Genomic DNA, 564,541 nt, shown 5'->3' on the forward strand with positions numbered 1-564,541 from the left:
AGCAAGCAAAAAGAGGAGCTTAGAATGGAAAATGGTATGCAACCTTATAGTAGTCACTGCCAGGTCCCAGGTTTTGTTCCTTATATTTTTGCCTGTAAAGGCTGAACAACAACTAGCAAATAAGCAGTGATTCCTTCTTCTCTTAACCCCACACTTTGTTTCTGGAAGATCTTTCCCAACTATTGCTGTCATCAGACTATGATGAAGCACTCTGTAAGATATTGCTTCGGCAGCTGTGAGTAGGGAGAAAGCCTGACAGGGCAGTCACTTTCCACCTTTTTTGTATTTTTAGAGAGTAATGATGGATATAGCCTTGCAGTGTTACCTGCAGTCCGTAGGTGGCTTTACAGAAATCAGTGTATTGTCCCTATCTCTGTATGCTTCAAAAGAATGGCCCCCTGAAAAAGCCACCCCTCCACTGGGCCATACTTCATAATACAGTAATCTGCCAGTGTAGGACTGAATGTGGAACAAATGTACAAAATGTGATATTGTTTTTCCACTGTGAAGGTAATAGCTCCTCACCATCCTTTCTGTTTGGGGCTTTCCTGTCTCATTTAACTTACTGCTCCACTCTGCATCTCATTGTGCAGGGGGGAGGGGCCATAATCCATCTTTGTGTTGGGTCTATCTTATTTCTGTAAAATGGGAGATAAATCCTTGACAGGTCTGTTTCTGATTTGTGTGTGTTTAGCAGGGAAGAGGGTAAAGCCTCTTTGTAATACCGCTCATTCATTCTTTTGAAGAGCCTCGTGGGACATACTATTTCTATTATGAGGCACTCTTGTGTCTGCCCTTCTGTGGTCTGAGGACCCTTGTTCTTAGGCTGCTTTTCCTCCTTCTTTGGCTCCTGCATCTCTGGAATGTATGTGACCTCTGTAAAGGAAGAAGAGGTTGAGATACATTGATATTGGAGGGGCCGCCAACTTGATTTCCAGAACAAGCAGTTCATTTTGCTATTTTTTTCCTTTTAGTGGAAGCCTAGCTTAGTACTGTACAAGATACAAACTAGACAGTCCCACTGCATAGTTTATATAATATGGCCCATAGTAAACCTAGTGGGCTTACTCGGATTTCCAGCTTGGGCCCAGTTTATTTTTTACAGGGACAGGCACATAGTAGGTGTTCATTAAATAATAGGACTACCTGGCTGTTTGCTACAATCACACTCCATAGCAACACAATAAAGTCTTATCAATGGTTCAGTGCAAATGCAATACTTACTTACTAGACAACCTCAATTCTGGGATGCGACATCAATGGGGCTCTGTACTTCAGAGAACTGAGGACAGTGGACACCTAAGCCACAGTAGTTCACGGGAGCCATGTAATGCAACATTGGTAATGCTAGAAATAAGCAGTCTGACATTACCAGGTCCAGCCCCTAGATGGAATTAAAGTGTTGTATTTCACAGTTGCCTATGCTCAGTTCTGCACTTAATGGACATCGGTTCTGAATAGTGGCAGCGTGTTTCCTTTCTGTCTTGCCTTTCAGTAATTGTAGGGGTTGACTTAACGCCTAATGATAGCTGAGTGGTGGGGTCAAGTGCTTCTTCAGGGCTGTGGAACCAGCACTAATGTGATGGGGTCACTTGTTTTCACAGAGCAGGGATATTCAAAATGCGACACTCCCTGGGCACGTGAGGCCTGTCAAATTCTCACATGCAGCCAGTTGCTGTCTCAGAACCTGCAGGGTCAGGCCAGATCTGAGCAACAGGCACTTGTAGTCCAACGTGAACTTAAGGAGCCAGCACTTCCTAATAAACAACCAAGGGAGATCAGAGTATTTGGCCTGTGTGGGTCCAAGGTGGGGGACGGATGTTTATCTGCATAGTGGGGGATGGCATCTGGTTCCAGGCCTGATTGACACTCAGCCCTTCTGTGGCAAAGTTTGGGTGCAGCCATGAGAAGGGCTGTGGGACTGGAGCGGGGCAGGAGTCTCAGCTGGACCCCGCTGAGACACCAGGCCCAGAAACCTCCAGAGGGTTTCTGCTGCCTCCCCGCGGCCCTGCTGCTAACTCTCCTGCCCCCTGGGATGTGGGAACCTTTCTCCTCCCCGCGGAACCTTTGCTGCGGAGGCGCCTGTTGCCGCCCGGGGGATCCTCTCGCTGCGCTGGCCGGGGGGACGCTTACCGAGGCGGACCCCGAGCGGAGCCTGAGCGCGGAGCCGAGGCCGGAGCGAGGAGGCGCGGGCGGGCTGAACCGAGCCGAGCCGCTCCCGGGGCCGGCACGCTACCTGCAGCGGGAGGAGTCGCCGAGCCCCGCGGCCCGGCCCGCAGCCCTGCCGGGGAGGTGAGCGCCGGGCCGCCGCTGAAGGCACGGGGCGGGGGACGTGCCACAATGGAGGCGCTGGGGGAGCAGGGCCCTGGGGGAGAGGCCCCCGGAGAGGCCCAGGCCGCGCCCACCCCGGGGAGGTGGGGGCCAAGCCTTACGCGCGCCATCAGTAGTGGAGCAGGCTGGGGGCTGACAAATACCTGGAGACACTGGAGCCTGTTGTGTGTCGCTGTCCAAGGGGGGGGAGGCGGGGCACAAGTAGGGGCAGCTTAGCCCTTGGCAACGTGAATTATGCCCCTTGGGATTATACTGGAGGAGGGAAGAAACCGGCTTCCCGGGGAGTGAAGAGCCGTGCACCGGGCTGGAACCCCCCGCAGGAAGAGGGTCTGGTAGCCCAGCAGTGGGTTGAAGCCCTGCTGAGTTAAGCAGAAGCTGCGGACGATCCGACTGAAGTGGAAGCAGAGGAAGTAGAACTTTTAATTTGGACCAGTAGGCTGGAGACGGGGTGAGGTGCACATTGGAGGCAGGGAAGGTAACAGCTTGAAAATCAGGTTCCTGCTCCTAACTGAACAGGGACAGTCCCAAGGAGATTATCTAAGGGTGAACAGAGAGTAATGTGACAGAATACACTTTCTTGCTCTTCAGACAGAAAACCGATCTGCATGTAAGAAATTATTTGTGCTCTCTTGTTCTCCTTGTCTCATAACACAGGAACAAGGGGCATTCAATGAAATTAAAGGGTGGCAAATTCAAAATTGAAAAAAGGAAATGCTTTTACACAGAACATGTAATTTTACTGTGGAACTCATTGCCACAAGGAGCTGAGACTAAAAATGTACTAAGATTCAAAAAGTGCTAGGATGGATAACAAGGATATCCATTACTATTATTATTATTAATTATGACTCTGGGAGGGATATTAAACCTCATGGTTCAAGGTTTATGCTAATCTCTAACTATTAGTGATCAGGATGAGATCTAAGGTGTGTGTGTGTGGGGAGCAGCTAATCCCATATTTGCCTACTGTTTGGTTCTTACATCTTCCTTTGAAGCATCTGGTACTGATTGCTGTCAGAGGCCGGATACCTGCCTCGATGGATCTTGGGTCTGATTCAGTCTGGCAATTCCTATATGTAAAACATTTTTATAATTTAAATGTCATTGTTTAGTCACATTCAATAGTATTAGTAAACAGATATTTAAAACAACAATTTGGGTTTCCAGTATTTTGATGTGATATTGGTGGATGGACTGTGGGGACCTTTTGTGATATTTGTGGATGGGTTTTGGGGGCTGTTCATTATTCTGTGGTGCTGTAACTTTTTCATTTGATTTTCCTCTTCACCAATCCATAATTTCTTATTTGTTGAGTAATGTACAGCTGATTTTCACTGATGCCTCTTATTTGTGATGTAAGATAGTAGAAGCTCACATTGGTGAGACATTTGTATATTTCATTCATATGTCTTCCCATGGATTTGTACAGAATTTATTAGAATTTACGTTTTTGTTTTTAAAAAAGTTTACATCTCTCTTGGTGCTATTGTTTAAGTTATCTTGACTGCAGACTCACCAAGCCAGCAGGGGTTTACCTTGTCAAGACTCCTCAGTGAAAAGGGGCAGAATGTCACTTTCCCCCTCTTAATCTTAAGTGGTTAATCGTTAACCAAATGCAATGGTGATAACTAAGATAACTATTCAGCTGTTGGTAGTCCTATTAGAAATATCCAGAGAATGTGCTTATTCACTGGGATGCGCCTATGTCCAGTAATTTGAAAGTACCTTTCCCAGAAGTAAAGCTATAATTTTTGAAAACAGTAGTACTGACCTTATTGGCCCCAGCTTTTTGAATGGGAGGTCCATCAAGAATCGAGGTGCTCCTATAAGAAGAGGTGTTGGTGATTCAGTATGTGGTGTGAGTCAGCACTGAACCAATATCCCAGTTCTGTTGGTGGAGGTGCCACCAGTAATCACTGAGCCACTTGTCTTTAAAGATCCGATAACCTTTTCAATGAAGCATATGATTATTTAGCCATTGTGTACTGGCCAGACTCCAACCTGAGTTACTGGGTAACTTCTTTCAGAGCTGTAGCTGTGTTAGTCTGTATCAGGAAAACCAACGAGGAGTCCTTGTGGCACCTTAAAGACTAACAAATTTATTTGGGCATAAGCTTTCATGGGCTAAAACCCACTTCATCAGATGCATGCAGTGGAAAATACAGTAGAGAGGTATACATACACAACATATGAAAAAATGGGAGTTGCCTTACCAAGTGCAGAGGGGTCAGTGCTAATGAGCCAGTTCAATTAAGGTGGAAGTGGGCTATTCTCAACAGTTGACAAGAAGGAGTGGAAATCACCTTTGTAGTGCTAATGAGGCCAATGTAATCAAGGTGGCCCATTTCAAACAGTTAACAAGAAGGTGTGAGTATCAGCAGGGGAAAATTAGTTTTTGTAGTGACCCATCTACTCCCAGTCTTTATTCAGGCCTAATTTGATGGTGTCCAGTTTGCAAATTAATTCCAGTTCAACCAGTAGGAGAACACTTCAGTCTTCCTGGACACTCAATAACAGACTTAAAAGTGGCAATTTTTCAGCAAAAAAACTTCAAAAACAGACTTCAACGAGTAACTGCAGAACTGGAATTAATGTAGGTGGTGTGCTTTTAAAAAAAGGCTCTGTTCCATCCCAGATGTAGCTGCATCTTAGTGGTGAGTTTGAATGCACTGTAGGATCCTTTGGGATTCTATATACATATAAAATATTTATTATGGTGGGTGGGTGAGTGTATCATGTTTCACTAGTATTTCCTACAAATGATTGTCTGCCCCTTCCTCATTGTTATGCCATCATTTCACCTGTATTCTCATTGGTTAGGTGCCGTATCCTGCACGTCTCTCTGTCTTGCTCTATGTTGTTTTGAGTGCCTCCAAATACTCTTTGTTTTCAAATACCTACTATTCTAAATCTGACTCGGTCACTAGGGTAAGGGAGGAGTGGTGTTGAAATGAGTATTCTTACAGGATTTGAGCTGAAATTTAAAAACAAAAAGTTTATTGACCACAGATTAGCGAGGTCAAAACACTATTAATCAAATCTCCCCCCCCCCCCCCAATTGAACTACCTGGGAATATAGACTCAGCGCTGATAACATCTCCCAAAGGTTTCCCATCAGAGTTACTAGTTCACAGCCTGTGGATCACTAATATCTGAGTTCTTGGTCCCAGTAAATATTCGTTTTATTTTGTGATTTGACTTTCTATTCAAAAAATAGTTAGCTGGCACTGTATATTAACAAAATAAAATAAAAAGTATTTACCAAAACAAAAAACAAAGCCAAGGGCAGCTTTTCATATCTTGTAGTACTAACTCAGTCCTTTCACTGTGTTGGAGCATGATGTATAACCCAAAGGGTTCTAGCAAAGTAAATACCTACTTTAAAAGAATTGGGACCTAGATAACTGTTGTATCAAATGAGAAAAATCTCAATTGCTCTCATTCATAGACTACATAGAATAGTGCTGTTCTTTTTTTTCTTGAAATGTTTGGAGGATTCCTTGGCCCTTCTCTTTATCCCAGAACTGTCCCCTCCTCTCCCTTTCAGTAGCCACAGTGACCATATTTTCAAGTGTGGATGAGGACTTTCTTTGTAAGCCATCAGTTTCATTCCTTAACTATCAAAGGAAGCACTTGTAGAACAGCATGAGAAACCCCCTCTTCTCCCAAGACCTGAGCAAGGTAGCTTTGCTGGCAAAGGTAAGGAGAGACCAGAACTAGAATTCCAAACTGGGTTCCCTACATGGCAGAGCACAACACTGTAACTTGGCAACTGGCTCCTATAGAACCATTCTGGCTCACTGTTAGAATGATTTTATTACTACTAAACCATTAGCGGACTATTTGGGTAGGAAACCCTTTGTGGTAGGGGCTATGTCTTACTCTGTGTGTGGACAACATCAAGCAAAATAGAAACTCCCTCTCAGCTGGGGTTTTTAGGTTTGACTATAAATAATAGCATAAATCCTAATCCTTTGTATTTTGTGAAACTGATATCAGAGATATTCTCTGCCTTTTAGATTTCTATTTCCTGTTGATATTTTATCCCTACTTGTTGTGCTGTTTTGTTTATTACTTACTTAGATTATTTCTTCTTAAAAGCGATACAGGTGGTATCAGTTTTATTTCTGTATAGTAACCAGATTTAATAAGTCTATCAAGAATGCTTAGTTTGAAAATTATGTCCAAGAAAAGGTGGGCAGGAAACTGCTCATCTGAGTAGAATGAGATATGGCGACGTTTGTCTCTGCTACTTGTAGGAAATATTCTTATTTTTAAATCTGCTTTTATGATGTGAGAGAGAGACAGACAATATGCATTAGAAAACCTTGATTTTTTTTCCTCAGAAAACTGTGGATGAAATAGAATGTACTGTTACTTATAGAGAAGAGTGCTGTTAAGCATACATGAGCTCCCATGAAAAGAAAAGTTATGGTTATTATTAAAATCTCTGAATTCAGTCCAGGTGAACAATGACCAAAAGTTCATACAGTTAGATGAATGTTAGGTGGACTGGGTGAATAACTTGGCAATCTCAGTCCAGTTATTAATAATTCATGGCAGAGGGGGATAGGCACAGGAAATTCCGCCCTGACCTTTGTTTTAGCAGATGTCGGAGTCTGTGTGTTGGGATACTTTCTTACTATGTGTGATCGCTCTAGTTTAGGATTATGGCACATAGAGAGGTATTGTGGGAAAGTTTGTATAGCTACTGCTCATTTTATACTTTGGGGATAAAGAGAACTCTCTAGGGCTGTCAGCACCTTTCACAAACACTAAATGGACTTAAAACAAAACAAAGTTGTCCCTTGAAAGCTGTTGACTGAAGATCACTTATAATCTATTCTTCCATACTACTGCATAGTTCTTCTTCCACCTGTTCTTCCTGCACCAAGTTAGTGGCTTGGAAGAGCATAGTGCGGTGGTCTTCTAAAATGAGTTTTTCTGCTTCTGAATCTTAGGAGTTAAAATTTGGATTATGTCTGATATGAAAATAAAACTCATTATGATCTGCTGCAGTAACATATATAAAATCCCTGAAGCGGGGTGGATAAAAATCCGTGATTTAAAAATAAAATTAAAAAAATCAGGTTTTTTTTCCTCAAAAAGCATTTTATCAAAAAAATCCGATTTGAATAAAAGAAATCCATCTAAAGATGGTTTTAATTAAGATACATTATAGCTCAAAGATATCTCCTCATGGAATAGGGATTATAAATTCTAATTCTATAGTATGAGACCATATATTCATGTTATGTTCAAGAAAAGTTTTGTAAATGAGTTCCAATAGTTCATGGATTAGGGACCCAATTTTATGGGGTTCCGCAGGCTTCTGTATAGATTATTTGGGTTAATCTTTCTATCTACCCAATGGGACTCAGTGCTTAGTCTGGAAGATACCATAAGAGATGCTTAGTTTTGCAGTTCTCAAACTGTGGATTTGTGTCTCCAGAGGGAACATGCTTCTTAACAGCAAAAAATGTTTTTAAATAAATAAATAAAATATAGACGTGAGAAATAACAGATCTCAACCCTATTGTCCCTCTGCAAATTTATGTACACAGAGTCAATCCCTTACCTCTCTCTAAAAGTGCAAACTTTCAAAAAGTTCAATGAATAGAAGATTGTTGGGGGTGGAATAGATCTGGACAAGGAGAAGAAGTCTGGAGATAAATGTGAGACGCGAGGGACATATCCTTGTTTTGTTAAAATATTATGTTTGCTGTTGAAGAAAAAAATTCAGAATACTTAACGTTGTTGTTTTAGTTAAATATCTGTCTGGTGATGGTGTCCTCCTAATACAGAATGGCAAGAAAATCCTCCAAATATTAATGATTAACCGGTTGAATTGGAGATAGTTCAACCTCCCGATGACTTCATAAATATCTGCTTCAATTACCTTTGGTAAATGAAATAACCAAACAATCATTCATTTTCTGATATAGCTGTAAAACTATTCTGAAAAGTTTTCAAAATAAATCACTGTTTAAAAATGTATAGTGTGTACCTTCTAAAAATGAAATCTACATCTATCTCTGAGTTGTGAAGAATAGATATTAAGGTTATAGCAACCAACAAGAATGCCCTTTTATGTAGAAAACCATAATTAAATAGAGTCTTCCTGATTAGTGGTTTAAATCATGATTAAATCAATTTGATTTAAATAAAATCCACCCTACCCTAAAGTGTATGGAAATCAGCATATACTGATATTTTCTCTGTTAAAGATTTTAAGCAGCTATCTGCAGATGGACCTGATGCTCCTATAGATAATGGCCCCAGGTATGCTCTAGGAATTATTTGGGGGGATGTTCTATGGCCTTTATTATACAGGAGGCCAGACTAGTTGACCATAGTGATCCCTTTTGGCCATGGAATCTAAGAAAATTCTGTGGTGCCCCCTAAAATAGTTTCAATATATTAATATGTGTCAGTCTACTGATCAACTTGGATTGTACTGTTTTTAAAACTCTGCCTGAAAGTAGAACTCAAGTGTGCAGAGTCAATATTGACATTTTTAAAGGGACATTGTGAGAGGTACTATAACTTAGTTTCTGTTACGTATTTTCTCTTATTAGACCATTTCTGTGGTATGCATGTGATTCTCTAAAGAAATGTTTTAGATCTGGTATATAGTGTAGGATAAGCAGAAGTGAGCTGGATCTTTCATTTGTAAGCTTGACAAAAATGTAAGTGTGTTTCTCGAGTCAGGAAGATTCAGAGCTTGGGAAAAGGAAGCCTCACCTTGGTAGATGGCACTTTCATTTTTAAGGATAGAAAAATGTTGGAAGCTACATCAGTCTCATCATAGAATACCAGGGTTGGAAGGGACCTCAGGAGGTCATCTAGTCCAACCCCCTGCTCAAAGCAGGACCAATCCCCAATTTTTGCCCCAGATCCCAAATAGCCCCCTCAAGGATTGAACTCACAACCCTGGGTTTAGCAGGCCAATGCTCAAACCACTGAGCTATCCGTCCCCACATTGCTTTACCTGTGAGCAAAGCTTCAGTAAAGACATGGATGTTAAGAGAACAGATATGTGTTTAGTCTTTGTGTGTATGCTTGGTGGTGGAGGATCTTGGTGGTGGATTCTCTTATTTCATCTTTTAAAGGTGGGAAAAACGTCAGGGACCAGCCATCAGGCTGTAACTACATGTGTTGGGAACCAGCTGAACTAACCTTCCTGAGAGGCATGTGCTATCATGGAAAGGTCACAGGAAGCAGAATTCCTTAGGGAGTGAATGATTCTGCATGAAGTTCTTGTTTCTAAAGGTTTTTAATCCTTAAATGGCTTTTTAACTTAGAGTGGAACTTAGTCAAAATAATTTTTAATCACTGGGGAATTCTTGTGTGTCTGATCGTTGGGCACAACTGAACCAGTTTGGAGGTGCCACACAGTAAATGAAAGCTCATAATGTGAAGATGACAGAGATGGTTTTTCTTCTTTCAAAACTGGTCAGATGGTGACCAACTACCCAAGGTCATGTGCGTTTCTTACCAAGAAGTCTATTTCTTGCCTGAGCAGAAGTTTCCTTTGCCAAGCCATAGATGGTGGCAGGGGGAGTTTTTTTGTTAATTCCCTCATTTCTTTATTTCCTTTAGCCAGAAACAGAAGGAATTTTGATTTTTTTTCTTCAAAATTTTGAAACCAAGAAGAACTAGTTTTTAGTCAATGCTGAGGAGGTGGAAAGGTGCAGCATCAAAAACAGAACCCCCCCCCCCCTTAACATTCTGGATAGTGAAATGCAGAAACATGTCCCAAGGGACCGAATAACCACAACTTGGTCATGATTTATCAATGACTCTGTGCCATATGACTGGCCCTTGTTAGGCACAAAGATGAGTGAAAGGAAGTGACAGTCAATCACCAGTAATCAGGTCTGTCTAGCTGAGTGGTAAAAAGAGATGGGTGTGGGAATGATGAATGCTCTGGACGAATTAACCAGGTATTCCAGGGTTAAGAAAAGATGCATTTTCCCCATAACAAAAAGGGGAAAACATTGTCTACGGGCAGCACTTTTCTCTTTGTGAGACACTTGTGCCAAAGAGATGAGCAACAATGCCAGCAAATCCCAACTGCTGGTGCCACAGATTAATTTTGTAGTTCTTTACTGCTCAAAGGTGACTTTCTCCTGAGACTACCTCATGCCTTTAGGGCTCATGGGGAGTGTGCTCCTAGCACTGGCTCTGTTTTACATAGCTTGCAAGTAATCAATTCCAAGCCATCCTTCCATGATTACAACCTAAACTCCCAGGAGAATCTTTTTTAATTCTGTAGTCCTCCACTATTGGTTAGAATTAGTCCACCTATTGCCAGTGGTTGGGTGAGATTGGTACTCACAAAGAAAAGGGTTAACACTTTTTTCTTATGAACTGTATTTAAAAGGACAAAATTTCAAGAGCCAAAAATATACATGGCAATTCTAAAAAGTAAATAAGGCAAGGGATCAGATTTTGTTGAGTTGCAGTGGTGTCCATGCAGAAAAATGTCAGTGGAATTACTCTGGATTGATAGCGTAGCCCCATGGTTTCTGGTCCAAAGAGTTCACAGTCCGATGCACTATAAAATGGCACACTAGGCCACAGTTTAGGTTTGGGAGCATGTAGAGATGGCCCTGGTGAGAATAATAGGGTAGGAAGGACTTGCAGAAGAATTTAATACAAATAAGCTCCTACATTTTAAATTATCCTAATGTCCAATTTAACATGCCTAAAATTGAAATCATATTTAAAAAACACGCAACATTATTTAGAGCAAAAATATATCAGCACCTTTGTGTTGGTTCCATTCACAAATAAACAGCATTTCAGTACTTATAATACCTTATGAAGAAGAGGATTTTTTTAAAAAAAGTTACAAAATATCAACATTGCTTGGAGTAGTGTGGCTCTGTCCCTTATGAAATGGGGGGCCATAAGGGGGAAAGTACACACCCTGCCACCAAAAGTTTCTATGTGGCATGCAGCAGTTGATTGATGAGCAGGCTTCTGCTGCTGCCTGTGTTGTGTAATGATCTGCAGATGCTGCCGTTGACTTACGTTAGCTCTTTTTGTTCAGAATCACAGTGGGAACTGGGCCTTATGTAATGCTGATTGTCAAACTCTCCGTTCCAGCACTGTCACATTAGCACGGAAGGATTAGCTGTCCTCCTTTTCTTTTCCCCACCCCCTCTTATACATTCTTATTGTTTTCACCTCTCCAGGCAAGAGCCAGTTTTAGGCTGGTTTGGTGTCATGCTGTCTTTTTGAATGGTCCATGTACCTAAAGATAATAAGGGGCTGGGTCCTGAATTTCTTCAAAATATGGCATGTTGTTTTTTCTCTAGCCTCTGCTCCCTACAAATCATGTTGGCCAACAGCAGTGAGAACCCTTGCAACTTATAACTGATTGGGGATGAGACCAGATTCTTTTCAACAGTGTCTGGTGGGAGTTTGCCTTCCTTCCTCAGAATAGTGGGTGAATGTGAGCACAAGTTCCATTCCCAAATTCAAATGCATTCCCAAATTCAGATTGATTATAGCCTCAAATCATCCCATTCATGTGGTTTCCTTTTCTATAGGCAGAACTTTACAATAAAGCAACATAAGGTTCAACTCAAAACTTCTTCCTGGGCTTAGCTGTTCCAATGGCACCTATTTCAGGACTGCTTAACAACATCCTGGATTCTTGTAGTGAGCCATTCCCACTTTGCATGGGGTAGTGAGCCACCTGCCTGTGGGCTTGTCTACGCTTGCAAGTTTTGTCACCAAAAACTGGCTTTTGGTGACAAAACAGCGATAGGTTTCAGAGGAACAGCCGTGTTAGTCTGTATTCGCAAAAAGAAAAGGAGTACTTGTGGCACCTTAGAGACTAACCAATTTATTTGAACATGAGCTTTCGTGAGCTACAGCTCACTTCATCAGATGCATACCGTGGAAACTGCAGCAGACTTTATATATACACAGAGAATATATAAAGTCTGCTGCAGTTTCCACGGTATGCATCTGATGAAGTGAGCTGTAGCTCACGAAAGCTCATGCTCAAATAAATTGGTTAGTCTCTAAGGTGCCACAAGTACTCCTTTTCTTTTTGCGAAAACAGCGATAGCGTACCCACTGCAAGGTCACTTTTTTGGGGGGGGAAAAAAAAGCCTAGTTTTGGCGACAAAAATCTTCCACCCCTGTGAGAGACTTTTGTATTTTCCCTTCCCTTTATTGTCGACAAACAGCCAGTGTAGACATCACAGTTTTTAAATTTTTTTTTATTGGCCTCCAGAATGTATCTCACAATTTCCATGCTGCTGCTCTGGTCAGCGGTTTGAACTCCTCTGCCCTGCAGCCAACCTGCCCCTCCTCCTTGCAGCCCCGGGAATTTTAAATTTCATTTCCTGCTTGCTGGCTTCCCAGAGGAGCTTCCCAGGTGAGCATGGCTGGCTATTGCACCAAACGCGCTCCTGCTTGGACTGCTGATCTGATCACTATATGGGGAGAGGAGTCTGTTCAGTTGCAGCTGTGAGTGACCCGTAGGAATTGGGGGACACATGGGTAAATTTCTCGAGGCGTGTGCAAAAAGGGCTATGATCGGAATACGCAGCAGTGCAGAGCGAAGATAAAGGAGCTGAGGCAGGTGTACCCATAAGGTGCGGGAGGCGAACCATCGCTCCGGTGGTGCACCTAAGACCTGCCACTTCTCTAAGGAGATGAATGCTATCCTCAGTGGTGACCCCACCTCCATCGTTGATTGCCCCGTGGATACTTCGCATGCAGCTGAAAGGGGGGTAACCCGGAGGTTGAAATTGTGGATGAAGAAGTAGAGCTAGAAGAGGATGTGATGCTCCCAGCAGGGTCGCCAGGTGGGGCAGGCAGCCAGGAACTTTTCTCCACTCCAGAAGTGCTCAACAGGGAGCAGGAAGCAGATGAGACTCCGGGTAAATTGCTGTGGCTTGTGTAGGGAATCAAAAAGTGGGAGGCAGGTAGTGTTTTCAGTGAGCTGGACATAGCCCTGTGTAGCTAATCTGCATGGTCAAGCAGGGTGTCGTTGGAGGTACTTGTTAATCCTCTGCTGCAGATTCCAAGGGATTGTAGCCTTGTTAGTTCCCCCATTGTAGGAAACTGTGCCATGCCATTTAACAATCACTGGAGCTGGGACCAAAGTGGCACATAGCTGAGCTGCATATAGACTGGGGTGAAAGCCGCAAGCATTCAGCAGCTGAGCCCTGGTTTCTCTGGTCACCCTCAGCAGCGAGATCTCAGCCAGCAGGTTGGCCGCCTGTGAAAAAGTGTGGGATAATTTTAGAATGAGTTCCCTGCAAGCTGTGACCTTTTGTCCGTACCCACAACTGCCTTGCCCCCCACTCCCGAAACTCACCATGATTGGGGTGTTCGTGGAGCTGTGTGCCTGCCTAGAGTCTCAGAGAGAAAGTGATTTCTACTAGGAAAATGGAACGCAACAATCCCTCTTCTGTTCAGCACAGACATCATGCACCCCCACGGACCAGCTGCAGCAGATAAGAAAAAAACCTAGGGGCAGCAAAGAAGACCTGTTCTGTGAGGTTCTACGGTGCAATGAGAGACAGACCAGGGAACAGAAAGAGTGCTGGGAACCCAAAAGGCAGGACAGAAAAGAGTGCTGTTTTTGTTAGGCAAATGACAGAGCAGATGATAAAAATTATGGAGGATCAGACAGAGATGCTCAAGTCTTTTTGATACAGCTGCAGACTGAGCAGATCCGAGTTTGAGCACCCCTGCAGCGGATGCACAATTCTTTGCCAACCCCACCCCCCTCTATGCCCACACATTGCTTTTCACTTCACTCCTTAGTTTCCCCATCACTCCACCCCCTCTCACAGCTTGCACAATGATAGCTGGAGCTAGACACAGTTGTGAGGTTTTACCATTTTTTACAATAAATAAAGGCTAAGGTATTCAATGGTACAGCGTTTTTATTCTGTGTTCTACAAAAGCAATCAATTCACTCTCGGGAACAGGCTTCTAAAGCATTGTGTTGCCTGAGTCTTGGGGCCCAAAATCGTACATGGATGCAATAGGGAAGCAACTCCAAAGCAGACATGTTACTGCCCCTCATTGTCAAAGTGGTTCCTCGAAGCCTCTCTGATGTTAATAGCAGCCCTCTGATAGGGCTTCTCTGACAGCCCTAGCATATGGCTATTCAAACTGTGCAGCCAAGCGCTCTGCCTCAGTGCACCACACCTGAGCAAACATTTCACCCTTAGATTCACACAGATTATGCAAAGTGCAGCATGCGGCTATGACCACGGGAATATTATCCTTGGTAAGGTCTAGCCTGCCATTTAAACACCTCCAGCGAGCTTTCAAACGGCCAAAGGCACATTCGACTACCATGTGGCACCTGCTCAGCCTTTTGTTAAAACGCTCCTTGCTGCTGTCCAGGTGCCCTGTGTAAGGTTTCATGAGCCAGGGCTGTAAGGGGTAAGCCGGATCTCCCAGGATTACTATGGGCATTTCCACATCCCCCACTGTGAACTTGTGGTCTGGAAAGAAAGTCCCCGCCTGCAGCTTTTTGTACAGGCCACTGTTCCTGAAGATGCGTGCGTCATGCACCTTTCCAGACCAGCCTTCAGTGATGTCCTTGAAATGCCCCTGGTGATCCACAAACACCTGCAACCCCATGGAGAAGTATCCCTTCCTACTGATGTATTCAGAGGCAAGGTGGTCTGGCTAAAATTGGAATGTGTGTGCCATCAATCGCCCCACCGCAGTTAGGGAAACCTATCTCTGCAAAGCCATCCGCTATTTCATGCACGTTTCCCAGACTCATGGTCCTGTGCAGCAGGATGCGATTTATTGCCCTGCACACTTGGAGTAATACCGCCCCAACAGTGGACTTTCCTACTCCAAATTGATTTGCAGCTGACCCGGTACCAGTCTGGATTTGCCAGCTTCCACACAGCAATTGCAAGATGCTTCTCTGCCAGAAGGACAGCTCTCAATCTGGTGTCCTTGCGCCGCAGGTCGGAGGACAGCTCAGCACGTAGCTCTATGACAGTTGCTTTATGCATCCTAAAGTTCTGTACCCACTGGTCGTCATCCCACGCCTGCATGACAATTCAATCCCACCAATCAGTGTTTGTTTCCCTAGCCCAAAAGTGATGGTCTACTGTATGCAGCTGCTCTGTGAATCCACAAAGCACTGATAAGTTGCTGCCGTCCATATCACACTCAGGTGCTTGCGATTCATCCTCTGCTAACTTTGCGAGTAACTCTGTGAGTAACTGTGCTGCCATGTGCGATGTCCTCATGACAGCTAACAGGCGCGTAGGAGAGAAGTGTGGGATCCATCCTCTCTCACTGCAGATGCTGGCGAGCACTACAAAAGAATGACAGTTGGAAAAGTGGCGCAAAATGGGGCAGGACACAAAGCAGTGCATGATGGTACACTTTGCACATCCCAGGATGTGCCATGCTCAGTTTCCGCATTCCCACAACACCAAGCGACGGATGGTGTTGCCAGGCACTGTGGGATACATACCCACAGTCCATTGCTATCACTGTTGACAAAGGTGGACACGATCTGTTGACAGAGGGAGCAAATGTATATACACTTTGGCAACTTTGCTTTTGTTGATTCCCCACCCCCACCCCCTTGGCGACATTGGTTTCATTGAAAAAGCTTGCCAGTGTAGACAAGCCCTTTGTGAGTAACATAAACCAGTAAACCATTTCTCAGCAGAATAAACACCTGCTTCCGGAGTGGCGTGTTCCACATACACACTGTCAGCCTATTACAGTCCGTTTTCTTCAACCAACAATGTACCATTTTGGTGTATAGATGCCCTTTTAACATAGAGCTTGTTTCCGGTTGTGAATGTGGTGGCAGATGGGTCTCACCTAAGGACTGTCAATGCTAAGGATAGGGGCTGCCTATAATTGATATACTTGCTAATACAGCAAATGGGAAAAGAATGGGTCTGCATAATTACAAATGGGAGGGGAGGTTTCCACAACCGTCTCTCTGAAAATGTGGTCCACACTTCTTCATAGTGTGGACCACATTTTCAGAGAGACGGTTGTGGAAACCTCCCCTCCCATTTGTAATTATGCAGACCCATTCTTTTCCCATTTGCTGTATTAGCAAGTATATCAATTACTTCCAGAGAAAGTTAATAGTGATTAATATGATGGGTTAGGTTTTAATGTGTACTTAGCTGCTTCTGATGTAATTAAATAGGTGGAAATAAGAAGAGCCAGCATCATGTGAGCAACCATCTCTTCACAGACCTCCAGCGTGTGCTCTGTGCACCACCAGTTATCCATAAGGCACTGGTGAAGAACTGTTGCTTTAGGTTCATAGTAGTCTGATACAGCAAACTGAGTCCATCCCATTTGTGAGTACAGCAGAAGGATCTGATTTAAATCAGGATTTTTATATACAATATTACAACTTTAATTTTTCCTAAAGAAAAGTTACATCTCATTAGTTTGTGCTAGAGCCAAAGCATTTTGACTCATGTATTTGCTTTATTTAGAAATACAGACTACCTGTTAGGTGAATGCTGTTTGAAAACACGCTTGTGCCTTTTTTGAACAAATACTTGTCTTTATTTTACACAACAGCATATAATGACTGACTATATATAATTTGTGGTGATGTTAATATATTGTGTAAGGTAAACTGTGAGAATTAAATAAAACCATTAGTCCTGACATTTTGTACTTATTGCATTTTTAAATTCAACAGCAGAATGTTCATTGCATTGTCACTTTTGAAATTATACAGACGTTACCAATATATTTTTTCCCCACGAGCAACTTTAATGAATGACAACTTAGGCTTGAATAAAGACTGGTAGTGGATGGGTCATTACACAGGGTTGAACCTACATCCTCTGCAAGTATTTAGATGGTAGATGTCTGCAGTTGTGGCTCCACATCCAAATCCCCCCTGCATGATCTGCATGTGGTAGGGAGAGTCCCTGGGAAGCACAGATGCTTTAGTATTCTGGCTATCCCTTATGGAGTGAAGTCCTTCCCACCTCTGACTGGGTGGACGGGATTTGATCCTGCCCTAAAAAGAGTGAGTTTTAGAGAACACCAGGGTTCCTTCTATAGTTCAGGCTGTAACCTTTCTTCATTGGATACAATTAACTTAGGCTTGAATAGAGACTGGGAGTGGCTAAGTCATTATGCAAGGTAACCTATTTCCCCTTGTTTTCATACCCCCCCCCCCCTTCCTCAGATGTTCTTGTTAAACCCTGGATTTGTGCTGGAAATGGCCCACCTTGATTATCATACACATTGTAAGGAGAGTGATCACTTTACATAAGCTATTACCAGCAGGAGAGTGGAGTGGAGGGAGAGAGAACCTTTTGTAGTGATAAACACCCATTTTTTCATGATTTGTGTGTATAAAAACATCTCCTGTATTTTCCACAGTATGCATCCGATGAAGTGAGCTGTAGCTCATGAAAACTTATGCTCAAATAAATTGGTTAGTCTCTAAGGTGCCACAAGTACTCCTTTCTTTATCCATGTTTCATTAAATGTATCATGTTTGTTTCATTAAATAAGTTGTTTGGACATGGACCACATGTGGGTGAGTCCTGTGATGGAAATTGCAGAGAGATGATGTGCACAGCATACAGTTTCAGTGACTGTCACGGTATTTGTTGCTTCACTTAAAGGCCCAGCTCCTGAGGACAAGTGACAAGTTAAGAATCCCTGCTCTCATTTAAAAAAAGAAAAAAGTGAGTTTCTCGCTCTCAAGAGTGTGGAGAAATCTTGGAAAGGACAGTGAATTATGGATCTTAGTGTACAAAGGGTTGAGATTTTTAAAAAAAAAAATCTAATCTTTAAACACGTATTCATGCTTTGGAAGCACCTAAATCCCTAATCCAGGATTGGGCCTCTCTTGTGCTAACACACAGTAAGAGACACTCATTACCCTAAGAAGTTTACACTTTAAAATATTCTACCTTTAAAAAACAAACCAACCCCACAACGGACCACCCCCCCTAAAAAACTACTTTTATCTTCCCTGAAGGGTGGGTATAGTGCCTGATAGAGGGCGTCTTGGATATTATTTTGATATTCAGTTGGTGCAGGCTTTGACTCTCTGAACAGTGGTAAACATGAAAGCTCCTCTCTCTTTATTGTGTGAGCAAATGGAATGTTTTGGAGTTTCCTCACTTACTAGTACCTCCTGCCCCCTTTACTCAGCAGCCTCCCAATTTCTTGAAATTTGTTCAGGATCACAGGCTTTTTATATAATCCTGTGATGTAGAGGACTTGTTTACATATGTTGGTGCTGTTGGCCCTCTTCCTGTTCTCCCTGCATACAACCAGGATGCCATCTTTCCTTGTGTTTCTTTCCATTCTAGGGCTAGGAGGTTCACAGATTGATTGATTTAATGTGGGAGAGCTGGAAAGTCCAGATGAATAGTAACTTTGGTCAGTTGAAGATGATCTGTTTATCTCTTGCAAAGTGCCCTGCCAGCAGTGATTAAATGTGTGTGAGAGGTTGGAATAACCCTGCTGTAAAACAATAGAGGCAAATGCAATCTGGATATGTTATGTAATTCCCTTTCAAGAAGGCTTGGAACTGGGTCATATCTGTGTGAGAAATAAAGGCAGGCTGGTGTCTGTGTAATTCGTACCTGCCTGTTCAGTGTTCAGGTTGCGTATCCCAGTTTTTTCAGGCAAGCTGGGAGCTCTCCAGAGAAACAGAGCTTATGCAATTGAAAATTATTAGGGGAGCTGCCAAGATCTTGGGTGGAGGTGGGGCAGGAGGGATGTCTACATGATAATATGAACGGAAGAGTTTATCATATTTTTATTACACTGGAATCCTTTAGAAAGCTTCTGTTTTACCCCTGCATATCACGCAAACTGCGGAATAGTTTGTTAGATTAAGATGCACTTGCTACTGATTTCAAAGTACCTTAATAAGTTGTGATTCAAAAAAAAAACAACCAAAAACGGGATGAGAACCTGATAAACCTTTACATATGTAAACGGCCTTTATAAAGAGGATGTGATCAATTGTTCTGCATGTTTACTGAAGGTAGGACAAAGATCTAATAGGCTTAATCTGCAGGAAAGGAAATTTAGGTTAGATATTAGGAAAAACTTTCTAGCTATAAGGGTGGTTAAACTCTGGAATAGGCTTCCAAGGGAGATTGTGGATCTGCTTCACTGGAGGATTTTAAGAACAGGTTGGACAAAGGTATCAGGGATGGTCTAGGTTTGCTTGATCCTGCCTCAGCACACATGGATGGACTAGGTGACCTCTTGAAATCCCTTTCTTCACAGCGTTTCTGTGATTCTATGATGCACTGCAAATGAAGGTGTGACCATTGCATGGGTGGGCATACCCATAATAGTTATAATCTAGCCAGCATGAGTAACAATAGCAGTGTAGATGTGGTGGCATGCACTTCAACACAGGCTAGCAAAGAACAAGTCCAGTACATACTCTGATTGATAGCCTGTTCTGAAATCCATGCCATCATGTCTACACTGCTGCTGTGACCCGTGCAAGCTAGACTAAAGGTATTAGAGGTGTGCGTACACATGATACAATCACATCTTCACTTGCAATGTAGACATACACCAAGTGATCCTCTTCTCCCCCCCCCCGCCCAAAAAAAAAAAAAAAATCCAGTGAGACCACAGTTCTAATTTTTCTGTGAATTATACAGGCAACACCAGCAGCTTCACAATTACAGGTCTGAAAGCAACCTGACTATTTAAGCTAAAACAAATATATTTTTAGACCTGTGCATCAGTTGGAAGGTATGTTTTTTGTTGCTACAGGTGCAAATAAATTGCTGCTCTGAAATAAACATCAGAATTTAGCACAGCACTTATTGTCAAGAAAAACTTTTTACAGTAGACTGGTTTATGCTTCTTCCATTGCTCCCTCTGTTTTTTTCTCAGTAGCTGCTGTGGTCATTTATGGGTGATCTAGAGCAGTGTTTCTCAAGCTTTTTGATACCAGGGACTGGCTAGCTGCCTTCCTAAACTGTGCCAGGGAGATCTCGGGGACCAGCATCAGTCTATGGACCAGTTGTAGAGAAACACTGATCCTAGAGCATGGAGCAAATAGTAGTGAGTCTGGGGATCTGTGGACAGATCCTTAGCTGGAGTGAATTGCCATGGGTCCATTTAAGTCAGCTGAGATTTGTGTTGTATCTGCCTTCTGCTGGACTCCAACAACCAACCTATCCTGTTTAGTCCACTAAACAGCTGTTGAACTGTAAGAACTTTTGGTTGCTTCCACCAAAGACTAGAATTGAACCTGTAATCCAGTGATGAAAGGCTCCGTATCACAATACCAATCCCCTGAGCCATCGTCTTACCTTGATTTCATTTTCTTTTGTTCTCTTGCTTTCCCTTCGTGTCTTGCCGACGCATTCTCACTGTTACTCTTGTCTCGGTCTGATTACTTTAACTGGAATAATTTTAACAGACTTAGCTGTTAGATTTGTATTTTTTCAGGCCTTATTTTACAGGGTTGTGAGGTGTTTCTTAACTTCCAGGATATCCAGCCTATAGTGCACTGTGTTAATACAAATAATATACCAGAAAATGAAAGTTCTGCATATTTTATGAAAAGTTTATGTAGATATTGAAAGCTTGCCTACAGGCCTATTTTAACTGCTTGGAAAAGCGTTTTAGAGACTCATGTCCTTTTAAAATGTGTATTTCAATTCCCAAATACATTGCTGCTTAAATCTTCAGTGGCATCGGTGCTAGGGGAAAAAGCAGATGATTGGCAATGCATGAAGAAAAGGGAAAAGGTTTGATAAGGCACATGTAGGGTCATGCTGGTTATGTTGAATGGTGATCTTTCAAGGGTCAAGTTTGAACACATCTTGAGCTTTTTTCCAAGGATGGATTCGTTATCTACCATTATCTTAATTTTCTCTCCTTTGACACTTTGTTTTCCACCCACCCTATCCAATACTAAGATTCCCTAACCCTGTACAGCTGTCATATGATACTGTTCTCCTTGAAACACAGCTGAGACACTTCCAGACAGAAAGATCTGTCATGAAATCCATGCTGGGGCAATAGGTGGTCTAAGCTGACAAACCTGTGCTTTCATGATCACCTTGGTCTTTATTTCCAGTTTACTTTCTCATTCTATACAGAGGCTCCGACTGTGACAAACTGAGATGGGACTAGGTGAGAGTTTCTCTACAGCCCAGCATTCGTGTCCCATTCCCTACAGGAAGTAGCTGTAACCTGTCTTTTTTGGGCTGATGTATTGTTATCCCCTCCTGAGTTTTTATTCTTCTCCTTGCCTTCCTTTAAAAGGGATGGTTCAACCAATGGATCCTGGGCCCTTGTCACAGTCTTTCTTCATGTTGTATTAAGGGAAGGTTGTCTTTGCCTATAAGATACACAGACCACTGTGAAAAGTTGAAGGCACTCAGATTAATAGGCTGCAGTATAAAATCCCATGGTACATAAAGTCTGTATGTGAAACTGAATTGCTGGACCATGAAGAGGTGTCAAATGATCATCTCAATCCACTTTCTGTTTCCTGGAAGTGACTTTTTCAGCTGGCATTTTGAACCTAAGCTTCAGACACACAGCAACATCTGAAATCAAATTGAAAGGTCACCTTTGTCTTTAATAGTTGTACATTTGGATAGTAGTATCTTGGAATTTTTTTAGGTGTTTGCATAATTTTTTATATAAAATATGAATATTTTAGCAGCAGCTTGTTATGCCAGTATTCACAAGAGGATTCTCCTGGCCTGCATGTACTAAGAATAACAAGCAAGATGTTCTGGCTTGAGTGATTAGTTGTTACATGTCAGTTGAGCCTCTGATTCTGGTTCCAGAGTTCTGAGCCTCCATCATCTTGGTACATTGCTGGTGAGCATAGTGATTCTGCTATCTACAGATGACTTTGCCTGTGTTGTGAGGACTTCCTTTTAGAAGTTGAGAGCTAATTTTGTTTCATATTTATTCACTCTGGGTCACGGGAGGAAGCACATGTGAAAAGTTCATTGGGGGTAGATCAGGGGCACAGTGTGGAGGTCTTTCATGTCATACTTTGGCTAATACGTTTAATTCCCTGGGTGTCTAGTCAGGTTTTCAAACCTTATATGTAAGTGGATGGGTATGATTTGGGTATGTGGCAGGGAGAGGGTCAAATTGATTATATAAATTAGCTCACAAAAGCTTATGCTCAAATAAATTGGTTAGTCTCTAAGGTGCCACAAGTACTCCTTTTCTTTTTGTGTGGTATAGAGTGACTGAAAATATAGAGGAAGAGGTAGAGAACACACTGTAGGGAGAGAAAAAAGGACGGGGAAAAGGAAACCTACACAGAAGAGGAATCCACAGAGAAAGTAGACAGCATTACCACTGCTGTAGGAAAGAATAGGTGGAGTGAAGCCAGCAAGGGGAAGAAAGCTTACAAAAGTAAGAGAGATTAGTAATTAAAAATAATAATAATTAATAAAGAGGAATAACGGTACACAATAAGCAGTGCACACATGTTTTATTTGCATTCTGCAGGTTTTGGCCTTGGTGCATAGGTTCTGTCACGGTAGCACAGACATCTTTCACTATGGCTTCTTTGCTTAATTTTTGAGTATTGGCTAAATTTTTCAAGCCCTGGCAATAACTCATGCAAGATCTGTGAATAGATTGGGTGCGGGTTACTGCCTTCCTCATCTCCTCTTTAACGATTGTGTCCATGATTCTCTCTTCTGAGAGGATTCTGATGTCCATGATAAATATTAACTGTAGTTATGGGACCACACAAACTTGTCATGGGTTGCACTTGGAAGGCTTTTATATCTGAAATTCTGCATGACTGAGTTTTTCTTGAATGGATTTTTTCTTCCTACTCCTGCAGGGCTGCCTTGCAATAGACCATGAGCAGGTAATGCACAAGGAGCACCACTGGGAATCATGTCGGACGAGTCAATCTCAGGGAGTGATCCAGACCTGGACCCGGACTTGGAGCAGGAGGATATGGAAGAGGAGGAGGAGGAAGATGAAGAGGCAATGGAGGAGGACAATGACGGGGATGACGAGGAAGACTTACTCGATGAGAATGGTGAGTGATTGAGGTTGTGAGCACACACAAACACTTTACCATGCATAATCACTGGAACTGCTAATTCTCAACGTATGGCTTTGGGGAGCCCCATGAAAATGAAATCTAAATAGAGAGGGGAGAAAACAAACCTCCATTATGGGTTTTGCTGAGCATTTCAAGTGTAGAGACTGTTCATGCGTCAAACGTTTCCCAAAGAAAAATGTATACTGTTTGAACTATTGAATGAATCCCTCTTTGGTGTTCTGTCTTCACCCTTCCTGGATGTCTGGGATTATTTCTGATTGCAGTGGCTGGAATTCCGCTTCATTTGTTTGTGGGTGGTACTGTTCTCTTATTAATATTGACAGAGAGTCACTTGTTTTCTGCCTCTGAGAAAGGGTATGGATTAATCATATTTCAAAAATTTGGTGTTCAGGGTGAACTACTGATAAGAAATGAAACCTAGAGTACTGTAACAGATGCAGTTGTGAGTATTGGCATTCAGATGCCGTTCTCCAAGGCTTCTGGTTATATCTGTATTTAAACCTGGGTTTGGAAAATCTTCGTTTAGTACTGGTGGAATGAGATAATAGAACAGCTATGCTGTCCATCTAGTGGTTCTGGCTCTGATCTAATATAGTTCTGTATTTTTAAGTCTCTAACAGAAACTGTCATAGGACTCCTGCTTTAGTTTGACTTTGTGTTGAAGAAGTGTAACTTACAGCAGTGGGGCCTGTGATTAGAGCAGGGGACTGAAAATAAGGACTTCAAAGTATATTCATGGATGTGTCACTGTGGCTGATTCTGTGTGATCTTGAGCCTGTCTTTAATCTTTCCAGGTCTCAGTTTTCTAATCTGTAACATTATGATACTTTGCTGTACATATTTGTAGTCTTAATTCAGGTTTGTAAGGAACTTTGATATTCTTGAATCCTTATTAAAGAAATGCCTAACACTATTAAAAGGACACAGTTGGGTCAACTTTGCCCCATAACTTAAGTTTTTTAAAAATAAACCTCAGACCAATATATTTTAAAATGTATTTATTAAAATTCCAATGGAAAAGTGTGGGTTTTTTTTAAAATAAACATTCCTCTTCATCTGTTTTGCAACTCCTAAATTGCAGCATTGTGAAGATGGTGCATGAAATTGAAAGTGAAATTGACTTGAAACTGAGTAGCCTATTTTCATTGTCTAGTTTGAGGGAAATGGAAGAAGTACATAACATAAATAGAGAAAAACTAAGTAGACTTCCAAAATAATTTGTTTTGTCAACCTCATGTGTTATCTGTAAAGCAAATAAGGAGACCAAAAATGTGAACTCGTGCTCCTCTCTGCTTCTGTGAGCGTCGGGGTGCTTGTGCCAAAACCCAGAGAGCCCAGCTTTTGGAAAGTGGGGAGGGGGCAGCGTAGTATTATCTTGAGAAATTTCCCTCTTTGTTGTGAATACACTATGCATTCTTACTTGAGACAGGCTCCACCAACAGTGGGCTGCTAAGGGACAGCTCCTTCAGGGGGGATCAGTGGGTTCTGTAGGCTGAACCCCCTGTTACATATGTGGGGTTGGGAGATAGGGCAAATCCCATGATTCGGTTAAAAAAATGAAGACGAGTGAAAATTTGCTGAGTCTAGTCCTCTATGTGACAGTTACCCAGGTAGGTGGGCATGGGACCCTGACTTAATCTGATAGCATCCTATAAATTGGGCTTGTTACTGTCTGAGTAGAATCCTAAATGAGGGATAGAGGAGGAATGCAATAGCCTCTGTAATTGTTATATGAAGTGTAGGTGTAACTGTGTCAATCCCAGGATATTAGAGAAACCAGGTAGGTGAGGTGGTAATATCTTTTATTGGACAAACTTCTGCTGGTGAGAGAGACAAGCTTTCAATCTTACACAGAAGAGCTCTGTGTAAAATCAAAAGCTTGTCTCTGTCACCAACAAAAATTGGTCCAATAAAAGATATTGCCTCACCCGCCTTGTCTCTGTAATGGTTAGCCCATCAAACATCCCATTTAATCAGGGAATATTTGTGTCTAAGGCAAGAAAGGGCCTTATTGCTGAAAAAAGGTGCTGTTGGTGAGGGGAAAAATATAATTTTACTTGCACTTTTTCTGTAGTGCTGGAAGATAGATGTTAGTCTGTTGCCTTCTACTTTTGACCTATGCTGAATTCCTTTCAGTTCTGGAAGGACTGTCTTTAAACTGCCACTGTGATTCCAAGGAGGAAAGATGGATGACTTCCAATCTCTTCAACCCCTAACAGAGAACCCCTGTTCTAGTGGGGGTGGCTGTTTCAAGAGGAAAGGGGGTAAATCATTTTTGCTACTTCCCAGAAGATTTAAGAATAATGATTTAACAGCATTTCATGTGGGTGGGTGAATGTTAAGGGAAAAGAGATCCCAGGGTTGATGGATTTTTTTTTTCTTCCTCCTCCTTCTGGGCAGCATAAGACACTGCAGCTGCTCCTTGGGGAACACTGTTTTATTAGATGATTCCATCTGCTATCGTACAGGAGCATAACAAACTTTATTGCTCCTTGCATTCTGCCTCAGATCTTTGATGCAAGCAGTCTGAACAGTTCAGCCCTTTTTGGTGTGTGACTGGAAACTGGGAGGTGAGGCAGGTCAAAAGTGGAGCCTGTCATAATAAAACTGGCATGGAAAGGAGGCTCTTCTGTTTATGGAGGTGGGGATGAAACAAAAGGAAGGACTTGCCTCTAGCCCAGGAGCATTTTGAAATTGATCAGGAGGGTTTGTATTTTTAAGCCCTGCTGTGTCTCTGTGCAAATGTCATACTGATCCATGCTAGTAAGTAATAACGTATATAAATAAATATAAAAGCATTATCGGTAGCCTATAACTCACCCAGCAAAATACTATTTTCAGAGCAGGAGGATTTATTTTGGTGGGAGGCTAGGTATGTAATCTCCCCCTTTTTCCCCTGCTAAAGGACTCTACATTGCTCCTTTTTATTTTGGCTGATCATACACGGTATGAAACTCTAGTGGTTTCATAGACTCATAGACTTTAAGGTCAGAAGGGACTACTATGATCGTCTAGTCTGACCTCCTGCACAATGCAGGCCACAGAATCTCACCCACCCACTCCTGTAACAAACCCCTGACCTAAGTCTGAGCTGTTGAAGTCCTCAACTCATGGTTTAAAGACTTCAAGGTTCAGAGAATCCTCCAGCAAGTGACCCATTCCCCACGCTGCAGGGGAAGGCGAAAAACCCCCAGGGCCTCTGTCAATCTGCTCTAGAGGAAAATTCCTTCCCGACCCCAAATATGGCAATCGGCTAAAACCTGAGCATAAACTGGTTGCACCTCCCTTTGGAGCCCATCAGCATTATTTCTAAGTCAGCTGGTAGGGAACTCTGAGTGAGGCAAGGTGTATATTACAGCTTGGGCGTATAAGTAATTTCCTCTGCATGCCAGGTGATTTACTTGCTAGTTAACATCCTGTGTATTGGCATGTATTTAAACCTTGTGGGCTTCTCTGTGCTGGGAAATTAGATAATATTAATACACAACCCTGATGGGTCACAGTAACTAACACACTGTTCAACATGACATACCATTAATTGAAGACTAGGACTGTTGTGTATAATATTGTGTCAGCTGGTTGTGGTTGACCCAACGTAGACAAGCCCAGAGTCTCAACTGCATGTAGTGTATCAGAAAAAGGCATTTCTCAGGTCCATTTAGGCCTCAGATTTGTTTTATACAAACAAGTTTTTCCAATAATCTAGATTTAATAGAAGTATTTCCACAGTTGTTTAATAGGGATATTTTACTTGCATTTAAACTTACCTCATCAGTCTCTGCAGCCCAGACACTGCAGCACGATGCTAGTTTAATGAGAACAAGAAAGTAAAAATCTCTAGAAACTGTCTTTTCTGTTTCAATTATTCAACATGAGTGAAATGCTCTGTGTCTGTTCAGCACCTAGCACAGAGGGGTCATGGTCTGTGATTAGGGCTCCTGGGTGCTTCAGTACTACAAAATAATAAATTAATAAGCAGCATTAATGATGAAAATATGTGATATTGATGCTTTCATTTTAACGATCTAAAGAGTTATTAATACAGGTAAAGGTGTGTGTGGTTTTTGCTTTTTAAATATGGGGTAAGTCCTATGGTTCTTACTTAGGCAAAAGCACTGTTCATTTCAATGGGAGCTTTGCTTGAGTAAGTAGGATTGCAGGTTTTGCCCCTTATTTTGGACCTGCCAGTATCCTTTTGATACAGTGAGTCTTACATTTCTGTCAGAGAAAAGTATCGTAAATTCATGCAGGATGAGGCAATAGGCCCTTCAGACTCAGCAAAATGTCTGTGTACAGGATATGTTCTGTAGAACCTCATCAGCTCCTGTAAGACCATGTCCTGTATATAGACATTTTGCAAAAAGAAAAGGAGTACTTGTGGCACCTTAGAGACTAACAAATTTATCTGAGCGTAAGCTTTCGTGAGCTACAGCTCACTTCGTCGGATGCATCCGATGAAGTGAGCTGTAGCTCACGAAAGCTTACGCTCAGATAAATTTGTTAGTCTCTAAGGTGCCACAGTACTCCTTTTCTTTTTGGAGATACAGACTAACACGGCTGCTACTCTGAAAATAGACATTTTGCTAAGTCTGCAGTGGTGACATTGAAAATCTCTCCTCTGTGTTTTGAGGAGAACACTGTACTTCATTTTGATTTCTGTTTTTCTTTTCTAGTAAATCTGGCATGGGCCAGTTGACTGTATTGCTAGTTTTCTCTGTGAACTCATGTCTTGAGTTCTATTTGTGTCGAGCATATTCTGCCAGGGGTGTAAAGGAGGGAGGGAGGTAGCATTTTAGTGTGTACAGGATATACCTTCGTAAGTCTTGGAGGAACATGGGAAGATACTTTGGGTTTAAGTAAAGATGAGGGGGCGCCTTTCTGGCTGACTCCAGCATTTTAACTAACCCCATGAACTGGGTTACCTGGTGTTACCTAAAAGATTTCCACTGGAGTGGGCGTGGCCTGAATAGTGATGTGGGAAGGAAGGATAAGGCCCTCCCTAACACCCCCACCCCTCTTCAGGGTATTGCAGACTTCAGGCCAGTCTGTCAGTCTCTCTCTGTGTGTTTAGCCTTTCGAAAAACACAAACTCTCGTTCCTAGTCTTCAGTGGTTTTTATAAAAGAAAGTTCCAAACAAAAGTGATGTTCTTTCCTCCCCCACTCCATCTTTCCCCCTATCCTCCCCAGCTTTCTGACAACAGCTTCCTTTCTGAGAGAGTGGTACAAAGTCTGGTGTAGTCGAAATGTTATGTAACCTGGAGTAATGACTTGCTTTACTTCTTTAAAAGGAGGTGATGTCACCAGAGCGCTCCTTCCCTCGAACCCATTGATTGGGCTATTGGGTTTTGCTGGTCTAGTAAAACAAGGTGAAATTATAACTACTACTTGGCTTTTTTCCTTTGGATCTATTGTGTACGAAGAAATACAAAATGAAAATCCTTCTGTGTAATTTCAGAGCAGCCCACATCCACTGGTGTGTGTTTTCTGTGCGGATTCTTTCCAATGTTCCTTTTACCCACTAGTGTTTCCCAGGGTTTCCTAAAGCCTCCCTGAACATGGGGAGTAACACAGTTGTACAGGGAGTAGAGGTCAGATATAGAGACCATTTATTAGCTGATCAAAGGAATGCTGCCAGATGGAAGAAAAAGATCTCTTTATTTCTCTTTTCTATTTTGTTTCTATGTAGGAGACTCAGGGTTTGTCACTTATTGTCCAGAAAAACTGGTAGTGTTGTTTTTCCACAAATATGCCTAAAGGTTGTCAGTACCTTTCTGTACTAATTTGTATTATTTTTCATGTGCTCCTTCACAATCAACTCTCCATAGCTCATAATCAATTTTAATAATAATTCTTTGCACTTGTATAATATCTTTCATCTGCAACTTTAAAAACACCGCAAGAACACGAATGAAAGAAGCTTCACAACACAATGAGATTGATGCTGTCTCGATTGTACAGATGAGGAAACTGAGGTGGGAGGGGAGGGAATGACTTCATAGAATCATAAAATATCAGGGTTGGAAGGGACCTCATGAGGTCATCTCGTCCAACCCCCTGCTCAAAGCAGGACCAATCCCCAATTTTTTTTGCCCTAGATCCCTAAATGGCCCCCTCAAGGATTGAATTTACAACCCTGGGTTTAGCAGGCCAGTGCTCAAACCACTGAGCTATCCCTCCCCCTACTGAGTCAGTAATGGAGCTGGGAACAGAATCCATGAATCTTGACTCCCAGTGCTCTGCTCTATCTTTTAGACAACACCCCCAATAGTTTTACCTGAAGCGTATAATGAACATAGTTAAACGCTTCCTTGGGGTGGCGGGAAGTAAACTAAATATCAGCTCCTGGTTTAATTTTTCTTTAATTTCAGCAGGCATTTTACTAGAATATGCTGGTTTCACCAAAACATGGTAGCTCAGGTTAAATCAAAGATGTACTTATTTTACTTTATATTATATGTTGCAGGGGTGCAAGAGCACGTTTGGAAGAAGATCTTTTTAGTTAAATGCCATTATTCTAAGAATAAGTTGTTTTGCTCAATATAGTTTAAAAATTCTCCTTCAGAAGCATGAGGCTGAAATCTGAAACAGTATGTAGTTTGTAGTTGTGATAGTGCTCTCTGGCTTGCAAAAGGCATTGTAGGTATGGATAAATGTGTTCCATTACTGTGTTTTTGTTTCCCATTATGTACTCTCTGGTTTATAATTGTTGGATTGCTCATGGATACTATAAATGAGTGTCTAAGTGAATTAATGTGGGAAAGAAAACATCCCAAAATTACATGAACAAAGATATAAAGTGAAAAAAGTTGATCAAATTTGTACCTATTGCCTGATCCAAAGATCATTAAAGTTCGTAGAAAGACTCCCAGTGGGCTTTGGATGAAATTCTGTTTTAAAAAAAAACCCAACCACCCCAAAACCAAAATACATATAATTGCTGCTAAATCATATTTTGTAGGTAGAATTTGATGTAGTTCAGAGGTTCTAGATTGATTAGCAGCATCTAAACCATCCCTCCCCCCATCTTCCCCACGTGGGGGCATGGGATACTTCTATGGGATACCTAGGCAGCAGTGACCATGGGATGGTTGAGTTCAGGATCCTCACAAAAGGAAGAAAGGAGAATAGCAAAATAGCGACCCTGGACTTCAGAAAAGCAGACTTAAACTCCCTTAGGGAACTGATAGGCAGGATCCCGTGGAAGGCTAATATGCGGGGGCAAGGAGTCCAGGAGAGCTGGCTGTATTTTAAAGAAGCCTGATTGAGGGCGCAGGAACAAACCATCCCGAAGTGCAGAAAGAATAGCGGCAGACAACCAGCTTGGCTTAACAGTGAAATAGTCAGTGAGCTTAAACTCAAAAAGGAAGCTTACAAGAAGTGGAAATTTGGACAGATGGCTAGGGAGGAGTATAAAAATATTGTTAGAGCATGCAGGGGTGTAATCAGGAAGGCCAAGACACAGTTGGAGTTGCAGCTAGCAAGGGATGTGAAAGGTAACAAGAAAGATTTCTACAGGTATGTTAGCAACAAGAAGGTGGTCAGGGAAAGTGTGGGACCCTTACTGAATGGGGGGAGGCAACATGGATTCACCAAGGGCAAGTCATGCCGGACCAACCTGATTGCCTTCTATGATGAGATAACTGGCTCTGTGGATGAGGGGAAAGCAGTGGATGTGATATATCTTGACTTTAGCAAAGCTTTTGATAAGGTCTCCCACAATATTCTTGCTAGCAAGTTAAAAAAGTATGGATTGGATGAATGGACTATAAGGTGGATAGAAAGTTGGCTAGATTGTCGGGCTCAACGGGTAGTGATCAGCGGCTTGACAGTAGTTGGTATCAAGCGGAGTGCCCTAGGAGTTGGTCCTGGGGCCGGTTTTGTTCAACATCTTTATCAATGATCTGGATGATGGGATGGATTGCACCCTCAGCAAGTTCGCAGATGACATTAAACTGGGGGGAGAGGTAGATAAGCTGGAGGGTAGGGATAGAGTCCAGAATGACCTAGACAAATTGGAGGATTGGGCCAAAAGAAATCTGAGGAGGTTCAACAAGGACACGTGCAGAGTCCTGCACTTAGGAAGAGAGAATCCCATGCACCGCTACAGACTGGGGACCGACTGGCTAAACAGCAGTTCTGCAGAAAAGGACCTGGGGATTACAGTGGACGAGAAGCTGGATATGAGTCATCAGTATGCCCTCATTGCCAGGAAGGGCAACTGCATACTGGGCTGTATTAGTAAGAGCATTGCCAGCAGATCGAGGGAAGTGATTATTCCCCTCTATTTGGCACTGGTGAGGCCACACATGGAGTATTGCATCTAGTTTTGGGTCCCCCACTACGGAAAGGATGTGGACAAATTGGAGAGAGTCCAGCGGAGGGCTACAAAAATGATTAGGGGGCTGGGGCACATGACTTATGAGGAGAGGCTGAGGGAACTGGGGTTATTTAGTCTGCAGAGGAGAAGAGTGAGGGGGGATTTGATAGCAGCCTTCAACTACCTGAAGGCGGATTCCAAAGAGGATGGAGCTTGGCTGTTCTCAATGGTGGCAGATAACAGAACAAGAAGCAATGGTCTCAAGTTGCAGTGGGGGAGGTCTAGGTTGGATATTAGGAAACACTATTTCACTAGGAGGGTGGTGAAGCACTGGAATGGGTTACCTAGGGAGGTGGTGGAATCTCCATCCTTAGAGGTTTTTAAGGCCCGGCTTGACAAAGCCTTGGCTGGGATGATTTAGTCAGTGTTGGTCCTGCTTTGAGCAGGAGATTGGACTAGATGACCTCCTGAGGTCCCTTCCAACCCTAATATTCTATGATTCTATGTTCTCGTGTTTTTTTTCATGATGGTGATGAAGTTACGGAGAGGGTGTGATGTTTTGGGGACCACCCAGACCAGTAAGGGGTTTTGTCACTAACTGCCCTGTGACCTTGGGGGACTTCATGGTGGTTCAGATCCCTGACACCAGTAGCCAGCCCACAAGCACAAGGTCTCACCCTGGCTTTTATCAGGCTAGTTACTCCTTGCAAGGTGACACCAGGACCCCCTTCCCCCCCCCCCTTCCTGAATATCCCCAAATTCATCCTCCCTGAGTTTTAATTACCAGTACTTTGACTGTTCCCCACTGGTTTTTCACCCCCAAAGGTGTGAAACCAGTCCCCCAGTTACCAGCTTTCTTTGGGATACACACTTCACACAGTTTTGCACACCAGAAACCTGCTTGGGGTAAAAATAAACCAAAAGGTTCTTTAATAGAAAAAAACACAGATTCAGAGATAAAATAGAAAGAGAAAGGAAACATATACAAGTAACACTGAAAATCGACATAAAAATGCAACTTCAGGCTTTATATTTCCATATTAGATAAAATCCCTTTTTTTAATACAAGTTACTTATTGCCCATGAACAAGGGAATGGAAGGAGGACATACCAATTATCTAGTAGCACATAGGATATTGTTTGTGCTAGTACTAGATGCTAATTGATATGTCCTCCTTCCATTCTCCTCAGTGACTTACAAGCAATCCAGATTTGTAGACAGCCTCAACTTGTTGATGAGCAATGGGGTGTGCAGAGAGCAGCTGTTAGAAATTCAGCAGCATGCGAGACAGCTGTGGGAATGAGGAGGAGCAGCACAGATGGCACAGAGTTAAGATGGGAAAGAGAAGGAATGGTCTGGCTTGCAGAGAGTAGCTGTTGTTCTTCTGCAGCTCTTGTGTTCTATCAGAAGGCAGGATACTGGGCTAGATGGACCATTAGTCTTACCTAGTATGACTGCTTTTATGTTCTTATTGGAAGGTGAACAGCATGTAAGAAGTGGTAGGAAAGAAAAGGAGGCAGAGAATATGTAGCATGGCCATTGTCCAGTCGTGGAGATCTTTCTTACTGTGTGTCTGTGTAATACAGCTGAGATATAACAAAAACATTGGATCCAAAGAAATTAGTGGAGGAGCAATTTCCTAGTTACTCTGATAAGACTGGCCTCACAAAAGGATATTCCATAAATGGGCTTATCTATAATAAATTACCTCCCATGAAGAGATCATTTTATGAACTGACAGTTTCTGGCACAAGAACTCGACTTGGGTGTGCGTGATGGTACACCTGATGGTACACCTGATGGTATGTGGTGCATATTTGTTGTGGTAAATGATGATGACAACAGTGGATCTTTGCCTTGTATGGAAAAGTTCTCTTCCATTCTCCATTGTAAGACACAGAAGAGAATGTGCTGTTTATTGAACCATGGAAAAGGAAAGACCTAGGTCATCCTATTTCTTTGATGCACTAGTCTTTCATTTTCCTGATGTTGCATCCTTATAACAAACGTGTTGTGGAAATGGCCCTCTTGTCACTTAGATGCCTGCCTGCCTTTAAATCTTACTTCCTAGTTTCGTAAATGTGTTTGCTCAGACTTTCTGTTCATGCTTGGATCACTTGTACCAACCCCATTATGTACAATACCAATTCGTGTATTGTAAGGCCTGCTGCAGATGTCTCGGCCTCATGTTTGATTTTCCTAATATATTTGTCCCTTGCAAGTTTTTCCTGGAGGAAGTACGAGACTGGGCTGGATTTGAACCAGTTACATGGAGATGAAAGGCTCTGCGTCCCATTCCCTAGCCTCTGAACCATCCAATTCCTTCTTTTACCTAGTTGATAACTTCTTCTCAATAAGATATGTACAGGCAAGCCCTAATTACTATACAGTCCTAATGTGTTTCAGAGTTGTGATATGCTCCAAAGCAGTAAGAATATTTTGATGCTTCTAAGCCTTCACTGAATTCTAATGCCCTTGAAAATAAGATGCCTAATACCAATGGCTGTAGTTGCACATAGTGCCGGTAGGTACTGTCCAAGTTTCTGAAACAGACTTCTGAGTGAACTTCAGTCCTTAAATAAATACATCATATTATACTATTTCACTCCTGGAGCCCCCGCATATCTGTGCCACTATTTCTTAGTCACAGTCTGCTCTTGCTGGTCCTCTCCTAGTATTGCCTGCCAGTTGTTTCATGTTGCGGACTGTTGTTGTTCAGTAAGAGAGAGTTGACGTTTTGTCAAACTGATTTCACATGTCACCTTTCTAGAGGTTGTATTGTTTCATTATACTGCTGCAGTGTTTAGTTTTTTGTGCTCCCCACTCAGGTGACAGAGTTAAAAACTTAAAATTATGTCCCCGCAGTATTTTTCTTCACTATAGCTAGGGCCCTTTGTTTTCAGTTTTTATTTTATTTTTCCCAGGAATTTATCAGTGTTTATTACTACAACAACAAAAGCAGGTTAAAATCAGTGGGGAAAAAATATTATTTTTTCTGGGTAAATATCGGGGTTTATTTTGATTGATGGAAGGACAGGAGGAAAAAGTATTCAGTAGATTAATGCTTTGATGAACGGAATTCAATGTGATTTTCTGCAGAACTAAAACATGGGACCACACCATTTGCAGTGCTTACATTCAACTTCATCCTTTTCTTCTGTTTTTATTTTTTGAAAACTTTCAAATATTTCCTTTAGCAGCTGTGTTAGTCTGTATTCACAAAAAGAAAAGGAGTACTTGTGGCACCTTAGAGACTAACAAATTTATTTGAGCATAAGCTTTCGTGAGCTACAGCTCACTTTGCTCAAATAAATTTGTTAGTCTCTAAGGTGCCACAAGTACTCCTTTTCTTTTTGCAAATATTTCCTTGTGTTCTGAAATGTATTCTGATCCAGATTTTCCTTTTCTTCCCATTTTAGTGTGTCACATCTTTAAACCGTTATTTACTAACAACTTGAAATGTGTATGTGATGGGGTTGAGATTCAGATGCGCACATGTGCGTGCCTGTTTATTGTGTGCATCTTCTAGACTAATACAAAGCCTTACTTCAACAGTCAGCTTTGCATATACACATAGACTAATGTATTATAGTAATACATATATCTCATGCAATGTATTATATTTTTGTAATAAAACTTTTTTTTCGTATATTTGAATGATACAAAAGTAGGGTGAAAATCAGCAAAAACTGAATAATACTTTTTGTAAAACCTGGGATTTTTTTTCAGTACAAATCGGTTTAAACTGAAAGCGAAGGGGCTTAACTGTAGTTGAATAACAGGAGAAGAAATATATATACTTTCCTACTCCCACCTTTTTTCAGAAAAGGGCCTTGCTGTCTCTTGTGATAACATCACGTCTTGAGATGATCAGCTTTTCAGTGAATGAGGTTTTTGTTTGTATTATAGTAATTTAAGAGTTCCCTAGTCAGTGGATGCTTCATTCCAGTCCATCACCCACAGGCACATTGCTTTCTACAATGATTGAGTTTCTCTGTGAATGGAATCTGACATGGAGAAGGTGTCTGTAGCAAGGTTAGTCATGCATGATCATTAGCTGCATAGGGTGTCAAACATAGCCGTGAAAGCACTTGTTCCCTCCTGTTACCAGTGTTGTGGTGTGACAGCCCTGCTAGTCCAGAGGAGTGACTTTCTTGTGAGTGGGGAGAAGAGGTAAGTGGGATTTCCCCAGCATTCTCCCCCCACCCCCCCCGCACGCGCGCACACACACACACAGAGTTACATACAGTGTTGCCAGTTTAGTCGGTTGGAAATTTGAATTGAAACTGAAACATTAATACACATTTTAAAAGCATATACAGTATATGAGAAAATACTTGTATCTGAGAAAGCATAATGGGTTTGAAAAGTCTGAACAAAGACTAGCTTCCTCATACAGCTGTTGTTTATGACAATGTCGGTGCATTTGTTTCTGCTATATTGGCCTACCTTATAATTTCAAATTATGATTTGTAAGCAAGGTCTGAATGAGCTCTCCCCTGACAGCTAGTAATGAGCTAGGAGTGGATGTAAAGGCTTCAGGACCAGACTGTATTTACCTGAGCACACCTACTCTGCCTAGGTATCCAGCAGACAGAGCTGTGCCACCCAAGTTATCAATTTTGGCTAGTGTTGGGTTACAAATCACTATAGTATTAAATGTGGGGGTCATGAAATGTTGTTATCCTTATTTGTATGAGTAAAGTGCAGCAGAACTGTACTTAGCCTGACTGAATGAGGGGGGTCTCCCTCTGTGCTTAATTTGTGCAAGGGCTTGCCAGGGTTGAGCCCCAGCAACTCTAGGCTTGGCAGTTCATAGCCCTGTGACCTCTGGGCTTGCCACATCAGTTATGAAAGTAACAAACTTGCTTGAGCCCCGGCACCTCTTTCATTACAAATTAAGCACTGGTCACCCGCAACTGAACTGCACTCCCTAAGCAGGAGATTTGGATGCCAGATCCTAGTGAAGAGAGAGAGGGTGGGGCACAGGTATTTTGCTTGGTGGTGTGGGCTTTGCCTAAAAGTCACAGGCGCTATTTGACTGCGACGCTCTCCTGTTTAGGGAGAGAGCTGATTAGGCTCCATAAAGAGTCTTTTGGTTTAAGTGACCACTAGAGCTGAAAGCACTGATCATCTGGTCTAAGTGTTTAGACCTGCTGTGGGAGGGTGTTTCTGTGGAAGAAACAACCCAACCTGCACTAGCAGCAAGGTTCCTCCACTGAGAGCTGAAATCACTGAGAGCTCGCAGAGGTCACAGTGGCAGGTGGCAGCAAAAGGTTATGGTGCAGAACCGTTGGGGATGGAGTGATAGAGTGAATGGTGGCCCGACAAACAACAGCGGCCAGAGCATTTGTTTGTTGGACTGTGTTTTAGTGACTTCACTCCAGAATGCTAAATTTCTGCCTGGGAAACTTATACATTTCCTACTAGGTAAAGATTTTAACAATGCATTATTTGCCAAGGTCGTTATCTCACATCATCGCTATCTCAAGAGGTTATCTTGGGAAGTTTCTGTACTAAACTTTTTTGTTATAATTAATCTTTATGTAAGAACGGCCATATTGGGTCAGACCAATAGTCTATCTATCCCAGTATCCCGTCTTTCGACAGTGACTATTCCACGTGCATCAGAGGGAATGAACAGAACAGGGAATCATTGAGCGATCCATCCCCTGTCATCCACTCCCAGCTTCTGGTGAACAGAGGCTAGGGACACTCAGAGCATGGTGTTGCATCCCTGTCCATCCTGACTAATAGCAATTGATTGACTTAACTTCCATGAACTTACCTAGTTCTTTTTTGAACCCTGTTATAATTTTGGCCTTCACAACATCCCTGACAAAAAGTTCCATGGGTGACTGTGTGTTGTGTGAAGAAATACTTAGTTTTGTTTGTTTTAAACTTGCTGCCTATTAATTTCATTGGGTTGACTGACCCCTGGTTCTTTTGTTAAGTGAAAGGGTAAATAATACTTCCTTATTCATTTTCTCCACACCAGTCAAGATTTTATAAGCCTCTGTCACATGTCCCTTAGTTGTCTCTTTTCCAAGATGAACAGTCCCAGTCTTTTTAATCTCTCCTCATGTGGAAGCTGTTCCATACCCCTACTCATTTTTGTTTCCCTTCTCTGCACCTTTTCCAATTCCAATATATCTCTTTTTTTTTTTTTTTTTGAGAGGAGTGACCAGAACTGCACGTAGTATTTAAGATGTGGGCATATCATGGATTTATATAGTAAAATTGGAGTAGATTGGTTTGCCAGACGGGTCGGTTAAGCCAGTACTGACAACCTATATGAAAAGGCTGGAAAACACTATGCCTCTGGACTGCATCAACATGCAGAAAGCCTTATAAGCCAGTCACTGTCAAAGCCAATTTTAGAAGAACTTAATGAGGCTGTTAAGAATACTGGAGACACAACACAGTTTATGTGAACCAACATGGCTATTGCATCATACTTTCTTTTTAAGCAAGAGATATCACGCACTGCAAACTGGAGGTCAATGTTAAGTGCCTTGTCACTTGTTAATCCTGAAGTTGGACACTAGTTTTGAACAAGGCTGGCAAATGCTCGCTATCTTTCTGGGGAAAAAAAGCTCAGCTGACTCTTTAGAAACATGTGGTACAACAGTGAAAGACTCAGCAGTTGAAAAAGTGAAGAACTCTCTCACCATATTTAAAAAAATGTGCATATAAGGCTAATGACTGCACCAATGCAAATAGGCATCAAGTATTAAGTCATTGGGTATGTTATCTTGATGTCCGTGATAGGCCAGTAGATGCATTTTAGATGTTCAGGTTATAGAAGACACCATCAGCTGCGTCTGTCACATCTTAGAAGAGTTAAATGCTTGTAAATTGAACCCCAAACAGATGGCTGCTTGTGCATTTGATGGAGCTGCAAACTTCTTTGGAAGACATGGTGGAGCACAAGCTTTGCTCAGAGAAAAGTGTAACCCTGATCTCTCCTATACACACTGCAGAGGCCATCTACTCTAGCTAGCGCTAGGATGAATTGCAGAATCTTCAAAAGACATTAAAAGCTATAAATGTAATGGCTTTGTTATACTCACTCTTCTTTTCAGCAAGAGTCCAATAGGACTGAACGTCTTGGAAACAAAGAAGATACACTGGGACTGAAGTTCAAATTAGACCAACCTGGGAAAACCTTCTGGCTTTCTCATGAGCAATTCTTGGCTGTGGTCTTAAAATTACTGCAACGATTATTACTGGCTTTGGAAAGTATCCAACAAGATAGGACAGATCTAAGTAGTGAGGCTGGTGGGCTACTTTTGTTACTAAGTTCAGAGAAGACTATTGCCATTCTCTCTCTTGTAAGTCTGCTGTTGAAACCCCTTGGGTCATTAAACAATGTCATCCAGGCATCTGCTACAACAGTAATAGATCTCTGCCCATCAATAGAAGCTATCCTTGCATCAATCAGAAATATCCATTGAAAACGTACTGGAAGAAACAAAGGCTTCAGTCCAGAAGTTGACTAATGAAGTACTTATATTGACTCCCTACTTGAAGATGAGAGATGTCTGTTTTATAAAACACCTACAGTTGAGTGGAGTGAAGCACTACCAGAAATGGGGCTGCTATGTGATCACGACAGAATAGAAAATTTTGTACACAGAGTGGAATATCATACAATGAACTAATGAAGATTTAACTTCAACTTCTTCATCATCACTAGTGGTTTGATCCAATCTTTGTGCTATGTTTCCTGGGATGAAAGAAGTAGAAATTCATCTCTTGCTACTCCCAGTCACAACAGCTACAGTTGAGCGTTCTTTTTCCTCATTGAATAGAATTTTGTATTCTGAAAGAAGTCGCCTTCTGCCTGATTATGAGCATATCATGAAGAACTGGAAGTAACGGACACACAAGAAGACACCAAAGAGTTGTGCAAATATTACAACAAGAAACCAAGAAGGATGTATGTGTCGTGCTTCATAGTAGGCTTGAGTAGCCAACTTTAATTTCTGGGATTATTTTAAAACATGAGTTAAATCTAATAAATGGTTGTGAAACATTTTTCAGTTTTTATTATGGTGCCATACAGCTCACCTTCACCCTTGCCGTCTCAACCCTTGTCGGTCCTCGCCTCCCCTGTATATTCAAACACCTCCTGCTAATTTCAATTCCTGGGAAAAACACTAAAGGTCTGTCTCTTACAACCCCCCAAATCTCATTAGTGGCATTTTCATTGTGTTCAGATCCTTCTGGGGGTATGCTATAAAACATGTTAATGTAAGGAAAAAATAAACAGGTTACTCTGTTGTCTGTTGTTGTGTAACAAGTTTACAGGTTCCTGAGTGATTTTTTTCCAGTTTCACTTGCATGATCTGTTTTAGGTTAGCAAACACCATGTGGGCAGTTAGCAAAATCACATATAACAAAACTCTTCCCAAAGCCAAAAACTACTTATTTTCTAATTTCCCCCTTTCTCTTTGCCCTGATAATCTCTGGTGTATAGTTGAGAGTCTGTGCATCTCTGGCTGTAGATTTCCTGTTGCCTGTTGGAATTCCCCTTCTGTGGGGCCCCAGTTGAGTTTGAATGGTTATGTAAGGAGTTTTGTTTTATTCCGGTCTGCCGCTGTTAGTTGAAATGGATTGCAGGCAAAGTGAATGGGATCAGAACTGAGCAGTGTGCAACTTTGCTGCTCAAGCCACCAGAGAAAGAAGAGACACCTGCCCCCATACACGCCCGACCCCCCCCCCCTCACTTACATGCTCTTCTTCTGCCTTTTAAAACCTTCCCCTTTCTCAGGAGTGGCTGCGGTTACTGCCTCTGATTTAGCACATATGCTGATCCCAAACTAACAGGACAGAACAGCTCTGGTGATTGGTTCCCAGCTATCTAGCACCTACCTCACGCTGGGCTGTGCAGTTTGAGTGTCTGAGCAAGGGAGGGAGATAGTGACACTTCTACTGAGGCTAGAAACCAGGCAAATATAATCAGTTATAGAACAGTGACCCCGCTCCGCCACAGCTGAGTTCTGGAGGATATATGCTCACAAATTCCCACATACTGGGCTTGTGGAACAGAGCACTAAATGCTATTTACCAAAGTTATTTTCAGGAATACACAGCACCAGGGTTTTACTTAGCCTGCGTTCCACCCTGGGCTACTTTGTCACAGGGCATTTTCCCAGTTACGCATTCACAAAACTAGCAGAGCATCTTTAGTGCTTACTTTGCTCCTGGCAGAGATACAAACTGTTGGGAGTGACTAGAAACTTTTGGCCTGAGGACCCTGAGACTAGAATAGCTGAGGAGGCTGATAACTTGTTGCCATATTGACCCTCCGCTAAAACGCTGAACCAGCCACTTGGTCACTGACGGAGATCTTGCCTCAATCAGCAGAGTACATTGAGCAGCATGTTGCTCTTGGATGAGTCTCAGCAGTTTCCAGGTAAGATGCAGGGTTTTTTTCTCTTTTGTTTCCTGCTTTATGGTGACACTATTCATTTTAATACTTCCATGTTGGGATATGGCAGCTGATATTTGGAGAGTGCCTCCTAGAATCGCTCACTTGGGATCCAAGAAAGTTTTGCGAGGCACTGTTTTTGGTTTGGCATTTGTCTGACAGTGATGAATTTGGCTCAGATTTCAGGCCTTTCAATGCCTGTATAATTCTGACTGAGCAAATTTAAAAAAGAAGTTCCTTGTATTGTATGTATTTATTTATTTGCATTACTGGTTTTGTTGGTAAAATTGACGTTTTTAGTAAAGGAAGTGATAAAATCTTTTGTATCTGTCTGACGGGATCACAGCTCTAGTTTCTGCTGCTCTTTGAGTTGTAGGAGTAGTTATTTAGTGAACAAGGATGTTGTATTTTCAGTATTCTCTGTCCTTTTCCCTGTTTTGATGCATTTCTTGCTTTTCCTCTGTTCCTGATGGAGTTCTAAGAACACATGCTTGTAAAATACTTGCTGAGAGAGGATGGTGCTAACATATTGAAGCCACTAGCTCCTTGTTGAACCCTTGCTGACAACTGCAATACTTAAGGGCTCTGGTCAAGCAATACATGATCTCTCTACCACCATTCCCTATTTCCTAGCAGTCTCTAATTTGTGTCTGGCTGCCAAGAACTGCTCAGCTCTTTTTTCCTTTGTTTTCCCACTCCCATTAAGGGGGATGTACTAGGGAATATCAACATATAGTTTGCCTCATTGAGATGGAGCCTCTAATATTGGTCTCTGATGTGAAGAAGTAATGTTTGAGAGAAACTTCTCCTTTAGCCATTCACACTTACTGTACTATATTTTGGTTTTAGTATCAGGTGGGCCCTATATCAAAGATGGTGTTCTTTTCTTCTTACCTTACTGGAAGGATATAGGTTATGGGGTCTATTGCTCTATCTCATGAAGCTCATGTAAAGAAGACAATGGACTGTTCAGGGTCTGCCTTTAAGTTCCCTATCATGCATAGGGCCCAACGTGTGTGGTCCTTATTTGGAGTGTAAGGAAACAGTTCAGTGTGTGTCTGACCAGTAAACAGCCTCATGAAGTCTTATTAGAATCCATTTTGTTCACCTTATATGCCTTTGATGTGGAAGAGTGACTGTGCAGGCAGGATGAGTAAACCAAATCTGGAAGGGAGGGCATGGATGGGAAGAGGATTACATTCAGAATGACTTGGATAAACTAGGAATATGGAACATATACATGATTTATGTAACCCAGTGTAGGGTAATAGAGCTGAAGATAGGGAAGAAATAAGAAGGGAAGGTGGTTTCAATGGTGATACACTTGAGGTTACAGATTAGAGATGAGAGCAGTTCCTGGTTAGAGTAAGCCCAAGAATTATAAATGGAAAGATCTAGTTGGTGAAAGTTATGAAAGATTAGTCCTGCACAGCATTGTATTACACAGGGACTGGAGTTTGAGGCTTGAGCTCTGTCCTAGATTCCAGGCTGTCAGAGCACAGACAACTCTGAGGGTTGAAGGAGCATTTTGCTTGTGTTATCCAGCAGTCCCTATCTGGCTGGTGTGTTCTGGAGCAGTCCCTCTCTAATGGCAAGGATGTTTGCAATGGTACAAGTATTTGGGAAGGATTCATTTAGAGGATCCTCAGGACTTGGGTGTCCTGCATCGTGTGTGTGTGTGGCGGGGGAAAGGGGGAAATAAAATTCTAGGATGCTTCACGAAGTTAAGTTAGAACATTCTTATTTATTTGTATTGGCGTAAAGCCCTGATCAGAGATAGAACACTGTGTACTTACTAAATTTTAATAATCCTCATCAGTGATACTTTATGTTCTGTAGCCACTCATCCATCTCAGGATCTCAAAGTGCCTTGAAAACAATTCAGCCTTACAGCACCCCTGTGAGGTAGGGAATCACCCTTACCCCCATTTAATACTGGGGAAAAGCTCAGGCACAGAGAGATTAGGTAACTTGTACAAGATCACACGAATAGTCAGTGGCAGAGCTAGGAATACAACCCAGATATTTTGACTCTCTCGTTCTGCACAAGTTGGTGCTTCTCTCTCTCTCAAATGGCTCTTGATTGGTCTAATTCAGTATACTGCTCTTTAGGGGTAGATCAACCAGTATGTGCTGAACACACAGCATTTGTGTTCCCAGTTGTCAGCGCTCCATTTTGTCACATGTTTTTGGATCTGGAATTTTTCCAAATTTTTATGGTACCACCATGTGGTGAAATTTTGTGGTGTTACTGTACGCTGTCTGCACCCTGTTTCAGCTGAGTATATCATCATGTAAGGTAAATGACTGACAATGAAAAAACCAAACCACAAAACCCCTTCTCTCTGATGGCAGTGCTGATTGTAATATCTCCCTTCAGTGAGCCCAGTGCAGGGCCAGTGCTGCTTGTGGGAACACCATTTTTCTTTCTGGAACCTATTGAGCCAGTTGTTCCTTTCTTAAATGTTATGGGTCTGGGGTAGATAGTGGTGCCTCCTCTTGACATCATGGCTGCTTCTTCAGGCTTTGACTGATGTGATTCTTCTGATCACTGAACACTTGTGCAGCCCTTTTGTGTTCTGGGTCAGATTGGTTCAATGCTGCTGTCTCAGAGTATGTTGAACAGCACCAAGTGAAGTATTTCTAATTAAACAAAGTCCTTAAGAATTCCCCGACATTATTTTATGGACTGAAGCAGAAAGTGGCATTTGAGTTGAGGTCTGTGGGCTTTTTTAAATTCTAAATACCATATCAATTTTTTCAGTAAAAATTATGTTTAAGGAAGGAAGCCTAGTCTAGTGATCTGAGTGTAGGACCAGGGCTAGGAACTCAGGAGTTCTCATCTCAGCTCTGATACTGACTCTGGCTTCAGGGAAGCTACCCAATTTCATTGCCTCATTTTCCCTATCTGTAAAATAGACATGATATTTACTACTTCACATAGCTATTGCGAGGATCAATTAGTGCTTGTTAAAGCCCTTTGACATAAAATGCTTTGTAAGTGCCAGGTATTATTGTTTCTCTACTCTTCCATTGCACCATTGCCACGATAAACAATATCAGTGGTGGCAAAGGGACACTCACACACTGAAAGATACTTTGTGAAGGGATTATCTTTCATGCAGCTCTTTAAACACTGATCAAGATTAAATATCCTTTTTTCTAAACAAGCCCTGAATGAGGCTGTGGTGAGGGCTGGGAGCAAAGATTAGCATAAAAGTCTAATTTGCTGTCGTTGCTTTTTTTACCGTTTTTTGGTGGCCTTGGAACCGTGTGGCAGCAATAATCCCCTCTTTATTATCTCTCATTACCCTGAGGCTATCCTAGTATAAAACTAATACCATGACTTCCAACCTCCTGCAGTAAACTAATCCTTATGTAATCATTGAATAAGGCAAAATGCCTGCTCCCCTACCTTTTGTACTCATCCTATTTTCCAAGCCCCTGAAAATTACATGGATCTACAAAAATAATGATAGTCTCAAGACTGACCCATCTTGCAGGACACATGAGAAGCTGAGGAATATTTCTGTTTACTGGGGCTGAAATTTTCAACTTGGGTGCCTAAATCCATACTTAACCACCTAAATGAAAATGGTCTTATTTTTAGAGGTTCTGAACTTCCATTGAAATCAGTAGGTGTTCTGTGGAAAATCAGGTCACTTATTTTGGTACCTAATTTTTGGCAACCTGGTTTAAAAAATATATCGTGGGTTATTAGAATATTGGTTAACTGGGCTAAGCAGAAGCGAGGTTTCAGTGCCTTCCTACATACAAAAACAACGAGGAGTCCTTGTGGCACCTTAGAGACTAACAAATTTATTTGGGCACAAATTTTCCTACATACAATTACTGAAGTAGCAGCTTGCTGAAAACTTCTTGGCTCTGGAGACTGAAATATTTCCTGGCTTTATAGTATTGGAGTCATGCAGACATTAATTTGTCTAACAAAATTGGATGTGGAGGAGAATGATCGGAAGGACAAATGTGAGTGAATCACAGATGGGTTAATACTAGATGATGGAGGACAGTTCTGGGATTTTGGGGTGTGCCTGAATTCAGGAGTGCCTGAATTGTGTGTGTATGAGAGGGCTGTTCCATTTAATATTTTGAGGGTAGTGGTTATAAAGGTGGATACATTCTAGATATTATAATAGGGATGCTGGATGATAATACCCTGCATTTCTTTGGATCCTTCCATCTGAGGATCTCAAAACACTATGTGAATATTTAATTGAGCTTTACAACATCCCTGTTAGAGTGATAGTACATCTGTGTCAAAGCTAGACATAGAAAGCAGGTTCCCTAGCAGCTCTCAGTCCTGGGCTCTAGCCATTAGACCATGGTTCTTGGCATAGATTAGGAAGAGGATGTTATTTGAACAGCGGCATGCATTTCAAATTTTGTGTGTTGGGAGTAGTGTTGTCTAGCACCTAGACTAAGAAGGGGGCTGTTGTGGGATCGATGTAGTTATACATAGCTTGGACTTGGCTGGAACAGCTACTTGCTTTCCTCCTTCAGCTCGGGGTGTTGATGCTTGTAAGTGTGTTTCATACAAAAGCTTATATAAGTGCTCTTTAGTGTTTATGTAACTCGGATCTCTTTAATGTGTGCAGCAGTGAGGCCTGGCCAGAATAAGAGCTTTTGGATATCTGGGGCCTGGTTCTGCTTGTATAATCCCAGGGTTAGAAGATCTATTGTTTGTCACCAAAGTTAGCCTTTTGATGTTCCAGTGTGCCTCTGAGCACTCTTGGCCCTTTTCATTCCTTCTCCATTTTTGTGTTGCTTCTTTCTGACTCCTTTTTTTTTTCCTGTTTGAGTGGTTCTTTTTACTTGTGAATGATTTTTTCGGGCCAGAAATGAGTTTTCTTGTGTAGCATACATCATCTGCAACTGATGCACTATGAAAACCTCGGAAAAAGAAAGGGAATTTTTTTTTTTTTTAAACTTCCAATGTTCTGGGTTCCTTCACACCCAGAAGGAATTTGGAGGTCACTCTCCTTCTCTCCCTTCAAGATTTCCCTTTTCTTTCTTTCACCCCTATAACTGAAGAGTCTTCAGTGGTACCTTCTTCAGAGCCTGTTAACGTATTATCCCTCCATTCCAGAGCCAGATGGGGGTCCTATTATAAAAAGCACCGCTGCCTTGTTCCCTCTCTCTGCAGGTCCTAAGGATGTTGCCTTTATACTACAGTGAGTGATCACTTTATAAATATCTAGATAAATGAAAAATGTGTTACCAGAAATGCAAGTGAAACTGTTTGTTATATTCATACGACATACTCTGCCTCTAGTTTTTGAGACCAGTACAAAAGAGAGACCTGGCGTTGTTAACTCCTAGATAAGTCAGCAGCGCTAATGAGGACAGCGGAGTTGATATGTGTGCTGTGTGACAGGCCAGAGGAAGCATCAGTCATCAGAAGGAAAGCTCTGGGGCTGGAGCATGTACAGACTGGAAGATTCACTTTTGTGCCTCAGAGTATAGCCGTGATCGTGCTTCATAGCAAGGTACAAGCTTAGCAGCCTACACTGTGTGCAAATCTGAGGAGTGAGAGTGAGTGGGAATTAGGTTATGTTCCCTCTAACAATTGCTTTTCATTGTCTTCATTTCTTCAGTGAGGGTAAGGTGTAGGCTATGCTAAGAGAGGCTGCTGTGCTGCCTGCTTTGTAAGGGATCAGAGTTTAGCATCCCTAGGCAATGGTTACCGAGGACTTTGCCCAGCTGAGGTCAAGATGAAGCATTGCTTGCTGGGAGTAGTAGTCTCTGCAAGTTGCGTCTCTGCAACAGAGACTTTACTATGCACTGCAGACTTCTGAGCTGCATTTGGCTACTCCTACAGGGCGAGAGGATTCCTCACTTGGCTCTTTAGCAAACTTCTCCAGTGGAGTGATATTGAAAGTTGTTTTCTCCAGTCCTCTGTTCAGTCCCCACAAGGCAGGGCTGCTGGAACAGGGGGGAGGGAGGGAAACGGGACAGGGGGCCATGGCCCTCCGGCTTTCTGAAAGTGGAGGGGCCTGTTCTGTCCACTTTTTGCCACCCGCCTCACCCCTCCTCTTCCCTCCAGACCCTGACCAGCTGGGGAGCTTGAGCACCTGTGGAGAGCTGCAGACCCTCCATTTGCCTGGGAGAGTAGCGGGAGCAGCCCCTGGCCCATGTCCCTGCCCCCTGGACCTCCCACACAGGGCAGCTGAAGGGTCTGTGGCTCCCCACAGCTGCCTGGGTGGCTCTTACCATGGCCAGGTTGCGGCTTCGAGGCCTGGACCCCCAGCCAGAGCTGGGTTGGGGTAAGAGCTGCGCAGGCAGCTGTGGGGAGCGTGGGTCCCTCCACCTGCCCTGGGTGGGGAATCCGGGGGGGGGATGGGGACATGGGTTGGGGAGGGCAGGCTCTCTGGCTTGGCTGGGGTGGGGCCTCGGGGGGAAGAGGAGGGGCAGGGCCACAGAGGGGGTAGTGGTCCCTCCTCCCACCCCCCTTTTTGGGAAGGCTCTGCTGCCCCTGCCACAAGGTAGACTTGAGTGGGGAAAATAGGAAAGGGGAAGTATAGTGACTGCAAAAGAGCTGAGTACCTGGAGAAGCAAAAAATGCAGGACAGAGAAGAGAATGTGAGTGAGAGAAAAGAGGAAGATAGCAAAAGCTGAGAATGAAATGTAGCAGATCACAGACGTAGGCGAAAGGGCTAACTGTGATGGATACTGGTTGTAGAGCTGGCTGTCTATACAGTATGATGATCTATTCAAGAGGGTGGGGGGAGATTTCTTATATATTCCTCTTGGCCCTGCTAGCTTTCAGCTTTCAAGAGTGGTTGTATGTGTGTGCTGGGGTGGGTGGGTGTGTCAGCTTATGTAATGGTTACATAATTAGCTCTTTGTTAGGCTGCTCTGGGTGGGAGGGACCTAAAGCTGCTGAGTTGCTTGAAGGGGCTGAGGCTGATTATTTTAAAATGAGAACAAAGTCTTTTTGCTCTCTAATTAGCTGGCCTGATAGAAACTGCAGAGGTTTTCAAAGACTCTGGACCCTGTGAGCTGGTGGGGACTGTTTTCTTTCCTTCCCTAAGAGACGTGGATTAATTTGTTTGGGCACGTAGAGCCAGGGATTATCATAGAATAATGGAAATGCAGGGCTAGAAGGGACCTCTGGAAGTCATCAAGTCCAGCCCCTTGTGCTCAGTGAGGCAAGACCAAGTAAACCTAGACCATTGATCTCAGGTGTTCAATCTGTTCTCAAAAACCTCCAGTGATGGGGATTCCGCAGCCTCCCTTGGAAGCCCGTTCCAGTGCTTTATATCTTCATAGTTATTAAGTTTTCCCTCGAATCTAACCAAAATCTCCCGTCCTGCAGATTAACCCCATTACTACCTGTCCTTCCTTCAGTGGACATGAAGAACAATTGATCACCGTCCCCTTTATAATACCCCTTAATATATTTGAAAACTGTTATCAGGTCCCCCTCAGTCGTCTTTTGTCAAGACTAAACGTGCCCAGGAAAAGAATAAAATGGAGTTCCTGAGCACATTGAGCACCATCACCTGAAGTGTCCTCGAGGCCTACCTGCAGTCTGGCAATGGTTGCAGCATGGGCCGTGGGTGAACCACGGCTTGGGGAGGCTAGGCCCCGGCCTGGCCCACCCCTTCTGCCTCAGGCCCCCCCCTTCTGCCATCCCCAAGCCCAGCACCTCCCAGTACCCCCCAGCCTTGGGTTGCCCGAGTGCCTCCAGCCCCAGAGCACTGGGAAGGTGGCACGCATGCCCGCAACCCCAAAGCGCCGGGCAGGCGGCACATGATCCCCCCGCCCCGCAAGCCAGAGCACTGGGCTGGGCAGCAGCATGTGGCCTCTTTCCCCCCCCCCCCCCCCAAGCCCTGGAATGCCAAGCGGGCGCATGGTGCGCAGCCCCTCCCCAGCCCTGGAGCACTGAGCTGCGCACTGCCCCTCCCCAGCGCTAGAGCACCGGGCGGGTGGCGTGCAGACCCTCCTTCCTTCCTCAGCCCCGGAGCGCTGGATGATGCAGCCCCGTCATAGCACTTAGGATCCCCAGTCACAGACTGGGACCTCATTGTACCAGATGCTGTACAAACATGAAACAAAAAGATGGTCCTTGTCCCAAAGGGTTTACAGTCTAGTTGGTTCTAAATACGGTTTGCGTTGACATGCAGCACATTGAATACGTGGTTAGTAACCACAGAAGCTAAACCAGATTCATCCTTGCCAGCTGCCTGGGCTGGCACATGACATTTGTCCTGTATCCAGGTTGTAACATTGTTGTTTAGCTAGGACCCCCAAACTATGCCAGTGCAGCCAGTTTGGCCGGCGGGCCTTCCTCCAGAACCCTGAGTGGGTAGGATTATCCAGTGTGCAGTGCTGCACATGTTGCTGGTGGCACTCCCTTGGCTGAGGCAGTATGGAATAACTGCCCAGACTTTCCCAGAGGACACTGGTGGTGTAAACATGGTTAGGCAGCTGTGGATGCGCAAACATGGTTGACAAATTGTTACATTGTGAAAAAAGCTGCTTATTGAAGCTGTGTCAGATTAGCAGTTCAATCGAATGTGTACTCGGAGCAGTGCTGCTATAACGTTCCTTCACTCCCTCTGTCACAAAGAGCAAAAGTGTTACTAGTGCAAGACTGATGGGAGATCAGTGTTTAGCACAAGATTTAAACTGTCTCTACAGTAGGGAATTTAACGGAAATAAATCCCACTGATTCCAATGTCAGCTCAGCTGCACAGGTGTTAGAGCCACTGGGAGTTGTAGCCTAGACAAGATTCCAGTATCTTCTGGTGGTTTACCTGTGTGTTAAGCCTACTGAAAAGGAGCTTTATTTGACATAGTGGTAAAAATGTACCCAGCCATGGGAACCTTGCTACACGACGGCTCCCACTGGTTCTAATACCACTTCAGCTGAACCGATGAGATTTTTTGATAAAGTCCCTAATGTGGAGAAGACGTTATTGTCCAGATGGGTATATACCATATGTGTTGTCATACTGCAGTCCTTTTCTTAGAAATAGCATACACAGGGCAAACAACTGGGTTTAACTATTAAATGAAATATGGTAGTGGTTGAACAAGGTTCTAGTTTGACGAGTTATGTTTTGTTTGAACAGGGACAAACCATTTTATCAGAGTTCAGAGGAACAGCCGTGTTAGTCTGTATTCGCAAAAAGAAAAGGAGTACTTGTGGCACCTTAGAGACTAACCAATTTATTTGAGCATGAGCTTTCGTGAGCTACAGCTCACTTCATCAGATGTATACCGTGGAAACTGCAGCAGACTTTATATACACACACAGAATATGAAACAATACCTCCTCCCACCCCACTGTCCTGCTGGTAATAGCTTATCTAAAGTGATCAACAGGTGGGCCATTTCCAGCACAAATCCAGGTTTTCTCACCCTCTACCCCCCCCACACAAATTCACTCTCCTGCTGGTGCTAGCCCATCCAAAGTGACAACTCTTTACATAATCAAGTCGGGCTATTTCCTGCATAGATCCAGGTTTTCTCACATCCCCCCCACCCCCATACACACACAAACTCACTCTCCTGCTGGTAATAGCCCATCTAAACTGACCACTCTCCAAGTTTAAATCCAAGTTAAACCAGAACATCGGGGGGGGGGGGGGTAGGAAAAAACAAGAGGAAACAGGCTACCTTGCATAATGACTTAGCCACTCCCAGTCTCTATTTAAGCCTAAATTAATAGTATCCAATTTGCAAATGAATTCCAATTCAGCAGTTTCTCGCTGGAGTCTGGATTTGAAGTTTTTTTGTTTTAAGATAGCGACCTTCATGTCTGTGATTGCGTGACCAGAGAGATTGAAGTGTTCTCCGACTGGTTTATGAATGTTATAATTCTTGACATCTGATTTGTGTCCATTTATTCTTTTACGTAGAGACTGTCCAGTTTGACCAATGTACATGGCAGAGGGGCATTGCTGGCACATGATGGCATATATCACATTGGTGGATGTGCAGGTGAACGAGCCTCTGATAGTGTGGCTGATGTTATTAGGCCCTGTGATGGTGTCCCCTGAATAGATATGTGGGCACAATTGGCAACGGGCTTTGTTGCAAGGATAAGTTCCTGGGTTAGTGGTTCTGTTGTGTGGTATGTGGTTGTTGGTGAGTATTTGCTTCAGGTTGCGGGGCTGTCTGTAGGCAAGGACTGGCCTGTCTCCCAAGACTTGTGAGAGTGTTGGGTCATCCTTTAGGATAGGTTGTAGATCCTTAATAATGCGTTGGAGGGGTTTTAGTTGGGGGCTGAAGGTGACCGCTAGTGGCGTTCTGTTATTTTCTTTGTTAGGCCTGTCCTGTAGTAGGTAACTTCTGGGAACTCTTCTGGCTCTATCAATCTGTTTCTTTACTTCTGCAGGTGGGTATTGTAGTTGTAAGAAAGCTTGACAGAGATCTTGTAGGTGTTTGTCTCTGTCTGAGGGGTTGGAGCAAATGCGGTTGTATCGCAGAGCTTGGCTGTAGACGATGGATCGTGTGGTGTGGTCAGGGTGAAAGCTGGAGGCATGCAGGTAGGAATAGCGGTCAGTAGGTTTCCGGTATAGGGTGGTGTTTATGTGGCCATCGTTTATTAGCACTGTAGTGTCCAGGAAGTGGATCTCTTGTGTGGACTGGACCAGGCTGAGGTTGGTGATGGGATGGAAATTGTTGAAATCATGGTGGAATTCCTCAAGGGCTTCTTTTCCATGGGTCCAGATGATGAAGATGTCATCAATATAGCGCAAGTAGAGTAGGGGCTTTAGGGGACGAGAGCTGAGGAAGCGTTGTTCTAAATCAGCCATAAAAATGTTGGCATACTGTGGGGCCATGCGGGTACCCATAGCAGTGCCGCTGATCTGAAGGTATACATTGTCCCCAAATGTGAAATAGTTATGGGTAAGGACAAAGTCACAAAGTTCAGCCACCAGGTTAGCCGTGACATTATCGGGGATAGTGTTCTTGACGGCTTGTAGTCCATCTTTGTGAGGAATGTTGGTGTAGAGGGCTTCTACATCCATAGTAGCCAGGATGGTGTTATCAGGAAGATCACCGATGGATTGAAGTTTCCTCAGGAAGTCAGTGGTGTCTCGAAGGTAGCTGGGAGTGCTGGTAGCGTAGGGCCTGAGGAGGGAGTCTACATAGCCAGACAATCCTGCTGTCAGGGTGCCAATGCCTGAGATGATGGGGCGCCCAGGATTTCCAGGTTTATGGATCTTGGGTAGTAGATAGAATATCCCAGGTCGGGGTTCCAGGGGTGTATCTGTGCGGATTTGATCTTGTGCCTTTTCAGGAAGTTTCTTGAGCAAATGCTGTAGTTGCTTTTGGTAACTCTCAGTGGGATCATAGGGTAATGGCTTGTAGAAACTCGTGTTGGAGAGCTACAGTGGGGTGGGAGGAGGTATTGTTTCATATTCTCTGTGTGTATATAAAGTCTGCTGCAGTTTCCACGGTATACATCTGATGAAGTGAGCTGTAGCTCACGAAAGCTCATGCTCAAATAAATTGGTTAGTCTCTAAGGTGCCACAAGTACTCCTTTTCTTTTATCAGAGTTGAATTTCATATTCTTGCTCAGGTAAGAGTGGTTGTTTTTTTTTAAATTCTGGCCACAGCTGTTTGTCACCTAGTGTGTTAAATATAGTTTGGAGCAAATTCAGAAGAGAGGAAGGAAAATGCATGCAGAAAAGTAAATATACAAAGAGACTGAAAGACAGATAGGGAAACGTACTGGAGACAGCTCCACCCTCCTGCTGTGTAGACTCTGAATTGTGTTTGCACTGCACTACCCTCTGCTGGTACTCTGCTGGAGAAGAGTCAGTGCAAAGGGAAGAACCAGTGCTGCATCAGTAATTGCCAGGGGGCAGAAAGAGAGGTGGTTCCCTCTCCAAAATGAACATGACTTTGTTCCTTTCTAATTGTGTCCAGGGCTCAGGGGCTCAGGGTAGGATGGTAGCAGGGATACCAATGGCTTTGTTTGCTCTGGGAAAGTTACTGGGTTAATGACTCAGCCTGTAGAATGTGGTCACGTTGCTGCTGTTGCTGTTTCCCTTTGCCCTATTTTATCCAATCCTTTGATCTAGTTATATAATTCTGAATCAAGACAAAGCAATGTTAAAGACCTGTGGGTAATGTGACCAAACTGCATCTTGAGCTCAAATGGTAGAGCTCTTATCTGAGAAGCCCAGGAAACAGGATTCTTTTCTGAGCACTGATTTCTCCCTGTAAATGAATATAATGCATGGTCTGTGAGCCTGTTTTGTTTAGGGAGGCATGTTGTAGTAATAGACTCTAAAGACCCACAAGGTTCATAACACTGAGATCAGTTTTTCTGTGTCTACATTTGCAGCAAAACAGTGTTCCCTATTCAGCACAAGGTCAGCTGTACCTATTGCTGGCACCTGTTGCTGATCACCATTCTTCTGGCATAGACAGGGCTTAATGGTATGGATGTGCATAGAAAACGGCGCATTCTGTGGCCCAGGATGTGTTGTGTTCAGATGTCCTGCATTAATTCTGATTTAGATTGGGGGCAAATGGAAATAGTTCTGGGAGATGTCTTAACAGAATCTCTGCTGGGCTGAGCTTGCAGTGCTGTTCACTTTGCTCAGCTAGCAAAATACTGTTCTCGGGACCCCAGCTTTGAGGGGGAGAAATTGGTGGTAAGACTAATGTAATTGGTGTGTCAATGTGTCAGCCTCTAGTGGCACCTGTGTGCATGACATGTTACACTGTGGTACTTGTCGTTACCGCAGCCATCTCTCCTTTCAGAGGGGACTCCACGAGTTTCCAGAGATGCTGGTATCACTGACATATTGCCTGTTTTCCTCTTTCTTGTCACAGCCTTTTCCCCCCCCCTTATCTATTTCAAAGGCAGACCCTTTCCCAGTCATTGTAGTTCTCTGATTTAACTCTTTGTATAGGAGGAGCAGAGTTGATCCTGAGATGGGGTTGCAGGTTATCCCTCTGCTGTTAAAACTGGACAGCAGTTTTTGTGGAATGCTAGACCATTTTCCTTTTACAAAGCTTGTTGGAACTTCCCTCCCAAGTGGAACTCATTGCCAGAGGATGCTGTGAGTGAAGGCTAAATGTATAATGGGGTACAAAAAAGAATTAGATAAGTTAATGGAGGATAGGTCCATCAATGGCTATAAGCCAAGGTGGTCAGGGATGCAACCTCCATGCTCTGGGTGTCCCTAAATCTCTGCCTGATGCTGGCACAGGACAACAGGATGTATCACTCGATAATTGTCCTGTTCTGTTCATTCCATCTGAAGTGTCTGGCACTGGCTACTATCAGAAGACCGGATACTGGGTTAGATGGACCACGGGTCTAACCTAGTATGGCCATTCTTATGTTCTTGTAGCCCTTAGTAGCACGCATCTAATGCACGTTGACTTTTAGCTGCATCTAGACTTGTAGGTTCCCAAATGCAGTATAAATGGTTATGGGCTACTTTTAGCTCCCTCTCCTAATCAATACTAATGCTGGCCACTAGAAGGAAGTAAAGTTTCAGGCCAGAAAATATTGTGCCTGAGTTAGAATCTGTTCACTTTGTTTTCATGTTAGGGCCCTAGAGGTTTTTTTTTTTTTTTCTCTCTCTGGCTCTGTCTTTAGTGATGCAGCCTCCTCTTTCACAGGAGACAGACACTGGCCTGAGAACTTTAACACTGTATTTAGTAGCATCTTCAGTGCAGAAAGGTCAGTTCATAATTTTGGCCTTCAAAGAAACATACAACCAAATGAACAAGAAGAGGGATGAATGATTCCAGTTGGTCTTTGAGCTCGGTCTGCGGTTAGCAGGTGTATAAAAATGACTGACAGCATGGGATGGTTGTTTACAATTTGTTCTTGCCTTTTCTTTTCAGACCAGCCCCAGGAAGATGTGTTCAGTAGTGACCATGTTCAGCATGGGGAGGATGGGGAATGGCAACGCTCTACTTCAACTACCTCATCTCAGAGCGAGCGGGCAGAGCGACTCTTGCAGAATCAGCACAAGAGCCTGGCCTCTGAGGACACCAAAAAGAAGAGGGCTCAGAAACCTTCTCACATGAGGAGGAACATAAGGTGGGCAGCAATAGAATTGGGAAGGGCAGAGGATCCCACAGTCTTAATGGGGGAAAGTGGAGTCTATTCAGTTGAATTTATATTGCTTCTAGGCTTTTGCCACCAGCTTCGGTAGAAAACCAAACAATCTGTTAAAACCAAATCATATTACTGGGGGGGGGCAAGTAAACTGTTTGAGATCTCAGAAGATTAACATGTTCAGCTCCAGAGCAGCAAATATATGAAATCAGCAGAATAATTCACATCTAGGTTTTAAAACCAAATACATGAAAATCAGTTCCACCATTACATTCTAATCAATACCTGAGTTCAGAGTGTGTCTCTTCTCTATTAGAGCTGATGATATTGTAAGTTCCCTAAAATAAATCCTTTCCCTGCACTACTTTAGGTGTTTATTTGCAAGAAAGCTCAGGGCGCAGCCAATGACTAAAAAGTCCGTTTCTCCTTCATTTTACATTGTAGTAATTTGAGATTTTTTTAGGTCCCCTCCTATATTCTGTGACAGGATGGAGGGCTATAAGAAGTTTGCAATAACATTTATTTACGGGGAACTAGATGGCTCAGAGGAGTCATAATGGAATGTGGCATCTTACACCAGCTGATGGCGGTTTGATGCCCCTGTGTGAAAAGAATTAGTGGTCTTGGTCTGGTTCACATGGCAGTTAGTACTAATTAGCCCTCTTGTTGGCAGCCTCAACCCAAGGAACAATAGTTTAGTGGGCCATGGATACCAAGATATCTCCTTACTCATGGAGGAGGAGGTTCCTACATTTGAGGGCGAGAGTGAATTGGCAGGGCAGGGTGAGGAAGCCTTGGACTGCCACTGATCAGACTGTACCTATATTCTGGATAGAGGAATTCAGTCTTCAGAGCTGCAAATCTCTCACCTTTCACATTAATCTGAAAGGGGAAAAACGGAACCTTCCAAAACTCATGGGATTACCTGTAAAGTGGTGTATTTAAGTTAACCCCTAAGCATATTTGGAATGCAGGTGGTGTCATGGTTCCTGGAAAGAACCAGAAGAACAGGAAAGTGATTTGAAAGTACTTATTTCCTCTTTTGCTGTTGTAGGCTTTTAGATAGGTGCTTTGTCTCCTAACAGATTTCCCTGATGTTGTGCCATTGCTGCTGTACGTGGACTCTAATACCATAGAAATAAATAACATACGTATCCTCTGTTGTTCACAGAAAGATCCTTTCAAGTTTACTGCTACTAGGCATCTCAGCATAGACACACACTTGTCCACTCACCTTTTCCATCCATCCAGCATTTTGCTCCTGTCAAACACCAGCCCTTTCCTCATACAACAGTAGCAGTTACAGGCAGTTAAAAAAGCGAGCAGCCTTCCCTAAAATTGTAGTTGTCATGCTATGGCTTTTGGCTATGATGTTCTTAGTCTGTGTAGCTTACGTTCTTTCTGGAGGTTGTCATTCCTCTTGTGGGTCAGCTATGAAACCACCCAAGTTATTTGGGATAGACTGTTTCTTGGTGTAATGAAATAATATTTTCTGTGTTTGCCCATGTGCTCAGAAAGCTGCTGCGGGAGGATCAGCTTGAGGCTGTGACAAAAGCAGCCCAGCTGGAAGAGTTGGAGAGAAGGAAACGGCTGGAGCAGCAGCGAAAGGACTATCCAGCAGCCATCCCCACTGTACCGCTAGAGTTCCTTCCAGGTAAGCAGAGAGCGGCATTCACTAAAGCAAGTTTTAAGGATAGCAGCTGAAGAGGAATAGAAAGTGGTATTCTCCCCAGCCCAGGGGTGGGCAAACTATAGCCCAAGGTCTACATGCGGCCCATCAGACCTTTCAATCTGGCCCTCGAGCTCCTGCTGGGGAGCAGGGTTGGGGGCTTGCCCCACTCCTGCACTTCAGCCAGGGAGTGGGGTCGGTGGGCTTGCCCTGCTCCAGGTGTGCCATGGCGTGTCCCCTCTCCGGCTCCTGCACATAGGGGCAGACAGGAGGCTCCACACACTGCTCCCGCCCCAACTGCTGGCTCTGCAACTCCCATTGGTCGGGAACCGCGGCCTATGGGAGCTGCAGGGGTGGCGCATGCAACCGGGGCAGATCGCAGAGCTGCCTGGCCGCACCGCCGCATAGGAGCCGGAAGGGGGACATGCCGCTTCTTCCGGGAGTTGCGTGAGGTGAGCGCCGCCCGGAGCCTATACCCTTGACCTCCTCCCACGCCCCAACCCCCTGTCCCAGTCCTGATCCCCTTCCCGCCCTCAGTCCCAGCCCAGAGCACCCTCCTGCACCCCAAACCCCTCATCCCCAGCCACATCCCAGAGCCTGCACGCCTAGCCGGAACCCTCAACCCCCTGACCCCCAGCCCAGAGCCCCCTCTTGCATGCACCCTGAGCCCCTCATTTCCGGCCCCACAGGTTTTCTGGAACCCGCACCCCCAGTCCAGAGCCCGTACCCCTTCCCACACCCCAATCCCTTGCCTCAGCCTGAAGTCCCTTCCCATACTCGGAACCCCTCTGCTCCACCCACAGCCCGCTCCTGCACCCCAAGCCCTTCATTCCTGCCCGCACCTCCAGCCAGAGCCCTCACCCCCTCCCACATCCCAACCCCATGTCCCAGCCCGGAGCCCCCTCCCGCACCTGAACTCCTCATTTCTGGCCACACCCCCAGCTGGAGCCCGCACCCCCTCCCGCACCCCAACCCGCAATTTTATGAACATTCATGGCCCGCCATACAATTTCCATACCCAGATGTGGCCCTTAGGCCAAAAAGTTTTCCCACCCCTGCCCTAGTCCCACACTCAAACCAAAGTCTGTGTTTTGGCATGTCAAAACCAAACATCACTCTGAGTATTTGGTGCAAATGTTCACACTTCTTTCTTCCATGTTTTGACCAGCAGTGAAATAATTGACAATGCAGACATTTAAATTAGAACAGCTAGGCTTCAGAGTCAACACCGATTGAAACGAATGAGGCAGTTCACACCTCTCAGAGCTATTTTTCCAGGCTGTCTGCAGACCCATGGAGACAACATTGTATTAGTTACACTCTCTTCACATTTTAAAAATATTTTTCACAAACATAAAGACGTAAGAGTAACCACAAGATTGCAGTGCTGGGAAACGGTGACCACAAGTTGGCCCCATTTAGCCCCTAAGCACTTGTGCTTTCTCTCAGGAAGTAGTGCAAAGTAAGGAAAAGGGAACTTTTCCCCCCTTGTTGTAAGGCACTGGATGGTTAAAAGATTATCCTGTTTTTCTCAGCTTTTGGAACAAAATGGGCTTTGGAGTCTCAGTGAGGAATATACTCCACACGTAGCTTGTAATGGGGAGCTTCCCAACCCTGAGTACCTTGTTTAGAGAGAATCATTGAGCACATTGAGGTGGGGGAAAAGGAGATGAAATGACCCGCTAAGCTGAGACATAGTGGTAGGTTAAAGAGCAAGAGTTGATTATAGAAAATCCCAGGACTAATTGACTGGAGCAAGTGTAGAAGGGAATGTTGACTTAACTTCGAACAGTTTTGTATCTTTCCTGATTATTATTAGTATTGCTAACTATTGCTTACTATTTTTGTGTAGAAGAAATAGTTTTAAGAACAGCAGAGGCCACTCAGCTTCCTCCTCAGGTCCTAGCTGAGGAAGTGATCTGCTTGGATAGCACCAGCAGTGGCAGTGAAGATGACACGAAAGGCATACTACATAGCATTAAAGATGGTAAGACTCACAACCAACCTATCACACATCTGTGTATTGCCCAAACGGTCCCATTTACGCAGTGTCATCCAGCCAGATCTCCCACAAAGCTGTCTATCTTCAGATGTTACGTATCTAAAGTGTTTTTTAAATAAACGTAGTGCTGATTCTGGTAGTCCCACTACCAAATTGTCCTTAATTAACCTTTCCAAAATGAGGCGAAGCACCTTGGGCCAAGCATTGGCTACAAATTGTATTTGAATATTCAGATCTGCATTCGAAATTGGTACTTTTGAGTCCTTTGCTGAAAATTAACAGAATTTGACTCCTGTCTACAAGTCCAGTGAAAAGTTAATGCCCCTTCCCCCCTCTGGCTCTTTCACAGAAGTGATCGAATTGAGTTCAGGAGAGGATGAGGCCCTCCAGATCGTAGACAGCAGCGACTCTGCCAACGAGGGGGAAGATGGGGATGGTACTGAAGAGAGCAGTGGCTCTCATGTGAATGATGCCTTAAATCAGTCGGATTCTCTGGGGCAGGTCATTGTCAACATCAACCATCCACCCAATGAAGAGGACATTTTCCTGGCTCCACAGCTTGCACGGGCAGTAAAGCCTCACCAGGTACAGGAAGTTGAGGCTCAGAACACACAAGGACTTCAGCAAAACCTCCTTCTTATCCCAGGAGCTGAAATCCATGCTGTTGATGTCATGTGGGTTGATGGTTTGCTATAGTGATGTTATTGGCAGAGCTGCCACCCTGAAGATTGTGGCCAGAATTTGTGGCAGTGCCCAGTGCAGACAGTTAAATGATGGAGAGAAATTAAAGGAGATCCTGAGCCCCATATTTCTTTGACTGTTATCTGATAAGCAGGCTCTTGGCGTCTTAGTCCTATGTTGTCAAAGTATGTATGTTAGTCCTTATGTTGTCAAAGTATGTAGAAATACGAATATTTTCATAAAAAGAAAAGGAGGACTTGTGGCACCTTAGAGACTAACCAATTTATTTGAGCATATGCTTTCATGACCTATAGCTCACTTCTTCGGATGCATACCGTGGAAAATACAGTGGGGAGATTTATATACACAGAGAACATGAAACAATGGGTGTTACCATACACACTGTAAGGAGAGTGATCACTTAAGATGAGCTAATACCAGCAGGAGAATGGGGGTGGGGGGGGAGAAAACCTTTTGTGGTGATAATCAAGGTGGGCCATTTCCAGCAGTTGACAAGAACGTCTGAGGAACAGTGGGGGGGGGATAACCATGGGGAAATAGTTTTACTTTGTGTAATGACCCATCCACTCCCAGTCTCTATTCAAGCCTAAGTTAGTTATTTCCCCCCTCCCCCCAAAAAAAGAAAAAAAAAAGAAAAAAAAAAAGAAAAGAAAAAGAAAAACTGTTCCTCAGACGTTCTTGTCAACTGCTGGAAATGGCCCACCTTGATTATCACTACAAAAGGTTCTCCCCCCCCCGCTGGTATTAGCTCGTCTTAAGTGATCACTCTCCTTACAGTGTTTATGATAACACCCATTGTTTCATGTTCTCTGTGTATATAAATCTCCCCACTATATTTTCCACTGAATGCATCCGATGAAGTGAGCTGTAGCTCACGAAAGCTTATGCTCAAATAAATTTGTTAGTCTCTAAGGTACCACAAGTACTCCTTTTCTTTTTGCGAATACAGACTAACACGGCTGCTACTCTGAAACCTAGAGTAAAGTGATGCCTGGAAAAGTTTCAAAACCAGATGATATGACATTGTATTGATAGAGATTTTTCCCCTCTACTTCATGCTTGGATGAGCATTATTTCATCAAATTATTTAAGAACAAAAAACCAACCCAAAGACTGTAGGCTCTGCACAAGCATAAGAATGATCAGGACCATCTTTTCAGAAAGTTTTTTATAAGGAATTCTATTGAGTCCTTGTAGCTGAAAATACTGCAATGAATCTCTAATTTCCCCTTGTGTATTTATCTGCCATATAAACTCATACAATGTATACGTCAATCTGTAGCTACATCTCCATTTTGTTGTTTTCCACTACTTCTTTTGCAACTCTTCCATATTTTCTCTAGATTGGTGGGATCCGGTTCCTGTATGATAACCTGGTGGAATCCCTGGAGAGATTTAAAAGCAGCAGTGGGTTTGGGTGTATCTTGGCCCACAGCATGGGGCTGGGCAAGACCATCCAGGTCATCTCTTTCTTGGATGTACTTTTCCGGCACACAGAGGCAAAGACTGTCCTTGCCATTGTACCTGTAAGTAGCCCGTGTGAAACAGTGTCAGGTCCACCATTTAGGACTTGCTTTTTTTATTGTTGTGGGGAGGAGGATGGATTGGTCCTTCATACCTTAGAGAGAGCCCTCAGGTACCCTCACTCCCATTTTCACTGCTTTCATTCCCACCATCCGTGAGAATTCTGTATGATGGCCCTTTCTTTCTAGCTGAGGACAGCTGGATGTGATTCGCAGGTCCCATTTAGCTTTGAGTTCTGAATGCTGGGTGACTGAATTTTGTGGTCTGAGGACTACTTTCTCAGTCCTTTGGGTGCATTTTTTTCCTCCCCAGGTAAACACTCTCCAGAACTGGCTGGCAGAATTCAACATGTGGCTTCCCGCACCTGAAAACCTCCCTGCTGACTATAACCCAAAAGAAATTCAGCCACGCTTCTTCAAAGTCCATATCCTGAATGATGAACACAAGTAGGTGCCATGAATGCCCCTCCTGAGCAATTAATCTGCTTCTCATGGAGTTGTATTATCAGTGTCTCTGTACCACTGCTGCAGTCTGTTCATTTGATCTGATTCCATGCCCTGTCCTTTTAGTTTCTCTCCCTCTGTATGTCTGCAGTATATGTTCTTGTGTGAGGATTTCGGTACATCGAAAAGGTGCATCTTTTAACGAGGGGTTAGATTTCTCTCATTTCTTATTTATACTCTCTTCCATCATGGTTGTCAACTCACCTCCACTTTTCCCCTCATGCATTGAGATGGGAAAATTCAAATGCCAGACTTTGTGCTATGTATGGATTGGCCAGTGGGAAGTGCATTGTTTTGTCTGTGGTGGGTACTTTCCTCTACCCGTCAGAGACCAGCCATGTGATTTCTCAGCCCGTATGCATGATTGCTATTGAATCTTATATTTGGCTTTTCTGGGAGTTTTCACTTTCCTCTCTGATTCTTTCTTGCAGACATTTTAACTTTTACTCAGTTTTGCTGTGCCTGAGGGCTTCTAAATGAGTTAGCATTCCTACACCGAAGGGAGAGATTATGTAAGGCAGAGTATTGTCCTTTTCATCTTATACAGTGTGTATTCTTGGCTGCTGCAGCTCTGCTTGACTCTTTGTCATGTTGTCTCATGCAATCTGGTGAGATTTATATTCATCTCAGGGCAGTCGTAGTTCATCTGGCATTTACACACACTTGGCCGCTGAGGTCCTCACCTCACGAGAGGAATATACTTCCTAGTCAGCTGATATTATTTAGAGCCTCTTATGTGCATCTCATATTGGATTGGGGATTACCGTGCTCTGGTGTATGGGAAAGGTGGAGTGGACCGCTTCATATCTGAGCCTGTCCTTAATATTGGTGGGAGGGAAAGGAAATAATTCGGCTAACTCTCAGATTGATGGATAGGTGTGTGCTGTAAGTAGTAGAGTAAGACAGCCACATACATCAGAACCTTATGCAAATGTGTGCTTTGGAGAGGTCTCTTTCCTAACACTTCCCATAAGAGGATTCCATTGCTCTGTAAAATCTGATTTAGGTTCATATACAGCAAACTTCTTCATGCATCCACTAACATCCTATAATGGTTCACCTTTCTCTGCCATGTTACCCTCAGTATGCTGGAAGCTTCTCCCAGATCTTCATGTAAAAGGGCTTCATTGCTCTTGTCTGCTGGTTTGGTCTGATGCCAGCATATGTTTTAAGTCATTTGAAAAGGTCCTTTCCTTTAGCAGGCATCCGTTTCAGCAAGTTCAGGTGTATTTAAGGAAGAGGTCTCATTTTTTGTGCATTTGGGTTTTTTTAGGACAACGGCTGCCCGTGCAAAGGTGGTGACTGACTGGGTGACGGATGGCGGGGTGCTGCTGATGGGCTATGAGATGTACCGTCTCCTCTCACTGAAGAAGTCCTTTGCTACTGGCAGGAAGAAGAAAACAAAGAAACAAACTGGCCCTGTCATTATCGACTTAGATGAGGAGGACCGGCAGCAAGAGCTTCTGAAAGGTGGGAGGCGAGTCTTGCTAGGAAATACCATCCTGTCTACAGAATTGCAGCTGGGAGATTCTACTAATGCCGGCTGGCTCCATGGGCAGGTGGTCACTTGGCAGCAGAGAATAGTTAGTTTATTGTACATAGGCACCAACGTCAGAGGTGGTTATCTTTAACACAGTCACTATATTTGCTAACAGCTTATTTGTGTGTAGCTTCTGTTGGTGAGAGAGAGAAGCTTTTGAGCTCACACAGAGCTCTTCCTCAGTCTCTATCCCACTTTCTAATATCCTTCAGGTCTGAAGAAGAGCTCTGTGTAAGCTTTCAAGGTTGTCTCTCTCACCAACAGAAACTGGGCTAGCAAAAGATATTACCTCACCCACCTTGTCTCTCTCATATCCTGGGCCCAACACAGCTGCAATAACACTACAAACAACTAGTGTTTTTTTTTCAACTTTCATAATTACTCACTTTTCCTTCTGTAGAGCTACGTGAAGCAGGAACATCAGCTGACCAAGTAACTCAATGTTCCTTTCCCTCAGGGATTGAGAAGGCTTTATCCCGCCCTGGCCCGGATGTAGTTATCTGTGATGAGGGACACCGGATAAAGAACTGCCATGCCAGCACATCTCAGGCCCTGAAGAACATCCGCTCCAGGCGACGGGTGGTACTGACAGGCTACCCGCTCCAGAACAACCTGATTGAGTACTGGTGCATGGTAGACTTCGTCCGTCCTGACTTCTTGGGTACCCGGCAGGAGTTCAGCAACATGTTTGAACGCCCCATCCTGAACGGGCAGTGTATTGACAGTACACCGCAGGACGTCCGTCTCATGAGGTACCGCAGTCATGTCCTGCATAGTCTGCTGGAGGGGTTTGTGCAAAGGTGAGTCCACATCAAGTGTTCAGTAACGTAGTCTGTGCAGTCAGCTCCTTGATCATAGTTTAGCCACATCGATTGAGGAGTGTATTCATTACAGCGATTCCTGTTGTCTTCCTGAGCTTGATTTTTACCCTGGATTCCCTCTTGTCCTTTAGGGAGATTGTAGACATATAGGAGAAATCTTGGAGGGGACCCCAGAGTTAGCACCTGCATGTTTCTCTCAAAAGCACTTTGTCTAATTTAGCCTGTCAGTTAAGAAGTGATCTTTGGGGGCTTCTCCCTGACTTAGTGGCAGGTGTAACGTTGCAGTACCCTGCCAGTACCGTCCTGTGGGACTGCTAGAGGGGAGCACATGCAGATGGAGGGCAGTACAGTGCTCCCTAACTTCCTTTAGAAGTATTAGTAGGTGATTGGTAGATGCATTTCTGTATCATCTTCCATCCAAGGATCTGAAAGCATTTTATAAACCCCAAACAATGTAAGCATCACAGTACTCTTACGGAGGAGAGGAGGGACTAGAAATCCTCCCCATTTTACAGATGAGGACCCAGAGGCACAGAAGGAGTAAGTGACATGGCCTGAGCAAGTCATTGGCAAAGACAGAAATAAACACCAGGTCTCTTAATTTCCAGTGCAGTGTTTTGGCCACAAGTGTATCCTTCCTGATTTAGCACCACGGTTAGCAAGACCTTCATCCCCTTTCTAAACGCTATCCTGGGGTATTATAATGTTTGCTGTTTTGGTAATAGAGCATACTGTACTTTTTATTTGGCTTCAGTTGTAATGTCTTCTGAGTGTCCTGCAATAGAAACACTCACAACTAGAGTTCCTTCTCTTTGCTGTCATCAGATATCTTACCCTGAAGGCAGCCCCTGAGATGCTAGCCCTGAATGTTCTTTCTCTCTTCTGATCTTCCTTTCTTGATTGCTTCTGTAGGAGAGGCCATAACGTACTAAAGGCTCAGCTTCCCTATAAAGAAGAACATGTCATCCTGGTACGTCTGTCAAAAATCCAACGGGCTCTCTACACAGAGTTCATGAACCGGTTCCGGGATGCAGGCAACAGTGGCTGGCTGGGATTGAACCCGCTCAAGGCTTTCTGCGTCTGTTGTAAGGTGGGTATTGGCAAGAGAGTAGCTTCTCCTGCAGTATACAGGGAAAGGGTAGGAGTCTATGTCCAAATATTGGCAAGAAGAATGATGTAGATATAGTACAAGTGCAGTATCTTGGTGCATCTTAAGCATTAGTGTGCATGTTCCTGTGCATGATGTAATGTGGTGTCCTGATAGTATCATTATTCCCACATTAAAGATGGGGAACTGAGTCACAGAGTGTTTAATTGACCTGCCCAAATTCATGCAAAAAGTCTGTGGCAGAGCCAGGAACTGAACCCAGCTGATCCAAGTCCCAGCCTTTAACCGCAAGAAAATCCTTCATTTCCCAGAGTGTGTGCCTTGTGTGTGTTCATTCATCAGTCACCAAACAGAGGAGCTTTAAGATAATTAAAATTGGTAACATGTCTTGGTTGAAACAGTGTATACCTTGTGCTGTGACAGAATCGCACTTTCCTTTTTACTTGTTGACTGGAATCTGCCTAGCTTCTATAGCAGGCAAAGTTTCAGCGTGTCCACGCAAGTCAACTACAGAGGACTTCGGACTAAACAGGCAGAGTCCCTGGCATTAAATATTCTAATGCGGTGAGATCTGCTTAATTTGTGGCACTTTACAAACTCCCTTTCAGCTGAATTTGGAGGGGAATAATTAGATTAACAAATCGCTGGTGCGTTTCTGCAGGGGCATTAGCATTTGACTGCGTGTGAGGTGCTGTAAATCCACAAGTGCCTTGGTTGGGTTTGTGCTAGTGCAATGTTACCTTTTGCCTTTTCGTCATCTCTCAGATCTGGAATCACCCAGATGTGCTGTATGAAGCGCTGCAAAAAGAGAATCTGGCAAATGAGCAGGACCTGGATGTGGATGACCTTGGCACAGCTGGAACTAATTCTCGCTGTCAGCCACAGGGAATAAAAGTCAAAACAGAGACTAATGCTTTGGCATCACCAGTTGGAGAAGCTACCAACAGCAAGTTCCTTCAAGGCATTGGCTTCAACCCCTTTCAGGAGAGAGCAAATCAAGTCGTTACTTATGAGTGGGTGAGTACCAACCTCAGAGCTAGGAGTCTCATGGCTTTTTTTTTTTTTTTTTTTTCCCAACAAACATGGGCTGAATGCTTAATTGGTCAAAGGCCCATGACCCTTTTGTCGGGGGAGTGCGCTGGTTATAAATTGGGGAACAGCAGTGGAAAAAACCCTTGTGTAGCAGGGATCCTGCTTTTAGTTCTGAGACTTTCTCAGCTGCCACAACGTGCTTTGGAAGATAGGATTATAATTCAAAATGATCTGTACAAACTGGAGAAGTGGTCTGAAGTAAGTAGGATGATATTCAATAAGGACAAATGCAAAGTACTCCATTTAGGAAGGAACAATCAATTGCACACATACAAAGTGGGAAATGACTGCTGAGGAAGGAGTAGTGCAGAAAGGGATCTGGGGGTCATAGTGGACCACAAGCTAAATATGAGTCAACAGTGTAACACTGTTGCAAAAAAAGTGAACGTCATTCGAGGACGTATTAGCAGGAGTGTTGTAAGCAAGACATGAGAAGTAATTCTTCGGCTCTACTCTGCACTGATTAGGCCTCAACTGGAGTATTGTGTCCAGTTCCGGGCACCACATTTCAGGAAAGATATGGACAAATTGGAGAAAATCCAGAGAAGAGCAACAAAAATGATTAAAAGGCTAGAAAATGTGACCTCTGAGGGAAGATTGAAAAAATTGGGTTTGTTTAGTCTGGAAAAAAGAAGACTGAGAGGGGACATAACAGTTTTCAGGTACATAAAAGGTTGTTACAAGGAGGAGGGAGAAAAATCGTTATCCTTAACCTCTGAGGCTAGGACAAGAAGCAATGGGCTTAAATTGCAGCAAGGGAGGTTAAGGTTGGACATTTAGGAAAAACTTCCTAACTGTCAGGGTGGTTAAACAGTGGAATAAATTGCCTAGAGAAGCTGTGGAATCTCCATCATTGGAGATTTTTAAGAGCAGGTTAGACAAACACCTGTCAGGGATGGTCTAGATAATACTTAGTCCTGCCTGGAGTGCAGGGGACTGGACTAGATGACCTCTCGAGGTCCCTTCCAGTCCTATGAGTCTATGATCTCTGCTATGAAGCTTTGTCTTGCTCTCTGTCTTGATCAGTGCATATAAAAGGCTACTAATGGGAATTATGAGACCACTGTACAGCTGGCACTCTGCTTTACACCTTGTTTTCATCAGACCCGGATGGTGCAGTGTCTGTGTTTTTTCACCAGCATAGCTGAGATCAGAACTTGAATGAGAGTGAGATGGCTGAAACTTAAGCAGAATAAAAAAAAAGGAGTACTTGTGGCACCTTAGAGACTAACCAATTTATTTGAGCATAAGCTTTTGTGAGCTACAGCTCACTTCATCGGATGCATACTGTGGAAATTGTAGAATCTCTTTTTATATACACACAAAGCATGAAAAAATACCTCCTCCCACCTCACTCTCCTGCTGGTAATAGCTTATCTAAAGTGATCACTCTCCTTACAATGTGTATGATAATCAAGTTGGGCCATTTCCAGCACAAATCCAGGTTTTCTCACACCCCCCCCCCCCACCACACACACAAACCCACTCTCCTGCTGGTAATAGCTTATCTTCATGCTTTGTGTGTATATAAAAAGATCTTCTACACTTTCCACAGTATGCATCCGATGAAGTGAGCTGTAGCTCACGAAAGCTTATGCTCAAATAAATTGGTTAGTCTCTAAGGTGCCACAAGTACTCCTTTTCTTTTTGCAAATACAGACTAACACGGCTGTTACTCTGAAGCCTGTCATTAAACAGAATAAGGCAATGGTGATGCTAATTGAGCATCTTGAGGATATAGCAGAAGTTCCTGTACTCAAGACTTTTTGTCCACTTATTGTCCAAGAAATCTGCAGTTTGAAACTCCTGGATCCTCTGTGGCTTTGGGACTCAGAGGTGGCCAAAACCACCCCTTTCATCTGGACCTGGCTGGATGCTTGAGGCCTCTCTTCTTGGATCCAGACTGTGCCACAGTAATTTATTCCTCTATCACCTTGAGACTGAATTGTTGAAACGTGCTCCACAAGGGGGCTACCTTTAAAGATCACTTGGAAGCTACAGCTGGCAGAATGCATCAGCTGGATTCCACTGGCTGTCTTCACCTTTTATACTAGTTCTCCAGCAGTTGCACTGGTTTCCTGTTCACTTCCAGATGCAATTCAGAGCATTGACTTTGTAGACTGAAGTCCTATAAGGGCACATGGAGACTGCTGTTTCCTGTGAATTGCCACAGCAGTTTTCACGCTCAAGCTAACAGTCCCCAGACTTAAATGACAGGGTGATGGCCTGTTATTCTCAGTATGGGGATGTGTGTGTCTGGAACTTGGGAGGGCTATGTGGAGATTTGGCTCTTTGTATAGGGTCACATTGGGTTTATTACATTTTGTTCATGAGCCTGAAGCCTCTTATGGAAAGTACGTTTTATGGAACTAATTGAGTACCTCCCCATGTAACCGAGGCTCTTGTTTCTGGGTAGGCCAAGGACATCCTGTGTGATTACCAGACGGGAGTTTTGGAGAACTCGCCCAAGATGGTGTTACTGTTCCACCTGATTGAGGAAAGTGTGAAGCACGGAGACAAGATCTTGGTCTTCAGGTAAGAGGAAGTATCAATGGCTGCTCCTCTGAGCCCTGAGCAGTGGTGTGTTTGGAGATTAGACAGTAGTGGAATGAGACTGTGTGTTTCCCCTATGACAGCTGCCCACTGCTATGCTGTGTTATTTGGTCTTTCCCCATTGTTTGGTTTAATGTTTTTTGTTGTCCATTGGTTTTGTAATCTCTTCATCCGTATAGCTGTCAGTGGTAAGGGGGTGTCCCGTGGCACCCTCAGACTGCTAGCAGGGGAAGATGGAGTTTGTTGTTCTAGTTACACTGTTAGGGGCTTTCCTGAGCAGAGACCTTGTTTTTGCAGCCAGAGTCTGTCCACATTGTCTGTCATTGAGGAGTTCTTGGCCAAGAGACCAATGCCCAATCCTCCAGGCTCAGATGCGCAAGGCATTCATAACTGGGTCCGAAATCTCAACTATTACAGTGAGTACAGACCGTCCTCCTTCCTTCATCTGGGACCCTATTTGATCCTCTGCGGCTGGGCTAACCTCTTGATGTTGCAACGATTTCCTCTGGTTTCTCGCCACACTTACCTGTGCTTTTCCGTGGGCGTGCAGATCTGTTCCTTAGCCATTTTCAGATTGATTTGTTTGAGTTGTCTTGGGTGCATGTTTTTAGTTTTGATCAGGACTGACTGATAATTTCCCAGTTCCCCCTTTTCTTTTTAATGGCTCTCTGAATAGCTTAACTATCACTTCTTAAAACTTTTAAAAAAATCTTCATTCTTCCTTTGCACCACTTGGACACTTTCTAATTCTAGAATCTTTACTGCTTGTTTTGGTGATCGTGAGTTTTCCCTCCTGTTCTAGTCTTTGTCCCCTTCAGTAGCTGACTTTTGTGGCAGGGCAACAGGAGTGTTTAGAGTAGCTGGATGGACATGGTGTCCCTGGGAGCTCCTGGCAAGCATGCTAGGTGTCTATAAACTGCTCTAATTCCTCTTTTGACTCAAGGTGTGGGTGGCAGCATCTCTTCATCCTGAGTGAGTTCTACCCATGATCACAAGCATGCTCTGTCCATCTGCACTCTTTTTCTCCGATTCTCTGCATATGGTCATGTTGGGTCCAGTGGGGTTTTGCCAGCGGCTTGCGTTGTTTTTGTGCTATCCCAGCTCAGTGGTCGTATTGGATCTATTTTATACTGGTGCCTGTTACCAATACTGGTATTTCAGGCTTTTGTGACTGGTACTGCAGACTTCCTACCTGAATGATGAGCCTCTGTGTAGGATCCCAGTGCACTAGAACTGCTCATCTTTGGTTTAGCTGTATGCATTGTAGCCCACTGTGGAACTTGGCCTATGCCAGACTCCTGTTTTACACTCATGTGATATTGGAGCTAGACACAACCCGAGCTCCCTGGCTGACTACACTGTGTATGTTTGACTGGGGGGATGTGGGCATTGGCTGGGACAGCTGAGGGCTTATTGTAGTAAGCTGGTTCAATTGCCTGAAATGGCACGGAAGCTTTTCCCTAGCTGGATCTGTACGGAGTCTGCAGGGTAATGGCATTCTTCACAGTGCAGGTATTCTAAGAACCAGACGGGAACTGTTTCGTTTTGATGGATCCCACAATACAAAGGGTTTTTAAACACCTCTCTGATTTTCTTACCAGGACTGGATGGCAGCACTTCTGCCTCAGAAAGGGAACGATTGATTAACCAGTTCAATGACCCCAGCAACAGCTCTGTTTGGCTCTTCCTTTTGTCCACACGGTGAGTTGGTCACCTGCCTGGAACGGAGGGGTGAGGTGGGGTGAAAGAGTGGGTTTCATTAATGTGATGGAGGCTGTTCAGACCACAGAATCTATTGCACTTGCTCTGTTTGCAAGATTTGGCTTAAGACCATACAGGATGGTAACTCCTTAAAGTATAAAGGTATTGAAGACTGGAAAGAAAAATGATTTTGAAACTTAATTTTTGTTTTGTTTAAGAGCTGGGTGTTTGGGTGTCAACCTGATTGGAGCAAACAGAGTGGTGGTGTTTGATGCTTCTTGGAACCCGTGCCATGACGCACAAGCAGTGTGCCGGGTGTACCGCTATGGACAAAGGAAGCCGTGCCACATTTACCGACTGGTTTCAGATTACACCCTGGAGAAGAAAATCTATGACCGCCAGGTCTCCAAGCAGGGGATGTCAGGTAGGCTTGAACACTTTTGCCAATATGTCATCCTACTTACTTTTCTTATACTCTGTAGTCCATGGACGGAGTCTGTATGATTTTGGTGATGCTTCCGTCTGTCTAATGTTAGACACAAACTGCTGCTAGAAGAAATGACACTAAAAAGGCATTTATGACTGGGGAGTTGTTCTGATATTTTTATAATTTAAGAGTGAGTACAGATCTAGTAAAAATGAAGGATTCAGCAGTACCGGTTTGAGCCAGCATAGTGCAACACACACTCCCTGTGGTTCACCCCTTCTGCTCCTTAGCTGCCAGCACACCTCAGTTCTGACCTGTAGCACCTCCTGCAAGAACAGAAGCAGCAGACCGGCTGGATAGTCTGTTGCTTATAGCAGGAGGCTGGGAGTTAGGAGATTTAAGTTCTGTCTCCAGCTCTGCTGGTGCCTCCTGTTAGATTGGACAGGTTACTGCAGTGCTCCATGGCTCCGCTTTTTCAACAATACAGTGGGGAATACCTACTTTTGAAAAAACAGGTTGACATCCTTATTGCTACCTAATTACTAAGGTTCACTAATCGTTCCAGTTCTGACCTGTCTGGAACCAAGACTGCCAGTGGGGCTGAATTGTGCCAGATTTTGTGGTGGTTTTGAGAGATGCACAAGTGGGAGACTACCATGAGCCCAAAAGGGTTGTGTCAGAATTTAAGTCCCGGTGCAGAGGGGATACTTCAGTGCTCTGACTCTGTGTGCTGTCTAGCACCCATGTCCTAGAGTCCTCTCCTCCTCCTCCTCTCTTTCCTCCTCCCCACACACACACTTGTTCCCATCTTGACACATACACAAAAATCAAGTCCAGGGAAATAGTACAGCTTCTTTTGAGTTATGGAGGTGAGAATGGGGATCTCAGATGTTATCCAGAACTTTCAAATAGTTTAACAGAATCTGGTGGTTGTAGTCCCCGGAAACCTGAGTCACTGGTTAGTCACTATAAACTTTTGAGCCTTTCTCAGTGGTTCTGGCTCGTTAGTTACTGATGTTCGCCTTTGCAGCTGCCTTTTTATCACAATGTCCACATAATATTTTCAGGCTTCTGATGTGCAAGGGTGAGATGGGGAACTTCTTCAACCATATTGTATGTACAGTATCTTCAGCTTCCAGGTTTGTGTATGCCAGGATGTTAATGGCCCATATCACCTTGTTGTAATATATGGAGAGCAAAGCATTCCCTAGCCTGGTTTGTGTCAATATTCAAATACCTGCATGGTCATGTCTCAAAGTTCAGTGGAATGATCCTTGTCCCTCTGCAGATATTCACAGCAGAGTGCTGTGGAAAGCACAGATTAAGAGCTGGGAAATCTATAAGCAGGAATGTAACGAGTACAGCAGAGAGCAGTAAACTGTTTCCTCCTTTCTCTAAATGATGCATTCCCTCCATTCTCCAGATCGTGTTGTGGATGATCTGAATCCAGTGCTGAACTTCACCCGGAGGGAGGTGGAGAACCTGCTGCACTTCGTAGAAGAGGAGTCAGATCCTGCCCAGCTGGCATTGGACCCAAACAAGATCAAGGAGTCTGTCTTACAGCTAGCCTGTCTCAAATACCCTCACATTATCACCAAGGTATATACCTTTGTTCTTAATGCTGCTTCCAGATGGCATTGCCAGTTAGGGATGACACTGAGCTCAGTGAATAACGGTCTACCCCAGGAGAAAATGGAGCAGCCTGTGTTGTGATACCTTGGTTAAGATAAGAGTGTTCCAAAACAATATTAGTTATAAGGGACTGTGCATGTCTCTGAGACAAGTCCATGATCAGTGTCAGGTATCAAGAAAACTGTTGTTCCATTGTCAAACCCAAGACCTGAAGTTCATGTGCAGATTTCCTTAGACCTTTGGTAGATACTCCTGGGGGAATTATGCACTGAATTATGCGCAGATTTCTTTGCTTCCCTGAAGAAAAAATGACTTTCTGATGTGAAAGCAAAGGGAAGCCACAAGAGCGGTCATGCGACCCTCCCAAGCAGTATTTTTCGGGTGCCCACGGCAGCCAGCAGAGGTAAATCACCTGTAGGGCAGGGGACGGGACTGGGGAAGACCCGGCTGGTGGCTCCTACCCTGCGCCAGGCTCAGCTGCTAGTCCCGGATGGGCTGGGGAGGACGGGACTTTCTCTTCCCCTGCACAGTATCCGGTGCTGGATCAGACCCACCCCCAGATTTCTCCCCCAGCTGCAGAAATCTCTGCAAACTCTCTGATCCCCTCCCCACACCGCTTCAAGCACCCATCGCTCCTCAGCTGCAGGGGGAGGGATCAGTGTAAAGGGAACTGCTCCCCCATCTGCCCAACTGTTGAGTATCCATACCCAGACCCTCCAGCTGAGCCGCACCCCCCTGCACTCAGAACCCCCCTGAGGAGCCCCCTGCACGCAGATCCCCACCCCACCGAGCCCCAACCAGCTGCACCTAGATCGCCACCCCACTGTGCCCCAGTCCCCCATCATCTGCCTCCCACATTGAGACCCCCCACAGCCGCTGCCGAGCTCTATCTCTTCCGCACCCAGACCTCCCCAGCCCTTCTTCCCTCCTCGCTGAGCCCCAACCACTTTCACCTGGACCCCACTGTAGCATCCCATTACCGTTGCATCCAGAACCTCCCAACAAGCCTCTGTGCATCCAGATCCCCTGTGCACTTGGATCCCCCACTGAGCCTCCCACACAGAACCCTCTCAATCCACGCCTGGGTCCCCCCACACTAAGTCCCCCCACACTTGGATCCTGCTGGGCTGAGCCAGCCTGCCTGCCCACACCGATGTGCACCTGGCACAGAGGGGCAGGACACTGGGGTGTTTCTGGGGCAGGCCTCCTTTTTGCACTGTGTCAGGGTTGAGTGCAGCCTCACTGCTGAGTCTCCCCCAGGGGGAGTGATCTACCACTTCTGTGCAGCCAGTGGCCTGTGCTCTCCAATGCCATGCTGGCGCCTCCACATTTATTTGACAAATAAAATTTGCAGAATTTTGCTGAATTTTAAAATTTTTATACACAGAATTTTTAACTTTTTGGTGCAGAATGCTCTCAGAAGTAGGTAGAGCATCTAGGAAGAACATAGGTTGGGGTAGTTTGGTTAAGGCTGTTGGAGGAGAGGAGAAATGAAGGACTGTGTCTGCCTGGCTATCTCTATACAGAGATTCATGGTTAAAAGGAAAGCCTGCTATGGGGCATTTAGTGCAGTAACAGAATTGCTCCATTTATGTGCTGTCGTATTGCATGCATTGTGAGTATTGTGAATAAGCATGTTCCTGTGAGTGTTATGCAGTGAGATCATTGTGGAGTTGGTGCACAGATTATTTATAAGAAGTAATCATATTGTCTATTGTCTATAATAGTGCCCATTGCACTAGTTTTGAACTCTTCCCCCAGAGTCCACCCAGGGTATGTCTTCACTACCCGCCAGCTCAGCAGGCAGCGATCTAGCCAGCGGGGATCGATTTATCGTGTCTAGTCTAGACGTGATAAATCAACCCCCGAACGCTCTCCTGTCCACTCCTGTACTCCAGCGCCAGAAGAGGCGCAGGCGGAGTTGTCAGGGTAGCGTTCGGGGGCTGATTTATCTTCAGCTATTCACGTAGCTGAAGTTGCATAACTTAGATTGACCTCCCCCCCAGTGTAGACCAGGGCCCAGAATACTGCCCAGAGTCTGCCAGTTGCCATGTTATTCTGCCTGGGACACAGGGAGGGAATTCTATCATTTGGGTTTGTCTACTGCCCTCCTGTGGTATGTTGGTGTCTCAATATGTTTATGTGCTGTGACCACAGGAGCCTTTCCAGCATGAGTCGCTGCTGATTGACCGGAAGGAGCACAAGTTGACCAAGGCAGAGAAGAAGGCAGCAAAGAAGAGTTATGAGGAAGAGAAGCGAGCATCCGTCCCCTATACCCGTCCATCCTATGCACAGTATTACCCAGCCAGTGACCAGAGCCTGACAAGCATCCCTGCTTTCAGTCAAAGGAATTGGTGGGTGCTTATTTCTTTCCCTGTTCTGCTGAGGACTTCAGTTGAGGGGAGAGGCGGGGCAGGAAAAACAGCTGGGGTAGATGAAGACTAACCTGTTACCCTGGGCGTTCTCACTTGGCTCCTAGGAAATGAGAATATTAAGGCTGGGTGTTGCCCCCTCTCCTTCCCCTGCCAACTATAAATACGGATTCATGAAGAAGGGGAATGAAGCAAGGAAGGTGGGGAAAACAGCTGATTAGGGAGGAAGGCTCCCTTTGCAGCCTTGGGGGCACATGCAGCGTTTCTCAGTGGGGGGTGTCACTGATTGCAATGGCTGTGGCTAAGAGAATGGGCATAGTATCAAACTGAGAGATGCAGAATCCAGACAGGTAGTGAAAGTGTCAAGACCTGTCCCCACACACCACTTTTCTGGCTAATAGCCAGAGTCACTGTGTCTATCATCTGCCTTCACTTCACCTGGAACATGTGTAATTCCCCGTAACACTTTGCATTGCCCAATCTGAGGCTCTGGGAGTGCTGTGCAAATGCTGGCTGGCTGCTTGCATGTCTCTGCCATCGGTGAGAAGGCACCCCCAGTTTACAGATGGGGACACTGAGGTGAAGTGACTTGCCCAAGGTCAGTGACAGTCAGGAATAGAGGCTGGAGTCCTGACGGCCAGTCCTATGCTTTAACTCAGAGATCAAACTTCAGCGACTTCACTCTCTCTTTGTGATCCTGGAGCAGTGAGATTCCCACTGCCTCTCTCCAGAACTGGGAGCAGAGCAAAGAGTTTCAGGGCTTTGCATTTGGGGTTTTTCTGCCTCCATGAGCAATTTCCTCAGTGCAGAGCCTCACGATTACCCATGTGAATGACTGAGAATGGTGGAACCAAATACAGTTGGGACTCTCCTTCCAAAAGAACATAACTCCGTTTGACACTCTCTCCTTTTCCCTCTTCCCACTAGGCGACCAGTCTTCAAGGGCGAGGACAAGCCAGTGGCAAGCGTCCGCCCTGTTCAGTCCACCCCCATTCCTATGATGCCTCGGCATGTCCCGTTGGGTGGCGTGGGATCGGCATCTGGTTCCAACCCCACTGTCAACTTCCCCATCAACTATCTACAGCGAGCTGGTGTCCTTGTTCAGAAGATTGTCACCACGACAGGTCAGTCGTTCCTTTGGAACCAAGTCCCCCTGAGAACACAGCTGGTTGAGACAGAGTCCTGGGATCCAGAGATGGAAGGCAGGCAGTCCGTCCATCCCTCGGGGATAGAATAGTGTCCCAGACAACTATGGTGTCTCATCTGTGGCCTAAGAAGCTGGATGAGCCCCTTGAGGGGGATTGTGTCAAGAAGGAAAGTGTCTGATTATGAATTGAAATGTGTCCCTTGAAGCATGTGCTGTGGTGTTTAAACTGAAGTGCTGGAATCAGATCCATTAGTGCAGATTGGAGGTAAGAGGGGTGCTGCTTCCCCTGCAGCAGCTTGGCTGGGAGCGGTCTGTTCTCTACTGCAGCTGCTCAACAGCTCCCCTGCCGCGTGGAGGAGAGAGAGTAACTCTGGCTGTTCTCGTGCCTGACTGATTCTCTGTCCTGGCCCCAGCATAGGTTAGAGCAGCGCTATCTTGCACCAGCTGGCAACAGTGGCTAGGGACCATACACCGGCTGGGGACAGCCAGAGTACAGTGGGCTCCAGCCACTCACTTTCCCTACCCCTCTAACCTTTGCCTACCAGGGAGGGAGGCGTAGGAGCCAGTTATGCCACCTCTATGCCTGTTATGGATTCCATACCTGGAGAATCCCCAGCAGTGGGTTTTGCACCACAGGTGTGCTAAGGGACTAAAACAGGGCAGTGAATCTGCCCCCAAATACTGATTGTAGCTCCCTGATCTCTTTGCAGCTTTCAGGCCAAACATATTTCAAAAGCCAGGTATGCTGGCTGCACTGTATGGTATGCTGGCTTCCAGTGCTCTGCCCAGTCCCATGTTCTGTGTTCTAATTGATGGGGCTTGTGTACTGGGGTACCTTGCCTTTCATTTCCCCTGACCCCCACTCCTTTCTGAGCTCACAGTCCCAGGGGATTCCACTTCTGCTTCTTATGTCTTCTTTGTTACTCATAATTAAACCCTGATCTCATTTGTAGCAGAAGCTAGCTGGATGCTGAGGGAATTTAGCCCTGGATTTCTCCCACTCTTTTTTGAGCCCATAATGTAACTTCTCAAATGCTGGCTTTCTCCATCAGATATTGTGATTCCAGGCACAAACACATCCACTGATGTGCAGGCGAGAATCAGTGCTGGTGAGAGCATCCACATAATCCGAGGGACTAAAGGTAAATCCCTGACTTGGGAAATAAGTAACTGCTAATCTCCTGGCCCTGATATACTAAAATCCCCCCAAATTCCTGTTTTCAGTGCTCTGCATTTGCAAGATGCATTTAATAAACAGGCTTCGTCAAAGCTTGAAAAGTCAGAAAAAACAGAGGCTTTAGTTGTGGGTTTAACCATGATGGGGAGATGAAGGGGATCAGGCCACTGATACTGTAATTTCCTGCCAGTGCCCCAAAGGGAATGGTCTTCCATCCTTCCCTTCTGAAGCAGATGGAAGCGATTTCAAGCTCCAGAGTTGCCCATCTCATTATGTTAACACACAATCTCCTATCATGTTTCGGGGATGAATAGTTCTTGACCTACGAGACCGTTGAAGCCAATGGAGAAGTTGCAACTGACAGAGCCCCAGGTCAGACTGTAAGGAGATGTGGTGGCACATTCTCCCTTCCAGTGGAGTCTGTCTTGTCACCTTTCAAGAGTATTGCAAGCTCGAGCTCTTTACACAAGCCTTCTCCCAACAATGGTGGAGCAGCTGGCCAGGCATCGTTTCTCAGAGATGGGCCAGGGGTCGGCCTGTTTGCAGTGCTGTAACACTAGAGGAGTGATCAGTTGGGGCCCTCGGGGCAGGGATTCTGTGTTTCAGTTATTTGAACAGAGCCTAGTTGAGTGCCGTTGAAATTCGCCAACAGCGCTGCATAAGGAAAAGTGGAACCACAGCCATTGCCACTGGCAGAGATGGTGACCTGAAAATGTGTTTGACTCCCCTGGGGGAGAAAAGGGAGCATGGGAAGGGAATTCGGGTCCTGCAGCGATTCAGCAGAGAGCCACATGTGTGTGTAACCCTGGGACAGAGAGAAGCAGAGGGAGGGATTTTTCAGGGACAGACTGGAGACAGGCTCTAAAGGAGAGAACCAGCATGCACCTGACTGCAGGGGCACTCCAGCACTGAGAGTGTTCAAGAACACAGTCCGTGGCTGCCCTTGTTGCTGCTGCATGCTGGTTTTACAGTCTGCTCTGTTTTAGGTAAATGGCTTGTGGGCTGCAGGCTCCTGGCATGTTGCCAGCCCAGCACTCAAGTGGGCACAGTTTGTGTGCTTCTGGCCTGTCTGTAATGGACCTGTAGGCCACTGACACAGCACTGTGACCCTGGCATTGCCCGACGGCAATGCTCACAGACGTGGAGAGAGAGATCAAAGTGTTTGGGGATTAGGGGCTGGTGTGTCCTCTCTGCTGCCCTTTTCTCTCCCTGCCTGCCAGTTCTGCAGCCTTTCCCTGGGGCAGGCAGCCAGCAGCTGGGCATGGAGCTGTTCCTGTGTCTGACCAGTTGCTTCCTCCCTCTCTGTTTCAGGGACGTACATCCGCACCAGCGATGGGCGGATTTTTGCTATCCGGACCACTGGGAAGCCGAAGGGCAGTGAAGACCGTCGAACGGCTGCCTCAGGTAGGGACTGAAGATCCTTGCACTGGATACACGCCCCAAGTGCTCTCCTCTGTTGGGTTTCTGTGGTGGGTGTTTCACTGCACTGTCTTCCCCAGGGCTGTATTTAGGGGACTTGCTTTACATCCCTGCCCAAGAGCTTCCTCTCTTCTCACATCTTTAAATTCCACATTTTCTCTCCTCCCTGGCTGATTCCATGGCAGCCCCCTCCCTCCCACCCTCAATCCCAACCCATGCCGAGTCTATTCAGTCCCCCCTCTTCTCCCTTTTCCCAGCGCCGGGATGTTTCTCCAGGCTTCTCTGTCTCACCCACTCCATCTCCTTGTCACCTCCAGGCTCTCAGGGTCCATCTCTGGAATCCACAAGCAATGGCAGACACAGTGCCTCGTCACCCAAGCTCCCTAACACAGAAGAGCTCACTCGGCCCATTTCCCCCGACAGCCCGGAGATCATCAGTGAGCTGCAGCAGTATGCTGAGGCAGCTGCTGCCCGGGAGTCTCGCCACAACTCCCCCAGCACTAACACTGTGCATGGACACCCTGCCCGGACAGAAAACGCAGCCACCTTAGCAGCCCGGGGAGCTGAGCAGCGATTGGGCCTCCATTGCTTGGCTCCGTCGGTTTCTTCAGCCCTGCCAGCCACCAGCCAGAATGTCGATGGTCACTCAGTGCTGGACTTACGGGGCAACAAGCGCAAGTCGACCTCACCCTCTGTCCCCGAGGAACCAGCCCGTCGGCAGCAGAAAAAGCGCCACCTGCCAACGTCTGTTCAGTCGTACGAACACGGGTACCCAGTCTCTGGTGGGTTCACCATGCCCCCTATCTCTTTAAACCACAACCTAACCCATCCATTTCCCCCCCAAGCAGGAAACTCCTTGTACATGGGCACTGGCTCATCCTACTACCAGCTGCCCAATTTACTACCAGACCCTCAGCTGGTGTTCCCTGTGACTACTGACCCTCTGCTGACAGCCGGCACCGCCAGCTCCTCTGCTGCTACCTCAGCCACCGCCAGCGTCCCCTCGTTCATGCTAAACCCCTCTATGACGGGGATGCTGCCCAGCTATTCGCTTCCCTTCACGCAGTCGCTCCTGCCTGAGCCCAGGATGTTTGCTCCTTTCCCAGCCCCAGTTTTGCCTAGCAGCCTTCCCAGGAGCATGGCGTCTGCCTACCCTGGCTACATGTCCCCTCATTCGGGCTACCCGGCTGGGGGCCTCCTGCGGTCCCAGGTGCCTCAGTTTGAATCCCAGGAGGCCTCAGAGGTGGGATGCAGCTCCAATGATGACGAAGACAAAGACGACGATGTAATAGAGATCACAGGGAAATAATGGGCCCAGTTCCTGTTAGATCTCAGCTTAGCCAGGAGGCAAAAGTTTCAGGACCTTTCTGGAGTCAGGATTTCACCTCTGGGTTATGGCAGCAGGGCTGGAGGAGGAGACGTTTTTAGATGTCAAGGATCTGCGTTGTATTGGGGAGGGAGGGTGGGGAGAACAAAACCTGAACGGACTTGCAAGGGTGGGGGGCAGCAATGCAAACCATAGGAGTGCCTCCCTTGCTTTCTCTCCTGCATTTTCCGTTTGTCTGTCTGTGTTGTCCGAAAGGGAGCCTTGACGTTGCTATTCAGTGCCCCTTCTCAGGCGTGGAGACACTGGGTTGATCTCTGTTGTGTGTGGAAGAGCTCCCTCTCCCACAAACTGCCTTATCTGTGAACTTTTCTCGCTCAAGGAGGCACGGGGTGGGAGTATGCCCCAGGAGAGGGTCTTGATGAGCATTTTCAATTGGGGCAGGGGAGGAGCAGGCTATATGTCGTGTGTGTACCGGGGGAGGGCAAGGGATGTGTGTGTGTGGGGGGGTCCATGTGAAAACCAATTTGTTTTTCATCCTCTTAAAAATTCAAAACACAATAATCTGACAGCTCGTACCAGGCCCCTGCTGGAGGATGAGATGGGGAGTGGAGGGAATGCTGAGCTGTGGCATGACTCTCCAGTCTGCTCCCCCAGGGGGCCTTCTCTATGAAGCCCTCTGAAGGCAGTGACCCTAGTAGGTTGATCCTGTGGTTCTGGTGCTGGCTTCTCGAGCCTGGGTTGGGTTAAGAATCCTTTAAATCTTATAGCGGCTCGAGGGCAATCCTGGGGACTTTCCCAGTTCCTCCCTCTCTTCCAGTGATGGCCTCCACACCAGGCTATTGAGGGGTGTGCCCTCAGGCTCCAGGAGGAGGCCTGGGTGGGAGCAGGTGGATCAGTTTGACTCCTATCAACCCCAGCCAGCAGGACAGGTTGAAAAGGGATACCATTGCGGACTCAGCGCCCGTCTCCATTGACTCTGTGATCGGAGCAACTGCCCCCTTCACAGAATCTCTACATTAATTTATTTCATGAAGGCAAATATTTATTTGTTTGGGGAGTTTCTTTCCACGTTTTACTAATTTTGTTGTTTAAAAGAAAAACTAACCTGCTGGCCTCCATAATGCAGTGGTTGCTTGGTGGATTGTCTGTATGGGGGAGACGAGACATAATGACCATTTGACCAAAGCATAATCTGAAAGCAGGACCAACTGCGAACGTTCCCCAGTAGCCAGCTCCCTTGTTTGGTTCTGTTACAGTGATGTGGCATTGCCTGTGCCATATACACCCCTTTGGGGGAGCGTGTGACAGTGGCGCGTCCGTGCAGTACAAGGGATAATGAGAAACCTCTGGTCTTGGGGTTGGGATCACTCTGGCACAGTGTTTGCTGGGCGGCTGAGAAATTAGCGTGCTAACCAATCTCTCAGGGAGAGGAGGAGTCTCGGCTCATGACAAGTGGGCTTGGGGATCTCATGGCAGCAGGCTTGAGCTCCTATTGGCTTAACGGACCCCCTGGCTGACATGTGGAGTGCTGTTGCTGGGCTCCAGCCCTTCCCAACTAGAGAGGTGTCACATGAGAGTGAAAAGCGAGAGCACAGAGAGTAAATTGCACTGACTGTTCAGCTCTTGGTGTCTGCAGGCAAATCATGCTCTTGGCATTGAAATGCCACATTTGCATGAGTTTGGGCACCTGAGCTAGGTGGCCTGACATCCTGTCCACTGTGTGCGTGCTCATGCACTGGTAACTGCTGAGTAATCTTGGAAACTCAATGCCTGCTCAAAGGCCCAGGTCCTCGAAGGGATGTAGGCTCCTAAATCCCGTTGACTTCAATGGAAGTTAGAATCTTAAATACCTTTGAGGATCTGGACCTATGTGTCACCACCTCAGGGAACGAGAGAGACTCTGAATGTCCTTGGAAAGTGGTCCATGCCATTGGACCAATGACAGCTGTTGGCACAAACCTGTGATGGGAAAACCTCCAGGGCTGATGCTTCAGTACGGTTATTGAGGTCTACTCAGACCAGCTCAGGAGGGAGGGACAAGGCATTCTGGCATATTGTGTAAGGTAGCTGTGAAGAAAGGGGAACTGCTTTATCGAGGGAAGGTGGTGCGGTGCGTGTGTGTGTGTGTTTGTGTGTACCATGACAAAAGTAGGACGTTATGGGGCTTTCTCTCTGTCTTTCTCTGTTTTAATGGAACTTGTCTGTCAGACGTAACCACACCATTCATAGAAGCCTTAGATCTACAGTTTAGCTATGCAAGTTATTTTAAAAACAAACATTGAAATAGTGCTTTCTTCTTTAACATATCCTAGGAGTTGAAAACCGAGGGGTTCTGAGCAAACTTCTGAACAGCTTGTCTTTGGATGTACCATGGAAATAAACAAACTCCCCCTTCCCCCCACTCCACCCCTCACCCAATAACAAAGCAAACTAACTGATGGTGTCCACTCCAAACACTGGACAGTGCTGCATCTGTAAGTCATGCCCTTTGCAGTTTGTGTGTCCATCTTATGCAAAATACTGTGACGCTGATTGTATCACAGCTGTCTGTTGTATCTCTGTAAGGCTCTCAAAAGCTCTAGTGGATTTGGGAAGCGGACCTAGGCAAGGGGGTTTCTTGTCAAGAGTAGCGAGGATTCAGACCTGGGGGAAATCTAAACAATACTTGTGGAAGGCAACTGTTGATTTAGGTTAGAGCAGACCTTTTAACCAGAGTCCCTTGGCATGGAGTATGGTTCCTTCGTTGTTTGTGCCAGGGTGGCACTTTTAATCTGAATGATCCTGCTAGTTCTTTGTAATGGGGGCATTTTGTGTGTCTTTTCTCTGCTCAGATGAGGCATACAGATTTGACTCTAAACAGTAGGTTAACGTATGGTTCTGGATGCTGTACCTGAAATAGCAGCAGCTTTCACAGAGACTTTGCTCATTGTCTCACGAGGAAAGTACCAGAGGCCTCTGGAGGGCACTTTGGATGGTACTGAATTGGGCAGGCCTCTGGCACACCCTCACTTTGGTGGGTGGAATATGGGAATTTTTCTGCTCACAGGATTAGGTGCACCTAGGATTAGTTTAACCAAGCTCTGTAGCCATAGGAACTGGAGACTGATGGATCCTCTGATAGCCATAGGAAATGGACCCCTGTAATTTACTTCCCCAGCCACTGGATGACAGTGTTGTTTCACATGGAATATTTACTTTCTGCAAGCAAGTAGGTTTAAAATTGTGCTTGTTTTGAACACTGGTTTTTGTATTCAGTCAAGAAAGCAAGCAAAACTAATGCTCTTTTTGCATTGTGCAGATTCCTGCATTAAATTGACTCTTGTAAACAGGGACCTTTCTCTGTCCCTGGCAAACTTCTGTCTCCGCCTGTCTATTCGTAGTACATTCAGTGCTTAGAGTGCACATCCTCCATAAACTGCTGGAGACTAATTAGCCCCACAAGTGCCTGGGTTGAACCCCCATCCTGTACCCCAGCCAGCACTCGGTGGGTGGGTCCCTCTCTCCTTCCTGCTCCATCCGGACAAATGCTCAATCCAGACTACCTCCTTCCCCACCGACTCTCCCAGTTTCCATGTGTCATCTCCCAAACGCTAGCTAGTGGTTTAAAGATGAAACCCCATTGATTTGGGGCATCACAACCTTTGGGAGAGATGATCTCATCACCTGGAGTGAAGGAAGGTTTGTGAAGGTGATTTCCTCTGCCCTTAGTTTTCTGTTAGTGCTGAAGAAACCCCCATCACCCAGATGCTGACCACTGAGTTCCACTGGGTGTGCAACATCTTCCAGGAAGGTGCAGCTTCTCATGCTTCTGAGTACATGAAGTGCAGAGAATGCAGACTGAGACCATGGATCAGAACTGTTTAATGACGGAGACCAGGAATCAGAATTATTTAATGACTTTGGCATAGAAGATCAGAAAGTCCTTTATCTGATGATGTTATAATCTTCAAGAATGTCTTGGAAATTCAGAGGTGGTATTGACAATGGAGACCTCTTTGAATCCTGTTCCACAACACTTTCTTACCTAGGGTATGTCTACGTTACAGCCACTACAGTGGCACAGCTGTGCTGCTGTAGCGCCATAGTATAGGCTCTTCCTGCACGGATGGAAGGGTTTTTCCATTGCTGTAGGTATTCTGCCTCTCCAAGAGGGGGAAGCTAGATGGATGAAAGAATCCTTCCATTGACCTACCTGTGTCTTGACTGGGGATTAGGTCGACCTGACTACGGTGTGAAATTTTTCACAGTCCTGAGCGACGTAGCTAGGTGGACCTAAGTTTTAGGTGTAGACCGGGCCCTAGTCTCCTCGTTCCTCTTCCACAACCCTCCGTCTTCCCTCTTTCCCTGATCTCTCCTTTCCAGACTCCTATCTTTTCTCTAGCTGACACATAGATCCTCTTTTCTTTCCTGATCCCCTGTGATGGGGCTGTCTCGGTTAAATTTTCTGACTCCAAATGGACTGACCAAAGTAACTTATAGTTCATATTTGTGCTGCAGATAACACTGAGAGTAGAACAGGGGCTCTCCGATAAGCACTTGGACACTAAGGAAGATTCCTGGGCAGAGCACAGAAGCCCTGGCGACTTGTGCAATCCTTGGGTTGTACTTTGGCTGCCCCTTTCAGTCAGTATCTAACTATAATAAGTAGATTTTACTTACTTAGGCTGAACTGTTTAGATGGCAGTTTATGGAGCAGCAGGGATATCAGGGCAAATTCCACTCTGTACTAGTACAAGACACTAAGACAGAATTAGGGGAAGAGGTGACCTCATAACTGTGATGTTTCTGTGAGTTTTCTAGGATGTACCTAATCTCAGTCCAGTCTTGGGCAATGTATTTTCACGCAGTTCTGCAGGATGGAGCATCTCACATTCAGTTCCATTCCCATCTGGGGACGAAGCTGGGTGAAAACTGCCAAACGAGCTTCTCTCAAGCTTTGCTGGGAATGAAAGAATTCACTTTGCTTTCCGGGAACAATCATGTGATTGAATTTCACTAGTGTGAATACTGATGGGAGAGCTCCCTTCACCTTGCACATTTGAATACTTCTGGCGAGCAAATTCAGGTTGGTTTTCCATGGGCATTTGCACCAGTAAGCAGATAAATGTTTGCTAATAACTTCAAATAATTGCTAAATTAGAGAAAATCATGGTCTGTGGACATTCTGCGAAGAGAAAGTGGTAAAATACAGCAACTCCATTCACAATGAATGTGCTTCTCTGCTCTCTCAAGTGAGATCAGGTAGTCCAAATTTGAGGGGAAAGGAGGGTGGGGGGAATTTAGTCCAACTAGGATACACTGGGAATGGCTCCTTGCAAGCTGAAAAGGAAAAGAAACCCATCTGCAAAGGGAGAGGATGTTGTAAGTGGGGGGTGATCAACCAACTGTGTAGGGTGGAGGGAATAGAGGGAAGAAATCCCCATATGCTCCACCCTATTCCCCCTGTACTGAAACAATACCACTAACAGCTGCCCAAAGCTGCACTGTGTCTTGGATCTTGTATTGTTAGCCATCCAGCTTGCATTCAGAAACTCTCTGGTAGATTTGCTTGTATAGGGGAGCGTGAGCTAATCCTTTGATGTTTGTTTTTTATTTTGTTTTTTCTGTTTTTAATACCGCCTTAGTTTGTGGCCTGTCTTTTGTGATCAGAAAGAGGAGTTACTGTAGCAGGGTGGGTCGGTTGGCCGGCTGCACACATGTGCTTCCCTCTTCTCTCTGTCTAATGGAGCGTGCTCACTGATCTCCCAGAACAGAGACTTTGAACAATTTGTTGTTTATATGATGTATTTATTTTTACTTGTGTTTCATGTCATTTTTAAAAAAATCAATAAATTGTAAGTTGGTATAACTGCCGATTGGCTCTCTCTCTCTCCTTTTTTTTTTTTTGGTAAAATAAACTTCAAAATTAAAAAAAACAACAGCGACTGTTGTCTAAAATGACTTTGGTTTGGATTTGCATGTTCACAAATTCTTGCATGTATGTGCTGATGGAGCCAGGGAGCTGGGAAGAGGTTTAGTGAGTTTGATTGTTCTGGAGTTAGAGAGACAAAGCCTGGTGCATTTAGGATGTCAGGCCTCTGATTCAGTAACGCACATAGGCATGTGCTTAACTCCCATTGAATTCAATGGGACTTAATTTCAAGCATGTGCTTTGCTGAATTGGGGCTGTGGTAAATTTCACTTTGATCGGTGATACGTGAAAATGGATAGTTCTCAAAGTATGCACAATCCCAACAGAATCACGCCTCTTTTCAGCAAATGTTTAATATCCTTGGGCTGCTGTGAGGACTTTTGGTATTAACACTCCATTATTTTGTACAAGTAAGAGGGCAGAATACTTACTGCAAGGGATTTATTCCCTTTGTTACTGTGAATCAGTCATGCTCTTATGTACTTGCTCCCAGCGTGAGGGCAATGAGAGCAAAGCTGCAGGGACGGGACTCCAGCATAGACCTGTTCTGCACCCCTGTCCCAACTACCTTGATTTTCCTCTGAATTAATTAGTTCTGGCGTGCGCCCTCAGAGCCCTTTCATCCTAAGGCAGACATGCCACATAGTCCTGCACCTTCATATCAACAAGTTCCTGACGAACCCCGCACCGTGAACAATTGAACCTAACACTCATTCTCAAGGCCCCTATAGCCTCATTCAAATGGATGGCTAGACATCATATTTCCTTCCAAAACCCAGTATGTCCTTCCCCTGCCCGTTAGCAAACTCCAGGCCCTTTCCCTTAAGGAACCTTTCTCCACTTTTCCTTGAGAGATTAGACTCAAATCTTATTCTGATAGTCAACTCAGCTCTGCCTTTCACACGAACCAGTGTAATTCCCCGTGTGCCTTTCGTCCCAAGCCTCAGCTATGCCAACTCCATGTGGTGTTCACAAGGTCCTAAAATTCTGCCTCAGAAGAAAGGAGTGGAAGGGGTAACTATTGTCTGCCCTGCCCTTGAGGGGCTCAGAAAGGTCTTAAGGCACAGATTAGTTCAGATAGGCTCCAAGCCTGGCCAACAAAGCTGTGTATATTAATGTCCCAGCACACGATACCAGAAAATTGTTGTGCTCCTGGGATGGGGCCAGTTATAGCTTGTTCCCACTTTTATACCATGCTGCAGGTTTAATATCCTTTTGTCAGCAAGAGACAGCCTGGAGCCTGCCTGCAGGGTATAATGGCCTTGTCATGGCTTCACATCATCTGTCGCTGCCGCCATCATGGTAAATGGCCTGTTGGATGGGTGTCCCCACATGTATGTTGTTTGGTTTTCTCCCGGGTTGGAGGATCCCAGCGCGGAAACTCTCCCTGATTAATGCTATGCCGCTCTGGTACCCAAGACTAACATCTGCCTTTCGAGTTCCCAGCATTGGTACCATTCTGCAAGGAGAGTCATTCCAGCTGCCTCGGTCTCACAAGAGCAGTGCAGCACTGCAGAAGGTTTCTCCAACAAGACCAGATGGCTTGGAAGGGAGAAAATATAACTAGTTAAACATTGCAGTGAGAGAGGTAATTATGGTTGTTCCCATTTTGCCCCACGCCAAATACTGAGTCAGTAGCAGTGCTGGGACCAAAACTCCAAACTCCTCCCTCCTCAAGCTTGTGCCCTATCCCCTAGCCCATGTGTCATCCTCCCTAACTGACTTGCAGTGCTTGCCTGAAGGGGCGGGGGGCTCTGTGCTCCACCAGGGCGGAGGGAGAAGTGTATTACTGAGGCCGGATATCAATTCCCCATAACAAGGGAGACTGGTAAGAAACATGGGTTTCCCTTCTGTTTAATTTCCAGTATTTATCAATAATAAGAGGCATAATAAGAAAATGACAGAAGGAAAATGCAGAGAATAAATATTTCATGGTATGTAAATAGTTTAAAGTCCTCGCGTCACATCAGTCTGTGTCAGCCGGCCTAGTAACCAGACTGTTTGCTCCAGGCCGTGGCTGCAAAGTCCCTGGTTTAGCACCTCCTGGACTTAGCAGCCCCATTCGTCTGGGGGTGTCTGAGAGCATCTGCACTGGCCGCTGGCCTGCTCCAGGAGATGGCAAGGGGCAGTGTCACGGCTGAGGTAGTACATGACGAGTCTGTGGGCCTCTCAGCAGGCAGAGCTTGGCAGCAGCTGAGCTGAGCTGGCACCTGTGTGCAGGGCTGTGCATGCAGAATGGCTCTGGAGACGTGGCCGGCTAATGGAGACTGCTTCAGTGACCTGCTCCCCCTGCAGAGGGCACTGTGCGGAGCTCAGACTAGTCTCAGCCCAGCTCTGGCTGGCTTCAGGGGGTTGGGATGCCTCCGCGCTCGGCCTTTCTTGCTCTCCAAGGAATGCTGCTGCCACTTGGGGTTCCAGGCCTTTTGCCGCTGCCTCTCCTGGTGCCAGAGCGCATTGCAGTACTCGTCCAAGCTGGGGCTGGGTGCCCCCAGGGTCCGCGGGTAGCCCTTGTACTGGAGCTGCATGGGCACGGCGCTCAGGTGGCTGCCTCCCTCCTCAGCCCCCTTGTTCCGTTTGGCCCCCATGGCCTCGTGGCCAATGACACGAAGGCTGTAGTGCGTGAGGGGGCGGGAGAAGGCACGCTCCATTGCCTGGCACTGATAGATCCCGGCATCCTCTCTCGCCAGTTGGCGGATCAGGAGCCCTTGCTCCAGGGTGGAGAAGCGGTCACCGGTCCTCACCTGCGGCAGACACAGGGAGGGGCCAAAGCAGAGCTCCCTGAGATGCTACCCAGGGGTTGTTGGGAGGGAGCCAGGGCTGCAGCTTGCGACGTGCTCTGCTCGTCAGTCGGGGGCGGTGGCATTGCCTGTGTGGGGACTGTGCCAGCTGAGCTGCTTGTGCACTGGGCCACGCTTAGGCCTGGGCAGCACCCCCTCCCCCCCGCTGCCCTACCCCCTCTGAGGGACTGGGGAGGGGCAGAGACTTGAGCTGCGTCCCCCCCTCTGAGGGACCAGGGTGGAGCAGGGAGGCCTGGGCAGTGTCTCTTCATCGCCATGCCCCCTCCGGGGCAGAGCATGGGAGCCTGGCCATACCACTCCCCACGATTTAGCTTTTCCCTTCCCCAAGTACCTCGTCCAGGGCTGCCTCCTTGCTGCGCTGCACGAGCCATCGAATGGCAGTCTGGGGAGAGCGTGCCAGGCACTCGAGGAAGGTAGAGTTGTTCTCCACACCAAATACCAGCTTCTCCTCAGCTGCAGTGACCCCTGCAAGAACATGTGCATGTGGGGGGAGCAGAGCCCTGGGGCCTGGTGCATCGAGTCTCTCCATGCCCTGAACCAGCACCCCCTCTTCCCCAGCTCTCTAAACCAGCCCCACAACCCTTGCTGCTCTAATCCCCTGGAGCAGCCCTGCCCTGGCCCCACCTGCTCCAATAGCCCCACACACCTGCTGAGAGAGTCCCACGTTCCGGCTGGGCCATCTCTGGCTAGAGCACTTGGGGGCAGGAGGGCAGAAATGTAATTGGCAACAATACAACCACCTTTTGCTGCACGAAAAGGGGCCTGGGGGGTGTGTGTGAGGTGACTTGCTCTACCTCATCTTTGCACACACGCAGCTGGCAGTGCCCAGAACACAGGCGGAGGACATGCTGTTTGCAGAGCCATGTAAATCCCGGCTTTCCCGGCCTGGCATACTGGGGAGTGACTGGAAGGGGGACAGCGTTTATGGAAATGGAGCTGGCCATCCCAAGATACTTTCCTCTGCACACTGTTTGCTGGTTAATTACTCGGCCGCACCCAGCCCCATGTCAACGGCCGCCTGTCACTAGATTTGCTCACACGCTGTGCCCTGGACCTGAGCTGGGTTCAGTTTTGCAGGCAACACTTCCTGGGGAAGTGCGTTGTCCAATGTGACTGTACAAGCCTGGGGGTAGCTATCCCCAGCAGCCACGCAGGAGCGCCGTCTCTGTACGTTGCTGCCAGCATGGGGGGGGCCCTTCCCGGGGCTGTCAGCACCCCAATGCTCAGCTCACCGCGCGGTGCCGTGGTACAGCGTGCAGATGCACCATGATGTGGCATTGGTGCAATGTCTCCATCATGGGGCGGGATTGCCCCACCCATGGCCAGTCCTGTTGGAGGCACCCGAGGCTGGCTGGGGCTTCTGCCTCACCCCCACCTGCTCCCTCCTCTATGGCAGAGAGCAGCCCATGCTAGGCAGCATGCAGCCTGTGGGAGAGGGGTGCCGCAGTGGCTAATTCTCACCCGCTGTGGTGTCCTGGCACTGACTGACCGGGTCGGCCTTCAGCGCATCCTGGCAGCGTGCTCGCCTGTGTGGAGTGCAATGAGATAACACACTCAGTGAGCTAGGTGCCTACTGCAGGGCGTGCGTCAAATGGAGATTTATTGGTGGGGCTGTGTGGGGCCCAGGACTGGAATAGCAGGAGGCTGCAGGTCTGGAAGGAGAGGCATCGGCAGGTGTGTGTCTGGAAGGCCCCGGACAAGAACAGGCAGGGGCTGCTGCGGTTCTGGATTGTTGACTGTGAGAAGCCAGGGCAATGTCTGGTACGGTGGGTGGTGTCCATGGCTGCTGGGGAGCGGCTCCAGTCTGCAGGGTGTGTAACTAGCCCTGAATTCCCCCTTCCCATCTCCAAGCAAACAGCCAGCGACGGTGGACACTGTGTGAAGGGAACAGGGCAGGGCTCACCTCTTCTCAGTCAGCCGGTAGGGGCTGCAGCCCTTGCCGTCCCAGGTGCAGTAGGGGTCTCTGGCCAGGCAGCAGTCAGCGCAGTCTTTGCCGTAGAGCTCGCAGCGGTACAGGGAGAGCTGGACAAGCCCATGGGTGCTGCTCACAAACAGCTCCTGCTGCTCATGGAACCAGAATGGCTGTCAGCACCCCTGGCTCCCCTTCCATAGAGGAGTGGCACGCAGCAGCCTGGGAGCAGGGCTGGACCCACACCTCAGTTCCTAGCTAGTGAAGGAACCAGCTATTCTAGCTCTTCATGGATTAGTGCAGGGAGTAGGCACCTGACTCATATTGGGGCACTTTGACACACATGGACTCGGGCAATGCCACTCCTGGCACCATGCAATGGGGCACCTGACCCAGCTGGAACTGGGCAGCACTGCACCTGGTGCCATGCAATGGGGGGCCTGACCCTGACAGCTGGAAACGGCCAGCGCCATGCCTGGCACCTGGTGCCCTGGAGTGGGGGATCCTGTCCCACACAGCTGCAGCATGTGAATGTCTGCATTAGTGTGTGGTTCCTGGCTGGAGAGCCTGGGAGTCGCATCCTTGTCTTGCATGGTGTGACTGGGCCCTGCATAGGGCTTTGTGAATGGTCATTAATGAGGCCTTACCCGCTTTGGTGAGAACTGCATGTCCAGGATGGGAGATGGCACCTAGAGGAGAAAGGACCGCACTGGAGCTTGGGTAGATCTTTGCCCAGCTTCCTAGCTGAGTTCAGCCACCGCAGCCCCAGATGGTCCAGTGCTGGATCCCTCACGTCCGCCCTGCTTTGCCAGTGCACCTCCAGCCTGATGTACCCTAGCCCCTGCTATTCTAGGATCAGCCCTGTGCTTGAATGGGTTAAATTCTAGCAGGAAATAGACAAGAGGTCAGGATCCAGCGCCAGGTTCTGACCCAGGCTCTGTGTGATCTTGGGAAACTCACTGACGCTATCCTGTGCCTCAGTTTCCTGTCTGTGCAATGGGGGTAACAGCACTGCCTCTGACTGAGGGTGAGGCCCTCTGAGACTACAGCGCTGAGGCTCTGAGCCTCCGGGTGGAGGGGCCGGGGTGCAGCCTCTAGGATGTGGTCACCCCATACCCTTGGCTATTTGTGGCACGGCTCTGCATGAGCTCTGCCCATGGCTGCTGCAACTGAGGGCTGGGACAGGAAAGAGCAAGGGCCTGGCTGGCCCTGAGGGAGGAGCAGCTCTCAGCCACAGCAGCCAGGCTGGGAGAGGCTGCTGGCCCCGCCAGACACTCCCCCAGTGCAGACCCCAGCTGCAGAGGAAGCTGCACTGTTGCAGCCACTTTCAATGGCCATGCACAAGCATCCCAGATCCTGCAGCTGAGGCCTCTAGAGGAATCAGTTCCCCCAGGAGCCAGTCTAGCCCCTCAGGGCAATCGGAGAACCCAAAGGGGGTGGGATGGGTACCTTAGAGACACTGATTTCCTCCAGGCTGATCTCCTCGCTGTCCTGGCCTCTCCCGCCGGTGAGCCCCACCTTCAGCACTTTGCCTTCGTCTGGGGAAGCAACCGGGGAGCCATCACAATCCCACTAGACCCAGTGAGAGCCCCCTCAGGAAGTGCTCGAGGGGGAGGTGCCGCAGCTATCAGCTGCTACGGAGCTTCTTTCCTTCCCTGAGCCAGTAATGATCTCTCCAGCCAGGGAGGAGATCATTACTAGCTCAGGGCCAGGGAGGAGATCATTACTAGCTCAGGGAAGGATAATTATTAAGAGTCCTCCCCAGGCAGGGGGGACTTTTTCCAAGCCAGCACATGTACTTTGTCTTCTCCTTTCGGATTCAGCAGGAGAAGAGATCAGACTTGACTTCTGAGCAAGCCAAAGCTGACCTGCCAGGACCAGCCCTGTGAGAAGTGGGTTTTGCTAGCCGCCTGCCCTTTCATCCCTCCTCCTCATTGTCCCGTCTCCTCAGAGCCATCAGTGCCAGGAGACCGAGTCAGAGACCTGCTAAGTGTAGCAAGGGAGACAGAAGCCAGACTGCACCAAGGCCTGGCCTTTACCCAGTTCTCTTCTTGGTAAGAGGCTGCATCGTGACTATCTGCAGCTTGCTGGCAGATCCCACTCCTGGGGGCTGCCGACGGGGCATGGAGCAAGCGCCTGCAGTATTTGCTAGCCCTGAACATCTGCAAACTCCCCCATAGCCACCTACAGAGCTCAAGGTCAGGCCCCAGTGAGGATGGAGTGGGAAGTGAGTGATGCCCTCTAGTGGCTACTCTAGATACGATAATTGACCTGCTCTGGGGTGGGCCTTGTGCTTTTGAAGCTGAAGGGTCCAGCTTCTGGTTACCTGTGTATGTACCAGTGATATATACACAGCTAGCTCTCTGGGGGCAGGGACGCTCATGTTCATCTGTACACATCATTAGCACCACAGGACAGGGAGTCACTGTCCCCAGGGCAGGGCTGAGGTATGCTGGCTGCTCAGTCTGAGAGTCCCACGGACTGGTGCAGAGAGAGGACAGGACCCTGCTAGGGTGGGGCTGAGGAGCTAATACAGCTCAGTGGGGCAGGCTGGTGTGTGGGCAGAGTGGGGGGTTTTCACTGGTGCCGGCAGGGGCGGGACACGCTCTCACCAGTGGCAGTCCAGCAGGAGAGGGGAAAAGGTACATTCAGAGCTGGCGGTAAAGATCCCGGAGCCTCTACCTGTTCCAAGGAAGAGAATGTCATAGTGCCCAGACTCTGTCTCCACCCTGTCCACCAGCAGCTGCCGGAGCCGATAGGGCACGTTGGCCCTCACCAGGATGGGCTTCCGGCCAAGGGGGTACACGGGGCTCCACATCAGCTGGTGGTTGCGCATGAAGCTTATCAGGTCATCAGGGAAGTCCTTGGTGGAGTGGAAAAGAGGGTCGTACGTTTCGCTGGGGCACTGTGGGAGAGATGGAAACAGAGGAGGGAATTTAAAGCACAGAGTGACCCAACCCCTTCCCCTGCCGTCACCAACCTCTCAGCCCCGCCCCCCACCCCGCCCTGTGTCCCACACTCACTGTCCCTGGACGGGGGTAGGGGATCCGGCCCTTGTACTCCACCCAGCGGTAGTCAGCTCCTTCCTTGTGTGCAAAGGGCCCGCTGAAAGCAGCTCGTACAGCAGCCATGGAGTAGACACACACGGCAGAGCCGCTGAAGATCCCGCTGCCAGAGAGGAGACAGACCAGCCTGAGCATCGGACTCTAATGCGGCCGCCATGGGAGCCAGCGCGAGAGGCCTGGTCTGTGTGCAACACTGCTGTGGTTTAACCAACTCAGGGCTCAGACCGGGCAGCCCCTTTCTGCAGCTTCAGTGGGGTCCATTGCCTGAGCTTCCCTCCGTTCCTGCCAGCTTCTGCCAGCAGTGCTCTGAAGCCGTAGAGAGAACACTAAGCTGCAGGGAGAGGTAGATATGATGGAGGGTAGGGATAGGGTCCAGAGTGACCTAGACAAATTGGAGGATTGGGCCAAAAGAAATCTGATGAGGTTCAACAAGGACAAGTGTACAGTCCTGCACTTAGGAAGGAAGAATCCCATGCACCGCTACAAGCTGGGGACTGACTGGCTAGGCAGCAGTTCTGCAGAAAAGGACCTGGGGATTACAGTGGACGAGAAGCTGGATATGAGTCAGCAGTGTGCCCTTGTTGCCAAGAAGGCCAACGGCATTTTGGGCTGTATTAGTAGGAGCATTGTCAGCAGGTTGAGGGAAGTGATTATTTTCCTCTATTCGGCACTGGTGAGGAGTATTGCGTAATACCTGGAGTATTGCGTCCAATTTTGGGCCCCCCACTACAGAAAGAATGTGGACAAATTGGAGGGAGTCCAGCGGAGGGCAACGAAAATGATTAGGGGGCTGAGGGAACTGGGGTTATTTAGTCTGCAGAAGAGAAGAGCGTGGGGGGAGGGGGGAGGGGGGAGGTTGATAGCAGCTTTCAACTACCTGAAGGGGGTTCCAAAGAGGATGGAGCTTGGCTGTTCTCAGTGGTAGCAGATGACAGAACAAGGAGTAATGGTCTCAAGTTGCAGTGGGGGAGGTTTAGGTTGGATATTAGGAAACACTATTTCACTAGGAGTGTGGTGAAGCACTGGAATGGGTTACCTAGGGAGGTGGTGGAATCTCCATCCTTAGAGATTTTTAAGGTCAGGCTTGACACAGCCCTGGCTGGGATGATTTAGTTGGTGTTGGTCCTGCTTTGAGCAGGGGGTTGGACTAGATGACCTCCTGAGGTCCCTTCCAACCCTGATATTCTATGATCCACCAGCACTAATTGGTACAGCTGGTGCTGAGCCACCCAGCCTAGGGCTAGAGAGCTGCTGCTTGCACGGGAGAGGCTGACGTCCATTTACCACTGACCCACCAGTCACTGCCCTGCGATCCTCGGGAGACCAGCGCTAGCTAATGGGGGCAGGCAGGGAGGGGCTGGCACGGTCCCAGGGGAGCGGGATTGGCTAGGAGGCTCTGCAGTGGGGTCTGTTTTTGCCGTGGGCTTCGTGCATCCTCCCACAGAGACCTTGTGTCCCTCTTCTCCCCTGCCCCGCCCCGGCGCTTGGCTAGTAACAGCCTCCACGCTGTCCGGCCACCGGTCTCACTGCGTTTGTGCGAGAGCCTCGTCCCCTGCTGCTCCCTTTGCTCTGCTCTTCCCTCCTCTCCCCTCGGCCTACCCGCTCACACTGACCTGGAGACCGTGAAGAGGCCAAAGATGAGAGGGCTCTGTGGGTCCCGGGTGCGGAGGAGGAAGACATCCTCTGCAATGACAGCAGGTGAGGAGTCCTGAGCACACGCTCTCAGGGACCCAGCTCTGGGCCCAGGGAGCAGGGTGAGGGGCTTTCATCAGGTGACCTTTGCCCCCTCCCCTCTCCCACGCCAGTGACTGTGCCCCACTCGCTCTGGCGAAGGAGCAAGCAGCAGCCGGCACCCTTCAGTCGGCAGCCAGGGCTGCTGTGGTGATGCAAGGTGCTCGGAGTCCCTGCTACGGCTCAGTGGGTCGCCTCTGGGACGATCCCAGCCCAAATGACCATGCCGTGGGCCCTGAGGAATGGCGGCCCTAGGCGGGCCCGCGCGCCCCACTCACCGAGCTGGTCGAAGTGTGTCTCGCTGGCCTGGGGGCCTGGGATGGAGCAGACCAGCCGGGCCTTGAGGAACGTGCTCCAGCGATTGATCAGGCTGCGCTTCCCGCCGACGTCGTTCTGCCAGCCACAAACCCACCGCTCAGAGGACGCTTGCTATGCCCCCCCCCTCGCTCCCTCTAGTGTTAACCCTCCATGCCCGCTCCCTGCCCCAGGTCACCTCCCCCTTCACCATTGTTAACCTTGACATGCCCACAGCTCAGGGAGGGTGGGATGGGCGATTACCCCACTCTCCCCAGCCCAGCGTCTCAGCTTCACAAAGCAAGGCAGGGGACATGACTTGCCCAATCAGTGGCAGAGCGGGCAACAAAGCAAAACAAAACCCAGGTCTCTTTACTCCCAATCCCTTCTCTAACCACTTCCATCCCTCTCCCCAAAGGCCAGTGCTGAGCCCAAGGAGCCCTGCCAAAAGGAGAGAGAAACAAGCCCTCGTTTCCCAGTAGGACAGTGCCATGCCCCTCCCCTGCCACTTGGTAGCGCTCCGCAGCCGTGCCCTGATCCTGGGGTGGCTGACCTTGCAGACGCGCGCCACCCGGGCATGGATGCGCCGCTTCTCCCACTGGCCGGCTTCCAGGGCCGTCTCCCGGAGGAAGACGTACACCTTGTCATCGTGGGCGTTGTGGGTGTCGGGAATCACGTAGGCACCGATGAACACGGGCTCTGGGAGAAGGGAAAGTTCGGCAGCCAATGGCACCATGCCAGCAGGTTGACCCATACCCATACCCATACCCTCTGGCCATGTCCCCTTTTCCTCTGACAGACTTGGCTCTGCTCTGGCTTTAAATGATGCAATGGTCTCAATGGCACCTGGCTCTGAAATTCCCTGCTGGGCTTTGGAGCTGGGGCTCTGATCCAGACCCGTCTAAGCTTTACTAAAGTGAAGGGAGATGCTGGAACCAAAGAGCACCCCAGCAAACAAAGAGGGGAGTGGGAATACCGTTAGCTTCCCATCGCATTCATTTTTGCTGCCATGTGATAAGATCCTTACACACGTGGAGCCATTGCTTGTTCTGGATTTCAGCAAGACGTCACGCAGGGCGAGGGTGTTGCTCAAACCAAGCTATGCTGGCAGTATCTCACCTTTGCACTTGTCCTCCCCAGTGGGACTGGCATTCGGCACTACCCTCTCAGACCATCTCAGTTTTCTTCCTGACAAGATCATTGTGGCCTGAGGTTTGATCCAAAATGCTCTGTGGGTTTTTGATAGTCTCACAAAACTTCCCTTGAACAATGCAGGGGTGATGGCTGAGAAATTGGGCCTCTAGGGCCAACAGTCTGAGCTGCTTCCACTTGAGCTAATGTTCCCTAGCTGGGCCTGCAGCTGACTTGCCCCCTCTGTGGATGGGGCACAGAGGAGCCCTGTCACACACCCACAGAGCAGTGGGTTACACAAGCCGATCTCACTCGGGGCTGGGTTTCAGCAGCACCTTCCATCTTTGTGGGCCGGAGATCTGAAGAACGTCAGAGTGAATCTAGGCTGAGTTACTCACCAAAGGGAGCTTGTGCCCTGTAGTGAGTCTGGGGCTTTGGCCCAAAGGCAGCTGGAGCTGCTTGGCATGTAGTTGTCCTGTTCTACCCGGGTCTTTCCTCTGTCATGTGGGGGCACCTCCCCGCCCTTCTCCCTGCAGCTCCTGAGGGCTGAGACTGGCGGGGGATGGGAGGGGACAGCAGCAGAAGGGGTAGTTTGAAGTGCTCGAACAGAGGCCTGTGCCCAAGTGACAGTAGGGGGTCTGGGCCTCTTAAAGCAGCAGAGAGAGAAAACCAAGCCCCTGCTCCCCTGCAGCAGCACCGGAAATGTGGCACCTGCATCTCTTCCCCAGCAGTGCTAAGTCCATTATGTTGCCGGGTAGGACGGCCCCCCCAGCCAGGCTATATCCCAGCCCCACATTGTACCGTTTAGCCAGTGATCTTGGTTCTGTTCTGTCCGGATGTAGTTCTGGGCAGCCTTGTGAACTCGGGTCCGGAAGAAGGCGGCACTGCTGCCCATGAAGTCGCTGGAGGTGCCCGAATACAGCTCCCCGTCTGAGCTCAGAGAGGCAAGCACGGGTTAGCAGAGCCGGCGGGTGCTTTGACTTAGCCAGCTCCTCCCTCAGTCCCACCCCGGGGAAGGAGGCACAGACCAGGTTACGGGGCACTGTGCCATGGGTCAGCCTCGCCCGAGGAGCTATGAGCTGACCGCGACAAGGTAACGGCAGATTTCCTTGCAGGGGCTTGAATAAAAACTAGAATCACAGCCCCCGAACGAGGGTCGGTTTTTCTCCAGGCGGCCTGTGCATTCCCGGCTCAGGAGCGGGTCTCAGAGGGGGCCAAGGTTGCTGCGGATCTGCCGCCTTCCCCTGTGAATGCTTTGCGAATTGAAGGCAGGCTGTGCAAGGTAGTCGCTGGGGAGGGAGATTGAGGCGCTCTGAGGGTATGACTACGCTGCGGCTGAAGGCGTAATTCCCAGCGTGGGGAGAGGTACATGTGCCGGCTCTGACGAGCTACTGTGGGTGGCCATGGAGCCAGGGGCAGCATCTTGGACTGGCTGGCTGAGTACGGTAACCCCAGGTAAATACTCCACTCCACGCAATGAGGGCTGGAAATTCTCCGGCATTAAAACAAGAACGAACACCTAACGAACCAACAGCTTAGCAATAACTAAATACAGGGCAGATGAAACCAATTCCCTTCATCGCTCGGCAGGGAATGCCAATTTCCTTACCTACCACCCTGGGCCAGGAGAGGGTCTTATTACAGCCTCCTCCTGCACAATCTAGTGCCTCTATCACGCTCCAGAACCAAGATTGGCAGCCTTCAGCTGCTGTCGGACAGATGGGCCTTCCACTCTTAGATCTAGCTAGTCACAAGCTTGGGCAGCTTGTAGTTCCAGCCCCAGATCAGCCGTGCCAGGTAAGTAGCTCGGCTGTAATGACGCTGTGCAGCCAGTCACTCCTTGCCTAGTCCCTGTCAGCGCTAACATCCTGCCTTGGCCTTTCACACCTGCCTGGGCATCTGGCTGAGCTCCCCCGTGAAAGGGAGCTTGCAGGTTCCACTCTGGCAGAAACCACAGCTGAATTCGGGATGTGGGTTAGGAATCATTGGCAGGGGATGGAGCTGATTGTCTAACCCTTCTTCATTTCTAATGCGCCTATCACCACAGTATCTAGGCCCCTCTTCCTGCCCCCCCCCCCCAATTCCTCTTACCTATGAGTAGCCCAGTGAAAGGTTCGTGGGGGCTGAATGGACACTTGCCTCTCCCAGATTCCACAGAGTTGGCCACCAGCTGTATCGGGGAGCCCCCCAGCTCCTGCAGGGGTTAAAGGGGAGATTTTGGCCCAGGCAGAGGCTGGGAGTGAACTGATCTGAGCGGCTTTGGGGCAGTCCTGCCAGATTTCAAAGTCCACGTTGTGTCAGATGCACATGCTTGTATGCTGGGGTCTGAGCCACGTTGGGCCTGCTTGGCCGGCCACTGCCAAGTTAGCAGCACTTAGTATGGATCGGATGGGTGTGTTCACGGGGCCGGGGGCAGAAGCAGACATGGTCCCTGTTCCCTAAGAGCTCATAATACAGGGAAGGTCTTGGGGGTATGATCAGGCAGGGATGCTGCTGGGCACCAACCCAAGCAGGCCGAGTTAAGCTCATCTGGTCAGAGACTAAGGGCCTGGCCTGGGTCGCTCAGCTGCTGTTGGCCTGGGAGCAGCTGATGTCTGGAGAGGATTGACCCTTGCGAGGGGTGTGTGTGCCCCAGGGTCCCGCTGCAGGAATGCCTCCCTCCTGCTGCTGGGGGAGAAAGGGGAGTGAGCACCCTCTCCTAGGCCCCTTCATGCTGCCCCCCTCCTGAGGTCCTTCATGCCACCTGCACAAAACGTGCTACCAGGTTCCTTGAGCTAGGTGCGCCCCTCCCCTGCAATTCCTCATGCCCCACCAGAGAGGAGAGAGTGGGTACCCTGGGATTCATCATGGAGCCCAGTGGGGATGAAGGCACACCCTGGGATCTTCTCACTGCCCTTGGCCCAGGCAAATTCACCCTCCAGGGTCTCTCTCACCTGTGCCCTGGATCCGAGCTGGACAAAGGCGCAGATGGGCTGGTAGGAGCCAGTCCCACAGGCAAACACGTGGCTCCTGTTGAACGGCTGGAGAAGCCGGATGAAATTGGCACATTCTGTCTGCTCGGGAAGAAAAGGTTCCTTCAAACGCCAGCACCATTGCCCTGGGCCTTTGTGCTCCAGATCCTGCCCCTGGAGCCCCCTCACCTCTTCTAACACTGGTCTCCAGCATGTCCCCTCCCCAGGGCACGGGAACGCCCTGGTGCCATTTGCTGTACACTTCCCCATAGATCTGCTGATGCCCAGAAGAGTGGGCGATGTCTGGCTAACACTAGCCATGGGGACAAGGCCAGTGGCCTGGTGGCCCCGACCAAAGCTGTATGCTTACTGTCCCCATTGTTAAAGGTTACATTGGGTTTAAGGGAGCTGTGCCGGCAGCCTGAGCTCCCACTGGCTGCAGATCCATGAGCCTCCTGCTCTCGGCAGGGTGGACTCACGTGGGTCAGGCAGATTCCTGCCTGGGCCTTGGCTCACTGAGCTTTGAACAAGGATGTTGGGGTCCTGCTTTACCTCTGCGTTCTTCCCAGCAAGCCGGCAGCGCTCCACCTGCTCCTTGCGGGCTGGCCAAAAAACCTGCAAGAGAAAGCACAGGCCTGGGAGTGTTGCTCCAGCCGCCTCTCTCCTCCTCCGTGGTCCCGCACCAGTCGGGCTGCGCAAAGGGGGCTGGAGCTGCTCCCCAAGAGTGCTTCATGCTCCATCCTGCTTCCCTGACGTGTGCTAAGCAAGGGCAGGTGCGTGTCAGTACACACAATCGCAGCCCAGCCAGCCAGCGGTGCCGCTCCGTGGGGCAATGTGAATGAGCAAATGCCACCCTGAGGGCTGCAGCGTACCCCAGGGCTTGCATGCGCTTGGGTGTAATGCCCCCCCAATGGCAGTGTATAACAGGCCTTTGGTCGCTGACTTTGCAGTACCGGTGCCCCCTCCGACACGCAGAGCTGTGCTCCCGGCTCCCCAGGCTGCTGGGAAGGGTTAAGCCGGGCTGCCTCAGGACCGCGTTTCCATGCCCACCCGGCACTGACCTTCTGAGGCTCCTCATTTGGCCTGTCCAGATGCAGCAGGAAGATGTGGTTTTTGGCTCCCACCATCAGCCACGCCCTGGTCTCATCTACCAGGAAGGACTGGAAGGCCAGCCCATCCCCTGAGCCCAGCAACAGGCGGGAGCTGTTGGATCTCAGCAGGTCTGCAGAGCAGAGGGGGAGGGATCTGTCACCCCCATACACAGGAGGGAGCCCTGACCACATCCCTCCCCCAGGAGATAGTGAGCACTATCCCACCCGGTCCCACACTCTCCCCGGGAAAGTCCTCTTTACCCCGACCCCGGAGGAGTCCTTGCTACCATGAACACCATACCTGTGCGCCCTGGGGAAGGACTGCACTATCCCAGGGGATAGCAAGCATTACCCCTGCCCCCACCCATGGGAGACAGCAAGCACTGCTAGTAGCTGCCCTTTCCCCGACACCAGGGCAAGATGGCCCAGCCCACGTCTGGCCAGTAACCAGTGTGGCCTCTGGCAGTCCTGGCCTGCTGTTCCCTCCCAGAGAGCGGAGTGTCCCACAGGTCAGGACAGCTGGCTGGCCCCACAGGAGACAAGCAGCTGCTATAGTTGGGCCCACCCAGGGTCATGGCAGCTCAGCTTCGAGTGTCACTGACCTTGCAGTTCAATGGCGCCATGGGGCCTGGAAGAATTTTAACCATTGCAGCAAATCCCCAATTCTCCCCAGTCCTGTTCCCCGGGCACTGCGGGCTGAGAATGCAGCACGGGTCCATTTTGCATTTCTAGTAGAGGGATCCCTGAGCACAGGCTCAGTGGAGTTTCTATATAAAAGCCCTCAGTCATTCCCCTGGTGAAAGTAGCCTTGAAATTAAAGGCTGTATTAAACCGGTGGCTGCTGCTTGATTTGCGGGGTGATTGTTTGTGGTGTTGCAGGACTCGTTTCCCTAGGTGAGCTGGGCCCCACCTCCTGGGTCAAGTGGAATCTCGACAGCTTCTAAGTCCATCTCCCTCTCTGTCCTGGGGAACCGCAGCGTTCCCCAGCCCTGGCCCAGGCCGGCTCGGGGGAGATGCCAGAGGGCCCTTGGCACAGGCGGGTGAGAGCAGCACAGAAACGGGAGGTGGCAAGGCCCCAGGAGGTGATTTCCTGGCGCCATTGCACCGTGGAATCTGTTTGCAGGGGCATGTTCCAATACTTTGTCTGTTCTGCTCTACTGCTAACGTCCCAATGGATGGGGCTGTCACCGCTTCTCTAGGGAGAGTATTCCCCAGTCCCCAGCCTCTCTGCACACTGGCAGGACTTTGCCCCTGCTTGTCTTCTCCTTTATTTGCTAAGCACTGACCACATGCTTTGCTCTGCATAGAGCCAGCCAGTCCCTGCCCCGGGGAGCTTACACTCTTAACCTCCCCCTACTGAGCCTTGGTCCATCCTGCACCATTCCTCAGCCTCAGTGTCCCTCAGCAGACGTGCCTTCAGACTGCTGAGCCAGCGGGGATCTGGCAGCTCTTCCCCTCCCCCTTGAAACTGTAGGGGAGGTTAAGCTCTGGATTAGTCCAGCGCAGAAAGTAGCTTTTAGAGCAGCCATTTGCTGACAGGCCAAGCCCCGGATGGCAAGATTCCCGGGAGCAACATTGGCTGAACGAAGCAGAGGAGACAGCGCAAAGCCCACTGCTCTACCTCCCACTCCTCCTGCCACCCCACCAGCGGACACAGGAGCACGGACTCGGTGCTGCTTTGGAGAAAGTGCTAGCAGGGTGAGTGCCCTCAGGCGAGGGGGCAGGACTGGACAGCCACTGCCAGGCTCCCGATCCTCCTCTTCCCCCCGGTTCTGTTTGCACGCAACAGCCAAGGCGATGGACCGAGTGGTGACTGAGTGCCCTAGGCATGAGCTGGACTGGAACCCAGCTCGCTCTCCCATTGCTATAACGTCCCCCTTGGCTAGCAGCAGGAATCGCTCGTCTGGCTGCAAAGCAATCAAGAGACATGGACGCACATGGGGAGCAGCGACATAAGGACATCTGGCCGTACTCTCTCTCTTGCCCACAACCACCTCATCTTCACCTGTGGGGACACTTCTGAGCCTGTCTGGCTCACCCTTCCTGGCTGAGTTCCAGGGGTGCTTGGGGTGGGGTGGGGGAAATCTTCCACCTTGGCTAATCGTCCCTGAAACATTGCCCAATCTAGCCTGAGCCTGGATAGGGGGCTGCATGGGCATTAACGAGACATGTATCAGTCTGGGGGACACAGCCAAATCCACCCCCCTGTTGTTCCAGGGATGTGCATGGAGTTTTGCTCTGATTAAGTGCTGACCACACGCTGTACAAAACCCAAACGTCAAAGCAGCCGCTGCCCTGGAGAGGTTACTCAGTAGAAGACTGATGCAGACAGACAAGAAGTGATGGGAGGCCCAGAGGGAAGAGTCACCTTAGGGCATTTAAAACCCTTAACCAATCACTTTCCTATGTCTCTTGGAGGAATCTGACTGAGGCAAGAGTGCTGGCCCACTGCACTGCGAGGTCATGCGAGGCTGAGGGGGCTTGGGGGAAGGTCGGAAGACAGGAGTGGAAGAAGGAAACAAGAGAGGAGACGAGGCAGGCGTTACTGGCTGAGTGACAGGGCTGAGGATGCATAGGAGATGAGATGCGAGTCCTAGGTCTGGGAGAATCTGTGCAGGACCTTGAAATCTACAAAGATGGGATGAACTTGGTTGTCTGGGAAGCAAGCACGCCAGCATGTGTCTGTGCAGGTGTGGATCTGTGTATGTGGGGGCACGGGTGCCTGAGATGGGATGCATGGAGAGACATGCTAAAACAGGCCATGGGATTGTAGACTATTTCTCTTTCCCTGTCGCCCCATTCCCAGGGGACAGGGGAAGCCAGGACCTCTTTTTCTTCAGGACAACTGCAGCGAGCTGGAAATTCCACTGACATCTGCTCAGCCCAGCAGGGCAAGGAGCAGCCGCAGCATTTGCAGCAGGCAGGTGCTGGTTCTCAGTCTCTGTACGAAGAGAAAGCTTCAGTCAAGGCAGTTCAATGGCAAATCAGTTCCCCGGCTCCGCCCAGCTCAGCCTGGCTAATGACTGGGCCTGTCATTTCATACACAGCGAGCCAGGGAAGTTCCTTGGCACTAACCATTCTTGCTGGGAGTGTCCTATAACTAGCCAGGGGAGGCATTCTTCACCGTGCACTTTCTTACGGCTGGCATCATCACTTGCTAGCTGTATCTCCAGTGCCGTTTACCTGGCTGCAGCCTGGCGACCTCTGTGTGCTTTCCCCACCCCCATGCCGAGGACAAAACTTTTCAAATCTGCCTAGGGAATCTGGAGTCCAGTGTTTGTTGGAACGGGGCAGGTGAGCACAGTCTGAATGAGCCAGAGTGGGGAACTCACCCTCCCCCAAGCTGATGATCGCTGCCCTGTGAGTGACCCCAGGCGGGAGCTGGGCAGGACCCAGAGCCACAAGGCATTCACCGGCCTCTGAAAAGGCTGGATGTTTCCCTGGAGGCAGGGCTGCTCCCCTGACCCTGCTCACCCGGAGTGAAATGTAGGCCAGGTCCATTGAGGATACAGAACAGAGTGAGGGGCAGGGGCAGGTCAAAGGTTTATCCAATACACTCCCCCACCCTGCTTAATTAACCAGAGTAATGCAATGAGGTCCCTAGGGCGATAGAGCCCAGGATGCTCCCATTAGCAGTGCTTCACCTTCTGACCTTCCTCGTGAGCAGGGGAGAGGTCAGCCAGGATTCATGATGGGCTTCGCTCAGGCCCGCTGTGTTCTTTGGGGCTAAGATTCAATCTGGCTTCCAGGCAGGATGAATTGTCCCGCACTTGCAGCATTAACTTCATCGCCATGATCTCTAGTTTCACATCCTCCTCCCTGTAGCTTGGCTTGTCCCATTCCCTTCATGAAGAGGTGGGTGGGAATCTGACCCAGTTTGTCCTACTCATGAAACAAACCTGGGCAGGGAACTGTTTAGTTAAACAGGAAGTCTGAGGGGGCTGGGAAAGGGGTGGAGCAGGGAGATCCCCACTGTGTGTGGCTGGGAGAGCCCAGGTACCCGCTCCTTATCTGCAGATGAGGCATCGTTATCCCCTCAAGCATATTTACATTCCTGGCCAGGTCCCCCATAATCACTGCAGCCTGCTGAGCATCTCTACCCAGCCTTCCCCTGAACTGTGCTCACCACGAGGGCATCCGAGTGCCTCCCATGCCTGAAGTGTTGCTCTTCTCGGAGAGCGTTCTCTCTCTCCCCATTGCAGACGGGCCAGCACTGAAACCCTGAGCCGAACACCCCAAAAGCCTGGGGACAGTCTGGATTTGAATCAAGCCTTTTGCTGCCAGTGTGAAAGGAGTCCATTGGGGCCACTTAGTGGTGTGTGATACGGATAACTGCCTGCTGGGAACAGGAATGAGGCCCATGAATACACTGTGTGCCTACACCACCAACCAACCAGCCAATGGTAACAACGTCCAGCCCCTAACAATCTGTGAACCAGTGACCTGCAGGCAAAGGGTTCTGCAGCCCGCGTCCAGTCGCCTGGAACGTTCAGCCCTCTACGTTAAGAGCAGACCACGCAGCGTTAAGGTGTAACCTCATTGCTGATATATAAGCCCAGAGTAACGACACCATCCCAGATAGAAAGACACAGCCCAGTCCAGGATTTCAGCTGGCTTCAACGCTGGCCTGTCTGAAGCAGATTGAAGTAGCATTCACTTTCTGAATGCCGATCAGCGCAGGCCAAACACCAAGAAGCTGGTAGTGCTTCCCGTCCAGTAATGTAACTTACTGATGTGCATGTGGTACAGGTCCCCCTCTGTGACTATCAATGGGATACGAGGTGTTGCATGCAGCCCCAGAGTTCAGGCAGCTTATGTTTTCAGCTCTGGAGGTCCCTAGTTCAGGCCCTCCCACGTTTGTCACAGGAGCAGTTGCGTGGATTTTCTCAGAAAGGCCGACATTCTATTATAAGCCTTCTGATGGCGTTATCATGGTGTGAGGGGTCATATTGCTGCTTAGCCTTATTGTTCTGCGCCGTGTTCCCCTGTGCACCATCCTTCCTTTGCTCTCCCTGCCTTAGGTCTGTCATTTCCTTTCTGAAAGACTGTCTGTGTTTCTCCCCACCCCCATTCAGCCCACGCCCCTCCCCCTTGCGGGGCTCTGACGATAGCTCAGCTCCCAAGAGGCTCTGGGGCGGAGGGAGTCTGGGAGGTTTCTTTCCTCTGCGGTTTTTGAAACCTAGACTTGTCAGGCCGTTGTGGCCTTGACCCTGCTACGTGTAGTCTGTGAGTCACACCTCCTGCCATTGTCTGCGTTGTCCCCAAGCCGGCCTGAGGCTGGGAGCTTCCTCTCCCAGCTCTGCCCACAGCACAAGGGCCGTTCTGGCTTTGAAGAAGGAAGCCCTCCTCGGTCCTCTCCTCCAAACAATCTCTGCTCCCGCCTGGCCAAGGAAAGGAAGATCTAGCCATTGTGTTTCTGAGACGTGTTATCGATGCTGGCAATCGCCCAGCGGTGACCTGCTCTGGAGCATTGTGCTTCCTCACCGGATGCTGCGTGGCAGACAGTGTGTGCAGGCAGCCCTGACCAAGGCCAACTTCTCCCCCCACTCCCTTGTGGTCCTTGGTTTCAAGCCTGAGTTCTGGTGGCTCCCCACAAACCCCCAAGGCATCTCCCGGCTTGAGTGCCAGTCTCTGCCCAATCAGTTCTGTACTGAGAGCGTATCACCCCTAGACCACAGCCAGTGGGCCATTACCTCAGGCTTGGCGTCCAGGAGCTCTGTGTTTGATGAGCATCCAGTCTAAGTCCCCCTTGCACCTCAATTAGACAGCCAAGCAATTGGCTCTCTTCTCTGGGAGTGAGAGGAGACCTATGGTCACAGGTGTCATCCCTGCCCTGCCCTGACGTGCCACCCGTGGTCCTCACCTCTGCCCTGAGGCCACCACCGTCATCCGAGTTCTTCCTGCAGCAGAACCACTGTCCTCAGCTAGTGTGAACTAAGCAGGCTTGTGCCTGGCTGGAGTTTGGATGGGAGGCCTCCAAGGAAGCCTGGCTATGGTAGCATTGCTGGTGGGGCAGTTCAGTAAGTGGTGCTCATCTGTGTCTGCACTGATCCAATGGCCCAGCATGGAGCTAGGGTGTGCTATGATGCTGCTGGGTGAAAATCAGAGAGCGTCCCGACCACTTTGTCATTAAAGAGCCCTGTCTCAGGCTGAGCTGAAGGCGGTCACGTAGGAGAAGATTGTGACTCAGAGCCAGGCCTGCGGGAGTATAAAGGGCGGCCTGAGGGTGTAAAGCCATCTCCAGCAGAAGGGAGTAGAGCAGCTTGCCTTAATTCCCAGGCAAAAGGCCTGGGGCGTGGGAGAGCAGCCAACAGGAGACCCTGGGTCAGGGGAAGGTCCTGATTTACATGTGGAGCTAAGGTTAAACTGTTTTACTTGGAAAAAGCAGAAGCCAAGTCCTGAAGAAAAGGGACTGAAAGGCAGTGAAGGCTGCGAGGTCTCGGAGGCACTGGCTGGTGAGCTGGGCCTCTGCCTTACAAGCCCATGCTGGTTTTCCTGAGCAGGAATGCTGAATTCCAGCAGCCTGGCTGGATCCCAACTCATGAGTAAGCTATGCAGATTAGTCTTCACTCCCCCATCCTCTAAGCTGTTGTGTAGTTTTGCTGTGTGCTGTTCACGAGCGAGTGCATTCTATACCAGAGGTGGCTGCATATCATTGTTGGGCCTTGGAGCCCTCCACAGAGTCTGTAAAATGCTTCAGAATCCTTTTGGCTGAAAGGGGCTATGTGGTACATGAACTTAAGAGTGTTGTCAGTAGCTGTGGCATCGAAATATCGCACCATTAGGATGAGTACTTGCATACCCCAGTGATGAGTGCAGTGTAAATAACTAGACAAATCATCTTTATGTCACTAGCTGAAAGAAGGTCAAGGGCAGATGTGGTCCAGTTGCAGAATTAGCAGGGGTTCAGGGAGGGGCCTGGAACGGCTCTCCTCAGAAGAGACTGAAAAGATTGGGATTGTCTCCTTAGAAAGGAGATGAATAGGAGGGGATGTGATAAAGGTTTGCTTGGTCCTGCCACAGTGCAGGACTTCTCAAGGTCCCTTCCAGCTCTACGTGTCTATGAAAGGCTATAAAACCATGAATGGGATTGTCATAAATATAAAGGGAAGGGTAACCACCTTTCTGTATGCAGTGCTATAAAATCCCTTGTGGCCAGAGGCAACATCCTGTTACCTGTAAAGGGTTAAGAAGCTAAGGTAACCTCGCTGGCACCTGACCAAAATGACCAATGAGGAGACAAGATACTTTCAAATCCGGAGGTGGGGGGAAACAAAGGGTCTGTCTGTCTGCGTGATGCTTTTGTTGGGAACAGATCAGGAATGCAGTCTCAGAACTTCTGTTAGTAAGTAAGCTAGCTAGAAATGAGTTAGATTTCCTTTTGTTTAATGGCTGGTAAAATAGCTGTGCTGAATGGAACGTATATTCCTGTTTTTGTGTCTTGTTGTAACTTAAGGTTTTTTGCCTAGAGGGATTCTCTATGTTTTGAATCTGACTACCCTGTAAGGTATTTACCATCCTGATTTTACAGAGGTGATTCTCTTACCTTTTCCTTAATTAAAATTCTTCTTTTAAGAACCTGATTGATTTTTCATTGTTCTTAAGATCCAAGGGTTTGTGTCTGTGTTCACCTGTACAAATTGGTGAGGATTTTTATCAAGCCTTCCCCAGGAAAGGGGGTGTAGGGCTTGGGGGGATATTTTGGGGGAAGACGTCTCCAAGTGGGCTCTTTCCCTGTTCTTTGTTTAAAACGCTTGGTGGTGGCAGCATAGGGTTCAAGGACAAGGCAAAGTTTGTACCTTGGGGAAGTATTTAACCTAAGCTGGTAAGAATAAGCTTAGGGGGTCTTTCATGCAGGTCCCCACATCTGTACCCTAGAGTTCAGAGTGGGGAAGGAACCTTGACAGGGATAGAGAAGGGAGACTGGAAACTTCTGTTCTGCCTCATGACACGTGAACAAGGGGACCGTCAATGAAACGGAAAGGTGGGAAATCCAAAACTGACCCAAGCTTTCCCCCAATGTACAATCAGCTTGTCTTGCCCTAGGAAGTTAAGAACTGTCTATATGGATAACGAGGCTAGCTAGTTAACATAACTGAGAGCAAAGCTTCTGGAAGTGATATTAGCCCCCATGGTTTGAGCCAAGCTCTCACTACCAAGCACCAGATTCTTGCACCTTTTTCTGCAGCATCTGGTGCTGGCCTCCAGTTCGCTGGGCTAGATGGACCTCGGGAGTGAGCCAGTCTGGCAATCCCTGTGTCCCTAAAAGGAACTCAGCATGATGCCAGTCTGGTGGCCCCTTTGTGAGACCAGCTGAGGGTTTCAGTCCAGTTCCTTGTGGATGTGTGCCCATTTCACAAACCCGCCGCTGTGCTGGGAGCCTTAGCAGAGAGGCCGAGGGCTGACGCTGTGGTGTGTGAACTCACCCCTACAGAGAAGAATTTGGGGCTGTGACGAGAGCTAAAACTCCGGCAGCACGAAGGGTGAATCCTCACTCCCCCCCACACAGCTGGAGTAAACAGGCTGGGCACTGAGTAGGAACCCTTGCCCCAGGCCGTAGTGCAGCAATGACTCTGCTCCATAGCTGCTGCTACCTCTATGGGCCGCCATCGCCCCTTCCTTGCAGGGTGCTGGGCAGTGGAGCTGTGTAGCCTGCAGATCCCCCAGTTCCTCCCTGGCCCACCATAAGAGTCCTGGGGTGGGGGTTGCAGGGAGCCCCCACAGAGCTCTGTACCACAGAGGGCAGGGAATACAGCCTCCCTGCATCCATGTATTGGGTCTTGGTTGACTGAGCCTCACAAAGCTGAGTTAAGTGACTCGCTTGAGGCGATGCACTGAGTCAGTGGCAGAAGCTGGCTCTCTAGATTCCCAATGACCTGCTCTAACCACTAGACATGCTTCCTCCCAGGTGAACTCAGGCTGACTCTGTTCCCGCCCTCACACTGAAGTCCGTACGCTTTCCCCCATGCAATTGAACAACGTGTTTTGTTGTGTGGCCTGTGTAGCTAGAGGTTGCCCAAGGCCTCCTGCAGTGTGTGACGTTTCCCCATGGTGAGGGCTGGCCCTGCCCCTGTGCGTTACACAGTACATGGAACATTATAAAGCACTGTACGCTGAGTCTCAGGGTGAAATGGGGTATTTTTAGATCCCCTCCTGTGCCCCAAGGGCAGCCCGAGACTTCCCCTCTGGGCCATTCCCTTTCCAACCCCCATCCCTGACAGCAGCAGATAGATGGGCATTGCCTGAGCCCCCTGGGGTAGTGGCATTTTCTGAGCTCTCTGGCCATGCTGGTGTCCACCCAGGTCATACTGCAGTCAGCTGAGCTCAGCCTCTGTCGGGTTCTGGTGCCTCACTGGCCACAACTACTGCAGAGCAAGAAGCCCCATTGTAGGGCTGATATTGGCCCTACCCAAACCCTATAGTCCAGATCCTCCTCCCCCCACCCATTCCCACCAGCCCTGGCCTCACTAGCTGCCAGTCAGCTTGGCTACCTGATGCTACTTCTAGATCATTCTGAACTGGGCATGAACCCCAAGGAAATCCTGGCTCTGACTGCAGGGCTGATCAGCCGCAGGCTCCCCCCTACCTTTGTACGAGAGGCGAAGGCGAGGGACACCTTGCTTCCAGGCACCACCATTCCCAATGCTCAGCAGGAGAATCCAAGTCAGCAGGGCAGGGGCAGTGGAGAGGTGCCGCCTGCTAAAGACCAGGGCTGGCATGCTGGTGGATTCTCTGGCCGGGGGCTCCTCTCTCAGCAGGGAAAGCTGCTCCTCCCTCCAGGGAGCATGTTCTGCTGGGAGAGATTCTGGTGCCGCTTCCAGCTGAAAACAGAAAGGAAGGAATTTTGCATCTCTCTTGGCCATGCATTTAGCAGGGCTGAACAATCTGGGCTCTTGGCCTGCATGTGCTGAGCCCCTGCAGTTCTCACTGCTGCCTGGGAGATTGTTTTAAGTCAAGGTGATTGAAGTCAGTGATTGAAATCATGATGTAAATCATCAGGTGGGAAGCCTTGATTTAACTCATTGGTTATAATGAACTTTTCCATTTGCATTTCAGTTACTTCCTAAAGAAATGTGCATTCTCACTGGTTGATGTAATAATTTAAAACGTTGATTTAAAACTAGAGTCTTTGCACTAGACACGTTACAACTTTTTGCTACGTCGGAGGGTACACAATAACTATAAACATTTATTTAAGCAATTCTGTAGCTTATTATTTTCAGATTCTTGTTACTTGTACACTTTTAGTATGTTTGGAAATGGTGAATGATATATTGCTTATTTACAGCAGAATTAGCTTTTGGCTCATTATTTGGGCCGAGCTGCATTAGGATGGTAACTGGAATTGAATTAAACACACAATGGCAAATACAATTTATTTTTATTAAACAAAACAACTTTAAACTTTTTGGCCACATAAACATCTCTTATCAAAGCATGTTTCACATTTACAACTAAACGCCAATAAGTTTCGGCCTTAACATATTTTGGGTTAAAATCAGATTTCCTTTTAAACAGGTTTATTTTTAAAAAGAAAAATGCTATAATGTAAGTAACAAAATAAAAAATGTCTGATTTTAAATAAAAAAATCTAATTTAAAATTTAAAAAAAAAAAAATCTTTAAAAAAAAAAATCCACTCGGCTTTGCTGGCTTGGGCCAGCAAAGAATTAATTGCATCTGAGAATTAATTGCATCAGTGGCAATAGAAACTCTGGCACCAGCAGAGGAGTCGTGGGACAAACCCCAGCGCAGGCATGCTGCACCTTTGTAAAAACCACTTGCACGTGTGGTGTTGCATCGGTGTGGGAAGAGCAGCACAAATCCCCCCCTGTGGACAAGCTGTCAGGCAATATCTAAAGGGAATCAATTCTCCAGCTCCATCAATTCTCCAACAGCTGATCCCTGTAGGAGTGGGGCTGAAATCCCACCCTCCCATTCCTATTCACAGCCCCACCCAACCAGGAGTATTCTGAACTACGGAACTCCTTGTAAAGAGGGCTTTAAACCTGAGGGTCAGGCTCATTGGACTGATGAGGGAGTACAATCAGTATGGAAAGGCACAAAGAATCCCAAGCCCACACAGCAAGTCAGTGGCAGAATCATTGCTTAATAAGCATAGAATATCAGAGTTGGAAGGGACCTCAGGAGGTCATCTAGTCCAACCCCCTGCTCAAAGCAGGACCAATCCCAACTAAATCATCCCAGCCAGGGGATTTGTCAAGCCTGACCTTGAAAACTTCTAAGGAAGGAGATTCCACCACCTCCCTAGGTAACCCATTCCAGTGCTTCACCACCCTCCTAGTGAAAAAGTTTCTCCTAATATCCAACCTAAACCTCCCCCACTGCAACTTGAGACCATTACTCCTTGTTCTGTCATCAGCTACCACTGAGAACAGTCTAGCTCCATCCTCTTTGGAACCCCCTTTCAGGTAGTTGAAAGCAGCTATCAAATCCCCGCTCATTCTTCTCTTCCGCCGACTAAACAATCCCAGTTCCCTCAGCCTCTCCTCATAAGTCATGTGTTCCAGTCCCCCAATCATTTTTTAATGCCTTCCGCTGGACTCTTTCCAATTTGTCCACATCCTTCTTGTAGTGTGGGGCCCAAAACTGGACACAGTACTCCAGATGAGGCCTCACCAATGTTGAATAGAGGGGAACAATCACATCCCTCGACCTGCTGGCAATGCCCCTACTTATACAGCCCAAAATGCCGTTAGCCTTCTTGGCAACAAGGGCACACTGACTCATATCCAGCTTCTCGTCCACTGTAACCCTTAGGTCCTTTTCTGCAGAACTGCTGCCTAGCCATTCGGTCCCTAGTCTGTAGCAGTGCATGGGATTCTTCTGTCCTAATTGCAGGATTCTGCACTTGTCCTTGTTGAACCTCATCAGATTTCTTTTGGCCCAGTCCTCTAACTTGTCTAGGTCCCTCTATATCCTATCCCTACCCTCCAGCATATCTACCACTCCTCCCAGTTTAGTGTCATCTGAAAACTTGCTGAGGGTGCAATCCACGCCATCCTCTAGATCATTAATGAAGATATTGAACAAAACCGGCCCCAGGACTGACCCTTGGGGCACTCCGCTTGATACCAGCTGCCAACTAGACATGGAGCCATTGATCACTACCTGTTGAGCTCGACGATCTAGCCAGCTTTCTATCCACCTTATAGTCCATTCATCCAGCCCATACTTCTTTAACTTGCTGGCAAGAATACTGTGGGAGACTGTATCAAAAGCTTTGCTAAAGTTAAGGAATAACACATCCACTGCTTTCCCCTCATCCACAGAGCCAGTCATCTCTTCATAGAAGGCAATTAGGTTACTCAGGCATGACTTGCCTTGGTGAATCCATGCTGTCTGTTCCTGATCACTTTCCTTTCTTCTAAGTGCTTCAGAATTCATCCCTTGAGGACCTGCTCCATGATTTTTCCAGGGATTGAGGTGAGGCTGAGTGGCCTGTAGTTCCCTGGACCCTCCTTCTTCCTTTTTTCATCATTATTCATTTGCTATTAAAATAGCACCTTGAGGACCTCAGCCAAGATCAGGGCCCTGTTGTGCTATGCACTATGCAGAGACAATCCCTGTTCTGTAGAGCTCAAGCTGGCTAAGTAAACCCAGGTGCAAGGGAAAGGGACTTGCCCACAGTGCTGCACTGTGGCATCATTAATGATGTTTTTAGGATGCCCGAATGTTTAGGTGCCCATCCCTATAGGATTTCAGTTATTTTACAGCAGAGCCAAACAGTTTCCAAGGGATGGGGAGCAGGTGTCCCCCTTCCCTCAGCATAGTCACCTCTGTCCTTGAGGAATCCCAAGATCACAGAGTGCACTAGCCGGGGAATCTAATGCCTGCAGGCTGCAGCTATTGAAAAGCCTGCTCAAAAAGGTACCTCTTGCATCTTGCCCAGATGGCAAGGCAGCCAGACCCTGTGCATGGGAGCGTCCTGCAGAGATAGGCTTGTATTGCAGCAGCACTGGCATGCGTGCAAGCAATGTGACAATGTTTGCAGTACTGGGTCCTGGTCTACAGTAGGAGGGTGAAAAATCCACACCCCTGAGAGACTGATCTCTGCTGACCTAATCCCTGGTGTAGACCATGCTTCCCCTGCCCTAGCTGCCACCTCTTGGGGAGGTGGGTTACCTGTGCCAATGGGAGAATCCCTTCCCATTGGTGTAGGCAGTGGCTACAGCGGGGCAGACGGGCCTGTCACACACCCACCCTTAACTCCAGTGCTTTTTACTTGGTTTGGCTCGCCTGGGGGGGGGGTGGATGGGTACAGCCTGAGAGAACACAATTCCCCCCCCAGCCCCCGCACAGCTGCTAACATGCTCACAGTGTCATGTCGAGGAGGGGGAGGGATAGCTCAGTGATTTGAGCATTGGCCTGCTATACCCAGGGTTGTGAGTTCAATCCTTGAGGGGGCCATTTAGGGATTTGGGGCAAAAATTGGGGATTGGTCCTGCTTTGAGCAGGCAGTTGGACTAGATGACCTCCTTAGGTCCCTTCCAACCCTGATATTCTATGCAGGTTAATACTTCTTGAGTGACACTAGTCCTCCAATTCCTTCCCACAATTTCCCCACCACGCACCCAGAAAGGTCAGAGGACATCTCCCACAATTCATGGGTGGATGATGTAGATGTTCAGGCTCTAGGACCACACCATAGTTAAACAGCCCCTTAGCTGGAGCCTCTGGAGTCTGCATCAGCTGGCTTGTACCAGCTGTGGGGTTTTAATTGCAGTGTAGCCAGACCATTACTGTTCTCTCTCCTTTGATTCACCACTTCAGTGCCGGGGCTTTGAAAGGCTGGCATCAAAGAGCCATTTTCCACCCTCATGACCACATTTCTTCCTGCCATCCCCCCAGAGCGGCTGCTGCTTGGGCCACCTGTCCCCTCTGCAAGGGGGAAGAAGAGAGGCTCGGGGGCAACAAATAAAATGAGCAACAGTAGTGAAGAAAGGAAGTGTGTGTGTGTGTGTGGGGGGGGTGCTGTTCCAGCACCATGCAGGAGCAGCGACAGGTGTATCTCCACCATAGTGGCTCTTCTGGGCCTGGGCAATGCCTGGAGCACCGCTAGGCAGGGAGGTTGCCCTGGGTAACAGCATAGAGGGTGGCAGCTAGATGCACATACTGCATTCTGTCCTGATGAGTTCCCCCTCCTCCCCCGCCCCCAGAGTAAATTGTACGGATGTTCTATCTCATGTGATATATTATATCCTCCTCTACATACAGCAATGCTTGCATTTCCCCCTCCTCGGCCTGGAGCTGCCTCTCCTGTGAGCTGGGTGTATGTGCATCGTGCCCTTTCCTGATGGACTAAAACCTGCACATGTTCCAGCATCCTGGCCAGGAAGCTGAGACAGCGGAGCTCAGCCTGCATGCTCCCCACATCCCCCCCAGGGGTTTGGGCAGAGCAAACCCAGTGCTCATCACAAGGCCAGGGCTGGGGCTGGCCTGAGACTCCTGTCAGTGTTCACTGGTTGCTGGAAGCCTTGGGAAAACGCTAGCTGGTAATTGCAGGCTGCTATAAATGGAATGTGCCTGTCTGGGGACAGCGCTGAGCAGTGGGAGGGAGCCCTGAGTGACCTGATGCCCCAAGATGGTCCTAGGTGGCTGCAGGATGGCGGGGGGGCAGATGGAGCAGAGCCCTGACCCTCCACAGCCTAGGATTGCGCCTGAACGACAGCCCTGTGGGTTGGGTGGGGGAGCTGGTGTGTTTCACACGCCACCTCCAGGGGATGAAATAAAGGGGCTGGTGGATACCCTGTGCCAAGGTTCAATCCTGCGTCTCCAGAAGTCAAGGGGAAACTCCCGCTGGGATCAGGATCAGGCCTCAAAATGAAATCCAAATAATAGAGGACAACTGCCCTCCCCTGCAAGAGGGCCAGTTCACTATTGCTATAAAGGATACGAGTCCAGGAGACTTTCACCTACTTGTGCTAGCCGTGAACATGGCTCAAAGTCTGCAAAAAGGCAAAGGAAACAGCCAGTGATATTTAACCCAAAGCAGGTGGGCAGTCATTGCTAAAAGGTACAGGGCAAAGGAAGCACAGTTACAAAAATGGATTCCCTGTTCCCTCTATATCAGTGGCTGTCAACCTTTCCAGACTACTGTGGCCCTTTCAGGAGTCTGATTTGTCTTGTGTACCCCAAAGTTTCACCTCACTTGAAAACTACTTGCTTACAAAATCAGACATAAAAAGTGTCACAGCACAGTATTACTGAAATATTGCTGACTCTCTCATTTTCATATAATTATAAAATAAATCAATTGGAATATAAATATTGTGCTTACATTTCAGTGTATATATAGAGCAGTATAAACAAACCATTGTCTGTATGAAATTTTAGTTTGTACTGATTTCGCTCATGCTTTTTAAGTAGCCCGTTGTAAAACCAGACAAATATCTAGATGAGTTGATGTACCCCCTCAAAGACCTCTGAGTACCCCCAGGGGGTGCACGTACTCCTGGTTGAGAAGTAGTGCTCTATACTATCCCAGGACTTAATTCAAGGCAGCTTCAAGCCAATGCTTCTTTGCCTTGATATTGTTGGATATAAATCCTTCTTACAGTGCAAAAGGCTTAGGAAAGCCATTTTTCTCTCTACTGCCCTTGTTCTGTCTTTTTTGCTCCCAGTGTCTACTGTAGCAGTCTTTTAATGCAACTTGTGGAACTCCCTGCTGCAGGATGTTATTGAGGCAAACAGTATACCCAGGATCAAAAAGGTCTAGGCACTTAAAGGAATAAAAGGAGCACCCATCATTACACTAGCTAGGTGGGGAAATTACAAGGCTCCAGGTCTGTGCACCTTCCTCAGAAGCATCAGAGGCCAGGCTTCACTGTTTCTTCAGGAGCAGCAATGCCTATGTTTGTGGCACTATTAGTGCAGCAGGTCAGGACTGAGGGGCATGGGCAGGGCGTTGTGGCAGCTCAGGGTTGTGTGATTAAGGGGTGCAGTGAAGTTAGCTTCCATGGTGTCTGTGTGGGGTAGTCCTCCCCCAGCTTGGCATTTGCTTTGTTAGGGGCTCCTTCAGTTCTGGAAACAGAATGTCAAAGATCATTTTCAACTAAAGTTGGCTCACCGATTTCTCCCCTCCCCTGGCAGTCCTTATGCTGGAAGCACAGCTCCCTGGTGGGCTTCCCCACACAGCAGTGTCCATCCACTCCATGCCAAAGAGGCACTTTGAGCTTCTCCACACAGCCAACTGGGCATGCAGCTGTGGGCGCTTCTGCGCCCCGCCCTCCCCAGCACATGTTGACTAGGGGCCCCGCAGCAGGCGCTGCTTCCCACAGCAGTGCCCTGCCCATATCAGTGAGGACTCCAGCAGGGGCATCTTTCTCCCAGCAGTATCCTGGCAATGCAGGCCTAGCAGGTTCTCCACCACTCCACCCTAGGATAGAAACCAAGCAAGGGCTCCCCTGTACAAGGGATAACGGCCCCAAGCTATAAACCTCTTCCCAAATATACTCTCGGCGGGAGCTTGTCCTAGGCAGAGTTTATATGTACTCTGGGGGGGAAGCGGGTGTCCAGTGGATGGAAACAAGCTGCAGATGATGAATCCAAGCTTAAATTAAACAGTCCCGACAGCTTTATGTAATCAACTGTCCAGAACGACAAGTGTGTTCTCACTCCGTTTGGAGCAGGGCGTGCTGGTGGGTGCAGGCGGCCGGGCAAGGGCACTTCTGCGTGTCTGGCTTCAGAGCCAGGACTGTGGCAGGGAAGACGCACCTGGATACTGTCAGTGGGAGCCGGGCCAGTCTTTGTGGGTTCTGGAGTCGGGGGTGGGGGGCAAGGTTTTGGTGAATTTTCTCTCTCATGAAAAAGGACCAGTGTCCCTGGGCAGAGCCGGTCATGATCCCAGGATGAGCCGTATACGCCCCTTGCTTGACCTGCAGCTCCTTCACCTCTGTGCCAATGATCCGCCACCTGGCCAGCAGCACTTCTGCCCCCTCCGCCCCACAGCTCTCCAGATGCACCTCAGTGTCGACCTACAGCACTCCCCCTGTGTTTACGGCCTGGCCACCCACCCCACAACTATGGCACGGCCCTTCAAACCTGAAAACTAGAGTCCTCTGTAGAACAGCGCCAGCTTCCCAGCTATGCTGCTGCGGGCTGCAGCTACTAGCTGTTGTCTAGATACCAGTCCACCACGAGCTGCACTGAAACTGGACAGGCTTTTCACATAGGCAACCAAGCAACCTTCAGATGGTTACAACTTAATCACTGTTGACCTGGGTTGGCTTTGAGCCATTGACCGGAGTCGTGCATTCCCGATCCCACTGGCCACCCAGGCTACCGGGGCAGTGCCACTCTCCTTGTGCCAAGCTCAGACAGCACTCTGGGAGCAACGGATCGCAGGCTGAGACTCGGTGACTTTGTCTGTGCGTCCTGTAGCATTGTTCAATGCGCCTCCATTAGAGCCGATCCCTGATTGAGGGATTTGTACCCATCTACAGGTGGAAGATGACCGCTATAGTGGAGGGTGTAAACACTATGGTTACCCCATAGAATTCCTCCCAAGGGCTGTAATTAGGAGTTATGGGAGGAAACTGAGCTAAGGAGCTGTCGACTGAATTTCAAGGAACCCGTATCCTGGCGGTGAGATCTAGGCTGTGGATCACCTCCCAAAATGGAAGCGTATGTTGTGCTTGAGCCTTCTGAGTTGTAGGATGGCACCAACAGCAATGACAACATGCTCCCTGCTCCATCCCCCCAGCCCAATGGGGCCTGCCATGTGCGCTGCACTGCTCAGCAGTTCTTGATTGTTTCCGAAATGATCCAGAAACAACATTTGCAGGAGATTGCTGGCTCACGTTCCTGTTTGGAGCTAGATGGGCCATGCCCAGGATGATGGGGTCAACAGCTGGGTGCAGCTCAGGGGAGCAGCCAGTGGCGACAGCCAGAAGGGGGTTGCACGCAGTCTGTGAGCGTTACAGGGTGGTAAAGATCCCTGTGCTGGAAGAGGAGCCTCCTGCTAGATCAGATTGTGGGTGACTCACTCTTAGGTTGCCTGAGATAGGAGAGCTCAGTGCCTTTTACTCCCCCTCCCCCAGATACCCGCTGCATTGGGCTGGCATTGCGCTGCAATGTGGGAGAGCTAGGCATGAGTGGATTAGCCGCAGATCCTGTGCTTAAATCCAGACTTCATGCTCCTGGGGGGCCTGATGTTGCAGTCCTGCTTTCACCTGCAGATGCTCTCCTGAGTCAGCAGGAGCTGGAGCCGGGGGCGCTAAAGAAGCCACAGGTTCAGCCCTTGCTGGAAGGGATGGAGAGCATTAGGATGCGCTGCCACGCCCCCGTGGCCATTTTGGACGTGCTGAGGATGGACTGCAGCGTCTGGATGGGGCAAGAATGGAGGAGCTCATCAGGGCTGCAAGAGGGACTTGGATGGTATGTCTATGCTGCTAATAGACACCTGCGGCTGGCCTGTGCCGGCTGAGTGAGGCTAAGGCTCGTGGGGCGTTTAACTGAGGTGGCTCGGGCTGCAGCCTGAACTCTGGGACCCTGCAAGGTGGGAAGGTCGCAAAGCCCAGGCTCCAGCCTGAACCCAAATGTTTACACTGCAATTAAACAGCCCCTGGGCCTAAGTCAGCTGGCATGGGCCAGCCGTGGGTGTCTAATTGCAGTGTAGGCACACCCAGAGAGCCCCCCCAGTTCCATGAGCAAAAGTGAATCATGCACTGAGTCAGGCCTTGCCTGCTGGAGAAAGGGTGACTGACAGGGCCATGAATGACCACCGTCCCGCAAAAAGAACGAGGAGGACTAGTGGCACCTTTAGAGAATAACAAATGTATTTGAGCATAAGCTTTCGTGGCCTAAAGCTTATGTCTGTCTCACACTTGCTCAGGGCATAAGCAGGAGGCATTCCCAGGCCATCCTGCCCCCCTACTGTATAGCGCGTCGCTCTGGGGCTGTGCTTACTGGATCTAAATCGGGATAGGGGCCTCTCTCTGTGTATTCGTTCGAGTGTTTGAGTGGTGTATTAGTGTGCTGCTACTTGCATCTCCACGTACATGTTATGTGTAAGGGGTGGTACCAGTATGCATGGGCACATACTCATCTGCATACATCTGTGTGCAGAGACACATACCTCTGTCTGTTGGCCCATGCCTGTGCCTCTGTAAAAACAGATGTGTGCACTTGTCTGCATGTACACGTGTGCCGAAATCTCTCTATGCTCCATGAATTCCACGGAGGTTTCAGTTCCTATGGTGAAGCATGATGGATTCCCCAGCAGCTGTGGCTGCTCCCTGCTTAATGCAGGGGCTCAGGGCAAGGCAGCTGTCCTCTTTCTCTAAATGAGATGACAAAGACAAAAATAAATGAGTTCCTTTCCCTCCCTGCCCCACTTCCCTCCCCTGCTGCGTTTCCCCTGGTGCCTCCAGGCGAGGGGAACAGCCCTCCGTGCTGTGAGTGTGCATGGGTCGCTGGATGGCACGTACTGTTCGTGTGAGCCTTACGCGTACTTAACATCTCATCCCTTGTGGAAGTGACCTTAAGAGGCAGGAGTGTGAAGGCTGGGCCCAGAGCCCATGTGACAGCAGGACAGCCAATGCATGTACTGTACAAAACGTGGCCCGTAACCTCCAGTTGTTTGGGGTGATAGAGATGAGTCAGGAACCTGTCTGTGCAGAGTCCTGAAGGCGAACAGAGGGAGGGAGCAGGAGGAAGGGAGGAATTCTGCAGCAGCGCTCAAACTGGAGAAATGCTAACAGGGTATAACAGGCACATTCTGTGCAAGCTTCCCTCACACCTACTCTCTGCCAGGGCTCCTCCGTCCTGACTTGTAATCCCCTGGCTACTCCAGCACTGCGACCCTCACACAGTCTTGCCTATGCCCCTCAGTCCTGATTGGCAAGATTCAATGCGGTTATTGCAATTATCACTCTGTGCAGATTTCTCCCAAAAGTGGCAACACGGAAGCGTGCTAAGTTCCAGGAACGTGAAGCAACAGGCTCTGTCTGCTCTCAGCACACACACCCCTGCCATGCTCCTCCTTTGGTTGAGCTGCTTTAGCTTTTCACCATCTGCCTTTCATACCTGCCAGGTAGGAGAACCCTCCGCTCCCAGGTATGTGGTAATAACGACTGTAGCAGAAACAGCTCCGTCCACCCGATAACTCAATGGCAGAGAGCCTGGCAGCAGGTCTTGTCCAGATCAGGGGAACTTTATGGCTGTTTTGACACATGAGTCTGTGAGCTCTTACTTCAGTTTTTATTCTATCTATGTCATGATGTAAAGAGTTCACAGCCCTTCCAGGGTTCAGCTGTTTTGTCAATTTCACTCCATATGCTGGGCGGTTGCCTTGGCTTTCTTCTCTTCCCCTATTCCGTGGATGGAACTGTGTCTATCAAAACTATGCCGAGTTCTCTGAGAACCCTGCAAATCCCAACTGCCAAAACTCTCTCTTGCACTGAAAAGAACTTTCCATCTGTTCCATGGACAGGATCAGTGGAATCAGGACTTGGCAGGCTGCTCTCCAGGGAGCAGATCTTTGTCTGTCTGGAGAGGTCTCTGGGAGTTCTGCTCCCTGAGGTTCAAATCTGTGGCACCATGCCCCTGACAGCTTGCAACACAAATGGGGAATGACTGAGCCCATTGATGGCCAAGGTGGTTAATACCACCCTAGGAGAGGTTAGGGAACTGGCTTCCCTCTAACAAGTGGCTGTTAATCCCATAATTTGGAAACTATTGTCTGTGGCTGGCGCACTTACCAGCTCTCTCTCTCTGTCTCTAACCTTCCATTCTTGAGCAAGGCTGTTGTAGTGTTGATCCCTCCCCACTTTGGTTTCAGGCCTGAGTAATGCACAGAGCCTGCACTTGTCTCACTGGCTGGCAGTGGGCCAAGGGGAGGTGTTAATGCTGATGCTTTCAGATCACTTGTCTGCCTTTGATAGTGTTGACCATGGGGTTTTGTTGACTTGCCCGCATGGAGCGAATCCCCACCTTCTAGGACCTGTCCACTCTTTCTCCGGCAGATGAATCCTGCTAGGAGGCAGTGGGCCAAGCTGGCATAGGGAGGTACCATCTGACCTCCCCTCTACCCGCAAGCGTGGGTCTGGTCTGGCCCAAGAGCTGCAGGGAGACCCCAGGTGCTGAGTACCTGTGGTCATTGCAGTCATTACAGTGGGAAAAGGTGTCCCAACTGACTGGAGAGGACCTCCCAGGCTACACCTACAACATAGGATTGACTTACTGCCTCCCTGAGGCCAAATTGAGTGACTGATTCTTGACCAGTGAATATGATGCCTCAGAGTAAAATCTAAGCCAGACAAAATATTGTATCACATGAGCCCCAGTAGGGTGGAGAGCCTCTGGGACTGTGGCTCGGGATTCACCCATCCCTAGCTATCAATGCCACCTGTTCAGATCCTATCTGGTGGTTCGCACCTTTGCCATCTCCACACTGTCAACCCTTGATCTCTCGCCATCGAGAGCCCACTGTTTGGAAGAGCGGTGCATGAAGTTGCCTGGCTCCCGCTTCCTTGACCAGCCTGGCAGGTCTTCTCTGTGGGGGGGTAAGCCACAAGGCAAACTAAGCCAGATGGCAGCTGGGCCGCGTTTGGACAGTTTGAGAGGAAGAGGGCTGGGCTTCTCTCCAGACAAAGCCCAGGGTCAGAAACGCGAGACAAGTGTGTGGCAGCCACACCTCAAGCTGAACCAGCAATGTGGCCTGCTTTCCTGCCTGTTTGCCAGAATCCCCACTCTGATGAACCACTGACTCTGAAAAGCAAGAAAATGTGTGCAGCTGGTACCCTGCTCCTCACACTAGGCTCAGGCCTCTGCCCAGAGTACGCCTTCTTGGCTTCCGTGTTAATTATAGCAACAGCAAGCACTGCCGTGCTTTCCACCCCAATCCCCTCTTTCAGCATCCTGGAACCTCCTATACTTTCTGCCTTTGGGACTGAAGTTCTCTCCTTGCAGATGAATGGAGCGCTTGCTGGTTACAGTTTGAGGAGAGCCAATTCAGTCATTCTGAAGGACCAGGAGAAGGAATAAATCATGTTTCATCCCATGATTTAAAAAAAAAAAATCATCCTGCAACCTTTTGAGAGAACACCACAGCTGAAACGACTGGTGGGAAGAAGTTGGCATTTGGCCTGGAAATAGCCCTGACAGAGGAGATGTATCTTTGAGTCTTCAGGTGAGAAATGGGTTTAGAATGACCAAGTTGGGAGCCAGTGCATAGCGAACTCTGCATGCCTGAGACATTTGACACAGAACTTTTCACCCAGCTCTTAGAATGTGCAGCCAGGGAAGCATTCACTGCACAAAGCATGCACGGCCAGCTCAGAGGAAAAGGTAAGTGAGGGGCTGAGGTAAGGACATCAGAGGAACCCTTGGCTTAGTCCTTCTGGAGGACATAAGGTGCAAAAGAGTGAGGCAGGGCTGCTGTCTACTCTTTAAGGCTCACAAGAGGCAGTTCTGCTGTGATGGACCATAGGAGCCCCACACCACACAGAGGGCAGAGGAGTGGGATTCCTTCCCACGACTCTCCTACCACATTCAGGATGGCATTCTGGTGGTGTTCAGATTAGGGCACTTGTGCGTTATTGCCAATTTTCTGCAAACCAACAGAGCTTTCAAAGTGTGGATAGCCTTAACTCTGCCCCCTCTTGTGTGTGCATCACATGGCCATGTAGGAACTTCATCAGTGTCTCTATGTTGCACACTGTGATCAATCAGAACTTCTTGCAACCTCTGGCTCCAAGAACCCAGGCCCCTCCCACTGCAGAGAAAGGAGAGTCACTGATGGCAGTATAGAGTTTTCCCATGCAGTTGAGCCATCCATCAGAAGGCAGTGGTGCACCTAGTTACTTCATTACACTACTGACTTAATTCATAATGGTGTCAAGAGGTTTAAATGTCCTAATGTCTGAAGTGTGCTGATACCCTCTGATGGAGGGTGCTGGAGGCAAAGTGCCCACGTAGTGTATCAAAGAGCCTCTATCCCACCCACATCACGGAGTGTGACTGATCCCTAATGCGCTGCAGATTCCAGGACACACACACACACACACACACACATATTCCTGAGAGCTCTTTACACTGAAATCCTCTCCGCTGGGAAGAAACTGACACTTGTCACCTGTCTAACACATGGTCTCACACAGTACAAGAAGTCAGAGTCCCATGGAGTTTGTCCCTCTTTACCACTCACTTCATTAGACTTTCTGAGTTGAATCTGTAGGTTAATGCAGCAAATTCAGATGGGGGCTCCTGACCTCGGTGTGCTGGGTTTGAGAGATGGCCATTGCCAGGCATGATGCGCTGTTGCTAGTGCTTTTTACATCAGCCCTGCTCAAGATCATTTGATGCCCTAGTGGATAGAAATTTAAATGTATTCCATATTTAGAGGAGTGGGGGTTGCTGCAGTGTCCCAGCCTCTCAGACCTGGAAACATAGGTTCAAATCCTTGTTCAAGTCAAAACAGAAAATAAATGTGATGGTCTCAATGTCACACTTTTACTATTGGGCAGGAAAAGGGTGGGTTTGTGAAGGGGAGGTCAGGGCTGGCATAGCAGGGGGTGCCAGGTCAGGACTGAGGGGCAGAGGCAGAGCTGTGAGGCGGAGCTCAAGGCTGCCATAGCAGGGGGCAGCCGCTCAGGACTGGGGGCAGCAGCAAAGCTGTGCGTGGTAACTTGTAAAGTACTTGCCTGACTCTAGCAAGTGTTACCCACCCATTTTTTTTCATGATCCTTCATTTCATGCAGAATGACGGTGTTAAGAGAAGACGTCTGGTCCACAGGATTTGGATACAGGAAGTTTCGCCTCTAGGCCACCAGAGCAAATCTGGACACGATCAGTGGAGACCAGAAGTAACTGGCACTGCTGGCTGTTCAGTGGCCTCTGTGAAACGTGTGTGGTCTGTCAGGTTCCTAGTGGTCATGGCCTGACCTCACAAAGGGCCCTTTGCTCGCAGTTTCAGCAGTTTCAGCTGCTCACAAGTGGGGCAGTGGAGGGGGCTGCTTGCCTTGCGGCACGGATACGGCACTATCCAGGGCTATTAAGAAGCCAGTTTCTAGAGCTAGCATTCAACTCACTGAAAACTCTCCTACAAATATATTTCAAAGGGATTTCTCCTGCCTAAAGTTAATCTGCACTAAGCTAAGCGAGTTGGTGTGGGTGTGCTGCAGCTCTCAGATCAAGGCCCTTAGTTTGCAGGGCTCCTCAGTTCGGCCTAACCCTAAAGCTGGGGCCATCCTGCCACAGGAGTCACCTGCTGCTTTGCTCAGTGACCCAGTTAGATGGATTCACTGATGCCAGCCAGTGCCCTGGGCCGAGGTTACTGGGCCTTACGTTCCTGAAGCTGCTCCCTGCCTCAGCCAAGAGTGCCTGCCTCCCCAACCTGACACATCAAAGCTTTGCAGTATTTTCTTTTAATCCAAAGGAAGCCTACTCCCTGCCCTCCCCTGGTCTCCTGCTCTAATTGGAATAAAATAGAACAAACAGGCATGGGGGACTCTGGCAGAGAAAACGTTTTAATGAGCAGTAGGGGGTTCCTGCACTACTCTCTGCTTCTTCTCAGAGGCTGTCAGCTGGAATGGCTCTGTAACTGCAGCCTGGATTTGAAGGGAGGCTCTCCGGATGAGTCCCCAGGACCCCTGTACAGTGCCGTGCTCCCACAGCCTTTTGGAAGAGCTGCTCTTTCCTCTGGCACATCCAGGCCTGCCTCTCTCACTCCGTAAGTGGCCTCACTCCAGGGGATAAAATGTACCGTTCAGCTGGCCACCTCTGAAAGACACCTGTTGAACAAACCTCAGTAGTGTCCTCTGGGGTTTGAGCCAGGGAAGGAGAGGCTCTGTAGTTTAATAGAAAGTTAAGGAAGAGATCTTTCCTGGTTTTTGCCTTAGGTGGTTCCTTTCGGCCTGATCCTGCAGTCCTTACGCAGGCAGCCCTGCCATAGAAGGCCATGGGAATTTTCGTGAGCTAGGAGCACTGGATTTGGCCTGTATAATCTCCAGGGGATTAGTGAATGGCTGAGAGGCAGACACACATAGGGTGACCAGACAGCAAGTGTGAAAAATCGGGACAGGGGGTGGGAGGTTATAGGTGCCTATATAAGATAAAGCCCCAAATATTGGGACTGTCACTATAAAATCACATCTGGTCACCCTAGATGCACACCATGCCTTTAGCCCCAGCTGGCCATTTGTTCAGCCCCATGTAGGGTCCCTGCACCCGGGTCATTCTGGTGATGAGCTGAAACCCAAGGAAGATTTGTCAGGGGGAGGGTTAATTGAGCTGATGAGAGGAAAATAAACCTGGAGCCCTCAGTGTCCTTTGCAGGGTCACTTTTCTGACTACGGACACATTTTGAGGAAAAGAAGGATCCCATGGCCCCAGCCATTTAACACCATATCAGTCAAACCTGAATGAATCTAGCAGAGATGGGGTTAATCAAAGAGTGCTGAGGGTGCAGGAGGCATGTCCGCAAAAAGGCTCCCAACACGAATGATGCATCAGCTGACTTGCACTGGAGTGAGCAATAGCATAGCCAGGGCTAGGTGTGTGGGGCCAACCTGAGGTGTGTGTATGTGGTATCTACCTAAGGGGCTTCTGTCTCCCTGTCATTGTAGTATCAGGAAGCCTCAGTATCTAATTATCCCCACTACACTCCTGTGCAGTAGGGAAGTGTTAGTAAAGATGGGAACTGAGATCAAGACCAGGGGTATGTCTACACTGGAGCTAAAGGTGTAATTTCCAGCTAGGGTCGCCACACCAGTGCTAACTCTGGGCGAGTTAGCCACGTGTATGGCCCTGGGATTTCAGATGAGATTGGCCTCGGGGCAGCTAGCCCGTGCTTCTGCTCGCTTCACTGTGACTACGCTGCTGTTTTCAGTGCACTAACTCCATCCGAATGTCTGCACAAGCTGGGAACGACCCCTCCGGTACCAATGTAGACATACCCTAGGTGATATGCTCAAGAACACATGGGCATCTGTGGCGGAGCAGGGATTCAAGATCAGGTCTCCCACAGCCCATGCTGGCTCTCTAGCTGCTGAACCATCCTTGCTTTCCACAGCACATGCTAGGCCAGCCTTTTTGAAAGAGCTCAGCATGCCAGGGGAGGCTCTGGCCCTTTCCGTCCGAGTGAGTGGGCATGTGTGAATGAGAGCAGATAGGCACAGGCTGGGGTGTGGGTGTGGTTACAGCATGCAGGTAGCGGTACACTACGCAGGTGCATCGTATGTGGTACAGTTCTGTTCTCATCATGACTCAGGAGAGACTGAAACCAAAAGCCATTGTCTACGCTGTTCACCCATTAAAAGCTCTGGGAAAGAGACTTCCTCATGTTATCTGACATCAGAAATCTCCCCTTGGAAAGCGAGGAAATAAACTTGAGCCTGATGCCGGGAGACGTGAAGGAGGTGGCGAAGCAGCCACACAATAAGTGGCAGCCTGCCAGTGAGTTAGACATGAAGAATCACAGCTGATGGCCAGGTGTTTTTGAAGCACATTGTTTCTGTGAAGCCATATCCTGGGCAGGCACACGATTAGACTTTATTCGACATGAGCAACGATTGTGTCCCATGTCATGCAAATAAAATTGTGTTGGCCCAGTGCACATGTGTGAGGGAGTGGCACAGTGGCTGTGAGTGGACACAGGATGTCTGCTGGGTCTGGGTATACAGGGAAGACTGAGGATGGATACAGCACAGTCACCTGAGCACGTGTCCATGCAACCCACTGGTCAGTGCGTTCATCTCTGCCTCCTCTACAGAGGATACAGATCAGTCACAACCCCTAGCTCCGGAGCCAGGCTCTTTAACTCAACCTGTAGAGACTCCTGCTTTTAGTTCTCAAGGTCCTCAGTTGAGTTCCCAGTGTGGCAGCCATCACATCTATGCTACTGATACACCACCCTAACACCTTGCTATCCAGGTACCAGTGGGTCCAGGGTCTGTTTGTTTGCGCTCACGATTGTTATGATCTGTGGGGATGTTTAGAGAGGCATCGTGACCCAGTGGAAAGGGCTCTGGAGTGAGAACCAGGCCACCCCTCCTCCCCCCGCCCCGTGTTCTGTTCCCAGCTCTGCAACCTCAGGCGAGCCACTTTGCCTCAGTTTCCTGAGCTGTGGAAGAGGGGTAATGATATTGTCAAGTCCTGTGAGCTCTGCTGATGAAAGGCACTTGGAACAAAGGCATTTGGGAGAGCAAATGTGGGTCATTTAGGAAACTGAAGAGGAGAAAGGGCTCAAGGCTAGGCCTGGATTCCTGGACCAGAACAAACTGTCTTTTTCCCCCTTCTGGTCTGGGGTTCTGTCCTGCTCCACTCAGGAGGTATGTCACAGCAGGTCATTACCCCAGTTAAGAGCGTTCCCTAAATATGTGCATGTGGGGAAGGACTGGCTGCATCTTTCCCAAAGCTTCTCTTCTCCCTCCCCCACCCTAGTTTAAAAGCCTTTCCAGCTCCAGCCTGGGATGCATGGGGCCACTCAGTTGATTCCTCAGCTGTCTGTCTTTGCCTTGCTCATTTTTTCAGCACCAGGTCTATGCCTGGGATCCCAGGTTTACTAAAAGTGCCGATCTCGCTCTGCACTCCCCAGAGAGGCCCTTGCTGTAATCCCAGCAGGAGTGTGGGATGGGCTGTTTCTAGAGGAAGAGGCAGCTCCCATGGCGCAGTAGCCAAGATTGGCAATAAATCTTCCTTCCCGCTGTAAACAATCTCGGAGAGGGTGTCACAGGAGCACGGATGGAAGCAAGGAGGCCAGGAGCACTCGCCTGCTTTAGTGTCTGGCAGTAAGTGTGTCCCATTGGCTCTTGTCCCCGCTTTCTGTGCAAAGAAGACCATTCCTAGGGAGCTCCATTGTGGCTCCTGCTCTAATGAGCTCAGCTGTTATTCTTTCTGTGTGAGCTTGGTGCTGGCGAAAGGAGTACAATGGACAACCCTGTGGCCTGAAGTCCTCTCATGTACAGAACAGGGGTGGTTCAGCCACCTCCATGGACAGGACAGGCTGTGGCATTTTGGAGAGGGCTTGAGGGACAGCTTTATATCTTTACAGGCTCCCTGCTCAACTCCCTTCTTAAGAAAGCAAATCAAATTCAACTCTCTCTCGTCTCCACTGGCTGCAACGAAATTAGAGCGGGGTATTTGGCCCAGTGTTTCTAATGGAACTGATAACTGCTGGTCCACCACATTCCCCCATCTCGAGTTTATGAATAGTGACTGTGTTTGTATCTCTGTGATGCTTGCACTGAAGTTAGCTTAGCAAGGAATAGCTACAGACAATAAGCAAGGCTCTACAACCTGTATACACACTCTGTCTCGCACACACACACACTGTCTTTCTCTCTTTGCCTGGAGAATCTATCAGGGCACCGACTCATGAGGACTACCAAGCCCTCCATGTTTGTGAAGTCTGGGATGGGATTATTGAACAGTGCCTAGTGAGATTGGACAGAATCAGCTTGGTCTGGGGAAAGCTCCTGAAAGATTGTGTCCCGTTCATGGGGCAGGCAGGTGTGTGAGATACCCAGCAAGAGGCAGCAGATCAGACCAATCTGGGAGAGTAGGGGAAGGAGCCCAAGTATATCTCAAACACTGAACGTTGCTGATGGTGAGTGAGGCAGTGCAGTGCATGAGCGAGAGAGGAAACCATTTCTTTCTTTAATGGATTGAATAAGCCTGGCCTGTAGGAAAACCTGACAAAGTCTGATCTCTGCTCTAAAATCCTGTGGGTGGAACTGCAAGGGGCCTAAGGGAGTTAGTTAATGGGATTTGGGCCCCTTTGAATGTCCCAGCCTATATTTCTGTGTCTCAACTGTGTGTGTAACTCCTGCTGTCCTTTCTGGGCTATGATAACATGACGTCTCTGGACACTAAGCTGGCAACAAGGCTATGCTGGCTTCTAGTTCAACAAAGATTGCATCTGCTCACCAGCAGCTAGCTAGATCCCAGCCACACACCCATGCAGTGATACATCACCGAGAGATAGCAAACTAAGCTGAGCCATGGCAACAACCTGAGATTTCTGGCCAGCTATATTCTGGCCAGCTATATTCTGCTGACAATCCCCCTACAGATTCCATTGGACATGGTATCCTTTAAGCAATGTCCCAGGCTGCTATGTAGCATTTCTGTGTACAGTACCATTAGACCACTGCTGTGCTCCGCCCGAACAGGGGGTCTCATATCAGGGGTGGGTAAATAATCTCTATGTCCATAGTTTTAGTCTAAATTTGCAAAGTCCTTTTCTATCTATCTATAAACATATAAGTGCAAGTTATTATTATTAATTATTATCATATCGGTCCATTCATCAAATTAAATCTTACAAAAACACAATGTTGAAACATCCGTCCCTTACGAAAGGCAGTATTGGTTTTGTCTGCCCCCAGGCTCCCCAGTCATCAATAACCCAAGTACTGAAATATTTAGAAACCGAAAGAGCACGAGTTAAATGATTCTTTCAGAGAGCACTTTACATTTCTCAGGGTCTGTTTCTTTTCTGCCCGCTGCACTGCATGTCCTGAGTTTCTGGGAGTAGAGGCGTTGCAGAGAGGGGGGCGCGACAGCTGGTTTAAAGGAGCAGAACTTTGCCCTGGAGAGGGTTTAACTCATTCAGGGGACTTAGTGGTAATTTTTTTCTTTAAACATTAGTGCTGTCAGACAAAGTCAAATGGAAAACAAAGATTTATTTACAGGTTTCAGAGTAGCAGCCGTGTTAGTCTGTATTCACAAAAAGAAAAGGAGGACTTGTGGCACCTTAGAGACTAACAAATTTATTTGAGCATAAGCTTTCGTGAGCTACAACTCACTTCATCGGATGCATTCAGTGTAATTACAGCTTATGCTCAAATAAATTTGTTAGTCTCTAAGGTGCCACAGGTACTCCTTTTCTTTTTAAAGATTTATTTAGTCATTTTTACTTTCTTTTTTGGGGGAGAGGGGGATCCAACAGAGTAGCCTGTGGTCAGTGGAACAGTCCTCTGAATGGAACAGTCCTTCAGTGGAAATGTGATCTGTAAACTAATTTCAGATTGTTAAAATTTATTGGTGGGAAATTAAATGGTCAGAGTAAAGAAGCCATAGAAAGTACCAGCATGGAATATACAAAGCCTTAACTTGGTAATAAAATCTGCTGAATCCAAAGTAAGGCATTTATAATGATGACAAATAAGCTTACCAAAGACTTCCCCATCATGTAATATGGAACACGAGTGCCAGAGTAATCTCTGTTTGCTCTTCGATTTAGGAAAGGATAAGTCACAGTCAGAAGCTGTTTTGCAGATGTAGAGGCCACCTATATGCTCAGTTACAGTGGGTTAACCCTGACATAACTCCACTGACTTTGATGGAGTTACACTGGATCTGGCCCAATGTAAATGGAAACACAATTTTGGTCCCACAGGGAGAAAAAAATACAAAGATTTTCCAGCCACTAACAGTAGCACTTTAATAACTCTTTGCTACTCACCACCTCCAGGCTCTGCTGACTTTTACAGATGATGAGCTGCTGTCTGCTTTAGCAGTGTGCTGTCTGCTTATGCTGCTTTCCTGTTTCAAGCTCCACAGCCTCCAGTGCATTAGCCCCTGGCAAAGCAGAAGCACCTGAAATGTACAAGGAAGCTGTAGAGTAGGGGTGGAGTCAAGAGCCAGTGATGTCATCCAAAGACAGCCTCCATTCATAAAAATAGTAGAAGCTGTTACCAGACCATCTGTTCCACTTATTTATGTTTCATTCTCAACCCTTAATCCAGTTCCTTAGCCCAGACAAAATTTGCTGGGAAGAGCTGACATCTAGTGGTAAATGTCTGTATTTATCGAGCTGGATGTTTGGATCCAAATAATTTCCAAGCACCTATTGTAACATTGCAAACTGGCCACTGATCATAGTTGTGAAGTGGGTGCAGATTTTTGTATTAAATTATGTGCTCTCTGCTTTTCTAGAGCACATTTCACTTGATGAGCTCAGTGCACCTGATGGAGATTGGTTAATTAACACTCAAAATATCCCAATAGGTAAACACTTTGTGATTATGCCTCCTTTATAGATGGGGAACTGAGATACAAAGAGGCCAAGGCCCAGATTTTCAGTGGTATTTAGGCATTGCTCAGCTCGGCACTGAGGCCTAAGTGATTTAGGTGGCTACATACCATTTTTAAAAGTGTGATCCACAAAGGCACTTAGGCATTGCCACGTTGAGGGTCATGTTGCCTAGAAAAGCCAGGAACAACACAGTGATCCACAAAGCCAAGTTATGCAGCTAGGCTCCCTGTACAATGAATGGGGAGAGAGAGGCACATACGAATGGAGTCCACAAAAGCCAGCACGTTTAGCAGGGAACTGCCGAAGCCAGCCAATAGGAGTTGGCAATCAGAGATGTATGCTAAACCCTGCCCCTATCTTGCAGATGGGTGCCTAATCCAGGCAGCAGGGTGGCACCTAGATTTGCTTGGTGATCTGTGAACGGGCATCCACCACCTGGAGTCAGATGGCTTAGGAGCCTAAGGTGTTTCCTGTAGAAATGAGTTAGGTGTCTGCCTCACTCCATCCAAACCGGCGGTTGGTGGTGCTCAGTGGTTAGAGCACTCATCTGGGATGTGTGAGACCCAGCTTCAGTTCCCAGAGCGGGAGAGAAGGAGTGGGGTGTTCAAGAGTCACTGGATTGTCCTCTTGAAGGGAGACAAGTGAGCAGCTGTCCTGGTGGTGTGGGAATCTCTATGGAGAATGCAGTTGGAAAGGATGTGCTTCGGCTAGGTCTACTCACTGACGTGCAGCTTGTTTTTCATTGAACAAAGGTGGGAGACCTAATGAGCGTTTTGGGAAAATGAAAACATCAGACGGACTTCAGCTAAGAGGCCCCTCACACTAACAAAGCCAGGAATACCTGGAGGGAGCTCATCTTCAGAATGCCCAGGAAATCAGCTGCTCTATGGGCAAAATGCCTAATCCAGCTCCCTTTGACTTCAGTGGGAACTTTTATTGATTTCAGTAAGCATTAACTTAGACCCTGAATTCTTTCATTAGAGCCACACAGGTTATAGCTCAGATAAACAGCTGAAATCAGAAGGGATTTAGGTGACTTTGTATCATTTCTGTGCTTGGGACAAACTTCCCCAAAAGGGGGCACATTTTAGTGGTAAAGGGGTGGTGGATAAAGCATCTTACTTATACTGCAGCAAACTATTGTTCAATTTATGTGAGTGTATGCACTCTTTATTAGAAATCCTTCTCACCTTTTATTCCCTTGGGTTTGATGAATGCATGTTCAGCAGAAAATTTTCTTTTTCATCCAAAAATTAGCAGCATTTAATACGTGTTAAACCTCTCTAGTCTGGCACCCTCGGGACCTGACCAGTGCTGAACCAGAGAATCTGCGAAACCATGGGAGGTCAATGCAGAGTGCCAGCAGGTCTCCACAGGCGCGGGAAGTAAGGGTGCGGGGGGTGCTGCAGCCTCCCCAGGCTTTGCACCCAGCATGGCCCCCCCACCCAGGGGCCTGGCTGCCACCTGGGAGCTCTGATACTGGCCCAAGGTCCACCCCCTCCGGCCCAGAGCTTGAACGCCATGAATCAGCTGTTCGCGGCATTCCAGAAGGGCTGGGAGGGAGGAGGAGGAGGAGTTGGTAAGTGCAGCGCCACGTGGGGGAGCTTGGAACCCACTAATTTTTCCCCATGGGTGCTCCAGCCCTGGGAGTGCCAGATTAGAGAGGTTCAACCTCTAATATTTAACCAGCTATTGGATCAAGGCATTTACAGTATTAAATTAAGTGATTTACAGTATTAAGTTAAATTATTAGAAAATGTTGCATGCATTTAGATCTTGCTATGAAGCAGGAAAGAGACTTATTCCCTTTTGTGGTGTAATTTGTTAGCTCTCCTAGACTAAGGAGGGTTAGGCATAGTTAGTATCTAAATGGGAGATCGTTCAAGTACATGTTACTTTAGGTAACAGCATTCCGCTTTCCAAAACTGCCCCTATAGTTTCAAATAACTAGATCATGCATCTTCATTTCCTATCCTAAATGTGTGTGTAGAATGAATGTGTGCTATTAAATAGCTACCAACATTTGCTCCCGAGGTGGCTGCATGTTGCTGGTGGGTCAAGATGCTCTTGTATGTTTATAATGCACTCCGGGATTCTTTGGGATGAAAGGAACTATTTATATTTGTGATATTATCATGACTAGTTTGTAAATATTGCTGTGTAAAGTTTGTGCTCATATTTTTTTACTCTTTTGGTGACTCCCTTGGGCTAATGGAATTGAGCAGCTGTGGTCTAGTGCACTGAGCAGCTTACAGTGGAGTTAGGAGAGGTGGGATCTAGTCCTGGCTTTGACACTAACTTGGTGTGACCTTGGGCAAGTCATTTACCAGCTCACTGCCTCAGTTTTCCTTCCTGTACAATAGGAATAATAATGTTTAGCTGTTTTTGTAAAGCACTTTGATATCCATGAAATAAATATGCATAAGAGAAAATTATTATTATATCTAGAACACCAGTCAATCACTGGGAAAAATCAGTTCCAAACCAAAAAAAATGGTGGTAACTGAGTATTCTAGTGAGTGAAGTTATAACAGATAAACCTATCTTCACTTTTCCTTATACTGTAATCCTCCTCTTCTCCATGGTTTCTGATGCAGATCCAGGTATTATCTATCTTTCGTACCCGTCCAGCCATATAACATCCATGCTTGACTTCAGTCCAGTCTTTGCTGAGGCTCAGTTTGTCAATACAGTTTCAGCCACAAGGGGTCAGAACTTCCCCAAGTACAAATGGCTCTCAAACCTTTTCCTTCTGTGGGCCATCTGCCCTCCTATCCATCCCTGTGCTAACTACAGCACTTGGTTACAGTAACTTGCCTGTGTAACAACTGCATAAAAGCTGAGGAAGGATTTCAGGATTTGCTTCCGGTACTGTAGTAGTGATGGAATATATGGAATTTCTCTCCAGCTATGAGTGAAGGAGGTCTTGTGGCACCTTAGAGACTAACAAATTTATTTGAGCATAAGCTTTCATGAGCTACAGCTCACTTCATCGGATGCATTACTGTCTTCCTCTGCTAAATGGTATTTCCAACCTTGAGGTTTGTCAAGGCAGGATGTATTTTGCAATGTTCCAACTAAAATGTTCAAAATGTAGTGAATGTCCTCCCCACAGACACTTGCTTGTGTTGGCCCTTTGAGTCTAAAGTGATTTTTTACAAAGCACATTGTCTTCTCCCTCCCAGTTCAAATGCATACCGTGTAACTGAATTTGGGGAAAGGGAGATAGTGACAGGAGATGGCATGTGTGACATCTTGCTCAGGTCACTCACAACTATGAGCCCTCTCCGATACACCCACTCAACTGCTCTGCCAGCAAACTCTCTTGAGTACTCTGCCAGTCCAAACCTTGCCTTGCAGATACCCATCAGTGCACCCTAACTCCCAAGTTCCCCAGAGACGTCTCCCTGCCATGTCCCTCTCACTGGACACTCATAAGTTTGTTGCATCTAGAGAGACAGAGCACACACCAGAGACCCACCCTGTAGTTTATTACACAACCCTGAGATTGTTTTGTAATGAAACAAGAATGTTTATTAATAGAGAATATTTGTTAAGTGCCTTCAAGTAAGAGTGAAAGAGCTAGGAAAGATCAGTGACTAAAACTTAATTTCAGCAAGTTACAATATCTTTGCCTGAGCAGGTTTCTCACCAATAGTCAGTTCCCAGGAACTTCAACACCCTTGGCTGAAGGATCCACCTTTCTTCAATTTCAAGAGCTCTGGCCCCTTTTGTCTTCCCAGTGAGAGATACCAAAATGGCTTTCTGTGTCTGCTTAAATCTCCCAAAGCTCATTGACCCTGTTATAAGAGGCAGGAATGCTTCTTGGGGTGGAGCTTCCATTCCCTGATATGATTGCTAAGTAGCCATCTCCCCCACTTGCTCGCCTGATGGCCCTTATTTACCTTCCATGTAAATGTGCTTTCATTGTCTTTGATGTCACTTTGCTTAATCTACATTTGGAAACACAGTCAAGCAGGCAAAACAACATTCCTTTGTCTAAGGCATAGTCATTGCCTGCCAAAGACATTTTAGGAACATATTTCCAGCACACATCTATAATATTTTGTACATCACCTGTAAATGCATTGCTCAATAATATTAATGACTAGTGTGTTACCAGTTTGCATATGGTACCTTACATGACACCTTTTAAATACAGATTCTGACAACAGCGAGTTGGGTCAATGAGTGTGTCAGACCTGAAGTGAGTTATGGTAGGGCATGCCCTCTGCCAGTTGGCATTGGGGTCTCCCTGGGTCACAGCATGTCCAGCAGATGGGGATAGGGTGAAGAGCCAGGGTGCTGTGCTGGGGAGGGGGACTGGAGTCTGATGCTGAGTCGAGGGCTATTAGGGGCATGGAGCTCACCGATGCCTGTGTGATGATTGCATAACTGTGAGGCTGACTAACCGGTCCAACTAGCAGCACACAGGCACCTGCACTGGACCTCGTACCACTGTCCAGATAAAGCTGGAGTCTATAGACATAGATGGATGAAGCAGACACACAAATATTGCAGAGAACAGGCCAGGAGCCAGTGTGACAGATGAATCAATACTTTTCCAACAATCAACATCCACTGTTTGCCTCCTAATGTGAAAGAATTTAAATAACAATGGGCTGAAAGGCCAGGTGAGTCATAATCGTAAACCTCTCCAAGATGATCAATATACCAGTTGAGAGAGACACAGCACTCCTCTGAGAGCCTCTCCTAGGGCTGAGCGTGCCGCAAACAGTCCAAGGCCAAATATATTCAAAACCTCAGTTGCTGCTTCTCAATCCTATCAGCCAACAACCCAGGCTTGGGGATAGCTGCCCCTACTGGGGGCACTGACCTGTTCTGAAAACAATTCTTTGTATTTTTGTAGCAAATGCAACCATCAGCTCTGCTTGGCACGCCCCTAATGAAGGGAGTCAAAACTAACCAAACCCCTCTGGATTTTCTAGATTAGTTAGATAAATTGTGTGTGTGTTCTGGTTTTTAGGCTAAAGCATATCCAGGGCTAAATAAACTTCAGGGCTGGAGGGCAGGGGTGCTCTCACTCACTGGGTATGTTCAGGCAAAGCACTTAATTTCCCTGTAACGTTCCCCTCCGCCCCAGTAAAGAAGGTATGATACCTAATTCCAAGAGGGCCTTTGAGATGTAATTCAAGTTTGTAAAATGGAGCTCCTTGGAAGAAAGGGGCTAAACCATGGTAAAGTATTATTCTAAGTTATACTGAAATAGGCTTTCCTGCCTCTTGCCCTCCTCACACTCTCCCATCCATGCTCCTAGGACCAACACCTTGAACTGCCCCTGGAAGCAGATGCAATGCTAACACAGGTGCACTGCTAAAGCTCCTGAATGATCTTTGAGCATAGTAAAGTTGTAGTCCAGCCTTTGGGAATAAGGGCCATGCTGGCTGGGTGAAGTCTGTGGCAGCAAGGAACACTGCAGCCTCTTAGTAATCTTCAGCAAAATGAGAGATCAGTGCTACCTGGCAATTCAAGGCCACTTGGAAGCTCAAAATTACCCACAAAGCATGAACTGGGACACAGTCCTGCAGCAGAAAGAGCAGACCCAATCCTGCAGCAGATAGAGCATGCCAGTCACTGTGCATGTTACTTCCCCTTGCTAACAAGCATAAGGTCTGTCTTTTCCACCCTAATTAGCCATTTTCACTTTTAGCCAGGCAGTGGCAAAGCACTGCCCAGATCTGGTGAAAAGGAGGCATTGAACTGAGTATTACTGGGATGTGATTGCAGCCCCAAACTGGTCTCATATGCCTCTCACATACACATTGGAATAGAGGTGGGATGGAGTGCAGCTCTGTGGCATGGCATATAAACAGGCACCACCCTCCGAAAACTCTCAGACAGAAGGAGTGTAGCCATTAAAGAACAACCCTGTCCACCGTGCCAGACCCCATGAGTCAACTATATCTTGTGTTCCACCATATCAAAGGCCAACAAGCCTTGATAGGGCTAACAACACCAGCATGACTGCTGACGTTTGTCCAATGATTGGAGGAGGAAGAACATCAACTAAGGATACCTCCCTACCCTAGCCAGGTCCGAAACCATAGTGGTAGGGATCTGGCTGAGCCAAGGAACAGAGGAATCCAGATGAACCCTGAGCTGCCATAGAATCATAGAAACGTAGGGCTGGAAGGAACCCCAACAGGTCATCGCTCATCTTCCCTTGCTAACGCAGGACTAGACCATCGCTGACAGGAGTTTGTCCAACTTGTTCTTAAAAACCTCCAAGGATGGAGATTCCACAAGCTCCCTTGGAAGAAGCCTATTCATACATATCCTTTAATTTAGCAAGTTTTTCCTAATATCTAATCGAAATCCCCCTTGCTGCAGATTAAGCTGATTACTTCTTGTCCTACCTTTGGTAGACACGGAGAACAATTGATCACCATCCTCTTTATGACTGCCCGTTATATATTTGAAGATGATAGAATCATAGACTATTAGGGTTGGAAGAGACCTCACGAGGTCATCTAGTCCAATCCCCTGCTCAAAGCAGGACCAACACCAACTAAATCATCCCAGCCAAGGCTTTGTCAAGCCGGGCCTTAAAAACCTCTAAGGATGGAGATTCCACCACCTCCCTAGGTAACCCATTCCAGTCCTTCATCACCCTCCTGGTGAAATAGTGTTTCCTAATATCCGACCTAAACCTCCCCCACTGCAACTTGAGACCATTACTCCTTGTTCTGTCATTTGCCACCACTGAGAACAGACGAGCTCCATCCCCTTTGGAACCCCCCTTCAGGTAACTGAAGGCTGCTATCAAATCCCCCCTTACTCTTTTCTTCTGTAGACTAAATAACTCCAGTTCCTTTAGCCTCTCCTTGTAAGTCGTGTGCTCCAGCCCCCTGATCATTTTCATTGCCCTCCGCTGGACTCTCTCCAATTTGTCCACAACCCTTCTATAGTGGGGGGACCAAAACTGGATGCAATACTCCAGGTGTGGTCTCACCAGTGACAAATAGAGGGGAATAATCACTTCCGTCGATCTGCTGGCAATGCTCCTACTAATACAGCCCAGTATGCCATTGGCCTTCTAGGCAACAAGGGCACACTGCTGACTCACATCCAGCTTCTTGTCCACTGTAATCCCCAGGTCCTTTTCAGCAGAACTGCTGCTTAGCCAATCGATCCCCAGCCTGTAGCGGTGCATGGGATTCTTCCTTCCTAAGTGCAGGACTCTACACTTGTCCTTGTTGAACCTCATCAGATTTATTTTGGCCCAATCCTCCAATTTGTCTAGGTCACTCTGGACCCTATACCTACCCTCCAGCATATCTACCTTGACTGTCATCAAGCCATTCTTTGACCTGTCCAATCAAGGGAGAGTTTGGGGCAGAGGTAATGGCTGAGGTAATTACAAATAAATGTCTTGAGCAAAGTCCTGATCATCCCTTCAGGGTATTTAGCATCTTGCTCTCCAGAAGGGAGACATTAACATTCCCCATCAATAATGCACCCACAAACCTCCTTTCTGGGTTTCACCAGCCATGCACACATTTCACAGGACATAGTCTACAGCCCTCCTAGCACTTTCTGGATCTCTGTACCTGAATTCTGGTGAGACTCCGTTGGTCCAGGCCCATGGTGTCCTCAAGAGGGTAGCCAAACCAGTCTCAATACAACACCTGTGAAGTGGGTGAAAAACATCTCCTGACAGGAAATGACCAAATCTATTATTGGGTGGAGTCCATTTGGATTCACCAGACTGATCACCACATAGCTCAGTCTTGCTGGTCTGGACATCATGAAACAGGGCATGAGAAGAATTTAACAGCCCCTACCATAGTCATGGCACAGAAACATAACATTTCCTTACACTGAAGTCCTCAGGTGGGGGGAAACTAGATCACGTGTGAGCCTTTATATTCTGATATTATTTTGTTAGGTCCCCTGCTGTTTCAGTGATGAACACTGTCTGGTAGACAATCAGTTGGTTTTGGATTACATTTTCAGAATATTTATTTATAGGCATTTCTATGATGCTTATCGCTGACTGACATCCACGCGTGAGTTAGTCCTGCTGCCACTTCCTGTTTTATTGTGATGGAGCTATAGGGACTTTCACATCCTTTTCTAGTCAACTTTTAAATAATATTCCAATATAAAAATGACTGTTGGTGCAGGTTAGGTTGTTGGGGGATAACAGTGGGGTGCCTTCTTCTGATGTCACCTTGCCAGAGGGACACTTCTCCCATTCTTCTGTGTTAGTTTGGGGTTACTCTTCTGAGAACACCACCCTCGCCTGGTGGGGGAGGGGGGACTCCACAGATGCTTCTGCACCCATTTCTTGATAGGACCAGGCCCGGCTGGAGCCCTCTTCTGGCAACACTGTACACACTGAGCACTCAGCCAATACTACAGGACTAGGGTACTCTCCTCGGATGCCAACGTGTCAGCCTGGCGTGCACCTGTGACAGCCCAACACAAGGCTGGAGATCTTCTCCCACAGCACGACAGTAAAAGGCTGCTCGGTAAATTGCAAGGCCCCAGCCTTGGATGCTCCTCCAACAGCACCGTTTTGCCCGGTGGCCCTGCTCCGGGCTGCCAGCGTGTGGGGTGTCACTCCTGTCCCAGCATTTCCTTCTGCCCCCCAGCATCGGGCTCTCATTTGGGCTGGCTGGGGAGCAGAGCTGGGAGGTAGCCCAGGGGCCGAAGAGCCCCCTAAGATTGGCACGTTGCCTTGAGAAGAGACTGGCGGTGCCACCTCAGGCTCACTCATGGACGGACCTGGTTCCAAGGAGGGGCCAGCCCAGTGACCCCCCCAGACCAAGGCAGTGGCACCTCAGAGACCCCCTCCCCTGCTGGTTAGGGTAGGGCCAACCCGGATACGCCCTCCCCCCCCCAGCGGCTGAGATGACACCACTCCAGAGACCCCCCTGTGGCTGGGATGGTACAACCCCAGAGACCTCCGCCCCCTGCTGGCTGGGGTGGGACCACCCCAGAGACGCTTCCCCCCCCGGGGCTGTGGCGGGGCCACCGAGGAGCCCCTCTACGCCGCCCTACCCAGGCCCCCCCCGGGGACGGGCAGCGCCACGCCCAGCGCGGCGCCCGCCCGCAGCCAGGCCGTGCGCGCGCACGCTCCGTCCCGCCGGGGCCCGCGCGCCTGTGTGGGGGTGGTGGTGAAGCGGGGGAGCGTCTTGCCGCCTGCCCGCCCGCCCGGGCGCGCCCCCGAGCGCCGCCTCAGCAGCGCCCGAGACTGAGCCAGGAGCGCACGGCCCCCGCCCTGCTGCCACCGCCGCGGGGTGAGTTGGGCGCGGGACTGACCCCAAGGGGAGACGGGCCTGGCAAATCCCGGGGGGAGAAACGGGCACTCAGGGGATCCCCGAGCGGGGGTGCAGGGGGAGACTGGCACTCGGGGGATCCCTGCTGGCTTCGGGAGGAGACTGATACATTTGTTCGTCTCTAAGGTGGCCCAGGTCCTCCTTTTCTTTTTACTCAGAGCTTGTAAACCCTTGTAGACCAGCCTGCCGTGGATCCCCGTGTGGGGTGGAAAAAGAAAAGGAGGACTTGGGGCACCTTAGAGACGAACACATTTATTTGAGCATAAGCTTTCGTGAGGCTGACATGCGCTGGGCAATCCCGGAGTTTCAGCAGTGTTTCCCAAGGAGGAGGGTTCGAGTCCATGGGTCAGCAGGGTCTCTGGCGGAGTGGCATGCGGTCTGCCAGGAAGGGGACTCGCTGTGGGGCAAGTCTTGCTGGGCCAGGTGTTTGACTAGCCTCAAAGATTTCTGCATCTCTTTTGTTTGAGGAGGAGAAAATCTTTGAGGAACAGCCAAACACTTAGTATGCCAAAGTTCTTCTGAGGGTGACCAGTGTCCCCTCCCGCATTGATCATCCCCCCCAAATCTCCCCCTCCCCATGCCCTGGGCTCTCCTCTGTGTTTTTTCTCTAGCACCCATCACCATGGTATCTGGGTGTGGGAGATTCCTTACAGTGCAACTTTCAGGAGAACCCAAACAGTATTTAAAATAAAAAAAAACCACATTTTCTCTAGCTGTGAACACAGGTGTTTCTTTATCAATCTTTGAATGGAAGCAAAAATTGACAATAACCAACATTTACCAATTTAAGCAAAGGCCCAAGAGTCTGTAATGAGCTTGGACCTCATTTGAATTAAAAATTCCAGTCCACGCTAGTCAGGAAAAGCAGGCTGGCAACAAACGTGATTTGCCCTGATTTGAAATCAGTATTGGATCCCAGTGGCATCAGGGCCCAAGGGCTCATTTCACTCCAGTTGCTTAGTCCTTACCTGAAGCCATAATCCTCTGTTTGTGTCATTACAATTAGCTGAACAGTTGTCACAGGAGATTACTACTCAGGTACGGAATAAGAATCTGGAGTGGGCAAACTCTGAAAGGAGCAGAGAAGCTGTATGATCCCTGGAATCCTAGAAACAGTCCCCAACTGCCTTCCCCTTTCCTGCTGGATAAAACATTGACACTCAGGCAGAATTGCTGCCAAAGTGTATGTGTTCCAAAGTTTTCCATAGAGCATCAGTGGCTCTTTAAGGAATGGAAGGAAAAATGCTTGTTGGCTTCCCAGACTGTGCACGAGCACTGTGACCTCATCAGGCTGGTACACGTGAACCAGGAAGCAGAACACAACTGAAGTAAACAAGACAGGTTGGGAACTTGGGAGAAACTGAACAGCTGTATGAGTAGAGAAGGGGGTGAATGGGATTTGATAACAGATTCCAGTTTCTGGGCTCGTCAGTAACCTCTGTGTAGTGGATGAGCTGGTTAACTGCCTGGGGGATTGGTTCACTTTCCTCTTCCTAATTTTTGACACGCACAGATTGTAGCCCTGTCTCAATTGTTCTGTGTGGCAAGCTTCCTTTCTTCTTTTTCTTTTGTGTGAGGCTTATGTGTGTGGGTGTGGTATAATCGGTGTGATTTGATTACTAACATTTGTATTGAGTAAGCTTTAGAAACAAACAAAAACATAGGACCAAATTCTGCATCCTGTTACCTGAGGGTAAATCCAGAATAACGCCTGAACATAACCATTATATGAACAACATACCCTCATATCTCAATGTCTGTACTTTGACCCGTTAACCTTCTACCCTCAATTGGGGATATTGCAGATTATGTATTCTTTATGCCATCAGATCCTAAACTGAACTTTGCATCCCTTGATAATCTGTACATTATTCCCTGATAACCAGAAACTTCTATGGTTGAAGTGAGCTGTAGCTCACGAAGGCTTATGCTCAAATAAATTTGTTAGTCTCTAAGGTGCCACAAGTACTCCTTTTCTTTTTGCTTAAACTCTGTATGGTTTTCTTTTTATTTTAACATCGTCTTAATAAAATATTGATTTCAATGGAGTTCCTGCAGATTTGCCCCAGATTTAATTGATAGCAGAATTTGGCTGAAGTTTTGCCCCTTTGCTCGCTGCCCAAGTATGTACCCAGGAGGTCTGAGCAGGCTTGTTGTCAGGTGGCTAGCTTGAGCCGCTGCCTATGCTACCTAGCCATGTTGCTATTTTTATCTGGAGCAGAGTTAGCATGAATCTGTCCCCTGCACTGGGAGGCACGCTCCCAGCTGCAGAGTGGACATATCTTGAGATGCATTGGTGGAGCTGGGAAGGTTTGCAGAGCACCCCTTGTCATGGACTCACAGGTCGTGCCCACTCTTAGCCCCATGCAGTCCCTGGGGGGAACCCCTTTCAGTGAGACAGCCGTTCTCGGGGGTTAAGCCCCTCCACCTCCTGGAACTGCACATGACTGTTTCTCGCTGTGGGCCCCCTCAGGGAGTCCACTCGCTCTGGACCCCCATGGCCTCCACTCCCAGAGGGAATAATACAACCCTGTTCTCTAGACTGGAGTGACTCTCAGCCAGCATAAAACAGGAGGGTTTATTGAGTGTCTGAACACAGCATACGAAACTCTCAGGGCCCTCAGGCCTGGCCTCCCTCAGCACAGTACATCTGAGTCTCCCCTGCATCCAGGTGGGCTCTGCCTGCTCTGTCTCTCCAGCCCAGAGCCCCCCTGCTTCCCAGCTGGGCATCTGATATCACAGGGCCCCTGCCTGTGTCCATTGTCTTCTATCCAGGTAAACAGGGCCTCCTCTCCTCTCTTCTGTCCTCTGGCCCCCTCTGGCTGGAACCGCCTGGTCAGGTCACCGGGGTCCTCTCTTTACAGCCCATTGTTCTCCCACTGTCCGGAACTGGCTGTGGATCCTGAACTAGGCCTTCAGGTCACCAGTTGCTGGGGTATCCATTCTCCAGGACATTGGCTGGGGTCCCAATTTCCATCGCTGGTCCTCTGTAACAACAAACTCCCTCTCCCATCACCTCTTTAAACCAGTAACAACCAGGTAAACTGAGTCCCATCCCCTCTGCATGCAAACCATTGGAAAAAACAAGAAAATCCCCCCCTTCATCACACCCCTCTGTGCTATTGCTAGCTCAAGCCATGCCATCTGGCCTTTCTTGTCATGAAATGTTTGATCTTAGATTTTGGAAAGAAATCTCTGAATCTTTCTTTTTAAATTCCTCTCCAATCCTGAAGGGAGATCTGCAGCTTTCCAAGGTGATCTTTTTCTGAATGGAGTTCCTCAGACAGCTCTGATGTGGCTAAACAATCCCAAACTAAGGGGACATGCCATTCATCTCAAGCGGGCGGGGGGTTGAGAGTCATTGTTTGGAATCAGCGATCCTGATTCCTCTCCAAAAGGGAGCACAACAACCCACGTGTAAAGTGGTTGGGGTGGCTGTTTATTTCTAAAGTGTGTATGTGTGTGGGGGGGGGTGGTTTTCATGCTGCAGTTATTAATAAAGGAAATAACGATACTATCTCCCTCCTGTTTTAGGAACGTGGATCCTTGATCAGGACTCTAGCAGAGACCATGAGCTGTTGCTAGGCTCTAGCCTTCTGACTTTCAGGTGAGTAGGAACATAAGACACAGTGCGTCAAATTCACCCCAGTCTAATCCCCCTGCAGTGAGTGGAGTTAGACCAGGGATGGATCTGGCTGACTTTGAAGTGTTTGGTCTTGGCTGTGCTTGCATTGATGAGGATAGCAGCAGGATTTGTGGTCAATGTGAGGCTGAATAAAGAAATGGCCAAGATGGAATTGTTTTTTCAGAGAAAGTAAATTTGTCCAATGTAGTTAAAGGGGTGCTGCTGAATTTTAACTTGGGTCCCAAATTTAGTTTCTGTTCAAAACCCCATGAGCATAGATATGGGGTTTTGGGGAAAATAAAATCAAACTTTTCTTTAGTGTATTTGATTGAAACTTTCCCCCTAGATTATTGGAAAGCTAAACATAACAGTAGCCTGCTTGTGTATGAAAACCAGCCAGCAAAATTCACCACACTAGTTTCATTGCTCTGAAGTGAAGAGAAGACAGAAAGCGAACAGCACAAATGGTGGAAAGTCCATCACCATTTTAAAAGCTCTTTCAGATTTAAAAATCAGGTGAAGAAATAAAGCAGTTCTACCTTGACAGTGCCTCTTTAACATATGAGGATGTTTACATTGTGCCTTTCACTTCTGGCTGTGGTATGGTTAGAGTGATCTGGTTTTGGGAGGGGTGTGAAGCACAGTTTAAAGTCACGTTGATCATACTCCAGCCCTCTTTAAGAAGTGGGCCTCTGCTGGCAGAGACAAGAACTGGAACCCCAGAATTCTACCTGAGTTATTTGGATTGGGTCACCTCCATCTGAGTAGCTTAAGATGTATCATGATTACTCAGAATTCCCTCTTATCCCTCCTGCACATAAAGGCTATTCCCTTCCAGATGCTAGTATAGATACCTGTCATCAACACATACCAATCTCAGACTGGTTGGGTCTTCACATTTATGGCATCAAGGAAGATGGTGTGAATTGAGAATCAAGCCTAGGTCAGAAACAGGGTAGCATTGTCCATTGTGTGTAGTTCACAATAGCCATCATCAGGATGGAGTTAAACATTAAAGATAACTGATTATTTGTGAAAAGAAAAGGAGTACTTGTAGCACCTTAGAGACTAACCAATTTATTTGAGCATAAGCTTTCGTGAGCTACAGCTCACTTCATCGGATGCATACACGAAAGCTTATGCTCAAATAAATTGGTAAGTCTCTAAGGTGCCACAAGTACTCCTTTTCTTTTTGCGAATACAGACTAACATGTATGTAACTCTGAAACCTGTGATTATTTGTGGGTTACAAAGAAAAAAAAGTGGGCCTCTTCCCACAAAGCTCTTCGCCAATAGGCGAGATGAGAAACAAATGATCTCTTACATTTTAGTCCTTAACCTTCTGCCTTGTCCATTGTACCATAAATAAATCCTCCAGTGTCCTGGATTCCCAGCCTTGTTAGATGTTGATCTCGCCTGGTTACATCTCAGGAAAGGGGGTGGAGCACCAGTGCTCTTCTGGTAACTGGGTGATAACAAACAATGTCTTCCAATGCCCTGGCCGTTTAACCTCTTAATTCCCAAGAGGCATTCAGGTGGCACAGTTTGCATGTGGTTACAAAAACTGAATGGTCAGCAGGGTGTGGGGTTAAGTTTTTGAGTGCTTCTGAGCTGGCCTTAGTTGCATTCATCAGCTGTGTGGAAAGCAGAGGAATTGGAAGAGGAGGGTGGCTGATGTTGCTGGAAAGTAGCTTTGAAGCAGACCACTGTCTCCTAAGGTTGGCTTAACTCTCCACTTTCTCCTCTTTAGTTTGTGAGGGGAGTTTGAGGCACCGGGGCCATGGCGGACTGGGTGCTCCTTGGACTGATTGGGGCATTGCTTGTACTCCTGCTGCTGACTCTCTTTGGCTTTGCCATATATTCGGGGCTCTTCTCGGAGGTGGTCGTGAGTACTGGCTCGCCCCCCATCTGCAACATCACCCTGGCATACAAGTCGAAAGTGGGGCCCTACAGCGAGTGTGGCAAGCTCTTCATGGAGAGCTGCAGCATCTCTCCAAAGCTCTGCTGCATCGGCGTCTACTACGACCACCCTCACACGGTAAGAACCAGATGGGAGCTCTCTGGAGCTGGCCAGGCCTGGAAGCCATGCTGCTCATACTCCTCCAGGATGGGCATACAGCTGTGGGAACTGGGCGGAGTTCTGAAATATGGGCCTCAAGTCTGTATATGGCAGAGAGACCCCAAGCTGCTGGAGATCTCAGGCTAGTTTTAGGCATCCCAATAGATGAGTTCTATAATCCTCTGGGCTAGGTCTCATGGAGTTTCAAAGGAAGGCACTGTAGGGACAGGAGTCTGAGGAGGACCAATTGCAAGTGTTGAGGAGTTCGGTTTCAGTGGGGGAGCAGAAATTAGATCTCCATATGACCCCTGCTGGGTAGAATACCCCTATAATTCTCTATGGAGTGGAGCTGGTGTACTAAACCATGGGAGTAAAGCATTGGATGCCAGATCTCCCTGTAGATGGAAGCGCAGCCTTCTCTTCTGGGCCGCTGTTTGATATTCTCTGAAGAGATTTATATCCCCAGAAGTGCTTGAGACTTTCAGTCTGCACTTTTCTGCTGGTGCTTGCTAATTGCAAGATCAGATGGTGAGTCCTGATGAGATCCTAAGCCTAATACGGGCTTCCCTGTAGAATAAAATGGTTCCCTCTGGCTCAAACTCTTCAGGTGGTGGGGAGAAGATCACTGTCTAATGGATGCTAGGCAGCAGGTTAGTACCTTAGATTCTGAGATCGACCTAGTCCAGATGGCCAGTAAACCAACCTGAGTCTTAATTCCCAGGGGGATAAGTAGGATGAGTGACTGACTTGTTAAATGGCATCTGCCCATGATAGACACGCAGTCTCACAAGTGATTCAGCAACACCCAATGTGACCTGTCAAGAATCCTGGGCGAGACCTGCCAGCAGCTCTGTGTGTGTGTGCTGGGGAGTTTGGGCTGTTGGACTTAGAGCTTAGACTGATAGCTCCTGCTTGGCTTTTCTGATCCCTGCTGAGCTTGGGCGACTGGTCTTGTGGTGCAGGAAGCTGCCTTGAATGTACGAGGCCTACCCCTGTTTTATTGTTGGCTGGTGGTGCCTTTAGACAAGCGTAATGTGTTGCTCAGCCTGACTGTCAACATTCCTCTCCTGTTAAGGGGACGTCATCCACTTGCACCTCACACTTCTGTTTGCAAACATTCTACTATCCAGCATTACCAGGGTCCCCTGCAGCCACTGCTGCTGGAGGAAATGGGAGGAAAAGAGCCTCTGGGTGCACCCGTTTGTTCAGTTTGTGCGTTTAACAGCACTTGTCGTGGAGTCAACTTGGTGGCCCTAAGCCGCTCTAGCAGTCCCCATATCTGCCCCTTGCCTGGCCCCTTTACTCTCATTGTCCTGTAGCTCCATGCAGGCTGTGGGAAGCAGAGAATAGCCACAATGCAGTAGACTCCTGCCCCAGACTTGCCACTTCCCTCTCCATGCCTCCAGGATGGGAGCAGAAATGGGTGCTGATGAAGACCCCGTATGCCAGCTTTATGCCAACATGGCAGGGGGTGTGCATTGGTGGTTGTTTCTGCCACCTGTAAAGTGTGGCACAGTTGGGCTGAGAGAGAGAGGGACTCCAAGTGGGTACAAGATTGGGCTGGGATAGAGTGGTGGCACATTTGGTGCTGGCAGAGGATCTGAGTGGCTGACTCCCCTGCGCTGTGACAGAAGGACTCTTCCCAGATTGTAAATGCTGCTGGAAAGCTTTGTCGTCGTTTTGGCCCATCGCTGACTACTGGACATTAATAGGCTGTTTGTGGATAATCTCCCCTCCCTGAGTTCCGAGGTGCCGAGCGTCTGCTCTTGAGTCAGGCCCACATTCACAAGTTGCACCTCTTGAGTTGTGGGGAATGAATATTCCACAAGTGGTAGCAGGAAAATCAGGACTTTCAGTACAGGGCCACTCTTCCCAGTTGATCAGCCTTCAGGTTTGCAGCCCTTCCTCTCCCCCTTCTCGCTGCAGCTGTCAGCCCTGTGCTTCCCCGACTTAACTCTGCAGTTGGGGATTGTTGACGTTGTCCTTGTTCCCATGTCAACGCCCCATGACATCAGGAACTAGAGGGTTGTAATATCACAGCAGGAGCTGTTGGGAGGATGAACCCCTTATTCCAACATGAATCTCTTTAGTAACAGCCATGAGAGCAGGCACAAGTACTAGCCACGGAGCTTGCTCTTGGGAGAAATTTCCTATGGAAGGCGCCTCCAGCATGGCCGTTCCTCTTTAAACAGCGAAGTGTATATCTGGCAGCTTTCAGTCTGGGCAGGGAAGGGAAACAGGCTCTGGATCAGTCTCTGGGGTCAGCAGCATGGATGTGCTAGGAGCTGTTGAGAAACCCCTGCTCTCTTGGAATACTGGGGGTCCTCTTGTTTCCCCCCATTATCTGCCTGCTGGCTCCCTGGCTGCCTCCTGGGGAGACATCTTTGGAATCAGTTTAATTTCTTTTAGTGGGGTTATTTAATGTCTCGGACCCTGCTTCAGCCACTTCTGTGGTGGAACGTGGCAGCTTTTTAACAGTGCCCAGCAACGCTACACAGCAGTTTAGTACAGGAGACGAAGAACGACACTGTATGGAATTGGGCCAGGACTTGGGGCAAACAACCCCTCCTTTTTCAAACAGTGCCACAAGGGCCTTAGTGACTATAAATGGTCAGGACCTAAGGGAAATATATGGCTCCCCCCCAGCCTCATGCTGGGCCATGGGGCCAGCGTTAACACCAGGGGCAGAGAGCTCCACCTACTAAATGGCCAAAAGAATGAGGAGTACTTGTGGCACCTTAGAGACTAATAAATTTGTTAGTCTCTAAGGTGCCACAAGTCCTCCTCATTCTTTTTGCTGATACAGACTAACACGGCTGCTACTCTGCAGCCTGTCACCATGAATAGCCAAAGCAGACTTTACAGGCAGTCTGGGCAGCGTAGTGGTAACCCTGAATCTCTCCTGCCGACGTTGTTTGTTACACTGGGGCAGGTGATAATACCACATTGGTAAGAGATGTTCTGAGCCATGGTACCTGCACCACTGCTGGGACAATTCCATCCGCCATGCCACAGATACCCAGGGAGAGCAGCGCCGGGAAAGGTGCTTTGCTCAGACTGCTCCTCTTTTACTGCAATCACATGGAATCTCAATGTGTATTAAGGATAAGAAGCAGCAAAATGTTGTTGGACTTTACATTGAGCCATTGTTTAGCTGGAGTTTGCCAGGAAAGAGCTTCTGAGCATCTGTGAAACATTCATTCAACAGGGCTGCTCTGGTCATGTCTGCACAAGTCTCACCTCCCCAGCCCCCCATGGTCTGCACACATCCTTCCTCCTCCTCCCCCCTTGTGGTCTGCACATAGCACTCAACACGTCTTGTTAGGAAAGTTTTGTAAAGGTGCCTTTGAAAGCTGCTTTCTGCAAACACAGTTCCACTGGCTAGTCCCTCGTTCACCCAGTTCTGCCCCATCCCTGCCAGCTGGCATCATCGCATTTGCAGACCTCTGTTTTACACCCCAGGTTCAAACAGGATTTATTGCCCTTGGGTAAGCTGACATTCTGCCTCCATAAATTCCCCCTCCAGCTTCGATGAGTTGCAGTATCATCTTGGTTGGTGCCCTGTTCCATCCCAGAGGTGGCTGCATTGCAGGGTCCCTAGGTCCAGTCTCCGTTACTGCTTTGGGATCTGTTTGGCTCTGGCCATGTCAGATCATTCTCCACTTGTCCAGCAGTGCCCTAGCTGGGGAAAAGGGAAGGCACCCCTCATGCTTCACAAAGGTGAGCTGGCTCTCCAGGGGGAAGAGGAATGCAGGGGCTCTGGGGTGCACTCACAGCAGAGCTCTTGGATAACTAATCCCAGCGAGGAGCGATTCTCCAGGCTCCTTGTTGATCTGGAAGGACTGAGCTCAGCCCCCCACTGAGCCCAGAGCTCCACCCAACACGTTGGCTTCTTAGTGCTGCTTCCGCTGGGGGGATGTGGGGCATGTACATTGGGTGGCCTTTAGGAGAATCTTCCCCCATTTCTGTGAGCTGGTTGAGCTCCCACCTCTCCACATCAGTTTTCCTTCTTGGTCTGAGGTGTCCCCATGGGGCATCGCCAGCAGCAATGCCAAGTGTTTTGGGTGCTGAGTAATAACAGGGAGACCTTGGTCTCCAGCGCTGTCCATCTGGCACCATTCATTGACGCTCAGGATGTGATTCTGGGCAGGGCTGAGCACCACAACCCCCCTTTGATTTCAGTGCTGCTTGTTGTGCTTGTGGGAATTATGATTTATATTGGTGTAGTGCCCAGAGGCCCCAGGCAGAATCAGGGCCCTGTTGTGCCTGGTGTTGTATGATATGATCATTAATAATACTTTGCACTTCTACAGCATCGTCCATCCAAACACCTTCAAACACTCAAGTTGTACACAAACAGTGCATCAAAGCACCCATGTGAAACGGGGGGGTGGGATCCTTGTTTTACTGAAGGGAAAACTGAGACAGAGAGGGGCAACGTGATTTGTCCAAAATCACACAGTGAGTCAATGGCAGAGCTAGGAATAGAACCGGGCACTCCCGACTCGCAGTCCTCTGTTCCAGCTACTGGATAACAGCCTGCTGGGGAGACCTGGTCCATTGCCAGGTACAGTGCAGTGCTTGATGGGAGCACAGCACCCGAGATGCCTGCCAGCAGACTTTCAAAGACAAGTCAGGCCAAGCTATTGCAGCATGATCAAAAAACTCCCCATGGCATCAGCCTGCGTGAACGAACTCCTTCACCAGTGCCCGGGCTGTAGATGAAAGGCAGCTGCTTGCCCTCTCCCACGGGATAAGGAAACTGGTTTTGAACAGGGTGTTGCAGTTGGGACGTGAAGCTGCCCCAGTAGAAAGAGGGGGATCTAGGTGGAAAATAGACTGATTTGCGGTATGATTGTCCCGAAAATAACGGTGCTTGAGTGAGATGAGGAATGGCTCAGGGAGACAGAAATGGTCTCCACTGTCTGTGTGTGTGCCCATGGTTGCTAGGAAGAGGTGACAGGGTGTGTGTGTGGTTGCTAGGAAAGGTGATGGGGTGCATGTGTGTGGTTGCTAGGAAGAGGTGTGGGTGGCATGGGGACGCTTGGCATGGAGGGGTGTGGGTGGCACGGGGCACTTGGAATGGAGGGATGCAGGTGGTACAGGTATGCTTGGAATGGAGGGGCACGGGGCGCTCGGAATGGAGGGGTGCGGGTGGCTGGCAGGGGGCGCTTGCAATGGAGGGGCATGGGAGCGCGCGGAATGGAGGGGTGTGGGCGGCACGGGGGGGGCGCACAGAATGGAGGGGTGTGGGCGGCATGGGGGGGCGCACGGAATGGAGGGGGGTGGGCGGCATGGGGGGGCGCATGGAATGGAGGGATGCAGGTGGCTGGCAGGGGGCGCTCAGAATGCAGGGGTGTGGGCGGCATGGGGGGGCGCATGGAATGGAGGGGTGTGGGCGGCATGGGGAGCCACACGGAATGGAGGGGTGTGGGTGGCATGGGGGGGCGCACGGAATGGAGGGATGTGGGTGGCTGGCAGGGGGCGCTCGGAATGGAGGGGTGCGGGTGGCTGGCAGGGGGCGCTCGGAATGGAGGGGTGTGGGTGGCTGACAGGGGGCGCTTGGAATGGAGGGGTGCGGGTGGCTGGCAGGGGGCAGTACAGACGAATAGTGAGGAAATCCATCACTCTGTGGATCTGCAGTGCTAAACCCTCACTGAGGGCACAAAGAGCGCCCAGGTACTGGCAAAGCACATGGCTGTAGCTGTGGCAGTGGAATGGCTACAGTCTAGACTGTCACTCGGTCAAACAGCTGGCATTGGCTGGGTAAAGACTGTTTTCCTCACAGCCACCCTTCAATCCTATCTGTAAAATTACCTGGATTTTGTGCAGGTACTTCAATATCTGATCCTTCCGCTGGCCTGAGCTGCCCCCATCCATCTGAGGGGGAGTTGACTCTGAAGTCTATTGATGGCAAGTGAAAGGGACCTATTCCACTGCTAATTATTTTAGCAGAAACACCAACCTAGTCTGCGGCTGTGGGTGAAGATTGAGGAGAATACTGCCATTTACTGCCCTTCTCCACCCCACTCTAACACCTGCAGTGAGGCTCCATCAGCCTTCCCCGTTGTTTCCAAAGCAGCCAGGCTTGGGCGCAGAGGCAGCAGGAAGGAAGGGAGGTCTGCGGCCTGTGGGACACTGGAGCAGGAGGGAAGCTGAGCAGAGCCCAGGTAGGGGATGGGAGATCTGTCTGAGTTTTACTCTGAAGAGGCTGGACTCAGGTGGCGTAGGTCTCTCCTGCCTGTGGGCCTAGCTGATTGTAATGGGTTAGTTGGAGAGGCCAAGCTCTGAGGCTTCTCTCCATCCAGCCCGGGCATGGGCCTCTTGTGTGCTTCACTGAGAGACTTCTGCCACTGCCATCCAGCTGGGAAAATGTCAGGCCCAATCCCCTCTGGCTTTTCCCAGATTACAGATCAGCAGAGACTTGGCTGGTAGCCCGGCAGGTGCCACCCCCAAGCCATTTCTTTTTTCCAGAATTCTAAACAGCAGCTGGAAGGGCTGCTGGAAGCAGACCCATCACCTCCCCCGGGTCCCTGTTTGCCAGCAGGACTCTGGCTGTTGGGGAAACCTGAAAATCTCCAGAACAATGAGTGCTTGTATGGACTTTTAATCCCCACTTATTCCTTATGAACAAAGGAGAGTGCGGTCATGGTCTTAGAACAGCGGGACTAGAATGCAGCATGGGCCACCAAGCCTTGTTTTAAGAAGACATGCTGATCTTCCTGTTGGAGCACATCAAAGCAGCTCCAACCATAGGGGGTGCTGTGGGATAAAGACAGCTTTGTACATTTCACTTGGTGGCTGTTTTCATTCAAGTAGCCCCGCTTCTGAGCAAAGACCGAATTGCCAAGCGCTGGTTCTAAGACACTCTCTGTCTGTTGCTCCTCACCGTGGTATCGTTCCTCTGGGATGGGTTCCCCTGGCCCAGGCAGGAATAAGCGAGGTTGCTCCTACGTGAGTCTAAGCTGATTTTTCGGGCTTGTCGAGGAAGGACAGGCTGTGAGACCTTTGGAGGTTCTTGGAGGGAAGGTGCTGTAGAAACAAAGGAGAGGGCCAGAATTGGCCTTAGTGCTGAACTTCAATTGGAGGGAGCTGGGGGCAGTTACAGAGCTCCTGTCCCTTATTCCACTGGGTGCTGAAACCCTCCTCTCTGGACTGTTATCGTTATTGTTATTTGTATTACGCTAGCCGCTAGGATCCCTAGGCATGGACCAGGACCCCATTGTGTCAGGCACTGGACAAACACAGCACAGCAAGATGGTCCCTGCCACAAGGGGTTGAGAATCTGAGTAGAAGGCAAGAGACAACCGATGGGTACAGACAAGGGGGGAGGACATGGAAACAGTGAACCAACATTGGTCTGTGTGATAGGCTGTGGTCTCAGCACACCAGCAGCCCAGCCAGGGTCCAGTTTTACATGGGCAAAGGAGAGCGTTCAGGAGGGTTTTGAAGTGGAACAAAGAAGGGGCTTTACAAATGTTTATGGTGAGTGCCCCCTGAGCATGTGGGGCAGCATGAGGGAAAGCAGGTGCGTGGGTGATGGAGACTGGCGCGTTGAGCCCATTGGAGGTGAGCGTCAGCAGCTTGCTAAGGAACGAGCGTGCCCCTGGCTGTAGTCCGGTCTCTCTCCGTGTTAGTGCACAGGGTGGGTATGCAGGCAGTGTTCTTGGAAGACAGCCCTGATCAGAAAGGGGAGGCCCTGAGACAGTTCTGCTTGCCTTTGGCTGTTTCTTAGCCTGCCACGCTCCAAATGCCATTCCATTGTGCATCCTCAGCACCATTGTCAGCTGTGTCCTGAAGCTGCCACCATAGAGAAAACTCTGCAATATGTTCTGCATGCTCCTGCCAGCGTTGCTTGGGTTTGATCCTCTCTTGTCCCTCTTTTTGTAGCAATACTTGTGTAAAAGAAGGTTTATTATTTACTGAGGGGTTGGGCTCAATCCTGGAAACCCCCATGTTGAAGTCAAAGGGGAGCTGGGTCCTGTCACAGAGTGACTGGCCCTTTAAGGAGAGATGTGTCCTGCTCCACAGGGGATACCCTTTAATCATCTCCCCAGGTGGAGGGAATGAGCAGAGGCAGGTCATGTAGCTAAAATCCACCTTCAGATTGGAGATGAGAGAAGGCTGTAGTGGAAGGGAGATTCCAGATAGGAAACCCTGGGAGGTGCTGCATGATGCAGAGCAGGGAGGACTCGGAGGAACTGGAGGGCTTTATGAGCTGCTCTACAGCAAGAGATGTGCCTTAGCTCCCAGGTGCGGCTGGGGGACAGCCTGCATGGAGCTGGATCCAGTGAGGAAGGCTGGAGCGGGGAGAACAAGCCTGCCAGAAGAACGCCTCAGCAGGCCCAGGGCTCGGCAGCTGCTGAGGGTTGGGAGCCAGCTAGGAAGGTTGGGGGAATTCTTGTTTCCTTGTGTCCTTTGCTAATAAACCCTGGCCCCAAAAAGGGATGTGACTCAACATATGAAAGAAAGCCTGTGCCAAAGGTATTGGGAAGCCCAAGGGGGAGGGAACTGAGGCAGCTGCTAGCCCAAAGCCAGCTCAGGTATGCCGCAGCACTACCTGCCTGATCAGCTGTAGGAGTTTCTGCCTAAATGCTTGGTTCTCATGCAGTAGCAGGGTGCTGGGTTTGGGTTCCCAGCTCTGCAAGGAGCTGGGCGTGCCCCTGCCACACCGTGCTCCTGGCTCACACTAAAATAAAAGGCCAGCTGAGATCGGATTCCACTGGAAAACCTCTTTGGGAAACAGCAATGGAAGGTTTAATCCTAAAGAGTAAGGAGACCTGGTGGTTAGAGAGCCAGTCTGGGAGACCTGCTCCTTTCCTGTCCCTGGATGACCTTGGGCAAGTCATAGCTGCTCTATGCCTCAGTTTCCCATTTGTATGTTGGGGGTTGTGAGGACAAAGACATTGGGATCAGGAGGCGCTGCGATGGCTGCTGTGGAGCTGGGGGCCATATGTGTACCTGACACAGAACCAGCTCTGCATCTCTCAGTCACGCTCCATCGAGCTGCGCTAGAACTGGGAAGCAGCAAGGTTCCTGCTGCCAACAGCCGAAGGGCAAGCAGGAGCCAGCACGGCAGAGCAAACAGCCCAGATATGCTTCTCAGTGCCACCCCTGCACCAGGTACGTCTGGAACGTCATCACTTCACGGAGAGCGTGCCTGGTAGGGGGGGAAGCAGCGGAGGTTTGTCCGGCCCCACGTACCTGGTACGTTGGGCAGTGCTTAGTGATCAAACAATCCGGTGGGGCTAAGGCTGCTGATATCAGCTGATAAAACGGAGTGCGTTTCACTGGATCCCTTCCTGGAGGTTGAGAGCGCATGACTGGGGCCATGCTCTCAGCTGGCACCTGTGTTCGTGCCTTACAGGGCACATCTGCCCCACCCCCTTCCTGGGGCCAAGGCTCCCCAGGGCCCGTGGAACCAATGTGGTGCTGATGGGCGGGGATGAGCCAGTGCAAGGGGATGAACACCTCTTGCGGATCATGTGGCATGGCTCTGGGGGGCAGGCTTCTGAAAGTGGGGAAGTGGATCAGGGCCAGTGGATCCAGCTATTCTGCCTTGCAGGGAGGGCTGAGGAACAGCCTTGGACCCCCATGACACCTTCCTAACCAGTCCCCATCTCAAGTGCCCATTTCAGCCCAGCGAAAGGTTGCCCTGTTGTGTGCAGATCAGGTCCTTGTCCCCTGGACGTGCCCAGTTGCTGTGCACGTGCTTTGCAGTGCAGGATGAGAGAGGCCTTGCCTAAAAATGTGCTCCAGGGACACCATCCATCTCTGATGTGTCTGTAGTTCCGGACCAACCGGCCCCCAGTACATCAGCTGTCCCCCTCGAGGCTGCTGCCTCTCGCCAGGGGCCCAGGGAGCCTCCAGAAATATTCTTTTCCAAATTGGGACTGCAGAAAAGAAGGGATCTTTCCCCACCCTGCTGCCCCCTTCCTATGTTCCCACTCATCCCTCCTCCCTGCCTCTGGGGTAATTCAGAGCCTCCTCCCCAGAAGGAACCCACTGCTTGGTAATAGAGGCTGCTCCTGTTCAGGGCTGGCTCAGTGTTCCTGATGGTGGCCAGTGGCCAGAAATAGACGCCTTTGTCATGAGACAGTGGAAATAGCTGGCTGCCTGCCTGGGGCTCTGTGGGCAAAGGATGCGCTCTCTCTGAGCAGCTGGGGGCAGGGAGGACAGTGGCACCTGCCATGCTGTGGGGGAAAAGGGCCCTGGAGTCCAGCTCTCCAAAGTAGTACTCTGTTCTAAGCTGTTTAGATTCCCCAACCCCCAAGGAGGCAATCCTGTTGGGTGTTGGTGGGTTAAGCACCAGGTGTTGGGCCCAACCTTTGGCAGCAACAAAGGGTCAGTTACCTCGTGCACACAGGGCTTAGGAGATGTCAGGACAGTCCATAAATGAGGGGGTGTCTACACCCAGAAAGTGGGCGGGGTGTTGCTTGGGGTGTCCCAAAAGGTGTAACTAGGAGGAAGGGGAGAATGTTAACTAAAGAGTGAACAGAAGGAAAAACGTCCTGCTAGGGTTGGGGATCTCTTAGGCTGTGGAATTGTCTCCCCAAGGAAGAGGGGAGAGGCCCCGTTGCTTGATGTGTTTCAGAGTGGTCTGGATAAAGCTCCAGTGAATGTCTAGCAGAGACTGATCCTTCCCAGGCTCCTGATGGGTGGATGAGATGATTCTCTGAGCACTGCCCAAATGTATAGGACAAACGCAGACACTGCAGTCATGGCACCAATCCCCAAAGCCTGATTTTCATGCACTCACACATCCACCCATCTGAACAACTTGCGACTTGTTTTCTTGGTTCAGTGACTTGACGTTTGTGCAGACATGCAGGATTTTAGAAGGGGAGGGAATGGCCGTTCTGGATCTCTGTTAATATTGGTTTGCTATTTAGGCTTAGAAGGAACATGGAGACATAGGCATTCCAGGCTGGATCAGACCCAGGGTCCTTCTAGCCTGCTGTCCTGTTTCTGATAGGGGCCAGCACCAGGTGTCGCAGAGGAAGGTGTAAAAACCCTGCAGTAGCAGATGGGGTAATCTGTCCTCACATTAGTCTCATCCTGGTGTCTAAGGCCTGCTCTACACTACAGAGTTAGGTTGATGTAAGGCAGCTTACGTCACCCTGGTTGTCAGTGTGCGCACTACAGCCTTGCTTCCACTGATTTAAGTGCCATACTACACCAACATAATACCTCCACTTCCATAGGGCCTATGTCAGTGTAGTTAGGGCGATGCAGTGTCTGTGTAGGCACTGCATTGCTTAGGTGGGCTGCTAACTGTCATTCTTGTCAATTTCACGGGTCCATGCTGGAGCTGTGAAATTGACAAGAAGCTGGGCTGTCACTGTGGAGGGGGAGGGGCTCCAGCTAAAGCCTGGCTGCCCCTGGGCTTCCCGCTTCCAGTTGACCTGCAGCCGCCCTGCTCAGAGCCTGACTGCCCTCTGGGTCCCACTCTCAACCCAGCTCTCTGCCCAGACTCCCCATTCTGAGCCGGGCTCTCTCCGCTCTGTACTTAGCTCCCTGCCAGGAGCCCAGCTGCCCCTGGGCTCTCAGCCCCCTCCCGCCACTGCCCCTCTTAAGTCAGTGTAAGTGCTCCTGGTGAGGACGTGCACCATCTACAGAAGCAGGGTAGTGTGGACATCAACCACCACAGTAATTACCTAACATAAGTCGACTTGCGTTTCTAGTGTAGACGTGCGGCTTAGCCCCTGACGCCTGCGGTTTAATATCCCTTCCCAAATTTTCATGTATAATAAGAACAACTATGGTTCTTCTTGTTACCCATAATCATGTCCAATCCCTTTTTTAATCTTGGTAATTTCTTGGCCTCACTGACTTCCTATGCCAATTACTTACTGCATGGCTGAATTAGTTTGTTACCTGTTTGTTTGACTGGCTGCCCGAGTTGAAGCAGTAACTGTATAGGAGCAAAAAGAAAAAGAGTAATTGTGGCACCTTAGAGACTAACAAATTTATCTGAGCATAAGCTTTAGGTCTCCTAAAAGTGTCAATTCTTCAACAAAAAAACTTCAAAAACAGACTCCAACGAGAGACTGCTGAATTGGAATTAATTTGCAAACTGGACACCATTAATTTAGGCTTGAATAAAGACTGGGAGTGGATGTGTCATTACACAAAGTAAAACTATTTCCCCATGTTTGTTTCCCCCCCCGCGCTGTTCCTCAGACGTTCTTGTCAACTCCTGGAAATGGCCCACCTTGATTATCACTACAAAAGGTTTTTTTTTCTCTCCTGCTGGTAATAACTCACCTTACCTGACCACTGTCCTTATAGTGTGTATGGTAATGCCCATTGTTTCATGTTCTCTGTGTATATAAAATCTCCCCACTGTATTTTCCATTGCATGCATCTGATGAAGTGAGCTGTAGCTCACGAAAGCTTATGCTCAAATAAATTTGTTAGTCTCTAAGGTGCCACAAGTACTGCTTTTCTTTTTGCGGATACAGACTAACACGGCTGCTGCTCTGAAACCTGTATAGGAGCACTTCATGTTGCTGGGCAGTGATTTCTGTCATTGTACAATTGTTTAAATGTGAGGCACCTGTAAATTTGTGTGTGTGTGTGTGCTTTTGTTTTTGACACCTGAAGTAAAAAATAAATATTCGATCATACCACTGCTTCACGATATGATAGTTGCACTGTTATGCCTGTCATGACCCTCAGGTATCAAGCCTGGGGTAACAGGGAGTGGCCCCATTCAACCCTCCACCTGTTAGCCTGGGACCCATGAAGCTCAGCCCCAGTTTGAGGCTCTACCCCGAGGTCCTGTTGGCAGAGTCCCTGAGCAGCTGATTGGCCAGCTGGCCCTATGTAAGCCAGCAGCAGGAATGGAACAGGAAGCTGTTTGAACTGGGCTCCATCCTGCTCTGGACTGTTGTGCCTTGTGTTTCCGGCTCCAGCTCTGGCTTGATTTCCTGGCATCCTGAGCCGGCGTGACTCCTGGCATCTGGCTCGTGATTCTGATCTCCAGTTTGTCTCCTACCTGTGATCCCTGGTATCCTGACCTGGCCTGACTCTGGTCCCAGTGTGTGGTTCTGACTTCCTGGTATCCTGACCCAGCTGACTCTGTCTCATGACTGTGGACTGCAGCTCTGACCATTAGGTCTGGACGCCTGTGACCTGGCTGTGACAGCCTCATGAAAGGTTGAATTATTTGCTACTGACGTTAACTAACCATCAAACAATCTTTGACATGCACACACTTAGTAGCTCCTACATAATATTTTCAGAATAATGGAGAAGGGGTTTAACAGAAAAAAATTAAAATGGAATACTTTCAGTCCCAGTTGTAGAGGCAAGGTGGAAGAGGGAATATCTTTTATTGGGCCAACTTCTGTTGGTGAGAGATTCAGACCTGCGTGCTCTCACTGATTTCTTCAAGTCACCCACTAGTCTCCTGGGACGCACAATGCTAATCCCAAATATAGATCCCTATTGCCACCTGCTGGAGAAGGGATTGAACTGCAGTGCCAAAGCCACAGGGCAATTTTGATGCATGTATTATTCAAAGTAAACAGAAGATTGCCTGCTAAATTCACTTAAAAATTAAAAAAAAAAAACTAATGAGCTGCCAAGGCTGTGCTGCTAGCAATTTGCTTTTTGTTTAATAAAATCCTATCTACTTACAGCTTAATTTACTTCACTCAGTATTTATCTTTGTTTTATCTGCCTCAAAACAGGAATTGTGTGTTCTTAAATAAAGAGATTGAAAGGATGTTTCATTTTCCTGGAGCTTGGCCTCTGCTGAAATGCTCTTTAGTCACTTCTTAAAGCAACAGTTTCAGAATTGTGACAGAGATTCCTGCAGCACTTTAATAATAATTGAGCCCATGTCCCCAGGAATCAGTCCAGGATTGGATGCTGCAGACTAGTCTCCACAGCTTTGTCTAGTTTTAAGTGATTCAAGCAGTGGGGCTTCTCTGATGTCCCTTGGGAGACTGTTCCACAGTTGTATATATCTCACTGTTAGCAAGCTTTCGCTGCTATTTTGGCCTAAATTGTCCTTTGCTCAATTTCAGCTGTGATTCCTAGTTTTACTTTAAGGGATTGAATAATTCCTCTCCTTCCAGGGCTTTACATCCTTCTAGAAACAATAGTCACATCTGCCTGGATGGAGTGTTCTCTGTATGTTTTCCTAGCCTCATCAAGACTGTGTGGGCTGGTGTAGTGTAGATCCCTGGCATTCTGCAGCTGGAGATCAATCTTTGAAAAAGCAGCTTTGGCTGTGAAGTGGGGAGTCAAGTTCCATCCCCCTAATGCTGGAATGTGTAACTCTGCAGGGAATCCAGAATGCTCAGCTGTGTGTCATAGATCCTGCACTGCTGATGGAGTCTCATCTGGGTCAAGTGGCAGGTAATTTGGAGAAAATAAGGTCTGATGAGTTCTGTATCCTCTGTTGCCATAAAGTTCCAAATGGTTTGCAGTGTAGTGACAGCTCTGAAATCCTAGGTTGCCAGGAGATTGCTGCAGTCCACATGTGAATCTGTTTAGTAGTGAAAAGAAAAGGAGTACTTGTGGCACCTTAGAGACTAACCAATTTATTTGAGCATGAGCTTTCGTGAGCTACAGCTCACTTCATCAGATGTTTACCGTGGAAACTGCAGCAGACTTTATATACACACAGAGAATATGAAACAATACCTCCTCCCACCCCACTGTCCTGCTGGTAATAGCTTATCTAAAGTGATCAACAGGTGGGCCATTTCCAGCACAAATCCAGGTTTTCTCACCCTCCACCCCCCCACACAAATTCACTCTCCTGCTGGTGCTAGCCCATCCAAAGTGACAACTCTTTACATAGTCAAGTCGGGCTATTTCCTGCATAGATCCAGGTTTTCTCACATCCCCCCCACCCCCATACACACACAAACTCGCTCTCCTGCTGCTAATAGCTCATCTAAACTGACCACTCTCCAAGTTTAAATCCAAGTTAAACCAGAACATCTGGGGGGGGGGGTAGGAAAAAACAAGAGGAAACAGGCTACCTTGCATAATGACTTAGCCACTCCCAGTCTCTATTTAAGCCTAAATTAATAGTATCCAATTTGCAAATGAATTCCAATTCAGCAGTTTCTCGCTGGAGTCTGGATTTGAAGTTTTTTTGTTTTAAGATAGCGACCTTCATGTCTGTGATTGCGTGACCAGAGAGATTGAAGTGTTCTCCGACTGGTTTATGAATGTTATAATTCTTGACATCTGATTTGTGTCCATTTATTCTTTTACGTAGAGACTGTCCAGTTTGACCAATGTACATGGCAGAGGGGCATTGCTGGCACATGATGGCATATATCACATTGGTGGATGTGCAGGTGAACGAGCCTCTGATAGTGTGGCTGATGTTATTAGGCCCTGTGATGGTGTCCCCTGAATAGATATGTGGGCACAATTGGCAACGGGCTTTGTTGCAAGGATAAGTTCCTGGGTTAGTGGTTCTGTTGTGTGGTATGTGGTTGTTGGTGAGTATTTGCTTCAGATTGCGGGGCTGTCTGTAGGCAAGGACTGGCCTGTCTCCCAAGACTTGTGAGAGTGTTGGGTCATCCTTTAGGATAGGTTGTAGATCCTTAATAATGCGTTGGAGGGGTTTTAGTTGGGGGCTGAAGGTGACCGCTAGTGGCGTTCTGTTATTTTCTTTGTTAGGCCTGTCCTGTAGTAGGTAACTTCTGGGAACTCTTCTGGCTCTATCAATCTGTTTCTTTACTTCTGCAGGTGGGTATTGTAGTTGTAAGAAAGCTTGACAGAGATCTTGTAGGTGTTTGTCTCTGTCTGAGGGGTTGGAGCAAATGCGGTTGTATCGCAGAGCTTGGCTGTAGACGATGGATCGTGTGGTGTGGTCAGGGTGAAAGCTGGAGGCATGCAGGTAGGAATAGCGGTCAGTAGGTTTCCGGTATAGGGTGGTGTTTATGTGGCCATCGCTGCAGTTTCCACGGTAAACATCTGATGAAGTGAGCTGTAGCTCACGAAAGCTCATGCTCAAATAAATTGGTTAGTCTCTAAGGTGCCACAAGTACTCCTTTTCTTTTTGCGAATACAGACTAACACGGCTGTTCCTCTGAAACCTGTTTAGTAGTGAATCTCTTTATTACAGGAATCAGATAACAATACCGACTGGTTTTTCACTGATCCTTCTTTGCCACAATTGGGCTCCATTCTCTGCTTAGCTCCAAAAATATGATCTGAAGAAAATGTGGTGGTCTTTCCATAGCAGAGCTCTGCACGCAGGTCCCTCGTGTGGCACAGGGTGGCAGCAGTGTGCTGTTTGAACCAGATCTTTGCTCCGTGGCTTGTTAGCTAGCATTGCTTGTGAGAGTCCCTTTGTACATTTGCAGCTGCCTTTAAAAAAAAGAATATTCTTATGCTGTGGCATCAAAGCGCATCTCTAGGAGTGTGTGGGAGTGAGGGGAAGGAAGGGCAAGGAATCCTGCGAGGTACAGATCCGCTACAGGAGAACAGCGCAGGCAGTTGAGAGAGAGCGCACATAATTGGAGGCATGATTTTGAGCTGAATCAGGCTCAGATCACTTTGGAAAGTCCGGGGGCTGGCTAAAGGAGGGACCCTCCCACCGCTGGACCAGACTTGGGCTGCTTTGTGGTGGAGCCACTTAGCTGGTTTCTCCTTGGAGCAGAACAGCTGGGGGATGTTTCCAATAGAGCCTGGGACTGGAGGAGGCCACGGGCTGCACTCCGGAGGCCCTGTTGGCCACATGAATGGGGAAGCAGGCCCAGTGCTGCTGAGCCCTCAGCCTCTGCATCCCAGCTGTCCTCCCCTTTGATAGCATCACTCAGGAAGTGAGCACCTCAGGCCTGCCCTGCTGCTCCTTCTCTTTTGACCCATGCTTCTTGGAAGGAGGCCCGTGTCCCACAGAGTCCCCAAGGCAGGTGAAGCTGCCATAATTACCACCCGACCAGCTGGTCTCTGAGTTTCTGTATTGTAGAAAGAGGGATTGGAGATGGGCACTGTAACCCACTGGTGTAATTTGCACCTTCCCTATGACTCATGCCACCCCCACCATGGAATCACATGCTGATTTGAGCAGATGCAGGCAAGATTTGTCACCTGAGGTGGCATGAGTTTGCAGGGCTCAGCTCTCTGTCCCTCACCAACTGTAGTTAAAGGAGAAACCCAGGACCAAGAAGGCACAGATGCCATCTCTGCTTCCCAAGCATAGTGAATTCGGTGCTGCCGAAAGGGGTTACCAGCCCTGGAGCCTGAAGTCCTCTCGCTAGAGGGCAGGGAGAGCAAAGGTGGACCTGTGCAAAGCGTTGCTACGCAGCTCTGCCAACATGCCCCCGTGGGGCACATTGGGATACCTTTCTCCAGGGCCCAGTCCGTCCTTAACGCCTCTACTAAGCTTGGCAACGGGGTCACTGAGTGATTGTGTGATGCAGATACCAGTGCACTGGGAACTAGCCTGAGATCCACCAACTCATTTCATGTAGGAGCCACAGACCAACATGCCTCAGTTTTGGTCCCTATTGGGCTGGATTTCATGGGGTGATCTAGAAGTGAAGGGCTCTCTCTCCCATTACCGTGAGCCAGCCTGTCTCCCCCTGAGTTCTCTGCTCTGTTGTCTCCCCAGAGACTCATGAGGATCTGTGCTCCCAAGGGCTCCTGCGGTGTCAGGGATTGTGCAGTTTTGATGGCTGTGTACAGTGGAATGTCCCGTGCCTGAGCTGCCCTGTCTGTCTGTATTGGAGGCTAGAATGCTGAGTGGGGGAGCAGGCAGAGATCTGAGGGTTTGGAAACAGCTGGTCGTAGGTCTGCAGGTTGTCTGTCATATCTGATTTCTGATGGCTGAATGTCAGGTAGTTGACCAATGGTTGCCTAAGGTGCTTTTATGATAACCCCAGCGGTATGCCTCTGTAGTGCAATTGACAAGCCCCTGTCTTGGACACGGACAGAGAGAGCTGTCTGGGGTGTGTAAGAACTCTGGGCTCTTATCTCCCTGATTCATTGTCCCCCTCCCCATCCATGCGCACTGTCTGCCTCCCATCTTTCTGCTGTGTCGGTCTTGTCTTTCCCCCCACCTTGTCTCTCTCTGAGGACCCTGTTTCTCCCCTGCATGCTAGAGCCATTTGTCAACACAGTGATTCAAACTGATGAGCTTCTAGGAACCACTTCCCCAAAATGATTAAGTAGATTGTTCTTCAGGGGCCTCCTGGCTCAGTTCTCCAGGTGTAGGCAAGGGGACTTGGGGGAATTCACCAATCCGTGAGAATTGCGGCTTCTTAAGTAGACAAATATAGTGCAGTCTTCTCCTGAAGACGATATTGTTGGAGTTGAGAACAGTGCATGTCCCTCACCCACCATTGTGCCTCAACCCGGGTGCTCTCTACCCAGGAAGGAGAGGGGCCAGGGTCACGGATGGTGGCCCTGATTGTGGTCAATGCCTCCCTTATCTGAAATGGGCTGCATTCTTGGAAGGAGGGTGCTGGGCTTAGAACTTGCTGTTTTTCTGGCCTCTGAGAACGTCCCGGCTATGGCGATCTTCTCTTTAAGTTGACAGCCCCTTGTTCTGAGAGGTGTCATGTTCTGGGATTGCTTGGAGGCAGTCAGGGTTTGTGGAAACGGGCTGGAAACCCTCTAATGCAGTGGTTTTCAACCTTTTCTCATTTGCGGAGCCTGAAAAAATTTAGAATGGAGGTGCGCACCCCTTTGAAAATCTTAGACGTAGTCTGCAGACGCCCAGGGGTCCACAGACCACAGTTTGAGAACCACTGTTTTATGGTAACGACAACCTTTCACGGACCTCTTAGCCATAGTCTGTGGACTCCAGGGACCCACAGACCACAGGTGGAAAACCACTGCTCTAGTGGCATGACTTTGCTCTCTCTCTGACAACAGGAAAACAGTCTCTCTGCTTTCTTCATGGTTTGAGAAAATCCCTTGCCACTGAGTCTCTCTCTAGCAGACCATGTTTTCCACCACCGCTGCTCACGTTTTCTTCCTTCCCGTTTCTCCCATTGCACGTCATCTGAGAATCATGATGAGAAGCATGGACAGCAGGACAGGAGGGGGAACTTGGGTACCAGAGTGCCAATAGCTGTAGATAGGGAGCGGTTCTGTGCTTCGCTGATTCTTGTATTCCTTGGCCTTCTGGGTAGCTTCAGTTCTATCAACGTGAATTTTGGAATTCAAGCATAGTCAGGAGTTGTCCATGGTGGTGGCAGCCATCTGGCCTTCGTGTTGGCAGCTCCAGCAGAAAGGCCAAGGATTGAGAGGACCTCAGAGACAGTGCTCACCTCCAACCTCTGGGATTCTCTTGTCAGGTTAGAGGCATATTCTGTTCTAGTCAGTTACTTATACGGTCCTGTAGTGGGGCGTCTGCCCTGTACTTGCCCTGATAGGGTTAAACCCCAGCCTGGAGGGCTGCAAGGAAACAGCCAATTAGGACAGTGGCTACAGCAAATTAGGGCGGCAGCTGGACCAGCCAATCAGGACCTTGCCGGCCCACATAAAAGGAAGCTGCAGGCCAGAGCAAACGGTCTGCCGCAGGAAGCCCAAGGGAGGGGACCGGCTTCCTAGAGGGCTGCAGAGACTAGCACCGTGAGCAGGGCTGCTAGGGCTTGCAGGCCCGAAGCCCTGGGAAGAGGGGGAAGGAGCCAGAAACGGGAGCCGAAGGTGCTGAGGCTGTGGGGAAGTGGCCCAGGGAATTGAGACAAACTGGTGGAAAAAGAAAGAGGCAGCAGGAAGCTGTTGTTTACAGAATCCCTGGGCTGGGACCCAGTGTAGTGGGCAGGCCTGGGACACCCCCCCCCCACCCGCCACTTGCCGCTGATGAAGCGGCCAGGCTATGGACTACCAAGCTGCTGCAAGGAACGGCTAGACTGTTGCGGAAGGAGTCCCCCAGAAGGGGGGAACCCGGATTGTGACACAGCCGGAGGGCTGTGCCAGGAAGCAGAGGCAGACTGGAACTGCAGTGGGTCTGCAGGCCGAGATGAGCATGGGAGAGCCTCCACGACCGGAGGGCACACCCTCTGACCAGAGTTAATTCCTGAAATGGCTAGCAGGAGGTGCCAGTGTGGTGAGAGACCCCGTGACAGGCCCTCATCAGTGCTGTATCTTAGTGCGTGCCAGAAGTGCATTGAGAGACATGGTTACCATCGGTTGTGCATGGTTTTGTCTTTCTGTCTTCTCCTCTCCAAGGATAAACTGTGTGTATAAGGGGTTAGTTTGTTTTTTAAAAATAATGTAATGTATGACGGGGACGCCACTGGAAGTTTTTGGAGGAGAAGTGTGCCATGCCATGAAGTGGAGCGTAGTGGAGGGTCTTCATTCCTGGAGGAATGAGTTTGTTCTACAGTGTTGGACCAACCCCCAAGAAAGCGCTGTCTCCTGAGCAAATTACCATACCCCTTGCAGTGGACAGTTCCACTGCCACTAAATGCAGGTAACGCCCAGTTCTGCATTTCCTTGGTGTCCAACACAAACAGTGCCATCCCGCAGTGTTCTCAGGCCCTACCAGAAATCAGCCCCTGGCTGAAGAGGAAGCTGGCTATAGATGTACCTAGGAGAGACTGAAGAGAAGCTGGTATGAAGAGGGAAGTGCTTTGAGCATTACCCTGCCAAAGAACGTCTCAAGGGCATCTGCTCTCAGCTTGTTAGGTAGGTCACAGCCTTGGGGTCCTTTTGGACCCCTCAGTGCTATTGGATGATCAAATAATCATGGCAGCAAAGAATGCCCTCTTTCATCTGTGAAGAGCCAGGAAACTCAGCCCTTCCTATTGGATTCAGGCCTGACCATGTGAACTGTGCATTTGTGACTTCCAAGCCTAATGAGTGCAACTCTTTGGGGCTAGGAATGAAGCCACACCCCTGAAAAAGCTCCAGGGGGTGCAAATCACAGCAGCCTGGCTACGTAGCCCTACATGTCGCTGCAAACACCTGACCCCCGTGCCCGTCCCTAATTGATTTCAGGTCCAGTTCAAACCATCTATGGGGAGTGACCCAGGCTACCTCAGGGATCATCCCTACCTCCATGACAGCGACTTCCCAGGACAGCTGCGTTCTGCCAGAACAATGGTCCTGCTGACCAACTGGTGAGGCTCATGGCATGGGAGGTGGAACTCTGCTGGGGACTGGCCCTCTGTTATGGGACTAGCCTGTGCACGAGATAGGAATGGGCCTGGGCATCATCACGCTCAATGCACAGCCTGTTGCTGAGGCCGAGCTTCCCCTCAGTGAGTTCTGCGCGCGCACATGCACATGCACACGCTCTCTCACACACTCACGTACAGGTCACTCAAGTGATATCTTCTACAGGTTGGAAAGGAAGCAAGAGAGGCAGATTGTTATTGTTTCTATTTTTAAATACATGCTGGGGTGGAGCTGCTATGGTGATGGCACCCCACTGCTACCCAGCTCCGCTAGCTAGCTAGCCTGTTGCTTTTGTGCGATGTGGGCGCCTCCGCATGAGAGATTGGACTGAGACCTACAGCTCACTTCACGTAGGTTGAAAGATCACAGTCCCAACTGGCCTGGTGGTCCCTGTTGACCCTCTCATCCAGTAGCCAGCACCCTGGTTTCCTCTTCTGGAGTCTGCTCCAAGCAGGACTCTGCTCAGCTGAACCCTCCCGCCAGCTGGGAATCATTCAGATGGGGGAGTGGGACAGCCAAGCTTTTGAGTCTCTCAGATGGGGCCCAAGGAGTTTGATGGCTGTCCTCTGGGTGCCCATGGGCGTGCGTGGGTCTAGAGTGATCTCCCCTGGGTCCAGAGAGGGACTAATAACCCTGTTGGCTGTTCCTGTTTTGAAGATGCTGCTGTGTGGCTCAGGCTGCAGCCTTTTACAGGGATCCTGCTTTATCTAGTGGAGAACTAGAGCTTTGGCTGGCTAGGTTATGATTGTATTAGGAGTCCCCTGCAGCTCTGATAACTCCTCTCCGCCCCCCGCCCCGCCGCTCTCCAGTGTGCCATGCATTAAACCCTCTGTTGGTGGCCACAGTTCTCATGGCTGAGGAAGATTAGGCTGGCCTGGCTTCCCCAGCAGGCGTGTTGTGAGCTAGGTTTGCTGAGCAGCTCTATGGGGGTGGTAGAAAGATCCCAGAAGAGAGGAAAGCTGGTCCAGTGGTTACAAGACGAGACTCGGGAGTCAATGCTCCACCAGCCTTCCTGCGTGCAAGTCACAGATCCTCTCTGCACCTCAGTGTCCTCCTCCCAGTAGGGTGGGGAGGGTAAATACGATCCAGGTTGGAAGGTGCTTAGATATGGTGATGAGGGGCCAGAGAAGTACCGAAGGCAGAAGTAAACGGTTTGTTTTGTCTGGTTCCCTCGAGTGCGACTCGATTGCAAATACCTTAACCGCTTGTTGTTTTTCCACACGTTGGGAAGCCTTCCTTGAGAAGAGGCAGCCTGGGTTTGTGGCAGAAGGCTGCTGTTGTGTTCGCAGCTCGACCACTGACTCACCCTGTGGCCCTGGACAAACCACAGCTGCTCCGTGCCTCAGTTTCCTCATCTGTTAACTCTGGGTGAGAGGGTGGGGTGTATGTGTAATAATACTTATGGGTAGCCCTAATTCCAGAGTTTGTTTCTTTCTGAGGGCTTGACTTGGGAACCAAATGGACATTCTTTTCATGGCCGTTTTCCCTCTCTCGTCTGTAAATCGATTGAGTGGTTCTGCTATTTGGTTAGTCACATTGGAGGACTGTTTCTTAGAGCCCCGCAGAATGCTATGGGGTTGTTGTGTGTAGTCTGTGTTAGCGTCTGGGGGCAAATTCAGCTAGCCGCAGCCTAGAGTAAGTGGGAGCAGGAAGGCTATGGGCTAGGTTCATTTATCCATCAGACATCTGTTGATTGTAAAATTAATGCACATGACATTATGTATCAGGCTGAAAGTGTGTGTCTGAAATGTGCCAACCTGTTAGCAGCTGTTGATCCTATTGGGAAAGGATGAAGTGGCTTCTGCTGGTGCCTATAGACCACTGGAATAGTAGGGAAGTGGGACTGGCTAGAGAGAAAGAGAGGGAGGATCCAGAGTGTGGGCTGAGCAGTGCTGAATGAGGAACGCTATAAGCAGCTGAGTTGGGAGTGGGAGAGAGGGTTTGAGCTGATCATTTCTGTGGTGTGGTTAATTTCTTTGTCAATAAAGCTGAGCCTCAAGAAAAGGGTGAGTTTGGACTCTGCATAGTGAGTGGTCTGTGTCTGAGACGAGAGGTGGTCAGGAAAGGTGCACACTCCTACGTGACTTTCCCATGTAGGCCCATCTGGCAGTCAGGGGGGCAGGCAAAGCAATGAACAGGATTTAGAGTAACAGCCGTGTTAGTCTGTATTCGCAAAAAGAAATGGAGTACTTGTGGCACCTTAGAGACTAACCAATTTATTTGAGCATGAGCTTTCGTGAGCTACAGCTCACTTCATCGGATGCATACCGTATTCCACGGTATGCATCCGATGAAGTGAGCTGTAGCTCACGAAAGCTCATGCTCAAATAAATTGGTTAGTCTCTAAGATGCCACAAGTACTCCTTTTCTTTTTTCAATGAACAGGAGTCCTTCCTACCCCTTCCATCCATCTGTCTCTGTCATAAGAAGGCGAACACCCAATAGACTGCATTGGGAGTAGTGTCCACTTTATGGTGAGTTGAATTAGTTCCATGTAGAGACCAAATCACTATAAGCTCTGCTCACTGGGCCCCCCTACCAAATGCCCAATTTGTGCAAGCGACATTATTTGGCCACTTAAACCCATTATCTGACCAACATCACTGAGCGGGTAACATGTCCTGCCCTTTGTGTCTGGATTTGCCTGTTTAGGAAGTACTGAAAATACCTTTTCCCACATCCCCCAGGCCGATTTAATATGCCAACCAGTGGGTAAAATAAAGTAGGCCAGCTAAGGCACTGCATGTAGCAGAGATGGCTGCGCTGGTTCTGGGCTGCAGCCCTGGGAACTTCAGGGGTTTGTTTAATATTCTGCCAGCAGATTTTTAAAAAGCCTGTGTGCACCGTATGGTCCTCGGCTAGCAGAGAAGGAGAGGGCAGCCTCCTGCTGCCGCTCACTTGTTGACATCAGCATGAATAGCCAGCATCACTAGATAAGGAGCATTCCCTCATTTGGCCCTGTTTAATACTGTCCTAGCTGAGTCTGTCTGGCTCTTGCCCACAACTGCAGAGGGTTGAGAAGAGACTTTGACATTCATATTCTGCTCATCTCTGTTGCTTTCCCTCCGAAGATCTCAAAGCACTCTGCAGGCGTTAAAGTTCACAAGAAGGGCAGGCGGTAAAAGGGGGAAACTGAGGCACAGAACAGCTAAGTGACTTGCTGAGGAGTCATTGGTAGCACTGGGAATAGAATCCAGGCCTCTTAATTCTGAGTCCTCTGCTTTTGACAAGAGGTAGAGCTGCAATCCTATTCCATATTTGGAGAGAGTAACGTGGTCTGACATAGGACTAGTAGCTGGGCTCTCCTGAGTTCTTATTCTAACTCTGACACTCGCTCTCTAGGTTGCTGGGGGGTCAGTCACTCCCACTCTTGGCCTTGTTTTCCCCATCTGTGAAATGGGGATCCTGCTCCCCTGGCACAAGGTGGCAGACGTTCATTTGTCTGTGTGTGTGAAGTGTGGGGCGCGGGGAAGCTGACTCACAGGTTATCCACTTCCCGGAGCAGATACAAAAACAAATAAACTGTATCTTCTAATTGGCCCAGCTCCACAGGGACACGTTCTCAGCATGTCCCACCTTTACCCAACTGAGGGCTGCATTTCCAACACATTTGCATCTATTTTACATAACATTTACATAAAACACATGCACGTTCCCTACTATTTGTCAGTGTTTTTCTCTTCCCTGTTTGATTAATAGATTATTGTTTGTGGGTCAAATTCATCGGCAGTTACATCAGCTGACCAGCTTTGTCCTCACCCTGCTCTTAAGGGTGCAGCTTGCCAACGTGCAGGGTTTTGGAGTGTCCCAGGCAGCTGCCCCCCAAATTCCTCTAGGTGTGTTATTCCTGTCCTGTGGGGGTGACTCCAGTACCAGGCTGTGGGGTTTCCAGGGCACCTACCTGTCCCTGGCAGGTGGATGTGGAACCTTATAAAAATCTTAGCCTGGACCCTTCTCAGCCTTCTTTCTCCCCTGATGCCACCTGTTGTTCGTTCATTTCTTTAGGTGCCACCTGAGAAATGCCGCTACATTGTGGGCTGCATCCTGAGCGAGGGGGAGGAGAAGCCGTCAGAGGAGCTGATCCGACTCTTCAAGAAATTTGGCTTCAAGATCTTCTCCTTCCCGGCTCCCAGCCACGTGGTCATGACAACCTTCCCATTCACCACACCCTTCTCCATCCAGCTGGCGGTGATCCGTGTCCACCCAGCCCTCGACACTTACATCAAGGTGAGCGACCATTGCGTGCAGAATGTGTCAGATTCATAGCACACCAATAAATGCCCTCCTGCCATTGGCTGTTGTGGATGCAGTGAGTTACCTTCTGGTAACTTCCTCCTATTTGGTCATGTGGCCTAAGAGCCTCACCTGCCATTGGCTGTTGTGGATGTAGCTGGTAATTTACCCATAATAAGTTCCTGCCATTCACTCACCTGGCCTTATGTCCTCTCTTCCTGTTAACCTATTGTATCTACAACAGCCATCTTGTAATAATTTACTGGTCTTCTCCCCATTCAGACATATTGATTAGTTGGTTTCCTGCTAAAAGCACTGCCCTATGGTTAGGAGTCTAGCAGGTAAGTGGTGGTTCCATGTTTCATAACTAGACCTATGCATGTGCCTCTCCATTTCAATTCCCTCCTTCCCCTGCAGTGGAGGGAGCTGCAGTTCAAATCTCGTTACTCCAGTGGGGCTAGGTAGCAATCTCTAGCTGGTTTAGGGTTTAATGAGTAGTTTGGATTAGAGTGTACTAGAAATATTTCTCCAATCTGGGTGCTCCCTGCTCCATAAGCCAATAATGCCCCCCATGTCGTTTTTGGAATTATTTTAGTTTTAGCTCATTCTTTCTCTGGAAGGTGGTTGTCACTATGGAGAACCGCTCCATCAATGACTGTTTAGCCAGGATGGGCAGGGATGCAATCCCATGCTCTGGGTGTCCCTAGCCTCTGATTGCCAGAAGCTGGGAGCGGATGACGGGATGGATCACTCAATAATTGTCCTGTTCTGTTCATTCCCTCTGAAGGACCTGTCATTGGCCACTGTCAATAGACAGGATACTGGGTTAGATGGACCATTGGTCTGACCCATTATGGCCGTTCTTAAGTTCTTCTTACTACAGCCTCCTGGGTGAGGGTGGTGTGCTGGATATGGGTGTGTGTGTATCCCTTTATCCCAGGTCTTCTGGGCATTTCCCACTCCATTACATTTTCTTTCATACCTCCCTGCCAAGCTGTATTGTCAAATCTCCCCACCTGAAGCTCCCAGCTTCATTCTCCTTTTCTATCCAAGTTCTACACTTCCTCCACTAAAGCCTCCTTTTAGCTGTCAGCTGAAGACTCTTCCCCTCTCTGCACTTTGTCAAGGCTGTTCCTTTCAGTGGGCAGGTTCCACTGCAGGCTGCTCCCTTGCAGTTTTAGACTCCTGTGGGTTCCAGCATTCCCCCATCCAGGGAGCACCCATCTCAGACATGGGAGCAGAGCTGCGTGGATCTGCGCCCTGGGAGACGGACCTTGTACCTGGCAAGGAAAATGTTTTCAGGAAGTAGAGCTCTGCAGGGTAGGCTGAGACTGGAGTACAGGCCCTTGGGACGCTGAGTCTGCAGAGTGGAAACGTTTAGAAATTTTCATATTTAAATTTAGTTTTGAATGGGCTGTGTTCACTAATAGGACGGGCTAGAAACAGAGTGATTCCATGCAAGAGTGCACACTCATAGCTCTGGGGCTGCGTCTTGGTCCTGATTTGCAGCACCCCCTCTTTTCCGTTCCTGCGGCATCTCAGCTTTGACCTGCACCTTCCTAGCTATTTCAGACCTGGGTCTTGGGATATGCAGTGGGGTGGTAGGATCCTGCAGGTAGATGCAGGGCTATTCTGCTGACTCTCTCTGGCTGCTAGAACTGTTGGGCCACCTTAAGTCCAATCAAGGTGTATAAAAGGATGTGTGTGTTGGAGAGAGAAGTGGGGTCTGGGCTGATTGGAGAGAGAACTGGGGTCTGGGCTGGTAGGGGCCCTGCCCAGAAGCCCCCAGGAACACCCAAGCTGGGAGAGAAACTTAGGCTGAGTTTTGTTTTGTTATTTAACGCAACAATGGAGGCAAACCCCAGGAGGGGTGAGTTGAGATTATCCCTAGTGTGTATATACTGGATAAGCACGGGGTGGGGACTCTGCCAGGGTACAGGCCTCTCTTGAACAGAGATGGTCTGTTGTGGCTAATTACGTTGGTGGCTTAGTGATGTGGACAATGGAGATGCCAAGGGAAGCACCAGCCTCCTTTGAACATGAAGGGCCTGCACCGGGGTTTGAAGCTGGGTCTGGAGGGGGGAGAGGCCAGCACTCTTGCCTTGCTGTAGCACCTACCCATCGAATGCCGACATTTTCATCCGTCATATGGAAGCAACTATTTATAAACCTCCTGTTCCTGGCGCGAATCCCAGCCCTGTGGGAAACAAAAATATCTTCCTCCTACTTTGTGCTGCAGGATGCTGCCCCAGAAAGTGTGTACCCAGTGGGTCATGAGAACCAGCCTTTTCTCTTCTGTCCTTGGGCAGATTCCGGTGCGGGCGAGCAGGGGGTGCACTATTCAGGCCCCGAAGGATGGGCTCTCGAGGGTGGCAGGGAATCAGGAGAAGAGAACACCTGTGCCATTCCCAGTTCTCTGCCCTTTTCCTGTTCTTATAGCTCTGCCTTCTTGGTAGCTGCTGTTGCAAATGACCACCTGGGCTGCACATAACGGGGTAGGAGGCGGGTTACTTGGGGCCGGGGGTAGCAGTGCCATGGGACCGTACCAGGAGACAGTTCCCCTGAGTGACTCTGCCAGCCCTGGGGCAGGTTGTCGAGATGACAAGGGTGGGTGGGGTGGCTCGGAGAGCATCAGGTTTGTTAAAACAGTGCTTTGTGGTGCAGAGATGACGTTTTCTTGCTCCAGGAAAGGTCCTGGAGAGCGCATCTGTCACACAAGAGATAAAATCATTAGAGCTAAAAAGAGAGCCACAGATTGTGCTGGGAACACCTGGCAGCTTTTTAATGAGAGCTGCCTTTCTATTTAAAAAAAATCCAACATCTAGGGATCTTGGGCGTTCAAAGCGAATGGAGAATAGGAGCTCATCCTAGACTAAAACTGTCGCCTTTGAATCGGCAAGGCAGGACTGGTTGTGTTCAGGCAAATTTCTCCCAGCTCACATGTGCTCATAGTGCCACCGGAGTGTGTCCCTGTCAGGATCTGAAGCAGGGAGCGGTAGTTGAGATGGGTTTTTGGGTCTCAGCCCCCTACTCTGGGACTGTCAGGGATGGGATTGGTCATTGTCTCTTGGAGAACTGGAAAGGCAGGTCACATCGGGGGTTGTCCTGGCACCTGATCATGAGCCATTGTCCAGGATCAAACCCTGCTTCATTTGTAGGAGAATCTAAGATCAGCCTGAGCCTGTTCCACCCTCCAGTTTGGAGCAGCAAGTATTTAGGTCATATGTGGCACTTTTCACCTGTAGATCTCTAAGCACTGTCTAGAAGCCCAACTTTCTAAAAGCATGTACCCACCATTATCCTTGGTATGCTGATGGGGGTGGGGGGATCTGAGGCCAAGTTTACAGTGGCAGAGGTAGGAATAGAACCCAGGAGTCCTGACTCCCACTCTCCTGTTCAAGCCCCCAGGCAGAAGATGGAGGGCTGGGGTGGGAAACATAAAGGGATTCGTTGGCCCTCAAGGGTACATCTCAGGATAAAGCAGATGTGTGGTGCTTTGCTGTGAATCCTCTCCCAGTAACCCCCACACCTATTCATTGCTTTCTGCGGGTGAGCCCAGATTTTTTGCACTCAGTGAACCTCCGCAAGATCCCCTCCTCTCCGCCTAACTCCCCAGCATTTACTTCTGAGCTGTGACTCACGATGGGCCTCCGCTGCCTGGATGCCCACATGCCAGTGGGACTGAGAAGTGGTTACAGTGGCGGGGTCTTATGCTGGTGGTGCCCTAGGAGGATGTGGTGCTAGGAGTTCTGAAATCTCCTCCAGCCTTGTTAACTGTTTCCGCGCTCATGGGCGAGGGCTCTGTGACTGTAACACTGGCTAGACCCAGGCATGGTATAAGCAAAAACTCTGACGGCTTCTTTAGGCAGTTGTGCCAATGCCCGTGACTTCCAACCTGGAGAACTCCCCAGCCCCTACTAGTTCAGTTCTGACTGTGCCTGTGTCTCTTCATCCTGACCTGTGGCCCCTGCTATTCCAGTTCTGGGCTTCCCACAACCCTGGGACCCTCACGCATCCCTGCCAATGCACCTTGATCCTGACCTGCAGCCCCTTGCTGTTCCAGCCCTAGGTTCCCCCAGCTCTGCCAGTTCCCCTCAGTCTTGGCTTGCAGCCCCCGCCCTGTTATTTCAGCGCTGATCCCCCCTGCCAGTGCCCCTCAGTCCTGAACTGCAGCCCCGGGGCTTGTGTTGAGCAGAAACTGCTGTCCTTGTAAACTGTGTGGTGGTTTGATGGGAACAGGGACTAGGAAGCTGGCTTGTCACCAGTCAGCTCCTTTTCACTTGTCACCTCACTCAGGTTTGCTCCTGAGCCTTCAGAGATGTCAGGCTCTTGCCTTCGCCCTCCCCAGTGTGGCGAGCCCCCTCGCTTTGTTCCCTTTCCCAAGCTGTAGGAGGTGTCTGCGGGCTTCGGAGGCTGGGGGAAGTCAGAGTTCCCCCAGGTGCTTCCCCTGAAATCGGAGGCATGCCAACACTGGCACTTCAGCGGCATCTGCTCCCCCGACACCTGCTGGCGAGGCAGGGGGGAAAAAATCAAGAGAGAAACTTTCATGCAAACAGGTGACCTGTGCACCATTTCTGAGGGGAATTTGTGTTGCCATGGAGACAGCTTCTCCAAAGACCTCCCAACCCCCCCTCCCCCCTTCCCTTGAAGAGCCTGAGGCGCGGGCGAGAGGGTTTGGCAATGTCAGGTTTGAAAAGATTCTTTTAATGAGAGTCGGAGGGAAGGCGTGCTGAGCGCAGGAGACCCTCTCTCTGCTGCGCCATCCCTGTGGAAGCTGTAGAGCCGGAGAATGGGATTAGCAGAGAGAAGAGGAATCAAAGGGCTGAAATACAGCCTCCGCTGGCTTTCGGGAGAGAAGGCATTAGTGCAAACGGATCGGAGCCCTTCAGAGGGGAGGCCAACTTAGCAGCCCAATAATGAGAAGAAGGAGTCAGGAGAGGAGGGGTGGGAGATGGGAGAGAGACGAGGTGGAGCCAAAGAGACTGAGGGAAGCGGGAGGTGAGGGGAGTGGGACTGATGAAGAGAGTGGGAGGCAGGAGAAGTGAGGAACGCAGGTGCCAGCCGTAGTGAGTGTGAGGCTTCCTGGGAGTTCCCAGGGCTGGGAGGCCCCTCGCCATCACTTGCCCTTAGCTTGAGGAAGGTTTGTTTGAGCTTGCCGTGGGTCAGCTCCCCAACCCCCTGGACAATGCAAGCCCTCTCGGCTGTGCAGCACTCTGCAGGTGGGCAGTTGGCACACCCCAACCCTCGAGCCTCCTGAGCATCTCCCTGGAGCAGTGGTCCCCAAACTTTTGAGGGTCATGCCCCCCTTACTGCTGTCTGTGCCCCCCGCCCATGGGGCTGGGAGCAGGGCCACTACTGTGGACGGGGTAAGGGGGCCACAGATGAGGTGGGTCTGAGACTGGGAGAGGGGCTGGAGCTGCGGTGGGGGAGGGAGCGGAGCTGTAGCAGGCTCTGGTGGGGGCCAGCAGCCAGGCCCACAGCCAGGTGCGGCTCTGCTCCCAGCCACGCCCCCAGCCTTGGCCTGGGAATGGAGCCGAGTCTTGGGGCGAGACTGGGAGCTAGGGGCGCGACTTTGGACAGGACCAGAGCAAAGCTGGGGACGGGAAGGGGCTGGTTGGCACTCCCTCTTGAGGTCCTGTGGTGGCTGGCCAAGGCCCTGCTGCACCCCCTCCCCCGAAGGTTCCTCTGTGCCCCACTAGTGGGGCACACCCCACAGTTTGGGGACCTCTGCCCTGGAGTGTCAAGCCCCTGCTCAACTGGACGTTTGCAGTGTTCATGGGTTCACTGTTTCCAAAGAAACGGTATAGCCCAGCATTCCAGTTCCCTCTCAGATCGCCTCTCTGTGGAACGCCCCCTCAGATCACCCCTCTGCTGAGATGTGCTTATAGTGAAATCAAGCGTCAGTTCATTTATCAAAGCAGAGAGGTTCAAGTCGGAGCAAGTAGAAGTGGTGGAGACAGTTACATGTAAAATAAAATCACAACATGCATTCTACAGCCTAGCTATTCCCATGTCTTGTAGAGTGGTGTTCAACCCAGATCCTTGCAACACTTTACAGCCAGGCTGGCTGTGACCCTCCTTTCATAAGTCAAGGATTCGGTGTATTCCTTTGCACTCCAAGACAGACGCGAACACTCCCTGGTCCTAAACAGGACACACACCCCTGCTGTTTGTTTCATCCTGTCGATTTCCTCTCCCGTATATTTTGCAGTGTCTTAATTTGCACCTGGCTCAGTATACAGCTAGATCTGCAATAAATAAATGGCCCAACAGGGATATAGGTGTCTGTTACCTGCTGTCTGAATGGAACATCTCCGAGGTGTGTCACCTTCTGGTGACCTGTCTCAACTCCTAGGGCTTAAGAACAAAATTATCAGAATAGATACAGAACGTCTTCAGTGTGACCCGTAAGTTCATTTCCCAGTGATTATGACAGCCAGTGGGCTACTGGCTCTCAATAGAGACCTCCCCTGCCACCTTCGACCCGAGGGATCCCTGTAAAGCCCTGTGCACCCCTTGTGCCGGGGGTCCCTGGGTCATGGTGAGGCAGCGTGCAGGAGCGGAGGTGGTGATGGTGTGTGAGAGGACTCGAGGGGGCGAGGAGCGTGAGAGGATAGGAATGGGTGGGGATGAGTCCAGGCTCCCACGGTGAAGCCATATCCAGGGATGAAAGAAGAACTAAGGCAGAGATTGCGAAGTGGAACTGGTGAAAGCAGGGAGGGGAGCCCAGGCAGCAAGGGGAAGAGAGATGGAGAGAAGCACTTGTAGCTTCCCCTTCCCTGGCAAGGCCACGTCTAGTTCAGCTGGGAGGCCATGTTGAGTCAGTCAGTGCTCGGATTTGCCTGGGAATTAGCAGAAAGCTTGCAAATACCCAGTAATGTGGCATGCTGGGACTGCAGCCCTCTTGCAGATACGATGGCTTTGAGCTGTCAGTGCAGTCCTGGGTGTGATCACAGCAGCCCCATTCCCATCACTCCAGTGGAAGATGCCTCCAAGGTGTGATAATGCCTGGCTCGGTCCCTGGGCACCCACTGAAGCACGGCCGCCTCTAGGGTGGGTGTGGCTGCTGTGTGGCTACACTGCACCTCACAATAGCTTCTATTAGTCTAGCCTCATTAATATAATTGCTGTGTCTGGAGGGTGGGTGTGTAGAAAACTCGCAGAAGGTCGGCAGAGACTTAGAGGGACCCATAACCTGTAGGCAGGAATCCATCTGTAAAGAGATGGACAGAGACCAAGCAGAACTTGCTTCAGATCAAGCTGTCAGGAATCAAACCCAGGTTGCTTGGTGAGGGCAAGCATTTGATCCCCAGCACCATCACGCCCCCTGGCAGTTTTCTCTTGGCACCCTGTACACATGCATTTGGCACTTTGACTGTAACAGTGCGTGAGAGTCATGGAGGTTGGGAGGAAAGGGACAAAGACCACTTGGGGCCAGTCTCCAGAGAAGCAGGGATGTGGGAAAATCCTTTCCGCTGGACTGCAGCGTCCAGTTGGCGTGCCATGTCCCTGGCCTGAATTGTCTTTAAGGTAGCCCATGAGCCACATTTCCCTGAGACCAGCTGCAGCCACTTGTTGGGAGTATTTTGTCACCTGCATCTTCAATAGCACCATCACTTAGCATCTCTTAGTGCTGTCCATCCAAAGAGCATCTTACAGAAGTGGATGGGTTACACCTCACAACAGCTCTCCCTCCTGCATGGTGGGTATTACCCTCATTTTTCGGATGAGAAAACTGAGGGGCAGGGATGTGAAATGCCATGCCCATGGCCGCGCAGTGATGCAGTGGCAGAGCTATGAACAGACCCCAGCTGACTCCCATCCCTCTGCTCTAACTATTAGCAGCACTGCCTCATCTATAGTTCTCTTGGTCTTCAGAAACGGACTCCTCAGTACACACAGGCTCATCAAATGGGACTCTCCCTGTATGCTGCCACTACTGCACTGTACTCTATGTAGCCATTGAAGCAGAGTGCAGGGCTGGGTCCAGCAGAACGAGGGTTAATGCAGCGCGAGATGCACAGATGTTGTGACGACGTCTAGGTGGCCCGGGGGATGAGAGAGTCAGAGAGTGGGATGCGCTGATCCTGGCGGCTCTGGTGCGCTTGTGCTCTCTTCTATTCCCAGCTGCCAAGTCCCCAGAGTAGCAGGTCACGGAATGCAAATGAGAGCTCCTCTGAAGACACTCTCCCAGGGCGAGTATTTCAAATGGCACTGCGAGCGGGTTATTAAACTGTAACCTCCTGCCATTTCAAGGAGCGTTGATTCCTGGCGTGGGTTTAATTAGCCCTCCATGGCAGTTTGCACAGGCCTGTGGGCTGGGCACACAAGTGTCTCCCCAAATTCAAACTTGCCATTTAAAGGCCTGGAGGCCCTGCAGCTTCTGTTCCTGTGGCTTCTCGGGCAGCCTGCAAGGTGTTTAATTGCATCCTTGCAGGGAAGTCCATCTGGCTTGGACAGCTCTGAGCTGGGAATGCCCTAGTTTCCAGCCACTTTTGCATGGACAGGTGTCCCTGTTACAGCAGTTGGCTTGAGCTGGCCCCGTTTGTTGCAAGTCTCACCAGATCTGGGCCGGTATGGGCCGTAGAACTTGCGCTCCTTCCAGGTCAGGAGTGAATCATAGAGTTTAAGGCCAGAAGAGACCACCAGATCATCTAGTATTGCAGTCACCAACCCCATCCAGCCCCGGCACTCCAAGCCCAACAAACACAATTAGACCCAACTACTACAGTCCTCAATAGGCTGAACTGTTGTGTGCTACAGGTAGAGACCAGGAGAGACTGAGGTGCACCGGTGCTCCAGGTCTGTGCGATAGCACGGAATTGATTAAGTGAGGCACGTTGGTGAATTGGGGTAGGAGATGCTCATGCTGTGGGTATAGAAGGCTTTAGTCTCCCAGGGCTGATGTTCTTGCACCTTTCCCCATAGCCCTGCTCTGGGGCTCAGAGCACCGCCTCCTGAGCCTCTCTCTCTGCCACTGGTATAACGCTTCAGGATAAAAGTCTCAAAAGCACAGATCCTATTTTAATCAGTGACTCACAACCCTTAGTCCCATTGACTGTCCATGAGACTGAGGTTTCTAAGTGGGACTTTTGAAACTGGCTTTTGGGCTCTTAAATTATTTAGGCCTTTTTGAAAACGTTACCCTTGAATTCCAATGAAATGCCCTGCAGATTCCCCTTCACTTCTATTGTAACACATTCACTGCCCAGGTAAATGGGGTGAGAATGCGCTATACCCAACAGGCACCCCGGGTACAGTGAATCCATGCTAGAATATCACATTTGGGTCCATGCATCTCTTAGTAGCAAGGTGGATTGATTTAAATCAAGGCAATTTAAATCATGATTTAAATCACTGAGCGGAAAGCCTTGATTTAAATCATTGATTTGAATCCACTTTTCCGTTTGTGCTTCAGTTAGTTTGTAAAGAAAGGTGCATTCTCATTGGTTAATATAACCATTGAACCATGTTGATTTTACAACTAAATAGAACCTTTGCACTAGATTTGGTACATCTTTTTCCTACCTAGAAGGGTACACTATAATTATATACAGTTATTTAAGAAATTGTATAGCTTAATATTTTCAGAGTCTTATTAATTACTTGTATGTTTTTAGTATGTTAAAATGGTGACTGATATATCGCTTCTTTACTAGATAATTAACATTTTGCTGATGATTTGTGTAAAGCTGCATTAGGATGGTAAACTGGAATTTAATTAAACATAAAACAGCATATAAAATGTATTTTTATTAAACAAAACAAACCTTTAATATAGTACCTGGCCTCTTGTGCCATATTTATAAAGCTTGACATCAAAAGCTAGATTTCCCCTCCCCACCCCCCAATTCTTTCTTTATATAGAAAAGCAGCCTTTAACTCAAAGTTTTTGCTAGAGGCTCATGGATTCTGCATATTTTAAATAAAAATGTTTTAGGAGATTCTGATAAATTTAATCCTGAACATATTTTGTGTTCACTTCAGATTTCATTTTAACCAGATTTATTTTTAAAAAGAAAAATCATTAATTTAAATAACAAAATCAAAACAATCTAATTTAAATAAAAAATCATTGATTTTTGTTCACCCTGCTTGATAGCAAGGTGAATGTGGCTGACATAATAAATCCACCTCCATCTGAATCCAACGGGTTGGTATTATTTGAGGAGCTATTCTGAGACTCTTTTAAAGGGTGGTTGTTTGAGGGTCTCCTGGGGTTCACAGTGAATAGCGGAACATGCTGATTGTGGTGGTGACCGTCATATGGCACAACATGAGAAATGCAGAGAGAAAATTTCTTTCGTCCAGGAAGCTGATTCAGGAATTTGGTGGCATGGAGTCAAATTTTGCCCTGGTGTAAGTGGGTGGAGTGCCTGTTGAATTCATTGGAGATATAGTGCTAGATCCTAGCAGGGCTGAACCTGATCTGTATTGAGCAGCACCATAACTAGTTATAGGGGAACTTTCAAAGGGCTGGGGAGGCACCGAGGTGATCCCATGCTTTAACCAAATTGGACCACCCCTCTTGGATTTGTAAAATTGAGCTGTGATTCTGGTGCAAGCAGAGTGAGTCAGTCCTTCTGCTGCAGGCATTGGATGCGGCCAGAAAGCACACAGGTCACATGAAAATGGCCGATAACTAAACTGGTCTGGCCTGAATCCCTATGATAGTTAAGGAATAGGCTTGTTCCAGATGCTAGAGCAGGGGTGGGCAAAGTTTTTGGCCCGGGGGCCACATCTGGGTATGTAAATTGTATGCTGGGCCATGAATGCTCATAAAATTGGGGGTTGGGAGGGGGTGAGGGCTCCAGCTGGGGGTGTGGGCTCTGGGGTGGGGCCAGAAATTAGAAGTGTAGCGTGCAGGAGGGGGCTCCGGGCTGGGGCAGCAGGTTGGGGTGTGTGCGGAGGGTGGGGGCTTCAGCTACGGGTGCTGGCTCTGGGGTGGGACTGGGGATGAGGGGTTGGAGGTGCAGGAGGGTACTTTGGGCTGGGACCGAGGGGTTCAGAGGGTGGGAGGGGGATCAGGGCTGGGGGTTGGGGCACGGGTGGGGGTCAAGGGTGCAGGCTCCGGGTGGCGCTTACCTCAAGCAGCTCCCGGAAGCAGTGACATGTCCTCCCTCTGGCTCCTACGGAGAGGCGCGGCCAGGCGCCTCTGCGTCCTGCCCCATTCACAGGCGCTGCCCATGCAGCTCCCATTGGCTTTGGTTCCTGGCCAATGGGAGCTGTGGGGGTGGCATTTGTGGCAGGAGCAATGTGCAGAGCCCCTGGCTGCCCCTACGCATAGGAGCCAGAGTGGGGACATGCCTCAGCTTCCGGGAGCCGTGTGGAACCATGGTACACGTGGAGTGGGGCAAGCCCCAGACCCTGCTCCCCAGTGGGAGCTCGAGGGCCAGATTAAAATGTCTGAAGGGCCGGATGTGGCCCCCGGGCTGTAGTTTGTCCACCGCTGTGTTAGAGCATCAGTCTCTAGTTTTTACACTCGCCTCACCGATGGGCTCTAGGGTCTCTCCCCTAAACTGAGCCAGCTGCACTATCTTGGGGCTGTGCAGAAATCCGTGTCTCTTTAGCAGAGGAAAATGATGGGCTCGTGGCTACAGTGCCTTATCCAGAGATCCGGATCTGCCAGAGACCTAGGGTAGATCACTTAACTTCTCGGGGGTCTAGTTGCCCTATCTGCAGAATGGGGCTCATATTTCCCTGCCTCAGAGGAGAGGTGGTTGGGGATTTTCTGCTGAAAAATTTTTATTTTGGAAAATGCTGACTCATCGAAACCATTGAGGGCAGAAAACAAATGTTGAAACCTCAGCATTGTTCATGAAGCGGATTGCTAGCTTTACAACCAGCCCTAGTTGTTCGGCTCCATTCCTGACTGGTTTGAAAGCACTTGGAGGTCCTTGGCTGCAGAGTGCTGGAAAAGCACAAACCATTGCGAACATGTAAAGTTCCTTGCTAACCAAGGGGCCCTTGTTTTAGTCCCAAATGTACTTCTCTGTAGTTCTTCCAACGCCAGTTCTGTCACCAAAGTGTAGTCTAGGATGTCTAGAAAGACCTGGGGTACTTGTCCCCGCAGTGCCTGTGATAAACCCCTTATAGTCAGTAAAGAATCTTCACGCGTCAATACAGGCTGGGAAAAAAGCCCTAGAGAGTAGAAGAGGATTTGACTTGTCTGACGAGGCATTGATAGCAGAGACGAGACCAGTACTGACAGCGTCACAAGCTGTCAGACCCAGGGGTTGGGAATTAGCATAACGATGTGGACCGCAGGGACCAGGCTCTCAGAAGTCTGTGCATGCATTTGCACGTGCCATTACCATGATTGCACATGCTGTCGTGGTAATGCACGTGCAAATCACCAGTTACATGTCTAGCTAGCCCTTTTGTACATGCACACTGTAAGTGCATCCCCAAGTTTTGCAAGAGAAAGCTGCAATGACATGCACAGGCTTTTGCAAATGCAGCTCTGATAGTCTAGAAGTGCAGACAATTGGATCATCTCCCACCTTCCAGGGAAAACATCCTGCATGGAAACAGTCATATGTTGGTAATAACTGCAGGTATATTGTTCTTTTAATAGAAGGAGATCAAAGCACTTTGTAAAGACAGGAAAATATAATTACACTCATTTTATAGAAAGGGAAACTGAGGCATGGGGGTGTAGTGACTTTCCCTGGGTCTACATTATAAGCAGCAGAAGCAGAAATAGAATCCAGGTCCAGTTCAGGGCCCACCTCACTGCCTGTGGGCTTTAGTCATTTTGGCCCCTGGTAAGTATTTCAGCAGGCTGTCTCATTTGCACCGTCTATTTTAGTGCTGACATCGCCAGTCTCACACCATTAATTGAAATAGATCAGATGTTTCCCCCTTCCCCCAGATTTGGGGTTTTTGGCACCTTCACAATTTGTCATTTGTTTTCTGCAAATAGACTCATAGTTTGGAATGAAGAAACAGTCATTTAGATAGTTTTGTCTCAAACCTGTTAATTTTTGCACCAGAAATTAAAATCACGTACAGTGATGGGGTTTGGAGATTAATACGGTGGAGGGACAGATGGGAGGGGCCCTTGTTTTTCCTTACAAAATGGCTCTGATATTGTTATCAGGAAACAGTTCAGCTAGCCCTGTTGGTGAGGGGCCACGGGAACAGATTGGTGGGAATGGTATGTGTCTCAAAGACCTAGCACACAGATCACTGAAGGGGAAACCACTTCAACATGGCATTTTCTGTGACACGTATTAGACATCAGTTCGGTGTTCCTTGCCTCCATTGGCATCGCATTGCACTGCGCTGGTTGTAATGTTGCTGACTGCTGGTGTGCCGGGTGCACTGGAGCGTTGACAGAGCTTCTATCTTGCGGGCTAGAGATCAGAGGGGTCCCTGGATTGGAGCTGAGAAGAAATTGTCCTCCTCTGAACTCCAGACTTCAAAGATGGCCCTTGTTTTTTAAAAAAAAATAAAGAAGTCAAAACCATTTCACCCCTCTGATACCCCAAGGCTGTAAGCTGCAGTATGGACCGAGGTTGTGTTTTTTTTTAAAGCACTTTCATAGCACTTTCCATCTGAAACACCTTATAAACCATCACAAAGACTCCCTATACCCTGGTGAAGCATTATGATGGCTGCTCTGTGCCTCAGTTTACCCTGGTGTTGAGAGCTAAGATCACATGCTGATTAGCAGCAGAACAGAGAATAGAGACCAGGAGTCCTGGCTCCCGGTGCTGTGCTTTAGTCACTGGGACACACTGGTGCCTTGCATGTCACAGAGGCCAATTCTCCTATCCCCCACAATGTTCAGATTATTATTACTGATCATTTTAAACATGGCAACTTCTGATGAGGTGAAAAAGAACTGGAAGAGCATGGAAACTTCCAGGAGCAATTGATGCAGTGTTTGTTCCTTTTCATCCATGTATATTTTCACAGGCTCCACCATGACTATGGTAAGTCCAGCCCAGGTTGCATGTTAAGAGGCTGTTTCTTCTCTCTCACCCTGGTGTGACTCTGTTGAGGGCAGTAGAGTTACACCTGATTTATACCAGTGCATGTGGAGGCGAGTCAGGCTAGAATGCGACTATAGGCTTTGGGCGGTGGCAGCTTGACAGCTTGAGTGACGGTCCTTCTCCCAGTGTACAATAGTGATGGCTGGCATCAACTAGGATGCTGTTGCTCACAGTTGTCAGATATGAGTGTATGGAGTCTGACAGGCGGGTGTTCTTCAGGGAGGGACCTTCACCCTGGAACTCACTTCCCACATTGTTCTGTTGAACTTCTGACCCTGGCGTAGGGCTGGTCTAGCGTGGCCGGAAGCGGGAATTGGCTGAGTGGTGGAACTCTGAGTTGCAAGTCTGTTAAGGCTCACTTGAGCCCATTGCTGTAGATTTCGGTGTATCTGCTCAGGGATTGTGTAATGCCCCCACTGTATCAATCTCCCAGTAAAGCTAAGACATACGCAGGCTGGGAAGCATTTCCTCTGTGCGATTTCACTGATGTTTACGTTTTTCACTGACTTCTACAGACAGCTGGTTTTCTGGGATTTTTGGCCAGCCAGGCTGTATGTTCGTTGACGGTTGGCAGCCCCCGGCTGCGTGTCAGTTGGTAGCAGTCCATGCATTCACAGCTACTTTTAGTTATTTTTTAAGACAAAAACTCCTAAGAATTTTGTAGCATGTGGTCTGAGCAGTATATCAGAGTACATCAGCAGGACAGCTCATTTGGTAACTGACTAGATTGGGCCTCCAAAGAGGAGATGGTCCTGAACTGAAACACACATTGGGTAAAATCAAGGGGAATGCAGCTGAAATCGATAGTGTTACACTAGTATCAAACTGGTGTGAGACCAGTGCATCTTGGGGCCTCTAAGCCTCTGGGCCGGTCAGGCCTGTTGGAGCAGTCAGTTTCCTAGGCATTCTGTGTTTAGCCTGTTTTTGAAGAGAAATCTGCTCCTTTCATCTCTCTAATGGACCAGATTGGGATCTGGGGCTCTTTGCGCTGTTGGTCTTCTGCCATTCATAGTTTCCTAACTTTGCCTTTGCTTCCCATCTTCTCCTGGAGATGTTTGGCAGCCCTGAGCTATTCGTCTTCAGCTGTCAATTCATCCGTGATTCTCGCAGACAGGCAGGTGACCTGTGCCTTGCCACCGAGTGCCCCTCGCACCGGAGGCTGGAAGCTCTGCTGAGGGGGTTGGGGATGAATGACTCATGCCGGGTGGCGTGTGACTGGCAGAGCAGTGTACCAGCTGCCAGTGTCTCAGGCGCAGTGAGCCCAAATGAGCTTTTACCTGCTGCCATGCCATCTTGCGCTGTGATTGCCTCAGATCTCACCGGTTAAACTGGGCTGAGTATTGGATGGGAGACCTCAGATCCTACCTTGGGGTTAGAGGAGGCTGTGCTGCAGGCTTGGATGAGACACAAAACTAGGTCCCTGATTACAGCACATCTCCTGGGCTGATTATAGCTCAGGGCATTATATGTGCCTTCCTGAATGCCCCCTGCACTTTCAGTGTATCCTAGTGCAACATCAGTGTACAGTGTTCCCTGTGAAATCACAGTGGTGGCACTTTACTCTCCCATGCCACTGGTGTACATAGTTGTCCAAGGCAATTTTACTTGTTTTACTTGACGGTTGGAATAATGGCTGCCCCTTCTGCAGGGGCTGTGCGGGGCTGTATCCATCTCCGGCCCTAGTGGCTCCACTCCATGTCAGCCTATTTTGCTCCAGCGTGGATACCTGCAGTGTGTTGTCTAGGGGATGTTGATGCCCTCTCCCTGGACAATCCATCTACTCTGCACTCCTCCTCATATCTGCTTGTGGGGCCTAATAGGCGCTGAGAGCCTTGACTGGGTCTTCTCCAGCGGGGTGAATTTCCCTCCAGCGCAGCAGTTGCTCTGAGCAAGACTCTTAGCAGGAGGGGTGGGGATGAGAGAGTGAGCTGCCTGCTATCATTTTTATGGAAATTGAGGCTAAGCTAATGAATGTCGGATCCCTTTATAGCAGCACATAGATCAGGAAGAATGGGGCCAGTTTGCAACCCCACCGTGTTTCTTTCCTCTGGATCCTTTGGCAAGCCTTGCAGGGACATGCGGTCAAAGGAGTAGGGGATTGGAGGGGGCTCATTTGTACATGTGTAGGTGCAAGTGAAACCCACCCATGATTTCATTCACAGACTTAGAAGCCAGCAGGGCCTTGGACACAGAGAGATGCAGCTTCCTCACTCAGCGGGGCCTCTCCAGTGCAGAACACTTTGGAATAGCTGGGGGGGTGACTCTGTCCAGGATGTCAGGGCTGAGCCCCTGCTGTTGTATTCATACGCAGTTAGGAATATCAGCATGCATGGGGAGTTGGTGTTGGTCCCAGATGGATGGGCCCATAGACTGTTGCCTTCTCTTTATCCTGCCAGCAGCAGTGCACGTTTCCCTCACGCCCCACCAATGAGCCCCAGCCTTTGATCTTGGAGGGGCTCACACTCTGCATGGAGAGGGGAGGCCAAGATCCATTGGCCGTTCAATGCTTGGCCTCTCTGCTGAAGCCTCCAGAAAGGGGAGAGGGCTAAGTCTGATGACTAGCACTGAACTCACTCTTTTCCAGCTGTGCCCCAGGCTGTGGCTAGCAGTCAGGTACCTGTCTGCATGAGGCAGAGCAGCATTTCAGGACATGCGCTTCCTTGCGGGAGTGTTTCTGGAGGCAACTTGGGACAGAATTGCTGGTCAGTCCCCTTCAGCGGCCCAGAGGCAGGATTCCCAACAGGAGCTGACAATTAGCCGTGACCTTGCAGCCAAAGCCTGTCATCACCGTGACTATACTGCAGCTCCCATTTCTGTGCATTCAAATCAGTAATACCCTTCCCAGAAAGCAAGCTGGCTCTTAAAGAGCTGCTTTTTAAACTTAGCCACTATTCAGCCTGGCAAAGTTGTCATGAAAATGTATCTGCTCAGGCACGAAATCCACTCCCCCATCCTTTCCAGTGAAGATTAAGGAGCTTGGAGAAAAGCAGTGGTATTTTACTTGGACATCAAGAAACAATAATAAAATGGCTTGCCCTGAGCCAAGAGGGAAAGAAAATGCTGCAACACTTGCCTGTCTAAGCTCTTTATCTACTCAAGCGTACACTTGCGGGGACGTATTTATTGAGAGGACTTGATGATGTGGGCTGGTCAAAAGGTTTCACTGGCATGAGTTTGGGAAGGGTTCATCACTCACAAATGAAGGCACTAGCCCAAACATAGGCTGATAAATGCTTTAGGCCTCACCGCTCTGTCATATGATTTATATGTTCACACACGTTACAAGATTTCCCCTCTGCTGTGTTTTAGGTGTGTTGTAAAGAGTTTTATTGAGATGGTTCTTTTATCCCTTCTCTGGTAAAGCCGGGCCCCCACTGTGCAGTGCTCAGAGGGAGAGCAAAATTAAAATGAACATGAGATACAACATCTAAAATCACCTTTCTGTACCTTGAAGTGCTGGCTGCTCTGCTTCCCAGTCTTCTAAAGTTCCCATTTTGAGTCCTGCCGGGCTCTGAGATAACCAACTTGAAAGCAGTGACTTTTTTAGATATAGAAAAGCCATCACTGAACTACAGCAAACTTGTACCTTCTGGGTTGTAGACAGGTGTCATATTTTGGGAAATTCCCTGTTTTTTGCGAGGTGGGGAGAAGAATAAGGAGATGTTTCTCTGGCAGGTTGAGTATGGCATTAAAATAAATAAAATTCCAGCTGCTTGGAATGTTAGACTAACTCCTGGAACGTGGGCTAGTGGGAGGGTGATCGAATCACATGTATCTGATAAATGTCAGCTCTTATTTAGCACTTGGCTATCACCTGCATATGGGGTGAGCTTATAATAGAGGCAATAAGTTGCATTTTTAAGCTTGGGGTCTCTCAGTCCCATGCTTGGATGATTGTATTGATGCTCAAGTACATAAATGCCCAGTTTGTGTGATTTGGTGCCAATCTAAGCATCCAGATTTGAGATTTGGACTTGGCTGTCCCACATTTGACAAGTAGGTGCAGTGTGCATTGTGTAATCTCTGATTATTAATGATAGGCATTTGTGAGGCATGCATCACCATAGCAACTGGGCAGCCTTTATGATAAGCAGGGTTGGTAGTACTGCCTATTGTTAAGACTGCCCAACACTTCCTAGTTGCCTTTTACTTTGCCCAACTTTAACCATTTGGGCTGTGTGTGATCTAAGGACCTCCTGATGTCAACTGGCAGGGGATACAGGGATCCCTTGGGTTCACCAAAACGGATCTTATAGGGTCTCTACTGAAAGCCTGTGTCACACTGCTCCTCATAAGCATTGTGGAATGTATGTACAGTAAATATGAGGAGTTGCGTGTATATATACTAAAAATTATGTTCCCTGGGTCTGTAGTTAAAAGCATGTCACTCAAAGGTGAAGTATCTTGAGACAGACTTTTCCAGACAGGGGGTGGGAGACACTTGTTTCCCTGTTGGAACATTGTGTATTGTGTGTTGTACAATAAAAGCTTGTTAGCATGCTAAGTGAAATGTTAAAGAAGACCTGGCGGAAACTCAAGAATGAAATTAACTAGCAGAGGTAAACAGTGGGGTTGGGAGAACCCTGTTTTCAGGTGAACATCAAAGGTCTGTTCCGGTATATTTGGGGGTGCAGAGCGACATCTTGGCTTCCTTCTGTCTGTGAAGACAACCTGCCACAGGGCTTGATCTTATGCAAAGGGGATCGGCCAACCTGGTTGAAAATGCTGGGAAAAGGACTTGGGGTAAGCTATCTTGTAGGAGACAGGAGAATGTCTTCTGAATTAAGCTCAGCCTCTAGAAAGTGTTTTATGATTTTGTTTTATATGTAACCATTTCTTTCCAATATTCTTTTTTCTATCACTTGACTCTCTGTTCTTTGATGATAAATGTATTCTTGTTTTCACTATCTATTTATCTGTAAGTGCTGTGGGTTAAATGGAGGGTGATCCTGGGTTGAGTCTTGGAAGCTGGTGTTTACTATTCCTGTTGGAGCAGCAAGTCTGAGAGTTCTGGGACAGGGACTGAACACTCCCCGGGATGCTGGGAGGACTCGCGGGTTGGCATGTGCCTATCACTAATGTGTACAGTGAGCGCGAAGCCTGTGGAGGCCTAGAAGGCAGGGATCTGATCCACAGCAGGCACAGACAAGACTTCTTCACGCTAAGGACAGGTGGTAGCGAGGTGCCTGGGTACTGCTGGGAAGTGACAGACCACGTATCTTGCTCAGTCTGAATTTTTTATTTTATTTTATTTTTTATTTTTTAGTGGAAATATTCAGCCAAAATAGTTCAGCCATTGGTGGACTTTTCTTTGAGAAGCGGTAGCACCCCATGATTTTCACTAGGAACTTGAAGCTTTGGCAGGGACGTGGCCTGTGAGCCAGGGATGTGTCTTTTGACATCCTTGTGTAAACCTGCCAAAATTTGGCCAAGTAAGAAGCCTATGAAAAACTGCAGTTTGCTCATGCTCAGTAGAGAATTTTTAGAGCATCACAACTAATTTCCCTGAAGATCCTGTCCCCACTGGGCATGCTCCAGCGCTGCAGAAAAAACAGTATGTGAGCATGGAATTAAAGTCATAATGTATATGCATGAGGGGACCGAATTAAGATTGCACAAGCAACTTTCATTGTGGCAACTCCTAACTTTCGACTGCTTGACTCTCCAGCCTTAATAATGGTCTTTCAGCACAGTTTTGTTGTGTGTAATATCATTTAGACTAACAGAAACAGATTCCTCCAAGAATAAGGCGCATGAACTCCATGTTCCCCATAAGTATTGGGCCAGTTCCTGAATTGAGGAAATATGGGCTTTAAAGTCACCTGCCCAGGGGAGGTGGAAGGATTGAATGAAGAGAAGCATTTCAGAACGCTTTTCAAACATGGCCAAATTCAGGGTCTGACATTTTTGTGGGGGAATGGAGTCCTGAAGGTGCAGGCTCATCACCAAAAATGCCCTGCTCTCAGCTTCCTTGAGCTCTTCCTTTGGGACAGAACACCAGAGTCAACCTGCTGAGTGCACAACCGACGGGGTGCAAAGGGAGACGTGTCTTTGAGATAAGAATAACTTAGATCAGTCGGGGCTTTATAGAGCATAATTAGTACCTTGAAGTTTACCTGGAGGTAAATCGACTGACAGTGCAGAATGCAGAACACAGATGAAGTGACCTCTTGTTGATCTGCTTCCCCATTGGGGTGGTGCATTAGCTGAAGCATCTGAGTGGCCTTCAGGAGAAGGTCTAGATAATGTGTTACAGTAGTTTAGCCTTGAGATAACAAAGGTGTGGCTGTGGTGAGGTCAGCATCTGAGAAGAAAGGGTAGAGTCTCTTGGTCAAGAAAGCATTTCTGCCAACTGCTGCCATCACTGAATCCAGAAGCACTGAAGTCTATGCAGACCCCAAGATTGCAACCGCTTTGGGTAGTGGTCAGTCAGGCAGCCTCCATAGAATTGTAGTCACTGACCCTGCCAGCACCCATCTCTTCTGTCTTGTTGGTTGGCTAGATTTTATCCAGATCCCTGTTTGTGCTAGGCACAAGGTAAGGTAAGGCCTTGTAATTCCTTATTCCCCTAAGCTCTCAAATGCCAATTTCCCCACCTGAGTGGAACCCCTGTAAAACTGGACCATCTATTAGACATGCTGAGAGCCTCTTAACTCCAGCAGTTGTGGCAGGGCTGCTTAGAATCCTGGCAGGTGAGAGCTGGCCCCTGAGGTACAAAAGGATGAGAGGCAGCCTTAGGCTATTGTATTATGCAATTGTTAGATGTTTCCGGCCTAGATCCCTTGGCAGAGTGGTGATTTCTGGGCTTCCCATGTTATGTGGTGCCACTCGGTCAAAGAGAGAGAACTGACAGGTAACGAAGGAGCAGAGAACCACATCTGGCTCCTTTCCTTTCCCCCAGACATGCGAGATGTGCTCATCTTTGACTTCACTTTCCCTCTCCTACTTGAAACGGGGAGAGTGGCGTGTTCTCCTGTTGATATCTGGGAATCAAACTGCTTTGAAATGGGGAAATAATCATGAGATAATGCTTGGGACAATGGCAGGATAGAGACCCCAGAGCATCTGCTCAGAGAGAGACTAGTGCTTAGAAGCGGCAAAGAGTCCTGTGGCATCTTATAGAAGTGGGTATTCACCCACGAAAGCTTATGCTCCAATACGTCTGTTAGTCTATAAGGTGCCACAAGACTCTTTGCCGCTTTTACAGATCCAGACTAACACGTCTACCCCTCTGATACTTGACATAGTGCTTAGAAGTGTTTCCTACCCCACACTGTCTCTGTTTCTGCCAGTGCAGCAGTGTCTCCCTCTGCCCCTACCACACCAATATGTTCATGTTCTCCCTGCCTCATGATCCTACAGCAGCTGGGGGGATCTGGAGACTTGGACCAAATTCAAAGCCGCTTTTAGTGGGTGCAATTTCATTGAGTTTGTTGGAGTCGTACTTCATTTCACCAGGCCTGTATATGTCTCTTTCCCTTGCCCTGGGATCTCCTGCCCTAAACCGGGACATAGCTGCACTTCTGGGACAAGCAACAATGGAAGGGTCAGATTTGTACAGCAGGAGAGGGAGGCACCTGCAATGTGGAGGTTTGTGAGTATCATGCCGAGAAAGAGCATTGATGTTTGCAATGTTCCCTTCCTGCTGCTGCACAGCCAGGAAGGCTGGGGTGGGAGAACAATGGATGACAGGTGGCCAGCCGCACCTGAATCACCAGAAGCCCTGTGTACACTAGTGCTTCCCCTATTGCTGTACCTCTGGTAGCAACCATAGGAAACCTTAGAGAGAAAAGGGATGTGTAGACAAAGGGTTGGTTCTACCAGAGGCTTCGTCCTCTTTGCTGTGGAGGGAGTTGAACTCAGCTGACCTTGCCCATGCCACCAGGACAGCTATTTTGAACACCAGATTATGTTGGAATCATAAGGATGCCATAGAATCATAGAAGTGTCAGATTGGAAGGGACCTCGAGAGGTCATCTAATCCAGGCCCCTGCACTCATGGGGGGATATATATGGATATAGTGTGTGTGTGTGTGTACGTGTACACACACACACACAATATAGTTCCCATCTATAAAAAGGGAAATAAAGACAACCCGGGGAATTACAGACCAGTCAGCTTAACTTCTGTACCCGGAAAGATAATGGAGCAAATAATTAAGCAATCAATTTGCAAACACCTAGAAGATAATAAGGTGATAAATAACAGTCAGCATGGGTTTGTCAAGAACAAATCATGTCAAACCAACCTGATAGCTTTCTTTGACAGGGTAACAAGCCTTGTGGATGGGGGGGAAGTGGTACATGTGGTATATCTTGACTTTAGTAAAGCTTTTGATACTGTCTCGCATGACCTTCTCATAAACAAACTAGGGAAATATAACCTAGATGGAGCTACTGTAAGATGGGTGCATAACTGGTTGGAAAATCATTCCCAGAGGGACGTTATCAGTGGTTCACAATCATGCTGGAAGGGCATAATGAGTGGGGTCCCGCAGGGATCGGTTCTGAGTCCGTTTCTGTTCAATATCTTCATCAATGATTTAGATAATGGCATAGAGAGTACACTTATAAAGTTTGTGGACGATACCAAGCTGGGAGGGGTTGCAAGTGCTTTGGAGGATAGGATTAAAATTCAAAATGATGTGGACAAACTGGAGAAATGGTCTGAAGTAAATAGGATGAAATTCAATAAGGACAAATGCAAAGTATTCCACTTAGGAAGGAACAATCAATTGCACACATACAAAATGGGAAATGACTGCCTAGGAAAGGGATCTGGAAAGGGATCTGGGGGTCAGAGTGGATCACAAGCTAAATATGAGTCAACAGTGTAACGCTGTTGCAAAAATAGCAAACATCATTCTGGGATGTATTAGCAGGAGTATTGTAAGCAAGAAGTAATTCTTCTGCTCTACTCGGCGCTGATTAGGCCTCAGCTGGAGTATTGTGTCCAGTTCTGGGCGCCACATTTCAGGAAATATGTGGAGAAGTTGGAGAAAGTCCAGAGAAGAGCAAAAAAAGTGATTAAAGTTCTAGAAAACATAACCTCTGAGGGAAGATTGAAAAAATTGGGTTTGTTTAGTCTGGGGAAGAGAAGACTGAGAGGGACATAACAGTTTTCAAGTACATAAAAGATTGTTACAAGGAGGAGGGAGAAAAATTGTTCTTCTTAACCTCTGAGGATAGGACAAGAAGCAATGGGCTTAAATTGCGACAAGATTGAGGTTGAACATTAGGAAAAACTTCCTAACTGTCAGAGTAGATAAGCGCTGGAATAAATTGCCTATGGAGGTTGTGGAATCTCCATCATTGGGGATTTTTAAGAGCGGGTTGGACAAACACCTGTCAGGGATGGTCTAGATAATACTTAGTCCTGCCTCAAGTGCAGGGGACTGGACTAGATGACCTCTCAAGGTCCCTTCCAGTTCTGTGATTCTATGATTATCTAGACCAGTGGTCACCAAGCGGTTGATCGCGATTGACTGGTCAATCCTGGAGACTCTCCCAGTTGATCATGATCTTCGGCCGCTGAAAGTCCGGTGGTGTAGTGAGGCTGCCTCTAAGGCAGGCTCCCTGCTAGCCCCAGCCCCATGATGCTCCCGGAAGCGGCCAGCACGCCCCTAGGGGAGGGGGGGCAGGGGTCTCTGCGCGCTGCTCCTGCCTGCAAGCACAGTCCCCGCAGCTCCCATTGGCCAGGAATGGGGAACTTCAGTCAATGGGAGCTGCAGGGGCGGTGCCTGCAGAGAGGGGCAGCACATGGAGCCATGTGCCCCCCCCGCCACCCGCTGAGGCACGTTGGCCCCTTCCGGGAGCGGCATGGGGCCAGGGCAGGCAGGGGACCTGCCTTAGCAGTGCTGCCTGGTGGGAGTAAGTGCTGCCTGGCTGGAGCCTGCACCTTAATCCCCAGCCCTGAGCCCCCTCCCAGAGCCAGCACCCCGTACTCCCTCCTGCACCCCAACCCCCTGCCCCAGGCTCAGCCCAGAGCCCCCTCCCACACTCCTAACCCCTCGGCCCCACCCAGAGCCTGCACCCCCTCCTGAGCCCCAACTCAACCTGGTAAAAATGAGTGAGGGTGGGGGAGAGCGAGTGATGGAGAGGGGCGGATGGAGTGAGCGGGGTGGGGCTTCGGGGAAGGGGCATAGTAGATCCTGGGTTGCACTTAAATTCAAAAAGTGATCTTGTGCATAAAAAGGTTGGAGACCACTGATCTAGACCATCCCTGATAGGTGTTTGTTTAACCTGCTCTTAAAAATCTCAAATGATGGAGATTCCACAGCCTCCCTTGGCAATTTATTCCACCCTGACAGGAAGTTTTTCCTAATGTCCAACCTAAACCTCCCTTGCTGCAATTTAAGCCCTTTGCTTCTTGTCCTAGCCTCTGAAGTTAACTAGAACAATTTTTCACCGTCCTCCTGGTAACAACCTTTTATGTACTTGAAAAACCCCTCACACTCCCCTCCCCCGCCACAATCCTCTCTTTTCGAGACTAAACAAACCCATTGTTTTCAATCTTCCCTCAGAGGTCGTGTTTTCTAGATCTTTCATCATTTCTGTTGCTCTCAGCTGGACTCCTTTAACCATGTTGAATACCTGAGGCCCACAAAGCAGAAACCTACAGGAACTGCTTTTCCTAAAATCCAGGGAGCTGCTCTGACCCACATGGGAAGGAGCATTTCTTGGGGGTGGGGCAGAACTTGGTAAAGTTTGATGGGGCAGGCACAGCCAGCTTGATTGGCAGGTGATGGTAAATTGGGATTTGTTCTGAAACACAGCATAAAGACATAACTGTTACCTGAAACATGACATGGGCATAGCACATGGGGGTTGTATTACTACATGAGAGGTGTACTATTCAGCTCTGTAGTTTCTTCTTGTGGATTTAGGTTCACTCAATGGCAGTGTGGCCTAGTGGGTAGAACACTGGACTGAGACTCAGGAGATCTGGTTCTATTCCCAGCTGTGCCACTGGCCTGCTGGATGATTGTGGGCAAGTCACTTCCCTGCTCTGTGCCTCAGTTTCCCCACCTGTAAATGATGCATAAAGCACTTTGAGATCTATGGATGAAAAATTCTGTAGAAGAGGTAAGGATGATTATGATGATGATTGTCCTGGAAGGATCTAGCTAGGTAGGATCTTAAGCCTTGATAGTTATCTGAGAACTGCCGTTTGGCTCCTGAGCAGGTTTTCATCTGCCATACTGCATGCTGACATGAGGCACTCCCTGAGCTGTTGGTTCAGTTCTGCTCCCTAAATCTTCACTATAAAATGTCCAACTTCCATGAACCCCAAAAGTCTGGGGTGAAAGCTCAAGTGCATTCCTGTCCCTAAGTCCCCAGCACAGCATAGCGGGTCTGTGCCGCTGTCATACTGCCCTGGATTTCCTTCCACTCAGCGAGTTTCCTTTTGGCTTTCTCACCACTTTGGATTGCTGTGGCTTGGCCTTTTTTTTCTCTCTTTAAAGGGAAGGGTCACAGGGGCGAGGAAGAGGAAGGTCAGAGTTCAGCTTCTCAGCTTGTATTGCTGATTGGCTCCTTGACGCTGTGTGTAGGATGCACCCCACAAAACTTGCCCTGACAGCAGCAGGAAGCATCCTGCTCTGAACAAACAATGGGTTGGGGTGGGGAAGGCAGGATCTTGAAACACCTGAAATCCTGTCCAGCCTGGAAACATCCATATTCAGAACCAGACTTCTCACCATATACGCTGTCTTCCTTTTATGGGTGATTCCCCTAATGGCTTGATAGGTGGCTTTGGACTGTTATAAATAAGGGGAAAGTGCTGGAAAATGATGAAAAATCTTATTGCTATTTTGCCCAGTAGGTGGCGCTTTGAGCATGGTCTCAGCTCCATGAAGGGCATAAGCCTGGCCCACTGCTCTGGGGCTCAGATCTCATTGATGGGCCATGATGTTGGTCGAGTGTCTCAGCCCCACGGTGATTCTGTGTGTCAGGCTGCCTCACAGGAGTGAACATCTGACACAAAGGAGGCTGACTGCTTATTCTGGGTGGCAGAGCAAAAACCGGAACTGGATTTCCATGCCAACCTGGAGTAGAGTCTAGGTACAGCTCCGGGAGGCAGAGAAGAATTTGAACTGGATTCTCGTGGCCACAAGGATCAGACAGGGCATTCAGCTCCTGTGAGGAGGAGAAACTGAGCGGGATTGATGTGCCCATCTGAAATGGACTCTGGGGGACAGGTCTTGAGAGAGAGGGAAGAATGTGAAGCTGGGTCCATTTGGAACAGCCTTGGCACTCTGTGGGAGGAGAGGAACCTGATCTGGATTTTTGAGACCACCTGCAAGAGACTCTGGGTGCAGCCTTGGGAGTGAGCGAGAGCCTTAACTACATTGCTAGGTTTAGAGAAGAACCTGAAAGGGGTGATGTCCTACCTACCCCACTCTGAAGGGCAGTCCTCTGTCCCCTGCAGGGGAAACCAAGTAGTCCCTGGCAGGCAGTGGAATGCAGACAGATAAGGACAAAATCGCAACCAGCCCTCCCTGACTTTGTAAAGGAGAAACAGAAACACTAATGAGGCTCGGGGTGCGTTTGAATCTTCCAAACCACTGAAGTTTGACTGTCTGTTAGCTCTCTGTGTTTTTGTGTGTTTTCCCTCCCCCCACCCAAAGCTTGGTGAGGCCTTTGCTGATCTAAGGCAGAGGCTGCTGATGAGCTTCAAATTAAATTACACAGACGGCACAGCTTTACATTTCAAGGTGTTTGAGGGAGAGTTTGGAATGGCTTGGACTTTCTGGAGGTTTTTTTTTTTTTTTTGGAGTAGCTGAGGTGATATTTTGACAGATTGTACAATTCCTGTCAGATGCTAATCCAGAGCTGGTTTTGTGCTGCTTGTTTATCTCCAATTAATATGAGGAATTCATAATGACCAGTTATCGGAGGATGGCATTTTTTAGCACAATGTCATGAAAAAAGGTGGCAACCCCCCTATGTCTGACTCCCCTATAACATTAGCCACCGTAGTCAGTAGATATGGTCTCTTGTCACGTGGCAGGAGGCATAACCTTTTGTGACTCTGACTCCCAGTCCCCTGCGTATCACTTATTTGTTACTCCCTCTCTGAATTTTAGTGAAACCAGCCAGTGCCCCTGTGCTTGTTAACTTAATGGCGAATGCTGCTCTCCTTCTCCCCATCCCTGCCCCAAATCCTTCCATCAAGAAAAACATTCTCCAGTGTCTTTGAGGGCAGTTCCAGTTTCCATTCTGTGTCATCCTTGATGGTTCCTTTGAGTGTGTCCCAAGACAAAAGTGTTGTGTGGATCTGGTCACGACTTGGATGGATATATCCAAGGACAAGAATCAGAAGGGGCTGGTGACCTCTGGATCAGCCATGGTGTCAGGAGACTGCTGGAGGTGCTGCCTATCAGAAGAGACATAAAACAAAAGACTTGGCCCCTTGCAGCTGTATGGATGATCCCATGCCACTATATACAAAAGTAGCAGGGTAGTTGGTTCTGGCATCCTTGCCAGACTCGTCTTGGGTAATTATATTCTGCATCCCTGAATTCCCCAGTTAAATATTCTTCGCTTTCTGTTCTGTACCGTTGTGCAGCGTTGCTTGATGCTAATAAACAGCTGTCACGTTCCACCTATGGCTGTTGGCAATATCTCTGTGCATATAGATGGTCAGTTGCTTGCAACTTCACCTCCATGCACAATCAAGCCTGATGGATAAATAGGAGGGGATGTCAGTTCCTTGACATCTACGAGTAGGATATTTATCATACGTTAAAAGAAAAGGAGTACTTGTGGCACCTTAGAGACTAACCAATTTATTTGAGCATGAGCTTTCGTGAGCCACAGCTCACTTCATCAGATGTGGCTCACGAAAGCTCATGCTCAAATAAATTGGTTAGTCTCTAAGGTGCCACAAGTACTCCTTTTCTTTTTGCGAATACGGACTAACACGGCTGTTCCTCTGAAACTTATCATACGTTGTAGCCAGCTGTTGCTCTGTAAGTGGCGTGCGAATTCACAGTTTATGGTAACATCTGTCCAACATTAAAGTGAATCTGAGTTTGACCTGAGGAATGATTCTTTCTGATACTTCATTGTGGCATATTAAAACCAATTTAGGAAACTGGCCATTTAATGTGGTCTAGATCATCAAAGTATAAGTTATAAATGATGGTGCATGAGCATCCAAGCAATATGGATCTGGGTGCTTATTGGAGAATTATACTCTTCTCTCCCCCCTCTTCCCCCACCAGATGTCCCAGTCTGTCACTTCCTGTTGTGCCTCTCACCTAGCACTCATTTCTGAGTCTTGAGATTTCCCTTCAGCCATTTCCCCCTGGTTTTCTTCTGAAAAGCTCTCCATGGGGGCAGAAGCTCCTTGGGTCAGTCAGAACTGTTTGCTACAGAGTGTTGTGATTTTGCTCTCTCGGCGCTCCCCACCCTAGAGCTGAGCACCCCACCTCCAGTATGCTCCCACTCTTTGTCAGCGAAACCTTGTGCTACCGCTGGACCATCCCACGCTGCTCTCTGCTCCCTGGCCACCAATCCCAATCTCCTCTGCTTTACGCTGGCATCTTGTGATCCCACATTTGATTGCACTGGTTGCTTTTTGCTCACCTATGCAAACGCCTCGTTGGCACGTCCACCCAGGTCTGCCCTCATACCATGTTATGTTGTATGTCACTGGATCTGAATGCCTAAGGTTTGAATACTGGAAGATGGACAAAGCTATGACTCTGGCATGCTTGGGCTTACGATGCGGGGAACACTGCTGTGGGCTGGCTTTGGAGTTAGAATGATGGGGTTTGGATAAATATTTACTAGGGGCCATAATAGGAATGGTGCCAGAAGTTCAGGGTGTATCTGGGATCTTGGGGGTGCTGCTGGCCATTTGGGGTATAGTTGAGATGTGAGAGTGGCAGGTGTTGGTGGATTGTGCTGGCCATTCAGGATCTAAGTGAGATTTATTGAGTGGTAAGTGTTGTGGGAACTGTGCTGGAGGTTACCAATCTCGTTTGGGGCTCTTGCATGGTGGGTATTGTGGGGAGGGTGCTGAACATGTAGGATATCACTGACAGCTCAGGTTGTAGTTATGGCTATGGGGTTGCAGATCATTGGAAGGATGTTGGAATTGATGGTTTAGACAGGAACATGGAAGGCTGGGGTTGCTGAAAGCACAGAGTATAAGCTGCATTCTTCGGGGGCCAGGGGGAAACAGTGCTGGGGGGTCTGGATGAAGCTGGCTGCCTGAGAGGGAGGAATTCTGGGTCCTGGAGCTGAAAGGAGTATTTATATCTCAAGCTTTTCTTGTTTGTTCCACATCTGCCAAAGCATTCAGGGATGGCAGGACAGACAAAGGCTGTTGAGTGGGGAGGTGAGCCCGGCTCCTTGCATCATTCTTTTCGATTTGATTTTCTCATTGATCCACGAGGTCGAAAGTGTGATTCTGAGCTTGTTAAGGGAAAGCAGCCAGGCTGCAAAGGTCGTGGAAAGCAGCTGCGAACCTTCCCTCAGTCTCTGCCTGGGTTTAGCTTTCTAATAATAATAAAAAAAATGTTCCTATATAAGAAGCTTGTTTTGTGTGTCTGCTTCTCTCCTCCTTGTCAGCACAGGCTGGTAATTGCCTTGCCTTCCACTCTGGCGCCATCGCAGACAGCTCTCGGGGTTGAGGTAATGAGACCCCCCGGGAGAGTGCACATGAGCCCACAGCTGTGTTGATTTGGTGTCAGGGGAGGGCAATTACAAAGGGGGAGTGGGACCACCGAATGGCTTTCTTTTCCCACAGCCTCTGACACCCCACCACCTTCTCATTCCTTTTGACCTATTCCAGCTGGCCTTGAAATTCCACATTGAAATGTATGAGTTTATTTTTACAGTCTCCTAATGCTTTCCCTGGGCACTGAGATGTCCACCACAGTGAGTCAATACGAATAAGGAGTGAAGTTCCTACTAATATGGGAAGCTGAGAGATCCTTGTAGTCCCCTATAGGAGGAAGAGAATCTCTGCTGGGTTTTAGGCCCACCTGTCAGCCTCCATTAGTTTTTCTTCCATGTGTCATTACATTTTAAAGCTGCAGTGACAGTAAGAACTGGTTCTCTGATTCCTTTTGCTTCTAACCACTGTCTTTGTCTCTGATGACCAAAAAAGGTGTAGGATTTTGTCCATGCTGAGAAGGCACATCTTGTCCTTGAGTGAGTGAAGGAAAAATAAGGCTAAAGCATTTCCTTTTGTTGCATTGTTCATATGAGTCCAGGTGATTGTGGGGGAGTCTCTGACGTAGGTGCCCAGCAGCAGCCCAGTAACATTTTCCCTCTGCCTCTCTGTGAAGTAGAGTGAGGTGCATGGCTCTGTAGAAAGAACATTGGGTTGGAGGTTGTCATTTTTTTTCTTTTCCCTGGGAATGCTGATGAAATTTGCTCCATTTACACATCAAAAGGTGGCTTTCTTTTATTTGGCATTGCTGCCAACTCAGTCTGGGACCTGGCTTATAAAATATCCTCCCAGCTCTTCCTCCAGACTGAAATATTCCACCGAGGCTCTGCGGAGACCCAAACCCTTGTCCGTTTTCTGAGTTGAAAACGCAGCTTGTGTCCGTGCTCCTCATAGAAGGAATGACTCTCTCAACTTGAAGGAACCTGGACTTGTTCTCCCAGTCTTGGGAATACCTGAAAGACATTACGTTGTGTCGGAACAAATCCTGGAGCCTTGAAGTCAATGAGGTCTCCGTGAGCCCTTTCTTCATTTCCCCTCCCAACCTATCTTTCCACCTGCTTTTAGAACATTCTCTCCCATCTGCTTCTCTCCCCTTTGTTCTCACTCCCTGTGTTTGTTTTCATAGTAGCTTGTCCTGCCTTTCGATAAGTTGCATTGTAATATGATGCTGCTCTTTCAGCTCCCTTAATTTTCACTCAACTTTGATTCCAACTGTAGTTTTTTGTCACTCAGTCTCATAAGTTCTAGGCTATCTCCTAGCTGGACTCCTACCTTCATCTTGTTGCCACTCACTGCCCTGGGTTGCAGTTTGCAGCTAAGATTTCCTAATGATAATGATTAACACAGTTGGCATATAGTATCTGGGAAGTGTAGACTCCAGGGACTTCATTTGCTGTGCTCCCAATGTGTTCTCTTCATGTGGGAGCTTGCCAGGATTTCTGGCCTCTTTGCTATTATGTGCCTCTCTCTTTCCTCTCAAGATCATCAGTGTTTTACTGGAAGGGTCATCCATTCTCGAGCCCAGGACTCTAAATGTTGCTTCTCTGGAGGCCTGCAGGGAGATGCATCTTTATTGTTTGTTTTTAATGGGCTGATAAGAGTACAGGAAGGTGCTTATCCTTGGCTCAAGATGACCTTGACATTTCTTTAAAAAACACAAAAGCCTAACACAAAAGGCAAATGGAGCACCATCTCTGTCTGAAACAAATGGTGAAACGGTAAAAAAATAAATAGCCCAGTCTCCTCGGGTCTTGCTCCTCTGGCGACACTCTCCCCCTGCTGAACGGGAGAGAAAAATCCTCATTGACAGGATCTTGTATCTAAATCAGTATTGAGGGCATAAGGGATTGTCTTGGGGCTGAATCAGCGGCCTAGGAATCAGGAGATCTGGATCCTGCACCTGGCTCTGCTCTAGACTTGCTGTGTGACCTTGAGCAAGTCATTCTGGGCCCAGTGCTGTTGCTCTCCTCAGGCAAAACTCCTATTTGAGTTACTAGGAGTTTTGCCCGAGCAAGGTCAGCAGGTTTGGGTCCTTCATTTCTCTGTGTCTTCACCTGTAAAGTAGGGCTCATGATAGCTACTTCACAGGGCTGTTGTGAGGATTAATTCTAATCTGTTTGGAAAATATGATGAGAGAGTTGGATCAAGGGCCTTGTAGAATGACAGAGTTTTATTATAATTATGCAGAATTGGACCAATGGTATATATTTCCTTGCTTTCATACACCATTACATGACTTTTCCTCCAAGACGTGTCATCCAGGCACGTGTTCTGAAGCTGACCTGATACCACAGAGGTCGCAAAGAGGGGCTAGAGAAGCACACTTTCCAGAAAGTAAGGCCTATGGAGTTATTCAATGATTGATAAGTAAACTTCTATGAAAGGGCTGACATTCTGCAATCAAGGACGGAAAGAACAGTGCAGGACATGAGGCCAGTACAACAGCTTAGGTGTTTCCCAAAGTCTCTTGTCATTGGTTGAGGCAACAGGGCACATTCTAGAGCACATGCAGTAGGAGTGGGTTTATTTCTGTAATGTGCGTACTGCTCAGGTTGAGTTGCATGAAGATGGTAGCACAGGCTGTTGTCAAGAAGGCAATAAATTGGAAAGCTTGAAACAAGAAATCTAGATCAAGTATTCCTGTTTTGGAATGACAAGTATACAGGTGAGTGGAGATCTAAAGGGACAACATCAAGAATTGGGGTGAATATGTTGGTATGAACAGCCAGATTACAAGATTCACAAGCCCTCATGACTATCATCTTTGAAATGGGCTCTGACGAAAAGCTTCGTATGTGATCATTTTTACCCCCAAACTCCATGTGCTGGTTTACAGTGTGGGCATTCCGAGGCTGCTGTTTTGCTCACTGGACTGTGCTGACAGAAGTTTGTAGAAGGGAAACCAGCTGCTGCTTCACAGAGGTGGTTCTCCTTGGGCTGGCTTTCCCAGTAATGCAGGACGCTGGAGTCGTCACTATCGTGGGCCACCTGGCACCTGTAGGAAGCACCTAAGGCATCTTTGGCTAGTATTCCTTTCCACTCTCTGCTGCCTTGGATGTGAAATGGAAGGACTCTTCTTGGCAAGAGGCTGACAAATTGCCACAGCTGCAGTGCTGGCCAATCTCATCAAGGCAACAAGAACAGGTGAAGCAATTTTGCATTGCTCCATTCATCCGTGATGCCAGGGATCATTTCCCTGACCTCTTCCCCAGCTTCCTGATTAATTCTGGGTAGCAGAATGCTGCTGGAAAACTGTCCTCTGTGGTCTGAAAGGAAGGAATTGGTCTCTTGGGACCTGTACTCTGAAATAGATGCAGCCCTCCGCAGCTGAGGAACTGATCTCCTTCCACAGTCAAAAGTGTGTCTTGTCTCAAGGCTACAGTACCTTTGATGTATGGCTGTTGTACTACAAACTTCAGTTGCAGAGAAGTTGCAGAGGATAGCAACAAAAATAATTTGAGATGTAGTAGGTCTGCAATTTTTTAAAAAAGACTAAAAACAATAAATAAGAATAGAATCTGCAAGTACTTCACTAAGGATAAAAGCTAAGAGTTACTAATCCTTAGGGTAACCATATTTCCCTGTGCTGAATACTGGACACCTGGTAAAATTACTCGTATTCAAGCGAGTTCAACGACAATCAATCAGAACTATGTAGTAAAAACATTCAAATTAACATCAGGTTGACTGTTAAAAAGAAATACTGTGTACTTGGAGGGTTCACACGAGGAGAGGTGACACATACACACCTCTCACATGGGGTGGGGGTGTGTGTGACCGATCGACCCAACTTTCCCTGCCTTGTGCTCTCTGCCCTCCATACCTGGCTGGGCCCCGGGACAGACCTGCCTCTCCTGGTACCTGGCACCACTGCTTTCTGAGGCAATGCGTAGGGGACATGCAGGGTCACCGCCCCCCCAAAATAGATTTCTGCCAGGGTTCACACCAGTTTGTGACCAACAACAGCCAGGGATGGGAGCTCCTTCCAGCCGCAGGGGAGGAGGGGGAAGGGAAGCGATGACCTGGCCCGTGTCTTCGCAGTGGTCATCTCTCCACCTCCTCCCCCCCCTCCCCCCCAGGCGGGAAACAGCTTGTTCCTTCCTGCCCACACAGTGTTCAAAGTCAGCTAATACCTCAGGCTGCTACTGGCCATGGCCAGCTACCTCCTGTCCCGATTACAGTGCTGGTAGGAAGGGGTTAAGCCCTAAGGATGCATTGTGCACCAGGGCCCAGGGAACCTGACTGCAGGAACTTCGGTGAACCTGGCCAGAGAGGAGGCTCAGCAGGGAAGGGTGCCTAAGGGACAGAGCAGCCCTGCACTCCCTGGGGGCAGGATGCAGGGTGGGGGAATGGGGACAGATGAAAAGGATGCAAAGCCCCTGCCGGCGGAGGGCTGCTGTGGAGCCTGCGGGGTCTGCGTAGGCAGCAGAGGTGACATGTAACTGGCCACTGCCTAGCGCCTGCTCGCACTCGCTGGCCGCTGCAGTTCGCAGCCAGTGCCAACCGGAAATGGCCCTGCTGACCAAGAGCCAGCACGCAGCAGGGGCTGTGCTGACGGACCAGCAGAGGGAATGGCTTTGCCCTGCCACCAGCCTTGCACACCCACCCCCATTGTCGGGCCACTTGACCTCACCGCTAGTGAGCAGACAGCTGGTGAGTGGATATGCAGCCAGCAGCAGGACCTGCCAGTACTGCTGGGGTGGAAACAGAAAATACGGGACAATTTGCCCATTTTTAAGAAATAGGACAACTGCAGGAGGGCTTAAATATGGAACTGTTCCTTTAAAAATGGGACATCTAGTCACCCTACTGATCCTCATGCTTCAAGGTGCAAGTGATCAACTGGAGTCAGGAAGAAATTTCCCAAGTGGTATATAGTATAGCATATTTGGGTACATTGTGGTGGCTTTACAGCCTCCTCTGATGCATCCATAATTGACCACTGTTGGAGATAGGATAGTGGACTACTGGAGCAGGTATCGGGGGTAGCCGTGTTAGTCTGTATCCACAAAAACAACCAGGAGTCCGGTGGCACCTTAAAGACTAACAGATTTATTTGGTCATAAACTTTCATTTATGCATCTGAAGAAGTGGGTTTTTTACCCACGAAAGCTTATGACCAAATAAATCTGTTAGTCTTTAAGGTGCCACCAGACTCCTTGTTGTTAGAGGAGGGACGCTCCTATATTACTGTGTATGTTTTGATCGCCTACCTGGTTCCCAGCCTTTATAAAAAACCCATTTTTCAATAATTCACTGTTCTTAGGCTGTCATGGGCTGTCCAATGGCTAGAGGTCTACTTTGTAGGGTCACTGAGGGACACAGCCATAGCAAGTGGGGGCTTTTTGTTTGTGTGTGTGTGTGTGTGTGGGAAAGAGAGAGACTTTGGATCAGAGAGGGTTTTGGAAGTACTGTAGCTGTGTTGAGTTGTCTGCTTTCTATATCTTGTCGCTATATCACTAGCAAACAGCTAGTCTCCAGTCTTTATCCCGCAGCCTCTAAACATGACAACCTCTCTCTCGGCTGTTCCCCTTGGAACTCCAGCTGTCCCAAGGCTGCTTTTAGAAATGAACGTGTGGCATCTGTTCTGACAGCTAGCGTGGTGCCTTCCCACTGAATTATTGCCTAATCCCAGGCAGTCTTTTTAGGGATTGGGTGGAGAAGGGAAGGTTGTTAAGGTTGGGCTGGAGAAAAGGAATCCCTGGTGATAAGTACTTGTTTCCTAGGAGACAGGACAGAGGAGAAGTGATATTTTAGTGACTTTTATGGCAGCCTACGTCAGGCAATCCACGTACTTAAAAAAGAAGCCACTTCCTCTGGTTTCGTGGCGTGGTGTGGAGGATAATTGAGTGGAGGGACTAAGAGGAGAAGGGGTTTGTGAACTCGAGTAACCCCTCCCAGCGCTGTTGTCAGCCAGTGGTCTCCAAGCTGGGGTGGGGGGAAAGCTCTCATGCTGAGGAATTCACACCAGTCCGTTTTTGCGCTTACTGATTTCGCTGTGTCTGACAGCTGTTACTTTCCAGCTCCTCTGGCTCAGCTGTGCATGTGCATATGTGTGTGCCTGGGAGGGAATGGCCAAGTGTTTCAGCAATGGGAAGTGTGAGGAAGATAGATGAGGTGTAAATTGCATGGTGGCTGCCTCAGCCAAGGTGAAAATGAAAAACTCTCCCGTCTTTTGTGCCAGGGATTCTCAGATTCCAGATTCAAAATGTTCTTCCTCTCTTCCCCTCGCTCACTACTCCAGAGGGCGTTTTGTGAGCTGATTTCCCCCCTGCCTCTCCTGCAGTCTGGACTGTTATTGATTCACGAGATGGTGCGCTCCTTTCATGTGCCCTAGCAGAACGACTGATTCTTTAATTTATATTTAAGTCCCTACTTACACAGAGGGGCAATGAAATGTGTCATCCTTCTAGCACAGAGTGCCAGGCAGAGGTGTTTGGTCATGGGAGGTGTGTTAATTGCCAAGTGATGCACTTTGCTACCCTGGAGGGTTTTACCATCCTGCCTCGATTTTTAATTCTAGCCTTACCTGTATCTTCTAACCCGCATGGCATTTAATTACTTGATGCTGTTTTTATATTTTGCGCTTTGCCTGATGACTGGCATCCAGGTGAAGGAGAAATAGGCTTATGGATTCTCTCGAGTGAAATAATATCATCGTACATTTATATAGCACCTTTCACCCCAAAGGATCTGCAAGCTTGTTACAAAATATGGGAATTGCTTCACTGAAATGCGGCCATCTCTTAGGAGGAATGCAGCAGGTGTTTAACAGTGCACACCAACGCTACCCAATGAGGACAGTGCTTATGTGTTTACCTCTTAAGAACACAAATTGTTGTTTGAGCGAATCTTAGGTCTACAGTTTAGGAGCTTCCTTGGCAAGTGTGACTCTTGATGACAACAAATGGTTAGGGCTGCAGTTTTATGGTTTATCCAAAAGGCAGCACTTCCAGCACACTCGGTGCTATGCTGAGGCCTTGGTTCAGTACTGACACAGGGATGAGTGCTACTTCTTGGACCGCTGCTCTTGAACTACCTGAGATTTCTTGAAGGATTTGACCCCTGCTGACCCTGGTTGGCTGATGAGAGCTGCTGAAATCCAAGGGGTGGTTTCTGGTTCCATGGCTGCTGGGTGATTGGGCTCCACGGATTGTGTGACAATCCTTGAATTGGCAGCGTCCTCAAATGGTGCGGCGCCCCTGTGCTCAGCCAACTGAGAAAATATCCAGAGCTGCCCCTTCCAAGACAGAGCCTGTTTTATTACCACGGAGGGTACGTGTTCATCCTCTATCCACCAGCATCAGCCCATTCTCATAAGGCCAAGATGTTGCCCTGGCTCATTGTGTACTGAAGCCCAATTGTCCATCCCTTCCGGCCACAAAGCACCGCTCTCCCCTTTGCCCCTCACTATCAGGGGTGGGAACTGCCTCAGGGCTCTCTAGCCCCCATTCCCACCATGCTGTGACAACAGACTTCTCCATTGCCTGGCACTTCTCCATCGCCTGTCTTTTTAATGACATGAAAATAATGGTGTGAATATTAACTCTCGGTCTATAGACCATTCTCCTTTAACTCAACAAAGCCCATAAAAATAACCAATAATAGTAAACAAGGCTTATGGATTATTCTCTCTCTCTCTCTCTCTCTCTCTCTCTCATACACACACACACAAACTGCTACACACACAGCGAGTTACAGCACCTCTGCAGAGGTGTAGTCGAGCCAGACCACCACGTCGGTACTCAGCGAATCAGCTCCAATTAATCATTCAATAATATATTTGTACCCTGACGGCAGGCAGGCAGATCGTTAGGCATCCTTAACTCACAGATAAAACACCTCCTAAGCTAAACAAAACATCATTACAATTAATTGGGCCAGCGTAATGGCATTGTGCTTAGCAATTTAAACTACAAAAGATTCCAGTTCTTTTTCTAGGCTTGGCCTTACTCTGCCAGGGATCGGAATCATAGAATATCAGGGTTGGAAGGGACCTCAGGAGGTCATCTAGTCCAACCCCCTGCTCAAAGCAGGACCAATCCCCAACTAAATCATCCCAGCCAGGGCTTTGTCAAGCCTGACCTTAAAAACTTCTAAGGAAGGAGATTCCACCACCTCCCTAGGTAACGCATTCCAGTGTTTCACCACCCTCCTAGTGAAAAAGTTTTTCCTAATATCCAACCTAAACCTCCCCCACTGCAACTTGAGACCATTTCTCCTTGTTCTGTCATCTGCTTCCACTGAGAACAGTCTAGATCCATCCTCTTTGGAATCCCCTTTCAGGTAGTTGAAAGCAGCTATCAAATCCCCCCTCATTTTTCTCTTCCGCCGACTAAACAATCCCAGTTCCCTCAGCTTCTCCTCATAAGTCATGTGTTCCAGTCCCCTAATCATTTTTGTTGCCCTCCGCTGGACTCTTTCCAAATTGTCCACATCCTTCGTGTAACATGGGGCCCAAAACTGGACACAGTACTTCAGATGAGGCCTCACCAATGTCGAATAGAGGGGAACGATCACGTCCCTCGATCTGCTGGCAGTGCCCCTACTTATACATCCCAAAATGCCATTGGCCTTCTTGGAAACAAGGGCACACTGTTGACTCGTATCCAGCTTTTCGTTCACTGTAACCCCTAGGTACTTTTCTGCAGAACTGCTGCCGAGCTATTCGGTCCCTAGACCATAGCGGTGCATGGGATTCTTCGGTCCTCTTCCTTGTTGAACCTCATCAGATTTCTTTTGGCCCAAACCTCTAATTTGTCTAGGTCCCTCTGTATCCTATCCCTACCCTCCAGCGTATCTACCTCTCCTCCCAGTTTAGTGTCAACTGAAAACTTGCTGAGGGTGCAATCCACACCAACCCCCAGATCATTTATGAAGATATTGAACAAGACCAACCCTTCGGGCACTCTGCTTTATACCGGCTCCCAACTAGACATGGAACCATTGATCACTACCCGTTGAGCCCGACAATCTAGCCAACTTTCTGTCCACCTTATAGTCATTCATCCAGCCCATATTTCTTTAACTTGCTGGCAAGAATACGGTGGGAGACTGTGTCAAAAGCTTTGCTAAAGTCAAGGAGTAACATATCCACTGCTTTCCCCTCATCCACAGAGTCAGTTATCTCATCATAGAAGACAGGTTAGTCAGGCATGACTTGCCCTTGGTGAATCCATGCTGACTGTTCCTGATCACTTTCCTCTCCTCTAAATGCTTCAGAACTGATTCCTTGAGGACCTCCTCCATAATTTTTCCAGGGACTGAGGTGAGGCTGACTGGCCTATAGTTCCCAGATCCTCCTCTTTCCCTTTTTTAAAGATGGGCACTACATTAGCCTTTTTCCAGTCATCCAGGACTTCCCCTGATCGCCATTAGTTTTCAAAGATAATGGCCAATGGCTCTGCAATCACATCCGCCAACTCCTTTAGCACCATTAGATGCAGCGCATCCAGTCCCATGGACTTGTGCTCATCCAGCTTTTCTAAATAGTCCTGAACCACTTCTTTCTCCACAGAGGGCTGGTCACCTTCTCCCCATACTGTGCTGCCCAGTGCAGTAGTCTGGGAGCTGACCTTGTTCGTGACGACAGAGGCAAAAAAAGCATTGATGCGTGCAGCGTACCTGCCTGGGATCCAAGGGACTAGTCAACAGAAAGGAAGGAGGATTCTCAGGATTATTATTCATTATTTGCATCACCAAAGAGTTTAGGAGCCCTAGTCATGGACAGGACCCCATTGCGCTAGGCGCTGTACAAAATGATGCCACTCCTTTTAACAAGAGGAGCCAAACTTTCAGCTCCCTTGATTACATGGGGACGTGGAGGAAACAGGAGGGAAGGATGGAGGCCCACATTCCCCACCAACTGCAGGGGTTGAGCGTGTAGAGTATGTCTACCTTATTGAGTGGAGGAATGCAGAGAAGTGGGAGACAAGTGGGCAGGCCAGTGCAGGCCAGCCCCTATTCTCTAAAGAGGAGCATGCTGTGGAGACGACACAGGGAAGGGGAAATAAAGGTACTGCGAGGGCAGCTGAGTAGCCAGTCCTCACTGCGATCTGATGTTAGAATAGCATTTGTGTCTGTGCGTCTGTCTGTCTCCTTCTGTAGGTGCGTCATCCATTCAACTGCGTGTGTATTGGCATGTCCTTCCGGCCCTATCCATCCACGTGTCTATCTGCATGTCCTTTAGTCTGTGTCCAGGCGTTTGTCCATTCATTCTGTATCCTCCTGTCACTGTGTCCTCAGAGTGAATCTAGTTTAAGTGCCATATCTCTTTGTTTAAAGGTTAAATAATAAAATGAAATCTCGCCGCATGCTACCTCTCCTCCCCTCCCCGCTGTCAACTCCCCCACCCTTGCTCGCTCCCTTTAACTCCTTTTTATTACTTCCATTCTGAGAGCTGTTAGTCAGGCGCAAGGCACTTGACTGCAGGGAGGGGGTGCTGTGATCTCTCCCTGGTGTGTTTATTTCCAGATCAAAAAATCAGATGGATGAAGGCAAAGTGGTTAGTCAGAGAGAGGGGTGTGTGGGGAAGTTGTGGAGCCTTCTGGGGGCTGGTTTGTAATGAGATGGGAGACTAAATGGGAGAGGAGTGTGCCGGCTTTCTAAACAGCAACCCAAGCGTTGTACAAATGCATCGCCCCGTGATGGGCTCCAACTACTTCCTGCAGGCTGTCAGGCCCGTCGGAGCAAGCCCAATGTGAGTTTAAAAGCATAATAAATGCAAAGAGCGAGGAACATGTGGCCTGGTACATAACAAGCAGGGACTTGGGGTGTGCTGAAAGTAGAACTGCCCTGTCGTTTAGCTTTGCTGCTGAAAAACCAGGTGCCTCGTGCAGTGCTGGGTTACAGGTTTGGAGGGTTTGCAAATAACCTCACAAATATCCATGCCTCCTACCTGGGTGATCCCTGGCCAATGAGCCCTGTGGAAAATGGGGAGAAAGCTAATGTTTGCAGAGAGAGGTAATCTTGCTAGAAGTCTAAATAATAAGATGGGTGAACTAGAGTTCCTTGTGTTAAATGAGGATATTGATATAATAGGCATCACAGAAACTTGGTGGAATGAGGATAATCAATAGGACATAGTAATACCAGGGTACAAAATATATCGGATGGACAGAACGGGTCATGCTGGTGGAGGAGTGGTACTATATGTGAAAGAAAGCATAGAATCAAGTGAAGTAAAAATCTTAAATGAACCAAACTGTAACATAGAATCTCTATGGATAGCAATTCCATGCTCGAATAATAAGAATATAACTGTGACGGATTCGATCACAGAGACCCCCTTGGGACTGTCACCTGACGTGCTGAAATTACCTCTGAGTACGTTTTCCCTGCCAGCTTGGGACTCCAGAACACTGCCTTGTTGAGCCAGACATGACAGCCTGCTGCAACACAGACTCAGGGTCTGGGCCAAGCCCCCAAAGCTGCAGACTTTAACCAAAAACAGCTGAGCAGATTACCTCTCCAGCACCCAGACACCAAGTTCCCAATGGGATCCAAACCCCAAATAAATCCGTTTTACTCTGTATAAAGCTTATACAGGGTAAACTCATAAATTGTCCACCCTCTATAACACTGATAGAGAGAGATGCACAGCTGTTTGCTCCCCCAGGTATTAATCACTTACTCTGGGTCTATTAATAAACAAAAGTGATTTTATTAAGTGTAAAAAGTAGGATTTAAGTGGTTTTAAGTAGTAACAGACAGAACAAAGTAAGTCACTAAGCAAAATAAAGCAAAAACACGCAAGTCTAAGTCTAATATATTACAAAACTGTTTACAGGTAATATGTCATCCTCAGAGATGTTCTGTAGCAGGGTGCTGGTGCAAAAGCAACTAATTAGCCCCTGTCCAGTCAGCTCCAATCAGGGGAAACAGATTAGGGCTGATGGAAAAGGCCTGATGCTGGCCTGAGGATTGGCAACACCTGCTGGCCTGACAAGCCAAGGGCTATAAAGGCTGGGAGGGAACCAGAAGGCTAGAGGGGCAGCCAGGGAGAAGTCAGTCAGTCAGTCAGGGAGGGAACTGGCAGTCTCCTAGCTGAAGGCTGGCTCTGCCTGGAAAGGAGGAGAGTAATCCTGTAAAACTTGTACATAGATGGACACTGATGGTGGGACGAAGTTAAGTTAATAAAGACACGGGTGTTGCACCACCCTGAAGCCTCTCTGAGCCTTATTGGGGAGGACAAGTGGGCCCCAGGAAGATGGGTGGGTTGTGGACCCAGTTACATGTTCCAATAAGCTTCTTTCACAGACTAGCGTCCTTCCTAGTCTGGGCCCAATCCTTTCCCTTGGTATAGTCCTTGTGAGTTCCAGCAGACATCTCAGGTGGTAAGCAGGGGATTTCTCATGACTGGCACCTTTGTCCTGCTCCACCCCCTGTTATAGCTTTGGTCACTTGTCCTGTGAGACCCCAGCCTTGGTTCTTCCTGGGCTGGCCCACACATACACAGGAAGGTTTGTAAGTAAACAGTCCCGTTTACAGTTCATTGATTCTGCAGCACCCTTAATGGCTTCCACTTAATATGTTTACATTAGTAATACAAGTTTATATCTTATTCTCATGACTCCAGACATAGAAATAATGCATGCAAACAAATAGGATGAACACACTAAGTGAATTATAAGCTTTGTAATGATACCTTACAAGAGACCTTTTGCATAAAGCATGTTCCAGTTACATCATATTCACATTTATAAGCATATTTTCCTAGAGCATATGGAGTGCAACGTCACAATAGCAGTAGGGATATATTACTGACCACCTGACCAGGATGGTGATAGTGATTGTGAAATGCTCAGGGAGATTAGAGAGGCTATAAACATAAAAAATTCAATAATAATGGGGGATTTCAAATATCCCAATATTGACTGGGTACATGCAGTCTCAGGATGGGATGCAGAGATAAAGTTTCTTGACACCTTAAATGACTGCTTCTTGGAGCAGCTAGTCCTGGAACCCACAACAGGAGAGGCAATTCTTGATTTAGTCCTAAGTGGAGCAAAGGATCTGGTCCAAGAGGTAAATATAGCTGTACCTCTTGGTAATAGTGACCATAATATAATTATATTTAACATTCCTGTGGCAGGGAAAACCCCTCAAACCAGCCCAAGACAGTAGTATTTAATTTCAGAAAAGGGGACTGCACAAAAATGAGAAAAGTAGATAAACAGAAATTAAAAGGTACAGTGCCAAAAATGAAATCCCTGCGAGCTGCATGGAAATTTTTTAAAGACACCATAATAGAGGCTCAACTTAAATGTATAGCCCAAATTAAAAACATAGAGAATAAGTGCTACCGTGGCTAAACAACAGAGTAAAAGAAGCAGTGAGAGGCAAAAAGGCATCCTTTAAGGAGTGGAAGTTAAATCCTAGTGAGGAAAATAGAAAGGAGCATAAACTCTAACAAGTGAAGTGTAAAAATATAATTAGGAAGGCCAAAAAAGAATTTGAAGAACAGCTAGCCAAAGACTCAAAAAGTAATAGCAAAAAATTCTTTAAGTACATCAGAAACAGGAAGCCCTAAACCACCAGTGGGGCCACTGGACGATCGAGATGCTAAAGGACGATAAGGCCATTGCGGAGAAACTAAATGAATTCTTTGCATCGGTCTTCATGACTGAGGATGTGAGGAAGATTCCTAACCCTGAGCCATTGTTTTTAGGTGACAAGTCTGAGGAGCTGTCCCAGATTGAGGTGTCATTGTTGGAGGTTTTGGAACAAATTGATAAATTAAACAGTAATAAACCACCAGGACCAGATGGCATTCACCCAACAGTTCTGAAGGAACTCAAATGTGAAATTGCAGAACTACTAACTGTGGTTTGTAACCTATCATTTAAATCAGCTTCTGTACCAAATGACTGGAGGATAGCTGATGTGACACCAATTTTTAAAAAGGCATCTAGAGGTGGTTGAAACTATAGTAAAGAATAAAATTGTCTGACACATAGATGACCACAATTTGTTGGGGAAGAGCCAACATGTTTTTTTGTACAGGGAAATCATGCCTTACCCATCTATTACAATTCTTTGAGGGGGTCAACAAAGGGGATCCAGTGGATATAGTGTACTTGACAAGGTCTCTCACCAAAGGCTCTTAAGCAAAGTAAGCTGTCATAGGATAAGAGGGAAGATCCTCTCATGGATCAGTAACTGGTTAAAAGATAGGAAACAAAGGGTAGGAATAAATGGTCAGTTTTCAGAATGGAGAAAGGTAAATAGTGGTATCACCCAGGGATTTGTACTGGGCCCAGTCCTATGCAAGATATTCATAAATGATCCGGAAAAGGGGGTAAACAGTGAGGTGGCAAAATTTGCAATGATACAAAACTACTTAAGATAGTGAAGTCCAAAGCAGACTGCAAAGAGCTACAAAGGGATCTCACAAAACTGGGTGACTGGGCAACAAAATGGCAGATGAAATTCAGTGTTGATAAATGTGAAGTAATGCACACTGGAAAACATAATCCCCAACTATACATATAAAATGATGGGGTCTAAATTAGTTGTTACCACTCAAAGGAGATCTTAGAGTCATTGTGGATAGTTCTCTTAAAACATCCACTCAATGTACCCCAGCAGTCAAAAAAGCTAACAGACGGTTGGGAATCATTAAGAAAGGGATAGATAATAAGACAGAATATATCATATTGCCTCTATATAAATCCCTGTTATGCCCACATCTTGAATACTGCTTGCAGATGTAGTCACCCCATCTCAAAAAAGATATATTGGACTCAGAAAAGGTTCAGAAAAGGGCAACAAAAATTATTAGGGGTTTGGGACAGCTGCCATATGAGAAGAGATTAATAAGACTGGGAGTTTTCAGCTTGGAAAAGAGACGACTAAGGGGGGGATACAATAGAAGTCTCTAAAGTCATGACTGGTGTGGTGAAAGTAAATAAGGAAGTGTTATTCACTCCGTCTCATAACACATGGACTAGGGGTCACCAAATGAAATTAATAGGCAGCAGGTTTAAAACAAACAAAAGGAAGTATTTCTTCATACAATGCACTGTCAACTTGTGAAACTCTTTGTCAGAGGATGTTGTGAAGGCCAAGACTGTAACAGGGTTCAAAAAAGAACTAGATAAATTCATGGAGGATAGGTCCATCATTCGCTATTAGCCAGGATGGGCAGAGATGGTGTCCCTTGCTTCTGTTTGCCAGGGCCTGGGAGTGGGCGATGGAATGGATCGCTTGATGATTGCCTGTTCTGTTCATTCCCTCTGGGGCACCTGGCATTGGCCACTGTTGGAAGACCGGATATTGGGCTAGATGGACCATTGGTCTGACCTAGTATGGCCATTCTTATGTTGTGTTCAATCAATAATTTGAATGGTTACATTAGACTAAACTAGACAGGCATGGTGCACTGAAGTCAGCAATGCCTTCCAAGGCTGCTTTATCTAGCCTGGGTTAAGGGAGAAAGCATGTGGTGACACTAGTCAATCTGGCAGCTAGACAGTCATGTTCCACCCTAGAAGCAGCTGCATCTTGTTGGCAGATGAGGTGCTTCCTGGAGATAATTTGTCTAGTCCTTTGGGATCTCTATGGATGGAATGGGCTGTCTGAATTTATGCCTTCCATAAGGTGATGCCATTAAATGTTCTATTCCCCAGTCATAACTTTGTGTGAGAAGTAGTTGATTTCCAAATGATGATAACTGGGCAAGAACTGTGTTTATTTTAATTAATAAAATAACTGTTTGACTTTTCCAATCAAGCTGTGTATTTAAAAAGAAGAGAGAAAATCTGTGGCATTTTCTGCTCTTGGTTACAGCTTTGCTGAGCCATTCAAGTCAGTGGCATTACTCCAGATTTACACTGTGGAAACTGTGAGAAACGGGTTTGATCCCTAGAGTTTCCATTTATAGTCAGTGCTTTTTCTCCTCTGCGGCACATGCAGTGTCGTCAGATCCTCTGTCTGAGAGAAAGGGAAGGCAGATCGCACCAGGCCCTGGCAGTGACAAGATAGCATGCAAACAGCACACTTCAAACCAAACAACAGCTTCTCTGTGACTCTGGGGACCAGCCTTTCTCCAGTCAGTGTCGTGCTTTATTGGGGGAAAAGCTGCAAACACACAAATTATAGGCCCGATTCTTGGTTCTGTTGCGGCCCTTCGTGCTGCTCGGCCAGCACATAGTGGCCGTAAACTGAGTGGACCGGGTCTCCTGGAAATTCCCTCTGGGCAAGGTCCCTGGCTAGCATAGAACTGGTATAAAGGAGCCATGCCATACCCTTTCACCTTTCCTCACCCTATCCTGGTAACGGCTGTGGAAAAGGGGTGTGGCTGGAGTGCCTCTGCATTCTAGCTCTTCCTGGCTACTTGAATGGCCTCTTGGGGCTGTGGGCGGATGGGTGTAAATTAGAGTGCCTTGAGGCTGCTCCAGTGCCAGGGCTGACCCAGACTCAGATTTGGAGAACTGCAAAAGTGGCAGCTCAGCCAGGCTGGGTTCCACCTGGAGGTCTCTCTGGGCATTCACTGGGACCCTGGTGTCATTTTCTACTCTGTAAGGGCCAAGCCCTCTTCTCCAGTGCATGGTATGTGTCATCAGGCTGTGAGCAGGGGAGCTGCAAGGAATCTCCTCACCCACTCTGCAGTATACCACAAGTTGCAGGAGCCCTGTTGCACTCTCTCCCTTAACCAGGGGTGCTCTGACTCTTGGAACCCAGGGCGAGTACCAAGGGGGCAGGATTTGCCACTCTAGCAGCGAAGGAATGTGAGTGATGAAAAGGCCCTATGAGGTACTGGAATTTTTGTTTACCTACGGCCCTTCTCTGGTCTCCAGCACTGGAACATCTGAGCACCTCCCAACTTGGATGTATTTACCCTCAGACCACTCCTGTGCTATGATCCCCATTGTACAGATGGGCAGCTGAGGCACAGAGAGGCTGAGTGACATGCCCAGGGTCACCCGAGAAGTCTGTGGTAGAGGAGAGAATTTAACCTGGGTCTCCCCAGTCCTGGGCTAGCACCCAGACCACTGGACCATTCGTCTTCATGGGTGTAATGAAGCAGCCTTTGGCGGGACACTTCTGAGAGTATTAATTCAGGACAAATTGCTTAGAGCAGGGCAGTTACAGCCCAAGCTAAATCTTCTTTAGTAGGAGAATCTCATGTCCTTGGTGTATCCCAGTTTTTCCAGGTTGGGTATGCAAGCATACTGGGTCATTGGAGGAGGGCCACACTACTAAGGGGTTCCTTCACTACTAAGGCACACCAAACCAGCCAACAGAGAGGACTTTGGTTTCACCCCATTGGCTAACCAGAAATCATACAAGCAATTCCCTCAGACGCTCCAGTTTCCCAGTACCACCACCAGCGCCACTCCTTATGGGGATGAATGGTTATGAAAACCAATACCCCAGTAAAAGAAAAAAAATTCTCCTGATCCCAAAGGACAGAGCCCCAGACCCAGGTATATATACCAGTTAGCTCTTACCCACAAATCACGCTGTTGCCAATCCTTTAGAATCTCAAATCTAAAGGTTTATCCATAAAAAGAAAGAAATATTGATGAGAGTTAAAATTGGTTAAATGGAATTAATTACATACAGTAATGGCAAAGTTCTTGGTTCAGGCTTGTAGCAGGGATGGAATAAACTGCTGGCTTAAGTTAAGTCTGTGTAGTACATCCACAGCTTGGATGGGTCATTCAGTCCATTGTCCAGAGCTTCAGTTTGTAGCAGAGTTTCTCCAGAGGTAAGAAGTGGGATTAAAGACAAAATAGAGTGGTTTCTGCAGTCTTGTATATCCTCTGCCATGTGGAAGGACACCCCTTTTTTCTTACTGTGGAAAATCACAGCAGTAAGATGGAGTTTGAAGTCACATGGGAAAGCCATATGTCCCTGCATGACTCAGTTCTTTACAGGTAGAGCAGCCATTGCTCACATGCTACCTTGAACGTTCCTGAAAAGGCTCCTCCTATGTGGATTGGAGTCTCCCAAGGTCCATTGTCAGTTACGTGTTTCTTGATTGGGCACATAATCTGAAGAATTCTTTCTAAAGAAGCTGACCAAATGCTTCACTAATGCTACTTAGAATCAAACACATTGAGTTACAAGTACATAGCCAATATTCATAACTTCAAATACAAAAATGATACACACATACAGACAGCATAATCATAACTACCAAATTACAACCTTTTCATAGACACCTTACTTGACCTCCTTTGTACAAGGTTTGGTGCAACTATAGGACCTTGGTTGCAACAGTGAGCTAAACGGTCACAGTTCATGTCAATAACATCACAAAGGGTGGTTTGCTGTAACATATTCTGTGGGGGACGGGGGTCTCTGGCTAATTAGGAGTGATGGGAGAGGTGGAGGAGGGGGTTAAGATTCTAGCCAGTAGGATTATGTGGTGTTTCTTGGTTCTGACTGGCTATGTGATGTGTACTGCGAGGGTTCTGTTGAGGGCTACTCAGTGCGGTGCAGGCTGGGAGGGGTACCTAGTTTTCTGCCATGCATCTCTCTCCATTCCCACTAATAGGAAAGGAGTCTGGTGCATGGCTTCAGCGGATGGGTTGCATTGGGAAGCCATCTCTCACAATTCTGGCATGTGGTTTACCCTCCATATATGTTCTAGAAGGTAAATGTCTCAGGTTTGGTTTGAAAGTTGTATTAAACGCTGGGGAAAGAGCCAGATGAGCAATGCTGGAGGCTGAAGTCCTCTATTTGAGCAACAGGTGCATCATGGGCGCTGCGTGCAAACCTCCCCTGTGCTGTCCATTGCCAGCGTGCCACAAGGGAATTCAGTCCCAGGCTTCTCTCCTGAGCCTGCTAGCAAAGGTTGGCAGTATCTGCACTGCTGGTAATGGTTCTTGTGATGGGGGAAACGGGTGGCTTGTGAGGGGTTCAGGCCAGTGGACAGAACAGCTATCTGATGGTAACACATTTCAGCTCCTACTGACATTAGCTGGATTTGAACTGAAGACCTGGCACTGAAAGACTCCTCGTGTTACTAGCAGTGGCCTGAGGCCATCAGTCCAAAGGGAAGCATTAGGGGTCCGTGGCACATTAATGTTTCAAACCTAGGCTTGTGCTGTTCGTGCCGCTACTGTGGAAAAGCAGATACACCGTGTGCGTGCCCTTGTCCGGAAGCAGAGATGTTTGCTGTGTATCTGAGGGCCAGGTTGTAGAGGAAGCATCTGCCAGGATGATTGGTCTCACTCCCCTGCTGGTTTTCCAGTAATGTTTCAGCTTTATAGACAAGCACGCGTGTGGCCAGAAGGCACCAGAACCATCAGCTCGAGGAAAGTGACAAGCGTCCCATTGAATCTGAATCTGTAACTTTCCCCTCACTCACCTTCTCTCATCTCTACCCCTCCTCTTAGCTCATCTTTTCCCCTTTTTGTATTTCCCTCCTTCCCCTTCATTTTTTATGGTTTGAATCTGGCTGCTCCTCTTGAGGCCAACATCCCATTGAAGCCAGTGGAGTTTCCCTCAAAGTAAGGACTGCAGAGTTTAGTCCCAGGTGTGTATACATCTCAAGCTTAATGAAAGATAAGAGACAAGAGAAGCTCAGCTACTGTGGTGATGGGTTGGGATAAGAACCTGTCTTGAATGGAGAATAAATCTGCAAGTGCTTAAACCCTGCCACATTGGGATCCTGGTTCTGGTTCAGTGGGAGGTCTAACAGGTCTTGCACATGTACAATCCTGCACCATCAACCAAACGTTCTTCCAAGGAACAGATGCCTAGAAATGGCTGGATCTGGAAAGCTAAATTCCCCTCTCAGCCCAGGAGTGATGTCTCTTGGTTGGGTCCATTTGTGGAGCTGTTTGGGGGAATCTAAGCTTGAGTAAGTATAAAGCCTGAATCCTCTTTCTTCTGGGCATAGGATGGGGTCAGAGTGACAGACCATTTGAGCACGTGGGGAACGCAGGCCTGCCTGTCATTGAAGGTTGGTGCGGCAAACCAAGCCATGAGGTTTTCCCTTGCTGGTCTTCTGACAAACGGCGGGTTCTTGCAGTGCTGGGATATAAAGCAAATGCATTTGGTGGCATTTGAATTTCCAAGCAGACAAGCGTAGCTAAGCCCGTCCCCGCATGCCCTGGCTCTCTTTCTGTTTCCCGACAAACTCCAAGGGGCAGCATGCGGCATTAACAAGTCATTTCCTGCTTTTTTAATTTTGACAGGATTCAACTTGTATTTTAATGACTTCAGGTTGCACTGTAAATTAAATTTTAATTAGATCAGTCCCTTGTATGAGCAATTAAGAAGGCCTCTGAAGTGAAGACAGACCAGGTGCTGAGCTGGGGAAACCTGGGGTGATATGGAGTTGGATTGAAGAGACGAAAGGTTTCCCTCCCTGGTCCCCAAGGGGCAGAGTTTGGCAGCTGAGGCATTTTGCGCTCCAGGGTGAAGTTTTGGGTTTGGGGAATATGCCCTTCCGTGGCTCTTACAGCCAGTGTTTGAATGGCTGAACGTAATGTCCCTCTGCCTACGTGTCTCCATCCGTCCATTTGGCTCTGGACTATTCCCTTTGGGGAGGAAGAGGTTCTGATGACAGTGGGCCTGATTCTCCTTTGCCTCTTTGCACTGAAGTGGCATTTCCAGCCACTTAGGATCCTTTTGCATGTCCGGAGCAGTGTATGTGACAGTCAGGCTTGGTAGGATCAGTTTTGGTTACTGCCTTTCTCTGGGGTGGCTAGGACACAAGCACAAAGTGCTAGTGGCAATGGAGGTACCTATGAGCTGTCTCAGTTCTGCGCTCTGAGGGCTCCGTGCGTATTATGCCATCCTTTCAGTGTTTGTGCTCCCGGCAGGTTCTTTGGTTAGTGGGCTAGGTGCTCATTCTTGCTGTATGGAGCTTCGTGGCATCTGTGGGTGCTGGCGTGGGGTCTACTTCCTGGTTTTGCTCTGACTCGCCACCCTTTGGACTGAAGGGAGGCCTGTTAGCGTCGGGCAAGTGCTGGATAAGAGCCGTGCTTGCATGGGGTTTGATTTGTCAGAGGCGCTTTGTGTCTTCAAAAAAATAGCTCTTGCTGCCAAGAATGAAGATGGGAAATTGTCAGTCTCTGCCTCTCCCCCCTTTGAGTCTGCAGCGTCCATTTATTCATCTATCAGCTGTCCCTGTCAATCTATCTGCCGTGGTGTATCTGTTATCTGTCTGCCCATCTATCCATCATTTATGCCTCTTGCTATTCAGACCAAACCTGATTTGCTTTCGCTCAGTGCATTGATCCTTTTGCAGACCCAGAGAGCTGCTATTAACCCACGCAGTGGCGTGCTCTAGGTAGGCTCTTCCCTGACATGGGTACATTCCTGGTGGTACCTTCACTTACGTTGTATCAGCCTCCCCCTTCCCTGCAGCATGGCACTGTGATCATGACATTATCACCTGGTGCTAGAGCTCATAATTGCACCCTCTCAGACTTCACTATTATAGTGATGGTTTTAAATTATGAGCTCTTTCCTCAAGGCCAGGGGCACTCCTCCCTTTTCTGCTCCATTCCTACTAGGACCTGGGATGACTCTCCCACAACCAGGGACCTGTGTTCAGTTACTAGAAGAAGACGGCCCTGCCCCGAAGTGGCTACAGTCTGAGGAGTAGAACACAGCTGCAGTCTTGACTGGGAGCAAGCGGGTGGCACAAACAGGCAGATGACGTGGGCTGGCCGGTGGGACTCACTTGGCCTTTAAGAGGGAAAATGCCATTGTGCCAACCCATGGGCACCAGCTGTGGGGCAGCTAGCCAGTTTGCTTGCTTGTGTTCCTTGTTAGCTGCCCTTTAAACCAGCTGGAAAAACAGAGCTGGGCAGCAGCCACAGAACCATAAAGCTTACTCATTAACTGAGAGTGGGGGATAGGAGAGCATGGAAGTCCGCTCCTCACCAGCACAGGGCCCTCTGAGGAGAATCTACTTACCTCCTAAGTGGGGATGCCTGACTGATCCTGGAGATCTGAGTTATCTATAGACTGTCTTTTCCTTTTGCAAATCATCCACTCTCCTCCAAAGCTGACATCTATGTCTGTTCTCATCAGCCAGCCTGCAAGCAGATGTGAGCTACAACTTCTCTTCATCCCATCCGGCTCGTAAGCAGGACTGTCAAGTGTTAGGATAAAGATATTCAGGTCTGTCTGTAAAGGCCTGTACTCTAAGAATTTAGGTGTATTCTTATCACTTGGCTAATTATAGAGGTATAAAAGAAAGAATCAAAATCACTGTCTGCTGGTGTAAGGGCCTTCTCTTACTGTGACAGTCTGAGGCCCTGTTCTTAGGCTAAGGCCTTTGGCTAAGCAGCAGAGGCAGCCATAAGCTGGGAAGCGAACGGTCACATCCTCACATTCCAAACTAGTCACATTGAAATAAGGTGCTATTGGGCTGTTAGGCACTATCAGGACAGAATTGTATTCCTATCACCTCCAGAGAAAGGGAAGTGCCTAGAAAATGTAAAAGGAAACTTAGTTTGATAGCATCCTGTCTGGCAAGAACTCACTTATCAATAGCTGGGATGTGAAATCCTCACTTCTGTATTGTTTTGGCATTATAGTTCCCACTTTGCTGTTGTTTGTCTGTATAATCTCTGTCTGGTTCTGTGATTGTTCCTGTCTGCTGTATAATTAATTTTGCTGGGTGTAAACTAATTAAGGTGGTGGGATATAATTGGTTACATAATCATGTTACAATATGTTAGGATTGGTTAGTTAAATTTCAGTAGAATGATTCGTTAAGGTATAGCTAAGCAGAACTCAAGTTTTACTATATAATCTGTAGTCAATGAGGTGGGGGTGGGCATGGGCATGTGGGTGTGGGTGGGAGTGGGGGTGTGTGGGAGATGGGAACAGGGAATGGGGGTAAGAAAATTGGAATCATGTTTTGCTAAAGGGGGAAATGGGAACAGGGAATGGGAGTAAGGAAGTTGGAATCATGTTTGGCTAAGGGTAGGAATGGGAACAGGGACACAGGTGTAAGGCTCTGTGGTGTCAGAGCTGGGAAGGAGGATACTAAGGAAGGAAACTGGAATCATGCTTGCTGGAAGTTGACCCCAATAAACATCGAATTGTTTGCACCTTTGGACTTCAGGTATTGTTGCTCTCTGTTCATACGAGAAGGACCAGGGAAGTAAATGGGTGAAAGAATAAGCCCCCTAACATCAACCTTGCTTAGCAAGGATGGTCTTGTGGCTGAAACACAGGGCAGGGAGTCAGCTGCTATAGGATCTCTGTCTGGCTTTGCCATGGACACGCTGTGTGACCTTGGGCTCCACTTCTCTGTGCCTCTGTTCCTCCTGCTGCCGCTTCACAGCCTGAAGCCTGCCCCCTGCTGACATCACCGCACTTCCATCCTGCTAAGCTCTTTTCTGTGTGTTGCTTGAGTTCACACCAGAATGAGTCATTGACCCAAGTGCCTTGCTTAGCAGACTCTTCCCCTACCTTGTCACTCCATTCATTGATTAGCTGCACAATTAGCTGATGGCCTCACTAATCTGTTGCTAAATCTGTGGCTTGCTTAACTTCCCCATTGATTTACTGTGTTATTGAGCCATTGCTAATTCATTGTGCATTTACTTTTTTGCCTTCAAACCTGCTCTACAGTTTGATCTGATTAACTGCATCCCTTTCTCCTAACTGTTTCTCTCCCTAATCAACTCATGGTGTCCTTTGCCAATGATTTACTTCTCAACCAGCTCTACCACTCAGTTGCTTACTGTTCGCTTATCTGCCCATGATCATGATTGGCCACTGCTTCCAAATGTGCTCAGTAGGCTCCTTTTTTCTGCCTTGTTGTCTCCTTCTCTCCCACATCTTCTATCACCTTCATCTCCTTGAACACCGCATCAGTTCTATCTCCTCTACTCTTGTTTCCTCCTTCCCTGACACCAACTCCACAACGTGACCCCATCCTGTTCCTTGATAACCGCACTCCCATTCCCACAATTCCCTTTACGTCCTCCCCTTCTTCTTCTCCATCTGGAATGCTCATTCCATCTAGTCCATCCATGACTGCCTCATGTCTCACTCCTATCTAGCTCTGCTCGCAAGGAAATCTGGATCCCCCCATTGGGCACTGCCTCACAGCTGCTGTGTCTTGCATTGACCTCTCGTTCTCTCACACTTCTTGCCCTGAATCATCCCCAAAGAGCATTAGTGAGAGTGTTGGGTTTCTCCTGTCATTTCCAATCCCTTCTACCATCACCTTCCCACTCATTCTTCTCCCCGAGCCACACTCACACTGTGTTCTCCTCTGCCCCTCCATGGAGCAGTCATCCACTGTCCCTCTGACTCTTTCCTATCTACCTTGCTCTCTGATATTAGTATCTGGCTCTCCTCCCCCATCTCGTCTCCTTGAAATCTCTGTGGCAGGGTTTCATAGATCCTAAGGCCAGAAGGGAGCACTGTGATCATCTAGTCTAACCTCCTGTATAGCACAGGCCAGAGACCTTCCGCACAATAATTCCTAGAGCAGAGCTTTCAGAAACACATCCAGTCTTGATTTAAACACAGGTAGTGATGGAGAATCCACCATGGCCCTTGGCAAATTGTTCCAATGGTTAATTACTCTCTCCATTAAAAAGGAATGGACTGCTTCTTTGAGGGACAGTCTGGGCACAATCAAGAAGCACCCTGTGCTGTCTTGGGGCTGGGCGTCTATATAAAAACAGGAAAAGGAAACTGAGCAAGAGAGAAGGCACTAGAAGCCAAGCTGGCTGCTACAGGTTGTGGGCCACCTCAGCTCCAGGATACTAGCCTGACTTTGATTTCTGACTATAAGTTTGGTTGCTCTGACTCAAAACTGAGGTCTGGGCCTTATGAACTGGGTTAAGCTGCTCTTTCCCCGACCTGGTGGCTAAGGGAAAGGGAAAAAGCCAGGTTGTCTCCTAGAACAGTAAGAGAACTAGGAATTCTGCCGGCTGGGTTTGGTTTGGGAACCTTAAAGGGGACAGATTTTTTGTTAGCTTTTTGGCCTCCCCACTCTGAGATACTGTACAGTCTCCAACTCTGATCCTTGGTGATGTCTTACCTGTCTCTGCCTTCTCACCCTCACCTCTTAATTTGCCTTCAGAGCTGGGTCAAATCTCCCATTCACCAAAACAGCCCCTCAGGCAGCCTTGTCTTCACCATACACTAGTCCTTCTTCAGGCTCTCCATGCCTTAGTTCCATCTCCTCTCCTCTAACATTTCCCACCTGCCCCCTTCTTCCCATCTCTGCACCTCCAATCCAACAGTAGCCATAATTTCTCTACTACTCACTTCCCTACTCCGCTCTCTTTTCTAAGCTGATGAATCAGTGATGGGGTGCAAGAGGGTGCTCTGAGTTGAGACTGAGGGGTTTGGAGGGTAGGAGGGGGATCAGGGCTGGGGCAGGGGGTTGGGGCACAGGAGGGGGTCAAGGGTGCAGGCTCTGGGCAGCACTTACCTCAAGCAGCTCCCAGAAGCAGCGGCATGTCCTCTCTCTAGCTCCTATGTGGAGGCGCAGCCAGGCAGCTCTGCGCACTGCCCTGTCCGCAGGTGCTGCCCCTGCAGCTCCCATTGGCTGCGGTTACCGGCCAATGGGAGCTGCAGGGGCAGTGCTTGGGGCGGGGGCAGCATGTGGAGCCCCCTGGCTGCCCCTATGCATAGGAGCCAGAGGGGGGACATGCCACTGCTTCTGGGAGCCGCGCGGAGTGAGGCAAGCCCCTACCCCACTCCCCAGCTGGAGCACCAGAGTGGGGCAAGCTCCAGACCCCGCTCCCCAGCGGGAGCTCAAGGGCCGGATTAAAACATCTGGAGGGCCAGATGCGGCCCCCGGGCCATAGTTTTTCCAACCCTGTTTTACCCCCTTCTCTCCCATTTTAAAGTTGGTACCACTAACTCCCCACCCTCACTTTCTCCAACCCCTGATTCCTCTTCTCCTCTCCACTGAGCTTCTCCGGAGAAAGACACCACAAATGTATTCTCTCCTCTTTCGCTTCTGCTATGTTGCTTGACAAGCAATATTATTTCACCCTCAGTGGATTCCAAACCCACAATCCACATGGCTTATTTGCAGCTTTTGACTCCCTCCTGAAATCCTCTCCCTCTGCACAAGATCTCACCGGCTTCTTCGCAGAGAAGATTGGTGGGCTGGGCTCTTGATCTCTCTTTTATTCCTTGTCCCCTCTGCACTGACACTGAAGTTGTCCCCCTGCTCCCTTCATCTGACCCCTCAACCTGGCCAAGTGATCCCCTCCCCTCCCACCTCCTGCTTCCCCTTACTCCCCACTCCTACACCTCCCTCATTCTCCTCCCTGCTCCATTGAAATTCCTCTCACCGTGATTTCCAGATGCCTCTTCCTAGCCAAATCACTGGGCCTCTACTCCACCCTCATCCTCTGCAACCTTGCTGCTTTTGACATCATTTTTCACACTCTCCTGCTTGAAATCATGGCCTCCCTCAGCTTTGATACTGTCTTCTCCTGGTTCTTTTTCCATTGTGCTTTTCCGACCATTCCTGCAGCATCTCTTGGTTTGTTCTCTTCCTCTCCTTTCCAGCTTTTTCTGGGGATCCAGGACAGGGCTCTGTCCTTGGCCCCTTCTCTTTTTCTCTCTCTATGTCATCTCTCTGAGTGATCTCACCCACCCGCACAACTTCAGCTACCTTCTCTTTGCTGAGGACTCCTGTGTCTACTGCTCCATTCTTGACCTGTTTACTGCCATCCAATCTCACCTCTCAGGCTATCTCTTGGACATTTCCTCCTGGGTTTCTCACCATCAGCTAAAGCCTAACATGGCCAAAACTGAACTCCTGATCTTTCTTTCAAAACTCTTGCCACTCTTCCCTGTTGAACTTGCCACCGATCACTCAAGCCTGAAACACGAGGGTCTTCCTCAACTCCTTCCACTCCTGTCATGTCCAGGTGATGTCTGCATCTTGGTGTTTCTTCCTTCCGAATATGTTGAAGATCTCACCTCTTCTCTCTTTCTGTGCAACTAACACTCTTACCCAGGTCCTCCTCATCTCTGTCTTCAGTACTGCAGCCTCCTCCCTATGGTTGATGTAAATAGGTGCAGCTACATTGAGCTACACCAATTTACATAAGCTGAGCATTTGGCTCAGTATTTCCAAAAGTTCTTCTAGGTCTAGCAATCCTCTAATGACCCCCCATGCTGCTTGGGATGTCCTGCAGCAATGTGTTGTTACGGCCCTCTGGATATATCCAATGGGCCAGATAATCCATAGTCAGCTTTTTAGTTTGTACCCATGTTTGTTTTGCACAGTCATTAATGAGCATTAATTAGGTAGTTGGGCATATAGTGAGCTGATTTTAAATACCTGTCTCTGAGTGTGGGTGTATGTGCGCACGCACAGTCTTTTAGCTGCAAACGCTTGCATGTGAGCCTGTGCAGGGTTAAATTGGAGATGGACATGAGGCTAGCTGACTAGTGGGTCTCTGGAGGGCTTTCCGTATGGTTTTGGCTGTGTAGCCAATGCCTTGGCTATCAAATGATGTATGTTGTATATCCTGCTATGGGGGCATTCCTAGGGCCTTCTGTTATGAGATCTGTAAATCCTAGGTGGGGGATATGTGTAGGGCTAAAGGGTGTTCACTGGTGTTGGTTTACCCAGTGCCTAGAGCAGCCCCTGCAGGGTCTGAGAAAGCAGCCTAGCAGGCCTAGCCCCCAAGCTCCTTGTTTTTCCTTTCTCCCCATTTGGGTTGTCAAAAAGCAGCTCTGCTTCCTTTGAGCAAAGATCATAAGGAGGAATGGAGCTCCCTGGTGGGAAGGACTGAACAATGCGGCATATTGTTGTGACCCCATTTGGCCTAATCTTCCGAAGATGATTTGAGGCTGCTTAAAAGCAGACCCGATTGGTGTGGCAACCAGCAGGTGTCCTCTTTTACCTCTAATTTAGAAACCAGTTGCTGCGGAAGGTTTGGGAACCTTGTTCGCAGCCCTGTTCCTGAGAGGAGCTGAGTGGCATGGAATCGCCAGTGTCAAGATGGGTGTTTTTTTCTTCTTCCTAGTTTAGATGCATCCTAAAGGTTGTGGCTGTGACTCTCCACATACTTGGAATGGCTGCAAACATCAGAGGAAATACACCAGGCATATTCGAAGTAGAGAGGCAGGAGCAACAAGTGTACGAGAGTGTCAGTATTTTCCCAAAAGGAATCAGACGGTGTCAAGGTTCCTCCCCCACTCTGAACTCTAGGGTACAGATGTGGGGACCTGCATGAAAAACCTCCTAAGCTTATCTTTACCAGCTTAGGTCAAAACTTCCCCAAGGTACAAAATATTACACCCGTTATCCTTGGAATGGCCGCTACCACCACCAAACAATTACTGGTTACTGGGGAAGAGCTGTTTGGACGCGTCTGTCCCCCCAAAATACTTCCCAAAACCTTGCACCCCACTTCCTGGACAAGGTTTGGTAAAAAGCCTCACCAAGTTGCCTAGGTGACTACAGACCCAGACCCTTGGATCTTAAGAACAATGAACAATCCTCCCAACACTTGCACCCCCCCTTTCCTGGGAAATGTTGGATAAAAAGCCTCACCAATTTGCATAGGTGACCACAGACCCAAACCCTTGGATCTGAGAACAATGAAAAAGCATTCAGTTTTTACAAGAAGACTTTTAATAAAAAATAGAAGTAAATAGAAATAAAGAAATCCCCCCTGTAAAATCAGGATGGTAGATATCTTACAGGGTAATTAGATTCAAAACATAGAGAACCCCTCTAGGCAAAACCTTAAGTTACAAAAAAGACACACAGACAGAAATAGTTATTCCATTCAGCACAATGCTTTTCTCAGCCATTTAAAGAAATCATAATCTAACACATACCTAGCTAGATTACTTACTAAAAGTTCTAAGACTCCATTCCTGTTCTGTCTCTGGCAAGAGCAGCACACAGACAGACCCTTTGTTCCTCTCCCTGCTCCCAGCTTTTGAAAGTATCTTGTCTCCTCATTGGTCATTTTGGTCAGGTGCCAGCGAGGTTACCTTTAGCTTCTTAACCCTTTACAGGTGAGAGGAGCTTTCCCCTGGCCAGGAGGGATTTCAAAGGGGTTTACCCTTCCCTTTATATTTATGACACGCCCCCCAAATCTCAGCTAGGGTGAAACACTGGCTGGGATTTCTTCCTGGAGCTCTAGGAAAAACAGAGTTAATAAGACACATGCATCTCTAAATATACTACCAAGTACATAAAGACTAACAATATTTTCCACATCTCAAGGACGATTTTAACCAGTTGATTCTGGGAAACTTTCACGGGAGAGTGCATCAGCCACTTTGTTAGAAGCTCCTGAGATGTGTTGGACGTCGAAATCAAAATCTTGGAGAGCTAAACTCCACCGAAGAAGTTTTTTGTTAGTTTCCTTGACGGTGTGAAGCCACTTCAGTGCAACATGGTCGGTTTGCAGGTGGAAACGCCGTCCCCAAACATATGGGCGTAGCTTTTCCAGAGCGTAGACAATGGCGTAACATTCTTTTTCAGTGACTGACCAGTTGCTTTCCCTCTCAGACAGTTTTTTGCTGAGAAACACTACAGGGTGGAATTCTTGATCAGGTCCTTTCTGCATTAAAACTGCTCCCACACCACGCTCGGATGCATCTGTGGTTACTAGGAACGGTTTGTCAAAGTCTGGGGCCCTTAGTACAGGGTCAGACATGAGTGTCGCTTTAAGCTTGTTAAAGGCCTTCTGACACTTTCCGGTCCACTGAACAGCATTTGGCTGTTTCTTTTTGGTTAGGTCTGTCAGTGGGGCAGCGATTTGGCTGTAGTGCGGTACAAATCGTCTGTAATAACCGGCCAAGCCTAAGAAGGATTGAACCTGTTTCTTTGACTTTGGGACAGGCCACTTTTGGATAGCATCCACTTTGGCCTGTAGGGGGCTGATAGTTCCTTGACCCACCTGGTGTCCAAGGTAAGTCACTCTGTTTAGGCCTATTTGACACTTCTTAGCCTTAACAGTTAGTCCTGCCTCCCTTATGCGCTCAAGGACTTTTTGTAGATGTTCCAGGTGGTCTGCCCAGGAATCCGAAAATATGGCCACGTCGTCAAGGTAGGCGACTGCATATTCTCCTAATCCCGCTAGGAGACCATCTACAAGTCTTTGGAAAGTGGCGGGTGCATTTCGCAGCCCGAAAGGGAGTACATTAAATTCATACAGCCCGAGATGTGTGATGAAGGCTGACCTTTCCTTGGCAGATTCATCTAGCGGTACCTGCCAGTACCCCTTGGTTAAGTCCAAGGTAGAGATGAACTGGGCCCGTCCCAGTTTCTCTAATAGTTCATCTGTGCGTGGCATTGGATAGTTGTCTGGGCGAGTTACAGCATTTAGCTTACGGTAGTCCACGCAAAAACGTATTTCCCCATCTGGTTTGGGAACTAGAACCACTGGAGATGCCCATGCACTTTCAGAGGGGTGGATTACCCCCATCTGTAACATATCCTGGATCTCCCGTTCTATAGCAGTTTTAGCTTGAGGAGACACCCGGTAAGGTTGGACCCTAATTGGGTGAGCATTACCTGTGTCAATGGAGTGGTATGCCCGTTCAGTCAGTCCTGGGGTGGCTGAGAACGTTGGCGCGTAGCTAGTGCACAGCTCCTGGATCTGCTGTCGCTGCATACGCCCAAGGGTCATGGAGAGGTTCACCTCTTCCACACCACCAGCACATTTCCCTTCGTAGTAAACACCTTCAGGCCACTCAGCGTCGTCTCCTCCCTGGGCTGTAAACTGACAAACCTTTAATTCTCTGGAATAAAAGGGCTTTAGAGAATTAATATGGTACACCTTAGGCTTCCGGTTGGAGGTGGGGAATGCTATGAGATAATTAACAGCTCCCAGGCGCTCCTGGACCGTGAATGGCCCTTCCCACGATGCTTCCATTTTATGGGCCTGGAGCGCCCTTAAGACCATGACCTGGTCTCCTACTTTGAAGGAACGCTCTCTGGCATGTTTATCATACCAGGCTTTTTGCTCTTTTTGAGCATCCTGTAAGTTTTCTCTAGCAAGGGCTAAAGAGGTTCGGAGGGTGTTCTGTAGGTTGGTTACAAAGTCCAGAATGTTAGTTCCTGGAGAAGGTGTAAATCCCTCCCATTGCTGCTTCACCAACTGCAATGGCCCCTTAACCTCACGGCCATATACAAGTTCAAATGGGGAAAACCCTAAACTGGGATGTGGTACAGCTCTGTAGGCAAAGAGCAACTGCTGCAACACTAGGTCCCAATCATTGGAGTGCTCATTTACAAATTTACGTATCATGGCCCCCAAAGTTCCATTAAACTTCTCCACCATGCCATTTGTTTGATGGTGGTAAGGAGTGGCAACCAAGTGATTTACCCCATGAGCTTCCCAAAGGTTTTTCATAGTTCCTGCCAGGAAATTAGTCCCTGCATCTGTGAGGATGTCGGAGGGCCAACCTACCCTGGCAAAAATGTCTGCTAGTGCCTGGCACACACTTTTAGCCCTGGTGTTGCTTAGAGCTACTGCTTCTGGCCATCGGGTGGCAAAATCCATGAAAGTCAGTATGTACTGCTTTCCTCTGGGTGTCTTTTTCGGAAAAGGACCCAGAATATCCACAGCTACTCGCTGAAATGGAACTTCAATGATGGGGAGGGGTTGTAGAGGGGCTTTGACCTGGTCTTGGGGTTTTCCCACTCTTTGGCACACCTCACAAGACTGGACATAGGTAGAAACATCCTTGCCCATTCCCTCCCAGTGGAATGACCCCCCCAAACGGTCTTTGGTCCTGTTCACCCCAGCATGGCCACTAGGGTGATCATGGGCTAAGCTCAAGAGCTTGGCCCGGTATTTAGTTGGAACTACCAACTGTCTCTGAGGATGCCAGTCTTCCTGGTGTCCACCAGAAAGAGTTTCCTTGTATAAAAGTCCTCTTTCTATAACAAACCTGGATCGATTAGAAGAGCTGAGAGGCGGTGGGTTGCTCCGTGCCGCCGTCCAAGCTCTCTGGAGGCTTTCATCTGCTTCCTGTTCGGTCTGGAACTGTTCCCTTGATGCTGGAGACATCAGTTCCTCATGGGATTGTGGACCTAGGCTTGGTCCCTCTGGAAGCGATATAGGGGATGGAGCTGTTTCTGTTGACTGTGAACCGCTCTCCGCTGGTGCACTATGTTGGGATTCAGGCTCCGGCTGAGCCTCTTGTGTAGGGTTATCGGCTGCTGCCAGTTCAGGTTCGGTGGGGCCCTCTGTTGTTGAGGTTGCAAGTACTGGATTCAGTGCTGACACGGGGTCTGGTGTTGGTTGTTCGGCTGGTTCCGGTTCTGGGACTGGTTCCGTCTGGGTCTCTGGGACTGGATCCACTACTGCTGTTGCAGACATTGGCCTGGGGTCCAGGTCCATCACCTCTGACTGGGTCCTGATAGAAGTTTCCGGAACAGAGCTAGGCCTCACGGCTTGTTTAGCCTGGCTGCGGGTGACCATTCCCACCCTCTTGGCCTGCTTCACATGATTGGCCAAGTCTTCCCCCAACAGCATGGGGATGGGATAATCATCATAGACTGCAAAAGTCCACATTCCTGACCAGCCCTTGTACTGGACAGGCAACTTGGCTGTAGGCAAATTGAAAGAGTTGGACTTGAAGGGTTGAATCGTCACTTGGATCTCTGGGTTGATTAAATTGGGGTCCACTAAGGAAGCATGGATAGCTGACACTTGTGCTCCGGTGTCCCTCCACGCGGTGACCTTCTTCCCGCCCACACTCACAGTTTCCCTCCGCTCCAAGGGTATCTGGGAGGTATCTGGGCCTGTGGACCTCTGGTGTGATTCCGGTGCAATGAACTGTAATCTGTTGGGGTTCTTGGGGCAGTTGGCCTTTACATGCCCCAGCTCGTTACACTTAAAACATCGTCCAGCTGACGGGTCACTGGGGCGAGGAGGGTTGCTGGAGAATGGGGTGGTGGGACGATAAGGGGTCTGGAGGGTTCTTTGGGAGGTAGGTGGGGCTTTGGGCGGCCCCCGGTAATAGGGTGTGGTCTGGGGTGGTCCCTTCTGGTCTCCGCTCCAACTGCGACCAGTTTTCTTCTTCTCTGCCACCTCCACCCATCTGGCTCCAATCTCTCCTGCCTCAATTACAGTTTTGGGTTTCCCATCTAGGATGTATCTTTCGATTTCCTCAGGAACACCCTCTAAGAATTGTTCCATTTGCATTAGGAAGGGCAAATTTTCTGGAGATTCAACACTTGCTCCTGATATCCAGGCATCCCAGTGTTTCAGAATGTGGTAGGCATGTCGGGTAAATGACATGTCTGGTTTCCACCTTAGGGCTCTGAACCTCCGACGAGACTGCTCGGGTGTTATCCCCATTCTGACTCTCGCCTTGGATTTAAACAGTTCATACTTGTTCATGTGTTCTTTAGGCATTTCAGCTGCCACCTCAGCTAAGGGTCCACTGAGCTGCGGCCTCAGCTCTACCATGTATTGGTCAGTAGAGATGTTGTACCCAAGGCAGGCCCTTTCGAAGTTTTCTAAGAAGGCCTCAGTATCATCGCCTGCCTTGTAGGTGGGGAACTTTCTGGGATGGGAAGTGGTACCTGGAGAAGGATTGCTAGGGTTTGTTGGTATATTCTGCTGGGCCTTTATCTTCTCCATCTCCTCCACATACTTCCTCTCTTTTTCCTTCTCCTCCAGTTCTTTGTCCCTCGCTTCCATAGCTCTCCTGTGAGCAGCTGCTTGGTGTTGTTCTGCTTCTCTCGCTGCCTCCCTTTCTTGTTCCTTCTTCAGCTGCATGAGTTCTATCTGTCTTTCATGTTCCCTTTGTCTTTCCTCAGCCTGAAATTTGGCTAATTCCAGCTGTAGTCGAGCTGAGGATTTGGTCATTCTAACCTCTCTGTTTTTAACTAACTTTACACCCGAGGTTTAGAAATAAACAAACAAAACTTGGCTGTAAAATTTTGCTGTGCTGCAATAGAATACCTATTCTCTGATAGTGATTGTCAGCCTACAGAAAAAGACAATTCCCTTGTCTCTGCTCTGGGCCCAAATTAAAGCAAAAAACCTCCAACTGCTTGGAAACCTGCTTACCCAGCCCAAAGAAAAAGCAAATGGGTAGAACACACACCCCCTATTTACTTTTAGGAAGAAAAGAAAAAAAAAAACCTCTGGATTGGAAGATTTCCCTGCAGGAGTTAAGTACCCTGCCTCCAGGCAAAAAACCTGCAATTCACAAGATAATCCCCTTTTGTCTCTGCTTGGCCAAAGTTTCAAAGCTGCTTTCTGGACTTTCTTTCCAAAGAAAAAAAAAAATTTTCCTTTTTAAAATCTGTATTTCTAGTTCAAAAAATCTCAACTGGATCTCAAATGATTTCAGGTTAATCCCACCACTGTGCCACCATGTCAAGGTTCCTCCCCCACTCTGAACTCTAGGGTACAGATGTGGGGACCTGCATGAAAAACCTCCTAAGCTTATCTTTACCAGCTTAGGTCAAAACTTCCCCAAGGTACAAAATATTACACCCGTTATCCTTGGAATGGCCGCTACCACCACCAAACAATTACTGGTTACTGGGGAAGAGCTGTTTGGACGCGTCTGTCCCCCCAAAATACTTCCCAAAACCTTGCACCCCACTTCCTGGACAAGGTTTGGTAAAAAGCCTCACCAAGTTGCCTAGGTGACTACAGACCCAGACCCTTGGATCTTAAGAACAATGAACAATCCTCCCAACACTTGCACCCCCCCTTTCCTGGGAAATGTTGGATAAAAAGCCTCACCAATTTGCATAGGTGACCACAGACCCAAACCCTTGGATCTGAGAACAATGAAAAAGCATTCAGTTTTTACAAGAAGACTTTTAATAAAAAATAGAAGTAAATAGAAATAAAGAAATCCCCCCTGTAAAATCAGGATGGTAGATATCTTACAGGGTAATTAGATTCAAAACATAGAGAACCCCTCTAGGCAAAACCTTAAGTTACAAAAAAGACACACAGACAGAAATAGTTATTCCATTCAGCACAATGCTTTTCTCAGCCATTTAAAGAAATCATAATCTAACACATACCTAGCTAGATTACTTACTAAAAGTTCTAAGACTCCATTCCTGTTCTGTCTCTGGCAAGAGCAGCACACAGACAGACCCTTTGTTCCTCTCCCTGCTCCCAGCTTTTGAAAGTATCTTGTCTCCTCATTGGTCATTTTGGTCAGGTGCCAGCGAGGTTACCTTTAGCTTCTTAACCCTTTACAGGTGAGAGGAGCTTTCCCCTGGCCAGGAGGGATTTCAAAGGGGTTTACCCTTCCCTTTATATTTATGACAGACGGGAATCCTGGAGTCCTCTCTTTTGCTACTAGCGAGCCAATACAATTGAGGAGGTGACTTACCTCCAGCTCTTTGTGAGCCATAGGGCTGAGTGCAATTAGCCATCTGTCCTTTAATCATCTGATTGGCCAGGCTAAAAGACATCTTTGGTGTCCATGTGAAGGTTTAAATTGTCAGGAGTCCAAGGGAGGACTCTGTGTATCTGGCTGCTTCCGTTCCATCCCCTCTGCTTGGCTCATCTCAGCTTGGTTTGGCTCCTGAACTTCTGGAGTCTTCAGGGAGACCAAGTGAACAGAGACTCCCAACCCAACTATGGGATAGGAAGTATTATTATCCCCACCTTACTGAGGGGAAAACTGAAGCACAGAACAATTTTTATGATTTGCTCGAGATCAAACCAATGAGAAATTAAGTGATTTGCTCACTGCATTCCACAAACAATCCCACTCTCCCAATCTCTGATTTCTCTAGAGTTTCTTCCCATTATGTGAATGTTTCGAGGGTATGTTCTGGAACTCTGGAAGAAGACACTAAGCCAACCGCTATTCTCAAGGAGGCAGTGGCATTCCATGAATACCAGTGAATAGCGAGTACATCTGATGTCTGTACCTACTGTTCTGGGGCAGTGTGAAAATTCCCAAGGAAGTGTAGCCAACGCACTGTAACCAATATTCTCCTCCTAAAGCCATTCACCCTATGTCCATTTCATATGTCATGTCTTCCAACTTTCTTTAAAGTGAATTTCACATCACTGGCAGATGCTGGATGGACATGCTGGCACTGATGTTTTCCATTTATCTGTAGAATGGGGACAGTGTGGACAGCGGCCTGTTAGAGATAAGTGTCACATGCCTAACATCAGACATAAGCTATGTACATGAAAGTAAAGGCCTTTCTTGGGTTTGGATTCAAACTTTGCAGCATGGCCTATCGCAACACTAATTCTTCGAGTGATTGCTCGTGTGCGTTCCAATAGGTGTGTGCACTGCGTGCACGATCATCAGAAGGTTTTCCCCCTAGCTGTACTCGTCGGGTAAGCTGTGGAGACTCCTGGAGTGGCATCTTTAGGGCAGTGTATGTAGGTCCCTGCCGACCCTCTGTCTGCTCAGTTCCTTCTTACTGCCAGTAACGGTCACTGGAGCAGCTCAGTCTCTTGCATTCGCAAGTGCCTATCTAGTGGTTCCTTTTTCTAAGTTGTTAGTTCGTTATATAGTAGTTTGTAGTTAGTTGGACTTGCTTCGGGGAGCTTCTCCCACCCTAGTTTCCCCAGGCACTGGGGCATGCCTCGGTTGCAGGGGTTTAAAGCATGCGAGAGGTGTGTGAAACCTATGCCCACATGCAGTCTGCCCACTGCCTGTCTCAAGTGCTTAGGAGAGGGCCATCAGACAGATAAGTGCCCAATTTGCAGGAGCTTTAGATCTAGGACTAAGAGAGAGCGGGACTATCGTTTGAAGCTCCTCCTGATGGAGTTGGCCCTCCGCCTACAGCCAGCACCGGAAGGACTCCTCCCGGCATAGAGGATGTCCTGGCACCGAGGACTGGTGCCGCTCTCCAACTTGTAAGGTCAGTGCCACCAGGCGGCACCGCTCACAGTCCCCAGTGCCGCATAAGAAAAAGACGATGGATAGGGATTGTTCCCCCGTCAAGAAGCCATGAGGGGATTCCAGCGGGGTGCGTCCTCCGGTGGGACACCTCAAGGCCTGGCACCATTGAGTCTGGTGCTGGTGGACTCCCCGACTCGGGAGGATTTGGAAGAAGAGCTCGACTTTCCCTCCACACTGGACACCTACGGGGCAGCACGGGACCTCATTGCCATGACGGCGCAGTCCCCAGTCCTGCAGGCGCGGGCCCAGGCACCGTCAGCAGCACCGGCGACGACGCTGGCTACAGCCTCTATCCCAGCACAGCACGGGGCTGTGGATCCTGTGGCGGCACCACCTCTAGTTCATCATCACGGCAAACCTATGATGTTATGGTGCCGCTCACCATCTCCCCGGTACCATCCGGCTCCGCCCTGGCATGGTCTGGCACAGAGTACTAGTCCAAGTCAGACGCAGAGTCTTCTGTCTCTAGACGCAGCCGCTACTGCTCCTGGTCCCAGCACTACAGACTGGTGGAATCATTGGCACCGGCGGTCACCTGGCTGTCCCAGTGGCAGGGCCCAGTCCAATGGCCCTTTTGGACCCCTTGGGCCTACCATCAGGGTCAGGGCTCCAGGCCGGCATTGGTGGCATCTGCACCCTGTGCCCCCCCACCCCCAGCAACCTCGCTGGCTCGCCAAATCCCAAGGGCTCCTGAGGACCCCACTCGAGACAGGGACTCTGGGCTGTCGTGCTCAGGCGCAGAACCCGAACCAGCGCCATCAGTGACACTAGAGCCACCTCCAGTCACGAGAGGCTCCGAGATACCTGACCTCGCCTCCAGAGAGCCAGAAGGGCAGGAAGACCTTGTCCCACAGGCGTCCTCCTCCTCACCAGACCAGGCGGTGGCAGGCACCACCACCACCCTACCAGCAATGGACACCAAGGGACATCAGGACCTCCATAGGAGGGTGGCCCTAAACCTCAATCTCCAGGCAGAGGAGGTCATGGAGGAGTCTGACTCAATGGTGGACATCCTTGCTCCTGAGGGTCCTTCTAGGGTGGCCTTGCCGCTCATAAGAACAATCCAAAACACCGCTAAGGTGGTCTGGCAGACTCCAGCCTCTATACCACCCACCACTAAAGGAGTGGAAAGATGCTATTTTGTGCTGCAGAAAGGGTATGAACACCTTTTCACCCACTCCTAACCGGGGACTCTGGTGGTCAATGTGGAAAATCACAAAGAGCGGCAAGGACAGTCGGGTCCCGCACCTAAGTCACGGGATGCTAAGAAGCTGGACCTTTTTGGCCGGAAGGTCTACTCGACCAGGGGGCTCCAGCTTCGAATGGCCAACCAGCAAGCGGTACTCAGCCACTATACTTTCAACTCTTGGAGCTCGCTGGCAAAGTTCCAGGAGTTGCTCCCGGCTGACTCACGCAAGGAGTTTAGCATGCTCCTTGAGGAGGGCAGAGTGGTCTCCAGAACCTCCCTCCAGGCCACGTTAGATGCGATGGACTCGGCAGCTCAGATAATAGCCACCGCCATCACAATGAGACGCAGTGTGTGGCTCCAGGTGTTGGGGATACCACCTGAGGTGCAGAACGCAATCCAAGACCTCCCCTTTGACTGTCCGGGCCTGTTCGCCCAAAATACGGATACACGCCTGCACAGCCTTAAGGGCTCACGGGTGACTTTGAAGTCTTCGGGTATCCACACCCCTGCACCTCACAGAAAGCATTTTAAGCCTCAGCCCCCATCCCGCTTCTACTCTGGGCCTCCTAGGCGAGACTCGAAAAGGAGACAGGGCACAAATAATAGGGGGCACCCGCCACAGTCCTCCTCAGGTCAAGGCCAGGGTTTGGCCAAACAGCCCCCTGGCCTGAAGCCAAACTTTTGAAGATGCGCCCGAGGACGGAGCATCAATTTCAGTCTCGGATCCTTACCCCCCCCCTTTGTGAATTGACTCTCCCACTTCTACTGTGCTTGGTCCCAGATCACGTCTGATCATTGAGTCCTCAGCACAGCAGGGGTGGGATATTCTATCTAATTCTGTTCCCGCTCATCCTCCCATCCCCCTTCCCCGTCCCTCTTCAGGGACCCTTCTCATGAACAACTCCTCTTGCAGGAGGTGTAATCACTTCTCACTCTAGGGACAATAGAGGAGGTTCCTCAAGAGTTCAGGGGCAAGGGGTTCTACTCCTGCTATTTCCTTATCCCCAAGGTCAAGGGTGGGATCCGGCCTATCCTGGATCTGCGAGACCTCAAAACATTCATAAGGAAAGTGAAGTTTCGCATGATCTCTCTGGCCGCCATCATTCCTCCCCTGGATCCGGGGGACTGGTACGCTGCCCTCGACATTCCTCCCCTGGATCCGGGGGACTGGTACGCTGCCCTCGACTTGAAAGATGTGTACTTCCATATATCCATTATCTCGGCCCACAGACGATTCCTGAGATTCGTGATCAGTGGCCAGCACTATCAGCTCTCGGCGGCCCCCTAGGTATTCACCAAGCGTATGGCGGTCGTGGCAGCCTTCCTCCGCAAATGTCAGGTGCAAGTATTCCCATACCTAGACGACTGGCTCATCAAGTCCAAGTCCCAAGCACGGGCTGCAGAGCATGTGTCCCTGGCCAGGGCCATATTCCACAGGCTGGGCCTCATATTGAATGTGCCCAAATCCACACTGGCCCAGATGCAGAGAATAGAATTCATAGGGGCTCTCTTGGACTCCACGCAAGCCAGGGCGTTCCTGCTCGAGCTGCACTTCCAAGCATTCAAGGACATTATCAAAAACTTTTGCTGGTTTCCCACAACCACGGCCAGAAATTGCGTGAAACTATTGGGGCATATGACAGCTTGCACATAAGTGGTCCAGCACGCCAGGTTACACCTTCGGCCCCTCCAGGCATGGTTGGCGGAGGTGCACAGGCTGGGTAGGGACCCGCTGGACACAATAGTTACCCTCCCCCCCCCATCCTCGAGTCTCTCCACTTGTGGCTGCAACCACAAGTTGTCTGTGCCTTTGCCAAACCCCAGCCTACGCCATTCCTAGTCACAGATGCCTCGGCACTCGGTTGGGGAGCGCACCTGGGCAATATCAGAACCCAAGGCCTGTGGTCCTACACAGAACTATCTCGGCATATCAAAGTAAGGGAGCTGAGGGCTTTTTGTCTGGCATGCCAAGCGTTCCAGGCCCGCCTGCAGGGTGCATGTGTGTCGGTGCTGATGGACAACACTGCAGCGATGTTCTATATAAACAAACAGGATGGTGCTCGCTCCTCTCCCCTGTGCCAGGAAACCCTCGAGCTGTGGGATTTTTGTGTTGCCCACTCGATACACCTAGAGGCGTCGCACCTTCCAGGAGCGAAAAAGGAGCTAGCTGATCACCTCAGCTGCTCATTTCACGGTCACGAATGGTCCCACAGGCCGGACATCGCACACTCAATTTTCCAGAGGTGTGGCTTTCCCCACATAGACCTGTTCATGACGCAGAGCAACAGGAAGTGCCTGAGGTTCTGCTCTTTCCTGAACCACAGTCCAGGCTCCATTACAGATGCCTTTCACCTTTCATGGATGAGTCACCTGCTGTATGCGTTCCTGCCCTTCCCTCTCATACACAAAGTCCTCCTCAAGACTCGCCGGACGGTGCTTCCTTGATCCTCATAGTGCCAGTGTGGCCCCGCCAGCACTGGTTCACCATGCTGTTGAACCTCTCAGTGGACAGATTGGTGACGCTTCCTGTGTGCCCGACCCTAATCACACAGGACCATGGCTGTCTGCAACACCGCAATCTGGAGCCCCTCCACCTCATGACATGGAAACTCCATGGATGAGCCTTCTTGAGCTTCAGTGTTCGGACCCAGTGAGGGAGGTCCTGCTGGGAAGTAGGAAACCCTCCACTCGTGCCACATACCTGGCAAAGTGGAAGTGTTTTTCCATTTGGTCTTGGCAAAGGGGAACCGAACCACAGCTAACGCCAATTCCCCTTATTTTGGGCTACCTGTTATACCTTAAGCAGCAGGTTTAGCAATATCATCTCTCAGTGTAGACCTTGCTGCCATTTTGGCCTTTCACCTGGGGGCAGCGGGTGGGTCAGTCTTTGGTAATCCCATGGTGGGCAGGTTTCTCAAGGACTTAGACAGACTTTATCCCCAGGTACGACGGCCTGTTCCCCAGTGGGACCTCAGTCTGGTCCTGTCTGCACTCATGGGGCCCCCTTTCGAGCCCATGGAAACCTGCCCTCTGTCCTACCTTTCCTGGAAGTTGGCCTTTCTAGTGGCCATAACCTTGGCCAGAAGGGTCTCCAAGCTCAGAGCGCTGACTTCCAAGCCCCCCTATATGGCCTTTTATAAAGAAAAGGTGCAGCTACACCCTCACCCTGCATTTCTGCCAAAGGTAGTCTCCCAGTTTCCTGTGCACTAAGACATATTTTTACCTGTGTTCTTCCCTAAGCCCCATGCCAATAACAGAGAGCGCATGTTCCATTCCCTGGACGTTAGATGTGCCCTAGCATTCTACATTTAGTGCAAAAAGCCATTTCGTAAGACACCACAGCTCTTTATTGCAATCACAGAAAGGATGAGGGGGCTCCTGATCTCGTCCCAGTGCATTTCGTCATGGATCACATCCTGTATCAGGACTTGCTACGACCTGGCAAAAATTCCAGCCCCTCTGCTTACGGCGCACTCCACAAGAACGCAGGCATCGTCCGCAGGATTCCTGGCTCAGGTCCTTATCCAGGACATATGCAAGGCAGCAACGTGGTCTTCCATCCACACCTTCACGTCACACTATGCCATTACCCAGCAGGCAAGGGACGATGCAGCCTTTGGCTGGGCAGTCCTGCACTCAGCAACCAGGTGATCTCCGACCCCTCCCCCAGGGAAACTACTTGGAAGTCACCTATTAGAATGCACATGAGCAATCACTTGAAGAAGAAAAAATGGTTACCTACCTCTCGTAACTGTTGTTCTTCAAGAAGTGTTGCTCATGTCCATTCCAAATCCCACCTGCCTCCCCTCTGTCAGAGTATTCAGGCAAGAAGAAACTGAGCAGGCGGCGAGTTGGCAGGGACCTATATACACTGCCATAAAGGTGCCACATCAGGGGTCTCCACAGCTGACCCAACGGGTACAGCTAGGGGAAAAATCTTCCAACGATCGTGCACGCAGCACACGCGCACCTATTGGAATGGACATGAGCAACGCATCTCGAAGAACATCAGTTACGAGAGGTAGGTAACCGTTTTTTCACCTGCGCTCTTTAAATGCTAGCAATACACTGATGATGCCCATCTCTACAAATCTTTTATCTCAAGAACAAACCGTACCACTACCCTACTATCTTGGTGCCTGAATGAGGTCTGATCTTAGATGAGGAGCAGCTGGCTAAAATTAAACCCAGGGAGAAAGAAGTGATGCTATTAGGTAGAGAGAAGCACGTGAGAGTTAGCCAAAAGCCAAACCATCACTCTCAACAGAAAGCATTTGCCACACTAGTGTCAACACAATATGCAACCTAAGAGTTCTCCTGGCCTCCTCTCAGATTCTAGGTGGCCAAATAGCAACTATCCTCTTCCCCCTCAAGCTGGCTAGAGACTTCATCCCATCCTGTCAGGCACAACCTGGTCAAAGTGACCCGTGAGTTGGCTCCATAGGATGTCAAAGTTAGTTTGAATTCCTAAGTTTGGTCTTCAGAGCTCTTATTAGGTCATAATAACAACCCAGAGACTGTTTCTCCTTCATGACCACAAACTCCTGAGAGACCTGCAGTCATCAAGTGCAATGCAGTTCTTACCGGATCGCGAAAGGCTGGCAGGAGCTGGAGACAGAGCCATGTCTGTTTAGTGGCCTTCCACGAGAGACGAGGATGACCACAAACCTGCCTGCCTGCAGGACCACAGGCAAGAGTCACCTCTGTTTCGTAGTCTGCCAGTAAACATTACTGTGGTGACGTACATTACTACGTAAAAATACAGAAACTCCTCTACTCTGTCTTTCTTTACAAGTGGGGGGAGAATATGCAGCAAGAAAAGCTAAATTCTAGCCAGCCCTATCCTCTTCTGAATGTGAAGAGGAGAAAAGACTACGACCTTGTGTTGATCTTTTATATACATTAAGCATTCTGATATCATGGTGATGGGCAGAGTATAAATACTGGGATGGGTAGCGTCAAATCATGGAGGGGGGCAGAACATTGAGTTTGGATGTGTTGGGGGCAGATGATGAGCCTGAGCGTAGACTCTCCAATGCAGATGCCCTGGGAACATCTCCTTGTTGGGTGCCTCCTGTTTGAAATCCCGTTTTGTTGTTTCGATGCCCACTCTTGGTGCTGGAGTTCCAGTTGGACATGTCTCCTGCAGGCTGTAAAGCTTTGAAAGTTCATTCTCTGGGCTTTGTTGCAATAATCTAAAATAACTTATTGACCTTCAGTTTCCTGATGGAGTTGAGTTAAAGGCCCAAGGGGCACAACAGCGGGGAGGGTTCTTGTTTGGTTTGTAATTTTAAAAAACCAAGAGAGATGAGAGCTGTCTCTGGTCTGCCTTTAAAAACAACTTTAACCCTTTTTATTTAATACCGTTTTTGATCTGTGTTTGATATTGTTTCACCTGCCTTCAAGTAGGAGCTGTAGATGCTTCAAATGGATTGGAAGGTTGTCCGTGTTTCCTCTAGCCTCTTGAAGGGACCAGTATCCTTGTCAGAAATGTGATTTCTTTACAGTGGTACACTCCACTGACTCACGCCAGATATTACCTGCTCCATGGGTAGCAACGTTATGCTAGAAGGACGGGTTTTGGCTCTCCTGCAACAGACAAAGAAGAGACTGGAACAAGAAATTGATTTCCTCCATTATCTCCATTTCACTGATGGGGAAACTGAGGCACGGGAAGCTTAACACCAACATTTCCAGAAGTGGCCATTGAATTTTGGATTAATTTTCAGAGGCCCAACCTGAAATATTTTGGGTCTGGTTTTTCAGAGGTGCTGAGCACCTGGAGAATCCCCTGATTTCATCTTGAGTCTCGGGTGCGCCATGCTTCCACAAATCAGGCCTTGGGTGTGGCCCCTTCCGAAAAATGTTGTCTGTAACCTCTCTGTGGCTCAGCTTCGCTCTCTTTAGAATTGGAATAACACCCGCCTCTCATATAGCAAGCAGCCTGCTCTTGGAGCTGTTTTTAGCATGGCTTTGATGCAGCGTCTGAACCGGCAGCTTTCTTGGAGCATCCTGGAAGGGTGTTGAGCTTTCACCAGCTGTTAAGTGAGAGGTGACAGGGAGCTGGCTGCTGCCATACCACTGCATGTGTGAAAGGGGGGAAGGCAGCAGTCAGTGGCCATCAGCAGTGGCACTGTGGCTTCTGATGTTTGCTGTGTGGTATTGTCCGTGATTTCACTAGCTCAGGCACCGAGGGGAGTTCATCAGCTCTTGGTTTTATGAATCAGATAGAGGCAGATTTCCCTGCAGAACTAATATCACACCCCGTTCACTCCCATTTCCTTTTGTGCAGTACTAGAGGTGGTTGCAGGGCAGGATCAAGTGGCGTGGGGAGCTCTGCACTTGAGTAGCAGGGGCTGCTGCAGTCAAGATTGAGGACAGAACCATGTGGGTTCCCAGGACTGCAATTGCAGGGGGTGCTCCAGATCAAGACAGATGGATCAACAGAGCTGTGGGAGAAAAAGCTCCCAGAGCAGCAGCCAAGGCTGTCTAAAGCCCCTTTTGTGGGGAGAACAAACATTTCCCCCAGAGCCTGTCTCCCCTAGACACGCAAAGCTAAGATGCAGTGCATATCGCAGTTCCGCTGCATGGTGTGGGGTGAGTTGTAGAGGGGATGTGTGGGGGAATCTCCAGTCCTGGGACATGCTTCGTGCCAGCTCCATGAGCAGCCATGCGGGCGTGTCTCCTGGGGGGCCAGGTGTCTGTGGCAGTGATGTGGCCTGTGCACTCTAGCTGTGGGTGGGGAGTGGCGCTGTAAATGCTGTACAGGTCATGGGGCACGATGAGGACCCCTGCGTCTGGCACCCAGGCAAAAACCATTCACCTGGGCTTTGTGCAGCAGCTTCACACGCTGTCCCTCACTTCACTGTGGTTCCTCTAGGAATCATTGTTTGAAAAAGGTTGCCCTGCTGTTGCTATTGACCCCCTGGGTTTTGCTAGCCTGGCTCAGCCACCTGCTCCTCAGCTGGGGAGCCCTGCACAGTATCCCCCATTTCATTATTAGACCAAGCAGCCAGTTCTGGGTCAGGAATCAAGAAGGCTAAAGACTCACGCAGGTCTGGCCCCCTTGGCGTGAACCTTCTGGGCTTTAAACATTGGTGTTTGTTCATAATGATGCTGTGCCAGGGGCAAGGCCGCCCAGAGCTGCCCTCCCTGGGAGGTGTGGGATTTCGGGCCAGGCCAAGGTTTTCAAGAGCCGGCAGGGCTGTTCTCTGCTCTGTCTAGTGTGCCGCTCTGCTCCCTGCCATTCAAACACAGAAATGTTGCCTTCGTGCTTGTGATAGTCATGGGATTAACGGAGCAGTAGAAGAGGGGATGGACTTGTGGACAGAGCGCTGGCCTCGGGAGATCGGAGTTCAGTTCCTTGCTCCACCACATGCTCCCCGTGGGACCCTGGGCAAGTCACTAAACTGCCCTGTGCCTCACTTCCTCCATCAGCAAAATGGGAGTTGATACCTCCCTACCTCAGAGGGGGAGGGATAAAATCCAGCCACGAGAGGCAGTGACAGTGCTGTAGAGAGACTCTCTCAAGGAGTTTATTCTCCATGGCCCATTTGCTTAGCAGAGTGGCTTCTTGAGGCAGCTAGTGAGGGCGGAAACCTGTCTGCTAGAACCTAGACTGAGACCCCCCAAACTGGCTGTACACTGTCTGTGGTCACAGCTGTCAATCAGGACTTTACAGTGGATATGAGCTAGTGATGTAGGAGTGTCTGTATCCCATCCCCTGCACTGTTCATTCCTTTATCTCTTCTTGCTGTTTAAAGTCCCCTTTCCAGCACCGTCACCCTTTCTTGCTGTTCTGTTAATACAGCTTGTGTCCTTCGTCCCTTCTGCTTTCCAGGCCCTGCAGCTACAGAGCAGGGATCATGCTGCAGCGAGTTGGCAGAGTCTGTCTCGGCATTGGGCTATTTGGGGACATGGGTTTGAGCCTGTGCTGCGCATCCCAAAATAAAGTTACCAGTTATTTTAAAAGAAAAAACAACCTGCCTGCCGTCTCCGCCCCCAAATCGCAGCATTGCCATCAACAGTCAGCCCCCTCTGCCAGGCAAACCGTAAGAGATGTCAAACAACACAGCTGCTGGGCGGGCGAGGTGTGGGTGTTAGTCAGAGAGTCCAGCTGTTCTTTCAATGTGGAGTCCATCCCCCCAGGTCCCCTGAGCCTTGCTGGTTTGATCCTGCATGGTACCAGTGTGAGTCTTCTCCTGTTTGTGCCCTCCTCCCGCCCCCAGTCCAGCTCAGCTGGCACCTGCGGGTTCAGAAAGGCATGCTTCAGCGAGACTGCCTCTTCCAGCAGCTGGTGCAGAGCTGGACTCATTGGATCGCTGAAAGCCTTACAGTGGGCTAGTGAGGAGGGAGGGACGGGGGACTGTGGCCAAGGGTGAGGGGAGCAGCAGGGGTGGGAAAGTTGTCTGAAATCTCATGAAGTAGCCTCAAACTCCTCTTCCCTTGCATTTCTGGAAGGAGCTGCTTGATCTGTCTTTTCTGGATTATCTGAATCACTCCAAGAAGTGCTGAGCATATGCTGAGGACTCTCACAGCCACTCCCCAAAGCTGAGGCTTTCAGGCTCAGCAGGTCCCTGGTTGGAGCAGTAGCCGGGCCTCTGCGGATCCCCCCTTGCTCGTGTCAGTTACCAAGTGCTTCAGTAACAACAGCAGAGGAACATCTGCTTCTCAGGGCCCTGCGAATGAAACACAGACACTGGCCCAGGTTCATCCCTGCGGCAAATCCATTGAACGCAGTGGGGTTCACACCAGGATTTAATTTTACCCCATCTCTAGGCTGGTGGGAGAGGAGGCCAATTCTCTGCCGGGCATGGAGCTGAGTCCTTGAGGCTTCTGCACAAGTTTCAGCTTGTCCTGTTGAAGAGAGTTTGATTTGCTTTGGCTTCCCTTCCTCGGAAAGATTGCTTTAACCCTCTGGATGCTGGCTGCCGCAGAGAGAGTCTATTTCATTGGCTTCATGGCAGGACAGGCTACACAGGTTAAAGCCCGAGGGTTTACCTGCACTAGCTAACATGCCTTGTCTTCACTGGGATTGTAACACGTGCTAGCTTAACATGGGTTACAAATACAACTTTTTTCCTGGTGACGACACAGCCTCTGTGCATAGGACAGATGTAACTGTCGGAATGGGGTAGGTGGGGTGGGCTCCATTGACATTGGTAGCAGCTCATCAGGTGTTAAGCTGTGCTGATGTAGGCTGGCAGGGTGTGATGTAGCATAACCCAGTGTACTGGCAGCTCTGGGGAAAGCGGCCTAATGGAATCCTAGCTAATGTCATTTGGGGATTGACTTGAAAGATCTGCAGCGAAACCCACGGGAATCTAGCATTCTCCCCAAATGCAGCATCCTCTATTTTTGCTCAGCTGAGCACATTGAGCCAGCGAAAGTTGGCCCTGCCCCATAACTAGCCCCCCCGGAGGGTTACCCTCTGAGGAATCAGTGTGTTCTGAAACACTCATACTGAAAACTAGGATTGATTTTGTTATCTAACTGGAAATGCTCTGGGGTTAAATTTGCACAGCTGCAGGGCCACAACTCACTGTCAGTTCAGAGTAGAATGCATCACCATTCCACCCCAAGGAGAACACAGGTAGGGCACTATACGATGAACAGGCTGCTCTGAACCTTGCGGCCTCTCCATGGGTCCAGAGCAGAGATCCTCAGCCTCTTTTCATACCATGGCCTCCCTGTGCAGCCACTCACTGAAATTCTTCTCCTCAGATGACTCCCACAGTCCTTTGCATGCTCTTGTGATGTTTGAGAGAAGAATGTGGAAATGGGCACGGTGGTTTGGGTGGTAACTCCAGGAGCCCAGTCCTGTGATGAGATGAGCATCCTCTATTCCTTTGGCTATCTTCTCTCTCCTCTACCCTGTGCTGTCCATGGTATTTCTAAGGCACCTCTTGTGATATCTCAGTGCCCAGTTGATGGGCGTCAGCATCTTTCAGCATCTTACTGGTTCAGGCCCTGGTGTCTGAGGTGGACAAGGTCCAAATGACTGGATTTTGGCCTGAGACCAAGGGTAGAAGTAGAGTCACAGCTCCCTGGAGTGTTACAAGCCACTGACTGGGAACTGCTGGTCAAGAGAATCACACTGAGAGATGGCCCTGTGATGTCGTGGTGCTTGCAGAGTGATAGGATGCATGGCTAACGTGTGCCTGTGCTTTCCTTCAGGAGAGGAAGCTGTGCGCCCATCCCAGGCTGGAGATCTACAAAGGAGACCGCATCTATTTCATGTGCCCCCTGGCACGCCAAGGGGACTTCTATGTGCCGGAATTTAAAGAGATGGAGTGGAAGAGCAGAGCAGCAGAGACAGACGATGCACAGACAGATATCACAGGTACCCGAAGGGCACATGCATGTTTCTCTTGCTTTCCTGTTGAAGTCAGTGCTTTCCAGAGTTGTCTGGATGCAGGTGTCCCCAGGCCCCTCTGAGGCAGTGATGCTATATGGACAAAGCAGATACAGTGGAGGGGGAGGCTGGTGATTTTACCCCTCCATTCACTGAGCAGCTGGAATTGAAGCATCTTGTTTCTTTAAAGGAACAACATCCATTAAGTTCCAGCAGCGCCCAGAGCCTGTAACACAATTACTCCTGATTTCAAACAAGTCACCTCCTATCCCTTAGATTGAAATAAGTGTCGATCTTGTCACCCACTTGACCCCTGGGGTATAGGCCACATCTTGCATAGTACATGGTCATACTTATAGTATCAAATAAACAGTAAGCTAGTCTCAATTTGAACTATTGTGGTGCTACTGCCCTACTTATAATACCATTATTTGGATTACTGCAACTTAGTCGTAGTCACTTTTTGTCCTCACGTAGCTCTGTCTTGAGCTCTTGTGCATCTGTCGTGTTTGGAGTCCTGAGTAATTAAACAACAACTTTCTAGAGCCAGCACTTGAATGATACAATGGCACCTGCTTAACGAGATCTGCTGAAGTCTCTGTGTATCTAGAAAGGAAGTGATTGTAGGGGCGTGACAGCAGTGCTACGCTCTCCTATCATGGCGCTACTGCTCTTATAACTCAGAATGCGAGTTGCTCACCCCATGTGCTCACACTTTAGTGGAACCAAAATATATGTGACTCATAATTGCTCTCTATAAGCTGCAAATATTTTACATCTGGGACATACATTAGATGGTACACTGTCTTGTGAAATACTGTGAAAGCAGCCCCTTTTGCACATTTCAGGTCAGATATACTTATGTAATAGCATTTTAAAATGTGACATACTCTTTATGTATATGTCATATACACGTCTTTTCCACATGAACAGCCTTATGATATTTTTCTTTTGCACTTCTTTAATTTTGAATTTCTTTCATTTGTAATCACATGTACCATAAATACGAAAAGGGGAAGCTGTTTTCTGAGATCTTTGTTCATTCAGCAGTACCAATATCAGGCCGGTCAGAGTCCTGGCTCTTGCACAGTGCTCTCAGCTCTTCCCCATTTTGTGTAGCTTTACAATGGGCTCATCCGTGATCTGATCACATGACGCTGTAATGTAACATGCTGTTTGGACCAATGCAGTATTTTGTTGCACTGGACTGGCACTCTTTTCTATAACTTTAGGTGCGTGTGCACAGCATTGGACCGGTCAAATTTTTATAAACAGACACATTTTTGTGCACATTTAATTGTTTGCTGTGATTACATGTGAGCATTTTTGTCAATATAGTTTCAAAAACTGGGGTCTGTATTAACTTGGTGAGATAATGTGGAGAAAAACTCTAATGCATAGACCCAAGGGGCAGAGTTAAGGTGTTCAGAGCCTTCTCTCTGAATTACCTGACTTGAATTTAACATGGGTTTTGATCACTATTATATGTGGTGGGCCTAGCTTTGATATAGCTATAGAAAAATAGGGATCTCTTTATGTAGAGAGAGGGAAAATGAGAGAGAATGTTCCCCAGAGATGGTTAAAATTCCTCTTGCTGGCTAGTGACTGGGCGAGAAGGAAGTTATTTTGCAGATTTCATGTCATGAGACATTTGGATTTTCCATATGTGAGTTACGATGCAATGCTGTCCACCCAAGTCTGCAGAGAGCCAGCCTGAAACAACGGCCTTGAGAGGTTTAAATTGTCTTGAATGTAAATGTCACTGTTTACTTCACTGCTGATCATTTGATCATAAACAATAGTGGGACTGTGGGTGGAGCTGTGCTATGTTGTGGGGGCCCTGCGTAGCCATGCCCCTTTCACACCCATTCCGAGCCCTTTTCAGCCCTGTTCCATGTGATTCTATAATGTCAAAGAAACCCAAAGCAACTGTGACACCATTATAACCAGTAGGATTTCAGTGTGTGAATAAGAGCAGACCAACTGCATGATGGTTGGCTGAGTTACCACAGAGGTCATAACCCCACCACACATCTCTCTGATGTCACCATCTCACCAGTGTTAGCATAACTGCCTTGAAGTCAAACTCTTAAGTCAGCTACTAGAGTAATGGGGCCATGCAAGTAGCAGCTGGATAGAAAACACCTCTTTAGGGAGGAGTGCTAGTGGCGTGGAGAGACTTTTATCTCTAGCTTGCTGCTCGGCATCCAGTCCTGGTAAGCAGCGACCAAAAATGGTTTCTCGTTGATGGCTGTTCAGTGACCAGTGTGAAATGAATTGTTGATTTTAGGCCAGTTTCTAGTGGGCAGGTGACTGCATCAAACAACCCCCAGCACATGTGGCCTGCTTGTTGGCAGTCACAGTAGAGAGCCCAAGGACTGAATGGGCTATGGGGATTGAACAACTAGCTCACTCCTTGAAGGGGTCCCCCCAGGTGTGGTTTGGGGCCCATTCATGGGGGACGCCCGAACTGCCATTGACCGTGCTGTTCCTGTTGTGGAGATGGAGTGACCTGAGCTGCCAATACATCATCTGTCAGCAGCATGAATGTATAGAAAGAAAAAAACCTCAAATAGGCAATTCTCAGGTCTCCCTTTGGCGCTGCCCGCTGGCTATTAACATTGCATTTGGATCCAGGGAGCGGGACATCCCTGGCACTCTCTCTGTTCTTCTGACAGCTGAGTTAAAGTCAGGCCTTGCCTGTGAGTTGAATAGAAAGGTTTCTTTTTGCTTTTTTAAAAAATGTTCTCCCTCCCTCCCCCCCGCAAGCTGTTCAGAGCAAGTTCATCCCAAGTCATGGCTTCTTCAACCACATACCCTGGAGGGGTCAGGAATATAATGACCCACCAGCTCCCAATGTTTCTTTATTCATTTTCTCTTGATTTCTGCTCCCTATTTTCTGGTCATGTGGGTGTTGTGGGGAGGCCACAGTGGCCCAGTTCTGACCCACAACTTTGTTTTCTCACACTTGACCCTCAGATTGCTCTCTTGATTCGCCTAATTTTGTAAAGGTCTCTGTAGAGCGGTTCATGTCGAGGGGATCAGCTGGCGCGGCCTGTTCCCCGCAGGGGACCTCACTTCTCGGGCCAGATTCTCAGTGGGTATAAATCAGTGTAACTGTCGTGTGTATATCGCTTTATACCTAGTTATCCTTGGTTGTGTTGTATGTATATCAGGTGGTAGCTGACCACAGGATGAGCACGGTCAGTGCCCTTTCCTTTGGGCCCAATTCTGTGAGATTCTGAGCGTTGCCTGAGTGGTGTTGTGCCCCTCCTACTCTCACTGAGGCAAATGGAAATTGAGGGTGCTCAGCACTGAGCAGGGTTGGACCCTTTCTCATCACCCTCTACTTCCCTTCCCTCTTCTCATTCAGCTGCGATTCTAAGGCCACGTCACTTCTGGATCTTGGGATCATCTGGTCCAAAGCAATTAACAGACAGCAAGATTTTAACATACCCCCCTTCCAACCCTCCTCCTGGGTGTTTAAAAAACCATGTCGTTCAGAATTAGGCAAAAGGAAATTCGCAGAGTGTCTTTTTTTAAACCTACTTTGATTTCAGAACAGCAATAATACTTAATAATACCCTGCCCTGATACAGCACCTTTTGTCTTCAGTTCTCCTAGCTCTTTACAAACAGCTGTATTAAAAATTCCCACGTCTGTTTGAATTAATGATTTCATTTGTGAATTTCCAGCAGAAGGCTCTGCCATTTCCCCACTGACTTTTGATGCGAACGGTGTCATTCAAAACCCAGCGACCTGTAGATGTGCAGCAAGAGCTTGGGGTTTTGAAGTTGAGCGGTGATCCTGTGACCTTGAAAAAAAAATCACAGCTGTCTATCATCTTTTCTCCTTATTGAGCTGATCTCTGAGGTGCTGAGTGCCTTCCACACTGACTGACATCAATAACAGTGGCAGGTGCTTGGGAGCTCACTGGATTTGGCACAATGTGTCTATTTAATCTGTCTACACACTGGCAAAGACTGCCTTCCTCTCTGAGGCTGAAGCGCTCAGCATTTACATTGAGCATACTGGGAGGAATTGGGGTGCTCAGGCACCTATGTGGTTCAGCACCATTCCCTTCCCCGCTCTGCAGTTATCAAGGTCATTGGAAAGACGGAATGAGACTGATGACTCTCCAGGGGGCCAGTGTCAGTCACAATTAGCTTTGTTTTTGCTTAATTATTTTCAAGGGCTTTGGCACCAGCTATGGGCCCTCAGAGCCCTCACTCCAGCCTTGCCTTCAGCGGGACACTCTCTGACATGAGCCTGTTGCCACAGGAATGAACAGAAGGTCAAAGCAAACAAAAGTACCCCCTTGCTGTGGGTGAAAGGAAGGCTGTGCTTTCTGGAGTGACTGGAGACTGATTCTTGTTGGTAGGCTCTGCTGATGAGCTTAGATGCTGCCTGTGATCCAGCTGCATCTCTACAGTCATACCTGCTGCCTATCTAGCCAGAGTGACGGGCGATCCAGGGCATCCTGTGGTGTCCCCTGATGGGGAGTCACCATTTTCAGGGAACTCACTTCTAAGATGGAAGCTGTGATGGTACAGCATGGCTCTGCCAATGCCCCTCAATCCTGACCTGCCCCCTCCTGCCCTGCTGTTCCAGTCCTGGGCTCCCCCACACTGTCTGCTGCTGCTCCCCAGTCCTGACCTGCAGCACCCACTGCTATGCCAGTCCTTGGCTTCCCTTAAGCAGAGACTGGCAATAGACTCAATTGCTTGGAGGCTTTGTGGTGTGTCCAGGGAGTTAAACTGGAACCAGCCAAATCTTCTCGTGTTTCCTTGACCCGAGGCAGGGTTTGAACACCAGCCCTGGCTGTGGCACTACGTCTGCCACCCAGCCCCTCGGGATCATTCCTTCCTGTATCTTCCCTTTCTCTTTCCACAGAGCTCTCCAGCATCTCTCCACCCAGCCCCTGGTGCCAGAGGAACCCGCTCGGTACCCCGCCTGTGTCACAAGACATCGTCTTTAGAGGCGGGCTGCAGCTGCAGCTCCTGCTGGGGAGGGGCCCGGGCAAGGCCTGGACTACCATTTCCAATACCGTGTGCCACCATTTCAGCCTGACAGGCTGGGCTGCGGGCACCCCTGCTGCTCCGCCTGCCCCTGCCCATCTCCTGGTGCCTTTTGTGCGGGGTGTGAAAAGCTGTGATTAGCTGCGACTCGCCTGTTATTACATTGATCTATTATTCAGCACGAGATGCAATGAATATTTGATAGGGCTCAGAGCCTGGCTGTGGGGAGAAGGCCAGCTCGCTGAAAGGAAGAATTATGGATTAGGTTCTTGTGCCACAGCGGGAGGCCGCTGAAGCTGGGTGAATCCTCTCAGCTCCCAGGTGGGATGCACGGAGCTGTGCTTCACTTTTTAACCCTCGCTTGCCCAGAGTGGAACAGGCCTTTTGGATGTTCCGGCACTTGCATGCCCCTCTGGCTGCTCGGCCCAGTCAGTGGCGGTCCCCTCTCTCAGGGCCAGTGAGCTCTTAAAAGAGGGAGAGATTCCTGTGACGCAGGCACGAGGCGATGGCAGCTGGAGGCGGTTACAGTTAGGTGGCAACAGCAAGACTCCTGCCTCTCCCTCAGACTAGTCAATCTTAATTCCATCCCCGTAGGGACCACGGCAGAGAGAAGGACGAGATGGAACCTGTTGGACCTTTCCCTTTTCTGCCTGCTTATTCTGCACGGATAACAAATGTTGGTGTGTTTATGACTTATAACAAGCTCCCCTTTCCTCCTAACGAAACAGCCAAAGAAATGAGGAGAGTTTCCACTAGCACTAGTGGAGGTGAACCAGTGATAGCCCAGGAGTTAAAAACATTGCAGATTCCCTGTTGTACCCATGCAGGACACACACACGGGATGTGCTGCAGTTCCTAAGGGGATTCTTAGGTACCGTTATATCTATGAGGTATGACAGATTTGGTCAGTACGTGGATGGCTGAGCACCAACTGCAGCTTGGGTGCTGCAGGGTGTAGTGAGGGTGACCTGGTAGGAAGTATTCTTCCCTCGGGATCTGTACTGAGCTAGCGTCCAGTGTGGTGGTAGGGGTGCCGTGCTCCTGGAAGCATCGTTGTTTGTTTGTGTTACCGAAGTGGCTAGGATTACTAGACACAGACCAGGAGCCCATTTCCCCTTTTTTCTGTCCCCGCTCTCGATCGCTATCTCCCCAGTCCCTAGGATGATCTCTGTCTCCCGAGTCCCCTTCATGGTGGGATGGTTCTGGCCTGTAGACTGCTTTCATAGTGTCCATCAACACCAAATCTGCTGCCAAGGGGGATGTTGTTGTTGTCTGTTTAGTGTGCATGTACGGGAGGGAGAGAGTGTTTCTTGCCGGCAGAAGGTGCCAGATTGAGGGCCCCAGTGAGTGAAGCTCTCTGTTTTTCTCCTGGACACGTACAAGCTGGGCAGCAACAGTGTAAACTCCCCGCAGTGACGGGCCTCAGTCCTGATGTGAAGGGCCCACCTGTGCTGCTGACAGTGAAGTTTAGTCTCCCTGGACCATGCAGTCCTTGGCCTCTCTGCTCGCTTGGCAATTAGTGTCACTGCAGCAGGGCTTTCTGTGGGCGGCTGCTCCTCTGCTAAGAACTAAACCCAGGCCCTGTGTCTCTTGGAGGGAAGTGTTCAAGGGGTGGCTCCCTGTCAGAATCTGACAGCGTCCATGGCAAAACACTGGCCGTTCCCTTTTCCTTTCCCCTTTGTGACGGGACAAGGCCAGATGGCTATAGAAAAGTAGTGGGAGATAGATATATTAGCTCCAGGCTAAACAAATCCCTGGTACCAGGATAAGTTAAATGGCAGCTGCTCCAGGTCAAATAAGACACCTGAGGCCAATTAAGACCTTTCCAGAAGGCAGGGAGAACGCTAGGTTGATTGGGACACCTGAAGCCAATCAGGGACTGGCTGAAACTAGTTAAAAACCTCCCAGTTAGTCAGACGGGTGTGCATGTCAGGAGCTGTGGGAGGAAGTTGTGCTGTTGGAGAGAATGAGCAGTACACACCATATCAGGCACAAGGAAGGAGGCCCTGAGGTAAGGGTGAAGTGGAGCTTGAGGAAGTGGGGGCTACTGTGGGGATGTAGCCCAGGGAATTGATGAGGAGAGGCTGAGGGAACTGGGATTGTTTAGTCTGCAGAAGAGAAGAATGAGAGGGGATTTGATAGCTGCTTTCAACTACCTAAGAGGTGGTTCCAGAGAGGTTGGTTCTAGACTATTCTCAGTGGTAGAAGAGGACAGGACAAGGAGTAATGGTCTCAAGTTGCAGTGGGGGAGGTTTAGGTTGGATATTAGGAAAAACTTCTTCACTAGGAGGGTGGTGAAACACTGGAATGCATTACCTAGGGAGGTGGTAGAATCTCCTTCCTTAGAAGTTTTTAAGGTCAGGCTTGACAAAGCCCTGGCTAGGATGATTTAATTGGGGATTGGTCCTGCTTTGAGCAGGGGGTTGGACTAGATGACCTCCTGAGGTCCCTTCCAACCCTGATATTCTATGATTCTATGAATTGTATGTGTCATGTTTCTAAAAGGTCAGCTACCATAGCTGATACTATTAGGGTCCCTGGGCTGGAGCCCGGAGTAGAGGGCGGGCCCGGGCTCCTCCCATCTCCTCCCCCTGCCCCTCCATTCCCCCCCCCTTCAGCCGCGCGAAAATCACTGAGACTGGGAGACAACAGAGACTGTGCAAGGGAGGATAGCTTCTCCTCACCTCCCTCACTGGCTTATGATGAAAATGACTCAGTAGACTGTGACCCTTGTCTCTAGAGAGAGAAGGGTTACGTGGAGGGTCACAGTGAGCCTCTGAGGCTAGCCAGGAAACGCGGGACCCATGGAGACAAGGACAGAGCTTTGTCATACCCTTTAGAAGCCATACAGTGTTTTTCTTCTGCTGAGAGCTGTCTCAGCCCCACATCAGCCAGGGAGGTTCAGGAAGATGCTTCTCTGTCAAACCTGCTTCACTCAGGGCTGTGCAAATCTCCCGCACAGCACAGCTTACTTAGGGGAGATCCTCCATCCCAGGAAAGAGCCCCCCTTACAGTCAAACATCCTAGGCAGGGGAAAGGAACCTGCAGCATTGGCTGCACTGGCAGAGCACAGTAATAGGGCATCCTCTCTGCTGGCGTCTGAGCCCTCATCTCCTCCAGCACTTTCCAGTCGTTGCACCAGTGGTGGAAGCTGTAGTGACGCACTAGTGTAAACAGGGTGTGGGAATTTCATCACCATGATCCCACATTGGTAAGAACACCTGTGCTCTGTCTTGTCCATTCTACACTGGTTTATGCCCTCCGTTGCTAGCACTAGTGGAGGTGAACTAGTGATAGCCCAGGAGTTAAAAACATTGCAGATTCCCTGTTGTACCCATGCAGGACACACACACGGGATGTGCTGCAGTTCCTAAGGGGATTCTTAGGTACCGTTATATCTGTGAGATGTGACAGATTTGGTCAGTAAGTGGATGGCTGAGCACCAACTGCAGCTTGGGTGCTGCAGGGTGTAGTGAGGGTGACCTGGTAGGAGGCATTCTTCCCTCGGGATCTGTACTGAGCTAGCGTCCAGTGTGGTGGTAGGGGTGCCGTGCTCCTGGAAGCATCGTTGTTTGTTTGTGTTACCGAAGTGGCTAGGATTACTAGACACAGACCAGGAGCCCATTGTGCTAGGCACTGTGTCAACACAGAACAAAAAGATGGCCCCTGTTCCAAGGAGCTTACAGTCTGAGCGTAAGACAAGAGATGACAGATGGATACAGGCAGATGGGGGAGTGTCATCTTTTGGAGACTTGGAGACCCATTAAAATATCCATGCCACTTTTGGCAAGAGTAAGAATGTTGATTTTTTTGTCCTAGCCAAATTGCAATTAAATAATTACTCTGGCATCCCAAACACCCTCACTCACTCGATAATTTCAAAAGAGAACTTATCCTTCACTTCCTCTGCCAACAAATGCTGGAGAGTGTAGCTGGTGCAGAGTGATTGCCATATTGCACCCCAGAGCTGACTGCAGCTTAGGGCTGTGCAAAGCATTACCTCTACATTGGGTTGTAAAGAGCTTGGGCATCCAATTCTATAAATTGGAAATTAACTTTGGAGGGTTCAGATCCAGGTTCTAACATCGTGGCTGATCCTTATCTTTATCATTGGGCAGATCAAACCCAGGCATCTCTGAAATGTGGTGATCCAGATCCAAGCTTTGCGGCTCAGACCCACTTCTAATATTACTATAGTATAAACTTGTTATAATAATTACCCATGTCTCCTTGGGTCTCCAAGGTTCCCAGTGACCACAGCCTGGAGATCCCTTCATAATCAGAAGAGATCCATCACTAAGTTTATACCAAGCTGGTCTGAAACTCTCTCTCTTTTTAAATAAGAAAATCTTCTTTTGGTGCCAAGTTCTTGGTTTGTGTGTCCGCTGTAGTGGCACATCTGGGCACCACTGTGGCCTGTTGGTGTGATGCCACATCTCTGGTTTCAGTTGTCTTTGGAGAAGCAGAATAAATAACAGCATGTCTGGCTTTCACTTGGTTGCATCTCCACACCCAAACCGCCACATTTTGCAGATAAAACTTTCGCACCCTGCCTGAAGCGGCTTCAGTGACTGCGTCACAGCTGGAGCTGGGGAAAGCGCCGAAGAGTGAGACACACGGGGATTCACCCTATCACGTCAGGAGGCAGGTACGTGAAGGAGAGTTAGACAAGACGAGAGAGTGAAGAGATCTTGTGCAAGACACATTCAGACAGCAACACCATGGGGTGTGTCCAGCTCTCCTCCTTGACTCTGACCACACACACACACAGAGTAACTATAAGTCAGTCTGTGTGCATCCCAGCATCTGCAGAGATAGGCAGATGTATCCGTGTATGTATCCCCAGTATAATGGCTGGCTAGAGTATTCTTAAGAGTGGATTCCATACAGCGATTTTATAGGAGCTGTCAGAGAGGGTCTCTTGGTTTTTCAAAGGTGGTACAGTACCTGACACACTTCTCAGGGAGCCTCTAGTGGGACCTAGGGGATACATACGCTACTTTCCATGGGAAGCGAACATCTCCCATGGATGTCAGTGTCAGACCCAAGTATGATGACCCAGGTCAGGGCTTCAAACACTTCCCCAGCTGAGTGAGTAGGAAGCGGTCCCTGGAGAGTGGTGTCACATTCTGCAGAGCTTAAGCTTTCATTTAAAAAAATATTTTAACCAAGATGTGAATAAGTGGCTACAGTTTGTGGGTGGCTGCATTATTGGTGCCCAGCCTGAGACTCTTGGAAAGCTGATTAACATCACAGTTATATCCAGTGCACAATAAACACTGATCAACTATTTATTCCTTTCATTGTCAGGGGGTGTGGTTTGGGGTGGGGGGATGGCCTTCGTACTGTCACTAGAATGTTTCATGCTGACTAGTGAGCTTAGGCCTCAGGCTGAGGCATGAGGGGAAGTTTTCCAGCCCTGCCCCAGGTGATGAAATGCTGGTCAGTACCTCTGGGCAGGTGCACTCTCCGGTTAGCCCCTTTCTGCACTTAGTGGGGACAGGAGCTGAGAGACCTGATGGCATCATTTGTGGAGGTGAGATGGAGGCAGAAAAATTGGCACTCTCCCATTTGGGATGTTCTGAGGTTAGCTGACAAGCTTGGCTCCCCAAGAGGAACTGCATGCACCTGAGGGAACCTTGGGAGTAGGAAAGGGGCTTTTGTGCCAGGGGCCTGGCCAGAAAACCTGGTACGGAACTATCAGCTCTTCACAGTGAGCAGCTGAGGGCATCAAGATCCCCTTACTCTGTGCTTCTCACCACCTCCTCCGCCTGCCTCTTTTGGAGCTGAGGTCCAGGCTGGAGTCCTTGCTGATCAGCAACTGCCACGGGTCGAGTGCCAGTACCACAACAGTACTCGGCTTTATTTAGTCCAGCCTCTCTCATGCAAACTCTGTATGCTTTCTGGAGTTAAATGCAATAGCGACAGAAGGAGAGAGATTAACAGGCAGTGACGTAGGAGGCAAATAACGCTTCACAAATGAGATGGGAAGTTGAGGAAGCAAAGAGCTGATGCAAGCCTGGAGTTGCAGAGGAGGTGTCCTTGCACTGGCCGGGTAAATGGGGCATAGCAAAGAGGGCAGAGAGAGTCAGGAGGGCAGTAGAGAGAATGTTAGGCTGCAGCAAAGTCCTTGCAGGGCTAGGAGGAATTGTTGATTGAGGCTGTCTGACTCAAGCAGGAGATGGTGGTACCATGGGTGGTACCTGAGTTGATTGGGTGTTTGTTACAGATTCGAAGGTGTCTGGGGATTGAATACCCTGGGCAGAAGATGTGCTGAGCACTAAAATCTTGGTACCAGTGAAATGAGGGAAGATTCTGCCACTCCCAGAAGAAGCCTGGACTTCCAAAGAGACTGGTCATCCTGCCTCAACCAACCCCCATCCACTAGTTCCGTGATAGCTACATTCTAGCCGACCCTCCTGCTGTAAATCCACTGGAGTGATTCCTCCAGGGAGCACCTGCCCAGGTTCACAGCAACTGCCCCACTGTTGCGGGGATCCCACAGCAACCCAATGGCCCATCCCCTGTCCACCCTTGGGCTTTTCTGTCGCTGTCTCTCTTCACTCGGGGCAGCAGGTGGCACATGCAGGGCCCTCCACAGAAGGTGAGGAGTCTGCCGAAGTGGCTGGCTGAGTCTGTTCAAACATGATTGGAGGCGATAGAGAGCTGGAAAAGTAAATGCCTGGCTATAGGGGATGTGAAGCTATTTCCTGTCGCCCTCGGTCTGGAACAGAGAGATGCGGCTGCTGGGGGTTACGGAACGGTGGAGCAGCACATTGGAGCCTGAAACCTTGGGTAAACTTTATTAATGCTTTTCTCTTCTGAGGCTGGCACTTTCTCTCTCCTCTTTTCTTCCTTTAGTTCATGGTGGCTGCTTATACAACCGCTCCCTGAGCAAAATAAACGCTCCTCTTGGTTATGCAATGGATTTCATACAACAGGGGAGAGCCCCCCCTGGTTGACATCTGGATAAATTAACAAGTGAAATGAGCCAGGCACCCCAGGCTAATCCAGAGTGGAAATTCGTGGAAATCCCAAGCCTATAAAGCAGTTTGAATGGTTGGCTCTATCTGATAAGGCCAGGCCCAGCACTGGGTGAGCAGGAATGAGGGGCATTGGCAGTGCTGTGCAGGGGCCCAGGACTGGGAGGGCAGGAGAGAAGTGCATTTGGAGGCTGCTGGGCTGAGAAACTGGCACAGTCCCTCTCTATCTCAAGCCTGTGGGGACACGCTCATTTTGCAGATACTATTAAAGTAACCAAATCGGCCTTTCCAAGTCCTGCCCATTCACACAGTGAGCATGAAAATTCATAATCAGCCACAAAGCCAAAGGGAACAGGCGGACGTTGGGATGTGAGCCTTTCAGAGGAGAGCTGTGTTAATTCTGCATGTGCCAGCCCAGGCTCATCCTCTCATTCCACTGCCCCAGCTGGTCCCCAGGGAGGACTCTGAGAGATTCTCCCTTGGGAACTTGTCGTCCGTGATTCCAGGGAGCCTGCACCTGGTGTGCAGTGACAGGGTATTCAGTGCAGAGAGCGGTGGGTGCAGGTCTGACCCTCCGCTAGTCTACAGCACTCTGTGAAACACAGCACTGCTCACCTCAGAGAACTAGGACGTTTTTTCTTGCTTTTTCCTTTCATTGTTCTTCCCTTTCTTGGAATTGAAGAAGGCCATACGGCCGGTGAAGAATTTGACCAGCCAGTCCAGTATCAGGAGCCCTGCAGACAAAGTGGTTCCCAAGTCCACTGAGACCAGAATCAGTACACTCGGCCACACAGGACCCTGTAGAGCAGCAGCTCTCAGACTGAGAGACCTCATTTCTCTCACCTAAAACTTAGAAGTCCTTGGCATGCTACCTTGGTCATGGTAATCAGTGCAGTGAGAATGGGTTCTGGGCACGACCCTGTACTTCAAACCAACCTGCCTACTGTCTACCTGCAGCCTGCTACCACCAGTGCTACATGGCCCAGCGTGTGATAACCGCTGCAGTAGAGCAATCCGTCTAGTTTGATCATTCCAGGACTAGGGCATTTGTGCTGTTTCCTCATCAAGGTGCTGAGATGCTGTGACCTTCATTGATCCTGGCTGCACAATGAACTCCAGGCCCAGGAGAAAGCTTCTTGAACCAGTTCTGTGCTTAGACCTGTAGAAAGATTCCTGCCAGCAACAAATTCACACGGAGGCAATGGGGACATCTTAACACCCGGGCTATTAGATCAATCCTTGTTTTAACTCTGCATGAAATGAGTTTGTGGTGACCTCAGTCTCTTTTCTATTAGGCATTTAACTGCCCAGAACACCTGGTGTGAAATGAGTTCTGCTAGGTCTCAGCCTGGATCTCCCATCCCAGGCATAATTCTGGGAAAAGAAGCCCTCACTCTTCTTCCCCTCTCCCCTCCTCCCCCTTCCCCAAAGCAGAAGAGAGGGGTAGAACACCTCAGAGGTGTTTCCATTTCAGCAGGTGAATGTGCACTGAGCCAGACAGAAGCTGCAAAGTGCTGAGAAATCCCAGAATGAGAAGTGCCTGATAAACATTCATTCATTCAAGGGGGAAAACCCAGACAGGTGTAATGCTTTTCCTACAAGATCAAGTCACCTTGACACAGAAACTACATTTCCGCTAAGTTAAAAAACATATTGTTCGTCAGGAAATAATCTCGCAACTTCAGCTCCGTCTGGTTCACGGGAGGAGATTGTGGGTGTGTTGGGGGAAAGGGAGGATGGCGAGCGAAGCAGACAGGGCCTGAGAATAGGGGAAGCGTAGGTCCTCTCTGCTATATCAGTGACCCAACACAGGTCAGTCGTACCCCTCCCAGAAGACAGAGGCACCATGCCTTTGGCAGGCTGGCCACTGAATGGGGAGGGAGCATGGACTAAAGGAAGGAGATCTGCAGCAAGAACACGTTAGCAAAGAGAGAGACCCCAGTCCCCACAGGTCTCCTCAGCGCTCTGTAGTCGAGATGCCAGTTCCTTGTTCAAAGCAGGAATCTCTTGATTAGCGGGAACAGGACTGAGCACGGAACTGGGTCAGGAAACCTTCTCCTGGGCCTGGCACTCAGTCCCATCTGCACCACTTCCCTCACTGCATGAATGGGGAGGAGGCTGATCAGAAGCTGCCATGTGATTCCCTTGGTAATCAGCAGCCATGGGAAAGGGAAAACTGCAAGAGCGTATGACAGTTTAGTGGAGTTTTTGGAAAAATATTCGATTACGCTACCCTCTTTCGCAGCTGCTCAGCCCCTGTCTTTCAGCTGGAAAAAAGAAAAATCAATTTCAGCTGATTTTCATCCCTTCTTTGAACCATCTGCCAGTTCTCTTCTCCCCTCTCCCCCCCGCACACTGCAGCCAGGCCGCCTTGGGCTGCGATCTCTTCAGGTACCGCAGGTTCTCCCCCCGGCTGGTGGCAGGGGCTGGTGGGAGGCCCTCAAGGAAAGTGAGGCTGCTGCAGGCAGCAGCGGTGGCAGTGCAGTAGGTGGCGCTCTGCCCTTTCAGTCACTCCTGAGCCAGAGCATGTGGGGCACTGTGCTTTGGTGCCAAGTGCTGGTAAGTCGTGATCCGTAAGATTTCCAGTCTTGCCCCTTGCACATTTGCAGATTGAGTAACTGCATTCTGCTTCCTTAAACTCTCCCTGCTACTTGAATTTGATGAGCTACTTCCCTTCCTTTCCCTAAATTGCAGTGTGGTGTTGCTGGGTGCTGCTAAGCACCTGCTCCATCCCAGCCTGGAGGTGGGTGATGTGAGGTGATCCTTGGGTGGATATAGACTAATCCTGTAAAACACTGGGAGCCTTGGGAGAGGCTGTATATCTATCAGATCACCACGACAGCGGCATTTCCAGCCCGGGGGGTTAGTGTGCATACAGGGAGAGAGATCTCCATTAGTTTCCTTCCTCCTTGCTGGAGTCGCTATGCACCGAGATTTACACATGCGCCTTGGACTGTTCTTTGCTCTGCTTGGAGAAGAGGGAGCCGAAGTGGATGTTAACAACTGCCAGAGATCATTGCCATCCTCAGTAATGTTACTGACAACACCATCAATGTGCGTGGCGCTTGACACACACACACAGGGGCCTGGTTCTCCTCTCTTGCCAAGTAAATCAGGAGTAGCTTCACTGAACTTGGTGGATTTACATTGGAGTAAAACTGGTGTAAACGTGAGGAGAGTCAGGGCCAATGGTCCATGCTCCAGCAGCTCCTCAAAAGGATTTAGGTGCCTAACCGCCATTGATTTCAAAGGGAGTTAGGAGCCTAAATACCTTTGAGGATCTGCGCATTACAGTCTAAGGAGAGTTTAGGATCGCACATAGCGCTGCTCTCATACCTTCCATCTGAGGATCTCAAAGCACTTTATAAAAATTAATGAATTAAGTCTCATGCCCCCTCTTAGGTTATGTATATTATTATCCCCATTTTGCAGCTGACCAAATGACTTCTCCAAGGTCACAAGTTGAGGCTGTGGCAGAGCTGGGAAAGCCCCTAGGCTTAGTCACAAGACCAGCTTGGAGGAAGAGCTCTAGGTTTGTGGTTGTTGATGGAGTGTCAGTGTTGGTTCAGGAGTCCCTTGGAGGAAGGTTCCTCAAAGTGAAGGAGCGGGATAGACTCTAAAATGGAGAAATCTACACGGGATTGCTCTAGTACACAGATAGTCTGCCCCTTCCCTATAGGCCCCTGTTGTATGCTGTTGTCACAACTCAGACTGATGTCATAATTAACAATGATTGATTTTTTCCAGACAGGTTTTGTCATCCAGCCAGTTGCCCTGGTGACAGCACTAAGTCTGTTTTTAACCTGACACACTTGTATCTTTCTCAGCTTTTTAATGGTGTTGTTGTCCAAACGACTGAGAAAGTGATCCAGGGACTGGGATTTGGGATGCAGAGGTGGCAACCTGGAGATGGGGACACAGATCATGGAGATGGAGGTGGGAGGGACTGGGGATGCAGATGGTGGAGACGGAGGGCTGGGGAAGCGGACACATGGTAGAGATGGCGATCTGGGGATGAGGCCGTGCGATTGTGGAGACAGTAATCTGGGGATGCGGCTCAGAATCAGAGCAGGCTAAGAGTTCTCAGGTGTCATTCGGGGCCTGACCGCAATGGACTAGAGCCAGCATGCTATTCAGAGGCAAAGGGACACATAAGGGCTCGATTGTGATGATGATTTTTGTTGTAACTTTTTCTTCTTGGTGGAAATTGGCAAAATTAATCGTCTGCCCACATTTGTCTCAGCCCTTCTCCTCCTGGCAGACTGCTCGCTTCTGTGTCGAGCATTTTGCTGCCTCTCAGTGCATCTCCGAGTGGCTAGTTGGCTGGCTGCCCTGGGCTTCCATATGAAATGAGTTCTGCTGGGTCTCAGCCCCTCTCCAAGTGCTTGCCTGAGAGTCCTACAAGCATGAATCGCTCAGGGTCCCATCTCCTAGAGTGTGTTTGTTGCTAAGTATTTTTGTACTTCCAGGGCTTGGCAGACACCCCTGCCCCAGCTTGTGCTCACAGCTCTCTCCCAGGAATCGGGGACATGTATTGCCTGCGCTCAGTATTCTGCTGTCCTAATAGCTCCCTCCCTCCCCTTGCCTCTCTGTAGTTTTCCAGCGGGCACCAGTCTCCTTGGGCAGCAATTACCTGTGGAATTTCATTTGGAAAGAACATTGCTGGCTTCACATGACAGACGTGCAAAGCAAAACAGCATTTTAAGACGAGTCGGTGCTGTGCTTGTGGCTGTAAGACGCTACTAGCTCTGCCTGGAGACTGGCAAAGAAAAGACAGGCTCTATGCAAGCTTCCCACTACAGCTGTGTCAATGCACTGCAGTCTTGACCTGAACGCTGCACCCTCAGCCTCGCTGGTCCAGTCCTGGACTCCCCACACAGCTCTGCCAGTGGCCCTAGGCCCTGCCCTTCGTCTGCCTGCTGCTCCGGTCCCGGGCTCCCCGCAGAGCTCTGCCCCTGCCACTCAGCTCTGCCTTTGGACTGCCCACTGCTCCGGTTCTGGGCTCCCCACGCATCTCTGCCGGTGCCACTCTATCCTGACATACAGCCCCCCTGTTATTCCTGTCCTAAACTGAATCTGCCAGTTGCACAGGGTTGTTGTTGTTGTTGTTTTTTAATATGGACTCTACTTAGAGCCTGCTGCACTTCTTCTCTTTTGTGCCCTGTGCCAAGCCATGCCCGCAGGGCTCAGAGGCAGGCGTGTGCTCACCCCCGAGATTTTACTGCAGATTTTTCTGGGGTTTTAAGCTAAAAGTCAGGACCAAGATTTTGAAAATCTCTGAGGGCTCATGGGCAGCCTCCTTGTTTGGATTCCCAGCCTTGCTCCAAGCTGAGTGCTCGGGAATCCAGCAAACAGTGGCAATCTGTGCTGGGAAGGGGCCAGAGCTGTCCCGTGAGCCCCACTGGGAGGAGTAACGGGGAATAGGAAACTTTATGCTTAGTCAAAAGAGGAGGGTGTAATGAGCCCTGGGTGGTGGCGTATCCTGTGCACAGCCCAGCCCCCAGCTCTCTGGCAGTTCAGGTGGCATGACATACCTAGCCGTTTGCCAGTGACCCAGGACATCATCCCCCTCAATTGACCAAAGGAGCAGCATAGAGTGGGGGTTGCATGGTCTCCCACCTCCCTGCTGCCAGAGGAACTTGGCGTGGGTGGAGCTGAAGGAAGGAAACAAAAGGGGAGCATTGTCCAGACTCATTGGGCCTGTGAGAGGGGCTGAATTTCTCCGAGCCCCTCAGGTGGCCCCAGACCAAGCCATGATCTCTGAGTCCATTCGTTTAATTGATCAAGCATCGACAGTGCCTGCTCAATACAGAGAAAGCGGCCCAGGCTGGGGAGACTCTTTAAGGATCCATGTCTCTTCCTGCTCCTGGTGCCAGAGCCCTCATGCTTCTAGCTTGGCGTCATGGGGGAAGTGTTAGCTGGGGAAATGGCTGGGGGTTCTTAGGTGACTGCAGCAGGATGGGCTGAGCAGGTTCATGGCTGCAGAGTTGGAGGGGGAGAAGAGGATGTGGGACTGTGTCTGGCTGTGGATGCTGATAGGAGCGGACCAGCAGAGAGCAGCCCACTTGACCCAGACACATGGCAGAGTTGTCAATTTTACCCAATCTTTGCTTTTATAACTTTCACATTTACTCTATATACGCTGAGCTTTTGCCCTGAGATCCCCTCAAACTAATATACATATTGGTACATTCTGGAATGGGTGTATGGGGGTGTGTGTGTAAAAAATAGCATTCAACAAAACTGTGTTAAAAGAATGTTAAGGTTACAAAATCAAGCACTCAAAAATAGGGAATTGCCAGAACTAAGGTTGCCCATGTACCCTTAACTCTGCCCCTTGTGCATATACTACAGTCTTTACTTACATGATCACATTCTATTTTTTCCACAGGATCCCAGTTTCTTTTTACCCTCCTCATGCAACGAGTGGCCCTTTACCTTCCTTCTTACACACCATCCACATACAATCTGTGATTATTCATTTCTCATGGGCTTCTCTCTGGAGCTCAGCACTCTAATATCTGAGGGCCTTGCAAACATTAATGAATTTATTTTCCCGACTCATGTGTGTGATAGAAAAATATGATTATCATCCCGCCCCCCATACCTTTATAGCTGGGAAAATGAGGCACAGAGACTGAGGCTAGAATTTGTAGACATGCCCCCTAATTTGGGGTGCCTCGATGGTTAGGTACCCAGTTTGAGATACCGTCCCCTGCCTCATTCACTGCACACCTTCCAACACCTGCAACAAAGGAGGTGAGGTCCTGCAGGAAAAGAGTATGTAATTGTGTGATTAAAGACTATCATAAAGTCAACACAAGGAGGGCACTCTGACACTTTCCTATTTCCCAGCTCTTAAGCACGTGACTTTGTCACCTTAACAATAGATTTTAAACATAGTTTTGTTGTATATAATTATTGCTGCCAGCAATGGGCATCAAGGCCCGGATGAGTATGTAGACTGTAGTATGAGTATGCCCCCAGCTGCCCCCCAAAACTCTTCCCACGTCTGTCTGCACTAACGGATATGCTCTAGAATACTAGAAGTCATGCAGTGCCCCCCCACACACGTGATCTATCCCTTTATACCTTCCCTTTTTGCCCCTTCTGTATGGCAAGGCATAGCATCCTGATATGGGGGCAGGACGCCATCTGGGGCAGGCATCACAGTGCCCCGTGGATTTGCACGCGCAGGATTCTTCTCCAAGGGCGGCGCCATGGCTGAAAGGGCCTGCACTTAGAGAACTGGAGCGAAAGGAGAGGGCAGCAGTACCATGAAACCGTTATTGTCCTCTTCGGACTGCCCAGAGACGGGGAGAGCATTAGGCACACTGGGTTACCGAAATACAAATGGCGCTGTCCCCTGCACGGGGGAGAGGAGGGAGCCTGCTTTAGTGGAAGTGCGGGGAGCCGGACCTAATGCGGATATGCATCCCAGGAACGAACGGAGCCTTTGAAAGTGCTCACGGCTCCAGGGCAGGTGGGAGCTTTCTGTTCCTACAGCAGCGTCTCTTTGTGCAAGCTGGAGGGGGAGAGAGGGAGAAGTGAGCTGCCAAACCCAGTAACTCAGAATTACTGCCACCTCACAGGAGCCTAAGTCTGCGCCGCCAAGATTTCTGGCTTGGGGGGCCCTAGGGTTGAATAGCTGGGGTGGGAGAGGCTGCAGTGAGATTGAGGGGCGTTGGCAGGGCTGTGTGGGCAGCCCATGACAGATCTAGCAGCAGCTGCATGGATGAATGCTAGGGATTTCAGTGAGATCACTGTTCATTTCACTAAGGTGTTCAAGCCGTGTTTCGAGAAGGAAGAAGTGACCTCCTGTGCCAGTCTTTCAAACCAACCCTGAACACCAGCTGCACAGCTGGCCTCCCCTAGAAGATCAGTCAAGATCCACAGATGACCTATGTGACGTGAGGAGCCAAGCACAGGGCTTCCCACCTCTGGGAACAGAGCCCAAGGAGCAGCGTCAGTAGCTTAGCCAGGCAAATTCCCTCCAGTCAAGGGCAGTGGGGCACACACACTCAGGCCAATATACTGTGTCCTGAGGACTGGCCAGCCTCACCCCGTTCTCAGAGTATAGTGACGGGTATATTTCCACACTCTGTGCAGTGCCCAGCTGCATCAGTTAGTGACCTGGCACGCACCAGGCTTGTCAGCTGGTCACACAGATGGGGCATCAAGAACAGAGCTTGTGGGAGAAGCAAGGTCTTGTGGCGGAACCAGAGCAGTGGGTGCCAGGTAGCCTAGACTCCACTCCCAGCTCTGCCACTGACTTACTCTGGGGTCCTGGGCAAGTCATTTCCCCGCTTGGTGCCTCCACACACCCCACCCCACCCCCCGGGATATTGCGAGGTTTAACTAAAGCTTGCAGAGTGCCTTAGATAGCAGTGCCAACTATGGTGCTTTTGATTGGTTGTAATCTGCTGCTTCAAAGACTAGACCTCTGACCAGTCAGCTGAAGAATCATAGAACTGGAAGGGACCTTGAGAGGTCATCTAGTCCAGTCCCCTGCATTCTCTAAATATTCTCTAGACCATCCCTGACAGGTGTTTATCGAACCTGCTCTTAAAAATCCCCAATGATGGAGATTCCACAACCTCCATAGGCAATTTATTCCAGTGTTTAACCACTCTGATAGGAAGTTTTTCCTAATGTTCAACCTAAACTACCCTTACTGCAATTTAAGCCCATTGCTTCTTGTCCTAGCCTCAGAGGTTAAGAAGAACAGTTTTTCTCCCTCCTCCTTGTAACAAACTTTTATGTACTTGAAAACTGCTATCATGTCCCCTCTCAGTCTTCTCTTCTCCAGACTAAACAAACCCAATTTTTTCAATCTTCCCTCAGAGGTCATGTTTTGTAGACTTTTAATCATTTTTGTTGCTCTTCTCTGGACTTTCTCCAACTTCTCCACATATTTCCTGAAATATGGTGCCCAGAACTGGACACAATACTCCAGTTGAGGTCTAATCAGTGCGGAGTAGAGTGGAAGAATTACTTCTCGTGTCTTGCTTACAATACTCCTGCTAGTACATCCCAGAATGATGTTTGCTATTTTTGCAACAGCATTACACTGTTGACTCATATTTAGCTTGTGGTCCACTATGACCCCCAGATCCCTTTCCGCAGTACTCCTTCCTAGGCAGTCATTTCCCATTTTGTATGTGTGCAATTGATTGTTCCTTCCTAAGTGGAGTACTTTGTATTTGTCCTTATTGAATTTCATCCTATTTACTTCAGACCTTTTCTCCAGTTTGTCCAGATCATTTTGAATTTTAATCCTATCCTCCAAAGCACTTGGCAACCCCTCCGAGCTTGGTATCGTCCGCAAACTTTATAAGTGTACTCTCTATACCATTATCTAAATCACTGATGGAGATATTGAACTGGACACAGAACCGATCCCTGCGGGACCCCACTCATTATGCCCTTCCAGCATGACTGTGAACCACTGATAACTACTCTCTGGGAACAATTTTCCAACAGGTTATGCACCCAACTTATAATAGCTCCATCTAGGTTATATTTCCCTAATTTGTTTACGAGAAGGTCATGAGAGACAGTATTAAAAGCCTTATTAAAGCAAGATATACCACATCTACCACTCCCCCCCCCATCTACAAGGCTTGTTACCCTGTCAAAGAAAGTTATCAGGTTGGTTTGACACGATTTGTTCGTGACGAATCCATGCTAATTATTATTTATCACCTTATTATTTTCTAGGTGTTTGCAAATTGATTGCTTAATTATTTGCTCCATTATCTTTCCGGGTATAGAAGTTAAGCTGGCTGGTCTGTAATTCCCCAGGTTGTCCTTACTTCCCTTTTTATAGATGGGCACTATATTTGCCCTTTTCCAGTCTTCTGGAATGTCTCCCGTCTTCCATGACATTTCAAAGATAATTGCTAATGGCTCAGATATCTCCTCAGTCAGCTCCTTGAGTATTCTGGGATGCATTTCATCAGGCCCTGGTGACTTGAAGACCTCTAACTTGTCTAAGTAATATTTGACTTGTTCTTTCCCTATTTTAGACAATGATCCTACCTCATTTTCACTGGCATTCACTATGTTAGACATCCAATTGCCACCAATCTTCTTGGTAAAAACCGAAACAAAGAAATCATTAAGCACCTCTGCCTTTTCCACATTTTCTGTTATTGTCTTTCCCCCTCACTCAGTAATGGGCCTACTCTGTCCTTGGTCTTCCTCTTGCTTCTAATGTATTTGTTGAATGTTTTCTTGTTTCCTTTTATGTCCCTAGCTAGTTTGATCTCATTTTGTGCCTTGGCTTTTCTAATTTTGTCCCTACATACTTGTGTTATTTGTTTATATTCATCCTTTGTAATTCGACAGAGTTTCCACTTTTTGTAGAACTCTTTTTTGAGTGTTAGATCATTGAAGACCTCCTGGTTAAGCCAATCCAGGGTGGTCTCTTGTCATACTTCTTATCTTTCCTACGCAGTGGGATAGTTTGGTCTTGCGCCCTTAATAATGTCTCTTTGAAAAACTGCCAACTGTCTTCAATTGTTTTTCCCTTTAGACTTGCTTCCCATGGGATTTTACCTACCAACTCTTTGAGTTTGCTGACGTCTGCCTTCTTGAAATCCATTGTCTTTATTGTGATGTTCTTTCTCCTACCATTCCTTAGAATCATGAACTCTACCATTTCATGATCACTTTCGCCCAGGTTGCCTTCCCCTTTCAAATTCTCAACCAGTTTCTCCCTATTTGTCAAAATCAAATCTAGAACAGCCTCCCCCCAGTAGTTTCCTTCAGCTTCTGAAATAAAAAATTGTCTCCAATGCATTCTAAGAACTTGTTGGATAATCTGTGCCCTGCTGTGTTATTTTCCCAACAGATGTCTGGGTAGTCGAAGTCCCCCATCACCACCAAGGCTTGTGATTTGGGTGATTTTGTTAGTAGTTTAAAAAAAGCCTCATCCACCTCTTCTTCCTGGTTTGGTGGTCTGTAGTAGACCCCTACCGTGACATCACCCTTCCTTTTACCCCTTTTATCTTTCCCCAGAGACTTTCAGCAAGTCTGTCTCTTATTTCTATCTCAACCTCAGTCCAAGTGTGTACATTTTTACTATATAAGGCAACACCTCCTCCCTTTTCCCCCTTCCTGAGCAAGCTGTATCCTTCTATACCAATATTCCAGTCATGCATATTATCTCACCAAGTCTCTGTGATGCCAACTATGTCATAGCTGTGTTATTTACTAGCATTTCCAGTTCTTCCTGCTTATTCCCCCTACTTCTCGCATTAGTATACAGACATCTAAGAAGCAGTTGCATCACCTCAGTTAGGGGAGGGAAGTGAGAAAGTAGAAGGAAGCTGTGCTGACACATTCCGGGCAGTAGAGGGTGATAGAAATATGCTTTCCTTTGATGAGTCCTTGGGAGCAGACATTTTACAAAGCCTGGGTCATGGGTGGACCTTGGAGAGTCCATGCTGCAGGGTTGGAAGTGTTGAGGCTATTCTAACTCCTCTTAGATATTCCAACAAGAGCAACAATCAATGCCATGGTTTTGGTGATGTGGGCACCTGCCTACTCCGGACTAGGCTGAGGCCTTGTCCATATGGGGAAATTGACCTGCTTTAGCTCTTCTGGAGTAACTATGAAATCACTTTTATTCTGGACTAGTGTGTTCAGACAGGCAGCTGTTCCAGACTAGCTTATTCTGCAGTAGCTACACTGGTCAGTTTCCCCAAGTAGACAAGGCCTGAGATCCAGATCACTCTTCACACTGTTTTGTCACCCAGCCATCCAATGAGAGTGACTTTCACTCATTTTGAAGATGATGAAGTTCTGAGAAGTTCCACATTTGCATTCATGCCCAGGCAGCATACAGTGTCTCAGCTGGCATTTAGGTGTGTTCCTCTGCGGTGCAGTCATTTCACTCTGCACTACAGCATCCATGGGGATACAGGGAGGGCTAGCCCTGTCTCTGCAGACAGGGCTGTTGCTTACCATGTGGAAAAGCATAACTGTTGCTTCTCCCCAGTTCTGGGTCATGTGCATCTCATCTAAGGGTGCACGCCCTTAATGCTGCAGCAGTGTTGTCTTTTCCTTTTTGGCTTAAAAAAATCCAGGGAAATGAAATGCAAACAACTATGTTAATACAACATTGTGATGGCCGATGTAAACACAGAGTGGTTCAAAGAAAGGCTAAAGTTCAGGTTCTCCTAGGAATGCCTACTCATGGCTCTGCACTGGCGTGGTTTTGGGGCTTCCCAATTCGACTGTTAACCCTTATGGGATAGTCCTGAGGTGTTTTGCATCTGCAGTGTGGCCAGTTTCCTGAGAGGTGAGGTGTTAAGGGTCCTGTGCCAAGGAGGGTGAGGAGTCTGTGGCTGAGAGAAGGGAGGGGCCTGCTCAACTCGCTAAGGTGGAGCGTGTCCTACACTGTGATGCCTCCCGTCCATGCCAGCCAGCCCTGCTTTTCCTTGCCTCAGTCCCACTGAGGAACCTGCATTTGGCAGGGAGCTCACATCAGGGGCATGCTAGCCTAGAGCCAGGGCAGCAGTATTCAGCTCCGAGGCTGGCCTGTGTATGAAGGAGTCTAAAGAGCAGAAGGCGCTGCTTGCCTGGGGAGGAGGCAGAAGGGCACTCTTGATGCTGGTAGGGAGGAGGGGGCATAGGAGAAGCTAGGACGTTGAATGGGGATATCATTTGGAACAGGGAAGGAGGAGGGATGGAGCTGGGCTGGAGCAGGATGTAGTGAAGGAGAGAGACTAGAACAAGTTATCACAGGTCACTGGTCTCTTCCTGAAACTCTAAGGGTTAAATGTACCTTGTCCAGCATGTTCAATGTGGGCGAATTAATGCTATTCTGGGAATGTGAGCTTGAACATCAGCACCAGACTTTGTAGCTGGTTACTACCATGCACACTCTATATTTTGGTGCTTTATAGTGAGTGTTGATGGGCCGAAGGACTTCACAGGGGACAGTTCAGCTGGGTTAGAACCTTTTATCTCTACTTTGTCCTCCTAATGGTCCAGTCTGTAATGAGTACAATAGAAACACCAGAATACAATGGAGATGGCCTCTGGAAGCCACATACCAGTCATAACCTCCCACCCAGTCCCCAGGAGTTTGGGATGGAGCCGAGTGGGGTGATAATATAGCAATGTACACTCTCTGGTGTTTTCTGCAGCTGAGACAGTTATTGATTCCTTTGCCCTGCCCCTCCCTGGGGGAAAGACTAGAGGAGTCGCATACTTTTTCTGGGGTTAATCTGATTGGCAGATCTCTTACTGATGGGGATCTCTGTCTGGGAAGTTTCTTCAGTGAGGGGATGGGCAATGGAGCAACAAGGTGAATGAGGCCTTCAAGGATAGAGATGTAGCAACAGCCTTTTCTTCGCTGCTGTGCTCAGCCCTGCACTCTACCAGCTCTGCCTTGCTCTCTCCTTCCCCTCCATGTTAACCTGCTCCTCTTCTCTTCAAAAGGGGCTGACACCCTGAGCGAGACGAGCTCCATCAGCCTGGAGGCCACGACCGACAGCAGAGAGACTTCAGTGGCCACCTCCATCCTGTCCTCCTTCACAGCTGGCCGCGGGCGGGATGAGGCAGACAATCGCAGCGAGCACAGCTACAGCGAGTCAGGGGCCAGCGGCTCCTCCTTCGAGGAGCTGGATCTGGAAGGCAACGGCGATGGGTCGGCAGGGCAGCCTTCTGACCTGAGCTATGCCGAAGAGCCGGAGACCACAAAGGCCAAGTGGGCTAAGGAGCCCACTGCTCTGGAGAAAGAGAAGGGTGAAGAATAAACCAGAGTCCTTCCAGCTTCCTCCCCTTTAGTTGGGAGGAACTGATCTGTCCTGTTTTCTTTCTCTCTAGCCAAGAGATTTCAGTCATCGATTCCCATTGAGCCCCGCACCCTTCTCCTCTGAGGACAGATGTTCCGAGTGTTATAAAGAAGGACAGCTACACTAAGGTGGAGCGTAGCTAGGAGCTGTTCCCCAGGAGCCTTTCACCCACTTGTGTGCTGTAGCAGAGAGCTGGGGGTGCAGTCTGTTTGATGAGCAGTGAAATGTTCTTCCAGGCTGCATGTGTATAAATGTGTGGTGAGCTCTCTGCATGAGCTGTGGATGTGTGTGTGTGTGTAACACATGTTCTCCCTTTGCCTGTCTCCCTGCTCCATCCCTCTATCTCCTCAAGGCAGCCTGGTTCTCCACTGTACAGAGACACATTGACTGGCACCAAAGAGCAGACAGTGGTTTTATTCCATGGAAAATGGAAATATACAATGTAAAATTGTCCTCCTGAAACGGATGTTAAGCTTTTGGGATCTGTAATAAAGCAAATGCTTTTCCTCTGAGGTGTGAGGGCTCAAGGGGAGGGTTTTGTGATTCTGTCCTTTAACGCATGGGCTCGTCTGTTACCCCGGTCCTTGGAGAGCTGAGTAAGCCACACGCTTGGCACTTGCGCTGTTTCCAAGTGATTTTTGGAACAAAAGTGGTGCTCCCAGCTGATCCGAGTTTGAAGTTTCTTAGCGGCTTGCCTGGGCTGTGTGAAATGCAGTGGGGGCCATGCCATCCAGACCTTGGGGAGCAGATGTCCCCGTCACTGAAATCACCATCATTGCTGGAACTCTGCTTCCTGCATAGCAGTTTGAACAGAGAGGCCAGGAGTGAAGGCTGTGGACACCAAACTCCCTGAGGGCCCAAAATGCTCCTTCCAGGTCGGGGAAAGGCATATTGGCAGAGGCAGCAAAGGGAAGCCAGCACTGCTGCCCCTGTGCCATGGTAGAGAACTTCAGTGTCTAGGGTTGCCGGTCTGACTCCAGTCCCCTTAAAAGTCACTTAGAATAAAAGCTCTCAACTTGTCACTCAAATCCTTGTCTCCAAAGATGAAGTCTGATCCAGCCAGCTGCCTGCTCTGCCTGTTCCCACTATCTCCTTTCCCACCCTGTTTCCAGACAGACCATGTCCCAGGCTTGACATTTCTAAAGACACTCTTGCATCAGCTGTTGCAGCCTCCTTGAGTATTTTCAATGGACATATTCCTTTGTGGAGGGGATTGGGGTGGGCGGGGAGCTGGTCCATGTTATTCTTTGTGATAGATTTGGGGAATAAAGTCCTTTCCTGGGTTAGGTTACAGATTCCTGGGTGTTGTGCTGTGTTATAGAAGTGTCTGTGCAGGAAGGGTGGCTGGATGAGGTAGAGCAGAGGTCATGCAATGGCATCTGTCACAAGGCGCCTCCCACATGAGACGCCCTCCTGCAGCAAGTCAAGGCACAGTGTGACTCAGTTTCCCTCCTTCAGAATCCCCAGAAATAGTCCAAACAGTCTTCTGAGGACTAATGGCTGTGGTGGGGTTAATTGATTAAAAAAGAAAGCCCTGTGTGCAGAAACCCTAACAAAACCAGTCCCAACACCATAGTTCAGACAGTATATCAAACAGGGCCCTGGTGTTCCTTTCCTTTCCCCAGCTCTCCAGTACGGCTCCTTCCTCCCTCACCATGTCCCGGCTCTCCGGCACGGCTCCTTCGCCATGTCCCGGCTCTCCGGCATGGCTATTTTCTCCCTCGCCATGCCCCGCGGGGCTCTCTGGTACAGCTCCCTCCGCTCTTGCCATGCTCTGGCTCTCCAGTACGGCTCCCTCACCATGCCCCGGCTCTCCGGTACGGCTCTGTCATGCCTTGCTGCTCCCCGGCTCTTGAGTATGGCTCAAGTATTCCTCACCATGCTGCATTCTCAGCTTGGCCTGGCTTACAGCAGGCATCTCAAGCTACTGGTGTCAACCTTCAGCCCTCTCCTTTCTTCTCTGGCCATGGTGCTCTGGCTCCTCAGCCCCTCCACAGGCTCCCTGCTAATTTTTCACTCTTTCCAGGGGCAGCCTGCAGGGAGCTTCTCTGTGGCTTCCCCAAAGACCTCTTCCTGTCTCCTCCCCTCAGAGTCTCCTCGTTCTTTATAGCCCTCAGGTGCTGCCCCCTCCTTAATTGGCAAAACTGGGAGCGGCTGTTCTGGCACCTGGACCTACTTCAATCTCAGGGGGCAGCATGCCAGTGCTGGATCTGTATCGGAGCTAGTGCAAGGGCAGGGTTCTGGGGGCAGGAAGCCAGGAGAGTCAGTGCAGCTGGGGCTAAGTGCTGGTGGTTCTCTGGTGCCTTAGCCTGGTGGCACAGATGGGAAGTATTCGGTGCAGCCCAGGGGGTGCAGGGATATCCCAGTATTGCAGATTCTTAGGTGCTGTAGTTGAGGGGAGCTGGTGTCCAGGTGCTGGAGGTTCCTGGATGCTGTTATTGCTCTACTTTGGTCTCATTAGTTTTTCCTTGATGTTGTGTTGTAGCAGAGACTGTGTTTAACAACTGTGAGTTGTACTATTTGTTCTGCCCTTGTACTAGCTGCAAAACCCTAAATCTTAGAGTCCTCAGGGTGGAGTGGAGACTCCATGATGCCCATCTGTTGCTGGTGACATAACCTGTAGATTGGGGTGGGTCTAACACATCTGCCTCAAGGATCTAAAATGAAGCTCTGGCCCAGATCCATCCCTGGTGTAAGGGATGGAAGCCCTCCTGAAGCTCACGGAGATACAGTGGAGATGACTTGGAGTCTGGGATCCGTGAGAGAAGAGCTGTGAATTTTCAGAGCTCTATGGCTGTGACTTAGTGAAGGCACTGAGAACAGGGAGGGAGAGAGGAGGGGGTTTGAAAGGGTTGATCTTCCCCACAGTGCTGCTGCTCCTTTTGCTCACGTCCTGCTTGCAGGGGTCTTGGATCAATGTCTCGCTCCGCGTTTGTTAATGGACCTGGATCCATACTGTGTGAAAGGAGTTCAGCACTCAGCAGAGCATCAGGCTTGCCTTGTTCCTCAGCATCGACTCAGCCTGGGGGGAAATCAGTGGGGATGCAATTATCAGAGCCATCCCCGTTGCCCTGGCGGGTCTGCCTGGCAGCTCTGCTCCCTCACCCAGCCCTCCCCTTTGCATCTTGATTCCTCTGTGCTCTTGCTGCTCTTGGCACCACTGTAAATCTATCCCAGTGCTGGAGGTGCGTATCAGAGCTAGTGCTCAACACGGGCAGTGGGCAGCACCTTGCTTTGGGAGGACGCTTTGCCTGCCCCCTCCCACAAAGGTCATAGCATCTAGAAGCTGGAGCAGATACGTCCTCTGAATATAGACAGTTGGCTGGGTTGGGGGTTAGGGTTTTCCTAAGTGGCATCACCATGCCCAATGCCCCAGCTATTGGTGGCAGGTCCTAGGGTGTATGGGACCACCTGGATCTCACTGCAGCTGGCTGTGCTCAGTTGGTTCCTTGTGACATAGCAATGGCTGATGGTGCCCCTGGATTTACTTGAACATCACCAGCTGCTGCTGCTTGGCATGCAGTGGCATCCCCTGGGCATCAGTTGGGGCATCAAAGAGCAGATCCTCAGTGGTGCCAGCTCTGAGGGAAGATTTTACACATGAAGCATCCGCCATTTCTAAAGGCTGTGTGTTTGTATCTGTGTGTACCTGTCTTTTCCTGTATGCATGTGTGTGTGCATGTCTGAGTGTACACATGCATGTCTGGGTGCCGGTATGCAGACGTGTGTGCATGTGTGAGTGAACACATGTATATCTGAGTGCCTGTATGCAGGTGTATGTGCATGTATGGGTGTACATGTGTATATCTGGGTCCCTGTATGCAGGCATGTGTGCATGTCTGGGTGTACACATGCATGTCTGGATGCCTGGATGCAGGCGTATGTGCATGTCTGTGTGTATAGGTGCGTGTGTGTGTGTGCTTGGATGCAGGGATGTGTACCTGTTTCTCTGGGTCTGTGGGGGCACGTATGTGTGCAGAGGAAGGAGCAGCAGGAGTGTCAATAGAAAATGCACTGTCCTTCCCCCCAGATTTTGCTGACATATGGAAATATTATCCCCTCTCTGCAGCACTGTTATATTGTTTTTTAAAGAAAAAAGTAATTTTGCTCCATTTCACAGTATCTGCTGCTTATTTGTGAACCCTGCTGTGAGGGGGGAAGAGCTGTCAGTGTTGGGGCTTTCTATTTGCCATTTATAAACAAATGCCATGTTGTTTGAGTTTATTGCTTTAAAACTGTGTGTGTGTCTGTGTTCAGCCCTCCCTATATGCATAGCCATTGTGTGTGTGTACACACCCCTCCCTGTATGCATGGACTCCCTGTGTGTGTGTGTAAACACCCCTCCCTATATGCACAGACTCTGTGTATATGTGTGTCTGTGTACATCCTTCCCTATAGGCCTGGACACTGTGTGTGTGTGTGTTTAGATGCCCCTCCCTGTTTGCATGGACACTGTGTATATGTATGTCTGTGTACACCCTTCCCTATATGCATGGACTCTGTGTGTATGTGTGTCTGTGCACACCTCTCCCTATATGCACGGACACTGTATGTGTGTGTGCACCCCTCCCTGTTTGCATGGACTCTGCATGTGCACATATGGGTGCAAGGACTCCCCTTTGTGTGTGTGTGTGTGTGTGTGTGTAAGGGCACTGTGTGTGGGCATGGACACACATCCCTGGCTGTAGGAGTGCATGGCTGAGTATGCGTAGATGGGTGGGTGTGTGTGGCCAGGAGTTTGGGTGTGCATGAGTCTGGGCGTGGGAGCTGTTCGGCGTGTGCCTGGATTGGTCTAGGTGGGTATAAGTGTTTGCCCATCCATGTGGCTAGGTCCATGCATCAGGCAAAGCGGGGCTGAACCTTTGTGCTGAGGCATCTCCCACTTGGCCAGGCTGCGTGTGAGCAGCATGAGAGGAGCTGCCCTGCTGCTGCAGGGTACCGGGATTATGAGTGAGATGGGGCATGCTGGCATGGGCCCCTGGGGCATTCTCCTCTGGCAGCTCATGGCCTCCAGGACTCGTTTGTAGACAGTGGGCACAGTCACCACCCTCCCGCTGCAGCCCTAGCGCTTTCACCGGGGTTTAAAACGCGAAGGCCAATGAGTGGAGCCATCAGTCATCCCCAGCGAGGGGCCAAGCTGTGTTGGACTCCAGGCACCATTCCCTGGCTCTGAACCGCCTTCCCCCCGAGACCACTAGCCAAGAGGGGTAGGTGGAGACACTCAATCCCTCCTAATACCACCCCTTCCCCTGGACCAGGCAAACCTGTCTCTTTTGGGATAGAGTGCAGGCACCTGAAGGGGATTAGAGAGCCAGTCCCCTTATTCAGTGGTTTTCAAACTTTTTTCTGGGGACCCAGTTGAAGAAAATTGTCGATGCCTGCAACGCAATGGAGCTGGGGATGAGGGCTTTGGGGTGTGGGAGGGGCTCAGGGCTAGGACAGAGGGTTGGGGTGCAGGGGTGAGGGCTGCGGTGTGGGGCCAGGAATGAGGGGTTCAGGGTGTGGGAGGGGGCTGTGGGCTGGAGCAGGGGGTTGGAGTGCTGGAGGGGATCAGGGCTCTGGGCTGGGGATGCAGGCTCTGGGGTGGGGCCCGGAATGAGGGGTTTGGGGTACAGGAAGGGGTTCCAGGTTTGGGGGGGGCTCAGGGCTGGGGCAGGGGATTGGGGCGTGGGGTTGGGCATGGATTTACCTCCTGGCCAACGTGTGGAACCCCATGGCCCCCCTGCCTAGGAGCTGGACCTGCTTCTGGCTGCTTCCAGGGTGCAGCGCGGTGTCAGAACAGATAGGCACTAGCCTGTCTTAGCTGGGCAGCACTGCCAACGGTTGGCGGTGCTGACCAGAGACACTAGGGTCTCTGGGTGCTGAGCAAGGCGACCCAGTGCCTTACATGCCGCGACCCAGTACTGGGTCGCGACCCAAACTTTGAAAAACACTGCCCTAATAAAACCACTGCCGTCTGTGCTAACAGCCCCACCCTGGAGAGGGAAGTGATGGCTCCCTGATCCGCTGGGTCCGAATGGAAATAAAGGAAGAGAACTCCTTCTGGTACATCCTCACATCCCTTGGAACGATCTGCCATGGTGACCTCCCAGCATAGCATTTCCCATGCTGCCAGAGGCCTCCATGTGGCTAGAGAGGGGTAAATTCCCAGTGCAAAGCTATTCGGTCCACACATTCCTCCTAACTCTCCAGCTCTGTCTAATACAGGGGTCCAGAGCACACCCCTCCCTGCTGCATGGCAGGTCTGGATTGTTAGCTCCCTGCAGCTGCCTGCAATGGGTGGCTGAGCCCCTGTGAACGTGAGTCCCTGAGAGACCTTGGGGTGAGCAGTGACTCCTGATGACTCCAGGCCACATCTGCCTCTGGCTCCTGAGCACCATTCTGCCTGCTGGGGAGCGAGGCGGAGAAGGCATTGTGAAAAGCCGGGGAAATTCATTTTGTTGCAGTCTCGCTCTAAGGTGGTCTGGTGGTGCTGTGCATGGCATGGCAGCTCCTTCTCTGGGGACTGCGGTGATGGGGAGTGGGGAAGGTGGGACCTAGGTGCACAAGTAGCTAATGCATAAGCCTTTCCTCTCTGGCCTCTGGTTCTGGTTGGGCCCCAACTAACACCGAATGGCTTGGACCCATCTTAGCCATAATCAAGGCACAACTGGCCACGGTGGCCGGTCTCTGTTTAGGAGAGACACAAGTGCATAGGCTAAACCGGATGGGAGCCTGGGTGCTGCTTGTCGGGGGAAGATGCAGTAAGGAACATGTCACGGCACCCTGCCTGACTCTGCCATTGCTGACTGCCTGGCCCCTTGGCAACACCAGAGCCCAGTTCAGACCGAAGCGAACACTGGGCTGTAACTGTGGGTGTTGCTCTACTTTGAAGCACCAATGGGGCCTGAAGCAAAGCAGGGCCAGGGTAAAAATCTGGGATTGCAGAGCCAGCCAACATGGGCTCGTTGCACTGGATTTTCAGGCAGCAAAGGCTGAGCACAAATAAAGTCCTGAGGCCAGATGCACCTCTGGGGGTAACTCTATTGAAGCCAAGGGATTTGTATGAAGGAAGAATTTTGTCCCTGGCAGAAATAGCTTTGAACAAAGCAAATTGTCCCTGCGGGTGGCTTGTTTCTGTTGAACCCCAGCGGGTGAGCTGCAAGGGCTCTCCTCTCTCTCCCCGCTGCCTCCTGCAGTGGTGGGTCTCCTCTAAATGGGGCCCAGACCCACCCCAGGGTCAGGCCTGGTTGCTGTGGTACCACCTTCTCCACACTGTGCCTGTTCTCTGGGAAAGGGACCTCGTCACTGGATCTCAGGTCCCATCAGGTTCCATGGAGGGAGCTGCCACTTTCACACTGGGGTCCTTGGAACTCACTTCAGGTGGCCCCTAGTTTGGAGCCGAGCTCTTTTCTGAACTACAGGCAGGGCACTACAGGCAAGCCATGGGTGGAGGAGAAGGGAGCGGGTGTAAGAATGCCCTGGTTGATAGTGTCATAAGTAGAACTGGGCCTGAACCGGTGAGCTCCGAAGACCCCTGGACTTTGGGGAAGTTCAGACCTGATCCCCTCCTTTGCACCTGTCTCCACATCTCTGACCAGGCTGATTCAAATACCTCTCTCCAAACACCACCTCCCCACAGTGCTCAGTTCTGGATTGGCAACATCCTTCTTGTCCTAAGGAGAACAAAGGGTGAGTGGAGCAGTACAAATATGGTGCTCTGAATGGCTCTCACAGAGGCCCAGATCTCTAGAGTGGCATGCAGTGCCCAGAACAGCTCAGGTGAGCAGGCACGTATGGGTATGTGGGGAAACATATCCAGACTCACTCTTGCCTCAGATGGTGCACAACAGTGAACTGGGCACATATGGTTGGCATGCTCCCTTCTGCATGCCTGGTTTTGAAAGTCTAAAGTTCCTTTCTCCCTTCTTTGACCGTGAAGCTCTGCAGAACAAGCCTCCAGGGAAGGCCTAGGGAGAATGACTTGGGTGTGTTTGATAAATAGGAAGAAAACAAAAGTTTCCACTGGCCAAGTCATTTAGATTGTCCACCTCTGGTCTGGTTAAAAGCCGCATCTCACCAGCCTCCATATTTGTGTGGTCTGCACATGCCAGTCACTCCCACAGCCCCTTTTGGGCACTGGGAGGTGCAGCAGCAACAGGCTTTGCATGCCCAAAACTCATCTGTGTTTGTCTTGGGGGAGTTCTGGGAATGCAGATTCTATGTAGGCTCCAAATTGTTTGGACATGCGCAGTAGAACTGCTGGATGCCAAATCCACTTGCAGTGCCTTTGGGAGCACAAACAAGCTTTCATTCAATCATTCACAGACAGACGCTATGTAAATGGCTGCATGTGTGCAAACAGAGGCCAGGTTTTGGAAATGAGGTCCCAAAAGTAGCCTGAGTTGAGCGCCTTGAAGATCTAAGATAAGCGATTTTAGTGTGAGAGCTTGTCACACCCGAAGATATTGACAGAGCTGTTAGAGAGTTCGCTTATTTTGGCCTGAAATGAAAACCTTGTTATAGCTGTATTTAAACATTGATTTTATATGTCCCAGGTTTAAGTTTATCGATGTACCAGGCTGGTTCAGATGTAGGTGTTGGGAAGGGAAAAGAATTTCCTTATTGAGATAAAACTTGTCCTTAATACTCAGTGCACACCGCAAAATCACCATCCTAATTCTGGATAGGATACCAGCAGATGTGATACCAAAATGGAAAATATAACAGCTGAGGCCTGGGTTCCTTGTCATGGATGATCGGGGGGCACTTTGGAAAGTTACAGTGGCTGTTTTGTATGACTGGTTTCTCTTGTGACTTGGATTTCTGGCATTGAAAGAGACTTGGGGGCTTTTATTCTCCGACACCCCTGTAGGAAGCATAGGACAGCACACCACCAAGCTGCCTTCCCTTCCCCCAGCTCTTGCAGCTAAATGTTTCCCATGGGACACACTGTCAATTCCTGTGGAGCCATCCTGCTGCAGCTGCTGGCCCCAGCTCCTCCCCTGCAGAGTCCGCTCTCCACTCAGCCCCCGCCTTCTCCTCCAGGTGCAGCGTCACTCCTCATTCCTGAGAGGGGACGTGGGTTGCTGTAAGCAGAGTGAGGCCAGCGGGGGGAGCCCTGGTGCAGGACCTGGCCCCATGGCAGAGGCAAAGAGGAGCAGCACTGTCCAGTGTGCCCAGGCATGGGAGCATGGGAGAGGAGCAGAGCAAGGAAGGAGGAAACCAGACTGAAGAGGAGGGAGGGCAGGGAGCATGCAAGGGAATGGACAGGAGAGAGGCAGGGCTGGAGTCAGGGAGACAAGATATCACAGGCTGGAAATATGCGCAGAGAAGATGGGAAGCAGGTCTGGTGTTGGCACAGGCCAATTTCTAGAAGGGTTGTGCTTAATGGAGAGGTCAGCAGTACTGCCCCTCAAATTCTCTGCTCCACGGGGCTAGCTGCAAAGGGATAAGGACAAGCATCCACTGCCAGCTCAAAGGATTCTGGGGCACGCTTGGGAGCAACAGGAGATGAGTCAAAGTCAGTGTTGACTAGGGATCCCATGTGGCTAGGCCTGGCCCGGACAGAGGGGGGATGGCCACCAGGAAGAGGGGAGGTTAAAGTATGGTCAAATGCTGCAGGACAAAAGAACCATAGAGCGAGGTCAGATGAAGAAGGGAGCTAGGAGACAAAGCCATAGAGAGAGCAGGGAGACCAGCCTGGCCTTCCCTCACCAGTGCCCTGATCACCACCTTGCCTGCCCCGAGTGCCTTCAGACAGTACTGAGGTCCCCGGGAGCAGCGGGCATTCAGCACTTAGCAGGAGAAGCTCAGTAGCCAGGAGGGAGGATGTTAGTGGGTAGGGCCTTGGTCTTGGACTCTGGAGTTCTGGCTTCATCTCCCAGCTCAGCCACAGCCCTCCTGTGTGAAGTTGGGCAAGTCACTTAAGCTACCCTATGCCTCCGTTTCCCCACATGTAAACAGAGGCCAACCCCCCCCCCCCCACACACACACACACACATACACACAGGGGAGTTGTGGGGAATGGCTGTGCTAAGAAACTGTAGTGGTGAGGGCCAGATAACTAAAATAGAGAACTTTGCAGGACTTGGGCATCCCCTCTAGGTGACAATATTCAAGGGCATCTCCCATGCCTGTCTCCCCTCTTGCTGGGGAGGGGGCATTAGCATCCAAGGTATGAAGGGGAACATGTGCCTCCTGTTTAGAAAAGGTCACAATTAAACCTCAACCGGTGATTGACATATGATAATTCATAAATATTTTGTGCTCTGAGTGATAAAATATTAAAGTCCTCTAGCTTGGAGGGAAGATGTTTCTCTCCCTGGGTGTTTATCTTTGCTACTGAGCATTGCAAAACAACAACCCCCCCCCTGAAATATTCATGCGCTGCTGAATTGCTGGTGGGCGCTGGGGCCTGACTGCAATTCCTAAAGGCACCTTGTCCTGCGAGCTGACGGAGGGTTGGGTGAAAAGCAGCTGAAAATGGCATATTGGCTAGAAAGCGATGCCAAAGAAAGGAGGAGACGAGCAACATTGATCCTAGCAACATGTTGCCTTTCTACAGCAGCTTGTGACTGAGGATCTCCAAGCACTTTATAGACACTGGGGAATTAACCCCACAACCCCCCAGGAGGTGGCTCAGTGGCATGAGCCTCATTTTACAGAGGCGAACACGGAGATACAGGGAGGAGAAGTACTTTGTTCAAACGATGCCCAGCACGTTAGGAGCAGGGGCAGGAACAGAGGCCAGGAGTCCTGATGCCCAGTCCTGTGCTTGGACCCAGCCTTGTTCTTCGACGATTCTGTATCCACTGTGGGTTGCGCCTGCACTGGGAGCCAGAGGATTTGAAGGTAGCCTCTATTGGTCTGCGCACATGCCTGGCTCACTTGGTGCCTCTGACCAAGGGATAAAAGGGTGGGTGGATCAACCGCCTCTCCAGCTCCTGCTCACCGCTGCATAGTCCAGGTTGGAGGCTTTAGTGTCTGCAGCTTCTGCTTTTTTCTATCAAACAAGAGTCTTCTAGTTTGTAGCTAGTTTAACAGTTTGACAAGTTTTCACCACTCAGCATTAGCTTCCTGGGGGGGGACACACCCCCTCATAGCCCGGTCAGATACTGGACTATGCCCAGGACTCCGGGCTTCACACTCTTGTGCTCCCTGCCTGCGAACCTTCTCGGTCAGCGATGCCCCCCTGGACTTCCTTGGGAAGCTCACATCGCGGCGAGGGGCAGTACCCGCTGGTTGTTCCCCAGCCATACCCGAGAAGGGCAGGAACTTCCCTCTGCAAATACCTTGTGGAGAAGGCCCCAGTTGGACCCAGGCCAGGGAATCCTTCTGTCCATCAGCCTGATTCAGCAAGGAGTGTGCCTTCTGCTGCAAAGCACACCTCTGGTCTGGGAGAATGGCGCTCCCACAGACCCCTCAGTGGGGTCTTGTCAGGAAACTGGGAAGCACTCTCATAAGCATGACACTAAGTCTTCCTCTAAGTCCGCTTCAGAGAAGTTGGACTGGGCTGTAGGCAAGCCTACCATGAGGAACAAGCACCTCCTAAGTCCCAGAGGTGTGACAAGAAAGCCCATAAGCATTTGGCTCCCTCTTGGTCCCAGACCATGTTTTGTCGGTACCGTCATCTCCAGCACCTCCCAAACCCCATGATCTGCCATCACCAGCAAAGTCTGATCACTGCCAACTTCAGATACCACCCTCCTCGCCGCTCCAACGGCCCAGATAAGCAGAACCCCCCTCAACAGTAGGGTGTTACTATCTAGCCCTGAATCTGTTGCTGCCCCACAGGACACTTTTGCTTTCCTGGATCCAGAATCCCCTTCTCCTTCAGGCCCCTCTGTTTCCAGGGAGATAATATCACCTCCAAGAGAACTGCCTGCTGAAAAGTGCTGATCACCCTCTCACACACCGAATATACCTCCCCACCAACGGCACCGACAGTACCACCACGGGAACTGGAACGAGCCTGCTCCTTTCAGGGAGATTCTGAGCCATATGATGAACCGCTTTCCCCTTACCCTTTGTATCCTCCACTACCCAAAAGACCTGCACAGGTTTGGGCCCAACCTCCACCTCATCTAACTTGGAGTCGCTGGTACCCCATGTCACGGGGTTCCCCGCAAACACCTACCAACCCCTCCTACTGGCCATATTGGACAACTTGGGACCTTGCAGAGTCGATCTGATCTGCTAGGGAGTCACCCCTTGCCTCCCCTTTCAGGGGATGCCCCAGATCTACCCCCAGATCTGACAGAGGAGGAGGACGAACATTACGCTCCATATGCGGTGGTTCCACTGGAACAAGTAAGACTGTCATTGTCATTCCTGGATGAAGCAGTGACTTCTACATCTCCTTCTGCCCTCCTCTCCTGATGGCTTCAGGCAATTCCAGAACCTTCTCTGCAGAGTTGCTGGAGAGATTCAGATTCCCCTCGAGGAGATCCAAGACTCTCTCTACAAACTCTCAAGACATCTTGCATGCTTCCAGGCCCACCAGAATAGCTCTCCCCATTAACCAAGCCATACTGGAGCCAGCTAGGACACTTTGACACATCCTTGCCACCTGCGCTCCTGCCCCCAAAGGGGCAGAGAAGCGTTATTACGTGCCATCCAAGGATGTGGAATTTTCGTTTTCTTACCCCATTCCCAATTCACTGGTGGTCCAAGCCACTTTTGAAAGGTCTAGGCAGCAGCACCCTGGTCTACTCCTGCTGACAAAGCAGGCAAACGCCTGGATCTGCTGCGAAGAAAGGTCTTCATATCATCCAGCCTCCAGTTCAGGGGAGCCAACTACCATGAGTATCTCAAACAAGAGAAAAGGAGTACTTGTGGCACCTTAGAGACTAACCAATTTATTTGAGCATGAGCTTTCGTGAGCTACAGCTCACTTCATCGGATGCATACCATGGAAACCATGCATCCGATGAAGTGAGCTGTAGCTCACGAAAGCTCATGCTCAAATAAATTGGTTAGTCTCTAAGGTGCCACAAGTACTCCTTTTCTTTTTGTGAATACAGACTAACACGGCTGTTACTCTGAAATCAAACAAGAGATAAACTCCTTACTGCAGTGAGGAGCTATAGAACATGTCCCTCTGTAATACCAAGGGAGAGGGATTTACTTGACCTCCTTCCTGATACCCAAAATGAAGGGCAGTTGGAGACCAATCCTTGACCTCCACCATCTCAACTGCTTCATTTACAAACTCATGGTCACATTGGCAGCAATAATTCCGTCTCTAGAAAAGGGCAGGTGGTTCACAGCTCTCGATGTGAAGGACACCTACTTTCACATAGACATTCATCCCACCCCCAGATGCTTTCTCAGATTCATATTAAGCTCTGACCATTTTCAGTACAGTCTACTCTCCTTCAGAATAGTGACCGCACCCAGAGTCTTCACCTAGAAATTCTCGGTTGTAGCAGCCCATGTCAGATGTCGTGGTCTCATTGTCATCCCCTACCTTCATGACTAGCTCCTTGTTTCCAAGTCCCACCTCACTGTTTACCCCTTATTCCAGATCGTTTATGAATATGTTGAACAGCACCGGTCCCAGTACAGATCCCTGGGAGACACGGCTATTTACCTCTCTCCATTCTGAAAACTGACCATTTATTCCTACTCTTTGTTTCCTGTCTTCTAACCAGTTTCTGGTCCATGAAAGAACCTTCCCTCTTATCCCATGACTGCTTGCTTTGCTTAAGAGCTTTGGTAAGGGACCTTATCAAAGGGTTTCTGAAAGTCCAAGTACATTATATCCACTGGATCACCCTTGTCCACATGCTTGTTGACCCCCTCAAAGAATTCTAATAGATTGGTGAGGCATGATTTCCCTTTACAAAAGCTGTGCTGACTCTTCCCCAGCAACTTGTGTTCATCTATGGGTCTGATAATTCTGTTCACTACTATAATACAATCAATTTTCTGGGTACTGAAGTTAGCCGTATCAGCCTGAAATTACCAGAATCACCTCTGGGGCCTTTAAAAAAATTGATGTCACATTAGCTATCCTCCTGTCCTCTGGTACAGGGGCTGATTTAATCAATAGGTTACATACTAGAGTTAGTAATTCTGTAATTTCATATTTGCATTCCTTCAGAACTCTTGGGTGAATCCCATCTGGTCCTGGTGACTTATTACTGTTTAATTTATTAATTTGTTCCAAAACCTCCTCTCCTAGTTCCTCAATCTGGGACAGTTCCTCAGATGTGTCACCTAAAAGGAATGGCTCAGGTGTGGGAATCTCCCTCACATCCTCTGCATTGAAGATTGATGCAAACAATTCATTTACCTTCTCTGCAATGGCCATGTCTTCCTAGAGCGCTCCTTTAGCACCTCAATCATCCAGTGGCCCCATTGATTGTTAGGCAGGCTTCCTGCTTCTGATGTACTTAGCAATTTTTGTGCTCTGGAACTGGTGTATCAGCAATCAAATCACTCTATCAGCAGCTTCTCTTCCGGGGAAGCAAAATATGCTCACAGATTCCCTCAGAAGACATTTTTCAGTCAACCTCAACCTCAAAGCCAGTCCCAAACCCAAAGCCCTGGACTGTCAAGAACTCCAGGAGAACCATAACTGGGAGGAAAGACACCGAGGAATGGCCTGAGGCCAAGAAGGGACCTGGGGGTTTGGGAAGAGAGGACTGGGGGGGGGGCTGGCCAAATAGCCCCAGGCAGAAGGCGGCAACCAGCATAAGGGGGTGGTGTTACGAGTGTGGGGAATTGGGGCATATAGCAGCCCAATGCCCCAACAGGGAAGAGCCTATGCAATGTAATCTGGGGGATCACGGGGAGCAATGTGGCCTAATCGGTCTGGTAGGGGTCGCAGTGACCTCGCATGGGTATACAAGATCAGTAAAAATGAATGGTATTGAGACCATAGCATTAATAGATTCCGAGAGTGCTATCATGCTGGTCTCGGGTAAGTTGGTGGGGCACGACCAACTAACCCGGGCCAAAAACACAGGGGTAACGTGGGTTCATGGCACTGTAAATTTCTACCCCACAATCCCGGTATGGATTGAGATCCAGGGGAATACTACCAGGGTGACTGCAGGGGTGGTCCCCAGGCTCCGCTACCCTGTCTGAATTGGTAGGGACTTCCCCGGTTTTGAGAGCTTACTCCCCCCAGTAGAGCCAGGGGAGGGTTGCAACCCCCGGGTTGAGATGAAGGCACCTACAGATAGCCTCACCCCAATGTTTGCCGAATTTGCCCTAGAGTTATTCTCATCCCCCGGAAAACCCCGAAGGTCTAGGCGGGAAAGGAGGGCAGATAAAAGATTAGGGACCAGGATTCTAGCAGAGAACCAGAAAACCTCCCTTGTTGGTAGGCAAACCCATTCAGGAGGTCAGGAGATAATTCAGGCCGGCGAGGACTCGGAGGCAGTTCCTAGCCCAAGTAGGGGCAACCCAGGGGGCGGAGTAGAAACAGGCCCCCTGGAATTAGGTCAGATTGGTACCTCACATGAGAATTTCGGGCAGGACCAAGCCAATGACCCGCTATATGCAAATGTAAGGGAGGAGGTAGTGGAAGTAAATGGCGTACCCGTGGAAGGAAAGACCAAAGGCCCAAGGCCATATTATGTGCTCAAACGTGATCTGTTGTACAGGATAGCGCAAATACGAGGGGAAGAAGTAGAGCAACTCTTAGTCCCACGGAAACACACAAGGGCAGTACTAGAGTTAGCTCACAGTCATCTATTTGGGGGACATCTAGGAGTAGACAAGACACTGGATAGAGTCCCAAGAAGGTTTTATTGGCCAGGAATACCTGCAGAGATCCAGCACTATTGTGCCTCCTGCCCTGAATGCCAGTTGCATAGCCCCCGACCTCACTTGTGGGCCCCATTAGTACCTTTGCCTATTATTGAAGTCCCTTTTGAGAGGATAGCCAGGGACATAGTGGGTCCACTGGAAAGATCAGTGGGGCCACCGAAATGTACTAGTCATCCTTGACTATGCCACATGGTATCCAGAAGCCATTTCTTTAAGAAACCCCACATCCAAGGCAATAGCAGAAGAACTACTCCAGGTTTTTGCCAGAGTGGGCATCCCTAAGGAGATCCTGACAGACCAAGGAACCCCTTTCATGTCAAAATTAATGAAAGACTTATGTACCTTACTCTGCATCCAGGCCATACGGACCTCAGTCTACCATACACAAACAGATGGACTGGTCGAGTGGTTTAACCATACCCTTCAAAGTATGATCCGGAAGGTGGTAGCTCAGGATGGAAAAGACTGGGAAACGCACCTAGGAAAAGTAGAAGTGGTGCTAGACGCCCTGCGGAAGGCTGGCCTCACTGCCAATCCTCTCAAGTGTATGATAGGACTAGCTGAGGCCAGATACCTCGGGAAGAGGTTTGGTGAAACCCCAATGAAATAAAGTGGAGGCAATACAAGGTTGCCCTCGATCAGTCCGCAAAAAGCAGGTCAGAGCATTTCTAGAGATAGTAGGATTTGTCCCTCATTTTGCCACAAGAGCCGGGCCATTGACAGATTTGATAATGGCTCGGGGCCCCGAGATAGTAAAGTGGACTGATGCGGCGGAAGGAGCATTTGCAGATTTAAGGACAGCCCTTTGCTGCCGTCCAGTACTCATAGCCCCAGACTTCGAGAAGGAATTCATCCTACAAACAGATGCCTCGGAGGTAGGGCTAGGAACCGTCCTTTCGCAGATGGTAAGGGAGGAGGAACACCTGATCTTGTACCTCAGCCGGAAACTCCTCCCCAGGGAACAAAAGTAGGCCGTCGTTGAAAAGGAATGTCTGGCGGTAAAATGGGCTATGAAGACTCTCCACTACTACCTACTGGGGCGGCAGTTTACCCTCGTGACAGACCACGCCCCACTCCAGGGGATGCACAGAAACAAGGAGAACACAAGAGTGACTAGGTGACTCCTTCCATTTCCGGGTACAGCATAGGGCCGGAAGCCAACACAGCAATGCTGATGGGCTATCATGACAGCACTGCCTCTCGTCCCAAGAAGCCCAACCCCATGGTGTTGAGCATGGCGGGGGGGAGGGGGGGATATGTGATACAGCATGGCCAGAGGGCATGTTAGAAGGGAGTGTGTTAGTGTTAGAAGGGAGCCTTATTCCCTGTAGAGGGAAGAAAGTTTGCTATAAATTAATTAAAGCACCTGAAGCCAATTAAAGCACCTGAAGCCAGTCACATGATAAAAACCCTCTGTTTCAATCAGAGAAGAGGAGGAGTTGAAGCAGAGTGGATTGGTGTTGGAGCAGAGAGCAGTTGGGAGGAGTTGAAGCAGAGTGGATTGGCATTGGAGCAGAGATCAGTTTGGAGGAGTTGAAACAGGGTGGATTGGTGTTGGAGCAGAGAGCAATTTGGAGGGAAGCAGAGGAGAGTTTGGAGAAGTGCTGCGGTGGGCTAAGAAGACCAAGACCCTAGGTAAAGGGACACCTGGTTTGTGCAGAGGGAGGGCAGAAAGCCCCACAAGCTGAAGGGCAGGAGAGGGAAGTAGTCCAGGGGAAGGAACTGCTAGTTCTAGTGGTTTACCGCTATCCCCAGGGCCCCTGAGCTGGGACCCGGAGTAGAGGGCAGGCCCGGGTCCTTCCCTCTCCACTCACCTCCTCTAGGACACTAGTGGGGCAGTTAATACCCCAGTTCAGGGGCAAGAAACGGTCCCCCCCCCCAAGAAGAGAAAGCGCGAGACCCATCATGGTAGTGCCGGCAATTTGCCACAGTATACACCATAAATTTACCCCTAAAATAGTTTAGGCATTTCACCTTAACTAACCCTCCTTCACTTACCTATATTCTTCCCAAAACTGCATGCTTCTCTAAAGGAATGAAGAGCCCACTCCTTTGATGTTCAGCAGTCCTTGGCTTTCTGCCTACAGAGAACACCACCTATCAGAAAATTCCTGAGGCTGTTTCTTGCTATAGCAGAGCGAGTCAGAGGGCACGCCATCTCCACCAGAGAATCTCCAAATGGATAGCTGGCTGCATCTACTCTGCGATCAGCTTTGGAACCTCCCCCATCTCCTCCAAGAGTTAAGAGCTCATTCCACCAGAGCACAAGCAACAACTGCGGCATCTCTTCAGGCAGTGCCCCTCCTGGACATCTGTAAAGCGGCAATGTAGGGCTCCATTCACACATTTTGCATCACATTATGTCCTGGTGCAGGATGCTTCTGCTCATGCCTCCTTTGGGATGGTGGTATTCTGCTGAGTCCTACCCTCCTCCTACTTAGGTACTGCTTGTCAATCACCCACAGTGGAATACAATAGGGACCATAAGTCAAAGAAGAGGAGGAGGTTACTTACTTGTAACTAGAGATTCTTCAAGATGTGTCATCCCTATTTGTATTCCACTGCCCATCCTCCTTCCCCTCCGCTTTGGATCTGATGTGCGATGGAGAAGGAACTGGAGAGGCGGGTGGTCCACCCCACCCTTTTTCACCTCGGTCGGATGCATGAGGTGAGCCAGGATGCATTCACGGACCAGTGGACACTACTTTCAAATTCTCTGGCTTCTGGCACATGGTGCATATGCGTAACCTCCACTGGAATACAGATATGGAGCACACATCTCAAAGAACCTCCAGGGGCAGGTCAGTAACCTCCTCTTCCACTCCGCTTCACTCTTGGAGGCTGGTCTGGAAAGCAGTCGCAGATGGGGCACTTGTCAGACATGTCCAGGCTGGAGAGGGGATAGTCTTTCTTACTGGTGCATTCATTGTGCTCGGCCCTTCCCCTGAAGAAAGAGGCTCTGAGCCAGAATCTCTACATTTGCGCTGCTTGCTGGCTTGGCAGCTGCATGGCATGTCATGTGCAATTAACCTGCAGCAGCTGCAGTCCCTTTACATGAGACTTGCATCTGCCCAGCATCCACATTTCCCAGCTCAGGAAATTTCTGGTGCCAGAGATGGCTCACTGCCCTCTGTGAGGCACCAGCCAGGATGGTTGTCTGCCAGCCTGTCTCCACTACTGACTGGGGCTGCCAGTGTGTTCCTGCTCCACAAAGGAACATGCTGAAATAGCTGGGCTTCTGCTCTCTAACATCTTCCATTTCCAGACCCTTTCTCTCCCTTCCTACTGTCTGCTGCCTGGAACAACCCTTTCGTAGGCTCCCCTCCTGGGCTCCTCCGCAGCCACCTTCCTCTCTGATTCTCACCCCTGGCTCTCCCCTCCTCTCGCTCTCATCCTCAGTGACTTCAGTTTCCATGTTCCCATCCCATGCTCTCAAGCTCCCCTCCTCTGTTTGAAACTTCAAACTCCATTGCCGTGTCCCGTCTCTCTGGTCACCAACGCATCTCCTTCAGCACTGCACACAACCACCCCCTCCACCCTTCCACTCGGCTCTTCTGTGACCAGTGATGTCCAAGACTCCTCTGCCAATCTCAGCCCCCTCCTCTCCTCCACTGAGTTATTCATTAATTTGGTCCACTCTTTCCACAGCCCTCCCCTCTTCCATGGCTGACTCCGTCCCATTAGCCCCCCCCCCCCCAATCTTGGTTTACCACCAACTTCCACTGAACACTTATGGAGAACATCTCAGGACCACATGGGCATCCTCTCCGTCAAGGGTGTTCTCTCTTCCTTCAGTTCTGCTGTTGTCCTGGCCAAGTGGGACCGCTTCACCATGCTCATGCACTCTGAGATCTTTGAAGGGAAGGAGCTATATAAATCCCAAATGTTGTTATTATTGATTTGTCTACAAGCCACAAGCAAGACCAGGAGTGGCTACACTAGCCACTGTCCAAATACACACAGCATCCCTGTCCCGCTCCTAATGGCTAACAGTCTAAATAGATCGGACAAGGAAAATTTCAGGGACAGGGAAAACCAAGAGATGCCAGAAGTCCAACAGTAAGTTCATGGCTGAACAGAGATTAAAAACTCACTTTCTTGGCCCCCAGGCCAGTGCCCCAGCATTGATGTGGCACCTTTCAACCACTGATCTCCAAGCCCTCTGTAAAAATCAGTTAATGAAGTCCCACACGACTGCAGAAGATAGATAGAACTACCCACATTTTGCAGAGGGGAAACTGAGGCATGGAAAGGTGATGTGACCTACTCTGTGTCACACAGAGAGCCAGAAATAGAACCCAGCTCCCTGCCTACTCTAGCCACTAGTCCATACGGTGATTTGTTATTATCAGCTGGTCACTAGCAATGATTTTTCTTGCATATGACTGCAGAATGGCTCTACTGTTGAATGCACCACTTCTTCTTTGCTCTGAGGGACAGAAACAGCCTCCTTGTGGGAGGGCAGAGTTCATATCTCTGTCCCTGGGCAGAGACACCCCCTCCCCCAGGCTGGGGATGTGTGTCTAATGCTCACTGAAGGCAGACTGGCAGCAGGGGCGGTCTGGTAGACAGAGTGAGTGGGGACTGCCGAAGGAATCCCTAGCCAGGCATGCCCCCAGGCCGCCTGCACTGCACTTGACAAGCAGCACACCCTGGGTGTCTTGCTTTAAGTTTACAGTGGGTGTTGTGGGGGCAGGTGGATCACGTGAGTTTGCATCCCCAGTGAGCTGGCTGTGGATGCACAGGGCTCAGTGGCACAAGGGGTCGCCTGCCAGTGCAGAGGTTGGGTCGAAAGGTCACTTCAGCATGAGTTCAGACCAAAGGGGAGGTAATGAACTCCTCATAATTAGCCATGCAATGCACCATGAAATGCAATGGAAGAAAAGACCATTGACTGGGATGGAGCTGAACTATGATTGGTGGGAGGACTAGAGGCTGGCATCTGAGGCACATCCAAGATCTGGTTATTGGCGATGCTCCAGCTAAGAACAGGATGGCAAAAGGAGGTTTTTCTACTGGTGAAGTCTGTAAGTGGTCCAGCGAGTGCAGGGGGCCAGGTCAGGGAGCCTAGAGTACGGGGCTGGGCCAGGGATCCCAGTACAGGGTGTTGTGTCAAGGAGTCTGGTGCAGGGTTCAGGGCCGAAGGGGAAGGGGTTCAATACTGGCTGCTGGATGGGGCAGCACACCATTGGGTGCTGGGCCGGGATGCACAGCACAGGGCACTGGAGTGCACAGTGCAGGGTTCTGGGCTGGGGGGCACAATGCTGGGTGCTGAATGGGGCAGCACACCATTGGGTGGTGGGCTGGGGTGCACAGCGCAGGGCACTGGGGCAGGAGTGCACAGTGCAGGGGATTGGGGGGGCACAGTACAGGGGGCTGGACTGGGATGCACAGTGCAGGCACTGGGCGGCACAATACAGGGCACTGGGGGGTGCACAGTGCAGGGGACTGGCTGGGATGCACAGTGCAGAGAACTGGGGGGGCAGTGCAGGGGGCTGGGTTGGGGGTGCACAGTGCAGGGTGCTGGGGTGGGGCACAGTGCAGGGTGCTGCAGAGTGCTGCCCCAGGGATCATGGTACAGAATGTCACTCAGGTTATTAGCAATGTGCACCAGCAGTGGTTTGGGTTCACATCCACCTTTCTGGCCCTCTCCCATTGCATATGGTTCAGATCAGGGGGAATGTCGTGCAGCATGAGGCTGGGGAGAAGGATCCGGCTGGGGTGCAGAGAGCGTGGAAGGAGCTGGGAAATGCCATGAGAAGAAGCTTTTTCTCCAAGGACAATCCCAGGCTGGTGACATCTAGCAGGGCATGTTGGGTATCACAGCCCCATTGCTCAGACCCAGAGCTCAGCAGCACAGCTGGCCCCTCCCATCTCCATCCCCTCTTAGGAAGAAGATCACCTTGGTCTCTGAATGCTAATCAGCCCTCCCCCCAGTGTGATTCCAGCTTTCAGCTCCATCAGAGCCCGTGGAAACAGAACAGGTCTTCCTGTGGTCTGCACGCGCCTGGAGGTAGGAAGCAGCCTACAGCAGAGAGGTGAGGGGATGGGCACAGGGTTGAGGGGCATTTATAGACTTAGGAGAGCACCAGTCCATCCCCCTGCCCCAGCAGGGTTAATTATCCCTGGACCATCCTTGCTGAGCTGAATTCCAGGGGCACATCTCCTCCAGGCCTGAAATGCCACCCAGGGCTTGCGGAAGAGGTGCTCTTTGCATGGGCTGCTAAGCAAGGGCTCTGCTAGGCATGTTTGTGAAGAGTGACACCAAAAGAGGGCAGGGTGGGGACCCCTTGCCTCCCCCAGCCAAAGGGCCCTTCCCAGGGAGATGGTGGCAGGAGCCCCCCAGCTCCAGTCTGTATGTAGGGGTTGGGGTGCCAGGCTCTCCCATGCCCAAGGCTCTGTCTGGGTCTCAGCAGGGAGGTTTGCCTGGCTCTGTATGGGGAATCAGTGTATCAGATCAAACAGCAATGAAACCAACTGTGGCCCCACTAGACCCTGGGACCCCAGCCCAGCCACTGCCCTCTTGGAGCTGGGGATTCTCAGGCTGGCCTGGAGCAGAGGCATCTCTCCAGAGCCCGGCCAGCTGCCCAGGGGAGTGGTGGGCATGTGGGATGGGCTCCCAGGGGCTGCCAGGCAAGGCACACTCCCGAGCTGGGTGGGCTGCAGCCCCCAGGCCATTTGCCAACGGAGGCAGCATCCCTGGCCCACAGGGAAGCCCCAGGCAGAGAGCATGGCTGGGGGTGCCAGTGGTTGGGTGAATCACCCCCCTGGCCCAGCACCAGCCACAGCAGGGCAGCCAGGGGCTAAAGGAGAGCCTGGCTGGGAGTTGAACAGGGATCGCTGGTGCATTGGAGGGGGCACGGCCAGGGTTGTAGCCTCCACTGCTCTCCGGGGTACCCCTGGCCACCATGGCCCCAGGGGGCAAAGAGGGGAGCTGCACTGGAGGCTGATGTGACCTTCCAGCCCAGCCAGCCTCTGGCCCAGGGGCAGCTCAGGGCCCTGCCACCCGGAGAGATGCAGGCTCCATGCTGGGCCAAGGGCTCTGCGCTCCTGTTGCCATCGAGGCTGTGGCCAGGCAACAGTGGAAGGGTGCAGGGGCAGGGTGCCTGGAGGGGGCGCAGTATGGGGCCTGAGAGCAGGGGTGCCGGGGGGTCGGTTTGGGGCCTGAGGGCAGGGGCTCCCTCTGGGACACCCTGCCCCATGCCCAGACAGCACTGGCTCAGTGGGGCCTCTCTGCCGGGCGCCTCCGCGGGGGCGGTGCCCCCTGGTGCCATGAGCCAGCTACCCCCGAAGACCCTGTCCCTTAGGAGGGTGGGAGCCGTGGGGCTGCGCCCCACCCTAGGGCACCCGTCACGCACCCCCCTCGGAGAGGGACAGTGCCCAGCCGCGCCTGCGGCGCCTGGCGCTTGGGATCAGCACCCCAGGCTCGGACAGCTCCTTGCTGCGCGCCCGGCCGCGCCAGCTGCTTGGCTTGGGCGCCTTTGGAGGAGTTTCCAGCAAGAGCCAAATCCGCGAGCATCAGGGAGAGGGCGCGGGCGCGGGAGAGCCCCGCTTGGCAGCTGAGCAAATCAAGAGCCTTCAGCACCAGCGCGGTGGGCAGCTACTTATGCAAGAGCCAAGGACCGAGAGGCAGAGCCCCTCCAGCACCGGGCGGAGACAGCAGCTCCCCAGCCAGCGAGCCGGCAGCCCAAGTCCGCTCGCCTCTGCCTGGCTCCGATGGGGAGGCGAGGAAGAAGCTGGCCCGGGAGAGGACCGCTGCTTCCCAGTCGCTAACAGGTCCCCTTGCTGCCCAGGTAAGCGATTGCTCTCCATCGGCATCTCCTGCCGCAAGGACCCTTCCCTTCCCTGTGCCCGCCTGGGGCAAGGCAACGCAGCCCGTCCTGGGGGCTGCAGGGGACTTGGCTCTGCCACGCTGCCCTCTGGGCACCCGCTCGTCTTCCCCAGAATCAAGGGGCTGGTGCTAACCCCTCTCCCCCGTTAGTCTGGATGTGGGGGCAGCCGTTGCTTGGCGAAGGCTTGCTAAACCTGTACATAGCCTCGGTGTCTACTCCTATTCTTCCCGGCAGATTGAAAGGCGGCTACAAGATTGGACTGGGAGCCCAGCAGTGCTGTGTGCGCGGCACCCACTCCCAATTCTGGCCATTCGGCATCTTCTAAAGTTGACTTGGGGGGCTGGGCGGGCGGTTCACTCCAGAAATAATTGTATTCGCCCGATCCAGATCCCCCCCACCCCCAATCTTCCCGGGAGCTCCGGGGCAGCAAAAATATGCCTCCTTGCTGCTGGCTTGTCTCGGAAAGAAGGGGCTGCCTTTTCCATTTGATGCCAGCCGGGATGGCCCTGTCTGAGCAGGTTTTGCTGCGTTTGAACGATTCAACGTCCTTCGTGGGCAAGACGAAAAAGTCTGAATAGATGAAAACGCCTCAAAAGGGCTGACGGCTCCGCGTGGCTTTTAATAAACAAACCGACCAGGCAGGGAGATGAAAGCAGAGCGCAGAGCGGGGGAGGGAAGAGAAGTGTGAAGGAATCCGGTAAAATAGAGACACTTGTTTCCTCCTCTCTCCTTTGCACAGAGTCTAGAGCCCTAATTCAGGGCTTGTACAGAGCAGCCCCCAGCCACACAAGGTAACTTGGGGCCCTCCTTCTGTTTGGCCTCCGTATATTCTTTGGTTTACCCCTCCACACACTCATCACCCCCCAAATAGGTGTAGGCTGCGCTGAGGGGAAGCTATTGACAGATGTATTTGTTTTTATTTTCTTCCAGTTTTTCAAGCCAGTCACACAATTAACAACTGACCAAGTGAGCAAAAGTAAATGACTGGCTGGGGGGGAAATCTGACCAGGAAACTAAGTCAGTCTTTCTTTCTTTCTTTCTTTCTTTCTTTCTTTCTTTCTTTCTTTCTTTCTTTCTTTCTTTCTTTTCTTATTAGAACAACTACCCAGAAGCATGGTGGATTCTCCGTCACTGACAATTTTTAAATCCAGATTGGAGGTTTTTCTAAAAGCTCTGCTCAAGGAATGATTTGGGGGCCGTTCTCCGGCCTGTGCTATACAGGAGGTCAGACTAGCTGATCTCAACGGTCCCTTCTGTCCTTGGGATCGAGGAATTTATGAATTTCCCCTTCACCTCTCTAATTCTTTCTCTCTTTTCTACACGAGAGGGAAGAATACTCTTTTGCAGCTTTAAGTGTTAGGTCCCAGCAAGGCTCAGAGGTATTTGCTATCTATCTAGAGTCAGGGGCATGCTATAAAGACAATGCTGTAACATTCCTAGGGGGAGAAAATGTGCTCAATTGCCCTCCAGTTAAAAAGAAATAGCCAGATGAAGTCTGCAATCTAATTCATGTAAAACAAAGTGCATTATTTATCATGCCATCTGAAAAGCCCAAACTCCTTTATCTTCAAAAAGTTGAGTCTGTTTTATAAATGCAAGAGAAAAGTTTTAACTCATTCCACCCCATGGATGCCTTTGAATCTTTAAGGATACTTGTAAGAAAGGCAAATGAGAAATCAGAGCACATTGCTCATTTTTGCCGCTATGTCTTGTGAATGCGTGATTTGACCAGCTATTCTAAAGAGCATCCTGAATTAATTTGTGTGGAATTAAAATCACCCTGGACAGTCATCCATCAGACAATCACTGACAGACAATCACCCTCTCATAAAGCAGACCCGACAGGATGTCTATTTTGGGGCAATTTATCGAAATGACTGATGGCGTCAATTAAGCACAGGGCCTGTGGAGACTGGGGCTTGCTCTCAGAGTCTCCTTGTATGTTCCATATCTCAGAAAATCACCAAGAAAGGAGCCTGAAGCTGCAGTTTCAGCTGTCAGGTGAGAAGACTGAAGAGCAACAGGAGAGCTGAACGAATGGTAGCACACAAGATGTGCGGCGGGTTGGGGGGCATATTTGTTGTCTTTGTTTTTAGATGTAAAACCCCTTGCCTGCTACCCTCACAAATTGACTGCCACCAATCCCCTTCCAGGCTTGTGTAGGATTTGGAGGGCATCTGATGACTCCAGTACTGCTCTTTGAACAAATACATGCAAAGACAAGGACCTAACTACTCCTAGAGGAGCAGGGCTGCCAACTGTGGCACCATCTCTCAGGCCCCCAATTCAGGAAAGCATTTAAGCGTGTGCTTCACTTAAGTACATGCTCAAAGTCAATGGGATTTACAGATTAATAGATTCATAGTTTCTGAGGCCAGAAGGGATGGTTGTAATAATTTCGTCGGGTCTCCCCTATAATACAACCCACAGGATGTCCTTGAATTAATTCCTCTGTGAACCAGAGCAGATCTTTTAAGAAAGCCTCCAATCTTGATTTAAACATTGCCGGTGCTGGAAAAATTCTGGATACCTTATCTCCACTCTGAATGGATCTAGCTTAAACTTCCAGCCATTGGATCATATTATACCTTTGTCTGCTAAATTGAAGAGCCAATTATTAACTTATTTGTTCCCCATGTGGGTACTTATAGACTGTGATCAAGTCACCTCTTAACCTTCTCTTTGTTAGATAGATTGAGCACCTGGAGTCTATCGCTGTAAGACAGGTTTTCCAATCCCTCAATCATTCCTGTGGCTCTTCTTTGAACCTTCTCCAATTTATCCACATCCTTGCTGAATTGCAGGCACCAGAACTGGACACACTGGCCCAGCAGCTGTCACACCAGAGAAAAAATATAGGCGTAAAACAACCTCTTTACTCCTACTGGAGATTCCTCTGTTTATGCATCCCAGAATCACCTTAGCTGTTTTGGCTACAGCGTCATGCTGGGAGCTCAAGTTCAGCAGATTCTCCACCACAACCCCCAAATCTTTGTTAGAGTCACTGCTTCCCAGGAGAGAGCCCCCCATCTGGCAAGTATGGCCTACATTCTTTGTTCTCAGATGTATCATTTTACATTTGGCCATGTACTGTTTGCTTGCACCCAGCTTGCCAAGCATGCTTAAAGGTAAGCACTTTGTGTATTCTTGCATAGGGATGAACATATGTATTTGCTCCAGTGTTTTCCTGACCTGGGCCAGATTCTGAGCTGAGGTACATCAGTGCAGCTCCATTAATTCAAGAGGAGTAGATCCATTCATGTCACTGAAATCAATGATGCAGTGCTGTTTCACACCAGCTCAGGATCTGGCCCGTACTGGCTAGATTCAGTTTTTACGTTCATAGGAAATAAGAAATAAGGTAGTTCTATGATTCTAGGATGGTAGAGCCATTTAATGGGCAAGACTGAGAGGGATAGAGCAGCTAACAGAAACCTAGGACCCCTGGAGAAGAGAACTGCTTGAGGGAGACTCGAGTGCCAGGCATGGCTGTGATTTGAGAAATGGCTCTGCTTGAACAGGACAGTGACTAGAGCCCAGGTTGAGATGTACGTGGGGAGTTGGACACAGACACTATCTTTGTTCCACAGACTTCAGGACTAGAGGGAAAACAAAGGCAGGTTAGGGCTCTTCAGAATGAATCGACGTGAAGGCAAATGACATCTTGCCTACTACAGCAAGGGAAAGTGACAGAATGGGCCCTAGAGAACCCCAGAATTACTCTGATTATCTCCTTCCATAGGCCCTGCCATCCCAGGAGCTCAATGCACCTGACAAACATTAATGAATTGACCCTCACAACCCCCCTATGGGGCAGGGAGTTTTATTATTCTCAATGTGACCAGAGGGGAAAGAGAGGCATGCACAGGTGAAGTGACGTGCCTAAGGGCACATAGCAAGGCAGAAAATGAGCCAGGACTAGAACCTCTGACTACAGGATCAGTGCTGTAACCACCAAGCAATGTTTCCTCTCTGGTGGCCTAGTGGCTGCAGTGTGCACTGCTGGGGTTCAGACGATGGACAAGAGGGACTCCCTGAGGTCATGGGGGGAGGGTGCAAGAGGGGAATGTATCAGGCATGGGGGGCCTCAGTCAGGCACAAGGGGGGATTGCAAGAGCATCCCCCACTCCTCTAGGGAGACTGTGTCTAGCCTGGCGTCTCTCACTGTCGGGATCCCGCCCCCCCAATGTTCAGACTAAATATTCTCTTTGTTCATATCATCCCGTTGATCCTAGGCCTCCCCACCACGTGCCACATAAACGATCCCTTGACCTCCTTGGTGCTCACAGCCCTCAGACCTCTGTAGGCTCTTACGTGCCCCATCTTTCACCATCTCTTAGCCGAGCTCTAGCTATTTAGCTCTTTCAATCTTCCCTCATAAGCGATCCCTTCCCCGCAGCTCTCCTCTGAACACCCTCCCCTTTGCCGAGCTCTCTCCAGCCAGGAGGGGCCCTGGCATCGAATGCAGGGGGCCAGTCCAGTGCTTGGTGTGGCGCTCCGCCGGTCTCTCCAGCTGAGAATCCAGAGCTGGATTTGTGATGTGGTCACACTAGGCTGGATGCATCTCTGTATGCAGTCCCACCTGGCACTGGGCCTATTAACTATCAGATTGCACTGCAAGCTTATCACTGATTTGCTGTCTCCTATCACCCTCTCAGTATTCAAAGGGGAGGCTGTGTGGCCTAGCGCATAGCGCACTGGCCTGGGACTCCAGAGACCTGAGTTTTAGGCTGTGCTCTGCCACTGGCTTGCTGGGGGACCTTGGGTATGTCACTTCTCTGCTCCCTGCCTCAGTTTCTCCATCTGTAAAATGGGGATAATGTCATAAAGCCCTTTGAGTTCTATGGCTGAAAAGTGCTACATAAGAACTCAGCACCAGGGACAGATGAGTTGTTTTCTGACCCACCCAAATCTGCACTTGTTGGCTGCAACCCCCATCTCCCACCCATGGGGTTGGCTCTCCTTCCTTGCCTGTTGGGTCAGTGTGGTCATGGCCACATGCCCCATGCCTGCTGTGCACCTCCCCCTGTGTGTGCGCACTGTGGACTGAGGCGCCCTGGATGCCTCAGCACACTTGTGCCATAGCACACACAGCGTAGTGAGGTGGCAGCCACCAACAGGAGCAGGGCATGCATTTGCCACCGTGCCAACCCCACAGGCAGGACAAGGCAGACCTGACCCTACCGGGCCACAGTGCTCAGTGACGGAGTCTGACCCACCTTGACACCGAGACGTGGAGGCAAGGACACGGTGCTGGCTGGCCGGGCGCTGATCCGCTCAGTGATGGTAGAAAGGATACAGCTCGCCAGTTGCAGGCGCTTAGCGAAAAAGGCAAGCTCTGTCAGCTGCTATTTGAGAGCAAACTTCTGATGCCAGAGCTGACAGTGGCTGTAGGGGCCGGAGCCACGGCTGTGAGCCAAGCAGGCGCTGGTGAAAGCCAGGGTTGCCTGAGATGAGAGGGGCATTCATCTCCTCCCTCGATTATTAGTGCACTCAGCCCATCAGGAACCCACAGCCCTGGAGGTGTGTGATTTGGAGACACTTTGCCTGAGCTGCCCGCACCTCCCTCGTGTTCCCTGTCTCTCTGCCTGGCTGACCCCGTCTCTCAGCCATTACCACCTTTCAGATCCCATATCCCGTTTCCTGAGCCGTTCTGCTCAGCCATATTTGTGAAAGACAATAAAGTAATAATTCTGCTTGGTTTGCCTGAGCATGCCTCGTTGCGCCATTGCACTGGGGGTGTCAGCAAATGCTTAATTTAAGGAAGCCAGCACCATCCTATTTATATCCCATTCAGCCTTCCACTCTGAAGCAACTGGGCTCCAGGCCTAGTGTGCTCACTGCTGCGGGGGTGGGATGGGTGGGACAGGACTGGGGGCTGCAATTAAAGGACCATACCTGGGTGCCAAAGAGCAAGTTGCTAGTTAGAAATCCCTGGGCTTCTCGGAGTTACCCCTGGGTGCTTATTCTTGCCTATGTCTGCCATGCTCAGGGTGGCTCTAGGCTGTGGGAAACACCCCATCCTGTCCGTTCTGTACCCAGTAGGGCAGGGAAAGGACAAAGGAGGGGCGCTGTGGATTGCTGCAGATCTCACACACAGTCACTGCCAGGATGGGCTCCTGCATGCAGACGGCTGGACTCCAGGGCGGCCAGCCCGGAAAACCTTGCTGGGATACAGCGAACGAAGTATGCAAGACTCGGTGCCATACAACAGTGTGTTGTAATTTCAGTGCACACCAGGCTCTGACCCTCACAGGCTGCCAGGCCTGGGTTTTCCCAGCTCTCCCACTGACCTGCAGTGCAACCTTTATCAAGTCACTTCCCCGCTCTGGAAGGCGGGGGAGCTGGGGAGCGAGGACAGTTTGCATCCTGAGGAGCTACTTCCTGGGCTGCTTTCCCCTCCCTCCGTTGTCTATTTTGTCCAGTTAGACTTAGCTCTGCTGGACAGTGGCTGGATCTCAGTGGCAGCATGATGGGACCCCGATCTCAGGTCGAGCCCCTCAATGCTACTGTAATGGCAATGCTACTGCTAATAATTGGGTCCCTCTGGGTCCATACCCCTGAAGGACCAAGAAGGTGGCAAATTGGGAATAGAGCCAAAGGGGAAGAAGAACCAGGCAGACTTTTCTCCCCAGTGCGTTTCTGTTCCAACACAATGTAGACAGCAGCCTCATCCACGAAGCAGCACAAACTGAGCTGGAAAGACCCACTGGATTTTGTCTATGGCCTGGAGCCTGGAAAAGGGCCGGCCGTCTATTCAGTGCAGTGCCTCTTCCCCCGTGAGGCTGGCTCTGTGGCCGCAGGGCAGGGCTGATTCCCACCAGAGAGAGAATCAATTGCCAGCACCAGGTGCAGGTATTGCCCAGAGAGCTGCATTATGGGAAGCAGCTGCCACTGGCACTGCTGGGCTGCTCTGGTGCTGAATTTTCTTTCTTTCTTTCTTTCTTTCTTTCTTTTTCTTTTTCCTTTTCTTTTCATTTCTTTTCTTTTCTAGTAGGCCTATCACCATAACACCCAGCCACCCTCTATTCCCATGTGTCCTTCACTCTGGAGCCAGGCCTTCCCACCCTGCTCGTTAGCATCAAGGCAAGAGGATCAGTGCTTCATTAGCGAATCCCCATGGGATCTGTAGTGCCAGAGCCAAGTGTGTCAGACGTTCACCTCCCAACAGCCCTGGCTGGCTTGCGGGAGATGAGCATGCCCACCCCCTTCGGCATGCTCCACCCAGAAGCATTGTTTCTCTGATGCCTTCTCCAGCAGCTGAGAAAGGGTCCTGAGGACTAGCCCGGTGAACCACAGAGAAGAACATATCATTTGGTGGCTGCAGTGGGATCTGGAACAAGCTTTCTGTATCTCGCTGCCGCAAGACTCTCCAGGCCTGACTCTGCTCTCGCTTGCCTCAGTTTTACAGCAGTGTCATGACATTGACTTCAGTGGTAGTCACCCCTGACTTACACTGGAGCAACTGAGAGCAGACTCAGGCTCTCCTCCGCTCCACTCCCCATCCCCACTCCCCATCCCCACTCCTTTCTCGCTTGTCAGTGCCTCTTAGCTCCCACTCCCTTGGCTAGTCTTTAACGCCAAGAAGCACTTTGGGGACGCAGGGCCAGATCCACAGTGTGGCTCCGTTGACTCCAGTGCAGCTTATATGTGTGACTGCCCAGACACTGTGCCCGCTCACACCAGCTGTAGAACACGCCCCCTCTTTGTGCAGAGGACGCTCTGCAAGAGAAGGGGTGTGAGCGGCATTGGCTCTATTTGTTTAATGTCACTATTTAGGCCCAGGGCCAGAGAAGAGCCAAAATCACTGGAACCTGGCCAAGCCACAGGGAAGTGGGGATGCTAGCTCTGCGGCATGTCTACCTCATCCCTGGGAACCGGCTGGCGCTAAGCAGAGGCATTCCCCGGGGGAATCTGAGGGCAGGACTTGGTTGATCAGGGGAGCAGCTGCACTCTGTGGCATGACCTTGCACTGATTTCCCATCAGATATGGGAGGGTGGCTAACGCTAGACCTGGGTGGAACAGTAGGGTTGAAATCTTTTGGTTGAAAATCCGTTTTTTCTATAACAAACCATTTGTTGGAATCAGAGCGCAATGTTTCAGTTTGATCAAAGCAAAACATTCTGATCGACCCCAAATTAAAATCTTTTCAGCAATGTCTTTGGCAGGACATTTTGAAAATGGTTTGGGGTTGTTTTGGAATGGGGAAGAAAGGGCAATTGAGGAATTGCCCTTGAAATGGAAAATCCAGTTGCCTCCCAGCTCTAGCTGATGCTGCTCCAAGCCATGGTGTGTTGCCCACCAGCAGGGGGCAGCGGGGCACAGCAGGAAGTGAAGAACTGCTGGAGGAATTTCCAAGGAGGCAGAAGGGGACAGTGACCAGAGTGGTGTTTAGCCTGGACACTTGGGCTAACGCCGCTGCTCTGCTGAAAAACCTCCAGAGGACTCCAATGACCACAGCTGGTGGCCAGGGCCTGGGCTCGATGTCTCACACTAAAGACATCAGTGCAGTGTCCCCTGCTGGGTGTTGGTTCAGCTCTGCCGGAGGGAGGCTCGCTAACCCTGCCCGCTGCTTGCTCTGCAGAGATCCCCTAAGACAGGTACTGGCCAGACCAAACCCGACTTTCATTGACATGACGCCGACACAAGGGGGCTGGCTATAGACAACGATAGTAGCGCAAATAAACGCTGCTGTAGTGCTCTCCTCCTGCAGAGACCCTAATGCTTTAACAGGGCCAGTCAGCGTCCTCATGCCCTCTGGCTCGAGAGGGGAGTGGCTCAGCCAAGGGCACACAGCGAGTCAGTGCCAGAGCCAGGAATAGGCCCAGGTGCCCTGCCTCCTGCACGGCACCCTTCGGTGGCCACCATTGCTGCTCCTCGATCAGCCAGTGGGGGCGCTGTGTGGCATGTCTTTATTCCTCCCAGGCCGAATGCTCTGGCTGGGCTGGGCTCCCAGGGCCAGCTAGCAGTGGCTAGGAATAGGAATGAACCCTGGGTCCTCCCAGAGTGCTCAGCACAGAACCTATTTAACCCACAGAACACAGTCTTGGGTTCCTCATTCCACCTGTGTGCCCACGCACACGCAGGAACCCTCACAGACGGCAGTGTGAGGGGGCACGGGCCTGCTCTAGCAGAGAGGAGGCTAATGAGCTCGTCTGGGCTCAGCCAGCACTAACCAGGTGCACATGTCTGGCTTGGAGCAGAGGCACTTAAAAAGGGAAAGTTTGCCCCGGGAAGGGGTGGGGAACGGAAAAATTATGGAGCAGGTCCTCAAAGAATCAATCCTGAAGCACTTACATGAGAGGAAAGTGATCAGGAACAGTCAGCATGGATTCACCAAGGGAAGGTCATGCCTGGCTAATCTAATCACCTTCTATGATGAGATTACTGGTTCTGTGGATGAAGGGAAAGCAGTGGATGTATTGTATCTTGACTTTAGCAAAGCTTTTGACACTGTCTCCCACAGTATTCTTGTCAGCAAGTTAAAGAAGTACGGGCTGGATGAATGCACTATAAGGTGGGTAGAAAGTTGGCTAGATTGTCGGGCTCAACGGGTAGTGATCAATGGCTCCATGTCTAGTTGGCAGCCGGTGTCAAGTGGAGTGCCCCAGGGGTCGGTCCTGGGGCCGGTTTTGTTCAATATCTTCATAAATGATCTGGAGGATGGTGTGGATTGCACTCTCAGCAAATTTGCGGATGAATCTAAACTGGGAGGAGTGGTAGATACACTGGAGGGCAGGGATAGGATACAGAGGGACCTAGACAAATTGGAGGATTGGGCCAAAAGAAATCTGATGAGGTTCAATAAGGATAAGTGCAGGGTCCTGCACTTAGGACGGAAGAACCCAATGCACAGCTACAGACTAGGGACCGAATGGCGAGGCAGCAGTTCTGCGGAAAAGCACCTAGGGGTGACAGTGGACGAGAAGCTGGATATGAGTCAGCAGTGTGCCCTTGTTGCCAAGAAGGCCAATGGCATTTTGGGATGTATAAGTAGGGGCATAGCGAGCAGATCGAGGGACGTGATCGTCCCCCTCTATTCGACATTGGTGAGGCCTCATCTGGAGTACTGTGTCCAGTTTTGGGCCCCACACTACAAGAAGGATGTGGATAAATTGGAAAGAGTCCAGCGAAGGGCAACAAAAATTATTAGGGGTCTGGAACACATGACTTATGAGAAGAGGCTGAGGGAACTGGGATTGTTTAGTCTGCGGAAGAGAAGAATGAGGGGGGATTTGATAGCTGCTTTCAACTACCTGAGAGGTGGTTCCAGAGAGGATGGTTCTAGACTATTCTCAGTGGTGGAAGAGGACAGGACAAGGAGTAATGGTCTCAAGTTGCAGTGGGGGAGGTTTAGGTTGGATATTAGGAAAAACTTTTTCACTAGGAGGGTGGTGAAACACTGGAATGCGTTGCCTAGGGAGGTGGTGGAATCTCCTTCCGTAGAAGTTTTTAAGGTCAGGCTTGACAAATCCCTGGCTGGGATGATTTAATTGGGGATGGGTCCTGCTTTTGAGCAGGGGGTTGGACTAGATGACCTCCTGAGGTCCCTTCCAACCCTGATATTCTATGATTCTATGATTCTATGAACAGGAAGAAAACGGCTGACTGCAGAGGCGAGGTCTATGCTGCAATTAAAACCTATGGCTGGCCCGTGCCAGCTGGCTCAGGCTCAGGGACTGTTTAGTTGCAGTGCAGAGGTTCAGGTTTGGGCTGGAGCCTGGGCTCTGGGACCCTGTGAGGTGGGAGGGTCCCAGAGCTCAGGCTGCGGTCTGATGGCCAGCATCTACACCACAATGAAACAGCCCTGCAACCCCAGCCGGCTGGCACTGGCCAGCTGTGCGTGTCTAATTGCAATGTAAACATACCCAGAGACAGAGCACCCCAAAGGGAGACAGTTGCAGGCTTCGCTGCTCCTGAAATGACATGGACCAGCTATGAAGCAGGGTCTCCCAAGAGGAGGGGCTGGAGGTAGACACTATATCAGTTGATAAGCCATGCCCCAATGGGTGACCCCAAACGACAGCCGAAGGGACACACCACCTTCCTTTGCCTTGCTTTGCTTTGACTCGGATTCCCCTCTCTCTCAAGGGAAAGAGAGACAAGGACTTTTCTTTTGTTGTGTGGAGAACCCCTTGAGCCTTGCAAACATTTTAAAACTTGAATTGGGGTCTGGTGGGGGCTCAGGGAGCCCCAGCACAAACAGATGTACACAGTGAGAGACACATATGTACACAGAAACAGATGTACACACGGAGAGACAAGGGGTATCTTTTATTGGACCAACTTTTGTTGGTGAGAGAGACAAGCTGTCGAGCTTACACAGAGCTCTTTAGATCTGGGGAATTCACTGAGAGCGTCACAGCTAAATACAAGGTGGAACAGATTGTTTAGCTCCTAAGTAGTTAACACACATTTCAAGGGACCATTCAAGGTGAAGTAGCCAGTTAACAGCCCTCCAGTCATAGGGAGGAAAGGGGTGGGGGGTGGGGAAAGGCAGCTGGGGGTTATTAGTGGGTTATAGATTGTTTTAATAAGCCATAAATAAGCCAGTGTCTGTATTCAGTCCATGACTTTTAGTGTCTAGCAGAGTTATGAATTTAAGCTCCCAAGCTCGTCTCTTGTAAGGGTTGCGCAGGGTTCCTTTGAGGCTGAGGACTGAGAGGTCAGATACAGAGCGATCGCTTTGGGAAAAGCGTTCACCCACAGGTGTGATGGTGCTCCGGTCTTTTATCATTTTCCTGTGTGAGCTCATTGACAAGTGTAGCGATGGGCTGGTTTCACACCCACACATTCATAATGACACAGATGTCCATATACAGAAAGGTATGTGAACACGTGCATGCACGCACAGTCAGAATCATGTCACTGTGTTGGCTGGTGAGATTATAAACCTCACACTGAAAACAGCTCCTATTAATGGGTGACTTTTCCCTACTCTACTTTGCCCCAATGATAAAGTATTTTGAGACCAGTTTGTAGTGTCTCAGTGGGTTTCAGAGTGATTGGCATTCTCCCAGCCCGATCCACGTCTCAGAACAAAGCCTGCTAGGGCATTGCATTGCGGGCTCTCAGCAGCCAGAGAAATGAAGGAAATGGAGTCCATTATGCAGGAATTTTGTCACTGATCCATCGGTGGTGGGGTTCTGGGAGACTGGCTATTGGTCTGAACTGCAAAGAATTGCGGGCGCTCATACAATGATGTACAGCAGCTCCATTGATGCTGGCGCCAAGTTAAATCGCAGCAAATAGGGCCCAGCTAAAGCCTTGACAAGCCCGTGCTGGCACAGCGCCCCCTGTACTGCTTATGTCTCAGTCCGCTACTGGAGTGTAGGGACGCCATGTGCTCCACAGGGGTTTGTTACAGGCCGTGGCTTGGGAGTTCTGGCCTGTTATTATAGGGTGGCCCCGGGAGCCCTGGGTTCTATGAACCCTGCTCTGTTATTGTAGGGTGGCCCCGGGAGCCCTGGGCTATGCGGACCCTGCTCTGTTATTGTAGGGTGGTCCAGGGGCCCTGGGCTATGCGAACCCTGCTCTGTTATTGTAGGGTGGCCCAGGGGCCCTGGGCTCTGCAAACCCTGCTCTGTTATTGTAGGGTGTCCCAGGGGCCCTGGGCTCTGCAAACCCTGCTCTGTTATTGTAGGTTGGCCCCAGGAGCCCTGGGCTATGCGAACCCTGCTCTGTTACTGTAGGGTGGCCCCGGGAGCCCTGGGCTATGCGAACCCTGCTGTGTTATTGAAGGGTGGCCCCAGGAGCCCTGGGCTATGTGAACCCTGCTGTGTTATTGTAGGGTGGCCCAGAGGCCCTGGCCTATGCGAACCCTGCTCTGCTACTGTAGGGTGGCCCAGGGCCCTGGGCTATGCGAACCCTGCTCTGTTATTGTAGGGTATCCCAGGGGCCCTGGGCTATGCGAACCCTGCTCTGTTACTGTAGGGTGGCCCTGGGAGCCCTGGGCTATGCGAACCCTGCTCTGTTACTGTAGGGTGGCCCAGGGCCCTGGGCTATGTGAACCCTGCTCTGTTATTGTAGGGTGGCCCCGGGAGCCCTGGGCTATGCGAACCCTGCTCTGTTATTGTAGGGTGGCTCCGGGAGCCCTGGGCTATGCGAACCCTGCTCTGTTATTGTAGGGTGGCCCAGGGCCCTGGGCTATGCGAACCCTGCTCTGTTATTGTAGGGTGGCCCTGGGAGCCCTGGGCTCTGCGAACCCTGCTCTGTTATTGTAGTGTGGCCCAGGGCCCTGGGCTTTCCCAACCCTGCTCTGTTATTGTAGGGTGGCCCAGGGCCCTGGGCTATGTGAAGTCTGCTCTATTATTGTAGGGTGCCCCAGGGGCCCTGGGCTATGCGAACCCTGCTCTGTTATTGTCAGGTGGCCCAGGGGCCCTGGGCTATGCGAACCCTCCTCTGTTATTGTAGGGTGGCCCAGGGTCCCTGGGCTATGCGAACCGTGCTCTGTTATTGTATGGTGGCCCCGGGAGCCCTGGGCTATGCGAACCCTGTTCTGTTATTGTAGGGTGGTCCAGGGGCCCTGGGCTATGCGAACCCTGCTCTGTTACTGTAGGGTGGCCCAGGTGCCCTGGGCTATGCGAACCCTGCTCTGTTATAGTAGGGTGGCCCAGGGCCCTGGGCTATGCGAACCCTGCTCTGTTATTGTCAGGTGGCCCAGGGGCCCTGGGCTATGCGAACCCTCCTCTGTTATTGTAGGGTGGCCCAGGGTCCCTGGGCTATGCGAACCGTGCTCTGTTATTGTATGGTGGCCCCGGGAGCCCTGGGCTTTGCGAACCCTGTTCTGTTATTGTAGGGTGGCCCAGGGCCCTGGGCTATGCGAACTCTGCTCTGTTATTGTAGGGTGGCCCAGGGGCCCTGGACTATGTGAACCCTGCTCTGTTATTGTAGGGTGGCCCAGGGGCCCTGGGCTATGCGAACCCTGCTCTGCTACTGTAGGGTGGCCCAGGGCCCTGGGCTATGCGAACCCTGCTCTGTTATTGTACGGTGGCCCAGGGGCCCTGGGCTATGCGAACTCTGCTCTGTTATTGTAGGGTGGCCCCAGGAGCCCTGGGCTATGTGAACCCTGCTCTCTTACTGTAGGGTGGCCCGGGGCTCTGGGCTATGCGAACCCTTCTCTGTTATTGTAGGTTGGCCCCAGGAGCCGTGGGCTATGCGAACCCTGCTGTGTTATTGTAGGGTGGCCCAGGGGCCCTGGGCTCTGCAAACCCTGCTCTGTTATTGTAGGGTGTCCCAGGGGCCCTGGGCTATGCGAACCCTGCTCTGCTACTGTAGGGTGGCCCAGGGCCCTGGGCTATGCGAACCTTGCTCTGTTATTGTAGGGTGTCCCAGGGGCCCTGGGCTATGCGAACCCTGCTCTGTTATTGTAGGGTGGCCCAGGGCCCTGGGCTATACGAACCCTGCTCTGTTATTGTATGGTGGCCCCGGGAGCCCTGGGCTTTGCGAACCCTGTTCTGTTATTGTAGGGTGGCCCAGGGCTCTGGGCTATGCGAACCCTGCTCTGTTATTGTAGGGTGGCCCAGGGGCCCTGGACTATGGGAACCCTGCTCTGTTATTGTAGGGTGGCCCAGGGGCCCTGGGCTATGCGAACCCTGCTCTGTTATTGTAGGGTGGTCCAGGGGCCCTGGGCTATGCGAACCCTGCTCTGTTACTGTAGGGTGGCCCAGGGCCCTGGGCTATGCGAACCCTGCTCTGTTATTGTAGGGTGGCCCAGGGGCCCTGGGCTATGCGAACTCTGCTCTGTTATTGTAGGGTGGCCCCAGGAGCCCTGGGCTATGCGAACCCTGTTGTGTTATTTTAGGGTGGCCCAGGGTCCCTGGGCTATGCGAACCCTGCTCTGCTACTGTAGGGTGGCCCAGGGTCCATGGGCTATGCGAACCGTGCTCTGTTATTGTAGGGTGGCCCCGGGAGCCCTGGGCTATGCGAACCCTGCTCTGTTATTGTAGGGTGGCCCAGGGGCCCTGGACTATGCGAACCCTGCTCTGTTATTTTAGGGTGGCCCAGGGGCCCTGGGCTATGCGAACCCTGCTCTGTTATTGTAGGGTGGCCCAGGGGCCCTCGACTATGTGAACCCTGCTCTGTTATTGTAGGGTGGCCCAGGGGCCCTGGACTATGTGAACCCTGCTCTGCTACTGTAGGGTGGCCCAGGGCCCTGGGCTATGCGAACCCTGCTCTGTTATTGTAGGGTGGCCCCAGGAGCCCTGGGCTATGTGAACCCTGCTCTGTTATTGTAGGGTGGCCCAGGGGCCCAGGGCTATGCGAACTCTGCTCTGTTATTGTAGGGTGTCCCCAGGAGCCCTGGACTATGCGAACCCTACTCTGTTATTGTAGGGTGGCCCAGGGGCCCTGGGCTATGCGAACCCTGCTCTGTTACTGTAGGGTGGCCCAGGGGCCCTAGGCTATGCCCACTCTGCTCTGTTATTGTAGGGTGGCCCCAGGAGCCCTGGGCTATGCGAACCCTGCTCTGTTACTGCAGGGTGGCCCGGGGCCCTGGGCTATGCGAACCCTGCTCTCTTATTGTAGGGTGGCCCAAGGTGCCCTGATCTATATGAACCCTGCTCTGTTATTGTAGGGTGGCTCCGGGAGCCCTGGGCTATGCGAACCCTGCTCTGTTATTGCAGGGTGGCCCAGGGGCCCTGGGCTATGCGAACTCTGCTCTGTTATTGTAGGGTGGCCCCAGGAGCCCTGGGCTATGCGAACCCTGCTCTGTTACTGTAGGGTGGCCCAGGGCCCTGGGCTATGCGAACCCTGCTCTGTTATTGTAGGGTGGCCCAGCGTCCCAGGCTATGCGAACCCTGCTCTGTTATTGTAGGGTGGCCCAGGGTCCCTGGGCTATGCGAACCCTGCTCTGTTATTGTAGGGTGGCCCCGGGAGCCCTGGGCTATGCGAACCCTGCTCTGTTATTGTAGGGTGGCCCAGGGTCCCTGGGCTATGCGAACCCTGCTCTGTTATTGTAGGGTGGCCCAGGGTCCGTGGGCTATGCGAACCGTGCTCTGTTATTGTAGGGTGGCCCCGGGAGCCCATGGCTATGCGAACCCTGTTCTGTTATTGTAGGGTGGTCCAGGGGCCCTGGGCTATGCGAACCCTGCTCTGTTATTGTAGGGTGGCCCAGGGGCCCTAGGCTATGCGAACCCTGCTCTGTTATTGTAGGGTGGCCCTGGGAGCCCTGGGCTATGCGAACCCTGCTCTGTTATTGTAGTGTGGCCCAGGGCCCTGGGCTTTCCGAACCCTGCTCTGTTATTGTAGGGTGGCCCAGGGCCCTGGGCTATGCGAACTCTGCTCTATTATTGTAGGGTGGCCCAGGGGCCCTGGGCTATGCGAAGCCTGCTCTGTTATTGTAGGGTGGCCCCGGGAGCCCTGGGGTATGCGAACCCTGCTCTGTTATTGTAGTCTGGCCCAGGGCCCTGGGCTATCCGAACCCTGCTCTGTTATTGTAGGGTGGCCCAGGGCCCTGGGCTATGCGAACTCTGCTCTATTATTGTAGGGTGGCCCAGGGGCCCTGGGCTATACGAACCCTGCTCTGTTATTGAAGGGTGGCCCCGGGAGCCCTGGGCTATGCGAACCCTGCTCTGTTATTGTCGGGTGGCCCAGGGCCCTGGGCTATGCGAACTCTGCTCTGTTATTGTAGGGTGGCCCAGGGGCCCTGGACTATGTGAACCCTGCTCTGTTATTGTACGGTGGCCCAGAGGCCCTGGGCTATGCGAACTCTGCTCTGTTATTGTAGGGTGGCCCCAGGAGCCCTGGGCTATGTGAACCCTGCTCTCTTACTGTAGGGTGGCCCGGGGCTCTGGGCTATGCGAACCCTTCTCTGTTATTGTAGGTTGGCCCCAGGAGCCGTGGGCTATGCGAACCCTGCTGTGTTATTGTAGGGTGGCCCAGGGGCCCTGGGCTCTGCAAACCCTGCTCTGTTATTGTAGGGTGTCCCAGGGGCCCTGGGCTATGCGAACCCTGCTCTGCTACTGTAGGGTGGCCCAGGGCCCTGGGCTATGCGAACCTTGCTCTGTTATTGTAGGGTGTCCCAGGGGCCCTGGGCTATGCGAACCCTGCTCTGTTATTGTAGGGTGGCCCAGGGCCCTGGGCTATACGAACCCTGCTCTGTTATTGTATGGTGGCCCCGGGAGCCCTGGGCTTTGCGAACCCTGTTCTGTTATTGTAGGGTGGCCCAGGGCTCTGGGCTATGCGAACCCTGCTCTGTTATTGTAGGGTGGCCCAGGGGCCCTGGACTATGGGAACCCTGCTCTGTTATTGTAGGGTGGCCCAGGGGCCCTGGGCTATGCGAACCCTGCTCTGTTATTGTAGGGTGGTCCAGGGGCCCTGGGCTATGCGAACCCTGCTCTGTTACTGTAGGGTGGCCCAGGGCCCTGGGCTATGCGAACCCTGCTCTGTTATTGTAGGGTGGCCCAGGGGCCCTGGGCTATGCGAACTCTGCTCTGTTATTGTAGGGTGGCCCCAGGAGCCCTGGGCTATGCGAACCCTGTTGTGTTATTTTAGGGTGGCCCAGGGTCCCTGGGCTATGCGAACCCTGCTCTGCTACTGTAGGGTGGCCCAGGGTCCATGGGCTATGCGAACCGTGCTCTGTTATTGTAGGGTGGCCCCGGGAGCCCTGGGCTATGCGAACCCTGCTCTGTTATTGTAGGGTGGCCCAGGGGCCCTGGACTATGCGAACCCTGCTCTGTTATTTTAGGGTGGCCCAGGGGCCCTGGGCTATGCGAACCCTGCTCTGTTATTGTAGGGTGGCCCAGGGGCCCTCGACTATGTGAACCCTGCTCTGTTATTGTAGGGTGGCCCAGGGGCCCTGGACTATGTGAACCCTGCTCTGCTACTGTAGGGTGGCCCAGGGCCCTGGGCTATGCGAACCCTGCTCTGTTATTGTAGGGTGGCCCCAGGAGCCCTGGGCTATGTGAACCCTGCTCTGTTATTGTAGGGTGGCCCAGGGGCCCAGGGCTATGCGAACTCTGCTCTGTTATTGTAGGGTGTCCCCAGGAGCCCTGGACTATGCGAACCCTACTCTGTTATTGTAGGGTGGCCCAGGGGCCCTGGGCTATGCGAACCCTGCTCTGTTACTGTAGGGTGGCCCAGGGGCCCTAGGCTATGCCCACTCTGCTCTGTTATTGTAGGGTGGCCCCAGGAGCCCTGGGCTATGCGAACCCTGCTCTGTTACTGCAGGGTGGCCCGGGGCCCTGGGCTATGCGAACCCTGCTTTGTTACTGTAGCGTGGCCCAGGGGCCCTGGGCTATGCGAACCGTGTTCTGTTACTGTAGGGTGGCCCAGGGGCCCTGGGCTATGCGAACCCTGCTCTCTTATTGTAGGGTGGCCCAAGGTGCCCTGATCTATATGAACCCTGCTCTGTTATTGTAGGGTGGCTCCGGGAGCCCTGGGCTATGCGAACCCTGCTCTGTTATTGCAGGGTGGCCCAGGGGCCCTGGGCTATGCGAACTCTGCTCTGTTATTGTAGGGTGGCCCCAGGAGCCCTGGGCTATGCGAACCCTGCTCTGTTACTGTAGGGTGGCCCAGGGCCCTGGGCTATGCGAACCCTGCTCTGTTATTGTAGGGTGGCCCAGCGTCCCAGGCTATGCGAACCCTGCTCTGTTATTGTAGGGTGGCCCAGGGTCCCTGGGCTATGCGAACCCTGCTCTGTTATTGTAGGGTGGCCCCGGGAGCCCTGGGCTATGCGAACCCTGCTCTGTTATTGTAGGGTGGCCCAGGGTCCCTGGGCTATGCGAACCCTGCTCTGTTATTGTAGGGTGGCCCAGGGTCCGTGGGCTATGCGAACCGTGCTCTGTTATTGTAGGGTGGCCCCGGGAGCCCATGGCTATGCGAACCCTGTTCTGTTATTGTAGGGTGGTCCAGGGGCCCTGGGCTATGCGAACCCTGCTCTGTTATTGTAGGGTGGCCCAGGGGCCCTAGGCTATGCGAACCCTGCTCTGTTATTGTAGGGTGGCCCTGGGAGCCCTGGGCTATGCGAACCCTGCTCTGTTATTGTAGTGTGGCCCAGGGCCCTGGGCTTTCCGAACCCTGCTCTGTTATTGTAGGGTGGCCCAGGGCCCTGGGCTATGCGAACTCTGCTCTATTATTGTAGGGTGGCCCAGGGGCCCTGGGCTATGCGAAGCCTGCTCTGTTATTGTAGGGTGGCCCCGGGAGCCCTGGGGTATGCGAACCCTGCTCTGTTATTGTAGTCTGGCCCAGGGCCCTGGGCTATCCGAACCCTGCTCTGTTATTGTAGGGTGGCCCAGGGCCCTGGGCTATGCGAACTCTGCTCTATTATTGTAGGGTGGCCCAGGGGCCCTGGGCTATACGAACCCTGCTCTGTTATTGAAGGGTGGCCCCGGGAGCCCTGGGCTATGCGAACCCTGCTCTGTTATTGTCGGGTGGTCCAGGGGCCCTGGGCTATGCGAACCCTGCTCTGTTATTGTAGGGTGGCCCAGGGGCCGTGGGTTCTGCCCTTTTCTGAAACTCAGGCCCATCAGTTCGGGAGGAACGTGGGGGGACGTACGGGGAATGTACTCACTAAGGGACGAGATGCTGAGCGGACCTGCTGAGCAGTGGTGCTGTGAGAAGCTGACCCCTCCTGGCAGAGACAGGGACCCATCTTGGCCAACATGTGACCGCAGGGAGGGCTCTGCCTCCTAGCAGCTGCAATGCAGGGTGCATGGATAGTGCTGGGGGAATGTGTCTGTGCATCTGTCCTGGAGCTGGACATGACCAGTGAATGTGGAGACAGCCCAGCTCTCAGCACACTGGGACCTCAGATTCCCCTGCCAGCCTGAGATGCCAGGCAGGCCCCTGCCTGGAGCATCTCTGGTGCCAGCCTGGGTCTTCCCATTAGCACTACATGTGACGTAATAACAACCCTGGGCCAGGCCGTGATTCCTGCCGTGCTATCAGCAGGCAGTGCCAACCCCACGCTGGGTTGGTGGGAAGGCTGGCTAAGCAGGGGCATGGCCTAGCAGGAGACAGGGAGATGGGGTTTGATTCCTGGCTGTGCTGCTGCGTCAGTGGCTTATTAATTCCCTGTGCCTTGGTTTCCCCAGCTGCAAATTCAGGATAATGGTCTTTAGTTATAATGGTTCTTCTTATCTCACTGTGGTGTTGGAGGATTATTCTTTATGCTTGTAATTCATTAACGAGCATAAAGAATAATCTACCCATCCCTTGCCAACGTTATCCCCTCTCTATCTGGGCTGCATTTCTCTGAGTCTCTCTAGTCTCTGGGTATCAGATAGCCTTTGCTAGGCACTGTGTAAAGGTTATTATCGGTACATTAGCTCGGGATCATTAGCAGCAGTTCTGCTGTTACTTTAGTTCAGTGCAATCTCACCCGTCCTTGCTAGTTACCCTGCCCCTGACTGGGGCCTGTTCTGAGTCTCGGATTCCAGAGCCTCCTTCCTTTCCTCAGGACTGCTTGGCTGTTGGGCCTCATCAGGGATCCGGAGATGTCGCTGCTCCCAGTTCTGCAATCAGGGCCCCTGCAGGGGTGGTTCGAAGGACGGTATCATCTCCAGCGCCCATGCCCTGCCAGAGGCTAAGGCTCGCGCTGCCTCCACCACCCATGCCCTGCCTGGGGCAGAGGTTCCGCAGCCCCTGCTTCATTCCTTCTGCCCTGCCCATTTCTTTAAAGCCAGTCGTGCCATCTGCATTTGCTGCTGGCCCAGCCGGCCAGCCCACTCCAGCTGGACATGACACTGGGGTGGTGGGGGAAATGTCCTGGGGTAACTATAATGGTTGCTGTGGCTTTGTGGGGCTGAGGCCTTGGAGGGGAGGCAATCAGGCAGCAAGTTTCCTGCCCTGCTGGCCCTAGGCTGGAGGGGTCTCAGGCTGCCCTGGGAGCTGATGAGTCAGTGCAGGGCCCAGGGCTGGCCCTGCCATCCGGTTAGAGCAGCCAGAGGGAGCCACTCTCATGCGGTGTGGTGAGGGCTGGTGATGGGCTCTGTAAAGCCCACGGTGGCCTTATTAGAATCCTGGAAGGTGGGTGGGCACAACCCACCCACGTCTAAAGGCCCCGCCTTCCCCAGCCTTGCGGGAGGGACCACTGGACCCAAGAACCAACTGAATACAGGGGACAACTAATGAATAACAGGGTCAGGAGGGAAGGTAACAGGTTCAAAACTAGGGATCCGGAGAGGGACACTAAGCAGAGAACCACGGACAGCACCCATTGCTCCTCAAAGCTGTCTAGGGAGCCAGTGGACGCCCAGAGGGCTTTGCCCAGATGTGTGAGACCAGGGAAGAGCGGAAATAGGCCCCACAGTTGCAGAGCACCCCCCCCCCATCTAGTATCTTCCTCCTGGTGTTGAAAATAGCCACTTTGGCCAGGGCCGGAGGAGGTTGATGATGAGGTCTCGTGACTTCGTGGGGCCACGGACAGGGTGTGCGAATATAAACAGGTGGGGGAAAAGTGCAACCAGAACTTCAACAGGAGGTTCTGGAGGCTCCGGAATAGGGGCTGCAACCTGGTGCATTCAAGATAAGGGTTCATGTGCCAGGGTTTCCCCTCATGCCGCTGGAGGGGCAGGTGGCGGGGATGGGGGTGAACTGCTCCAGGTACACACCTGTGCTCAAGGCTCCATGGAGGAGCTGCCAACCAATATCCCCAGCTAGTCGTGGGACCAGGGTGGAATAGAGGCTGGCCCACTGGGGTTCCTCACCCTCCACAGGTGGTAAATAGTCTCACCAGGTGGTATCAGGGCATTACACAAGGGTGAGGAAGTGAAATGTGTGGAGCACAAGTGTGTACAGTTGTTTCCTTGGCACGGATTGTGGAAGGGAGAGAGCCGGGAGGGCTTGCAGGACAGAGGCCCGATGAAAAGGTCCGGAGGGCCTGGGATGAGGGGTGGGTGGGGAGCACCCTCTCGCAGTACCTGCTCAAGGGCAACCCGAGAGGTGGGCGACAAGGCTGCCCCCACCTCCTGGAACACGCACAGGGAGGTCAGGAGGGTGGAGAGCCCCATGCACCGACCAAGCGCTTGGGGATCCACCCAGTCCCCCCCTGTCATAGTCCAGGAGGTCTCTGATTCTGGTGGTTTCTGTCAGGACCAGCCTCTGGTGCACTGACTGTGCCACCTGCACATGAAGGTAGGGGATGTGTACCAGGGGCTCTGCGAGGAGGTCCACTCCCTCGTTGGCCACAACGGACCTGGTTGCCGAGAACAGCTTCCAGGTTTGGAGGAGGTCATGGTAGAAGACCGACAGCTCGGAGAGGTCTCGCAGAAGTCCCCTCCAGCCCACAGTGGCAGTGAGAGGCTGGCTGGGCAAGTTCCTCAAGGTTTGTCCCGCTCACAATAATCTAAATCTGATACCAAGGAGAATCCAAACTGGCTGCGGTCATCTTGCTTGGTCCATGGTTGTTTCACGTTACCGCTAAAGTGCTGGCACAGTTTAGCATTTACAACTGGCCTGCTCCACACATGGGTTTCATACCCGGATCACTCTTTCCCTTAGGGGTGAGATTTCTTGCCCAGAAAGTTATGCCAGTACAGCCTTTAGTGTGGACGCGTTATACTGGCATACAGGGGGGCCTTATCCCAGTATAGGTGATTGCCCCTTCCTGTATGCACCGTTGTATTGGCATCACTACCTCCACATGAGGGGGTTGTATTGCTTAAACTACCCCAATACTGTTAAAGGCAACACCCTTTGTGTGTAGACAAGTCCGCATGAGTGTTTACAGCATTAGAAGTAGAGAGCAGTGAAGCCTGCTGCCAGCTCCTTGCATTCAAGCATGTGAGGGAAGAGGGTTCAGGTTGGAGAGAAGAAGGAAGAGGTGGGGAGGGAAAAAGAGAAGCTGCAGGATGAGGAGAGATGCAGGAATGAGGGAGAAAAGTGGGGTATAGAGGAGAAAGAAAAGCTAATTGGAGCGAAATCCTAGAACCAAAGGGTTAGAAGGGACTGCAAGGGTCATCTGGTTTAACCCTCTGCCAAGACGCAGGATTTGCTGTGGCTAAGCCATCAAATCCTGGGAGATCCATCATTTTCATTTCACAAAGAACCAGGAAGGGCATTCGGGTCAGCTTCTGTTCTCCGCTCGTGTTTGCTGTCCTGCTGCTGCTCTTTCCTGCCCCTAGTGGGTGCATGGCTGCAAAAGAGAAGAGCTACCTGGAAAAGGCTCCCATCCATTTTTAACCAGGAAATTTGAAAAAAATTAATTAAAAAAAAATTCCCTACAAAAAATGTTCCTTTATTTGGTGGGAAATGGATGTGTTTTCAGGTTTCAAAACCTGCTTTTGTCAACGTGTTCAGCGTTCGGGGAAGGCTTTGGCTTTTCAGAAACCAAATGATGTTTTTTAAAAACTGAAATATTCTGCTTGGAAGATTTTCAGCTGAGAGCTTCTTGCTTGTGGGCTGGGAAGGAAAATGTTGATTGAAAATCCTGCAAAAAATGTTCATTTTGGTCAAGAAGCCATTTTTCCTTTTAAAGCCATTTTTCAACCTCCTCTACAGCTCGGTGACTTGGTGGCTAGTTGTTCCATTGCACCTGCATCCACCCCACTTGTGGGTGCAAATCCCAGTTTGTCTACACACACCCCCTCACCGTGGGGGTGTTATGGTTTTACCCATCCCTGGGTGAGTTACTGGCAGCAGGCACTGAGCCTAGGATTTCTGGATCTTAAAGCCTATATTGGGTGAACTGAAGGACCCAGTCCTCTTAGCCAAGGTTGTTGCAGGTTACTTGACCTCTATCTGTGGCCCAGCCACTGCTAGAGGGGGACAGAGCACCACACAAAGTGGGGGTGCAACCACTGCACCCTCCCTTGAAAACTTGCTCCAGTATCTCCCAACAAGATCACCTCTTGGAAGTACAGTGTCCAACTGAAGACAAGGCAAGGGTAGCACCTGGGCTCTGGACGGTTCGGCTGGCTGGTGTTCCCTTTGTGCTATAGAACGTGGCAACACGCCCAGCTCCTGGGAGGAGTCTGCACCAGGAGGGGTGGGAGGGAGCCGGTGGAGAGCTGCCTGTTTGCAAGTTGTAAACATTTATTATTGACGAGCCTTGTAGGGAAAATGTGTAAACAGCAAGGAGTGCGAAAGGCGTGTGATTGGGGGTGAGCTGAGCAGGTGTTTGCAACTCAGAGTGCATGCAAACAAACAGCACAGCAAATGGGGAGGTGTGAAGTTTGAGGAAGGCAGAGACTCCACTCCTAGCTGAGCGCAGGATTCCCTTGGGATTGTCTGTGTGCACATAATATCTCTAGGAGAAGGGCAAGCAGGGCCAAAGGCTCAGTTCACTGCATTGTCTGCTGCACAGGTGTAATAGATCGTCATGTATTAGGCTTAGCACTCAAACAGTGTTTCTCATGTATGGATCTCAAAGCACTTTGCAAAGGAGGCTGAGTATGATGGGAGTATGACTATACAGATGGGTAAACTGAGGCACAGTCACTACTCTTCTTCTGGAGTGTATGGTGTGGAGGGGAGGGGTGCTGGATAAAAGCATTGCCCATGAGTTAAAGAAGTCAGCATAGGTACCAGGAAGCTGGGCATCTAAATGAAGAGAATAGAGCAGGTTGGCACTGGATGTTTAGATGCCACCCCTCTGACAACTGTCCTGGGAGAGATTCATAGATGCTAACGCCAGAAGGGACTATGTGATCATCTAGTCTGACCTCCTGCCTGGCACAGGCCAGAGACCTGCCCCCAAATAACCCCTAGAGCAGAGCTTCTAGAGAAACCTCCAATCTCGACTGAAAAACCTGCCCCGCCCCTTGGTTAATTACCCTCACTGTTAAAAACTTACACCTTATTTCCAGTCTGAATGTATCTAGCTTCAGTTTCCAGCTATTAGATCATGTTCTACCTTTCTCTGCTAGATTGAAGAGCCCATCATCGCATATTTGTTCCCCATGTAGGTACCATGCTAGGCTGACCTTCTGGGGTACATCTGCATTGCAATCTGAGGTGTGACAATAGCATCTCTCAGCATACCCAAGCTAGCTGTGATCTAGGTAGCTCCAGTGACAGTGAAGCTGTGCCAGCATGGTTTGGACACCCGGGGTGGGTACTTCAGTAGCATGCAGCTTCACTGATGATGTTCCAGTAACTGGATCAAAGCTAGCTCGGGGATGTCTACACATACTGCAGTTGCGTCTCGGAGTGCATTGAGGGTATACCATAGACAGTCTGAGTCCTCTAGATCCCACCTCCCAACCCATCTTTCTGACTCCCACTGGCACAGGGTGAAGGCGTTTATGGCCACAGGCCAGCTCCTGCCACGGAAATGGGCATTTTATAGAATCATAGAAGATTAGGGTTGGAAGAGACCTCAGGAGGTCATCTAGTCCAACCCCCTGCTCAAAGCAGAACCAACACCAACTAAATCATCCCAGCCAGGGCTTTATGAAGCCTGACCTTAAAAACCTCTAAGGATGGAGATTCCACCACCGCCCTAGGTAACCCATTCCAGTGCTTCACCACCCTCCTAGTGAAATAGTGTTTCCTAGACCTCCCCGCACTGCAACTTGAGAGCATTGCTCTTTGTTCTGTCATCTGCCACCACTGAGAACAGCCGAGCTCCATCCTCTTTGGAACCCCCTTTCAGGTATTTGAAGACTGCTGTCAAATCCACCCTCACTCTTCTCTTCTGTCTAAGTAACCCCAATTCCCTCAGCCTCTCCTCATAAGTCATGTGCCCCAGCCCCCCAGTCATTTTCGTTGCCCTCTGCTGGACTCTCTCCAATTTATCCATATCCTTTCTGTAGTGGGGGGCCCAACACTGGCCACAGTACTCCAGATGAGGCCTCACCAGTGCTGAATAGAGGGGAATGATCATGTCCCTCGATCTGCTGGCAATGCCCCTACTTATGCAGCCCAATATGCTCTTTGTGGTCAGCGCTCCTACCCTCTCCTGTCCAGGGCTGGCCTTGGAGAAAGGGAGGGCTGGTGAAAGCAAGAGACAGGCTAGGGAGCCAGGGGGAGGGGGAGAGCTGGGTTTTGGCTGTGTCAGTGCTCTGAGCCGTGTGCTGCGCTTTCCTCTGGCGGTGTGTGATGGTGCTGGGAGCTGACAGGAACAGTCCTGCTGTTCTCCGCTGGAATCTCACTGGTGGGCAACAGCCCCCGCACACACACAAACAACCCAAACGGAGTGTTCTGTCCAACGAACTGAGTGGCCGTGACACACACCGGGGCCAGAGCAGGTGGTCTGCGGGGCTAGGGAGTCGTGGCTCCCCCCAGGCGCGCTGTGGGAACTTTGCAGTGGTTCTATGCATTCAGACGGCAAGAGCCCAGACAGAGTGATAAACCAGCAGTGGTCTGAGAGCTAGGAAGGGAGGATGAGCCCTGCTGTACCATGGGGAACACAGGCATGGCCTAACCAGAGGGTACCTAGAAGCCCAATGGCTTGTATGTGTATTATAGTTGCACCAGGAAGTCCCTTCTGAGATCAGCCCCTGCCCCAAGGAGCTTACAGTCTGAACAGGCAAAGCGTTGCTGGGGAAACTGAGGCACAGAGGGGAAGGAACTTGCCCGCGCTCACACAGCACAGCAGTGGCAGAGCCAGGACCAGAAGCCAGGTCTCCTGACTCCCATAGTCAAGCATTCAAATGCTAGACTGTAACACAGACACCGAGCGAGCGAGAGGAAGCAGTGGGGAGGGAGTGAGCAGTGAAGGGCTCTCCATGAATAATGCATATGATGAATTTACCCTCTTCTCCTGCTTGAGGAATCCCCGTGAGCAAATATCATTGCCTTGCATTCATTTTTTGCTTGAAGTTATTCAGTAGTGAGGTTTTTTTTGGTTGGTTTTGTTTGTGGGTTTCTTTGTTTTTTTGCAAGCTCCCTTTACGTGGGAGGGCTAGTAAGGGCGAGGTCTCTGAGTGCATTGGGCTGGCTGCAGGTAGAATGCACCCCATTGCGGAGCGCTGGGACAAGGACAAGGCACTGCTCAAGCCCTGAAAATAAGGCTTACGAGGGAGTGAAGTGGGGTCCAGACCTTGTGCTGGGCCTGTGGATTTCCTCCATTTCAGCTGAGCTGAGTGCTGTGAGTGGACAGATGTCACATGGTATCACTTCTGTCGCCTGATTGGATGCATACCTCTGGCATGTGAACACGCATGTATGTGTGACATTAACGTTCATCATTCCTACCAATGACACTTGGCTGCAGGGATCTATGGGCGGGGAATGGTCTCACCGCCCCAGGTGAAGTCAATCCATTGAAACACTGCATTGGATTGCAGTGTCTGATCCTGACATGCTCCGACCAGGGGAGCCTTCACCAGCCCTAGACGAATGAGCCCTGGCATAGAACTTTTCCTACTGAAGCCACCGGCAAACCTCCCATTAACGTCTGTGGAGGTGAGATCAGAGCTAACAGAGAGACCAATGACGGTGCCTCATTCTGGTCTGCACAAGGCGAATAATTATCTAATTAATTTAATTCGACTTGGGCAGCAGTGGTGTCAACTTTTCAAAATGAAAAATGTCCTTTTGTTCAAAATTAATTTGTGGGTTTTTGCAAGAACACTTTTTTCGTTCCAAATTTTGTTTTTTCAGCAAATAGACTTCTTTATTTTTGGGTTTTAGTGAAAATGAGGGGCAATATATTTACCAAACCCCAAACAATTGTTGGTTTTAACATTTTCATGGGAAAAAACAAACATCTGGGAAAATAATTTTCACAAAAAGCGGGGGGTGGGGGGGGAGGGAGAAGGGGGGATTCCAGGCATCTGTCAAAACCGTCCACAGAAATCCTTGTCATGGCGCGACCCAGCTCTGCCAGTCACTCACCATTAGCCATTCAAAATGGATGGATTCTGACAAGGGCAACACAGAGGTAGCCCAGCAGCCAGGCTCTGATATACTGCAAGCTTCCTTCCAGCGTTAGAAACTTGCTGGTAGAGCTGGACAAAATCTGGAAATCATTTCCTGGAAATATTTATTTGAATTTGTAACTGAATTAGCTTCAGCCATTTTGGGTCTGCTTGTTTTCCATGAACATTTCAGCCACTGAGTCTGACCAACTATGAGTGTGCAAGGGGGCTGTTGATCCCGTACTGAGATTTAGTGGGTTTTTCTTGGTTGGCCCTCTCCCAATACCAGGAGAAAGGGGAAGGGCTGATAAGAAGTCAGGATTGTAGGACTGACAGGTCCCCAGGCCATCAGGAAGAAGCCAGCGCTCTAGTCAGCTGGATTGACTGATGAGGTGAGTCAAGAGCTCAGGGCCTGTCCTCCATGTGAGCTGAGGCTGCCAGGGCAGCAGCCGGAGAAGCATCAGTGTAACAGTGGTGGGTTGAGTTTCCTGTTCTCATGTGTGCTGGTCTAGGGAGAGAGGGAGAGATGGCCCCTTTCCCAAAGTCTGTTGAGAGACCCTCAAGTACCAGATCCAGAGGGGGACATGGCCTGACAGGAGGCCAGAACAAAGGTGGCACATGGGTTCTGGCACCCAGAGTCCAAACTCATAGAATCATAGAATCATAGAATCTCAGGGTTGGAAGGGACCTCAGGAGGTCATCTAGTCCAACCCCCTGCTCAAAGAAAGACCAATCCCCAATTAAATCATCCCAGCCAGGGCTTTGTCAAGCCTGACCTTAAAAACTTCTAAGGAAGGAGATTCCACCACCTCCCTAGGTAACGCATTCCAGTGTTTCACCACCCTCCTAGTGAAAAAGTTTTTCCTAATATCCAACCTAAACCTCCCCCACTGCAACTTGAGACCATTACTCCTTGTCCTGTCATCTTCTACCACTGAGAATAGTCTAGAACCATCCTCTTTGGAACCACCTCGCAGGTAGTTGAAAGCAGCTATCAAATCCCCCCTCATTCTTCTCTTCTGCAGACTAAACAATCCCAGTTCCCTCAGCCTCTCCTCATAAGTCATGTGTTCCAGACCCCTAATAATTTTTGTTGCCCTTTGCTGGACTCTCTCCAATTTATCCACATCCTTCTTGTAGTGTGGGGCCCAAAACTGGACACAGTACTCCAGATGAGGCCTCACCAATGTCGAATAGAGGGGAACGATCACGTCCCTCGATCTGCTGGCTATGCCCCTGCTTATACATCCCAAAATGCCATTGGCCACCTTGGCAACAAGGGCACACTGCTGACTCATATCCAGCTTCTCATCCACTGTCACCCCTAGGTCCTTTTCTGCAGAACTGCTGCCTAGCCATTCGGTCCCTAGTCTGTAGCGGTGCATTGGATTCTTCCGTCCTAAGTGCAGGACCCTGCACTTATCCTTGTTGAACCTCATCAGATTTCTTTTGGCCCAATCCTCCAATTTGGCTAGGTCCCTCTGTATCCTATCCCTACCTGCCACCGTATCTACCATCCTGGGGTCATGCCTCCGGCAGCACGTCCAGGTCCAGGAACGAGACCCCAGACTCATGAACTTCTTGTAAAGTCCAGACTGATGCACAGAAGCTTGTCCAAGCTGTTTGCTGAGCTGTGCAGGATTCATTAATCCCCAAGGAAATGGTTTTGGTGTAAATACATTGTATATGTGGCTACGTGATTATGGGTTAAAAGGGTGACAAGTGAGTTGGGAGTATCCTGGTGTAGGGGACCCTCGTTCCTGCCCAGAGTTCTCCACGGAGAGACTGAGGTAAACACCTAGGAACTCCTGGACTCAGTCCTCCCTGTTCAGTCCTCTTTAGATGGGGCAGGGAGGGAAAGTCAAGGTGGGCAGGTACGGGGGTGCAGTGAATCAGGGCAGGGACTCAGATCCTGTCATGGTTTGATTCAGTTGGGGTATGGTGTGTCATGCCGTCTGGAGTAGCTCGTGAGCTTGAGTGCCTACCACAGAGCAGACTGTCAAAAGCAGAGCCGACGCCCCAAGCTGGTGGTATGTTCTAGAATTAGATTTCACCAACCCAGTACCAAATGAAAACTCCCAATGTCCTGCAATAGTCTTATAATGAAGTCACAGCCAATCCCCTAGGCACTCCAGTCTACCTTGCCAACCAGGCAGGCTGGACACTGATAAATAGTCACACCCAAAATCACAAAATATTCAGGTTGCACCCAGTCCCAAGAGACCAGTCACTCACCCGGTCAATTTCTAGCCCAGATCTCACACCAAAGACAAGGCTGCTAGATACAGGGGTGTACACAATGTAAACATGGGCTGGGACAGTCTAATAGGATATGGCTAAGTGAAAACAAGGCATGCAGTTTCTCATTAGTTTTCATGAAGTTTGAACACCAAATACATTCTGATATATTTAACAATCACTTTGATCTAGACTAATACACGGGTGAGTTGTCCTGGTTTCCAGCAGTGAGTTTGTTGGGTCTTAGCCTGGGCCTTGGGCAGCTCTGGCACTTGGCTTACCAGTGTCCCTAGAGAAATAACCCTATGACAGTGGGACAAATCCTCAGCTTGTAGGTGTGCGTGTGCATGTAATCTCTCTCTCTCTCTCTCTCACACACACACACACACACAGAACTAGGTTAAAAGAACATTGGTACGGTTGCAAAGTCAAGCCCTGGAAAGTTAGCAAATGCATGAATGAAGGTTGCCAGTGCAACTTGAATTCAGCTTCCTTGTGTGTATACATTATGCTACAACTTTAATGACATGATCACATACTGTTTTTCCCCCACCAGACCCCTGCCTCATTCAGGGCCCAGAATAGAGCAGGAGTAGTGAATTATTTTTTGTTACGGTCCAAATTTCTTGGTCAAGGTCCAGACTCCAGAGAAAATAATAATAAAAAAATCAATAATGATGATAAGAAGTAAATAAAAAGATTTTGGGGTCCATTCAAAAGCGTCTGGTGGTCCGGATTTGGCCCGCAGTCCACCTATTGACAACCCCTGGATTAGAGGGTGCTCACTGAATGAGCAGTTGTTTCATATTTTTTCTCTCCTCGTTGTTCAGTGTGGCCCCTGCCTTATTGACTGCACACTGTTCAGACACTGCTCTGAAGCCAGCATTATGGGTCATCTCATGGGCTGTGCTGGGGTGCTCATCACTGAGGTCGTTGTAAACATTCATTAAGAGGAGGGGGTATTGTTCCCATTTTACAAATGGGGAACTGAGTCACACAGAGAGATTAAGGTCATAAGTATCTACTAATGTTGGGTGACGAGAGGCCGAGGGGCTGATTTTTTCAGAGTTCTCTGTGGTATTCAGCACTTCTGGAGTGAGAAGCACACAGTGACCGTGTGTGAACTGCTTGATTCAAGTGACTTGCTCAGCATCACACAGGAACTCTGTGGCAGAGGCAGGGTTAGAATTCAGTTCTCCAGGGCAACAGTCACCCACCTTAACAATGAGCCCCTCCTTTCTCTCCCTGCAGTCCTCTGTCTGATTCAGTATGCACCTTCAGACTTCCGCGACGGACCGTTTCCTTCACTGCACAACTCTCGTTCACCCCCAATGAGGTCCGGGCACTAGTATTGCTAGCCTCTAAGTGGACCAGCACTGGGACCTCTTGCCAGTGGGTTTCCCAGACACTTGCTGTCAGCAGACGAATGGTGGGACTCAGGGTTCCTGGGTTTCATTCCAGGCTCCAGAGGGCAGTGCTCTCTAGTGGTCACAGATTCTTCTACTTGTTCCTCACCAAGCTTGACCCCTTTGGCCCTGTCCCCTCAGCTTGTCTTTTATCCCAGTCCTGTATCTTCCCCACCCTGGCTCCTCATTCCAGTCTCACCTAGGCAGTCCCAGTCTCCATTCCTCAAGCTTCTCCTCTCAGTCCAAGTCACCCTACCCCTCTCCCAATCTCCCACCCCTAACCCCAGTCTGCTTGCCCAGCTGGTCTCAGATCCTCCATCCAGGCTCATCAGCTGATCTGTCTCTCTCCTTCCCCATTTGGCCTCCAGTCCCAGCCTCCTTCCACAAGTTCCTCATCCGATCTGTTTAAATTTCTCTGCCACACCCCTGTGACAAAGCAGGAATGTTCTTAATGGTTTCTCTGAATCCTGTGTGGGTGCCTCAGTTTCCCCTAGGCATTTCTTAAGTATCTTGGTGGTGGGATAAGGGTGTGTGATTGTTGCAGAGCTCTAGAGGGCAGGTGTGTGCAGGGGTCTGCACAGAGAATGGCCACACCCTGTCTCCTGGCAACTGATGGCCTGGGCCCCTCTCCTCTGCAACCTCTGCAAAGGTGCCAACTGAAGGTGTTGGAGAACAAAGAGACCAGGTGACCTCCTGGCCCGGGAAAGAGACAAAGGCTGGAGGAGGAGCCAGGGGGAGACTGGGGGAGACGGCTGGAGAGAGTTTCAGTTGGGAGCTGGCTGGGGAAATGGAGGGAGGGCCAGATGGGCCTCTGGCCTCCCTGCCCCCCGAAGATGGACCTGACTGAGGGGTCCTGGTCTCTGTACCTACAAGCTCTGTGTTAGACCGTGTTCCTGTTGTCTAATAAACCTTCTGTTTTACTGGCTGGCTGAGAGTCACGTCTGACTGTGGAGTTGGGGTGCAGGGCCCTCTGGCTTCCCCAGGAGCCCCGCCGGGGCAGACTGGCTGTGGGAAACGCACGGTGTGGAAGGGGATGCTGAATGCTCCGAGGTCAGACCCAGGAAGGTGGATGCCATGTGAGCCGCTTGCCCTGGAGACAGTCTGCTCACAGAGAGGAGGCTCCCCCAGAAAAAAAAAAAGGAGAAGGCTTTTTTTTAAGGCTTATCAATTGGCCAAATCTGGGTGCATTCTCACCGAGATGGCGAAAGGCACATCCGTGACGCAAAGGCCACCACTCTGCCGAATGTCAACTCCCTGCTCTAAAGGGTGGGATGCTAAAGCGTCTCAAAGAAAAAAGGCATCAGGATTTTTGCAACCTGGGTAGAACCATGTATTTGCTCTAGCCTCATTCTCAGAAATGGCTGGACTGGTTTTTGCTGATGTTGGCATGGGAAATTTCAGCCCAAATGATTGAAGTTTGGCAAAGAGGTAACTGAAAACAGGGTCTTATAATAGGAAGGCTCAGGCAACCCTTACTATATAGGTGGATAGCCTCTCATGAGACTATTTGGGCAGCCAAATTTTAAATTCCCATGTGGAAAGTCTTGTCCCAAAGTGCTTGCATTCGTCCATCGCGAGGAGAGGACCAACACCACATGACTGACTTGAGCAACAGCAAGCAAGAGAGCTGGAGTCTCAAATGTTTATTGCTGTCGGCCCATAGTGTAAATGGAGATGCAACAGGCCAAGTAAGTGGGAACAATTAATATGTCCAAGGAAGGCACTTTAACCAAAGTGGGAGTGAGGGGAGATGGGGGCGGCTCCCACCCCAGCGACAGATGCCAAGGAAGCACATGTGTAGGATCCTTTGGCTCATCTGCTCTGCATCACCCAAATTATACCCTCCACCATGCTGTTCTCACTTCAGGGGCTTGATGTGTTGGATTTAGATAATTGCAGCCAGCTCCTGCTGGCTGCCTTCCAGACAGCATTTAACACTCACAACGACTGGATCAGGCGCTATAGGCTTCCAGCCTCGTAGGGGGGGAACAATTAAACCCACTAATCAATAGCTCGCGTCACCTTTCACTTCCCGCATCTGTTTCCTTTCCAGGTACTGAAACACTGTAATTCCTCCTGCCCGCCTCCCCTGAAGCTTCCAAGTTGCGCGGCTGGCGTTTTCGGGCAGCGCCTTGAGCAGGATTTGCAGGGACACCAGGACATCCTGAGAGGGAAATCCCGCTGCTCCAGGCCTGGGGTGGGCTGTAGGCCCTTATGTGGGTGGAGGGAGATCCAGGTGGATGCAGTGTGCATGGCTGGCTCTCTGGTGGTGGTTATTCGGCCGTGCGGTTCTCAGGTTTTAATCGTTCCGTTTGTGTTCAAATGATCTGGGGAAGCGACGCAGCAAAAATGGCTGGTATTCGGGGTGTTAAATATATTCGGCCACATTTTCTGTTATGATCTGACCCCTTTTGCACTGCTCAGGTTGCATGGAGGGGCCAGATTCTGGCAATAAGTTAGCATCTGCGAATTACCCTGATGGAGTGGGGGATGCCTCTCAGGCATAAATACCATGGAACTGATCGCTGCACCAGCCATCCTGCAAGCCCAGCATAGGGGGACGAGCGTGTGAATACACTGACTGGGGGAGGGGTTCTGATGGAACTCTGTTCCCCTCCGTTCTTAGGGACCAAAGTGCCGTGAGTTAGAGCCAGCCTTAGACAGTGCTGCCTTGCTCCAGGATCAGCGCAGACCAGCCTGCAGGATCAGGGAGCCAGACCCCAGCTCCTTGATGTCCCTCACCACTCTGCTGGCCCATGATGTATATTTTTAGGGATGAAATTTGGGAGGGGGGGCCGGAGGGGCAATTGTGCTGCAAGCTGGAATTTTGTTGTTATTTTTCCCGAGGAGTGCTACTGTTGAAATCAGCGTCAGATGTGACCAGGTTGACATCCCTTCTCAGTGTCATCGGCAGGGTGGGTGACACGGTGTCGTGTTCAGGACCGACACTAACTTTGAAATGCTAACATTTGTGCATGGTGGCAGGAAGTCGCTGGACTCCCAGTGGAGCTAGCAGTCAGTGCTCCACGGGCAGCCGAACAAGGGCTATCGGAAAGCTGAAAGGCTAGCCTAAAAATATCTGAGCAGCTGGCTTTCCGATCAGCTGGTGGGGCAATGGCAAAGGGCTCCGGGTGGTGATGGCCAGCGATGGGAGGTGGGTGGAATATTTGAAATCAGGTTGTTTGGGGGTTAATCCTAATTTTGGTCCCTGGAAGGAAAATAGACATGTGTTTAACCAGATTTAAAGAGACACTGGAACTTGAAAGCTCAGCATGACTTCGAAGTTGTTTCCAACACTACCGAGTGTTTCTGCCAGTCGCTGTGGTTTGAGGATCCCTCTTTCCTGGTCTGACCCTTTTCTCTCCTTTGCTGCTGTGGGCAAGAGCTGCACAAGAGATAGGAGAAATGGAGACTAGGCCCGATTGTGAGTCCTCTCTCAAACTGAGCCGCACCTTTTGCTGCCATGGAAGTCCTGAGGCAAAAGCTTCTGCTCCAGCCCCTCCACACTGAGTAAAAGGGCCAGAGTGGGGTGAAAAGGCTCTGAAAGCCCCAGTCTGACCCCTGGGAGGATTCCCTGGCACAGGCCCTGGGGCATGCAGCTGTGAAGCTGTCCTCTGAGGACTCTCATGCAAGACCATGCAGGCTGGAGGCAGATGGGGCATGTCCAGGGCAGGGCCATGGTGCACGTAATGTGAAGACACTGAGCTGCAGTGCAGCCATAGGGCAGACTTGGGAGACTGCCTTAATTTAGGCCCCCCGAGCTGTCTAAATTATGCTGGGTCATCTGCAAGCCCCAGAGCAGCCCAGGATTGGCTGTGAAAAGACGCAGCCCGGAATCACACCCAGTGGGAGTACGGCTGTGCCAATCCGGCCCTAAATGACGCTGTGACACACAAAATGCTGCCAGTAAACAAACTGCAAACACCGAGACGTTTGTTCTCTAATCTGCTTCAATTACAGTGATCAGAGGAGTCACTTGTTCCAACAGTCGGCAAAAAAAATGTAAGCAGCTCTGTAGGGCCAGATTCCCAGCTGATTACCCATTTGAAGCTGATGGCATCCCATTCCCCCTCGAAGCCTTAATTTTTGTGCCGATGGCTAACACAGCAGTGAGTTTAGGAAGTTGTGTGTTCATATTCTCTATTGGGACCATTAGACAAATCAGAAGCAGCAAACTGATGCCACGCGCAATGCCAAGGATACAGACCAAAAAAATTATAAAAGCAAGTGGAAGGGAGACTAAATTGCTCAAAGGAAGGGAATGGAACACAGCCCTTTGGCTGACTGTCCTAACAAGATGGAAAGTCATTGCAGCATTAGGAGATCAGGAGAGACTTTAGGAGACGCTCATGTCATCTGCCTTCTTGCCCTCCACGTATAATTGAAGTGATGACCACTTGTCCACACTGGTTTTGTCCCGGATCTGCTTCTGAACTGCATTAGACACAACCGTAGAAATGTGATTAACAGAATTGTCCCTGGTTGTTACACTCACCAACAGTGTGTCCTGAGATCAGAAACGTACCATTGACTTGTCTTTAGCACCTTCCAAGGGAGATCTCCCCTCTCACAGCCTTAGACCCACATCTGCGATAGTCTGGAGGCCTAACGTGTAAAAAGAGACTCATCCAAGCCAATGGAAGGCTTAGTATTGAGTTCAGTGGGCTTGGGCTGAAGACCCGTGAAAGAAAGTCTGTAGAGGCTGTTGTACCTTCTGTTCAGCTCGGAGCAGGTAGCTGGGCAGAGGGGGAGGGGTGTGGCCTGTTGTAGGACTAGGGAAATAATCATACATACAGCAACATAAGATCAGCTAGGCTCAGGGCCAGGAGTTAACAATAGCTCTTCACGGGGAGAGTGTGACAGTCAGACGGGCAGCAGAGGAGCTGTAATTAAGCAGCTTTGCTGAAGGGAAAGGTCAGAGTTCCTTTATATGGTAACTTCCTTCACGCTCCCCCCTCCCCCCGCATTAGTGTGGTTAATAGGAAAGATATCCAACTCCCTTGAGGTTTCCTAAACCTCCTGCCACTGGCATCCAGCCTGGCGCAGAGACTGATGCTAATGTGGCTCCTGGAGCCGTAAGAAGAGCTGGCTCATCCTTGATTGGTTTAGAAGGCCCCTGGGTCTCAGCCAGAGGTCAGGGGTCTATTACAGGAGCAAGGAGCTTCTGTGGCCTGCGATGTGCAGGAGGTCAGACTAGATGATCATGAATGGTCCCTTCTGACCTTAGCCTAGGAGTCTGTAGGTTGTGAGTTTGGCTGTTCAGACTGCACCTGTCCCCTTGGCCTGGCTCTGGTAGTCACCTCACGTGCTGCTGTGAACGCTGCCTCCATTGGGACTGGCTTGAACATCTATCCCCAGCCAGCCTGATCCCACGCCTGGTTCGATGCCATCAGCAGCAGCTTACGTCCTGCTTCCTTGCTGCAGTTCGCTGCAGGCTATGGTTTTGGCCTCCCCTCCCAGCAGGCTCTTGGCAGTGCAGTTTTTGCCTTTCCATTCTGAGCAAGTCAGTTACTTAGCGCCATAAAAAAGTGCCCTCAAAAATATCCGGAGTAGAAAGCGCCCTGGTGGATGGTGACCGGAAAGCCATTGGCAGCCAATGGCTCTTTGGGTGATGAGTTGGGGTTCTCAGTCTAGGTCCGAATGGGCAGCTGTTCACCTCACTAGACTCCCCATTGCAACTGGTTCTGGTGGACCCTCTTAGAGAGGCCAAGGCCAAGGAGATGGATCAGTGATGAGGCACGTTGGAGGAACTATCTGAGGGGAGCGTGTGCTGCTGCAATAGGTAGACACACGGTCTGTGTTCCACTTCTTACCACTAACCACAGGACCTAATCATGTCCCCCATTTACACTCATGGAACTCCACTTACTTCAGAGAGTTTCCCATGGCAGAAAGCCTCTGGAACAAGGGGATCAAGCCCATGGTTCACCTAGCCCACTGTCCTATCCCTGAGAGGGACCGGCAGCAGCTGCTGCAGAGGAAGGTGTAATTTGTTTCCAGAAAAGAGCGGGCGACATTGCTCCTCTCTTTTCATCCTTCCTCCCCCATCCATCTGTTTGGCTGTATGCAGGGAGCTCCTGGTTATGCTAATAGAACCTATGAGCATATCAAGGAAGGAACATGTGTTTGAATAATACCCATTGCGGGGCACTGGCGCAGATTTTAAAGGGGGACTTTAAATGGGGAAACAAAACTCTCTTGTTGTTCGGGAAAAGACAAGTAATCTCTAAGGAGACTTCAGTTATTGCCAAAAAATCCCTATCTGTTGCAAATGGCTTTCATTCCCTAGCCCCTGTACTTGTTTGTGCACAGAGAAAGAGTTGTTTTTTTAATTTAAAAAAGGCTTAATTTGGAAGGGGGGAAATCTGTTTAAAATTAGAAGAAGGGGAAAAAAAAGAAAAGCTAACCAACAAACTGTGTTGCTCAAGGGTGGAGGACACAATGCCCGCTGTTGGCTACGGAGGGGAAAATGCTTGTTAAAAAAGCCTCAAGAAACCTCCCACTTGATTTAGTCTCAAATAATTTGTTTGAAACAAAGAATTAATGTATTTGTGGAATGTTTCATTTGTGCCATAGGAAGACGCCATGTGCCAGGTGCCACCTCCTTCCCATGCTCCCCTTCCCCCGGCGGTTACACTGCCCACAGTCACCGTTTTCACCAGGCCTCCTTCTGCCTGCACAGCACCGGGGGAATTTGCTGCAGCCGCCTGATACAAGAACAGGGCTCTAAGTCAGTGACCTTAAGAGCACCCCGGTGCCAGATGGCAAGGGGCCCCCTGCTATTTAACAGTAAAACTCAGCTGGCCTGACCGGCTCAATACACCTCAGACTCTGTGTATTAAAAGGTGGCTTGTAATACGTCATTTGAAAAGTATTAACAAGCTGGTCTTTAATATCGCTGTGAAATGTATGTAACAAGGCTGTACATGGACTTACAGATATGCTCTCAGATTTGTCTTTTGGAGTCCCAAGGAGGCCAGCTAGGTCTTTTACAGACAAAGGAAAATGGCCAATGCCTCTTGGGCTCAATTGGAAATCATGCCAGGTGTGGCCCAGAGTAATGGGCTCTTCATTGGCAGGAAGATCATTTATATTGTAAAACCATAGGAGACCGCAAAAAGTAACATGGTGTGGGCTCCCTTGGTGGACAGTAGACATGGAAAGTGAGTCCCCAGGAAGGCTCCCTGACTTCAAAAACAAAGAGAAACTTTGAGGGTATAAGGAACTGCTGAAAGACATTGGGGGTAACCACCATTTATGGGACAAAGGGGGAACAGCACCTTCTGAGTTCAGGAAAAGTGGACTTCTTGGGCTGGGAAGCAGGAGTCGTTGGAAATGGATCATAGGTGAGAAACATGCTTAGACAAAGACTGTAACTTGCTGAAATTAAGCTTAAGTCAGTAGAAAGCAGGCTTGGGTCGGTTTTCCTTGTCCCCATGCCTGTCTCTTCTGTTTTCCTTAGGATCCCTTCAATCTCTGTTCCTTGTTAATAAACTTATTCTTGCTTTATTACAAACCCATCTCAGGGCTGTGTACTAAACTGAAGGGTAAGATCCTCAGCCAAACTACCAGGCTGGTGTGCGCTCTGCCTCTTTGGAAGCAGTGAACTTGAGAACTTCTGGGAGGGTCCGGTGAGAAGGGCTGGGCACAGCAGGGGAGACTCGGGACTGGAAGGGCTGTTGGGGTAACCGGGCTGGGGGAAGCCATTGTGCTCTGAGCCAAAGCTGCACAGCACAGAAGCACCTGGGGTTACAGGGCGGGTGGGGACACAGCCCCTCACTGGTCTGGGTGCCCACACAAAGCCCATGCACCTCTCCTGCCAGGGGCTGTTCAAGGGTAGGTCAGAGGTGTGCTGTCAGGATAGGAGGTGCAGATAGTTCATTCCTACATGGTGGCTATTCCCTCGTGCAGCAGCTACCTCCCCTTCATCCTGGCACCGGGCTTTGTGCTGGTTTAGAGAGGAATTCACCCTCATCGCTCCTTTGACGTGAGTGGGTTTGTGCTGGTGCAGATGAGATCAGAATCAGGCCCCTCTGATATTTTGCTTGAGTGGGGGCTGAGCAGTGAGCCCAGGGGTTGGCCCCACTGAAGCGAGTGCTGATTCAATACAGTCCCTCAGCAGCCCCCTTCATCCCTGCCCCCTATGCAAACTTGGCAAGTGCTGGCAGCCATGTGGGTGAATTCCCCTCTGTGCTATGGAGGGCTACGCATCTCTCTAATCTAATCCCTATTTTAACATGCTAACACACAGGTGAGGCAGACTGGTCTCCAGATATGCATTCGTCAGTGTTCACTGTGGCCTAGGGGCCTTGGCATGAGCTGGCACCTGGCCTGCCAGCGTCACAGTGGGTGGGGAATGGAAGGATCTTTTACAGCCTGAGGCTGCCATCCTGGTGCGAGCCAGGCCTTCCCTGTCTCTGCTTTGGGCTGTGCCCAGCTGTGAAATTGACTAGGAGTGGTGAGAAATGAGAAGCAAGAGGCAACGTTGACACTTTGCTGTCTCTTTGCTTTCGGCCCGATTTACGTCTCTCCCCTGAAGGGCTGGTGGCTCCTTCCTTCTAGTTCCTGACAGTGGGTCAGTCAAATTGATTCTGATCGTTTCTGTAAGTCGCTCCTTGGCTATAAACAGAAACACTTTCTTCTTAATGCAGTTTTAATTCTAGAATTGAACAATTATTAGATCATTGTCCCCTATTGAGCTGTTTTGCCTCTTCTCTGCTAACGGAATCAATCGAACAGGTATTCACCACATGTGTAGGTGTATTCAGAACATGTGTAGTGAGGGGGGGACTCGGATATGCTCTGCATGTCTGTACCCCCGCCAGGCAGAGCCCAGGCATGTACGAATCCATACACACACAAAAGCCATGTGTGTATGGATTAACACACCCGCACAGATCCCCACAGACCACACGCATGTGCATGTGTGAAGCTGCACTCTCGCAAATCTGTATATGTATGTAGTCAAGCGTATGTATGAAGAAAGAGCCACGTGCATTGAGAATCTGCACACTCCCGCAAATCCGCACGTGTTTACAGGCACACACAGACAAAAACCACACATGTCTGAATTCACAGTCGTACCAAACCACAGCTGTATATGCATCCCTCGATGCACACACACCACACACGAATATAATACTCACCCGTCCCCCGCCCCAAAATCCCATACACAGGCTCACTTGGCCCTCATGTGCCTGTCACAAGATCACTGACACAGGTCAAATATATATATATATATACACACACACACATGGGAAAACACCAAATATCTCTGCTCAGAAACCATGGCTTCCGTTCTGTGTGATCGCTCCCCCTTGGACTCTCTGGGGCAGCTTCCACACAAAGATCTTTCTATGGTTTGTAGCACAGTCGACCAACTGACTAAACTACGCAGCTAGAAGCATAAGGCTAATTGGCTCTGATCCAGCCATGGGTACATCTAGACCAGTGTCCTGTCTCTCAGGGGGGGCAGCCCCAGATATAGCAGAGGAAGATATGAGAACCCTGCAGTAGCCGATGTGGGATAATCTACTCCCCATCTAGGTCTGATCCTGGTCTCTAACAGCTAGAGATTGGCTTAAACCCTGAAGTACGCGGTTTACCATCCCTCTAAAATCGTTATCGTACAAATCATTAATGTGCATGCACGGAGGAGACTAAAAGCAGAGCTACATGTACATGCTGCACACCCTGGCGTCCAAGCACGAAAACCACACGTGTGCTTTTTGGCACACATGCACCCACACACAAGCCAATATGTCCCAGCATGCAGCCCTGCCCACACCTGCCTGTGCGCTCCCCTTCGGACCCGACAAAAGGCGTGCTGGCTCTAATGTACTCACAAGCACAGCTGCTCTCACGCACGCGCTTCTGGTCACTGGTACACACACACTCAGACAGCCCTGCACAACAAATACACCCATCATGCGCGCACACCACTATACACGCTATGCCTATTCCTAGACGTACGCACATCCGTGTGGGAGTATGGCTGTACCCGCAGGAACGTGCATCGCCCAGCTAAAGATCTGGAAGGGAGACTGATTAATGCACAATCCGTCTGGAGGCCAGTCTGCGCGCTCCCACATCCTCTTGGCTCTGATCTCACCCCCTTCCCCTCCCTGCAGAAAGCTGGGGAATGCTCCTGTCTGGGGAAGGGCAGGGTCCATGTCACAGCACCCAAGGGAATGTCTGCTCTGGTGGGCAGGAGGGGGGCGCGAGTCTCCTAGGGCAGGTTTCAGCCCCGACTGCTGCTGCCCCTGCCCATCCAGGAGCCTCTAAAGAGAGAATGAAACGCGAGGCCCAGTGGGGAGGGAGAATCTCAGAGCCTGACAGTCTGGGGCCAGCAGCCAGTATTCCTGGAGCCCTCCTGATGAGGCTGAGCAGAGGTGGCTTCTCCTGGGGTGGGGTCATGGGTGGGTGGGTCACTGGGGAGGTGAGGATGGCCTCGGCGGGAGGCGGGTGAAATAGAGAATGGGGAACAGCGATGGAGAAAGGAGGAAAGTGTCTGACCCAGAGGGTGAGGGAGTGCAGGGGGGCAGCCAAGCAGACACCTACCTGGCCCAGGGCTGCCTTGCGCAGCGGGGCTCCACCTGGGCCCCGGGTAGATATTCCTGAGTGCCTCCGGCATCTCGGCCCTGCCCACACGCGCTCTGGAACAGTGGAGCAGGTGTAGATGGCACAGGCTGTCAGTACCCAGCTGAGGGACCCATTCCAGGCCTGGTTCCTGGACAGTGACCGTCTGGCCAATCCCAGGGCACGTGCGGCTATCCCAGCAACAGCCCTGGTAATTGAAATGCGGTGAGATGCTGGTGTAGAGTTGCCCCAAAGTAGGTAGCGTTGGGACCAGTGGTGGTATCCAAGGCCCTGGGGTTGGAGTGTGACCCCCCACTGCCCATCCTGCTGTCACAGCCCTAGGGCAGGCCCCTAGCAGCTCTTTCCTCCAGACGTCTGACTGTCGATCTGCTCCCTCTGCCCCTACAGGTGCTGAGCGCTTGTCCTCCTCCCCGGGCAATGGGTCCCCACTGACCTCCGTGCTATAACCTCCCAGCTCCAGCTCAGCCACCTGTTGCCAATGCTCACATGCCAGAGGCCATCGCTTTGACCAGTGCTGCCTGGTGGCTCTTTCCACTCCCCAGGGGCAGGGCCATGGGGCTCTCCGTCCCCCTGTGGCTTTGGCTGCTCCCTGCCACCACATGCCTCGCCAGCAGCCCGAACCCCAGCTACAGCACAGTGGCCAAGAAGGAGATCAGCACGGAAGGGGACCTGGTCATTGGGGGGCTGTTCCCGGTGCATGAGAAAGGCATCTCCAACGAGGAGTGCGGCAAGATCAATGAGCACCGAGGGATCCAGCGCCTCGAGGCCATGCTCTTCGCCTTGGATGAGATCAACAAAGACCAGCGCATCCTGCCGGGGATCACACTGGGGGCCCACATCCTGGACACCTGCTCCAAGGACACCTACGCCCTGGAGCAGTCTCTGGATTTTGTCCGCGCCTCCCTGACCCGAGTGGATGGCTCCGAACACATCTGCCCTGACGGCTCCTACGCCATTCACGATGACGTTCCCATGGCAATCACCGGAGTCATCGGGGGCTCCTACAGTGACGTCTCCATCCAGGTACTCTGTGCATAGTGGGCAAGCTGGGGCCATGGGGATTAGAACGAGAGGGCATTGAGGCCCAGGCCACTGGAAGTAGGATCTAAGGTGACCTCTGTATGGCCAGTCTGAATCTAGCTCTGGTTGGCAGGGAGTGAATGTCATGACACTCGGCTGGCTATGTGGTATGCTACACTATGTGCAATGAGTTTGGGGGGATCTCAATCCAGATCCTAGTCACCAGGTGCTTGTATCACAAGAGCTGGTGCTCTCTGGCATAGTCTCAGTAGCGAGGCCATGGGCTAGATACCTCTTGGAGACCTAGCTGGTGGTCGCTCCAGGTCGGATTTGAAAGGGTGGGATGAGGCAGGTGTGAGGTGCAGCCATCCCTTCTGTACCTGTTTGGGGGATAAGCAGGGGTCTGAGCGTATGGGTGTGACCTCCACATCACCGTCCCAGGGAATGAGCGCATGGGTGTGACCCCTGCCCACCCCCAAGGAGTGAGCGTATCTGGCTTAACCCTACCCCTGTGTCCTCCACACACACCCCCCACCTGGATCAGCCCCACACCTGGCTCTCTCATTGCCCCGGCATATGCTGATTTCATTATTGCCCACTTTACTAGTTAGAAGCTAGCCTCCTCCTGCCCCAGTGCGGGTTTGCCCCAGTTCCCATGCGTGCACACCCATGCCACTCACCACCCTCCTGCCCATACACTGGAAAGCACTGTACACATCGCAGGGAAAGAGCCACAGACATTCCTCGGTGACACCGTGCTGGCTTGGGGCCTGTCAGTTTAGCTGCAGCCTTTCCGGCCTTTTAGGAACCTAAAATGTCTCTTTGCTTGTGGGGGATCCTCCGGGCATGTCAGCCCAGGCAGAGAGGATGTGGTGTGGCACGGGGTGCAGAGGTCGCACCCTGTCCGTTCAGATCCCTGGGATGGTGATGTGGCACGGGGTGCGGAGGTCACACCTTAGGACCTAGTGTGTCCTTGTAGCAGATGTGTATACACCCACATGTTGAACACTGAATGCCTTTGAACTCTCCCCAAACACAGGCCCTGCGACTTGCCCTGACCTTGTCCACACACTAGTATTTTGCAAGCCCTCTCTCCTTGCTGTGGCGGTGACATTAAACTCAGCCTAACTCAGCTCCCTGCCTGGGGGGGGATGGGCTTTTGATAGCACAGCAGCCACGTTGTGCCTTCCCTGCCCCGCCACGATGTCTCCCTCTCATGGAGAGCCCCCCTTCTCCCCCCGATTCCACGCAAGCTAGTGGGGGCCTAGATCCCGAAGCGCTCAAGAGCCTGCCGCTCCCAACCACCACGGTACTTGGCTGCTGCTCCCAAGCCTCTCTGCGCTGCATTAATGCTGTAATTAATGCAAATTAATCTCTCATTATTCCATTCAAAGCCTGGCCCGGGGGGAGCAGGGAGCGTGGCTAGGTGAGCCGGCATGGCAGCCAGCCTGGTGCCAGGGCTTTGGGGCGCTGAGCCAGGCGTGCAAGAAACTGAGCCGAGTGTCTGAGCGGAGCTGGCTCCTTGCAGCAGGCCTGCGTGGGAGAGCCATTCATTCAGCAGAGCCCTGAGCTGCTGCTTGCAAAAGGGGTAGGGCCCCCCCCACCGGTGCCCATTCACAGCCCTTCTCCTCCATCCCCCGCTTTCATGCTCTGCTTCAGCTCTGTCCTCAATTGCCTCCCTGCAGGAGGGGGCCCCACCGAGCACACCTGAGACTCCACCATCTGTTGCTAGCATCAGCCGCTTTCCCGCAGGCCTCCTGGGCCAAACGCCTCCCCTTGGGCTAGCTTGGCTGGAGTCGGTGAGACGCAGGCCCAGGATGGGAGCTGGGCCCCTGGCTGGCTGGCGGGCAAAGAGACACAGAAAAGGAAGGAGACCTTCATTCATTTGTAGCCCCCCTCACTGCCCTGAGTGGGTGAATGCCAAGCAGCGTCCCTACCTCCCCCCCCCCCCCGCCCCACACACCTCTAGCCCCTGTCCTGTGAGATCGCTGTGAGATCCGCCTTCCCTTCCTGCAGGGCCTTCCTGGATTCCCTTCCCAAGCAGATTGCTGCACAGCTGGGGTGAGCAGCTCTCCTTTCCCTTCCAACTCAAGATGATGTCCCTCTGAGTCAGGCTGCCAGGGAGCCCTCGGCCCTGAACCAAGGGGTTTGCAGGGATGGGGAGGGGGAACAAGCAGGCAGAGGTGAAAGGAATCAAGGCAGGAGATAAGGGAGGTGGGCCAAAGAGAGGGGAGAGACTGCGGGAGCTGAAAAGATGGGGGTACAGGATCTGAATGGTCAGATGTGATATCTATTTGAAGTGCCATGAATAGCATTCCAATGGGGCTGTAGGAAGTAAAGGGAGCATTTTCTCTTTGGAGCTACTGTACATGGAGCGAGAGAAAAAGGAGGAGGGGAAGGAAAGAAAGGGATGGGGGAGGGATGGATGGACAGATAGAAATGATGATGGGGTCAGACAGATAGGCAATTAGATACACCGACAGCCCAGAAGGCGGGTAAATCCATCGCTGGGCAGACGAAAGGAGAGAGAGATCGGCAGCGAGATCATTAGCCAGCTCATTAAAAAGATAAGCAGCTGATTAGCTGCAGTTGCAGACACTGTCCAGGGCTGGGGATAGAGCTGCGGGGCACTGAGGAGAACACGGAGCCGTTTATTAATAATTCGAGGCTTTCCTAGCGCTGCGTGTGTCCTCTCCAGGCTGCAATAAAGCAGAGCATGCTCGCGCTCTCCCCTGGGCTTCGTGCAGAGAGCTCCAGGTTTGATCCAGCGGAGACATCACATTTCTGAGGCTGCATTGAATTAGCACCTTCCCCCACCCCGACAGTGGCACACGTACTCGCCGCTCTTTCCCCACTGGGCGCTTTCCCTCTCTCTCTCAACACTCCCTTCTGGGAGCAGCAGCCCCTTGTTCTGCAGGCTGGCTTGAGGACCAGTGGCTGAGTCCAAGGAGAGTGCAGCCTGCCCAGCACCGGGCCAAAGGTGGCTGTAAACTCAGATGCAGGACCAGGGTGGCCCCCAGTGTAAATTAGAGCAGCCCCAGGCTCTCAGCCCTATGCTGTGCCTGTGCAGGGGGGATTCTCTCATGGTGCCTGTATCAGCCCCTATATGTTGCCAGAGCAGTGCAGGGTTGGATCTCTCCTTGCCTGTCTGTGCTTTGCCAGACACCTTTGGCAGGTATAATTCACCTAGCTCCCCATTGTTTTCCTGTCTAAGAAGCAGCCTGCAGCCCCTCCTGGAGGAACAGTCAGTGCTGCATGTTTTCTTGTTTCCAAGATCGTAGCTAATGCTAGTGTCTATTATCTAGAAGGGCCTCCAAAGCATTTTCACAGACCCCAGGCACCCAGCATTGCTCTCTGTTACGGCTCTGCGGGTGTAATCTGGATTAACGCAGCAGGACTGCTCCACCGATGCTACTGCTAGCTGGATATACAGGAACTGTGCATCAACACTGAGATGCAGCCACCTCGGGTGGAACACAGCAGCTGTTCAAAGCCAGCTAGGCAAGACGCTGGAGCTAGTTCAGCCTGCTGGGAGAAGAGAGCGGGAGGAGTTAGAACAGCAGGATGCAGTTACTCGTGGGAAGTTTGCTCGGATGCGGAGGCTGATGCTGCTCTGTTCTTGTGAAAACAAGAAGAGGTTTTTATCAGTCATGAGTGGTTGGGGACCGCTCCTCTGAAAGGTGGCATTGCCAGCAGCACAGCGGCCCCTACAGTAGTGGATCAGCAGTGTCACAACAGGGTATCACTCCCCAAGCCACCAGCACCACTCTCTGAAGTACCTGGTTTTTCCAGTCTTCTGCTCAGGCTATTGCTGGCCAAGATGCTGGCTTTGGCCCAGATCCTCCAAGGTGTTTAGGTTCCTAACTTCCATTGATTTCAAGGGTCCTAAAGCCTTTGGGATCTCTGGACCTTTCCCCCTTCTTTCACTTCACTGAAAACTCCATTAGCTTGGGGCTGGGGGGATGGTTGGGTGTCTCATAATGACCACTTCCCCTGGTCATTCACCCACTTGGCTCTAAAAGAGCTTCATTAGTCACTCTGGCTGAAACTGACCCCTTTGCACACTCAGCATGGGCCTCTGCCACTTAGTGTGCTGTAGCGTTGTGCTGATCTTCTGCATAGGGGCAAATTGCACCCTCCTTTCTGCTTAGCCCAGGCTCCCTGTTTAATATGGACTCACCTTGTTCCTGGCCCCCAATATGAGCCACTCTGAAAGAGCCACTCTGTGTAGTGATTTCTTGCCTTCACGCCCTATAGAGCCTTTCATCCGGCAGGGTCTCGAGCCATTTCACAGACTTGTCCCCTCAATCTTTGGACTCGCAGTCAGTGCAGCTGTGCTGGTTTCTACCAGGATTGGCTCTGGCCTTGTGTACATTCAGATCACTCCCACCACCTGGTAATGCAGCCTGTTTTGCAGCAGTGCATGGCAGTGGGGTGGAGAGGCTGGAATTTAGGGAACAGGAGGTAATTGCCAACAGCCAGAACCCTAAGTTTAAAGAGGAATCTCTATGGACCACAAGCAGTTGGAATCTAACCAGCACAGTGCCCCCTGGGTATTCCCTCAGTCCTGATTCAGCCAGAGCAGAGCGATCTACTAACACAAAACCAGGGCATTGTGCCACAAGGTTCCTTCCTGCAGGGTACAGCGTTTCCTTGGCAGTCTCCTAGCTAAGTACGAGGCCAAAATTTCCCTTGCTGTTCCATCTGGATGTGGTATTCTCCTGCACTCCCTGAGTTAACCTGCTGGTTAGTCTGACTTTCCACTGTTAAAAACAGCTGCCATGTTACACCCCAGAGGGGGCTGCATGGCAGTGCAGGTGAGGTGATTTTCTTATAAGTGGTTATAGGCCTGGCTTGACATGAATGAAGCCTCATTTCTCAGGAGACAGGATTAGGGAGGTAAATGAATCAGCAGCCTGGAAACAGAATGTCTGCACTAGCTAAAACAAGGGGGAACCCCCAGGGAACCATTTACAATGGCCAAGATAACAAGCAACAAGATAAATTGGGATCATAAAGATGATGTAAAGAGTAAGTCGTGCGTGGACAGAGCATGCCATATGGGGATTGTACAGCCAATCCTTAAACGTGTGATGCAGTGTATGGTAAATGTAGTTTAATCTGGAAACGTCTATAGAGGAAGAAGTTTGCTGTGTAATTTTGGGGGTGGGGGGTATGCCCTGTACCCACCCTCTACTCTTGAGCCTACTTAACTCAAGTGTCGTTTGATTGCATGCCAATAAAGAAACCTCAGTGAGGAGTTCAGAGTCGAGCTGAGTTCTTAGGAACTGAGGGGATAAGATCGTGGAGGCCACTGGGTGGATAAGGTCTCAGAAGCCGCCCCAACGTACTCCTGAGCGGATAAGGTCTCAGAAGCTACCCCAGAACTGGTCTGGTGGATGTCGCAGGGCTCTGCTGCGAGCAATGCAAAGTTCTTGAGGCTGGTGGATGCAGACTGAGGCCTGGGCTCTCTAGCATCCGCTGCCAGCTTGGCTCTCTAGGTCTTGGCATGGAATAAACAGACCTGGTATGGACGGCTGCCTATGCTACCCGGCGAGGTGCTAGATTCCCAATGTGACCTTCCTCGCGAGGCCTACAGTGGCTTGGATCGTGCCTTTGTACGCCAGCTTGGCCTGTCCACTTTCAGAGGCCCGCTGCCTGCCTACCTGCCCCTAGGCTTTCAAAGAAAATCACGTCCTGACTGGGATTTCGCTTCCAGGGAACGTGTTTATTTCACTCTCCGTGCTTGTCTCCGCACGGAGCCTTTCCCACAGCTTTAACAGAGTCGGCTTAACCAACAATGATCTCAATGTTCAGGTCCACGCCCCCGTCTGCCAGGCTGCTCCCTGCAAACACCACAGCCTCTCTCCGGCAGGAGTACTGCCACCGCTCGTTCTGGATAACCAGGACTGCCCTCTGGTACGCCTTGTACTGGCTCCTCGCACGCCACATCCTGACCAGTGACTGCAGGAGGACGCTAGCTCTCACGGGCCTCACATACATTGCCAGCGCCCTGACCCTCCTCTCCTCCAGCCCCCGGAAGGAGACCCGGCGCCACCACCTCTGGATCATCAGCACGCAGAGCGTCGCTTGGCGCACCGTTCGCCGGGTGAGCACCCCCCCGCCACCACGACTGGATGGCAATGGCGGATTTCCAGCTGGGGTCCTTCTCTGGTGCGGGAGCAAGAGCAGGAGAGATCGCTTTCTGCTGTGAAGAGAAGGCAGGAAACTGTCTGTCGCTACGGGAGAGGCAGCCACAGAATAGCATCCATCTCTCCATTGAGTCAGAAACACTGTGCAAACTTGGGACGTAACATCTGGTTTCCCCCGTCACTCCTGTGTGTGTAATGATCTCAGCTACAGGCCACCAGCAGAGTCTGAACGCAGGGCCTTCTGCACTAAAGCTCAGACTTCTATTGCTTGAGCTAAAGGAAAAGCTCCATTAGCTGACAGCAGTTGTAGGCTGTTACCTTCTATGTGGTCTAGCCCCTAGAAGGGGACATGACACCCACTTTATGTTTATTGAACACCTTTTTGCCCAAACATAGGTGTCCATGTAGGCCTTAAATGGGCACCTAAGAGACCAGCCAAAACTAGCTGCCTCATTGGGGTTGATCCAACCGAGCAACCAATCAAAGGTAGGTGAAGCTGCTGACACAGTACCATGCGCACTGACACTTCCAGGGGGGCCCTATAGGGACTTAAAATACCAGCCTGAGCCTGCAGGAAGGGTCTCCAGTGCTTGCGGGGTGAGCTGTTGTTTTGGCTGGCCGTAGTCACTGGAGAAGGTGGAATCCCACTAGGCCTGTTGGGGGAGATGCTGGGAGGGCGTTGGGGCTGTTGTGGCTCTCAAGGAATGTCCAGGCCTGCCTCTGTGCTCTGCAGTGGGAGGAGTGGAAATGGAGAACCGGGGCCAGCTTTCCGGGCCTGGCAGAAAAAGACCATGACAGAGAACCGGAAGGATTCCTGGAGCTGTGCAGAGAAGAGAGGCTGCCCCCAGTCAGGCTCCCCCTGAAATCTGACCCGGTTTTCCCAGTTCCACTGGTCATGCTACATGTCCTGGCACTGGCCATTCAGCTCTTGCCAGCTTTTGCCTAAGCCCCCTTTGGCTTCCAGAGCAGGGGGATGTCTTTAAAAGTGATATGAAGGGCACCGTCGGGGGGCAGATCTGTGCTGGGTGACACCCGCAGCCCCCCTTGAGCTGTGCCTGGGGGTTTTCAGTCAAAAGAAACCCCGCCTGCGAGATGAAGGATACTCACATCCATAGCTGCTGCCTGGTCTGGAGCACCCAGCTGCTGCAGGGAGTCTGGGGCTGCCGAGAGCTGCCTCTGAGCACCATCCCCACCTCCCAGGGCAGGGTCTGTGACCATGCAGTTCTTCAGCGCCTTGGCATCGGGCTTCTTCCTGGGGCTGCCCTCCAGAGCCTTCACGCCCGCCACGGAGGAAGGAAAGAGAAGAGCTGCTCAGCGTAAGGATGAGAGGGAGGTCTCAGGGCTGACGGCTGCAGCCCAGCGAAGATGAAAAGTCCCCACCACCCATCAGTGAGGCTTCCCCTCATCAGCGCCTGCCAGTGTTATCCTGACTTTCCCCGAGCTTGTCAGGGCTCTAAAAGAACAGGTGTGGGAGCTAGAGCCAGGCAGACCAGGTGTGCTGCCGTCTGCCTCAGAGACAGGTGTAACTGAGAGCAGAGGCTGGCTCCTAGAGACAGGCGGACGTACACAGAGACAGGGGGAGAAACGGGACTGCCCAGCCAGGATCAGACTAGTGCACCAGTGAATCCAGGGGCTGGTGCCAGCTGCTGCAGAGGACGGTGCAATGGGCAGTTAGGGGATAACTTGCCACAGGGGGAGAGAAATCCAATCGCAGGGCTTGGCCTGGCTGCATTGACTTTGGTGGGCATAGTCTACAGGCGGCAACCCCTGTTATTCAGTTTAGTTGCAAGTTTATTCATTAGCGCCCTCATCATCGATGGCTTCGGCTCTTCTGCAGTCAGAGCAATCGCACCGCACCTGCAGTGTTGGTCCCAAAGGCTGGTACCAGACACACTTAGAATATCTCTCCATCTCCTTTCCTGGTTTGGGTGGAAACATAACCCTTCTGTGATCAGCCTCTTTGCTCAGGGGTGAGGGTGGTTTGAGGAGAACCAGGGAATTTAATGCTGGAGAGTTGAATGGAATGGAAGGGGAGTGAAGGCAGGCAGTGGACCCCATCCTGAACAAGAGATTGCCTCACTGAGAGTGAGGAGGTGGATGGAGTCAGTCAATCCTAGGCTTCTTCTCCACACCAACCCTAGGTTTCTCCTCCAGTGGATCACCCAGCTGTGTCCTGAGAGAGCTACTCTCTCCTAGCAGGGGAGGGGAAACCTGCTCCCCATGGTTTGCCATCCTCGGCTTCTCCCTTTGCCCCCATTACCCATAGTTTCTCCAGAAGATCTACCACATTCTGCCCCAAGAGACAATCCTCTCCTCAACAGTGGGCTTGGGGAAGGGAAATGGTGCCTATAAAGGGATCTGTGGCTAGGAAGTTTCTACTTCTAGGGTTGATATTATCCCCCTCAACAGCCAGATATAAGAGAGCGTTATCTGTGAGTAATGCACTCCGTACGGGAGGTTTGTTTTTTCATGCCCCCATCAGGCACCTTGCATCTCAGGAGAGGACCACGTTTCCCTGGGATGGCAGTTCACCTTCAAGCAGCTGCGGGTCCTTTAGGACACTAGCATCAGCACCCTGTGGCGAGAGCTGTGATGTTACAATGGACACCGACATCGCCAGTCAAGCTGGTCAACCCAGGTAACGGATGAGACAACACTAGACCTGCCTTGACTGCTCTGCTGTTGGTCATTGGCTGGGTTGGAGGCAACCCAGATCTATGTGGGTCACAGATGTGAAAAACCTTGACCTCGGAAGGCATGTTCAGGGTTTTTTATGTCCTGGCTGAACCCCAGGGCGCTGGGGGCAGAGTGTGGAGCAATGAGGCATTGAAGAAACAGCAGGGAGTCTGGTTTTCCATTGTACATAGAAAGAGAGTAGATGTTCCTCAGGGTGACTGCAGGAGAGAACATTATCTATCTGTGGCTGGCATCTTCTTCATCACTCGTTTCTCTGCACAACTGTGAACATGGACACATCTGTACCTGTTTTGTTCTCTCTCTCTCTGACATGCACCTGGCCAAATCCTTCTCTCATACCAGCGTCTTCCCTGGAATCACTGAGCCTTTCTCTCACAGCTTCATAGTCCACAACTAACCCTTCAGGGGCTAGTAGCCGGTGGCTCCTTGAAGGTGGGAGGTTTACACTTACTAGGAATCATGACCACCAGGAGACTGGCTGGCTTAAGGAACTGGGCTAGCCCCTTCCCCCTCTAAGATCTTTGGTTCAAATCCAGCCCAGGCGAGTACTGGCTGGAAGTCCTGGTGTACGATGGGCCATTTGGGAACCTCTGTAAGACAAGTTGGTGGCCTCACCTTTGGTTCCTAGTGGACGTGGGTCTGTGCTATATTGGGACTGTTTGGAAGCCTGGTGGCAATCTTAGTAAAGAAGCCCAGGATTCCATGGCCCTACAGAGAGTGAAAATGCCTCTCGCCTCTGGAGTTGGTTGGCCTCTTGAGGCCAGAAGTGAGGCTCCGTGGGGGGGAATAGTCACTGCTGCTGGCTGTGCCGCATCAGCCCTGCAGCTGGCACCTTTCGAAGGTGCTTAATTCTCTTTAACAAAGGCCTGGTGGACATTCCCAGTGCTGTCCTCCCCTGGGGTGTCTGCAGGGACTCTGGGGGCCAGATGAGCATGTGGGAGCACTGGCGTTGCCCATAAATGGGGCATGTTGCTTTCCATCCTCCCTGCTCCCTGGGGTGCCCTGCACAGCTCCAGCGCACCTGGCTCCGGCTCTGCTCCCTGGGCCAATCGGGAGAAAGCAGCCTTTCCTGTGACAATACATTGTCCCAGCCCTGTGTTACGCCTGCAAGATGTAGTAGGGGTGGGGAGCAAAGGGGAAGGAGGGGAGCAATGAAATGTGCTGCCCTGCAGGATTTCAGACCCAGCAGTGTAATCATGCTGGAAAGTGCCGATCTCACCCAAGTGGCATTAAAACTTATGAGCGTGAGGCAAGGGCAGTGCCAACGGAAGGAAGGGCAGCAGGCAGAATCGTGGCAAAGACAGAGCAGTCCTGGCTGGTATCCTTCTAGCGGCAGAGTCGTTCTGGCTACCATTCTACCAAGCAGGCTCATGGCACAAACAAAGCTCTGCTGGCCGCTAGCATTTTAGCGAGCAGGCGGGCTCATGACTATGCCAGACCGGGATTTCCCTACCCCCACTCCCGCCCCCTGAACTCCCCCATCTACCCCGGTGGTTAGCAGAGTGTACCTCGTGCACACTCCCTGGCAATGCTCAACTTCTGTACAGCCAGATTCCAGGAACATTTGAGGGCACTGGGGTCAGTCAGGTCACAGCGGTTCCTAGGATGTTAGCTGCCCACTGATGGGGACAGTCATAAAGAGCACAAGCTTACAGACAGCCTCGCTGCAAACTAAGCGACCCAGGCCCTGGCAGTGCCTCGCTGAGCAATGCAAAACAAATCACTTCCCCTTTCAGGCGCTTGGTTTGCCGACCTCTAAAATGGGGACAGCAATCCCTAATAACCTTACCTTCATTTGTTTTTAGCATCACATGAGCTGGAACCAGCAAATTGTGTGGTAGGGCCCAGCTCCTCAAAGGTACTTAGATGTCAACTCCCAGGAGTGTTAGGCACCTAAATACCTTTGAGGCTTTGTGCCTCGCTCCCTGTGTGACCACACAATCTCAATATCCTGCATCCCATCTCTCCTTCTGGTTCTAACATTCACTTGTAGCATGGCTCACATTCGATTGTAAGAGGGTAGGGACTGCATTTCCATATGCTTTTGTACATTGCCGAGCACCATCAGGCCTCAGTCCTGATTGGGACCTTTGCGTGGCACCATCATTATGAACATTAATGACTTGCCAATGCCTGGACAGCTTTCTGGAAGTGCCATCCCTTGACCTTCAAGCATGTCTGTTACAAATTGTGAAAAAGGGCTGTTCTCAAGAGTTCAGAGAGCCCATTGCTAAATTGCAGCATGCAGGGAGTTCCAAAGGGTGTGGATCTTGCTGGACTGGGCAAAGAATACCCAGCTTGTGTTAGGTATCTCCCCCTTCTACCCAACTCTAGAAGTGCCAGTCGCCAATTCTGGGGTAACAGATGGAGCAGAGGTGGATAATGGGGCCATAAACTTGTCAAATGGGTCTGATGAGAAGAGGGGAAAGTGGAGAACCCATCAGAGCCCCATCTGCCCAGGATTCAGCACACGTGAGAGCTGGAGGGAACCACTGAAAAGGAACAGGACGGTGCCCCACTGGAGGTCACCAGTTGGTGTCAGCCTGCCAACTCCCTGGAGACTGTGGCTGTCGCATGGTGCCGCTCTCTCTGCGGGTCTGAGGATGTTAGTGGGAGGAGGCAAGGGTGGGGTTCTGCTGAACCAGTTGGCAGTAAGAGGAAGTACCGCTGACCTTCATCACATGACACACTGGGTGTTGCTTGCAGAGTATCTGTCTTTCCAAGTAAGATAAGGAAGGCATCCCCCAGGTGAGGCTCTGAGTTCTCCTGCCAGATCAGCAAAGGTCTGTCCTAGATGCCTAGGTACAACTTGGATATCTGGATAACTCCCACATACCTGGATACCTCCAAGATATCTCAATTCCTCCCAGATGTCTAGCCATCTCCTAGGGACAGCCAAATGCTCAAGTACCTCCCAGATGTCAAGAGAGCTCCCAGCTGAGTTTGGGAGTTCTACCTTCTCACAGTGAGGAGTTGCCTTCTGCATTTTAATCAGGACTGGTATAACCTGGCGCGATCCCAACTTGTGCCTAACAGGAGTCGGAGCCCACTGGAACCAGAATGTGATTGGCGGACTGCGGGCCTGAGCGCTGTGATCATTTGGCAATAGGACATGACAGGGAGTGAATTGTTCTCCATTAATTTGCACCTTGTGTGCCTACGGTCAAGTGCCTCCAATGACGATGCCTGGTGTGAATCAATGCAGGGTAATTCGCAGTCTCTTGTGCCTTATTGCCATGAGGAGTGTAATAGTCTGTTAAAGACATATTTGTACATGTTAATTAAGCAGCGGAGACTTCCACATCATCAGGGGCTGAGAAACCGGCCCCAGATACCAGCTCTTGCTAGCCAATCAGCTCACAGGCTTCCTCTCGCCTGCCTCTTTGACAGTCTGTATTTTTAATAGCCTCATTAGTGTGGATTTTTCCCCTTTGAAGGTAATGAGAATTGCTGCAGAGCATCTGGAACAAGCGGCCAGCGTGAGCTGTTTGGAGGAGGGAGGAAGGGACATGCGCCAGCCCTTGTTCTAATCTCAATAATTGGACGCATGCAGTGGAATATTCTGCTCTGGCCCGTTGTTTTTTTCATTCTCCTGTTCTTTTCTCTTCATCTGTCTGGGCTGAGAGATGCCCGCGCCGCACCAGCTCATAGGTGAGACTTTTGTAGGGTGGAAGTATTCTGAGATGAGTTGCTGGTGCTCCGCCTCTCTCAGCATTTGGCCCCTATGTACATATTCCAATTCCTGAGTCAGACCTGCCTGGTCTTGCACGTTCTGGGTTCATTTACAGGCAGTTTTTATAAAGTCTCTCGCTCTGACAGAGAACGATTTTGCGGTATTTCAGCAGGAGGTTTAATATCTCACCTCTGATGATATTGTTGTTGAGATTTCACTCCAGGCTCAGCCTGGCCGAACCATGCAATGGCCCAGCCTCTGCAATTTCTCTTACCACCTGCTGGCGTGACTTCTCTCTAATCATTGGCAAGCAGCGGGTGTGTTGGGAAGAAAAGCAGGGCCCCAAGTCAGGCAGGGGAAAGGGTTCCCAAGAGGGGAAAGGCCCAACCTCCTCTCTGGGAATTCAGTCCCCACAACCATCCCATCTGCTCATGGGGGCAGAGGTAGAGGAGAAATCCCCAGGAATGCACTGGGACTAGAAACCCATTTTGGAGTGTGCATGAGCAGTGTTTGCTGATCCTTTGGATCTAGTCTTAACCCCTCATGGACAGACTGGGATTCCATGGTGCAAGGGAAATGGGGGTGGGAGGAACACTGGGAAGTGGAAAGCAACATCCTCCCTGCGAAAGCCGGTGGTCTCGTCGTGCCTCCCTGCCACCTTGGAAGTCTGATGGAATTAAGCTGCAGAAAACATCTCGCTGACAACACACAGTAATGCCTGAGGTCCAGGGTCACTCATACGGTTGCCAGTCCTCCAGGATTGTCCTGGAGTCTCCAGGAATTAAAGATCATGTCATGTGATGAAACCTCCTTGAATATGTCCAACCAAAATTGGCAACCCTATGCTGGGGGATTAATGTCCAGTGCCCAGGATAGTTTGCTTCTGGTCATTCATCTCAGCAGGTCATCTCGTCCCTCATGGTCGGAGGCCAGCAGTCTCGCAATGATGGAGCTATATTTTACGTAGCTATTATGTGATTATGCTTTCTGAGAGGGATGCTGTGGAACAATGCCCTCCCTCCCCTGCCACCGGACCACATGGTAAAGTGGGAAGTAGCTGCCATTTTCATAGCCTTGGCAGTAGGTTGGCATGAAGATGCACGAATGTGGAAGTTCTGGAATGCAAACTGCCTTGGGGTCCTTCTGAGCATGGAAGCCCCCCTTGAGGTCACTGGACATGCCCATGCAGAGGGCTGGCAGGATTGTCCCTTCTCCATGCCACCTTGGGCACTCCCAGAAGCCATCCTGGGGCAGGAGCTCTAAGAGGCTGTGGTCATGGAAGATGTGATCATCTACCTTTAAACCCATCAGAAGTGGGTTTAAAACCCTTTAAACCCTACCTGTGCATGGCACACTGGCACACAGTAGAGTCAGGTCCCTGCTCCAATGAGTGTGTAGTCTCTGTTAGACATGATACAGCGAGGGATCACGGTAGCCAGAGGGACTTCAGTTTGAGTTCCCATCTTGCTGCAGGACATTGAAACAAAACAAAGTCATTATGTCCATTTCTTCCCGGCAGCCACCCCTTTGCCAGGGTCTTGGATGTACGGCTTCTTGCTCTAGGGTGCACCTTTCCTGTTCCCGATGTGAGGTGGTGGGTGTAGGTGATGGCTGTGATTGGACGTCACTGATACAATGTTACATCATGCCAGCGGGCATATCAGGTGACAGAGACAGGAGGGCATTTGAATCATACACTTTAAAGACCCACTCTGATGGCTGAGCGTGGGAGGTTTTTCATCAATAACAGACGGTGCAACCAGGAGCCTTGACCCCTGAAGAGCAAGGAGCGCCTGCATACAGGAAGGTCCCTCCCTCTCTATGCCCATACGGTTCTCCTTTTCTTTGTGCTGCCAGCTGAAGATCTGTGGGGCCCTCTGTAGTGTTTTGCCTCATGTGTCACCCCGGACAATGCTGTCATAAGTTCTAGCCTGGCCTCTTTTTAGCCTTTGTCCAGCAGGTCAAAATCATTGTATCACAATGTCTTGGAATACACCCTATCATAGTGTGCTGGGGAGGTGCCCCCACGCTGAAATTGCTTTCAATATTTCAGAATGCTTTTCAAGTTTTAATATCCTGTATGCGGAGAGAGAGCCCCATGGAAATCGGGACAGGAGGCGACCTCACACTGATGTCAGCCAACCCCCCTTGCAATATCAGCTCTGTAGTGTCCTCCCCAGCTACTTAGTGTCATTGTGACAGGCTAGCTCCCTGCTTACCTCCCCCAAACACACCTGCCTGCTTTGCATCAGTACTGTACCAGGAATTGTTAGCAGGTGCTGGTATGTTAGAGGGATGCACGGGCTAAGTGCACATCTGAGCATTCTAGCTCTGAGGCTGGCATTGACTCTTTATGTGGCCTGAGACAACTCCCCGAATCTGTCTCAGTTGTCCCACCTGTAAAATGATGGGGGTCAGGATAATGCTTCGCTGGAATCTTTGTCTTATATGTAGACTGGCTTTTTGTTCTGGGCTTGTGCAGCACCTAGCACAATGGGGTTCTGGTCCCGGACTGGGGCTCTTAGGCTCTACAACAATACAAGTAATTAATAATAATAAATTGCTGAATGCTTGCAAAGCACTTTGAAGATTATGATGTTCTGTTGTGTTCCCTGCAGCGGAATCTTCTGCTTTTGCAACTGAAGCAGTTTATTTTCCCCAAAAGAGAGCAAAATATGAAATATTAAAACCAACCAAAATCAACCCAGAAGAAGCCACCAGCTCAGGATAATGCTACTCCTTCAGAAAGCTGGAAACCACAGTGCAACAGGAGCGGAGACTGGAAGGAAAAAAACATCCAAGTCACTCAAAATAACAGACATATGTGACCTTCACCCTGACAATGAACATGATGTGACTTGTAGGGAAAGCCTGACAGGTTATCACCCTCTACACTGCTGATAATTATCTTCACATCTAATGTTTGAGGTGGAAAAAGGTTTATTGTTCTGAAAAATATTTTGAAAAGAAATAGCAGGAGGCTCATGCAGCCCTGCTACAGGCATCGTTACATCGATAGAATGCTCGGGAAGTGGAAGGCTATGATTGGCTACTGGACTCAGAGAACTCTGAAGGGTCTCACTTTCAGCCAATCAAAGCTCTCTAGCCTTCAGCATCCCACATGCCGCTACCTTTCTGACATCTCACTGGGGTTGTTCACGTTTCCATAAAAGTGACCCTGTAAAAATGGCATGATGAGGGGAGTTCCATGGTGATTGTCACAGTTTTTTGCCTGGTGCCCTCATCTGCATCATCCCCATTATGGAGTCCTCACAGGGGGCTGATGATGGACTCTCGGACATGGCCAACTTTGCCCTTAGTCACCAGTCCAGATTTGCTGGCCGGCTTCTCCATCAGGTTGGGGAGGGATGGATACTAGGTTTCTTCATAGAATCCTAGAATATCAGGGTTGGAAGGGACCTCAGGAGGTCATCTAGTCCAACCCCCTGCTCAAAGCAGGACCAATCCCCAATTTTTGCCCCCTGATCCCAAATGGCCCCCTCAAGGATTGAACTCACAACCCTGGGTTTAGCAGGCCAATGCTCAAACCACTGAGCCATCCCTCCCCCTCTTCCTTCTTCTCTGTCTCATAGGGCACATGTGTGGTTGGATGTGGCTTCACCAGCTGTGGCGAAACCTTTGTCCAAGATATGCTTAGACTGCACAGTTTCTGGACACTGGGCTGTGGTACATCCTTCTCCAGCATGCACGGTCCTTGAGCCTCCTTCAGCTTAGCCTCAGCATCCAGCTGAGGAGAAACCCAATTGTTTTCTTCAGGAATGAAGCCATGACTCCCATCAAGGGCTGGAATTTTATAACTGCAGACGCCCCACTGTGCATGAAAAATACAGGTGCATAATCTCCATGTGCAATTACACTGACTATGCACAGTTGTGACAACTTTTGTGTCTGCAGTTGCTGTGACTGCACATCCACGCAGGAATGAGAAATGGGATTGCATGTGTGAAAGTATCAAGATTCAGGGCCTAATTGGCTCCATTTACAAGTCAAAAATTGATTTTTCCAAACTCTGCCTGGTCCTGAAAATCCAGCTGGGTTCTTTATTCCATCGTCACCAGTAACAAAGGTGCTGTGCTTGGAATGTAGTGATAGTGCAGGGGACGCTATATGAGGCCAAATAGAACCCAGCTCACTCTCCATCACTGAACCACGGTGGCTCTCAGGCTTTGACTACTGGAGAGTCATCCGTCGGGGTGGCGGAGAGTCATCAGATAGATGAGTCGCAATTCTTACGTCGTGAACGTGCCTCAAGCGGTGGTGACCCTGCATCGTGATGTGATGTCACCACATAGACTGATGCAATGTGAGAAAGCCGAGGGTCTAATGCAGTGGTGCCAAACTTTTCCTGTCACGCCACCCCTTACCAGTAATGGAAGCTGTCTGCATCCCCCCCCCATTACTGCACAGTTGGCTCAGCAGAGGAGTTTGGGTTGAAAGCAGCGCTGTAGGATGAACTGGGTATGGGGGAGGAGCTGGGGCTAGAGGCGGAGCTGGGCTGGGAGTGGAGCAGAGGACAGAGTTGAGCTGGGCTGGGGCTGGAGCTGGGCTGGGGACGGTGTAGGAGGCAGAGTGGAGCTGGGCTGGAGGTAGAGAGGGAATGAGGGCAAAGCTGGGCTGGAGGCGGAGATGGGCTGGGGGCAGAGTGGAGCTGGGACTGGAGCTGTGCTGGGGGTAGAGCGGGGACCACTGGTCTAATGCCTTTCTTTCCTTTCTGGTCAGTGGGCTTGGCAGGTGAGTGGCGCTTTGGGTCTGTGGAGATGTAGAGACATGAATGGCCATCGTTGCCATGAGGGGTCTCCAGGGCTAAGAGAGAACCGTGTTTGTATTAGAATCAGCCTATAATGACAAGGAGGCACTCTGGGGTCAGAGCCATTGAATAAAAAGGGCCACTTTTACAGTCACATTTCTGACCTTACCGGCGCTTTAAAGGAAAGCACAGCGTTTAATGCCTAGGAGAGTGAGTGGCTCTGCTTGGAAATCACTACATCTCCGGATGTGTGCCTGAGATGAGCAGATTCCTGAAAGTTTTGTGTCCGTTGCCTCTACCTCTCTTAGTGAGACAGGCCCCAGGAGCAGAAACCCAATGTAAGGGCTAACGAATTGCCCATAGTAATGTCCTTTTACAGCTGTCGATGGTATTGAAAAATTATTATTGTATGGACTGTATCTGATTTCTGTGGTCCTGGCCTGTCTCATTCCTAAATTAATACCTGTGAATAGAGAGCAGGACACAGCCAGCACCCCACCAGCGGGCCCCCATCCCACGGCTAACGAATGGGTCACACTTCACAATCAGGGTCAATACCTTACGTAGGGTTAACAAAGCATTCATAGACCTTGGACTAAATGGTTGACCAATTGTTAGAGTCCAACAGGTCAGTAGGTTGCTAATGACCATGGCTTAAAACCATCTGTGTATAAAACACCTTCTAATGTTGTGCTTATAACAACCTATATAACACATAATACTCAGATCTGTAACATAATTCTGACATCTATCAATCCTTTGTATGCAAACCATTTATAAATGTACCCTTAGTATAAAGTGTACCCAAAGAAGGCATATCCTATCCATCCCATTTCTAATGCACCAATGACTGTGGAATCTGGGAATCAGAGATCCTCAGATATAGGCATTTCTACCATGTTCATCACTGTGTTATCTGAGTGCTTATAATCATAGAAATGTAGGGCTAGAAGGGACCTCAAGAGGTCATCTAATGCATCCCCCTGAGCTGAGGCAGGATTAAGTATACCTAGACCATCCCTGACTGGTGTTTGTCTATCCTGGTCTTAAAAACATCCATTGGGATTCCACAAAAATTCCCTAAGCAACCTAATCTTATACATTATGAATGTTATTGACTACATCTGGCCCTCTAAGGGTAGAATATGGAAGGTCCAATTAGGAGCCTTAAAGGAGAAGTTTTCTCTCCTCTAACCCTTAAAGGACCAGCTGTAGTTATTTCCCAGGAAAACTGCTGGGGCATCTCACCAGGTCGATAACACTCTCTTCAGTAAATGGAGGCAGGATGCTCTGCCTCTCTTGCTCCCATGTACACCTTGTAACCGCACCCATTCCTTCTTTCCCCCTTCGATCCAGGTGGCCAACCTGCTGCGACTCTTCCAGATCCCGCAGATCAGCTATGCCTCCACCAGCGCCAAGCTCAGTGACAAGTCTCGCTACGACTACTTTGCCCGCACCGTCCCGCCAGACTTCTACCAGGCTAAGGCCATGGCTGAGATCCTGCGCTTCTTTAACTGGACCTATGTCTCCACAGTGGCCTCGGAGGGTGACTACGGCGAGACTGGCATTGAGGCCTTCGAGCTGGAAGCCCGGGCCCGCAACATCTGCATCGCCACCTCCGAGAAGGTGGGGCGCTCCATGAACAAGAAGACCTTTGACGGAGTGATCAAGGCCCTCCTGCAGAAGCCTAGCGCTAGGGTGGTGGTGCTGTTCACCCGCAGCGAAGATGCCCGGGAGCTACTGGCAGCTGCGCAGAGAATCAATGTCTCCTTCATGTGGGTAGCCAGCGATGGCTGGGGTGCCCTGGAAAGTGTGGTGGCGGGAAGTGAGTTGGTGGCGGAGGGGGCCATCACCATTGAACTGGCGGCCTACCCCATCCAGGAGTTTGCCATCTATTTCCGGAACCTCAACCCCTACAACAACAGCCGGAACCCCTGGTTCCGGGAGTTCTGGGAGCACAAGTTCCAGTGCAGCTTCCATACCCAGGACTGCAGCCGGCACTCGCTGAAGACGGGCAAGTTCGAGCAGGAGTCCAAGATCATGTTTGTGGTCAATGCTGTTTATGCCATGGCCCACTCCCTCCATAACATGCACCAGGCATTGTGCCCCAATGCCACCAAGCTGTGTGACTCCATGAAGCCAGTTAATGGCAAGAGGTTCTACAGGGACTTCATGCTCAATGTCAAGTTTGATGGTAAGCCCAGGGCCTCAAAAGGGATTGGTGGCTGAACTGAAGGGGTTGGGATGGAACGGGCAAGGGAAATCAGGGCTTAACTAGGAGTACTCAAAGCCTGGAGATTTCAACTGGTCACCTCTGAGCCAGACAAGCCAAACTTGCTGAGCACACTGGGTCTGTGATTCCTCACATGATGAGGTCCTTGCCCAGAGTCCTTTGGCCCAGGAGTTCACACGCTTCTCCTACCTCTTGATGATGGTCTCTGCCAGGCTGGTGGCATGAAACCGCTGCATCAGGTGTCATGATAACGTTGCACCGGGACACAAACATTGCTGCACGAGGGCGTAGTTAGGGTCTCAGGTTTCAGATTGGTTGAACGTTGTGTTTGAACGTTGTGTTGGGTTCAGCTTCTTCTAATTTTCTGAAGAATGACTGACTAACTGGAAGGGTTATGAGACCATTTTCTTCAGCTGACCATCAGCTTCCCAGGCACCTTGGGCCGGTGCCACCTCCATTATTCCTTTCAATAATCTGTTTGAGTTTTTAATATTCAGCACCAAAATATTTGTAGTAGCTGATCACATATTTTCCTACCAGCTCTGCTGTTCCTCTGGGACATCTGTCTGAACAATCAGTTCCAACAGCAGTTCTGCTAGGCCAGGTGAGCCTGGAGAATTGGCCAGTCACAACTCTTCTTCCTTAGATTCAGCATTCTTGGCAGGGGCAGAGCAGTCAGATATAAGTCAAAGCAATTTAAAACCGTTCAGAGGCTTTATTCTGACGAGACTACATTGTATTGACCCCGTGTACAGCGGAGTCTTACCCCTGATGTATCATTTGTAAGAAACTCTGGAACACTGGTTTGAGATGTCACAGAAACAATGAGGACTCAGTCTATTCCAGTCTATTCTCCTTTGCGTTCTGGGTTTTATTCAGTCACAGGCAGCTAGGAGAAAATGGTGCTCTCTACAGGACTGACCTGCTCCTGAGATGGGCATTATACTGGCACACCGTGAAGGCCTGCGCTTGCTGGATGGAGGAGCCATCCAAGTGTTCTCCTCCAGGCCAAACTCATTAGATACCTGGTAGGATGATTATCACTCTATCGATTATCCAGCCTCCATCACTGTCATATCTGGCAGCATACAGCCCTTACTATAGCTCTCCTCACCACATCCCGGTGAGATAAGGAGGAGCCCATGTGTGACGGGTTCAGTCACAGAGACCCCTTGGGACTGTCACCTGATGTGCTGAAATTACGTCTGAGCCCATTTTCCCTGCTAGCTTGGGACTTCCAGAACCCTGCCCTGTTAAGTCAGACCCGCTAGCCTGCTGCAACACAGACCCAGGGTCTGGACCATGCTCCCAAAGCTGCAGACTTAACTGAAAATAGCTTAGCAGGTTACCTGTCTCCAGCACCCAGACACCCAGTTCCCAATGGGATCCAAACCCCAAATAAATCTGTTTTACTCGGTATAAAGCATATACAGGTAAATTCTTAAATTGTTCACCCTCTAAAATACTGACAGAGAGATATGCACAGCTGTTTGTTCCCCCAGATGTTGATCACTTACTCTGGGTTTATAAATAAACAAAAGTGATTTTATTAAGTATAAAAAGTAGGATTTAAGTGGTTTCAAGTAAAAACAGACAGAACAAAGTAAGTCACCAAGCAAAATAAAGCTAAACATGCAAGTCTAAGCCTAATACATTAAGACACTGATTACAAGTAATATCTCACCCTCAGAGATGTTCCAATACGCTTCTTTCACAGGCTAGACTCCTTCCTAGTCTGGGCCCAATCCTTTCCCCTGGTACAGTACTTGTTAGTTTCAGATGACATCTCAGGTGGCAAGCAGGGGTTTTCTTATGACTGGCAGCCCCTTTTGTCCTGCTCCACCCCCTTTTATAGCTTTGACACAAGGTGGGAATCTTTTGTCTGTGCTTGTCCCCACCCCGCCACATCAATGGAAAAGTACAAGAGTTAAGATGGAGTCCAGTATTATGTGACATGATCACATGTCACTATAAGACCCCTAGTCTCCATTCTTCCTGGGTTGGCCCACACTGTACACAGGAAGGTTTGCAGATAAATAAACCATTTACAACCAATTGTCTGGGTCAATGGGAGTCATCAAGATTCTAAACCACCATTAATGGCCCACACTTTGCATAATTACAATAGGACCTCCGAGTTATGCTTCATATTTCTAGCTTCAGATACAAGAATGATACATGCATACAAATAGAAGGAATATATTCAGTAGGTTATAACCTTTGTTATGATAGCTTACAAGGGACCTTTTGCACAAAGCATATTCCAGTTACAACATATTCACACTCATAAGCATATTTCCATAAAACGCATGGAGTGCAACATCACACCATGCATCTCCACATAGTGAAATCCTTGCTGATCTTAAACACAAAAAAGAAGCTTACAAGAAGTGGAAGACTGGATAAAATGACCAGGGAAGAGTATAAAGATATTACTCAGGCATGCAGGAGTGAAATCAGGAAGGCCAAATCACACTTGGAGTTGCAGCTAGCAAGAGATGTTAAGAGTAACAAGAAGGGTTTCTTCAGGTATGTTAGCAATAAGAAGAAAGTCAAGGAAAGTGTGGGCCCCTTACTGAATGAGGCAGGCAACCTAGTGACAGAGGATGTGGAAAAAGCTAATGTACTCAATGCTTTTTTTGCCTCTGTCTTCACGAACAAGGTCAGCTCCCAGACTACTGCACTGGGCAGCACAGCATGGGGAGGAGGTGACCAGCCCCCTGTGGAGAAAGAAGTGGTTTGGGACTATTTAGAAAAGCTGGACGAGCACAAGTCCCTGGGGCCGGATGCACTGCATCCGAGAGTACTAAAGGAGTTGGCGGATGTGATTGCAGAGCCATTGGCCATTATCTTTGAAAACTCATGGCAATCGGGGGAGGGCCCGGATGAATGGAAAAAAGCTAATGTAGTGCCCATCTTTAAAAAAAGGAAGGAGGAGGATCCTGGGAACTACAGGCCAGTCAGCCTCACCTCAGTCCCTGGAAAAATCATGGAGCAGGTCCTCAAGGAGTCAATTCTGAAGCACTTAGAGGAAAGGAAAGTGATCAGGAACAGTCAGCATGGATTCACCAAGGGCAAGTCATGGCTGACTAATCTAACTGCCTTCTATGATGAAATAACTGACTCTATGGATGAGGGGAAAGCAGTGGACGTGTTATTCCTTGACTTTAGCAAAGCTTTTGACACTGTCTCCCACAGTATTCTTGCCAGCAAGTTAATGAAGTATGGGCTGGATGAATGGACTATAAAGTGGATAGAAAGCTGGCTAGATTGTCAGGCTCAATGGGTAGTGATCAATGGCTCCATGTCTAGTTGGCAGCCGGTATCAAGCAGAGTGCCCCAAGGGTCGGTCCTGGGGCCGGTTTTGTTCAATATCTTTATTAATGATCCGGAGGATGGCGTGGATTGCACCCTCAGCAAGTTTGCAGATGACACTAAACTGGGAGGAGTGGTAGATACACTGGAGGGTAGGGATAGGACACAGAGGGACTGAGACAAATTAGAGGATTGGGCCAAAAGAAATCTGATGAGGTTCAACAAGGACAAGTGCAGAATCCTGCACTTAGGACGGAAGAATCCCATGCACCGCTACAGACTAGGGACCGAATGGGTAGGCAGCAGTTCTGCAGAAAAGGACTTAGAGGTTACAGTGGACGAGAAGCTGGATATGAGTCAACAGTGTGCCCTTGTTGCCAAGAAGGCCAATGGCATTTTGGGCTGTATAAGTAGGGGCATTGCCAGCAGATCAAGGGACGTGATTGTTCCCCTCTATTCAACATCGGTGAGGCCTCATCTGGAGTACTGTGTCCAGTTTTGGGCCCCACACTACAAGAAGGATGTGGAAAAATTGGAAAGCATCCAGCGGAGGGCAACAAAAATGATTAGGGGTCTGGAACACATGACTTATGTGGAGAGGCTGAGGGAACTGGGATTGTTTCATCTGCAGAAGAGAAGAATGAGGGGGGATTTGATAGCTGCTTTCAACTACCTGAAGGGGGGTTCGAAAGAGGATGGAGCTAGGCTGTTCTCAGTGATAGCAGATGACAGAACAAGAAGTAATGGTCTCAAGTTGCAGTGGGGGAGGTTTAGGTTGGATATTAGGAAAAACTTTTTCACTAGTAGGGTGGTGAAGCACTGGAATGGGTTACTTAGGGAGGTGGTGGAATCTTCTTCCTTTGAAGTTTTTAAGGTCAGGCTTGACAAAGCCCTGGCTGGGATGATTTAGTTGGGATTGGTCCCACTTTGAGCAGGGGGTTGGACTAGATGACCTCCTGAGGTCCCTTTCAACCCTGATATTCTAGGATTCTATAGTCCTGAGGGTGCTAGGCATGGCTGGAAGGTTGGCATATCAGCCACTAGTTGTCCTGAGTTTATTCTCAAGACACGTTGCTCCATGTAATCTTCCATCCGTGTTCAGGGGCCAGTTCTCAGGTATACTGGTGTGGGCAGCAACAGCTCCGTGAGTCCACCCCCTCTCCAGCTAGAGCAGAGCTGGATACATCAGCCCTGCTCCCAGCCCCAGCATAGGGGACAGGTTGGGCGCAGATCAGGGGCATGGCTAGTCTCTGCTTCCCAGGGCCCAGTCTGGTGTCAGTGGAGCTGCTGTCCAGCATAACTAGGGCACAGTTCCCCTCTCAGTAATCTTATGAAGAGTAACGGGAGCAGGCTTGCCAGAGAACCTGTATATACTTCATCTCCCAGCTTGGCAATCAAGAGACCACATAGCGGGAGAGAGATTGCAGACTTACCTATATTTGATTTCATATATAAGCAGCCTTGGGCTGTCAGGCTTATGTCGGGGAAGTTAGTGCTGCTTAGATGAATGTACTGTATTATCAGTCTCCTTGGGGAGGAATCTCATGGAGATAAATGTACTATTTTCATGTGACGTGTTTAATACCAACTTGAGATAACAGCAGACGTTGGGGAGTGAACTGATTGTCAAGTTGAAAGGATGTACTTAAGCGAAAAGGAATATGCATGTTATTGTTTGGTACTATAATATTATAAAGGGGTGAATATAAAACCAAGGCACGTTGGGGGGAAAAGTCGTTGAATATTTGCTCAAATCTGAAAGTGAATTTGGATTTATGTGTGTTTGTGACCCTTTTGTGTCCCCATTCTGGTAACATCTGAGTGCTCCTTTACTAGTGCAAATACAGGAAGTAAATTTTAGCTTGAAGGCTGGAGCAGTCGCTGAAAACAAATTCCAGGTGGTATATGCAGTTGTAAAATTAAAAATGTGCAATTCATATTGTCTTTGGTTAATAAGTCATGTGGCATAGTATATGTTCCCTGATTGGACAGTTTATGTAACTGACCAACAGCATGAAATGTGAATATTCAAATGTTCGCAATATAACTTCCATATCTAGCTTTAGTTACAGACTCATAAATTAGTGACATAACTTTACAAATTGCACATTACAGATTACATTGCCGCATTTGTAAATTGTGCAGCCTACAGGCTAAGAACTATTTGCTGAAGGAAAATTGTGAATGGTTCTGAAAATATATAGCTTTGATAATGTTGGGATTTATTCGTGGACAGAAAAGGAAGTCAATTTGTTTGAAGAAATTACTTGTGAATTATTTGCTCAGCTCAAATCAGACATGCCATTGTGGCTTTGCAGTATGGTGGGGAAATGAGATTGTTAACTCAAATACATTAATTAACATGTTAAACATCACTTAGCATTTAGTGTGGGCAAAGGCAGAGATTTAGTTGGTTGAGGATATTGTGTGATCTAATTGTTACCCTTCTGCCAGGTGGAGCCAGCAGCAACAAGGGCTGGGTTCAGTATCTAGGGGTTCCTTTTCAACAATACAATACAAACTGGCTTGAGCCCCCACCCAGTGACCTGGGACAATTACACACCACCCCCTGGGCACCTCTAGGAGGCAATACATCCCCTCTCACAAACACAGAGTCTGAGTGTAGCAAAATAAAAGGAGGGAATTAACTCAGCATTAATTTGGGAAAACACCTCAACTAGGGTTCATAAACACAAACCATGAGCAAAAGACCCACCCCCAAGTAAGTTGGGCAGTGTCCTTTTCCCCTCAGGGTCTTAAGTCCAGCAACCCAAGAGTCCCTTTAACATGCCCGTCCCTTCTCTGTACCCCAGTCACAGTTGCTGTCCTTGGCCAGTGCAGCCCCAGAGTTCAGAGGTTCATCCACAGAGTTCACCTCCCACCCTGTGTGGAAGGCAAAGGGGGTAAGGAGGCACCTTACATGCTGCACTGCTCGGGCACTCGCTCGTTGTCCCAGCGGCCGATTGCCACACCTATGTGGAGCTCTGCTCTGGCCCTCTCCACCAGCTTCTCTGCTGGCCATTTGCCACGCCTCTCCACCAGCCGGCCTGCTGGTCGCACCTCTCCATCAGCCGCCCTGCTAGCCACTTACCACACCTCTCTGCCAGCTGCCAACTCACCAAGATGTCTTCAGGTCCCCCCCACACACACTTAACACAGCTCTCAGTGATTTCAGCTGTTAGTGGGGGAGCCTCACTGCTGGTGTACACTGGGCAGTCTCTTGCAATAGAGACACTGTCCCAAAGTACGTCTAATACCTAGGTATCAGTGCTTTTCAGCTCTGCAGTGTGTAAAAAAACTCTCAATTGAGTCTAAATTAGATCTTTTATTATACCATGGAGAGAGGAAGGGTCAAATGGTGTCTAGGACACTTAACCAGGACTCACCCCATCAGGTACAAGCACCTAACCCCATCCTCACTCAACTCATTGGGCTTTGGAACCCAGGTTCCCTGCCTAGCGAGTGCTGTTCAGTTGAGGTTGAGTCCCTCCATCAGGGTATGCCAGGTACAGTTCTGCTGCCCTCAGTTCACACAACAAGGATAACAACCCTTCATTACTCCTGCCCCAATAACAAGGAGACTGGGGATCCAACACCAGCCACGAGTGATCATTTGGGCAAGCAGTCCCATTATGCTGAGCACCTAGGCAGGGTGGATGTGTCCATGCAAACAAGATCAGCTTGTGAAGTCTTTTTCCACAGCTCACCACTCGATATCAGGGGAGAGCTCATCCAGACTCTGCTTACATCATTAACAACTTCTAAAATGTTGGTCAAGGCAAAGCAAGTTGTGCTTTAGCACACCCAGAAGTGAGGTTGGGCTCCCGCATAGGTGACACCTACACTTGGAGCTAGGTGTCCCCCACACTTATGCTGGCGCTGATCGAGGTAGTGCACTAAAAATACAAGTGAAGCCATGGTAGCATGTGCAGTGGTGAGCGGTAGCATGGGCTAAGCTGTCACTTGGCCCCCATTGGTATGTACTCAGGGAGGCTAGCCCGGTGCCACTTATTGCTGCTGCCCATGCCACCATGGCTATACTTGTATTTTTAGCACACTAGTTCAATAAGAGCTGCCGTGAGTATGTCTACGCAAGCTGCAAATCACACTGCCAGCGCCCCGTGCAGATATAGCCACAGTCCCTATTGGGACCTACTAACTCATGTTAAAACTACACACTGACTTATCTTCACTAGAATCTTACCTCCTATTAATGACCACATGAGGTACTAAGGACACACCTTTTATCCCAGTGAAGATGCACCCTAAAGTTTCCTTCTCCTCATTAACGCATCCATGTAGCACATGCTAAAGTGCTACTCCCTTTGTCTTGCCTCAGGGTTTGGAAGATATTAATTAGGATAGGTCTGCGTGGCAATCACAGGGTGTGATGGCAGCTGGTGCAGACAGCCCTGAGCTAGCTTTGCTCTAGCTAGTTGGAGTATCGGGAGCAGTGAGTCTGGATAACATGAACTCACAGCACTCTTTTAAATCCTAGTCTAAACACGCCCCCTGAGGGAGGGTGGACGAAATGTGCCACGTTCCAATCTGTTGAGCATGAAACCCACTGGAAAAAAGCCCAACTTTCCTGTTCATTGAATCTCTCGTCCTTTTCCTCCTCACCCAGCTCCATTCAGGCCAGCAGACACCAAAGGCATCGTTCGATTTGATCGCTATGGTGATGGAATCGGTCGTTACAATATCTTCAACTACCACAGAGCGGATGGGAGATATAGATACCAGAAGGTGGGCTACTGGGCAGAAGGGCTTATCCTGAACACCACCCTCATCCCCTGGGTGAAGACCTCTGTTCCTGTGTCCCAGTGCAGCGACCCCTGCAAGAAAAATGAAATGAAGAGCATGCAACCGGGGGACATGTGCTGCTGGATATGCATCCCATGCCAGCCTTACGAATACCTGCTGGATGAATTCACCTGCATGGACTGTGGTCTAGGGTACTGGCCCAATGGTACCCTGAATGGCTGCTATGAGCTACCACAAGAATACATCCGCTGGAAAGACGTTTGGGCCATTGGGCCAGTTACGATCTCTTGCTTGGGTTTCCTCTCCACCCTCTTTGTCTTTGGGGTCTTCATTAAGAACAATGACACTCCCATTGTGAAGGCCTCAGGCCGCGAACTCTGCTACATCCTCCTCACTGGGGTCCTGATGTGCTACAGCATGACTTTCATCTTCATTGCAAAGCCCTCCACCGAGGTCTGCACCCTGCGGCGCTTGGGGCTTGGAACCTCCTTTGCGGTCTGCTACTCCGCCCTCTTGACCAAGACCAACCGGATCGCTCGGATCTTCAGTGGGGTGAAGGAAGGGGTCCAGCGCCTGCGCTTCATAAGCCCCACCTCACAGGTGGTCATCTGCATGGCCCTCATCTCCTGCCAGATGATCATCGTCATCATCTGGCTCATGGTGGAGACCCCCGGCACGGGGAAGGAGACGGAGCCTGACAAAAGGTACATTGTCACCCTCAAGTGCAACAACCGCGACTCCAGCATGCTCATTTCACTGACCTACAATGTGCTGTTGATCATCTTGTGTACAGTCTATGCCTTTAAGACCCGGAAATGCCCTGAAAACTTCAACGAGGCCAAGTTCATTGGATTCACCATGTACACCACGTGCATCATCTGGCTGGCCTTCCTGCCCATCTTCTATGTGACCTCCACCGACTACCGTGTAAGTGATCCCTGCTGAGCAGAGTAGGGAACGGGAGGCCAGCAGCCTGGCTACGTCCACTGGATTCCAGGGTCCTGCTCCTTGTTCAGTGGAGCTGGAGGTAGAGGGTTGAGGGTAGGTCCTGGACACTAGAAGACCAGCCTGCAGTTGGGAAAGCTGCCTGTGCAGATGAACAGAAGGGCAGTTGTCATAATTAAATTAGATCTGAGGACACTCTGGATTGTGGTTAAATACAGCATAGCAGGCCGCTAAGGGAAAGGAAGAAGGGAGTGTGTCTCTGAGGGAGGCAAATGGGAGAACATGGCTGGTAGAACATAATGCAGGCAAGTTCTGTGCAGGTTCCTTGCTATTCCAGTCCTGGGCCTCCATACCTGCCTGCCAATAAATCCTGATCCTGACCTGCTGCCTCCCTGTTATTTCAGCCCTGGGCCCCACATACAACCCTGCCAATGCCCTCCAGCCTGACCTGCCGCCCCCCTGCTATTCCAGCCCTAGGCTCCACCCCAGCGCTGCCAATGACCCTCCATCCTTCCCTACTACCCCACTACTATTCCAGCCCATGGCCCCACACACAGCCCTGCCAATGCCCCTCCAGACTGCCCTGCCATCCCCTACCCCCAATGCCAATGGTGGTTGGCCTTGTGCAGGACTCAGGGACCGGACCAAGACCAACACATTGGTTCCTCCTTTATTTGTTAATCTAAATGCTCATTAACCAGAGTCATCATTCAAGGGGGCTGATTTTCCAGCAGAAATTGCAAACCAGAAATCTAGAGGCTGAAAAAGCATGTCTGGAGAGGCTGTGCCAGACTTAGGCACCAAGTGACACCCAGGGAGCAAGGGGCACTCAATGTCTGAGAGACCCACATCTCCTAGCCCAGTTCCCCCTCTCTGGCAGCTCTGCAAATTCAAAGGCTGAGCCAGTGGGGAAACACAGCATTAGTCCCGCTCCTAGAATGGATTCTGCCTGAGAAGCGGGAAGTGTCTAACCCCATTACTGATCACTGGCTCATTGCTGTAGTCTCTGACCTACAGGAGCTGGTAGTCCCGGAAAACACTGAGGAAATGTGTTTGCTCTCGTATTTCTGTAGACAACCAGCAGCACCTAGTGGCAGCTGAGATGAACATTAGAGAGTTGTACAGTGCCTACGAGGTCCTGTCCGCCACTAGCCACTCTTCCGTAGAGAACAGTTTGAATGATGTACATTGGAGAAACACTTTATAATGCTGTTGCGTGGCAGGGAGGTCTAGTGTGCAGAGCAAGCGGCAGGGAGGCAGGAGACCAATGGCATTTTGGGCTGTATAAGTAGGGGCATTGCCAGCAGATCGAGAGATGTGATCGTTCCCCTCTATTCGACATTGGTGAGGCCTCATCTGGAGTACTGTGTCCAGTTTTGGGCCCCACACTACAAGAAGGATGTGGACAAATTGGAAAGAGTTCAGCGGAGGGTAACAAAAATGATTAGGGGACTGGAACACATGACTTATGAGGAGAGGCTGAGGGAACTGGGATTGTTTAGTCTGCGGAAGAGAAGAATGAGGGGGGATTTGATAGCTGCTTTCAACTACCTGAGAGGTGGTTCCAGAGAAGATGGTTCTAGACTATTCTCAGTGGTAGAAGAGGACAGAACAAGGAGTAATGGTCTCAAGTTGCTGTGGGGGAGGTTTAGGTTGGATATTAGGAAACACTATTTCACTAGGAGTGTGGTGAAGCACTGGAATGGGTTACTTAGGGAGGTGGTGGAATCTCCTTCCTTAGAGATTTTTAAGGTCAGGCTTGACAAAGCCCTGGCTGGGATGATTTAGTTGGGGATTGGTCCTGCTTTGAGCAGGGGGTTGGATTAGATGACCTCCTGAGGTCCCTTCCAAACCTGAGATTCTATGATTCTATGAGACCTGGCTTCTGATCCAAGTCATTTCTCCTGCCTATAGGAGGGGGGTAACGATACTGCCTTACCTTGATGGGGTGGGAGGTAGGCAGTGACGCTTTTTGAGAGACAGCATAACCAGCAATGTCTATCGCTAAGGTTGTCTGACCCCTTCTGTTACAAGACTCTGCTTTCAGTTGCTTGCAACTTTGCCAAACTTTAGCTCGCTGGGGTGAAATTTCCCATGCTGGACATCTGCCTCAGGCTGATTTTTTGGGGTGAAAGTTGCAGCAAAAAGGTTTCAGCTGTTCCCAAGACCGAGATGAGGAAAGATGGGCTGGCCTTGCTCTTGTTTAAAAAAACCCCGCACATGCATTTTGCTCGGAAGTGTAGTGCCTCCATGCATTGATGCAGGGACTTGAAAAGGGGCAGGGAAGTCACTCCACTGTCACGGCTGTGCTTTTTTTGCCACTTCTGTGAATATTTGCTCAGATTTGGCCAAGTTATGAGCCTCTGAATATTTCAGTTTCCATTTGCTCAGCGAGTCCATCTGCGCTGAGCATGCTCCAGCCCAGGGCCTAAGCGGAGCAGGAATTGCTTTGCAAGCACCCTCCCGCTCCAAAACAGGGGCTGCTGTCGGCTCAGGAGCAGAACTGAGAGCTGGGAACCCCCTCTCTCCTGTGCTCTTGGTGACACCAACCCACACTGGGCCCAGCAGTGAGGAGGAGAACTCAGACCACCTTTAAGGCAGAGGGATGACAAGCGGGTCCTGTGGGGAGAAGGGGGTGACGAGGGGGGGAAGCCGGGGCGTGATGCCAAGGAGAGGTGAGGAGGACTGGGACATGGAGCTGAGCAGGGGAAACTGGGATTGGGATAAGACTCAAGGGCGAGGCAGGAGGAAACTGAAGCTGGGACATGGTGCTGAGAGGGTGTGATGGAGACAGTTACTCCATTAACTCAAGAGGCCGAGGTCTGTGCAGTGAATCTAAAAGCTGCTGGTGATCCACCAGGGTGTCAATATGATTCCTTAGGATGGATTGTTTTTTCAGTTGGCTTTTTAAGAACACAAAAAGCTAAGTTAAAAGAACATTAAGGTTGCAAAGTCAAGCACTCAGAAGTTACCATGCGCAACCTTAATTAGCCCCCCCGCCCCTCCCTGTGCATAGGCACTATGATGCTGACTTGACTGACAAAATCAGGTGCTAGTTTTTCCGCAGGACCCCGTCCCCATTCAGTGCACAGACTGGGCAGTGCTCAGGGAGTGAATCAGGGTCCTGTGGCTCATGTACCTATTGTCTTGAGGACCCTGCCTCATTTGTTGCAGAAATTGGAAGGCGGGTCATGAATGAAATGGGACAGTAGGAAGAGAAAGGGAGGCTTTGTGGTTGAAGCAGATGAATGGTGACATGGAGCATTGGAGTCTATCCCTGCCTCTGCCACAGATATCCTGTGTGATGCTTGGCAAATCACTTAATCCAAACTCATCCCACGTGATCACTATTACTAATTGCACGGTCTGCATTTTCTTGGTGTCTGACTTGAGACCCTAGGATCTGAGCTGCAGAAATGCTGAGCACTCACAGCTGTGACTGAAGCCAAAGGGAGCTCAGCTCTGAACAAACGAAATGCTAAATTCTCTGAAAAAGCAGATCCCAGGCATCTCAAATTGGGCACCAAAAATTAGTGGGTGCTTTTGACCTCACTATGTCTCTGTGTCTCAGTTCCTCAGCTATAAAATGGGGATAATAATATGCCCACATCTCCCAGGGCTGCTGTGATGATAAATTCAGTAATATTTGTGCATCACTCAGCTATTACAGCGATGAGACCCATAGAAAAGCCCATGCGGAAACGAACAATTCTGTCTCCAGAGCAGGGTTTGGATAGTGTGTGCAGTAACTAAGAGTTGGGCCACACATTGAGCAGCGAGGATAAAACAAAACATTGCCGAACTGCTCATTAATTGAGCACCATCTGTCCTGTGCCCTCAGTGAGGAAAAAATACTATGTGAGCATGTAATTAGAGCCTATCGTAATGCGTACGGTGGTTGAACTAAGGTTGCCCAGGCAACCTCAATTTTGGCATGTCCTAACTTCCGAGCGCTTGACTTTGCAGGTTTTCTGATGTAATATAATGCTACTTTCAGTGACATTTAGTGCAGGCGACAGTAAAAACCCTCCCTCTGCAGCAAGCAGCCTTTAATCTGGCATGGGCTTAGCATATATGCCATAAAAATCCAGACCAAAGGAGACGGGTTAAAACTGATGAACAGATGACAGGGGCTGAGGAAGATGTTCCTGAGATGACAGAGGGCCTTCTTGCGTGTGTGACCTCTCCAGAGCAGGGAGCGCCCTCCTTCCATGTTTGCAAAGCCCCAGGCGGGCAGGACTTTAAAGACTTGTCTTGGATTGTGGCACTTTGGGGAAGGCTCCGTGTTTTTGTTGCATGTTTGTATACAGTGGGGTCCTGTGGCTGGGTGCTACTGCAATACAGACCAGTAATAACAATAATCATTTTACAAGTACTCAAGTGAAACCAGGAACTCACAGGGGAAATCAGAATCATGCCCTTAAAATCCAACTTGCCATCCCTGGAAATCCTGGCCTAAATTGCACAGATTATTCACCATGGCCCCTGGAATAGAATGACATTCCTGCTTCTGGAATAACAATTGATCTACTGAAGCCTTCCTCTCTCCCCAGTGTCTGTGGGTGATCCGAAAGGTCCTGCCCTAGCTCCTCTGCTCCCCTGAATACACTCTGAGTATGATGATTCCCTGTTGATTTCAGGAGAGTTACTCTGGGGGAGAGGCAGACCCTCTGCTTTTACGTTACGGTATCCCTGGTGTCAACTGGCACCTCTACGGCCATGTCGACCTGAGTGAAAATGGGATGTTTTCCAATCATGTCTGCGCCATTCAATTCCCCTGGAAGACACTCGGAGCTGGTTGTTGCTGTAGCTTTGGGGTTCGTGTTATGGAGGGACTCAGTTCTGCCCCTCCCTCCCCGAGAGCTCACCTTGAGTGGTTCTTGCTCCGTTTGTCCTGGGATAAAGCAATACTCGGGGCCACTCATGAGGACTGAATCAGGACCTTGGCGATTAGCACCAACAACATTGCCTAGGAATGTGTCAGGAGTAATTGCATAGCCCTGGCTTTCGGACCCTCCCTTCGCTCCCCACTAGCCAAAGGCTGCCAATGGTGCTCACGGCTGTGCTGCCTGACACCCTTCTGGAGAGAGGGTGCAACTTTGGATGCAGCTGTTGGGAGCTGCTAAACTTCTCGGTATGGCCATGACACTGCTGCTGCAGGAGCCCATGCAGGACTCCTCCTTAGTTTAGCATCAGTCCTGCAGAGCTGAGGTGCTAAGGGCTGGAGCACCAGGGTTAGCTACCCCCTTCATCCCATTTTATGGAGGGTTGGCATTTCCCTGGAGAGCTTGCTACAATCAGGGCTCTCCTGTAAGCTGGGTGTCTTGGCTATGGAAGGATTTGCCAGCACTGTCTGGTTTCTTGTCTGTGCCCTTAGAGGATCGTGCAGGCAAAACTCCCACTGAAGGCAGAAAGAAGCAGGAGTGCAGGTTGCATGCAGCATGTGAAATGGGGCCTGTAGTTTGGGGAATGGAGGAACCCTTGCTATGCAGCAGACCTGCTTTGGTCCTGCTTTGAGCAGGGGGTTGGACTAGATGCCCTCCTGAGGTCCCTTCCAACCCTGAGATTCTATGATTCTAAGACTCCGATGTGTGGTAGCAGGAGGGGAACTCTTCGTACTCGGAGCATCAGCCGAGATTCAAAGGAGAACGCTGCAAGGGGTGCCAGCTTCGGACTGCCACACTTGGAGAGCTTGAAGCTGTTCTGCTGAACACCAGAGAGGATGAGTAAGCGAGAGCCCCCAGTTGAGCTTGGAGCAGTCACTTGCAGGCTTCGGGCTGGTGCGGAAATGAGCGACAGGTGGAAGCGAATGCTGCTGAAGGCTAGGGGAGTACGGGAGCTCAGGAGGCAGGTGGCAGCATCCCCGTATGCACTGGGGCATGTGACAAAGCCTCAGGCACATTTTCAAAACGAGAAAGAAACCTTTCGACAGTGGCCGGCTCAGCCTCCACCCACGCGGAGCTCAGGGGCTGCAACTGTCAGAGGCTAGTGTCCAGAGGACAGGGTAACATGGAAAAAGTTCAGGAAACCTGAGGTCCCTTAGATCATGGGGAGCTAAATCCACAGCTGGGGCTCGATCCTCCTAAGTGCTGAGCTGTCTGGTCCATCAAGGCGCTCAACACACACTTAACAACAGTAATAATTGCATCATCTGGGGAAGGCAGTGGGGCTAGTCTTGTGCTTACGGGCTTTGAAGAATCAACAGCTTTGCATGGCTTTAAGCACTAAGCAAAATTTGGTAGATTCGTCTAAGCTCCACCTGGAGTTTTTGGAGCTGAAATTCAAGGTGAAACCAAAGGGCGGGTCAGGGTGTGTGTGTGTTTGTGCGCATATGAATGCATGCACACCACCCTCTTCTACCCAGTTCAACAGATCACAACCAATCGAGTTGTCTGCATGAAACTTTGCAAACCAAAATGGCTGCATCTGTCCTCTGCTGTACTGTGGGAGTATCTGTAGAGAGCTGGAGTTTGCATCTGTTTAGGATGTAGACAAGAGGCCGTGTCTCTCAGATCAGGCAAGAGTTTCAGTGAGATCAGGAGATGATAAGGGCTAACCACAAAGCTGAAGCTGGATCCAAACTCCTGCAGAGTTCAGCGTTGGGGCTTTGGTTCTGCCCAATTTCTGCTGGGGTGGGGAAAAAATAGAAACTATTCCAAGGAAGCTGGTGAGTGGATGTCCCCTCTGAACTTATGCCAGCTGTGCGGGGGTTTGCAGGATGTGTAGCCAGGGACAGTGCCTTCGGGCAGGTCAGACGCTAGGTGTGGCCTTTACTCAGTGGTGGGTTGGATCTGAGCACCACCCCGTCGTGTGTGTGTGGGTGGGTGAGTGGCTGGGTGTGTTTCACTCTGTCTCTCTGGGCTGATGTCTCCCATCTACTCCCCGCAGGTGCAGACCACCACCATGTGCATCTCCGTTAGCCTCAGTGGCACCGTGGTTCTCGGCTGCCTGTTCGCCCCCAAACTCCACATCATCCTCTTCCAGCCCCAGAAAAACGTCGTCAGCCTCCGCGTGGCCACCAACCGGTTCAGCGTGACTGCAGCAAGCTCCAGCCACTCGCACGGTGAGTGGCTGGCAGCCCCCCCGGCGCCACTCCCTGGTCTTTCCTGGGCCTGGAGCATGGTGCCTGTCCTCCTGGGATAGGGGTCCTGTCGCCAGAGGGCTGAATGCTGTGGGGGATGGGAGCACGGCCCGCTGACCCTGGGCACCAGCTCCCTTTGGAGAGCTTTGCAATTCAAATATCAGTGGCCAGTAGAATTGAAAATGTTACAAGCCATTGAGTGGCCCCCTCCCTGCACCCTCCCTGTAATGTCATACGCTTTGTGCGGCTGCTAATGCTGACATCTCCTGCATGTTTGGGGACATGCATGCCTCCCTGACGTGTAATAGCCACTGCCACCTCCCTGGGGGGAGGGGAATCTTTGCAGGGCAGGAGGGGATGGTCGCTGAGAGGCAGGGGCAGGCACCCCCAGTTTGTGGGCAGGGTGAGAGGGGGACATGCCCCGGAGGGAGGAGGGGACAGCCCCGGGGCATGGGCTCAGCAGCAGACTGTGCCCTCAGCCCCATGGCTGCATGTGGGGCTACAGCACCTGCTCCAGGGTGCTCTCTGAAGGCCATGGGGAAGACAGCAGGGTGCGCCAGGCAGCAATGGTGAGGCTGGGACCCAGGCCCAGCTGCTGTTCCATGATGCCTCTCTGTGTTCTTCCCCCACCAGGGTCGGCCTCTCAGTCCGTCCCCACAGTGTGTAACGGCCGCGAGGTCGTGGACTCCACGACCTCGTCCTTATGAAGCGCCCCGTGGCCCCATGGGCACGGGCATGGTCCCCAGCACAGAACCCCGCACGAAGGGGCAGGCCTTTTTCGTTCCCGTTGGGCCTTTTGTTTCTCAAAGCTGCACTCCCAGCTGCTCGCCGATGCTGTCTTGCTTGCTGGGCCAGCGTTCCCCAAGGAGAGGTGCTGTCACGTGAGAACTGGGTGCCCCCTTCTGCTGCCCTGCTCCCCTGGCGTCAGCTCAGAAAAACACAACCCTGCTGGGGCGGTCGTGATCGTACTGAATGGACCCACTGGGGCATGGAGGAACCATGCCCTCTCCCTGGGGAGCCAGCACTGAGCCAGGTGGATCCCCTGGCAGGTCCACCCTGTGTTACCTCTTGCTGGCCAGATTACCAGAGAGAGCAAAACCCAAGCATCTGTACCTCCCCACTTCTCTCTGCCCTGGAATAGGGTCAGGGGAAAGCCCACAGATTCCCACTGGCTGCTCCGATCTCCCCCTTCCCCTCCCCGCAAAGGAAGCAGGACCCTCCCCCCCTTGAAAGAGCAAATACCAAGGGGTCTAAGGTGCTATGGCTTGAAGAGAACAGACAGGCCCTTCTCAAAGACCACGCTGCCCAGCGACGCTGGGAAGGAATTCAGACTGAACTAGCCAGGGGGCTCGGGGCTGCTGCTGATTTTGCCAGGAGATCCCTGGTTGGAATGCGAGCCCCCTGCCTCCTCTGAGTTGAGAGAGACTCACTTTGAAATGGACAAACAGGTGCTTCCAAATCAGAGATTTCTGAGCAGAGAGCTCGCTGGGGCTGACCCCAGGAACCTGGGCTGAACCCATGATCCTCCTTCTGACGCATTACCTGACTTGGCTAGAGGGACTCTACCCAGGGTTGCCTCATGTGCGGGACTGTAGGGTTTTGTTTAGCAAGGACAGTTGGGGACGGGCACAGTGGCTAGCCAAGGAGCAGGGATAGGGTGAGGGGCCCCTGGGAACCGGGGTGAAGAGTGGCACAGGAGGGCTGCCCTGTCAGTGCCTGGTGTGGGACACTGACAGAGGAGGGTAGCAGGGGCCTGAAACAACTTCTACAAGTGGAGAAATGATGATGTATGAGAACAGAGGGAGAGACCTGAAAATAGGGGGCCAGCCAGACGCAGAGAGCGAGTGAGGATCCGGCAGCCTGCAGCTCTGGGGATGACTTCAGGGGAGCTGTGTGTCCTGCCCCGGGAGACTGGGCCTTTAGGGTGAATGAGTCCCACAACACAGAGAGCAGGGAGGAACCAACCCCCAACACATGCTTCAGGCCCGCTACCCGGGAGGGTGGGCGCAGCTGCTGCTCAGGGGGCGGGGGAGAGGGGGGCACGGCCTGCTGCTCCCCACTTCCACAGGGGTTTGCATCTGTTGTGTGCTGGAGCCATTGACCATGCAGCCTCGTGTCCAAAGGTGCTCCCCGCTCTTTGCCCCTACAGGCAGCAAGAAAACAACATTCCCACTGCATTAGGCTGCCCAAGGGGCCATTCCCCCAGAATGCCCGCATGCCCTTCCTGAGCGGCAGGATGGGGAGGGGTCGGTCTGATTCCATGGAGGGCCAGGTGCCTCAGATCACTCCCATTCCTGACCCCGCCGGGAGCAGCCTGACCATGACATCGCCCAGCAACCAAAGTTGCCCGAGTGCTGGTGCAGCAGCAAAAGCAGCAATAAACCATCTGGCTCTGTGCTTCACAGCTGCCAAACGCTCCGGCGGCAAAGCTGCTCCCCTGCTTTGCTGCAGTTTTCTTGGCACCTTCATCCACCGAGAGCCAGCAGGTGAGTGCAAAAGGTACCACTCTTGTCCAGAGCTGCTCGGAGCTTTTCAAACAGCGTCATTTTGCTCCCAAAATTGCCTGTTTTTGCTGTGATGCATAAATCGGCCCAAGAGACGTTTTTTTTTTAACAATGCTTTTCCCCCCCCAAAATTCAAAATATCAGGTCTCAATATTCTTGTTGTTGCTGGAAGACAACTAGTGACATTGCCAGAGCCTGGAAGAGGGGAAAGCAGGTTCAGTGAGGGTCTTTAAAACCCTTGTTATATTTATTGTAAGTCCCCACTTAATTCTAACCCCTGACAGACCCTTGGGAGAAAAACACTCTTTGTGAAAGGCTCAGCATGCCCCAACCTTTCAACTGAGGGCTGAGAAAGCTGCCATTCAGGTTCTCCATTCCTCCAAGGAGTTCTCCAGCAAAAACAGGGACATCATCATAATCCTGATTACTAATCATCAATATCCCACTCGTACCTGTCGGAAGACAGGATACTGGGCTAGATGGACTACTGGTCTGACCCAGTGTGGCCGTTCTTATATAGCTATTCTTGAGATTTGTAAGTGGAAAAAACAAGCAGAGACAAATCCTTACAGGTCTTCTTTATGTGTCAAAAAGAATCAAACCCAAAACATTAGAGCCCGTCGCAGATACAGAATTTGTATCCACATCTGATCCGTGATCCACAAAAATGGTTTGCAGGTATCCATGGATATGCAGGACTCTACAAAAAATCCCCCAGTTTTAATCTTTAAAGGAATACACTAAAGTACATTTCACACTGAATTATGTTACCCATTATGGTTACAAGTGACTCCTAGGATCAGCGTAAAGAATCAAAAATTGGTGTCTGTTTTTTTCAGTATGTTTCCTTTTTACATTTGACAGCACTTTGTGTAGAGTTCCCCTCCTTCCCCACCCCATATGTATAGTTATTTTCCTGTTGTTTGTGTGGGTCTTTCTCACAGCCCCAGGGAGACATTTAGAAGGAGGAAAATGGGATTTTTCAAAAGTCCCCAACCTTTGTGGAGGGACACAGGTAAATTACTTGTAACTATTTTTGTTACTCAGTTAGATTTCAAGTTGATGAGGTCCCTGGCATGATGAGGTGAGCACCTGCCCTCTTGCCCATTGGCTTGGATGGCTGAAATAGGACATGCAAGGCAGTGCTCAGAGGAGAGAGACAGGATGAAGTTATTGGCACAACAATTTGGATCCTTACTGAGAATTTGCTAGTGGTTAATTTCACAGCAATGGATCTTCTGCCTTTCAAATGCATTCAGATGCTGAGCTGCTCTTCCTGTGTCTCAAATGACATCATTAGCCAACACTTCCTGTTAGGAATTATCAGTATCAAGGCCCTGGCAGGCTGGGTAGTGCTAAAGAGGTCACACCAGTATTTTTCAGCTAATTGATGGAAAAATCCGTGTTTACTGTAGAACTATAGAAGTATTTAAACCAGGTGAGTTATTAGTTATTTAAGCAAACGTGCTGCTGCTCTCTCTTAAGAGTTTTCTGTGGGTCTCACCTTTTTTCACAGTAGCCCCATGATGTTGGTGCTAAGCGCTAGAATTCCAGTGTTCGTCGCTGTGCCCAGCCCTCAGCCGTGACACTGTGCCAATGTCCTGTCCTTCTGCCAATGCCCCTTCCCACCATACCATCCACTGCTCCAGCAGGACGCCTGTTAGCACCACGGCTCTTCCTGACGGCTGGACAGGCACTAGCAATTAGCCTCCTGCTCCACTGCTTCTAGTCACTAATCTCCCCCCACCGGGAGACAGCTGCGCATTCCTGCCTTCTCCCACTGTACCCGTAGCCACTGGCACTCGATGCAAGGGAGATCCTGAAAACCAAATGACAGGCTGGGCTGGGCAATATAACTCTGTATCTCGTGGTGTTTTTTTAATTTTTATAAACTATTTATTGGAAGGAGCCTTTTGGCTGGAGAGAAAACTATAATAATTAGCCGGCTGCTAATGAAAATGTACGTGTTCTTTGGCCCTTGACTAGGATTATTATCATTGTGACAGATGTATTACAAGCCAAGCGAGTTTTTAAGCGTAGATCTTTTTGTGACCAAGTTTGTGGTTTTTGTAATTTATGTAAATAAAGTGCTTTTTTTTTTAACGGACGCCCGTAGGTGCCATGTGGGCCTCTCCCTGGAGTAGAAAGCAAGAGCTGGATGTCTGTGTCTTCTTGGCAGAACTGCATGGCTCCGGGGCCTGATTATGGAGTGGCAAGGTTCTGTGAGTCAGGCAATGTGGGGTCAGGGCCCTGCTGTGCCCCAGCCTGCGTGACACACCTTGGGCGAGTCACGTTATCGCTTTGTGCCTCAGTTCCTCGGGCACGGGGGGACCTGACACCCTTTGCCCTGTGGACGCTTCAGAGTATGGGCTGCCCAACAGGGCTCCCGGCCCAGCTGCCACCTCTCAGTGTCACCGTACTATGAACAACAATGCAAAGTGTTGCAGCACCAGGTCAGGTCAATCCTCTAGGCACTGAGGTGCCAGAAAGGGCAGGTTATGGGAGCCAGGCAGGAGGCCCTAGGCCTTCACTTTAAAAATCAAGGCAGCACCAAGCTTTTTCCTGGGGGTGAGAAAACAACTCAGTTGCTAATGCAGAAAAGCAACGGTGGCCCACTGAATAGCTCTGGGCACTGGTTCTTGGGAGACCTGGGTTCTAATCCCGGCTCTGTCCCTGGCCTGCTGGCTGGTCTTGGACCTCAGTTTCCCCAGCTGTGAAATGAAGATAATGCTACTGAGCTGCGTAAAGGGCAAGGCAGTAGTATTCCGCAGCAGGGCAGGGGCTAATTATGAACTCTTCCCCTCACCTGCCCACACACACTTCCCTCCGCCAGAGCAGGGGAGGGAGGAGGCTAGGAAAGGGGATGGCAGCATACTAGGCATTTGGGCAGCTCACTTGCCAGTAGCAAGGGCCAGCTGTGCTTGTGGGAGCTTCAGCCCTCTGGGAGGCCAGGACTGATCCAGAACTGCCCTCCTGCATAGCCAGCTGCATAGGAGACACACACACCCCAGTTTCCATGAGCCAGACTCATGCAAAGCCAGTGACTTGCACTATGACCCCCTTCATGCTGACCAGCCCAATGCCTTAGCCAAGTATTACAGCCTGGCTGGCCCTTTAAGGGGAGGGCCTAGCAACCCTCCTGAGCTGGCAAATTAATTATAATTCGTGACAGAAACTGTCAAAGGGTCAGGCAAGAGAGAGACTCCCTCCAGAGCAAGCCAGCCAGCCCTCTGAGAGGAGGGAGGGTCCTCCCTCGGCTGGGGGAAGGCAGGCTCAAGTGGGCTCGAGGGCTGGAGCTAGGCCCTGAAAAGCAGAGTGAGGAGCTGGGAGAAGTCTGCAAGCCCGAGGTGAGGCTGTATTTACAGACCACTAGGCAAGCCCCTGGGGCTGTTTCCCATAGGAAGGGGCTCAGGGAAGCAGCAGCATGGCTAAAAGGAACAGCCTCGCTCTTAACACAGGGACCCTGGGCAGCACCCGAGCAGAGGGTGGGGTGAGGTTCCTGGGCCAGCCACCAGGAGGAGGTGTAACTGCCTCAGCACCAGCCTGGCAGAGATCAGGGAGGGAAGTGGTTGAGGGGCAGGAGTGCATGCTGGGATGTCTGGACTGTCAGCTGTACTTCTGTCACCCTATCTGGGTGTTGTCACAGATGGGCTGGGGTGGGGGGCTGCAGTAACAGAATCAGGCCATCCCCAGGCCACCGTACTGCTCAACAGAGGGCACTGGGGCAGAGCCCTAGCCTGGCACCAGGAGGTGCTAGTGATGATTCCCACTGCTTCCACCAGGGCTCTGCTTACCCCTAGCAGAGGGGCACCTGTGCACTTCCAGGCTGGAGGCCAAAGCCCTCGTCCCACCAAGTTTGATTTCACTCTCTTTAAAGGCAGCTTTCAGGTCCCAGCTTGCAACCCGCAGCCGTGAGATGCAACACCCCCCCTCTCCCCCCCACTGCCCTGGCAGCAGAGGCAGGCTGCTAAGCCCATGCTCATGCTAAAAGCAGTGACTTTTCCAAGCCAACCCCAGGGGAGGCAAGAGCTAGCTTGCTCCCCTGCTGGGGATGGAGGGAGAGGGGGAGAGGAGGTGGAAGCCACCCACACTGCATCTGTCAGCAGCCCCTTCCTCCCCTTCACCAGGGCCCTGGCTCATGGCTGTAAGCCTGGATGCAGGGAGCCCTTTCAGTGCTGTGCTGAGTCCTCACAGCAGAGGCTGCAGCTATAGCTCAAGGAAATCATTTCCCCTCTCCCTCCTTAGTTTTCCCTTCCCTAAAAGGATGCTAATATTTGCTTGTGGCCTACAGCTGCAAGGATGGAGCGAACTGAGCTACTGAACACTTGTGTGTGTTCCCTGAGGGCTGGCACTCCACAGCGGGCCCTGAACATCTGCCTGTCAAACTGGAGACAGCTAACTTTCTCTAATGAGCTTTCCTTGCTGCCCCACTATGCAAGGCACACAGCTGTCTTTCACATGTACAGCAGCCAGGGGCTGTGAGTAGCAGAGACAGCACAGTGGGACAGGGCTAGCTCCACTGGCAACTTGAAGCCAGCGTTTGGCTAAGGCAGGTAAAACCTCAGGCCAAGGCTGTGTCTGACCTGCGGCACGGCAAACACTAGGTCCTCAGTTAGTCTCTGCCAACCCAGACGTTGTGCTCAGTGACCCTCTAGCTCAGGCTGCGAGGAGGGATACCAGGGTTTGTTTTACTCTTATCACTGGTGTTCATTCCCCCAGGTGCAGTATGCAGGGAGGCCCAGCCCAGGTACAGTACCACCCCAGGCAGAGCCAGTGCAGCTGGGCAGACACAGCTGTTGTAAGAGCTGACGCACAGGAACAGAGCTGGCATAGGCGGCTGAGCTGAACTTATGCCTGAAGATCCAGGAGCAGAACTATTGCAATAAAAAAACCCCAACCCTAAGCTAGCACAGCCATCAGCTCTCAGATAATGAGAATAGCAGCCGAGAGCCCATGTAAGAGTAGCATGCAGGTAGTCAGTCACAGCTTTTAGGCAGTAGCCTGCAAGGCTTTAAGGACCAGCTCTGTTTAAAAGAGCAAAACACCTAGTGTCACAGCTGTGATCAAAATCTTAACTACAGGAGGTGGTTTTTAATGGTCCAGCTTTTCTAGCTTAGCACTAAACAGTCTAACCCCCACTGCAAGCTCCAGTTTGATCAAATGCAGAGTTTAGAGCTGCTCTTCTTGGAGACAGATCCCAGGTGGAAACAGACATGAAAGCACTTAATTCAGTCTCCGAGGCTGCGGCTGCAGTTAGCCCAGATGCATTTCAAAATGCCTCAAGTTTTGAGACAAAATGAGTGACACTTGAACTTTAGTACATGAGCAGCCATGAACAGTAGCTTCCAAACCTCCCTTGATGCCACCTACAACGGAGATCTACATCATCAGTCCAAAACTCTGCAGCACAGAGACCAAGGGAGAGCAAAAGAAAAACAAATCCACCCCCAGATTGATCAGAATGAGCTAGGGCTCATGCAGAGATTGCACGCTATGTTTCTGGAGTAGATGCATTCGAGGCCTGTCTCCTTGTTTGAATAAAGCCACTAGAGTCTCTCCAGATCTGATGCACAACCCGGGCCCCCCTGCAGAACTAAGGTCTGGATTCTTGTGGTGGAATCTACAGGGCTTTGATTATTCCGGACTTTCGGTGTGGGAAGTGCACGCACACAACCTGAGCAAGAACTTAGCCTGGGGGCTGGCAAACATCCCTGAGGCTAAGCAGGAAAGGGAAGAGAGAATCCTGGGCCCTGCCACAAGCTCCAACATCTGGTAGAGAAAGAATGCTTCATGGGATCTCGGCAGGCAGAGACAGGGCTGCCCCTTCCAAGGTGCCCTTGAAGGTCATGGGCCATTTGAGTGAGTGGCTCTGGCCTGTTCTTGAGAAGGGAGGGAGACAGACTGGGGCTGCCATGGCTTAGTCTGCATGTCCATTTCCCCCCCAACCCATCCCCTCCCCCGCAAAAGCCAGGTCTCAGCTGCTCACACCTTTGGGACAGGTTCTGCCGCTGGCCTTTTGGGGGCAGGAGTAAGTTTGTCCCGAAGATCCTCCCCCCTGCCACGCAGCTCTGACTGCGGAGTGAGGGGGGCTGGGCTTTTCTTCATTTCATAGGTGGCCCCTCCCTTTCCTCTGGTGCCCAGCCTGCAACTGGCCCCAGAGAGGACGTCCTCGCCTCTGCTTTCACTCCTGACAAAGCATCCAAGCCGTAGCCAGGCCAATGCAGACAGCAGGGTTTTACGCAGGGGGGTTGCTTTTAATGGGAAGTTTTAACTCGAGAGTCTCACCATGCTCTAGCAGAGCCACGACCGCACGCAAGAGGGGAGCAGGGCTAGGAGCCATCAGCTGGCTGCGCGCGGCCAGCCGCCGACCTCTGCAGCGGGACGATGCAGATGCTGTTCTTGGCTTCTCTGATTCGCCACCAGCGGCCCAACCTGAACACGAGAGAGACGCTGAGCTTTCGGTTCCCCCACGCCCCAGCAAGAAAGCTGGAGGGAGGCTGAATGAGCCGCCTGATGCCAAGTCGAGCTCCCTCCTCCGAGGGTGCTGGTGCAGGCACTTGGTGCTCCATGCCGCTCTAGCGCCTCCTAGGGGCTCTTGGAGTGTTCTGCAGAGATCCAGTCTCCCAGCACCAGGGATGCACCCTCTCTGGCCTACAGGAGGGGAAGGTTTGTCTCCTTTTCCCCCAGGAGAAAGCGAGTCACGGGTAAGGCTGTCCTGGAGCAATGGCAGCAGGAGTTTCATACCAGTGCCAGCCAGGCTTTTGGAGGGTTAGTGCCATTTTCTGCCCTCCCCTCCTAGACAGCCCACTCCTCACATGCTTCACCCCAAAAGCTGCCCCTCCCCAGCATTTAATAGACCCTTCATTCCAGCTGAAGACAGAGTCTAATGCCAAATGTTGGATTTTTCCCAAGCCCCCAGCACAGGCTCCACCCCATCACCAGCTTTTCCAGACTGATGACCCTAATGGCTGGGAGAGGTCGGGCTGGGGCTTGGGCCAGAGCCCCTGGACACCACACATAGCCTTTAGCTAGCAGCGAGGCCGGTACCTGTGTTCCTGTCCGATCCCAACAACCAGGAAATCCCCGGCATTCGAGAACTTCAAGCTGTTGACAAAGCCGATCTGAGAGAGAGAGGAAAAGGCATAAGGGCAGTACTGCAGGCTGGAGAGCTATTAGCCTGCGGGGACACTCGAGTGCAGGGCTCCCATTAGGGCAATGCAACTTTGATCAGGCCGAGAAGGGATTTAATCTCTCAGCAATTCACTGGCTTCACACACCAGATGGGAGGGAGCCCCTCTGGGTTTATTCCGGACTCCAGCCAAACCTGCACCCCCTCACCCCAGCCTGCACAGCGGGCTTGTTTGGGGAAGGGGAACCCAGCTGGAAGAGAAGAGGGAAATTCCCATCTCTGCTCAGCCCCAAGCATTTGCTCCAGTGTGCCTTGCCTGCCGAGAGGGAGCCTTCCCGCCCGCGCCCCTTCCTTACCAGGGGGATATCGAAGAGTGGCTCCAGCCTTCGGAATCCCTCGCCGCACTTCCACAGCCGCACACTGGCGCTGTGCGAGCCTGCGGTCACAGAGCAGAATGTGAGGGCCTCGGGCAGTCAGGCCCCGCACCTCCCCCGGGCCACGCTCGGCGCCGATGCAAGCTAGCATGGTCTCCCTCAGACCACGGCCCTGCTGGCATCCACAACTGGCGCCCCACACAGCCCCGCTCCCCCTCCCTCCACCCCACCAACCCAATGCGAAGCACAGAAGTTGAAGCTGCTGGCTGGGCAACTGGAGCAGCAAGCTGGCCTATTCCAGGGGAAACCACCATCCTGCCTGGGGTTAGGCGGCGGTGGATCCTCACTCTGGAGGAGTGAGTCAGGACCAGAGAGGAGAGTGACGCAGCAATCTCCTGCCAGTGACACACGGGACAGCCTGGCCACAAGGCTGTGGCTCTCTGGAGAGGCCCAGCCAATGTCCCCACAACCCCAGGCACAGTTACCTCTTGCTCTGAGCTTGCCAGTCACTTACTGTACGTGACATGGATCCAAGTTCAAACCAAGCCTCATCTCCCCCTCCCAGCCTGCCCCAAACCGCTCCCTTCCCATCGAAGCAGGACTTCCCCACTCCTCAGCTAGTTTCTAAGCCAGGATGGCAAACCTGAGAGTGCTGGGGTAGGAGTTGTAGGAGTGGCAGGGCCTGGGCTAGCTGAGGGCAACATAGGGCCAGTTGTGGGTGAATTTCCCGGGGTTCCAGGAAAGCAGAGCCAGGTTTCCAGAAGAAGAGGGAAGTTAGGAGCCTGAGGAATGACCCATTCATGGCGCTTTCTGTCTGGGCCCCTCAGAGCACTGCAAACAGTAACCCAGTCCCATCCGCGAGACAGGCATTGTCCCAGCTGTACAGAGTGCTGGCCCAAGCTGCAGGGAGGATAAGAGCTGGGGAGGAAGCCGAGATCGCCCAGCTGCTGGGGCCCTGAAACGGACTGCATCCTTCCTCCCCGCCCCAGGCCCAAAGCAACAGCAAAAGCGAGGGTCTCACAGCGCGAGGCACCTGTGGCTACAATGTCACTGTTCAGCAGGGTGGCCACCGAGGAGATCCAGTATGGCTGCTCCAGGCCCTGGGTGCCGTGGTTACCATGCGCTTGCCTCACTGTCGTGAGCGGCTTCTTCTTCGAAAGACCCCAAAGGGCGACCGACCTATTGTGAGAGACGTGGAGCGGATGAGGCTACGCACGAGAGCCCAGGCCTGCAGCACCCTCAGCACATCTCCTGTGGGTTACTCACCCATCATCCGCGCCGGACACCATGTGCTCCTCGTTGATCAGCTGGATGCAGTCGATGGAGCCCCTAAGATGGGCAGAGGGAAGGAGGAGAGCGAGTTGTGCCTGTGGGTCCCCTGGGAAGTTATCCTGCAGGGTGCCAGAGCCCCAGAGGCAAGGGTAGCCCCAGAACTTGAGCTGAGCGCAGACCGGACTTCCAACACCACCTCTCAAAGGAGACGGCTGGTGGTGCTCAGCATGCTTCAGAACAGGCCTCCCTGGCAGCCCCTCACTGCAACAGGCAGCCCTCTAGAAGGGGAGTATTCCCTAGGTCACCTCCCAGGAGGGCACATTTCCCCTTTTTACTGCTCCCCGACTGGGATCTGGCAAGAACACTCTGGACGAGGCCTCCTGCCGGCTGAGCTGCTTGCCCTGTGGCTCAGCCTGGCTGGCCTAGTTCCACGCCGCACCACTGTGATATGGGAGCTTGGTTGGAGCTGCTTCCAGGAGCTGCTGCAGGGAGGAGCGGTCCCATGCACCGTACAGTGCTGTGGATGGCCGACAGCCAGCGTTCCCCACCCAGCACGTCTGCATCACTCCTGCAGGCACTAGGCAAGGTAGCATGCGCCACCACCAGTTCAATGGATGTGGCCAATAACCACGCAAGAGGCAGGTGCTAGGAGGCCTCTGACAAGACACTGGGCTGCAGAGCCGAGGTAGAAGAGACCAGGGCTTGCAGGGCAGTTGCTGGCAGCCACCGGATGGGTATTACGCTTTGGCAGAAGAGCTGCCATGGAAGGTGAAGCGGGTTAAGCAGAGCAGACGCCCTGCAGCCCTCACCACCCTCTGCAGGGGCTGCTGCCCACACCTACTGGTGCCCGTAGAACACAAGCTGAGACTCCTCAGGGATCTTCCAGACCCGGACGGTGCCGTCTCGCCCGCCTGACGTGACACAGCACTCCCGGCTCAGGCTGTCCAGCCCCGTGATCGCATCTTGGTGCCCAAACCTGGAGTCGGGGGCAAACAGGGCAGAGGATGAGTCCCAATCTCAGTAACCCAGGGGGCCCAGCCTGGCACCTTCTACCTCCCTTCCCACCCAGGCTCTGCATTCTCAGCTGCGAGGGTCACCACCTCCCATCACTGCACAGCCGACGCCGATCACTGGTTCTCCTGGATGGGGGCTTGTGGCTACAGCCCACAAGGCCTCCACGCCCACAGAATACTTGGCCTCTCACCGGACACAGCTGGTAGAAGACGTGGGGACATCTCTCTCAGGTAACCACACTCAGCAAGAATGACTCAGGCCCTCAGGAGATTTCTGAGCTGCGGCCACATCACAGCTACTGATGCAATAGGAGGTTCCAGATCAGGTGAGCCTGACCACGATTGCCACCAAACTGAACAGGCTGCTTGGTAGGGCAGGGTAGGCTTGAGCAGAGACCATAGGACAGCTTGGGGGCCAAATGCATTGCTGGGCCAAGCCTGCTGGAGCCCCCTGCCCAGGAATCCCCGTCTTCCATCTCCAGGGTCACCCCAAAAGCCACATAACCCTCCCAGCTCAGCTGCCCATGCACCCCCTCAGTCTTCCTCGCTCTCCTGCCCCACGGCAAGGAGAAGTGGGTCCTCACAGCGTTTCCACGTAGGCGTTCTCTGCCACGTTCCAGACTTTGACGGAGCGATCGTGTGAGGCACTGTACAGCTGGTGAGTGCCCTTCTGGAACGACAGGCCCTGCATGGGGGGGGGGGAGACGGGTGCTAAATACGGAAGAGTGGCTTTAATGCAGATCCAGAACTGCATTTGCCAAGGTGGCTACCCTAGGGAAAGGCTGTCCTGGAAGCAGCCAAATTTCCCACCCTTCCCAAGCTCAGCACCTCCGAGGAAAGGCACTCGGCAAAGGGGGGAGAAGATTCCCATGGAGAAAGGGCTTCCTGTCTTTTAGGCAGAGCCTCCATATGTTTCCCAAGTCAGCATGGAAGGGTTGGGCGCTCAAAGCCGCCTAGTTGTGTCTGAGCTACTTCCCCCCCTGCCTCCCCAAATGCCACTCACCGTCACAGCGTCTCGATGGCCAGTGAATTTATACAGGTGCTTGCACGTGACAGCCTCCCAGATCATGATCAGTTTGTTCCTGTCTCCTGTGGCCTGGCAGGGAGACAGCGGACACACTCACCAGCAGCCCCTAACTAGCTTTCCTGGGTCTGTGTCATCACAGCGGGCTGTGTGCCTGTGCTATTATGTTCTGCTGCCATTTCAGAGGCCCAGAGAGAGACTCGGAGGCAAAGTTGGCCAGCAGGAGAGGTCTCAGCCAGATGGGAGGTGGGATTTCCCGCTAGCCACCCCTTGGTTTTGTTCCCAGCTCACGGTCTTCCCCTGGAGAGCATACAGAGCAAACCTCCTCTCGGGACGGTTCCATCAGCACCACAGCCAATGCTGGAGCCCAAGGCTGGTAGGATCCAGCCAGGCAGAGAGGCAGCGGTGATAAGGTGCATGCCGCTGGTGTCTGGCGAATGGGCCCGATCATGGCACAGCAGCCACCAGCATTTCGCCACCGGGGTGGAGATGGACCCTGCTTCTATCAGGGCGAGTTCCCACAACAAGGTCTCACCATACAAGCCGTGTACCATGCACTCACAGCTGATGTGCTGTTTGCAGCTCCTGTATCCTCTCTGGAGGGAGGCACCCACCCAGCACCTGGGGGGGCCGGGACAGAGAACGGGCAGCGGGGCGGGGAATCAAAGGGGGTTCAGCATTTGCAATGAAGCAGAAAACTGACAGCGAGCAAGAATTCACTGACAAGAGGCTCCTCTCACCACATGGCTCGAGAACAAGGGTGAGCCAGCCAGCCAGCCGGGGAGAGGGTAGGGCCTGGCCACTCCTCCTTACCAGGTATTTGCCATCCGACGAGATGGCCATGGAAAGAATGTGCGCTGTGTGGCCGATGTGCTGGGCCTCTGTCCCCTTCTTCCCTCCAGGGATCACGTGCAACTTCTTCCCGCTCTCCACATCCCCTGCAGCAGACTGCATCAGTCACCTCCTGCCTGATTCTGCAGGGCTGCCTCAGCCAGCGTGTCCTCTTGGCAAGCCAAGGGCCACAAGACAGGGCCAGCGCCTCCCCAGAGGGTTAGGAAGTAGAGAGCGCAAGGCACACCTGACGGTCCCAGCTCACCCATCTCATTCCATTAATGAGGACTCCTTGGTAATGAGGCAGGAGATTCCAACTATCCCCAGCTGTTCAGAGCAAGGTGCGGGAGGATCACAACTAACAGTACAGGGGAGTTCCTGCACCAGGTCCAAAGCAAACTTCTAGAGGGCAGAGCTGACGCTGTACCGAACACTGCCTTCTATCCCACTGTGAATGCTAACCACAGACTCATTTTGTCAGGAGGGTCAACTCAGTTTGGGCCCCTAAGGTCTAAGCACCCGCTTCTCTCCCCCCCTTCCCGCTCCAAAAGGCGGCGGGAGCTGGGTGTGCATTGCACTTCTGAAAAAAAGAGGGGTGTAGGTGTTTGGAGCTGAGCGCTCAAGAACTATGGGGGGGACCCCCCCAAATTAGTGGGCACTTCTGAAGATTTAGATCCCTGCTTGCAGGGTCAGTGCTACTCCAGCACTAAACTCTAGCTGGTAACAAAGCAAGAGATCTCCCTTCAGAGGAGGAGGCTACAAGCAAAGCTAGAAATTGACAAGCTCAGACAGCCTGCCCTGCATAGCTATGACGTGCGAACATGGCATCTGCCGGGAGATGGAGCACAGCCAGGTTATGGGAGACAAGGTCTTTGGAAATTCTGGAACCTGCAAGCCATTGGACTAAGAGGGGAGGTGGCCTAGGGAAAACTCACATTTGATGATGGAGCAGTCTTTGGCAGCTGAGAAGATGCACTTGTCATCTGGAGAGATGACCAGGCAGGTGATGGGCAGCTGGTGACCTCGCAGCACTCGGATGGCTGCTGTATCTGGAGGCTGCAACTGTTCACACACACAGCACCTCATTAACAAAGTGCTCCGGCACCACAGAACGTGTGTGGGTTGCGAGCTATTTTATCCCCGGGATAGGACACATGTGGACTTCAGAGGGAGTGCAGCACCAGGAAGATCTAGCTGTCAGCACCCAACTTTAGAAGGCCAAGATTTTCAAATATTTAAAGGTACTATATACCCACCCATTACCAATAACGGAGCACTACCAACACCCCTGTGCTAGGACAATGCTATTATCCCCATTTTACAGATAGGAAACCAAGGCACAGACATGCCCCATGACTTGCCCAAGGTCACCCAAGAAGTCTGTGGCAGGGCTTGGAATTGAACCCAGGTCTCCCGCCATTCAGTCCGGTGCTCTACCCATTAGGCCACACTCCCACAGAGCAAACCTGAACCCACAAGAGTCCCAGGTTCGTCCAGGGCCGCCTTGCCATAACATGCAAATGCTGTTATTTTCAACTGAGCTAGGAGCAAGCTCGTCCGAAGCTCCGGCATTGTGAGAACAGTTGGTCTGATAGCCAGGAGATTGAGCCAGTCCAGAAAGGGATCACATGACAATGAGATACCCCCTGCTCTCCCCATGCCTCCAAGGGAGAATGAGCTGCCAGCGACCTCTTCCTGCCCCTACCCAACTCTGAAGCAGAGCAATTCACGCAAAGCTTTGCAAACTTACATCTTTGGCGATCAGTCGCTGCAGTTTTCCCTTCTGTTCAAGCTGTTGAAAGTACAAGGCAGTTAGACATGAGCAGCAAAGGCCTAGGCACTCAGTCCCTGCATAGTGGAGGCTATTCTGCCCTTATAAGAAGTGGAATGAGGACAATTTAGATACCGAAGTTGTTAAGTTGCTGCTTGACCATGCTTTGGTTCGGCCTAAAATACATTCCAGAAAACCAAATAATCTGTGTCATTATTGTTGCTAAAAGCCAATAAAAAGCATAGGACAGGAAGAACAGTATCATATTGAACCTGGCTCTGGGAAGCTCTCATGAAGTGTTAAATTCACCTAAAGCCATCTTTTTATATCCTACCCATTTACAAGAAGTGCTGTGTACATCACCTGAAACTGGATTTAACCAATCAGCTTTCTATGTTATTTTTCTGGTACTATGCTGTACCTCCTTTACCTCTTTTGTTTTGAGAGCATGCACTCCAAGTACTAGGCCTGTGAACGCACCTCTGCTGTTTGCAAGAGGGTAGAACATGGTCTTGGCTTTTTCCTTTGGGACTTTCTAGTAGCAGCCTGAGAGTTTTACTCCCTACCTCTTGCTACGGTAAAACACTCCTGTGTCCTGATCCTGACCGTTTTCCTATCTTCCTAAGCAAAAGTTTACTTCTATGAAAGCAAAGTTTTATGGGATGCTTGACAAGGGTGGACAGAATTGTGGCGAGAGTAGAATACATTCAAATGAACAGTACTTCCCAATACTTATTAACACTAAGCTAATACATGTGTTGTTAGGCAACCTAGGTGAGGGGCACCTTAAGAATACTGATGGTTTAAACATGAATATGCAAAGAGGCCCATGGGTGTGTTTACCTCTTGGCTTAGCAGAGGCCAGGGTTCCCATGCATGGAGTTGCTGAGATTGTAGCCATGAGACAGGTCCTCAAAGGCAGGCCGAAAGTTGGGGGGAGGAGGGGAAAGAGAATCCCAAGGGCTCCAGGAGCATCAGGAGGGAAGAAGCAGGCGCGATTCAAAAGAGAAGACGTCAACAAGCAAGCAAGGAGCCCCTGAATCCACCGACTCCTCTCCCCCAAGCAGCCTACTCACCACATCTTCCTTCAGTCGGCCAGCAACCAAGTCCTTTTCCAAGGCCGCCTCTTCTGCCTTTTCCTCCTCTGCCCAAGAGACAAGCACAGACAGCACATTGGGAATGGAGCTTGCCATGCACAGCAAGAAGGCTCGTGACATACGACTGAAGCAATGAACATTCCTGCATTAGCAGAGCTTCCTCTCCGAGAGGAGGAGCAAGCAGCAGACGGCACTCCAAGAACTACACATCCCAACGTTAGCACAGGCTTTTAACTATGCAAATAAGTGGGGAGCTGGTCCTTAGTGACTGCCTGGTCAGCCCTGCTGCTCCAGACTTAGATCCCAGATCATCAGGCCCAGTCTCATTTACAGTAGTTTCCTGGCCAACAGCAGACCACGCATCCCCCATATCAACATGTGGAAACTTAAGCACTCTAGCCCTTGCATTACCACTTTAAGGCAGAGTTTATCCCTGTGCCCGTGCTATAAGCAGTTCCTGAGCATACTTCAGGGCTTCATCTGGCTGCATAAAGGTTTTATATCCTTTTCTGGGGATTATTTTTAAAACGGCTGGACAGGTGGTGCTGCAAGTGTGACTGACACACCTGAAGCTTCCTCACTGGGTCATTCCAGTCTATAGAGGTTCTTATGACAACTGTGGCATTGTAGGAGCCAAGCTTATATAGTCTATGCATCCTTTAGCACTGCACAGAAAGTTTTGGGAAAACATGATGTGCTTGCTGTTAAGTGCAATGGAATCTTAAAGCTGCTAGCGTCTCGGGATATTCCTGCCATTGCAAAGGCCTATTTTGGGTCAGTTCCCTGCTGGGGTAGGTGGTGATTTTGTCAACAAAACGGGTGATGGAGCCAGGGCTTAGTGTGAATGCAGCTGAAAGCTAGGACTGCATCATGCCCATGGCTCCTGTATTGTCCCCACTTTAACAAGCATTGAAATGGATGTGCGGAGAAGGGACAGCCTTGCCCAACATCTCACAGTAAGTTGGCAGCAGATCCAAGGTCAGAATCCAGGCCTCTTGATCTAACTGCTACACTCCCTCTGAAGCATTCCCCAGAATAAGCTACAGTAGTAACACTGCCCTCTTGTTATAGTAGTCACAGTTGGACTTGTTTTCCTAGCATGTTAAGTACAAGCCATCTAGATTTACCCTTAACCTGGTTTAAAAAAAAAAAAAAAAAAAAGTCTTTTACTGCCATTACATGCAAAGGATAAAGTTACAGGGGGCTGACAAATTCAGACTGGAGATATGCTGTACATTTTTCACAGTGAGGGTAATTAACCATTGAACAGTTTTACCAAGTGTGCCAGTGATGGAAAATCCACCACAAATCCTATATAAGGGGAATATAAAGCGTATTTGAAAAGATCCACCCTTGTTCAAACAGGAATTATTTCAGGGCAGTTCTCTGACCTGTGTTATACAGGAGCTCAGAGTACATGATCACAGTGGTCCCTTTCTGGCCTTGGAATCTATGAATAGCAACACAGTCTCACTAGCAGATCTTACAAGTCTTTTAAACCTGGTACGTACCTAGTTTAGATCCTTTAATGTCACCCTATTTGTGCTTCCCCAATGAGACGTTGAAGGATGAGGAGTACATGTGGCATCTTAGAGGCCAACAAATTTATTAGAGCATAAGCTTTCGTGAGCTACAGCCCACTTCATCGGGCATCTGATGAAGTGAGCTGTAGCTCACAAAAGCTTATGCTCTAATAAATGTGTTAGCCTCTAAGGTGCCACACGTACTCCTTTTCTTTTTACGGATACAGACTAACACGGCTGTTACTCTGAAACCTGTAGAAAGGTGACAAGATCTTGGATGCAGACTGATGATTTGGAGCTGCTTTGTAACTTAGAAGTTCTGTATGTTGGCCTGGTTATTGGGGTGCTTACTGTATGACCAGCCACTTAGATCAACAGGGCAGTCTGGAAAACCAGCTGCGGAAGAAGAGCACTCTGCAAACACCAGAGAGTTGTTAAGGACAATGCCAGGCCTTTGTGCTTTGAGGATTCTGGCTCTGTCTCCTGCTGAGCCTACAGGACTGTTGACCAGAAGGGTCAGAGCCCAGGAGCAGAGTAAAAAAGCTGCCAGAGGGTTAAAAAGGAACCCTCTCTCAAGGGAGGGGGGAAAAGAACTGAGACAGACACCCGGTAGGTTGTCTGAAGAGGTCAGGCCTGCCTAGGCTAACAGCAGGGGATTGTAAGCCTTTAGGTAAGGCAGATGTGTCTAGACTGTTCTGTTATATAATCCTCTCTCTCCAATGTTTTGTTCCTACTGCAGCATAGAAATTGTGGTTTTAAGAGCCTGTTTTGGCACTATACACATCTGTGAGGGTCACTGTGGCAGGGAAAGGCCAGTTAACCCAGCTGAAGATGAAGCCCAGCTAATGGTGCTATAAAAGAAGGGAAGTCCCGCGCAGAAGGGGGCTGGAGGGAGAAACTTTGCAGTTGCTCTGTGGGACTAGAGCCTGGGGAGACTAGGAGGTGGTCCAGGAATCCTCTCAAGGAGAGAAATCTGGCAGGAGACCCAGGAGAGGGGTTGCTGGAAGTTTCCACTCTCTGGGAGAGGAACCACAGAGGAGCCTGCAGAAAGGAACTTGTGTTCTGGAAATGTTCCTGGAGGGCAAGGGCAGGGGGGAGAAGGGAACCCTTAAAGCAGGCCAGGGAGAATAGAGACTCTAGGAAAGAAGCCCTGAGGGTCAGTGGCCTGGGAGGAGCCAGACCATCAGGGAGAAAGCCTGGGGAGGCAGCCTTCTATAAGAGAGGAAAGGCCCTGTAGAGCCTGGGATGGGAGAAAAGCCTGCAGAGGATCAACCCTGGGAAGTGTGGAAGAGTTCTGGTACCTGTGACACTGTTACCCCAAAATGCATGGGACTAAAGCATGACCTGACCAGGGGGCCATGTCATGAGAAGAGACCACTGCAGGGCTGGACCAGCTGTCAGCAGGGGGCGCAAGATGAGGAGAAAGCTGCTATGCCACACCAATCTGCAAGGGGGAACTCCAGCGGTAAGTCACCTATCTTACATTACCGCTGATCAGAATCCTAAAAGGAAGAACCACAGGTGCCAAACTCAATCACACCTGCAGGATAACCGGGCTTGATACACAGGATATGGTAACCCAGTCTAAGAGTGGGAGAACTGCAGAATCCTGTCCCAGGTTAGGCAAGGCCTGACACCTCAGGTGATGCGCTCAGAGACCAGCAGCTTATTCTGCAACTATGGCAGACTTTATCCAAGAAAGATAGTATTTTACATAGCAGATGACTTACAACGAGCTTCAGGACACAACAATGCAGATGATGAAGAAAGCATTTCAGAGCTTTTCTTTCAAGTTACTTGGAACACAACCAACACATCAACTGTTACATGTCAAGACAAACTGCAGATTTGATTTGTATAGTGACTGGGACACCTATGCTGAATTGCCACATTTAGGAAAGTAAGCAAGCAGGCAAGAAGTATGAGACTCTGCATTTTTGTCACTTAATTTTATACTTCTCTATATACTAGTAAATGCATTAAATTATTTAGATTGTCCCCAAGGAGGTTAGACTGCCTCTTCTTTGGGGTCTGTACTTAATAATAAATTTCATCAAGCGAAAGCAGTCCAGTCATTACAGCACTGAAGCCTGTGTAGCAGGGAAGAGGCTCAACTCCTGTGTGCAAATCAGTAAGGAAGAGCAGCGGGGCTGAGGTACAGCTCCTAGTGCCCTCGCTCCGCAATAGCATCCCCTGCACTACCCAGCCACATGCACCCAGTCTGTTGAATACTCACCCTGCTGTCGAAGCTGCTCCAGGTAAAGTTTGGCTAATCTCAGCTTCTTTTCCTGTGCGGTCTCTTCAATCTCCTCTTCTGCCTCATTGTCCTTCTTCCGCTTCCCACCAAATGTAGGGCTACAGGGGAAGAGAGGGTGTGTGTGTGTGTTCCTCCAGCCATAACACCCTTCACTTTATAGCCCATTTGTAATCTAATATCCAGTCAAGAAAATCTGCTTTTGGACTGAAGTCTGTGTACAGAGAGACAGTCATTTACAGCCATTTAAGTACATAAACAGGCTCCACTCAACTTTTTTATTTAGAAGTGTATAAAGGGGCAAGTTCTTTGTAATTAACTAAGAAATAACATTAAGTGGAGAGGGTCCCCACCACCTAGTATAGGCCCCACATTTCTGAAACAGTGGCCACCACCACTTTAAGTGAGAGGGACTGTGAAGTCTGGCTTGGAACAAAGTGCATCATGCAACTGTAACTAACTATAGTTCTGCAAGATGCCATCCAAATAAACAGGATGGAACAGCCTGCATAGAAGCATGGAGAGATTCTAGTCTATGTAGATACTTACACCATGCTCATCACCGTAGCATCTGAGCGCTTTCCAGCTGAGCAAAGTGAGTAACATCTTCATATGCTTGTTCTCTCCTCCCTTCCTAAAGGGAGAAGTGTGTGCAGTGGAGTGGTCTGGGAATTTTTTTTTTTTTTTAATACACACTGCAGTGATGGTCCTTAATTCCTGGGGGAGTTCATTCCAGAGTCTGGGACTAGCCCCTGAAACCACTGTCTCCTGATTGTGGGAAGTTGCAAAGCAATCTCAGGAAAAGCATACAAAAGAAGAGCTGTGAGTGTCCCACCTTGTTTCTCCCCCACTGAACCCCAGGAGGAAAGATTTCGCTCTCTCCCTCTGTATTTCTATGGCCCTCACCTCTACAGTGTCTGGACATCTTGGAGTGGGAGGAGGGGTGGGCACAGGTAGGGATGTCTCCTGGGTTCTGCTCTGCAGGGTGCCTATCTGAGGGACCCTTTGGGGCAACACCCACAGGGGAGCTAGTGTATTACCTCTCCGTATCGGAGTCGCTGGAGATCTCCTCATTCAGCTTCAAGCCAGCTTTCTGCCAGGATTTCTCCTCTGCATCACGGACCTCAAGAACAAAACCCTCTTTCAGCACATCCTGGCTATAGCAACAAGGTTGAGGGGGACACCAGCCCACGGCATCTCCCCTCTCACAACTTGGAGGGAGGGGGGCAATGGGCAGGGAAAGCCCACTCCTTGCAACCACCCTAGGATCCCCACAATGTCCCATCACCTCCAGCCCATAATAAGCAGAGGAAAAGCGATAGACAACTACCTTAGCTAGCCTAGGGAATCTTTGCTTCCTCTCCCATTTCCCCCAGCCTCTTTGCCCCCCCACCCACCTCCATTCCCCTAGCATCCTTCGCCCCCTAGCCTTCCACCCCATTTCCCCTACCCAACCCCTCCAGCCCTCGATCCCCGCACCCAGCCCCCTGGTCCTCCACTTTCCCCAGCCAGCCCCATTCCCCCTACACAGCTCCCTAGTCCCCCGCTTCCCCCAGCCAGCCTCCTCCCCCATTCCCCCTACCTAGCCCCTCTGTTCCCCACTTTCCCCAGCCTGCCCCATCCAGCCTACCCCATTCCCCCTACCTAGCCCCTCTGTTCCCCACTTTCCCCAGCCTGCCCCATCCAGCCTGCCCCATTCCCCCTACCTAGCCCCTCTGTTCCCCACTTTCCCCAGCCTGCCCCATCCAGCCTACCCCATTCCCCCTACCTAGCCCCTCTGTTCCCCACTTTCCCCAGCCTGCCCCATCCAGCCTGCCCCATTCCCCCTACCCAGCCCCTCCATTCCCCTAGTTCCCGATTTCCCCCAGGTAGCCCCCTCCCCCATTCCCACCAGCCTGCCCCCCAACCCCCGAGTTCCCCATCAGCTCCTTAGTCCGACCCCCGTCATCCCCGGGACCTCGCCCCAACCTTGCGCCGCCTGTGCCCGGCTCCCCCCGCCGCGGCCGCTCGCTGCTGCTGCTGCTTCTTCTTCGCTCCCGACGCCGCCATGCTTCTGCCTTTGGCGCTACCCCCTGCTCAGCGCTCGCTACACATGGCGCTCTGGTTCCACCCCTGCATCCCTCCCATTGGGCAGAGCCACTCCGGCCCCGCCCTCAGCTCCTCTCCATTGGTTGGAATTACTCCCAGGTCCGTCCCTCCGCACTTACGTTCCTTCTAGGGCTACGCCCCTTCGCTCCCGCATTGTGCCCCGCCTCCCTCTCCTATTGGACAAATCTGCCTCTTGGCCCCGCCCCCTGTCTCCTGTTGGTGAGCTGAGTTGCCTGTGAACGGGACCCGTTCCCCAGCAGATTTCTTTTTGCGCATGCGCAGTGCGCTCCGCGAAGGCGGCGGCTCTGCGGGGTGAGTGCGCCACTAGAGGGTGATGCATCCGCCTGTGGGGTGGCCGGGGCCTTGGGGCTAGTTTTGTGGAGGGCTCGGGGCGGCGGCTCCGGGACTGGTTGGGGCGGGGGGCTGGTTAGGGAGGTGAGGGCGTTGGGCTGGTTTGTGGGGGCCTCCGGGCTGGCTTGGGAGGGGGCGAGGGCTTGGGGCTGGGCCCTGGGGGTGGTGATCTGTGACCTTGTGAAGCGGGTCGCTGCCTGGGAGCAGTCTGCAGGGGGGCCCTTGTTCCAGGCTCAGCAGCAGGTGGCAGCGTTGGGGCCGGGGTCCCTGTGCGGCGCAGTGGCTTTGGGAGGTGATGTTTAGAGCTGGACTCTTGCTTTGGGGGTTTGGCAGACCCGTGGGGCAGAGCGGAGAGGTGAGCAGAAAGGGCCTGCCTCAGGGGGTGCTGAGCAGTTGTGGCTCCTGTTGAGTTGAGTGGTGTGGGGTGCTCAGCACCTTGCAGGATCTGTCCCAAAGACCACTGGATTCTAGCGGAGTTCAGACTTGGGCACAGGAGCATCTAAACTGGTCCCAGTTGAGCCATGAAGTTCCCACCTCACTGGGGGACTGAGATGCCAGGCGGCGGAATCCAGGGTGCCTTTCTGTGGTGCCCTTCATCCCCACGGCTCACTACGCTGTGCGGAGCTGGTGGGTGCTGGTATCCTGGTTTGGCAGGGAGGCACAGCTGGTGTTACTTGCCCAGAGTCACTTTAAAAATAAAAGAAAAGGAGTACTTGTGGCACCTTAGAGACTAACCAATTTATTTGAGCATGAGCTTTCGTGAGGTACAGCTCACTTCATCGGATGCATACCGTGGAAACTGCAGCAGACTTTATATATACACAGCGAATATGAAACAATACCTCCTCCCACCCCACTGTCCTGCCACAAAAGCAGGAAATAGCCCGACTTGATTATGTAAAGAGTTGTCACTTTGGATGGGCTAGCACCAGCAGGAGAGTGAATTGGGGTGGAGGGTGAGAAAACCTGGATTTGTGCTGGAAATGGCCCACCTGATAATCACTTTAGATAAGCTATTACCAGCAGGACAGTGGGGTGGGAGGAGGTATTGTTTCATATTCGCTGTGTATATATAAAGTCTGCTGCAGTTTCCACGGTATGCATCCGATGAAGTGAGCTGTAGCTCACGAAAGCTCATGCTCAAATAAATTGGTTAGTCTCTAAGGTGCCACAAGTACTCCTTTTCTTTTTGCGAATACAGACTAACACGGCTGTTACTCTGAAACCTTTAAAAATAAATTAGGGGCAGCTAGGAAATAAACCCTGGGGGCAGATCTTCAGCTGGTGTAAATTTCCACAGCTCCACTGTTGGAGGATTTACTCCCTGGACTGATCATGTGCACTAGCCACCAGCCCTTACCCCCCCCTCCCCCACGCTGCTGTTTAGCTCAGTGGTTCTCACCCCTGCTAGCTGCACCCAGCTCAGAATTTCTGCAGGGAAAGAGGGGCTTGTCCTGACCATATTGTTCCAACAGCAACAAGTCTGAGAGCATCCAGGCTGGAATGTGCTGGCCTGGCTGAGAGCTACCCCCACGTCGTCCTTTCTAGAAGGGTTGGCAGTCTCTCACTGTAGTCTCTCTCCCCTAGCAACTCCCTTTCGGTTCCCCTGAGCCCACGCAGTGCAGAGCCGGTGCCAGGTGACTCCTTTTTCTGAGCTGAGCTGGCTCCTCTCCCACAAGGGGAGTTGCTTTGCAGGCTGAGGTCACTGGGAGGAGGAGAATGGTAGGGAGAGTGGAAAGAGCAGGCGGCTGTGCCAGCTCCAGCTTGTCTAAACTTGTCCCCTTTGTATTCCTCTACTGAGGCTGGCCAGGAGGAGCAGCTCCAGCACCCCCAGTCTGCAAAGGAACTCCAGGCGGGTGAGTGCACCTCTGCTTCCCTAGCAGGCTAGAGGGCAGGTGGAGAACAGCTGAGTGGAGCCTGCGGCTGCCCTGTGCCTCTGTCCCTTGCTGTTAAAGCCCTGATAGTCCTCAAGGGCAGGGCACGCAATTTGCTGCCTTCAGGCCATGGCTGCTGGGATTGATCTGTAGCATGATTAATTTTGGGAATGGAACTGTGGTGCTGGACCTTCCCTGCCTGCCAGATTCCTTCTCCTTCTCCTCAAAGAAATTCTAGCTCGGGACCAGCAAACCCCAGGGTAATGCGAGCGCTCTCCCTGCTCCATCTCCGCCTCGCCAAAGCTCCCATTGCTTTGCTGTGCACAGAAATGTCTGGAAAGGCCCCGTTCTCCACCCCTCCCTTGTTTTTGTGGCTTGTTTGCTCTTTGGCCCTGCAGGGCTGCTTCCTGCCTACTCAGACACCACGCTTACGGAGATAATGCCCCTCAAAGGGATTGGTCGTGCACTGAGCCTGGCGAGACTCTGGGGCATTCTGCTCTATGGGTATCGCTGTACCCATACACAGCTGCGTAGGACTAGGGCTATACAATACAGCCACATGCATCTGGAGTCCCGTGAATCTCGTATTCACGGAGTATGTAGGTTCAAGTCTTCATTGCCCATTAGTGGGGATTTTATCACTAGAGACTGAGCTGTGCAATCTCTGCCTGGAATTCTTCTGCCCTGCTGTATTTCCTTCCTGTTTGGTCCTTGTTTTCTGAATCTTGCTCTTGGCTTATGTTACTTGGACTCCTGGAATAAATCGGGTGATTCTTCCAACCCAGGTTCCCCTTTGGTTTGGGGTCTGCTGCTGGCATTGTGTTCCTTTGTGCCAGGGTATGCAAACGAAGCTTACTTGGAGAAGTGCAACCGGTGCTTGCCATTTGGCTGGGTGGATTAAATTTCTCTCTTGGTCCCAAGGGAGAGGTTGTGTTTGAGCTGCTTTTTCTGCCTCTTTCCCAGAATAGGGGGGCAAAAAAGATAATCTACCCATAAACCCCTTCACTTTACATTTTAAAGATGACCTGCCACATATAGATTTGTACCATCCCCCCCGCCTCCCTGCTCTCTGCTTACTAGAGGCTTCGCAGGTTGAAAGGTTTGGTAGTTTCTTGCCTGAGAAATATTAAGCATGGCAAGCCTAGTCTTCTCTGGCTTTCCTGGAGGACTCCTTGGTGGCTGCTTGTGTGGACTAAAAGGGCAATCTTTAACCAAGAGAGCTTTTCTCCAAAGTACGTAGTGGGTGTTTGAATTCAGTAGAGTTAAAATAAAATACCAGCGTTTTAAATAGTGTGAATAAAAATGCTTTCCCTTCCCAGTTAATTAGATTTCACTTCTTTGGTGTCTGTGATGTTATAATTCCAGTTCTTCAGTGGTCCATAGAGTCTTCTAGAGTAGGCTAGACCTGCCTGCTGTCTAAGAACTACACTGTGCAAGCCAGGCTGCCTAAACGGACTAGTGTCGGCACTTCGCTTTCTCTCCAGCGATCGTGAACAGCATAATGGCCTGCAGTTATCAGTTACCACCCAGCTCTTTCTAAGCAAGCACATTTATTTGTAAGGTGAAAGCATTACAGATAAACATATTAATAACATTAAAAGAACCTACACATATGCTAAAATGCTTGCCACAGGTCACCCCAATTCCAGCCTCTGGCCCTGGGACATGTCAGTCCTTCAAACCCCACAGCTGGCTTTTCAGTGTGGCTATGAGTTAATAACCAGCTCAGATTCAGAACCACCAGGAATAGTCCTGGCTCTTTCTTTATACAGCTTGAGCCTGTAATCTTGGCCTCAATAAGTAATCAGCATGCAACAGCTCACACCTCAGGGTGTGGTCTCAAAAGGCCGCCAGGTTTTTGCATAGCTGGATGTGGAGAATTTGCTTTCACCTCCCCATAGCTTTTTCCCATGAAAACCACTTAACACATTTTGTTCCCATAGTCCATTCTTATCTGGCCCATTGTTCGCTATAGTTCTGTGAACCCCCAGGTCTCTCATCTCCTTCTCTCGAGGAGTTATGTACAATCCGGGCCCTCAAATGAACGGTTAATGTATTATTAATACAATGAGCCCCAAAGAGACTCAAACTTAGTTCAGTGAGATCTCCCAAGGATACTGCAGAAAACTGACACATCTGTGACACCACTTCTCCCACCCCTTAACACTTCCTCAGTCAGCAACCAGTCACCTAAGAAACCTGCATGTCATGATCACCCAAAGGGGGCGTGCTTCCAGCCAGCTAAGGGGCTGTCTCTTTCAGCTGCTTGTTGTGTAGGACACACTTGTTGTGTCAGTACATCCTAACACAATGTGCTTTGTGTCGCTACATAATCCCATCACGCTGCTTTTTGCTGCATTGCAGCTGGATGCTGAGTGAAGTCTGGAGGTTTAACTCAGGGGGTTGAGGTTGAAATCCCCATTGATGTCAGCTGGGCTGAGGCTGTCTGGGTTTGACTGGGTGTGGTTCAGTTGGGGTGTGCGCGTGTGCTGTCAGATCACCAGGCTGGGCTCAAATGTAAGGGGGCATTTAAATAAGGATCCAGCAAAACTCGTTCCTCCTTGGCTGTGCTAAGCTATGGCAGCGCTGGGCTTGAGAGACATCCTAGTTTGATTGTTCAGAATGCCAGACCATTTGCCCACAATGGCCTGGTGAGCAGTGCTAGAAACTGTCTTTGCCAGGTCTGTGTTTAAACAGAGAAGTTAGAGGGTTTCAAACTTGGTTCCCACTCCAGTGCAGATAGGGCCTTCCCTTAAGCAGAGGGAATCAGAGCATCTGATCACCACCACTCCCTCAAGGAGTAAGGACCCACCCATGCTACAGATACAGCCGAATCAGGGACCTGGTTACAGTCGGGCTTTGGCTGCCCCTCCTCTCACTCTGGTTGGATGGCCCCCATGGGTGGGGTGTGGGAGAGGAACAGCAATGCCTGGAATGCAGTCCAGGACTTAGGCTCTGCAGGAGAGTGCTGGAAACACATATTCACCAGCCTGCCACAGAGTGCAGCAGGCTAAACTCCCCATTGGCAGCTCGCCCCCTGGGCCGCAGCCACTGTCAGATTACAAGTTGTTTCAGCTGGACGGAGCCGTTGCCCAACGCCGGGCACTAGACGGGTATTTCATTCGTTGAGCTAGTCTCCTGTTATTGTTTTTCTGGGAGAGACATACTGCTCTGCGTGGACCAAGGACAGCCTAAACTGTAACTAAACATCCTTTGGGGGTCAGTGGTTTCCCCCTCTTCCTCTTTGGTTGCCTCTGCCACTCATAATCCTCATCCTTTAGCACTGTGTGGTCCTTGCTAGTCACATCCCATCTGTCCCGGCCCCTGGGCCTTGGACTGTAAGTTCTTTGGGACAGGGGCTGGGGCTTAGCTTGTTCCTTGTATGCTCAGCACACTTCCAAGTGCTCCAAAATGAACAGTAGCAGTGGTGGGGGGTGTGCTTGCATTCTCTTGGTGTGCGTGGGGCTAGTGGGCTAGGGTGGGGAAAGGAGGCAGGTTTTGCTAAGCAGTTATGGGAAGTTGTCCTGTGAGGGCTCCAGTGGAAGGGCTGGGGAAAGCCTCGGTGTAGTCCAGCTGGGCTAGCACTAGAAACGGGAGGGCACCTGGGCTTGGGACATTTCAATGGCAGCTTTTATAGATTATTGTGAAGTATCTTTCATCTAAGGATCTCTATGCACTCAACACACGCTAGTGAGATGAAGCCTCACACATCCCCTCTTCGAGCTGGGGAATGATTATTATCCCCATTTTATGGGTGGGGAAACTGAGGCACGGAGGAGCGTAAAGTGACTTGCACCAGCTCACGCACCAAGTCAGTGGCAGGGCTGGGAGCAGAACCCAGGTCTCCAGGTGCCATAAGCACAAGACTAGCCATCCTCCCTGGACCCAATCCTGAAGAGCTCTTGGTGTTCACCCACTGCTAGTGTAGCTTTGGGATAATCCTGGGAACTGAGCAGGCTGCTGGCCTGCGACAGAGAACGGCCTCCTCACCCTCCATCCTGCCTCTGCAGGACATAAGTGACTCTAATGGAGGCCCTAATTCTTATTGCAGCAGAGTGGCCATCGCTGCAGGGGAGCAATGGCCCCCAAACGCAAGTCGCCTGCCAAGGCCCAGGCCAAGGCCCAGGACAAAAAGATGAAGCAGGAGCCGGAGGAGGACAGCATCCGCTCCACCATGGAGGCGCTGAAGACCGCTCCCAAGGAGAAGCTCAAAGCCAAGATCGACTCTGCTTGCCAGCTGAGCAATGGCAGTGATGCCCAGGTATGAGTGAGGCTCAGGCAGCAGGGTCCCCTGGGGAGGAGGAGACGCCTTCGCACGTCACCTGGCCCCAGGGCCGGCCTTAGTGAAAATGGTGCCCTGGGATAACTTGTATTTTGGCGCCTCCCCCTTCCACCATCCCCCCGGCTCCTATAGGTTCCCCCCCCTCCCCCCCCGCCCCCCATCACCTCCGGGCCATTACCTATACTTCATATGGAATGTCCACATGAAAGTCCATTCAATGTAGGTGGGCATCTCCTATGGTCCATTGTGAGTTAAGTGTCCCTTGATGAGCCACTTACTTTGACTAAAAGAACGAGGAATCCTTGTGGCACCTTAGAGACTAACAAATTTATTTGGGCATAAGCTTTCGTGGGCTAGAACCCACTTCATCAGATGCATGGAGTGGAAAATACAGTACAGAGGGATAAACACACAGAATATGAAAAGATGGGAGTTGTTTTACCAAGTGGGGGATCAGTTGGTAAAACAACTCCCATCTTTTCATTTTCTGTGTGTTTATCCCTCTGTACTGTATGTTCCACTCCATGCATCTGATGAAGTGGGTTCTAGCCCACGAAAGCTTATGCCCAAATAAATTTGTTAGTCTCTAAGGTGCCACAAGGACTCCTCATTCTTTTTGCTCATACAGACTAACACTGCTACCACTCTGAAACCTGTTACTTTGACTAGTCCCTTCAAGCTGTGTTGACTAACTACCTTGTGGGCGTTACCCCAGGAGCAAACATATGAAATACAGGTATAGAGCCAATACTCATAACTTCAAATACAAAAATGATGCATGCATAAACATATTCAGCAAACCCTAACCTTTTCAAAGACATCTTACATGCCACATTTGGTACAAGATTTGTTGCAAATGTAACAGTGGTTGCAACAATGATCTACATGGTCATGTTTTAATCAGATAACGTCACAATGAGTAACTGCTACAACTAGCAAATTCCTAGGCCACTGTCAGCAGAAGCTCAGAAGTAAGGGTGGCATGGTACATGGTGTATTGCAGTGGTTCTCAAACTTTTGTACTGGTGACCTCTTTCACATAGCAAGTCTCTGAGTGCAACCCCCCCTTATAAATTAAAAACACTTGTTTGTATATTTAACACCATTATAATGCTGGAGTCAAAGCAGGGCTTGGGGTGGAGGCTGGCAAGTCGCGACCCCCCCCATGTAATTACCTCACGACCCCCAGTTTGAGAACCCCTGGTGTATTGCCCCTTACTTCTGTGGTGGCTTGTGGTGCCTGGAGCTTGGCCTGCGGCTCAAGGTGGGCTTTGCGGTGTCACGTGGCGGCTGCATCTTGCCAGAGCCCAGGGCCCTCCTGTAGCCCCTAGCCACTCCTGGCTCACCACAAGCATTTTGACAGGAAGTACCAAGCAGTAATAACAAGAATACGTGTGTGTGCACGTGAGTGTGAGAGAGAGAGTGCCTGTGTGTGTGTGTGACTGTCTGTCGGGATTGTGTGAGAGACTGTGTGTGTTGGGGAGTGTGAGACTGTGTTGTCAGATCACCAGGCTGGGCTCAAATGTACGGACACCCCCACACACACACACCCACCATCTGTGTTGGGGGACTGAGAGACAGAGTGTATGTGGGTGTGAGAGCTTTTGTGTGTGCGTTAGGGAAGTTTGAGAGACAGCGAGCCCACTGTCACTTTAAGTCTCCCCTCCCATTCCCCCCCCATTTGTGCTGCTCTGGGCTCCCTGGGGTTGGGGCAGAGCTGGAGCCGCTGAGGAGCGAGTGAGGGAGGGGCCAGGGGGTTGGGGTCAGGGAGAAGCCCATCAGCCCAGCGCAAGGGAGGAGACGGTGAAGAGAGGAGTCCGGCCACAGCCAGCTCGTGGGAGGGCGAGCCCCTTGTGGTGCCCCCCTGGCTACAGTGTCCTGGGCGTGGGCCCCGTTTGCCTGGCCCTAAGGCCGGCCCTGCCCAGCCCTGAGGCTAAATGCTGGCGCTCGGAGAGCCCGCTGCATGAGCCCTGCGAAAGAAGGAAGTTTGTGGGTTGCGGCGGAGCTGCAAGGATTCAGTCCCTGGGAGCTGGTAAGCGCTCTGGCCTCCAGCGCTAGGCAGAGCTGAAAGAGCCTCTCCCCACCAGAACCCATCAGCTAATGCTGCTCTATGGGACAGTCCCAGGGATCCCAGCCCGAGGGAGTGCCTCCCTGTCTGACTCCAGCACAGAGCCCATTACTAACACTGCTCCACGGGACAGTCTTGGGGATCCCGGCCCCAGGGAGCCCCTCCGTGACCCTCCCTGTGCAGACCGCATTACTAACACTGCTCTACAGGACAGTCCTGGGGATCCTGGCCCCAGGGAGCCCCTCCCTGTCTGACCCCAGCACAGGCTGTCCCAGAGCAGTTGTGTAGCCATCCCTGCTCGAGGGGCCACTCGAGTTCATTGCTCCCCTGTGGTCTGTTGGGTAGATCCACGAGGATTACGACTGCATATTGAACCAGACCAACATCGGGAACAACAACAACAAGTTCTACATCATCCAGCTCATCGCTCAGAATGGCAGCTACAGCTGCTGGAACCGTTGGGGTCGCGTGGTGAGTGTCCTACTCCCTGCCCAGCCACTGCCACAGCTGGGCCAGTACCTCTCTCTGCCAGCCACCAGGGGGCGTTGTTACAGTAGCTACCTCTGCTGCCATGAGGCCAAGGCCCAGCCAGGGCCACCCATCCTAGGGGACATGGCAGTAAGCTAAATCCAGGGCTGTTAGACACGGCGCCTGCCTCCCGTGCAGAAGCTGGGTGTTTAAACTACATCCTTTACTTGCTGACATTTGTTTGTTTATTTGTGTGCTTGCATTATGGCCCCCCTTCAAACTCCGTCTCTCTCCTGGTTGCTTGCTCATCGTGTTTGTTTGCCTTGGGTCCCATCAGATCCAAGTGAAAGGTGGTTCTGAAGCTCCATTTGTTGGTCACACCCCCTGGAGCTGACCAGTGAGCTCCCCCACATCCCCCTGAGCTAAGTGGAAGCGCAGTTAGTGTCTGGGTTTTGTCCCCCCGCAGGGCACGAATGGCACATGCTCTGTGCTTCCTGGAAGCTCTGGTCTGAACGCTGCTCCTTGGGAAGCCTATACTGAGCAGTGCGGAGTCATAAATCATGACTCACCCTTTCCTCTTGTTGTTCGCCCCCCTCCCATCCCCCACTTGCTGCACACAGGGGTCCCAAGCTCCCACCCCCTTCCCAAAGCACAGACCCACATGCTCTTATTTTCCCCCTGCCCCCATCCCCTTGGGTACTGGAGGTAATAGACCCCACAAAAGTCTCCTTGGGGAGACGCGGGGAGGGCACAGTACACCCTTCCCACTCCGGACAGGCCAGGGAAAGGGGGGCTGAAGCTACCGGGCATGTCCCCCTGAGAGGGGCTGATGTGGGTGTCTGGCTCCCTCTCCAAAAGGGACCTCTCAAGCTGTGAGCTCTGCAGGGGCTGTCTTGCTTTGCATGCAATACCCAGCACATTGGGGGATGGACACTGTCATGTAAACGGGTGATTTACATTGCCTGCCATAGTGAGATTCCCTCCCTGGCCACTTGGTGTCAGTCTCAACCCACTTCCTCGAGTTCTAGGAACTCCCCTTGCTGATGTCAGTGTCGTGGGGAGACAGTCCCCGCGGAAGCCAGTTTTAGCACCAGGGCTGTTAGCCTCAGCACCCTGAGCGCTGGTGACTCAGATCCCTGCTCGATGCTCCCAAGGAGGCCGAGCCATGCAAGGGACAGCCCAACCCAGTGCCTCACTGACAAGGTCCCAGGAGCTCTAGGGCTGTCCCTGCCCTAATTTGCTTTACACTGTGCGGGTTGCAGCTGGTGTAGCTTTAACTTCCAGAAAAACAAGGCTCTGGTAGCCTGTAGTGACAGTGTGACAGACAGAGCAACTTCCTGCCCCACTTTGGGAGACCAGCCGATATTAGGTGTAGGCCAGGTTTGTGGATTGTTGTGAGCCCGGAGCTGTATGCACTTCATGGGGAGAGGGTTACCGCAGCCCCTCCAGGAAGTGAAAACAGAATGGGATAGTTAGGGCAAATCACTCAGGTCATAACACCTCCGGAGAGGTACCACCTCCTGGGGACGCTCGCGTATACTGGTTCAAACTGAATTCTCCAGAGACCAACAGTCAAAAAAAGGGATAAGAATAAGTAGCCTGAGCCTAAACTGACTCGGGGCCTTTGTCCTGGTTCTGGATCTTAAATAGATTAACTTGTAACCGTGGGGAAAAGCCAATTGTGGGTTTTCAAGAAATTTACCAGTGCCTGGGCTGGAGTGGTAAGCTTTTAGCATGTGTGTGGGGTCACCTATTGATTTAATGCGTTATATCTGTAGTATTTTTACCCTGAGAATATATGTGCTTGCTTAGAAGGAGCTGTGTGGTACACTGGTCAGAGTTTTTGGAGAGAGAGCAAAGTGCAGGCGCAGGCCTGCTGAGCAGTCTGGCTTGCTGGGGATATTCCAGTGTAAAGCTGTGCAGCTTTAAAGTCCCTGGTCAGGAGGGAGTGAGATGTGGGTCTCCGCCCAAAAGAGATGGTGGCTGATGGCCTCTTGGTGGGCCACAGAGAGGGATACACATACATTTGCTCTGAAAATGTGACAAATGGTTGAGCTGAAGTACTTCGTAAGAAGATCACCTAATGGGCTGATGCTCTGGGGCAGAGTTAGGGTTGTCTGGCTGGGCAATTCCACACATTGCATCATTTGAAGCATTTTTCAAATAGGAAATTAACTTCGCATGCCCAGGTTTTCCAGGGTTCTGGTTTGGTTTTGTCTTTTAAACTGCACTGGCAGCATTCTTTAAAGGCACCTTCCAAAAGGGTGAGTTGAACATCTGCTTAGCCCTGACTCTAGCCTAACAAAGGTTTTTAGCTGGGAATTTCCTCGTACTTCAAACACCTTTTCCAAACCTTGCTCCGTGACGAGGACTCTAGCAGAATTTGCAAAGCTGGGCAAGGATGGGCCTCAAGAATCCTGCCTCCCTGGACATCTGGGTTCCTTCCTAGACCATCCCATGGAATCAAGCCCAGATAGGAGCCACCTGCTCCCAACATGGTTCTCTTGCCTGCTGCTTTCCTCTTTGTGCTGTTCTTGCAGGGGCCATGGGGACTCGGCAAAGCAGGGGGAAACCACTGTTAAGTAAACACTTCTTCCCATCCATTGCCCCAGGCAAAAAACTAGCCAAGGGCATTGCACTTTGGCAGGAAAATCCACCTCTGTCTGTAATGTCCCCAGTCTGACTTACCCAGGCTAGCCAGAAGAACCCTACCCTGGGATTGGAATATGAGTGTGGCATTTTGGGTGGCTTGGCAAAGCTGTGCATGCAGGAGAGTCAGAGTCGGGCTTAGCTGGAGAGCTAGTTAATTGGATTCATGTCCCAGGAAGATACATGCAGCCTCTGTAGACTACCCAGCATGCAGTGCATCCTTGTTGCCTTTATTAAATGGAGAATTGCAAGCTGGGGCCTGTAGTCTCCACAGGCTGCACCTGTGTGAAGGCGCCCATGGCTGCACTGTAGAGGCCAGCTGCAGCCCCAATCCAGGGGGAGCCCCGAGTTGAAGGGGAAGGTGAGCAGTGAACACAGGAACAGGGCACTGACCCTGACCCTGCCACGGGTTTCTTTCATTCCTAGGGGGAGGTGGGGCAGTCGAAGCTCAGCCCCTTCCCTTCCCTGGAAGCTGCCAAGAAGGACTTTGAGAAGAAGTTCCGGGAGAAGACCAAGAACAGCTGGGCTGAGCGGGAGAACTTCGTGGCCCACCCTGGCAAGTACACCCTGATCGAGGTGCAGCACGGGGCCGAGGAGGAGCAGGAGGTGACCGTGAAGGTGTGTGACTGGGGGCCCCGGGATAAGCCAGGCTGCCCCCACATGGAGCCAGGAAAACAGGAACCTGCCCGAGGCAGCTAGGGACATATGTGCCATGGTGCTGAGGGACTGGCACAACCCCGTTTGGAGACTTGGGGGAGCAGGGAAGGCAGTCCCCCTCCTGGCTGTGCAGTTGCAATGCAGGGGCCATGTCCTGAACTCCTGGCTTGGGTATGTGTCCGGCTGCTGCCCGAGAGCGTGACGGGAGCTGGTGGAAGCTTTGCCTCCATGAGGAGTGAGCAAGGGCCTCGGGATTTGGCCCACAGATGGCAAAATGTCACATCCTGCTTCAGGTGACGGCCCCAGTTCACCCCCTCAGGGCAGCTCCCCGCTGGAGACAAACTTCCATGGGGCGGGGTGGCCGGGCAGGGCTGGGGGGATCCATTGCTGGCTCTGGGGGGCTTTTTCCATGCAGCTGGCCTGGTGGCTGGCATAGCAACATTGGAATGCCCCATGGGGTGGGTGGGAATGTCCTCCGGAGGGAGAGCCCCTCTGCCTGTCGGAGCTAGAGCTCTCCTCTCCCCTCCCCCAGGTGGACAGCGTGGATGGAGGAAAGCGCACCAAGCAGAGGACGCTGCCCTGCAGCCTGGACAAGGCCACCCAGGAGCTGGTCTCACTCATCTTCAGCAATGACATGTTCAAAGAGGCCATGCAGACCATGAATATCGGTACAGTGGGGAGCGGGGCCCTTGGGGCAGGGGGGAGGCAGCACACACCCCTGCACCATCAGCCCTGCTGCAGCCCGGGGCTCCTGCTCAGGGTTTCCGTTAGCTGTCTCCAGGGCTTGGTCAGAGGGGCCAGGCCATGGTGCTCTAGATCAGTGGTTTTCAAACTGTGGGTCATGACCCAGTACTGGGTTGTGGCCTGTAAAGCACTGGGTCACGGCAGCTCTGGTCTGCACCGCCGACCGGACCGTTAAAAGTCCTGTTGGCGGTCCTGCCCAGCTAAGGCAGACTAGTCCCTACCTGTTCTGATGCTGCGCCGCACCCTGGAAGCGGCCAGCAGCACATCCAGTTCCTAGGCGGTGGGGGGCGGCGCAATGGGAGCGGGGGGCCAGTGCCTGGAGGCGAGAGCCGCGCGGAATCACCTAGGAGCTGGACCTACTGCTGGCCGCTTCTGGGGTGCAGCGAGGTCCGCGGTGCCAGGACAGGCAGGAAGCCTGCCTTAGCACCCCTACTGGCTGCTGACTGGGAGCCGCCTGAGGTAAGCCTGCGCCCCAGCCCTGAGCCCCCCCAAAACTCAGAGTCCCCCCCGCACCCCAAACTCCTGATCCCTGGCCGCACTCCAGAACCCACACCCACACCACAGAGCCCTGCCCTGGGGGATGGGGGAGACTTGTATGAGCCCAGGGGTCTGTGTGTGGGATTGCTCTGGGGCCCCCGAGGGGAAGGGATCAGGCTCAGGTCTGAGGCGGGACGCAGGTGCCCCTACCGGCCGTCAGCTAAGCCCTCCATTGCTCGTCTCCCCTCCCCATGCCTGTCTGCCTGCCCCAGACGTGAAGAAGATGCCGCTGGGGAAGCTGAGCAAGCAGCAGATCGCCAAGGGCTTCGAGGCCCTGGAGGCCATTGAAACGGCTCTGCAGGAGCAGCCGCTGCCTGGCAAGCAGCTGGAGGAGCTGTCGTCCCGCTTCTACACCATCATCCCCCACAGCTTCGGCCGCTCCAGGCCCCGCACCATAAACAAGCAGGAGATGGTCCAGGCCAAGAAGGACATGCTGCTGGTAAGGGCCCTGCCCATGGCAGTTGAGCTGGGTCTGCACCATGCTGGCTCCTCCTGCTTGCTAGGGTGGGACCCCCCCAGTGCCTTGGTCAGGTTTCTCTCCCTTACAGCTTTCCTGCTGCCTGCCCAGTCTCCCAGATGGGAATGTTCTCCCTCCCCCTCGCCCTGGGCTGAGGCCAGCTGGATTTCCCTGGGGCCAGCAGTGCAGCGCCTCCTCCTGCCTGGGGGAAGGAGTTTCTGCTCCAGGACGGCGCTTGGGAAAGCTACCACCTTCACCCCTGCTGTTGCCATGGCGGTGACGTGGGGTGGTACTGTGCCATTTGCTTCCTTGGTTCTAGAAAGGGGTCGGAGTGCCCTGTGAGAGGGGGAAGAGGCCTGGCCCTGCATGGGGAAATAGCCACCTGGAGTCTGCGGTATCTCCTTGTTGGTGTGTTTGCTGCTCGCCTGGGAGCCCAGTGGGTTAGGGGACATGGTGCTGCTCACCACCGCCCCAGCAGGGTGGCCCGCTGAAGAACGTGTGAGCAGTATGCATCCAAACTCCCATGGGCGCTGCGGGCGAAAGGGCCTCTCCTTCCCCAGGTGTGTAAAACCAGAGCCCTTTGGGGAGCCTCCGGGCAGGAGAGGGCAGGCTGAGGCCATGCTGCGAAGGGCAGCGGGGCATACAAACCTCAGCTGGGGTCACACCCACCCTTGGGCAAGCAGTCTCTGGACGGGAGGGGGAAGGAGCCTCCAGGGCTACTAAGGGGCTAAAGTGGCCCACCCTTCCCATCAGCCCGGCTTGCTGCCTTGGTAGGTGCTGGCAGACATTGAACTGGCCCAGAGCCTGCAGGCGCAGAAGGAGAAGGAGGAAGAGGAGGTGAAGGTGGAGGTGGAGGAAGTCCCTCACCCGCTGGACAAGGACTATGAGCTTCTGAAGTGTGAGCTCACCCTGGTGGACCCAGCGTCAGAGGATTATCAGGTCTGGAGGGGCTGGCACATGCCAAGTGTCCTGGTGGAGGCAGCAGCTTGGACAGGGGAGCGATGTGGGGGTCACTAGCCCAGTGTGAGAGGGGTTGTGGGCTGTCACGTCCCTGAGGGAATGCCTGGGGACACTGGGTCCTTCCTTCGGCACTTCTGTCTTGGTCTGTACAGTGCCAACCCCGCCACCTGCATAGCACTTGTCTGGGATGGAGAGGAAGCTGCTTCCTCCAGGGGCCCAGCTGCCAGGCGGGATGTGTGTGCCCTCCTCCCCAGGATATCTCAGCACCCCATGGGCTCTCCAAACCGGGGAGGAGCCTGGGGTAGGTGAATTGGCCTCTCTCCCCAGGGGTAAGTCCCTCCAGAGCCTTGAGGGGTTCCGCTAGTGGAGCTGACAGGGCTGTGGGGGAGCCCAGGCCTGGTGATCTTGTGGGTCCGAGCTGGAGGTGCTGGAGGTGTTGGGAAGGGGGGCAGTTCTGGGTGCGGAGGGAGTGAACGTGTTCAGTTGTCATCATGCCAGAGGCTTCTTCAGCACCAAGCAGAGAAACCTGCTCCTGTGGGGCAGGCCCCAACCCTGGGGCCCCGCGTGTGGACCTCTGTGATAGCCAGGGCAGGAGGGACGGGTGCCAGCACTGAGAGGGCGAGCAGAGGACTGCTCTTGCCTGCTCTCGCCCCAGGTGCCCCCCGATCACTCTGGTCTCCCCCCAGGTGATCCAGACCTACGTAGAGAAGACCGGGTCGAGCCACCGGAAGGTCAAGATCCTGAACATCTGGAAGGTGAAGAGGGAGGGAGAGGTGAGAGAACTAGTGCCCTGCCGCTCGCGGGCGCATGTGTCCATGGGCGCTCACTTGTTGGCCAGGTGGGGGAGAGTTCCCACTGGGCGCAAACAGCTGCTGGGTGCGGCTCCAGGCTTGGTGTCAGGCCCCAAGAGCCAGCGGCGCCCTGGCCGTGCAGCCATTGCAGCACAGGCTCAGCCCCAGCAGCTTCCAGCTGCTCTGCCTGGGTTCAGCGTGGACCATTTAACTGTGCTCGGGGCAGGTCTCATCGGCCGGCACTCATGGGTGCAGCGGAGGGAGGCTGATGGCAGCGGCTCAGAACTGATGTTGGCAACGGGTGAAGGTTTGACTGTAGACGGGGCCTCTGGCAGCCTGGGCAGAGGCCGAAGGCTACAGGGTCTCAGAGCTTCAGCTACCCTCCGGCCCCTCAGCTGCCGTCCCCAGGACAGCAGTGGGGGAAGTGGATACTGCTTTCGCTGGTCCCCACATCTGTCCTGTGGGCTGCAGGGCTGTAGATCCAGCCCCTTCCCCCAGCGCTGAGATTCCTTCTGCATCAGGGAGGTCATGGGCGGTGTCTCCTGGGGGTGCGAAGCATTTGCAGACATTGAGCCCTCTCTCTGTCTGGAGCTGAGGACTGCGCCTGTTCGGCTCTGCAGGGCGAGCGCATGAAGGCTCACAACCACTTGGAGAACCGGCGCCTGCTATGGCACGGCACCAACGTGGCTGTTGTCGCCGCCATCCTGAAGAGCGGCCTGCGCATCATGCCGCACTCCGGCGGGCGTGTGGGCAAGGGGCTTTACTTCGCCTCCGAGAATGGCAAGTCGATGGGATACGGTAAGGCCCGCGGCTGCCTGGCCTGGGTGCTCTCCCAGCCATCCACGCTTCCTCCCCCACCCCTCTCTGATCCCCTCCAGGCAAGAGGAGACACTGGCAGCCTCTGCAGGGCGAGTATCTGTCTGGGGACAGTGGAAAGCCCCGGCATTACATTCTCAGGGCCCCCTTTCCCTCTCCTGCCCCAGGCCTGCACCCTCCTGGATGGTGTGGCCCAGCTGTCAGAGCCAGCTGCAGCAGGGCTGAGTATGACATGCCAGGGTGTTGGGATGCCACAGACGAGGGTGCGAGCCAGAGGTTAGACTAAGGGAGAGTGAAGTGAGGAGAGCAGCTTCCCCCTCCTCTCAGGGCAGAGGAGAGCTCCTGGCTTGGGGGAGCAGGGCTCCCCAGCTTTCCAGGCAGCTTTAACAGGCCACAGCAGAGGAGTGATTGGAAGTACAAGGAGTGCTGCCCTGCCCACAGCTCAGGGCGGGACAAAGGGGCAGAACCAGCCAGGGCAATGGCAGCTGGGAGCACACCACACCTAGATGTATCCATGGCCCCCTCCTCCTCCAGCATTCCCTGCTTTGTCCCCTCCCTGCTCTTGGGGAGGATGGGGGACAGGAGTCGCTTTGGGACCCATCAGTGCCAGTCCTCAGCCCCTCAGGAGAGAGTGTTCTGGGTCACTGGCCAGGGGTGCTGGAACTGAGGGGGCCAGGGCCCCATCACTCTTTACCGGCCGTAACAGCAAATAACGGGGGTGGGGGAGGGGGGAGAGGAGCAAGCAGGGGGTGGGGCCTCAGGGAGAAGGAGCAGTGTAGGGGTGGGAATCTGGTCTGGGTGCTGGTGGCTCCCCCAACTTATAGGGAGCTTCCGCCACTCCTGCCACTGGCCTGCACCCCCTAGTCCAGGAATTCAATGCACTGTTGCCAGCGCTGGGAAACGCTACAGGGCAGGCTGTGCCAGGTTGGCAGCCAGGCTGGGTATGGGAGTGGGCCTTGCAGCCAGCCTCAGCAGCACAGGCCGGTCTCTCCGCTCCAGTGAGCTGCACCTCCCAGCGGATCGGGATCATGTTCCTCAACGAGGTGGCCCTAGGCAAGGAGCATCGGATCACCCAGGACAACCCATCGTTGTGCGAGGCCCCCCCGGGGTACGACAGCGTGATCGCCTGCGGCAAGACTGAGCCAGGTGAGTGTGCTCCCCAATCTGACCTCCCCGCTGGGGGCTGCTCCCCGCCTGTGGGGATTCAGAATGGGAGGAGGCTGAAGGTGCTGGCAATGGGGGGGCACAACAGAAATAGGGGGGATTTGGAGCTGGAGATGGGGGGACGGTGGAGAGTGGGGGTTTGGCAATGGGATAAGTGGTGGTCTTGCAGAGCCTGTTGCTGGCAGTTCCAGGCCCAGTCCCATGCGCTAACCCCTTCCTCGTCCCACCCTCCCCAGACCCTGCTTGTGACCGGGAGCTGAAGATGGAGGGCAGGAAGGTGCTGGTGCCACAGGGGAAGCCCATCCCAGTGGCCAAGTACCGGGATTCCTACTTCAGCCAGAGCGAGTACCTGATCTACCGGGAGAGCCAGTGCCAGATCCGTTACCTGCTCCAGCTCCGCCTCTGAGGTGCTTCCCCGCAGGCCCGGCACCCCTGCAGCTCTGGGAGACAGTGGCCTGCTGTGCCGATGGCGATGATACCCCAGGGTGCCACCTGCAGCAGGGTTAGATGACAGCGCTCAGTGGGCTGGCTGCGGGAGCGCCTCTGTTGCCCGCTGGCTCAGGATCCCTGAGTCCCACGGGCCTGGAGAGATGCTCTACAACGTGCCGTGAGATGCGTGGCTCCTGCGCTTGGAGTCCCTGGGCCATGCTGCCTGGAGGAGAGGACTGGGGTGCAGCTGCCATAGCCAGTTGAACTCCCAACAGTCTCTGCTGGGGCTCTGGGGGACACTCCCAAGTGCTGGAGTCTGTGAGCCGCAGGGTGCTTTGAGGCCTTCTTTTACTGTAAATAAATGCGTGTGCGGATTGCAGTCAGCTTTCCCCCCGTGTGTCACCCTGGCGCTGAAGAACTCAGCAGGGGTTGGATCCAGGGGCTGGCATGAGCCCATCTCTTTGGCCTGCTCTTGCTCTCGGAGCTCTTGTCTGGGAGATCCCGGCAGAGGGGAAAGATCAAGGGTCTCCCCTCCCTGTTTCCGCCCCGGGAGATCTGCTCGCCCTGCACAGTGGCCTCAGGAGATGTGGCCTGGCTTGTAGGGATGGGGGTGCCCTACCCAGGAGACATGCTGTGGGTGAGGAGCTCAGGGCAGGGAGCGGCTGCTGATCAGGATCCCAGTGCAGCTTCCCAGGCACCTGCCAGCCAGGCTGGGGGAAGGTTGTTCTCTGGTCTCTCCCACAGAGAGAAAGCAGGAACAGGGAGGAGGCCAGGGGGGGCCCATTAGAAACCCTGGTGCTGGGAGAAGGGGGGGGGGGCACAATGGGGCATGGGATCAGCGGGCACCGAGAGAAACAGGAGGAGGAATTGGGGGTCAGACACAAGAGCAGGGAAGTGGGGCGGGGCTGACACACTCATCGCAGATCTCCGAGTCCAGTCTGAGGGGTTAATTTTTGCAAAGTAAACTAAAGAGACATATTCCCTTATCTAATCTGGCTACTTATATGGCTGCCATCACCATAGTATCCTGCATCCAGGCGGTAATTACTAGGTGAGAGAACAATAACAATCTATCTCGCTCTTCCTCGCTGGCCTGGTGGGGAAGAAGCTGGATTGGCTCACGGGGTTGTTCTGTTTGCGTGAGTGGAGTTCTGGGCGTCTGCGGGAAGATCTGACTGAGGGGAAGCCACGGGCCCATCATCGGTGCAGGTAACTCGAGTTGTCCCTTGAAGGTTGTCCCACGAAGGTTGTCCCACAGCGAGTGCCATCCACACCCACGAACCTGGAACTCCGGTGGGATGGGCTGCAGGTCCTGTTAACCCCACTCGCAATCACTCTGGGCATGGCTGTTCTCGCTCGAGCAGGCTAACTTGAGAGGGCAGGAACACTGGTTAACTCTACAGTACTAGCATGGCCTCTGTCTCAGCTGTGATCCCAGCTGTGTTCCAGCCCAGGCCTGGTCTCATCTTGTACACAGGCAATTTCCAGAGTCTAGTGCCAGCCCCCAGGAAAGCTCCATCTGCACCGATGAGCTTCCCCCGGGTGGTGGAAGGTGGCTGGCCTGGCAGGTCCCGGAGGCTGAGGCCTGTCTCAGCCAGCCAGGGCCAGGTCCATCAAGGGCTTCGAACTACAGGGCACAGGCTGTGAAGTGGACTCTGCTTAGTGGGAAGCCATTGCAGAGCAGGGTGGTGTAGCTATCCCTGGTCTAACCAGTTGCAGTAGCCCAGCTTTGGGCTCACAGATGCCTGAAGTGCAGGGTCAGGGCTGAAGCCACCAGGATGGGGCTCAGCGTGGGGGATTTGTCACCAGGGGTATCTGAGCACCCAAGAAATCTGGGCCCCTTGAAGTCAATGACAAACCTCCCCTTGAGCTGGGAGAGGCAGGATTTCCCCCAGGCTGTGATGGCCTTGCCAGTCTACAGCAGCTGCCCTGGTTGGAGTACATCCAGTGTGATGAGTTCTGTTCCAGGGAGTGGTGGGGCAGCTGTACCTCACACCTTGTCCAGTGCCTCCCCTGGCCTGCCTGGAGCTGCTCTCGCATCCTCCCACTGCCTGCCCCTCTGGTTCTCCAGGGCTGGGTGGCTTCTGGGGGAAGCAGAGCCAGGGAGATACCAGAGCCTCTTCTCACATTGTAAGGAGAGTGATCACTTTAGATAAGCTATTACCAGCAGGAGAGTGGGGTTGGGGGAGAGAAAACCTTTTGTAGTGGTAAGCACCCATTTTTTTTCATGCTTTGTGTGTATAAAAAGATCTTGTGTACTTTCCACAGTATGCATCCGATGAAGTGAGCTATAGCTCACGAAAGCTTATGCTCAAATAAATTGGTTAGTCTCTAAGGTGCCACAAGTACTCCTTTTCTTTTTGCGAATACAGACTAACATGGCTGTTACTCTGAAACTTCTCTGCCACAGCCAAGCATATGTGTGAGGGGCCTGCCATGGTGTTTGCGTAGTGCATCCCTGTTGCCTTGCCTCTCTGCACAAGCACACCTGTGGGCGCAAGGCTGTGTCTATGTGCTGCTTCCCCTAGCAGCAGCCAAAGGGGCAGGTCCCCACTGACCAATCTGCCCTCAGTCCAGTTTTTGTGCTTAGGACATGGATGCTAACTGTGCTGTCGGAAGCCGGCTCCATACCCACTCTGTTCTGCCAGTGCCCCTCAATCCTGACCTGTACTCCCTTTTCCTATTGGCCCTGTAATTCTTTAATGAGAGCAAGTCCCTTCAAAGCAGTGGAACGAGATCATAACGCTAATTGCAGCTGGGTCCTAATTCAGAAATAAGGACTGACACACCCTCTCTACCCCAGTAGATCCCCCGTACCCTCTCTGTGTCAATATCATCGTGGGGTATAAGGCTGCTGGCTGTTCTTTTGCAACAAGTGGTGTCTTGGGCCTGCTGCCATCAGTTGCTTTGTTCCCTCGATAGCGTGACAGTGCTTGATAATGGGAGCAAAAATCTCGTCATCCGCACCACCCGCCACCTCCTTGTTTGGCTCGCCAGCCAATCCAATCTTGGCCTCCAGCTCCTCTAGGGCCATAAAATCCAGAGGTAAAACTCCCTGAGAATAATGGGTTCCCTTAAAAAAAAAATCTTGTAAACAAGCTAATGGCTGCAATGTAAACTCGTAAATAAGGAACCTCTCCTCGGCTCCCACTGCTTTGGGGCTAAATGTGTCTTTTCCTCCACCATGGGCCCTGAGACATGGGGGAGGAGGAACAGGTCTTGCTCTAGCCATTAAAGCCTCTGCTCTGTAGAGAAGGGCTGATCCTTCTGGATGGCTCTGGAAGTCATTTTTATTTAGACGTACTTGGGCCAGATCTTCAGCTAGTGGAAAAGGGTGTAGTCTGAAGTCAGGGCATGGCGCTCCAGCAATTCGCAGCAACTAAGGATCTGGCCTGGTTATTCACTTGATCCCAGGCTTCCTGCAGCTTCTTCCCCCCTGAAAACTGCGATCTCTGTTCTGGACAGCAGCTGTCCCCTCTTGCCACCACCATGAACGAGGACTGAACCTGGGACCTTCACCTAAAGCCCAAGCCTCTCCCACTCCAGCTGGAGAAGTAATCATCAGCTGTGTGGCCGGTTGTTGCATTTGCTGGGCCAAGCCACTCAGGGGAGACATAATCACAGGCACTAAGCTAGTATATTTTGTGGGTGCTGCCACAGGGGTGTGGCTGGGTGGGGAGCCCTTGCCCCTTGGTCATGCCTGAGAAGTATGTATGACAACCTCCGCAAAGGACTTGGGTCCCAGGAAGCATTTGGCTTGGCTGAGGGAACAGGTATAAGAATGGTTGAGGGGGCAAGCAAAATGTCTCCAGCTGAAGCCCCCCCACCTATGAGCAAGGCTGCAGCTTTCATAGCCCTCTTTGGCGTTCATCCGCTCTGGCCATGGGTTCTGCAAAACCAGATTGCTGTGTTACAAGAGAAGGAAGTGACTTGCCCAAGGTCATGTAATAGACCAGTGGCAGAGCTGAGGCTCGACTCCTTCCCCCCACCCCCGGGTCCCGACTCCTAGCCTGCTGCTCTAGCCACTAGACACACTCCTCCCCTTTCCCCATGAGCCGTTAACAGCCAGTGACTTCTTTCTCCCTGTCTGGGCCAAGAGTTTCTGAAGTGACCTGTGATTCTGGGCACCTATGGTTTTGGGGGCCCACCTAGAGATACCTGAAGGGGGCATGATTTTCAGAAGGTGGGTGCTCAGCACTTAAGAGTCAGGCTCCTTGACGGCGTCTCAAGCTGGGCCCCTAAAATCACTGGCCATGTAGGAAAACCTTGGCCCTAATCTTCTTGTTGTCTGTACGCTGTTCCTCCAGGGCGGGCAGGACAGACAGGTTAGCAAACTCCCACTGCCTGCATGGGACTCTCTGGGCTGGTCTCTTCAGTGGCTGAAGTTGTCTCTGGAGGGCAGGGGTCCTGGGCCACATGCCCTGACTGGAGCAGGGAACCCCTGGGCTGCTAGGCCCTGCCTAGCCAGAGTAGAAAGAGGGCTCCCCGAACCGGACACCTGGGATCCTCTGCCTAGAACCCTCAAAATAACATAGCGCCCCCTACAGCTGGAAAGAGGAGTCTGGGCAGAGCACTCCAAGCTGGGGGACAGCAGCCTGAGCCCAGCTCCTCATCCCTTCCTGAGCCTCCAGCCCCACAGCCCAAGGCACCAGCCCCTCTCCACTCTGCCCCCCTGGTATTTGTCTGCTTTAGGTGATGCATGGCCTGGCTGCGTGCAAGAGCTGGCCCTGATCCTCTCCCCTGCAGGGGCGGCGCCCCGGAGGTGAGACCTTTGCTTTGCCCCTGGCCTGGTAGTGCAGTGAGGGGGCAGCCTGGGCCCAGGTGTGGGGCTGAGAGCCGAGGCTGCTTAGGACCCAGTAGAATTCTCTGTGTGAATGACAGTGCTTTAAAAGGCCAGGCAAAGACCAGATGTGACAGCCTGTGCCATCCGCAGCACAGAGCAGCAGCAGCAGCCTCCCGACACCCATCCAGAGGGGGGAGAGAGGGGACCGCTGCCAGGCAGATGTGGCCCCTGCTTCCCCAGAGGATGCTGTGAGGCCCTCCATCATTCCAGCTTCAGGGGCTGGGACAGTGGACCCCCCCCCCCACACACACACACACTGGCATGGGGAGCCAGGGGGACTCTGATGCCATGAGCCAAGCGGGCGCGTGGAGGTGAGACACATGCCGCCTTGCATCGGGTGGGCTTTGCTCATTCATGTCCCCACCAGGCGTGGGGTGCACTGTAGCATGGGTCCATCAAACCCACCCTGATTCCAGGGGCAGGGAGAGAGCTGGAGCCATCACAGCGTGTATCCGATCAGAGGGGTAAAAGTTGCTCATCTGATAGAGCCGAGATGAGGATCCCACCAGCCTGGATGCCAGCCTCCCAAGAGTCTCCCAGGGCATTCGAGTCTGGTGAGTTACCCACCTCCTGCCAGGAGAAGTCGGGGGAGGAGGGGATTTGTTCTCTTACTAAAGGAGAATGGCAGGGTGAGGCCCGATCTTGCAGGCCCTCGGCAAGGGATCCGACCCTTCTTTGTAGACAGTTTCACATAATTTGTGTCCCAAATGTGTTATGGGATTAGGAGCAGATTACCGGCGGGGGTGGTGGAGAGATCTGGAGGCAAAGGAGGTGCATTTACCACTGGGGCTTGGAAGGGGGCCACTGAGCGGGCACAGACACGGGCTTTGCCCTAGGCCAGGGTTAGATGAGAAACTAGCTAGTAATGTCGGTTGGAGGGATATTTTAAAGACCTGTCTATGCCGGCGAGAGCCCTAGTGTAGACAGTTATACTAGTAAAACAATTGCTTTGGCTGGTATAGGATACTTCATCTGGGGAACTGGTTTGAGCATTCTTCTGTTGTGGAAAGCTGCGTCTCCCCTGGGAGGGCTAGCTGCTGGAGCTGTGTAGCTATACCCGCAAACCCTTTCCAGTGTAGACTAGGTCCTTCAGAGTGAGGCAGACTGCTCTTGCACCAGTGTTTTGTGAGGGGGAGCTAGGTGCTCTCCTCTGGTGCTTTTCATCCAGTGATCTCAAAGCCCTTTGAAAGGATGGTAAAGGCTCGTAGTCCCCATGTTACTGATGGGGAAACTGAGTCACAGAGTGACTTAGAATCATAGAACTGTAGGGCTGGAAGGCACCTTGAGAGCTCATCAAGTCCAGCCCCCTAGTCAGTGGCAGCGCTGGGAATAGATCTCCTAGGGCCCAGGCAGGTTCCCTGGCCACTGGACCAGGTTGTGCCCAGGAGTGGTCTGGGGGGCATGGAAGGAGAGCAGAGAGAAAGGGATCTGTAATACTGAGCATGCTGTTTATAGAGCAGGGGGGTGGGTTTTGAATGGCCCAGGCTTTGGCTGTGGTCGCCCCCATTCCATGTCCTCTCTGCAGGGCGCATGGCGGGAGGGTCCTGCTGCCCAGCCTAGGGGAGCTGCTGGAGAATGCTCCTAGCAAGCCAGTTCTAAACTGTGACCTGAGGATTGGCAGCAGCTCCTAAGCATCGCACTGCTCCTGTCCAGGAACCAGAACCTGCCACGTGCCTGGCCGGTCCAAAGCCAAACAGCTGGCTTCGAAGGCCAGCCGCGAGCTGCTCGCGAATGAGCTCTGGGTTAGCAATCGCTAATGGGGGCCAATGGGTGAAGGAGACTCTGTGCTCAAAGGCAGACACTCCATCACAAGCCCAAGGGGAAGCTTCCTAAATCACTGATTTACCCACCTCTCCTGGGGCTGGATTTGTGCCCATTTGTCCCTCCCCAGTTCCTGCAGAGAGGCCAGCGCTCAACACAGCCCTCCTGGTCCCCTCTCTTAAGCTGACCAGACAGCAAGTGTGAAAAATTGGGACAGAGGGTGGGGGGTAATAGGCTTCTGTACAAGAAAAAGCCTCAAATATTGGGACTGTTCTCATAAAATGGGGACATCTTGTCACCCTACCCTCTCTCCCAGAGGGCCGGGCTGCCCTTAGCCCATTGTTCATTGCCTACTGTGGCCCTCCAGGCCTGCAGTTTTGTGGAGCCCCCTGGAACCCCCACACCAAATTCCTTGCCAGGCTCCAGCCCTGCTGTGCGCTGCCCTGCTGGGATCGGCCACCATGCCCTCTGCTGCCGGAGCCCATGGGAGAGACGCCACTCAGCATGGGTGTGGGACTCAGATGGGTGACATCCGGACAACAGGGGCTTGATCTACCCCCAGGCTCATGCTGGTGGAGAGTTTGCCAGCAGGGGAGGGGCCCCACAGGCAGGTGCTGGGCTGGGGTGGCTGGGGAGGGGGCTTTGGGGGGCACTAGAGGAAATGGAAGCTGCCCTCCCTGGTATAATCCCCAAGGGAAGTGGCCTGCCCTGGGTGAGAATACTGTGGGGAAGAGAGGCCCTGGCAGGTGAAGGGAGTGCACTGCGCTCTGTGGATGCACGAGGCTTGATGGAGCACATGTAGCATACCCAAGCTCGCTCTTTAGCTGGCTTGATCAAAACTCACTTGAGTAGCCACAGTGGGGGAGCTGCGGCAGGCTGGGCTAGCTGTTGGCGTGTGTGCCAAGATCCAGGGTGGGGCTGTGTTCAGGAAGCGACGGCGCTGCAGTGGGACTGGAGGAAGCTTTGAGCTAGGGAGCCGGAACGCTCAGGTCTATCTACACCAGGGCACAAGCCATGGGGCCTCCCGGGGTGCTCCCTCCGGCTGAAGGCAGGTTAGAGAACCAAGCCTCTGCCCTCCTCCCCAGTCCAATTCTGCTTGGCCTGGCAGCTTCAGCGGGCACCGGCGTCGCCCCTACTAAGGGGGTGCTGTGGGAAGTGAGGCGCCGGGAGCTGCTACTCCCTGGGCTGGGCTCATGTGGGTAAATGAGGGGGGTCGCCCAGCAGGGCCCTCAATGCAGCAGCTCCCCCAGCACTGAGTTCGGCCGGGGGGAGGAGGCCCAGCTGCCTTTGCTCCAGTTCACCCCCCGCCCCCACCTCCCAGTGAAAGAGGAGTTCTTTGCTTTGCACAAAGGGCCGGCTCCCCCAGCGCTAGATGGCCATTCGGGCCCAGGGAGCTCAGGGAGGAACCAAGGCTTCTGAGTGGCCTGCTGCACACGGCTGGTGCAGGGGGACGGGGTGCAGGGCCACGGTCCTGGCCTGGCCTATCCTGTTTGGAGCCATGTGTGCCCCCTGAGGTAGAAGGAGCAGCCCATGGATTTCCCCCAGTTGTTCTCTGCCCAGTGCTCATGGTGCCAACTCCCCGCAAAGGCCAAGGAGCCATGGGCCCAAATGTCTAGCTGTTCTGGACACACTGAGCCCTGGTAACAGAGCCAACCCATTCACACTGGCCAGTCACCACGAGCTTGGACCAGCTCCTAAGCTATCCCCCATCCGTGCTGACCCACTACCTCTAGCTCTCTGAGCTACCCCATCCCCTCACATATACCCCACTTTGCACTGACCCAGAACCTCCAGCCCAGCCAGCCCCCAAGCTACCGCTTCCCCCGGCATACACCCCATTCTGTGCTGATCCAGCATCCCAGCCCAGCCAGCCTCCCCGAGCTACCTCCCCGCATACACCCCACTCCGCGCTGACCCAGCTCCCTGAGCTAGCCCCGTGCATACACCCCACTCTGCACTGACCCAGCATCCCAGCCCCCCGCATGCACCCCACTCCATGCTGCCCCAGCACTCCAGCCCAGCCAGCCCCCTAAGCTACTCCATCCCCCCACATATACACTCCACTCTGTGCTGACCCAGCCCCCTGAGCTACCCCATCGCACCAGTTCTCAAAGCGCTGTCTGTACCAGCCTGTCACCCCAGAACTTACACTGCCCTTTCCAAACCACCGTTATCATTGCCCCAGCCCCAGCCTCCCTCCATACTCCCTGAGCTAACCTCAGAGTCACTGCCAAGCTCAGTCTCCAAGCCAACCTATGACGGGTTACCCCCCACTCCGGGGTGCCACCTGGTGTTCTGGGTACCACTGAGCCCATCTGTTCCAGCAGCCTGGGCTCCCTTACACTGTCCTGCTCAGCCAGGCCCTCAAGCCTCCTCCAGCATACACACAGGTAGGGACACACCCAACTGCAGAAAGACACCGACACTGAAATCAGCTCTGTATGGGAAGACTCAGCTAGGGAATTGCCCAGCACTCAAGTGCACACCTCCTCTGGGCTGCAAACCCAAAATTGTATTGTACTGTGCTGCACAGAGAGCTGTAGAATCATAGAATATCAGGGTTGGAAGGGACCCCAGAAGGTCATCTAGTCCAACCCCCTGCTCGAAGCAGGACCAATTCCCAATTAAATCATCCCAGCCAGGGCTTTGTCAAGCCTGACCTTAAAAACCTCTAAGGAAGGAGATTCTACCACCTCCCTAGGTAACGCATTCCAGTGTTTCACCACCCTCTTAGTGAAAAAGTTTTTCCTAATATCCAATCTAAACCTCCCCCACTGCAACTTGAGCTGTACAGCATAAGCTTATTGAAATTCACCTCCTCCCTTAATGTGGAAGAAGATATGCACAGCTTCACCCACCCCCAAGTTCTAAATTCCACAAACTGGGTTTAGAGAAAACAAAAACAAGTTTATTAACTACAGAAGATTGATTTTAAGTGATTGCTAGGGATAGCAAACAGACCAACACAAATTACCCAGCAAATAAAACAAACACCGCAATGTAAGTTTAAGACACTAAAGAAACTGGTCACAAGTAGTAATTTCTCACCCTAAATGTTGTTTTAGGCATTTCTTTCACAGGCCAGACACTTTTTCCAGCTTTCCCACCGCTCCTGAGCCCAAAATGGGAAGGGTTAATTTCTGGCAGACTCCTGAGGGGTGTGGAGTACCAGTGCCTCCTTGGCCTGCTCTCTGAGACCACCTGCGCTGAGTGGTTATGTGGATTTACAGCCCCACAGGTGCAGGGAATGTGTTTGATCCTTAATTTAGAAAGTCCCCTCGGGGAGCCAAAAGGTGCCGTGTTTAAAGAAAAAATCAAAGCTATGGAAACTGGGGAGCAGGGAAGTGCGACCAGACCCTGTGCTAGGGAGGGCACAGCTGGGAGCTTGGGGCCGAAGCTGGCTCAGCTCAAGATGGTGATGGGGGAGGCAGGGTTGTTAGAAGAAATCAAAACTGGGTGTGGGAAGAAACTACCAAATACAGCAGCAATAAAGCTGGAACGAGGCTGTGGGGAGAGCCATGCCCTGAATTCACCACCATAGGAGCATAGCAACTGCCAGATGGGATCTGAACCATCTAGCCCAGTGTCCTGTCTCTCCTAGAGGAAAGTGCAGGAGACCTCCTCGTCCTGTGTATTTAGAGACTGGCTTAAGCCCTTACGTAGGAGGTTTAATAGGTGTCGCAAAATATATATTCTCATTATTTGTGATAACTTGGGATCTGGTTATCCATGTAAGTGTCCAATCCCCTTTTTAGTCTTGCTAAATTAGTGAAGCCCCTGTGACTTCCTGTGGCAATGGGTTCCCCTGGCTAATTGCATGCTGTGTGGAAAAGGTATATCCATTGATTGGTTTTGAATTTCCCACCTTTCAGTTTCATTGAACATCGCCAGGCTCTTCTGTCCTGAGGCAGAGAGGACAGAAGCTCCCGCTCTTCCTCCTCCATTCCAGTCATTATTTTATAGACGTTTATCTTGTCTCCTCTTATTTGTCTCCTTTCACTTCCACTGGAAAACCAGATAAATGTCTCCGGGAATTGGGGCAGGATATGGGACTTGTGGTCGAGGTCCCTGTTCCAATCTAGCTTGAGTGTTTACTGATGAGGAGCCTGAAGCAAGGTTTAATTAGGCCCTAACGGTGATACAATACTTGGTAGGTGACTCTAATGTTGTGCGGTGGGCGGCAAAGGACCCAACATGGTCACCTCCTGAACACAATAGGTTGTGGCCCCATGTTATGACTGCCTGGCCGTCTGTGTGGGAGAAGCGGCTGGTCCCAGGCCAGTTCTTAATGGAGAGGTATCCACAGCACAAAGCAAAGCAATGGGCACAATTTGCCCCCTCAATGGCAATCTCAGTGGAGAAGCCATGGGCAGCGATGGAGCCTGCTTTGTTCTCAAACTCTCTCCAGCTCTGGAATGAGGCCCTCGCTGGGGAGGGGGTTACCCATGCCTGGACAGGACTGATCCGCTCCTGCTAGTGGCTGCTGGTTTCTGGCAGCCAGACATTCTCTCTGCCCTCCTTGCTGGTGGCCAGCAAGTCTGTAGCCCTGCACTGGGGCAGTGGAAGAGAGGGCTGTTGTAGCACTGAGAAGGCTCTCCTAGCTTGGCTTGCGATTCTTCCCCAAGCCTCACCCTATAGTGTCACCTCTAGCATCTCGCCTCTCTCTGTTGGCTTGAAGAACAGGAATTGCCAAGTTGCTCCTAACCTTGGGACCCCGCACGAGCAGAAAGGTGAGGTGCTCATGTCATCCCCCAGGGTCATTCGGGGTTAGAGTCACTTGCAAGACATTCTCATTGCTCACTTGCAACGCTTCTCAATTTTGCTCCCCTCCTTTCTCCGCACAGGGAAGAAGATCCACTTGGGAAAAAGATGGGGGTGGTGACATTTCCTGCTAGGAGACACTGACAACTTGTTCCTGCTTCCCCGGTGCTGGAGATCTCAGAGTAGCCCTGAGGCACAATGGCAGACAGAACTGGGCTTAATGCTACTCAGGGGCTAGACACTTCCTCTCTACCAGAGGTGTCCCAATTCCAGGAGGCCATTGGCCTTTTCTTCATGGTCCTGCTGAACCTCATAGCCCTGGTTGCCAATGTGGCAGTGATGGTGGTCATCCTCAAGACCCCTCTGCTGAGGAAGTTCATCTTTGTCTGCCACCTTTGCCTGGTGGATCTGTTGTCCGCCATCTTCCTGATGCCACTGGGGATCATTTCCAGCTCCTCTTGCTTCAACAGGGTGATCTACAGCATCGCAGAGTGCCAGACCTTAATCTTCTTGAACATCTGCTTCATCAGCGCCTCCATTCTCACCATCTCGGTCATCAGCGTGGAGAGATATTACTACATCGTTCACCCCATGCGGTATGAGGTCAAGATGACCGTTGGGCTGGCGGTCACAGTGGTGGTCTTCATCTGGATTAAGTCGATCCTGATCACAGTTTTGGCATTAGTGGGGTGGCCTCAAGACAACGGGGCCACAAGTGCCAGTAAATGCACTGTGTCCTGGAGCCCTGGGGCCCACAAGAAGGTCTTTGTCATTGTCTTCAGCACCCTCTGCTTCTTCCTGCCTACCTTGGTCATCTTTGTTGTCTATTGCAGCATCTACAAAGTGGCCCGGATTGCCTCCTTGCAGCATGTACCCATCCCGTCTTGGACCGCTGCCCCGCGGCAGCGATCGGAGTCTATTAACAGCCAAGTCACTATCATTACTACCAGAAACCTGCCTCCAAGGCTGTCCCCAGAGCGGATGTTTGGAGGAGGAAAAGCTGCCATGACTGTGGTCCTCATTGTGGGTCAATTCTTGTGCTGCTGGTTGCCATTCTTCTCCTTCCATTTATTCTGCTCCATTAACTCTGTCAGCCCGGGCAGGGGCCATGGGGAGACAGTTGTCACCTGGCTTGCCTACTCTTCCTTCGCTATCAACCCTTTTTTCTATGGGTTACTGAACCGTCAGATACGGGAAGAGCTGTCTAGGCTGGGACGGAGCTGCCTCAACAGACCCTTGAGCCAGGAGCTCTGTGTCTCCAGCCCGGAGGGTTCCGTACAGGAGAACTTCCTTCAGTTCCTACAGAGGACCAGCTGCACGCTGGAGACCCGATCCAGTTATGTCAACTCCAGCCCCAGGAACACTTTGGACCAGACCATGACGGGCTTCAGAATTCCAGGCCAAATCCCAGAAGAAACCAACTGAGGAAGCATAGTGGGTTGGGGTCAACTTCATTTCCCTGCTCTCCATATCCTGGCCTTCGCTAGGAGAAGGATAGAAGCAGGGTTTCAGCTAATCCGAAGGACTCACCAACCCTTTTTTGACCTGGGGGGGTCGGGGTTATGGCTTTGGAAGAATTTTCCTTCATCTAGAGTAAATCCAGTGAAAGGCTATTTCTGTGGCTTGGGCCGGAAATGTTGGGCCAGCCAGGTATCATGGATGGGAGCCAAAGAGGGAGAAAGCAAGAAGGCAGGGAGCTGGAAAAGGACAAAGGCGCTCACTAGAACTAATTCTCTTCCTCTCCCAGCGTTTTCCCTGACACTGACATGTCACGAGCACCAAACTCCAGCTGCAGCATCTGAGCCATCAGGGAGGTTCTGCTTTTGCTTAGTCTTCTGGATAAATAGATCTTTTGATGGAGGTCCAGGGAGATCAAGTGATATGCCAGAGGTCACTAGTGCGTCAGTGCCTCGGTTGTGGGGGATGGAGGTAGGAGGACTTCAGGCCCCTTCTATTTCTGCATCCTTTGTTCAGACCACTAGGCAACACTGCCTCCCTCTGGTTTAGGGCTCAGCCGTTCCAGGAATGAGGGCTAGCTGGGCAGCAGTAAATTGCCTTAATTGTGAGGGATGGGCCCTTTTAAAAAAGGGTTTGGGTTACTTCTCTGGACTCACCCTTGTGCCGGCTCATGGGATCAGAGAACAGGCCATTGATAAGGAAGCCAGACTGCAGCGTTTATCGACCCACTGAGGTATTTAGATAGCAGCCCCTCGTTCTGCAGGAGCAGAGCTTTGCTCCACAGTGATCGCTCCCAAGCTATTGCCCTCTGGGAAGGCAGGTGAAACTGACACCCAAAGCTGTGACAGGAGCCAAGTGACGGCAGTGGGTGGTAGGTGCCGGCCTGCCTTAAGACTCCTGCAGGGCCAGACGGCCTAATCCAAAGCGAAGGCAGCTCCTTCAATGGCTGGCTGTGACAAATGCAGGTTGGCAGGGAGAAACGAAGAGAGTGAGATGCTATTCCATGGCATGTGGGCCAAATTAATCCGTGGGGCAACACCGCTGATTTCAGGGGTGGCAAAAGAGCTAGCATGCTTTAGGTGCTATAGAAACAATAGCAGGGGATGATAACAAAGGCCGTAATACCACGACTCCCCTGATTGCATTCACGTTACACACCAGCAGTTCATTGAGCTCCCTGTCTCAGGTGGGGAGGGGGCATTTCAGGAGACCCTTCACGTGTTTCTCTGCAGAGACAGCAAGCAGTAAATGTGAAGGGCCAGATCCCCAAAGGTATTTAGGCTCTTAACTTTGGTTGAAATCAATGGGATTTAGGAGCCTAAATACCTTTTGAGGCTCTGCACCTAGGTGTCCTTTATTGGGTGTCTTCCTCACCCCACCTAGCTTCAGAGGCATTTGTAATTATTTTTTAAGCGACCGCTAATGTCTTTTCAACAGGTGTATTTCAACAGCTGTCTATTAATAGAGGCAAAGGAAGCACCAGGCTAAGAAGCTTTGTTTGTTTTGAAGAAGAGGCAGAGTCCCCTTTTCCTCTCCTCCCGGCACAGTGTGGGAAGGTGCCTCTTCCTTTACTGGGATTGCCAAAGGGGCATTAGCCACCCACTCCCCCTAGAACTTTTCCTCCCCCACCCTCCCAGCCCTAGCAGGTTGGGGCTTTTTCCCCATCCATAAGCAAATTGGCTCCATTTGCAAGGTTGTATTTTAACCCCCGTCCCTGGCAGTTCAAGCTGCTCCCTGGAAATCAAAGCCTCATCCTTCCTGCCTGGTTCGGTACATCTCGTTACTCAGAAAGCGCCTGGAACAAGAGCTTCACTGGCAACTGCCCGAGGGATGCACAAGGCAGATCAGCCTCCCTCTCACGCTCGGGGCTTTGTGTCAGCAAACACAGCAGCTATGTCTCAACGCAGCTGTGCAGTGCCACGAGGCCAGTTTAACAGGCGCTTTGCTGATCAGATCTAACCGACCCTCCTTTCTGGGTGAGAGCTGGGGGGGAAGGCATCTCCCGCACTGGGGGGTGTCCGAGATGCTGCAAGATGTCCAAGATGCTCTGGGAAAGGTGGGACCCGACAGGCTTGGTGGTGCAAGGGACTCAGCCTTGGTAAGAGGAGGACAGAACTACTAACCAACTTCATGGAAGGCTCATTCATCCATGTTCTTAAAGCACGTTGCAATCCCTAGGCCTTATCCACACTCAACGCTGGCAGTGGTTTAGCTAAAGCCAGTTAAACTGGTGCAAATCCCTCTGTGGACACTTTTAAATGGGTTTGGCAGGGGGAGAGGCTTCTGTCAATGTATCGTTGTGATCTGTCACAGAGATCACAACTATCTTAGGGTCACACTTTGTGTGAAACCAAAAATACAATTAGAATTAAAGACTCCTGAGGAAAGAGTGATTATGCTGCCAGCTCTCCTCACCTCCCTCCGCAATCCAGACCCCTGTTGCTTCCCCCTGTCAGTATCTGTGCCACTTCACAGTGACTTTGCACTCATAACATGGTGAATCCAGGCCTAGAACATCTGATAACTAAGCAAGGGGTAACAGACAACATCATGCCATAATGGGCATTTCCCGGCTCTATTTCCTAGAGATTCTAGTCTCCCATTTCTGAGTGAGACGAAGCTGTAAAAATAATCACAGAACTGAGTTTGGGCCTTATGTTAGAGCCTCCTGGTGAGTCATTTCTGCCACCAATTCCCTGTGTCTAGCCACCCGAAGATATTCTCCCCACTAAGTACTTTCCACAGGTTTGTGTTTCACAGAGTCCCTTTATTATTGACAAATAAGCAAGCTGGTAGCAGGGCCTGAGTGAGGAAAGATATCAGTGTCTTAAGGGCCTAACTGTCTCCTACTGCTTCAGTTGACTGCCTGGTCTCCTCCAGTGGGTTCAGGGAAGCAGCAGAAACAGGAAGCTCCCTGAGAAGCTGGTGTTAATCAGTCCAGGCTCCTGGGGGTGCTAGAGAAGTACATAAGAGGGGGATGACTCATCCCCCTGCATCATTCAGCCCTTTCTGTGATCGCACCAGCCAGTCTGCGGCACTGGGCCGAAAGAAGCCAGGAGCCTTTCCATGCCTTCGACCTAGTACAGATGAGCAAAAGTTATCTTCACTTTCCTTTTGCAGCCCCCTCTGCTCTCTCCAAGCGCTCCAGCCAGCTCCTTCTTCCCCTCCCATTTAGTGTCAGCACAGTTGGCGTTTCTTGGTACAACATGGGGAAACATGGTGAGCTAGGTGTACACTTTCCTAGACAAGCACAACAGAAAGCATCCCCAGGCTGACACCAAGCCTAGGGTCACAGTGCAAGGGTCCCTTATCTGGTTCATCGTGGGAAAGCAGCTCTGTCTTCTCCCCACTTGTGGACTTCCCCTCTTTTCCGTGGGTGCTCGACCCCACCTCTGCCTCCGGCCCCACCCCCACTCTACCCCTTCCATGCGGCCCCGCCCCTGCGCTGCCTCTTCCCAGCCCTGTCCTGCCTCCGTTCCAATCCGTTCCCCAAAGTCCCCGCCCCAACTCCGCCCCCTCCCTGCCCCTATTCCAACTCCTTCCCTAAATCCCAACCCCGGCCCCGCCTCCTCCCCTGAGCGCACCACGTTCCCATTCCTCCCCCTCCCTCCCAGCACTCTGCCAAACAGTTTGGCAGAGGCCGGGGGAAACGCTGGGAGGTAGGTAGAGGAGTGGGGATGCGGTACGCTCGGGGAGGGGGGAAGGAGAAGGAGGAGGCGGGGCAGAGGGGAGCTTGGCTGCCAGTAGGTGCAGAGCACTCACTAACTTTTCCCCGTGGGTGCTCCAGCCCCAGAGCACCCACGGAGTTGGCGCCTATGCACAGGGCGTGGGAGACGTTTTGTCGATACGCTGGAAGGGGTGGACTTTTTCTTATGACTGAGCTGGAGGCCCAGGTCCCCACAGCAACCAAGCCAGGTTGGGAGTTTGGTAAACCCAACCTCAGCGAGGAAGAGCTGAGGCAGTCAGGGCTGGCCTTACCATGAGGCAAACTGAGGCGGCCGCCTCAGGTGCCAGACTGGGCCGGGGGGGACACACCACTAGGACCCAGAGTGTAGAAAATTGTGTCTGCTGCTGGTGCACATGTATTCTCTCTGCTCTAGATGCACAGAGCTCGTGGAGTGCTGTGCTGGAGGAAGGAGGGCACAAGAGACATAACAGGCAGGCAGGAGAAAAGGTGAGAGGGAACAGCAGAAAGCAGCAGGAGCTGCAGGGAGAGAGAGGAGGAGGAGCCTCTTATGTACCTCTCTAGCACCCCCAGAAGCCTAGACTGATTAACACCAGCTTCTCAGGGAGCTTCCTGTTTCTGCTGCTTCCCTGAACCCACTGGAGACCAGGCAGTCAACTGAAGCAGTAGGAGCCAGTTAGGCCCTTAAGACGCTGATATCTTCCCTCACTCAGGCCCTGCTACCAGCTTGCTTATTTTTCCCCTTCAACTGAGTGTTGAGAGCCACTACAGCCGGCACAGAACAGCAGTCATGAGTGTAAAAAGAAAACGCCCCTCTGGGGCAGCATTCAGAAAAAGAAAGAAAGCAAAGGAAGCTTTTCTATCGAAGCAGGAAGGAGCTCTCCTGAGATACATAGACACAAATGTTCATGGTGAGCCTTCCGGCCTCAGTGAGGATGTGAGTGGTGAGGAGATGCCTGATTTTCCAGTTAGTTAGAGTGCAGGTGACCTGGCAGCTACTGCAGCATCCCTATCTTCATCTCAAATGGACATAAGCCTGCACATTCCTGAAGAAAAGTGTAGATCGGAGAAGAGTGTGGTGGAGGCGCAAGAAACAGCTGCTGCTGAGTTCCTTGAGTCTAGATGATCCAGGATTGTAGACCCACTTGAGCAGTAGCCTGAGGGACTTCCTTGTACTGCATGGACCAAAGCAAGTGAAAAACTTCATGTTCCCCAAAGACAATGAAAATAGAAGTTTCCATCCAACACATTACTGGTGTGAAATCCCCAATGGTGACAAAGTGGAGAGGCCATGGCTTATGTACTCAAAAATCCAGAATGCTGCATACTGTTTTTGTTGCAAACTCTTCCAGTTTAATGTTCCAGCCACATGGGGTTCGACAGGAGCAAAGGACTGGAAAAATCTGGCTAGAAATCTGGCATGCCATGAGAAGGCAGCAAATTGCCAGAGAGCATTCCATAGGTGGAAAGAGCTTGAGATGAGACTAAGGTTAAAGGCCACCATAGATGATCAACATCAAGAGAAGATTGCATCAGAGTCTCTTTACTGGCAAAATGTTCTGAAAAGGCTCATTGCCATTGTGAGAATGCTTGCTACCCAAAACCTAGCACTGCCTGGCACTTCAGATCAGCTGTATGTGCCAAACTAGGGAAACTCCCTTAAAATTGTGGAGCTGATGGCTGAGTTTGATGCTGTACTCCAGGAGCATCTAAGAGTCACTGCGCAAGAAATGTACACACACCACTACCTTGGAAAAACAATTCAAAATGAGATCATACAGTTACTGGCAACAAAAGTGAAACAGAAGATTGTGGCAGAGCCGAAGTCAGCAAGATATTACTCTGTTATTCTGGACTGCACACCTGACATCAGCCATATGGAACGAATGACTTTAATGGTGTGTCTTATAACAACAACAGAACCTAGTGAAAATGTCCCTGCAGTGGTGACTGTCAGAGAGCATTTTCTAGAATTTATTGACATTGATGATACTACAGGAGCTGGTATGACAAATGTGCTTTTAAAAAGCTGGAAGATATGGGAATTGCGATAGCTGACATGAGAGGTCAGGGCTACAATAATGGTGCCAACATGAGAGGAAAGAACAGAGGAGCGCAGACATGGATCCGAGAGTTAAACCCTCGAGCTTTTTTTGTCCCATGCATTTGTCTCATTCATTGAACTTGGTGGTCAGTGATGCAGCATCAGCTTCTAGTGCGGCTGCTGAACTTTTAAATGTAATTCAAAACATCTGTGTATTTTTCTCTGCATCAACTCATCAATGGCAAATTTTGAAGCAACATCTGGGAACATCCTCTCTGACACTGAAACCACTGAGTGCCACATGATGGGAAAGTTGAGTGGACGAGATAAAGCCTATCAAACACCAAATAGGGAAGATAGATGATACCATAGTTGCCATTATGGAGGATAATGCTGTCACAGGAACTGTTCGTGGGAGAACAGAGGCAGAGGGAAATGGAATCCCCAGAAACATACAGAACTTCAAATTTCTGTGTGGCTTAGTGTGGTGGCATGATATACTGTTTGAAATAAATGTTGTAAGCAAGAGACTCCAAGGTGTTGACCTTGATATATCTGGAACAATGGAACAACTGGACAAAGCAAAGTCATACCTACAGTCTTACCAGTCAGATAAGGGATTTCAAAACGTTCTGAAGAGTGCACAGAAGTTGGCAGAGGAACTTGACACTGAAGCTATTTCCCCACCCATTCAACAATACAAGAGTCACCGAAGAAGAAGACATTTTGATTACGAGGCACGGGATAACCCCATAAGAGACCCCAAACAACAATTCAAAGTTGAATTCTTTAACCAGAGGCTAGATTGTGCAATACAGTCAGTTGAAGAACATTTCATGCAGCTCAAGGAACACAGCAGTATATTTGGGATGTTGTATGATATTCCAAAACTCCTCACTATACCTGAAGAAGACCCACACCAGCAATGCAGGGCACTAGAGACAGTGTTGACACATGATGACATGCATGATATTGATGTGAGTGATTTAGGTGTTGAACTGAAAGCCCTTTCAAGATACACTTCAGCAGTATCAACTCCAAAGGCTGTTCAGGAATATATGTGCACAAATAAGATGACCACGCTCTTTCCAAAGGCTTTTGTAGCTCTGCGCATACTTCTAACACTTCCTGTAACAGTTGCCAGTGGAGAACGCAGCTTCTCCAAGCTGAAGTTAATAAAAACACATCTACACTTCACAAGGACATAGGAGAGGCTGGTTGGCCTTGCAACCATCTCAATAGAGCATGAGCTGGCCCAGACTGTAGACCTTCAGCAGGAAGCAGTTCAAATCTTTGCAACCAAGAAGGCACGGAAAGCACCACTTGGATTATTCAAACAGACAAAAATGCCAGTGTTTACTATGCAGACAAGAAAAGTAACATTTGCTGTTCAGGCGTTTGAAAGTTAAGTGTAACTTAAAATTTTTGAACAAGGCATTTTAAGTTGTTAGTTCTCCTTTATTGGGGTAGGTAGCAGAGCAGTACCATGAGAGGAGTAGAACAGGAAGAAGGCAGATTTGAGACCTTTCAAAGTTTTGGTCCAAGCGAGGGGGCATGGGGGCATCATTTGAGCTCCCCCCCTCAGGTGCCAAAATGTTGTGGGCCAGCCCTGGAGGCAGTGGCTAGCCTGAAAGCCAGACTGGATAGGCGACACTGCTATGGGTGTTCATCGCTCTGTACTCATGTGTGTCACAGCTTCTCTGGGAATTTATTTTCACAATGCCCCGGGAGACGAGCGGGTGTTAGCCTGTCTTACAGAGAGGGAACTGAGGCGGTGCAAGATTAACATCACAGTGTCCGCTAAATTGGATGCCCAATTGGAGACAGCCAGGACCTGATATTTCAGAGTCCTTAGCATTGTCTAGCACTTTCTATGTTCCTACCACAGCTCCTGCTGCCTTCAGTGGCAGCTCTGAGTGCTCTGCATTGCTGCAAAGCAATCCCAGGCTCTCAAGTTGGGAGCCCAGGAAATGAAGTGCATATAGTTAGTGACCACCTGTGAAAAGTCTAAGCTAAGTGAATTGCTTAGCATCACATAGGGACCCTATTCTCCAGGGTAGCATTCACCTACCACAACCATGAGACCTTCCGTTCTCTTCCTCCAGGCCTTAGCTTCACGGGTGGTGGGAACACAGGCCGGGGGAGACTGAGTCTCCCCAAACAGCCAGGCATGGCCCTGCCCACGCTTTTCCCCCTGACCCCCTCCTGCTTCCCGCTCTTCCCCCATGGCCTGGAGTAGGACAGTCCAGCCTGGGGCTGGGGACTCAGGGTGGCTGGGGCCACACCACCCACCTGGCACTCTGGGGCTGGGGATGCTGGGGCCGCGCTGCCTGCCCAGTGCTCCGGGGCTAGGAGTGCTCGTATGGGCTGGGGCGTGGGAGGGGCGGGCGTGGGAGGGGCAGCTGTGTGGAGGGGGGGGAGGACACAGGGACTAGCCTCCCCAATTCGGCAGTTCATGCACTGCCCATGATTTGCTTCATTCACGGCACACCTTCTGCAGCAAACACAGGTGAAGTTCTACAGACAGTGGCTGGCTGCTGTACGCTACCCTGATTCATCCCCAGAATGAATCCATCCTGTGCACTGAATGAGGCAGTGTTCGGGGGGGGGGGGGGAGGGGGAGGGAAACGGTACAGGCTCGTGTCATTAAAGCCTGTCAGAAGGCACATGCCCAAGGGGGCCAAATTAAGGTTGGATGGGCAGGCTTCATTCAGCATCCACTCCGTTACCCCTGCAGCGTGTATCTCCATAGTAACTCCCCTGCCTTACTCTGAGTTTACACCAGTACAGCAGAGATCGGTGGCTGGCCTACTTACTATTAATTGCTCAGGGAGCTGGAGGGCCCTGCAATTGCTAGCTAATTACCCAGCAGACAGGATATTTACCAAACACAGCCCACATGGTTACCATGGCAGGAAAGAGAAGTTTCCACATGCTCTGGGAGATAACTCTACATTGGGACCCTCCTCAGCTTCACGGCCACACCTGCTATGGCATTTACATGGGATCTGCTTTCAGCCTCTAACAAGGAATGGTTTCAGAGTGGTAGCCGTATTAGTCTGTATCCAGTGTTTTCCCCAGGAATTGAAATTAGGCGGGTGTTTGAATTTATGGAGGGCGGGGGAGAGGATCAGGGCCTATGAGGGGTGAGACCGTGAGAGTGAAGGTGAGCTGTATGGCACCATACAAAAAACTGAAAAATGTTTCATGACCATTTTATTAGATTTAACTCCTGTTTTAAAATCATCACTCAAATGAAAGTTGGCTACTCAAGCCTTCTATGAAGCAATATGTCTACATCCTTCTTGGTTTCTTGTTATAATTTTGCACAACTCTGTTAATAAACTTCTTGAATGCAATGCATTCATCTTTGGTGGCTTCTCGTGTGTCCAGAACTTCCATTCCTTCACTTGATATGCTCATTAGTTCATTCACATGATCAGGCAGAAGGCGACTTCTTTCAGAACACAAAATTCTATTCAATGATGAAAAAGAACGCTCAGCCGTAGCTGTTGTGATTGGGAGTAGCAAGAGATGAATCCTACTTCTTTCATCCCAGGAAACAAAGCACAAAGATCAGGTAGAGCCACTAGTGATGTTAAAAAAGAAGTTGAAGTCAAATCTTCATTCATTCGTCGTATAATATTCCACTCTGTGTTCAAATTCTCTATTCTGTCCTGAGCACATGGCAGCCCCCTTGCTGGTAGTGCCTCACTCCACTCAACTATTGATGTTTTATAGAACAGGGATCTGTAAAAGCTACGTGGAGGTTGAGTAGAATCTAGAAGTCGCTGTTGTAGATTTTTAAGAATCAAGTCTGTGTACTTTTTCAGTTGCCTTAACAAACACTTCTTGTCCTCTTCACTTAAGGATTCAATATAAATGCCTTCATTAGTCAACTTCTGGCCTGAAGTCTTTGCTTAGGGTTCTTCCAGTATGTTTTCAATGGATAGATCTCTGATTGATCCAAATGTAGCTTCTAGACAAAAATCTGTTGTAGCAGATGCCTGGATGGCATTGTTTAATGACGCAAGTGGTTTCAACAGTAGACTTACAAGAGAGAGACTGGCAATAGTCTTCTCTGAACATAGTAGCAAAAATAATCCACCAGCCTCACTACTTAGATCCATCCCATCTTGGTAGATACTTTCCAAAGCCAGTAATAACGGCTGGAGTAATTTTAAGACAACAGCCAAGGATCGCTCATGAGAAAGCCAGCGGGTTTTCCCAGGTTGGACTAATTTGAACTTCAGTCCCAGTATGTCTTCTATATTTTCCAAGATATTCAGTCTTTTTGAACTCTTGCTGAAAAAAGGACATAACGAAGACATTAAATTTATAGCTTTTTCAATGTCTTTTGAAGAGTCTGCAGCTCATACTAGCGCTAGCTGGAGTAGATGGCCTCTACAGTGTGTATTGGAGAGATTGGGGTTACACTTTTCTCTGAACAAAGCTTGTACTCCGCCATGCCTTCCAGAGAAGTTTGCAGCTCCATCAAATGCACAAGCAGCCATCTGTTTGTGGTCCAATTGACAAGCATTTAACTCTTCTAAGATGTGGGTTGTCACAGATGGAGCCAATGTGTCTTCTATAACTTGAATATCTAGAAATGCATCTACTGGCCTACCATTGACATCAAGATAACATACACAATGACTTAATACTTGATGCCCATTTGCATTGGTGCATTCATCAGCCATATATGCAAATTTTTTGAATGTGGCGAGAGAGTTCTTCACTTTTTCAACTGTTAAGTCTTTCACTGTTGCATCACATACGTCTAGCCAGTCAGTTGAGTTCCTTGCAGAAAGACAGTGAGCATTTGCTGGTCTTGTTTGGAACCAGTGTTCAACTTCAGGATGAACAAGTGACAATGCACTTAACATTGGCCTCCAGTTTGTAGTGTGTGATATCTTTTGCTTAAATAGAAAGTAGGATGCCACAGCTGTGTTTGTCCGCATGAACTGGGTTGTGTCTCCAGCATTCTTAACAGCCTCATTAACACCCACCGGTGTTGTCCTTGGTCAGTGGAGACTCAGAGTTCCGAGGTGCTTTCACACGAGTTCACCTCCCAGGTGGAGGACAAGAAGGCACCTTGCTCGTTCCTCCAGCTGCTCACTGTTCGTTCTGGCCGCTGTTGTTCATTGTGCCACCGTTCACTCCATGGTTCTGTTGCCAGTGGCCCTGCGCCGTCACCTTCTGCTGCCACCTGCCGCTGTGAGCTCTGCGAGTTGGTCTCTTGAGGTTCCAGCAGCTCTCAGTGATTTCAGCTGAGCTCTCCGTGGGGGAACCTCGCTGCTAGTGCAGTCTGGGCTGTCTCTTCCGCAGAAACACTGTCCCCCAGCAGGTCTAAGCACTTAGACCTGATTATCAGTGATTTCAGCTGTAGTGGTCACTTAACAGAACAAAGACTATCTATGGAGCCTAATCAGCTCTGTCTTTAAACAGTGGAGAGGGACAGGTCCCCACCCTCTCTCTTGATGCCCTCAATCAGCACAGGCTAAGTACAGTTCTACTGCCCTTTACTCATACAATAAGAACAACAACATTTCATTACCCTCCCCCCCGTCCCCCCCCCGTCCCCCCCCCCGCATTCAAGTGATTTGTAACCCAACCCCAGCCAGAATCTATCACTTGGACAACACAGCTCTGTTTGCTGGATACCTAGGTAGATTAGGTGTGAATGTAAATACAATCTGGCCCTGAAGCCTTTCCCTCCAGCCCCAGCTCATCACTAGCTGTCAGGGAGAGCTCATTTAGACTTTGCTTACAAATCATAATTTGAAATTATTAGGTTGGCCAACATCCCCCTCATGTTATTCTCCCAGGGGATCCTGCCCATCAGTTCCCTGAGGGAGTCAAAGTCTGCTTTTCTGAAGTCCAGGGTCCATATTCTGCTGCTCTCCTTTCTTCCTTGTGTCAGGATCCTGAACTCGACCATCTCATGGTCACTGCCTCCCAGGTTCCCATCCACTTTTGCTTCCCCTACTAATTCTTCCCAGTTTGTGAGCAGCAGGTCAAGAAGAGCTCTGCCCCTAGTTGGTTCCTCCAGCACTTGCACCAGGAAATTGTCCCCTACACTTTCCAAAAACTTCCTGGATTGTCTGTGCACCGCTGTATTGCTCTTCCAGCAGATATCAGGGTGATTGAAGTCTCCCATGAGAACCAGAGCCTGCGATCTAGTAACTTCCGTTACTTGCCGGAAGAAAGCCTTGTCCACCTCATCCCCCTGGTCTGGTGGTCTATAGCAGACTCCCACCACGACATCACCCTTGTTGCTCACACTTCTAAACTTAATCCAGAGACTCTCAGGTTTTTCTGCAGTTTCATACCGGAGCTCTTAGAAAGTCATACTGCTCTCTTACGTACAATGCAACTCCCCCACCTTTTCTGCCCTGCCTGTCCTTCCTGAACAGTTTTTATCCATCCATGACAGTACTCCAGTCATGTGAGTTATCCCACCAAGTCTCTGTTATTCCAATCACATCATAATTCCTTGACTGTGCCATGACTTCCAGTTCTCCCTGCTTGTTTCCCAGGCTTCTTCCATTTGTGTGTAGGCACTTAAGATAACTCGCTGATCGTCCCACTTTCTCAATATGAGGCAGGAGCCCTCCCCTCTTGCGCTCTCCTGCTCGTGCTTCCTCCCAGTATCCCACTTCCCCACTTACCTCAGGGCTTTGGTCTCCTTCCCCCGGTGAACCTAGTTTAAACCCCTCCTCACTAGGTTAGCCAGCCTGCTTGCGAAGATGCTCTTCCCTCTCTTCGTTGGGTAGAGCCCGTCTCTGCCTAGCGCTCCTCCTTCTTGGAACACCATCCCATGGTCAAAGAATCCAAAGCCTTCTCTCCGACACCACCTGCGTAGCCATTCGTTGACTTCCATGATTCGATGGTCTCTACCCAGGCCTTTTCCTTCCACAGGGAGGATGGACGAGAATACCATTTAAGCCTCAAACTCCTTTATCCTTCTTCCCAGAGCCACGTAGTCTGTGCAGTGATCTGCTCAAGGTCATTCTTGGCAGTATCATTGGTGCCCATGTGGAGAAGCAGGAAGGGGTAGCAATCCAAGGGCTTGATGGGTCTCGGCAGTCTCTCTGTCACATCATGAATCCTAGCTCCTGGCAAGCAGCAGACTTCTTGGTTTTCCCAGTCGGGGCGGCAGATAGATGATTCAGTCCCCCTGTGGAGGGTGTCCCCGACCACCACCACTCGCCTCCTTCTCTTGGGAGCGGCAGTCATGGAACCCCCATCCCTAGGACAGTGCATCTCATGCCTTCCAATCGGTGGAGTCTCCTTCTGCTCCCTTCCCTCAGATGTATCATCTAGTCCACTCTCCGCATTCGTACCTGTGGAGAGAACATGAAAACGGTTGCTTATTTGTATCTGCATTGCTGGTACATGGACGCTCCCTTTTCTTCTTCTGGAGGTCACATGCTGCCAAATTTCTTCACCGTCCTCCTGTCCCCGGTGCGCAGCCTGCTCTGAATCTTCAGAACATTGTGCCTGTAGAAGCATATCTTGACATCTGTCCAGGAAATCTTCAGTTTCTCTTATGAAACGCAGGGTCGATACTTGTTTCTCCAGACCTTGAACCTTCTCTTCCAATATGGAGACCAGCTTGCACTTTGTACAGACAAAGTCGCTTCTGCCCTGTGGAACAAAGACAAACATGGCACATCCTGTGCAGGTCACAACAGCTGAGGCTCCTGGGGTTCCCCTCCCCCAACCCCCGCCCTAACCTGCCCCAGCCCTGCCACCAGTTCTGGGAGGGGGCAGCAAGCCACTCCACGTGCTGGCAGTCAGACCCCGCCCCAGGCCCAGTGTCCCTGTTGTAACTAAGCACTCCAGGCAGGAAGCAGAGCTGTTTCCCTGGCTGCAAGCCTCAAACACGGGGCTGCCTGCCAGCCACGCAAGGAGCCACGCGCACCCCCCTAGAGTGCTGCACATGCTCCTGATAAGGCAGCTGCATTCTCCCTCTTATCTGCTGGCTGCTCGCCCCCGCATCTCCATCACACACAGGCCGTCTGCACAGTCCTAGCGCCTGGCCCTGCTCCAGCCCCCGCCACCCAGGGAGGCTGAGCCCAGGCAATCACAGATGGTGACCAGGAAGAGACATAGAATCATAGAATCATAGAATATCAGGGTTGGAAGGGACCCCAGAAGGTCATCTAGTCCAACCCCCTGCTCAAAGCAGGACCAATTCCCAGTTAAATCATCAGACCCCCGTTCCCAAGAGGCTTGGGGCAGTAGGAACAGCCCCCTCCCCTTGGAGAGTGTGCGGGGGTGGGGGGAGGGAACGGGGATGATGGCCATAATGCTTCCCCACGCACAAAAGCCTCACACAGAGAAGGTGTTAAACCAAAATACCACTCTCTCCCTACCCCCGAGCACTAGCAGCTGCACCAGGGACTACCCCCAAACCGCTCCAGCTCTGGGAAGCCGGACCTACATCCTTAGAGCTATTTAGGCACTGCACTCCTGTTGATTTCAATGCGGACTCAGGGCCTAAATCCACGTGGGAGTTAGATCCCTCTGCGGAGCAGGGCCTTGGTTTCTCCCAAGAGAGCAAAGAATGGCTGCTGCTTGCACAGCCCTTGTGCAGGGGCGTCACACGCCGCGGGGTAGGGTCCTGTCCTTTTGAGCGGTAACTACGGGCAGAACAATGTAGCCTGCCCAACTGCTCTCCAAGGCAGCGTCGGGGCAGTGCTGCTACACCAGCCTTTTTACCCAGGTTGGCAGCACTTCACTCCCATCAAATGCCCCCGTCCCCACAGCTGGGGAGTCAAGGCCCACTTCAGTCTAGAGCAGTGAGCAGCTGGCTTGGCAAGCCAGGTTGCTTTGGAAACCGGCCCCATGGGGCTTCACAACCTCTGTTGTTTCAGAGTCGCAGCCGTGTTAGTCTGTATTCGCAAAAAGAAAAGGAGGACTTGTGGCACCTCAGAGACTAACCAATACTCTCCCCTCCCCTTCCCTTTGCATAATTGTGTTGCTATTTAATTAATTAAGGCAGCTGCAGTAGTGTGGGTCTGATTGCCCTGGAAAGCTTTTTCTGGCAGGTTTAAGGGGATTGGCTTCAAATGCGCTGCTGATAGGGTGCCCTTGAAGGGGGCCTCGGGGCATCCCAGCCAAGACTCCATGGGGGATTTGGGGAGTCCTGCCAATATTCTGCCAGGGGATTCCAGCTCATACCCTATAGAGAAGGGTCTCAGGGGGATGCTAGCTGATTGGGTCTCTGGAGGGGCTTTCCAGGCCATCCTGTTTGGAGGGATCCCCTCTTTGATTTGACACATGGACTGATGGGTCTAAACTTCTCGATGCTGCCAGACTGAATGGACAAAGGGACAGAGCCATGAGTCTGCACTGCCCAGGCCAGCATCCTGCCTTGGCCTGGGCTTTGCAATGAGTCCAGTGTGTCTCGCCGGCTGGGATCGTTCCCTCAGACTCGTGGTCAGCCCCTCAAGTGGGCTTGCTGCTACTCCATCTGAACTGAGCCCCTCTTCTCTCAGTGAGCCCATTCCTGCCCATCCATGCGTAAGGAGGCCACAGAACCTCATCCTAAGGAACGCTGAAGGAGCCGGTAATGGGGTGGCCTGTCCCTTTAAGGGTGGGCGGCCTGCAGCTGGTCAGCCCTGCCTGCCACATCAGGGATGGGGCGTGAGTTCATCAGTAGAATCAGCTGGGTAAGGAGGGGCTGAGTCTATAAAGAGCAACAGGACCCTGCAGTGAGGGGGATGTACAGGGAGGAACCAGTAGAGGCTCCTGCAAAGACAGGGGACAGTTGCTGGGCGGGACTAGGTTACAGGCAGGAACCCTGTATCTTTAGGGAAAAGGCTCTAGGCAGGGAAATTTACCTGGGAGGCCACAGTGGGACAGACTGGGAAGATAGACTTGAGGTGGAGGCAAGAACTTTATTTTGGGACTGATATGTAATGGTAATAAATTCAGCTCCAAGTAGAGATGGTGCTGACCCAAATAAGAGGAGTTGTGATAGTTTGACTGAGCTGAAGACAAGGGAAACTGAGGCAGGCTGCCTGCAGGGGGACCTAAGGCCAAGAGGGGGTGCTACCCATTCACAACTGCAGTTCCTATCATCCTTCTGGATTACAATTCCCAGAGGGCTTTCGTTCTGAGTTGAACTGGTCCTGTATTGCATTGGCAAGCCCAAGCATTACAAACAATCATGAGCCAGCCCTCTGAAAACAAACAAACGGGATTGGCTTAAAAATCATGAATATTTTTGGTAAAGTTTGGGTTCTTTCTAGTCCCTTTCTGGGTCAAGGTCTCAAGCTTTTCTCCATTATCAGAAAAGCCCGACACTTTAATTTTTAAATGTGATGAGAGAGTCTCCCAGAAGTGAAGGACTCCGGGAGCTGGAGCTTTAAGGAAAACACCAAAAAGCGTGAGAGTTGCTGACGCTGCTGTGGCCTGCTTGGGAAAAACCCTTTGTGGCCGGATGGAAACCTTCCCAAATGATGCGACGGCCTCCTCGGAGCTGCTTGCTGCAGTGTGAGGGGACAGCGAGTACCAGCTGTACAGACAGTGTGGTGCTAATTGAACTGTTATTTTTGCATCAATCTCCAGTCAGCACTTTAATGCAGGCAGGGTGCATCTCCCAGTGTGGACTTTCCCCTGCCCCACGCCAGTCTTTCCCTGGAGCTGCTCATGTGAGTCATCCTTTAGCCTGCAAGGTCCCTCGCTAGAGAATCACCAAACCATTCCCTTTTGCTGGGTCTGAATGGATGGTGGACCTTTCGCTTTGGATCTGAAGGACCCAATTAAACCCTGCCAGAGTCCTGAGGTCGCAACACTTGTCTCTTTATTAAACTGGTAATACGTTACAAAGAAGGAAAAAATAGAGAATTCTATATACAGCATTTTCCAAGACAGCTGGGCTAGATGGCCGGGGGCGGGGGAAGCTTTTTGAGGGGCTGCTGGATGAGATGTTCATCACCAAATGGAGGATGGGGTGGAGACAGCTCATTGCACAGTTGGTGGGATCTCTGTTGGGAGAGGCGGGGGTAGGAGGCGATTCCTTTGTTGTGGAGGCAGAACTTCAGGAGATGCCAGGCCAGATCCTCAGCGGGTGTTCGACCTCAGTGGAGGGATACTAATTTACCCGGCTGAGATCAAGCCCCTAGACTCTCTGCTGTTGATCACTGGGATTTGGCAGTGGAGACTACAGGCTGTTTGGATCATGGTGTTTCTAAAGTGGGAACCAGGGTCTCGTACGCACAGGACAGCGCACGTTCAGCGCCAGGTGAACACAACTGATCGCTAAGGAACAGTCTAGCTGGGCAGTTGCTTGACCCTATGCTCCCACTCCAGACTCAGCCAGTTTGTTAGCACCCTGTAATCCCTTGTTCGGAGTCACCGGTCTCTGCTGGTTCGATGCACATGGCCCGGCTGGACGCTTCATGATGCACCTGCTCCACCATGGAGTACGTCTAGGAATGAAATAGCCCAGCCCTGCCTCCTGTGATCCCTCTAGCAGGAAAGTGTTGGAGCAAGGAGGGGCTGGCTCTCTCTCTCTCTCTCTCCCCTGGTTTGATCTATTAGGATAACTGGGGAAGGGGAGGGGAGGGACTTTAATTAGGGCTGTTAGTCTGGTTTCCCTCTCCCAACCCCAGGCTCCATCCATGAGGGAGGCACTGGATGCACCTCCAAGGGTGTAACTTCCCATCAGGGAGGAAACTGTGGGTGTCATCCATCCATCACATGGCTTTGTGCAGTCTGGGTAAGAGCCCTGGGGATGGCAGAACCTGGGAGCTTCCTCCAAGGAGAAAGCAGAGTCAAGAATTACTCCATGGAACCAGTGGGGGAAGGGACAAAACATAGGAAGCTTTGACTGGTATCTCCATCCAATCACGACTGACTCCAACAGCCAATGAGTCCTTGGAACAAACGAGCCCATGAATTAGCTGCCAGAGCTGGGGTTCTGCCCTGGGGATAGGCCAGGAGCGTTCCTGACTAGCCATCATCACTTTCCCAGAGCTATAGTCGCTGGAGCAGCAAATAAGCCACAAGGCTCGCCCAATATGTACCCGCCCAGGCCCCTGCCCAGAGTCACAGAAACCTGTGGGAGGGGTCTCCCCCATCCCGGCAGAGACGAGCGCCAGGTGCTCTGATATTCTGAGCATTTGCCTTGAGTTCCCTTCAGGCCAGGCACCTAGGCCAGGCAGCTTTCTGGGAACCAGGCAGCCCTCCAAACCCGACCCAGCCCATTGCCTGATTCCCAGCAGGGCTCTGTGCGTGGAGGGCAGGCCAGGGATCGGGGCTGAGTTTCCAGCTTGGTACAAGTCTAGGTACTTGGAGATCATAAAAGCGCCAACTCCTATGCAGAGTGTGACCGATTCCAGCTCTCTCCTTTCCAGCGGCCCCCAGCCATCCGGCAGCAGCACGGCGCGGGCCTCGAGCTACACTCAAACTGGCCGCTAGCCTCGCCCTGTGGCCCAGCGCGGCCCGCACTACGCCGTCAGGTGAGGGTGCCCACCAACCCCAAGGGCTGGGGGGGATGGGAACGTCCCCTAAAAGTTACAGCATTAAAGCTAACTGGGGCCGAGCCAGCCTCTCCAGGAGTGGAGAAGTGTGTGTGTGGGGGGGGTCCAAGGCTGAGACAGCCCCCCCCACATCGTCCAGAGGGGACGCACCAAGGACGGCAGGGCTCCAGGCTGCCCTCCCCCTCCTCCACGTTCCCTACTTCTCCGTCCACCCCCGCATAAGGCTCGGGATGCCTCGGCATGGGGTGGCGCTGGCTCAGGTGCCCGCCTCGGAGTGGCGCTGTTGGCGTCCCACAAATGGAGGGGGAGGGGCATCCCACGGTCTCCCCCTTCCTCTCTGGCCCACCACCCTCCCACCCACCAGCCTCAGTATGGGGAGAACTTCTGCCGCTCCGCTTTCTTGGCGCCGTTGGCCGTGGAGATCTTGGTCGTGTAGGTGGCGAGGCTGCCGTTGTGTCCCGCGGCCGAGGAGGGGGGCAGCGTCAGGAAGGGGACGGGCTTGAGGCCGATGAAATTGGACAAGGAGATGGCATAAGGGCCGCCCAGCAAGGCAGGAGGGGGCGCGGCTACCGCTGTCAGCGTGGGGCCCGGCGATGGGTTGAGGGACTGGGAGAAGGTCATGCTGAGGTCAACGGGGCTGGAGATGGGGGGCGTCTGGGAGGTAGATTTGGCTGTCTCTAAACTGGAGGAACAAGGAGGGAGAGAGGCAGTGAGACGCTCACACAGAGTGGGGCTAGAAAGCAGGGTGGGGTAATACCCTCATGCATGTAACACCAACACCCTGCAGTGGGGATTGAACCCTTCACCTCTGGCTAAACGAATGGGCTTCTGCCAACCTGAAAAAACAGGTCCCCTCATTCAGAGGTCGTAACTGACTCATAAACTCCATCCTATACACCACTTAGCCACTAGAGAGCAACAGAGAACCATGCCATGTAATGGTGGGTTACACACACATAGCTACATGTGGAGTTACGCCGGTTTGATTTAGGGATTTTAATCTGAGTTAGTTAAACCATTGCCAAAATTTGTGCAGGTGCTCTTAATGCAGTTTAATTTAAGCTGTTAGGAACTGGTTTAAACTAAGCCAAAATAAACTGCTTTTAAGACAAACTAAGAGCATTCACACAGGGGTTTGCACAAGCTTAACTAAACTGGTTTAATGAAACTAGTGCAACCTTGTGTGGAAATGAGGCCATAGGCCCGTCTGTCCTGACAGCTCCCAGCTCAGTTTGCATTACAGGGCTGTATTTGCACCAGAGGCTTGTTGCGAGATCTCTCACCAATGCAGACGCCGGACATATCAGCCTAGGCAGGGCACCAGGTTTTATAGCTGATCCGAGCAGGTCTAGAGGGGTCCCTCACCTGCCCTGAAAGGCAGCTGCTGCACAAGCAGTGCCCAGGCATGGGAGTGCAGAGCAGTTTCTGCCGCTGACGCTGCAGGGGAAGGCAGAAGGGACTGCCCATGCTGTGATTTGGCCAGACCTGGGATCTTCCAAGCGTCAGGGCTCAGTTTCACATCCCTTCTGAAAGGCAGCAAGAACTGGGGCTGGTCAGAAATTTTCCATCAAAATACCTAGCTGGGAGGCTGTGGTGCATCATGGAAGAGGTAGTCTGGCCCGGGAGCCTGGCCTAGAGAGGCGAATGGGAGCATGAGGCATCCGAACTACAGCTCCCATGAGACACTGCTGCGCGTTTCTGAGTCAGTGCGGGGGGACCCATTTTTGATCCCACTCTAAGACGGGCTGGAGAAAGGGCCCAGGAGTAGCTTCATCCCAACCCAAGGCTCAGGGTCAGGGTGCGTTGGTCTTTGACGCTCCAGTCTTTGTGCATGTGTAAAAGCACCCTTGCCAGCCTGACTGGCAGACACCCATCATATAAGCAGGCAGAGCATTGGGACACCGCACAGATTGTGGAAGAGATGGCCACTCCCCGCCCCCCAGTCTCACTGAGATCCCAGCTCAAGGAGAAGGAGTGACACAGAAGTTTGCGTCTGCTGCCCTGCAGACCAGGGTCTAGGCTGCTGCTTCCTCTGGCCCTCCTAGTGGGGGTGCTGGCCCTTACCAGGCTGTGATGAGGTACTGGGCAAGAGTGATACTGACTGGGGTCCCCGTGATGGTCACGTGGCGCTCGCTGGAGCCCTCGCTCTGGTTCCCGATTTTGATGTGTGCTCCAGACATCTGCCGGATCTCACTGATCTTGCTGCCCTGGCGGCCAATGATGCAGCCAATCAGCTGGGGAGGAGCAGAGAGGGGTTAGTTTGGGGGGGCTGGGGTGGAAGCAGCAGCGCTGGACAGAGTGGCACCAGGAGAAGGACCCGGAGTGCCCTTTGATAGCGTGACACAGGAGCTGCTCTGCTCAGCCCTGTTGTTCAGAGTGTTTCAGGAGTAGGGGGAGTTGCTTTCTTAACACCCCATCCACTCTCAGCTGCCCAGCAACTGTGCCTGCCCCTCCCATCGCAGGGCAGCACCCAGTGTGGCCCTGCAGGCGTGGGCCTAATGAGAGCACTGAGCACAGGATGCTGCTCCCCCAATGCCCCTGATCGTGGAACAGGTTACCCCTTGACTGCCCAGCCTTAATGTCCTCCAAGGCTCCCATCCCCCACATCCACTCTGTGCTGCCCCCCCCCATGGGTGTAGTTCCATGTTCTCACCAATGTGGGGCAGTAGCGAGTCTTTGATGCTGCACTTTGTGTCTTTTTAAAAGGCCTGGGGCAGTGGCTGGGGTGTGATGGCTCTAGGGGGTGGGGTGCAGAAAGGTCAGCACTGCCCTCATGCCCCTCCCCCACTTCCTGCCAGCTGTAACAGAGGTGGCTCTGTGCTTGGCAGCCTGCGCTGGCATCTGGAGAGCAGCCCTGGGGCACCGGTGCCTGGAATGAGGCTGCGAGGGTAGGCGTGGGTAGCTCTGGCGCATTCCTTTCTGCTGGCGACCTTCCCCCCGCCCCAGCTCTGCTCTCTGGGCTGCACTCCCGAAAAGTGGGACTGTGGGCACGACTAAGGCTAGGCTGGCCAATGGGGAGGGGGCTTAGAGGGTGGGTAACCCTTTTGCTGCTGCACTTTTGTGCCAGGGGGCAGGGCCTCCATAGTAAAGGCTGAAGCCTGACAGGATGGCTGGGGTGGGGAGGCCCTGCTGTCCAAAGCAGGGACACTGTCCCTTTACGTTGAGATTTGATCACCAGGGTAAGGCAACAGTGAGGCTTTGCCAGGGTCCCTGCCTCCCACAAGGTGAAGCAGAGAGGAGCCCATGCCTCGATCCAGATATCTCTGCTGCACAGAGCAGGGGGAAGCTGGATCCGGGATGTGCCTTTGCCCCACTCCAATGCCAGGGGCCAGCAACGGAGTCTGGTCCCCATGCTCCTGGTGTTCGGGAGGTGGGGCTTTTTGGGAGCTGGGATGGGTTGGGGCCATTCCCTTCTGCGCTTTTTCCCTCTGACAGTACAGGCTCGCTGCTGAGGCTCCGGGGCAGACATTGCACTGGCGGGAATGGGAGGAGGCGCTCTCAGGAGAGCGATGGCAACTTACGTCATTGGGCACCAGGAATTCCTGTGAGCTGTTTTGGGGGCTGGCGTCCAGGCCTGGCCAGAGAGGGAGAGAAAGGGCAGTGTTGCTGGGGCTCTGCTAGTGATTCCCCTGCCTCCCTCCCCTCCATGCTCTGCTCCTGCTAAAGGCCACTGGGCCCCGGGCACAGGGAATATCATCTCCTGGGGCTGGTCCATACCGAGCTGGTAGGGGTGGGGCTGGCCAAACATCCCAGACACCCCTCCCTTCCGCAGCCTGCCTGGAGGGTGCTGGCCACCCCAGCACCAGGGATTGGGGTCCTTAGGGAGAGTCTAGTGGAATTGGAGGGTTTCCCCGCAGGGCTCTGGACTGCTGGCTGGCCCCCTCCTCCCTCCAGCTGTCTTGTGAGCAGCAAGCTGTGGTCAGCTGAGAGGGCAGCAGCTATGGGCCCTCTCCCAGCACACCCAACCCCTGCCATCCTCCGGCGACATGGCCCCAGATCTCCCCATACTGGGAGGTGCTGAGCCACTGCAGGTCTGGGGCTTTGACAAACAGACTTTGTTTCATGACATCTATTTGGTACTGTAGAATTGGGTCCCTCTGCCTGCCTGGGTCTGGCATAGCCCGTGTTCGTCAATGCCACCCCCTGGAGGTGGGCAGAGCGGATGCCCCCATTAGCCCACAGAGGATTTTGATGCTGTGCGTGCCCTCCAGGAGAAGATCACCTGCTGGGAAGGCGGGGTGGGGTGGGGCTGATTTCCTTACCTGGGACCAGGGAGGGTGCCTGGCCCAGAGAGGTGAAGGCAACGGGATGCCCGGAGAGTTGCTGCAATTTCGTCACCTGCCCCCAGGGAAGAAATTAGGGGAATAAATGCAAAAGCTATGTTTAAAGAGTAGCCAGGTCACCCACCATCCAGCCCTTTGGCTGCCAGTTGGTCGGACCCACAGTGGGTGGATGGGACAGCAGAACCTCCCAGGACAAGGCTGCATGAGGTTCCACCGGCCAGCTTGGCCATGCCTATGCGGGCTGGCCCTGAGCTGCTGGCCCACGGAGACGTGCGCCCAGTGGTGGGCGGGCCTAGCACAGCTGGCAGCAGAAGCAGCAGGCCCCTGGCTCATTGCAGGTGGAGGTGGCTGCATGGAGAGGAGGACACGGACATCTCCCTGCAGGGTGGCTCTGGGAGCAAGGGGCTTCCGTGCGGTGTGTCTGCTGCGTGGGCCCGACCTGGGGAAGGAAGTTATGGGGGAGGACAGGCATGGAGACTCGACATGGAAACATGCCCCAGAGATGAGAGAGCCCTGCTGGGAAGACAAGGGAAATGGAGGGACACACATGGGAAGAGATGGGTCCCTTGGGATCTCCTGGCACGGCGGAGCCGAGATTGAGCCCCCGTGCCGAGGAGGCAAAGCCGGACTCACCTCGGCTTGAGGCCCCCCGCTGTACTGGCCCTGCATGGAAAAGCCCTGGGGACAAAGGAAAGCGGAGGAACATCAGCAAGGCGGCCGGCCAGGATGGGAGCACCAGGGGTTGTTCTGTGGCCGCTAACAGTGGGGTATGAGAACGTTCTCCCTCCTCCAGCCCCCAAACCAGGGCGTTCCTTGCTAGCCAGCCCCAGCCCTGTCTAAAGGCCGGTGAGATCAGAAGCCCCCTCATAACTAACACTGCAGAGGGGTCGCGAGGAGAGACGTCTGAGAAGGGCAGAGCTTCAGGTAATGTGTCACCTCCTTAATAATAAACAGGAATAGAGGAAGGCGGTCGCCTGGGGGCTGGGTGTGGGGGGACCTCCTTGGTGCAGAGCTGAGGGAATCTGAGGCGTTTTTGCTTGGGAAGTTCCTCCAACACCTCCTGGGGCTTTCTGGGCTGGGGTAGGGGAGGCCACGCTGCACATCTAGGGATTCTTCCCATGAATTTTCCCCATCCTTCCAGCTGCCCCCTTACCTGGCTGGCCGAGAGGAGAGCCGTCCCCAGGGAGAGGCAGGGATGGTAGGGAATGGTGGCCCCTTTTGGCGGCGACTGAAGAGGGGAAAGCAGAGGAGAAATCAGCACGGTCTTCCAGGGAGACCAACCCCTTTTCCCACCCCCATGCCCAGCCTGGCAGGTGGCTACGTGCCATAGCCTTGCCCACTGCAGGGGCCCTGCCCTTGGGTTGGGAAACGGCCAGTGGCACTGAAGTCGGTGGAGGGCGAGAGGCTGGCTGGCTCATGCGTTGGCATGGTGTGATGTGTGCCCAAGGCCTTGTGTTCAGTGGCAGCTAGGGCCACATCATCTCATGGCGTCAGGGTGGTAACAGGGGAAAGAGAGGCTACAAAGCAAGGTGACCTGCCTTTCAAGGGACAGCTACACCGGGGGCTGGGCTGTCGCATCTCCCCCAGCCTCGGCTGGCAGGATATTAAAACCACCCCAGAACGTCTTGGCTCTGACCCAGCCTTGCCCTGGCAGACGGTAGGCATGGGTGCAGTGGGGGATGGCATTGCTGGGAGGTGGCAAAGCTAAGCTATTGCACAGCAACTTCCACGACATCCTCCCAGAGGGCAAACTTTCAGCAATAGCTCAGCCACGAAGCACAAGGAAGGAGGCTGCCAGGAAACCAGGCCCCTGGATCCTGCCTCCCACTCTCCAGCATTGGGGCAGAGGGCCAAGTCCATTTGTCTAGTCCCCCCGAGGCCGACACGGGTACCTCCAGGATGACGGCGCAGATCTGCCGCACGCACTGGATGATGGCGTCTGGCACGCCCGAGACTGTGACCGCCCGCTCCGTGGAATTGGGCAGCAGGTCTCCTGCCACCTGGACCTGCGCTCCCGTGGTCTGCAAGGAGAGACGCCCCCTTGGCAAATGGCTGTGTGTGCACTAAGCGGCTGTCCCCGTTCCCTGGAACAACGTGGGATGGGCAGCTAGTGTTGGTACCGCCTGGGTGGCAGGCTCCCCGCACCCTGCACACCCACTGGAATCAGGAAGGCAGCCACGTGGCCAGTGTGGGCTACACCTTTTGCATGGCCACCAAAGGCGTTATCACCGCTGAGCTTGCTGCATCCAACCTCCTTGCACTGGCATGACCTGCCCCTCCTCCGCTGCTGGGGCATTCCTATGCTCGCCCCAACTGACCAGCAACACCCTGCTGGCTCTAACAGCCCAACCAGGGTGCTTAGCAAGAGGGTTTGTTTGGGGCTGAGGTGGGGGCAGGGTAATGCTGTCTCCCGCAGCAGCAGCACCCCCATCAAGGGCGGTGCTTTCCCTGCCCCTGTCCTGTGATGGGAGCCACGCGCATCACAGGCACATCTACCTCAGTCCAAGGACTGGAGATTTCATGGGGCTTCCCCACGAATGGGTCAGCTTCACATTTTTAAAGAGCCAGTAGCTAGCGTGACAGCTGGGAATTGAACCAGGGACCTCGAGAGCCGAGGGTAAGTCTACAAGGGACTTGGAGGGGCAATTGCTGGCTTGAGCAGGCTCGCCCGTGCACGCAAGGGGCTAGCTACCCTGAATAGGATCTGGTCTGAAACCTTCAGCACCAGTGTAGACGTACCCTAAAACGTGAGTGACTACAGTGAGCAGTAGAGCTCCACTTTCCTAGCTGGGCCTGAAACAAACTCACATCCTCTGTGGCTTGGTCACAGTGGGCAGGAGCTGTCACCCAGACTGCCCCGCAGGTTACACAGAGTGTCTAGGACAGACATTCAGGCTTTCTCTTTAAAGGAAGAGGCTCGGGGATCATTTCACAGACTCTGCTGTGCACCAAACTAGGAACCACAACAGCCGGACACTGTGGCATGAGAAACAGGAAGCAAAACTGACCAGCCTGGTTCCATCCCTCCAGGGGAGAGATGTGCAGAAAGTAAACAAACAGCCTCACTAGGGAGAAGCAAACGGGTTTTGCAAAGTGCCCCCAGCCCTTACCTCCCGGATCTCCTTGATTTTGGCACCAGCTTTGCCAATGAGAGAACCGCACTGGCTGGCTGGGATGACCAGCCGCAGTGTCACTGGCGGTTTGGACACAGCTCCTCCGTTGGTGGCTCCCGTCCCCAGGTCCTGAAATGAGAGAGGTAGAGCATTGGAATAGAATGAATATCACCAGCCTGGGGCCAAAGGCCATGGCTTGGTGCTCTCAGTGGAGCCTGTTGAGGGGCAGGGGCAGCACAGAGCGAGGGTGTCCCTATTCCCCCTCCCAGAGCGACGAGGCCGTGCTGCTCCGCAGAGACCATCTTCAGTGTTCAGGTTGGATCTGTGTAAATACAAGCCCAGGCAAATGGCTGGCTCTGTCTAGATCAGTTCTGCATGGAGCAGTCCCCATACAATCAGCCTGAATAACAGATCCCCGAGAGACCAGAATCTGACCCCTCTGGAGAGCAGAGATGCTCTGGGTTGAGGAGGAGCCATGGATTTCAGTTTAAAGGGGTTGGCATGTTCTGTTGTATCTCTTGGGGGCCCTCCAAATCACCCCCGTCTTTGGCCCTTCATTCTCAGCGGACTGGTGCAGTGCAAGGTGAATACAGGCGTGGGGGTTGGGGGTACCATACCTCCTCCAGTTTGAAGGCAATCATGGAGACGGCTCTGAAGACGGCATCCGTGGATCCTGTGATGGTGGTGATCCGCTCAGGACAAGATCCCTCAGAGATGGTGATCCGGGCGCTGCTCTGAGAAAGCAAACCAGACCTCAGGGTGAGAACTCTTCATAGGGCTATCTAGCAAAGCCTCTAATCATGTCCGTTTCTGCCAGCCCTCTCTTTCTGCTGCATCCTGGTTGAGATGGGGTGACACAGGTTGACACAGTGTTCCAGCTAAGGGCTTTCCTTTGAGTTGTACAATAATTTCTGTATTATCCTCCAGCCCATTCCTTAGGCACCCCTGTTGTACATTGAGTGGATGTTTTCACTGAGCCGTCTAGGTCTTTTTCCTGACAGTTTATTTAGAAGCCTCCCACATGTGTTTGGACTGGAAGCATCTTTTTGATCGGTCTTTGTACAGAGCCTGGCACAATGTGGTCCCCATCCATGAGGCACTACTTGGGTGCTGGAGCTTCTAGGCATTGCCACAATAATAATAATCATTCATTCATTCATTCATTCATTCATCATAATTAATGGATATTTCAGATTAATCCCTCCAATTTACATTACTTTGCATTTGCAGTGAAATTGAGTATTGGCAATCATGTTGCCTCGTTTCTTTTGCGTGGTTAGGTCTCAAGTTTCTCAGTTTCTTCCAGTTGTAATCTAAATAATTTGGTGTCATCTGCAAACTTTGCTCACCCTGCCTTTTCCAGATAATTGAAAAATATAATAAACAACACAGATCCTAGTGAAGAACCATGGGGACCCCTGCTGTTAATGTCTTGTCAAGATGAATGTTGGCTGATTATTCTTACTCTGTTCTCTCCCTCGAGTTCTGAGCCATGACAGTATTTTACCTCTCACCCAAAGCCATGTTTGTTTCCTTAATAGCCTCTTGTCAAAGGCCATTTGAAAGTCCAAATAAACTATATCAGCCAGTTCCCCTTTATTCACATGACCTGCTCAGCCAATACCAGTAGATTAAAGGGGTGTCTTTGGTTACACTCAGCATAGCATGATCATGGAGGTGCTTTAAATTAAATTTCTGGTTCACATTTCAGCCAATTTACCTGGTACCAAAGCAAAGCTCCCTGCCCTGGTTCTCAGAATCCCAGCAGGACCTCTGGTATAGTAGATTTGAATGAAAAATTTCACATATTTGCTAGCCACTCAGCAACTTCATTCTTAAATCCCATCAGAACTCTTGGGTATCTACCATCTGGGCCAGATGACTTGCTGCTCTTTGATGTATCCATCTGTTCCCGCATCGGTTCTTTAGACATCTCAGTCACTGATAGTACCTTATCTTTCTCACCAGAAACGAGTAGGCCCATGGAAGGTATTTCCTCACCCTCCTTTGTGCTGAAGACTGATGCAAAGAAATAATTTCGTTTCTCTGCAATCTTCTCATCATTCTTAATTGCTCCCTTTGCCCGTGGTGGTCCAGCGACTCACTGAGGGTTTTTTGTAGGCTTCCTGCTTCTGATATATTTCAAACTTTTCTTGTTATTTGTTGCTGAGATTGTGGCTATTTGTTCTTCCCTCTTAGTTCCTTTATTTTTATTTCCCTAATTTGGCAAGGTGCAATATATTCTTGCCTCTTCATCTGACACCAGTGTCCTGTTCTGACACCAGAGACGCCCTTGTGCTGAGCAGTAGCAGAGGTCTGGGGCCTTGCAGGTCGGCTTCTAGTGGAGAATTCAGTGATGTGGAGTCTGGGTATACACTAAGTGTAACTTATTTTATTTACACCAGTCCTGAACCAGGATGGTTAAACAGCGTGCAGGTAAATCTCTGCTTCCAAGAATTTCATTCCAACACCAGTGCCTGGTTCCCAGGGAGCAACTCTGCCTTGAGAATTGACTCCAGTCAGAGCCCAAGGCAGAGCACATACTCGTCTGCCACTCATGCAGTGTCCTCTCTCTTAAAGCTGCCTCTGCACAAAACCTTTCAAAACCCTAAACTATCACATCTCCCTAAGAGTCAAAACTTGCTCGCCTGCTAAAGAAGAGAACCTGGAAGGCTATGTATAATGGCGCCACCTGGTGGCACCATCCTTAACCATACATTTGAGGCTCCGCTTTTGCCTTCCCTGAGTCTCCTGGGGCTGAGTGCTCTGGTGCTAGGCAGCAGGCTCACCCTCTGGGAGTGTGTGCCCTGTGTATGTGGAGGGGAAGGCATCTTCCAGTCACTTCTGTAGCTGATTAAGCCTGGGCATAGGCATCATTGGGTTGCCAGGTATTTGCGGCTGCAGGGCCAATGTGGTGTGGGGGTTATAGGAGGAGGAGGAGGGAGGTTTGAAGCGTACTCATGAGCCAGAGGCAGCTTTGGTCAGTTGCACGGGACATAGCCTGGCCCCGTGAGAGAGCCCAGGAGTGCGAGAGGCGCCTCTATCCCCCACCACTTACTTGTTCCCGTATCCTCTTAACGGTCTCGCCTTTCTGCAGGAATAAGAACAGGGAGGGCGGTTAGATTCCCACAGCTTCCGCGAGACTCCGAAGAAATGCCCGGGCTGAGGGGAACACCTGCCTCTTACCTTGCCGATGATGCTGCCAACCTCCTGCGGAAACACAACGAGAGACGAGCAGCCCAGTTAGGAGGAGATTAGCACACAGGGTACCCGCCCTAGAGACTAGGCGTGCCCCTTAGAGGCAGCAGGGCTTGTTCTGGAACTGCAGGTGGAGGGACCCCCTTGACTCTCATTGCCATCGGTAGGCATTGCTGCAAGCAAACCTGAAGGTCACTGGGACAGACATTAGCACCAGGGCAAAATGCCGTCTCTTGTTTTGTTTAGTCTCTTGTTCTTTGGCTGCGGAGCATTTCCCTGCTGGGCTGATGCTCACTTGGGCTTTGTCCAAGGCCCTACACTGGTTTTCAAATGTGGCCACCAGGGGCCTCCACAGCCTCCTGGGCAGTGCTGGCTTGCCCTGAAAAGTGATATTAACAAACCTGCAAGTATCACTTTTCCCAGCAGATTTACTAGCTAGCTAAGAGGCTGGGATAAGTGATACTTGTATGTTTGATACTCTCAGCTAGCTACTAAGTGTGCTGGGAAAAGTGATATTAACCAACAGACAAATATCACTTTTCACAGCACTAGTTTTACGATGAAGTCTGCGCAAAAACAACAACAAAAAACCTTACATCAATAAATGACAATGATTTGGATGTGTAAGTGAGCACATGGATTTGTTTTTCCTAAAGTTAATGAAGTATTTTAGGAAAACGTGTCAGTGGGGCACCAGCAAGAGTTGGCGGCTGAACTCTGTGGCCACCAAAAAATCTGTTGTGAGAACTCCTGCCCTAGCACAATGAGCTCAATTGCGTGCGCATCTCTGGGCAAGTTCAGAGGCCCGTGCTACACCAGTCCCTTAAGAGGGGCTTTGCCAGGAACAGTAGCTGCAGAGCTGACACTGAAAAGGCTGCATGCAGAGATGTGTCCCGGGTGGAAGGGCAAAGAAAGGAAGGGTGGATTTTGTGGTTCTCTTAGAAGATCCATACAAGCATCAGCAGGGGACCAGAAAACTCTCGTGTATTTTAAAAATGGATTAAAAACAGAAAATTCAAGACATGCTATCGAAAACATGAACTTTAAAAAAAAGTAATATAAAAAAACACATTGACAGTGTCCCTGTAACTTAAATTCAGCTAGTGGGTTTTTTGTTTGTTTGTTTTTAAATTTAACTATCTAGCTCTCTGTCTGCATCGTTTAGGTAGGTAGATGGTGGTTGTAGCCCAGGTTAGATTTTGGTGCACTTGTAATCGCTCCCTGTTACACAGCCATGTGCAAAAATAGTAATTTCCCCTCTCAAAAGTTCCCAGCAAATCCTTGCTTTTTTCCCTGGGCAACTGCCCTGCCTTGAGTTTTGCTTTTTTCCAAAGCCTGATCAAATTAATCCTTTGTTGAACTGAAACTTGACGTTTCTACAGTTTTGCTACAAAACGTGATCTCGGCCTGACATTCCGATGAATGTTTTGTGGTTCTGCTCTAAAATGGACCTCTGCTGGAGCACAGACGTCCCAGGGTCAGGCTTTGATTGTTGTTAAATGGGATTAGTTTTGGGAAAGCAAAACGAAATGTGAGCCCTGCAAATTCAACACCAGCTGTCTGTCTGAGCCCAATGCAGACCCCAATCGCTCATGCCGCTCCTCTGGGCCAGCCCCAGGGATCGCAGCCTGAAGGAGCCTTCTGCCCCAGGGTAGAACTTCTAATGTTGCTTTCCCAGGAGAGCCTGGAGGGAATCCCAGCCGGAGGGGCACACTTACCTTCCCGTGCATGAGCATCCGGAGTGTGAGAGTAATGTTGAGCTCCGGCTCCTCCAGGCTGGTATCTGAGCCGCTCATCCTGTCTGGCGATGCCATGGTATAGGAATGCATGAACCAGCTTCTGGGCAAACCAGCACCCGGGGGCTAGTAGGGAGCCAAGCAGCTAAATCTGCAGAGAGAGGAACATCACTGGGTTCAGCAAGCCCCTGCGTGGTCCTTGGCCGCTTGCTTACCCACACTACCACTGTAACCCTGCTCTGCAGGAGGCTCGCGGTCAGTATTGCAGCAAAGCCCAGGCTGGCTGGGCAGCCTGTGGCTTCACCCCAGCTCTCCCAGAGTGCCCTGCAGAGCCATGAGATAGATGCTAGGACAAAGCATGCGAGCAAATATGGCAGCTGGGCTGCACTTAGCACTGAACCCACACACGGCCCTGAGCCTTAAAGGCCGCGTGACTGAGCCAGGGCATTAGGCATTTGGCAAGATATAGCAGGGATGGCAGAGGGGTCGAGGTGACTCCTCTGCTTGTCTGCCAGCGCCTTCTCTCTGCAGTGTTCAGTGATTGCCCTGTTCAGACTCTGTCTGGGTAACTCAGCCCTTAAAGGAACAACCTCTTCCTCCAACCCTCCCCCTTAATCCCCTTCTTTTAGGGATCCTTTCTATGGGGATCCCCTCCTCCCTAAGAATTCCCCACACCCTCCCTTCGCTGAGTTGTCACCCTGTGTCTGGAACATCTGAGATCGCTCATGGCAGAGCCTGTCCTCTCTCTCTCTCTCTGTGCACCTGTGCAAGGGGATGGCCCTGGGTAAGTGATTTATAATAATGACCAGGACTGGAATACTGAACAGAGCCTGCATCTCAGCAGTGGGGTGGCCAACAGTTGCTACCCTCCGGTGTGGCAGGCATGTGCTGAGTTGGTGGCATTTGCCCTGATCCTAGGCAACAAACGTCCAGCTCTCAAAAGCAACGGGCATGGCTGGCACTATGGGGCCCACTTGGCAGAGAGGCCAAGGATTTGATGGGCCACACCCACTCCACATGGCGCTCTGTCTCTATCTCATGGTCGCTGAGCCACAGATAGAGGCTGAGGAGGCCCTGACTGCCGGGGCTAACCCAGGTGTGTCTTTTAGAGGCTCCTGCATGTCAAACCAGCTGGTCTCAGGTTTGATCCCTGCTGCTTGACGAACCAGCGAGGAGCGTCATGTTACACATGGGGCCGGGCCAATGCTCTGACCCCAGACGGTGCAAACAGCTGTGTAACAAACTGTGTGAGCTAATGTATATTAAAGAACGGTAGAGAGGCAGCTGTTGTACATTTAGTTGGATTATGAGAAAATGTCAAAGGGACTTTTCCTGCTTTCTGCTGGTGGCTTGTTGACATGGCTTTTCAAACGTTGCTAAAACAATGGTAAAGGTTGTAAAAATCAGAACTGTGATCTGCACCGGCTCTACGGCAGATTCTTGGGCTGCGTAGCTAACAGGGCAAAGCAACCCAGACCAACGCGTGATTTATGAGCCAGGTGCAGATCTCCCCAGTGAGACACACTAGGGAAGATGGATACTGTCAGACCAAAACTAGCCAGTAAGTCCAAGGGCCCAAGAAGCACATAAGTGAGAATAAGACCGCTGTTGTAAGAAGCAATAGAACACAATGAAAAGCCCGCTAGACCGAGGAAGGAGGAGGGTAGCAGTGGTTAAAGAAAGATCACTAAGGAGGTACCAATGAAGAGTGTTAGCAGAAGTAAAAATGTATCAGTTAAAAAGCTTGTGGGTTAGCGTGTATGAAACGCTCGACTAGACTGTTTAAAGCGGAGGTTGTTTAATAACCTGCCCCAGGTGATGTCATGAGACAAGGTGGGTTCAAAAAAGTGGGGAGGGGGATGGAGCAACGCAGGAGCCAAACCAAGGGCCAGCATAGAGCTAACGCTGACAGAAGCAGGCTCCCTGTGTCCCAAGCCTGGGCATTAGGCTCCTGCTCCGTCTCCTTCACTTAGGCGTTATGCTTGAGTAAGCCGGTGCGATGTTGTGCTGAAATGTTCTTATTAGAGCTTTCAATTAGTTAAGCTGAGCAATTGGTCCGGACTGTGCTTTCCACCCACTGGGGTGGCCTCCTTAGGGGGCTGAGGAAGGGGTGGGGCAAGCATGTGGCCAAGGCCTGTCCTGAACCTGAGCTGTGGCTAGAGGACTTTGGTCTCCAGGCCTGGCAGTCCAGACCCTTCCCCAGCACTACGCTCATCCAGGGATTAGCCGAGCAAAGGGGCTGGCATGAGTCTAGGGGGAGGTGGGTCGGTGAGCTGGGGAAGGGGGTGAGTTCGAGGGGGCTGCCGTGAGGAGACGCTGCTGACAGAAGTTGTGCCAATATCACACTGGGGAAATGAGTGGGAGTGCTGGGTGCCTGGAGTCTGGGGGTGTTTGGAACCTGGGTTTTAGTCCAGCCTACACAGAGGTGGGAGGCTCAGAAGGCTGCAAAGTTTGTTTTGGAATCTGGTTTGTATGCTGGCCCCTCATTCTCCGCACCCCCACCCCCGATCTGTTTCCCCAGTGTTGTGCCCTGGTGCAGTCCTGGGGCATGAAGGGGTAGCAAAGGCAGCTGATCTGGGAATAGGGGATGTAGCCAGGGGCAGAGGAGTGGCAGGGGCTGTTGCAGCCAAGTGTAAGTTAGAGCAGCCCTGAGACAATCAATTTAAAACCAGGAAATCTTCCTGCTGCTCTGACTTGCACGAGGGGCTGGGCCAAGGATCTGGGACGGTGGCTTAAAGCCTTCTCTGCCTCTCCCCGTCCCTCCTGTGCTAAGTGGAGCATGGCCGAAATGGACGATGGGGCCTGCATCCGTCAGGGGGATTGGGTCTGGGTCTCTCCCTAGGTCTGCTGGGTTCTGTCTGCACTGGGAAACCAATGTACCAGAACCCCGGGCCCTAGAACACGCATGGTCCTGGGTGGGAGTGTTGCCCCTTTCGCAGATAAGCAGGGGCTGGCTCACGTTCTGCACAGTGCCAGCAGTGGTAGGTAGCTATGATGGCGACGGGAAGGACGGAAGGGGAATCCAGCCTCCTCTTCAAGGGCATAAGCTGGTGGCCTGTTGCAGGGGCCTGGCAGGATTCCCCCTCTACCCCATGGACAATCAGCGGGTGGATTAGCACATCTCCCTGCCAGGAGAGATGCTATCGCTGAGGAGGAGAAACGGAGTATGGCGTTCTGCTCACCTTCCTCTGAAGCATCAGCTATCGGCCTCTGATGCAGTCAGGACACCAGATGGGATGGAGCGTTGGATCGGTCAATCTACTGATACCTTTCTCTGGGCGTTACTGCCCTGGCCTTTGCGGCTGTGGCTGGCAGGAGCGCATGCAGGTCCGTGGGAGTGACTACATCTATCGGGCTGGGTGAGCACCGTCCAGCCTTTGCAAAGTCACTGTTCCGGTAAGGAGAGGTTGGGCCGTGCCCTGCACTGTGCTGGTGGCGGGAGGATGCTCCAGGGGAGAGGGTTTGTGAGTGGGTGTGTCTGAGCTGTAGGGGATCCGAGTGACATCACTTAGGTGAGGAAGGCGGCGGGAGGGGAATGGGGGGGGAAACGGATGGGTGGATGGGAAAGGGCAATCCCTTAAATTATGGGTTGACTAAGCCAAAGGCCCCCAGCTACATTATGGCTGGGTTCAGCTTCCCTTGTGGTGTCAGAGGCCTTCTCCCAGCAGGGCTGCAGTTCACCACCTCGACTCATCAGAGTTATCCTTGCTTCACTGCAGGCTGTTTGCGCCCTCTGTGCTGGCTCCAGTCCCTCTGTAACCCCTCCCTTAGCTTCCCGGGGCTCAGATCCCTGTCGCCTCCGCTGTCCTACCTGGGAATCCGGCATCACTCCCTGGGAGCCATCCGGCTCATCAGCGCTGTCAGCAAGGCGACATGCATGGTCCTACCGCTGATTTTGCCTTGACCCAGCAAATAGTGGGGCTGGCCTGTGGGGGTCCCCAAGAAAGCATCCAAGATAGTGGATGGCAAGAGAACACTGGCAGCTTTGCAGGAGCGGTGACTGAGGCTCTGCATGGCCAGAGTGCAGTGGGGAACAGGCTGATTGTCTCAGCGGTTTGCTAATAAAGGGGCTAAAGAGAGAGCACGGAAACAAGGAACACTATTAAAGCCAGCGTTGGGATTGTGAGTCACCTGCAGGGGAATTTACTGGCTGCTGCTAAAGGTTTCACCAAACCTATCAGGCCAGCTCCTGCCCCCACTGTGCAGTCATGGAAAGTCTGAAATGCCAGGGAAGAATCGCAGCTCTGCTGAATGGGGAGGCCTCCCGGCCCATCCTCCACGCTAAGGAGAGATGCTGTTCGGAGGTGCATTACGGGAACTGGTGTGTAAGGGAGGGGGTGTGACGCTGGCCATAAAGGAGAATCTGCTGGCTCCAAATCCTGTGTGTGAGAGACACGTGTACACGCACATGTGCTCCTTGCCTTGCTGTTGGCTTAAGGAGCAGAATTCCAGCCCCTCGCTCCCCGTGTGCAAAGCCTGTTTTATGCAGGGTCTGTTGGAGGGCAGCAGGATTTAACACCATCAGAGCTGCAATGTTTGGGTGATTGTGGCACATGCTGTGTATCTGTTATGGTTTTGCATTCTATACTCTGTAGCTTTAATGTCTGAGGAGCCTGCCTGCTTGCCAGTGTCACTTTGCAAGGCAGAGTTAATGCTGAATGTTACAGAGAAGACCTCTCACCTCTTCCCCTGCCCCCTCCCACCCCTTGAGACTTTACTTTTGTTCTTTCTTGGGGGTTTTTGTTTTATTTTTCCTTAATCTAAAATAAAAGGCCAGCTGTGCCATAGTACGGAAGGATGGTCTTGTGTTATGGCTTGAGACTGGGACTCAGGAGATCTGGGTTTAGTTCTTAAAATCCGTCACAGCCTTTCTGTGTGATCTTGGGCAAATCCCTTACTCTCTTTGGCCCCGATTCAGCAAAAACATGTAAGCATGTGCTAAACTTTAAGCATGTTCTCAAGTCCCAACTTCAGGGACGTACATCTGTGCTTTAATGCTTTGCTGAATTGAGGCCTCCTGTGCCTCAGTTCCTCATCTGTAAAATGGGAGTAATAATCCTCCAACCTTTTGTCTGTCTTGCCTTTTTAGTCTTCAGGGCAGGGACTGTCTCTCACTGGGTCCTGCATTCCAATGATGGGTTACCTGTGGTGAATTATAAATCCTTATAAACAGGATCTATCTATGGGCTACATCAGAGCTTCTCCTGAACGTGGTATGAGATTTCCTCGCAGACCAAGCCATTGGTGCTTAGAGCAGTGTTCAGCTTTGCTTTCAGTAAACCCTCCCTTGGGGTAATTTTCTGGTTCTGATTGTGTGGCGAACCTCTGAGGTAACCCAAAAGAATCGTTTTCCTCCCCCGCACTGTCTTAGTAAAGAAATAGACACTGCAGGGCACATCCCAAAGCTGCTCATTCTCACCAGAAATCTAGACACCTCCATACACAAGGTCTTTGTCGGTTGGCTGTGCTAGGAGTGGTACAGGAGCTGGTGACTGGGCTGTCTCAGTTAAAGGGAACACCCCGATATTGCTAAAAGATGGCTTGACGTGCGACTAGCAACTGCTCAGGTGACTGAGGTGGGACGGCTTTAGATCCTCCAATGTGCTTTTCTCCATAGATCTCGTTTTCCATTTCAATGGGGAGGCTGACCCACTGTTGGTTAGTTTTCATCCTGATTCTCAGCACTAGCAGGATTGTGATTGTGATTGAAGGAGCAGGACTGGAGCCCCAGTGCAGCCAAAGACCTGCTCTCTGCCCTAAGATCTCACAGTGCTGTCCTTCGGGGGCCAACGCCTCAGCTGGTATAAATCAGCATCGTTCCTTTGTGGTCAATAGAGCTAGTGTGTCAATTTACAGCTGCTGAGGGTCTGGTCAAGGATTACCAGCCTTGCCAGGAACTGTTGAAAACATTTAAAGTGCCATCAGGTTTTGATTGAACTCCCTTCCACCCAGGCCCTTATAAGTAAACCTACATTTGGGACCACTCCCTGGTTTTGACAATATCCCTTTAGTTCTGTGTGCCTGAGTCTCCACTGCCTTGAGCAGACATTTACACCTGGGTAAATTTATCCTTGGGCTCATATAGTATTTTGTACCCATTTTGCACTCACCGTGCCAGGCAGCTTCTGGATCCCCCTTACCTTGGCTTATCTGACTACCTGGGAGTTCCCCCTTACTGTCAGAGGTGGTGTGGCTGGCTCGCCTCTGCACTCCAGCTATTTTTGTCGGCCCTTTAGGGCTGTTGACAGCTGCACATAAGTTAGAGCAGCCTGAGGCTGCTCTACCTTGCGCTGGCTTGCCCCAGAATCTAGGAGCTACACAGCCACTTTTCCCTCCCCACTCTTAATCTGGGCCAACACAGATGCAGCACAGAATGTGGAGCCCTGTGCAGGGCAGTGAATGACTACACAACATGACAGACCATGCAGCGTAGGCTGGACTACAGCGTGTCTAAAAGATGCCTTACGAAATGAGCATATGAGATAAAACTCTGGGTTGATCCCTTTTGTATCCGTGATCAAACAGTGAAACACCCAAAATAAAGACAGCCCTTGAGCAATCCAAGCCAGCTCTTACAGGACATGATAGGGGTGTCTAGTTACTCCCAAGCAGACCTCAGGCAAAGTTGGATGTGTTCAGGAAAACTGCTAGCTCTGTACCTTCCCCATCCACCCAAGCGTATTAATGACAGGCTCCTGGAGTGCTGGGACACAGCAGCTGACCGTTGTTTTTGTGCCACCAATGCTCAATTGCCAGCGTGTCCCTTTGACACTGGACACACGTTGATTTCCCGCAGACTGAGCCTTGCACCCTGTGTGTCTGAGCACAGCGGCTGTTGTTTAAGAACTTCAGTTTGTGCAGGGCTGTATCCTGCCTGGCCATTTTCCTATCCCGTGCTGCCAACCCAGCTCCAGGGTCAGGGATAGCCAATCAGACAGCTGCTGCACACCCAGGACCTGGGAGAGCATACGGGTGGGCGTTCCCCGCAACAAAATACTCCGTTTACTCCCAGTTAAAGCAAGTCTCTCCACCACAACCACAAATCCAGGGAATCGCCAGCTAAGACATCCACCAGTCACATGTCCTCTAGCCACATGCACCAGAATAGCACGGGCCTTGATTTTCAGAAGTGCTGAACACTAAACCCTCCACCTGATGGAAGCTGGAGAAGGTCCGTACTTTTGACTATTGGGCCCAAGCAACCCAATCATGCACATGCTTTCCCACTTCCACGCTCAGACCGGCATCATATCAGCAAGTGTAACCTGCCTGCTGCACACTGCAGCATTTGACTTTGTTTGGCTTAAGGCACAGGAGAGGAGCCATGGGGAGAGGATGCGGATTGCAACTGGCGTACTCTGTATCTGCCCATCTGAGCAGGGCAACTCAGCACCAGGGGGCCTAGAAACACCCTGACGTAGAGCGTGGTCATTACCGGACATGCTCAGTAACTGTTTCTGAAGCTGTAGAAAGAAAAGGAGGACTTGTGGCACCTTAGAGACTAACAAATTTATTTGAATTAGTCTCTAAGGTGCCACTAGTACTCCTTTTCTTTTTGTGGATACAGACTAACACGGCTGCTACTCTGAAGCTGTAGAGGAAGTTTTCATTGTGGGCAAGCCACCTGACTGGCCACACCCAGTCACTTCTGAGAGCTCAGCCAATCAGAGCACAGTGGGGGATGGGGGAAAGGTATAAATAAGGCAGGGGTGGGCAAACCTTTTGGTCCAAGGGCCACATCTAGGTTTGGAAATTGTATAGCAGGCCATGAATGCTCACAAAATTGGGGGTTGGAGTGCAGGAGGGGGTGAGGGCTCCAGCTGGGGGTGCGGGATCTGGGGTAGGGCCAAAAATGAGGAGTTCAGGCTGCGGGAGGGGTCTCCGGGCTGGTGCAGGGGGTTGGAGTGCGGGGGTGGGTGAGAGCTCTGGCTGGGGGTATGGGCTCTGGAGTGGGGCTGGGGATGAGGGATTGGGGGTGCAGGAGGGTGCTCCAGGCTGGGACTGAGGGGTTTGGAGGGCAGGAGGGAGATCAGGGCTGGGGCAGGGGGTTGGGGCGCAGGAGGGGATCAGGGATGGAGGCTCCAGGCAGCGCTTACCTCAAGCAGCTCCCGGAAGCAGTGGCACGTCCGTCCCCCCCCCCCCCCCCCGGCTCCTACATGGAGGTGCGGTCAGGCAGCTCTGCGTGCTGCCCCATCCACATGTGTGGCCCCCCCAGTTCCCACTGGTCACGGTTCCTGGCGAATGGGAGCTGTGGAAACTGAATGTTTGCAGCGTTGTTGTAGCCTGTTGTCCCAGGATATCAGAGAGGCGAGGTGGGTGAGGTAATGTCTTTTATTGGACCAGCTGTTGTTGGTGAGAGAGACACGCTTCTGAGCTTACACAGAGCTCTGTGCAGATACAGCACAGAACTCCGGCCTGAAGAAGAGCTCTGAGTAGCTCGAAATGTCCTTAACAGAAATGGGTCCAATAAAAGAGATTCCCTCAACCCCTTGTCTCTCTAAGGTCTGGTCTACGCTGCGTACTGACTGCTGTATAACTACGGCACTCAGGAGAGTGAAAAATCCACACCCCTGGGCGATGCATGTATACCGACGTGAATTCCCGTGTCGACAGCGCTATGTTGGCAGGAGAGCTTCTCCCACCGGCTTAGCGACTGCGTCTTGCAGAGGTGGAGTTAGTAAGCTGATGGGAGAGCTCTCTCCCGTCGGCTTAGGGCCTCTGTGCCAGGCACTGCTGTAAGTTTGTAGTGTAGACCTGCCCTAAGAAATTGCACGGCCATCTTTCTGAAGCTGACTGGGAACTATTCACCCCTACCGGGCAGGGTTTACAATAGCCCTGAGGTTTAACTGGGTCGCGTTGTGTGAAATGACAGCACTCGGGTCTGTGCGCCCACGGAGAGGTAAGCTGAGGTGCGGGAAGAAGGGGACTGTAACGGGTATGGATAATATTGCCTCAGTAGCCCCATTCCACAAACCCAATGCACACGCCACGACCTCTCGCTCCCGGCCAGCCCCATGTCCCAGCGAGATGAACATGTACCCAGCTGGGCATGCAGGTGCAGCCGGCTGTGGGCTCTGGGTTGCCAGATGTGCACGCGCAGGGATGAGGCTGGCGTATGGGAGTGTGATCGAGAGCAACCCAGATGGGACTGGAGTCTCGGCCAAAGGTTCTGGTGGATCCGGGCTGAGTCCGGGGCTGGCAGAGTTTCCGGAAGCAGGGTCTGTTGCAGCTGGAGGGCCTGAGTGGAGATTTACTTTAGATGCTGTGAGCTGCCACCCAGCTCCCTAAAGGGTACTGCCAGAGTGGGACGCTCCTACGCCCGGTGCACCGCTGGCTGTGCCAGTTCTCCGTCTCTCCTGCAAGAGCCTTGGCACAAGACGTGCACAGAGCAGAGGCAAGGGGCAGGCCAGAAGAGGGAAGGGTAGTAAAGGTTAGACCCGCACCCCAGCCACCCTATGCCCTGCAAAGCCCCATTGATCAGAGGCACAACCCTAAGGGCTGCCCTAGCTCGTACCAGGATCTCCATTAAGTCCCTGAATGGGGGTGGGGGGCACAATCTGCCCTTTAGACTCTGCACTGGTACCTTCACTAGAACCTGGGTGACCGCCCCATGTCCTATCAGCCCACCCCTAACCCTCGCCCTCCCTGTGCTCGGCCATCTCTACTCTTCGGAGCAGCAAGGTAATGAACATGACAAGGATCGGTCTTTCCCAAGGGCTCAATGACCAGCTAACACACTCAGGCCCTGGCATTGCCTGGCACTCCCACAGCACATCATCATCATTTCTTATCTCTGGGACGTTGCTGTCTGTGTGAAGGTGCCTAGTTCTGGCCCACCCCTGATGGTGATGCCTCACTCTTATGCAGCTCTTTCCATCAGTAGGTCTCCAAGCGCTGCACCGAGGGGGTCAGTATCATTATCCCCTGTTTTACAGATGGAGAAACTGAGGCATGGGACAGGGAATTGGCCAGGGTCACCCAGCAGGCCAGTGGAAGAGCCACTGACTTATTTGTCCTTATCTACTTGGTTGTTAACTAGTCCAGCTATGCGAGATGCATCCCAGAGGCAGTGGTGTGCAGTGCAGCTCAGCGCTCTGGGTACGTTCTGGGGGAATGCCATGCTGGAGTGTTCCCCAGCAGTCTGCAGGTGTTACTCCCCCTGGGTGAGGAGCGTCGGGGTGGCACCCACCTACGTTGCTGGCATACATAGGTGGCACTCACTAGCTGTGCTGCTGGATGTCTCCTGTGCTGATGTCGGTGGCATGTTACTGGATGAGGGCAGCGCAGTGGCAGAGGCAGGGGTGGTTAAAAACTAAACAGGATTGGGTCCACCAAAATTGTGGGCTTCCCCGAACACATCAGTTCCCCCTCCCATGTTCCCCAGGCTCTGAGCTCTTGCTCCCTGTCCCTGTTCAAATGGATTCTTCCTTCTGTTCCTTCTCAGGCTCTTTGATCTTCCCCTTCCACCTCTCCCTGAACAGGCCCTGGGTTTCTCGCTGCTCTGTGCTCTCCCAGAGTGCCAGGCCCAGATATCTAGGACCTGGCTCTAATCCAGCTCCCTGTGTCCAGGGAGTGCTGCAACCGTGCCTAGGTTTCTGTAAGCACCAGCTCCTGCCCACACCCCTTGCATTCAGGCTGATGGCAAAATTGCTGCCTCGTATATGTTGCAAGATCAGCGTGGCGCTTTGCTCCCTATATTTGGGAAATGTTGTTTGTCATTTAAAGAGTTAAATGTTAAAAGTGCCCAAACACTAAGATGATGGGTGCTATTGAAATGCCTATAATAAATACAGCTGAGCAACACACAGCCCTGGCCTTGTTAAAGGACACCAGCTAATCTTGCCTTTTCCTTGGTGAGATGTTTGCATAGCCAGGGTCAGATGGACTGTACTGGCTGGGGCTTCCCAAATGTGACCCGAGCCTGTGCTTGCAGCCAGCCAGCCTTGCACCCAAGTTCTGTGCTGCCCATCCCAGTGAGACGGTAGCCCGGAACGATTCCGACAACTCTGGGTACGGTGAACTGTTCCTGTTGATCACTGGGCCAGAAGCATCTGGTGCTAGATTGTAGGTGGGGTTTGGGAGTATGGGCATGTTTTGGGACTGGCAGGGTGTGGGACTGTAGGCAGGGTTCTGGCTTCTGGGTGGGGTTTTGAATTGTAGGCGTGGCTCGTAATAGTGAGGTTTGGGTGTGTGGATGGGGCTGAGAGTGTGGGCGCGTCTTGGGTTTTAGCTTGTGGGCAAGATTGGGGTTCATAACTATATCTTGGGTTTATGGATGGGGCTTGGACTTGTAGGTGGGGCATAGTTACAGCACAGCACCGCCCACTTTATCTCCCATGCTGCCAACTGATTGTGGCTCAGAGGGCCCCTAGTCTCTGGCCTGCTGTATTTTGCTTTGCCTTTGCATATGACAGATCTGTCCTTGTAGCCCTCCTGCTCTGGTCTCCCTTCTGGGGAGACTGATTCTCCAAGAGGTCGGCTTTTTTTCAAGGGCCCATTCCTGGTCTTCCGTGTGCATTTGTTTGTCCCCCCGCATCCACGTGTAAGCCCGCATTACCCTCTGAGCAACTTTTACCGAGCCCCCCACCCCTTCCCCGCACTCGGCACCACCACTGCCAATAATCTGTGATGTCCTCGCCAAGTTCAGGGGAAGCATTCAGGGAATGCAAACTCACATGCGAGCTGGGGTGCTCGATCCAGCCCCCACCTGGGTCCCGCTGCTCTGAACCGCCCTGACACAGCTGTACTTGGGGAGGGGGGTGGCAAAGGGGGAGGGGACTTTGGGTGGTTTAATATCCAGGGTCAAAATAGTTAAGCCCCTGGATTCCCTTCTGCGAATCCTAAAGAAAACCGGGCACAAAATGCTAGTTTACCCAGCGAGAAGGCAACAGCTGTGTAAATGCAGACACGGTCAAGCTGCTTCTCTGATCTCGACCAGCTGTCCCAGGCGGCAGCTATCCCATCAAAGGGTCTCGGGTAATGGGGGGGTTTATTTGGACTCCAGCTCAGGAGACGGCATGCCAAGCTTGGTTGAAGAGGATGATAATGCAGGCTGGGAAAGGGGACAGGTCTCTTGCATGTTGCAGTGATCATGTGGGGTGCTAAGGGGGTCTTTCCTTCAGCTCCCTTCCTGGGCAGCACGCCAGGGGCCGGATTCTCAGTGGAGGTGCACCAGCTTTGATGGGGTGAGGCCGATGAAAAGCAACTGAGAGCCTAGCCCCGCAATGCATTCCTGCCAGGGCCTAGCCGTTCTGAACAGCTCCCTGCTTACAGAGCCCTGGGCAGTCCAGGGTTGGTTGGCGTGGCTGCTGGAGAGGGTGAGGTCATCTTGCCTTCCTGAATTGTGTCTACAGCCATTCCACGCCCCTAGAGCCAAGCAGGGTTCGGACAGGTCAGTGGGCGGGTAGGAGACCGCAGGACCTGCAGGAAGTGTGTGTGGGGAGAGGGTTAGGGGGTAGGAGCAGCTGCGTGTGCCACAGTTCAGTGCCAGCAGTGCCCCGGAAGGTGATGGATGCCAGCAGGATGTAAGCACGCACCCCAGCAGGCATTGGTGAGCGGGTCTGGCAGCACTGCGGGCATGGGCTGGCTGCTGAGTTCCCCTGTGGACAGGCACTGAGCGTGTGCTCACGGACTAGTGTTTGTAAAGGAACGCAGGTTTTCCGTGATCCAGGAGCCGTCTATGGGGCTGAAATAACGTGATACGAGTCTGCTGGGACATGTAAGGGGTGGGGAAATGCAGCCACAAGATAAACGCTGGTGCAGTGAGACCAAAGGGGGATCAGCAAGGGCAGCCCCTGCAGAAGCCAGCAGCACATGGGGCTGCCCTGGCCACACCCCGTCCTGCCCCCCACCTTGCAATAACCCAGGACAGCCCTGGCCAGATGCCCCCATTTCTCCCAGATATGGGAGCTAATTCCTAGCTCTGCAGCTGGGCAGGTGCCCCCCCCACAGGGAGCAACTTTGCATGTGCTCTTCACAGAAGCCCATCAGGAAACCAGTGGTGAGATACACTGTCTGATCCCAAGGGGCAGTCCCTGCTGCGGGACCCCCACCCCTCTCATGGCTCCTGTCCATAAGCCCTGTGGGAGTTCTTGCCCCCCCGCACATGAGTGACAGTCACACTCCTCCAGCCTCTAATCCCAATTACTCCTCAAGACCCCAGTTGGTAGCTGGGCCCCACTCTGAGCTCCTCTTACGCAGGGGTCGATCCAGAGTCAGGCCAGCAAAATCAGCGGTGTTAGCACTGGGGACCCATTACTCTGAATCTTAGCCAGGTGGGTTCTGCCCGCTCGGGCCTGGGATGGGAGACGCAGCCCTTCTGTGGCTGGGGCCTTGTCTTAGCAGAGCGTTTGGGGGGCACGTGGGTTCCCCTGGCAGTCAGTCGAGTGATGCCGGAGTGCATCTGGTGCACGACCCCAGAAGGGGTCTGCTAAAACCCCCTCCTAGTGCGGATCAGAGGCCCCCCTACCGAGATGATCCCTCCCTCCCTCCTCACTTGATCTGCTTGAGGTTGGGTAAAGTAAGCCGATGGCCAGCCCTTGGCTTTGTCTGCAGGCAGCACTGTGTTTTGCAGAGGCACTCCTACCTCCTGGCTGGGAGGGGAGAGGTAGTCCCCCTGCTCTGGTTGGTGCCCAGCTCCCCAGGGACGGGGAAGCAGTGTTTGCCGTGGCAGATAGTGGGTGCGACTGGCACTCTGGGAAGGGAGCAGATGGCATGAGAGAGTAGGTCATGGGATGAAAAGGATCAGCAGCCCACGCCTCTTGTTGCTGCCTGATCCATTGGCAGGGCAGCGCTCTGTGACTGGCCCGTGGAGCTCGGAGCCGTGATCAAAGCGCCCAGCTTACTGTCAGAGGACAGCCAGGGGCCAGCAGGGAGACGCTTCCCTTGGGGCTTTTATGATCCGGCGAGAGAGAGAGAGACAGACCTCCACTCACATACCCCAAAGCCCCGGGGAGTTGGCCCTGCTGCTGAGGGACGGGAACAGAGTGGATCTGGTGCGACAAGCCTCGAAGGCAGTTCCGACTCCCTACAGCTCTCAGGCCGGGGAGCCCCTGAGCTGCCCCAGTGAGTGGGAGTTGGGGGGGTCCGCTGGCAGAGGGAGATGGCTAGACCTGAAGCATGAGGGGCGGGTGGAACACACCTACTGCACCCAGGGGCATTGGGAAGGGTTTTATTTTTAACACCCTTCCCGCGACCTCCTGATCCTGAGCTCTGGGGCATTTCCAGGGCAAGGGCTGTGGCTCTCTGCAGAGGGCTGAGTCAGCTCCAGGCCTGCCAAGACCGTAGGTTTGTGTCCCCCACAGATGTGGCATATTGACCAAGACAATCAGGTTGAGTGACAGGACGATTGGCTGTCCAGGAGAAGAGCTTCTCTGGCCATATCCCCCACTTCCCATGGCAAGGAAGAAGGGGTGGACAGAGGGGTCAGGTGACTGGATTTGCTACTGATGTGCTGTGCAGCTAAGGACAAGGCTCTGTGCCTCAGTTTCCCCAAGTGTTATGGAAAGAATGGATGGCCCAGAGGTTAGGTGCTAGCCTGCGACTAAGAGTTCAATTCTCTGCTCTGAGTGACCTTGGGCAAGTCACATAGCCGCTCAGTGCCTCAGTTTGCCCATCTGTGAAATGGGGGTGACATTACTTCCCTGCCCTGCTGAGGATGACTATGTTAAAGGCTGTTAGGTGCTCCTGTGTTATGGTAACAGGAGCCAGAGGAGCACCTTGGCCAGTGCTGCTCCCCTCACTCAGGGCTTGTCTTCATGTACAGTGCTACAGCTGCAAGATGCTTTGGGAGAGCTTCTCCTGTTGGCATAATTAATCCACCTCCCCAAGAGGCAATAGCTATGCTGACTGGAGAGGCTGATCCCGGGGTAACGTTGGTATAACTGCGTCACTCGGGGGCTGGATTTTTCACACCCCTCAGCGACGCAGTTAGACCGATGTAGGTCTGTAGTGTAGACCTTAGGGGAGTTCACTTTGTGAGCATTTGCAAAGTGCCCTGAGCTCGAGGGTGAATGCAGAGTGAATATTCCTGCCATGCGGGTCAGCTGTCGGGACGTTACTGCATGGAAGCCACGGTGCTTGGGGCCCTGTGTCTGAAATCCGGCCCTTGTCTTTTCCATAAGGGCAGCTCGGTTAGGGGGCAGGAGGGGAGCATGCCCCTCCTGGCTTCTTTATGGCACAGGAAGGGCTGAGAGGTTTTACGTACCCCCACCCCCATCTTGTTCAGCTTGGTTTCTATGCTAGACGATCTGCTCACATGTGCCTTTGTTTGCTGTTTGTCTGTGCTCCTGCGTAGGGAACGGCAATGACTAATCTACACTGGGGAGAAAGGAAGCCTTTGTGAGAGATCCAGCCCCCTCCCGCCTCTGCCCCACCCCTTCATTAAAGGGTTAGGACCTGTGGGGCACTGTAGCAAAAACAGGGGTGACCTGGCTTGATGGTCCCGGTATCTCTAAAATATCCTTTGACTCCCCACAACTCTGTCCTGCCCTTCCCAGAGCCGCTACAAAGGTGGTTTGCTAGGGATCGCCTGCAGGTTGCCTGTCAGGGGCCCTTAGATCCAGTGGGAGTCAGCTGAGCCCAGCACATTCTTCCCGCTAGGAGGAGGAGCCCGGAGGCGAGCTGGGGAAGCAGCTCTCTTGTGTGCGCTTAGCTGTGCTAGGCATGCACCGGACCTTGTGGCATTCTGTCGTTTGATTGGATGTCAGCTCTGCCTCTCTTGAGTCAACCCCTCCCCTTCCACTTAGGGTCCTGGCAGCCTGGGCAGGACCAGGTGTAACGACCCGCTGCTCCAAGCGCATCAGTCTGGGGTAGCAGGGATGATAATGAGATGGCTTTCCTTGCAAAGTGCTTTACAATCCTCATGGCTTCCCCAGGGATAGGTCACTATTGTCCCCACATTAGATGGGGAAACTAAGGCACTGACGGATAATGTTGCAGGCCCCAGGTAACAGTGGCAGAGCCAAGATTAGAACTCGGAAGCCACTGGCCCCCTGTCCTGTGCTCAGATCACTGGATCAGTGGGTTTTAATCCTTATGTTTTGTGCACCCCTAAACTGAACTGGGATAATTGGTGCCCTAATAGCCAGCATAGAGAAATCAGGCCAGTCACTGGCCATCTGGGTGCAGGGGCTTTCTTAGGACCGGCAGCCGTGCATTTTGTTCTGAGGATCTGAGTTCTAATTTCACCGTTGCCACCAGGAAGTGCCGATCGGGGAAGCCCTTGATGGCTATGCAGTGTATACAGAACACCAAGTCTCTGTGCCCCTAATCCTCTCTGAGCCCCCACATTCTCCAGCACACAAAGGGTAATGCAGAGCTCCCCAGCTGCAGTGAAAGTTTGTGTGTGTGGGTAGCTTCCTCTTTAGCCCTCCCCATCCCGCCCCCAGCTTTCACAGGAAGGAGGGTGCTCTCGTCCTGGGGCCGAGAACAATTCCCCATGTGTTCCTAGCCCGGTGAGGAGGAGGGGGTTCATTCACAGGATCACTTTACAGATGCTCTGAAGGCTGGTCCCTGCTTCCCTTATGACACAGACGAGGCAGGCTGGAGGATGTGAGGCTTTCAAAGGACAAAGGGGCAAATGTTTGTGGCCAGAGGGGAATTAGAAACCCTTGGGCAGCTCAGGGCTGAGAGAGTCTGCTGGGGGAGGAGAGTACTTTGGTGAGGTGGAGAGGGGGTCTTGAGAGTGTCCCCCACACCTCAAAAGGGGATGGGAAAGAATGTGTCACTGGTGCTGGGAGAGGGGAATGGCCATGGAGCATCCTACTGGAGCTGATGGGGAGACTCCTGGGAAGATGTCACGTGGTGGGGGGTGCCCCTTGGAAAATTCTGTCTCGAGGTTAAGGGGCAAGGGGTTCTCTGCAGGATCTGGATTTTAGCTGGGGGGGAGGAAGTCTGGTCCTGGAAGGCTCATATAGACCGCCGGAAGGGATCCGGGCAAGGCTAAATTGCAGCCTTGTTGCCCACCCAGGGACGCCAAAAGCTGTTGGCATGCTGAAATAGGGGTTAAGAGCAGAAATAGGGGTGGGGGTGGGGTGGCAGTGAAACCTGCCAGAGATTTCCCCAGTTTGTCATGTCCATTGCAGGGAAAGGATAAAGTCACGGCTTGGAATGTGGCTGTCTCATGCAAAGCTTAGCTGATGGCAGTGACGTTCTGTCTCCACCGTATCTGGGACCCATCCCCTTACACACACCCCTTTGGGTTCTAGCTCACGAAAGCTTAGGCCCAAATAAATTTGTTAGTCTCTAAGGTGCCACAAGGACTCCTCGTTGTTTTTGCTCTACTTAAGGTTAAGACTTGCTTACTGTTTACCAGCTCATTTTTTTCCAAGTGCCCTAAAATCCTTGTGCTGACTCAGATTGTCTCGAAAATTGATGTGCCTCATGGAGATGTGGGGGAGGGTCAGTGGTCCAAATTTGAGGGCCTTTGAGCGTGGGGTTCCCAAGATACAGCTCCCGCCCAAAGAATGTGGCATCAACCTTTGGTGGTCCTTATTAACCCTTCTTGCGCACAGATGGGCAAACCAATCTAAGCAGGCTGGTGGGTGGTGGCTCATCTTGCTCAAGAGGAAACCTCACCTGGGAAATGGAGGGGCTCAAGGGCTACTCTCTGCCTCTACACCCCTCCCTTTGTGCCAGCCAAATGGACACATGGGCCACGTTCACCCCATTGACTTCCCTGGAGATGCACCATAAAATGACTCTGTGGATCATCCAGAGGGAGTTTTATATAGGTGGGATTTTTTTTTTGTCCCAACTGTGGGTAGGAGTGCCCTGCTAGATATGGCACCTCCCTTGTGGGCTCAGGCTGCCTGGCACAGTGCCCAGTGCTATGCACATTATTATTATTATTTATTATTATTTTTATGTCATGTGAGTAGGGCTCGGGTCTGTGTGAGTAAGATGCCCAGCGGCGAATGGCATTTGGGTGGCTAATGGGAACAAAGGACAGAGCGGGGTTGGAAGAATGAAAGCAATCTGCAGCTGTGGGGCGGCAGGTGGTGCGTGCGGGCTTCCCTGCAGGAGGCCAGGGCTGGGTCACCAGTGGAATGAATTGGATGGCCTCATCACTGACTCCCCTGGATCTGTGTCCTCATTGATTCAGAACAGTGGTGATCCCAGCTCAGGGCTACAGGTGGCAGGGAATAGGAATGAGGGGCACTGGAAGAGCTGTGGGGGGACTCAGGCCCAGAGGAATAGGAGATGCAGTGATGTCAGATTTGGGGCCACTGTATGGTGATGCCAAGACAGGGCTGAGAGGCACCAGCTGAGCTGAGTAGGGGGGGACCCAGAGCGGGAATGAGACTGCAGGGCTGGGCCTGTGGCCCACTAGCAAGAGCTGGGTGCAGGTCCGAGCAGCGGAGCAGAGCGTGGGCCCTGCTGAGCTGGAGTAAGGTGCTGGGAAAGGAGTAGCATGGGTAGTGGGTCAGGACTGAGGAGCACGGGCAGAGCTGTGTGAGTGGGAAGCTTTCCGAATGCCTAGAGTGCTGTGTCAGGCTGCAGCCAGCACTGCCAGTCCCTTCCTTGCTTGGACACTAAAATAATCCCTTTGCTGAGCCCTGTGCAGCCCCTGGCGATGGGAACAAATCTGCGCGGAGAGACAAAGGTCCTCTGGAGACCCTGTCGCTTCCTGGCATGTGAGTCTGCAAGTGCCCCCGGGTGCTGGGTACCTGCCACTTGGACTGGGGACTGGCCCTCTGGCACCATATATGCTCCCTGGCCTCTGGGACCTCTCCGCTCCAACTAAAACAAGGCGGGGAGGTAACTTGGAGGCATCCTCAGACCCTTCCGACTGGTTTCTGGGAGCAGCTCCCTTCTCCCAGCCCCCCAGAGGCAGCTTTGGAGCTCCTTGCCAGGGAAACACATGGCTCCGAGAGGAGGAAAACTTTAGCTCTTTCTCCCCTCGAATCCCCGCGTTACTGAGCAGCCTGGGACGGGGCTGGAACATTGCGTCCCACTCAGCGAGCCATGGAGCATGCAAAGCAAAGTCGCCTTGTGTTCACCCCATGGAGCAGGTGTTGGGGCTGGCATGTTCCCCCCTCATCCCCAGTTCCATTGCCCAGTCACTATTTCACCTCCACTCCGGGCAGACTTGCTATCTCAATCAGTAACACCTTGCACCCTGCTCTGCTGTGGGGCCACTGCCGGGGCGCCCTCTCTGCCGTGCCGGCACCCCCAGAGTTACAGATCTCCCCCATTCGCTTACCTTTTCTGTCTGTCCCCAGGCTGGCTGCGCCTCTTAGTCCCACATTGTCACCCGGAGAGGCGCTGGTAACAACTGGGAGTGACATCAGCCAAGAACAATGAAATGCTTGACAGGCGAGGCACAGGCCAGAGGCTCGGGAATATTCCCCCCCACCCCCCATCCCGCCCATCCTCCATCCCTCCCTCTAGGATCCAATTACAGCGGATAAAGGAGACACTAAAAGGAACAAAGCATACTGGGTAAGGCCATCTGCCAAGGACAGGGACATTCCATCCCCCACCCCCACCCCCACCGGCCCCCCCCTCCGCTGGCATATGCTCGCCCTTTGTAATTGCATTCTTTCCTGGTAACCGAGCGGCCGGCGCGGCCGGCCCAGCGTCAAGGACACCGCCAGCGGGCCAGGCACGGGGTCCCTGGCACAGGGAGGGCTCTTCCCTTTCCATTGCTCTCTCCCCTCCTCACTGCCTGTCACAGAGCAGGTAGCTAGTGTGCCACCCAGCCATCAACCCTCGGGCACCTGCTGTTGCTAACCCTGGTGGAGGGGAATTCTAGGGATGAGGGCCTTGGGTAGGTGAGAGGCTGGATTGCATCCTGCACTGCACAGGCCTAGGGGGCGCTGTGTCTCTGTGCTGGAGGTTCCCCGCAGGCTGCTACTGGCCCGGGCGGGCATGTGTGACGGGACCCCCGGGGCCCAGTGGCCGTTCACCAGGCTGTGATGGATGGGTCGCCGAGGGATAAAGTGGATCCCGTGGTCCATAGAGTTAAAGCAGTGTCAGCGGGGTTTGGAGGGAGCGGTCCTACGGGGGTGCCTGGCAGTTCTGTGGCCACCCGTAGCTCGCAAACGAAGGGGACTTTGATGCCCAGGCACTGGAGCCTCCCTCTTTACACTAGACACCCAGTGACAATAGGAAATGGCATTGGTGTAGCTCCTGAAGGCTTGCAGTGGAGACTGGAAAGGGCCCCAAGAGGTCATGAACCTGTCATGAGATGTGACCCACCACTGTAACCGTGTGGCTCTGCAGCCCCCCAGGCCCAGATCCACAAAGGTATTTAGGCTCCTAACGTTCACTGCCATGAAGGAAGTTCGGAGCCTAAATACCACCCCTTCAGAGCCTGGCTGTCGGTGCTGTCATGTTGCCTGACCACTTCGTGGCTGGTGCAGACACATCTCCCCGAGAGCTGATCCCGTCGCGTCTTCCAGACAGCAGCTGCTCCCAGGCTGCTGCATGGCTCTGCTGAACGTTTCTGGTTTCCTGGCTGTCGCATTAGTTTGCTGGCAATACTCATCTTAGCAAAATGGGCCCTATTTCTTCCACTAATCCACTCGTTGGTGCAGCAGGGCTAGGGATCAGGCAGTTCTTGCAGGAGTTCCTCCATGGTTTAGTTGGGGGTTTTCAGCCTGTCCAGGTGTTGCCTTTCCAATGTATATAGATGCCATGGCGGGATGGCCCTGCACGGTTCCCCCCACCTGCTGGAGTCATGGCAGGCAGCGTGTCCTTGGATGCAGTCCTCATAAAATGGGCACTTCTTGCAGAGAGGTGGCAGTTGTGGCTTTGGTTGTTTTCCTTGTGAAGGGCCAGGCTAGTGTTAACATCCCAGTGGCCCAGTATTCCCAGACATATAGGGCTGCAATTGGCTGGGATGGAGACAGCACAGGGGCTGTGAAGATGGGCTCTCACTCCCTGCATTATAGCAGGGGACCACCACCATCCCCTCCCCTTCCCCCCCCCCCCCCCACCCGGCACAGCGTCTCTGCCTCCAATGCTCAGCTGATGGCGGGCGGCAATGTGTTGTCACCCTCCAGTGAAGAGGATGGTGCGGAAGAAGGACCAGGACCAGGAGGACACAGGGCTCTGACATGGACACCGTTACTGCTGAAGGCCCCATGGAGTCACACCAGTCGAGGATCTGGCCCATTGGGTTTTTGTCATTGGGCAAAGGAATGATGGGAGGTGATGGGCTGTCCTGTGCTTGGGTGGGGTGATTTGGAAAGTGATCTCCCTGTGGCTGGCACAGGTACTGGTAATACCCAGCTGGATGCGCTGGGTACTGACCGGATGTGATCTCTGCTGTTGTGTAGAGTTGGCTCCATAATTTGATTGCTTGTGGCTGGTTTTTGCAAGGTTTGTATGTTTCAAATGCAGTTTGGCAAGCGTCCTGATCAGGGCACCTGCAGGGATCAAACGTGAGGCCTTCAGATCTAGGCTTTTCCGCCTGAGCTAGAGAAATGGGGGGGGGGGGGGGGAGGGAAGATGAGGTGAGCTGGCCCCACTTACGTCAATGGCAAAACTGCTGTTGACTTTAATAGGGCAAGGATTTCACCATGTTAGCGACTGCCTCCACACTGTGCCCATGGCCTCGCTGCTAGCGGGGGGCATGGAGCCCCACTGCACTAGCCTCAGCTCTGCAACAGGGTCCCTGTCTGAACTGTGCTTGGGCCCCGCCATGCTGACTCTGGCCACCATTGGCTTGAAGGCCTGCCTTTGCATTTGCCCTCACGCCACCCCATGCAGCCTCCTCCAATGCTTCGTCTTTTGCTGCCCCCACTTTTTAATCTCACTGCTCAGTTTGATGCTCCTGAGCAGCTGCCCTTGGCTGGGCTCTCAGCGATGCTCCAGGAGGCAGGCGGGCCTGTTATGGTGCCACTGTGGTTTCGGAGTGGATTGGAGAGAGAGCTCCTGTGGGGCTGGCTCACTCTGCCTACTGCCACCCCCTCCCCAGGATGTGACTAGGACAGAGGCTGCCCGGGGCGCCTCCTGGTCTGTCCGTTCCATCCCTCCATTTGGGAGACCTTTCCTGATGGCTGTTTGTCTCTGTCTCTTCACATCATGTGTGGGAGGACAGACCTGGTGGGGGGGCTCCCTTGGTGAACACTGGGCCTTGGCCTGGCATCCTGGAGGAGACCCGCTGTGTTGGAGTTGTCGCAATGTGGGCATGTCTCTGCCAGCTTAGCAACACTCCCCAGTTTGCTGTTGCTCGCTCTGCGGTGTCCGGCTACTTTTTCCCCCACCTGTGCCTTTCGAGCGCCCCTGGGGGTGAGCAGTGTGCCCTCGGCACCGTCATCTCCCAGCGCAGGCTTTTCTTCTGTGGGGTCAAGGATGCCCGGAGCCTCCCTGGAGTTTGGAAGTCACCCGTGCAATCGGTGGCTCCCGAGGGGCGGCAATTAAGTGTCTCGCAGTCGCTCCTCCAGGCCTCTGTGCCGCTCCCAACATTCCCCGGTGGTCCAGCTGTGTCTTAGATGCCCCCTTGCACAGCTGCCAGCAGTGGTTTGCCATAGCACTGGCTGTCATGAGCTGCCCGCTGGGCTGTGTTCCAGACTGCTCTGTGAGGAGAACTAGCCTGGCACGGAGCAGGCAGACCTGTGCGAGGGACGCTCCCTGATCCTGCTGGTGACCAACTGGCCTCCTGGTTGCAGGCGCACATCTCAGAGCAGGATATGTCAAGGGATCAGGGTACCCTACCATGCGGTGCTTGTGGCATGCGCCCTCCAGCTGCGCTGTCACATCCCACCGTGCAGCTTCCGTTCTGGCGCCGGTCGGCCATGCGGACCCTAGCGCTGCGCACAGCGGGGCCATGGCTGTGGGGCAGCGGGAGGGTTGGGAGGCTGGTGGACTAATAAATGCTGTGACAGGTCAGTGTGTCTGTGCTTTGGGACAACCTTGGTATTGTTCTTTGTATGCTAGAAGCCCATCAAGCCCACACCCAGGGACCAGGGCCCCATTGTGCTAGGTTCTGTATCCGTAGGAGTCCCTGCCCCAAAGAGCTCACACTCCAAGGACTGGGCCTTGTGATGCAAGTGGGGCGCTGTGCTGCTCTCTAGCATCAATGCACCCTGGGGAACGCGTGCCATCTGCTGGGAGCCACGGATGTGGAGGAAGGAGTGGGCAGGGAGCAGAGGATGAGGAGGGAGGGATGGGTGGGGAGTCAAGAACCTGCAGGGAGGGGAAGGCTGGAGTTGAGTACGTGGAGGGGGCGGGCAGGGAGTGGAGAACGGGCAGCGTTGGACGAAGCTCGCTATCCTTGCTGCCAGCTAGCAGAATGTGCTGCACCGGGAACACGACACTCCCGAGAGGAGAGCCTAGAAATGCTCCTTGGTAATTGGAGCAGTGGTTGGATGCAGGAACGCAAGGTACGGAGCTCACAGCAACACAGAGAGCAGAATGTAAGTGCAATACACAGGAGCCACAACTGCTGCAAAGGGGTAGCCGTGCCCCTGCATGCTCCCACATGGGGACGGCCAGAGCTCTGTGTGCCAGGCCCTTGTCTGAATCCAAATGCACCAGCACATGGCACCACCCTGGGCTACACAGAGCTGGGGCCAGCTTGGGGCTGGTCTGTGTGTGCATTGAGGGTGCAAGTAGTCCTTCCCCCTTCTGCACTGGGGCTGGGGTGTTCTGAAAGGGGGTTGTGGGGGCACAGGCCCATCCCCCTCTGTATCAGCCAGCAGATCTGGGCCACTCCCAGGAACTGGCTCCAGAGGCATTTTAACCCCGTAACCCCTGGGATCTCCAGGCCCAGCTCTCCTGGCTGCACTGGAGACAGCAAGGCCAAGACCATGGCGCTAGGATTGCTGCTTGCAAAGCTGGCTGCAGGTGCCTCATGACGCTGCAGCCACAGGTGTTGCGCAGAGAGAGATGAGACACGCGCCAAGTTCATCCTGGGCAGAAGAGGCCACAGCTCAGGCCAGCTCACGCCAACGCTATAACCAAGTCTGCCAGCCCTGTGCCCGTCTCACCCGCTCCCCTCTGTGCGGCCTTAAAGGGGTAGCACCTTTCCCTGCCTTGCCTTTATTTTTAAAAAATCCAAAATCATTTTAAAAGGCTCAAAATGGAACTGTGATGTCGGGGTTGGACCCTTAATGGAGGTTCACCCCCCAGCAAACCCCCAAATCCATCCTTGCTGAGTTCTACATGGGAGCTCATCTGTGCAGCACCCCCAGGCCTGATCCCTGGTGGGGGTCGCTGGGCACTGCTGGGATACTAGAAATATTACTTGCTGAGTGTTGGAGGTGCCTGGCCCTTCCAGCCAGGCTTGCCCTGACCGCCTATGCCGTAGCTCTGGGAACCACGCTGTCTTGGGGAGCGTCTTCTCCTCTCCGATAGTGATGGGGACATTCGCATGGGCAAAAAGTGCTGGATGGGCAGTCTGCTAGCAACTCCAGTGCCGGAGCAGCCCTCCTTTGCCCTTGTTCTTGAGAGCACCCTCTAGTGGTGGGAAGATGCATTTAATCTCCGTGGCCCATTCAGTCCTTGGCCAGCAAGAACACTGTGAACAACCTCCCCCTAGAAGCAGATGGAGGCCTCCCAGCTCCTGTCTCTTGGGGCCAAGGCACAGCTGCTGCTCTCCCAGGGCTGGATGTGCTTTAGTGCCATGGCACTTCAAAGCCTGTGGCCCTTCCCTCACCCCCTCCATCCCAGGGCTTGGTGGCCACGTGGTCGTGACGGATGCCCATGGCCTGGCCAACGGCCGGCTTGGCTGAGCTGGGAGCAAATCCCCCGCATGGCCTAAGAGGATCAAGCTCAGCATTATCTAGCCTCCTCCTCAGCCATTCAGGGTGTGAGCCGAGCATCAGAGCCCTCCTCCGTCTGGCTGGGCTGAGTGCTAAGGAACCAGGCCAGGTGGCTCTGGAGCAGCCATGTGGCTGGCGGCTTTAGCCTGTGCCCCATCTGTTCAGCTCGGCCCCTCACTCAGTAATCCCCCAGGGCCTTTAAAAGAAGCTATTTGCATTGTTACTCCGGGGTGGGGGGGGAGGGAGGTCACTTGCCATTTTCCTCTTGAGCCAGGGTGAACTAGATCAACCAGCTCCATTGTCCAGAGGCTGATGGGAGAGCAGGTCCCGTAGGAGCAGGGCTGATGCAAAGGGATGTGTACCTCAGGGGCCGCTGTTGGCCACATGCCTCAGCCAGCTGGCTCCAGAAAGGGGCAGGGGATTCCCAAGGAAAGACTGGGGCATGGTGCTAATCTTGCTGCGCCTGGCCCTGGATCACGCTTCCCGAGGGCTGTGCCTGTTTATCCCACAGAGTAGTGCTCCTCCTGCTCCATTATTCTGTGGACCTCTTCACAGGAGAGACTGCCTTTCGGGGACCCCCTCCTCCCTGTAGAGAACCAGTGCTGGAGAGGGAATTGCCATCATATCAAAGGCTCTGGCCATTGTAGAAACTGGGCTTTGCTTGCGGGTCAGGAAATGGGAGTTCTGAGTCCCAGCCTTTGGCTACAGCCACTAGACACACTTCCTTCCTGGAGCTTGGACATCGAACCATTGCTCCTGGTCTACTCCCTAGACAATGCTCTTTTCCAGGGCTGGAAATAGAGCCCAGGAGTTCTGACATCCAGTCCCTTACTCTAACCATGTGACACACTGCCTCTGGAATAATCAAACTGCCCTACACCCTTCCAGCAGCCGACCCCAAGGACTGTTCTGCCCTAGCATGCTGCAGACCCCACTCCCTCTGTCTGCTCTTGCTGGAATTTGAGTCCTCTCCATGTACAACCCTGTTCCTAACTGCCGTGGCTGTGGGCTTCCTGGGAGAGGGGGCCAGGTGTCAGCGCCATGCAGGAAGGAGGAGGTGGGGACTGGCGCAAGGGAGGAAAGCTGCATGGAGACAGAGGCCCAGATCTGAGTTTTATTTGTTCGTGAAGGATTAGGTGCTGTCGCCGCAGAGTTTGGGTGGAAGCTCCCTGAATGATCGATCCCAGGCTGGTAGCAAGTTTGGCCTCCGTGTGGCTCCCAGGGGCTGGGTCGCTCCTCACAAGCCAAGCAGTGCTGCGCGTGGGTGTCAGCATGTGCTCCGGTGAGGCTCACAGCAGGATTAAGGCACATCATTGGGGCTGTGATAGGGCTGAAGTAGCCGGGGGTGCTACAGGTCAGGATTGAGGTGTGCAGCAGAACTGGGGTGGTTGGGCTGGAATTGCAGGGGGGCTGCAGAGCAGGTGTGGGGACACTGGCAGAGCTGGGTGGGGGATAGGGCTGGAGTAGCAGGGAGGCTATAGGGCAGGATTGGGGGCACTGGCAGAGCTGGGTGGAGGCAGGGCTGGAGTTGCAGGGGGGCTGCAGGACAGGATTGGGGGCACTGGCAGAGCTGGGTGGGGGCAGGGCTGGAGTCACAGGGGGGGCTGAAGGGCAGGATTGGGGGCACTGGCAGGTCTGGAGTAGCAGGGGCGCTGCAGGGCAGGAGCAGGGGCATTGACACAGCTATGGAGCTAGGATTTGCAGGACGGGTTTGCACTAGAATGTGCAGCTGGGGAACCTGCCCTCAATACCCCCAGTCTCACCCCATGCTAGTGGCCAGGCAGCTTCGATAAACCTTTCAATTCTAATCATTTTAAAAAGAAGGAAAAGGAGCAAGCACCTGACTGCCAGGAGGGCACCTCTGGCTTCGTGGCCACCATTTGCTAACCCCCCAGTGTGCTGCGATTGTCTGAGATCGGGAAGGAGCCATCAATTAAGTACCCGCTCTAGTGAGAGAAAGAAGCTGTGGGCCCCAGATCCTCCACAGGAGGTGTGCACCAAAGAGCCAGCCATGTGCCTGACAGATCGCGCACTGGAGGTCTGGGGAAGAAAAGAGGCCACTCGTCACTCCAGGCTCTTCAGGAAGTCCAGCAGGCCCAGGTGCCACTCCTCCGGCTTGTCCAGGTAACAGGCATGTCCTGCTCCTTTCAGCAGGAGCACCTTGTGATTGGGGAGGTTCTTGAGGTTGTTCAGGCTTATTTCCCCGAGCTGGGTGTCCTGGTCCCCATACACAATCAGCGTGGGGGTCTAGCAGGAGGGGACACAAGGCACAAGAGCTCAGACAGCGGGTACGGGCGTACTGCTCACTTTGATCACCAGGGCCAGTGGCACAAGAGGGAGGCTAGAACCTGGCAACTCTGGGAGAGTGTATCCCTGCCTGGGAGCTTCACTGGTTCTGAGCATTGCTTCGTGCCCCCCGTGGGTCTGGGAATTTCCTCTCGAATTGAGTTGTTGGGAATGATCCCTTTCTAGGAACCAGCTCCTCAAAGACAATTGGGTGCTTAACTCTCACGGAAATCAGGGCATCTGCTGACCCCCAGCATTCAGACCAACGCTGGAGATGGGGAGCTGGAGCCTTAAGGGGCTGCTGTCCAGAGTCAGGTGAGATGTCAAAAATGGCAAATCATGAAGCTAAAAACCAAGGTGTGTGTTGGAGGGGGATAGAACTGGAGGCTAAAAGCAGGGATGGGCAAAGGTTCAAAGGCTCGGTGCTTGGGCGAGGGTCATGTGATCTGGATGTACCATGGATGTTTTAAATCTGGAAGAATAGGACACATTTTCTTCGGACTATTTGTTGTATTCCTTCACCCACATGCCCAGGCCCCAGACTGTCAGCTGGTGCAAACGGGCCATAACCATAGGGTATGTGACCCAAGGAATTCCCACAGGGTCTGGGAATCCTCCAGCCCTGCATGGTTGCCATGACAGCCCTCCCGCCATCCTGGCTTTCGGAGAAGGGGATGAAAAGGAGGGTCCCGGCGCTCAATCCTGAGTGCCAGAACTGCCCTGAGAGGCTGTTGGCAGAGCAGCCCTGCTCTGTTACCCTGTGCACTGGCCCAGTTGCTGGCTAGCCCAGGATAAAGATGCAGGGGAGGCGTAAAGATAGCATTGTCACTTTGACTCCCCTCCGCCTGCTTGGATGCTGCTTAGGATCTGGTCCCACTGCACAGAGCCCAAGAGAATAGAAACATTCAAACTAATATACTGAAAACCAGCAGCTAAAACGCCCTCTGTGCATAAAAATGTCCCTCCCAGCCCTGCACTTCCCAGGGTTGCACGCAAGGACAGGGTTTCCCAGGGGGGAGCTGGGAGCGACCCATTGCCAGTGGGCTCAGGCTCCCTTTTTTAGCCCTGCAGAATTCAGACCCTACCCCCGGATCACGGGTGCAGGGCTGAGGATGGCTCTTACAGCAGGGTTATTTTAGGAGGGGGGGATACAAGTTCCACACTGGGGGAAAAAGAAGGAACATTTTCTCCAGCAGGTTGATTTTAAAAAAATAAAGGGGGGGCGGGTGGGAATGGTTGAAACTGGTGGGGGCTGGAGCATTAGAACAAGGGCAAACGAGAGGGATCAGTGAGCACAGGGTGAGGGAGGTGGTGAAAGGGGCCTGGGAAATGCAGATTGTCCCACGGGTCTGCCAGCTAGTGAGGGGCCCAGGTCACAAGGGTGTAACACCACTGTGTGAGGTGGGGCTACACCAGGAATGGATGTGGCCCAGCATAAAACTGTGCAGGGCAGCACCTAGGCCTTGAGTCATAAGGCCAGGCTACAGGTGCTGGTTTCTGTCACGCTGATTGTGCTACACGGAGTGCTTTGTCCTGATGGAGCTTGAGTATTACTGCTGGACATTCCCTTTAGTGGGGGCTTGGATTCAGATTCTCCGGTTCCCCCACTGCTCTGTTACACGTCTGCAACCTCGATTCCCTTCACCCACTTCCCGGTGTCTGCCCAGTGCCTTAGCTCTTCCACCCCATCCCCCAGCCTAGTGTTCTCTGCCCCTGCCTGGACACCGGAGTCCCCAACGACAGAGACTTGCCCCTTCCCTGCCAGTCCAGGGGCTGTACCTTTATGCTGGTGTACTGCGTGGCGGGGAACTTCTCGGTGCAGATGGGCGCCACCGGCACGTAGGCATGGACCAGCTGGCTGTGCTGGAAGAGGAATGGGAGCGAATACATCCCGCTGAGGGATGGGCTGATCACAACCACCTGGCCCAGCTGCAGGGCCTCACAGACAGCCTTCAGGAAACCCCCAGGGGCAGGCTGCCCAACAGGAGCCGGAGCTGTCGCCTCCTTGGAATGGCCAAGCCCTGGACCACGTGAGACAAAACCCCTCTGTGTTACGGATATTGCTGGCAGGCCCCTCGCGAGAAATCTGCAGTCCTGGTGCATCACGTTCACTGGGGCCCTACCCCTTCCCAATTCACACCCCCCACATCACCCCAGTTACAGACTTGGGGGGGGCAGATCCTGGTCCCCCAGACAGACAAAAACAGTATAGAGGTGGGCAGGGAGATGGCAATAGTCTGGCCCCTAGTGTCACAACAGGGTCATTCCTCAGCTTTCACTGACAGTATGACTCAGAAAAGGTGCAGGGAGCTACGGAGGGGGCTGGGAGCCAGAACACCTGGGTTCTGCTCCACAGGCCGTGAGAAAATGGCATCTGCTAGTTAAAGGGAAGGACCTGAGTGAGAACACCTGGGTTCTAGTCTCAGTTATGCTGCTGACTCCTGGTATATGTGTGGGTCAGGCATGAAACCTCTCCAAGCCTCAGTTTCCCCATCTGATCCCATATCACAGGGGAGTTACGGGGTATAGGGAATGCTTGTGAAAGCTCTCAGGGGGAGATGCTAGAGCCATGCACAGCGTGAGTGCTCCTATGATGGGACGTTCCTCGCCCGTTCTGTTCTCCCACCCAGCCCCACCGATGGGGCTGTGCATTGAAGGGATTCCTCCAGTGGCCGAGCAGCTGTACCTGGCAGATCGACGGCCACAGCACGGTAGCCAGCATCCGCCAGCTTAGACAGCGTCTGCAGGTTGAGCCAGGTCTCAGATGAAAAGCGAATGCCGTGGAGCAGCAGGACAGATAGCTTGGGGGCCTGCTGGGCCGGATTGGCCTGCCGGTAGAACAGGGTTTGCCCATCCACCGTGATGGTGCCCACCGTCACCTGCGGGGTGGCCATGGCCTCCCTGTTCGTGCTTTCAAGCAGTCCTGAAAGAGACGGGAACCTGGGCTGAGCCCTGTGCCCCCCCAGAATGGACTCTGGGCACAGTCCCTGATCTAGGCACAAAGGACCCTATTTACTTAGCTCTTCACTGCCTCATCTCAATGCTAGTGGGTGGACAGTATAACACTGGGGGTTGCTGTCCATTCACTGGAATGGCCTCATCAGGTACGCGGGGGTGGGGGGGATGGTACACTTGGAAACTTTGTTTTTGGAGGGGGGGATGAATAGGAGATCACAGGGGAATGGGAGAGCAAGTAGCAGTGGGGCAGGCCAGTAGCAACCCAGGAACAGACTGGGCGTGTCTGGGCAGAAATTTAGAGAGAAGACCTATTATCTGATCCAATACCAGTTGGCTAATGAAAGTAAGTGAATGCACTCTTCACCCTTCTACAAAACTGCAATCAGTGGGGCTTCAATCAAATTGACAAGTTAGGATATTCACAGCTGATTTGTGGCAATACTTAGAAGGTAGTATACTGTTCACTGGTGGAACTCACTGCTCCAGGAGCCCAGCAGGTTTTCACAGAGGATCAGACATGTACAATGACAGTGAGATCACGCATTGTTCCCTTAGAAAAGGATACTTGTGGCACCTTAGAGAGCTTATGCTCAAATAAATTGGTTAGTCTCTAAGGTACTCCTTTTTTTTTTTTTTTTTTTGCAAATACAGACTAACACAGCTGCTACTCTGAAACCTGTTCCATTAGAGAGAGGGTTTTAACGAACCCTCCTGAGCCAGGGCATGACCTGCTCAGTGAGCAGGTTCAGGAAGAAACAGCCGCGGAGGGCCCCGGGGCCAACCCTGCAGGGGCGGGGTTGCCCCCAGAGGGCGGGGGGGGGGTGCGGCCCCAGAGGGCGGGGGGCCCCATGGCTAAGGCTGCGGGGGGGCGGGGTTGGCCCCAGAGGGCGGGGGGCCCCATGGCTAAGGCTGCAGGGTTGGCCCCAGAAAGCGGGGTTGGCACCGTGGCTAAGGCTGCGGGGGGGGGGGGGGGGCAAGAGGGCGGGGTTTGGAGCAGCTGGCCCTGGCCTCTGTCTGAGCCAGGGTGCTGGGCTGATGGCCCCGTCGCTCGGAGCCAGGCGGGCTCCCGGCAGCCGCAGCGTCCAGGTCTCTGCCCCAGCTCTGGGGCGGACCGGAGGTGCCCGAGAGCAGGAGCCCTGGCAAAGCAGCTGCCCCGGGCCCTTCCCCAGCAGCGCGCGGGGGGCGATACCTGCCGAGCGGGGAGGGGCGGCCCGCGAAGACCCGCGCTTCCCGGGGTCGAAGGTCGGACAGGAAGCCAGGGCGCGAGCCGTGACGCCAACCAGGGGCGGAGACGGGCCTGGCAACAGGGTGCGAGCGCTGGCCCATGGGCGCGGTGACCCCTAGTGGCTCGCAGGAGACGAGCGGGGGGCAGGAAGGAAATGCACCAGGGCAATGACCTCCCATCTGCACTGGGCTTGCAGCCCTGCGGCTACATCCCCACGGCAGACAGGCCCTGAGAAGAGAAGAGAAACGGAAGACCGCGTTGCATGTTTATTATAGAGGAAGTTTCCTTTATGTAACTCCATGAGTGGTCAGTAGTAGATTGGCTGCTTGCAGAGGGAGGTGTAACTGTTGCCAGCGTTGCATGGGGAGGGTGAATCTTAGCGTTGCCAACTCTTGTGATTTTATTGTGAATCTCACAATACGCTGCTGTGTTATTCTTCAAGCCCCAGCTCCTACTCTTCTGTTGTTTCAGGCGAGTGCCAGCTTTCATTTTCCCTCCACATCCTCCCTCAAAGTTGCAGCCTTGGTAGGAAAATATTATTCCCATAGCAGGGTTCTGAAAAGTTATAATGAGCGATTGCAATGGAAAGAGCTGGTCGCAGGGGGTGCCCTCCTCAGAGGCTGCTGGCCAGCTATGTGTTGGGCTGACGTACACAGGAATGATAGGTAGCCAGTTATTTGTTGTTTTGTCACTGGCTTTGCAGAGGCGAATAATCCAACTGTGAAGAGAAAGAGGGGAGACTTAGCTCTAGGATTTCGCAACGGTTCCAATGTTGTCCAGGAAATGCTGTGTGCCGTGCACAAATATTGCCCAGAAGGGTTAGTGATTTATTTATTTTTTTTGTACAGGGAGCAGGAAAGACTCCAAGTCTGTGTCCCCCAACCTGCACTTCCACATATGTGGGTCTCCTGTGCTGCTTCTATGTGGTTAGCCACGGGTGTCCACCACATACCAGAACTTCCCACACCACTTCTGCATGGCTAGCCGTGGCTATTCCATCTGTCCATGTATCAGGGCCTCCCATGTTACTTCTGGAGTGGGTAGCCATGGGTGCTCCAGGCTGCTGGGCATTCCTTGCTACTCCTGCACCTCCAGCAGTATCTCTGTGGAGCTCATCTCAGTAGTAGCAGCTCACTGCATCTCTGATGCTCTCAGGAATGGGAACAGGAGACTGCTGTGTGAAATTCATAGAATCATAGAATATCAGGGTTGGAAGGGACCTCAGGAGGTCATTTAGTCCAACCCCCTGCTCAAAGCAGGACCGATCCCCGACTAAATCATCCCAGCCAGGGCTTTGTCAAGCCTGACCTTAAAAACTTCTAGGGAAGGAGATTCCACCACCTCCCTAGGTAACGCATTCCAGTGTTTCACCACCCTTATAGCGAAAAAGTTTTTCCTAATATCCAACCTAAATCTCCCCCACTGCAACTTGAGACCATTACTCCTTGTCCTGTCATCTGCTACCATTGAGAACAGTCTAGAGCCATCCTCTTTGGAACCCCCTTTCAGGTAGTTGAAAGCAGCTATCATATCCCCCCTCATTCTTCTCTTCTGAAGACTAAACATCCCCAGTTCCCTCAGCCTCTCCTCATAAGTCATGTGTTCCAGTCCCCTAATCATTTTTGTTGCCCTCCGCTGGACTCTTTCCAATTTTTCCACATCCTTCTTGTAGTGTGGGGCCCAAAACTGGACACAGTACTCCAGATGAGGCAACAACAATGTCAAATAGAGGGGGACGATCACGTCCCTTGATCGGCTGGCAATGCCCCTACTTATAAATCCCAAAATGCCATTGGCCTTCTTGGCAACAAGGGCACACTGTTGACTCATATCCAACTTCTCGTCCACTGTAACCCCTAGGTCCTTTTCTGCAAAACTGCCGCCGAGCCATTCGGTCCCTAGTCTATAGCGGTGCATTGGATTCTTCCGTCCTAAGTGCAGGACTCTGCACTTGTCCTTGTTGAACCTCATCAGATTTCTTTGGCCCAATCCTTAATTTGTCTCGGTCCCTCTGTATCCTATCCCTACCCTCCAGCGTATCTACCACTCCTCCCAGTTTAGTGTCATCTGAAAACTTGCTGAGGGTGCAATCCACACCATCCTCCAGATCATTTATGAAGATATTGAACAAAACCGGCCCCAGGACCAACCCCTGGGGCACTCCACTTGATACCGGCTGCCAACTAGACATGGAGCCATTGATCACTACCCGTTGAGCCCGACAATCTAGCCAGCTTTCTATCCACCTTATAGTCCATTCATCCAGCCCATACTTCTTTAACTTGCTGGCAAGAATACTGTGGGAGACAGTGTCAAAAGCTTTGCTAAAGTCAAGGAACAACATGTCCACTGCTTTCCCTTCATTCACAGAGCCAGTTATCTCGTCATAGAAGGCAGTTAGATTAGTCAGGCATGACTTGCCCTTGGTGAATCCATGCTGACTGTTCCTGATCACTTTCCTCTCCTCTAAGTGCTTCAGAATTGATTCCTTGAGGACCTGCTCCATGATTTTTCCAGGGACTGAGGTGAGGCTGTCTGGCCTGTAGTTCCCAGGATCCTCCTTCTTCCCTTTTTTAAAGATGGGCACTACATTAACCTTTTTTGAGTCGTCTGGGACCTCCCCTGATTACCATGAGTTTTCAAAGATAATGGCCAATGGCTCTGCAATCACATCCGCCAACTCCTTTAGCACTCTCGGATGTGGGGTTCTCTGCTCGGTGACCCCGTCCGGTTCCCTCCGTCTGACCCTTTGATTGAGGGGAAGAGCGAGAGACGCCAGCCCCAGCCGTTGCCGCTGTGGATACCATCATTCCTGTCATCTAGGAGGGGTCCTATAATACATGGGTGTCTACCCCCCCCCTAAACCGCCCACCCCGCAGCCGTGCCCATCTTACCGGGCACTCTCAGGAGAGGGAGGATCGGTGACACTGGGCGCGGCACTGGGTAACTCGAGGGGGTGGAAGACCACGAGTGTCGAGGAAGCCCCCCCGCTCTGGGCCCAGGCTAGCCTGAACACTTCTCCCTCCTGAAAGCTGCTGTGTTATACCTTCTGATTGCGTTGTTTTGTTGCATAGTTGTTTTGTTTCCTTTGGTAATTTTGTAAGCGTTAACAATAAACTTTCTTTCTGTTTCAAAAAAAAAAAAGCACTCTCGGATGCAACGCATCTGGCCCCATGGACTTGTGCTCGTCCAGCTTTTCTAAATAGTCCCGAACCACTTCTTTCTCCACAGAGGGCTGGTCACCTCCTCCCCATGCTGTGCTGCCCAGTGCAGTAGTCTGGGAGCTGACCTTGTTCGTGAAGACAGAGGCAAAAAAAGCATTGAGTACATTAGCTTTTTCCACATCCTCTGTCACTAGGTTGCCTCCCTCATTCAGTAAGGGGCCCACACTTTCCTTGACTTTCTTCTTGTTGCTAACATACCTGAAGAAACCCTTTTTGTTACTCTTAACATCTCTTGCTAGCTGCAACTCCAGGTGTGATTTGGCCTTCCTGATTTCACTCCTGCAAGTCCGAGCAATATTTTTATACTCATCCCTGGTCTTTTGTCCAATCTTCCACTTCTTGTAAGCTTCTTTTTTGTATTTAAGAGCAGCAAGGATTTCACTGTTAAGCCAAGCTGGTTGCCTGCCATATTTACTATTCTTTCTACACATCGGGATGGTTTGTCCCTGTAACCTCAATAAGGATTCTTTAAAATACAGCCAGCTCTCCTGGACTCCTTTCCCCCTCAAATTCAGGTGGTGTGCTCAGCTGTGAGAGCTGGACTCTGTTTGCAGTGAGGTTTGGTTGGATATTGCAGTTGGGAGAAGAGATCAGCTTGCTCCATTCTGCCTGTTTCATTTTAATGTGTCCTGCCACCTTCTTCCCCACAGAGACTGGGGTGGCAGAGTTTGCGTGGGGTCATGGGGAATTGAGGAGCGAAAGAGTGAAATGTGCAAAATGAAGGTTGTACCCCCTCTGCCCTATCGTCTGAACCCTGGCAGTGCTTGCACCTAGGATGGTTTGCATCGCAGCATTGGCAGGGCCTAAGAGCATCTGGGAGTGTGAAGAACAGAAGGAGGCTGGGGATGGTGGCTTTAGAGTAATTACAGTTTGCAGTGAAGCTGTCTTGCTAGGTAAATGAATATAAGCAAAAGTTGTGGGGTCCTTTCCCAGTTTGCAGTGGTTGTCAGCACCATATCAGGTATTTCTGCTCAGCACAGGCAGAGCTGGGTATTTTGTTACATAGCCCTTATTTCAAATGAGCTGAGTCAGGAAGTTGGCACAAGATGGGTCCCTCTACTGCTGGATTCTCCTCCCTCCGCTCCCAGGTTTTTGCTCTGAGGCCTGTTTACTAAGGGAGAGCTGCTGAAGGGTGCTGGGGGCTTGGTCTGGGAGCCTACTGGAGAAATGTAACAGACTTGCTGGTAATTGTTTCATTGATGTGAACAGCTGGTTGAATTCTGGGGTGGCAGAGGGGTGTTTACTACAGCTGAGCTCTAGGAGCCCCGGTTTGGTAGAAAGGAGGGAGCTGGGAAAAGGGAGGGAGCAATACAATAGCAGGGCTGTAGGGTGAGTGGAATGTGTAGCAGTACCTGACAAGGTGGGTTAAGGTGCCGTATGATGGACACGAGGGAGTCTTGAGTTCTAAACCCGACTTTGTTATTCTGCATGCTAGTTAATCCGTGCCTAAATTTCCCCCCAGAGATGACCATTGCTGCTTCCTGGTGGGGTTGTGAGATTTGTGGTTTGCTGTACAGTAGCATTGGGGAACCCTGAGCAAGGTTCAGGGCAGGGCCCCATTGGGCCATGGCCTGGAGGTTTTCTGTAGAGTGCTTTTAAGACAAAGTGGGGGAGTGCAAGGCAGATTTTCCAACAGTGTGTGTGTTATTGGTTGTGGGGAAGATCTGCGGGTTAAAGGGTTGTAAAGAATCACAAACAAAGGAGGGAGGGAGGAACAAGCTCTAGGGATAAAAACAGGGACCTGTTGAAAGGATGGCCAGAGAGGTAGGGCAGGACTAGGGAGACCCCCAAACCTCCCCACTCACTCTGAAGCTCCAGAGGGAGATGAAATCCTTAGAGACCAGGCTCAAAAATCCCCTGAGGACCTGTACAGCCTCACCCTCCAAACCGCCCCCATCGCCTGCCTTTGGAGGGGGGGCCGGGAGGAGGAATAAAGGGGCGCCCCCCAGGAGCCCGGAGGCGGCTGGGGAGGGTGATTTCCCCGGCTCAGTCCTGTCCCAGTCCACCCGCTCAGAGGCTCCCCAAGCGCGCAGAGTGGTGGTTGCTGCAGCTGGGCTAGGGACGGTCCGGTCCGGTCCGGTCCGGCTCTTTGGGGACGGGCGCGGAGCCGTCTGCCCGCAGCTGTGCGTTCTCGCCTTCCCCCGCTAGGTGGGGCTCGAGCCAGGCTGGCGGGGGTGCTTCAGTGCCGCACCAGCCCGGGCGAAGGCGGCGGCGGCTGTCGGGCGCCGCGCAGCAAGGCGGTAAGTGCGTGCGGTCCCCGGGGACTGGGGCGCTGGAGGCGCCTGGCTCCGGCGCGCCTTGGGGAGGCCCGGCCGGCCTGGCCTGGCGGGCAGCGCTCGGGCGCGCTGGCCGAGGCGTGCCGGTAACCAGGGCTGCTGCCCCCCTCGCCCCCTTGAGAGCTGGGGGCGCAGGCAGGCTGGGCCGGGGGCTGGCGATGGCCCCGGTGGAGGGGCGCACAGGCCCGGAGTCGCTCCGGCGCACTGCGATGCTGCGGGGAGGGGCTCTAGCCGTGGGGGCCGGCTACTTTGGAGCGCCGGTGGCGCGGCTGGAGGCGGGGAAGCGCTTGGTAAACAAGGGCGTGTCCCAGGACACTTGGGCAGAGGTGGGCCTGGCAGCCCCAAGCTCCGGCCGGCGGCCCCTGGAACTCCTGCTCTGATGCGCCCGGGTGGGGTGAGGTTTTGTGGGACAGACTCTTCTGCTCTGGTTCAAAGATGCCCAGAAGGGAGCAGGTGACAGAGCGTCTCTCTGCCCGCGAAGGCAAGCATGGCACGCGCGCCTCCACAGCGGATGCCACGCCAGAGCGGCTGGACCAGGTCATCTCGGAGCAGGCCGCCCTGCGTGAAGCCCTGGTCTCCCTCTCACAGGAGCTGTGTAAGCTGGCAAAATGCCTGGAGGAGACGGCTGGCCGGGTGGAAGCCCTGGATGCCAAGGTGGTGACCACGCAGAGCTGCGTGGTGAAGCACGCGGCTCTGATGAGAGAGCTGGCCCAGGGCGGCCTGGAGACAGAGCGCCGGCTGCAAGAGCTGGAGAACAGGGTGCGGGCCCGGAACATCAGGGTCATTGGGGTCCTGGCTGCTGTGGGAGACACAGACCTCATCCCCTTCTTGGAAAATCTGGTGCAGCTTACCTGGGCTTAAATGCGAAGGAAGCTCCTATGCATATAGAAAGCGCGTACCGGCTTCCCATGAGGGAAGCAGGCGGCGGTGCCCAGGTGGATGGTGCTGGCACTGTGCTAATGACCCTCTCCGATTTCTGGGCCCGAGAGAGAATTCTGCGGGCAGCACGGGCCTGCTGCACGACCAAATTCCAAGGCCCCAAGGTCTCCTTCTTCCCCGACCTCAGCCCTGCCACACATGCCCGGCGGCAGCGCCTCGTGGTGCTCAAGCAAGCGTTTGTGAAGGAGGGGGCTCAGGCCTACGTCCTGTACCCTGCCAAACTAAAGGTCCTGTGCCGGGGGCAAACCTATGTCTTCAGAGACTGCACATCTGCAGCCCGCCTGCTGGATGAGATCAGACAAGGTAGTCGGTAGTGGGTGCAGAGAGCAAGGCTGAGCTTAAAGTGAAAGGCCCAGGGCCTGCCTGCTGGTGGGCAGTAAGATGCTGGGGCACTTCTCGCATTGCAGTGCAGCATTGAGTGCTGAGTTCCTTAGGGGCATGCTCAATAAAGGGGAGTCATGTTTGCTCTGTCTGTCATGTGGATGAGCCGCTCAGGTAATTGGGAGCCATGGATGACTGAGGTATGGCATGTCCAAGACAGCGGCTTTCTCCTTGCCTAAAGCCTCCCCTGTTTTTGGTTTTCCTGGCTACAGTATTCTTCCTCCTCCGTATTTGTGTGCTTAGATCGTCAGCTCTTGGAAGCAAGGACTGTCTCTTTGTTCTGCATTCATACAACTCCTAGCATGGTGGGGGCCTCGTCCATAAGTGGAGGCCCTTAGCCCCACCACAATGCAAATAAAAACTGAGTGTTGATGTGCATCATCCAGCAACTATTATGTTTCACCCCAGAAGTGGCTGGATGTCAGTGATGGAGGAAGTGAGCTTCCAATGTCACTTGTAAAGTGCATTGGGGCCCTTCTGGATCAGATGCGTGTCAGTTACCATCACGTTAATTACTTGCACCTTGATGACAGGACAGCTTTCAGCTTGAGTCAGGTAGTGCCTGTGTGGAGAACCTGACCCCATTCAAAGATCTCATTCCCTCTGTGTGTTTGTGCTTCTTTGAAATGCTGTTGGCCAAACATTCAAAGCCCTTGAAAGCAAATAGTGCAGAGTACATGCCCAGCCTCAGGGCTTCCATGCAGCTTGCATGGCTTGCCGTCTGGGGAGGCCTTTGAAAATCTCATCCCTGAGACTTAGCTGCTGCCCACAGGACACAGAGAATAATTGGGGCACCTGGAGGATGCTGGGGCCCCTCAGTGCTGTCTGGGAACAATAGAGTACAGCAAGTGGGGCCCCTCTGACCTTGAGCACTCACCTGTGGCATTCTTCTTATGCACACCAAATTAATTACAGGTTTCAGAGTAACAGCCGTGTTAGTCTGTCTTTGCAAAAAGAAAAGAAGTACTTGTGGCACCTTAGAGACTAACCAATTTATTTGAGCATAAGCTTTCGTGAGCTACAGCTCACTTCATCGGATGTAGCTCACGAAAGCTTATGCTCAGATAAATTGGTTAGTCTCTAAGGTGCCACAAGTCCTCCTTTTCTTTTTGCAAATTAATTACAGAAAGCGTCTCCCAAGCAGCAAGTAGGGAGTTGTTTCTCCTTGCAAGCATGTCTTTGCTTGTGAGCCTCCTGCAGAGCCAACTCTGTTAGGGCCCTTCCATCCCCTCTACGCTGAGCAGGGGAGAATTCCCCAAGTGCAGGGCCTGCCAAGGACTCCAGACAGCACTGAACTCCTTAGGGTGTTATATGGGGCCCCTCTATGCTGGGGGGCAGTGAAGTGCATTGCCCTGTCCATCAAAGGCGGTGTAATGACTGTGCAGGGAGGGCAGCCCAGCCCAGCGTTCTGTTAATCTGCTAGCACTGGCGGCCCAGAGCTCAAGGCTGGCTGTTCTCTCTGGCCGTGCTCTGCCGTGTGATGTGCTGCAACCCAGGGGTTCAGATTTAAAACTCTGCTGTAGAAAGGGCTGGATAGTGCAAGAGATTGAATAATGGGCCACGGAGTCTCGCCAGGGTACCTGCTCAAACCCCGCCTCCGCTGGTGCTTCCTAGCAGGCAGGTTTGTGGATAACTGGCCCCCATGGAGACTGGCCTCTAATTTCTCCCTTATAGCTGGGTCCCTCACACTGGGGCTGGAAAGGGGGAAGCTTTCACTGCTGCGGCACCTGTGCTGTGGGTTAAGGGATGCTGCTGTCTAGGGCCATCGGTCTGATGCCCTGGCACTAAGCCCCCTGTAAGGAGGAGAGTGCCCCTGAAGATGTGCCAGGTGACATGAGTGTGAAGTTTCCTGAATACTGGAACATGCTGGGAGCAGCTCCCTACAGTACCAGCCAGGCGCCTGCAATAACCATAACTGGGGGGGAAGGCCAGTTGGGGGGCCTTTAGGTGCTACTATGTTTGGGGATCTGGAGGGAGTCTGCCACCCATGTCTTGGGATCTGACCCGTGTTTTCTCAGGGCTGTTGCATGTCCCGCGGGTGTGTTGGGGGGTGGGACGGAACATGGAGCTGGGAAGGTTCTGGGCGGTTGGGAGTGATGGGTGGGGTGGTTGTGGGGGCAGCAGGAGGCTTCAGGGACAAAGCAGGGGAAAAGGCAGCAGGGACAGTAAAGGGGAGGCAGGGGGAGTGCCTGGGAGGAGATCAGTGTCAGGGCCTGTGTGGGGGGTGGAGGTGGCATAGAAACCACAGATCCTGGGGAGTGGGTAGGCTGTGAAAGCCACTGTGCGGAGGAGTCCTGCCAGTGCCAGGTGGGCCAGGCTGGACCCCTCTCTGCAAGGGGGCACCTGTTTGTTAAACTCTTCCTCTGTGCAGCGACCCCCCAGCACTAGTTGGTTCCCAGGGGTAAGTGATTTGGGGCAGGGGAGAGGTACAGTGAGGGTGTTGGCTGTTGCTACCTAACACAGTGCAGGTGCTGGGGTCACAGCCCCAGCCCAGGGGGCTCCAGACCAGCCTGCCTCCCTTCGGGCATGACCAGGATGGTGGCTAGGAGTGAGAATGAGGCAGAGAGACCAACACCGGCTGCTTCCCTGAGCCTTAGACAGGGTAGGGCCCGGCCTGAATCGGCCTCTGACCCTGGGCCTGAAGTGTCTCATCCTAGTGACCGTAACACCAGAATTTCTGCGCTCTGCTGCAAACGTCCCCCAAACGTCTCTTCTGGCCTAGGGTCATGCATGAGACTTCGGGGGTAAAGGAAGCCCCATCATTCCCCATCCCCAATAAAAAGCTGGGGGCCAGAATCCACCTTGGTCCCCACCCCCCTGTGGTGCCCTGGTATTTGGGTGGGGAAGGACGCATTCCTGATTGGGAGGTTGCCCTGGGGGATAACTGTGCCACCTTAGTGTGCGTGTGTTGCCCCGGTCAAGTATGCATCCCTCTTCTCCTGGTCATTGCTGAGCCACGAGGTCCCTTGTCTCCTCTTCCATGGCTGGGCCTTGCTGTGCGTGGCGCTGTCTGAGCTGCAGCATGGAGCCGGCACTCAGCTGTTCACCTTCTCTCTCTGCCCCTTTCAGAACGGCTGACGATGGCTTTGATCCGCAACAGACTGGGGCTGCTGGTCCTCGGGGTCCTCGTCACCTTTGTCCTCTACCTGTTGCTCCCTGCAATCCAGCACGAGAGGTTCACGTCCAGGGCAGGCAGCCACAAGGCCCAGGCCAGGGCTGAGGAGAAGGGCCAGCAAGATGTCAATGTCACCGTCCTAACAGGGACCATTGCAGGGAGCCCGTCCATCTTATTCAGAGAAGGCTTCCTGCTCCAGAGAGCTGGGACTCCCAGCCCCAAAAGGTGGGTTAGTCTTCTGGCCACCAGAGCTGGTTCTGGTGTCAGCACTGTGGGTCATCGTAAGCAGTCTATATCCTAGATCAGCTGCCCTAGATCTGTGCTCTTATCTGAGCTCCTAGGATGAGCAGGGTCTGGCTCACCCGGTACGGGAGTGGGAAACTTCCAAGAAAAACCTGGGGCAGGTGATTCAGTAGCTGGTGCTACTCTCTGTAAATCAGCCCTGTATGGTGTTGGGGTTGGGGCAGGGGTGAGAGTAATTTAAAGGACTTACAGGTACTCTGGAGTCCTGAGCAGGGGGCGTGGCCTCAACCAGAAGAGGCTGGACCTTTAAATACCCGGGCCCTTTAAATCAAGATTTAAAGGCCCTGGGGCTCCGGCTGCGGCTGGGAGCCCCGGGGCCTTTAAATCACCCCTGGAGCTACCAGCTGCAGAGGCAGCTGGTAGCCCTGGGGCTCAGGGTCAACTTAAAGGGCCCGGGGCTCCGGCTGCTGCTACCGCTGCGGAGCCCCTGGTCCTTTAAATCACCGCCGGAGCCCAGGGCTAGTGGTGGTGGGGCTCTGGCGGCGCTTTAAAGGGCTTGAGGCTCTGGCTGCTGCAGGGAGCTCCAGGACCTTTAAAGCGCCAGCCTGGGGAAGCTGGTCCGGTCCGGCACAGCATACTGGCTCTTGCCGGTACACCATACCGGCTTACTTTCACCTCTGGGTGGGGGTGAGCTTCCCAGGGGACCCCAAAATGCCCAGTTCCTGACCGCTTGTAGTCACTATATATCCTTTGTCACTCCTTGCAAGACTAGGGATCTTATCCCAGGTGCTCATCCCAAATCTTAATTACTCTTAAATGTCCGTCCAGTTGAAACTGCAGTGCTGGTGTTTGTTCATTTCCTGTCTGACACAGTTTGGTGAGCTCTGAAATAGCTGCTGCGTTCCACCCCAGAGGTGGCTGCACTTCTCCGTAGCGGGAAGTGACTCTCCTATGTGTTCAGCAGGGATCAGCCAAATCTGCTGATCCAGAGGCCACCTTGGATCTACGTAGATAATGGTGACAAACAAAACATAGTGACTGTCATCCTAACAGCCCCAGGCTCTCCTGCTGGTAAACTAGCACCGAAACAGCCTCCCCTGCCCCAGCCACAGCAGGGTGGGTCCCACTTCCCTCCTGGCGGGTGCCCCTCTACCTGCTGTTGTGTCCTCTGCAGGCTGGAGGTGGTTTTTCTGCACGGCCAGGCTTTTACTTCGAAGACCTGGGAGGACCTTGGGACGCTGACCCTGCTCTCAGAGGAAGGATATCGCTCTGTTGCTATCGACCTGCCTGGTAGGAATATGCCACCCACGTATCCCAAGTTAATTTCTGCCTGCAGCGATAGCTCCCGTCTCCCTCTGCCCGCCAGCCAGCTGGCATGTGCCAAAGAGACTGTACAGCCCCATGCCTCTTTAAGTGGTCAGTTCCAGGGAGTCACATGTTCTAGAGATGTTCACTACATACACCATGCTTGTGCCCCTGGATCTGTTCCTCTCCTGGGGGTGCTGCCCGTACGCACTGGGCAGAAGGCTGGGGCTTCGGCAGGGATTTTGATTTTGCGACACTGTTCCACATTGCCCTGGAGATGTAGCAAGACTAGCATATGTGAGTCCTGCTGGCATGCAAACCCAGCACGTCTGCTAATTAACTTGCATGTCCCACAAGAAATCTCTATTGCACTGGCTCCTCGCTGGGGTGAGGCCTGTTGGGGGCGAGGGAGGAAAGGTTTAGGATGGTGAAACCTTTCTCCTGCTACAGGCTCTGGCTCCCCATGCAGACGCCTTTGCCTGGGCCTTCGGGGCAGGCTAACCCCTCCTCCTCCTCCGCAGGCTACGGCAACTCCCCACTTTCCGATTCTGTCTCCACGGAGCAGGGCCGTGTCACCTTCCTGCTGCATGTGCTGAAGGAGCTGGGGATCCAGAGGCCAGTTCTGATCAGCCCGTCCATGAGTGGCCACTATTCCGTCCCCTTTGTCCTAGTACATGGGGCGCAGCTGAAGGGCTTTGTGCCCATTGCGCCTGTGGGGACCCAGGAGTACACGGCCCAGCAGTACCAGCAGGTCCAGGTATGGCAGGGAAGGAGAAGCATCTGGCTCTGGGGCAGGAGACAGAGCTGGTCCCTAGAGCAGAGGCTTCTCAGCTGCTCGGTCGGGGGTGGGGGTAATCAGGGCCTGACTCACAGAGGAATTTGTCCAGTTTTGTGACTGCAGCCCGGAGCTTCTCTAGTCACTGCAGCAATGGCTTGTCAGCCCAGCGTGCTGCAGTACAACTCCCCATCTCAGCTACAGCCTTCTCTGAGGCTAGGAGGCTGTGTGTTTGTGTGGAGGGGAAGATGAAGAGGCTGTGGACCCCACTCCCCGGGGCGCTGTGTGTGGGAAGGGCAGCCCTAGACCCCATGCTCTCTGGGGTTGGGGGGCATGGTCGCAGGCTCCCCAAGGCTCTGGGGTGGGGGTTTGAGCCCCAAGCTCCCAGGGGGCCCTGGGATACACTCTGCCTGGACACCTCTGCCCTGTCTCAGAGCTACACTGCTCTCCAGGTCACTTGAGTCCCTCGTGCCGTGCTCTCGGGGCAGCGCAGGTGGGCGGCGGTCTGTTGCCAGCCTCCCGCTGCTGAGGGGTGGCGAAGGTCTGACGGCTGAAGTTCTCCCTGTCTCTCTGCAGACACCGACTCTGATCATCTATGGTGAGCGCGACTCCGGCCTGGGCGCTCAGTCCCTGCAGAGCCTGCAGCAGCTCCCGAAGCACAAAGTGGTGGTGCTGCCTGACGCCGGCCATGCCTGCTACCTGGAGAAGCCTCGCGAGTTCCACGAGGTGCTGCTAGCCTTCCTGGGCGAGCTGCAGTGAACGTGGACCCACCTGGGGCCGGAGCCTGGCTGCGCTGAGCTTTGGCTGCGTGGCTGGGACGCTGACTCTCTGACCCCGTCATTAAGGGCTGTGGGACTTGTCCGGGGGTGGGGAGTTCTCACCGCTGCCGCCCTCCTGGGTCTCTGATCCTGCGGCAAGTCAGGCTGGAGGAGGTGTGGGAGCCAGGGGCTTGGTAAGGGACTTGTTGGATGTTGTCAGCCTCTGCAGGGTGATGTGCCAGGTGCTGGGATTCTGCCTGCTTAGGGGCATGATTCTGCTGTGTGTGTCGGGAGGTAACCAGCCCCATGCCAGCTTCTGGCTGTGCTCTCCTGTTGCACGATCCTCGTGTTTGTTGTTTTCTCATCCCCCTGCCTTGCCTCTCTGCAAGGAGCCCTCGCTAGGGCCATGAACCGTTGCTGCTGAATGATGGGCTGGTGTGTTCGCCTGAGGGGTGGGGGACAGGCCAGGTGACTTTCTGGGGCTTGTTCCAAAGAGCGTCACTGTAGAGTAGCTGAGCATCTCACTTGGCAGGGGCTGAGGTGCGGCGGGGCTTGGTCCCCACCAATGGCTCCGATGGGTTAGCGGTTGTGTCTGATTGTTGTTTGTAGGGGGCGTTAAATGGGCCCTTTGCCCGCAAAGCAAGGGCCGTTGGCATGTTTCCGGGGGGGTGAATGATTTAACTCCTGGGTGGGTAAGCTGCTCTGACCAGGCCCAGAGGAGGGAGCTCTGTGGAGGAGTCTGGTATGAGACCAATAAACCATTTGTACAGTGCTTTCTGGGTGTCTCTCTGGTGAGGCCATGCCGGGCTGTCTGTGTTTGCCCCCCCCCCCCAGCAGTGGGTAACTCCTGCACCCCGGAGCTGGGGCTTTGAGGTAGGAGGCTGGCTCCTAACTACTGTGCGCCCTGGATGCCACACCAGAGTTTTGTGTCCGTAGCTGCTTTCCTGCGTGCAGTGGCAGCCAGCTGGCTGCATGCAGAGTGGCCTTGGGCGCTCTCAGCTCCACCTGTCCCCTGCCTCTCCTCTAGGACAGGTCCCGGAGCAGCCAAGGGGGCGCTGGCCGCTTGAGCCCATCCTGCAGTAGATGAGCAGAGAGCCGCCCTGCGTGCAGCTCCACGGGCGATGGAGCTGTCGCTGCTGGGTGGGGCGGTGGGAGCTTGGCTCTCTGGGACAGGGACTGTCTTGTCCGGGCAGTGCCTAGGCGAATAGGCCCTGATCCTTCAGGGGGGTCCCTACTAGCAGTGGGGGGACCAATGGCAGCAGTGCACTTGCTGTCTGCACTCACAAACTCCATGGCCCGAAGTATCTCTCTGCTGGTTCTAACCACGGAATACCTCCCTAGTCCATACTGCAGGTCCCCCTTTTCTCTGTTCTCGGGGGCTCGTGGCCTCAGTTGAGTGTTACCACTCCAGAACGTGTTGCAGAACTTCCCTGAACAAACGCAGCCTGTCCAGTGCTGGGACTTCTATCACAGCAAGCCCTGGGCCAGCCAGCCCCCCCCCAGGTGGTGTCTGTCCGTCACCGCAGCTCAGACTTTGGTGGCGAGGGGCTAATTGCCACTTGGTGTTTCTGAACTAGAATGATTCCAGTCTCCTTGCCAAGCCTCCTCCTGGTGCCCTGTCCTGCCCACTACATTCTGTCTGGTTCTGCTAACATTGCAACTCTGCCACTCCAGTAATTAGCCTCTCTGCAGATATTCCAAAGAGCTGGCTAAGAAATCATTTCCCATCCTCCGGGAGCTGACTTTACTGCTCCCCCTCCCTGTTGAATGGAAAGGACAAGTTGTTACCCGGTGAACCCAGCCTCCAGTGAGGAGCTGATCAGACCGATTCATCCCCTGTTTGTGCTATGTTCCACCCCAGACCTGGCTGCATTTTAGGAGGTGAATCTGGCTAAGTCTTATACCATGTCTTCCGAGATGAATCCTGCCCTGGGACCCTTCAGGGTAGCTCTAACTAGCCGTGAGAGGAAGCACTGTGGGGTAAGCTCCCTGCCCCACGGTCCCCAGCAAAGTGGGAGCAGTAGTTCTGAAGGGAAGTCCATGCTCGTCTACTAGGAGCCTTGATCCTCTCCCAAATGTATCAGCGCAAAGCCACTTTTCTTAGGTTGATACTGAATGGGACTCTCTTTGCCACTGTCAGGCAAGGTGGGGTCACTGCGCAGCAATGAAAGTGGTGGCCTTCATGCCAGATATCCCCAAAATGCACTGTATAGATACTCCCCCACATTGCACGCACAGCTTAGCATCTGGCAACTGCTCAGCCAGGCTGTGCAGCAGCGGGGCGGCCCAGCAGTCAGAGCACAGTTAAACTCAGCAGGACGTGGGCCATGATGGTGGATTTCCAGGCAGCAAGGTGTAAATCAGTCTGGGGTGGATCTTGGCAGTGGCACATTGCAGCTATGGGTGTTCTGCATTCCCCAAGTGTTCCTGTTGGACTGGCAGCTACAGTGAGACCGTACTGATGATCCATGTTGCCTTCAGGGCAGGGGTTGGGGTCACTAGGACCCCACTGAGGGGGCGAGGAGTTGTTTAAACAGTTACAACTCATAGTGAGCCACCCATAATGCTTCCCACCCCCAAAGCTCTGTACACCCAGTAACCACTGGCCTCACCATGCTGCCAGGGGCAGGGAAGAGCATTAACCCTGATTGATGGGGAAACTGAGGCAGGCTGTGACGTGACTTGTTCAAAGTGGGAGAGGGGAGTGAACGTCGGATTAAGGATCAGAACTCAGGATCTCCTGGCTGCCAGTCCTGTGCATGGGCTGCTCAGATGGGGCTGCTCAGATGGGGCTCCACTGAACCTAAGGTTTCAGAGGAACAGCCGTGTTAGTCTGTATTCGCAAAAAGAAAAGGAGTACTTGTGGCACCTTAGAGACTAACCAATTTATTTGAGCATGAGCTTTCGTGAGCCACAGCTCACTTCATCAGATGTGTACCGTGGAAACTGCAGCAGACTTTATATACACACAGAGAATATGAAACAATACCTCCTCCCACCCCACTGTCCTGCTGGTAATAGCTTATCTAAAGTGATCAACAGGTGGGCCATTTCCAGCACAAATCCAGGTTTTCTCACCCTCCCCCCCCCCCACAAATTCACTCTCCTGCTGGTGCTAGCCCATCCAAAGTGACAACTCTTTACATAATCAAGTCGGGCTATTTCCTGCATAGATCCAGGTTTTCTCACTTCCCCCCCCCACCCCCATACACACACAAACTCACTCTCCTGCTGGTAATAGCTCATCTAAACTGACCACTCTCCAAGTTTAAATCCAAGTTAAACCAGAACATCTGGGGGGGGGGGGTAGGAAAAAACAAGAGGAAACAGGCTACCTTGCATAATGACTTAGCCACTCCCAGTCTCTATTTAAGCCTAAATGAATAGTATCCAATTTGCAAATGAATTCCAATTCAGCAGTTTCTCGCTGGAGTCTGGATTTGAAGTTTTTTTGTTTTAAGATAGCGACCTTCATGTCTGTGATTGCGTGACCAGAGAGATTGAAGTGTTCTCCGACTGGTTTATGAATCTTATAATTCTTGACATCTGATTTGTGTCCATTTATTCTTTTACGTAGAGACTGTCCAGTTTGACCAATGTACATGGCAGAGGGGCATTGCTGGCACATGATGGCATATATCACATTGGTGGATGTGCAGGTGAACGAGCCTCTGATAGTGTGGCTGATGTTATTAGGCCCTGTGATGGTGTCCCCTGAATAGATATGTGGGCACAATTGGCAACGGGCTTTGTTGCAAGGATAAGTTCCTGGGTTAGTGGTTCTGTTGTGTGGTATGTGGTTGTTGGTGAGTATTTGCTTCAGGTTGCGGGGCTGTCTGTAGGCAAGGACTGGCCTGTCTCCCAAGACTTGTGAGAGTGTTGGGCCATCCTTTAGGATAGGTTGTAGATCCTTAATAATGCGTTGGAGGGGTTTTAGTTGGGGGCTGAAGGTGACCGCTAGTGGCGTTCTGTTATTTTCTTTGTTAGGCCTGTCCTGTAGGAGGTAACTTCTGGGAACTCTTCTGGCTCTATCAATCTGTTTCTTTACTTCTGCAGGTGGGTATTGTAGTTGTAAGAAAGCTTGACAGAGATCTTGTAGGTGTTTGTCTCTGTCTGAGGGGTTGGAGCAAATGCGGTTGTATCGCAGAGCTTGGCTGTAGACGATGGATCGTGTGGTGCGTGGGTGGGGCTTTCGGTTTGGCCTAGCCTCCCTGGGCTGCTGCCACGGGGAACATAGAAAAGCGGTGCTAAAGACAAGTATTGCAGGGGTATGGGGACACTCTGCCTGGGCTAACTGGCCTGGAGCTGATCAGGGGAAGGGGGTGTTGGGTGTTGAATGAACAGCTGGAGAGCTGAAGTGAGCTCAAGAGATGCACCGGGAAAGGGCACGACTGGGTGGGAAGGAAAGGAATTTTATAAACTGGGTGGATTCTCATAAAGGGGATGAGTGAGCTAGCTAGCTCAGGAGAGAAGGGAAAACCTCTGGGGTAGAGAAGGAGCAAGGTGGGCCAGGTAGGAGCCCTATTCGGGGTTAGGGAGACACCCAGGGTACGGAGACCTGGTGTCCTCTTCCGAGAGGAGTTTGAAGGCCAAAGGGCTAGAGGGAAAGGCCCTATGGGTTGGAATCCTGGCCAGAGGGCAGCCAGAAGCAGGAGTGAGCTCCTAAACCCACAGGTGGGGGGTGAATCATAGAATATTAGGGTTGGAAGAGACCTCAGGAGGTCATCTAGTCCAATCCCCTGCTCAAAGCAGGACCAACCCCAACTAAATCATCTCAGCCAGGGCTTTGCCAAGCCGGGCCTTAAAAACCTCTAAGGATGGAGATTCCATCACCTCCCTAGGTAACCGATTCCAGTGCTTCACCACCCTCCTAGTGAAATAGTGTTTCCTAATAGCCAACCTAGACCTCCCCCATTGCAACTTGAGACCACTGCTTCTTGTTCTGTCATCTGGCACCACTGAGCTCCATCCTCTTTGAAACCCCCTTCAGGTAGTTGAAGGCTGCTATCAAATCCCTCCGCTCACTCTTCTCTTCTGCAGACTAAATAACCCCACTGCTTTCCCCATATCCACAGAGCCAGTTATCTCATCATAGAAGGCAATCAGGTTGGTCAGGCGTGACTTGCCCTTAGTGAATCCATGTTGACTGTTCCTGATCACCTTCCTCTCCTCCAAGTTCTTCAAAATGGATTCCTTGAGGACCTGCTCCATGATTTTGCCGGGGACTGAAGTAAGGCTGTAGTTCCCCAGGTTCTCTTTTTTTAAATATGGTCCCTTCTGACCTTAGTATCTATGAATCTATATTTGTCTTTTTCCAGTCATCTGGGACTGCCCCCGATCACCACGAATATTCAAAGATAATGGCCAATGGCTCTGCAATCGCATCAGCCAACTCCCTGGATGCAATAGATTTGGATCCATGGACTTGTGCACATCCAGCTTTTCTAAATAGTCCTTAACCTGTTCTTTCGCCACTGGCTGCTCACCTACTCCCCATGCTGTGTTGTGCAGTGCAGCAGTCTGGGAGCTGCCCTTGTCTGTGAAGACTGAGGCAAAAAAGCATTGAGTACTTCAGCTTTTTCCACATCATCTGTCACTAGGTTGCCTCCCCCATTTAGTAAGGGTCCCACACTTACCCTGACCACCTTCCTGTTGCTAACGTACCTGTAGAAACCCTTCTTGTTACCCTTCACATCCCTTGCTAGCTGCAACTCCAGTTGTGCCTTGGCCTTCCTGATTACACCCCTGCATGCTCTAGCAATATTTTTATAGTCCTCCCCAGTCATCTGTCCAAATTTCCACTTCTTGTCAGCTTCCTTTTTGAGTTTAAGCTCATCGAAGATTTCAGTTTGCGGATACAGACTAACACGGCTGCTACTCTGAAACCTCTCACTGATGGGCTACGTTACCCCGGCCAAGCCACGGTGGCTCCCACATTTAGACTCTTGTGCCTCAAATGAGGCACTTAAAGGTAGATAAAGGCAAGGACGTAGGAATGGCCTGTTTTTTCTGAGGGGCTGCTCCCGCTCCAATGCAGTCACTAGAGGTGAGGGCTAGGGTCCCTGCTGGAAAGCGGGCCATTGTCATTTATGCACCTGTATTTGGAAGGTATTGGTGCTTCTGCATCTCTGCGCCTCAGTTTCCCTGTCTGTACAATCTGGCTGATGATACTGACATGCCCCAGAGAGCAGCTGGGAGGCTTGTCCCTTTGAATTCCTCAGCTGGAAGGGGCCATGGGAGGGTCAGGGGAACAGTATCCTCTGTCTATGGTGCTACAGGTTCATCATGGGCAATTCAGAACCAGCAAAGATCCCCCTTCCCTATCCCATTCCAGTTCTCTGCCCTGGGTTTGCAGGAGGGCAGGAAGTGACCCTGGAAGAGGAAAATAATCAGAAGAGAGGGACCAGAGCTGGAATGGCAGGACCCAGCTCTCTCCTACTCCTGTGTTTGAGGTGGTGGGGAGAGGGAGTTTCTGGTCCCATCTCTGCTCAAGATAATCTTCAAAGAGCTAGTTGAGCAATAAGCCCTTAGGTGACTAGGGCAGCCATGCGGGCCCTGGGCTGTGGAAAGTTCAGGGTTCACTTGTCCCGCTCCCCTGCAGCTGGTTAAACTTTCTGTTGATCATCATGCCCTGGTAGGAGTGACCCAGCTGGGTCATTCACCAGGGGGCCTCATGCCTTACAGGGCCTGGGCTGAGTGCTGGGCAGTGGCTGGATTTTGTGGGATGCAGGGTGGGTCAAGCATATGACCAATCTTTCCTCTGGAAGAGAATGTGGCTCTTGCTGACACTAAGCCCTGGTCTACACTAGGACTTTAGGTCGAATTTAGCAGCGTTAAATCGATGTGAACCTGCACCCGTCCACACAATGAAGCCCTTTATTTCGACTTAAAGGGCTCTTAAAATCGATTTCCTTACTCCACCCCTGACAAGTGGATTAGCGCTTAAATCGACGTTGCCGGCTCGAATTTGGGGTACTGTGGACACAATTCGATGGTATTGGCCTCCGGGAGCTATCCCAGAGTGCTCCATTATGACCGCTCTGGAGAGCACTCTCAACTCAGATGCACTGGCCAGGTAGACAGGAAAAGAACCGCGAACTTTTGAATCTCATTTCCTGTTTGGCCAGCGTGGCAAGCTGCAGGTGACCATGCAGAGCTCATCAGCACAGGTGACCATGATGGAGTCCCAGAATCGCAAAAGAGCTCCAGCATGGACCAAACGGGAGGTACGGGATCTGATCGCTGTTTGGGGAGAGGAATCCGTGCTATCAGAACTCCGTTCCAGTTTTCGAAATGCCAAAACCTTTGTGAAAATCTCCCAGGGCACGAAGGACAGAGGCCATAACAGGGACCCGAAGCAGTGCCGCGTGAAACTGAAGGAGCTGAGGCAAGCCTACCAGAAAACCAGAGAGGCCAACAGCCGCTCTGGGTCAGAGCCCCAAACATGCCGCTTCTATGATGAGCTGCATGCCATTTTAGGGGGTTCAGCCACCACTACCCCAGCCGTGTTGTTTGACTCCTTCAATGGAGATGGAGGCAATACGGAAGCAGGTTTTGGGGATGAAGAAGATGATGATGAGGAGGAGGTTGTAGATAGCTCACAGCAAGCAAGCGGAGAAACCGGTTTTCCCGACAGCCAGGAACTGTTTCTCACCCTGGACCTGGAGCCAGTACCCCCCGAACCCACCCAAGGCTGCCTCCTGGACCCAGCAGGTGGAGAAGGGACCTCTGGTGAGTGTACCTTTTAAAATACTATACATGGTTTAAAAGCAAGCATGTGAAAGGATTACTTTGCCCTGGCATTTGCGGTTCTCCTAGATGTAGTCCTAAAGCCTTTGCAAAAGGTTTCTGGGGAGGGCAGCCTTATTGCGTCCTTCATGGTAGGACACTTTACCACTCCAGGCCAGTAACACGTACTCGGGAATCATTGTAGAACAAAGCATTGCAGTGTATGTTTGCTGGCATTCAAACAACATCCGTTCTTTATCTCTCTGTGTTATCCTCAGGAGAGTGAGATATAATTCATGGTCACCTGGTTGAAATAGAGTGCTTTTCTTCAGGGGACACTCAGAGGAGCCCATTCCTGCTGGGCTGTTTGCCTGTGGCTAAACAGAAATGTTCCCCGCTGTTAGCCACAGGGAGGGGGGAAGGTTGAGGGGGTAGTCACGCGGTGGGAGGAGGCAAAATGCGACCTTGTAACGAAAGCACATGTGCTATGTATGTAATGTTAACAGCAAGGTTTACCCTGAAAGAGTGTAGCCACTGTTTTATAAAATGTGTCTTTTAAAATACCGCTGTCCCTTTTTTTTTCTCCACCAGCTGCATGTGTTTCAATGATCACAGGATCTTCTCCTTCCCAGAGGCTAGTGAAGCTTAGAAAGAAAAAAAAACGCACTCGCGATGAAATGTTCTCCAAGCTCATGCTGTCCTCCCACACTGACAGAGCACAGACGAATGCGTGGAGGCAAATAATGTCAGAGTGCAGGAAAGCACAAAATGACCGGGAGGAGAGGTGGCGGGCTGAAGAGAGTAAGTGGCGGGCTGAAGAGAGTAAGTGGCGGGCTGAAGACAGGGCTGAAGCTCAAATGTGGCGGCAGCGTGATGAGAGGAGGCAGGATTCAATGCTGAGGCTGCTGGAGGATCAAACCAGTATGCTCCAGTGTATGGTTGAGCTGCAGCAAAGGCAGCTGGAGCACAGACTGCCACTGCAGCCCCTCTGTAACCAACCGCCCTCCTCCCCAAGTTCCATACCCTCCACACCCAGACACCCAAGAACGCGGTGGGGGGGCCTCCGGCCAACCAGCCACTCCACCACAGAGGATTGCCCAAAAAAAAGAAGGCTGTCATTCAATAAATTTTAAAGTTGTAAACTTTTAAAGTGCTGTGCTTAAAGTGCTGTGTGGCATTTTCCTTCCCTCCTCCACCACCCCTCCTGGGCTACCTTGGTAGTCATCCCCCTATTTGTGTGAGGAATGAATAAAGAATGCATGAATGTGAAGCAACAATGACTTTATAGCCTCTGCAAGCGGTGATTGAAGGGAGGAGGGGCGGGTGGTTAGCTTACAGGGAAGTAGAGTGAACCAAGGGGCGGGGGGTTTCATCAAGGAGAAACAAACAGAACTTTCACACCATAGCCTGGCCAGTCATGAAACTGGTTTTCAAAGCTTCTCTGATGCGTACCGCGCCCTCCTGTGCTCTTCTAACCGCCCTGGTGTCTGGCTGCGCGTAACCAGCAGCCAGGCGATTTGCCTCAACCTCCCACCCCGCCATAAACGTCTCCCCCTTACTCTCACAGATATTGTGGAGCACACAGCAAGCAGTAATAACAGTGGGAATATTGGTTTCGCTGAGGTCTAAGCGAGTCAGTAAACTGCGCCAGCGCGCCTTTAAACGTCCAAATGCACATTCTACCACCATTCTGCACTTGCTCAGCCTGTAGTTGAACAGCTCCTGACTACTGTCCAGGCTGCCTGTGTACGGCTTCATGAGCCATGGCATTAAGGGGTAGGCTGGGTCCCCAAGGATACATATAGGCATTTCAACATCCCCAACAGTTATTTTCTGGTCTGGGAATAAAGTCCCTTCCTGCAGCTTTTGAAACAGACCAGAGTTCCTGAAGATGCGAGCAGCATGCACCTTTCCCGGCCATCCCACATTGATGTTGGTGAAACGTCCCTTGTGATCCACCAGAGCTTGCAGCACTATCGAAAAGTACCCCTTGCAGTGTATGTACTCGGCGGCTTGGTGCTCCGGTGCCAAGATAGGGATATGGGTTCCGTCTATAGCCCCACCACAGTTAGGGAATCCCATTGCAGCAAAGCCATCCACTATGACCTGCACATTTCCCAGGGTCACTACCCTTGATATCAGCAGATCTTTGATTGCATGGGCTACTTGCATCACAGCAGCCCCCACAGTAGATTTGCCCACTCCAAATTGATTCCCAACTGACCGGTAGCTGTCTGGCGTTGCAAGCTTCCACAGGGCTATCGCCACTCGCTTCTCAACTGTGAGGGCTGCTCTCATCTTGGTATTCATGCGCCTCAGGGCAGGGGAAAGCAAGTCACAAAGTTCCATGAAAGTTCCACAGCATGAACCTGCCCCATTAGCACCATGATGCATGCATTGGCAGGGCCCATGCTTTCAGAGAAATCTGTGTCCATGTCCTGATCACTCACGTGACCGCGCTGACGTCGCCTCCTCGCCCGGTATCGCTTTGCCAGGTTCTGGTGCTGCATATACTGCTGGATAATGCGTGTGGTGTTTAATGTGCTCCTAATTGCCAAAGTGAGCTGAGCGGCCTCCATGCTTGCCTTGGTATGGCGTCCGCACAGAAAAAAGGCGCGGAACGATTGTCTGCCGTTGCTCTGACGGAGGGAGGGGCGACTGACGACACGGCTTACAGGGTTGGCTTCAGGGAGCTAAAATCAACAAAGGGGGTGTCTTTACATCAAGGAGTATTTCAGGCAGGACTTCACGGAGGGTTCCAATAAGAAATGGTGCACCTAAGTTATTGTCCTTATTGGAACAAGGAGGTTAGCCTGGCCTCTGATTGATACATGGCTAGATTTACCTCGCTGCACCTTCTCTGTGAGTGACTGCAGTGTGACCTAGAGGAATGAGTCCCCTAGACAGGGGAGGAGGCAAATGAGTACAAAACAAATCTGGTCTATTTCTTGTTTTGACCCACTCCATCTATCTTTTACATCTTTGGCTGGCAGCAGATGGTGCAGAAGGACTGCATGCCATCCACATCTCATGGCTGCTCGGCAGAAGATGGTACAGTACGACTGCTAGCCATCCTCATCTCTTGCCTGCCTGGCAGAAGATGGTACAATACGACTACTAGCAATCCTCATCTCTTGCCTGCCTGGCAGAAGATGGTACAGTACGACTGCTAGCAGTCCGTATCGCCTGCCCGCTCACCATAAGACGGTTCAATAGGACTGACTGCAGGACTAAAGAGAATGACCTGGTCAAGTCACTCCAAATTTAGTCCCTGCGCCCATGTCTGCCCAGGCGCTCCCAGCCGACGTGGCCAGGAGCACCTCGGACATGACGATGACGGCTACCAGTCGTACTGTATCGTCTGCTGCCACAAGGCAAGGGGTTGCTGCTACTGTGTAGCAATGCCGTACCGCGTCTGCCAGCACCCAGGAGACATAGGGTGACGGTTACCTGAGCGGGCTCCATGCTTGCCGTGGTATGGCGTCTGCACAGGTAACTCAGGAAAAAAGGCGCGAAACGATTGTCTGCCCTTGCTTTCACGGAGGGAGGGAGGGAACGGGGGGCCTGACGATATGTACCCAGAACCACCCGCGACAATGTTTTAGCCCCATCAGGCATTGGGATCTCAACCCAAAATTCCAATGGGCAGCGGAGACTGCGGGAACTGTGGGATAGCTACCCACAGTGCAACGCTCCGGAAGTCGACTCTAGCCTCGGTACTGTGGAAGCACTCCGCCGAGTTAATGCACTTAATGCACTTAGAGCATTTTCTGTGGGGACACACACACTCGAATATATAAAACCGATTTCTACAAAACCGACTTCTATAAATTCGACCTTATTCCGTAGTGTAGACATACCATAAGACCAGGTAATGCCCGGCCACAGGGAGAAGGAAAGTAGAACCTCTTGGGGTCCCTCGTTTCCCCCAGCCCGTGGGAAGTTAGTGAGATTTCTCTTCACTCCGTCCCGGAGCAGTTCCAGGGCTCCCACTCAGCACCATCTAGTGGGGACCTGCCTCCTGCGTGTTCCCTGTGTCCCACCACTAATAACTGGACCATTCAACATGACGGACCTCGTGCGCTCCCACCCCCAACAATAGAGGGACTCAAGGGAAACCTTCCCCAACTTGGCTCGCACGCTGGAGCCCTGGGGCACCAGTACTATATCTTGCAGCACAGCACAGCGCTGGCGGCAGCCAGGAAGCCCTTCTCAAGTTATTTTAACAGTCTTCCAAGCCAGATGGGTTTTACCCCAGGGCACAACAGGAAACATGCTCTCCTGAGCTCAGCAAATGCCCGGTGGATATCTGTGTTAGCAGCATCTTCTGAGATGATTACTGATGATTTGTACAGCAGCACTTATGGATTGGGGTAGGTACCGTCCAGTCCTGTAATAACAAACCAATCCCTGTTCTGACAAGCTCCCACGTTTGGTTAATGACAAGATGCAATCAGTGGATAAAAGGATTGAGGGGGAAGAAGGATGAGATGAGCCTGTTCTTGGAGTAAAATCGCCACTAGTCCATACATCCGGCATACAGGAGTGCTACAAAATGGATAAACCCCAGGGCATCATTAAATCTGCTCAAACTAGCTGTTGGTCTTATTCACCCCATTCTACTATACAGGAGCAAAGTCTGGGGTCCAGCATTACTAGCTAGTTACAAGAATTGGGATAAAACCCAAGAGAGACTTGACTTCTGCAATTCAACCAACAGCTATTCCAGGCACACAGGGCCGGTAGCAATAATGGCTGCAGAATAGAAAGGAGTCAATTGCCTCCCCCTAAATTGTGGTGTTTCAACCAAACCAGCCCCCTTCAGCTCGAAGCCATAAAGGATGAAGACCTAAGTCCAGATGATGAGAATACACTCCCATGTGTCATCCCTTCTGGGTTTCAGCAATGCTACTGTCCCCATCTGTGCAGCAAACAACCTCACCCCAACCCACAGGTCTGACCATTTTCAGATCAAGACTGGAGGCTTTTCCAAAAAATAGGGTCTCGTTCAATCCAGAATGATTTGGGGGAAGTTTTATAACCTGTGTCAGACAGGCAGTCTGATCAGATGACGGGCCTTGGAATCTATGAAAATCCTTATCACATGACTCCAGGAGCTGGGGCCTTAAGAAAGACACCAGATATCACAAGACTTGCACTAAAATCACAAACAGTGGCAACACTGTTCCCACCTACCTCAGCACAGCTGTCAAGTTTTGTGCAACTCCACATCCTCCTGCTCCTGACATTGCTTTGGTGCAGGTTGTCTTGACCATTAGCAGACATATAGGGTTAGATGCACATTCGCTCATTACATAATTTGCATAAACTGTTACACCAAGTACTGTGGTCTTTGGCTCTAGCTATGGTAGGAAAGTGTTAACCATGGATTCCCCACCCTGCTGCATCCTCAACGGGGGATGAAAACTATTCAGCTGCTAAGGTAGATAGAGCTAAACTGTTTCATCACCCATTCCTGAGGGTACAGCTCTGCCACCGGTAGGTACCATGTTGTCAGCCATGGGTCATTTCCTAGTGTAGACAGGGAGGTAGGCATGGAAAGCGGGGCCATGTGGGACAGTTTTGCAAATGTGCAATTTGTTTTTCTAAGTCTGGTGTCCCAGTGTTCAGCTGTTCTTAATATGCCCAACCTCCTTTGCTGTGTCAATGGAGTTCATGAGCAGGGGGAAGTAGTGAGATCTGTAAAAAACTGATGAATGAGATTTTAAATGTCTCATGGAATCAAGTCTCGGAATGTTTCTCGGGTAAGAAGCTTATGCATTAAGTAGATGATGTAGCTCCTTGTTGCAATGAGGATTGTGTTGAGTGTGACGTTTGGTTTTGGTTCTTTAAAGGGACCTAGGCCCCAATCCTGCAAACACTTAAGTGTGCGAATAACTTTACTCCCATGAGTAGACCCATTGGAGTGTTTGCAGGACCTGGCCCAATATTCCATCTGGATTAGGCCCGATGTTGCATAATAATTATTTTTAAAAGGTCTGAGAAAGCCTCATGTTAATGGACATGCATTCATGAATTTTTATTTTTCAATCAAAATTAGATTTAGGTGAAAAAAAGCATTGATACCTCTTGTAATTTTATTTAAAGTCCCAGGTCCTGGCGTCAGGTGATTACCTGAGCAACTCTGCTTTCATTTTAAAAAGAAAGGGGGGTTCTAGCCTTCGCGATTATGGGCAAAAGCTTGCAAATGTGACCTGAGTGCCCCATGAAAGCTCAAAACACCAGCAAATAAAAAAAAACATACAAATGTGTTGTTTTAAAAATAAATCTTATTTTTTTCAATCAATCACATGGCTGTTTTTGCTGGACTCCTGATTTTTCAATGTTTTGGGTTAGCACTATTGCTAATCTTTCCCCCAGAGATTGCAACAATGTAGGAGGCCAGGGGAATCTGAAAGTGAAACTACAGTGAAACTAGCAAATAGTTAAGTTGGCAGAGTTCTGTGGGGAAAAACTAAAGGTTCTTACATGATGAAAGAAAAATTAGATTTGAAAAATCCTTTCATTTGGCAGTAATTGACAACGTTATTCACAGAAGTAAGGACATTTTGCAAGAGTATTTTTAGGCTAGCCCTGCCATGCTAAAATTGGGACTGTAACTTTGTAAGATTTTAGGCCCCAATCCTACAGTTGGATGTGCATGGAGGGAATCTTGCAGCTGCATGGAGCCCTGTTGAAATCAATGGAGGCCCACAAGAAGTGCAGGGGTCTATGGGGAGAAATCTGATTGCAGGATTGGGGCCTGGTTTGGTTTGCATCATCTGTTTAACGCTTCATGTGCTGATTGTTGTTATCATGCGTGTATGTGCAGGGCCCAGTGCACATCAGTCAGGTGTAAGAGCAATTCAGATGTCATTTATTTTTCCATCTTGCTTTTCATTATAGAAAAAAAGTTTTAATAAACTGTGCTTTGTTTCCAAAAACTAAAGCCTGCCTTAAAGCTGAGCAAGGCTGGAGTGGGACTTGTCAGGTTGGATTTATTTTTGCCCAGATGTGTGAGCAGAAAAGTTTCTGGGGTGACAGCAAAAAAAGCTCTTGGGGGGGAGGGAAATGGTAAAGGTGGGGGGGAAGAGGTGGCTGGGTTTGGGCTTGCAAAACCAGCAGCAGTCTGGAACCAGGGCTTTTTTTATTGGACCCACAGAAGCTCGGTGGGGGTTCAGGGAAAATGCGCCAGTTTATGGGCCCATCTCTAGCTTTTAATGCAAGCACACATGCTTTTTTGGTGCTGTCCATAGTGTAGAACAGAGCGCGTGGAGAAGAGATGGGGTTAGACTGTAAATGGTGGGGCAAGGACCATCTTTTTGTTCTGGTTGTACAGTGCTGGCACAAGGGGCTGCTGGCCTGTGCCTGGGGATTGTAAGCGCCCCCTGTGGCACTAGAAATAATGAATGCTAATACCTCAGCAGCAGTCCTTGTCAATGGGTTAAAGCCAGGGCGTGAGTCTCCTTAGACTGGTTCCAGTGGCAGTACCCGGGCTTTATACTGGGTGAGAGCAAAGCAAGCCCGGCTCCGTCTTGCAGCACTGATGGAACTGGGTCCTTGAGCTGAGCCATCCCCTTGGACTTTGGAGTGTAAGGAAAAGGCTGCACCCTAAGTCCTGAGCATCCTGGGGGGCAGGGTTTGGGGTGCAAGGGTCCGAGCTTGCAGGGGCGTCATGGCAGCTTGTGGGGTGCAAGGGCCCGATCCTGCAGGTGCCCCACGCTTGGGCGCGCAGGGGTCCGGCCCCAAGTTTTGCCGGTCCCCGGGGGGGGGGGGGAAGGGCAGTGCCTGCCCCTCTCCCTGCTGCCCCCGGCGAGAGGCGGCTGCCTGCGGGCTGTCCTAGCGCGGGGCAGGGGCTGCTGCGGGATTGGCCGGGCGGGCGGGCGGACTCAGGCTGCGCCCAGCCCCAGTGCCGCGGAGCGCAGAGCCGGGGAGGAGCAGGCGGCGGCGGCCGGAGCTGGGGGCAGCGCGGAGGTAGGGCCCGGGCCCGGGCGGCCGGGACGGGGCAGCGGCCGGGGCAGCCTCCCCCGCTCCCCGCATGTTTACTTGGGGCTGGGCAGCCGGGCTGGAGCCGGGGCCGCGTGGGGGGCCTGGCACTGCTCCCCCAGCCGGGCACGGCCCCGCTCCGAGCGCCCCGTGCTCCTCGAGCCGGGCTGCCCCCAGACTCCTGCCCGACCCCTGAGACCTGCACTTACCCCTGCTCCGAGCGTGCTCCTGCCTCCCCCACGTACCCCGGCTTCTCCCGGGACCCCCTCCCCACCCCTAGAGACCTGCACTTCCCCCCAGGCCATGCATGCGTCTACCTCCTACCCCCATGCACCCCCGAGACCTGCAATTACCCTAACTCCCCACCCTCCCTGCACCCCTTCTTACCCCGACCTTCACCCCCCCCACATCCTCATACTCCCCATGCTGGCTACCCCTGCACCCCACTGACCCCTAACCCCCCACTCTAGACACCCTCCTACCCCCACGTACCCCACCCACCCCTCTTACTCCTAGCCAGTCTATACTGCCCCCACCCTAACCCTTACCCCCATGGACCCCTAACATCCATACCCCCCACTTCCCCCAACCCCTGCCTCATACGCATACCTGCTTCCACCCCCCTCCCTCATTCCCACTCACCCCGACACCCCACTGTAGTCCCCACAGCACCAACGTAACCCAGACCCCCTGGTTTACCTTCCTTTCACCTCCGCTAACCCCAGTGGCCTACTCCTACCCTTATCCTCGTCTACAGAAAGGGATCCTGAGGCAGAGAGCCTAAGTGGCTTGCCATAGTGTCACAGTGGGACAGCTGTGAATAGAACCCAGGAGTCCTGACAGTAGGTCCAGAACATGTTCCCTTGCAATCTGCCATCCCATTTTGCTCATCCCCGTCTCCTAGGGTTGCCACCTGATCACGGGGCAAAGTCTTTATGCTGTGGCATTGGGAGCTGCCCTCTCTTCCTTTTGTGTTGGCACACGGGGGAATAACATAATGCGTGGTCAGAATAAAGATCCACTGGTCCCAGGAGGCTTGCAGGACATGGGACATGCCCGTGAGAATGGGAATGGGCAGCCACTCTCCCCCTTGTTGCCATGTGGGGGTCTGGAGGGGATCACATGGCGTCCAAGGCTTTTAACTTAGCTGCGTTCCTCTGCAGTGTGGGGCATAGGTCACTCGCAGGTTTAAGCTAGTGTGAATGGTGGATTGTCTGTCACTTAAAGTCTTTAAATCATGATTTGAGGACGTCAGTATCTCAGCCAGAGGTTAGGGGTCTGTTACAGGAGTGGGTGGGTGAGGTTCTGTGGCCTGCAGTGTTCAGGAGGCAGGGGTGAAAGGACTTACCGGTACTCCGGAGTCCTGGGGGAGGGAGCGGTGGGGCTCTAGCAGCGGGGCTCGGGTGGCACTTTAAAGGGCCCAGGGCTCCAGCCACTGCAGGGAGCCCCGGGCCCTTTAAAATGCCAGCCTGGGGAAGCCGGTCCGGTCTGGTCTGGCACAGTGTATTGGCTCTTGCCGGTATGCTGGACTGGACCGGCTTACTTTCACCTCTGGCAGGAGGTCGCTAGAGGATCATGATGGTCCCTTCTGGCCTTAAAGTCTATGAGTTGTTGGGCCAAGCTGGCTGTGGAATGACTGACCCCTCAGTTCTGGGTGGACACCTCACCAGTCCCACAAGCAGCTCTAGCATCCTCTGGTCCCTAGCGCTAACTGCCTCCCGCCACAGATAACATGGCAGCTCCTTCTGGGCACGGTGGCACAACGCTGCATTCCAAAGTTCCCAGGGTCCTTGCTGTCGTGAGGAACGATCCCGGATGGGGATTCTGGCTGCTTCCCCCCTGTTGGTGGCTCTGTGTCTAACGCTGGAGAATCCATCGCGATGTTTCCCGCAAGTTAAGCTGGTGATGGCAGGCAGAGCTTCAGGAGGGACATGCCTGGGTGCGGACTTGGTGCTGTGAAACGAATCCTGACAGGGGAAGCTTTGAAAGCTTGAGCCAACGCTCCCCTTACAGGTCTAGATTCAGCCCTGCTGCATACAGCTGCTTCACTGGAGATGGTGGAGTCATGCCAGGGGGAAATTTGGCCGGTACATTGATGACAAAGTCTATTCACAGCTGTTCAGGATGGCGATTTTATTCCTTTCCCCTGTGCATCCTCTCTCCTTCCTCACAGGGCCCTGATACCCCGGCAGATGGACGTCATGCTGCCTGAGGGAGACCCTAAAAGGACAGGGGAGAAGGTCAGAAGCCAGGAGCCCGGAGAGCATCCTTCAGTCACGCTCTTCCGAGAGTACCTGAGACTCAAGACAGTCCAGCCCGAGCCCAACTATGGTAAGGAGGCTGGTTCCCTTTTTTTTTTTAACCAGGGCAAGCCGCTGAGGCAGCATGAGCACTGGGGGAGGGTTATGCCGCCAGTCGGCAAGGGAGATGGCCAGGCAACTGGCTCGCTGCTGCGACGGCTGGTGGCAACGTTCTTACCTCGCATGCTGGGCAGAAAGCTCTCGGCACCCTTCTGGAGCATTGCTGGGCTTTTGCTCCCAGCACTCTCCTGTAGGAGACGGGACAGGGGTGCCGCCCTGTATGATCTGCAGAGGAATCCGTGATCGTCTGGTAGAACCACTTAGTTCTTAAAACTGTCCCCTCCCTGCAAAGACACCCGCTCGTGGGTGGAAGTGAGTCGGTGGGTGTGAATCCAGAGGAGTCCATGTCACCCAAACCACCCCCATCATTGGCTGTGCTTGGCCTCCTCGCAACTGGCCAAAGGTGGAGCGGGCCACGGGGGCTGAAGTGTCCTGCCCCGCCAGCTCAAAGCCGGGCTCAGTGCAATGTGGGGGAAGCTAGATAGCATTGCTGCTGCCTGCGCTGGTTCCGCCTGATGCAGAGCCTGAGACCTCCATCGCTGACAGCAAATGAATGCTGAAAATATTGAGTGTTGTTGGAGGGGGCAAAAACCCACTTCATCAAAGACCCAAAAATACCAGCCAGATGTGCAACCTTAAAAAGAAGACAGCAGTCAAAATGGAGTGGGGCGGGGCAGTTCGCAATGAAATGGTATGCCAATCTCTCCGACACTGGTCGGAAAGTTCCCTGAACCTTGGCAAATGAGCCGCTCCTCGGGGGCAGAAGGAGCCCTAGCAAGACTTGCTAGTGATTGTGCAACCCAGCCAAGAGGCTGATCTGGTCTCACAGCTCATGCTGGCCTCTAGAATGGGAAAATCCCTGGTAATGTGAGATGGGGACTGAAATTCCAGGCTGTGGAACAGCCTTCCTGGCAGCCGCCTTCCTTGAACAGCGCTTTCTGCTGCCCCTGGGATTTGGGAACCTCCTTGCAGGAGCTGCCTCCACCACCTGTTTCACCCATGGCTGGGATGATGCTTAGATTGATTCTCCACTGCATCATACCTTGTCATTCACGCCTGGGCAAAGTGGGTGGAAAATGCCACCAGATCAGACCCCTCCACTCACTCACTCACACCGGTCTGTCTGCCTAAGAGGCATGTGGCTGCTCTTTGGACTGAGCTGCTGCACAAAGCCCACATTTCGGAGCTCTCTTCCACATGGGGCCACATCTCCTTGTTGTTCTGAACATTAATCAATCACAGAGCAGATGGATTTTGACCCTTGGCTCACGGCAGCAGTGTCTGCCCAGTCCGTGAGCCAACAGAGTTAAGACAGATGATCTGTTTATAATGTGTCTTCCCCCTGTTGGAGTTGGCCAGCCAAACCCGGTTGAAGCTATTTTAGCTGGTGCTGTATTAATCCTCGTCTTGGATGGACTGGGAGCTTCAGTTTCATATTGAGTGAAATACAGTTCTCATTAAACCAGCATGTAACATGGCTGTGGGTTAGTAACTGTTTGTGTGCGCATGCATTGTCAGAAGAGATGTCTTCCAAGGGTCTGATCCAAAGCCCATTGAAGTATTATTTACCTCTTCTCATAATACAAAAATTAGGGGTCACCAAATGAAATTAACAGGCAGCAGGTTTGAAACAAACAAAAGGAAGTATTTCTTCACAATATCCACAGCCAACCTGTGGAACTCTTTGCCAGAGGATGCTGGGAAGGCCAGGACTATAACAGGGTTAAAAAAAGAACTAGATAAATTCATAACAGATAGGTGCATTAATGGCTGTTAGCCAGGATGGGCACGGATGGTGTCTAGAGCCTCTGTTTGCCAGAAGCTGGGAATGGGTGACAGGGGATGGATCACTTGATGATTGCCTGTTCTGTTCACTCCCTCTGAAGCATCTGGCATTGGCCACTGTCAGAAGACAGGATACTGGGCTAGATGGAATCATAGAATATCAGGGTTGGAAGGGACCTCAGGAGGTCATCTAGTCCAACCCCCCTGCTCAAAGCAGGACCAACCCCAACTAAATCATCCCAGCCAGGGCTTTGTCAAGCCGAGCCTTAAAAACCTCTAAGGATGAGGATTCCACCACCTCCCTAGGTAACCCATTCCAGTGTTTCACCACCCTCCTGTTGAAATAGTGTTTCCTAATATCCAACCTAAACCTCCCCCACTGCAACTTGAGACCATTGCTCCTTGTTCTATCATCTGCCACCACTGAGAACAGCCGAGCTCCATCCTCTTTGGAACCCCACTCAGGTAATTGAAGGCTGCTGTCAAAGCCTCCCTCACTCTTCTCTTCTGCAGACTAAATAACCCCAGTTCCCTCAGTCCCTCCTCATAAGTCATGTGCCCTAGCCGCCTAATCATTTTCGTTGCCCTCCGCTGGACTCTCTCCAATTTGTTCACATCCTTTCTGTAGTGGGGGGACCAAAACTGGACGCAGTACTCCAGATGTGGCCTCACCAGTGCCGAATAAAGGGGAATAATCACTTCCCTCGATCTGCTGGCAGTGCTCCTACTAAAACAGCGTGTAGAGAGGTTAGCCGGGGCTCGTCTCCGGGGCGGCAGGGAACCACACCGCCTCACTAAACTTGGGAAGATGTCTTGTGGGGAATTAGTTTGGCCGTGGGAGTCTTCCTCTGCGGCCTTTGTGAGGGCAGAAATAAACATAGTGAGCCCAGGTCCTAGGTCATGGCGGGGCAACGTTGAGTCAGATGCTCAGGCCCTCAGGCAGGGGCTGAGCAGCAACAGCACGTAAACAGTGAGCCCAGGCCTTTGGTCCAAAGGGCCTGGGAGAGGGGGAGACTGCCACCTGCGAGTTGGGTGGCAGGGGGTACACAGGTCCTCCTACTCCACTGCGTCCCAGCCTGGGGCCCTAGCAGCAGCAGAGGACCCGCTGCTGCGTCAGTGTGGATCCTGGCCGCCACTCACTGACATGGGTTCTGGCAGTGCTGCAGCCAGACTAGGGTCGGCTGCCCCCGGGCTACTTCCCGACTCCCCCTCTTGAGGTACCTGGGTCAGGGTGGTGTCCTCAGGGGGGTCCAGCATCATGGGTTCCTCGGGATAGCTGGCAAGGGGTAGACTCGGCAACTCCTGGTAGGTGGCGTGGTGCAGGCTTGGCAACTCCCAGTCTGGGTAGCTGCTGCGGGGCAGGTCGGGCCAGTCCTCGGGCGTACCACAGGCCACTGGGGTTTCCCAATCACAAGGTAGGCCGGAGGCATTGGGCCTCCCCGGCCGCTGCTCTCTTAGTGAGCTCTGAGGTCAGGCCTTTATACTGCCGGGGCAATGTCTGACCTTCTGGGGGGCGGGCTCAGAGCTCCCTGGCTCCGCCCACTCTGGTGTCCAGTCTCTCTCCGGGGTGGTGGGGAACCACACCGCCTCACTACAAGCCCGATATGCCATTGGTCTTCTTGGTAACAAGGGCACACTACTGACTCATATCCAGCTTCTCGTCCACTCGAATCCCCAGGTCCTTTTCTGCAGAACTGCTGGCTAGCCAGTCAGTCCCCAGCCTGTAGCGGTATATGGGATTCTTCCTTCCTAAGTGCAGGACTCTGCACTTGTCCTTGTTGAACCTCATCAGATTTCTTTTGGCCCAATCCTCCAATTTGTCTAGGTCACTCTGGACCCTATCCCTACCCTCCAGCTTATCCCCGCCCCCCCCCCCCCCCCAGTTTCGTGTCATCTGCGAACTTGCTGAGGGTGCAAGTAATCCCATCATCCAGATCATTAATAACGATGTTGAACAAAACTGACCCCTGGGGCGCTCCGCTTGATACTGGCTGCCAACTAGACATAGAGCCATTGATCACTGCCCGTTGAGCCTGACAATCTAGCCAGCTTTCTATTCACCTTATAGTTCATTCATCTAATCCATACTTCTTTACTGTGGGAGACCGTATTAAAAGCTTTGCTAATGTCAAGATGGACCTTTGGTTTGACCCAGTATAGCCGTTCTTATGTTCTTAAGTAGATGGAAAGACTCCCGTTGACTTCAGTGGTTATTGGATCAGACTCTTAGTCAAAAAGCCAAACTGGGAGCTGATGTAAGGTTCCCAGTTCAGTTTCTTTACTGAGAAGATATAAAATGGCTCGTCCCAGTACAGCTGGATGGAAAGAGAAAACTGGCAGCTCCTTCCACCAATCCAAATTAGCCTCTTTCTGGCTATTTTCAATTCACTTGTAATTAACTGCCCCGCATTCCGGATACACGCACGCTCAGTTGGGAATATTAAATAGCTCCTAATTAGGGGACAAATCCTGCAGTCGTTACTGATGCAAAAGGCCTATTGACTCAGTGGGCGTTTTCCCTGAGTAAGGACAGAAGGGCTTAACACCCAGATCCACAAAGGTACTGAACTATAGGCCAGGTCAACACTAAAAAGTTGGGTCAACCCAGCTCTGTTGCTCATGGGTGTGAAAAATCCACACCCCTGAGCAACGGTTAAGCCAACCTAAACCCCAGTTTTCAGAGTAACAGCCGTGTTAGTCTGTATTCGCAAAAAGAAAAGGAGTACTTGTGGCACCTTAGAGACTAACCAATTTATTTGAGCATAAGCTTTCGTGAGCTACAGCTCACTTCATCGGATGCATACTGTGGAAAGTGTAGAAGATCTTTTTATATACACACAAAGCATGAAAAAATACCTCCCCCCACCCCACTCTCCTGCTGGTAATATCTAAAGTGATCACTCTCTTTACAATGTGTATGATAATCAAGTTGGGCCATTTCCAGCACAAATCCAGGTTTTCTCCGCCCCCCACACAAACCCACTCTCCTGTTGGTAATAGCTTATCTAAAGTGATCACTCTCCTTACAATGTGTATGATAATCAAGGTGGGCCATTTCCAGCATAGACAGCGCTGGGTTGATGGGAAAATTCTGTTGACTTTGCGGCCGTGTCTCAGGGGAGGCAGAGTAACTACAGCGATGGGCGAGCCCCTCCCCTTGTTGTACTGAGTGTCTAGTGAAGACTCATGCCTGATCTGCGCTAGAAAATCAGGTTGGCTTAACTACGCCATGCAGGGTGTGTAGTTTATCTGACCCGGAATGGTGTTGTTTACCCCATTGTAGCCATTGCTAGGTCCACGGAAGAATGCTTCTGTTGACTTCCCTATCGCCTCCTGGGGAAGTGGATTACCTATGCTGATGGGAAAACCACTCCCGTTAGCGCAGGTAGTGGCAGCTGAAGGAGCAGAGGGGGCATATGGGGCAAAGGGGAGAAGCAGCAGGGATTACGGGCCTGAGAACCTGGGGAGATAAAGTCTATTAAATGTGTTCAATGTCTCTTTAATGCCTTTGCTCTGTTATTTGTAGCTCCTCTTCCCAACTGCTTTCCATGTGACAGATTATGGTTGTTCATTTTTTTGTGTTGCGGTAGCACCTAAGGCCCCAGCCAGGGATCAGGAACTTGTTGTGCTAGGTGTTGTACAGAGTGGAAAGCTGAGGCTTGCCCTGCTATGTGGCAGATCTCTTAGCAGTGACAGAGGCTGCATGCGTAGATTGTTGATGGTAGGCCTGCTAATACATCCATTCTTGGGGCTTAGTGCTGCAATCATGTTCCGTTACTGACAGCACTTTGCTGGGAGTTGTGTGCTTGACTGTATAGACCGTGCACCTGCCTGTCGACCGCATAGGCTGCGTGCCACAGTATTCACCAGGATGGAGCCTAGGCATGACAGCCTTTTTGCAGTCTGCGCTTCTGATGTTCTTGCAGCATTGCTGCTCCAAAGGGTTCCCCCTTGTGGAAAGGGGCCTTTGGAGATGGGACGGGAGGGGCTAGGGTGTGCAGACATCCCCTTCCTAGTGCAGGATGAGGATTCCCGGATGGGAGAGATACAACAGGTGCAAGGAAACAGCAAGGGGATTCCAGCTGAATGTCTGTAACTTTCCTGCTTTCTCCCTCTCTCAGATGTGGCCGTGCGGTTCCTGGAGCGGATTGCAGCCGAGCTTGGCCTGGGGTGTCAGAAAGTGGAGGTAGGAAAAGTGAACCCACCCGCTCCTCTGCCCCCGCGTTGAAATTAATTCCTGATCTGTCCGAGCCTGAAACCACCAGGGGATGTCTGGGGTGTCCCCCGCTTGGCCTCTTCTGTACAGCACAGCTCCAGTCACGGCGCTGTCGTCAGCGCTGCCAGGTGGCAGATGTTTCCGCACCAAGTCCCACCTCGGAGATGCTCCCCTTTACCATGCGTCTGGGCTCGTTCACCTCAACCAGCTCTTTTGTATCTGCTTTTGCCACTGTAACTCATGACTTAGAAACGTAACGCTTCCCGTTTGCTGGCGAGCCGTCTTCCTGCCAGAGAGGTCTGGGTTGCTCAACAGAGGAGGTGGAAAAAGTGAATGTACTCAATGATCGTTTTGCCTCTGTCTTCACGAACCAGGTCAGCTCCCAGACTGCTGCACTGGGCAGCACAGCATGGGGAGGAGGTGACCAGCCCTCTGTGGAGAAAGAAGTGGTTCAGGACTATTTAGAAAAACTGGACGAGCACAAGTCCATGGGGCCAGATGCGTTGCATCCGAGAGTGCTTTTTTTTTTTTTGAAACAGAAAGAAAGTTTATTGTTAACGCTTACAAAATTACCAAAGGAAACAAAACAACTATGCAACAAAACAATGCAATCAGAAGGTATAACACAGCAGCTTTCAGGAGGGAGAAGTGTTCAGGCTAGCCTGGGCCCAGAGCCGGGGGGCTTCCTCGACACTCGTGGTCTTCCACCCCCTCGAGTTACCCAGTGCCGCGCCCAGTGTCACCGATGCTCCCTCTCCTGAGAGTGCCCGGTAAGATGGGCACGGCTGCGGGGTGGGCGGTTTAGGGGGGGGGTAGACACCCATGTATTATAGGACCCCTCCTAGATGACAGGAATGATGGTATCCACAGCGGCAACGGCTGGGGCTGGCGTCTCTCGCTCTTCCCCTCAATCAAAGGGTCAGACGGAGGGAACTGGACGGGGTCACCGAGCGCTACAGATGCGCTACATCTGAGTGGACTGAGTGGATAGTTCAGCCATTCCCATCTAAAAAGAATTGGTGGGTCTCAGCCCAGTTCTCAGAGGACGTGTCCTCATCACCAAATTCAGCTTTGCAACGAGCACTCTTTGGTACCCCTGTGGGCGCTGCCAGAGTGGACGTCCCTTTCCCTTGGTGGTCCTTCCAGATCCAGGCTGAAGGCCATTGGCAGTAGCATGGAGCTGGCCTGCACTGCTTGTGCCAGACTCATTCTTTGGGTAACCAGAGGACTCCTGTCTGAAGATTCCGGTCTTTCAGTAGCAATCAATCCCCGTAAAAACGGCTAGAGCGACCTGAGCATGTTGCACAAGAATCCATCCCACCTGCACCCATGGAAGAGTCACCCTGGTCATTAGCATTCTCCTGCGTGGAGCGAATACATGGGTCGCCACCAGGAGCTAAACCTCAGCCTTGTTGGGTAGAGCGAAGCGTAGATCCATCCTAGACACACCGGGGCAGAGTCTGACCTCAGTTACCCCAGTGCAAGTCTGGGAGATGGTGGAGTTGCTCTATATTTCCACCGGTGAGACAGCAGTTGGCCCTTTATCTTCTCCGTGGTGCACTCGATGTCCTTCGTCCCAACCTGCACTGGCCGGTCTAGATATAGAACAGGATCGATATTAATAATTAGGTCGGTGAGTCCTCCTGCCAGCACGCCCTCTGGCCCCTACTTCAGAGACTCGCTGTGCTGCATTGCATTGGCACATACCCATAGGACTGAGAACAGGAGCCCTCCCATGCATGACACTCTCGCTGGCTCTAGGGGGAGTTCTGGGCAAGGAGAGGCTACCCTCTCAGACCCTTGATCCATGATCCTTCCATTGGGAGTCCAGGACGGGCCAGGGTGCTGTTTGTTTGCTACCCCCCCAGTTCATAGCAGGAGAGACCCTGCAAAACGTGACAGTGTGAGCGGTTGTTTGCCATTGGTGTACGAATCCCTGGCGGTCGGTAATCCCCTGCAGATTTGGCCAGACCGTTAATCTGCTATTACAGGTTCTCGATCTATTTTTGAGTCGATCCATCCCGGCTGTATGTGCTGTAATTAGACTGGGACTTAGCAAGGTCACATTCCTCCGAGGAGGCCTGGGGTGACACGACTTTCCCTGAGACTTGTCCTGGCTCATGGGTGTGTGAATCCCGACCGGCAGAAACTTGAGCTAGGGAAAATGTGGGGAAGTTCCCTGAAGATGGGATCTCAGTTGTGTGCGTGTTGGCTGGATCCCCTGAGCTATTTGGAAATGCAGGGCGTGCACGCATTTCAGTAGTTTCAGTGATTGCTGAGCCCATATTCTTTCAAGGCCTCCTGCCACTGGCATTTGCTTTTGCCCTCATCAGCTGTGTCTAGTGTCCCCTGGGGTGGCCCTTGGGGTGGGAAAGATCAGTGTTTAAGTCCCTTGCTTGGGGGATTGGATGGTTCCGGGGGTATGGAGCTTTCCCTGCTCGTTCACCAGCTCCTGCGGTAACACCCCGCCCTTCTCTAGAGCTTCTTATTCCAGGCACAGCAATCCAGGGTGTTCACTCTTCAGTGAAATGAAATGGGGGGTTTTGGTAGTTCCTAGTGGACCAAGAACCCAGGGGCTCCTTGCTTTTGGGTCACCCTTTTGGGGTTCAGTTTATCTGTAGCTTCTGGCGTCCTTGCTCAGGGTGAGGGTTTGCCTCCAGCCTCGGCTTTATGCCTGGACCATGCAGTCTCAGGAGTGGCTGGGTCTGCAACTGTCTTCCTCTGTGCTGACCTGTCCCCATAGCCTTTCCCTTAGTCCCCCTCCAGGCAGAGCAATCCGTACAGGTGTCTGGTTAGTGCTGGCTGAGCACTAGCTAGATACACCTGTAACCTCCTCTCTGCTCCCCCCCTCACACCATCCCAGCCCCGGGTTTGCCTCCCTGACCATGAGTCCCACACGCTGACCCTGCCCTGTGGGAAGAAGTGTTTCTTTTTGATTGGCTGCCTGTTTATCAGTCTTTAATTGAGTGACTCCTCTGTGTTCTCTCGGCCCCGGGCAGCACGGAAAAGCGGAAGAAATCCCCTTCCAGATCTTCACACTCCCAGGCGCATCATTTGGATATGGCTTGGGAGCCCTCCATAGTTGAGGCGTCCTTATGGGAGGAGGTCGTGTTCTGCCTGGGATCTCTCGATCCAGTTGCTCGGAGGGCCCCATCGCTATCCAAGTGCTTTGCAGTTACTGATGGATTTATTCCTTGCATCACCCCTGTGAGGCAGGGAGTTGTAATCCCAGTAGTACAGATGGGGAGCTGAGGCACTGGGGAGATGCAGTGACTTGACCAAGATCGCTCAGGGAGTCTGTGGCAGAGCTGGGAATTGAGCCCAGGTCTCCTGGTTCCCAGTCCAGTGCCCTGTCTGTGAGACCCTCCTTCCTGCCCTCCTAGAAGGGAGAGGAGTCTCTTGTCCTTTGAAATCTGCTCCCTCCCAGGTGAAACAACCCCTCCCTTTGCAACCACATGTTATATGCGAACCCCGCTGCTCCTCCTCATCCTCCCCACCCAGGGGCTGCTCCGTCATCTCTTTCTATCTGCCCGGTTTCCCGGACCCACAGCAGAGCGGAGCATGCCCTTCTGCTGTAACAGACTCCCTCTTGCTTCGCAGGTGTGCCCGGGCCGGGTTGTCACCATTATGACCTGGCAGGGCACGGACCCGCAGCTCCGCTCCATCCTGCTGAACTCACACACGGATGTCGTGCCGGTATTTGAGGTGAGGGATTATGGGGAGGGGAGCTTACAGCTGGGATTTGGCTGCTGCCCATGGGCGGGCAGGGGGCAGTTATTTGCCCAGAAGGGAAGTGGGAGTATCCCTCTTCAGAGTGTTTCTCAGCAGCTCAGGAGGATGCCCAGGGGCACCGCTGGGCCGCAGGGAAACCTGGACCATCTCTGCTGAGGACCTGCTGCGGGTCAGTGCCATCTGCACCCTTTGGTAATGCAAACACAGCGCCACCTGCAGTAGAATGTGGGGAACTGCGAGCCTTTGTCCAGATTGCTGTTGCAGGTGGTGGGGTCTGTCCAGGGAAAATACCTTCCGCTTCCATTTGGGGCTTCCCCTTACCTCACCCATGCTGTGTGCTGATTTTCAAGCTGAGAGGCTGGTTTGATCCAAGGCCCCGTTTAGCTCTTGGCCTCTGTGCTGCGATGGCAAAAGACGCCCATTGGGATAGTGCTGCCTTCAGAGCCTGTCACCTTATTCTTTTAAAATTCTCTCCATTGTGCACGGGACTCCCTTGTTTGCTTCTTGAACTGCGGCTATGAAGTTCTGATGCTTGCCCCTTGATCAGATAGATCCCTGGCGTGTCCGGCTGCACCCTCCCGGAGGGGTCTCTGGCACTCACCATGCACCACCACAAACTTCAGTTGCTACCATCTGGTATTTTGGGGTTTAGCGACTATGAAGTCCCATTTTCTGATGGGCTGCATTAGGCTCTCACTGCACTCGATTGGACGTGCACCTGCTCTTTGTCATGTGTGTGCTGGAGTCCAGTTTGCCCTGAGAAGCCCCACTGCAGGAGGCCCCGCTACTGAGTTGAAATTGCCCAGGACATTTCCCGTTAACAGTCTTGCACGAATGGGGGTTGGTATTGTCCATTATTGCTTTCCTGTCCCTTCAGATCTGGGTAGAGGTTTGTTGACAGCAGTGCATTGGAGAAGCCTGTCTTGCCCTTCAGTCTCCAGCACTGTCAGGCTGGCATTAAATCGCACTCCCATCCCTTTTGCCCCTACCTCCACCCCCAATCTACCTCCTAATGGCTGAGGTGCCACCTACCACATAAGCCCTGTCTGCTGCTTCATCCCTTCATCCAGGCCTCTCTCCATCTCCCGAACAGGGTTCTGTCCCTTTCTTTTATGGGGATGGGGATTAGGTGGGGTGGGAGGGAGATCAGCTTCCTGTCCTGCCCCTCTCCTCCATGGAAAAGTCAGGGTGCCATGCTGGGAGCCAGCCGGACTGTGCTTGTGCCCTCCAGCCGTGCTTGCTCCCCATAGGGAGCCCTCCTGTGACACTCAGCGCTGGTTTCTTCCTTGCAGGAGCACTGGACCCACGATCCTTTCGAAGCCTTTAAGGACTCTCAGGGTAACATCTACGCCCGCGGGGCCCAGGATATGAAGTGTGTCTCCATCCAGTGAGTGCAGCTGGCCTCCTCCATTCTTTGTCTTGTCTTAGTTTGCCATTGCCTCTCTGGGGCAATCAAATGGAGCTGAACGTCCCCCTCTGCACACAGCTCCGTCCCTCTTGACTCATGCTTGCTATGAACCAGCAGGCCAGATCCTGATCTTGGTTACACTGGCATAAATCTGGAGGATCTCCCCTGAGCTCAGTGTGCAGGTGTTCTGGAATCGTCCCTTGCCGGGCGCCTTGCCCCTGGCTGTGCAGCTGCTGGTCACAGCTGGAAACGGGCCACTGGGCTAGGTAGGCTGGGCCAGTCTGGCAATCCTCGCCAATAGCTGAGTGATGCAATAGACACTGGAGATCCTGAAAGCTCAGCAGATGCCTCTTATCGTGGAGGTCTAGTTATTTATATATTGTCCCAGCTTGTATCTGCCTGGTCATATAACTAGCACAGGGCTGGGGGGCTCTGCTCTCTGCGTTGGCTGGCTGGGGTGGCCAAAGCCCCGTGACACTTGCCCCCCATTCCTGGACACCCAATATGTTACCTGCTCCCCACTAGGCCCCTTGAATCTTTGGCTGACATCAGGGTGTGGGAAAACCAGGGGGTGCTGGTGCCGGCTGGAATCTGGGAGTGCAGCTCTGTCCATGCATCTCACACCTGGCCTGGAGCACTGGCTGAGCTCAAGGTTCTTGCAAGTACCTGGGGCATCCAGCTTCCTGACCAGTCTCTCCCTGTTCAGGTACATCGAGGCCATCCGGAGACTGAAGGCCGAGGGGAAGCGCTTCCCCCGAACGGTTCACATGACATTCGTGCCTGGTAAGTGACTGGCTGCTCTTCGTGGCCAGCTGGTTGCTAGAGTTTGGCTGGAAGGGGTGGGAAGGTGGGGCTAGAGATGGGAGCTGCCCTGCCTCTTCCTTAGCTTAGGAACTCCCCTGACCAGCGTGTTCCTGGGAGTGAAACACTCAGAGAAACCAAGCACATCAAGCCTTGAGTGTGTTTATGGGTGGGCGTAAAGCACGTTGAGCTCCTGGCCTGGAAAGCACCGTCCGGATCCAGGCCCTGACGTGTCCTCCTCGCTCACTGTTCAGCCCTGCTCTGCGAACTTGCTTGCATTTAAGGCAGGCTGGCGTAGGTGACTGCGCCAGGCTCTAGGCTCTCATGGGGAGCTCTGGCAAGGCAGCATGAGAACGCTGGGGAAGGAGGTGGAGAAGAGCATGGAGCTGTTACATGGGGTAGGTTGGAGAGATTGCAGACCCAAGTTCAGTCCCACTGATGCCTGCTGCGTTTGGCCAAAGCACTGATGTTGGCCCTTCCTCCCACGGCTCCAGCATTACCTCCGCCCCGCTTTCTGGACTCTTGCCATGAGCTGAGTAGTTCCCATGAGATGGCAGACAGCTGGGGCCTGGCATCACCATGGAGAAGCGCCGAGGAGGGTGACGCGTGGCTTTAGCAGGAGCTGGAAATGCTAGCATTGGGGAAAACAGCTGCTTTCCCCCGCCTTTCATCAGTCACAAGCTGGCTGCTGTGGGAGTTGGACTGGCCAGAAGCTGCTGTGGGTCCCAGTCTGCCATGGGGTGCTCTGGCTGTGCCACCAGCTGGGGTGAAAGGGAGGGCTGGGTTCAGCCACGGGGCCTGGCAGAGCTTGGTGCCCACTAACCCTGTGCCCTTCCCCTGAGCACAGACGAAGAGATCGGGGGCAGCAAGGGCATGGAGCTGTTTGTGAAGCGGCCCGAGTTCCAGGCTCTCAACGTCGGCTTCGTTCTGGATGAAGGTGTGGCTCTCGAGGCATGATGGGGGAGGAGCCAGTGGGAGTGCACTGTGCGAGGGGAGAATGGACAGGGAGGGACTAAGCTGTGTCCTGGCTGCCGGTCCCTCTGCGGAGATGAGCTTGGCCCCCCGGCCATTAGGTGGGAGATGGGCTGAGATGCATGAAGGGTCGATGGTGGGGATAAAAGAGGGACCTGCAAAGGCACGTTCCCTCAGCCCAGGGTCCAGCCTCACACCCTGTCTTGGCAGGTACCTTGTCTCATGGGTGAGGGACATTGTGTGGCTGGGCCCTCTGCACTCAAGGCGCCTGACTGGGGCAGGGCTGGGGATCTGGAGATTTTCCTCCAGGCCCTAAACAGCAGCCAGCAGCTCCCCTGTTGCATCGCCATGGCGGCAGCTGGCAGTGGCTGCTTGGCTCCCACTCCACCACAGTGACCTGTCTTCTCCTTCCCTCCCCCAGGCCTGGCCAACCCGACAGACGCCTTCACTGTATTCTACGGGGAGAAGTGCGCCTGGTGTGAGTAGGGTCCAGGACATGTCCCCTCGCTTTGTGTCTGTCTTTCTGTGCGTTCCTAACCTACCCATCATTGTGGTGTCTGGGCATCAGGCTCGCCCACTCTCTCTCTCCCTCCCCCCTCTCTCTTAACATGTCTCCCCCTCTCGTCGGCACTTGCAGGGATTAAAGTCAAGTGCGAGGGGAACCCAGGCCATGGATCCCGGTTCATTGAGAACACGGCTGCTGAGAAGTTGGTAAGAGAGGGCACCCTCTTCTGGGGGGTGAGGGACTTGCATTGCCACCCACCCTGGCTTCATCACCTGCCCTCTCAGCAGGAAGGGCAAGTGAGTGTGACAGAGAGTGAATTGCAGTCCTCTTGCACCAAGGGAGAGACCATCAGCTTCTCTCCAACAAGGAATGGTGCAGAGTTCCTGGGTGCAGGGGAGATCCCTGGCATTCCAACCCCAGTCTCTCCCAGCAGGGGGCACTATGGGGAGTGGGGCAGGAGCACTGGCTGTTGGGGGAGCTCCCGGCTACGTCAGGCCCAGCCTCTCTCAGTCAGCGCCCCTTTGTGGCTCCTGTGTGGGAGCTAGTTGGTTTGTTTCTGGGCAGCCCTGGGTGTAGGGCAGAGCTGCTTGCCCTGAGGGTGCAGGTGTCTCGGGGAGCTGGGATGTAGCTATAATACGCTGGTCAGGACACTGACACCCCCTGTTCCCACCACAGAACAGAGTGATCACCTCCCTCCTGCAGTTCAGAGAGAGCGAGAAGCAGAGGTAAGAGGCAGCGCCTCGTGAAACCTGTGGCTCGTTTGCTCCCCAGGGAGAAGGTGGATGTCCTAGCTCCAGAGGATGGGTTAAGGACGCACACACAGGCCTGGGACTCAGGACCCCTGGGTTCTGTCCTCAGCTCTGCCACGGGCTCCCTCTGTGTCCTGGGGCGAATCATATCACTGCTCTGTGCCTCAGTTTTCCCATATGGGAAATGGCCGTGATGACCCCGACTTGCCTCCTGGAGTGGGAGGGGCATGAGGGTTAATTCACTGATGTCAGTAAGGCACTTTGAAATCCAGGCAGAGGACACAGGGAGTGTCGTTGTGAGGGCAGGATCCAGGGCCTGGCTCCACGTGGCAGAGAGTGTGGCCGTCCCAGTGACCCACGCGTGTCCTGGCACCATGTGTCAGTGCACGTGGGTGTCACATTGATGGCCCCAGCCCAGGCGAGGCATATCTCTGGACCTAGCTCTGCCCTCCCCTCGGCCTAGGGGCGGAGGCTTTTCCCGGGGGAGTAGTTGGGGGGTGAAAGGCTCCAACAGACACAGATCACAGACACTGGGTGTGACCTCCCCACTGCAGACTGAAGTGTGATGAGCACCTCACCCTGGGCGACGTCACCTGCCTCAACCTGACCATGCTGAGTGGGGGCGTCTCCTTCAATGTCTTGCCCTCAGAGCTGTCCGCCACCTTCGACATCCGCATCCCGCCCACTGTCAACTTGCAGGTACGGTACCTGCTCCGGCAGGAGTCCCATTCCCTCCGGGCTGGGGTCGGGGTGCACGTTCCCCCAGTTTGGGGGGGACCTCGATCTGCCAGCCATCGCCCCAGCGGTGCCTGCCAGAAGTCTAGAGCTGGTGCTGACTCGCTGCTAACATCCCATGATGCACTGCGTCGATTTCTGCAGTGCCTTTGGAGCCGAGCAGTGGCACAAAAGGATTCTGGGAGGCATCAGAGAGGCAGAACAAGGGCTGACAGCATGGACCTGAGAGAGAACCCCCCCCTTGCTCATGCCCCCTGTTGGTTTGCCCCCTCCCCTGCAGGCATTTGAGGAGCAGCTCACAGCCTGGTGCCGGGCAGCTGGAGAGGGTGTCACCTACAAGTTCTACCAGGTAACAGCAGGGAACTGAGGAGCCGCCCCTTGAAATCTGCTTGGGTGTGTGTAACTTGGCTGGGCACCTCCTTGTCCTCGCTCTCCCTGTGCAGCCCATCCCAGCTGGACCCTCACCCCCCTGCCCCACGCTGCCCCTGAGCCTCTCACCCTCCTTGCTCTGCCACCACCCCAGCCTCCTCCCTCCACCCGCCGAGGAAGATTTAACCCTCTCCTTTCTTTCCTTTGGTGTAGAAATACATGGATCAGACAGTGACCTGCACCGAGGAGTCCGACCCATGGTGGAAGGCATTCAGTGGGGCCTGCAGAGACATGTGAGTAGGACTTGTGGCTGTCCCCCCAGCCATGCTGCTGGCACAGTGCTTGCAGGCTGGGCTCACCTGCGCCCCCCACCCTAGGGTCTCGGAAGCTCCGCAAAAGTGGATGCCTCTCAGGCAGGCCTGGGGTGCAGGGGCAAGCTAAACATGGTCCTCCACAGTTCTGCCGCATGGGGGTGCCCTCTGTCCCTGCCTCCTCACCCATGGGCTCCAGGCTCCCCGTGGCAGGGGGAGGGAATAGCCGCACTGGGGGGTGGCTCACCCAGGCTCTGTCTCTGTTGGCAGGCACATGACGCTGAAGCATGAGATCTTCCCGGCCGCCACGGACAGCCGCTTTATCCGAGCAGTGAGTGCTGGCACCTCCTCCCGGTCTGCCTCCTCCCCTGCTTCTTTCTGCGAGTCCTGTCCCCTCCCCCAAGACACTAAAGAAGGGGGAAAAGCCATGTGTTCCTGCAATCCCCAGTGCAGGATGTCCCTCTGTCTGTCCTGCCCCATGGTATCTGTCCCTCTTGTGACAGCCATCGCCGCCCTAGGGTGTCTATGCTGGGAAGGTCCATCGCACAGCAAAGCTCTCTCGGAGAGGCGGGCACGTGGGCCGGATGCCGCATGGGAGCCCCCCTGCTGGAATGAGCCAGACCTCCCACTGCAGACTGGCATGGCCTCCCACAGTTCAGGCCAGCATGGGACAAGGGTCAGGGCCAGTGAAGGGTGGGAATGCAGTAATGCCGGGGCTGGCCAGGAGGGGGCTCCGCACGGGGTTGAATGTCAGTGGGGGGTGGGGAATACACAGCACGATCGCCTCTTTGCAGGTGGCTCAGTCCAGCCCCACCCCCCTATTGGTTCCCCCCCCCCTTGGATCCCATATAGTTTGATATGGCCGCTAGGCTCTGTGCGGTGGCAGTGACTTCTCCTTTTGCTGCTTTGCAGGCCGGTCACCCGGCCCTTGGCTTCTCCCCCATGAACCGGACCCCGGTGCTGCTGCACGACCACAACGAGTACCTCAACGAGCAGGTCTTCCTGCGGGGCATCGAGATCTACGCCTGCCTCCTCCCCTCCTTGGCCAGCGTCCCCCCTCTGCCGGCGGAGGGCTGAGGGGCACAGCAGGGGGTGGGGGATACCAATGCGAGAGACGGGGAGTGAAAATTCATGGGGGCAATGGACATACAGGGGCTGGGGTAAGAAGCAGCTGCCTGGGGGTGGGCAGGACTCCAGGGTTCCTTGGTGGCAGCACCATTTGCAGAACCACCCAGCTGTGCCAGCCCAGAGGGGCAGCTGCCTGTTGTGTCCAGGGGGAGGGGCAGCTTGTGTCCCTGCCTGTGCTCCAGGTGCTCTGGGCCTGTCCATGGAGCCCTATGAAATTACACCCAGTGCCCAGCTTTCCAGCCCATGGCTCTTCAAGCTTGGGGGTGGGGGAAAGGCTGCACCCCGGGGGCATGACATGCCAGGCTTTCTCCCATTGCTTGCACTCGAGGTGGGGAATACGTCTTGAGTGTCCATGCCCCCAACCCGGCATTTACCTCCTCTGGCTCCTGGAAGGGCCCCTCACCACATTGCAGCAGTAACGCAAGCCTTCCCCTCCCAAGCAGGGAAGGCCTGGGTCCTACCCACCGGGGTCTATGCGGGGTGGGGGCAGGGTTCCATTCCCCATGCTGCATCTCCCCATCCCAACCCCTCCCCGGCCCCAGAGCCCCTCTCCCTGCTGCTTCCAGCCCCAGAGCTCTGCAGAGCCACCCCCAGCTTCCAGGGATTGACTGGGGGTATGGGGCACCCCTTGGGGAGCCTGCCCCTCCCTTGGGCCCCCCTTGGCTCTCCCTGGCTGCCGAGTGGCTCTCCCTGCTCCCGGGGCTAAGCAGCACCACTTGCCCCAGGCAGGGCGGGGAGCTGGAAGTGGGTGTAGCTGCGAGTGTAGCTGTGGGTGGACGCAGGCATTGAGAGCAGGGTAGCTTAGTGGATAAGGGACTGGACTGGAGCTCAGGAGACCTGGGTTCCACTTCTGGCTCTAGTCCAGACTCCCTGTGTGATCTTGGGTGAGTCACCTGAGCTCTATGTGCCTCCGTTCCCCGGATCATCGTACCCCCCACACCCCTGGCGCGCTGCTCTCAGACCCTTGACTGGGTGATGCTATGTACCTGCTGCCTACTGTCATTAAACCACCAGCTGGAGGGAGGTGGCAGGAAAGCTGCTGGTCTGGCACCTCCTCCCGAGTGCCCCAGACTGTCACTGCCTAGCAAAGAGGGTTTGTGCCAATTTCTGGCAAAGACAGGAAACAGCTCTGAGCTGGCAGTAGTGGGTCTGGCTCAGCAGGGGGCGGTGTTTCCCAGCCATACTGGGACTAGCAGCAGGGCCGTGGGGGGAGGGGGTGCCCAAGTCCCCTGGCCGTGTGACCATGCTATGAATTTTCATTCCTTGGGGCAGGGCCGCTGGGCGCAGCGCTCTGCCCATGTGGGGGTGGTGGTGGAGTTAATTGCTGTCTTAATGAATCACTGCTTTGGTGAATGCAAATCAGAGTGCAATGCGTGGATGGGCTGCTGCGCGTGGTAGCCTGGAGTCCCAGGCCGGAGGACTGGCCCTGTCTCAGGGGGTGGAGACGTGTCTTCTAGCACATCAGAAAGCCTCAATGGGGACTCACGTTCCAGATCCCCAATCCCCAGCTCCAGCTCTCTGGCTGCGGCCCCATCACCCAGGTGGGAGCTTGCTGCAGTCAGGGGCCGGTGGCTACGAGCAGGGGCTTGATGCTCAGGGACAATGTGCCACCCTTGCCTTCGCCCGCCTACCTGCAGCACCCCATTGCCCCTCTGTAAGCCAGTCATGGAGCGAGAGAAACCTTGATGCTCCTGGCCAGGCCTCTGCCTGGCGGATGGGCATAGGGAGTTTGGCATCCTGCTGCAGGATGGGACAAATTCCAAGGGGCAGACTGCCAGCCTACGTGGTTAGGATGGGCTGATGCTGAGCAGCTCCCTTGCGGGGTCTGGGGAAAGTAGGGGACCCACAGAGGTCTCTCCTCAGGTGTGTTTGTGAGGGGGGGGGTCATCCCACCCACGCTCCCTCACCTCAATGTTAACACCAGTTGCTTGGGCTGGGAGATCAGGTCCAGTTCTTTGCTGAACTTGTGCCAAAGCTGCCAGCTGTCGGTGTGTGTCTCCACGGTGCTTGTGATTTTACTAAATAAAGCTGTTTGATTGGAAAGAACAGCCAAGGGTGTGGTAACTCCTGGGCTGGCCTCTCCCTGTCTGTCTGATCTTGAAATCCACCCTCCAATGCGCTCTCTCCCCATTACATCAGCCGTCCAGCTGGTTGCTCTGGGGTCAACTTCATGCCTTGTTGCACCATAAGAATTGCTACAACCAGGGACGTCATTGGGTCAGTGTCTTCCCCCACTGCACTGTCCCATTCTGAGATCATGTCTCTCTCACTGCTCAATGCTGGGCACTTTGGAGTCTCCAGGTCTGCAGTGCTCTATCCAAGGCTAAGGATTTCTTCCTGATCCCTTTGTGTCCTGGAGCTTCAGCATGAAATGCTCCCAGTGTAACTGGATTTGCTGTTCTGACAAGTACCAGACCCTTCGCTGACACTTCCTGAGATGCATGAGCCTCAAGTTAAGCACCTAAATCCCTGGGGCAGTGCAGCAAGCAGGTTATTTAGGTGCCTAAATACAGCTGGAGGGAGAGAACGCAAGACACCCAAATTTGTGGATTTGGCTGTGTAGAAATGGGGGCCTGTGCACACCAAGTCATCAGCTGAGCAGCCCATGGGCAGCAAGACTAGACCTCTCAGCTTTGGACCCCCAAGCCCAGCCTGCTGCTCCCTGAGCTAGAGGAGAAATGATGTGGCATTACCAGCTCCAGAGCTTTTACAATTGTCATGCAAAGCGTCTAAACCTTGCCTGAGTGTCTGTGTCCAGTAGAGGGCAGCAGTGCAGCCCAGGGCATTAACATAGCACTAGCCCCAAGCTGCTGGATCAGTCTGTATTCCAGGCTTAACCCCCCCCACCCCCCCCGGCCCTCAAACTTGGCAGGCTCCCCATGGATTAAAGCTCCGGAATGGGTCCTGCAAGAGCATCCATTCGCAGAATGATACTTCTCCTATGTCTTCGTATGTAGGGGCTTTATTATTGTTCCTGGAACTCCAGCCTACACGGCCCCATTAGCCAGCTCAGCCCATGGGCTGACTGTGCTGGTGGGATTGTGCCACCAGTTGGTACTGAGCCACCGGCCCTTCGACCTGGGGTGTGAAGTCCCCGACATAGGGACAGCATAGGGGACTGAGATTGGAAATGGAGCACCAGACCCTTCCTGCAGGAGAGTCTCTGAGCAGGTGAAGTGCCCCGTTGTGTCTAACCGCTCTGCACCCTGTGCCTTCTGGGAGCAGCAGAGCTGGGGCCCGTGGCCTGAAGCGCTAGGGCTGCGGAGCCAGAGCAGGGTTGTGGGGAGAGCTGGATTCATTCCTGCAGTGCCAGCCACCACTAAATCATGGCTGCAGACTCTGGGCAACTGGCAATGCTGGGTAAGAGGCACAGAGAACAGGACATTTTCTGCCCACCGGGTCTGAACTCCCCTTGGGAGTTGAGTACCTTGGGCATCTAGGGAGCCTCATGCTGTCAGCAGTCTCTTGCGGGGTCTGCCTGCCTTTTGGAAAATGCCACACTCAGCGTGCCAAACGAGGGCATCTCCATCTGGCCAGCAGAAGAAACATGATGCTCGATCTGCCTGTACTCAAGGCTCCTTTTCCATTGCTCCCTACAGCTTTGGAGGTGGGTTGATGCAGAGAGTAGGCGCCTGGTGGGCTGGGGTGCCATGTCAGGCATGGGACAGCAAAGAAGAGGCACAAAGCCAGGAATAGGGGCAGGAAAAGACAGGGGCGGCGATGCTGGCATAGTTAGTGCAGGGAAGCAAGCACGGTCAGAGGATCCGAGCTGTAGCCCTGCCCCAACATCACAGGGTGGAAGTGTTGCCAGGCCGTGCCCCTGCCAGACCCCTTTCTGTAGCCTGCATCAGTGGGGCAGAGGGATGGAGGATAGGGGTCAAATGCTCAGGGCAAGCAAATAATGACGTTTGCCTGGCTCTAGCCAACTGGGACCCAGCCTCAGCTCGCCATGGGCCGGAGCACCCAGCACTCATTTCATGGAGACCTTGCCCTAAATAGTGCCAGGCCATGGAGAGCAGGTCAGCACCTGGAAATGAGATGAAGGGACAGGGGGTGGTAGGTGAATGATTAGCCTGGTAGGCAACAACCAATCCCACGGCAGCTGGTGAGCAGTTAGTGAAAGGCCTCACTGGCTCCAGGGGAAGCCTGGGAGCCAGGGGAGTGGCCCAGCCACAGACCAGCTGGGGAAGTTTGTCAGCGGATTCCAGCCCCTGCGGCCAGGCTGGCGAGGCTGTGAACTGCAGCTGGCCAGTGAGACATGGGCGAGTCATCCTGGCACGCTGGGCTGGAAAGTCAGAGCAGCACTTGGCCTTCAGGGGCATGGGTAGGAGAAAGCCAGCAGGCTAGATGAGAGGGGAGCAGAACACCACAGCAGCTGTGCTTAGAGGTTCCAGCCAAGCTCAGGCTCCATTGTGCTAGGTGCTGTACATACTCATGATGAGATACAGGCACTCCCCTAAAGTGCCTGCTCTCTAAAGAGACGAGGGTGGCAGAGAGGGGGAGGTAAATTCACATGGCAAGTCAGTGTCAGAGCCCAGGTCACCTGAGTCCCAATCTACTGTCCTATCGACGAGGGCACGCTGCCTCTCATGGAGCCCCCACAGTGTGGGTGTGAGCCAGCACCTTGCCTGTGATACGAATCCCCATGGGGCTCAGCTAGCTCACCTCAGCCAGGTGTGGTGTGGGAAGTGGGAGCAAGCATGCTGCAAGACTTGCTTCTGCTCCTGCTCCCAGCTCAGCCTCTGAGCACATGGTCACCACTAATATATAGTTAGTCAGTCAGAGGGGCCTTAGTTTTCCACAAGGGAAAGAGAAGCTTCGTCCGAGGAGTCTCCGGCCTGGCCAATCTCTTCCAGAGGACAGGCAATTGTGTCAGCACTGTGCTCATCTGCCAGTGGCCACTGCTCTCCAAATCGAAAGCTGCCCCACGCCGCCTGAATGACAGTGCTCCAGCTGCTGTCTGCCCAATTCCCTTCGCAATTGGTCACTCCAGTATTTGTCTAGCAGCATCCTGCTATTCTATGCAACCATAGAGCATCCCTGGGCTCTAGCATGGCACACACAACTCCTCCAAACGCACTGGGTTGGAATCAAATGCCTCATGGCTCCATTTGACAGCCCAGAAGCACCATGAGGTAGCACTCAGTCCTTATCCTCCTGGTAACCTTTGCTTTTGTGGTGATAGCCTAATGATTATATTTAGGCGGGCCACACTTTGGCCTGGTCTACACCTAAAAATTAGCTCGACCTGGCTATGTGGTTCAGGGCAGTGAAAAATTTCCTGTCCTGTGCATCGCAGCCCAACCCAACACCCAGCGTAGCTGTTGCTAGTCTGGACGAATTCTTCCATTGCTCGAGCTATTACTGCTATTAATTGTGTGGATGGCAGAACCCCCTTCTGTGGGCATAGGCAGCAGCTATGTTATAGGGCTACAGCAGTGCGGCTGTAACATAACCATGGCCTTTGGCAGGCATTTCCTTGGGTGGTGCCCTCCTGCCACCTCATACGCTTGCACACCAAGCTAAGTTCATATGAGGGGCAAGGCTGCTGTCTCGCCAGGTGCCCATCCCAACAAGCCATAGCTGATCATGCCAGGATATGAAACTAAGGGGCTTGTGTAAGATACTTTCCCCAACCCACCCGCCTTCATCCAAGCGCTCCCCGGCCCTCATCCAAAGCCCAGGATCATGGCTAAGCTGGAGCATGTCCTAAAGATCAGCAAAATCTCCCTCTGCTAGACCAAGGGGCAGGCGGTTCAGGGTCAAGGCCCTTCCTGGGAATAGTCCCTACCCGGGGTCAAACCAGTCAGGGATTTATGGGTCAAACCCCACACTAAATTCCAGCAACAGCTGGACTGGCTTCTGGGGTGCTTGTGGTGTGAGGCATGACCGTACACTAGGTGGCGCTGTGTATCTAGAAATTCAGTCCGTCGTCGTCGTCCCCCCACCCCCGAGCTGGCAGCTCTAGGGGCCTGGGTGACAGAGGGAGATTTGCGGCAGCTGTGCTGACATGCAAGGAGCCTCACTGGCTCATTCCAAGGCCTCGGGTCCTGGTGTTTCTTGTTGCACAGTTACTCTTTAGCAAGTGCCACTGCTCCCGATGTGAGAGGCGCACACAGCTCTGGCCCCACTCCTGTCTGCAGGCTTTGCTTCTTGTATGCTAGCAATCCCCCAGACTCAGCTGTGTGTGCCCCTTTGGCTCGTGGGGGACAAGGTTCCTATGGTCCAAGGGAAGTGTCTTACGATAAGCCAGGGGATTTTTGCACTTTACAGGACGATTGGTTCTAAAGCTCAGCTAGATCCAATGGCACCTGCTGAGTGAATGACCCGGACATGCACAACGGCAGGGCCATCCAGGGAAGGGCTGGAGTGGGGGCGGAAATTGCTCAACTATTGCATGGACAGTGCTAGCTATGCCCCTGCTTGTGAGGCATTGGGTGCATCCAGCACTGGGACTGTCTCTGTGCCCTGCCGAATGAGAAGACTCTTCGTAGCTGGCTTTCGCTGCTCCAGATATTGGCTGCAAATAAACTTGCCCGTTGTTCTCCCTGAAGCACCTCACAGGAGGAAGGCTGGCCCCAGGGAAGTTAATGTGAGTTTTGCCGTTGCCATTCATGGAGCCAGGATTTGCCCTCCCCACCCCAAAGCAGACAGGTTATTTAAAAGGGTTTGGGGAACAATGATCCAACTCTGGGTTGTTTGCAAACTCCTTGCTCTGTGATTGGTCAGCCAAGTGCCGGAGCATTGTTTCTGCTGCCTGATTGGCTGGATGAGACTTTTTTTAAAGAGGCAGCGAGTTAGCAGGGAAAGACGGTCCAAGCAGTATGGTGGAGGAGTTGCCTGGCTGGGACAGGCCAGGGGACCAACCCCATCCATTTCAGAAGAAGAAGGAAGATACCCTGAAGTGGGCAGTTATGGACTAGCTGGTGGAGATGGGAGAGCTTCTTCCTGACCCTCTCCAAGATGGTGGTGGTCTCTGAAGCAAGAGAGTTTCTAACCCTTCCAGATTTCTGGGCAGTCTGTTTCTTAGCAGTCTGTTTGTTTGTGTCTGTAGGCACCTGTACAAAGATGAGCTGTGGCCCAGGCATCAGCAAGAGCAAATCCAGTGGGCAAAAAGCTTGGGGCACAGTAGAGCACATATTTGAGCAAAGCATGGTAGTGTGTGGGCCCAATCCATACGCAAATGTCCCAGAGCAGCCCCTGGCCCTGTCACCCTGCTGTCTGCGATCCACACAGCAGCCAGTGGAGTCACTCGCAGGTTGAAATTGAAATCAGATGAGATGTGAAGGGTAATGTGCAGTATCTGAACTCCCCTTCCCTTCTCCCAGGACTGGGGGTCTTTGCTGGGCCCCCAGACCGTGCCCCTGGATAGAAGCCAACAGTTGAGGAAGTTGGACTGGCAGGCCCACAAGGAGCAATTTCCTAGTGTCAGTTAGGAGTCAGGTTAGACACAGAGGTTGCCATCTTGGATCACTAAGTGAGGCTGCCAATGAGGGTTGAGTGGAGAGGGCTTGAGTAGTGAAGGGGAGGTCAGGATTTGCTACTGTGCATTTCAGGTGGCAGAGGAACAGCCAGCTGGAGACGCTGGAGATACGGCAATGGGAGGGGGGAGGAGCAGTCTGGGAGCCAGCACCATAGAGGTAGTAGCTGTGGGCGCAGATGAAGTCACCTGAGGTGGGGAGAAAGGGGGCTGAGGTTAGAGCCCCGAGGAAGGCTAATGGGAGAGGGGAGTAGTGGGAGATGGAGAAGGAGAAGGAGCAGGCAGTGGGTATCAGGGCAGTACAGGGTAGGGAAAGCAGGAACCGGGGTGCGAGCACCTGACTCTCAAGACACCAATGTAGGAGGTCTGGGGAGGGTCCTGTCAGTCCTGGCAGGAGATGACAGCTCCCTCTCATTAGTAAGGAGAATGAGGAAGGTGTCCCCTTTCCCTGGGGCAGGGACAGCAGCCTCTCCATGTGATGGCAACCAAGAGGTAGAGGGAGATTCCCCCCCACCCCCATCCCTTTGTTTCTGAGACCCATGCTCAGACCCCAGTGAAGGGGAAGAGGATTGGCCTTCAGTGGGAGGGGTCTTTGCCCCCTCCATCACTAGCAGACCCTTCCTAGAGGGTCTCAGCAGTGTGATGGATGGACAGGCCAGCTAACCCCCAGCCAAAGGTCCTGTCCTCCCCTCTTGCTATGCAGGGCAGGGTGGAGTGGCTGCATGCCCTGGAGTGTCAGTCGCCTGAAGAGGATGCTGCTGTGATGTCTCTCTAGCCCATGTGGAGTGGGTCGGACAGGCTTTGCCACCTCCCCTTCCTGTGAGGGTGTCTTGAGAGGTGGGTGACCTCAGACTTGGAGAACTGCAGCCGCCCTAGGGGGGACTTCACTGGCTTTCCTAGTTTGCTAAACCCCAGCGAGCTGCGCTGTCCGCTCCCTGGCGTTCCTTGCATCCTGCCAGCTGGTCCTGAGGATGTTTGTGCACAGGAGCTGGTCAATCAGCTGAGCCCCTCTTCCTGCCTCATTCATTCCAGGATGTCATAGCCCACCAGTTGACTTCACCAGGGCTGTGACAGTGATGTCACCAGTTTTGGGTGGTGATACCGTGGCATTAATCTGGGGCCAGGAGGAACCAGCCAGTTAGAGCAGCTGATGGTGCACAAATCCTTGACCCATCAGCAGTGCTAGGCACACCAGAGTGTGCTGAGCCATTTGAAAAGCAAAGGGTGGTGGACACACGCTAGCCCAAATAGTATTGGGGTGTGGCCCTTTAAGGTGATGGAATGCTGGGAAATGTAGTCCAAAGGGATGCTGGCAATTGTAGCCCGGAGTTAGGTGACTGAGGTCAGGTGCGTGCGGGGCTGTATAAAAGGCAAGCCCTGTGCTCAGTTGGAGAGCATTCAGACTGGGGGCAAGATGTGGGGAAAGGCTCTAGAGTGGCTAGGCTGGAAAACAGTGAGGTGGGGCTGATGGAAAGGGGCTTGAGACAGCGTGTAGACAGACCCGCAAGGAGAGGCGAAGTGAAAAGGAAGAGCCCTGTAAGCTGCAGGCTGTGGCTGAGGCCTCAGATAACACCTGCACCTTATTCAGGAGGCTCAGATGGGTGCTTCCAGTGTCACTGGGGTGGAGTGCCCTAAGGAGGCCAGGGAAGGAGTGACCCATAAGAGGCTGGGTGGAAGGCTGCTTCTTGTTGGACCTTTTGTTACTCCTGAGAGGGAAAAGAAGTGTTTGAGGTTTATTCTGGAGGGCTGAACCTCAACTCACCAAACCACCCAGGAGACTGCCAGCCACCAGCTGGCTTAAGGGGAAACTGAGGCAATGATGCTGAGAGGTAAGAGTCTGTCCCACTGAGGAAGGGAAGACAGGAAAACGCTGATTAGAGATTGGGGTGAGGGGAGAATATCAAGTCTAAACGTGGGGAGACTTTAGTTCTGGAGTACGACTACGCTAAAGTCTGCACCCATTGGCCCCTTGGACTCCCCTCTAGTTTTGAGGAGAAATTACATTTGGGTGAAACAAAAGTGTCCTCCTTCTGTCTGCTCTAATTCTTCTATCTGCTAATATAGATGCAACTAAACCAGCAAGCTGGTCTCTTGAATCACGTCTGCTGACTTTGATCTTGGATGTCCACCAACTGCTATTGGTTAACCTCTCTCATGTTGTAATGGTACATTCTTGTACCCCTCTCTCATCCTTGTACGCTCTCCGTGTTGCGGTGGATTCTGGAGCTGCAGCCATTTTCTCCCTAATTCTCTCTGTTGGGGCTTTGTGGGGGAGTGGTGTGCACAGAATTCCATTTTGTGGGAGGAAAAGTTGGCTTCTCTGTCCATCTCCAATGGAGACTCTTTCCTCCCTAGGGGAAGAACCCATAGAGGTTTCAGCGCCTGGCATGAGCTCTGACTCCTATTTCTATGGCCAGTTCCTATGGCACTTGGGTATAGCCGCTGAGTAGAGGCAGCGGCCCCTGAATTGACGCCTGTGAACTTGTGTGATGTAGACAGAGCCGAGTGCCGTGCGGATTATCTGAGGGGTCCGTGGAAACGGCCGCCTTTCTAGATCAGGCGAGCGAAGGAGTAGGATCCACTGGAGCAGAGAGAGGGTAGGGTTTCCAGCCGGCTGCCAGATGAGTTACCAAAACCACAGGTCCCTGTTTCTGGAGTTACTAGTTAAATAAACGCCTGTCTTAGAGATGGGGCTAATTAGCTGGGTGCAGCCCGGAGGAAAACTGTTCTTCGGTTCAAAGGACACTTACCAAGAATAACAGTTTAGCAGCTGGAAAGTTAACAGCCCTCCAAGCTAAAACTAATGCAAACCTTCCCATGCTGAGATGGCAACATGCCTAACTAATAGCATCACACCCATTCTGGGGGATTCCAGCCGAAGCCAATCGCGGTCTGCTTTCAAAGGTGGGGCACTACTGGCCTTTTGAAAGAGGGGCAGGGGCCTAACTGACCAGTGGAGAAAACAGGACCGAGTTCAACAGTGCTGTAGGAATGGATTAATCAGCTCTCACTTGCTAAGTGACCTGGCCTGGAGAATTGATCTCAGTGATGTTATGTAATGCTTGTAACTGAAGATCCGTCTAGCTGATGAGTGAATGAAGTAGTGTCTGGTCTGACGGGGATCAGCTAGATCTTAGAACAAGTTTATTCAACATCAGACTTGTCTCTGGCAGCACGGTGGGGTGGGGTGATGGACCCCACCCCTCTAGATGCAGCCTCCATTCTATCCAGCAGGTGTACAGGAGCAGGCAGCAGTGTCTCCTTCACCGAGCTGTTGAGTACAGCTGGTCAAATATTTACCCAGTACATTATTTAAACACCCTGTTATCTGTCCCGACTTCTGGTGTCCAGGCTGCTCTAGCCAAGAGCATGACCGCTCTGGTGTGCTTCATGTTGCACTTTGACAGGGAACTGCACTGGGGTAGACTGGAACCTGAGCCTGTTGGGTGGGTTGGCTGGGCTTAGCAGCTGGATGTGGGGTTGTCTTCCTGAGTAATCCAAACCACACTGGGTCTGCAGAACCAGGTTGGAAGCTCCTTGCGGTGTCTTGGTACTGTAGATCCGGTCTTGCTGGAACCAGGACATGGAGAGGAAAAGCATGTGCTCATTGAAAAAGGGAAGGGGCGTTAGTTCAACACCAAGCTACAAAGCAAAACCATCCTGTATGGCAGTTGGTGGTTTTGGGTCCGTTCACCACTAACACTGCAGGTAAGAGCTGTGAGATGGGGGATCAAGGCTGGGAAAATTCCCAGGGAACACTAGGAAAGACACCAAATGGAGAGAAATGGTATAAATGCTGAAAAACCTTTCACCATGGGAGAACTGAGTTCAAATCCCACCGTAGGTAACAAGCAACTGAGTCTGGGGTGGCTCAGTGATCCCTGTTTATACACAGCAAAAATCACTGTGCAGACTGACAGGACAGGCAATCCATGCTGAAGAGAAATCCCAGGGTGGGCTGTGAGACAGGCCGGAGGTGCATTGGCAGAGCTGAACAGAAGCCAGGAGGCGACTTGCAGGGGATGCTGTCCTTGAGGACTGAAATGCATTGGCTATGCTGTGTGGAGGAAATTTGCCTGGCTCCCAGGCATGTTGTATTCCAGGCTCTAGATCGCGGTGGCCAGCCTGAGCCTCAGAAGGAGCCAGAATTTACCAATGTACACTGCCAAAGAGCCACCATAATACATCAGCAGCCCCCAATCAGTGTCTCCCCCCACCCCCAGCTCCCAGAACCTTCCACCCACCAGTAACCCTGCCAGTCAGCACCTTCCCCTCCCTCCCCACACCTCCTGATCGGCTGTTTCGTGGCATGCAGGAGGCTCTGGGAGGGGGAGGAGCGAGGGCATGGCAGGCTCAGGGGAGGGGGTGGGAAGGGGTGGAGTGGGGGCAGGGCCTGTGGCAGAGCCAGGGGTTGAGCAGTGAGCACGCCCTGGCACATTGGAAAGTTGGCGCCTAAAGCTCCAGCCCCGGAGTCTGTGCCTATTCAAAGAGCCGCATAACTTCTGAAGAGCCACATGTGGCTCCGGAGCCACAGGTTGGCCACCCCTGCTCTAGATGATCCTTAACTCTGCATCCACGTGGTAGAACAAGACCCGCTGCCTTCCTCACATCTCTGCAAGTTCTGGGCCTGCCCCATGGTGGCCGGACACTCCAGGCTGCAGAGTGTTAGCACATTGCCCCTGGCACCAGCCAGTGCCCTAGATCTCCTTGGAGTTGAGACCGGTCTGCTGAGCAGATGCTGGCAATTAGCATGCCCTACTCTCCCTGCTGCCCCCCCACCCCGCTCCGATTTCTTGGAGACCTGATCTTGGCAGAGTAGGAAATGAAGAATGCTGGCTGAGCAAAGGAGAGCGAGTGAGCAAGCAGAGCAGTTTACTAAACTGGTGGCTAAGGCCATCACAGTCCACTCTGGTCCATTTCACAGTCGTAGGATTTTAAAATCTGAAATTTCATGGTGTTGTAACTGTAGGGGTCCTGACCCAAAAGAGGGTTGCAGGGGGGTCACAAGTTTATTTGCGGGGGGGGGGGGGTCATGGCATTGCCACCCTTACTTTTGCGCTGCTGCTGACCGCGGCACTGCCTTCAGAGCTGGGTGGCCGGAGGGCGCCGGCTGCAGCCAACAGCAGCACAGAAGTAAGGGTGGCAAGGTATGGTATTGCCAACCTTATTTCTGCGCTGCTGGTGGCAGGGCATTGCCTTCGGAGCTGGGTGCCCGGCTAGCACTCCAGCCACCCAGCTCTGAAGGCAGTGCAGAAGTAAGGGTGGCAATACCTCAACCACCCTACAATACTCTAGCGCCCCCCCCCCATGCAACCCCATTTTGGGTCAGGACCCCCAGCGTGAGAAACTCTGGTCTCCCCCATGAAATCTGTATAGTACAGGGTAAAAGTACACAAGACCAGATTTCAGTCTCTACGTGTTTTTCACGGCTGTGAATGTGGCTTCTGTTGAGATCATAGAATCATAGAATCATAGAATATCAGGGTTGGAAGGGACCCCAGAAGGTCATCTAGTCCAACCCCCTGCTCAAAGCAGGACCAATTCCCAGTTAAATCATCCCAGCCAGGGCTTTGTCAAGCCTGACCTTAAAAACCTCTAAGGAAGGAGATTCTACCACCTCCCTAGGTAACGCATTCCAGTGTTTCACCACCCTCTTAGTGAAAAAGTTTTTCCTAATATCCAATCTAAACCTCCCCCACTGCAACTTGAGACCATTACTCCTCGTTCTGTCATCTGCTACCATTGAGAACAGTCTAGAGCCATCCTCTTTGGAACCCCCTTTCAGGTAGTTGAAAGCAGCTATCAAATCCCCCCTCATTCTTCTCTTCTGCAGGCTAAACAATCCCAGCTCCCTCAGCCTTTCCTCATAACTCATGTGTTCCAGTCCCCTAATCATTTTTGTTGCCCTTCGCTGGACTCTCTCCAATTTATCCACATCCTTCTTGAAGTGTGGGGCCCAAAACTGGACACAGTACTCCAGATGAGGCCTCACCAATGTTGAATAGAGGGGAACGATCACGTCCCTCGATCTGCTCGCTATGCCCCTACTTATACATCCCAAAATGCCATTGGCCTTCTTGGCAACAAGGGCACACTGCTGACTCATATCCAGCTTCTCGTCCACTGTCACCCCTAGGTCCTTTTCCGCAGAACTGCTGCCTAGCCATTTGGTCCCTAGTCTGTAGCTGTGCATTGGGTTCTTCCGTCGTAAGTGCAGGACCCTGCACTTATCCTTATTGAACCTCATCAGATTTCTTTCGGCCCAATCCTCCAATTTGTCTAGGTCTTTCTGTATCCTATCCCTCCCCTCCAGCGTATCTACCACTCCTCCCAGTTTAGTATCTGATTTCCAAACAGACCTCTATTATCTTCTCCCCCTACTTCCATAGCCTTACCCACCTTTCTCCTCCCATCCCATAGGTCACGAGCAAAATCCTTGGTGCATGAAACCCTGCATCTTCCCCGTTCCATTGAAAAAACCCTGAAACTGCTTCAGTGCAAAAAAATCTTCATTTTGGCCAAGGTGCCCTTTTTCTTGGAAAAAGTAGATGAAGCTGTTTCATCCAGATTCACTGAGATACTCGGCCTACATCTGAAATACAGTGCAATGCAGTGTCAGCTTACACAGCTGCACGGGGCTGGCTGGCAGCCCTGGGTGGAAACACTTGCTCTTACAAGCACGCTTGTTGCCTCACAAATAGCCATTGTGACATCGCTGCATGGCAGCCTCCCGATGCTGTGTTGTCACAGTCTGGTGTGGCCACCGCGTGATGACATTGCACTGAACCACCAGATTTCTGAACACTCTGAAACTGGGCACCCCGCCCCAACGAAATCAGCAGGAACCAAGAAAATACAAACCCAGCGGACTCGGGGCTTGCTGAGAAGAGAGGAGACTTGAGCACAGCTGGAATTGCACGGGCTCTTCTGCCTGCCAGCTAGTGGATGGATCATTGCTGCAATGGAGTTTTCCTGCTTGCTGGCTTGACTTGCCCTGCAACTGCGAGGGACAGAGCCCTGAACCAGCAGCCTCCTAGTCTGTAGGCAACTGCCCCCCCTCTGGAGCCAAAGGAAACCTTAGGAACCAGGCTAAGCCTATCTCAGCCAGAAACTATTCTGGGTGGATTTTGCCCAGACCTAGTTTCTTATGCCAAGCAGCAGAATGGTCAGATGGCTTAAGGACAGTAGGAGGAGCAAACCCATGAAGGCAGGTTGCAATAAGTGGCTGGGGTAGTGACTTAGAGATGCCTGGGTCTGAGCAAGGGTGAGACCCTCTGAATGCCTGTCCGTTCACAGTTGCATGGACAAAGTTGGAGCATCACCCTGTCTGCAGGCTAACTGCACACTTGCCACACAACTGGAATTTGCCACAATGTGACAGGCTGACCGCGCATCTGATTAACATGCAACTGCCTGCATTCTGCCCAGTGTAACACACTGGCCATCAGAACCCTGTGGCCATGTTTGCAGCTGCTGCGGGTCAGGATTCAGGGGGATTGGCAGAGCTATGCAGGGAGCCCAGAGCTGGGATAGCAGGGGGTCCTGCACACCAGGTAATGAGCTGGTTTGGCAGAGCGGTGGGCATTGGGACGCTGCACAGCACCCGATGCCCTGTTCTGACTAGTGCTAGTAGAGACTCCATTTCAGGAGCCTCAAAAATCTTTCACCCAAAACTTTTATCCTCAGAAATTTATTATTTTTCAGCTGTTTGCTGGGCCCGCACCCCCACCCCCGTCAAAAAGGCTGGGGATGGTCGGGTTGTCACACTGGCCAGGCCCAAATCCAAGTCAAACAGCCAGCCAGCTCTCTCACGGTGAAGCTCTGAGCCAAAGGACGCAGGGTGGATGAAATCAGACGTTTGATGCTGAGCAGATTCTTTGTGTTGGCTGCAGTCTCTTGGTGAACTACTGCTGCTGGCCCTGGACGCCATGGAAAAGCAGGCTTCCCAGGGAAGGTGTCCGGGGGACGCTGGCTGCTCCGAGGTGGAGGGGTCCCGCTCCTAGGGGTGTCTGGAAAAGACTGGGGAGCCTCCCAAAGGGGAGCTGCCCTCTCTGAGCAGGGTGGTTGTGGAATAGCCGGGATGTGCGTTGGGGTTAGTGGGATAGGAGCTGGAGATTAATAGGTGGGAGTGGGAGGGGGGTATTGTACCCCCTTATGCTCAGCCTTCACCTTGTCCTCCCTGGAGCCTGAGGTCCCAGCTATCCCCAGACAGATGCGGGTGGTGGTAGTGTAAGTCCCCCCGCCCCCCGCTCTCCTATGTGGTTCCCCCTGGCCTGGTGTCTCGCCCAAGCACTGCGGCCGGTTGGAATGCCCGAGCCCTGACCTGGGTCAGCGATACCTGTGGAGTGGAAAATTCACTGCTGGCAGCTGCTTCTTCCTTTCATCTCCTCTCTGGGGGAGCCCTGGAGAGTGGTGAAAGTGGATGCAGGCGAGGAAGAGCTGACCCGCGGGGTGCGTGTCTGCCAATGGGTCCCAGGCGAGTTCAGGGGGAGTGGAGCCAGCTCTTCTCTCCGGATCACTGACCTGTGACTTTGGGCTCTGCTGATAGGTGAGGAATGTTAATGGAAGGCCTGGGGCCCCGTGTCAGTGGAGACCTCCGCTCCCTGCAGGAGTTGAGACCCACTGGACCAGTTCCCTCTGCAACCTGAGTCAGCCCATTCCTCTGTCCGATCCGGGACAGCGGGAGTGAGTGACTCCTCTTCCCCCAGAGAACAGAGCCCTGCTTTCCTGGCTCAGCTCTCCTACCTCCTCAGGGCGGAGGGGGGACTTCTGCCCATGCTCTGTACGCCCCATGCAACCCAATCCAGAGCCCCAGCTGCCTCCACCTCCGTGCTAGGGCCCCACACATCTCTGACAATGCAACCCAATCGAGGGGTGCAGCTCCCCACACAGCCTTGGTCTGCAAACCCCCTCCTGTCCTGCAGCTCCCCCCCCACCCCCCGTTCTCTGTCTCGGGTCTTTTGGCCAGACTGATGATCCGACTGAGGTGTGGCAGTTCTGAGACAGGCGAGCATTCACCCCACCATACCTGGGACGGGAGGCTAAAGAAAGCTGGCTAGCAAATTTACCCATTATGCCACCAAGCCTAGCTACTGCATAATCAGAGTCCTCTCCCTCCTTGGCCCCTTCCCTGTGTCTTGTCCTTAACTTGTTAGTGCTTCTGGGCAGGGACTGTTGTCTTTGTATTTGTTTGTACAGCACCTGGCAGAATGGGGCTCAGCCCCGGTCAGGAGTCCTTGGCATTGCCACAATGCAAATGGTTGGTCCTAATGGGTTAAACGGTGGCAGAGGGTTAGCAGGGGCAGAACGGAGAGATCCTGGATTTGGTTTGGCAGATGTCAGCAATGCCATGGAATGCGCTGCACCTGTCCCTGCATCCAGGCCGTCCTTAAGGGGGTCCTGGGCCTGGGACAAATCAGCCCCCACCAGCTTGGGGCCCCCGCTCTGCATACAGCCTGGTGCTGGGTCACCTGCTGCTGCTGGCAGTTGCTGGCACCTACTGCGGGGCTATTGTTGGCCATAGCTCCATGGTGGCGAAGGGCTCGGGGCGGGGCGGGGGACTCGCTGCACCAAAACATGGGCGGCCAAGCTGGGCGCCGTCTCTGCTAACTGCTAGCAAGATGGTGGGCCTTGCGGGAGTGATGGATTCATCTTCCAGCCGTGGTGTTGGAACATTTTTAATAGGGGTGCTGAAAGCTAGTCTCCTGGCCCCCGGAGCTGAGGCTGGGAGCAGAGCCCTGGGCGCGTGGGGCCGGCAGCTGGGACCCCAGTAGTGCTGCAGCACCCCCTGTGCCTAGGTCTTCTGGGACTGACCGCACTGGCCAATCACACTGGCCCGTGGGGCCCTCTCAAAGCACGGGGCCCAGAGCAGTCGCCCCGATTCGCCCTACCCAAGAGACGGCTCTGCCTGCATCACAAGGGAGGCCTTGCCTGAGCCCTGAGCAGGCAGAGCGCTCAACGCATGGGGAAGTCAGCGGCCTTGAACAGTGCTGACGTGGGGACCATGGTTGACCTCATGGTGCAAGCTGGAAGGAGTCCAGAAGCTCTCTCCTGGGGCATGGCTGGCAGCCTAGCGTGGTGGCCGGCCCAGCAGCTCCTGTGCTGAGGGATGGGATCTCTGGGAGTATACGGTGGGATGTAGTTCAAGTACACTGACCCTGCCAGGGGACAGCTACACTGGAACCAGCCTGGGTCCCAGAACAAACCCCAGTGTGCCTGACCCACTGTGGATCAGGCAGGGCTGATGTGCCCGGGCTTTGGGCCATATGATGGGACTGGAAGCATGGCAGGCTCATGCCCACGTGTGTCACACTGCTTGGTGGGCCTACCGCAGCCCTGCTCTGGGCTGACCCGTGTCTGTGCTGTAACCTTCCCTTCTGGAGGCTTCTTGCCCCACCCACACAGCCTATGCTGCCTGACCCATTTCCCAAACAGTAGGGCCCAGGCAGCGCCCCCGCGGCGCCCTGCCCTCAGACAATAGCAGCAATGTGTGCTGCCTAATGACAGCATCTGACTCCAATTACTGCTGGCTTGGATTTGCATTTCTGCTTCATTGAGGAAGTGAGAGGAAGCCTTTCATCTGCCTAATGTGGGTTTAATTAGCCTGCAATTGCTTGGCTGCCTGGGCTCCTGGGGGTTCAATGAAGCCATCACCTCCACCCCCTACCCCCGACTACAGACTTCAACTCCTCTGTCTTGGGGCCGTTTCCACTCGCTGCGAATACTGGGCCTTAAGGGTTGGGGAGGCTGGGGCATGGGAGGCTGCTGGGTTGCAGCTCGGTTCTCCTGGGCGGGGAGAAGCTGGGGCGAATCAGGTCCACGACCCCTAGTCTCTTGTATCTTGCATAGTTACCTGGAACCATGCAAAGTGAACGTCAGATGGTTTGGATCTGGTGCTACTCCACACTCGCTTTGCACAGGTGCGAATGGCTGGCCGGGGTGCGAAGTAGTGGAGACTTGGACGCTATGTGTAAAGATAGGTGCCTTGCCTTCAGCGTGACCAGGAGGAGCTGGGTATATGGGGAGGGAATGGCCGGCTCTGGAGGAAATGGGCAGTGTTGATTTCTAATGTTTTGTTGCGCAGGCAAGGGCTGGCTGGGGTTCCAACTGCCTTGCGGAAAAACCTCCAACCACATTGTCTGCAGTGGCTGGGTGATTGTGGGCACCTTGGCGCCACTCTGTGGCTGCTTGGTGCCCATGCAGCTGCCCCCCAGGTGTCAGGCAGTAGCTAAAACAGCCCTGCCTTTAGTCAAGAGGAAATGAGCCAGGAATGCACAATGTCTCTGCAGCCAACTCCACTTGGAAACCCCTCAGCGGTAAAGAAAGTGGCACCCGAGGGGCCAGGGAAAGCTTGTTTGCCTTTGCATTAAGCTCAGAAGGGCCTTTACTTAAGGCAGAGCTGTGTGACATTGACTAAGATTCTTGTCAGTTTCTTGCTGCAGCCTTTGCCTGTCAAGTGCTACTGCTTGGCAGCTGCTTCTCCTGCTGCTGGAGTGAAAATAGCCAGTGAAGGAGAAGAAGTGATGGGAGCACCTGGAAAGTGGAACTGGGAGAGGGAAAGATTCATAGGAAGAGCAACAGGAAGAATGGGGGCTCTGACTTTGAACCTCACTATTCACTGGGAAGCATGTGGGGCACCAGCATTTGGAGAGGAGAAAGTGAACAGTACTTACTGGCTCAGTAGATGTTGTATTTACTGACCGCTGATAGCATGTGCATGGTGCTGTACGCAGCTCTGAGAGAAACACAGCCCCTGCCCCTAAGAACTGGCCTCCTCAGCTAGCCATACTGCAGGCCTACTCTCATCTTCAGCAGGTGAGGTGTTCAGTAATCACTCTGGGCTCCCGGTGTTTGAAAGAGATCCTCTTTACTCAGCCTGCTGGGGGGTGGGGGAGAAGCAGTCTCACACTGTGAGATGGCCAGTGTGAGGAAACTGAGGGAGGAAAGGACAGGCTCTGGGGGTGTTGTCATGGAACTGGTAGGATGTGCATGAGAAGCATTACTCCATGGGGTAACTATGCTCCTGACTAACCTGTGATGGACTGGGGTACGCGCTGGCATGTAGGCTTGGTGCTCACAACCACATTTGCTTTGGTGCTGAGGGATGTGATGGGAGAGACCAAACACTTGCTCTGAGCATTGGGGCTAACCCCCACACGCCCTTGCTATGGGATCCTGCTGGAATAGGTGTGCCGTTATCTGAGCTATAAAGAATGGTTGGCCCCATCGCCCAGGGTCAGACAGTCAGATCTTGCTTATCTACCAGAGCAGCCAGAGGGCCGGGCCTCAGGTTCTGTCCAGACACCTTCGCTCTCCGCTCTGATCTCTCCCCGTTCTCCCTGCTCTCCCAGAGTCTTATCAAATGCTCCATAAAAACTTCAAGGGGAACTGTATCTGTGCAGGCAGCATCTGGTACTTCTGCTGGCTTCCCTCTTTGGCCTTATCTGCCAGCTGCTCCTGTGATCCGGCTGGAAGGAGCCCAGGTCTATGGGGGCAGAGACTCCCACTGCAAAACCTCAACAGCCAGGACTCCCTCACTGGCGGGATGACCTGCTGTGTGCCTGTCTCCTTGGAGCCTCTCCTCTTACCGTCTGCCTTAAACTGGAGTTGGCTCTCCGCTGGACAGGCACCGCATGGAGAGTGGCAGCACATCTGTCACCCCATTGCATCCCTTGCTTCCCAGCCAGCATGCCCCATCCCTCCTCTGCCCAGGTGTGAGAGGGCAGCTCAGTCTCTAGGTCCCTTTACGTCTTCTCTGAGACACCGCCAGGTATCGCAAGCTGATTTGTGGATACCCATTTATTTTGCGCAGGGACGTCCATCCCCTGCTACAGCCTCTAGCTGCCTTCAGTGGAAGGAATAAAAGCCCCCTGTGAACTTTCGGTAGCAATAATCATCAGCCATCAATGTCATCCACCCGTGTGACCGTCACCCATCACTTGTGCTCTGTCCATGATCCACACTCTAGTGTGGAGAGAGCAGCTCTGTAGCTGAGCAGTAGTCGCCTGGAGTACGAATGCCTGTATCCGAACCGCACCGAGGTCTCTGGGGAGCTTTTGCACTATCTCTGCTTCCAGCTCCCACTTCTCCATGTTTCTTAGCGTGCAAATGATGCACCAAACTAATGGCTTCCGTATATTGCAGTTGGGACAAAATGCTGACTGTGGGTGGGTCTGTGAGGTGGGTCTAGGGGAACGGTGATCGAGTGGCTCTGCAGAACCATGGAACACCCAGTCGTGCCCTGGGGAGTTTATCATTGAAATGGATGAGGTGACAAAGGGTGGGAAGGGAAGTGTCTGAGGTGTCGCAATGGGCTGGGGGAGAGCAGGGACTAGAACCCATGTCTACCACCTCCCAACGCTCCATCTCCCCATGCCCCAGGATGATGCTAGCAGCATTGTGCTGTCTCCGTCCTGTGCATGTCCCATCTCTCTACATGCCCTGTGTGGCCTTAAGGAGCGCCGTCCCTCACACCTGGGCATGCTCCCTCTCCCAACGCATCTGCATTGCTAGTGGGCTAGAGCTGGGCCTCCTGCGTGTATTACCCCTCTTCCAGGCACGTGTTCTCACTCAGACCCTTGTGAGTCTGGAGCAGGAAGCAGCAGCCCTGAGCCGCCAACAAGCACGTGTTGCTCCTTCTGATTGGGAACGTGGGAGCCATGGGCGGGCTTGCATGTGGGGTCAGCAACGTTGCCAGCACTCCCCTTCCTGTCTTATCAGCCCTGGCGTTGCTGGCTGGAAAATTGGTGCTGCAGCAGGGTTGCGCCGACGTGTGAAATCTGGTAAGAGGCATTCACACGACCTGCCACTGCGTCCTTGGCCTAGTCCCTATCTCCTACCCAGCATGCATGCAGTCATGCTGTCCCCAGCCCTGTCAGTCTCAGTCGTGCTGGCTTCTCCACCCTGTCCTTCTCGGTTGTGCCTTGTGGGCCTTGTTCTCTCCGATCTCTTCCCTCACTCCCTCTCTTCCATGGACAGAGGAAAATTCTGCATGGAGATTGGCCATGGGAGATCTATCAATAGTGCAGAGGTGGGCAAACTATGGTCCGCAGGCCACATCCGGCCCACAGGATCATCCTGCCCGGCCCCTGAGCTCCTAGCCGGGGAGGCTAGCCCCTGGCCCCTCCCTCATTGTTCCCCCTCCCCCGCAGCCACGCTGCTGCCCGCTCATGCAGGGCAGCATGGCAGTGTGTCTGGTTCCAGCCAGGTGGCATGGCTGCCAGACATGCTGCTCTTGAGCAGCATGGTAAGGGGGCTAGGGGTTGGATATGGGGTAGGGAGTCCTGGGGGGCAGACAGGGAGCAGGGGGCGGTTGGATAGGGCAGAGATTCTGGGGGTGGGACAGGGAATAGGGGGGGTTAGATGGAGGTGGGGTCCCACGGGGCGGGGGTCCCAGGTGGAGGCAGTCAGGGGACAAGGAGCAGGAGGGGGTTGGATGGGTGGGGTTCTGAGGGGGACACAGGGGGCGGGAAGTGGGTGGGGGCAGAGGGGGGGTGGGGGCCAGGCTGCTTGGGGAGGCACAGCCTTCCATACAGTTTTGCACCACAATGTGGCCCTCAGGGCAAAAAGTTTGCCCACCCCGACCGAGTGCTATGCAGCCCATTGAGGCTTATTCACCCTCCCGCCTAATCCCTCTCTCGTGCCCCCATCACTGGTGTCCTGGCACCTGTGTCCATTCTAATCTCCTTCCTTAGAAGTTTTTAAGGTCAGGCTTGACGAAGCCCTGGCTGGGATGATTTAGTTGGGGATTGGTTCTGCTTTGAGCAGGGGGTTGGACTAGATGACCTCCTGAGGTCCCTTCCAACCCTGATATTCTATGATTAATGCTGCCATTTCCCTGTGAAGGCTGTGTGCTTTTTCGCCAGGCATGCAATTGCAGGTCTCTGGGGCAGGGGCTCTTACTATGTGGTTTGTACAGCACCTAGCAGAGTGGGGCTCTGTGTGCTATCGGAGCACTCCGGTATGTAATCGCACATAAACCAGAGGCACAGTTGTGACCACGGTTATTTGAAAATAGGACCACAAGTGTCTAACTCTCTCCTGAACGCTACTGAGTCGCATCTTTCCCACTTCCCCGTTCTTAGTCTCTTCCCAACTTCACCCTTTCGGAAAAGGCATGTGCTCCAAAGCCAGGGTTCTTCTGCCATAGCTTCACTTTATGCCTCTGATTTCTCTCTTAAACAGCCTTCCTGCTGCACTCAGCGGTAACCCCCATGGCCTCAACTTCCTAGCTGCCCTCCTGTCCACCTGTGCCGCCAGTTCTTTGATGCTCCTTCCTGTGACGCAGTATATCAAAATCTCTGCCCAGTCCTCCAGCTGGGACGTCTCACCAGCCGTTGTGCAGCACTG

At 51.3% G+C, this 564,541-nt stretch overlaps 12 protein-coding genes across 34 annotated transcripts; 8 read left to right on the top strand and 4 right to left on the bottom strand.

Moving 5' to 3' along the window:
- The first annotated feature begins 2,137 nt into the window (after positions 1-2,137).
- Positions 2,138-85,788, top strand: RAD54L2 (RAD54 like 2). 6 transcript variants are annotated; one of them, XR_007357589.2, is made up of 23 exons: positions 2,138-2,292; positions 23,168-23,371; positions 55,003-55,201; positions 56,734-56,873; positions 58,741-58,875; positions 59,240-59,475; positions 60,936-61,118; positions 61,429-61,562; positions 62,893-63,089; positions 63,617-63,959; positions 64,893-65,070; positions 65,854-66,105; positions 68,597-68,715; positions 69,031-69,149; positions 70,335-70,434; positions 70,653-70,858; positions 72,285-72,460; positions 74,651-74,847; positions 75,793-75,989; positions 77,065-77,154; positions 78,501-78,593; positions 78,926-82,409; positions 83,644-85,788. XR_007357589.2 is itself a non-coding variant. In XM_048857371.2 (23 exons), the coding sequence occupies exons 2-23, from the start codon at positions 23,224-23,226 to the stop codon at positions 82,313-82,315; spliced, it is 3,975 nt and encodes a 1,324-aa protein (XP_048713328.2). In that variant the 5' UTR covers positions 2,138-2,292; positions 23,168-23,223; the 3' UTR covers positions 82,316-85,788. The 6 variants fall into 6 exon arrangements, 5 of the variants coding, with proteins under 5 accessions (XP_048713328.2, XP_048713329.2, XP_048713325.2 ...); XM_048857371.2 differs by having other exon boundaries at positions 78,926-79,390; positions 82,248-85,788; XM_048857372.2 differs by having other exon boundaries at positions 78,926-79,390.
- Positions 85,789-87,684: 1,896 nt separating this feature from the next.
- Positions 87,685-140,646, bottom strand: LOC125640257 (semaphorin-3D-like). Of its 5 annotated transcripts, XM_075130622.1 has the most exons (20): positions 139,390-140,646; positions 131,246-131,379; positions 119,915-120,118; positions 110,403-110,637; positions 100,787-100,947; positions 100,278-100,340; positions 99,708-99,827; positions 98,866-98,968; positions 97,576-97,704; positions 96,197-96,342; positions 95,628-95,742; positions 95,232-95,301; positions 93,577-93,721; positions 93,236-93,458; positions 92,003-92,091; positions 91,201-91,242; positions 90,548-90,705; positions 90,106-90,170; positions 88,976-89,109; positions 87,685-88,587 (listed from the first exon to the last, which is right to left on the bottom strand). In XM_075130622.1, exons 3-20 carry the CDS (start codon positions 120,005-120,007, stop codon positions 88,159-88,161), a joined length of 2,520 nt encoding a protein of 839 aa, XP_074986723.1. In that variant the 5' UTR covers positions 120,008-120,118; positions 131,246-131,379; positions 139,390-140,646; the 3' UTR covers positions 87,685-88,158. The 5 variants fall into 5 exon arrangements, with proteins under 5 accessions (XP_074986723.1, XP_048714576.2, XP_048714577.2 ...); XM_048858619.2 differs by lacking the exon at positions 119,915-120,118 and having other exon boundaries at positions 139,390-140,645; XM_048858620.2 differs by lacking the exons at positions 119,915-120,118; positions 131,246-131,379; positions 139,390-140,646 and adding exons at positions 103,643-103,757; positions 104,943-105,155 and having other exon boundaries at positions 110,403-110,492.
- Positions 140,647-140,940: 294 nt separating this feature from the next.
- Positions 140,941-280,230, top strand: TEX264 (testis expressed 264, ER-phagy receptor). The gene is made up of 6 exons (XM_048857805.2): positions 140,941-141,084; positions 144,658-144,730; positions 146,499-146,786; positions 171,924-172,145; positions 250,009-250,174; positions 275,640-280,230. Exons 3-6 carry the CDS (start codon positions 146,529-146,531, stop codon positions 275,954-275,956), a joined length of 963 nt encoding a protein of 320 aa, XP_048713762.2. The 5' UTR covers positions 140,941-141,084; positions 144,658-144,730; positions 146,499-146,528; the 3' UTR covers positions 275,957-280,230.
- A 19,034-nt stretch (positions 280,231-299,264) lies between these two features.
- On the top strand, positions 299,265-382,835 carry GRM2 (glutamate metabotropic receptor 2). 3 transcript variants are annotated; one of them, XM_048856984.2, is made up of 6 exons: positions 299,287-299,550; positions 341,964-342,599; positions 361,243-362,080; positions 370,062-371,125; positions 378,032-378,206; positions 378,858-382,835. In XM_048856984.2, exons 2-6 carry the CDS (start codon positions 342,063-342,065, stop codon positions 378,929-378,931), a joined length of 2,688 nt encoding a protein of 895 aa, XP_048712941.1. In that variant the 5' UTR covers positions 299,287-299,550; positions 341,964-342,062; the 3' UTR covers positions 378,932-382,835. The 3 variants fall into 3 exon arrangements, with proteins under 3 accessions (XP_048712944.1, XP_048712941.1, XP_048712942.1); XM_048856985.2 differs by lacking the exons at positions 299,287-299,550; positions 341,964-342,599 and adding an exon at positions 345,012-351,386; XM_048856987.2 differs by lacking the exons at positions 370,062-371,125; positions 378,858-382,835 and having other exon boundaries at positions 299,265-299,550; positions 378,032-378,199.
- A 4,126-nt stretch (positions 382,836-386,961) lies between these two features.
- On the bottom strand, positions 386,962-401,118 carry RRP9 (ribosomal RNA processing 9, U3 small nucleolar RNA binding protein). 3 transcript variants are annotated; one of them, XM_048856990.2, is made up of 15 exons: positions 400,985-401,118; positions 400,057-400,139; positions 398,999-399,117; positions 395,219-395,286; positions 394,122-394,163; positions 393,307-393,433; positions 392,354-392,478; positions 391,520-391,612; positions 391,101-391,201; positions 390,345-390,479; positions 389,498-389,560; positions 389,265-389,410; positions 388,214-388,293; positions 387,776-387,849; positions 386,962-387,160 (listed from the first exon to the last, which is right to left on the bottom strand). In XM_048856990.2, exons 1-15 carry the CDS (start codon positions 401,063-401,065, stop codon positions 387,058-387,060), a joined length of 1,440 nt encoding a protein of 479 aa, XP_048712947.2. In that variant the 5' UTR covers positions 401,066-401,118; the 3' UTR covers positions 386,962-387,057. The 3 variants fall into 3 exon arrangements, with proteins under 3 accessions (XP_048712947.2, XP_048712945.2, XP_074986725.1); XM_048856988.2 differs by having other exon boundaries at positions 389,253-389,410; XM_075130624.1 differs by lacking the exon at positions 400,985-401,118 and adding an exon at positions 399,566-399,650 and having other exon boundaries at positions 389,253-389,410.
- A 201-nt stretch (positions 401,119-401,319) lies between these two features.
- PARP3 (poly(ADP-ribose) polymerase family member 3) lies at positions 401,320-419,730 on the top strand. 3 transcript variants are annotated; one of them, XM_048857841.2, is made up of 12 exons: positions 401,367-401,416; positions 403,257-403,311; positions 407,381-407,590; positions 410,025-410,150; positions 413,223-413,414; positions 413,986-414,121; positions 414,947-415,173; positions 415,966-416,130; positions 416,838-416,924; positions 417,563-417,740; positions 418,758-418,904; positions 419,159-419,730. In XM_048857841.2, the coding sequence occupies exons 1-12, from the start codon at positions 401,379-401,381 to the stop codon at positions 419,326-419,328; spliced, it is 1,731 nt and encodes a 576-aa protein (XP_048713798.1). In that variant the 5' UTR covers positions 401,367-401,378; the 3' UTR covers positions 419,329-419,730. The 3 variants fall into 3 exon arrangements, with proteins under 3 accessions (XP_048713800.1, XP_048713798.1, XP_048713799.1); XM_048857842.2 differs by having other exon boundaries at positions 407,384-407,590; XM_048857843.2 differs by lacking the exon at positions 403,257-403,311 and having other exon boundaries at positions 401,320-401,416.
- Positions 419,731-424,553: 4,823 nt separating this feature from the next.
- On the top strand, positions 424,554-507,700 carry ABHD14A (abhydrolase domain containing 14A). Of its 7 annotated transcripts, none has more exons than XM_048857670.2 (5): positions 424,554-424,748; positions 503,802-504,072; positions 505,265-505,380; positions 505,917-506,152; positions 506,747-507,700. In XM_048857670.2, the coding sequence occupies exons 1-5, from the start codon at positions 424,688-424,690 to the stop codon at positions 506,927-506,929; spliced, it is 867 nt and encodes a 288-aa protein (XP_048713627.1). In that variant the 5' UTR covers positions 424,554-424,687; the 3' UTR covers positions 506,930-507,700. The 7 variants fall into 7 exon arrangements, with proteins under 7 accessions (XP_048713627.1, XP_074986729.1, XP_074986727.1 ...); XM_075130628.1 differs by lacking the exon at positions 424,554-424,748 and adding an exon at positions 493,915-493,995; XM_075130626.1 differs by lacking the exon at positions 424,554-424,748 and adding an exon at positions 494,197-494,218.
- Positions 424,672-434,997, top strand: GPR62 (G protein-coupled receptor 62). Its single transcript, XM_048857668.2, has 2 exons — positions 424,672-424,748; positions 430,800-434,997. Exon 2 carries the CDS (start codon positions 430,915-430,917, stop codon positions 432,139-432,141), a length of 1,227 nt encoding a protein of 408 aa, XP_048713625.1. The 5' UTR covers positions 424,672-424,748; positions 430,800-430,914; the 3' UTR covers positions 432,142-434,997.
- PCBP4 (poly(rC) binding protein 4) lies at positions 448,698-482,077 on the bottom strand. 2 transcript variants are annotated; one of them, XM_048857662.2, is made up of 13 exons: positions 481,935-482,077; positions 462,713-462,881; positions 460,983-461,006; positions 460,855-460,887; positions 458,414-458,530; positions 457,794-457,925; positions 456,576-456,704; positions 455,837-455,911; positions 455,317-455,361; positions 454,663-454,738; positions 453,922-453,974; positions 452,465-452,634; positions 448,698-451,082 (listed from the first exon to the last, which is right to left on the bottom strand). In XM_048857662.2, exons 2-13 carry the CDS (start codon positions 462,821-462,823, stop codon positions 450,767-450,769), a joined length of 1,281 nt encoding a protein of 426 aa, XP_048713619.1. In that variant the 5' UTR covers positions 462,824-462,881; positions 481,935-482,077; the 3' UTR covers positions 448,698-450,766. The 2 variants fall into 2 exon arrangements, with proteins under 2 accessions (XP_048713619.1, XP_048713620.1); XM_048857663.2 differs by lacking the exon at positions 481,935-482,077 and adding an exon at positions 474,604-474,624.
- On the bottom strand, positions 488,544-493,958 carry ABHD14B (abhydrolase domain containing 14B). The gene is made up of 4 exons (XM_048857674.2): positions 493,877-493,958; positions 492,416-492,652; positions 491,509-491,750; positions 488,544-489,690 (listed from the first exon to the last, which is right to left on the bottom strand). Exons 2-4 carry the CDS (start codon positions 492,621-492,623, stop codon positions 489,508-489,510), a joined length of 633 nt encoding a protein of 210 aa, XP_048713631.1. The 5' UTR covers positions 492,624-492,652; positions 493,877-493,958; the 3' UTR covers positions 488,544-489,507.
- Positions 507,701-510,472: 2,772 nt separating the features above from the next.
- LOC125639888 (uncharacterized) lies at positions 510,473-515,918 on the top strand. Its single transcript, XM_048857672.2, has 2 exons — positions 510,473-514,659; positions 515,248-515,918. Exons 1-2 carry the CDS (start codon positions 514,077-514,079, stop codon positions 515,787-515,789), a joined length of 1,125 nt encoding a protein of 374 aa, XP_048713629.1. The 5' UTR covers positions 510,473-514,076; the 3' UTR covers positions 515,790-515,918.
- Positions 515,919-522,521: 6,603 nt separating this feature from the next.
- On the top strand, positions 522,522-543,759 carry ACY1 (aminoacylase 1). Its single transcript, XM_048857666.2, has 15 exons — positions 522,522-522,630; positions 524,816-524,973; positions 530,909-530,973; positions 534,604-534,708; positions 536,028-536,122; positions 536,850-536,926; positions 537,792-537,881; positions 538,338-538,394; positions 538,554-538,627; positions 539,097-539,146; positions 539,725-539,869; positions 540,186-540,254; positions 540,488-540,567; positions 540,856-540,916; positions 541,498-543,759. The coding sequence occupies exons 2-15, from the start codon at positions 524,835-524,837 to the stop codon at positions 541,660-541,662; spliced, it is 1,272 nt and encodes a 423-aa protein (XP_048713623.1). The 5' UTR covers positions 522,522-522,630; positions 524,816-524,834; the 3' UTR covers positions 541,663-543,759.
- Positions 543,760-564,541: the final 20,782 nt, after the last annotated feature.

The sequence above is a fragment of the Caretta caretta genome, chromosome 7, assembly GCF_965140235.1.
Source record: "Caretta caretta isolate rCarCar2 chromosome 7, rCarCar1.hap1, whole genome shotgun sequence".
Classification (NCBI taxonomy): Eukaryota; Metazoa; Chordata; order Testudines; family Cheloniidae; genus Caretta; species Caretta caretta.

Bases quoted from the DNA above. Each gene is read 5' to 3' on its own strand.
- RAD54L2 (XM_048857368.2), top strand. From the start codon at position 23,224: ATGTCGGACGAGTCAATCTCAGGGAGTGATCCAGACCTGGACCCGGAC. The intron at 59,476-60,935 runs GTACAGGAAGTT...TATTTTCTCTAG, and splicing joins GGGCAGTAAAGCCTCACCAG to ATTGGTGGGATCCGGTTCCT. The intron at 77,155-78,500 runs GTAAATCCCTGA...TCTCTGTTTCAG, and splicing joins CATAATCCGAGGGACTAAAG to GGACGTACATCCGCACCAGC.
- LOC125640257 (XM_075130622.1), bottom strand. From the start codon at position 120,007: ATGGAGCATAGAGAGATTTCGGCACACGTGTACATGCAGACAAGTGCA. The intron at 100,341-100,786 runs GTCAGTGCCGGG...TTTCTCTTGCAG, and splicing joins CAAATGAGGAGCCTCAGAAG to GTTTTTTGGCCAGCCCGCAA. The intron at 95,302-95,627 runs GTGAGTGGGGCG...CTGTCATTGCAG, and splicing joins GACACACTTCGACCAGCTCG to AGGATGTCTTCCTCCTCCGC.
- TEX264 (XM_048857805.2), top strand. From the start codon at position 146,529: ATGGCGGACTGGGTGCTCCTTGGACTGATTGGGGCATTGCTTGTACTC. The intron at 146,787-171,923 runs GTAAGAACCAGA...TCATTTCTTTAG, and splicing joins ACTACGACCACCCTCACACG to GTGCCACCTGAGAAATGCCG. The intron at 172,146-250,008 runs GTGAGCGACCAT...GCTTTCCTTCAG, and splicing joins CCCTCGACACTTACATCAAG to GAGAGGAAGCTGTGCGCCCA.
- GRM2 (XM_048856984.2), top strand. From the start codon at position 342,063: ATGCCAGAGGCCATCGCTTTGACCAGTGCTGCCTGGTGGCTCTTTCCA. The intron at 362,081-370,061 runs GTAAGCCCAGGG...CTCCTCACCCAG, and splicing joins GCTCAATGTCAAGTTTGATG to CTCCATTCAGGCCAGCAGAC. The intron at 371,126-378,031 runs GTAAGTGATCCC...TACTCCCCGCAG, and splicing joins TGACCTCCACCGACTACCGT to GTGCAGACCACCACCATGTG.
- RRP9 (XM_048856988.2), bottom strand. From the start codon at position 401,065: ATGGCGGCGTCGGGAGCGAAGAAGAAGCAGCAGCAGCAGCGAGCGGCC. The intron at 389,561-390,344 runs GTAGGTGTGGGC...TGCCCATCTTAG, and splicing joins CTTGTGTTCTACGGGCACCA to GGGCTCCATCGACTGCATCC. The intron at 387,161-387,775 runs GTACCGGCCTCG...TCTCGTGTTCAG, and splicing joins GGGATCGGACAGGAACACAG to GTTGGGCCGCTGGTGGCGAA.
- PARP3 (XM_048857841.2), top strand. From the start codon at position 401,379: ATGCGCAGTGCGCTCCGCGAAGGCGGCGGCTCTGCGGG. The intron at 415,174-415,965 runs GTAAGGGCCCTG...CTGCCTTGGTAG, and splicing joins CCAAGAAGGACATGCTGCTG to GTGCTGGCAGACATTGAACT. The intron at 416,925-417,562 runs GTGAGAGAACTA...TCGGCTCTGCAG, and splicing joins AGGTGAAGAGGGAGGGAGAG to GGCGAGCGCATGAAGGCTCA.
- GPR62 (XM_048857668.2), top strand. From the start codon at position 430,915: ATGGCAGACAGAACTGGGCTTAATGCTACTCAGGGGCTAGACACTTCC.
- PCBP4 (XM_048857662.2), bottom strand. From the start codon at position 462,823: ATGCATTCCTATACCATGGCATCGCCAGACAGGATGAGCGGCTCAGAT. The intron at 461,007-462,712 runs GTAAGTGTGCCC...GTGTTTCCGCAG, and splicing joins GGATGCTCATGCACGGGAAG to GAGGTTGGCAGCATCATCGG. The intron at 456,705-457,793 runs GTAAGGGCTGGG...CTCTCCTTGCAG, and splicing joins AAATCAAGGAGATCCGGGAG to ACCACGGGAGCGCAGGTCCA.
- ABHD14B (XM_048857674.2), bottom strand. From the start codon at position 492,623: ATGGCCACCCCGCAGGTGACGGTGGGCACCATCACGGTGGATGGGCAA. The intron at 491,751-492,415 runs GTACAGCTGCTC...CACGTGGTCCAG, and splicing joins TGTGGCCGTCGATCTGCCAG to GGCTTGGCCATTCCAAGGAG. The intron at 489,691-491,508 runs GTACAGCCCCTG...CCCTCCTGCTAG, and splicing joins CGCAGTACACCAGCATAAAG to ACCCCCACGCTGATTGTGTA.
- ABHD14A (XM_048857669.2), top strand. From the start codon at position 500,291: ATGCATATAGAAAGCGCGTACCGGCTTCCCATGAGGGAAGCAGGCGGC. The intron at 500,655-503,801 runs GTAGTCGGTAGT...TGCCCCTTTCAG, and splicing joins GCTGGATGAGATCAGACAAG to AACGGCTGACGATGGCTTTG. The intron at 505,381-505,916 runs GTAGGAATATGC...CCTCCTCCGCAG, and splicing joins TGTTGCTATCGACCTGCCTG to GCTACGGCAACTCCCCACTT.
- LOC125639888 (XM_048857672.2), top strand. From the start codon at position 514,077: ATGCAGAGCTCATCAGCACAGGTGACCATGATGGAGTCCCAGAATCGC. The intron at 514,660-515,247 runs GTGAGTGTACCT...TTTCTCCACCAG, and splicing joins AGGTGGAGAAGGGACCTCTG to CTGCATGTGTTTCAATGATC.
- ACY1 (XM_048857666.2), top strand. From the start codon at position 524,835: ATGGACGTCATGCTGCCTGAGGGAGACCCTAAAAGGACAGGGGAGAAG. The intron at 536,927-537,791 runs GTAAGTGACTGG...CCCTGAGCACAG, and splicing joins TCACATGACATTCGTGCCTG to ACGAAGAGATCGGGGGCAGC. The intron at 538,628-539,096 runs GTAAGAGAGGGC...TTCCCACCACAG, and splicing joins ACACGGCTGCTGAGAAGTTG to AACAGAGTGATCACCTCCCT.